The sequence below is a fragment of the Lagenorhynchus albirostris genome, chromosome 11, assembly GCF_949774975.1.
Source record: "Lagenorhynchus albirostris chromosome 11, mLagAlb1.1, whole genome shotgun sequence".
Classification (NCBI taxonomy): domain Eukaryota; kingdom Metazoa; phylum Chordata; class Mammalia; order Artiodactyla; family Delphinidae; genus Lagenorhynchus; species Lagenorhynchus albirostris.
In genome coordinates this window covers 18260943-18827984 of record NC_083105.1, presented here as the reverse complement: position 1 = coordinate 18827984, position 567042 = coordinate 18260943, and the positions used below count along the sequence as shown (strand labels likewise).

The 567042-nt window shown below is 43.3% G+C and overlaps 6 protein-coding genes across 8 annotated transcripts; 3 read left to right on the top strand and 3 right to left on the bottom strand.

Annotated features, from left to right (window-relative positions):
* The first annotated feature begins 159622 nt into the window (after positions 1 to 159622).
* LOC132529314 (voltage-dependent anion-selective channel protein 3-like) lies at positions 159623 to 223833 on the top strand. Its single transcript, XM_060165655.1, is given in 3 exon segments — positions 159623 to 159741; positions 222825 to 223124; positions 223165 to 223833. Coding segments are annotated over 3 exon segments (999 nt in total). The 3' UTR covers positions 223745 to 223833.
* Positions 223834 to 226908: 3075 nt separating this feature from the next.
* On the top strand, positions 226909 to 384563 carry STAB2 (stabilin 2). Its single transcript, XM_060166874.1, has 69 exons — positions 226909 to 226986; positions 230908 to 231041; positions 233525 to 233640; positions 249091 to 249176; positions 250032 to 250101; positions 256720 to 256815; positions 261847 to 261972; positions 263471 to 263667; positions 265439 to 265572; positions 276662 to 276795; positions 278672 to 278754; positions 280130 to 280279; positions 281538 to 281681; positions 282093 to 282149; positions 282299 to 282424; positions 286430 to 286483; positions 286768 to 286848; positions 289164 to 289316; positions 291343 to 291405; positions 294034 to 294120; positions 295203 to 295289; positions 296765 to 296876; positions 299344 to 299524; positions 301500 to 301593; positions 302809 to 302967; positions 307621 to 307716; positions 309379 to 309474; positions 311961 to 312008; positions 313500 to 313636; positions 314064 to 314178; positions 316974 to 317051; positions 319105 to 319203; positions 319291 to 319398; positions 323955 to 324086; positions 326801 to 326929; positions 328387 to 328443; positions 329475 to 329570; positions 331160 to 331355; positions 332855 to 332950; positions 336221 to 336266; positions 337525 to 337601; positions 340291 to 340416; positions 341221 to 341294; positions 341990 to 342061; positions 343502 to 343621; positions 344396 to 344443; positions 345283 to 345366; positions 346634 to 346780; positions 347619 to 347759; positions 348828 to 348887; positions 350218 to 350394; positions 351771 to 351860; positions 354260 to 354406; positions 355681 to 355737; positions 356869 to 356995; positions 358560 to 358709; positions 360476 to 360580; positions 361883 to 361990; positions 363842 to 364035; positions 365149 to 365290; positions 369283 to 369416; positions 370971 to 371136; positions 371282 to 371388; positions 373895 to 374014; positions 374801 to 374941; positions 377149 to 377256; positions 378188 to 378316; positions 379291 to 379407; positions 384161 to 384563. Exons 1-69 carry the CDS (start codon positions 226909 to 226911, stop codon positions 384209 to 384211), a joined length of 7650 nt encoding a protein of 2549 aa, XP_060022857.1. The 3' UTR covers positions 384212 to 384563.
* Positions 384564 to 386528: 1965 nt separating this feature from the next.
* Positions 386529 to 441708, bottom strand: NT5DC3 (5'-nucleotidase domain containing 3). Of its 2 annotated transcripts, XM_060166875.1 has the most exons (14): positions 441511 to 441708; positions 423360 to 423544; positions 417328 to 417402; positions 416820 to 416875; positions 411207 to 411297; positions 410123 to 410260; positions 408324 to 408384; positions 407800 to 407902; positions 407554 to 407655; positions 405198 to 405279; positions 403829 to 403915; positions 398854 to 398994; positions 393591 to 393655; positions 386529 to 390870 (listed from the first exon to the last, which is right to left on the bottom strand). In XM_060166875.1, exons 1-14 carry the CDS (start codon positions 441704 to 441706, stop codon positions 390618 to 390620), a joined length of 1635 nt encoding a protein of 544 aa, XP_060022858.1. In that variant the 5' UTR covers positions 441707 to 441708; the 3' UTR covers positions 386529 to 390617. The 2 variants fall into 2 exon arrangements, with proteins under 2 accessions (XP_060022858.1, XP_060022859.1); XM_060166876.1 differs by lacking the exon at positions 407554 to 407655.
* A 1324-nt stretch (positions 441709 to 443032) lies between these two features.
* On the bottom strand, positions 443033 to 525871 carry LOC132528669 (putative tetratricopeptide repeat protein 41). Its single transcript, XM_060164646.1, is given in 8 exon segments — positions 443033 to 443419; positions 444518 to 444665; positions 444757 to 444881; positions 468242 to 468390; positions 489313 to 489511; positions 506174 to 506351; positions 510320 to 512169; positions 525620 to 525871. Coding segments are annotated over 3 exon segments (1092 nt in total). The 5' UTR covers positions 511035 to 512169; positions 525620 to 525871; the 3' UTR covers positions 443033 to 443419; positions 444518 to 444665; positions 444757 to 444881; positions 468242 to 468390.
* A 668-nt stretch (positions 525872 to 526539) lies between these two features.
* HSP90B1 (heat shock protein 90 beta family member 1) lies at positions 526540 to 543769 on the top strand. The gene is made up of 18 exons (XM_060164586.1): positions 526540 to 526704; positions 527715 to 527817; positions 528519 to 528660; positions 529224 to 529340; positions 530694 to 531025; positions 534985 to 535096; positions 535323 to 535445; positions 536729 to 536845; positions 538553 to 538690; positions 538774 to 538851; positions 538986 to 539051; positions 539521 to 539790; positions 540064 to 540309; positions 540825 to 540961; positions 542269 to 542347; positions 542439 to 542594; positions 542857 to 542979; positions 543476 to 543769. Exons 1-18 carry the CDS (start codon positions 526656 to 526658, stop codon positions 543503 to 543505), a joined length of 2418 nt encoding a protein of 805 aa, XP_060020569.1. The 5' UTR covers positions 526540 to 526655; the 3' UTR covers positions 543506 to 543769.
* A 4494-nt stretch (positions 543770 to 548263) lies between these two features.
* On the bottom strand, positions 548264 to 553060 carry LOC132528638 (ubiquinol-cytochrome-c reductase complex assembly factor 6). 2 transcript variants are annotated; one of them, XM_060164588.1, is made up of 3 exons: positions 552937 to 553060; positions 552475 to 552592; positions 548264 to 548719 (listed from the first exon to the last, which is right to left on the bottom strand). In XM_060164588.1, exons 2-3 carry the CDS (start codon positions 552580 to 552582, stop codon positions 548612 to 548614), a joined length of 216 nt encoding a protein of 71 aa, XP_060020571.1. In that variant the 5' UTR covers positions 552583 to 552592; positions 552937 to 553060; the 3' UTR covers positions 548264 to 548611. The 2 variants fall into 2 exon arrangements, with proteins under 2 accessions (XP_060020571.1, XP_060020570.1); XM_060164587.1 differs by lacking the exon at positions 552937 to 553060 and having other exon boundaries at positions 552475 to 552909.
* Between the last annotated feature and the right edge of the window lie 13982 nt (positions 553061 to 567042).

Below are 567042 nucleotides of genomic sequence, written 5' to 3'. Positions count from 1 at the left end.
GGACACAGGAGTTGGTGTCTCACCAGGCACCAGAAGGTAACCCAAGTGCATTCAGATGCACTTCGCCCTCCTTCCATGACACCATCTCTTCCCCATGACACTATCCGCCTTACTCAGTTGCATTTGAATCACAGAAAGTCTCCAGCCCAGGGACATGGATGTGTATTGAAATGTTTTGTTTTTAAATTTCCTGACTAGACTGTGAATTGTTTTAAACAGGAGCTATAATTTGAGAGCCACTGTATTTGGTTTCTGGTGGATTCACTGAATGAGTGTCTGAAGGCCTTGATTTCTTCATCTATGGAAGAATTTAAATGATCTCTACAATATTCCCCAGCCCTAATAATCCTGTGAGTCTCTGAGGTTTTTTTTTTAATTGTGCAAAACATTTTTTATTTAATTACCTTATTTATTTTTGGAAGCATTATGTTACCATATGAAATTGCTGTTTTGTAGGACAAAAACTGTCAAATGTAGGCAATTTCACATGTTACAACTTAATATGATGCTTATAAGAGTATAGATGACATATACACATTGTTCAAAGGAAACAAATAGCCACTGACCAACCTAATTTCATTACATGAATATCTACAAATTATTCATCCATTCTCTTATTGATGGGAGTGTGCATGAAATCCATTTTCGTTTTGTTTTTTAATATTACAAACAAGGTGCTATGAACATTCTTGTACACATCCTCTGTTGCATGTACTCTACTTTCTCTAGGAGTGGCATAGCCAAGTCCTAGGGTACTCATGTCTTCAATATTATACAATATCCATTATTTTTCAGAGTGTTTTTACCAACTGACACTCCCACCAGCAGTGTATAAGGCTTCCTGTTATTCCACATCCTTGCCAACACTTACTATTACTTGACTGAGTTTTTCAATTTTTGCCATTCTGGTGGGTATAAAACAGTACTCCATTGTGGTTTTAATTTTTTCATTTTCCCAATAAATAATGAGCTTAACATCCCTCCTCGCACCACATCTTTAATCTGAATTGCTTACAAGCTATGTGATTATGGGTTGAGTTTCCACCCCTTTCCTTTCTTCTGCCCTTCATATTCTAACCAGCTGGTAAAAAATAGTGGCACAGCCCCGGATGACACAGTGGGGAACACTTAGATAATCCACAAAGTCCATAACCTGCCTCTAAATAAACAACCAGGAGTTGACCCTCGGGGATTGTACTCACGCAATTCAACTGCCACGACCCAGTGCAATATTTCATGTCTTGCTAAAACTCTGGCCAGGCACTGTTTTGCATGCAACCAAGTACTTGGACAAGTCTTTCCTCTGAATGATGAGCTTATTTCAACCACAGCTTGCTTGAGACACAAAGGGCTTCCACTACCTGCCTGTAGTATCACTCCAGATGGCCCCTTACTTAGCCTTCTTACACGAAATGGTTTTCAAGTTGCTCACCTTTCTGCCTTGAGGATGTGTGGTTTCTCAGTCACCCTTTTAACATGGGATCCTAAGACTGGAAAACATTTTAAATCGCATCATTCAAGTGCACATATTCAGGAAAGCAACACTTCATTATATTTATTCTATAAGAAAAAAATCAAAAGTGTTTTCCCCTCAAGCTAGAGAATGCGACAGGAATGATGATCTTAAATGATGCTGATGAATACAATTTAGGAGAAGGGTGGAAGAAAGAGTCACACACAGAATCGGAAACAACTGAGAAAGGAATCCAGGCTACCCCCAACCCCGGTCTTTGTTGAAGGGATCACCAGAGATCTGTGTAGATATTATTTCGAAATTTAGAGTTTCAACTTGTATGAACATGAATGCCCATGCTGAGTTTTTGCATGCCTCTGTGAAACAGCAAAAAGAACCCAACGGACCCTATTCTTGCCTTAAAGCAACACACTGTGGAAAGCCTGAAAATAAACCATCTATGCTTGATTAATTAGGTTTGTAAGTATTGTTTCAGAACCAAACAATATTTCTAAAGATTTCAATAGTTCAAAGATTGCCCTATGGCCGTCTGGCCAATACATCTTCTAACACATGCAGTTTACAAGCATTTTTCTTCCCAATATGTTGTCTTTGGTTGGTGCGACATTGTTTGAGTTCAGGGCTATTTGGGTCATAGTGGTTTTCTCCCCTGCACAGCAGTGGTGCTAAGCACAGCACTTCAACCATACATCTTCCATGTCATTTCCATCAAAGGCACATGATACTTCCTAGTGACCAATCAGGAGTGGTCCAGCATCCTAACAGAGGGCATATTGGCAAACCCAGCTTTCTTAATGACAGCCATTGTTTGAGGCCAACAAAAGGGAGGTACTGAATATTAACATGTGGCCTTGTGTAAAGGTCACCGGTATGGTACATCCATCATATTCCACAACCGAGAAAGGGAACTTTATAAGTTCTCTCAGAACCTACTGTTGTCCAAATAAATGTATTAGCCTGACAGCTGACACCAACGAGGCAATGATCTTGAGTGATGATCTCCTCGTTTAACAAACATCCTTTCACTTCTTTGAAGCAGAAGCAGACATTATGGCTAGAGATCATGTTTAAGGAATATACCTCGAGGCCACGGTAGGTGAAAATAACCAGGCAACCCAATTAAAATATTAATTTAATAACATGCAATCGTTAGACCAAATGGCATCTCCTTCTAATAGGCGTAACTTTCCACACTGAAAAGAGAAATCATATTTTAACAGCTCAGAGTCTTGAATGGTCTTCTTAATGGTAAAGACCAACAAGTTCATGACAATTCTATCAATAAGGTTTAATACAGCTGGTGTAAAAGAACTCAAAGGCCTGGGTCTGTAGACCATACTGCATCTTGGCTAAAGGGTACATAAAGTATGATGGCAGAATTGAATGCAGCTGGATGGTAGCGCATGCATTTAACACTAAACCTAAGAGCAGGCAGCAAGCTTTCTTACTTGACAGATCTTGATCAGAAGCAGTTCTATGGTCAGTATTAGAAATATGGGGTTCTTGTTATTAAACAGCATTTTAAAGTAAAAGTTGAAAATTATTTTTATTTAAGAGATCAGAAAGAATACAGTCAATGGAATGATTAGTGAATAAGCATGTATCTCAGCTCCCTCACTCTGACCTTACTGTTGTAGTCCTGGAGGGGGTTGGGGAGGGAATAAAAGAGGGAAAGAGAAAGAAGAGAGAGAACGCTGTTCAGTTCCTTGGATACCTCATACTCTCAAACTCTCTCTTGACGGTTAGACAGTTTCTTTCTATCTGGCATATTTCCCACAGCCCCGTTCCTCTGACCAATTTCTACTCCTTCCATTCTTTTTCCCAAACCCCTGAACTGCTTAGATCCTTCTGGTTTTTGGACTTGCTTTATCATGACACTCAACACTTGAAATTGCTTACTGAATCATCTTGTCTTCTAAATTACTCCAAACTCCATGAGGACAGAGACGGGATATGTCAGTTTCATCCTTGTAGGTGCTCATAAACCTTTGTACTTTAAATAGTAACTTTCAATAATAAAACTGGATCAAAACTTGACTTATAACAAGTTTCTGTTAAATAAAAGAAATTCTTGTGCGCATGAAGGAAGGATTCAGCACTGGAGCAATTTGCCTTTATCGTACTACAGAGAAGGTAGTAAGCCACTATAATGCAGCTTCACCAATTCATATTCTATTATTTCAGAGCAAGCCATAACCAGATAAGGGATAGGAGGGAGTCAGTTTTCAACCACCTGTGAAAAGGGTGCTTGCTAGGCAAAAAAACTGCATACGTAACATACCAGGGGCAACTCAGCCACTTGTCTTGGCATTGAGTCCTTCTGCCCCCTATGTACATTGACTCCACTTGGAACGTCCTCCGCTGGGAATGCTGTCCACTTGTCTACAGCGTAGTAGCCTTCAAGGCCCAGGGTAAGAGCCACTCCTTTTATGCAGCCTTCTCCTGCTGTTCATACTCACAACCCTCTCCCTGAATTCTGAATACCTCTAGTTCTTCCTGTATTCCCACTGGACACGAACCACACTGCAGCTGAAAGTCTTAGATGAGTGTGCATTTTTTAACAAAAAAATGTGTAAATTATTTGAGGGAAGAATCTGTATATTTGTACTTTTCTGAATCCAACCCAGTGCCTAGCACGTTGCACTCTGTGGGTGTTCAATGACTATTTTCGAAATAAATGCATTAACATATAAAAATAATCATTTAAGTATTTAAGCAAATTCCAAAAAGAAAAATCTCTGTTGGCAATGCTTTATTAAACATATATAATAATTGTGTTTTAGTCTGTCTGCTTAGACAACCACATGTCAATGATCCTATGACCCTAAGTGGTTTGAATGAGAGCCCCCTGATTATCAGAGTCTCCCTTCTTCAGCTACAATGGGAAAATCACTCAAGATGATCCCCTACTTCCTGTTCACAATTGATGGGTCCAGGTTCCTGCAACTGACCCAAGCTTGGACAATTAGACTCTTTCAATGGATTTTTGTCCTCAGGACCTAAGAAACGACATCTCAGTTCCTTTCCGGAGGGGATGCCGTGACATATGAACTGAAAGTTATTGGAGGCCATGTTTTTAGTTTTCATTGAAGAATCTGCTCTGAGAAAATAAAGGTGACGCTGCAGAGAGAAGGAGAGGCACAAGATGGAGGGTCCTAAGGATGCTCATATCCCCTGGTTCAGAACTGCCCTGAGGCCCGACTCACCGCAAATTCCATTTATTTCAGATATATAAGACGCCTCTCTTTCTGACCAATGTAATTCCGATTGATCTCCATGATGTCAAAACTAGTCACTACTATTGTATTATATTAACTGAAACTGCACTTCTTTACAAGTTTAAACTTGTCTCTCCACCACAAATGTCTAAATTCATAAGAATGCTATTAGGTTCATCTCACCACATCAATCCTGGATACTGTAGGGATTCCTGAAGCTGAATTCTACAACCTCCCTTTCTGACTTAGGGCAGCCCTTAAGCCTCTCTGCCTCTGTTTCCCATCAGAAAGAAAGACAGAAATAGTTATTATGTTCATCCAACAAAAAGGAAATTATTGGTTGATTAGATGCCTGTTCAACACACTGAGGATGAAAACCAGTCTTCATGGTGAATTATTGAATTAGGGGGCCAACTTACAGTGAGGCTGTGTCTACACAAAGCCAAACATCCAGTCAATTGAGCCAAAAAAAAAAAAAATACAGTTTAGCAACAGGAAAAATGAAATTAGTTGATGGGGACTGTGCAGACAAAATAAAATGAAGAAACGAAGGTCAATACAATAGCACGGTAAAAGTCCTGGTGGAGATTACGGACTTAAAAGGGAGAGTAAGTAAGGAGATTTTTGATGCTCACTGTCAGAAGTACAGAGGTGCTACTGAACATACTAAAACAGATTCATTAATTTTGTGTGGGGTTATATGTTTCTCTCTCTCTCTCTCCTCTTGATTCTATTTCATTTTCAGAATTCAAGTTTAAGATGTAAATCTAGAAAAAACAAAGCAGGTGTCCAAAGATCTGAGTTATACCCCGGCTCAGGATATGAAAAAGAAGCACTCTCCTTTGCTCAGTCTGGCATATGACAGATTTTGATGTGATCATTCAATGTGGCTTAGTTTCATATTTGATAAATCAAATATTATCTTCATTTTCTACAGGGCAAAAAGCATATTGAGATGCATACCATCTATGGAGAATTCTAAATAACAAAACTTCTTTGATGTTCACTGATTTCCCCAAGTCATTTATAACGCTATGGCAAAAATCTGAACATCCTCTGTAAGTTGTGTAACGTTTCTAGTTGACTCTTTAGATAGTAGTTGTTGGCTAGCATTAACGGTGTATGTCAACTGTGCTTTTAGGAGATGTCATTTTAACGTCCTGTATCATTTTTAGATTGATGTTTCAGTTACAAGCCCTGCAATATTACTATGCTGTAATATTTAGAGTCCGTAAGCTCTAAACAGGCTCTAAAACTGCATGAAGTTTTCATAACTATTGACTCATAACTATTTCATTAGCTATTGACTTTTAAGTAGGGAAGGAGGAGAAATGATGATGACTTATGAGTAATGTAACACTTCATTATGAGTGAAATACAATTAATTAAAATTGAAGATCTTAATTAATAACTTATTAATGTAACTCTCCCCCTAACCCTAAAAGAATTAGCCCCAGGAGCGAGACAAAGGAAGCCTTCTTCAAGACAAAGTGGAAAGTACAGTTTCGTGAACTGAGTCCTGAACCCCAGGAATGAACGTTTGCAGCTGCACCATGAACTGTTTTCTGTTACCTTAAATACCGCTGGGACATATGGAGCATTTCTGAGGACCTTCTATTTTAAAACGTTCTGTTCATATCTTATGCTTTTCCATATGTCTCATCCTTATTTCAGAGTTTCTATTCATTTCCATAAAAATAAGACCTTTGTTTTCCGAGAGTTCATTTTCCTCTCTCCCCTCATCTCTATTATGGTCACAAACCTCTACTCGGGTTATTGCAGCCACTCTAGGACCAGCCAATTGTGAAAAGATGAATAGAGAATTATCTGGAAGAAAAACAGCAACTGCAGATGATCCGTGGAGCTGCAGAGCTCCTGTTTCTTTGCTCCTTCCAACCGACCCAGCGTGGAGGAGGATAAACCTGACACTGGTGGTGAACTGCTTCAAAGGGAGAAAATGTTTACAGAAATGGTCGCTGAAACCCTGAAGGAGGTGCTGAAGGAAGATATAATTTGGTTAACGGAAAATTAACCAAAACGTGCTTTCTGCAAAAGAAAACTCCCTGTAGTTTGGGGTTGACTTGGAGCAATTATCCAAACAAAACAGTTGGCGCCTGTGTTGGCGACAAAACTGTGTTTGCATAAAGTAGAGGGAGATGACAAATATGCATGAAAATTAAATTTAGGCCTCTGGGACTCCCCTTTTGGGGCCATAGAAGAGCTGATTACATGTTCACAGCTGGAACTGGTGTTGGCAGGCAGGCCTTATTCATGGGCAGAGTGGGGAACTCCCTTTTTGAGCAACACTCTGTGGCAAAGCAAGAAGGGCGGCATTAAAAGCGTCTGATGTTTACAGACCTCAAGCCCCGTGGCCCCAAGCTTTGGCATCCAACTGCAGTTGTCTCCACTGAGAAATCACTAAGTGGCTCAAAGTGTGTGTTGGAGTACAGGTCCTCCCCCACATGCCTCATCACACTCTCAGCCGCCCAGACTGCTTTTTGCAACACTTTTCCTTTAGAAGGTAGCAAATACAGCCAAGAGAACAGCCAGCACTCTGGACGGCAGGGAAGCTGGTTCTTGTAATACCACCGGCGGAGATCACAACATGAGGTTGAAGCTGCCTTGGAACAGGGTCCTTGGGGTACTTAAATGACCCAAAGTGTGTGTTTTAGCAGCATGTGGCAATGGTTCTCTTGGCATCTGTGGTGGCAGCTTCCAAAAATGGCCCTAATTCTCCACTCTTCCTTTGCAATGCAACTTTGCCCCATCACAAGATAGAGTGTTTCCCTACATTAATCGGGGCTCGCCTTGTGACTTATTTTGTCCAACAAAGTGGGGCAGAGGTGATAGGGGAGGCTGTGACAATTTAAAGCAGAAAGGATGAGCAGAAATTAGCCTAATGAATAGGGGGAAATGGACAATATTGTCCTAAGGCAAGAAAGAGCATGCTATGCTGAATAATAATAGTATCTAACATTTATTGGGCACTCCTGATATGCCAGAAGCTGTTCAAAGCAGTTCCCTTGTATCTACTAATTTAATTTCCCTCAACAACCTGATGAAGTAGGTGTAATTATTACCCTCATTTTCTTCAAATTAAGAAAACAAGGCCCTGGGTAGTTAAGAATCTTGGCCAATATCCCACACATAGTAATTGGCAGAGTTGGCCAAGGCCATTAGGCTTCAGAGCTCATATCCTTCCACCATTATACTATGGGGCTCTTGAAAGGACTGGGAGAAAATCAGCAAGACAAGAACACATTGTGGAGCATTCTTTCATGTGTTTGTTGGCAGTCTGTATGTCTTCTTTGGAGAAATGTCTATTTAGGTCTTCCGCCCATTTTTGGATTGGAGAAATGCAAATCAAAACTACCATGAGATATCATCTCACACTAGTCAGAATGGCCATCATCAAAAAATCTAGAAACAATAAATGCTGGAGAGGCTGTGGAGAAAAGGGAACCCTCTCGCACTGCTGGTGGGAATGTGAATTGGTACAGCCACTGTGGAGAACAGTATGGAGGTTCCTTAAAAAACTACAAATAGAACTACCATATGACCCAGCAATCCCACTACTGGGCATATACCCTGAGAAAACCATAATTCAAAAAGAGTCATGTACCACAATGTTCGTGCAGCACTATTTACAATAGCCAGGACATGGAAGCAACCTAAGTGTCCATCATCGGATGAATGGATAAAGAAGATGTGGCACATATATACAATGGAATATTACTCAGCCATAAAAAGAAATGAAATTGAGATATTTGTAGTGAGGTGGATGGACCTAGAGTCTCTCATACAGAGTGAAGTAAGTCAGAAAGAGAAAGACAAATACCATATGCTAACACATATATATGGAATCTAAGAAAAAAAAAAGATGTCATGAAGAATCTAGGGGTAAGACAGGAATAAAGACACAGACCTACTAGAGAATGGACTTGAGGATATGGGGAGGGGGAAGGGTAAGCTGGGACAAAGTGAGAGAGTGGCATGGACATATATACACTACCAAACGTAAGGTAGATAGCTAGTGGGAAGCAGCCGCATAGCACAGGGAGATCAGCTCGGTGCTTTGTGACCACCTAGAGGGGTGGGATAGGGAGGGTGGGAATGAGGGAGACACAAGAGGGAAGAGATATGGGAACATATGTATATGTATAACTGATTCACTTTGTTATAAAGCAAAACTAACACACCATTGTAAAGCAATTATAATCCAATAAAGATGTAAAAAAAAAAAAAAAACACATTGTCAAAGGCAGGAACCAAGACTCTGCAACAGCCTCACCATCAGGGTCCAGTGTCTATCCCTGTGCTCTTCAGCCTACTTACTCTCCGTGGAGCCACCAGATGGATCCTTTTAAAGATTAAGTCAGATTCTGCGGCTTCCTCGTTCAAACTCTTCCAATGACTTCCCATTGTACTTACAGAAAAATTAAAACCTCTTATCACGGTCACAAGGCCTGACATGGTCTACCCGCTTCCTACCTCCATACCTACCTACCACCTTACTACACGCCATCTTTTTCACTCCATTCCAGCCTCTTGACCTCCCCAAGCTTGTTCCCACCCAGGTTCCATGCCTTTGCTCTTACCTCTGCTTAGAATGTTATTTCCCCTAGACGTTGGCATTGGCTCAACCTCTTGCCCCCTTCAGACTCTGCACATATCTCACCTCCTCAGAGAGGCCTTCCTTGATCACCTTATTTAAAATAGCACCTCTCCATCTCACTGCTCTTTCCCTACACTGACTTGAAGAAATGTGACATGAAAAAAACTTCACAGGACTTACACTACCTGAAATGAAATAATGACGTATCTGTTTGTTTACTTGTTTACTACCTGGCTCTCCCGCTGGAATGTACATCCCATAAGGCAGGGCCCTAGGTATTCTTGTTCACTGCCTAGACCAGTGTCTGGCATATAAAAAGCACTCGATACATTTCACAAAATATCCCAGAGCCTTGATGTTGCTTAAGATTGCTTTACTGTTGAACATCTCAAAACTGTCGAACATAATCCAAGAAGAGCAGGCCTGAAGTAGGACAAGCAGGAGTGTGAGAAATAGTTAAAGAAGTGGTTCTCAAGCTTCAGTGAACAAGTATACACCTTTTGTGTCAGGACCTCTGGGGTGGGGAGCTCCCAGGTGATTCTGATCCAGATGCTCTGTGGATAAGGTTGCCCCATTTAGCAAATAAAACTCTAGGATGTCTAGTTAAGCCTGAATTTCAGATAAACAACAAATATATTGCACGGGATGTGCTTATGCTACTAAAAACGATCTGAAGGATAAACTGAGGGTCCTATACTCCATCTGAAAACACTGCAGACCACACTTAGAGAAAAACCCTGTATTAAAGGGAGAGATGACATTTAGTCTGAAGAAAATAAGTTAGATTGAGAGAGGGACCTGATTCGCAGTGATATTCAAGTAGCCGAAGGGAAAGGACCTCTAGCCTCTGTTACTCTAGAGGACAGATGAAGACCAGATGTTGAAGTCACCTTTCCAATAAATACAGGTGGGCAATAGTGGAATGGCTTACCTCTCCCGGCACTGGTTTTCCACCCACAGGAGTATACAGGCCACATTGTTGAAAGAATTGAGAATGTTGAGAAAGGTGGTCTGTTCTGGGTGAGGGTAGATCAATTCCAAAGACTCTTCCAATGCTAGGACTTCAGTCCCACAGAAGGCATGAGAACAGACCTCTGTATTAGATGGGACTCCATTCGTTGCACATAACCAGAATCCAAATCAAATGGCCTTAAGCAAAAAAAAAAAAAATTTGAACTTATTACTTTGCACTGAAAGAAAATACCCAGGAGGACCCTGACTCAAGAATGACTGAATTCAGGTGTGTAGAAATGACGTTCTCAGGATTCAGATTCATCTCTTGCCAATACTTTTCCTGCATTGACTCCATTCTCCGCAGCCTCCTCTTTCAAGGTGATAAAGCCGTCACCTGTGCTCCAGGCCGATATCCTAATGGGTTAGCAATCTCATCAGGGGGCAAGCAGTCCTCTTTCTCAACAGTTTCAGCAAAATCACGAGGATACAACCTCATGGCCTCTCCTTGGGTCAGATGCCAATCCCCAAACCAGTATCACAGTGCCCAGGAGAATTAAATGTTCTGATGAGACTCATTTAGATCACGGACTCATTCATTCCTGGAAATTGGGAGTAGGGTCAGCCCCACCCAAGTTATAGGAACTGCAACTAGGGGAGGAGGGTGATGTTCCCAGAGAAAAAGGGATATCAGATGCTGAGCAGATAAAAATACCAGAGAGTGCTATATTCCAAATTCAATCTATGCCAGCTGTATAAATAGTATCATACACGCCAATGTGCTTTCATTAAAGTCATCTTCTTCTAACTATGCTTTCATTATTTCTTCAGCAATAGCAGGCTGCCTCTCTCCCTCTCCCCCAAACCCAATCCCTTCCCCACTATTCAGTTCCATTGAGTGAAAACATTTCTCGAGACGAAAATATTTCAATTCTTTAGAAAGACCAGCTCTTCAATAAATACAGACAGACCATGGTGGAACGGGTTCCCTTTGCAGCACTGGTTTCCCATCCCCGGAGTCCGCAAGCCATGGCGCCGACAGGACTGAGAGAACGTGGAGAGGCAGCCTGTCCTGGGTGAGGGGAGGTCAATGCCAAAGACTCTTCCAACACTAGGACTTCAGGACCTTGGAAGGAGGGGAGATGGGCCTCCTCAGTATTTCTTGACCATTTCTGAACTGAAAAGAGTTACTGAGCACTTAGTATGCTCTAGCTACCATGCCCCAAACTAGGAATACAAAGATAGCTAAAGCATGGTCCATGCCCTTCAGAATATCCTGACCTAGTGAGGAAGGAGAAAATATGCAGAGGAGACCATGAAATGATGGGATGAGTACAGTGAGGCAGAGAAGCATTCAGGGCTAAGGCAGCACAGGAGGTGGCACTTAACGCAGCGGGGACACGTGGAGGGCGCTTGTTACCACCCTTTCACAATACAGGGGCCATAGGTCTGTATGTAAGAATTTTTAACATCTTTCAGTTTGTCACCTTGCTTTCTCAGCAGTTACGAAGATAGTCCAAAAGAGACTAAACTAAATAATGCCACTGCCCTTTACAAAACACAAAGACTTTCAGTTTACTAATCATGAGAGCATACATATTCATTGTACAAAATCTGGCAAGACATAAAAAAGGAAAAAATATACAACCACTATTAGCATTTTCGTGCTATTTTTATTCTGGTCTTTCTCCTTTCTCTCTCTACAAATGGACAAATAGATAATTGTAATACACATGTAGTAACATATGTAAAATGTGTAATGTATATGTGTATCCATGGAGATTTATGTATATATATATATATAAAAAACACCTATGGCAATACAGATAATTTTATATTGTGTGTTGAACCTAACCCCCCACTGCTAGACATTTCCTGTGCCAATTAATATTCTTTGAAGACTTTTTTGTGACTCTATAATATTGCTGTATGAGAATATCCCTGTTCCTTTTGGACAGCCTTTTTGACAGAGGCAATAAAAAGAAACTGTCAAGTGAAATGACTCATTCTGGCAGGCAAAGATGTCAAACTTCAAAACAGACTGAGATTTACAACCCCAAAAGTTTAAGAAAATTCAAGTGCCAGAAACTTTAAGGGAGGTAAAATGTTGTTGTACTTCCTTTCGAATTCTGGAAGCAATTACGAAATATAACAAATAACTCTCATGTGATTTTATAATATCTTCCTTCGCGTTCAGACCAACATCAAAGCATCCTCTGCTTTATTTATAGTGTTGGGTTGGGATGAATATCAGTTACTTTTAACACTCCATTTAAAAGAATTTAACGAGTCAATCCTATTGCAGATGGAGCTATAGACAGAGGATGTGGCTCTTGACTTTACCGCCCTGCATCTGTGTTAAATGTCACCAATGATTTTCAGATTGTCTTATCTTATTCTGTAAATTCAAGGGTGAGGAGGTAGTTCCACTGGCGGTGAAGGAATTACTGCAAGGAACGCACAGGGAGTTCTAATAGGATTAGACCCATTAGTGTCAGTAAATCCCTTGGTGTCAAAGTCTGGATAACCTGTAACCATTAACTTTAACCTGAAGTGGTCGGCTGCTCAGGCCCACAGAATAGAGGCACAATATGGGTCTGAATTTATTTCAGATAGTTGGCCAGGACAAGCATGACTCGGTGGGGAAGGATGAAGGTCATTTGTCCACTATCACTACTGGTCCTAAATCCTCACCTTTTGTTTCCAATTGTATCCTTTTGCATCATTTTTTCTCTGTTCTACCCCCCCTTGGGCTTTATTTCTCACCACCTGTATCACCTTGAATTATAGTTACCTGTGTTCCTTACTGGACTCCTTTGTTTGCAAGGACTGCCTATGCATTCCTCATCTATTTGCTTCCATGTGTCTATATTTAAGTGTAGGAGGAACTCAATGTCCAGGTCTCATCAGTCCTTTCTCCCACCCCCAAGCTTACTCCTCTCCCCAGGATAGGACTGGCCAGGTTATCAGCTATAGGAATCACTGTTCCCCAAAGCAGGAAAGCAGAATGTATGCATTCTGTCACGCTCCTGTTTGCACACACGCCTGCTCTTGCGCAGGACGCACTCACCTAGTGCTTCCAATGCTCATTCCGTAAGCACACCAAGCAAAACTGCTACACCCTCCCATCAGCTTTACCATTAGTTGGTGAAATTGAGGTCTGATTCTATTCTGCCTTCTTGTGCCTACTCTCAGTTGGGTGGGGAAGGGTTAGCAGCTACCTCCCTCCAAACCTCCAGCACCCTCATTCCTATGGAGTGCACAAAGGCGGACATGGCTGGGTATGCTTCAGTGAAAGTGCAACGAGACACACCCACCACCTCCTGGAAAGGCCTTTCCTCCATGCATCATTCACTCTCAAACAGGACTTACAACTTCCACCAAACAACTCATCTGTTACCATCTACTCTGTGCAAGGCATCGTGCTAAACACTGGTCTTACAGCAATAAATAAATGAAGCCCAATCTCTACCTTCTAGAGGCTCCAGTCCAGAAGGAGCAAGATAAGCAAACAGACTGTCACCACACAGTGTAACAATAGCTGTCATGGAAGCCTGCACTGATGAGATAGGAGCATCTCACAGTAGCCCTGGGATGTAGAGTCAGCAGACACTAATGTTCCCATTTTACAGATGAGATACCTGGCTCAGAAACACCAGGTTACTGAAGGTTAAAATGGCACAAGATAGTTACAGCCAGAAAAGTCTCTGGTCCATTGCATTTCTGCTACCATGGCACCTCTGCAGAATCACAGAACCTCATTTATTCTAGAAGGGGAGGGAAGCTAAGATGATTAAAGAAGTCATCCATTATTGCCTTAGGATTACGACTGATTGCTCCAGCCCATATAGATATTATGATTATATGAACCACTCTTCTAGGCCATACTGCTGATGGGAGATCATCTAGCATCTGATTTCAAGCTATACTTATGAGTCAGTTTAAAACTAGCTTAGGGCTTCCCTGGGGGCGCAGTGGTTGAGAGTCCGCCTGCCGACGCGGGGGACGCGGGTTCGTGCCCCGGTCGGGGAGGATCCCACATGCCGTGGAGCGGCTGGTCCCGTGAGCCATGGCCGCTGGGCCTGCGCGTCCGGAGCCTGTGCTCCGCAACGGGAGAGGCCACAACAGAGAGAGGCCCGCGTACCGCAAAAAAAAAAAAAAACAACAACAAAAAACTAGCTTACACTGCAATAACAAACAACCCCCTAATCTTAGTGGTTAACAAAAACAAAGAATCATTCTCATTCTTAATTCCTGTTCATCTGCAAGTTGACATTAGCTCTGCTCCATGTCATCTTCATCCTGGACCTCGTGCAGAGGAGCAGTCTATATGTGGGACACTGCTTGCATCATAGCAGAAGAAAAGAGGACATGGCCCTCATAGCTTCTGCTTAGAAGTGACAAAATTCTGTTCATACCTTACTGGCCAAAACAAGTCACATGGCCAACCCTCATGTCAATGAGGCAGAGAAGTAAAATCCTCCCATAATCCAGAGCAGCAAATGTTTTGAACAATAACCCACTGTCTCTATCCATGACTACAGAGGTGCAACTGAATGTAGAGACAGAAGATTTGGGGATGAATACTAGCTCATTCACGACAGGTGAATGGAAATCAAATGCTTTGAACCTTAGTAATATCACCCATAAAACAAGGATAACTATTTCCCTCTATTTCAGGAACCTGACATGAGATTCAAGTACAATGTGTAAGAAAGTTCCTTATAAATCATGGAACACATTGCTCTTGCTCTCACATGTTGATTTATGTTCAAATACCATGTGCCTACCTGTAGACCAGGTGTTGCAAATTCAAATATCTACAGAGCCAAGTAGATAACACAAACATAAACACGTAAGTTTCTTGTTCTGAAAGCAAAAACAAAAAACCATAATACCCACCTACTTACATTTTTTTCTGGTGTTTTTTTTTTTGGGGGGGTGCTTATTTCTTTCTTTCTTTTTAATCTACTTTCCAGAGAAAACCATGCATACCTGAAGGCTAGATTTGGCCTGTAAAAACACTGACATAGACTGTGTCTTCCTTAGGAAAAGAGAATAAGCATATGTCCAACCCACAGTTTCAAATACAGTTCTAACCCTCAGCAAATCTGAGATGAGGTTAATAAAATTCAAGTCCATTATCAAATAAATATTGATCTTGGAAAAGAAGTATGAACAGCCAAACATAAAGAAACTAGAATGATATTTAAGGCTCACAACTGCTAACTGGTAGCTCTTTTTTAATAAGACAAGCAAATTCTCAACGTAAAAGATATAATACTTCATGTCCAACCCTGATAAAATCATCAGCTACCTTAACTGCAAGGAAACATTCAATCATTTCTTCATTCTCTCATCAAATGTTTGAGTGACTATTATGTGGCAGGAACTGTGCCAAGTCTCTGCTCTTGTTTACAGTATGGCGGAAAGACAGCCACTCTCATGGAAAGCGTGAGGATAAGATAAGTCCAGGGAGATAAAAGGGAACATAGGAGGAGCCAGTGGCTCAGTTCATGGGTGTAAGGAAGAGGAAACAGTCAAATTACAGAAGAAACTGCACTGTGAAAGACTGAAACAAGAGAAATGGTGTGGGATTGTGAGGGGAGCACAGCATGGGACTGAGACTTGGAAAACGAGGATGCTGGTGGAGGGGAGCAGGTTTAAATTATCCGGGGCTGTGGCGAATGTGTCAGCAGCTTCAACACATGGAATTAAATAAATGAGTTGGATGCAGAAATAGTCCTTGCCAACCAGGGGAGGCGGGTTAGGACATAGCATAGCAGTGTAGGCTTCAAGGGGTGAAGTCCTACAGAGAGTTTGAATGGGGATGGGTTCTAACCTTCCCACTCTATGCAGTGGGGAGATGCATAGTCTTTTAAATGGGCTCTGGAAGATGGTGAGGATTTCAATTAACAGAAATTGGGAGGGGGGAGATCTAGGAAATATATAGATGTAGAAATGAAGAGAATGATGATGAAAGCAATTTGTGCAAAAGAAGTATAAAGAAAGGAGGAGTAAAAGAAGAAAATGAAAAACCCCACACATTGGAGCAATGGCTTATCAAGGATCTGTGTGCTGGGCTCTGAGCTTAGTACCGTCCACAAAACTAGCTCAATTAACTCTCACAATAATCCCATTTCACTGATAACAACACTGAATTTTTCTTCTAAAGTGACTTTCATCGAGGTCGTAAAGTAAGCGGTGACCTCTGTGGCTCACCCACTATACCAATGTATTCCAGAGGCAGCACGTCAGAGTGGCGAAAACAGTGTTTGGAGCAAATTCCTTAGACAATGAAACGGAAGACTAAGAATAGCGCTGGGAGGTTGCTGACATAGCCATTTAAAAGTCCTTAACTATCAAAAATCTCCCAGTGAAGAAAAGCCCCAGACCAGATGGTGAATTCTACCAAACATTTAAAGAATTAATACCAATCCTCCTCAAACTCTTCCCAAAAATTGAGGAGGAGGAAACACTTCCAAACTCGTTTTTTGAAGCCAGCATTACTCTGTTACCAAAACCAGACAAGGATACTACAGGAAAAGAAAATCACAGGCCAAGATCCCTGATGAACACAGATGCAAAAATCCTCAAAAAATACTAGCAAACTGAATTCAACAGCACATTAAATGGATCATACACCATGATCAAATGTGATGTAGCCCTGGGATGCAAGGATAGTTCAACATGCACAAATCAGTAAATGTGATATTCCACGTTAACATAATGAGGGATAAAAATCATATGATCATCTCAGTAGATGCAGAAAAAAAGATCTGACAAACTTCAACATTCTATCATGATAAAATTTTTCAATAAATTAGCTATAGAAGGAATGTACCTCAACATAACAGGGGCCATATATGACAAACCCACAGCTAACATCATACACAATGGCTTTCAGCTTTTCCTCTAAGATCAGGAACAAGACAAGAGTACCTACTGGAAGTTTTAGCCACAACAATTAGGCAAGAAAAAGAAATAAAAGGAATCCAAATCAGAAAAGAAGTAAAATTGTCTCCATTTGCAGATTATATGATCTTATATAAACAATCCTAAAGGCTCCACCAAAAAACTGGTAGAACTAATAGATGAGTTCAGTAAAGTTATAGGATAGAAGATCAACATACAAAATTCCACTGTGTTCTTATTTACTAACAATGAACTATCCAAAAAAAAACTCAGAAAGCAATCCCATTTACAAAAGCATTTAAAAAATTAAATACTTATGAATAAATTTAACCAAGGAGGTTAAAGATCTGTACACTGAAAACTATAAAACACTGATGAAAGAAAATAAAGAGGACACAAATAAATGAAAAGATATATCCATGTTCATGGCTTAGAATTAATATTGTCAAAATGTCCTTATTACCCAAAGTGATCTTCAGATTCACTGTAATCCCTATCAAAAGTTCAATGGCATCTTTTACAGAAATAGAAAAAAAAATCCTAAAATTTGTATGGAACTACCAAAGACCCTGCATAGCTAAAGTGATCTTGAGCAAGAAGAACAGAGCTGGAGGCATCACGTTTCCTAATTTCAAATTATATTACAACGCTATAGTAATCAAAACAGTATGGTATTGGCATAAAACAGACATATAGGCCAATGAAACAGAATCGAGAGCACAGAAAGAGATAAAACCATGCACATCTAACCAATTTACCTTCAACAAAGGCACCAGGATACACAATGGAGATAGGAAAGTCTCTCCAACAAATAGTGTTGGGAAAACTGAATTCCCAAGTGCAAAAGAATGAAATTGAACCCATATTTTACACCATATACAAAAACCAACTCAACATTGATTAGACTTAAATGTTAAGACCTGAAGCAATAAAACTCCTAGAAAAAAACAGGAAAAGCTCCTTGACATTGGCCTTGGCAATTATTTTTTGGATATTACATGAGAAGCACAGGCAACAGAAGCAAAAATAAACAAGTTGGACTATGTCAAACAAAAAACCTCTGCATAGCAAAGGAAACAATCAACAAAATGAAAATGTAACCTACAGAATGATAAAATATATTTGCAAACCATATATCTGAAAAGTGGCTAATATCTAATATGTATAAGGAACTGATATGACTTAACAGCAAAAAAAAAAAAAAAAAAGTCTGATTAAAAACTGGGTAGAGGACCTGAATAGACACTTTTCTAAAGAAGACATATAAATGGCCAACAGGTATATGAAAAGGTGCTCAATATCACTGATCATCAGGAAAATGCAAATCAAAACCACAATGAGATATCACCCCACACCTGGTAGTATGGCTATTATCAAAAAGTCAAAAGATAACAAGTGTTGGCAAGGATGTAGAGAAAAGGGAACACTTAAACACTGTTGGTGGTAATGGAAATTGATATGGCTGTTATGGAAAACAATATGGACGATCCTCAAAAAAATTAAAAATAGAACTACCATGTGATCCAGCAATCCCACTTCTGGGTATATATCCAAAGATGATGAAATGACTATCTCAAAGAGATATCTGCACTTCCAGGTTTAGTGAAGCACTGTTCACAATAGCTAAAATATGGAAACAAGTGTTCATCAACAGATGAATGATATAAATACTATTCAGCTTAAAAAAGAAGGAAATCTGCCATTTGCAGCAACATAGATGAACCTGGAAGCCTGGAGAACATTATGCTGAGTGAAATAAGCCGGATACAGAAAGACAAGTACTGCGTGATCTCACTTACATGTGGAATCTAAAAAGTTGAACTCATAGAAACAGAGAGTAGAAAAGTGGTTTCAGGGGCTGCGGGGTGGGAGAAAAGGGGTGATGTTGGTCCAAGGGTACAAACTTTTAGTTATAAGATAAAAAAATTATGGAGACCTAATGGTGACTATAGTTAACAATATTGCATTGTATACTTGAAATTTGCTACAGGAGTAGGTCTTAAGTGCCCTCACTACAAAAAACTAAATAAATGTATGGTAACTATGTGATGTGATGAATATGTTAATTAGCGTGAATTTGGGAATCATTTCATAATGTGTACATGTATCAAAACATCATCTTGTACCTCATAAGTATATACAGTTTTTATTTATTAAATCATATCTCAACACAGGACTGTGTCTACCTGGTTATCACTGTCTCCTCAGCAATGTCCGTCCCACGCTAGGCACCTGTTGTAGGTTGAATTTTGTCCCCAGAAAAAGATATGTTAAAGTCCTAACTGCTGGTACCTGTAAACGTGACCTATTTGGAAGAGTCTTTAGGAATGTAATTTAGATGTAAGTTAAGATGAGGTCATATTGGAGTTGGTGGGCCCTTAATTTACTATGACCAACGTCCTTATAAGAAAGGGAGAAGAGACCCAGCAACACATAGTGAGGTCATTTGATGACAGAAGCAGAGATTAGGAAGAAAGACACAGATGCAAACTAAGAACACCAAGAATTGCTGACTAACACCAAAAACACCAGCAGGGGCAAGGGAGAACCCTCCCTTAGAGAATGTGGCCCTGCCGACAGGTTGATTTCAGACTTCTAGCTTCCAGAACTGTGAGAAAATAAATTTCTGTTGTTTAAGCCACCTGGTTTGTGGCATTTTTTTTATGGCAGCCCTAAGAAACAAATACAGTGCTCAACAAATATCTATTTACTTATTTATTTATTGAAATATAGTTGATTTAAAACGTGTTAGTTTCTGGTGTGCAGCGAAGTGATTCAGTTATACACATATATATTCCATGATGGTTTATTACAGGATATTGAATACAGTTCCCTGTGCTATTGAGTAGGACCTTGTTGTTTATCTATTTTATATATAGCAGTTTGTATCTGCTAATCACAAACTCCTAAGTTATTCCTCCCTCACTCCCTTTCCTCTTTGGTAACCATAAGTTTGTTTCCTATGTCTGTCAGTCTATTTCTGTTTCGTAAACATATTCACTTGTGTCATATTTTAGATTCCACATATAAGTGATATCATATGGTATTTTTTCTCTTTCTGACTTATTCTCTTAGTATGATAATCTCTACTTCCATCCATATTGCTGCAAATGGCACTATTTCATTCTTTTTTTATGGCTGAGTAGCATTCCTTGCATATGTGTACCACATCTTCTTTATCCATTCATCTGTGGATGGACATTTAGGTTGTTTCCATGTCTTGACTATCATGAATAGTGCTGCTATGAACATAGGGGTGCATGTATCTTTTTGAATTATAGTTTTGTCTGGATATATGCCCAAGAGTGGGATTGCTGGATCATATGACAACTCTATTTTTAGTTTTTTTAAGGACCCTCCATACTGTTTTCCATAGTGGCTGCACCAATGAATATCCTTTAAATGAATAAAGTGTGAGGTGATACAAGTTTAAATCAGTAAGAGTTGAAAGTAGAAATGCATAGAAAGAACAGGATTGTGGTTCATGGGGAAGCATCAATAGGACTCGATGTCAGGAATGACCCAGTTTGAGTTTCCATTTGGTCAGCTGAAAAGGTCATTCTTGGAAGAATTCACTCCGACTTGGTAACATCCTTGCTGCAGATTGTCAAGCTCTAGAGCTCTAGACGTATTGGCAGTATACCAGCATGGTTAAAGATGAGTTCAGCACTGAATGAGACAGACCTGGCGGAGGTGGGGGGGGTGGGGAATCTGGGCTTGGTATCTTACTGGCTGTGTGACCTTGGGTGGTTACTTGACATCTCTGAGCTCTGAGCAAGATCTGTAGTTTAGCCCAGTGTTTCCTCTTTAAAATGCAGATTCTGTTTTAGGAGGTCTGGGGTGGGGTCTGTGATTCTGCATTCCTAACAAGCTCCCGAGTGATACACAGGCTGCTGGTCCTCAGACCACACTCTGAGCAGCAAGGGGCAAGAGAACATTGGCTTTTCAGAGAAGCTGAAGAACAGATTCAACAGAACCAAAAGAGGCTAAGATGAAAAATGACCTGACTAGAAATATGTTAACATTTGTCTTGAGATAAATAGAACACTTGTTCAGCAACACTGCATAAGTCAGCAATCTACTGTCCCAGACATATCCGGCCCACCTATATCCTGCAAAACCTAAAGTATTTACTATCTTGACCTTTACAGAAAAAGTCCGCTGACTCTGGATTAACAGGTCTGCCTCTCTGTTTTGAGAATCAAACAAATATTTAGGAAGCCACTCCAAACTACCTAACACATAAGCCAAAGACTCAGTACACAAAGAGAGGAATTGCAGATGGGAAAGAATAAAAATATAAAATGTCGATCATGCTTGCCTCATAGGGAATAAAGGAAAACTACACAAATTTGAGAACAGAGTGATGGGCTTTTGCCTAATACCTTACCGAAAGTTAAAAATAAATTTCAGGAACAAAAAAGGAAACCTAAAGAAGAATTAAAACCATTTTTTCTTTTTCAGCACTAGCAGGTAAACTGTGGTCTGGCTCTAAAAAACTCAGAAAATCACATCTGAGATGAGATGAAAAACTCTCAGGGTCCTCTTTCAATAACGTCTTGGTGTACTAGGATCAAATTTTCAATGATTAAAATTTGAAAATATAGAAAGACAAGAAGAAAGGTCCTGTAATTCTTTTAATTTCAAATCACCAAGCGATTTTGCTTTCAAAAGATCCGAAATGTAAAGCACTGTACTTGTCATTCAGGATGTCTCTCTCTGTGAGGAGTCAGCTTTGGAAATCAGTCTCCAGAATTAAGACCAAGAACAATGCCCCATAGTTAGTACGAGTTCCAGGGCTATAACTGCAAAGCAAGAATGGCAGCTAAGTACCTTCCCAGGGCTGTAACTTGTAGGCCCTAACTGCAAGTGCTTCTTAATTAAAACTGAAGTTGCCAAGTGAACAATTTCAGCTTCATCTGTTTTTATGCATATTAATGCCCAGCTTATGTCTACTTGGTAACTTTTCCCTCCTTCTTCTATCTTGTTTCTTTTGGACAATGTAAGATCCAGAAGGCACCCAAGTTGTGCCTGTTCAACGTCCATCTTACTCTCAAGCATTGCTGCATCGGCTCTTCTGAGGGGGAAAAAAAATAACCCACACTAACTCGTTTCAGGAGGTTTGAGTATCCTGAATCTGAACCGGCTCTTATCTTAACCTGCTTATGTGAGATTTACAAATGGGACGAGAACAAATAAGGAGTAATTTAAATTTTAATTTAAAAAACCCTCTATTTTCTTATCCCTTATCAAACCGCCAGCATTTTTCCTGCTGACAACGAGCAAGTGCCATTGGCATAGGCCAGACCCTACCCACAACCAAGGAATCCCTTTCATCTAAAACCCTGATCCCTTTAATAAACAAAATACGAAAAGGCAGTCAAAATTACGCTGTGGCTTTATAAAAGAAGGCAGGGAAATCCTCTGAGTACAATCCCCTACTTGTTATTTTCGCATGCCATGTGACTCCAAGTCATTCTGAAGGATAAAGAGACAGGGGCTGCCACCAGATCCCAGCCACTATTTCTCCCCGGTTCCCAGCCCTGGCCCATCTGTTCTCCAGAGGCCACATGAATGGCATATGTCAAGAGAGTCAGAGCTGTGCAAACTGCCCAAAGAAATCGCTCAGCCAACCTCCCTTTGCTTCCACGACTTCAGCGATTGTTGCTGCGCTAACCACCATATGGTGAATAATTAGTTTTTCGACCCCACTCAAGAAAAATGTCCGCTTCATTGCCAAACGTTAGTAATATGTGTGTTAATGAACAGTGGGGGTTGAATGCCTATACATTAACAAAAGTTGAGTTGTGTTTTTTTTTTCTTTTCCAGCTTCAAGCTCTGTCCCTTTTGCTTTGCCTCCTTTCAAATAGGTGATGACTGGGAGTCCAGAGCATTTTAAAGAAAACTGTAAATTTTGTTTGTCTTTTTATGAAAGGCTGCAACCCAATGGGAGATGCCCAGTTTTCACAACCAAATGTCTTTCTTTTAATAAAATGGCTTTAATCTTCTTGTTCTCACAATGATGAATTTAGTCCATGTGAAGATGGTACGTCAAAGCCGAGTGCCAGGACGGCTCTTTGCCCTTGATGTGTAAGAGGTGAGCATAAATTTATAGTATCATTAGCGCTGTCTCAAGCACGATGCACTTTTTGGCCTCTTTAAATAAACACTGACCTCCTCATTCCAACAGAAAATACACTCGATGCTCTTAGCATGAAGATTTAAGAACCCAGTTGAGATTTCAAGTTCACTATCCCCAAAGTAGAAGCCTTAATCAGCAGATCATTTCTCTCAAAAGAGGGAAAGATCTTTGTGTAGTCAGAAAATAAACATTTATTCCACATATACAGCACAAGATAAAAATACCTAAGTTTGCATCCATTTTTGCATTTTCTAGGGTAAGGCAACACTGATGTGCTCCTGATAGGTTTTAAATCGAACTGCTTTCTGACCTTGGTCTCCATGTTCTTTGTGTACAAACATATGAACCCTGAGGAAAAGAGACGGGGAATTGAAATATTCTCTAATACACTTCTCAGAGCCTTTCTATATAGGTCAGTGGTTCCCAAATACCTTTAGTTTGCAGACCATCATATCATGGCAGAAGTCCCCCAAGATCCTCCCTCCTATTTATGGCTGAAAAAGAAATGCCCCGTCAGAATAAATCAGCAGAGCGGTGATAATTTAACGAGACAGTCAAGAGAAATCTCACAAGCAAAATGTGAATCAGGGCTTCCCTGGTGGCGCAGTGGTTGAGAGTCCGCCTGCCGATGAAGGGGACACGGGTTCGTGCTCCGGTCCGGGAAGATCCCACATGCCGCGGAGCGGCTGGGCCCGTGAGCCAGGGCCGCTGAGCCTGCGCGTCCGGAGCCTGTGCTCCGCAACGGGAGAGGCCGCAACAGTGAGAGGCCCGCGTACCGAAAAAAAAAAAAGTGAATCAGTGCCATAAAATGACAACTGTCATTTTCTTTTTATATTTGTAGTCAATTAGGATAATACCTATGTCACCCTCTAGGCTATAAACTCATTGAGGACGTTGACGGCTTCTATTTGCTCTTCACTATATCCTCAGTACCTAGAGCTCAGCACCAACCAGATGGTTCGAGCTACAGGGTATAAATTCTCCACATGCATTTGTTGAGTAAATACTTTAAATAATCTTGAATAGTACACAGAAGCAGTCTAGGAACCATGAGCATTTGGTAGATCATAGTTGGAGAATCCCTGCCAGCAGGCACTGGAGGTTGATATTGAACATAGCACCCAGGGGAATCTTCCATTTCATCTAATTAGCATTATCCCTCTGACTGCCACTGGCCTATAATTATAGTCTTTCGTCTTTCTACTCTAAAATTCCAATTGTAGGAAAAACATATTCCATTTTTGGTCAAAGAGCACCTGCTATGGTGTTTCCTGTGTACTTTTGGTCAGAAAATGCAGGGGCAACAGCATAGTTTGGGAGCCATCCATCTCGAGCTTCGCGCCAGCTTTCACCACGGACTAGTTCCCGCTTAGTTCCTTTAAGCCTCAGTTTCCTCATGTGTTTATAAATGGTGAAGAGAAAGGGAGAAGATAATACTTCCTCTGCATCATTTTGTGGATTAAAAAGTAAGTTGTGCAAACTGCCTAATATGGTGCTGAACGCATAGTGTATCATCTACGAAATGTGGTTATGCTTAGATACAATCAATGACTAAATCCTCAAAGTATCAAATCTGCTTAATCCTGGGGCTTCATATTTGAAGGAACCATTAATAAACACTAACCTGAACCATGAGGGGAGTTGATTATGGATCTACCTTCTTATTTTGAGTGAAATCTTTTTTTGCTCAAAATAAAGCACTAAAAATGCGTCACTGGGAAAAATAAACAGCTTGAAGTGACTCTCTTCTTGGCTTAAACTATGTATTATAAACAAGTTTCCTTTTGCTCCCTGTTCTGAGGGGGAAAAGGATTCTCAAGTCTCTGGCATCCTACCTTCATCTTGCTGGTGGGCATCAAAACTGATCCAAGGTGTAGCCCTTGAGGGAAGGATGGGGGTGCTTCACCAAGAAACTGTTCTTAAGGGAAGTACTTCTGCTGCATAACCAAAAATGACTTCCTACAAAGTTACAGTTAAATGAGCTGGAGACTTCAATATTAAAGCAGAGTTGTTGTTCTGATTGGTCTCTAGTCAAGACATATATTCAACGAGAGGCCAAAAGGGAAAAGTCAACTGTTGTAAATGAAGAGGTAACTGCCTACAGGAATGGTCTGTCCCAGTGCCATCGGCCCCTCTGTACACGTCTGAAAAGTTTGCTCCCACCCGGCAGCTTGTAAGTCCCAGCTGTAGGGCTGGGGACAAGGGTCTGAGACTGTGAGGGGGAGCCCACAGTAAACTAGGAGGGGCAGGGAGCTTGAATATAAGACATGGCGTATCACTCGGGACCATATCCCTCGTGCTGGGTAACCTCTCATACACCACACACACCCTGGCGCCCTGGTACCAAGCTAAGACAGTGCTCTCCTCCTCCTTTCCATATTCACCCTATCCAGCCTCCCTAATCAACGGTTAAGTGACTGCTTTGTTAAAATGATTCTCTAAATATCCCCCTGAAAAAAGCTGCCCTGCTTCAAATGAGCTGGTTGGGCAAACAGGAAGTGACAATCAGGGTTAAGTCTATGGAGGGCGGAGTAGACCCCTACCCATGGGAGGTGAGCTGAGGTGTGCTACACAGTCTCCCCTCCTTTCCCAACTTAGGACTTTACTAGGTTACCCTGAAATTCTTATCCTTTCTTGAAGTCATGGTTTGGGGTTAAGATGTTGTCTCCAGAAGTTCTCCATTTAAAATCCTACGTTGTATTTGGAAGGGGATACCACATTAATTCCCTAGCATTCACTTCTTCACCTCTGTGGACTTGCCATGGTAGACATATGAACCTTCTCCAATCTCCTCAAGCCCAGAACCCATTCCCAGCATGACCCTGACACCACTGAGAAGACAAAGCCATCCACCATCGTGTCCCTCTTCTGTCTGTCTCCACCCATCCAACCCTTTCCTGTCCTCTTTTCTTTGTTAAGTCTCAGTCAAGTCTCGACCTGGCCTCTTCATTTTGTCCCCTGCCACTTCTCCCTACGCCGTATGGTGTTAATTGTCCGTGTTTCTGTTGGGAATTTCTATCTCTTCTTCTATACCTGTAAATGACTCAGATCTTTTAGCTCTAATGTTGCTATCTTATCTTTCTCTTTCCCTTTACAGCCAGACTTTTGGAAAAACAGGGGATGGTTTACTCTGATTGCTTCCATTTTCTCACCCCAACTTACTCCTTAATCCTCCTATTCGAATTCTGCCTCCGTTACTGAAAATGCTCCCCAGACGGTCATCACCAAACCTTAAGCACCGAATCCAGTGACCGCCTCTGTGTCCTCTTCCACCTTGTCCACCAGGCAGCATTTCCCGATTTCGTATATTCCCTACTTCCGTAACTCTTCTTGTCTCTTTAGACGTTGCCCTCTCTGGCTCTCCATCCACATTTCTGATCTTCTTATTTTCTGCCTACTGGTTCTCCTTCCATCCCTAACCATACACCTCTCTAAAATGTAAGCATCCCCGTAAACAGCACTGGACAAAAGCTTTCAGCACAGATGGAAATGTCCTATATTTGTGTTATGGCCGTGGCCACCAGCCAGATGTAGCTAGTAAATATTTGAAATGCGGCTAGTGCAACTGAAGAACTAAATTTAATATTTTATTTTAATTAATTTACATTTGAGTTGCTGCATGGGACTGGTGCCTAGCATATTAAGCAGTGCAGCCATAAAGTTCTGTCTCTTCTTGTGTGCATCCTCTCTCAGGGAACTCACTCCCTCCCAGAGCTCTCCCTATCTTGTCTATGCAGAGAATAACCAAAGCTTTCGCACAGGGCAAAGAAACAGACCCATGTTTCCAGGTTCCTTTTGAAAATCGATACCAGTTCTTTCTCCAACACCTGGAACTCGACATTTTGGATTCTGCATTTTACTGCTGTACTGATGCACTGGAAACAGAAGTCATCCCGGGAAAGCTCAGAGCAGTATCTGGCTTCTAAAAGCTTTTCTAAGGAGGCCCAATGGAGTGTTTCCTGGTCACTTGCAATGGCTCTGTTGTATTCAATCTTTACAATCCTCTCCTCCCAGACTAGATTTCTCTGTAAAGCCCCTCCTCAAGGTACGAGCTTCCAAAAGTGTTTTTATTTTTCCCCCAACACTTTTATCCTTTTCAATTTTCAGACCACAGCTTCATCCTGTTGCCTATAGTTCCTGGATCCCCAACATTTGTCAAATAGGAGAGATGCTCTGTGGAGTCTCTAGCTGATTCTTGGTTCACAAATGCTGGCAATGCGTGCACTGGCAGAAAGGGGTACAAATGGGAAGCAGTGCAGCGGGAGGAGGGCAGCAGGCATTCTGACTGATTTCAGCACTTTTTCCAATGTATTAGCTAAATCCAAGTCTGTCCAGACAGCCACCTAGCCTCAAGGGATGAGCCTACCTCTCTTTTGTGGGAAAGATACATAGAAAAGCACAGTTTTATAAAAACAATCGGGATATTCATTCATATTCAACATAAACATGCCCATGTTTCATCATTTGACTGATTTTTAAACTACAAATAGATTAGATTTAGAAGACTTCTCTTTTCTTAACCTTCACGATAAAAACAATTCAAGACGTAAACATTACAGTTGACCCTTGAACAACACAGGTTTGGACTGCATGGGTCCGCTTACACACAGATATTTTTTCTACAGTAAATACTACAGTACTATGTGGTTCTTGGTTGGTTGAATCTGTGGATTAGGAACTGCGGATATGAAGGAACCACGGATACGGAGGGCTGACTATAAGTCGTTCGTGGATTTTAGACTGTGAGGAAGGGTTGGCACCCTTTACCCTGAATAGTTCAAGGGTCAGCTGTATTTGCATGTGGGGTCTCTAAGGCAGGATGACATATTAAGATACATATATTATTGGGTAAATTCAAATATTTGAATTCATATTTCATTTATGTGCCACTTGTACTCTAGTAAGGTCATGGTATTTCAGAACTTCTAGTGATATTCAGATCATCTGCACTCAAATAATTCACTCAGAATTTAAATAAAATAGACTATTATGAAATGCATTTAACAGTGTTTCTTGGAAAGAGGGGAAGACTTCTTAAAATTTGCTAGGAAAGAAGTAACATGGAAATGAAAAAGGACAGTCAACCTAAAGAGATGCGAGAACGAGGTGATCACTAAGATTGTCTAGCTTACCACCTTCCAAGAGCTTCCCGGCCATGGCACAGGGAAGTGGAACCCTGGCAAAAGATGCGAACAGACATTTCACCAAAGAAGATATGTCAACAGCAAACTGGAATGTAAAAAGATTCTCAACATTAGTCATTAACATGCAAATTAAAACCATTACACACCTATCAGAATGGCTAATTAAAACAACTGAGCTGTTGGTGAGATGGGGAGCAAATGGAACTCTCAGACACTGCTGATGGGAACTTAAACAGACCAACCACAGTGGAAACAATTTGGCAGGTTCTTAAAAAGTTAAAGTTGTTAAGAAGAAAGTTAAACTATGGGGTGATCTAACCATTTCCATCTTAGGTATTTATCCAAGAGAAATGAAAACATATGTCCATATGAAGCCTCGTACACAAATGTTTGTACCAACCTTATTTATAATATAATGAGGAAGCTTTGGGAGGTGATGGATATGTTCAATATCGTGAATGTGGTGAAGGTTTCATAGGTGTGTAAGTATATGTCAAAACTTATATTTGTGCCCTTAAATATGAGCGGTTTATTTTATGCCCATTATGCCTTGATTAAAGAGTTGCCTGGCTAAAGTCTATTTTACATTTTTAAATGAAAGGAAGATCCCTTGGACTAGGGGGAAAGTACTTTGATGTTATAGGCCCATCATCTCTCAGTTTTTTCCTGTTCTATAATATTCTCTACCTACAATGCATCCATTGGGTATGTTGTATAATCAATATTTCAAATAAATAAATAGGTGATGATGATGTTGATGAAGAAGGAGAAGATAGGGATAGATGGATGGATGGATGGAATATTTACACCAAGCTGATCACTTTGCAGGCATGTCTGCCTTTCTACAGATCTCCAAGGTAGAGGGGTACCAGGTAGGATACCTCTGGCCCATGATGAGCCTCAAAGACTCAGCAGATACTCAAACGACTTGATGGGCCTCCTCAACCTTTTCCTTTTAACAGAAGAGCCAACTTTCTAAGACCAAAAGTGTTGTAAAGATATCAACTGACAGTGACAGACTTTATCTCTCATCCCATTAAGTCTGGGACATGTTATTCTACTCTAATAGAGATCTAGGCAAGGAATGATCCCTTATTGGATCCCATTACAAAGTGTTCACATAAAGACAGGTGGCAGGGAAAAATGAATGTGCGTTGAGTTCCTACGGTGTGCCAGGCACTGTACTAGGTATTCTATAGACACAATCTCTAGTCCTCAAATCTGTCCGAGTGTAGTTTAATGACCTTATAATACAGATGCCTTAAGAATTTTAAGCAAAGTTAATCAGAGAGCTTGTAAATGAGAAAACATCCTACTCTTTTTAGGTAAAAAAAAAAAAATCCAAATTTAAAGATTACATACGCATTTTCCCCCTCTCTTTCTATGAAAACAAGTCTACCCTTAAACAAAACTCCTTGACAGGAGCTACAACACGCACAGACGACTGGACTGAATTAAATTAGAGAGATGACGTCGGTTTCTGAGGATCAGCATTGATAGGAAAACCTCATTGTCCTGTCACCAGGTCTCTGCTACCCTCCCAGATGTCAGAAAGAAAATAACCAGACAAGTGCAGGGGGCAAATTCAAGGGTACTGTTTAAGAACTCTTTGCCTGTTTACAACTTAACACTCTGCATCCAGGACACAGAAGGTTGTAAGGACCTGTCAGAGATGTTGTGACATTGAAAAAAAGAAAATGTGCACATGTTAGAGTTTTAGTACAAATCCAGATGGAATGATTCATTTTCAAAATATCAATGTTTGCTGCCAGTGTGATTTAACAAAATGCTTAAATTCTAATGTTCACAAATGAGCAAAACTCTTCTATACCCAAGCACACACAAAGTGATTCCCCTACATGTCTTCCCAAAAAAATTGAGATATTTAATATCTTCTTTTCATTTATTTCTACATAGGCATTTGAATCACAAAAATCAATTCAGTTTGACTTCTTTTTACCCTGAGAAAAACATAATTCAAGGCGGCGAAATTAAAGCATTGCTTTAAAAAGAGAAACATGCTGAAATCAAAGATTTTTTAAAAAATTAGACTGTGGACACAGTTCTCCATTTCCTAAAGAATATTTATAAAAGGAATTACGTAGTTGAATAACCTTAAAAGCAATAAAGTCAGCCGAGGGATACCTCCTGACATGCCTTTTACTGGCATTTCAAAAGCCAGAATTTTTAGTAATGCTTGAATTGAAACATGAGGAGAAAGTCCATTGTTTTTCTCCAGGGCTGCTAGTTTTAATGGTACAAATTTATTGAATCGGCACCATAATAAGCGCTACCAATTAGTGTATCCATGAGCCCTAAATGTATATATCCAGGAGGAAAGATTTTTATCTTTGTCATCTTTGAACCCAGACAAGAAGCAGTAGCCAAGCTCAGGCATGTTACCAGATGTCAGCTGATGTGATCAAAACAGGCAAAAGCCATGCATCTGAAAGCCTTGCTATATTTGTGTAAAATTAAGTTGTTTTCAGCCATTTTCATCTTTGTTATACAATGAAGTGGGAGGGCAGCTGGATCTTGGATCAAGATAAAGAAGTCTTCCTCACTCATCCACAAACATGAAAGTTAATCTAATTCAAACTTCTTGAAGCTGTGTTTTCATGGCACAAAGGGAGCAGCTGCTGAAATGGCCATGATGATGCCAGAAGGGTAGCCAGTAGACACTGAATCTCTCCGTGCAGAATTCTACTTGAGAATTCTGAAGAATTCTGTGCATGGGCTGATCATCCAAGGCTTTAGAAGGTGGCAAGGACCACACCGTTCCTTTCCTCTACTGGGAAAGCTCAGGTTTTTGCCTATCTCGTTCCAATCAATAGGAAATACGACAACCTCTGCATTACTGCCTATATCCCCTACTTAGAGAGAAAGGGGACCACCCACAGCCTGGTACCATGTCTCACACACACACACACACACACCCAACACAGGTGATTGGATAAACCCTGGGGCCAAACTGGACTAATCAGACACTCCATTCTCCGAAATCTGAAATCCGGACACAGGGAGTAGATCAAATGGCTGGAAAAGTCTGGTGGACCATCTGGGGAGGTCCATGATAGTCCAAGGGCAAATAGAGAGAGGAAGCTGGTTTACAGAAAAAGAAGAGCGAGGGAGATGCACATAGTAGAGTAAGAAGGGGACCAGGTACCCAGAGGGAGAGAGAAAGAGAAAGGTACAACAGCGCATTGGAAAGGGCACTGGGCTAGGAGAAAGGAAATGGATTCCAGTCTAGGACTGGCTACTGCTCTTGAGGTAGCTCTAGGTAAATCTTTAACTTCACTCAATTCTGGTTCCATGATTTCTGTATAGCTCATATGAAGACTTCAGCCGCTTTGGGGTCAGGCAGAGTTGGGGCTGAGTCTGTGCTCTGACCTTTGCAAGCCCTGTGAACTTAGGCACCTGCCTGAAGCCTCTTTGGCTGCAAATACATCACATGTAAAATCAGAGTAATAATTATACTCCCTCATAAGGATTTTGGGAGAATTAAATAAAGGATGCATGTAGAGCATAAGGCATCCAAGAAGTATCAGCTCCGAAATAATAAAGAATTATTAACCTTTCTAGGACTGTTTCCTCATCTATAAAATAGAGATAATAATAGTATCTTACTCATAGAGTTGCTGTGAGAATTAAATGAGTTAATATACATAAAGCATTTAGAAGAGTGCCTGGTACATAGTAAGGGCTCAGTAAACTTCGGTTGCTATTATTATCTCTATTATTACTGTTGATAGGATGATGATGTTATTACGATTATTATGATTATCATCCCAGTGCCTTGCAGGACCTGGCAGCACTTTTAACATCATCACCTTTGCAGATTAAGCTAGTTAATCAGAAAATTACGGAACTATGTTTGCCTCTGTGCACAACTTTGTAAATCTTGGATGCTTTACTAGGGCTATTTTTACTGGCACCACCCCTATTAAATATGCAGCAAGAGTGACGCTAGTTCGTTTTCATGTGATTCTTGTATTTTATCTAGGCAAGCATTTCAAAGTTATTTGTGAATGGGAAACAAAATAAGCAAAAGCAACCTAAATGTCTCACAAGGGGGAAATGACTAATTCGATCAAAGTAAGTCAGCTGGGTATAATACTGTTGAGCCTTGCTTAACTGAACCATGAAGCAATACAGAGAATGATGTAGTGGTAAGTTAAAGCAGATTATAAAATTGTACCTATTCCATGATTGAAACTCTGTGATAATACCTGTATACATGGGGAAAGTCTAGATAACTCTTTGAAGCAGTGGTAAGTTTTGTCAAGCTGTGAGGACCTGAGGACTCTCACTCCATTGGCCATACCTTCTGTAATGAATTTCTCATAATAACTGCATCATACCCTATTAATTACATTACTCCAATGTTAAGTGACAAGAAAAGTCACAGAAAACAGGTCCTGCTATTTTTAAACACAGAGGAAGCACATGACAATCCTCCAAAGTTTGACCGTGATCACCTTCCTTAATTACATGAGGGTTTGGTCAGCCCCTCCCAGAGATGACATCCAAGCATCACTGACAGTCTGCACCATGTTTTGTAATTACCACTTTTATGGATGCTGTGAACTACAAATAAAGTTACATGGCAGAAATTCCATAATCTCAATAATACCATGTGAAAATCCATTATTAAGAGAATAATGTGAATGTCAAAAATAAATTAAAAAAAAAAGAATAATGTGAATGTCTAGCCATCATTCCAGGTGTGACCTCTCCTCACTTTTTGTTAAACTCTAAGCCTGAGAGACACCCTAGGCTGGATTCTAAGAGGCATTTACATCCAGATCAGATGGAATGAGAACAGCCATCAGTGCCATACCAATCTATGGATAATTGACAAAGGAGTCCCAGCTGATCAGAAAATAGGAGGTAGACATTTTGCTCCACCCAATGGTCCATCTCCTGGCCCAGAGAACAAGGGTTTGTGGCCAAAAATAGAAACAGAAAATTTTAAAAAGCAGAGCCTCCTCTATGTATTGCACACACTGATTTTTGAGGCAAGGCATGTACTCCACTCCCTGTCCTAGATCCCTGCCTGGATGCACAGGGAGAGAGGAGGGTGGCAGTTGTACAGTCTATCCCAGAAGATACAGACCCTACATGTCAAGTGTCAGGTCAGAGAAAAGCTTCATGGTAACAATGCTTGATGGAGTTTTAACCCCTCTTGTGATCCATGAGTACCAGGTAGTCAGGCAGTGAGAGGGAGGGACCACCATATCTCGGGAGAGCAGCACCAAATGGAGGTGGGGTAGGGTTAGGGTTAGGGTTAGGGTTAGGGTTAGAGTTGGGATTAGGATGTAGGTTATTCCCTGGGAGCAGATCTGGCCCTGTACCCATCGACCTACTTTCCAGCATCAGTCCTGAAAAGGATCAAGTAGCTGCCAAGTAGATAATGAAGAGAGACAAATGACTGCTGTGTTTTCTAGAAAGCCCCAAGGAAAAGACACTACTACTGCTCACTCAAAGACGACAAATATGAACTTGTATAATGCTATGTATAAATGGATATGTAGTTACAGAGAGCAAAATGAGGAAGAGAGTGCCTCATCCTGAAAGCTCAGAAGAACCTCCTGCAAACAATTATTTTGGGACTTTTAGAAAACAGAGTTTGGCATCCTTAACGGGATATAAGACATAGCCTTACCGAAAAGGAACCTGCAAAAGAACAGGATAAGATGAAAGGACAAGAGCATTAGAGGACTGAAAAACACCAGGATGACCAGCAAAGACCAATAAGCAGAGACGAAACAGAGCAGGGTGAGATAAGGAACAATTCCACGGAAATTAAATGTCCGATAGCAATATCAAGATCTTCTTTGCATGAGTAAATAAAATAAGCAACACTGCAAGAAAATCAAATCAACAGTAAGGAAGATGCAGCAGACACTGTTGGTACAAATAGAAACTATATTTTCTGCAAACAGAAGCCACCATTTGTTCAAGCATCCACAGCTCAGAGAAGTAGCCCAATTCTCAGTTAAGGGGGAAATCCCTGTGAATGAGAACCGCATTCCTTTTACCACGACTGGTTTAGGGGAGGGCATGTGACTTAGGTAAACTCAATGAAACCTGAGGGGAAGTCTGCTGGGGACTTCTGCGAAGAGTCTGCTCGTGAAGGTGACAACACACAGATAGACTGCTCTTATGGAACGTGAGGCTACTTTGCTCACATGAAGGAAACTAACTTGCGGGTACGGTCCCCACACTGGGCATGGCTTCTCTTAGTCATATTTGAAAGAATCCTGATATGCCGGGCAAATGTGAGAAGTTCACCCATTCTCAAGAAAAGAAAAAAAAATGGACAAAGAAATGAAAACCAACAGAGAGTAGAAAATAGGGAGGATACGGACAAGTAAAAACAAATTAAACCTAAGAAATACAGGAGTGTCCAGATAAAAACAAAAAGAACAACTGAAATTCAAGCAATAGCAAAGATATAATTTAAGAAAAATGATAGGGGATGAAAATATCCTGATGATTCAAACCAAAGCATTCACTGTATTTTAAGTAAAATTAATCTGAAAGGGTGTTACATAGGTTTATAATAGCAAATTTTGGTTTTCCTTTCAAGGATAAAGAAAAATCATGCAAGTATTTAGGTAGAAAAAGAAAGGATGTCCACCTCTGTATATAAATAAAGTTGGCATCTGCTTCTTTTTATACAATTTTAAATACCAATGACAATGAGCCAATGTCTACAAACATCAAGTAATTTTACTTCTAGTTAAGTTTTCATTCACGTGGGAAGACAACAGAAAAATGCTGTCATAAGATATGCAAGGGATCAGAAAATATACCAAGGAAACGTGTTTCTTTAAAATTTTACTTTAAAATGTCCTTAATAAACTGAAAGATTAATCAGGATTAAAGGCTGGGGACTTCCCTGGTGGTGCAGTGGTTAAGAATCCACCTGCCAATGCAGGGGACACGGGTTCGATCTCTGGTCCAGGAAGATCCCACATGCCCTAGAGCAACTAAGCCCGTGAACCACAATTACTGAGCCCACGTGCCACAGCTACTGAAACCCGCCGCGCCTAGAGCCTGTGCTCCACAACAAGAGAAGCCACCCCAATGAGAAGCCCATGCACTGCAACGAAGAGTAGACCCCGCTCGCCGCAACTAGAGAAAGCCTGCGCGCAGCAACAAAGACCCAACGCAGCCAAAAAATAATTAATTAATTAATTTTAAAAAAACGATTAAAGGCTGGTGGTGAACACAGAAAAAATTTAAACATAGATTAGCCTGAAATGATTGTTGTAAATAATGTGATTCCAATACATGAAAGGAGCTAAATAATTAAGTCAATTGATTTATGATTAATTAAATTAAATATTTACTAAAAACAACATCCCAAATTCTAAATTACATAAACAAAGATTGGGAAGTTAAGGGCGCTGTGAGTAAGCATAGCTTGCTAAATTCCTTGTTTCTAAAGGAAGGAGTCAAAATACATTTTTTTCATAAATTTTCTGAACATACAAATACGGATCGAAGAATATTTTTGAAAATATTAAAGGTAGCCCTAAGATAATGACCCTATTATTATCCCCATGTTATGGTGGGAGGAAAAGTTACAAAGAGATTAGTACCTACCTTTAAAAGAAAAGATAAATAAATGCATCATTGATCTCAAGATGGGCAAGACTTGCCAGATGTGAAAACTGTGGATTTTAAATAAAGGCTTCTTGATCACATCCTTCTGAAAAGCTAAGTGTCTTTGGGGGCTGTACAGAATGGTCGAGTACATCATGTACCACATTTGCTGAAGGTAGCAGTATAGTGTTTGGTTGAGAGAAGGTTTTGAGATCAAACTCCAGTTTGAAAAGTTAGCTCTGCAGTTGTGTGTTGTGCGACTAGATGTGTGTTGTTTAAAGGAAATAACATATCAAAGCGCTGAGCAGAGTTAATGACACCATTAAATGTTTGATAAATGTTACCTATTAGTTCTTCTATCTAATCTTTCTAATACTGGAATAAATTGTCGCCCACCAGATGTAGCTTACAGCCCCTGCTCTTATGTGAAGAATTCTCCAATATGTAGGTTGGCCAAAAAATGTAATAACACTATTTTGCTATTAATACCTTGTAGAATAAGAAATTAATTTCTCCCTGAAAAGCATAATCTATGAAGCAGATGGATCGCGGTAAACATTTAAATATCACTTGAATTCTTCAAATAGGGCCTGTTGCAATGTGCGTTTCTGTAAAGCAAATTAGCTCATTTGTCATTGGTAAATAAGGGATGAGGTCAATATAATGCAGTCGTTTGAAACTCACATTTTTTCATACCTAATTTTCCCAGTGTGTTCATGTTTGAACCATCGCTAAGAGCAGCCGAATACAACTTCAGCTATGTTAGGATATAGCTGAACACAGCAAGTTACGGAGGATTCACCATCACACACTTCTTACTCAGTCTGACCAACAGCTCGGTCCTGCAAAGTTAGTTGTGCAAATCTCCCAAATCTTTATGCATTTGCCCTTGCCTAAAAAACTTAGCAGCCTCAACACTTCCTTATATTTCTCTACATTAAACTACCTTACGATTTTTTTAAAAGCTATATTTAGCAATAAAAAGGGTATGTACTGATGTGGAAAGATCTTCAAGACAGATTATTAACTGAAAAATGCAAGATGCAGACACTTTGTGCAATATACTCTCTTTTGCATTAGAAAAGGAGAGAAAAGATAAAAATTATGCTTGCTTTTCATAGAAAAAAACTGTAAAAATGACACAAAAAGCTGTTAAAAGGGACTACCTTGCTGGTGGGTCTGGAGACTTGTTTTTTTTTTTTTAATAAATGTTTTTTGTACTCTTTGGCCATTTAAGTCATTTGCTGTATTTTGGGAATACAATAAACAAAAGTTAAAAGGTTTTTAAAAAGTTGTATTTACTGCTCTAGTTCTTTATCAAGAATTCAACACATCCTTTTAACAGCATCACTATTTTTGTTAGGATTGTTATTATTTTTGTAACTTTTCAAAGTTGCATATGCTTTGAGTGATCAGACCAACATTATTTTTTCCATTTTGTACATGACTTTGCAGAACATGGGGTTTCTTAGAAAACCATAAATAGCAATAACTATAATTTCTGAACTACCCACAGCTCTTTCCTTCTCCCACATTCTCCCTCTCCCTTCCAGTCCCCTATCAAACCCAGTTTTACATCAATCGTCTCCAATTGTCTACATTGTGGAAAGACAGGTCTTAGAGATCTAACATCTATTAACTTCCAAGGGAGATAGCAGAGTGTATTTGACATCTGAAGTGACAAATGGCAGCATGACAAAGCAATGATGTCTCCAAATGAGCTACCAGGTATCAAACAAAGGACTTTAGTTCTCATACACACTGAAAATAAATTAAGGACTATTCCTCAAAAGAGTTCTTTTTAAAAGCACATGTCCGTCAAGGAAGCCAGAGAATTTCAACTCAGGTGATAACAACAGCAAGTCGTTCAATAGCAAATGTCATTCCATTTCGGAGAAGTTTTTGAGGAACAAGTAACTTGTACCTCGAGGCCACCCAGCATTTCTTGGATAAGCACAGATTCACAATCTTAAGATATAATGCATTAGTGCCAAAGAAAATGGTTTAGGTTTAATGTAACAAGATACTAGCTCAGACTCAGAAGTTATTAACTACCTAACAGGCTATGGAGTCTTAACGCACACGATGCTGTTTTTAGTGGGTTATGAAGCAAGCTTAGCAGCCGTTACTTCTTGTAGAAGAAAAACATGTGAAAGATCAAGAATAGTATAAGCCTTCTTACACGATTTGATTATGTCCAACAAATGGTCAGTTAATCAAAAAAAAGCAAGGAATCAAAATATTCTTCCTTTATCTTAAGTTATTTTTTTTTTAAATGTAAAACATACGTCTGCACATTTTTAACCAAACTTTTGATGTAGGGCCAAGGCCTTTTCTTTGAGCATGGGCCTAAGAGCTGACAGAGTGTCGACTTTTCTTTCTTTTTTTTTTTTTTGCGGTACGCGGGCCTCTCACTGTTGTGGCCTCTCCGGTTGCGGAGCACAGGCTCCGGACACGCAGGCTCAGCGGCCATGGCTCACAGGCCAAGCCGCTCTGCGGCATGTGGGATCTTCCCAGACCGGGGCACGAACCCGTGTCCCCTACATTGGCAGGCGGACTCTCAACCACTGTGCCACCAGGGAAGCCCGACTTTCCTTTCTTGCATACGTTGCATTCACAATACATGTCTGCAGTCACCTACCTGCAGTTTCTGGTTTCCAACTCCTGAAGTACAGTGGGATGTTTCCAAAATGATCTGAATTCAAATTCATTCTAGATTTAGTAATTTCCTCCTAAATTCTTACAACTATTAATAATTTTAAGCCTCACTTAAAACTACTGTATTTCTGAAGCACTTAGTTTTTAAAGAAACAACTCTTTGCCTTAATATAAGATTTAATTGTTATATAATCATAATACATGTACAACTGGCATCAACAGGGTAGAGAATAGACAACTTGGCAAACGGTACTCGATGGTGATAGGATTGGATGGGTAAAGTGAAGAGTAGCACGTGAGCAATACGCTGTGGGTGTCAGAATGTTCTACAAAGGAGACAGAGAACATTGGTGAACCTGGAGAAAGTAGAGGGTCAATTAATTTGGGGGTTGTAAGAGAATAGTTACTGTAGTCTGGGAGTATTTAAGCCTTAAATACTTCAGTTCTGGAATAACTGAAACCCAGATGGCATGTACCAGCAGCATCGACACAGAACTTCTACAGAGGACACTGCATAGAGTTGAAAGATAACATTCAAGGTTATCTAATTGCGTGCCTTTATGTAACAGAGAAGTACATTTTAGCCCAAAGGATACAGGTGACTTCCCCGAAGTCCCACAGCTGATTAACAGTGAAAACAGACTGCCTCACTCCTGAGTCAACACACAGGGTGCTGGTTATTCTCCGTTTGCCACTGTTCCTCCTACTCTCTTCTCTTCTCTGGCAACATCTGTGCCCAGAAGCCTTGTCTCCACTGAATGCGCTACCTGGTCCTCCTCTCCCTTTGGCTCCCAGATGGGTCTGGATCACGGGAGGCACTGAGAGACCAAAGCGCTGGAAGAGAGAAAGAGAAGGGAGTCTAATTCTCCCTCCTTGTCTCACCACTGTTCAAGCACGTTCTTCCGTGTTGTAAGTCCTGTCGGTAGACGGCTCCGACTTCCACCAGGAGCTGGTGACAACACCTAGGAATAGTCACGGGCTCCCATCATGCTTATCGCAAGTCCTGTGTGCCTCACCTCACAGAACCGAAACCCTGCCCATCTCTCTGTGTATTGTCCCTTTACTAGATTATTTTCTGTGAGATCCTTGTAAGTGTGCCAAATACTTCCTTCCGGATCCTACTAATGTAACCAGTTATCGCTATGTAATTCTCCAATCATATTTTTTCCCTGCCCTGGAAACACTAAATCTTCACTTTTTAAAATTTACACCAGCCACGTAAGGGTAACTAACAGAATATCTCGATTTTATCTTGAGTTTTCAGAAGTTTCATTTGCAAGTGTCTTAGCAAGTATCTACTTTTCTTCCCAGAGCTCTTTCGTATAACTAGGTCCTTCTTATGTTTCCGATCCTGATTTAACTGTCGCTTTTGCAGGGAGTTGCTCCATCTTTACCTCCTTTATAGTTCTTTTCACAATCTGTAATGATGTGGTTCTATGTTTAGTGGTTTCTTTTCTGCTTCCTCCCCTGGAAGCTTTAAAGGGCAGGGACCGTGTCTTGTTCACTACAGGTTTGCACAGAGTAGGCACTCTGCAAACATCGTTATGGACAAAAAGGGAATAAATAGATCCCATATATGTCCAAAGATAAACAACCGGCATGTCCCACGTATTTTAGTGACGGGGTTTAGATTCACACACACAACAAATTTCTTGGAAGCCTCTTTCTCCAACTCCCTTCCTCCTTTTCTCCCCCGCCCTCCCCCTTCTCCTTCTTCCTCTCCCCCTCCCACTCTCTCCTATATAACAGTAGTCCCCCATTTCTCCCCATGTACCGCCCCCCAACAAGCCCCCGAGAGCTCTCCTCCACCCCGGTTGGCACCACAGGCTCCCTCACCCTTTGCCCTTTGCCCCCATTGACATTATTATTTTTCTTCTACTCTCGCTCTGCATACTTTTTGGGTTCTTCATTTTTTTCTGGTTCTTCGCTCCCCTATTACCCTTCTCTGATATCAAGGCCAAGGAGCTCACTAGGGAGGGCAGAATCTTCCTTGCTGGTCAGTCTGAAGATGAGACCAAGCGGGCAGAGGCAAAAGAAAAGATGCTCACCCTGGAGGGAAGGTGAGGGAGAAGGATGGCGCGCAGAAGAGAGATGACGAAAGACAAAAATGAGTCCCTTCCCCCCATCACAGTGACACTCAGACAGATAAGGACAAGATGCCAAAGTGTCTGTACATGTTGGCGCATTTCACGACGTTGCTTTTTCTCCCCTTACTAGCCACTCCCTTGTCCTTCATGCATTTCTCCCTCTATGTTGTTTTGTCCTACAAGGTTTCAATCAGGGTTTTCCAACTTATGAATGATAAGAACTATGCACTGTGGGCTGAGAAAGGACACTGCCATTTTATTTCCTCACTTTGAAGAAGGCACAATTCATTAAGAAACTTAAAACACAGCCTAGAAGTATCTACCTCATCGCTGAAGGCATGGTTTAAATAGGTTAAGAAAACTGGGGCTTCCCTGGTGGCGCAGTGGTTGAGAGTCCGCCTGCTGATGCAGGGGACACGGGTTCGTGCCCCGGTCCGGGAGGATCCCACATGCCGCGGAGCGGCTGGGCCCGTGAGCCATGGCCGCTGAGTCTAAGAGTCCGGAGCCTGTGCTCCGCAACGGGAGAGGCCACAACAGTGAGAGGCCCGCGTACCGCAAAAAAAAAAAAAAAAAAGGTTAAGAGAACTTAAACAAACTGGCTTTAGGCCAGGAAGAAGAAACAGCAGCAAAGGTTAGGATCCCAGGCTCTGCAGAGTGCCAGGACTGAGCTGTTTCAGCACCTCCACTGAGCAGTGGCATTAGCCCTGGTCCAGATACTAAGCGTCCCTGATGCCAGCTCCTCTGTCAGAAAATGGAAATGATAACACCACTGCCCCCATAAGGGTCCTATGAGGATGAAATGAGTACTTCAGGTGAAGTGTTAAATCAATGTCAGGCAGATAAGTTCAATGAACCTCAGTTATTGTTATGGCTTTTGTTGAATCAGACACAGGCAGATTGATCTCATCCCAGAAAACAGGGACGTGAAGGTTTATGAAAGTTAAACAGGCCAAAAAGAGTTGAGACCAACATACGCGTATCTATCTAACCAAGGCCCTTATCTCATACCCCTCAACATGTACTAGTTGGCTTTCATTTAGTCTTTGCTGTGGTTTACATGTAAAGGACAGCAACGTGCTACTCTTCGCTCACAGCAAAGCACGCAGAATGTAGGGTCCAAAAGACACTGTGAGTTTTCCCCAAGGCACAGGGGTACAAACAAGAGCTTTGCACACTGAGAGATTCCGGGAGCCTACCTTCCAGAGGGGCTAGGCCAAGGGACCAATGGCCGTGGCACTCATAGAAAATGCTGGTCCTTTTGTTACCTCAGAGTTCCACAGACTTTAAAAGGGGGGGTCGGGAGGGTGGCAAGTACAAAGGCTAGGAGGCACACTGAGTGAAGACGACTGTGTCGTATTAATCCATTTGATTAATCCAGCACGCTAAGGAAGATTCTTTACAGAATCCAAACTTGCCTGGTTTCGATCCAGGGAGATTAGAAAACACTGTTGCTTTCGCTTGCCAGTGCCTCCTTGGCTTTGCGCTAGAGCTGTATTCTTCAGAGTCCAGTAGGAACAAAGGAGAAAGTTCATTTATGTGAGGACAGGGGAGCACAGGCACTTTGACAAACATCCTTCTTCCCCCGCCGCTTCTGGGAGACGCTTCCTGAATTTCCCAAGAACTAAACCCCGGGTTTGTGTTTGCATCATTTCCCTCCAAAAGCCAAACAACTGGAAATTGTCCCCCTGCCCCCCAGTGCAGATTTCTGTCAACCCATGAAAAGTGGTTTTCACCAAGGCCTGGGTGGATGGCAGATTCCACCCCAAGCTCTTTGCAAGACAGTAGCGAGAACAGCACAGAAGCATTTAAGGTTCCAGTGGGAACCACCATTCCTTCACGAGGGTAAGGAGCTTGCAAGACTCCTGCCAAAATCCAAGAGTTTTCTCACGAGTTCTAGTGTGAAAGGAATAAGAGTCTTTGGAAATGGCAAAGAAAAGAGCAAGAAAGCCTCAGGGAAATAGTAAGTCATCCAGGCAAGGTCCAATCAGGCTTCACCCGCCTTCAGCTGGCTGTAAGGTAACTGTGAAAACCGACATGAGGTATGTCTGAGCAAACTAAGACGTTTTGAAGCCATTTCATCTCTTCTAGCTGTACTTGGGAGGAGCAAAAGTGAGTCTTCTCCAGGAAGCCTCTGGGGTCTCTGCTACAGGGGCCTCCGACCTTGGTGAGACTTTTCCAGCCAGTAGGTTGTGCTGAGGCTGTGCCAGCGCCAGCAGGATGGCGGTGAGGGGCAGCAATCACGGAAACCTTCCCGGGGCACGTTTACGGACCGGGGAAGCAGGTGACTCCCAGTTCTAGAAGGAGAGAACTGTGGCTTGCAAGTGAAGTTGGGCGAGTGCAGGAGAACAAGATCCCAGCTCTCCCTCTCGCCTTCCAGGCCCATCTCATAGTTCTCCAGGCCATGATCCCTAACCCTACTGCAAAGACTGAGGTCAGCAGGGGGAGACCTCCCAAGGTGAATGCCAAGGTCACTGGGCCGCCTCGGTCCCTGCAGTTCATACAGAAGCTGAAAGTTTATGAGGTCTTCCTGTTGGAAATCATTTTACACTCCCCTGACTTCTCTTTTTCTTTTTTTTTTTTTTTTTTGCGGTACGCGGGCCTCTCACTGTTGTGGCCTCTCCCGTTGCGGAGCACAGGCTCCGGACGCGCAGGCTCGGCGGCCATGGCTCACGGGCCCGGCCGCTCCGCGGCATGTGGGATCTTCCCGGACCGGGGCACGAACCTGTGTCCCCTGCATCGGCAGGCAGACTCTCAACCACTGCGCCACCAGGGAAGCCCTCCCCGACTTTTCTTACTGCTGTCCCCAGTCCTCAGTGCAGTGCTTGGTGCAGAGTTGGCATTTAATAAGTATTTGTTGAACTGTGTCATAGAACTCATTACCAGCCAGCTACCTCGTCCTTTGATAAATTCCCAATCCCCCTATGAACTTAAAATATCTTTAAGGACAATCACATTGACAGATTTGTCTGTATGCCCCCCCAATACCTAGAAGAACACCCAGAACATGGTAGGTTTTTAGCAAGTGGTGGTTGAATCTGTGGTCTGTGGCACAATCTGCTTACGTGCAGTCTTGTCACAGGGGCCTCTGGACAGCATGACTCGTGTTTGCGTGTGTACGTGTGTGTGCACATGTACATACGCATTTTCTTGTCTGCATTTACGTCTGTACTGGTATATGTCTCTGGCTCTGAAAGGAGCAGCACCAAGGAAAATGAGAAGTGGGAGGCCATAAATTCTGGCTGGTCATCAACCCTCCTCTCTGAAAAAATTTAAAAAAAATCATTTCTATAACATTCTGCTGATTGACCCTCCAGGTTCTCATGGGTTGACTGAAAGATATTTAAAAATAGAGAATAGATCATCCAGTCTCCTCCTTCTCTTGCTTTATAGCTCAGGAGACTGATCCAGAGAGGTTAAGCAGCTTGTCTAAAGTCACACAGCGGATGATGGTGCCAGGGCCTCACATCCTCTTACCTCCTTGAGTCTCAGAAGCCTAGTTTGAGCTCTATGACTCTTGAAAAACTCCTTTTGCTAACGTTACCAAATCATCCTAGTTGTTAAATCAAATGAGCATTCTTGTTTCTCTTTCTTATTTTGTCTTTCTTTACTATTTTATGCCAACTGGACTCTCCCTCCTTTTAAAACCCATGACCTCCTTTGAATGTTGCTAACAGTAATGCTAATGGCTATTGGCCATTTGATGGGGGACAGGCACCACTCCAAGAACTTTATTTTGTGACACTTATTCCCCACAATGAACTCTAGGAGTTAGACATGTGATTGTCCCCATTTTAACTTAGGAAAACGAAGGAGAAGAGAGGATGCGTAGCTGGGCTGAGGTCACACCACTCGTCGATGGTTAGCTTGGAATTCAGACTCAAAAATCTGCCTGCAGACTGTGCACTTCTCACCACAGTTGTCAGCTCCTGCCTCTTTCTCCCCTTTCTAGCTCACGTGCCTTCTCAGTTTCCCTCCCTTTCATGCCCCTTTAATAGTATTCCTGGGACTTCCCTTATGGCGCAGTGGATAAGACTCCACGCTCCCAATGCAGGGGGGCCGGGTTCGATCCCTGGTCACTGAACTAGATCCCACATGCATGCCACCACTAAGAGTTCGCATGCCACAACTAAGGAGCCTGCAAGCTTCAACTAAGGAGCCCACCTGTCACAACTAAGACCTGGTGCAACTAAATAAATATTTTTTTTTTTTAAAAATCTATATATATATATACCCATTAAAAAAATAGTTTTCCTTTGAGTTCCAGTCTCAGCCCTTTCTTTTCCCCTCTCTTGATCATCTCATCCACTCCCAAGACTTCCTTACAACCCCCAAATGACTCCATAACCTTTTCCTCAAGCTCAAACCTCTATTCTAAAACCTCTATTCTAAGTCACAAACAAATCAAACCTCTATATACACACCCACTTCAATGTCTGTATCTGCTCAGGTCCATTGCACAGATGGTCTCCTTTGCTAACCTCTGCTCAGCTGATAAGAAATTTGGTTTAGCTTTATAATATTCCAGTTTCTCTTCTCCTCATGCCACTTGAGTTTGGTTTATTTAAAGCAAAAATAGCAAACGAATCCCTCCTTGTTAGTTTAACTAAAGGTATATTTGTTCCTTTTAACTGAAGGGTTAGGCATGTTGCAAGAGGAACATTCCACCTGTCTGCTGAAGGCAAGATCCCAGTTGCCCAGGAGGCCAGTCGAGACTCCAAAAACCCCTTCTTTGACCACTGCCATCATACTGGGCCTGGCATCTGACCGCATGATTACAGTCAGAAATGAAAAATCAAAGGCTGATGCTCCACTGATAATGGAGCAATATGGAGTCAATCATGACCAGAAACTCCAGCAAGTTTCTTTCTTTTGTGAATCAGCTTCAACCTCTTTCACTGGCCAGTTTGGCTAGGTGCTGTATTTATTCCATAATCCATTTGCAGATAAGATCAGGTGATCTTATCCATGGACTAAACTTAGACAGAAGTAAGTCTGAGATTGCTAACCACCCCTAAAATTTTGGGTCATGGATCAGTTAGCTTTTGCTGTATAATAAACAATTCCAAAACTTACCGGCTTGCAAAAACGTATATTATTTCCCATGGTTCTGTGGGTCACCTGGGCAATTCTTCTGGACTGAGCCAGCTCAGCTTGAGCTGGATACTTTAAGATGACCACACTCACATGTCTAACAACTGGCAGACTAGTTAGTCTAGAGGGGTCTCACTCACATGTCTGCTGTCAGCTGGCGTAACCTCCTCATGTTTCTCATCACCCAGTAGGATAGCCTGGGCTCATTCATAGCATGAAGAGTTTCCCGCAGTGAGAGAGGGCAAGCCCTATGCACGAGCACTTTTCCATTCTCTATTTACGTCATATTTTCTAATGTCCCACGTGGCCAAAACAAGTCATGTGGCCACACACAGATTCAAGGAGTGGAGAAATAAACTCTACTTCTTGATAGGAGGATTGAAAATACACATTTCAAAGGGGTTACCTCCAAAGATGCAATGAATTATTGTGGCCATTTTTGCAATGTTATGGTATTTTTCTCAGTCAAGACATAAGAATAGAAACTAGAAAGATCCTAGGGATGTGAGACTGTTAGACTTATTCAAGAAACAGTGGGTCAAGAGGCAGCATTTAGGAGAAGCCATTTCAAAGATGAGAGCAACTGGGCTAGCCTGACCAAGATGGCAATCTTTAAAAAGCTCCCAAGCTTTGTGACTGAGTCCATTGGGAAAATAGAGTCTTATTCTACTCTTGACTTTCCTCTCTAAAACTAGTCCTCTCTGAATAATTCCCCAACCCACTAAATGGCAGTATCATCATCCAGTTGGTTCAAGCCAAAAACCAAGAATCATCCTGGATTCCTATCTTTCCCTTATCCCCATACAATAACGATTAGCAAGGCATATTGGTTTTATCCATCTAAAGTTTAGTTCTAACTTCCACCCACTCATTTCCATCTTTACTGTCGTTACTATCAGCTGGTTCTTTTTCATCTTTCACTTGGACTTTTTCTGTAGTCTCTTAATTGGTCTCCCTGCTTCCTCACTTGTTCCCTCTATAATTAAGTATCCAAACGACAACATAGTGATCCTTCATAAAAGTAAATCAGAAGATGGTATAGCACCACCTAAAACCTCTGATGGCCTCCCACTGCATTTAAGATAAAATGCAGGGCTTCCCTGGTGGCGCAGTGGTTGGGGGCCCGCCTGCCGATTAAGGGGACGCGGGTTCGTGCCCCGGTCCGGGAAGATCCCATGTGCCGCGGAGCGGCTGGGCCCGTGAGCCATGCCCGCTGGGCCTGCGCGTCCGGAGCCTGTGCTCCGCAGCGGGAGAGGCCACAGCAGTGAGAGGCCCGCGTACCAAAAAAAAAAAAAAAGATAAAATGCAAAATCCTCTGTTGTGACCTCGAAGGCTCTCCATAATCTAGACCCTGCTTGCCTCTTAATCTCAATTCACACCACTCTCTTATTTATTAATGATATTCTGGCCACACTTGTCTACACATATAGATATATATATAGATATATACAAAGGCAACTTCCCCGACCTCCATATCAAATAACCTCCAACCCTCTGCCATCCCTGGATTACTCTCATTCATTAATCCATTATTTTTCTTATTTTTTAAATTTTTGCATATAAGCTTTTTTAGTGTCAGGTTTATTGAGGTATAATTTATACTGAATAAAATGCAAGCTTTTTAGTGTCCAGCTCTATGAGTTTTCTCAAACACATACAGATTTGTCACCACTATGACAATTGAGTATGTGACATTTTAGAAAAGGCAGAAGTTTAGAGGCATAAAACAAACAGTGATTGTCAGGGGTTGGGGTGGAGGGGCAGCTGACTGTGAAGGGGCACATGGCAATCCAGCCACATATTTTCTTCATAGGTTTTATTAAAATCCATAATAATCTGGTTTATTTATTTCTTAACTTATTAACTGTTGCCTTCCTCAAAAGGGACATCCCAAGAGAGCAGGAACCCTGTCTGTCTTGTTCACTTTTGTGTCTCTGGAGACTAGTACAGTGCCAGTCGCTAACTGGGTGCTCAGCCATCCTTTGTGGAATGACAGGACAGCGGCCCCCAACCTTTTTGGAACCGGGGACTGGTTTCGTGGAAGACAATTTTTCCACGGACTTCGGGGGGTGGCGGGGGGAGGGATGGTTCAGGCGGTAATGAGAGCGATGGGGAGAGACGCGAGGCGGCAGACTCACCTCCTGCTGTGTGGCCTGGTTCCTGACAGGCAGCGGACCGGTAGCAGTCAGCAGCCCCGGGGACCCCTGACTTACTGCACCCATTAATTCTCTTCAACTTGGCCCTCTCCCTCAGTCCTCCCCTGTAACTCATGACCACAACTCATGATGTTACCTCTTAAATATCTCTTTCCCCTGTCCTCTATCTTCTCTGCCATGTTTCTGCCCTTAATTGTTTTCTACTTCGATGTAATAGCCTCAGAAGTGGTTTCCCTATTAGCAGTCTTGCCCCCTCAGTCACTGTCTCTGACTGCTGCTAGGTACAAGTGAATTACATCACTCCATAAATAAATAAATAAATAGGCAACTGTTCCTGTTGCTTAGCAACCAAACCAAACTACCAAACTAGCTGGGCTCTTCTCCCAGTGTCTACCCCTAACCACCCCACTTCTTGCTACTGCCAGGGCTCCCTCCGTTCCTATCCAGACATGACTCCCAGAACCAAAATGCTGCTGCTGCTCTGTCCTACCTACAGAAAGTGAGCCCCTCATCTCTGGACAGCACGTCCGCGCCCCCTCAATCCCAGCATGCCTAAGGGCTTTGTGTTCCCAAATTTAAGATAAATATCCACATGACAAGGAATTTAGAGCTATCAGAGCAATCCACGTACTAATAAACCATGACACTCTTCAAAGTGAAACCCGCACTCCCACCTCTCAAGGTCCTGGTATACTGAACCTTGAAGTCATACATTTTTCAGATCCTGATAGTGGCAAATTATTTTCTCTGTTCCGCCATTGTATTTTGAAAAGAATTAAGAGGTTGGCATTTACTTTTATTGAATTACATCAGTTGACTGGAACTAAGCCTAAATTACTCTTTTCCTATTAAACTGACAAAAGTGGACTGGGTCAAAATTTTTAACAATTTTTAGTAGAAGCATTCAAAGCTCTAAACGTGAAATTCTACCTATGTCATTGATTCTTTTTGAGGAGTCACTAGTATCCATTAAAGGAAACTGGCTGGGACTTCCCTGGCGGTCCAGTGGTTAAGACTTCACCTTCCAAAGCAGGGGGTGAAGGTTCGATTCCTGGTGGGGGAGCTAGGAAGCCACATGCCTCGTGGCCAAAAAATGAAAACATAAAATTGGGGTCTTCCCTGGTAGTGCAATGGTTAAGAATCCGCCTGCCAATGCAGGGGACACGGGTTCGATCCCTGGTCCAGGAAGATCCCACATGCCGCAGAGCAACTAAGCCTGTGCGCCACCACTACTGAGTCTGTGCTCTAGGGCCCGCGAGCCACAACTACTGAAGCCCGCGTGCCTAGAGCCCGTGCTCCGCAACAAAAGAAGCCACAGCAGTGAGAAGCCCACGCACCGCAACGAAGAGTAGCCGCCACTCGCCGCAACTAGAGAAAGCCCGCGCGCAGCAATGAAGACCCAACGCAGACAAAAATAAATAAATAAAATAAATTAATTTAAAAAAGAACATAAAATGGAAGCAATATTGTAACAAATTCAATAAAGACTTTAAAAATGGTCCACATCAAAAAAAAAAGTTCTCATCACATGGAAAAGTTTTTTAAATAAATAAATAAAGGAAACTGGCTAAATAAATTAAGCTATATCCATAAAATATACTACTCTGAACTTGTAAGAAAAATGAATGAGGAAGCTCTCCATGTAATGCTATGGTCATGGCACTAAGTGAAGACAGCAAAGCGTGCAATGCTTCTGCTCACCTGCACGCTTATGTTCGTTCATATACACCCTTGGATTTGCTCAGAGAAAATGTGGAAGCATTCCCATGAAACCAGAAAAAGTGCTTTCCTGTGGGAAGAAGGGGAATGAGGCAGACTGGGGCAGAAGTGGGAACAAGACTTTCCACTGTTTACCTCTTTATATTTCAGGGTTTTGAATCAGGAGAATGTATTACCCCCTCTTCGTTTCTTAATTTTTGTAAAGAAAGGAGTTTGAGTGGGTACCACAATGTGGTTCTCAAAAAGCCGCATTAAAATGGCATTACCCCAGGGCTTTGAAACTATCATAAAACCAACATAAGCTTTCAATGGCTCTGATATCTACATATGTGACAAGCTTTATTAAAATACAAGTAAATAAATAAATACATTCTAAAATAATAAATCATCTAAACAGAAGCGTAGTGGTTATCTGCTTTACCAATTATCCTAAAAACTTTATTTTCTCTTAGGTAGAAAAGTAGACATTCATTTACCCTTTCAGGTCAGGGAAATTATCCGAGGTTGTCCTCATAATCTATGGTGCCAGCATTGTATAAAATATAACTATTGCTACCACACATCATTTTGGCTTGGCACAAATGACACTCTTTGCTTGCCCTATATCAACTTGTTTTGGGAATCCATCCCTCCTATCCTCCCCCACCACATACACACACACACACACACACACACACACACACACAGATATACACGTACACACACAGATACACACACACACACACAAACAAATATTCTGTGAAAGTTAAACGCAGCTGTCAGGGTTAAATGCAGGGGTTGACTGGTATGCTTTGTTCTCCCAGACATCCTGATTGTTTCAGGAATGAACATGAGACTCAGGTTTGGCCAGAGTAATAGGATAGGAGGTGGAGACTGTTACAAATGCAGAGCAAGAGAGGGTTTTGTTTAACTTGGGCGATTACAAGGTCTAAAAATCATAGAGCAGGGAATTCCCTGGCAGTCCAGTGGTTAGGACCCCGCACTTCCACTGCAGGGGGCCAGGGTTCAGGGGAACCAAGATCCCGCATGCCATGCAGCATGGCCAAAAATAAATAAATAAATAAAATTTTTTAAAAATCATACAGCTCCCGGGATCCATGATTGCTATCCATTCTGAGAATAAGCCCCAAATGAGAATTGTCAACATGGAGATAATATTAAGTCAACATGGATTAATATTCCATTGTATACAATATTCCATGTACTCAGCCATAAAAAGACCTTTTAAAAGGACATTTAAACTGTGTTTCAAAATAGCAACAAAAGAGAGAATCCACTGGTTTATGAAGTTGATAAATCAAAGGGGTGGACTGGCTCAAAGCATGGCTGGATTCAGGCTTCACCATTATTATGTTCTTTTTTTTTTTTTTTCTTGTCTTAAAAACAAAATTGAGTTATTTGTAGTGAGGTGGATGGACCTAGAGTCTGTCATACAGAGTGAAGTAAGTCAGAAAGAGAAAAACAAATACCGTACGCTAACACACATATATGGAATCTAAGAAGAAAAAAAAAGGTCATGAAGAACCTAGGGGTAAGACGGGAATAAAGACACAGACCTACTAGAGAAAGGACTTGAGGATATGGGGAGGGGGAAGGGTAAGCTGGGACAAAGTGAGAGAGCGGCATGGACATATATACACTACCAAACGTAAAATAGACAGCTAGTGGGAAGCAGCCGCATAGCACAGGGAGATCAGCTCGGTGCTTTGTGACCGCCTGGAGGGGTGGGATAGGGAGGGTGGGAGGGAGGGAGACGCAAGAGGGAAGAGATATGGGAACATATGTATATGTATAACTGATTCACTTTGTTATAAAGCAGAAACTAACACACCATTGTAAAGCAATTATACTCCAATAAAGATGTTAAAAAAAAAAGGTCTTTATGCTTTTACGCATACATACTCCAGAGTTTCTCTAGAAACTCTGATCTTTCTTGGGATTATTTCTTAATTTATATAATCCATGCTACCTGCCATTCTCACTTCCCTAAATGAGTGATATTTTAAAAGGGTTTTTTTGTTTGTTTGTTTCTTTATTCTTTAAATGAAATGATCCCGAAGACAACTGAATCGACATGTACATCATTCCCATATTTAAAGTGGCTAATTAACTTATCTGTTCAACAAATTTTTATTGAATTATACCACATGCCGGACATTCTTCTAGAAACTGGGGATACAACAGATGAAGTCTCTGTCCTAATGAAACTGACATTCTAGTAGCAGTGACAGAAAAATAAATAAACATATCTATAATATATGAGATGGTAATTTTTCTGTTGCTCAGTAGAAAAATAAGACAAGGTGATGGGAATGGGAAAATGTCGAGGATACTGTACTGATTTATATACAGAAGTAAGAGCTATCTCCTTGGACAGGGTGACACTGAAGCAAAGACTCTAAAGCAGAGCGGGTGTAGCCATGTGATTTCTGGGGCGAGGATCACCCCAAGCACAGCTAGTGTGTCAGAGGGTGGGACCCAGGGCATAGGGAAGGGGAGGGCATCAGAAGATTGGGGAAGGGGGGCTCTCAAGTTGGGCTTTGTCACTCTGAAATAACCAAACCCAAAATAAAGAGGAGAAAGAGATTAAAAGATACTGAAGAATTAATATGAAATAAGGTCATAAATAAAGACAGTCTGATCGATTTTATTTAAAAATAATTCATCAAACATGTAGTCAGTACCAACTGTCCATTAGTGTTCGTGTGTAACCCTGACTGCTGAGATATTATTGTTTAGACATTGGATATTATTGTATGTATAGCATTGTTTGGTGTGTATAGTATCACGTATTTAGGATGGTGTTCATCTGTTGGGTCTACAAGGGATCAAAGCACCCCTGCATGCAGGACAGGACCTTCCCTAAAGGGTAAGGTTTTCATCCTGTCATTCCCCACAGACGTATCATTCACCCAGCCCCACCTGTTCCTGAGGCTTAAGAGGACATGTATCTCCTAAAAGGCAGGAAGAGAGCTGGAGACTGAATGACCCAAACCCACTGCACCAGTGACACAGGTGGGAGATCAGCTGAGGAAGGATCAGAAACCTGTACTTTATCTTCTCTGCTGACAGCGCTTTCTTTCTTTCTATATTTGCTTCATCTAAAGAGACGTATTTTTGACAATCACCTTTGAAGAGCTCAGAGAAATGAAAACCCTGAGAGAAAGTAAAGTGAGGGGGAAACTCTGTGTACCCCTCCCTGGACAGACCTTGGAAGTAATGGTTCAGAGCAGGGGCTGCAGACTCGCGAAGGCCCATGTGGAAATCTAATCTCCACTCCTCTCTATGTGTAGGAGCTAAGGACAACCTACCCTCTCTCGTCCTCAGTTCCCACCTTTGCAAAATGGGGCTAATGCCACCTCACAACAACCAGTATCCCTGTTTTACTGATGGAAAATTAACTTACCAAGACTGTATAAGTAGTCATCGCTGAAGGCAGGTCTCAGGGCACTCCTTCCCTCCAAAGCCCACGTCCCTAACCCCACACCAGCAAACCAGATCCCGAAAGGTCACTCACTCTGGCCTCATCCCACACCCTTCGGCCCTAGATTCACTCAAGGCCGAATCCTGTCAACCCCACCCTCTGAAGGTCCTCCAGACCAGTTCCCTCCTCTAGAGTCCTTCTGCCTTAGCTTCTCCATCTGTCCCCTGCTGGAAGTTCACCTCCATGGAATTCTCTTTTCACATTCTCTTTATAAAACCTAACATAATAAATACGCTAGTCAACATGGCACTCACTTTCTTAATAGTGTTCAATGGCTTCCCATCGTTTAATCGATGATTCTCAAACTTTACTGTGCGTAAAAATCACCTGGACAACAGGTTAAAATGCAGATTTTGATTCAAAGAGCTGGAGGTGGGGTGGGCAAGGAATATGCATGATTAAGAAGCCTCACAGGGGCTTCCCTGGTGGCACAGTGGTTGGGAGTCCGCCTGCCGATGCAGGGGACACGGCTTCGTGCCCCGGTCCAGAAAGATCCCACATGCCGCGGAGCGGCCGGGCCCGTGAGCCGTGGCCGCTGAGCCTGTGCGTCTGGAGCCTGTGCTCCGCAAAGGGAGAGGCCACAACAGTGAGAGGCCCCCGTAAGGCAATAAAAAAAGAAGCCTCACAGGAGCTTGATATGCGTAATAAGTAGATTCTTGTTATACAAAGCAGGTCCATGGACCAGTATCATTAACATCACCTGAGGGCTTGTTAGATAAGGAGATTCTCTGGCCGGCCCTAGATAGACCTACTGAATCAGGATCTGGATTTTAACAAAATTCCCAGCGGATTTGTTTATACATTAAAGACACAGAACACACGTTGATCTAAAGAATAAAATACAAAATCTTTTCCATGATATAGGAGGCTGGTCATGACCCATCATCTATTCATCCTTTCCACCACCCCTGATATCACAGGGCTCTCTCTCTGATCTAAGTTTAACAAACTGGGGACACTGGGACACCCAAAATCTAAAGAGGCAACCCCCGCCTTCTCCATCTTGGTTGCCCCGGAGTCTAGCTCAGTTCCTACCACGTAAGACACATGTTGAGTCAAACTGAACTGGATCAATGTATCTTTTATAACACAGGTGTCTGAAATACAATATTACAGTCACATTGTATCTTTCATCCAGGTATGATCTAACTGGAATGAAAAAGAATGCACGGAGAAAAGGCTGGCAATGTCATAAGCCAGATGCATCTTACTCCTTCAAACACGGAACATGGCGTGATGGGGCAGGGAACCGGGGTAAGTAGTCCTGCCTGTGAAGTCCTGGCTGCTCTCAGTTGATTTACTGCCTGAAGTCAAACCCGTGCTCTATGTATTAAAGCACAATCCCCACCTTTTTTTTTTTGTTTAAGAAGAGCAAACTTTCACCACAAAGATACAAGAACAGTAAATATTGATCTTCTTGACGGATGGTGCACCTCATGCCACAGGCCACTCAAGCATCTGCTCGTTACCACCCAGCCCTCCCCTTTGTGGGGAAATAATGCCAAGTGGCCTCCTGTGCTAGCGACTGCAGATAGCAAATATTTAAAAGAAATAAATTTCTCTGAATGAAAGCACCTTTCTTTGTTCTCCAACCCCCTCTCCTCCCAAGTCATGTTGATTCTGGGGCTCTGCGTACTGCCAGCACCTGGACTTTCAATTGTTTGCTTGCCAAGATCACTGTGGTTTTCTTGCTTGGTTTTAGGAGCCATTATAAGTACAGTAGCCAATGAAGGTGTGTTTGCTTTCTCTCTTGGCAATTTGTAGGGGAAGCATCAGCTTTAGGGCACCTAGCAGCCACTGTTATTAGACGGCATGGGAAGAGGGGGACAGAAATTAGAACTCCAGTATCCAAGTACTTGTCTCCTAGGATGATGAGACATGGACCACCGCAGACCAAAAGGAAAGGTTTGGATTTCCTCAACAGCCTTAGTATTTGGCAGAAAGTTTTAAACTTGGTTTTGCTGAAATCCAGACCATTCTTTGACTGAGCATGAAGACGTGCAATCAGAAATAAGCATGGGGTTTCAGCAAGCAGAAATTTGAATTGCGGCTGAAGGTGGCCACTTAGAATATTACCCCAAGGGTCTCAACATAAATACTATTTCTTCGACATGAAGTATCACCCACCATTGGATGGAGCGGGATGACGCCCTGTGTGATCCGGATCACTGCTCTTAATCACTCCCCACTGAGCCACGTGTCAACACGGCATTAGAGTAAAATAAACGGCGGACGACGGGCTTCCCTGGTGGCGCTAGTGGTTGAGAGTCCGCCTGCCGATGGAGGGGACGCGGGTTCGCGCCCCGCTCCAGGAAGATCCCACGTGCCGCGGAGAGGCTGGGCCCGGGAGCCACGGCCGCTGAGCCTGCGCGTCCGGAGCCTGTGCTCCGCAACGGGAGAGGCCGCGGCGGTGTAGAGGCCCACGTACCGCAAAAAAATAAATAAATAAAATAAAATTTAAAAAATAAATAAACTGCGGATGGTAATTGTGATCTGGTCAGCGCTGATGACAAACTGGGTGTAGGGACAAATGGTCTGTGTAAAGCTTTAGCCCTTTCTCTTACTCGAAGCTGACTTCTCAAAGTGTTGCAGCCTCTATCACCACCACCGCTGGGGAGGGTATCTGCTACTTTTCCTTCCCTACATATCTCTATTCTACTTTCAAGAACAACTATTTGGGAATACACGTGACTCAAAATCCTGATCTATATGGTATGAGTGAGTGACTTCCCCAAACTGCAGGGATAAAGCAAATGTTCAGGTCTGACACGTCAGCACATTAACATTCTATTGGCTATAGGGATTGAAGTTCAGGACCAGTGGGATATAATGAGATTTCGCTGGGGCGTCCGGGATCAAGGTTTGACCGTGAGGGATTGCAGAGTCCGGGGCTGCCGCAGCCATTGTACGAACACAAGGCAAGCCCCTGCTGGCTCTGAATTATTTTTCTGGTGAGACAGCTTGAGTTGGGCGAGCTGTGCCACTGTGCCAGTTCTGCCTGGTTCCCAGAGAGCTGCCTTTGTGACATGAGGATTCAAATGCAGTCTGCGGTCATGGAACGGTTCATCTCACTTTGGGGAAAACTGATCAGTTCTGATAAGGATGGTACTGATGAGGATGATGCCCACTTTGCCTTCAGTTGGCACCATTTCCTAACCAGCTGAGCCAAAAACTCCTAGGTGATTTACTCGTTCTAAAAATGAAAGGTATGATACTTACTACACACCCTTACAACTAAAATAAAGAGGTATTCTGGTCTTCTCAACGTATGTAGTGAGACACAGAGTAAAGAGCTGAAACCAGCCCCCCTTTTTGAGCTGGGTTCGAATGATCTCCACGGCATTACAAGTGTTGTGAGTTACATGAGAATCATCAAGCCACCTTCGGTTTCTTGTAAAATCTCCACAAATTACAAGAAATGTCAGAGGGCACATGAAAATACCGCTGTACGAATTTGAACTTAATATGAAATTCAGATTTACACAGAACGGATTTGTATGACGAGTCAACTATTTTTAGGAACATTGTTCTATAAAAATCATCAACTCCGAATGTACTAAAATTTACACTGCGAAATAATTTATCATAAATGTATCCCAATATTTCAGCCTCCAAAAAATACTCAACAGTTTTAACAACAGTTGCGTCAGCAGACAGATTCTCCTGAAAATTAAACATCATCAAACATTATGTGCAATCTTGGCTATCCATTCATATTTAAGAGTAAGGCACTAAAAGGCTGACTGCAACCTCTGGACTCACTTGAAGTCTTGCTGACTACTGGGTTTCACTGTGGCGTATGGCAGTGAGCCTGCCCTTCTTCCCATGAGGGAATGTCAGAATGTGAGGGTTTTTCTCTGGTTTCTCCAGAGAAGACTCCTCCAGATACAAGCCTGGGAAATAGCTGCCTGTCTGATGGCACTCTGGCAACAGAACAGAAAAAAGGGGTGCTATCTAAAATTTCAAGAAACCCCTGTTTGGAGATCCCACTTCATCTTGGAGCCCAGTGTCCGCGGGTGGGAGTCTCTCTAACTTAAATTTACTGGAGAATGAATCCCTGTCCTGACTCTACAGGGTGAGCCAAGGAAGAATGAAGCCCTGTATCCAGACTGTCACCAGCCCCTTGTTTTAGCCCTGTGCCTGTTCCCTGCTTTAGAAGAGATGCGAAACCTTCGATTCCAGGTTTCTTGGGGGTAGAATGAACTGACTCGCTTCTCCTTGTAGGACCCTTGTGTAGACTTGCATTGGGAAATCACTCCTTCGGCGACCACTTTTTAACCAACTTTACAGCTTTCAAAAAATGGCTGAAATTGCTTGCTTGATATTGTCTCTTCTCTTTGCCTTTGTTTTTTATCCTTGTGGGGACTGCACTTGTTTTAAAGCAGTGCTCCCGATTGTTTTAAAAATCACGGGAGACAAAAAACATATAGCATTTGTAGGAAACACTGGAGTAAATGCATGAGGCTATTCAAGGCCAAGGGCGACTTATCTGACCTTTACCAGCTCTCCCAGCCCCCACACCACCACCAAGAGAATTAAATAGATTAATATCTCTGCTTACCTGCAGCCCAATTGCAGCATACCATTTGGGAGGCTCTGTTCTACTGTTAATTCTGAGAAGGGGTTGGAGGGAGGGAGAGGAGGTAAATGTGGTCAAGTCTACCATGTTTAACCAGCTACCCCTCACTGCTCACTCATCTGTATTGTCCAGGTTAGATGATTTTCCCCACCGTGGACATCCATCTCATGGTCCTGGAGTATCCATTCCGCTCTTCTAAATGGCATCTTCCTGAGGGTCTTACCAAGAGCACCATACACCCAAGGCAAATACCTCTCTCCATAATGAGTCACTTAAGTCACAGGAGCCTGAACCCCAGACACATTCAGCCTGGTCCCTGGTGACTTAAGAAAGAGGGGCATCTACCGCAGCCAATGAAACAGAACCTCTGTGAAGACAGAGGGAGTAATCTGAAAGAAGCTGACGTACGCTTTGGCGGGACAGTGTAACACAGTACTCAAGACAGTAATACCTGACTTGGAATCCTGCCTCCACGATTTACTGCGTCTGTGATCCTACGAAAATTATTCTGTGTCTCTAAGCTTCAATATCCTCATCTGGAAAACAGGATTTAAGAATAATTCCTGTTGCTATGAATGTTTAAGTGAGAAAGTGCCTAGCACAAAGGTGATGAGGGAATGGGTGCAGAAAATACTGGTGAAGGGTTAAAATGAAAAAGATAATATTCACAAAGAAAAAAAGATAGGGTCTTAGAAAAAAATGTTATACAGAGAATAAAAGGGATCAGGGCCACAGTTGACAAACACATAGATACTTAGGGCTCCGCCATCCACATAAAATCAGTAGAGAAAGATAGATAAGTAGATAGATAGACAGATATAGATTATATAATATGTAAAACAGGATATATGTATAAATACATATAAAATATATTAAAAACAGAATATATAAATATATACATTTGTCAATAGCATCTGAAGTCCTTATATGTGACAGGGGTTCTAGGAATTAGCTTGTTTCCAGGAGAGGAACAAAGTTACTTTCTCCACTTAGTTTATTAATTAGTCCTTCAAATGAGGTCAGGCATCCTCCTCTATTGTTAGCCCTCTTTTTACAAGACTATAAATAAAAATACAACCAATCTCCCATCTTATCATCTGCCTCACTCAGACACCAGCCCACACATTATTCTGTGTGGCAAGAAAACCCCAATGTGAATACTTAAGATTAATGCGTTGAGGGATGTACATGTGTGCAGAGCCCGACAATTACACACTTGTAACTATGTACCCCAGTGTGTCAAAGGAAAAAAAATTACAAAAGGGGAGAAAATAAATAAAAGATCAATGCCTTTTGACAGCTATGGGAACATATGTTATTAAACCTACAAACGCTGCTTCTCAAGAAAATATAAAGTTCCTTCCAGGTTCTCCTTAGTGGTGGAGTTTAGATGGTACTTGGACAAAGGAATCATAATTCAATTATCCAATGATTTATTACAAAACACTTTGCCCACACTGACTATTTTGATGTGTAAACATCAGAGTATTACATTCCCTCTATCCCACGCTTCGCATTTCAGATTTCATTAGCCAATAAAGCCAGGTTTATTTATAATAAAATTAAGCCCTTCAAACCACTGACCATGGAAACCAGATTTTGAAATAATTCAGATTTGTGTTTCTGTTCTTTCTAATTAAGGGTAATATCGGGAAGCACAGACAGTGGGTAGCATTGTTCGAGCACCATGGATTTAAGCAAGAAAATCTGATTATCGGCTCATGTCAGAAGCCAAGCGATACTGCAGCTTTGCATTCGGTTGGGTTTCTTCTTTGGCCAAAGATAATTACCGTTCGTGAGGCCTTACGTAAGTGTATCTAATATCTAAGGCCCTAAAATTTATGAATAGCAAAAGCACACAATAGGCAAAGAAGAATTACTGTATTTATTATCTCTATGGCTTGTTCCACCATGATAATTTCATCCTCTAGCAGTTGAACCTCTAAAATCAAAGTATAATTTCTTAAAGGACAAGAAGTTAAATATGCTGGCAAGGTTTTCTGCCCAATTTCCTCTGGTGAAAGTTGTTTCTACCAAATTAGACGTAGAAGAGCCAGAATTTTAATAGGAAATTTACCAAAGGGGATTCAGAGTTACCTACTGAGGTCGTTGAACAAACAGATGTTAAGCTTCTGCAGAGAGATTTCTGTTTCATAAAGTGTAATTTCTTAAACCTGTGCTGTTGATAATAAATGCAATGCTTCCTACCAAGCAACACCAAAAAATGTGAAAGTTGAAAAACACTTTTTGGCAAAGATGATGGTGTCAGAGTGACTATTGCTGTGATACAAGCAACCTGAGTTATGTATCATACAGAATAAATTCTGGGAACCCAGAGGCAAAAAAATTATTGGAACTAGGGATTAGAAGGTTGATAAAACCAGATCTAATTATGAGGATGAAAAAAAATCAAGTTGTAAAATTGCCAAAATAAGAATGCTGAGATCTTTCAAAATATAAAGAAGCAACTGCTTTTGGAAGAGACAGATAGCATGATTGTCCTTAACTGTAGGGTTTTTTTTTTTAGGAATAACTTTTATTATTTATCTACTACTCATTATATGCCAGCAGTAACTAACACTTTACTGAGTATCTACTACAGTGTTCTAAACAATTTAGATATATTTAACTCCTCAAATCTTCCTAGTAACCCTGTGAAATCATTACTTTATTCTCTTTATTTTACAGAGAAGGAAATTAGTCACAGACAGATTAAATAACTTGCTCAGCTGGCTCCCACTACTCTAAACTTTATATAAAACTTTCTGTTGTTGGGCTTCCCTGGTGGCGCAGTGGTTAAGAATCTGCCTGCTAACTCAGGGGACACGGGTTCAAGCCCTGGTCCGGGAAGATCCCACATGCCACGGAGCAACTAAGCCTGTGCGCCACAACTACTGAAGCCCGCGTGCCTACAGCCCATGCTCCACAACAAGAGAAGCCACTGCAATGAGAAGCCCGCACACCGCAACGAAGAGTAGCCCCAGCTCGCCACAACTAGAGAAAGCCCACGCGCAGCAACGAAGACCCAATGCAGCCAAAAATAAAACAAAACAAAATTTCTGTTGGTTTTATCCATCCTCATAATCAGATTTGGTTTTACCATATATCAAACTTCTAAACTCTAGTTCAAATAACTTTTCCGCTTCGGGTTCCCAGAATCTATTCTGTGTGATATACTCAGGCTGCTTGTTTTACAGCAATGCTCACTCTGACACCAGCCTGAAGGCAAAGGAAATGGCATATCAGGACCCATCAGAGTAGTTCCACTGCTGGCTCAGGCACCAATACCAGCTCTCCAACCTTGGGCAAATCACCCAACTCTGTGTTGAAAGGAAGTCAGATGGGACCAATGTTCCCTTCCTTGGCCATTTCCCATGGCCCTTGAGAAAGGATAGGGAGTCAACGAACTTTGAGAAGTGTGAAGGGCACACTGACAGGACAATGCCACTGGCAAAGGCTGGAAACAGAGGGTGAAAGGTCAAAAGCAAAGCTCTTAGAGTCTGAATCCAGCACATTCTCCTCACTCCCCCACTCTGCTCCTAAGTTCTTTCTTGCAAGTTAGGTTTATTTGAGGGAGGGGAAAGAAAGGGGAAAGGTGACAATGACAACAAGTACAACAATCATAAAGAGAAGTGCTCATTGGGATAAAGAAGCAGTACATGCAGTGGTTCACAGCACAGACCCTGGAGCCAGACTGCCCAAGCTGGATCCTGGGTCTATCACTTGCACTCCCTTTCTTTGCCTTGGTTTTCTCACCTGTAAAATGATACTAATAGTAGTTCCCATCTGATAGGGTATTTATGACAATTCAATGACAATATTCATAGAGAATTAAGAACAGCCAGGTGGAGAGTCACCACTATGTATCTATACACATTGGAGAGTTGTGAGTAGTAACATAACTAATTGTTCAGTGACAGGTACCATCAACTCATTGATTATTGTACCAGGAAGTTAAAAGATAGAATCATGGCTTTTCTTTGTTTCTACTTTTTATCCTGATGAAAAATTAATGATTTTTTCCATCTTGGCCAGAGAACTAGAACAGGAACTTGGGCTTCACAATTTATGTGGCTGATTTCATCTACTTCTGTTTTTACATTTTAGTAACAAAATGTTCTCTTGAGCACTGTAGAATCATCCTAGACTATTGAGACTTCGGGATTGCATGAGGACCGTTTATGGTGTTTATGGAGACGCTAAGGCAGAAGTAGCACAGGCAAAATAATCAAGTCGGTAGCAGGCACAAATCAGCAGGAAAAAAGGCACAGATGAGCAGTGGGTCTCCTGCCCCCAAATCCCTGGCCATAGCACCTCTGCCCTTCCTCTGACCCTAATGAGATATACTAAGGAAAAAGAACAAATATAGCAGAAGTGGACCTAAACCCCCATGGCCCTGAGATAGGTGTTTACACCAAATCACTGAATCCTCACTACAGTGCTATGAAATAAAGTGCACTGTGCCCATTTTACAGGTGCGGGAATCATGGCTGAGAGTAGGTGACTAAATTTGCCAAAGGTCAGTCAGCTATGAAGGAGTAGGGAGGAGGCACAGGGAGAAACCACCTACATGTGAAAAGGGAGCCCAGAGTTCAATGTTGCTGGTGGTTCAGCATTGCACATAATGGTTGAATAGCAAGTGGATGAGAAACCTTAACACTTTTTGTAGTGTTTTCCCATATTTTTAAGACTGAATATTGAGCAACTGAAGACCCAGATTAGATATTTTCTGCTAACAGAATGTCAACTTCAATTAATACAAAGTGACCTATCAACATTACCCTGATAATGATGCCAGACAAAGATACTACAAGATATTATGGACCAATATCACTAATAAATACTGATGCAAAAAGCCTCAAAAAATACTAGCAAACAGAATTCAACAGCACATTAAAAGGATTATGCAACACAACCAAGTGGGATTTATTCCTGCAATGAAAGGATGATTCAACATATGAAAATCAATGTAATACACCACATTAACAAAATAAAGAAAAAATTCACATGATCATCTCAGTTGATGAAGGAAAAGTATCTGACAAGATTCAATCAACTTTCATGATAAAAGACACTCAACAGACTAGAAATAGAAAGAAATTGTCTCAACAAAATAAAGGTCATATATGAAAACCACAGCTAACATTATACTCAAGGATGAAAGACTGGAAGCTTTTTCTCTAAGAGCAGGAACAAAACAAGGATGTATGCTCTCACCATATCCATTCAACAAAGTATTAAAAGTCCCAGCCTGAGCAATTTGGCAAGAAAAAGAAATAAAAGGCATCCAAATTGGAAAGGAAGAAGGAAAATTATCTCTGTCCTCAGATGACATTATCTTATGTGTACAAAACCCTAAAGATTCCACACACAAAAATCCTGTTAGAACCAATAAATGAACTCAGCAATGTTGCAGAATACAAAATTGACACACAAAAATCAATTCTATTTTTATATACTAACAACAATCTGAGAAGGATATTAAGAAAGCAATTCCATTTACAATAGCATCTAAAAGAATAAAAGTACTTGGGAATAAACCTAACCAAAGAGGTAAAAGACTTACACTGGAAACCACAAAACACTGCTGAAAGAAATTAAAGAAGACATAAATAAATGGAATGGCATCCCATGTTCATGGAATGGAAGACTTAATATTGTTAAGATGTTAATACTACCCAAAGTGATCTAAAGATTTAATATAATCCCAAATCAATATCCTAACGGCTTTTTTTGTTTCTTTGCAGAAATAGAAAAATCCATTCTAAAATTTGTATGGAGTCTCAAGGGACCTTGACTAGCCAAAATAACCTTGAAAAAAGAAAAATAAAGTTCAAAGTCTCAGACTTCGTGGTTTCAAGACATAGTACAAAGCTATAAATAATCGTAACAGTGTGTTACTGGCATAAGGACAGACATGTAGACCAGTGGAATAGAATACAGAGCCTAGAAATAAACTTTTACATATACAGTCAAATGATCTTCAACAAGGGTTCAGAGATCACTCAACAGGGAAAGGACGGTCTTTTCAAAAAATGGTGTTGGAAAACTGGATATTCACAAAAGAATGAAGAATGCAATAGAATGAAGTTGGATCCTTATCTTGTACCATAGACCAAAATTCACTTTAAATGAATTAAGGAACTAAATATATGACCCAAAACTATAAAACTTCTAGAAGAAAACAGAGAGGGAAAGCTTCATGACATCAGATTTGGCAATGATTTCTTGGATATGACATCAAAGCACAGGCAAAAATAGGCAAATAAGACTACATCAAACTTAAAACTTCTGTGCATCAAAGGAGATAATCAACAGAGTAAAAGGTAAACTACGGAATGGGAGAAAATATTTGCAAATCTTATATTTGGTAAGAGGTTAATATCCAGAATATATAAAGAACTCTTACAATTCAACAACAATAAAACATTTTTTTAATTGATCATGGGACTTAAATAGATAGTTCTCCAAAGATGATATACAAATGTCCAACAAGCATAGGAAAAGATGCTCAACATCATTAATGATTAGAGAAATGCAAATTGAAGCCACAATGAGATATCACATCATGCCCACTAGAATGGCTACAAATCAAAAAACCAGAAAATAACAAGTGCTGGTAAGGACGTGGAGACATTAGAACCCTATGAACTATTGGTGAGATTGCAAAATACAACTGCTATTAGTATGGAAGCTCCTCAAAAAATTAAAAATAGAACTACCATATGATCTAGCAATCCTACCACTGAATATAAATCCAAAAGAATTGAAATCAAGGTCTCAAAGAGATATTTGCACACCCATGTTCATAGTAGCACTACTCATAATAGCCAAGATGTGGGAGCAACCTGAATGTCCATCAACAAATGAATGGTTAAACAAAATGTGGTATATACATACAATGGAATATTATTCGGGCTTAAAAAAGAAGGCAATCCTGTCAAATGCTACAATGTGGATGAGCCCTGAAGACATGCTAAGTGAAATAAACCAGTCACTGAAAGACAAATACTGTATGATTCCACTTACAAGAGGTATATAAAATAGTCAAATTCATAGAAACAAAAAGTAGAATGGTGGTTACTAGGAACCAGGGAGAGGGGGAAATTGGGAGTCGTAGGTTAATGGGTACAGAGTTTCACTTTTGCAAGATGAGTAAGCCTGGAGATCTGGTACACAACAATGCAAATATAGGTAACACTACTGAACTGTATCACTCGAAGTGGTTAGGATGGTAAATTTTATGTTACATATTTTTACCACAATAAATTAAAAATAAATAAATAAAAGCTACTATGGGGCGGGGTGGGGGAGGGGAGGGGATTGAGCTGTCCAAAATGGATCCTGTGGCTATGCATGGGTGCATGGGATAGAAAAGTAGATGAGAGGGTGACTGACTCAATGATGGAAGAAGCAGAGGACCAAGATCAATGCCCAGGCTCGGCAGTCCCTTCAGGCTCCTGCTAGAGGCTTCACTGATGTACCAATAAGGAGGCACTGGTGCTTCAGGGCAAATTAACCTGTAGTTCTTATCTTTTATGTTTGCTTGGATTACTGTTTGATCGATTCCCCGTGCTTTAACCTTCCTCTTGCATTTTTCTTGTTTTTATCGTTTTGCTTTGAACTCTAGAAGATTTTCCACAACTTTTTCTTGCAATCTTCTATTAAATTATTTACTTTCAGCAGGCGTATATTTGATTCCACGAACTCTTTCTGTTTGCTGATTTTTCAAGGACACAGATGTTCTTATTTTATGGATTTTCTCAGAATTTTCCAGAGGACACTAATTAGATATCTTTTTAGAGTGAAATTTTCTTTCTGGTTTCTGAATTATGCCTGTTTCCTCTAATGCCAGTTTTTCTGTTGGATCCTCTTGGTCCCTTTGTGCAACTGGTTTTCCTTAAAATCTGGCAGTCCTTGATATGATGACTAAAAGTCCAGCAGATGGGTTTCCTCTCTCTTTGTGCAGATGTGATTTTCTTATTAGAAGTTTCAGGCTTCCCCTCAATAACCGTGAGCTTGGTACACATGGTCAAGACGTGTGAACTGACTGGCTTCTCTTTCAGTGTGGCTGGCTGGCTGGAGCTCTTCCAAATGTCAGGACGAGAGGGCTTTATTCTAAGACACCAATTCCCATACTAAGAGTCCCGGCCCTCCCCCTAGAAAACCTCACCTTCTTTCCAAAACCTACTCTCCAATTCTGTTTTGTCCTGAAGAGAAAACCCTGCCTGCAAATCACTCCTGGCTTCACATCATCCTCTGGGGTGGAACACCTCGCCTGACTGGAGAGTGTAGAGGGAAGAACTGAGCATCTTCGGCTCAACGAACTCTCCTCCTTTGTCTTTGGGGTCTACGGAAAGCAAGTGGCTCCCCTGTGCCTTTAGACATGAGGTTAGCTTATCAGGAAACATCTGCTGTCCCCCATCCCACAGGGGAATTCTGCCATTTGCAAGTGCTGTCACGGTGGCTCAGGCAAGCCGGTCATTCTGGAGGTCAGAAGAGAAAGCCCATTTTTGCCACACGCTTAAGTCATAGTCCTACCCGACCTGGTGCTTTGACCTCTTTCACCAAATATCCCTCTCTCTCTCAGTGGTTCAAAATTCATGCGAAGAAAAAAAAGACTGATATGTATTGATTCCTTAGACCCCCCCAACAGGAACATTTTTCTGGGTTTTGTTTGGTTTGGGATTTTTTGCTCATTTGTTTCATTTCACCTGGTTTTATTTTCATTTTTGTTTTCTGGTCTATTCAGCATCAAACCAATTCTTTGCTTTGTGGGGAGGAAATTCCCCATTTGGAGGCAGCACCCAGTAGAAATCGAAGGGGCAGACAGACCCCCCCCCCAATGTCTCCCCAACCCTTGGCATCAGGCAAATGCCTCTGTCTCTTAACCTATGGGGATACCTTAGTTGCTGTTTTCCAAACCCAGCTTGCTACACTCACTCAGATGCAGCTTGAAAAGGAAAGGCCCTCCCTGATACACTCCCTAGATTTATTGTGAAGAATTAAACCACGCAGTGACTTAACTCTGATCCGCCCTCTGGTCTGTGCACTGTTGCCTTTCTGAGGGGCTTAGTGCAATTATTTAAACTTGTCAGGCATTAGAAGCAGTTTTCTCCATAATCTTACATTTTTAAAGCCTTTTGAGGCAAGAAACATAACTGCTGTTTGGGACAGTTCTTCCACTTAAGAAAAATATCGCTATTCAATTGATGAGAAAGACAAACTGTATCACTAAAATATATCTATTTTTTTAAAAAACTATAAAAATAATAAATGCTCACTCTAAACATCTTAAAACAGTATAGAAGAGCATGCTGATTTCACCACTCTCAAGAGGCAAGTAACATTACAAAAATGTTCTGGGGTTGCTTCCAGAAAGTTGTGATGCATACACAGTGCCATGAGACACACACCCTTTTTTTTTTTTACACAAGTGAGATCACAATGCAACCCAGATAAAGCTGTCTCCTCACGGTCCACTTCAGCGTGGGCGCCACAAGAAAGCAAGCCCTACATCCAAAAACTGGTTGGAAAGCAAGTAAAATCTTTACATCAAAAAAAACAAACAAACAAATAGTGCCTTGCATGGCAAATGGCAACGTGTTCTGAAATTCCTCCTCACCTCTTCCCCCTTCTCCGCAAAGTCTCCCGAGTCACAGCACAGCACGGGAACCTCTCTCTCACTCTCTTTCTCTCTCCCCTTCTCCTTCTCACCCGCTTACTTCTCCTTATCAAAAAAAATCTCAAAACTCAATCCAAGCTAGGCCTAGTCTTTGTGCCCTTCTTCCTGCCCCTCCTGTATATTCTTTTATCCCTTAGTAGCTTCTGTTCATCCTAACATCACTCGTCTTCCTAGGATTCTTTCCATTCTTTTCTATACTCATTGCTGGTTTAGCCCAACGAAAGGTCAGATGTGACAGGCAGACCCAAGCAACAAATGAACTTTTCTCTTCCAAGGCCAGTGGACGGTCAAGATTATGCATACATACATGTACTTTGTCCTGGTCACGATATGACACTCACTGTCTTCAATTTGCTTCCTTTACTTGTAAATTCATCACGGGCATATCTGCTCATCAGTATATAGTATCCTGACTCATTCTTTTTAAAAGGACATAGGATTCTATAGTATTAAGAATGCATGTAACCAGTCCCTGCTGATAAATATATAGGTTGTTTCTGGCTTTTTGCTATCACAAGAATGCTGCAATGAATAAGCCATGTAAACGCATCTCTTTCACATGAGGAAGTGTGGATGTGCTCTTGACCACCATGGATTTGTGTCTCTCTGGCTTAGCTTTCTATCATATACAATAATAATGACAAATGCACATTTTTAAAATCTGAATGAATGAATGAAAGAAAAAGTTAGCAAGTAACTGAGAGTGTGATAATAAACCACAGTCAAGGCAAATGATGTAGTAGTTGGGCTCGTGTTACAGGATTTAACCTCTACTTAGCCACTCCTGAAATCAACTTCCCTCACGTGTAAAATGGGGAAATATTTCAAAAACCTGTTGAAGGATTAGACGAGATAGTATCGAAAAGGTGCCTAACCCAGGGAAAGTAAGCTATTATTGGACTAAAATCACACATGCATGTAAATCTTTTAAATGAGGGGAGTGTGGGTGCTGTGAACTTTTTGCAGACAGGGAAAGTCACCAGCAGTATTTGAGAGCCACAGTGCAGAAGAGGGTCTTCAACCCTGGAGGGTGTCTTCACAACTCCAGTATTTTGCATAGTATTCATAGCACCATTGTGGGCATCCTTATCTGCCTTGACCTTCCAATGACAATTAATTAATTAATTTTGCAAGTACATATTTTCTTATTCCTAAAAAACCCTACAATGACAGCTACGTAAGCCCTCTAAGCCTTAGAGACTTTATACCAAAAGGTACTTATTAAACAATTGCTTACACACTAGGTGAGATCCAAAGAAAGCCAGTGTGTTCCTGACCCTGGGATGTACCAAAAGGGGTAACTAAATATAGTAGAAAGATCTTTGGAAACACATAGCCCTGAGTTTAACGCCCAGCATTCATTCATTCATTCAACACAATTTAAGTGGTTTGAACGCCAAGCACTGTGTTAAACTGTGGGTGAATAAATCTCCCACTTTGTCACTTAAGAGATATTGAAACCTTATCAAATGATTTAGCTTCTCATTATCTAGGGTACAATGCCACCTTATAAGCTTTTCATAAAGGTAACAAATGTAAAGTGCACAGCAGTATTTAGTAAACGTTGTTTTCTTCCCACTTGTTCCTGACTAAGGGCTGAAGATTCACGACAAGCCACAAACATACTGACACACTCACAGAACGTTACGAAGAAAGCATCAACCCAAAGGAGAACAAAGAGCAGAACAGCTACATCAGAATCAAGTCAGGGAATTTCAGAGATCCTGGGGCCTAGAACAGGCACAGAACAGATACTCCAAAAGTGTCTATTGAGTGGATATATTAATCAAGAATTGAAATAATGAGAGTCCCACATTTGACCAGAGGCAACATAGCACACTGGGAGGAGTCCAGTCACAAAAAATGAGGAGACTCGGGTTCGAGTCTACAAATTCTGGTCCATCAGCCATGTTTTCTTGGGCAAATCATGATTTTCTCCAGCCTGAGTCTTCTCATCTGGGAAGCTAGAAGGTTGTGCTACATCCTTTCTAAGGTACCAATAATTCCAGGAAAAAATACTTGTTAAAGCTTCAGGTCACCACTTTGTAGTTTATTGGCCCAGTCTTGAACTGCATGCAGTTTCCTCCAGTCTTCCATCATCTTCCAGAGACGGTTTGAAAGGTCTAGTTACATGGACTTATCAATATAGCTCTGTTGTATTTTCTACTCGAAAGTATTATAACGTATAGACTAGCAAGTTAAGAAATACATATCACTGCCCCCCCAAAAATCCATTTTAAAATCTAAAGACTAAAAATTAACCAGTCACTTCATGTTTTTAGCAAACACACTTACCATTGTGTAGGGCTTCATTGTCCCCCCGGTGAATAGAAGCCTTTAAAAATGTATAAGCCTAGAACTGAATACCGTGTCAAATCTATTGGCACTGCATGTTTAAACACCTGCGTCTCATCATCAGCCCTTCATAATATTGTTAAACAATAATTATACTTATGATGAGTAATGAATCCAAATATATTCTTCCTTGAGATGTACTCGTTCTTGTGTTATAAGTAACCCATTAGTAGAATATGAAAGCTACTCAGGTAAAACTGGATTCGTAAATAAATCCACGTAATGCTCAATAAAGTTTTTAAGTGATTAAAATAAGCTGTAATGATGTCACCTTCTTTACTAGAGAATTATGGCCTTATTTTTCTGAGGATGATGGATTCATCATTTTTGTTTACCAGAGTTCTAAATTTCACTTGCCTAATCAGATTTAAACCCAAAAAAAAAAAGTTTTACTTTGAAAATTGACCAAGTTTAGCTTGATGTTTTTCATATCTGAAGTGAAAATGACAACTTGAGATAAATGCTAAGCTTGACTTTGTTTAAAACCAACAACATTTGCTGATGGATTTAGAGAGAACCTCAGAGGAAATAATTCACCTACTTCTGAAACCAGAAAGATGACAGCATGTCAGTCACTGTGATCAAAAAGGACCAGCCTCGTGAAAAAGAGAGATTCAAATATAAAGTGCATTTGTCAGAAGAAATGTTAGTAGAAGCTAATGGGGCTTCCCTGGTGGTGCAGTGGTTGAGAGTCCACCTGCCGATGCAGGGGACGCGGGTTCGTGCCCCGGTCCGGGAAGATCCCACATGCTGCAGAGCGGCTGGGCCCGTGAGCCATGGCCGCTGAGCCTGCGCGTCCGGAGCCCGTGCTCTGCAACGGGAGAGGCCACAGCAGTGAGAGGCCCGTGTACCGCCAAAAAAAAAAAAAAAAAAAAAAAAAGCTAACGTATGTAGCAGGCTTTCATGCATGTCAGGCACAGTGCTAGCATTTGACATTGAACTCACTTAATTCCCACAATAACCTTATGAGGTTGGTGCTATTATTTCCCCATCTTGCAGATGAGGAAGTTGAGGCATAGAAAGATGAGACGTATCTCCCAAAGTCACAGGCCAACAAAGCCAAGATTTGAACTCAGGATGTCTGCCCCCAGGGTGTGTCTGTATAATCACTGTCCTTAAGCGTTTATTCCGTTTGCCACCCACTCAAGCCACAGCCATCTGAAAGCAGGTACCAGGACCCTCAGCATCACATTTCTAAGTAACCTGGAATACAGTCAAGAATTTGGTGGTAATTCCAAACTCTTCTCTAGACCTGAAGTGATCTCTTGGAACTCCATCTTGTCCTGGGCCCAGGTTATCTCTGGCTTATTGACATGGACTCACCCATCCTTTCTCAATACTCTAAGCCCTGAAACTCATCTGATCAATGTCACATCCACCATAGAAAAGGAGTCTACTCAAACCCTGGCTAAGCGCTCAACGTCCCTGCCACGTACAACCTTCCTGAACTCGTCATGAATGTGAGCCTTTGATCCTTAGGCATAAAGTTTATCACAGAAGAGGGTTAGCATGATCCAAGATATAGCAACCACTCCTGCAGGTGGAGTTGCTTAAAAGACACAGAATAGGCTGCAGTCACACCCACTCTTTACAGCTGTTTTGGCTTCAGCTGTCATGAAGTGAACCACCTTTGAAGTGGGTTGAACATCCACACACATGCTGGAGTTTTGAGCGAGCCTCCAGGTGTTAGATCCGGAAGGGCGTCCCGAGAACCAGGCTGGGCTGCCCAGGTACCCCTCCTACCGAACCCTGATCTCCTGGGGGAAATCCTTACCTGCTAGCTCTTCTTTCACCTCCAAGAAGTCAGCTGGAATGGTCCTGGTAAACTTAAGTCACATCCAGCCACTCACAGCCCTCCAGTGGCTCCGCATCTCATTCAGAGTACCCTCTTCTCTTCTTAGAGAAGAGCTAACACCCATCCTTCTCAAATTCTTCCAAAACATTGCAGAGGCAGGAACGCTCCCAAACTCATTCTACGAGGCCACCATCACCCTGATACCAAAACCAGACAAAGATACTACAGAAAAAGAAAATTACAGACCAATATCACTCATGAATATAGATGTAAAATCCTCAACAGAATACTAGCAAACAGAATCCAACAATACATTAAAAGGATCATACACCATGATCAAGTGGGATTTATCCCAGGAATGCAAGGATTCTTCAATATACGCAAGTCAATCAATGTGATACATCATATTAACAAATTGAAGAAGAAAAACCATATGATCATCTCAATAGATGCAGAAAAAGCTTTTTACAAAATTCAACAGCCATTTATGATAAAAACTCTTCAGAAAGTGGGCATAGAGGGAAACTACCTCAACATAATAAAGGCCATATATGACAAACCGACAGCAATCATCATTCTCAATGGTGAGAAACTGAAAGCATTTCCTCTAAGATCAGGAACAAGACAAGGATGTCCACTCTCACCACTATTATTCAACATAGTTTTGGAAGTCCTAGCCATGGCAATCAGAGAAGAAAAAGAAGTAAAAGGAATACAAATTGGAAAAGAAGAAGTAAAACTGTCACTGTTTGCAGATGACATGATACTATACATAGAGAATCCTAAAAATGCCACCAGAAAACTACTAGAGCTAATCAATGAATTTGGCAAAGTTGCAGGATACAAAGTTAATGCACAGAAATCTCTTGCATTCCTATACAATAATGATGAAAAATTTGAAAGACAAATTAAGGAAACACTCCCATTTACCATTGTGACAAAAAGAATAAAATACCTAGGAATAAACCTACCTAAGGAGACAAAAGAGCTGTATGCAGAAAACTATAAGACACTGATGAAAGAAATTAAAGATGATACAAACAGATGGAGAGATATACCATGTTCTTGGACTGGAAGAATCAACATTCTGAAAATGACCATACTACCTAAAGCAATCTACAATTTCAATGCAATCCCTATCAAATTACCAATGGCATTTTTTACAGAACTAGAACAAAAAATCTTAAAATTTGTATGGAGACACAAAAGACCCCAAATAGCCAAAGCAGTCTTGAGGGGACAAAACAGAGATGGAGGAATCAGACTCCCTGACTTCAGACTATACTACAAAGCTACAGTATTCAAGACAATATGGTACTGGCAGAAAACCAGAAATACAAATCAATGGAACAGGATAGAAAGCTCAGAGATAAACCCATGCACCTATGGTCAATTAATCTATGACAAAGGAGGCAATGATATACAATGGAGAAAAGACAGTCTCTTCAATAAGTGGTGCTGGGAAAAATGGACAGCTACATGTAAAAGAATGAAATTAGAACACTTCCTAACATCACACACAAAAATAAACTCAAAATGGATTAGAGACCTAAATGTAAGACTGGACACTATAAAACTCTTAGAGGAAAACATAGGACGAACATTCTTTGACATAAATCACAGCAAGATCTTTTTTGATCCACCTCCTAGAGTAATGGAAATAAAAAAAATAAATGGGACCTAATGAAACTTAAAAGTTTTTGCACAGCAAAGGAAACTACAAACAAGATGAAAAGACAATCCTCTGAGAAAATATTTGCAAACGAATCAATGGACAAAGGATTAATTTCCAAAATATATAAACAGCTCGTGCAGCTCAATATTAAAAAAACAAATAACCCAGTGTAAAAATGGGTAGAAGACCTAAATAGACTTTTCTCCAAAGAAGACATACAGATGGCCAAGAAGCACATGAAAAGCTGCTCAACATCACTAATTATTAGAGAAATGCAAATCAAAACTACAATGAGGTATCACCTCACACCAGTTAGAATGGGCATCATCAGAAAATCTACAAACAACAAATGCTGGCGAGGGTGTAGAGAAAGGGGAACCTTCTTGCATTGTTGGTGGGCATGTAAATTGATACAGCCACTATGGAGAACAGTATGGAGGTTCCTTAAAAAACTAAAAATAGAATTACCATATGACTCAGCAATCCCACTATTGGGCATATACCCAGAGAAAACCATAATTCAAAAAGGCACATGCATCCCAATGTTCATTGCAGCACTATTTACAATAGCCAGGACATGGAAGCAACCTAAATGCCCATCGACAGACGAATGGATAAAGAAGATGTGGCACATATATACAATGGAACATTACTCAGCCATAAAAAGGAATGAAATTGGGCCATTTGTAGAGATGTGGATGGATCTAGAGATTGTCATACAGAGTGAAGTAAGTCAAAAAGTGAAAAACAAATATTGTATATTAACACATATATGTGGAACCTAGAAAAATGGTACAGATGAACTGGTTTGCAGGGCAGAAGTTGAGACACAGATGTAGATAACAAACGTATGGACACCAAGGGGGGAAAGTGGCGGCTGGCGGGGTGGTGTGATGAATTGGGAGATTGGGATTGACATGTATACACTAATATGTATAAAATGGATAATTAATAAAAGAAAAAAGAAATGAAATACACAGACCTTCCCTTGAGTACCCTCATCTTTCTACCCAATATTCATGTATTCATTCGACAAGCCATTCTATCAGTTTCTAACCTTGGGGCCACAGAAGAGGTTGACCTCAGGATAGGAAGGCACAGAGGCAGTTAGTTTGCTGAGGAATCCACTGTCCATGAAGGTATGAGGCCCAGAGAGGTCATGAGGCTCAGTCTAATCTTGGGCAGCACATGTGGACCTCAGCTGCACTCCCAGCTGCTCTGTTTTCACACCTTCTCACATCTCAGGTCTCTCTGGGGTCATACTGCTCCTTCTTGAAACACAGTTTTAGAAATTCCTTTCATCATGGTCTGTTGGTGCAATCTCTCAGTTTTCACTTAAAATATCTTTATTTCATCCCCGTCCTTGAAAGATCATTTTGCTAGTGACACAAGGCTAATTTACTCTCAGCACATTAAAGATGTTATTTCAATGTCTCTGGCCTCCAGCATTGCTGCTGGAAACTCCGCTGCCAGTCTGACTTTCATTCTTCTGTATGTCTTTTCTCTTCACTCTCTTACAATTGCATCCCCAGTATCTGGCACAAAATATTAATAGCTACCATTTACAGAGCACTTACTATGTTCCAGGGACAGTTCTATGTGCTTTACACCATTTCATCTTTATTTTTTATAATTTTAAATTATACAAAACAGGAAATTTTACTATTTTAAGCATCTTTGAGTATACAATTCAGTGTCATTAAGTACATTCACAATGTTGTGCAGTAATGATCACCACTAATCCCAGAAGTTTTTCATCATCTCAAACAGAAACTCTGTATCCATTAAGTGATAACTCCCCTTTAGCTCCTTGCCTCAGGTTCCCTGGCAACTTCTACTTTCTGTCTCTCTGAATTTGCCTTTTCTAGAGACCACATATAAATGGAATCATACACTATTTTTTACCTAGAATAATGTTTCCAAGGTCCATCCATGTTGTAGCAAATATCAAAACTTCATTCCTTCTTATAGCTGAATAATATTCTAGTGCATGGATATACCACATTATGATTATCCAGTCATGTATTAATGACACTGTGCTGTTTCTACACTTTGGCTGTTGTGAATAGTGCTGCTACGAATACTGGCATACTCATATCTGTTTGAGTCTCTGTTTTGAGTTCTTTGGGGCCCATATCCCACAGTGGCTACAACATTTTATACTCCCACTAGCAATGCACCAGGGTTCCAATTTCCCCACATCCTTGCCCACACTTGCTATTTTTTTTTTTTAATAATAGCCATCCTAATGAGTGTGAAGAAATATCTTATTGTGGTTTTAATTTGCATTTCCCTAGTGGCTAATGGTGTTGAACAACTTTCTATATGCTTATTGGCCATTTGTATGTATTCTTTGGAGAAATGTCCATTCAAGTCATTTGATCATTTTTTAATCCAATTATTTGTTTTTTTGTGTTGAGTTATAAGAGTACTTCCTATACTACTTCATATAACCAGCCGTAAAAAAGAATGAAATAATGCCATTAGCAGCAACATGAATGCAACTAGAGATTATCAAACTAAGTGAAGTTAGAAAGAGAAAGACAAATACCATGGTATCACTTACATGTGGAATCTAAAATATGACACAAATGAACCTATCTATGAAACAGAAACAGAATCACAGGAATAGAGAATAGACTGGTGATTGCCAAGGGGGGTTGGGTTGGGAAGGGATGGAGTGGGAGGATGGGGTTAGCAGATGTAAGCTATTATATGTAGAACGGATAAATAACAAGGTCCTACTGTATAGCACAGAGAACTATATTCAATATCCTATGATAAACCATAATGTAAAAGAATATTCAAAGAAGGATGTATATATATGTATGACTGAGTCACTTTGCTGTGCAGCAGAAATGAACACAACATTGTAAATCAACTATACTTCAATTAAAAAAAAGAGTTCTTCATATATTCTGGATAATTAACCTCTTATCAGATATGACTGGCAAATATGTTCTCCCATTCTGTGGGTTGTCTTTTCACTCTCTTGATAGTGTCCTCTGATGTACAAAAGTGTTTAATTTTGGTGAAGTCCAATTTATTCTCTTTTGCTGCCTGTGTTCTGGTGTCAAATTTAAGAAATCACTGCCAAATCTATGGCAATGGTTGAAGATTTTTCCATGTGAAGAATTTTCCCTATGTTTTCTGCTAAGACTTTTATAGTTTTAGCTCTTACATTTAGGTCTTTGATCCACTCTGAGTTAATTTTATATATTGTGTAAGGTCCAATTTCATTCTTTTGCATCTGAATATCCAGTTCTCTCAGCAAAATTTATTGAAAAGACTGTCCTTTCTCCATTGAATGATCTTAGCACCCTTGTCAAAATCAATTGACCATATGTGTGAGGGTTTATTTTGGGGCTTTCAGTTCTATTCCTCTGGTCTGTTTGTTAATCCTTATGACAGTACCACACTGTTTAAATTACTGTAGCTTTGTAGCAAGTTTTGACATCAGGAAGTGTGAGCCTTCCAAATTTGTACTTCTTTTCCAAGACTGTTTTGGCTATTTGGGGTCCCTTGACATTCCATATGAATTTAGGATGAATGTTTGTTGGGTTTTTTTTGGCCACGCCACATGGCCTGTGGGATCTTAGTTCCTTGACCAGAGATCAAACTTGGGCCCCTGAAGTGAAAGTGCTGGGTCCCAACTACTGGACTGCCAGGGAACTCCCAGGATGAATTTTTCTATTTTTAAAAAGTTGGGATTTTGATAGGGATTGCATTGAATTTGCAAGTCACTTTAGGTAGTAATATTATCTTACCAGTAATGCCAAGTCTTTCAATCTGTGAACACAAGATGTCTTTGCATTTATTTAGGTCATTAATTTCCTTCAGCATTGTTTAATAGTTTTCAACATACAAATCCTTCACTTCCTTGGTTAAATTCATTCATAAGTATTTTATTCTTTTTTTATGCTATTATAAATAGAATTATTTTCTTAATTTCCCTTCCAGAGTGTTCATTGCTAGTGTATAGAAATACAACTGAGTTTTGCATGTTGATTTTGTACCCTACAACTTTGCTGAATTTGTTTATTAGCACTAACTCGTTTAACCTTGATCTCAAATCTGTGGATACTGTCAATGCCCAGGCACTGGCATCCGCAGCCCGACTCCTGAACTAGTAACATGTGAGAAAAAGGCAGGAAGCGCTTTCTCTTTCTGCCAGTAGAACAAACTGCAAGTCCGAGTCCCTGGCACAGAAGTAGCAGCGGCATAAGCTCCAGCATCTCATTCTCAGTGGTGGAGGTGGAGGCAGGCGGTAGCAGGGATCAGATCAGTTCTGCAAGGTTCTCTGAGATACTGTTCTAAGAAGCCTACCTTTGGATCTGGTTCCCTAACACTCCCGATGATCCTGTGAACCACCCAATTTTAACCCCTTTACTGATCAATCAACCAGAGTCAGCTTCTGTTGTTTGCAAATAAGAATCCTACTGATATACTATCCACAGTGGCACATGCCCCCATTCTCTTATCCAACATTTTCTCTATAGTGTTTACCGCTTTCTGACCCATCTGTTCCTTAACTGGTTCTGACGCTGGAATGGAAACTCCATGAGGACAGAGTCTTTCATTTTGCTCACTAATTATGATTAAAACAATGCCTGCTGTGTATTTATTTCACTTAATACAATCTGTTGAATGAATGAAACATGTAACACTTGTTAACTCATTTAACCCTAACAACAACACAGGTCTGTTAAAAGCGAAAACCTGTGATGTTTATTCACAGCTCTATATGTGTGATTCCACTTCTGAAACATAACCCTTTCCAGCTCTGTGCTCTATGCTTCTAGGCAGAGCAACATGCTAGAGATCAGCAGGGTCCCCAGTGGGCCCTCCTCCAGGGACGCAGGTATGTGCTTGTTATCATTTCTGTAGGACCCTGATTTGCCAGCTATCGTCTGGGACAATTAATATTCGCTTTTCCAAAGTAAGTGGACATTCCTCTCTTTTTCTTTCAGACTTTCATATTGGATATTAGAAAAGCCAAACTTAAATGTCTGCAGAAACACTTAGTTGAATACAAAAGGTGTCCCCAGACCATGTCAGCCACAGCAGGATTAATCCACTTCTGAAATCATACAGGCAATAGAGAATGAGCTCTCTACCTGGCATGCTGAGATGAAGACACTCCATTTTCCAAATTACTCACTCATAAAAGGTCTGAAAATTCCCTCCTGTCCAAATCTAGCTCACTTACACCTGCTGAGAAAATGACGCTCTTTTCTAGAACACAAGTTTCAGGACCTGCCCTACATTTACCTACCTCTTACAGCCCTCAGCTCACCCAGCTGCCTCCAGTTCATTCTTTCAAATATCAGTTTTAACACTTGTGTGGAACGGATGCGTGCAAGGGTTACTGACCTGTTTATGACCAACTCCTGTATCTTTCTCCATGTGAAACCACCACAGCTTGTATACGAGCCTTGAATGGCACGTAACTTTAGAATATGTGTTTAATACACGATCGCTGATTTGACTGTGATCTGAAATGTGCAGCCAATTGAAAGCATACTTTCCAGAAAACAACGTATTTTTTTTCCACAAATACTAAGAAGTGTTTCCTAGCAATGCAACCTGGAAAGACTCTAGCAGAAAAGGAAAGCAAGCACTGGAGGTGTGGAGTGAGTACACAGCTCATTGTGAGGTCCAGATGAAAGCCCAGCAATGGAGGCTGACTCCAAATCGGGGCAGAGAAAATTCCATCTAGTGTGGGGCTGGGTGCAGGGAAACAAGGCTGGCGGGGGCAGTGGTACAGATGTGGGAGCTTCAGGAGCAAAGCAAGGTCATTCCGGGAACAACAGCTAAACACAGCAATAGGAAAGTGGGGTTAGAGGCTCACCTGGGTGTCCCCAGCACCTGCAGGGCACTCGGCTCATTCACTCATTTATTCAACAAATACTAAGCTGATATTCAACAGATAACAAGCGTCTACCATGCACCATGCATCCTGCCCGGAGCTGAGGATCTAACCAAAGTAAAACAGACAGCCTGGCCCCTATGCTTAGGGAGCTTACATTTAGCACACAGCAGTAACTGAATCAGTATTTGATGAATTAATCAACTGAGAAAATGGCTGAGTCAACACTTCTCTTTTTTCTAGTATGATATCTTCATGTGCCACACTACAAGGTAAAAAATGATGATCTCAAAGAAGCTGTCAAGAAGTTGGTCAAGATACTTGAAATTTAGTAAGAAGACTTCTAAAGACTTTATATATATGAAGCCTACATATATAAAGACTTTATATCCACTCTTATTAACAATAACCCTTGTGCATAATGTTTCTTGACATTATTTAAAGATAGTATGAAATCAACATGATTAGACATGAAAAAATAATGTTCACTTGTCTCATTTATTTTTAAATTTGATGGGATATGTATTTATAATATATTTATAATGTATAAATACATTAGAACATAGTTTGTAACACTAACAAATGGAGTAGTACATATACATAAATAAATGTAAGTAGATTGGAGATAGGCACTCAATCTTTTTTTCATTGCTAGGAGTTTGCAGTTAAAATTTGGACACCACTGTTTTAGATCCTTGAGCACAGACTAGCTGGTGAGTAACTCTAGATCGATTTACTTAGGAGAGCTCCAATCCTGCATGTCCCATCCAACCAGGTTTCTCTAGTTCTGAGGCAAGTGGGGCTGAGATCTGGAAGAAGGGAGGGAGCAAGGTGCATTCTAGGACCTTGCACTAGAATACTAGAACAGTAAGTGAAAAGGGGGCTTGGAGAACTGGACGAGAGACAGGCTGGAGAGAAAGGGATGAGTGATGAGGCCAAGAAGGTAGTGGGACCCTGATAGTGCAGGGTCTTAGAGCCATAATAAAGACTCTGGATTTTATTGGGAGTTAAATCAAAACACACTGTAGGTTTGTGAGCAGGAGAATGATATAATCTGTTCATATTTTTGGAAACATTACGAAGTCCTTCAATCCAGCTTTGACATGGAGTATATTTTTACCACCAACTGTCTGATTTGTCTGTCTCAAATGACTCTAAACTGGGAAAGGAAAGCAAAGGCATGTAGATTTATCTGACCTAAACAACAATATCTATCACATTAAACACATAATTATTTCTGTGACGTGATTTATCCATACATCAGGTTACTGAGATTTATCCTTGATGGTATGTGTAGCTTTAACTCATTCCTTTAAACTACTTGCAATTCCTTTAAACTACAATGGTATAATACTATACCATTATATAAATATGTCACAATGTATTTATCCATTCTCCTGTTAATGGTCAGGTATGTCTTTTCGGTTTGTCATTATCAAAAAATCAGTGGAACAAAAAACATTCTTTTATACGTATCCTGGAGTACACATAGTCTCTAAATTCACACCTGGTGGGAAATTGTTGGGACAAAGGTGTTTGCATTCTATAATTGTGTTAGATGGTGAAAATGCTCTCCAAAGTGATTCCACAGCAGTGTGTACAAGATTTCTCTGCACATTTGCCAACAGTTGTTATCGTAAGATTTTTTAAAGTTATGTCCACTGATGGATGTAAGTAAGCCTAAACATCAATTAGCACATTTATTAGATATTCAGCTTTGCTCTTTGTGAACTGTCAATTCCTACCCTTTGTTCCTCTTTCTACCACGTTACTTATCTTTTTCTTACCAACTGGTATGAATTCTCTGTAAATTCAAGATACCAACCCCTTGTTAATATTTACTTTACATATGTTTATTGTTAACTCGTCTTTTCACTTTTGTTATAAATCTCAGTCAACAAAATGTTCTAATTTTAATGTAGTAAAATTTATCAACATACTTTTAAAGTTTGTGATTTACATTCCTTGCTGAAGAAAACTTTCCTAGACATTTAATGTCACAAAAATATTTTTTATTCTTTTCTAAAAGTTATTCCTTTTACACGTAGGGCTTAAAATCACCCAAAATTTACTTTTCTGCATGCTATAAAGTAGGCATACATTTTCACCTTTTTTCCGTAGGCATTGCCAGTTGTTTCAGGCACCATTCATTAAAGAATTCTTCCTTTCCCCATCAGTATCTAATGTACCTTCTGTATACAACGAGACTTATATAAGATTTATATAAGAATTTATATAAGAACCGGTCAGAATGGCAATCATCAAAAAATCTACAAACAAAAAATGCTGGAGAGGGTGTGGAGAAAAGGGAACTCTCTTGCACTGTTGGTGGGAATGTAAATTGATACAGCCACTATGGAGAACAGTATGGAGGTTCCTTAATAAACTAAAAATAGAACTACCATACTACCCACCAATCCCACTACTGGGCATATACCCTGAGAAAACCATAATTCAAAAAGAGTCATGTACCACAATGTTCACTGCAGCTCTATTTACAACAGCCAGCACATGGAAGCAACCTAAGTGTCCATCAACAGATGAATGGATAAAGAAGATGTGGCACCTATATACAACAGAATGTTACTCAGCCATTAAAAAGAAACGAAATTGAGTTATTTGTAGTGAGGTGGATGGACCTAGAGTCTGTCATACAGAGTGAAGTAAGTCAGAAAGGGAAAAACAAATACCGTATGCTAACACAAATATATGGAATCTAAAAAAAAAAAAAAAAAGGTTCTGAAGAACCTAGGGGCAGGACAGGAATAAAGACACAGATGTAGAGGATGGATTTAAGGACACAGGGAGGGGGAAGGGTAAGCTGCAACAAAGTGAGAGAGCAGCATGGACATATACACACTACCAAATGTAAAACAGCTAGTGGGAAGCAGCCGCATAGCACAGGGAGATCAGCTCGGTGCTTTGTGACCACCTAGAGGGGTGGGATAGGGAGGGTGGGAAGGAGGGAGATGCAAGAGGGAGGGGACATGGGGATATAAGTATACGTATAGCTCATTCACTTTGTTATACAGCAGAAACTAACACAACAATGTAAAGCAATTATACTCCAATAAAAATGTTAAAAAAGAAGAATTTATGTAAGAATATATAAGAATTATATATTCTATTCTGCTCCGTTGGCCTAAACTTGAGCCAATAGCTCATTGTCTTATTATTATATCTTTATGAAGCTCTTGGTAGCTGATACTACAAGTTCCCATATTTTGTTCTTCATAACTCTTATTTACACTTAGTCCTTGATCTTCCAGACAACTTGTGGGATCTGCTCTTTAACTTCACCAAAAACACTGTGATTATCTCTCATTCCTTAGCATAGTGTCTCTTCCTTTATTCAGGTCCTCCTTTATGTCATTCAGTAACATTTTGTACTTTTCTCCATATGTGTTTTACAAATATTTTGTTAGATTTATTCCAAGCTGACTTTAGTTTTGGTTTTAATAATTCATGTTTTAATAATTTGGAGATAATCTGCAAGGCATATAATCAATATTGTCCTTTTTTTCCCAATTCTTGTAACTTTTTAAAATATATATTTCATTGCTTTGTCCCCCCAGGACATTGCTGAATAGACACAATTATAGCAGGCATTCTGGTTTCCCGTACTTTAATAGAAATGCATCCAAAGGCCTGCTATTAAGTCTGATTATTCTTCCTGTAGGCTTTTTATGGATTATTTTTCAGGTTAAGGAAGTTCCTTAATATTCCCAGTTTTCTAAATGTTCCTTTTTTCCCATAAATTCATGCTGAAGTGTCGTTGGGATGGCCATACGATTTTACTCCCTTAATCTGTTAATATATATTTCATGAATTGATTTTTTTGATGTTAAACTGTCTTTGCATCTCTAGAATAAACGCTACTTGGTTATGATTTATTTTATTGTCTACACTGCTGAATTTCAGTTTGCTCATAGTTAATTTAATATTTTTCATAAATGAGGTTGATCCATAGTCTGTCCCATTTTATTTTCAAAGCTTTACTAACTTCAAACAATGACTGAGGTGACGTTTCCTCTTTCTCTATATAAGGATTATCTGACATTTAGAGTTTTAATAAAGTTCAGTTACAGTACCCTCTGGGCATGCTTTCTTTGAGGGAATGAAAACTTCTGAATATTGATTTAACAGTGTTTTCAACTTGTTCACGTAAGTTATTTATAGCATTGATTCTTGATCTTCTCAGTCTCCAATGCATTTGTAGGTACATTTCCCTGTTCATTCATAAAAATGAAAATGAAAACTGTTTCTCCTTTTTTTCCCCTTTATCAGTCTTGCTAGGCTTGTCTATTTTATTCACTCCTTCCAATAACAAAGCTTTTAGCTTTGTTGATTTTCTCTAATTGTATTTTTGTTTTCTATTTTGGTGATTTCTTGTCCTACTTTAATTCCTTCTTTTCGCTTCCTTTGAATTTTTTTTTAATAATATGCCCTTAATTTGAATGCCTAGTTCTTTAATTTTCAACTTTTATTTTTCTCTAATATGAGATTTAGGCATAAATCCACCGCCAGGAACCACATTAAGTGCATCCCACATTTATTCTTATTATATCATTTAATTCTGAAAACTTTTTCCTTTTCATCATTATTTCTTCTTTGACCCATTAGTCATGTTGAAGCAATTTTTTGGCAGCCATACTTTGGGTAGTATTTTTACTATTGATTTCTGTGGCAGACATTGTTAGTCAACTATCCCAATATCCATTCTATTTTCATTCTTTGTAACAGAACCCTGAGTCTGAGGTCACAATGTGCTCAGTTAATGGACATTTCCCAGCCTCTCCTGCAGCTAGATCTGACCATGAGCCTAAGTTCTGATCAATGAGCTGTTAACTACTAAGCATATCACACTTAACGTTCTCTGAACACAACTACTGATGATCAGTCACTACCAAACATCTATTCCCAAAATCCCCACCACCTGCACCATCTTCCACCCCAGGTTTTTGGGCCAAAAACCCAAAGGTCCTTCTTGATTACACTTTTCTCCATACCCTACATCCAATCCATTACAGTGTCTTATCAGCTCCATTTCCAACTGCTATGAACCTAGTCCTAGCCACCATCTTCCCTTATTGGAATATTCTAATAACTTCCTCCTGGGACTCGAGGTCTCTTATTTCCCAAAAACTTCATCCTGCATAAGCAGCCAGTGAAACTCTTAAAGCGTAAATCAGATCGTTGCATCCCCTGCCATAAAATGAACTCTCATGTGGCTTCTGCCTTGCAATCCGAACAGAAGACAAACTCCTTTCACTGGCCACAAGTCATCACATGAGGCCCTGTATGACCTGGCCCCTGCTCACTGCTCCAACCGCTTCAAGCTCCACTGACATTCTGTCGGCTCTTAGACGTGCTAAGTGCAGCCCACCTCAGGATGCTCTTTCTGCTTGGAGCAGGGGCACTTCCTGCCAGCCAGGGTGCCTCCCCGGCCACCTCACATCACCCTCAACCTATTACCCCAATTTACCCACTTGACAGCACTGCAGTTTTCATTACCGGCAATTACTTTCTTTATTTTGCCCATTTACCATTATTTATGTTCCTCACTATATGATAGGCTCCTAGAAGGCAAAGATTTTTTTCTTTACGGTTGCTTTTAGAACAGCTCACTGACCACCACTGGTGTCAGCAAATACAATATACCATGTATAATATTGGAACACACACACCATATAGTTATTTGAGGTATTATATATGGTAGTATATTATATGTGATGTCTAACGTGTTATACAAAATACGTTCTATGTAATATACAATGTACCATGCATAATATACAATGTATAATATATACTATGTAATAAAGTATACAGTAGTCAATCTACTATAAACGATGACAACTAATAGGAAAGTCTTTTTTTTTTTGGCGGTACGGGGGCCTCTCACTGTTGTGGTCTCTCCCGTTGCGGAGCACAGGCTCTGGATGCACAGGCTCAGCGGCCATGGCTCACGGGCCCAGCCGCTCCGCGGCATGTGGGATCTTCCCGGACCGGGGCACGAACCCATGTCCCCTGCATCATCAGGCGGACTCTCAACCACTGCGCCACCAGGGAAGCCCCGGAAAGTCTTTTAAAGACATACATCTTAAAATTTTTTAGTCCCACTTCTATAATTCCTCCAAAGTCACACAAACACACAGAGAAAGAGAAAGAAAAGGAGCAGAAAGGGGGAAACAAGAAAAGGGAAGGGATAAAACAATTTGAAAGAGGATCCAGCTGATGCCAAGCCCCTGAGTTCACAGACGACTGTACTTGCTTCTCGGTCCACACCTTGAGGAAAGGAGTGGCAGGTGGTACCCAGGTGGCACCTGTCTGTGAGCCTGAGAGGCACTGTATGGCTGTGGCATAAGCTAATTAGCAACAGACGGTTCTCACTGTCACCTGCTTCACTCTTTGCCAAGTGAGTGGACCTGGGGTCCCCTCTCATGAAGCCTTGACCTCTCAGGGCCTGTGTATGAATGGTGGAGTGGTAGCAATAAGGGTACTTCACTGGAGTCCATTTTCTCCACAACAAAGTCCATGCTGGGACTCATGGAATCCGTTAATTGCGAGGATTCTTAAGAAATCAATTACTCCAAGCCCAAATGGAAAAATAACTAATGAAACAGCATCTTGTAGATGCCTTATTTAGCTATATTTCTGGGTTTTAGCACTACAGAAAACCAGGTCACATTTTTCAACCAGGTCATGTTTTGCATCTTCCCACAGTTGGCCTTTTTCTTTCATCTTAACGTGTGATTTTCTACATCTCTTGATTTCTACTCTTGAATTCTATTTCCAGTCACCATATGCTTCTTTTCAGCAAGCAGTAACTTGGAGCAATTTTGCCCACAAGTTTTGGAAAGTAGAGACTATGGAAGATAACACTAGAATCGCCCCCTCCCCATGGGCTTGGGACTTTCTGATTTCATCAGTGTCACTGAGCTCTCTGGTCCTCTCTAAAGGACATTGCCATTCTCTTCATGTAAATAGGAAGGAAATGAAGGCAATTAGAGCCCTTAGGATGTAAATTTCGGTGTTGGCCTGAAAGGTTCTTTTTTTCCCAATCCTGCTTTTGTAAACAAGCTCTGGTGGGACTAAACCTGGAAAGCTACCACAGCTCCATGACAACTGGACAGGCCAGCCATGGCGACCATCTTCATGTGCACATCACAGCCGTTTACAGACATGCATATGCACACTGCAGGATAAACATTCACTTCTGCTCTCCCCAAGAGCAGATCATTAGCAACCAGTGAGTACAAGGTGGGCTGGGGAAGAATTCTACTAACACGTCAGCCTTTTTCTTGATGAATTCAGTTGTTTCTTCTTATTGATTATGCTAAGATGAAATCATTGCCCTCTTTCCTGTATGCTGTACCACATATAAGCACTGTCTTTCTATACTTCCGCATCAGATTAGTGATACAGTTTTTTCTCAGTGTACATATCTGTGTGTAAAGGAGAAAGGGGTAGAATGATTCTCAAACAGGGATCCAAAGTTCTATGGGAAATGTCTTTTAGCATTCTCCTTATTTTGAAATCTAAAAAACAAATCTTTCACCAGTTATACATTTTTTAATGAAGGAACAAATCTTATGTATCAAGCAACTGAACCCCAAATGATGACACAATGGACACAGCCCTGCACAAGAGCACTCCACTTACTCACGTTTGCATGAGATATCCTTCTCTCCCACAGGGTTGCACTTCTCACAATGGAAATACAGCAGAAGGATTTCTGAAAGATTTGAAACAAGGCATTTAGAATCACTCCAATAATTCTCACAAAGATATATTTCCATTCCTGAGTTGATCTGGGGGCAGATCAGAAGCTATTCTTTTTTATGGAATATTACTCAGCCATGAAAAAGAATGAAATTCTGCCATCTGCAGCAATGTGGATATACCTAGAGAATATTATGCTTAGTGAAATAAGTCAGACAGAGAAAGACAAATACTATACATTACTTATATGTAGAATCTAAAAAATAATACAAATGAAAGTATATGTAAAACAGAAACAGACCCATAGATATAGAAAACTAGTGGTTACCGACCGAGAGAGGGATGGGAGAGGGGCAAATTAGGGGTATAGGATTAAGGGATACAAACTATTATGTATGAAATAGATAAGCAACAGGGATATAGCACAGGGAATTACAGCCATTATCTTGTAATAACTTTCAGTGGAGTATAATCTGTAAAGATATTGAATCCTTATGCGGTATACCTGAAATTAATAGTGTAAATCAATTATCTTCAATAAAACAAATTCAAACAATGGCTGTTCAGTCACTGAGTGCCTGATATTGTCCATTATGCTGTCCAGGGTTCTAGGGGAACAATGGTGAGGCCAGACAGATACAATTCCTACCATCAAGAGTCCAGAGGAAGACTTGGGTAGTAACTACAGAATTATACAAATAAATGTAAATTTTCAACTGTGACAAATGTTATGAATGAGAGAGATAAAGAATTTTAAGAACACTGTGATGTATTAGGATGAAATGGAATTAAACATTTACACCCTCTGCCATGTGACTTTGAAGTACCTCCCACCTGAGTAAAGGAAATATGCTTCCTTGTCCCACTGATGCTGAGCCAGTCCCCATGACTTGCTTTGGCCAATGACATGTTCACAAGCTTGACATGAACAGAGGTTTTAAATGTACACGCAGGGTTTGGCTTGGCCTCTTGCATTTCTGTTTTAGTAAGAAAAACAAACGAACAGAAAATATTGCTCCAGGCAGCTACTGGTGGAGACAGCTATAGGAGGAGACAAATGTAATAGATTCAAACCTAACCCACAGCCTCAAGCCAATCCCAGCTGAGGCCAGCAGAGCCTTAGCCAACTCACAGATCTGCAAACATGAATAAAAACTGGATGCCGCTGATGAAAAGCTACTGATTTTGGAATTGTTATGCAAAATTATCATAGTAGAAACCTGACTGAAACAAATATACAATAGATACAGTAGGTTCATTCAGGGAGGTCAGGAAAGGCACCCTTGAGGATATGACAATGGTAGTATTTACTTAAAATACTAAACCTTAAAAAGACCATATCAGGATTTATGTTCATATTTCTACTTTTTTTTTTTTTTTTTTTTGCGGTACGCAGGCCTCTCACCGTTGTGGCCTCTCCCGTTGCAGAGCACAGGCTCCAGACGCGCAGGCTCAGCGGCCACGGCTCATGGGCCAAGCTGCTCTGCGGCATGTGGGATCTTCCCGGAGCGGGGCACGAACCCGTGTCCCCTGCATCGGCAGGCGGACTCTCAACCACTGCGCCACCAGGGAAGCCCCATATTTCTACTTTTCAATTTGATGCTTTTTGTTTGTTTGGTTAGTCACAGTCCTCAAGGTCCTTGACTTTTTGTTGGTCAACATTTGCTAATACAGTGCCTCAGCCTTTTACTGGCCTAGATAGCCTGGTGTCAAGAAGGAGGGACCCCAAGAGAGCTATGACCAGGTCATAAGCATATATCTACATACTGAAGAAACCAATGGCGAGTCCACCACTTCCTCTCCTCAAGGTGATTAGAGTCCAAAGCAGGAGATAGTCAACAGAGAATCACACAAATAAAGGCAAATTTGCAATGATACTAAATGTTATAAAGGAGAGATACATGGGATCCAGGCATCTGGGGAGCCAAGGAGTGTGGATTACAGAGACTTGGACAGAACTGGAAGAAGAGACAATGGCATCTCTGAGATCCAAGTACCAAGACTGAAGGAATATGACAAGAGAAGTAGAAGGATGTTCCAGGTGGAAGAAGAAAGGTAAAATGACCGGAGGAAACCACTGGGGGGAGGGGCCTAAAAAGCTTTCATAGCACTGAAATTGAGCGGTACTGTAAACATACCACACTGGCAAGTACAGCTGCGCACATGTGAGCCACACTCGTCTGTCTTCCCGTGAGGTCAGGAAATGTGTCTTTTACACAATAAAGGAAGAATCTAATTTTACAAAGTAAAGGAAGAATCAGGGATTGGAGCTACCTGATCCCTGACATCAACTTTGTACCGGGGTACGAGGTAAGCCTCCAATCAGTGTGTTTAAAGAATACAGGTGGATTCTCCCATGATCCTAAGAGGAGTCACAGAGTGTAAGAACTGAAAAGGATCCTAAATCACTAACATTCTCACTGAATAGATGAGGAAAATGCTCAAGACCGCGCAAACATGCAGTGACAAGCCAGCGATCACATTTCACAGTCTGGACTCCCAGGTCCACTCCATAATCCTATATTCAGGTATGAGCCCACGTGGTCTTCCAAGTCCAACTCTCAGGTTTGATTGAGAAAGCAACCCCATGTCTTCAGGGAGGAAAAGGAATCTCATTCACAAAGCAAGAATCATCAGATGGAGAGTCAGGCCCAGTTCTGTCACATGCATCTCAGTCCTCCCCCATATTGCTTCACACATCTGCTTTTGTTCTGCGTAGGTAACCCTTGCCCAGGGTGGTCAGCAGCAAGCACTGAATGCTGTCCCAAACCACACTGCTCTGACATGTTTCTCAAATCAATGGAGATTTCTCAGCACCACTGCTCAGAGCTCTGCAGGTTGTAGATGCAACAACCGAGTGCTATCATTCACAGAGTGTACAATGCAAACAACGCCCCCCTGAGGTTGTTCAGTGCACCACCTGAACGTAGGTACACAGCAGTCCTGAGATTTCTGCTCTCCAAACAATAAGCCATCATGGTAGCCAACAGTCTGAGGAAATCTTGTGCATTCTGTTTCATTCTAATAGTAGACTCTTTCCAAAGGGTAAAGGCAGCTGCAAGAAGAAAGAAGAATCAGGGATGGGGTTATCTGATACCTTAGAAAAGCTCCATCTTGAACTTTTAAGCAAGCCTAGAATGCAGGTAGAATTTTTTGGTAAACAGAAAAGCTATTGTAATCAACAAGCAAAAAAAAAAAAAAAAAAAGGCTTGAAAGAATAAAGTAACTGGGATATTCATTGCCAGTCATTAACCTGATTTTCTAATGAATATGGCATTAGGCATTCATTAACAATCATTTGTGTTTATGTTGAAGAGTGGATGTATAATGAAGGTTGGTAAATGAAAGCAAAATTAAACCAGGGAATTTTGGACACTTATAAAGCAATTAACTTGTTTGGCAGTAATTACACATTGAAAGCTAAATCAAGTGCATTTAGAAAGCCACAAGAGTCGCCACATAAACCAGAGGTGCTTTGCTCTAAAATAATAGAAGAACCTCTCTTTCTTTCAAAATGAAAGAGAAAGGCAAAAGTATGGTGTAAATGATAAATAAGGCCCAGGTCTAATGAAAAGAAATACGGTTCCAGCCCATATGTTAGAGAAGAGGCAAGTTACTGAAAAAATAGGACAGCTTAGCTAATTAAAAAAAGAAAGAATGAAAAAAAAAACCCTTTTGTAACCACAATGGTGTGAAAACAGGTGGCCTGTGGCAGAGTTCAAGTTTTTGTTCTGTCTGTGCACGTGGGCATGCACACACATGCACAGGCACACAGACTCTACATTCTTGAACTACCTATTAGATGTGTGAAGCGTAAAAACCGAATCCTCAATCAGGTCCTTGGCCAGCCCCTGCATCTCAGTATGTAGTTACCAGGTCTCTGTCACTCGCAATTCTGTAACTTGAGTTTCCAAAACAGTGCTTGACTATAGCTTTTTTACTCGAGTTAGCACATGGCATGAAAGGTCAGCCATTAAATGCATTTAGGGGCTACTTTTAAAAAGGAGGAGAGAAGGGCGGTGGTAGGGAAAATAAAGGTGATCCCCAGGGAAAAACCATCCTGGAACTGGTTAGAGAGCAGAAAGGAGACACAAAATTCCATGTGGTCCCAGCATTCATAAACAGAAACTTTGCTCCAAAAATACATTCACAATTCAAAACAAGAGTTGCATATTTTCAGAATTTTCGATCCTACAATAGTCATACAAGAAATATTACAGAGGTGCTGGTTGGGTGTACTTATTTATTTTTTTGCTTTCCTCGGGTTGTAATAGGATGGTTGTACTAGCGTCTTCAGATGAACCCGAAGGTCTGAGCAGGGGACAAAGTTTTCCTTAACAGGGGTGCTGAGCATCCTCCTCAAAAAGAGCTGAAGGGCTTCCCTGGTGGCGCAGTGGTTAAGAGTCCACCTGCCAATGCAGCGGACACGGGTTCGTGCCCCGGTCCGGGAAGATCCCACATGCCGCGGAGCAGCTGGGCCCGTGAGCCATGGCCGCTGCGCCTGCGCATCCGGAGCCTGTGCTCCGCAACCGGAGAGGCCACAGCAGTGAGAGGCCCGCGTACCGCAAAAAAAAAAGCTGAAGATTCATGAGCCCTCCCCATCTGACAAATACTTTGCAAATAGGGGTTATGGGCGCTTGAGGGTTGGTAACCAAAAGAACGGTTCCCAGGGGGATCCTTAACGGGCAGATGGCTTTGTGGAAACATTTGCAAAGTGCTTGGGTATCCACTATGGTAAAAACAGATACTTGCTTTGCCTCCAGACTGGAACAGAAAACGGAAACCAGGAGACAGCTTCTGAAATCCTTACACAGGTCGTTTAACTGCTACCAAATTAAAAAAAAAAAAATGTGTTTGCCATGACGGGGTGTGTGCATTTCTTTCAAGACATGTGGCCTCGCTTTAAAAAGATAAACATTTTATTTCCAGGCAGAGGATCAAGACATTAAACTGAAAAACTCATTTCTCACTTGTTTACAACCATTTGAAACATTTAGACCATCTACCTAGTTCTAACCTAATATGGAGTGTTTCATTTGAGATTTTCTTGGTCAGAAAATTACTTCCTGATTTTGACCAAGACTTCATCAATATTTCATTCTCTTTGCAACAGTCCCAATACCATTTCCTAAGTCTTCATAAAGAAATATATCAGGAAATTCAGGGAATACACTATTCTTAAGGCACCTACTACTAATCCAGTGCTTCTTACATTTTATAGTGCATTCAAATCACCTAAGAAACTAGTTAAAATGCAGATCCTGATTCAGAAGGTCCATAGTGGGCCTGAGATTCTGCTTTTATATCAATATAACAAGCTCCCAGGCAACATTGATTTCCATACAGCAAGGTAGTTATGTACTGATCACTGTAGCAGGTAGCTGGTTTTAAAAGGTTGTAAGGTCAGGACTAGAGGTAACTGAAGCCTTGGAAATAGATCAGTTCCTCTCCAAGAAGAAACCTGGAAAGTGTGATGGACCAGAAATTAAGCACTAAAAGAATGAATACCCATTACAAATGAAAGCCACAAATTAAGTGGTTTAGTCACCACTCCTCCTTAATACACAGCTGCCATAGCTTTTTGGTCCACTTCTCCAGTTGTTGACTTCCAGACAATTCAGTTTACCAAATAATTATTGATATGCCATGCGCTATGTGAGGTACTGAGGATGTAAAAATAAATGAGTCATAATCTCCATGGTGCTCCCCCAACAGGGTACCACACAGCAGGATAAGAGCGATGATAAAAGGATGCACAGGGTACCGGGGGAGCTCCTGACCCAGAGCTAAAGAGAAGAATGTTTAAACAAGTTAAAAGTTATCAGGAAACACTTCTTGGAAGAGATGTCAGCTGAGCTGAATACTGAAGCAGGAGCAAAAAATTATCTACCTGAAGAAGAGGAAGTAAGAATGTCCTTAGCAGAGGATCAGCATGGAAAAATGTCTACACCAGGAGAGCATTCTGACCCCAAATAAAATAGCAAGTGTGTCCCTACAATAACTCCCTGAATATGAAACTGAGCAGAACCTTATGGGGCCCTCCTGGATACAAAAGCCTTTCTGTGTCCCCCCGTTTCTTGTCTGTAGGAAAAAGATTTCAGCTTCCTAGACCTTCCCTGAGTTCCAAAGGGCAGATTCAAAAAGTTACTAATTAGAGGAGTGAGGGAATGCATAAACAAAGAAAAGCCGTCAGGAAACAGTAGTGCAGCCGCGGGGCAGGGTCCTGGTTCCTCCTCAAGGGATTTACATAACAATCCGATACACATCTCTGAACCATCTACAGGAACTAAGGCCCCCACCCAGGTGGAGGATGGGAACTAACACGTGAAACTCAGACTGGGTGGAACCAGAAGGCTGAGGATTGAGATCCCTGGAACACCACCCTGTTACCTCCCCACCGAGCAATCAGAGGAAGGTCATATATCCTGCAGACCTCCCCACAGATTTTGCCCATAAAAACGTCCCTGAAAACCATCGGAGAGTTCAGGTCTTTTGAGCATGAGCTACCCCATTCTCCTTGCTTGGCCCTGCAATAAACCTTTCTCCGCTGCAAAATCTTGACCTTTGGGTTTGTTGGGCCTCACTGTGTGTCAGGCACACAAACTTGGGTTCGACAACAATTTCTCCACCAAAGGACTACAGAGAGGTGAGACTATTTTTATCTTGATTTTGTAGATGAGAAATCTGAAGCCCAGGGAATTTAGTGACAGCTCAAGGCAAAATCACTAAGGAAGCGGTGGAGCTGAGATTCCAACATGAACCTACCTAGTAGCCAAGCCTGTGTTAGTTCACTGTGTTCTGGGGTCTCTCGTATGAGTGTTTCAGTGGGACTGGGCTGTGGGGTATGAGGCAGCCAGTGATCTGGTGAGAGGTTGACATTACATTTTCCATAAGGATTCCAGCCTTGAATTTTCCTTCCCTCAATTAGCATTTTGCTCAACAAACAGAAAACATAATTCATCCCAATCGCATGGTAATTTAAGATTTTAACTGCCTTGGGCTGACACTGGTTGGTAAAGAACTGTGGACCCTTAAAAAAATGAATGATTTCCCTCCTGACCACATGCTTATTTATTATCTTTTAAAAGGTCTAGATTTTGAAGAATAAGATCAGGCAGCAAAGGCTGAGACTGGACCAAGGAAACTGTTGACAAAGCCACAGCTAGCCCTATGGAGCCTTCGGGCAAAGTACAAAACAAAACAAAACAAAACCGCCCCCCTCTGGACAGACACAGCCCCAAGACAGTACTTGGTTTCACCAGCAAATAGGCCTGAATTTCAGCCTCCACTTATCCCCTTGGCCTGGAGCCCTTGTGTCGGGTACACCCTTCTAGCCCTTATATGGTGGCCCTGATGTGGGCGCCTTCAGCTGGGATACACAGTATGTGGCCCAGGGCTGAACGTAAAAACTAGATTCCAGAAAGATAGTGAAGCAGACGCAAGAGCCATAAGTGCAGTACACACTACTCTTAGGAGTTTAACCGTGAATAGAAAACAAGAGATGAGACAGAAACCAGACGGGGTAACAGGGTCAAGTGTTGACTTTCCCCCCTAAATAATTAGAGAGACCTGGGAAAGCTTAGAAATAGAGGAAGGGGTGTGGAGGTGAGGAAGCAGGCTTAACACACAATAGTCAACTTTAAATTCAAAAGCATCAATTCCTTATTCTAATCCTCTCTTCAAGGAAAAAAAATCATCTCAGGATTAAAAGATTCTTTGAATGTAAGAAGATGTTAACCTAATTCCTTCTAAAATAAACACTAAGACTCAAACTTGAATAAAATAACCTATTCTTTCCATATGTCATAATTATAAAATTGATTCCTCCGTTTCTAATGGTTAGCTGCTGATTTCAAGAATAACAATGGGAAAATGGATTTCTAACCCACATATTTATGTAATTATTGATTTTTATTAAAGTATAACTTACAGACAAGCTTCTTATTCAACAATTAATATGCATAATAATAAACTGCTCACAACCAAAAATTGTGTATTCTTCATCAACACCTGTTGTAACAGTTTCCTAACATATAGCACTAAAAATTCATCTGCTTCCAGTTCTCTTCCTCTGGTGACCGGAGAATCCAGGAGATGGACAACTTATACATTGTGTGGCCAAATATTAGTAGCCTCATTATAAATCTATGATCATAATCTTTATTTGAGTACAAATAAATATAGTAGACTCTTAAAAATATTAGCCTTAACAATAACTATCAGGAATAAGAAAAGTTAGGGTTTTAGTTAGTCATATGTTTCATCTTTTATTGTGGGTACCATTTCAGAAGGCTCATTGAATTTTTAGGAACCTGCCAGTCTAGTCAAAAGAAATCACAAATCCTTAACTAACATATGCTAACTTTTCTTTAAGGAACAAAAGAAGCATCTTTGTTTGTTCCTCACCAGCAAACACCAAGCCATCTAAAAGGAGTCCTTTCAGTGGCAATGTTAGCAGGGAAATTCAATTGTATTTAATTAAGTTCTTCCCCCCAAAACTGCACACAGAAGCACCAAAGAGGTTATCAGAGGTCAGATGCCTGTCATGACTTTCTGACCCTCCCAAAATGCAAAATAAAAGATAGTGGTATCCCTGCTGGTAAGATGGCCTTCCACATTTGTGTCTCTCCCTTTCTGCTTTAATTTAATAGCAATCAGCACAATATGTCTGCTTTTTTCTGAACAATAGGACAGGCAGAAGTTAGATTTACAGCGCTGAAGGGGAAGGTAGGAGACAAGAGAGGCTTACTATGGCTTTTAAGGTTCAATAAGAACATCACTTTGATACCCATAAAAAAAAAAAGAAAACCTGAAAATCTACTTAACATGCATTGTTGTCAGAAGTGGACAGATGTGCACTGTTGAAATTTCGTATTGTAGAATTATCTTAAATTGTCAACTTTCTTATAGATCCTTTTTAAAAAGGATATTCAGATGAATAAGATTTCTTTCCTACCTAAAAAAAAAATAGACACGATATCTGGTTATGCATTTAGGAGTACCTTGACTTTGTAAAACATTAGGTATTTATGTAGTGATTCTTATTCTCCAAATTTCATAATTTCCACAAGTCTACTAATAACCTTATAATGAGCAAATGTACTGACATGGTCAGAAGCACTAAATGTGTTTTATGAAACCAGACAAAACTTAATTGACCGAAATGTCATTTAGGGTCTTGAATGTCTAATTACAAATGAGCCCCAGACATGGAACTTACTTCCTGAGACATGTGATGTTTAGGAAATTGCATTCTTGAGTGACATTGTAAGGAGAATCTCAGAATCAGGGGCCCAGAAGACATCTTAAAGACAATGTAATCCAACATCCCAGTTGATGTTTGCATGTCCTCATAACACCCTCACCCCACTGTCATACAGTCTGTAGTTGGATAATTCCATGAAAACTTCAAACTCACTGTTTCCTGCAGCCACCCGTTTCCAGGGAGACAACACTTTCATAAGCAAAAATCGAAAACCTAAACTAAAAGGAGCCTTAATTTTGAGGTCAAGAGCCCCAAATTTTAACCCTGGTTCTGAAACCAATTTAAGATCTTGAGTAACATTTAATCTCTCTGTGCTAGTGTAAAAAGGAAGGTAAAAATATTTGTGTGATCATCTTTGAGTCAAGATCTTTGTGTTCAAATTTGTGTGCTGTAAATTTTCTTCCTGTAGGGCTGTTAGGTCAGGACAGAGAACTGGCTTCAACTTGGACACCAACTCAGATCCATTGGTAGTGGCTACCTGGACGTGACATTAAGGAGGACGCTGAAACCTTCCAGGTTTCATGGGAAAGAGCACGTGTCTCAGGGTGGATGGGGAACATGTGTCCATACTGACCACCATTGCTCTGAGTAGTGCCTAGGACAGAGCTAGAAGAAGGACACTTGGGACGATAACTTTGTTCCAGCAAGAACAGCTGGGAGACTGGGGCAGGTGAGAACACAGGAGTTATTTCTGGAGTGATTCCAGTCTTGGGGATCAGAGAAACCTGACCTGTGTACTTTCAGATCAGCAAATCAGGTTAAAGGAGGAAGACTCTGTAAGTTTAGGTCCATTCACTCTCTTGAAAGTTAAGCAAGCACAAGGGTCAGGAGGAAGAAGCGTCAGCAGTTACTGAGCACATCACAACAGCTCTGGAGAGAGGTTGTATGGTCTCCATTCAGATTAGAAAACTGCCCGGAAGACTAAATGACAGTCCCAAGGACCTCAGCTACTAAACAAGGGGGACTTGAATTAAGATCTGTCCCCAGAATGCCTCCAAATATGGTCCAATAACTTTTACTATTCTTCTGATAGTAAAATAGTACTTTTTACTCCCTTCAGAACAGGAGTAAAGAAAAAAAGACTATGCTGCAGTGGTTTCCATCCTCTCCCATCCCTTCTAGCACCATGCACACCTGCAGATTCATTTGTCAGCTTTATCCATTGTATCAAGCTAACAGGCAACTATTTAATTTGCTCTATATATATCTAAAAAAACCCATTAATCTTTTATTGTCATAACACCATTCTAATAGCGTTATATATTTAACCCTATTAACCTTTCTTAATATGCAAAAGTTTTCAAAGAAGTAATGATCAAGGAGGACTTCCTGTCAATTTTATGATGCAAAACTATAACAACCTACACTTTCCAGAACTCTCTATTTCCATTGGATATGGTATCATTGGGTATTATAAAATATAATTATTATCCAAAAGTAAAACCACTGAAAGAAAATTTGTAACATGGACAATTAGAGAGAGAGAGAGAGAGAGAGACTTAAAACTGATTACTTGAATTTCACACCTCATTACCACTCTAAATATGTCATAAGGAGCCCAGTACTGTTTCCCTGGTAACGGGCTGAGTGACGGATGCAGTGATCACTGGCAACTAACTCCAGTGCTCTGAGTTTGTAGACGTAATTAAGTAGACTCCACATACACACAGGTGCCACATCTGGACTGGTTACCAAGGCAACACAACACCATCTGATACCCTGGCATTAAGCATATGTTCTGGAACTCATCCTGCTAACTAACATTTTCACCGGGTCCAAAGTTTTAACCGTTGAATCAGCACAAGTGAAATGTCAGATTTTGGAATCAAAATGAGAATACGTTGAACAGTGGGTCCTTTCTTACTGAACAGCCTTTCAAATAAACACTAAGATTATTATACCTCCGCTAAACAGCAATAACCAAACAGTATTATAATACAAACACGTTACGGTGTTCACTCCTTGAACGCTGGTCCACAAATCAGTTCATACAGCCTCTGCCACGTGATAAGCGTTTAGTGCATGTCGCTCTTTGCGCTTTCATTTTTCAGACGGCTGCTGAACACTCTGCAAAATATCACGACAGTCTGTGACTCAGGCTTTACAGTAACATATGCTTTCGGAGTTTCATTTGGTTTTGAACAGAATTCAATGTGCTGAAAATCAGACTGCAAGATATTCATAATGAGGGACAGAACACAATAGTCACCTTACATGAAGAGCAATTATTTAACATGAATTCACGGATTGCTGGATGGTGTTTTCTTGTGGAGACAGGCGCAGCTGCTACGCTGAGAAAGTGCCGAATTTTATGCATTTTTCCCTGTTTCCAAGAAGAGAAAACCCCTCTGCCTTCTTCTGCAAGTCTCTGCCTTCTGAGAGGGGTCCACATGATCTAGCAGTGATGACTGAGGCCCCTTTGCCTTTGTCTCAAAGTGTTTCTTAATGGCCTTTTTGCAACTGAGTGTGCGTGCACACATCTGGTGGGGTGTCATTTCGGTTGTTTGTCTTTATTATAATTAAAGTATATGTTATTCAACAGGGGTATGCACATTTATATAAAATAATACAGAAGTTGATATAGAAGAAAGGTAGAAAAAAAGAGTTTCGACTCCCGGAGCTTTTCAATTGATCTGAAGAGCTGAAGCCCTCAGAATCTGACAGCATCCTCTGAACCAAAAGGTTTACTGCATTATAGAAGACAGGGAGGTGTTGGTGGCATGCAGCAATGGGCCCAGCTAAACATACTGGGGAAACAGGCACATTTTCTCGGGAGGCTGGAAACCCAGGGGTAGCCAGAGAATATTTCTGCAATGAAGTTTTAGGTTGGTTGTTTGCTTTCTAACAAGGCTCTGCAGGAATGATAAATTGGTAGGGGAAAGACATTCTCTTGAAACTGAAGAAAGCATTACAGCAGCCCACTCCCAAAAAAGAAGGGCATGTATTCATATCTGTGCCCTGTTTACTACTGTATGCAGGCAGCTGAAACAGAGTTTGCCTCAGAGAGAGCAAAGATATTTTGGCCCTTAAGTAACAACTTTACAAACACTCTATCTACCCTGTAGAAAAGAATCTACTGTTCCCTACTTTGCATGATTCTGACTTTGTTTTCTTTGAAATTGGTGACCTTGAGAACTGAATTAGAATTCTTCACCTCTGTTTTAGCCTTCCATATCCCAAGCATTGGTTTCAAAGCAAGCTACATCACTAATGAGTCAAATATTTGTTTTCACAGTAGTTACACAAAAGATATCACAACCAGTATGTGTAGGACAAAGGGCTGGTTTCTAATGTTGATGTTATTTTACTAAGAGAAGGGGCCTCTCTTTCCCCCACTCTCAAGCTTGGACTTTGATAATTGTATCTTTCCCCTAAGCCTTCATATGTTACTACAACAAAAGCTACCTGAATGTTCCAGATCAAGAACAGCTCTTTTCAATGTACAAAACACCCTCCTGAACATTTAGGAGAAAGTCAACATTGAACATAAGCCAAAAAGAGTAAATTTGCTTCCTGTAGGCTCCTCTCTTGTATCCCTGAAATATGACCAGTACCTGAGTACTTATAATGGGAAAGTCCCCTAACTTAACTGTGGCACAGTCCATGTGCTGCAAGCGACCCAAATCAGAGTAAACCTAATTATCTTGAAGCACTAACCGGTCTCTCTGTCTCTTATCTCCCTCTTATCCCTCTCCTCCAATCCATCTCCCAAATTGACCTGGATTGATCTTCCTAAAGAATAGTTAACCTTCATGTTATTTTCCCTGCTCAGAAATCACCCAAGGTTCTCCACACTCCTTTGTTTGGTATTTAAGACCTTCTGCCCCTTTATCCAAACCGCCTTTCTAGCCACGGCCACCACTCGCCCCTGGACACACTCAGCTCCCCTTACACAAACCTCAGGGTCCCCACCGTGCTTCACACTCTCCCAGCTGCGTGGCAGCATCACACCCTGTCTTCCTCCTTGGTGCTCTCCTCTCCTTACCTGTATCTGGGTCTCAATTTTAATGCTCTAAGAGGGCATTAACATTGACGCACTTTGAGAAGAGAGACTGTCTTGCTTATTTTTGAATCTCCTCAGTAACTAAGAATGCCTTATCCTGGGTAAATGCTTACACAAGTTTTACTGGGTAGATAAATGGATGGATGCAGAAACAGGCGGGAGAAGAAACGGTTGGATTGATGGGTGGATGGGAAGATGAGGAATGAATACGTAAGTGGATAAATGGATGCATGATTCAACGGTTGGATGAACGAACTAATGGTGTATCTTATTACATGAGATTCAAGTAGAAAAACAGTAATAATACAGTCAGTTGACAGTAAAAAATTTCTGGAAAAGAACATCAATTGAACTCCGAATCTAGTCTAATCCAACTCTGTTCACAAAGCCATTTTTTAAAGATAACTTTGGGACTCTGCCCTACAGCCAAGAGCTCTTTAGAATAGCTGTTTATTTCTATAGCCATTATGGGAATTGTATTTAAATGAATCTCAACCCAGATCTATTTCTAAAGTACTACCTAATCAAATCCTCCTTTCACTGACTGGGAAAATATTTTGTTTTCTCAATACAATAATCTTCACCTCTGAAAAATTCAGGTTTCTGGATCCATCAACATCTAGACACAGGCCTCTGAGATATCAAAACAAGGACAGGAAAAGCCTGATACCAGCAGCCACGTGCTCCTCTTAGAAGTGTGCAGTCTTCATTTAAAGCCTACAGACTCTTATATAACACACAATGCTACCAAGATAACCTGACTTCCAACAAGCAGCAGATTGCAAGCAGCTACTTGGATACAGCAAGAAGGTCTGGCATAGACCAATGTATTTACTGCAGTAAAAACTAACAATCTGAAGCCCTCGGGACAATTGCTAAGCAGAGTGCACGAAAACGGTTTTTAAAATCTCACTGTTGTGGCCTCTCCCGCTGCGGAGCACAGGCTCCGGACGCGCAGACTCAGCGGCCATGGCTCACGGGCCCAGCCGCTCCGCGGCATGTGGGATCTTCCCGGACCGGGACACGAACCCGTGTCCCCTGCATCGGCAGGCGGACCCCCAACCACTGCGCCACCAGGGAAGCCCTAAAAGCTTATTTTTTATATGCAACAGTCCATTAAGTTTTCTGTTGTCTCTGTCACTGGGTGGGGAAGGGGGATTCTTTTTGGTAGCCATATTGCACAGCTTCCTTATATTGTCTCTACTGGTGACACAATTCTGGCGTTCTTTCCACATGTGCTTCTGGTTCTCTGAGCCCATCAGTGAAACAGAGAATTAAACGGGTGAGTCCCAAACAGCCACACTAGAGGAGGGCCGTCCAAGCCAGTCCTGGGATATCAAGAAAGAGCCATCCAAACTCGGCCCTGAATGGAGGACGGGCAGGAAGGCCGCACACACAACAGATAGAAAGATGACAGCACCTTCAGAGAACCAAGAGCAGTTCAGAGCGACGGCAACAGAGAGAAGAAAGGGGGTTTAGTGGCAGAGAAAAGCTGGAGAAGCTGGGTTTAGACGGCAAAGGACCTTGCACATCTGTAAAGGCGTTTGGAATTTATTCTAGAGGCAATGGAGGCGTTAGAATGTTTTAAGCCAAGGTGTGACTTTTTAAGCAAAGATACATTTTAGAAGGGTCACCTTGGTCCCAGGTTGGAGGTTGTGTGGGTTAAAATAGACCAGAGGCAGAGTGATGACAGGGGACCCCACCATCGAAGACTGTAGGATCCCAGGAGAGTCCGAATGGCCCCTGCCCAGAATCCTCCAGGCTGGACTCCCAGATTCTCCAGTTCTGCTTAGTATACACGCCAGCCAGTCCTTTGGGCCTGTTTATGGCCATTCGTTTAACTGAACTTGGCTTCTCCAGCTTGGCCTTTACATTTTCAGAGAACCTGAGCTGGGAATCAGCCTTTGGTACCTTCCGTTCCTGGACCCTTGGGAGACACCTTGCTGGGCTTCCTGGAACCCGAACCCACCATCTATTCCCTCCAGCGTGCCCTGCACAGAGGGTTCTCACCACAAAGCTGAACTTGTACACAGAGTTTTCTGCAACAAAAACTCCCATAATTATTATTAATTGTACAAAATTTTATATATATATATGCATATGTATATTTTATGTAATACTGCCTTTTTTAAATCCAAAGGAAATATTATATGTCACACACACACACATTTTGCAGGGTTGTTATCATCATAAACATAGAAGCAAAGGGGGGAAAAATCCACTGAGACTACTAAAAAATGAGAAAAAGAGAGAAGGGAGGAAGAGAATGTAGAAGGGAAATAAAGAGGCAATGAGAAGATTAAGACCAAATAAATGTAAACTCAAAACTACTTTAGAAAATAAAGTGTACTGATACCAACACAATCTATCGGACAGAAGTAGCAGAAAAACTAACTAACTAAAACTTGACGGAACTAATATTCCGGTACAGTAGCACTGTCTCAACACTGCTGCAAAACAACTGTTCCAATATATACCCCTGGCTCTAATTCCCTCTAGTAACCGACGGATGCAGGGCTGCCTGAAGTCTACACCAGTGTTTCTGCAAAAGGTACAAATTAATTGCTAAAACTGTCAGGGTAAGAGCCTTCCAGAGGAGTGACTAATCGCAAAGCCCTTCAGTCCCATTCTCTGGCCCTATACACCTGGTCCATTCGCCTTCCGAAAAAGAAAATAAGATGGTCAGAAATGATGCCATTTGTATCTGAAACATTCGTTGGAGCCAGAGGGAGAAATTTATGTATAATGAAGTACTGCCCTTGATTAGATTTGGTGTTGAATTATTAAATCATTTCTTAAATTAAAAAAGAAAGAAAGAGGTGTTGCTCTGAAGGGCAAGAATGGGATATGTGTGAGTGAAAGCTCTATTTTTGAACAATCCCTTGTCCTATTCAAATCTCTTTAAATTGACTGAAATGAATTTGAGGCCTGTAGAGGTCATGACTCAAAAAAGAAAAACCCAAAATTGATTTAAAGGGGCTAATCAAGGAGGAGATTTGCAGTACTTTCAAGAAACAACCTTCTGAAAATGGTAGAGAATTGGCCAACAATTCCACTTTACTGAGCCACATGTTAATATAACAGCCAATTATTGTTCAACAAAAGCCATATCCCAATTCATTCTTGTTCATAAGGTAACAACTCTGGTCTGTGAGTTGAGAAAATAAAATGATGGACTAGACACACGCCACAGAGGAAAAGTATGGGGCAGGATTTGGGGCTTTTTACTGGAGGCAGTACATTGCATTCGAGGTCCAGAGTCTCCCGCTGGGCTGTTATTTCTAAGGCTTTTGTGTGGAATTTTCCTTTTAAAATGATACCTCAATGCAAACGTCCACACTAGTGTAAGAAAGCACTTAGCACACGCCTAAGAAACCTGTAGAATGGTCATGGAAAGCACAGAAATTTTTTCAAGCAAAAATAAAGGGAATAAAATGGAATATTTTAGGCTGTGCTAGCAGGTGGGTATTTGGGGGTTATAAAACGGGCTCCAAAACAAGTAGGACTGTAACTGTAGCAAGAGAAAAGACACTTGTGTTCCAATAATCCTGACAAAACTAAATTGCAGACCAGGGAACATTTAAAAAAAAAAAATACCCTTCAAAAGAAAAATAAAACAATGCCCCAAAATAGGCCCTATTATGTGGGTCACTGCCTACTGTGTATTTCCCCTGTAGCATTTTATCATGGTTACTGTTGCCAGGGGACACTTGATGTTCTCATTATATACGTTTGTCTTTCACATCAGAGCCAGGCTTTTCCTTTGGATGCTCCCAGAACTGTAACAAAAATAAAAATAAGGAATGGACCCCATTATTACACAAATACCTACAGAGCAGAGGGAGTGACCCCCGTGGGTCACCGTGTTGTCCCTGGAAGCATTGATGCCCTTGCCCCGGGGGCCCCCAGCCTTTTGTTACAGGGTCAAAGCCAGGACCTCGGCTGAGTATCCTCTGTGAAGAATTAACAAGTGTGACAATTTGTGGGTCCTCCCCCCTCGGCCCCCAGTCCAGCCTGCCTGAACGCTGTAAATAGAGACATCTGGATAGAGCCCTTTCACTGCAGTAATTGAAAATGAACACGGATCAAGTTCTGGCCTGTTGTATTCATAAATCTTGAGGCTTAATTACATTAAAGGGAAATCTAGGGCCCAGCACTATGGAAACTGCAGATTCTATCAAGCGCTTGAATCATGAATCTTTAAGATAAGTGGGTTTTCTCTCCCCACCCCGCCCCCGACTCTTTAGTAGGGCTGAATGGGAAATTTCCAAATCAAACCCTCGAGTATTAATGCAGCAGGAAACTTCTGGGAAGATTTTGGGCTCCTCTATTTGTACATGTGCTTCCATTGCACACTCACTGGGTGACATGTGTGGCATTCCTCCCAGCAGATCACATCTTGAGGCTCACAATTAGGCACATTTCTACGAGTAGCGACGACGGGCTTGACAGATACTTAAACTGTGCTCTTCCTCCAAGTGGAGCAGAAAGAGTGTGCATCTGGTTAAACTTTAATGAGTTTCAAAAACAGAATTAAGGCAAATGAAAATTCCGAACGAAGTCAAAGCTCTCAGTATCCCTTCTAAAGATAACAAGTTGAAAATTATATTCCCGGGTAATCCTACAAAGTATACATATATATATTTATATATGTATATATGAAATTTTTAATTTTCTTCATATAAAAATCCACTCAACTTTGTTAACTGAAGATGGATTTAAAAGGAAGTGCAAGGCACTGCTCGTTTGTTCAGTTTATGTTTTTGTGATAATTTTATGTATCGTATGACATTTGGGCCACTTTGGCAAATGCATGAATGGAAAGCATTGGCACTTAACTTACTAGAAACACATCTATACCAATCCCCATGCAGAAGTGAAGCCCTCTGAGGTCAGGCCCCCTGTAAACATGGCCTTTTCCAGTTTCTCCCACACCATGGGCACAAAATATATATGGTGGGGATGAGCTTATAAATGAATCCACAAACCGGATCTGTTTCTCTGAGGTCAGCAGTAATAATGTAATCTGTTACTAAGCCCCCTGTGTCTTCATTCCTTTGTTGTAACTATCTAGCATCAAATAAGAAAGAACATTGAGTATAAGAACATGTGAAGGATGGTGAGGAGACTGGAATAGTAGTTATCATTTATCTAGAACCTGATCCTTCAGACAGTGTGCTGAGGTCTTTATGTACAGCCTCTCAAATGCTCACAACAAGCCATCAGGTCACATATCATTATTTCCATCTTCTAGCTTGGGAAACTGTGGCTCAGAGGAACTAGGAATCCAAGACCACGCAGTGAGGAGTGATGGAGTTAAAAATTAAACAAAGGCCATTTTGACCCTAGAGTCCATGCCATTTCCACCAAACTGCATTAATGTCTAACCTTTTATGGAGAGCTACCATTTATAAACCACTTTCCTCAATATCACAGGCGGCATAATACTGTGGTAAAACCATGAGCTGTGGGTTCAAATCCTGCATCCTACACTTAGTTGTTACAGCAGCCCAGACAAGGTGACCTCTCTTACCTCTCAAGTTCCTCTCCCTTAAAGGTGGCCACTGTCATGATAGTAGTAACAACAGCCAAAGTTGAGGGTCATTTTTAAGATAAAATAACACATATAAACTGTGTTGATCCACAGTAAGTGCTCAAGAAGCAACAGCTGTATTATTCTGTCTTTCACACAAGCTTTCAATGAATGTTTTCTATTATGACTTAACTTTCTAGAAACCTCTTACTAGAAACTAACTAGAACTATGTTGGGAATGTATGAAGTATAATAGAAGGTCCCTACTTCCTAAAGAAGCTTGCAGCTAGTGAGAGAGAAAATGCATTAAATACTCAGCCTTACATTATGTTATGGGCTGAACTGTGTCTCCCCAAATTCATATGTTGAACGAATTACCAGTATCTCAGAATGTGACTGTACCTGGTGATAATCCCTTTAAAGATATACTTAAGGTTAAATGAGGTCATATTGGTGGATCCTAATCCAATATTATTATTGTCCTCATAAGAACAGATTAGGGCTCCCCTGGTGGCGCAGTGGTTGGGAATCCACCTGTAAATGCAGGGGACACAGGTTCGAGCTCTGGTCCGGGAAGATCCCACATGCCACAGAGCAACTAAGCCCGTGTGCCACAACTACTGAGCCTGCACTCTAGAGCCCACGAGCCACAACTACTGAAGCCCACGCGCCTAGAGCCCACGCTCCGCAACAAGAGAAGCCACCGCAACGAGAAGCCTGTGCACCACAACGAAGAGTAGCCCCCGCTCGCCGCGACTAGCGAAAGCCTGCACGCAGCAACGAAGACCCAACGCAGCCAAAATAAATAAATAAAACAAATAAATTTTTTTAAAAAGAACAGATTAGGACGCAGATAGCTACAGAGGGAAGACCACGTAAGGACACGGCAAAAAGGTGCCCATTTGCAAGCCAAGAAGAGAGGTCTCAGGAAAAAAAAAAAAAAACCCTGCTGACATCTTGATTTTGTTATGGCAGCCCTAACAAATTAATACACTATATAACATAGATGAAAAGCAGTAATACAAGACCCAGTAATCCCAAGCCCAGAAGGACTCCCACAGAACTATGCACTTTATAATACCTCACACAATATGGGAATTATTTACTCATCTGCATTACTGGGTGTATAAGCTTCCTAACAGTAGGGTGCAGATACGTTTGCTGTTGTGTCTCCAACACCTAACACCATTCCTGGTACCCAATAGATATTCATTAAATAAGTAAAACCATGAGAAATGCTTATCCTTCCTTTCCTGTGGTCCAGGGTAACCAAATAGTTGATGTAAGAAAGTTCTTCTTTATATGAATATTATAGCTAATAAATGCACAAGAAATGATAAAATGAGGCGATTGCCATCTTGTTACACTTACAGCAAAAATGGATCTATGCTGATTGCTTCTATATCTAATACTAAAATGATTAAAAATGGATGTTGAAATTATTATTGAATGATTGATGGGGAATTTACAATGAAAGGATCATGTTGACCCCATCTGTGTTCACTGATGAATCTTAAGATATCTAAAAAGGGGGTGACTAGATAGTATGCCTCGTGATGTGATACAACAAGGAGGACATAGCACCATCTTTGAAGTATCTTCCCTAAAAATTTGTTCCAGTGTCTAACTGAACCTCTAGATCTAACTAGCTGTTTACAAAAATATAGGGGTTGGAAAAACAAGTTTAAAGGCACATCAATGAAGGATTCAGCAAAATCCAGGATGTGAGACACTTTCCGGAGAAATGACCTATTTTCTCTAACAAAACCGTGGCATGGGTTGGACGGAAGAGGAAAGGTAGAGTGTCACAAAATTAAAGTGAACATAAAAGATATAGCAACATATTCAGAGTGTGCAATTTGTTTGAATCTTGATTCAATCCTATCAAATGTAAAATGACATCTTTTGAGACAGTCTGGGAAAAAGAAATGTGGACTAACATTTCACTGTGTTGATGAATTATTATTAATTTTTGTTATGTATAATCATAGCATGGTCTATATGTACAAATGTAGAGAGATGTAAATTTAGGTATAGATATGGACATCCTTATCAATTAATGATGCACACTGAAGAATTTGTGGATGCAATAGCATGATGTTTGAGAATTTCCATAAGAGTTTTAAAACTAACTTGATTCTCAAATGCTCCACAAAAGAGGGTAGATTTAGTTGTTGTTGTTGTTGTTGTTGTTTAAGATGAAAACATTGAAAACACAATTTTCTTGGTTAAGAGGTTTGCCAAGGTTACTCAGTCAGGAAGTAGCAGGACCTGCTTCTTCCATGTCCTACTCTGGTGCACGTGGGTGTTTCGCTATAGACCCCTAACTACAAAATTAAGAATAAAGGCATAAATTTTAAATTAACATTTATTCTTATGCAATATCCCTGCTGGGTGTTTTATATGCATTATCTCATTGATATTCGCCACAAAACCATCAAACATGTGCTATTAGACACATCTTGCAGATGAACCAGAGCTCAAAGAGGTTATGTGATTTGCCCAGAGTGGCACAGGATTCCAACCCAGATCTGTCTGACTCCATATCAAAGGAAGAATTTGGCCAGAGGGTCTTTGGCCAGGGGGCCAAATCAGCATGGCAATCATCGCACACCGCAGCTTCCTTCTTGGTGAGTTGCAATGTATATTGGCTTAGCCAAAGTTCCCAAACTTTGAACATAGAACCTTTTTTAACTTTAAACATCTATTAACCTCACGTATTCCCACAGAGCACACCTTGAGGAATGCTTCATTGTTCCATGTTATCAATGGGTGAAATCTTACTATATTGCTATCATTTTTTAATTTGAGAATATGAATGCATACCATTACATGGGAAAGGAATAAATCCATTTCTTTAGCAAGAAAACAGTGGATGATAAGTGACCAGCATCATTTTTCATTGATAAGCAACTATCTTTACTCTGTCAAGAACAGTATTATTTCCTTCCAAGTATTTAGTCTCCTAAGTATTATACCTTCCAAAGAGCCCATGAGGTCTAGGATCCCTTCCCCAACCCAAGCTCATTGGAAAGTTTATCTCCTAGAATAGTGAAGAGAAAAGGGGGAGGAAATTTCCATTTTTCAAGATGTCCTCACATCTTGATGTCACTGCCACTACTAATACAAACTGAAGGCTTTGGGCTAAATTTTACAGAAATGAGTTAAATTTTTTTTCTTCAGATGTGAAGACTTTTAACTAAAACTTGATCATGAAAAGAAAAAGTGGGGCAACAATTTCAAACTGAGCTGCTTTAAGAAATGCTTTCCATGCATAACCAAAAACTTATCACCTCTTCCTGTTCCGCCCGTTTTCTTACATCTTGGGACTCAGACATCTATGTGGACCTGCCACCCAGGAGCAACAGCCTCTGAGGATGTGAGCGGCTTCATTTGGGCATGAATGAGTGAAGCTCATCACGGAAGAGTCTTCAGAAGGAATAGCAGTGGGCTGAGAGCTGGGTGCTATGTCAAGCAAACCCCATCTTCAGGGTGTACACAGCAGCATCCTTTTTCTTTCAGGTCTGGTACAATTTTTAGATGGGCAACTGTGAAACCAGGAAATGTCTTCTCTAAAGAAAACCAGAACCTTCTGTTGAGAAAGGGAGAAATGTCATCCCACGTCAAAGGAAATCCAATCATTAAAGACAAATTCTTCTCTCTTAAAAATCAAGAATCTGCTTCGTAACCGTTAGAACTTCCACTCAAATTTTCACATGCTCATTTTCCTCCATTTTTACAACTTTCCTCTAACCTCCATTCCATATTATAAAATCTGGTGTACATATTTTTCCCTAGATTTTTACAAGAAGATAATGCCACCCACCATCTGTAACAAATGTGCACACACACTGCCATTTCTTCACAAAAGCAAGGAGAGGTGCGACTGATGATCTCATACCTGCTTTTTGGGTCTCACAATCACAAGGAGTCGACAACTCTGTGAGCTATGACATTTGCAAGCACTGGGCAGCACAGACGGGCAAGTCAACAGATTGCTGGTTTGGGCACCCAAGACCTTTAGCAGACTGAAGACGAGGAGGCTCTCCCTGGAAAACCTTATCACTGACATTCCAATCCAGCAAATGGAACCCTAGACTGGTCCATTCTGGCTCCTTTCTGCTGAAATCTATCAGCCCTCCATTCCGTACCCACATTTCCTGGTGCAAACTTTTTTATTCCCATCCTGATATACACTGAATTTTCATTTTTTAACAAATCATCAAATCACAGGGCTTAGAACAATGTAGATCAGTTTCTTGAATAAACAAATAAACACCTTCTATGTGTCAGATACTGTCCTATATGCTTTCCAAGTGCGACAAATTATATTTTGAAAAGAGAAAGAAAAAAGAAATGAATTAAAGAATCATGGATATATTAAAGAGTAAAAAACAATTTTTCATATCATTCAAAATGGAAATTGCCTTGCAAGTTATATGTATGCTATTTCTCTCTATTTTTTATATTTATATAATTATATATTTAAATTATATATAACATAACTATTAGATACATTAATTATATTTTATATTTAATTTGGTATAATTTTATATTTTATTTTATATAATTGTAGGTAATGTTTAATTATATATTATAATTATATATTATAATTATCTATCTATATATAATTATCTCCTTCTCTCATATAATCATTCATTCAACAAATATATACTTAGCTCCTATTAGGTGTGTGTGTCGCCCTCGGTGCTAAGAACAGAGAAATAATCAGGGCAGCTGTTAAACCTGCCAGAAGGAGTTTACAGTCGAATGGAGAGAGCTGCCAGGTGAAGATGGGGAGGCTGTAAAAAGAAACTTAAGTTTTGAGTTTGTTTGCAGGCTAGAGAGGAGGTGCTGGCTAGCATCTTCTGTACTTTAGAATGAACTGACATCAAACAGCACAAAGTTCATTTTTCAAATACCTAAGCAGAGGATGTTAGTTATCACCGAGTATTTTTTTTTTTTTTGCGGTACGCGGGCCTCTCACCGCTGCGGCCTCTCCCGCCGCGGGGCACAGGCTCCGGACGCGCAGGCTCAGCGGCCACGGCTCACGGGCCCAGCCGCTCCGCGGCACGCGGGATCCTCCCGGACCGGGGCACGAACCCGCGTCCCCTGCATCGGCAGGCGGACTCTCAACCACTGCACCACCAGGGAAGCCCTATCACTGAATTTTTGTCAAGATAATTGTGTTGCTCACCTTGTTTCTATGACTAAATAGCAGGGGTCTAATTTATATAATAGAAAAAAAGAACAAAACCTGAAAGAGGAAACTGATACTTTACTGGACCCCCAACTCTGCTGGATGTTTCCGCATTCATACTCTTGGTCAACAGCCACGAACCTTAACCATCACTTCATAAGCCTCACATTTGCTCCACTCTGCAGATACGGGAAACCAACAAACTCTGGAGTTTAGGTATTTTTTCCAAAACAATCCTGCTGGTGGTGCAGAGTTGGGATTAAAACAGTAAGGACTGCAGTAAATGAAAGAGCACAGGCTCCGTTGAATCCTTAACCATGCCAGAAATCTGGATTTCTAAGTGAAATCTCCTGATTTTTTTTTAATTGGCAATAATTCAAAAACTTTCAAAACCCTATGCGGGTAAAACAAAACACACCTGTAATCAAATGCTGATGTCCATTTGAAACCTCTGCTCTGCAATGTTTTGCTCAGCTGAATTACCCAACTGAATTAGGGAGACAGGTACCATAAAGACTACTAAGGCAGCATAAGAAGTCATGTTGACTCCTAGAGGAAAACATAGGCAGAACACTCTTCGACATAAATTGTAGCAATATTTTTTTGGATCTGTCTCATAAAGCAAAGGAAATAAAAGTAAAAATAAACAAATGGAACCTAATTCAACTTAAAATTTTTTGCACAGCAAAGGAAACCATCAACAAAATAAAAAGAAAACCTACTGTATGGGAGAAAATATTTGCAAATGATATGACTGATAAGGGGTTAATATCCAAAATATATAAACAGTTCATACAACTCAACGTCAAAAAAAACAAACAACCCAATTAAAAAATGGGCAGAAGACTTTAACAGACATTTTTCCAAAGAGGATATGCCGATGGCCAACAGGCACATGAAAAGATGCTCAACATCGCTGATCATCAGGGAAATGCAAATCAAAAGCACAATGAGATATTACCACACACCGGTCAGAATGGCTATCAACAAAAAGAACACAAATACAATTGTTGGCAAGGATGTGGAGAAAAGGGAACCCTCATAAACTGTTGGTGGGAATGTAAATTGGTGCAACCACTGTGGAAAACAAAAAACTAAATAAAAAACTAAAAATAGAACTGCTGTATGATCCAGTAATTCCATTCCTGGGTATATAGCCAAAGAAAAAAACCCAAAAACACTAATTTGAAAAGATACATGTACCCCAATATTCATAGCAGCACTATTCACAATTGCAAAGACAAGGAAGCAACCTAAGTGTCCATCAACAGACGAATGGATAAAGAAGTTGTGGTATGTATGTATGTGTGTGTGTATGTGTGTGTATATATATATATATATATATACACATATACATACACACACACACACACACACATATACACACAATGGAATACTACTCAGCCATAAAAAAGAATGAAATAATGGCATTTGCAGCAACATGGATGGACCTGCAGTTTATCATACTAAGTAAACCAGACAGAGAAAGACAAATATCATATGACATCACTTATATGTGGTTTCTAAAAAAATGAACTTATTTACAAAACAGAAATACACTCACAGACATAGAAGGCAAACTTATAGTTACCAAAGGGGAAATGGGGTGGGGGAGGGGGGAGGGATAAATTAGGAGTTTGGGATGAACATATACACACTATTATATATAAAATCAATAACCAACAAGGTCCTACAAATTTAGCACTCAATATTTTGTAATAACCTATGAGGGAAAAGAATCTGAAAAAGAATATATATATATAAATATATATATGTATTATATATATGTGTGTGTGTGTGTGTGTGTGTGTGTGTATAACTGAATCACTGTACTGTACACCTCAAACAAAAAGAAATTTTTTTAAGACCTACCTTTCGTGCTCTCCTAGGTGTCTTTGGTTCTTTTCCTTCTCATCGGCACCACCCTGGTCTGCCCTTTCCTCTGCTCCTACCAACACTGAGAAGTTTCATCTCTCTCCCACTGGTCCCCTTAAGGTGTGAGATTCCTCTTCTACTTTCATTGATTTTCCTCTTAATAACAGACCCTGTTTTGTCCTCTTTTATCCTTTTCTCTCCTTAGAGAGAAGAAGAAGAAAGATGTGAACCTACACGTTAATTTTTATCCTGTCAAGCTCAGAATAAGTATCTATGAGTTAAACTGGAGACACTTAAAGCATCTGCTTGTACAATATTCCTTTTTACTTTATCCACGCTAACTTCACTTACTAAAAATCCAAGACCTACAGATTCTTCTTTGTCTACTTGATGTTGGTGTCAGTGATGTTTCTAGTACAGACCCCCTTTGAATATGAAGGCTTTTGACATTTATAGGACATTTGCTGGCAACAAAAGGGGTTTTTCAAACCTTGTCAAAGGTCAGTCAAAGACCTTTCATCCCTGCCTTAGTTCACTAATGTTTGGACTCAAAACTCCACAGTTTTAGAACTGTCATGTTCACTGGACCAGGAAAAGTAGACTTTTAACTCAATAACCACCATTCTTGTTATGCAAATAACAGAAACATAGCACACATGAGAAAAGAACAAAGAGCAAAACATAAAGTAAGCGTTTGGAAATTGAACATTAATATGTCCTCTGATGTCCGCTTGGGTACACGGTACTGCATGCATTTCCATAAAAATCAGTTCTTGCTTAAAGGTGGAGGTTTATCAGTAGACCTTTGAAATTTGGTTGTAGTCTCCCTCTTCAACCTGAACCCACCCGCATTCCTTCTTTTAGAAATTCCTCACAGATTCAAGGCTGTTTCTTATGTATTACTTTATCAAATAAATTAACAATCCAGGAAAATCCTTTATGCAGTCATTTGTTATTTATGTTTTCTTTAATTTCTAAAGTAATTAATCTGCTATGAAAAGTTCATCAGGATGATGAAAAGACTTCTCAGAGGAAGAGATTATCTGGTCCAAGTGCTGTCCTGAAAACGCGATTTCTAAGAAGCCTAAATAGTCCACACATAACACAGAGAGAAAGAACACCTGAGCCTGATGTTTCCTCTCCCTTTGGTGGTCTTTCCTCAGTTAACTTGGTCACCAATATGTACTGAAGGAACTACGATGCTCACAGAATTTCAACCTGGTGGCTTTAAGTCACTGGAAACTTTTATTTATTGATTGATATTTTCTACTTTGAACCTACTGCCTCTGATGAGAAGGGGATGATTCTGGGAGTTTGCAGTTCTAAATGAATTGTGTGGGTAAGACCAAATCTCTGGATCATTTTCCCTCCAAAAAAGTCACTTTTAATATAGTTAAGAAAAGAAGCCACTGGCAGGGGGCATCCTGTCTTTCTCTGAGGAAATTCACTTTTCTCTTTTCTGTGTTTGTGCCCTGGAAATGGTTAGTCTGCTCCTCCATCTGTGGTTTAAAGTGCAGAAAAGAGGAAGCTAACGGTACCATTGTACTTGTTTAGCAGGGGGGCTGTAAGCCTCATGCAGCTGACCGTCTCCCTGAAGGCAGTGAGAAAACAACAGTCATGGTGCCGAGGCTGCTCTCCCCGCTGAAGCTGTCGCTCCTTAACTACGTTCTTTTGTGTAATCGCTCCAGTTGTCACAGCAATGTCTTACTTCGGTGTCAGCCAGGTCAGCTGAATGGGGATCTACATGTGTCTGTTTTTAAAATATTTTTAGTTCCCATACTTACAAAACATCTAGTTAAGTTGCCTAAATAGCTTGGTCTTTCAGGCTTTTAAATCGGTTGCCATGGTAACAGATGTTCCAGACAGGGACCTACAATTTTATATTAAACTACGTTTTCCTCAACTTGCCACAAGATTCACATTAACATGCTCTGTCTTGGGGAGGGGCAGTGGTATGGGGTGGTAAATGTACGAATAAAATTCAATCTTTGTTCCCCCTTTGTAGTACATTTTTTTAAATAAAAACATATTGCACTCATAAATTTGGCTATCACACAATGCTATCTCATACCACTCTTGGTGTTTAACAAGACCTGAAAATATTGAAATAATAGTCATAGTAACTGAGAAGGAGAAAGAGAAAAAAAGCCTTAGGCTCCGTGGCCAGTTCTCCAACTACACTTCAGATAAAATTAAAACTCCACAACTCCATTGACTGGTCATCTTGAAACAAAGAACAAAAGCTTAATCGCATATCTAGACAGGGCAATTAAAGTCAAGACCACAGAAATCTAATTCTCCAAGCATATCCATGCATAATAACCACTTTGGGAAATGGGGTCCATACTGAAAAGCCTCTGTGTCTGCGTAGAATCCGTAGTTCTTAATTATGAGACATTTCACAAAAAGAAGACATGTGGGTGGAGATGACGAATCCAAGAAACCATGGAGGGAGCCTTTCCTTCTCCACAGACTCTGAAACTGGTAGATTTCTAGCATCAGCTTGTAAGAAAAAACCAGGCAGTACTTTTCCAAAAATTCCCTGCAAAAACACTCTCTGAAAAGGCATGCGGCCAAGTAGAAAGAATATGACGGGTTATGGAACAGAGAAGATCTGGGTTCAAATACCAGCTCTGCCTCTTTACCAGAACCTCACCCCACCTTTGGGATAAAAATATCTATTTGAAGTGGATTTGTACTTAACAATCTAATGAGATCCCATATGGAAAACATTCAGCCTAGCATTGTCTTAGTGAATCCTTTAGTTCATCCTTTCTTATTTTCCCATCTCCATCAGGAATCCCTGAGTTTAAAATCCCTGAGTTTAAATTATCTTTCTTAGTGGCTTTTGCAACTTGATTGTCTCATTTCTTGGGTGGGCCACAGGGGTCTCTGTAACCATACCTTACCCAGGATTCCATGTGCAGCTCAAGGGCAAAGCTCATGGTCTATAATGGAATCTCACCTAGTCAAGGAACTAAAGAGGTAATCACAGATCCCTTACATTTTAAGAGAATCAGTCTTTCCACTCCCAACAGAAAGATTAGAATGATTTCTGGATTAAGTTCAGATGCTCTGAGTAGGGAACACCACAACAGATGAAACATGTAAGAAATTTATCAAAGGAAATACCTGTGGAAAAAAGGGGGAGGGACGAGTCTGACCCTGAGGGAAGGTGAGAGGAAAGGCAGGAAGGAAGTTTGGGTGGAAGCTTCCTAGACTGCTATCCAATCAAGGAAAGTGCATCTAGAACTTCAGGGCGTCCTCAAGCCAAAGTCACCATTAGAGGAGTCTCTCGTCCCCCAGGATGGGCCTCGGTATCCCTGCCATGCTTGGGCTCATGACATGTCTGAGAGGGGAAATCTAACGGCTTCCACAGCTTCCTAATTAGGTTTCACATTTTCTCCAGCTGTAGACACAGCCTTAAATTAAAACCTGGATGTTTCAAAAAGGATCGCTTAGATATATAAAGCCAATCTCCCAATTAATAAGGTTTTTACATGAAGCAAGCTACGCACAGCAGAGCTGCTGATGACATTGTCTTTGTATTGCCTGGAGCACTTGTGACAACTAGAAGACATTCTTTCATAGCTGAGCCAACACCCACTATTGAGGTCCCTCACCCCCCTGCCCTTCTCCATATCTCTGCTGTAAGAAGCCTTCCTCCTCAGCTACCTTGAGAGCTCCCTATACCCTGAGCCTCCTCCCTGGCTGCCTTCCCCTCTTCCTGAAAAGTTTAGACCAGAGTGGCTTAACTCCAAGGACACAAGACACAAGGAGTATAAGTTAATACTTGCTGCTACGACAGATAAATTCCCTAAGCTCAGTGGTTTCACACAGTTGAAATATATTTTTTGTATATCCAACAGTCCATGCAGGTACGTGGCAGGCAGCCTTCAACACAATGAGTCAGGGACCTCTGCTTGGTCCACCCCCTAGGGATTGGGGATATTCTCTTCCAACCAGTGGACAGAAAATAATAGAATGTAGGAATCTCTGGGGGAGATTTTCATGGACAAAGCCCGGACGCAGAATTTATCACTTCCTTAAATATTTGTTGACAAGAAAAAATTCCATGGCCACATCCAACTGCAAGGGAGGCTGGGAATTGTGGTCCAGCTATAGCCTCCAGAGCAAGACTAACAAGATTTGGTTAGCATCTAGCCATCTCTGCTAAGAAAGGTCTAGAGCTGGGGCCTGAGAACTGACCCCTCAGCCAACTGAGTTACTATCTATCTGTGCAATGGGACCGTTTTGAAAGGTTTTGCTTTAAAAGGTTTCTGAGGTTCGTTTCAGAACCTAACCACAAGACCGTAAGCTGCTTGAGGGCTCAGCCTTGAACACTCAGTAAATGTTTTCAGGTGGAAAATTCCTATGAGAAGATGGATTTGGGGTCATAAACAACCTATCTGTAAACAGACTTCAATAAGAAAGTGTATCTGTAAATTAGGAGCTAAATGTATATGTGTCAGCATAAGTATCTATTAAATGGGAATGTGAATGTCAGGCACTTGGTTCCCATCCTCTAACAAGCATGAATTCTTATCATAAGATAAGTGGATCAGAGACACGTTAGGAAGTGACTATCCATGGTCATTTGGCGATTTTCTCATGCAACATACAAGCTGTTGAAAACACCATGACATTGATCTTCACCTCTGTGGTCTTTGTGACAGCAGATTAACTAAAAAATGCTGTCTTCCATTAAAATCCAATGAAGCAACTTGTTTTATGAGAATAAAATTTTTGGACCCCATTTATGGCATTATGGTGAAATTTTTTTTTTTTTTTTTTTTTTTGCGGTACGCGGGCCTCTACACTGCTGTGGCCTCTCCCGTTGCGGAGCACAGGCTCCGGACGCGCAGGCCCAGCGGCCATGGCTCAGGGGCCGAGCCGCTCCGCGGCATGTGGGATCCTCGCGGACCGGGGCACGAACCCGCGTCCCCTGCATCGGCAGGTGGACTCCCAACCACTGCGCCACCAGGGAAGCCCTATGGTGAAATTTTATTTTATATTCTTACACATATGAAAATATGCCATTTTGAACATATGTTTGGAGAGAAAGCAAAAGACCGCTGGCAATCTAGCCACTTAGCACAGACAACAAAGTATCTGTTTTTAAAGGTGCAGCAGAGCTTCCTTTTACTTTGAAGATGAAAAACAGCTCTTCCTAATCCCCTAACAACATAATCCTGCATTGCATTGTCCATTTTAGAGGACAGACAATATCGTGTGCTTACAAATTAAAGTCAGGAAATTTTAGGTCTGCTAAGAAGTTGAACAATACATTCCTGATTAGAGAAATATGCAAAGACTGCTTTTCAGATGCACTTTGCATTTACAAAATATTTCCGTAACACTTATAGACACATGGAATAAATGATATCATATTTGGCATGTCTGGATTTATTCTCATGAAATTGGATCAGTGATTATCAGAGTGTGGTAGAAAGAGCTCTGGTGTAGGAGTCCAGACACTTGAATTCATGACTCAGCTCTGCATTTACTAGCTGCGTAACTTTGAATAAGTCACCTAACTTCTCTGGGCTTTGGTTCTCTCCTTTGTAAAACTTATATTTTGGTTAAATGACTTCCCCTGCATCCATTATTCTATATATATGGTATCTTCAACCTTTCTGAGTCTCCACTTCCACATATAGAAAACTGTTTATAAAACTATATACCCTTTTTCCATCCTAGGGTTCTCTCAAGCACAAAAGAAAAAATATATGGAAAAGAGCTTTGGAAATTGCAAAGTGATAGGCAAATATAGGATGATTTAAAGAAAATAATCACATTCATAATGTCCAAATCTCTTGCATATTTATTTAGTCTGGACCCAGGGGTAGATACAGTGGAATTTAAGATTCAGCTATGCTGATCCATCTAAACATCATTTAGAAAATTGAGAGTTATTTCCATTTTTGACAAGCTGTGAAAGATAGCCTGAAGTCCAGACAAAGAAATCAAAGAGGAAATTTAAAAATACCTTAAGACAAATGAAAATGGAAACACCCTGATCCAAAATCTATGAGATGCAGCAAAAGCAGTTCTAAGAGGGAAATTTATAATGAAATAGGCCTACCTCAGGAAACAAGAAAAATATTAATTAAATAATCTAACCTTACACCTAAAGAAACTAGAAGAAGAAAAACAAAACCCAAAGTTAGTACAAGAAAGGAAATAATAAAGAGCAGAGCAGAAATTAATAAAATGGAGACTAAAAAAATATGAAAGATCAATGAAGCTAAAAGCTGATTCTTTGAAAAGACAAACAAAATTGACAAACCTCTAGCCAGACCTCATTAAGAAAAAAAGAGGGAGGGCCCAAATAAATAAAATCAGATGTGCAACAGGAGAAGTTACAACCTACACCACAGAAATACAAAGGATCCTAAAAGATTATTATAAGCAAGTATATGCCACAAATTGGACAATGCAGAAGAAAGGGATAAATTCCTAGAAATGTACAGTCTTCTAAGATTGAAACTGAAAATATGTAAAAACAAATACTCATAATGAAATTGAATAAGTAATCAAAAACTCCCAACAAACAAAAGTCCAGGACCAGAAGGCTTCACAAGTTAATTCTATCAAACATTTAAGGAAGAGTTAATACCTATCTTCTTGAATTATTCCAAAAACACTGAAGAGGAAGGAATACTTGAAAACTCATTCTATGAAGCCAGCATCACTCTGATTCCAAAACCAGACAATGACACCACAAAAAAGGAAAATCACAGGCCAATATCACTGATGAACATACACATAAAAATCCTCAACAAATTATTAACAAAGAAAATTCAACAATATATTAAAAGGATCATTTATCATGATCAAGAGGGATGTACCCCAGGGATGCAAGGATGGTTCAATGTCTGCAAATCAGTCAATGTGATACATCTCCTTAACAAAATGAAGAATAAAAGTCATATAATCATCTCAATAGATGCAGGAAACACTTTTGACAAAATTCAACGTCTATTTATGATAAAAATTCTCAACAAAGAGGGTATAGAAGGAACATACCTCAACATAATAAAGGCCATATATGACAAACCCACAGCCAGCATCATACTCCATGGTGAAAAGGTAAAAGCATTTCCTCTAAGATCAGAAACAAGACAAGGATGCCCACTCTCATCACTTTTACTCAACAAAGTATTGGAAGTCCTAGCCAGAGCAATCAGACAAGCAAAAGAATAAAAGGAACCCAAATCGGAAAGGAAGAAGTAAACTGTCACTGTTTGCAGATGACATGACACTATATACAGAAAACCCTAAAGACTCTACCAAAAAACTGTTAGAACTAGTAAATGAATTCAGTAAAGTTGCAGGATACAAAATTAATATACAGAAATCAGTTGCATTTCTATACACTAATAACAAACTATCAAAAAGAAAAATTAAGGAAATAATCCCATTTACAATTGCATCAAAAAGAATTAAATACCTAGGAACAAACCTAACCAAGGAGGTGAAAGACTTGTACTCTGAAAACTATAAGGTGTTGATGAAAGAAACAGAAGATGACACAAACAGGTGGAAAGATATACTGTGCTCATGAATTGGAAGACCTGACGTTGTTAAAATGGCCATACTACTCAAGTCAATCTACAGATTCAATACAATCCTTATCAAAATACCAATGGTATTTTTCACAGAACTAGAACAGAGAATCCTAAAGTTGGTAGTGAATCACAAAAGACCCCAAATATCCAAAATAATCTTAAGAAAAAAGAACAAACCTGGAGGTAACACACTCTCTGATTTCAAACTATACTACAAAGCTACAATAATCAAAAAAGTATGTTACCAGCACAAAAACAGACACATAGATCAATGGATTAGAATGGAGAGCCCAGAAAGAAACCCATGCTTATATGGTCAATTAAGTTACAACAATGGAGGCAAGAATATACAGTGGGGAAAAGACAGCCTTTTCAGTAAATGGTAGTGGGAAAACTGTAGAGCTACACGCAAAAAAAAAAAAAGAAAGAAAGAAAGAAACTGGACTACTGTCTCACACTGTACACAAAACAAACTCAAAATGGATTAAAGACTTAAATGGAAGACCTTTTTTATGATTTTTAAAATCATAAAACTTATAGAAGAAAACATAGGCAGTAGGCTCTTTGACATCAGCCTTAGCAATATATTTTTGGATCTGCCTCATTAGGCAAGGGAAACAAAAGCAGAAGTAAACAAATGGAACTACATCAAACTAAAAAACTTTTGCACAGTGAAGAAAGCTATCAACAAAACAAAAAGGCAGCCTATTGAATGACAGAAGATATTTGCAAGCAACATATCCTATAAAGGATTAATATCCATAGGGAGGGGGAAGGGTAAGCTGTGACAAAGTGAGAGAGTGGCATGGACATATATACACTACCAGATGTAAAATAGATAGCTAGTGGGAAACAGCCACATAGCACAGGGAGATCAGCTCCGTGCTTTGTGACCACCTAGATGGGTGGGATAGGGAGGGTGGGAGGGAGGGAGACGCAAGAGGGAAGAGATATGGGAACATATGTATATGTATAACTGATTCACTTTGTTATAAAGCAGAAACTAACACACCATTGTAAAGCAATTATACTCCAATAAAGATGTTAAAAATAAATAAATAAATAAAATAAAGATGCTATGATGGGGCTTCCCTGGTGGCACAGTGGTTGAGAGTCTGCCTGCCGATGCAGGGGACAGGGGTTCGTGCCCCGGTCCGGGAAGATCCCACATGCCGCGGAGCGGCTGGGCCCATGAGCCATGGCCGCTGGACCTGCGCATCTGGAGCATGTGCTCCGCAACAGGAGAGGCCACAACAGTGAAAGGCCCGTGTACCGCAAAAAAAAAAAAAAAAAAAAAAAAAAGATGCTATGATGATCCATGTACAAAAAATATATATATATTTCTCTGCATCATACTTTGAACAGCTGCATACTATTTCCTTGAATAAAGTATTTTACTTTAAAAAAAAGGATTAATATCCAAAATATACAAAGAACTCATATAACTCAATGTCAAAAAAACAAACAATCCGATTAAAAAATGGGTAGAGGACCTGACCAGATATTTTTCCAAAGAAGACATACAGATGGCCAACGGACACATGTAAAGGTGCTCAACATCACTAATCATCAGGGAGATGAAATCAAAACCACAGTGAGATATCATCTCACACCTGTCAGAATGGCTATAACAAATAACCAGTGCTTTTGAGGATGCAGAGAGAGGGGAACCCTCAATGTGCTGTTGGTGAGATTGTAAATGGGTGCAATCACTATGGAAAACAGTACGGAGTTTCCTCAAATAAATTAAAAATAGACCTACCATATAATCCAGCAATTCTACTTCTAGGTATTTACCTGAAGAAAATAAAAACACTAATTCAGAAAGATATATGTACCACAACGTTTATTGCATTATTTACAATAGTCAAGATATGGAAGCAGCCTAAGTGTCCATCGATAGATGAATGGATAAAGTTGATGCAATATATACAGGTACACACAATAGAATATTACTCAGTGATTAAAAAAAAATGCAATCTTGCCATTTGCCACATGAATGGACCTAGAGGGTATTATGCTAAGTGAAATATGTCAAAGAAAGATAAATACAGTATGGTCTCACTTATATGTGGAATCTAAAAAGTAAAACAAACAAACAAAACAAAACAAAATCAGACTCATAGATACAGAGAACAAATAGGTGGTTGCCAGACAGTAGATGGGTGGGGGAACGGGAAAAATGGGTAAAGGGAATTAAGAGGTACAAACTTCCAGCTAAAAAGGAAATATATGTCATGAGGAAGTATTATATAGCATAAGGAATATCATCAATAATATTATAACAACTTTGGATGGGGACATATGGTTACTAGAGTTACTGTGGTAATCATTTGTAATGTTTTTATATGTCAGATCACTATATAGTATACCTGAAACTAACATATTATTGTATGTCAATTATACTTCAATACAAACTAAACTAAGTTAAATTAACTTAATAAAATTCTAACTCGGGACTTCCCTGGCGGTCCATCGTTAAGCCTCCACGCTTCCAAAGCAGGGGGCACGGGTTCGATCCCTGGTAGGGGAACTAAGATCCTACATGTCACATGGCGCGGCCAAGAAAAAAAAAAATTCTAAGTCAGTCTCAAGGGGTAGAATATGTAGAAAAGCAAAAATTCTCAAAAATGCAAAATAAATCATATGATATTTCAAAATGTTATCATATGTGGTATATTGCATTAACGACCCCAGTTATTCATTCACCTGTCCCTAAATTCATTCACCTTTGCCATGTAATTTTGTAGCACTTCCCACTCTGAATCTGGGCTCAGCCATGGGATTTGCTTTAGCTAACGGGACGCTAGCAACTACAAACACAAGCACAGCCTTTAACGGGCTGCACTGTTGGACTTGCCCACCTTTGCCCTCTGTCGTTAATGTAAGGATATATTCAGGCTATCCTGCTGGAGGTCAAAAGCTACATGGGCCAGACCCAAGTCACCCTGTCTTCCCAGTCAAGGCCATTCTAGATCAGCCAACAGCCAACCCTCAGGCAAAATCAGCAGGGCTGCCTACCAGACTCACAGCTGACCACAGACATGTGAGGGAGCCACGCTGAGATCAGCCAGAACAAAACCACATCAGTTGAACCCCTCAAACCCCCAAGCAAAATAATTATTTACGATTGCCAATCATCTGTTATGTATTAGATAAAATGATATGAGGAAATATTTTCCCTTTAAATGTATATCACTGATGAGATCCTATATATTTACTAGAATATTATTTTTAAAATTTAGTAGAATTTATTATTTACTAAGATTATAAAATATGCACATATAAACCTACTCATTATGTACCATTGTATTCTACAACTTGGAATAGCCATCATTGTATTAATGGGGAGGGTGGGGGTGAACAGGGAGGTATTTACTCCCTGAAAGGGGATTTCTGCTAAATAATTGGATGGATATGAATTTCTGTGCACAGGAATATAATTAGAGGAGGGTACTAACCTCATCCCAAGTCAAGCAGCTGGGATCAACGTGGAGGATTTCTCCCTACCTCTCCAAAGACACTGGCTTGTCCTGGCTGAGAAGTAAATGTGCTCTGCCCTGCTTCCCTCAGAAGGAGTAACTGTGGGGTCCCCCATGATCAGGGAGCAAAGACTGGATTGAGAAAGCATCTTTCATCACAGCTGCTCTTTTCTGCAACTAAGGGACCATGAGCCTGCAGAGTTCCAATTGTAGGAGACCTACTGCATTTCCTTTGGGCCACTGCACCTCAATAAATGGCTTCTGTTTTAAGAGTCTAGATGTCAAAAGGGCTTAAACGCACCTGCTGTATTTGGGCAGGATTGGACAAAGATATTTTGATACTCTAAGCATTAACGAGATCGTGGTGCCCACTGCCATATGTGATTCAAAATAATATATGCTTTTTAATGACAGAAAATGTCTTGTATGCTGGGATCCAGCTATTCTGATTGTAAACTTCCTGACATAATACAAAAAGCCAAACTTCTCTCTATTTTAGTGGATTTTTGTTATTTTTGTTTATTTTTTATTTCGGGGAAACGGAGGAGATTGTTTTTCTGTCCACTTTGCTGGTTCCCAAATAACCCTCGTGTTAGGTAATCTATCTATAAGTAGATTAGGAAAAAAAAACAGGAAAACTAGATTTTTTTTTTTTTACCTGGGCCTCTCGGACTGCCCTAGCCAGGTGTATCCATTTTAAAATGGAAACAATCTATACCAACAGCCATCCTTAATTAATAAATACAAAATTAGTAAAGTTTCACACAATATGCCTTGGAAAAATAACTTATTTCTGAATGTGATTGCATTGTGAGAACAAAACTCTAATTAGTAATACAAGTTCAGCCTATAAATATTTATGTTGAATACTCTTATTATTTAATAAACTTGCTAACCACCCTTGTGATTTTATTTAGCCTGCTTTTAAATTTTAATTAGATGTAATGTTCAGACAAATATAAAATGCTAGCATTTAAAGAGGAGTCGATGGATAAAGTATAGCTTTCATCCTCATAAAGGGGGCCTGCCCTTATGCATCCCAAACTTAGCCTGTACGCAGTTTCTCAGGACTCTCTGGGTTAAGAAAGGTCCTTCTTATCCAAGGAACTGCAAACATAATGCATGTGATAGTCATATTCATAGTTTGGATATGTCATTTTATTAACCAGAAGCTTCAACTTCAAAATGCAAAGTGTATACAAATTGTAACCCACAGATAACTTCCTGGATCAGACTTTTAAAGGTAAAATCCCCATTGTTCCTAATTCAGACTCTTTTACTCTTGACTAAGAGGTAATCTCCTCAGAGGCAACGACTTTGGAATTCTCTCCCATTTCAAGTGCCCACAGAACTGCTACTGCCATTTACAAATTTGTACATAAGCCTGGATACAAAACAAACCCTATGGGAAAAAACAAGTCCAATGAATTCACTCGAAGTGCAAATGACCTCAAGATCCAGTCTTTCCTTTTCTGTGGAACTAATAAGTGAATCTTATGAGTCTGGACCAAAAAAAAAAGCGACTGAAGTGAGCCTCTGAGAGACATTTGTGCTGATGATGACAGCATTTTCATGGTAATTTGTCAATGTTCTTGCAAAGCAATGGTAATTTACTTCAGGAAAACCAGCTAATAGCCTTGTAGATTTGAGGCCTTCTTCCAGAAAGGCCACATGCACGCCATGTCTAGTGCCTGCAGGTCCCCATAGCCACGCAAAGATCCCCAGCTAAACTTTGCTCTGCCTGGACCCCTGGAACCTCCAGACCTGCTTTCCCCATGGTCACAATCTCAAAGTCAGTGCCCAGTATGGGAAGCCCAACTGGGGTGAGAGGGAGTAGGGATTTGAGGGAGGAACAGGGCACAAGGCACAGTATTAATGAACATCAGACTTTTGAGAGGTCTTAACGGGACCGCTTTCTTTCTGAGCAGAAACAAGATCAAAACAAACAAACAAAAAATGTGTAAAAAGACATCTATCAATACCATTCATTTCCTTTTCTGATTATAAAGAAAACACTCATTCATTACAGATTTGTGAAAAACAGGAAGATCCAAAAAGGGACAAAATCATCAGTAATTTTATCCAGATATCTTGATTCAGTTCCTTCCAGTTTTTCTCAATGCAGACTTTAATTACTCTACGCACATTTATCGTGTATGAACACTTTTTTTGAACATACAGTTCTTGTAGCCACATAGTATCACTGTCTCTATGCACCTGTAAATTACAGAATGCTCCTATTACTGGACAACATAGGTGGCTTCAATTACTGCATAACTAAACATAACATCATCATGACCATCCTTGTACAGAAATCTTGGTCTCACACTCTAATTATTTTCTTAAGAAAGATTCTCAGAAGGGATGAGTGGTATCAATGAATATGGACATTTCAACACACTTGATACATAAAATTGAGCCAGTGGTTAGGACTCCATGCTTTCACTGCCGAGGGCGCGGGTTCAATCCCCGGTCAGGGAACTAAGATTCCGCAAGCCTCGTGGCACGGCCAAAGATAAAATAAATAAATTTTTAAAAACTTTTTCTTAAAAATTGAGCCAAATTGCTTTCCAGAAAAGCTGCAGCAATTAGACACTATGTTCAAAAGCAAATAAGAGAGTCTCATATTAATGCACTTTCACCAACACTGAGTGCTAATCACAGATCAAAGTCATTTTTGTAGTTTATGTATAAAAAATACATTATGTAAGGCTTGGTCTGCTATAAAATTAACATATTTGGCCCATTTGGAAAACAACAGGAAACAGAGTAACCTCAAAGAGCACATGATATGCCGAAATTGAAGCGGTTTGCCCTGGGGTCACCTGACCTTTTAAAAATGAATTTGGGACTAAAAACCAAGATTTCTAATTCCCAACCTTGTTCCTAAGTAGTAGAGGTTGTCAGTAAAAATGAAAGCTATTTTAAAATGTGGAGAGAATGGAAAGATAGGAGAGACTTTTGACTGTTTTTTGGTAAATAAACTTTTTCCCCACTCATGTTTCATGTCTTTACAGAACTGCCCCAAGCTAGCACTCCTTCCACCCAGCAGTTCACCAATTATCACCTCCACCTCTCAAAGGGGGTCCTTTGGGAGGAGAGGAGTCACAAAATGCAAATACTATGTTTCAGAATTAACCAGAGCAGTGTCATTAGGAAGCTCAGTCTATCCTGAAGATCTCTCAAGTGACAATCTAAAATCAACTACAAATGGGTCCTCCCTACCTCTCTGTATACTCCCAAGTTGTCTGTGGCTCATTTATACTGAGAACATCAAAATGAAGGCCATCACTAAAGACTTTCCTTCACATCTCAAACCTCCCTTTAATTTTTGCATTCAAGTCTCTTCTCCATCGGACCCTACTGTGGCTTTAGAACACAGCCACAAATTCCTCCTGATGAAAGGAGGCATCTATGTCCCCTTCTCTTGAATCTGGATGGCTTGTAACTGCTTAGACCAACAGAGTACAGGAGAAGTGATGCTAGGCGACTCATGAGGCTTCGTGATAAAAGGCTACGCAGCTTCCTCCTGGTCTGCTGGGAACTCCTGTTCTTGGAGTCATCGTGTAAGGACCCGGGCTACACTGAGCCCACCATACAACGAGGAAGTCCACATCACATTGAGAGGACCGGGGAGACGCACCAGTGACAGTTCCAGATAAACTCGGCCTTCAAGTCAGCCCAGGCTCCGGACATGTGAGTGAGGAAACCCAGACCATTCCAGTCCCCAGCCATTCAAGTCAACCACACCCTTCATGATTTCCCACTAATGCCCCAGGCATCATGGCGCAGAAGCAAGCCATCCCCCACTGTGCTCTGGCTCAATTCCTGACTCACACAATGAACACAATAAAACGACTGCTCTTTTAGTCACTGTGTTCAGGGCATTTGTTATGCAGCAGCAAGTACTGGAATACCTCCCCTCGGGCCACACCCTCACACCCTGCCCCACTGCATTACTGCTATGGTCTAAGCATTTGTGTCCCACTCCCCCATCCCCAATTCACATGTTAAAATCCTAATGTCCACTATGATGGTTTTAGGAAGTGAGGCCTTTGGGATGATTAGGTCATGAGGGTGGAGCCTCATGAACAGCATTAACGCCCTTATAAAAGAGGCCCCAGAGAGGTCCCTTCCACCATGTGGGGACACAGGAAGAAGTCCGTAGTCTACAACCTGGAAGAGGGTCCTCACCAGAACCTGACCTACTGGCACCCTGATCTCGGACTTCCAGCCTCTAAAACTGTGAGGAGTAAATCTCTGCTGTTTATACGCCACCCAGACTGTGGTATTTTGTTTACAGCCTAAACGGACCAAGACAATTATTCTCCCTCTTTTCCTTTTCCTTCTATAGTCCATGAGCTACCAGGTCTCCTACCTTTCTTTCTGGCTGCTCCTAAATGCTACAGCCAGAATTTGAATCCAGGGTCATAGGACCTCAAACCCAGTTCTTAACCACTACAACAGTAGCTTTCAAGATTCTGGGCCACGTCCCATGGTAAGAAATGCATCTTACATCATGGCCGATGAACACCCACACACATGAACTAAAAGTGTCAGGAAACAATAAATACCTTACCAGGTACATAGCACATTGATCTTCTCTAATTTTTTTTTTTTTTTGGTCTAGTTCTCCTTTTTAAAATATAGTTAGTGTTCATCAAATTGTATAACTTGTTGCTAACTTATCATAACACAGAGGCTAAAAAATCACTGCATACCTTCTCCAACTTGACTTAAAATCTGGGAGATTACTCCAAGGCCCTTTTCTACTTTTAAACTAAAGATTACTCCCCAAAGAGCTAAAAACAAAAAGTTTTAATACAACCTTTTTTTTTAATTAGAAACAAACTTTAAAATTTCTATCAACATCTTCTCTTTTTAGTGTGAGACTGTTTAATAAAAAGCTGTATTTGATAAATTTAATGAACAAAACTGAAACCTCAATTACATACTAGATCTACTTGCTGGACGGGAACAGAAGATACAGGAAAGATATTCACCCCGAGCTTGCCTCTGCTCCAACCCCTTCCCAGGAGAGCTGATGGCCACAGCCCCTGCCAGACACCACAGTGCAGGACACCACTTGCCCCTCGTCACTCCAGCTGTTTGGACCATCAGCCACGTAGAGAATGGTGATGTGTCATGGAACGAGAAGAGGAGCTGGACCAATATCAGGAATGAGAGTGAGAATGATGGGGAAATAACCCAAAGAATCAGGAAAGTAGACACTGAAAGGTCATGAGGCAGCATTGGGCCTGAAGAGGCCATGGTGACCACGGACATACCACAGTGATGATGAAACCGGAGAGGGCACGTGAAGGGCAAGGAGGACGGAGTGCATGTGAAGAGAAGGGCAGAGAGGCCCTGTGCCCCTAGATGGTCAAAGAGAAGCTAGTCCCTCTCCTGGCGGTAGGTCCCACTGGCTTTCTGGTTCCACTCCAGTGGTGGGTACACTCCACATAAAGACACATCTTTCTTCCTGGAGATTTGAAAAGCTTTTACTTCTTTACAATCCTAAGTTTCTTAATTAAATGGACTCCCCATATATCCTCACAGCAAGAATCCGAGAGAAAGGCAGGGTGGGACAGCCAGAGAGTCACAGACAAGAGATAGGACTTCACAGAGGACTATTCCCATGCTTCTGCCTCCTGGAATATTAAAAATATTAATTATAATGCCTTTTATTTGAATAATACAGTACTTCATAGTACACACACAAAAGAATGATTACACACAATCATCTGTAAAGTGGGGATAATAATTGTACTTGTTTCATATTTTTGTTGTGGAGGGTAAATGAGTAAACACATGTAAACTGTTTAAACTACTAGATTCTCAGTAAATAGGACTTGATCCTATGACAATACTGTGACATGGGTGGGTATTACATTTGATAGGTGAAGACATGGGCACTCAGAGAAACCCCAGGCCATGCTAAAGGGTACAGAGCTAATACGTGGTAACAAAGGTCTTTGGGCTTTGTGACATCCATAAATATTCCATAGGTATTTATGGAGTCCAGGATCAGTGCCAGTTTCGCACCATACACAGTGAATGAGACAGATGCAATTCCTGTCTCCACAAAAATTACAGCAAAATATTCCTTCCCCAAGTCTTATCATATTTCTATAATATAGGCATCAACTAAAGACTTGTTCTTTTTTTTTCACACCCTACAAATAAGATTCAATTAAGCCCTAATAAAAAGCCACAAGACCAGAAAGGCACGTATCTTCTGCCGTCTTGAGAAATTAGAGTTGGTGGCTCCTCTGTGCCTGTCCACAGTCTCCCAGGGTCACCGCACTGTGGCACTGGGCACACTGGATTGTAATTCTTTGCATAATTTTCTGTCCCCATCCTTCAACCCAAGATTATCAGCTCCCTAAGGACAGGAACTATCCTCAGAGTAGCACAGAGTAGGTGCTAAATAAATATTGGTTGATTTTAGTTGAATAAAAGGGTTCTTCTCATATCAGTGCAGATACCTTGATTTTTCTTAATACTCCAGTTGGCCCTAGTTTTTAGAGTCACTGAGAAGCTTTTATTCCTTGGGTTTTCTAAAGTGTGTTTGTTTGTGGGCTTTCCCCCCCATGGTGGTTTTCAGTTTAAGAAGTGCATAAGGGGGCTTCCCTGGTGGCGCAGTGGCTGGGAGTCCGCCTGCCGATGCAGGGGACACGGGTTCGTGCCCCGGTCCGGGAAGATCCCACGTGCCGCGGAGCGGCTGGGCCCGTGAGCCATGGCCGCTGAGCCATGGCCGCTGAGCCTGCGCGTCTGGAGCCTGTGCTCCGCACCGGGAGAGGCCACAGCAGTGAGAGGCCCGCATACCGCAAAAAAAAAAAAAAAAAAAAAAAGAAGTGCATAAGGCTCAAGGAGACCAGGAACTAAAATGGCTTCCACCACAATCACCAATGACACTTCAACACCTTTCTTAATAATTTATGTATATATTTATTAATATAATATATTGTTATTTATTATATATATTATAGAGAGAGAGAAAAACAGAGAGAGATCAAGAAAGATCAGTGAAAAATTGGTGTAGAACCCTTTGAAGTCTTTTATTAGAAGTAAACCTTGTTCTAAAGAACTACAATAACTGCAAACGTAAAATCCACTGTGTTCAAAGAAATCTATCCACCAAAGACACAGTTCTCACTATGAAATAAAACCACCACTTTGAGTGGATTAAATCTTGCCCAAAGTGGGTTTTTCTTCATTATTAACATACTTCACTCCTATCAATTCAGAGTAGAACAATTTTGAGATCAAAATGGCTTTCCACCAAAGCCAGAGTTTACAAAGTCAACAGTTCTAAATGTTAATGGATTCAGCCCTCATGAACCGGGGGTATGGGAAGGTGGCTGGATCATTTTGAAACTTCATAAAAACTTCATAAACACCAAAGATTGGGAGTTAGCAGTGAAGAGATGAAGGTTTAGAGACACTCAAGATAAATTTTCCAGCGTTTCCAGAGTTAGGCTTCCCTCCTGGTTAACCTAAGTCAATGGAGTCTCTGGGGAATATAGTAAGTTTGAACTTTTGTGTGGCCTTTTTATTTGCATGTATGTGTTTTAGCAAGCACCCTGGAATGGCAGAGGCTTCCTCGTCCGTGGAACCATGTAGATTCAGAAAAAGCCATCTTCCATTGAGAAGACAATTGTTTTCTATAGAGACAAGAAACAAATGCCCGTGACCCAGGTCACCTCGTCCCAGCAGGCTTTTGCTGCGGCTTCCTCTGAGCAAACACAACAAAGTCCGGAGCAGTCAATCCTGCCGCCCCACACTGGGCCCCTGCAGTTGTGCTCTGCTATTTACCCTTCCTATTAATCTGTCAATGTTCTAGTCAAACATGCAAAACAATATGGTGGGTGCATAGTTTGATTGGCCATTGCTAAGTAACTTGGGCCAAAGATGAAGAAATGGAACTTCCAAACCACAAAATGTGAGGCCCAATCTGATTGTTAGAAAATGTTCAACAATACTGGCGCATGACGATTTTGCAGGGTGGCTGTGACTTAGCATCCCTCTCACCAGAAAAGAGTGGTCCCATTAGTGACATTCCGTTCTAGAATCTAAATTCAGCCCGTGTTGCTGTTCCTATCATTGTGGGATAGGACTGTCTGGGCATTTTGTAGAGGAAGGTGTTCCATGTAAGATGCCATCATCCTGTTAATGACGGGACTATTGGATTTGGTTTGGCACACAGCTAAGGCCCTGGCTAACAACTGAAACATTCTTTGAACTGAAAAATCATTGTTGTTGATTCAACACTCCCTGAATACTAAAACCTTATAGCTCCACAGTTCCAAAATGTAATTCAAATTATCAAATATTTTGAGCAAATTTAGCAGCTCATTTCCTCACTCCACTTTCCTCCTTTTCTGCTAGCCCAGAGTAAGCCTCGGAATCCTTCTCAACACAAAGCTCTAGGTAGCCATTTCTAATCCACTGGAATTAGCACAAAAGATGGAGCCTATTAGTCATTCCAGCCCTGGAGTATCAAGTAAACAAATTCATCAGAACATAAGATGAATAAATGATCAACAACTGTCTTTTAAGACATTCCCTGCTAGTAATACAAGGCATGCATTTCCCTGCTGTGTGTTTTCAGAAATCACACAGAATGGGAAGAATAGGTAGAGTTATTTATGAATCTGAGAGGCCAGGACACAATACAACAAAGTGTAAGAAAATATGGCTATTGAAGTCAGGCTGACTCAGGGCTCAAATTCCCCCTTTTATTATTTACTGGCTACCCAACCTCTGGCAAGTATAGACGTCTGCTCTATGTTTGCTCATTTGCCAAATGGAGGAAACAAGGCTGTATACTGTAGAAGTCAGGACTTTTCAACTCCTGTCCCTGATTCATTTTTTCCAACTATTTACTTCACAGACCATAGGCAGCTTTGGGTTCATATCCTTGTAGTTTTGGGTCCAAGAGGAAAAGGAGCCCTCTCTTCCCAGCTTGAGTTTAAAAATTGAGAAAAAAATTCTGATTGGCTTGACTGAGGTTATGACACTCACTGGACTCCCACTATGGGGACTCTGATTGGTCCAGACTGGGTCACATGCCCATGTACTGCCAAGGTCCTGTGCTCAGGCTATCCTCAGAACCAACTGGTCGGAGTGGTAGGAGCAGTTTCCCAAAAGAAGTCTTGAGTGGAGGGAATACTTTCCTGGGGTAGACAAAATAGTAAATGCATGCTCTAAAACCACATGGGGTGAAAAAAGTAAATAAAATAATACAGGTGAAGGGCTCAGTAACTGGCACATAGTAAGTATTCCATAGACGGTAGCAGAGGTGATGGTAATTATAATTATCAATCTCTAGTCTAGAAAGGTATAATCAATAGGAGGGGTATTCACAGAAGGATACTTAATGTTTCAAATTGAGTTCCTCACTTCCTGATGTCAGCTTTAAAGCCGGCTACTCAGATTATACACTCAAATAGCACCCTCAGTGAAATAACTAAGTGCAATGGTCATACTTTGCATACTTCAATTTAAATTCAGCTCATAATTCCACTTATAGAGATTTCACTTCAGTCCAGGCCCACTAAAGAAAAGGTTATGTTAAAGGATGCAATTAACAATTTGATTCACTTATGCATTTACTTGAGCTCCTACGTGCCAGGCACTGGGCTAGATGCTGGGTGACACAGGGGGAGCAAAAGTGACCAAGTCCCTGCCCTCAGGGGAGCCAGAGAGGAGTGAGAGGAGCTACGGGGGAAAATGAAGCACAATAAAATGTTAAAAAGCACAGAGTGGATTTTAGATAGAGGTGGGCCCTCTGAGGGGTGGCATCTGGACAGAGATATGAACAAAGTAAAGGAGCTACGAGAGTCCCTGGGAGGCAGCATTCCACATCGAGAGAATGGTGAGTACTGAGTCTGGAGTGGGGCAATGTGGTCAGAACAGGAGTGAGCAGGGTGACAGGGACAGGAAGTGATGGTAGACAGCCTGGCCACCCTCTAGGATGTCCGTGTCCTAATGCCTAGATATGTTACCTTACATGGCAAAAGGGACTTTGCAGATGTGATTAATTTAAGGACCTTGAGATGAGGGTATTAGCCTAGATTATCCAGGTGGGCCCAGGGCAATTCCAAGGGTCCTTAAAAGCTGAAGAGGGAGGGAGAAGAGGAGGTCAGAGGGATGCACTATGAAAAAGAGTCAACCTGGTATTGTTGGCTTTGAAGACAGAGTAGAGGTGACAGGAGCCATGGAATGTAGACAGCCTCCAGAAGCTGGAAAAGGTAAGGAAATAGAACCTCCCCTAAAGTCTCCGGAAAGGAATGTAACCTTGCCAACACCTTGATCTTCCAGTGAGACCCATGTCAGACTTACAACCTGCAGAACTGCAAAATAATAGATTCGTGTTGTTTTAAGCCGCTAAACGGATGGTAATTTGTTACAGCAGCAATGGAAAACTAATACAGTATCATCCTTCACCTTACCAGACGTGACGTGTCAGTGAAAAGTCTCTTTCAGTGAAAAGTCTCTTTCTGTCTTCTCTCGAAAGCCTTGACTTACGCAACTTCTCAGAAGTAACGCCAGTTGCTTTAAAGTGAGTACGTAAGCCTCACGCTAACAGTCTAGAGCCACCTTATAGATACACTAAAGAAAGAATGGCAACGGAAACAGCGGCTGTGTCTCCAGGTTTTCCTAGCAGAGATGTCATGTATCCCTAGGGTGGTAAAATTCTGTATGAAAGGATATAAAAATATGCTGTAATTTACAACGATGTGGATAAATATGGAAACTAAGGGGATGTTCCAAACTGTAAGACCAACAGCACTGAAACAAGAATCAAAATTATTGGCTGAGGGGCTTCCCTGGTGGCGCAGTGGTTGAGAGTCCGCCTGCCGATGCAGGGGACGCGGGTTCGTGCCCCGGTCCGGGAAGATCCCACATGCCGCGGAGCGGCTGGGCCCGTGAGCCATGGCCGCTGAGCCTGCGCATCCGGAGCCTGTTGCTCCGCAACGGGAGAGCCCACAACAGTGAGAGGCCCGTGTACCGCAAAAAAAAGAAAAAAAAAAAAATTATTGGCTGAAATGGAGCAAACCTACTGACCTAAAAAATATGTAAGAAGATGCATTATCTTTCATACACTACCTTCATGCTAATTTGAAAGAGTCTGATTTGTAGTCGGTGAAAATGCCTCTTCTCCCATTGCTCTATATTATATCTCTTTAGACATCCATTAGCTGAGTTCCTCTCCCAAAAACAGTGTGTGGAGAAAGAACAGGCTTACAATGATGCTACAATGAGGCAAAAAATGACATTTTTAAGATACAGAATCATCCTAACTATGAACATATTTCTTCCCAGGGACTGTCAATAAAATTTTATACTTTTCTACATAAAGTTCTTGACCATCTTTTGTAAGATGTAATCCTAGGTACTGTTGGGATTTTTTGTTTGGTTAGTTTTGGTTATTTTGCATTATAGATGGTATCCTTTATGGGATTTCCCCAGTGGTCCAGTAGTTAAGAATCCACCTTTCGATGCAAGGGACGTGGGTTTGACCCCGGTCGGGGAACGAAGATCTCACATGCTGTGGGGCAACTAAACCCGCACGTTCTAGAGCTCACGCGCCACAACTAGAGAGGCCGAGCGCCACAACTAAGACCCAAAGCAGCCAAATAAATAAATATTTTTAAAAAGATGGTATCCTTTAAATTACGTGTCTTTCTAATTACGTCCAGCGTATAAAAATGTGATTTAGTTTTATATATTGTTTTAAAACAGCAAGTTCGCTAAACTCTCATATTAATTCTGAAATATATGTCTATAGATTATTTGGGGGTTTGATGTGAACAACTGTTATCACCTGCTAATAGTGACAGCTTTGTTTCTTCCTTTCAATTTTTTTATTGTCTAATACTGCACTAGCTTACATCTCTAAAACAGTGTTGAACAGCGGGCATGGTGGTAGTGGGCGTCGTGTTTTACCCCCAAACAGATTTACTGTTGATATACTGAAGCAAATAAAGCTTGCTTGCACAGGCCCCTGTGAGTTCTAGAAATTATTAGGATTTGCACAGTAGAGAGGTAGAAGAGGGGAAGCCTAGTGAAATTCTAAGTAGAGAGGGGAAGCCTAGTGAAATTGGGAAGCACTTCCGATAAACTGCTTTAAAAGGTCTTAAAATGACAAAACTAAACACACTCTCACAATATGATCCAGCAACCATGCTCTTTAGTATTTACCCAAAGGACTTGAAAACTTACGTCCATACAGAAAACCCTGCATATGAATGGAATTGCCAAAACTTGGAAGCAAGCATCAAGTACAAAGTTTGCTGCCTATTTACTTCTATGTTCTTTGTAGATTGCTTTATGAAATTAAGCAAGTTCTCTTCCTTGTTTGCAAAGGTTTGGGGTTTTTGGTAAGGGGATGTTGGTTGTTTTTAATTAGGAAGAGATGGTGAATTCTATTGAATGTTTTCTCTGCATCTATTAATATGATCATATTTTTCCTTTTAATCTGTTAAAGTGCTGTTACATTAATCAAATTTCCAATATTAAACAAATCAAGCATTCACAGGATGAAAACAACTTGGTCATAATGTATTTTCTTTCTAGTATATTGCTGGATTTCATTTGTTGATATTTCATTTAGCTTTATTGCGTCAATGATCATGATTGAAATTGACCTTTTCTCCCTTATAATGTCCTTACCTTGCTTTGGTATCAAATTATGCAAGCTTCATAAAATGACTTGGAGAATATTCTCCTTCTCTAATTGCTGATAAAGTCTGTATAGGATGGAAATTACCTATACCTTAAATATCTAAATGACTGTATTGGTAAAACTATTTTATTCTGATGCTTTTTTTAGGGAAAAATTTTAACTACTGATTCAATTTATCTAATGGCTATAGGGCTACTTATGTTTTCTACTTCTTTTGAGTCGTTTTTTAAATTGTGTTTTTCTGGGAAATTATTCTTTGATTTTCCAGTTTTCCAAAATTGACATTAAAGTATAAACATTACCCACTTATGCTTTTAATCTATTCATTAAGAGTATATGTTGCTGTTTTAATTTTTAATGTTATTTATATTGCATTTCTCTCTTCTTTCTTGACAAATCTTACCAAAGGCTTGTCAATTTTATTAGTCTTTTCAAAGAACCAACTCTTACCTTTGTTAATCCTTTTTATATGTTTATTTTCTGACTTATTAGTTTTTATTCTGTGCTTTTTTAATTATTGTCTTTCTTATGCATTTTGGAAGCTTATCTGCTATTTTCAACTCATTGATATTTAGTTTTTTAAATATTTTACCCAGCATTTTTGATTTGTCAATTTAGAGAGTCATATTAGTCTGCAATTCCCTTAGAAATAGAAAACCCCCACTGTATTTTCTAACTTATGTTTATTGATATTTTTAAATTATTAAATGTACTTTGGTATCAATTAGTTTATTCAACATGATCATTTTTCCACTGATTTTTCTCAGATTTTATTGGTGAGCAATACATTATCTGTAATTAGTAATCTTTTTCTTCTTTTCAACTGGCTATCTTACTTACTACTGCTTCATGTCTTTTTTAATTTCCTAGAATTTTCAGAATAATCTAAAATAATAGTGACACTTAGGTATCCTTGTCTTACTTATAATTTAAAAGTCCTCCAGGATTTTTTCATTAAGTATGATAATGACTCCTACATTAAGATAGATTCTTTATATATTAAATTAGTATCTGCCTGTTCCTAATTTATAAAAAATTTTATAAAGAATAGTTGTATGTTATCAAAATGCCTAGTATTTAGTAACATTCGCCTATGATTTTTCTTGTTCAATCAACTATTGTGATATATTTGGTTCCTATAATTCCTAACATTAAAACAATCCTGAAATAATATCTACTGGGTACATAAAATATGAGATAATACATTGATATTATTTATATATTCATATAAAATAATATATTTTATGTACAGTGATGAATTTAATGTGTTCATGGGGATTTTAGGACATGGGCATCTATATTCACAAGTAAAAAATTTTATTGACTTATTTTTATTATACTAGTTTTGTCCAGTTTGGCTATCAAATGAATTAAGAAAATTTCACCAGTTTTTATGTCCTATAACAATTTCTATAATGTAGAACTTCTATTTCTTTAAAATATTGAAAGAACTCACTTGTAAAACTGTCTAGGCTCAGAGCCTTTTTTAGAGTTAATTATTTGAAAGAATTTTTCATCTTTGTCATGACTACTGCTCTAGTTAGGTCTTCCATCTCTCCTTGAGTTAATTTTAATTGTTTTTGCACATTAATATGATAATTTTATTGAGGATTTTAAATGTATCACCACAAAATTTTACATAGTGGTTCTTATATTTTAAATCTCTAAATTAAGGGAAAACTCTGGTTCACCCATTTTATTTCCTTGGAATTGTAGATATAGTAGTTTCTGTTCTACTCCTCAAGAGAAAATATAGAAACAAACAGTCCTCCCCTCAAGAGATAATCGGCGAGATTAGAAAAAGGCTTATATCTGCAGGGCTAAATTTACCAGGAGTTACACCATTTAAAAGGTAATAAGGAGGACTTCCCTGGTGGTCCAGTGGTAAAGAATCTGCCTTCCAAAGCAGGGGATGTAGGTTCAATCCCTGGTCAGGGAACTAAGATCCCACACGCCATGGGGCAACTAAGCTCACGTATCACAGCTCCTGAGCTCATGTGCCTCAACTACAGAGCCTGCATGCCACAAACTACAGAGCCCATGTGCTCTGGAACCTGCACACCACAACTACAGAGCCCACACACCCTGGAGTCTGCACACCACAACTAGAAAAGAGAAAATCCACATGCCACAACTATAGAGAAGCCTGCGCGCCTTAACAAAGAGACTGCGCACCACGATGAAAAATCCCTCATGCCTCAACGAAGATCCCGTGTGCTGCAACTAAGACACAACGCAGCCAAAAAATAAATAAAATAAAATAAAACGGTAATAAGGGTATATATCTCATTCTGTGTTTTTATCATGCTTCCTCTTCTGCCTTCCTGTGCCCAGACATAGCAGGTCTGGTTTCTACATGGCAAGCAGACCTCACAGACCTTGGCAATAGGCCTGCCAATCACTGTTTTATGTACTCAGCTTCTCCACTGTGACCTGTGAGTTATCCTCAGTCATTTCAGACTGGAGAGAGTGGGAAATCCATTCTGGCTTAAAACTCAAGCCTCAATCACCAATTCATCTTTATCAGGAGCCCCTTACTTGGAGAGTAATTTGGCCTATGTTAATACAGCTGATAAGTTGATGGAAAACAGGCCTTTATTCTATGAAGCAGAACTGAAGGGGGATGAAGGAATTACTGACTTCCCAAACATAACCCCTAACTTTTTAGACACACTTCTTGTCATTCGCAATTTTACGTGTTTGGGGTTTGCCTTTTTTCTTAAATCAACTTTCCAGCAATTTGCATGTCATTATTATTTCATAGTCTAAAATAAGAGACTCAGTCTGGGTCAAAAGTGACTGTAAAGACCTCAACGGCATGACTTTATACATCTTCATTCTAATGTCACTCTAGTCACATGGCACAGTTTCCTTACGTAAACTTGCTTCTCTTTGCCACCTTCTCTTCTCTCTAACAAGTAATTTCCTCCCCCTCAACTATATTTCCTTCCGCTTAAAGTCATCCATTTGATTATGATCTTTAATGATTCTTTCTCCAGCTCATGACTTTTCACATCCTCTGATGCTCAGTATTTCCAGTTAAGATTCAGGAGGTAGGGAAACTTCCTAGCCCAGCTCACGCCTTCATGTCAAGCCACATGACAGATCCTGAAGAGCACAGGGAATGACAGAGGGCCTAGCGCCTGTCAAGCGTCTGTCCATCTTGATTTGGCCTCCTCAATAATGGCTCAAAATCAATATAGAGAAGCAGAATTCTTGATTCACACCCTTTTTCGAGCCTGTCTCCCATCTTTGTTCTCTTCCACATCTCTATAACGTGACCACTGTCTCCAAGTTATTCAGCCCTATATCCTCTCCTTGGTTCCTCCCTTTCTCTCATCACCTCACTCATACAATCCCATGCATCAGGTCCCATCGTTCTTTCTCTAAAGTAGATCCCAAATTCATCCATTCTCTTCATTTTCATGAACATCACCTTAATCCAGACACCAGTATTTCTTATCTGGATTATTATAACAGCCTCCTAATGGGTCCCTAACCAGTCCCTACACTCCTGATTCTTTCCATCATTCTCGCCATACTCCACACAGTAATGACCTTGTTAAAATATAAATTCAATCAAATAGCTCCCTCAGTTAAAATCCTCCAGTAGCTCCCTACTTTTCTTAGAATAAAATAGTCTTTTCTCCTGTGCCTGACACAGCTTTCCATGATCTCATCCTGGCTAATCTCTCCACCTCATCTCACGTGTTCTCCCCCTACTTACAGTGTTCCAGCCACACCGCCTTCTTTCAGAGACCCAAGACCCTTAAAGCTGTTTTCTGCCTTAGGGCCTCTGCACACATCGCTCTGTTTGTTTGATCGTCCTTCTGCTCCTTCACTTGCTTTAGATATTTGATCTTCTCCAAGTGTCTTTACTTGGCCACCCTATCCAAAGGAAATTTCTCCCAACTTGTAATTCTTTATTTTATTGCCTTATGCTTTCACATTTTTGCCTGTCTCCCTAAATTATTGGGAAAGAAACTACAAAGAGCAGAGCAAAAGAAAATGCCAAAAAGAGAGGCAACAACAACAAAAACCTTCAAAAGATAAGAAAGATGGGGGAAAAAGCAAGAAACTGAAAGGAAATAAGCATAAAATTATTAACCTTCCTGGAGAAAAGAAGTTCATAAAATTTTTAAATAAATGCAAAGCTTATATGAACCACTAGTGAACATTCTAACCATTATTTTTCTAAGTCTTATGTACTGATTTCTAACTTTCCTGCCTTCAAGATTTATGTAAATCGATTTTCCTTGAATTCTGGTGATGACAATATTCTGTAGTTTGAGAACTTATCATAATGAAGGCTCAGAATGAGTTAGAAGCATTTGAAAACGTCATTATGAGCCACTAGAAGAGTCTAATGCTTCTTTTCTCATTGTAAGTCTGCATAGCAAGCATCCAAGACAAGTTTTAACATAAAACAACTCTTAGGGCCACGGGTACACGGGGCATCATTTCCCCACAATAGCCTGGCTCTCTCGCCTCCTTTTCTCTTCTGCAATGCCTCTTTGTAAATCACAGGTGTTTGTGGGCACAAAGCCCATCAGAAGGGAGTTGATTGTGAAGAGTTCTTTCTTTTCCACTTGTTCTAAACCTGTTCAGAGAGTGCTGCATGCCTTAGACCAAATCTCCATAAAAATCAAGAAACAAGAAGTTTTCTGTACTCCTGCCCAACAGTCACACTATGACATCGGTTCGACAGCTCTGTGACCCTGTATTGTCCCAACTTTATTCACTAGCCTCTTTTCTCTTTCTCCCTCCCTTCCTTTTTTTAAGCCTTCATTGGCATTTTTTTATCTACTGTAAAATGAAAAGGAGGAGGATGGTTTTTTGTTAGGTTTTTTTTAAGCGCCCTATGTTGCAGCTAGAAAAAGCTATCTGCAGTTACTGTAGTAATGGTTTCAAGAAACACCTGCAAATCAAAGAAAGACACCATAACAGTGTCTTCAGTTTTTTGTTTTTTTTCCTTCCCTCAGAGTTCCTTCTTGACCATTATAGAGTAGGTCGGGAATGAATTTATGTGACAGCTATGAAGTTAGTATTAAAATTGTGAATAGTGCCTAGCAGTTTTCATGCACTTACTATAAGATCGCCTCAATTTGCCACACAGCAGTGAAAAGGGTAAGGGGGGTGGGGGGGAAAGGGGGGTGTCCAATGAATGGGAGGAGGAAGGTCTGTGAATGGGAAGGTTTCCCTGGAGGGAGCAGCACGGGACTCACAGGAGAAATAGGATTTATTTTTGAGATTCCAGAAAGAAAGCCCAGGAGAAGCTGCCTAAAAGTCCTGAAGCATGAGGGTGAAGGATGTGAGATATACGATATGTCTGTACACATTTAGCAAGTGTCAAAGCCAACTCTAGAATCATGGACTGGGCGGGGGCGGGGAATGGGGGTGGAAACGGAGGTGCGATGGTAAATCCATTCCTCTGGTCTTCCAAGATTGAATATTAAATGCCAGCAGGGAGCAGATGCGGGTAGGGGCTACAGAATGGGGGTAAGGGGCACGGAAGCAGGGCGTTAAGCGTTTATCTCAATGGAAATGAACCACTCGAGGAGAATCAGAAGAGAGCTGGAGCGGGCTGGGCAGGGGAGACTGTCTCTTCTGGTGCGGGGATTTGAGGAGCGCCTTCAGAAAAATGAGGTGAGCCGGCCTGCAAAGAGCAAGGCGGGGCGTGCCCTCCGCAGCCCCCGGGGCCCCGCCCCCGCAGCACCCCCACCCCCGCATTAGCATGCGGGCCGCAGCGGGCCGGCCGGGCGGGGGAGGGCGGCAGTGGGATCGCCGCGCTGGGCTCATTGTGGGCCGCGCTCGCCTCCGCGGGGGACCATCTGCTCGCTGTCAATGCATCACCTGCTCGTCTGGGCCGTCGCCGGGGCAACGGGGGGCGGGGGATTAAGGAGCGTGTGCGTCTGGGTCCCGGCCGCGGCGGGGGCGAGGGCGGGGCGCTCCTCAGCCGCCCCAGCCCCGGGACAGGTCCGCCCCGCGGAGGGGCCAGGCGACCACCGTGGCGGGCGCCGCCGCCGCTCGCTGCTGCCCCTTGGGCTTGGCAAAGGCACCCGAGACACCTCTACTCGCGGAGGCGGCAGTCTCGAGGCGGAGCAGACAGCCGACGGCCCCGCCCTTCAAACTCACCGGGAGGGCTAAAACTGCGACCCTCGCGTCTACCTGGAGCTGCGTGGGCCAGGTCCCGGCGGTGCCGCCTGCTGCCTCATCCGGGGAGCTGGCCCGCTCAGCCGGTCCCTGGGGGCGCAGTGCAGCGCGGTTCTGAGCGTCCCGCAGTCGCTGAGCCACCGCAATGGGGTCAGCATCGCGGGTAGAACCTCCCGGCGCCAGACTGCCATCCAAGTCACAGATAACTTCCACACGTCTCCTCTGACATTCTCGTCGGCCGCCCGTCGCCAAGCCTGGGGAAGCCTTGGAAATCAGAATACGAGTGACACCTGCTCTTTAGATTTCTCTAAACGGGTTGATTTTCCACAGAGGGAGTAGTTCTGGAGATAAAACCCCCCAGAAATCCTGAAATCCCCCTTCCACCCACTCCTATTCCTGCACTCGACATAATTTTGAATACAGGAGAAGTGTAGTGAGTGATTTCAGCCAACAGCAGGGGGCAGAGCTAGGCTGCAGATGGGACCACGTCCACTCTGGGATTATATTGGATCCAAAGCCATGCTCTCTGGTTTAGAAACTTCCAGGAAAATCTATCCTCTGCCCTTGCCCATCTCCACCCCACCCCCCAACTGGTCAAGGACGCCAGCTGCACCAACATAAGTCAATCATGTCTGCCAGAGGATTCCATGCCCCTGAACTAAGAGAAGCTAACTCCCCGACATAAACTTAACATGGCCTACCCAGAACCAAGGAGCTCAGCTTTAATCACAACTCATATTTTTGTTTTCTTTATGGGCTGGCCAACTGCTTTTATTCCTTTGCAGAATAACAGAAGCTGCAGAAAGTAGAGATTCACTGAGTCCCAGGCCCGACACCCCTACCTCCTCCCCAAACCCACATCTAAAACACTTCCAGCCGGGTAAAATTCTAGCTTTTTTTCTAAAGCTTTCCGAGTCAAGAAAGCCCGAAATCTTTCGGGAATAGATCTCATTCCAGAAGCTGGCAACCCTTGAGGAACCAAGAGTCTTTGACTAACTTAGTAACTCAAACCCACTTCCTGCAGTTCTGCTCTCTGAAGGAAGAGAAATTGGCCTGTTTTAAAATGAACCCTTTGTGTTGAAGAAATTATTAAATTGTCTATTAACCTTCTCAAATTTTCTCCAGTCTTTACTATTTTTCTTTTCTTTAACAAAATCCGTATTTCAAGTTACACCAAATCAAGTTTGTGATATTGACCCTACATAACTTCAACTAAAATCTCATAATCATCAAATAAAATTTCTCCCATACTTTTATGATTTCTAGATATGAACACCATGAATTAGACTAATTTTGTGATTAAAATCAAAATTTTAAAATTTACTGTTACCATCATTTATTTGTTGTTCTTATCATTTAATGCAAGAGAAAAAAGTCAACCATAAAAATATACATGCACTTTGACATGAAAGGAAGGAAAAAAAAAAAACAAGTGTGTAATGTATAAACTTGCCCAAAAGATTAAAAAAAAATTTCACCCATCCAATACTGCTTTTAATTGTGCCTTTTAAGAATTAAAGGTGAGAGTTCTTAGAAGGCATGCTCTTTGATTCAAAAGGTACTTCCAGATAGACAGAATCATGGCATCATTCCCACTTTAAAAAGGATGAGTTTGAGTCTAACCATCCTATCTATAGAAAAGATAACTGAAACCAAAAGATAAGCAACTAGCCCAAGACTGTTATAGACAGTGGCTGGGGGTGCTCAGACCACCTTCAGCCCCACTAACCTCCCAGAGGAGCAGGCTTCCACACCAAGAACACCTCAAAATGCCCTTAATCCACTCTATTCCCACTGCTACAGCTGCTGGCCACACAGCAGAGATGAGAACTCTTCACCAGTTCAACAAATAATCATTGAACACCTGCCGTGTGTAAGGCAAACTAGACAGACACCACCCTCATGGTGCTCACTGTTCAGTAGGGGTAAATAGATTTTTTTTTTAACTTTTTATTCATTTACCCAACAAACATTTCTTGAGCACCTAATCAACTACTAGGATAGGGGAAAATACATCCACAAGTAAGATGTGGGTATCTGTCTCAAAAAGAGAAAAACACACACAAGAAAAACCAGAGCATAATGTAATTAATTAGAAGATAATATCAGTATGCCGAAGTATCATGAAAGTATAGAGGAGGCATCAGATGATTTTGTCTAGATACTGCCACAGAGATGTCATAAACTGGGCCATCAAGAATTAGTAGGCATTCCCAGCACCTAAAACAGGGCCTGGCACATAGCAGATGCTCGATAAATAGTCATTAAATGAATTATGTATTTTCCAAGTAAGGAAGAAATTCCAGGTGAAGAAGTTACAGTATGAGCAAAGGCTCCAAGCATATTGTTTAAGGAATGAATGAGCAATTCATTATGAGCAAAACAATACAAGGGAGGAGAAAGAGGATGATGGAATGCTGGTGTGGAGGCATGTGGAGAAGGGATGTGGGTACCGTGCCAGGAATCTGGACTTTGTCTTGGAGACCAATAGTTTTTCAAGAGCAGAACACTTTTTTTAAACAGAATCTTACAAGAAACTCAAATACAATAAAACTGATCAAAATACAGCTGCCCTAGTTGAAACAGGAATAGGATCTGACACCCTGCTCCCTGGCCACAACCTCACCCTTTAGGCACTGCTGGGGAACCCTTCTATTGCCCTGGAACACTTTAAAAAACAGTGCCATGGGGGCTTCCCTGGTGGCGCAGCGGTTGAGAGTCCGCCTGCCGATGCAGGGGACACGGGTTCGTGCCCCAGTCCGGGAAGATCCCACATGCCGTGGAGCGGCTGGGCCCGTGAGCCATGGCCACTGAGCCTGCACATCCGGAGCCTGTGCTCCACAACGGGAGAGGCCAGGGCAGTGAGAGGCCTGCGTACCGCAAAAAACAAACAAACAGTGCCATGGGCAACGGGCTATCACTGAACATCACTAAGCATAAGAGTGTGAGTTTGGATGGGAAGGAGTCTAGGAAAGCATTTAGGTTGCTATTGAAATTGTCCAAGCACAAAATAATGAGGACTTAGTAAAATGGATGATAAAGAGATTTTGAAGATGGAATCCTTAATATATATGGTCTTTCTGCTTCAGGGAAAATAATTTCACCTCTGGTACATTCTGAATTTGGATATTTTTAAATAGGAATATGTAATAAACTGTGCTGTGCATGATAACTGTTACTATGTCCAACACATTCCCACACTTGCAAAAGTTTTGAAAAAAATACAAATTCCTTTGCACTAGCTGCTTAAGATGTGGCCCATATGTCAGAATATAGATTTTTGGATCTTAAGATGAGTAAGTGGAAGATTTATAAATCTAACCAAAAGGAAGGCAGAGATGAGAGATATCTAATGCTCCTTTAACTTACTAATCAGGGGAACCAATTTTTGAGCAATGATCAAAGTTATGGTGTACGGTGACCCTTCCCTGCACCCGCTCAAATGTAAGCATTCAAGTGCTTTTCTTAAAAGTCACATGAAATTCATCACTGATCACTTACATTTAGCTATAATTGCCCATTAAAAGCCCCTCGTGGGTAGAAAACTTGTGATTTAAGGAATCCATGGCACTTCTGAACTGGGTAAAACAAAGATATATGCTCACGCAGGTGAGCTGAAGGAAGAGAGGCAGCAAAGGGGAGCTGGGAAGCCAAGGAAATTCACATGATGAAGATAGCTGGCATTTAGCCAGAAGTGAAAACTATAAATATTAATCAGATGAGAATCAGCGTCACTCTACTTCAAGAATGTTCTGTAATTAAAAGGGTGGGTATTGTGTTGTGCATGTTAGCACAATTGTCACCAATAATACTGGATGCCAGCAGCTCCTGAGTGCCGGAGAGAACACAGGTTCCTGAGGATGTCACCTAGCAGAAAGTTTACTACATAAACATCAGTCATTTGTGTCCAATCCAAATAACACTCTAAAATAAAGGGAGAAAAAAATACCTGGGTTTCAAAATTGTGTTTCTGTTTTTAAAAGAAAAGGCAAGGAAAGAAATATTTGTTGGATACCTATTATATGTCAGGCATTTTCTAGATGCTTTCCATATGTCGTGTCACTTAAACCTTACTTCAAGCTTGCAGAAAAAGTGTCATCGTGACCACATTTCAAAGATGCGGCAGTTCCTACGTTGGCTTGAACGTCCAGGGTGTAGCTGTTGGTGAGTGTGTCTGAAGTGGAGGAGAGAAGTGGTGTCCCTGACATTGGTGAAGTTACAAAATCATGAGATTAGGATGCTCGGTGGGCCATCCACATGAGCACTGAGTCTCCCAGGAAGCTGACGACTTGGAGTAGATGAGAAGGGTAGGAGGGAGGCACCAAAGCTCTCATTTGGGGACATCAGCAGTCACTCTACTCAGTGGTCAGGCAAAGGACGTGTGAGCAATATACCAAGTGTGTCAAAGGAGAGGGGGTTGTTAGAGATCTGAGGAGGAATGGTTGAAAGAGCCAATGGGGGACAAAATATGTTGTTCTCTTCTTCTGCGTCTGGTCAAAGATGAGCAAGGATGAAGAGCTTACGCTCTGGGGGGTACAAGGAAATCACCTCGTCAAAGGAAAACAAAGTTTTAGTTGGGTCAGAAGTGGAGGGACCTTTGAATGAAGAGGCGAGGAATGCAGAGGAATTCTGATGAGGTCACTCTCTTGTCTCTCCCTTGCCTACAGTTGAAATCCAAATCCTTAAAGGTAATCCCAGCCCTCAAGGATATGATCTTGTCTAGTGGTGCCCTGGTCAACGTTTAACAACCAGCTCTCAGGGAGGATAAAGCCCTGATTTGTAGCATTTGCCAATTTCCATGGTGTAAATACTCCTACTGTGACTGATTTCAAGCTTCCAATGTGACATTAGTGCGTGCAGATTTGGGAAAAGATGTGTACAATCTGCTTTTATGAGTCAGTGCAAGTTAGCTCAAACACACTACTGCCCTTGACTATATTTCATGTTTCCTGTCACTTCTTCCCACCGTGTATACTTGTTCAAAGATGGGGCTGCTAACTTGTGCAAACTCTACACTGCACAACTCTAGGAGTGCCACGTTCATCACAGTCCTCACTGTTATGTCTAAGTAATATGACAATTTCCCTTCAGATGGTGGGAAGTATAAAGAAGGATACCTTCCTTAATTTTCACAAAGGCATCATTTGGTTGTCGTGCTGCTCAAAGACGACATACCATGAGTCACAAGCCAAATCCAGTCCACAGACATGCTGGGTTTTAAAATGTTTGTTTTTTTAAACTACCTTGCTGACGTTTAAAAATAAGGAAACAATGGGCTTCCCTGGCGGCGCAGTGGTTGAGAGTCCGCCTGTTGATGCAGGGGACACGGGTTCATGCCCCGGTCCGGGAGGATCCCACGTGCCGCGGAGCGGCTGGGCCCGTGAGCCATGGCCGCTGAGCCTGCGCGTCCAGAGCCTGTGCTCCGCAACGGGAGAGGCCACAACAGTGAGAGGCCCGCGTACCGCAAAAATAAATAAATAAATAAAAATAAAAATAAGGAAACAAGAACTCAAATTTCTACGTTCTCTTGGAAAAATCAGAGCAGGCTGTATTATTAACACATGGAAAGTGCCGATGCCTACAACGAGGTCGTCATTCAAAAGATGTCAGTATTCTTCAGCCCACCCTGGCTGATACTTTATACTCACCATTTTTACCTCCATAATCCACGGAATCCACATCATCTGGACTCTATCTCCCCTGCAGCTCCTCTCTTACCGTCTCTCAGTTTCTAGAATAGTCTTTCCACCTCAGCACCTTGTACCTGCCATTCTTCCTGAAACACTCCTCTCTCCACCCCCTTCACCCGGCCAAGTCCTTCTCCTCCTTCCATTCCAACTTAGACATAATCTCCACCATCAGCTCTCACCAAGACTCCCTAATAGCCTCCAACCTGCTGGTACCCACGTCATGTGCCACAGAGCACTCGGAGTGACCTTTTTAAAATGTAAATCATAGCGCAGTGCAATTATAATGAAACACAAACTCCTTAAAATGACCTTTAAAGACCGAAGTGATTTGGACCCTCTCTCCATTTTTCAGTCCCACTGTGTCCCTTTCTCCTTCACAAACACACCATGCCTGTACTCTGGTTGCCCCTTCTGCCTGGAATTCTCTTTCCCAGGTCTTTATAGAGGCCACAGCTGCGTATCATTCAGGTCTCAGCGCGAATCACCTGCACGTGCTCAGAGAGGCTTCCCGGCCATCCACCTAGAATAGCAGCCCTCCCCGCTACCAGCCTCCCTGCAATGACTCTCTCTCTCACCCTTTGTTACGTATCTCAGATACAGCCCCACACCTCCAAATCGCAGTTCCTGCTGGTGGGCCTGTCAACCTGTGCTTCTTCTGAGCTACGCTTGATGAGTCTGACGTGTACCAACTTGGGACGCCCAGGCTATGGAACAATGGGTGAGAGAAAATAGTGGGCATGTTAAAGAATGCTGTGGTTCACTGTTAGTGATTTGTTCCTTCTGAGTTTTTGTAGTTCAGTATTGCAGTGATAGTATAATACCACATGCCCAGCATAATTTTATGACCATCAGTTCTCTGCCTGTTTATTAGTGATTTCTAAAGCCTCGATCATCAAAATTCCTCTAATCCCCATGAAGAACAGTTATGATCATACTAATGAAGGGATGGAATGAAGGATGGACACCTAGAGGGGAACTCGACAAACTAATAGGATGAAATAAACACAGACGTGTGTTAAAAAAAAAAAAAAAGCTGGAGAACCTGGGGGTGCTGAAGAATCACTGGCAAAGTATCTAATGTCATGAAGAATTGTAAGATTAAAATCTTACTTAATGGTTATGAAAATACAAAGACTAAAGGAAAAGAAATGGAAAATGCCCATATGATCAGCAAAGGTTAATAAATCGTGTGAGTGGAGGGACTGTTTTCCTGACAGGGTGAACATGAGAATCACAGAGAAATTATTTCCCAGCAGCTCTGTAAGCTATTGAGTTTGTCTTAGCAAAATTGAAGCCATTTGGGATGTCATTTCCATGGCATGCTTCCAAATTTAACACTTAAAGAGGAAAAAATATCCCAAGTCAAATTTGAAAGCCCACACCAATAAATGGAAATGCAATTCAATCAATATAAGACTGAAAGTATTGCAACTGTCCAGACCCCTGCTAAGAAGAAATACAACCCTTCTCTGAAACATTCCTCATCTCCCCATTTGATAGAATCTCTCCTAGGACCTTTCTCTTTTTTCCCTGGAAATTACAGTTTTATATCTATATATCTATATCTATATAGATATATATAGATATCTTCCCTTCTGCACTATAAGTTCCTTTAAGGCAACATAATACAGAAGGTCAATAAGCCTAAGCATTGGAGGCAGAGACACTTGATAGCAAGTCCTGGCTTGGCCACTTGCCAACTGCATGACCTTGTACAAATTATTTGACCTCTCTAAGTGTCAATTCCCCCATCTATAAAAAGGTTGTCATCATTTAAGAAATAATAATAACTAACTAAATAAATGCTTATGGGCCAGGTAAGTACTAAGTGTTCTAAACGTTTTACATGCAATATTTTAGTCAATCCTCACAAGAACCCTTTGAGGTAGCTACAGTATTTTCCCCATTTTATAGATGAGGCCAGCTGAGGCTTAAGGCTGTTACGTAACTTGCTCAAGGTCACACAGCCAACAGGTAATTAAGATGTCATTTAAATCCAGCCTATCTGATGCCAGAATGAGATAACTTGTAAAGCACAGCAGTTGTATGCCTAGGGTGACCTTTTCACACCGGGGTCTCCTCATGCCATCTGCGCCGTTTGGTACGTATTAACCTTAAACTACCTTATGCTTCAATCATGCAATGTTTGTTGCTGAAGAATCGGGGTGGGGGGTGGAAATATAAGAGTACGTCTGTAAAGTATCTCACTCCTTCTGAAGTTAATCACCCAACTACGAGGCTCAAGGAAGAACTATTTTGCTGAAACATTTCCAAATCTCCACTTTCAAAGGGAAAAAAAAAAAATCTCAGCCCCTGAGCCGAGACTGAACACCTCTAGATAGCCTTGAAAGTGCAATTTAAAAAACAACCGAAAAAGCGTCTTTGTATAAAATACAGATGGTACTGCCGAAGAAAAGAAAATGGTAAATCGAAGTTAATTTCCTAGCCTGAACCAACTTAGCATCACTTCTGAGCAGAGCAGGTACTGGATGTTATACATGGGGATACTGACCCGAATCAACTCACATTTTTATTCTGAATTCCTGTTTTGAGCAGTACAACCCAGCTAGCTTTCAGAGGTCACACCTATATATGGTATAAAATAAATCCTAACAGGGAGGCTTTCTCTTTTCTTCCCTAAACACATAATAACAATTTCCACATCCTGTTTCATCTTAGCCCTTTAGACTTCTGAACCCAGGGAGTCCTAACGTGGAGATATAATTTTCTTTAAATCCCCTTGAAGCAATCTTTTCATTTGTGATGAAATTACTGTATCACACTCCCACCCTGGGCTCCCTGGCTTTGTGCTGTAGGCTCAAGAGAAGCTGGGTCATAAGCGTTCGAGAACAGAAAACTTTGAAGCGAAATCAATAATCTTATATTTTGCCTCTTCTCTAATGGCTGCAATTTGGTTTTCAGCCCATCCTTAATCCCAGTTGCACTTCAGCACAATGCAGTTCTCTTCTGTATCCTGTCCATGCACATCAGGTCCAGCCCCCTCTTCTACCAAGAGACTACACGTCGTTGGGTGTTCCCAAGCTAGTAAGTGAAAGACATTACCCGACCACATTGGAGAGCTGTCAAGGTTCCCTTCCTTGAGGCCGGGGCACAGGATTTTCCATCCTAACTCTCGAGAGGCTCCCAGACGAAGCCCTAATTTTTAAAGCCCCCAGAGAAGAAATGGTGAGGAGGATAGAAATACCTTTGAGAAGAGAATTTCATTCACTTAGGATGCTGGCCTCATCATGACCTTCAGTTGGATCCCAGTGATGTTTAGAAAGTCTAAGAAGTAAAAGAGAACCAAAATAAATATTATATATTTTTAATATATGTTTAGTAGAATTATATTTTATATAATTTATAATTATATACATTTATATAAGTATATTATAAAATGTATGTAATAAAATTATATAATATGTGTGTGTATATAACGCATACGTGTATATACATTCATATATATATTAGATGTAACAAAGATTATCACTATAAAAACACCCTTTAGCCCTCACTTGGGGGTGTAAGGTATTCCAAGCTGGTTCATTCCATTGCTCAACTCTCCTTTTTCTTCTCTCTCCTGACTTTACTCTCACACTCTCTAGAGACATATATAAACACATTCACTTACTCAAAAGAGCCACTGACATGTTTCTGCATCGTCAAAAAGTACAACTAAAAGCAGGGCCAAACAGACATGTGTTCCATGGTCTCCAAGTTGGCCAATAATGTAACATCCTCGGTGAGGTCGGTAATGCTTTGACGCCTTTCCAATTGGTATTCCTTAAATTTTTACACATCTTTACATTACAGTAAGTCTTTAAACATATAAATATACTTTTTAAACTTTTGTTTAAAGGACTAGCTTCACTCATAGGAATTGGAAAGCTACGCTCTTGCCTCACCTGTGCTTTAATCCACTCTGCGAAACAGAAGCCCGGGAAGCACCCTGACCAGTCTCCTTAGAGAGTAGTTTGGGAAATGAGTGCTCAGATTCGAGCCTGCTCCTTGGGAGTCCTGGTCCCTTCCCAAGAGAATCGGCCATATTTTTATTCCTGTCACTATGGTTCTCTCCTGAGAAGTACTGGTATATTTTATTTTCTCCCTCTCATTACCTTTTCAGCGAGATTTTGCTTCCTTTCATGGAATTTATAGCCAACAGCCCCGGTGGCCTGCCCTCCAGTGAAACTTTGGGAACCTTTCAGGACAGTCGTCTAGACTGTGCAGCAGACACCTAAGACACCTATTGCTGTCTGCCCAGCATCCATTCCTGTTTCTTCAGGTAAGAGTCCTTTGGGGAAATGCTCACCCTCCACTCTCAGTTCATGTGTCCAATGGGGCATGTGTCCCAGAAATGGCACAGTAGCCGATTCAGAGAAGGACATGTGACCTCATCCAGGCCAAGGAGAGTCAGGATGCTTGCATGAACTCTCAGGAAGGGGGAACTCTTTCCATGGAGTTTGGTAAGCCAGCAGGAGAGAAACCTGTAGCTCCATTTGGCTGTTTGCTGCCATCATGTGAAAAGGAGAATGAAGCCACAGGGAGGGAGGACAGATCCAAGAAAGAGAAACATTCCTGAGGACACGAATTCATAACCAATCTAGCCACGCCTAAGGCCAGTTATGACCCTGAATATCAATTACATAAGCAAATACCTTCCCCTCTTTGCTTAAGCCCTTCTGGGTTAGGTCGTTTTTTTGTCCCTTGCAACTGAAAAAGTCCTGATTAATAAAAGCAGTTTCGCTATAGAAAATGGGTAGGAGGTAGCAGGGGGCAAGGACAGAGTCTGAGAGATGATGTCCCTCGGCAATTCCACTCAAGCTTTTTTCAGAAGCAGTTTTATATAAAAGCCCCCAAATCCAAGTAGTCTGTCGGAAGTCTACTATAGGCTCTAAAATGAAGAACTGAGGACCTCTGAAAACAATTCTCAATTATACCTGCAGAGAGAGAGTTCGAAACCATAGTGCATAGATAATTATCATTTTAGTCCCTCATAGTTCTAGACCAGTGGTTCTCAATCAGGGGACATCTGGCAGTATCTGGAGACCTTTGGGGTTGTCACGACTGGCAGCGGGCAAGGAAGGGAGAGAGCGCTCCTGGCGTCTTGTGGATAGAGGCCAGGGAGGGTGCTAAACAGCTACAACGCACAAGACAGGCCCTCCACAACAAAGAACTATCCAGCCCCAAAGAGCAATAGAGCCGAGGCTGAAAAACCCGAGTCTAGAGAATGCAAAGAGTCATTGTCCTTAGTTTTTGCATTAGTGACTCTTAAACTTGCGATAAATATGAAATCAGAGAAGCGCAAAATGAGTTTGATTATTTTCCTCCTTGGCTAACCATCTGAAAGGCAAAGACTACAGTTGCTGTTTTACATTTAAGACCACTTACTGGAAAAAAAAAATGAATAGTGGCCTATGTTCTCAAACACACCATTAGAGGGGAAAAAAAGTAACATAAGAATATTCCTAAGTTTGCGGTGGAAGAAAACTTAATTTTTTTTAATATGAAAATGTCATTCCAGGGAAACAAAAGTACCTGGCACAGATTTTGCTGTGGGGAGGAAAATGCCTTTGAAAACCCAACTAGTTGTATAATTAAGTGATAATGAATGCAGAGCTGTACTTTGTATTCCATTCCAGCACATTGGAGTTGAATCTGAGCTTGAAAAGCTAAATCCCTCAGTGTTCTGGCCCCTCATCAGTGAAGTGCAAATCAAGGCCTTTAACTGCTACAGAAGGGGTGGCTCCAAAAAAAAGTGTGAACTACAAATATGATGTTTTCCAACTGCCTGCTTTCTAATGATATGCTAACTGTGTGTAATAAAAAGAGATATTTCATTGGAACAAGAGAGCAAACCATCATATGTGATGTTTTATGTACAATGGAGCAATAATCTACTTAAAATAAAAGAAAGAAAGGCTCCTAATTTCCATTTTATATGGAGAATAGAAAGGCTTTCTGGATTTTTAACTCACTAATGATTTCACCTAGAGAAAGACTAAATAATAGTTTATGTTTGTGCTCTAGCTAACGTCACGTATCAGAAAGATGTGTGAGAGTACATATGCACGTTGGAATGAGTTTTTGCTTGGTTACAGAAATACTGGGTTGGCCGAAACGTTCGTTTGGGTTTTTTCCGTAAGACGGCTCTAGCAGCCCTTAGTTGTCTTTACCTTCATTTGAAACAAGTTTGTTAGCTTGTATGTGACAGCTGTCATATCAGCGTGCATTTAAAAAAAGACTTACCAAAATTGGTGAATTTTTGTGTAGCCATTTTAATACTGACGATGGAAGAAAAAAGCAACATTTCCAGCACATTATGTTTTATTATTTCAAGAAAGGTAAAAACACAACTGAAACCCAAAAAAGATTTGTGCAGTGTTTCGAGAAGGTGCTGTGACTGATCGAACGTGTCAGAAGTGGTTTGCGAAGTTTTGTGCTGGAGATTTCTCACTGGACGATGCTCCACGGTCCAGTAGACCAGCTGAAGTTGATAGCGATCAAATCAAGACATCAGTTGAGAACAATCAACATTGTGCCATGCAGGAGATAGCTGGCATACTCAAAATACCTGAATCAAGCACTGAAAATCATTTGCACCAGTTTGGTTATGTTCATCGCTTTGATGTTTGGGTTCCACATAAGTTAAGTGGAAAAAAACCTTCTTGACTGTATTTCCACATGCGATTCTCTACTTAAACGTAATGAAAACGTTCCATCTTTAAAACCAATTGTAATGGGCAATGAAAAGTGGATACTGTACAATAATGTGGAACAGAAGAGATCGTGGGGCAAGCTACATGAACCACCACCAACCACGCCAAAGCCCAGTCTTCATCCAAAGAAAGTGATGTTGTGTATATGGTGGGATTGGAAGGGAGTCCTCTATCATGAGCTCCTTCCTGAAAACCAAACGATTAATTCCAAAAAGTACCGCTCCCAGTTAGACCAACTGAAAGCAGCACTCGACGAAAGGTGTCCAGAATTAGTCAAGAGAAAATGCATAATCTTCCATCAGGATAACGCAAGACCGCCTGTTTCTTTGATGACGAGGCAAAAACTGTTACAGCTCTGCTGGGTAGTTCTGATTCATCTACTGTATTCACCAGACATTGCACCTTCAGATTTCCATTGATTTCAGTCTTTACAAAATTCTCTTAATGGAAAAAATTTCAATTTCCTGGAAGACTGTAAAAGGTACCTGGAACTGTTCTTTGCTCAAAAAGATAAAAAAGTTTTGGGAAGATGCAATTATGAAGTTGCCTGAAAAATGGCAGAAGGTAATGGAACAAAAGGACGAATACATTGTTCAATAAAGTTCTTGGTGAAAATGAAAAAGGTATCTTTTATTTTTACTTAAAAACCAAAGGAACTTTTTGGCCAACCCAATACAACATAGTACAGTTAATTAGTTAATCCTTGGAAACTTGTTTAAAGAAAAGTTGGAGAAACATTAACCTTAACAGAGGACCTGCAAACGTAAGGAATTCGTAACTTGATGGACTACTTAATATTTTCTCATCGTAATTAAAAGACATAGTATACTGACCTGAGGCTAAGCAATCATTCAAAGGAGCCACTATCATCTGATGTTTTTATCTTGAGGTTTAAAAACAAACAAGAATAAATTTGGAAGAGATGGAAATTTGTTTTTGTTTCTCTACAAATTGGTATTTTCTAAAAGAAGGACTAAAACAAAAATTCCACATACAAAGAATTTAGGAGGTAAGCCTGATGGGGAGCGAAACAGACAATCTAATACATGTTCAAGTTCAAGTAGCATTTCTATAAATAGGTAGAGTTAAACATTTGAAGAAAAACAGGGCTCTACAATAGAGGGGCGGTAAACAAATGACAGAAGCTGTGAGAAAATAATTATCCATTTAATACAACTGGTGTCTGCCAGCTTTGGTAGAGAGTACAGATTCTTGCCTAGCTTTGACCCAGGCACATGCCGTGGTGCAAGAGCCCTGGGAAAAGAACCAACCAGTCACAGATCTGCTAAGGGGACCACCAGGGAAGACCAGGACAGCAGTGAGACAAGGCTGTCCAGACCAGGCTGTCCAGTCATTCTATTCCCTGCACAGTGGTGACATGATAATGAAAGGAACAAGTTTGGGCAAACCAGTTTGGTAACACAGTAAGACAGCCCCAATATATATGTCCCTTCTGTAAATACACATCCATCCAAGTCTGTCTGCTTAAGAACTTTCTGGGTGAGGCAGGCAAGTAGCTGCTTCGTCTGGCTCTGGTCAAACCAGTATAATTAATTAATCATGGAGTTGCATATCTACATCGCCCTGCCTTTACTGCAAGCCGCCGCTCCTTCACCAAAAAAATTGTGGACTGGGAAGCTTGCAGTCTGCAGCAAGAGAGTTTCGTAGAAGTAGTCAAAGCCATAGTGCCGAGAGCAGGATGTGAAGGAAGTGGTTGGGATGCCTTTGCTGACGCCAGACATGAAATGGAGTCAGCCTGCTTGAAGTTCGAGAGTGGCCTGATCCACCTGATGGATGACCCACAAATTAAATAGACCATTTTAGGGGAGTGCTTAGAGTTAGATGAACTAAAACTTCTTTTCTGATATTTTCCGATTAGGAGATACCCACAAGACAGCCCAGTGTCAGAAGAGAGGCTGGTCTCTGGGAAATGTATTACTTGAGCTGTGCTTTGAATTATTAAATTTTTAATTCAAAAAATTGGGTATGGGGCTTCCCTGGTGGCGCAGTGGTTGAGAGTCCGCCTGCCAATGCAGGGGACGTGGGTTCGTGCCCCGGTCCGGGAAGATCCCACATGCCGCGGAGCGGCTGGGCCCATGAGCCATGGCCTCTGAGCCTGCGCATCCGGAGCCTGTGCTCCACAACGGGAGAGGCCACAACAGTGAAAGGCCCGCATACAGCAAAAAAAAAAAAAAATTGGGTATGTCTTTTCTCTCCAACTGGATCTCTGTTATCCCTAGCATTTAGCTTTTAAAGACAGCCTTTAGCAAGGCCCTGCTCAGAGGAAAGAACGAAGAGTCATAGAGGACATTTTTAAGATTTGAAAGAAAATTCATTGAAAATAATTTTAAATAGCTTCTTCTGAAAGAGGATGTAAAATAACGGTATGCTTGTGCATTATACCTCCATACTTTCTCCTTTTTTATCATCATAAATCAGAATATTAAAAAATTTTGAGCAATATTCAAAAGGCAATAGAAATACTTTAATGCCTTTGAAGGCCCAGCAGAAATTAAAACACTTCTGTCAGGGGCTTCCCTGGTGGCGCAGTGGTTGAGAGTCCGCCTGCCGATGCAGGGGACACGGGTTCGTGCCCCGGTCCGGGAAGATCCCACATGCCGCGGAGCGGCTGGGCTCATGAGCCATGGCCGCCGAGCCTGCGCGTCCGGAGCCTGTGCTCCGCAACGGGAGAGACCACAGCAGTGAGAGGCCCGCGTACCGCACAAAAAAAAACAAAAAAAAAACCCACTTTTGTCAGGATATAAGGATTAAAGAAATTGTGACTTTTGAGAAAGATGCACAGATGTTTCTTTGAACTCCAGGCCATAAACTGGTTCACAGGCTTGCTGCAGTCTGACGCTGTATCTGTCAGAGTTCCTAGTAACAAATAACAGAATCTACTTTGGCTGGTTTAAGCAGAGAAGGATTTATTAAAAGTTATGTGAAGTAGCTCATAGAATCTTTGAAAGGGACAAGAAGACCTGAAGCCATTTGACCAGGAATCCCAGCCATCCTATGGGATTCCCTAGAGAAACATCACTGCTAACTCTACTCAGCATCCTCTCTTGGGACCAAATACCAGAAGCTTCCACCGTTGCCCCAGATGAAGTGGACATCATTGCCCCACCACACCCAGAAAACTGACTCTCCCCCACGTGCGGCCATCTCCTCCCACTGCTGTCTTCTGAATCAAGTCTCTTAAGGGTGGACCCAACTGACAGAACCTGTCACACACAGGCATCCCAGGTGCAAGAGTCCAGGGACATGGACTGACAATAATGTGGAATAGAAGAGATCGTGGGGCAAGCTACACGAACCACCACCAACCACGCCAAAGCCCGGTCTTCATCCAAAGAAGGTGATGTTGTGTATATGGTGGGATTGGAAGGGAGTCCTCTATTAGGACCTCCTTCCGGAAAACCAAACGATTAATTCCAACAAGTACCGCTCCCAGTTAGACCAACCAAAAGCAGCACTCGACGAAAGGTGTCCAAAATTAGTCAAGAGAAAATGCATAATCTTCCATCAGGATAACGCAAGGTGAGAAGCTATCAGAATGTAGAGAGAATGTTCAAAGGTGGCGGGCAGCCACAAATGACTAAAGTCCAATATGAATCCCAATCTACCTCTTTCATCCACATTTCTTCTCCCCAAACCCTCCATTCTAGGCAGCCCGATCTCTTTATTATTCCCCATGCATCCTACTGCCCGGCCTTACAATATGAGGCTTATTTAAGTAGCTTACTCAAGATCACACAATGACTAAGAAGTAAAAACTCTGCATTTGAACCAAGTCTATTCTGACATCCTGGGTTTGCATCTCAGTCATGTGTTGAGAGTAAACTTAAAGTCTACCCTTCACGCTGTCCCCAAGCACCAAGTTCTCTATACTAGCTACTTAGTACCAGGTATGAAGCAGATAGTAATTTAATTCACTTCAACTGTTATGTTTTTAATGCTTGGAATGGAGTCTTAGATCAGCCACCTAGAAATTACGTAATGCTGGACAAATTACTTAACCCTCTGAGTCTGTTTCCTCATCCACAAAGTGAAATGATGAGTTTCTCACAGAGTTGATGTGATGACACTTTTTGGAAACAGGGCACAAGCTTGGACTGGAATAGACACACAATAAATATCAGGTCCACACATCAAGGAGACGAGAACAAGCCTTATGCTTACTGGAGTAAGCAGGTGCCTAGCTGTATGATTACCAAGGTCCCAGGAAGCCCTTCCAGCCCTCAACCAGTCCCCTTACACACACACACACACACACACACACACACACACACACACACACACAGCTCACTGATGACTGAAGTCAGGGAGATGCCGGGATCCAGCCATGAGAAATGAGGTTGACAAGATCATGGATTTGAATAACCCACTTTGAGACAGAAGTAAGGGTTATGAGGTCCCATTCTGAGAGCAGTGGTACAGGAAGAGGAGGGAAGAAGGTAAAGGATGCTGGACGGGCTAGTGGTGGCAGGAGATGGGCACCACAGAGGGCCGTCGAGAAGTGAAAAGGGATGTGGTGGCCACTGAAGTGGCCCAGACATCCCTCAAAGGGACAAACGACAAACTCTGCTTGACCAGTGTGAAGAGTGAGCGGTGAGTATAAATGACCCACAGGACCCAGGATAGGAATCACAGAAGACTGGAAAACCCTGATGGCCGACATGCCTATTTCACCTTACAAAGGGAACAAACCACCCACAACTCCTTGGCACAGGCAGTCCCAGGTAGGGGATGCGGGGAGCAGGAGAGATTTCACTCTATTTGGACCTCAGGGCAAAGGGTTGAGTCTATCATTCCTGGCCTATCAAAGACCCAATCTACGTGTACTCCCTGATCTCCTATGTATCACCTTACAATAAACAACCCTTCACAGGAACCCTCTATTTCTTATGACCAAAAGCAAAACAAACAACAAGAACACTAATTAAAATAGTGGCCTGAGCCAGGAACCCTTGAGAGAAAGAATGGCCATGTGAAGACTTCATGGCATGCCCAAAACACACATGCTCTGCCATCTCGCTCTGTCCTTGTGTGAATGCCCTTCCTCCCTGTCACCACCTAGCAGACTCCTACTCGTCCGTCAAGACCCAGCTTAATTATTTACTGCCTTCTGTGCAAAGCCTTCCTCCAGGACTACAGGAGGATTCAGTCATTCCCTTCCCAGCTGCAAGAGGTTTTCATGTTTCCATCCACTACAGTGTTTGCCTGTCTCCCCAACTAGGAAGTAAACTCTTCCTTTATTTTGTCATGTCATACTCCTCTGTGTACTATGGACTGTAGGCTATGACACGCACTGTGCTCCATTAACCCTTCTAGCTCCAGCAGCAAACGCAATACATGGTACAGAGATGATGCCCAACAGGAACTGATAGTGACCAGCCCTGATCTCAGCTCTACTTCCCCCTTTGTTGCGCTTGTTTTTCCCAAGAAGTCCTGGGCTGGGGGTCTGCTCACATGGAGGTCTCTATGGCTTCAGAAATCGTGATTCTCCTTGCTGCCTTGATCTGGCCTTGCGCTGAGAACATCAACGTCTACCAGTTTCTTTTAAGCTAATAAAGGTGTGTCTGCAGAATTCAAACCCCGTCCGGCCAGCGGCAAGAACTCTGTCTTCCTAAAGTGAAAGGTCGGGCACCTCTTGTGTCCCACCTCCCGTGTTCCTAGTTCACTTTTTGACCCAGCCCTTGCTGCGGCACCAACCGTGTCCAGGAATTATCTGGCAATCTCGTGTCTCATCCACACCCACATCTCTCACGTTTTCCATCACAGCCTCATCCAGCCATCTTGACACAGGTGCAAACCTAGGAGGAAAAGGGAATTAACACCCCATGGGACAACCCTGACCATCAGAAGACAGGAGCCAGTGAAAACAATGCCCCACCCTTTCATGTCTCAGTGGATTTTAAGGTGCCTTCCACACAGCTCTTAAAGGTCCCCAATGGGATTGCATTCCAGTTGCCCTCATCAGTAACCGGGTAACAATACACCCTCCAACTAGCTTTCCAATCTTCCCAATTTCCCTGTCTTACCCCCCGCCCCACAACATGCTCCTTGAAATTACTTCCCTAAATAAGCTACCTGCAAACGAGCCCTCATCTCAGGGCTCTGCTAAGATACGAGTTCACAATGGTTTGGATTGGAAAGTGCACGGGGAGTCAAACCGTCCACCGCAACAACTGCTCTCCTCGGCAGGTCAGCTTGGAAACAAGTCCCATTGTTATGAGGATTATGGAAGGAGCTGGTATCTAGCAGGCTCTCGTGGCTAAAAAGCCCACACCCCTCGCTCCCAGAGAGGAAAATAACCCCAACTTTGAAACATGTTAGTCTGAAGAACTATCTTTGTATAGCAAGGCCATCTCCCACATCTAACTTGGCTCAGTATCAATAGCTAAGATACATGAATCCTCTCTTCTAAAGATGGCCCCCCATCGTCCAGTCCTTTCAGATGGCGGCTCCCAGTCACCTGGAGGCTTGCAGGGCTTTTGCAAGGGCCCGTGATAACTTATATGAGCATTGTGCCTTGTCTTCAGAGAGAATACATGTCGCCTCATTTTCATCTGACCAACTATGTATGTAGATGTGCTGTGATTAATCAAATAGAAATTCATTCCAAAATGTTACTGTATTATTTTCTCCGTCAATAATACATATCCTAGCATGAGGGGTATCTGCAAATTACTTTAACATTATAATGGGATGCCCATATTCCAAAAGCTTGACAACTCCTGCTTTAAGTGATATTAATATAAAACAATAATTGCTTAATAATATCTTCTGTGCATTGAATGCCTACATATATTATCTTAAACCTCTCAACAACCCTGCAAGAGAGTATTATTAGTCTCGTTTTAGAGGTAAGAACACAGATTCAGAATGTGTAAGGGACTTGCCTAAGGCCACAGAGATAGTAAGTGATGAATGAAAGATCAAAAATCCAGGCTTCTGAAACCTTATTGTCATTATCACTCATTCATTCATCTACTCACTGAACAGGCATGTTTGGGGACGTGGCATGTGCTACAGACTTTGGGTAAACATAGTCCTTACCCAACCTCTGCTCCTCAAAAAATGTTCCCTCTGCCAATTTAATTCAATTATTCTGTCTTTCTACTCAGTTTAAGCAGGTTGAAAGGGTAACAGAACCTGACCTTCTCTTTTGGCTTATTTTCACAGCCCCCAAGACCTATTCTGCCTATCCTTTTTCAAGGATTTCTTGTTTTTTTATTATCTGTTTGTTCTCTGGCCTTTATCTCACCTACAAAGGAAGATGAAAGAGGAAGTAGGCCCAGTGATTTGAGTCTCTCCAGCCACCCCGACCCCTTCCTTTTGTCTGGGAGGAGAGCTTGGGTCTATAGAGAGGAATCAAAAAGTTGGCTACAACAGGGCCCTGTCACGCCCAGTCAGGCTTCCTCGAGGCACGCAGTGGGAGCAAGAGAGAAATGCATGGTCGCATTTCCCAAGTGTGCCCTTCTCGTTCCAAAACCAGGGAGACATGCTTCCCTGGCCCCCTCCCCCATGCCTGCTCCCCTATTCACACCAAGTGACAGCTAACCGTGGGCAAGTCCTCCCTTTAAAATGCTACCAGTGAACAAACCCAGCAAACCCAGGCACCATCAGCCTTGCCACTCACCAGAATGACCGTCAGCCCAGTGACACAGTAAGGCTGGACCGAATCGACTCTGATTCACTTGAACTGTACGATTCACTAAGTAAATTTATTTGTCACAATGGCTCTGGGCATTCCCTGACAGGGTGTCTCGTGATGAATGGCTGCTCGGGGGCAGAACGAACAGAAGTACTGTTCCCAGATCCATCAACAGATAGGACGTGGGTGAGCTAAGTGCCAAGAGAATCACAAGACATCTCCAGGAAATATTCTCGGGGACACCTTTGCTGTCTCAGTGGCAAGAGAAGCCCAGCATTACAGCACCTGAATCTGGTTTTGATCAGCGCTGCCTCCTCTCGAGTCCAAGAAAGGCTAAAGACAAAACACACCTGGCCCGGCTGCTAAGTTAACTACCGGCTCCATTAGATGGGGTTCTTGAGTCTTAAAGGAGCTGTGTGGCAAATGCTCTTTGCCTCAGCGATTCAGCTCTTCTGGGGATATATCTTAAGGCATGCAGACATTTCACTACAAAGCTGTTCATCGCAGTGTGACGATGATGGTGATGATGACGACAGCAGGTCAAGCTTGGCACTGGTCGATGCACTTCATGTCTATTAACTCAGTTTATCTTCATAACAACCCCATCACATAAATGCTGTTATTGTTACCACTTTACAAATGAGGAAACGGAAACATCAGTTAATAAATTTCTCACTATTACACAGCCAGTAAGAGGCAGAACTGGGCACGTGGCCCTGGCGGTCTGATTTCAGAGACTGCTCTCTTAACCAACTATGCTATTTGCAAGAAGCCAATCATCCTGGTGTGTTTCGTTTTTCAACTATGCAGAACTTTCCAATTTACACCTTTTAGTCCTCAAGAAAGAATAACAGAGAATCAGTAATGATATTCCTGTAACAGAATTACCAAGCTATCTTTGGGGAGAAATAATATAATCCTCAGGCAGAGTAAGACATAGTTTGCTTTTCTGAAGTATATTTAAGCTACTCTGGCTTCCTGGCTTGCAACAGCCTGCTGTATTCTCACATGGTGAAGGGAGAGGTCATCTCTGTCATGTCTCTTCTTCTAACGGCACTAATTCCAGTCTTAAGGGCTCCACCCTCATGACCTTATTACCTCCCAAAGGCCCCACCTCCAATTCCTATCACACAGAGGGTTAGGTCTTCAATTACATGAATGTTAGGGGGACACAACATTCAGTCCATAGCACCAAGACTCAGAGAAGTTAAGAAATGTGTTCAAAGTCACACAGCCAGTGAGTGGTAGAGCCAAAGTTCAAATGTTGTGCACCCAAAACTCAACATTCTTTCTACCATTTTATGTTTCTAAAGGACCACGAGAGTTTGTACCTAAAAAAAAGCACCAATGCAAACTAGCTTTAATATTTAATCCCATGGTCTTATGAAAACCAATAAACGCCTACCCTCCAAGTACCTGAGAGCTTCCATGAACGACATGACCTAAAAATGGAGATGATTCGCATCCCTTACCTATATTTCGTCTCAGACGATCCCAATAAAAAGTAGCTCAAGATCCCAACCTTTGCACCCAGTTACTTCACTCTTCTCTTTACCACTATTGATGGCCACAAATATTAAGTTTTAGTGAATCCTCTATGATTTCTTTTGATAAACAAGGATATAACTCTAAGGTGGATTTCCTCAGAATGCGATGCCTGTAATGCTAGATTTTGTTGATCTATTCATGGAAATGCTGTGATGGCTTTCTTGGTAAATGAACTATTTCAACCGTGCCTTAGCACACCCTCTGTTCTAAGGATATTCACTGCCAGGTAAACACCCCATTCTGAACGATACCACCACATAAACAAACTGCACTGAGCACAAAAGCCCACCGGTCTGGGCTGGCAGCAGGAGATAGCCAGGGATGCGGGGTTTGAGAATATGAGCTCTACAGGCTACTCTCTGGAGTGTACTGCAGGGTCCGAGTCCTGCTCTTCAGAAGCCTGGCAGCTGGAATAAATGCATTTCCACAGATTATTTCAACCTGCAATTTGCAGAAATCTGATTCCTTCTACAATGTTTGGCTATTTCAGTGGTGCGGCAGTACCAGCCCTCCACTTGAGCACCGAACTCCCAGCGCTTTTTAACTTCTGCTTCCCTCACCTCCCCCTGCCCTGAAAAGCTATTTCCCAAAATTTCCTTTACGGTCACCTTCTGTCCTCATTCTCCCTTGGATAGCATTACCCCTCTGACACTGTCAGAATTCTCCCCAGAGACCCAGGGAATGGGTCTTAGAAATGTACTTGTGCAATCCCCCCGTTTTAGTTTTGCTTCAGTCAATACGCTTGGGGCACAAGTTATTAAAAAGTGTATTACCGACTTGACCTTAGGCTTGGAAAGTACAAAGGAGGCTGCTCTTGACACAGCCAGTGGAGACGCTGAAAATAATCAAGCCCGGGATGGGAACGTTTCCATTTCATCCTTTTCAGAGCTTCCGAAGGTAAACCGTGCCAGGCAATCAGAATTACCAGGAAGTGTCTGCAGAATTGTCCTGGAGGCCCTTCTCTTCTGGAATCCAAACTGTCACCAGCACATGGAGCCGGCTGACGTATGAAGAGTGGGATGGGGGCCTCTGGTATTCTGCGAAGGCGGCGGCGCACGCTGGGGGCCCCCCGGGCGGGCGTGCTGGCGACTCTGGGCTCTGCCAGGCTTGCTCTCCCTGCAGCTTGCCCCTGCCTCCCAGCAGGAGCGACCCGGGCTTGGAAAAGGTTAACTAGCACAAACAGCCATCATTTGTGCCGAGTGGGAAAGCCCCATGTGTTGCCCCAGCTTCTCTTTATGCGGCGTGCGGGGTGGCTTTTCTCTGTCGTTCAGCCCGTTGGCACGAGGTAGGTGCCCAGCAGGCTTCTGCTTTAGGGACGGGAAGGGCCGGACTCCAGGCGAGTGTGCAGGAGGTAGAGAAAGGAAGCCATCCATCGGCAACCCTCCCGTTTCCAACCCGGGGGAGGTGAGGGGTGGAGGGGGTCGGCAGAGAAGTTGGGGTGGGTGTCGCAGCAGAATAGCTCTTCAGTGTGCGCTGAATAAAGGCGTTCACCTCGACCTAATCGGTTCAAATGCTCTGTTTTCAGACCCCATCTGCTTATCTCGAGCGAAGTTTGGGGAACAGCTCCGTCCTATTGTGAGCCCATCATTTTGCAAATCTATTCCCGTCAGAGCTCTCATTATAGCAGATGTCAGCGGAGGAATCCGAGCTGTCGGGGACCGCCAACCATGAAAAGGAGGGGCCCGGGGGCGGCGAGGCAAACAAAACAGCCGCCCCCAAAAACGTAAACAGGCCTGTGTGTCACAATATTTTCCCACATCGCCCGGCCATTCCAGGGGACTTATTTCCAAAAGAAAGGTTGGGGGGGCGGGGGGGGAATGACTGTAACAATACAGAGGCAGAAGCCGTCAAGTTCATTTCCTCCAAGTGGAAGGATTCGTAACCTCTTCCTAAAATCATCTTTCTCTGCAACAAAAGTTGATCATATGTTTATTCCCTATCAGAGACGTTCTTGCTAACATTAAAAATGGTGCACTAACTTTTAGTCTGGGCAGCAATCAATGTAAAGAAGTTGAATTCTTTTAGTTTCTTTTTTTTTTTTTTTAAATAAATCCTGCCTCCCCCTGGATTGTGATCAACACAAGACCTAACGTTTTGCACCTTGTAGAACGGAGAGCACAATTTCTTGCCAGCCCTGTCCTCTCGTCAGAACATTAGGATAACCCAGGAGGGCCATCTGTAGCAGCAGGACATGGTCAAGCGCTGCTTACTTTGGGAGTAGTTTGTCTAAACAGAGTTTCCCGTTGTCAAAGGAAAGCAGAGTAGGGTTTGGGAACCGGAAATATTGAAGGATCTGGATTTTGCCCCTGCTCATTTCAGAGGTTTGAGTGGCAAGTTCTTCTCACTATATTTTAGGTAAAAGAATATTAACCTGGGAACTATTAAAAATTAGCATGCATCAAAACATATTAATTCCTGGACCCTGAGAGGCTTCCCTGAACTCCCACCCAACATCAAAGCCCCCCAGTGATTTTGTTTGAAGACTAAAGCCCTCCCCATATGTGCAAACAGGAGCTTGAGTCAGTCACACCAGTTCTTTGTTGAAAAGAAGACAAATCCGTAAAAGTATGTGCTGGTTCTTTAAGTTTTATTTTACTCAAAACTTTTTAAAAAGCCGCATTAGGAGGAATTGTGGGATTAAAGTTTTGACATAACTTGGGTTGTGATGTTTGGTGGGCTTGTTTTTCTATTTTTAAGACCAAATGATTAGGCAGACTCCAGTGTTATGGCCCATCTGTGAAGTGTTACCCACACGTCCCATAAACACACCTATAAACAAGAATCCTTTACAATCATAGCCTGTTCTAGGTGTCACAGAAACTCACTTAACTGTCACGACAACACTCCAAGGAGGCCAGTGAAATGTTAGTACTCCTATATAGTTGAGGAAAAATGAGGCCCTGGAAGAGCTGTGGTTTAAACTTGTGTCTTTTTTTTTTTTTAACATCATTATTGGAGTATAATTGCTTTACAATGGTGTGTTAGTTTCTGCTTTATAACAAAGTGAATCAGTTATACATATACATATGTTCCCATATCTCTTCCCTCTTGTGTCTCCCTCCCTCCCACCCTCCCTATCCCACCCCTCTAGGTGGTCCCAAAGCACCGAGCTGATCTCCCTGTGCTATGTGTCTGCTTCCCACTAGCTAGCTATTTTACGTTTGGTAATGTATATATGTCCATGCCTCTCTCCCACTTTGTCACAGCTTACCCTTCCCCCTCCCCATATCCTCAAGTCCATTCTCTAGTAGGTCTGTGTCTTTATTCCCGTCTTGCCCCTAGGTTCTTCATGACCATTTTTTTTTTCCGATTCCATATATATGTGTTAGCATACGGTATTTGTTTTTCTCTTTCTGACTTACTTCACTCTGTATGACAGACTCTAGGTCCATCCACCTCACTACAAATAACTCAGTCTTGTTCCTTTTTATGGCTGAGTAACATTCCATTGTATATATGTGCCACATCTTCTTTATCCATTCATCTATTGATGGACACTTAGGTTGCTTCCATCTCCTGGCTATTGTAAACAGAGCTGCAATGAACATTGTGGTACATGACTCTTTTTGAATTATTAAACCTGTGTCTTTCCTCTACATCCTATGTATGAAAAGCCCCAGAAATTTTCACACCCATTTGCATCACGGAATACGAAACAGCCACAAAAAATTAAACAAACAGGTAAGAGGTGACTATTTATCAAGACAATAAAATGTTTACAGCACACAAAATGGAAAAAAGCCTGATACCAAAAGTATGTATAGTGCGATGCCAATTTGTTTTATAAATGGATTTATACCTAGGTTAGAAATATGTACCAAAATATTCACTGTGGTTGTCACTATGGTTAGAATTTTACTTTCTTTTCTATAGTTACTTTGAATTTAAAACATTTTATACCTTAAACTTGTAAAACAGTTATTTTGTCTATCGGGGGAAAAAGTATTTATTTGTTCTCAAGGAGAGCAAATTTGATAAGAAAGGAAAATAGCTCTATTTTATTTTGTTTAATTTTCCACGAACTCCAGAAATTTCTTGGCTTTCAGATCTACGACCTCCACAGCAAAATCAAACATTGTCATCTGCCATTTGACTGATATGCTTATTAAATTATCATTAGTACTTGTGACCTACTATGTGACCGAATGCAGGCAAATGAGGATGACCGCTGTGTCCCTGTCCCCGGGGTCTCCCGGCTTGCCAGCCTTCTCTTAACAACGGGGTGAGGCACAGGGAATTGTGTGTCTGCTGACAGGACTGGAACCAGTGCCAATCACACTAAAGCTCGGCCTTCAGTTCAGTCCTTAACAGGATGCGATTCCTTTCAGGCCGACTCTGCCAACAGAGTGAGCTCCTGAATATACCCCTGCTGCATTTCATAACACTAATGATATAAATGAATATTGAGCCTCGGATATTCACTTGGAGCAACAATGCCGGTTATGTCCTCTAACTCAGTAATCACTGCGCTTGTTAAATGCTATGGTGATTTGTCATGGCTAAAAACGGCAAATTCGTTTTGGGGAGCTTGAATTTTCTCAAATTGTCCCTTCAGATTTCCAGCCAGGAATTCACTCTGGCAGTATAAACTTTAGTATTTGTAAGAGCCCAGAAGATGGTTTGGCTCATCTGCTGTTCACTAGCTCAGTGATTTCAGCAGCTGCTGTCTTTATTATTGTTCTTTTCCACTGTGCTTTTTGGCCCTCATGGGTCTTAGTTGAGAAACATCCTCTCCCTGGTCCCTATTTTCTATGAAAAAGTCCCCTGGATGACCTCAGGGTCTAGGTAAATAGTAAAACTACGGTGCCAGGCATGTGTGGGGAACCAAAGCACATCCTGTACTCAGAATATTGATGTTTTTGAAGCTACTTTTTTGAAAACCACATTTTCTGAGATGTTTACAGCACACAGTTGAAGTGGAAATATGTGAAAGGGACAGTTTTTAGGGCCGAAAGGTTCAAAGGTCAGCAACTTGATCTTGTTCAAGTGCACAATACTTGTCAAGCTACAAATTTTCAAATCATAGGATCAGATACTGATTCACTGAAAACACATAGTATAGGCTGACATTCTACCACCCTCCTTCTCAATAAACGATAACCCTCCAACACTGGCATTTTATGGGCAGAGGGATGCTTTGTGTGGAGTCATGCCTAGGTCTGAACACCAGCCCAGCACTTGCTAATGGCGTTGTCATGGTGAGTCAATTTCTCTAAATCTCAGTTTCCTTGTCAGCTAAATAGGGCTAATATAATACCTACTTCATAGGGTTACTGTGCAAATTAAATGAAGTATGTTAAATGCTTAGCCCCACACCTAGTCCCATGCCTGGGCATATAGTGAGCACACAATAAATTCTTTACTTCAATCAACAAAATGTATTAAGGCCTTATTATCTCCAAAAATACCCTCGTAGAGTTTACATTCTGATGGATGTTAACAGTTTTATCAAAATTCTTTGAGGATTATTTAAAGATTCTTCTTGTACCAGAAATACCCACCAGTCCCCAGCCTAGAGATAGAGTTAGATTTCAAATAAATATCACAGTCATTATCCTGAGGTTCTGTACACCCAACTTACATGCTCTGGAAGAGGGGAAAGGAGAAGGAGGATATTGGGATACCTCATAATCACATCATCCTCCTATTCCTGCAATTACACACCCAAATACTTGCCCAAGCATGACCCAGAGGATCTATGACCCATTAGAACCCCAGCACTGCTTCCCAGATACTGCACTAGCCTTGGATAAGAAGAGCTAGATATGGAGCATCAATCCCAACCCTGTGTCACAAGTAGAACTGAGGGCATTCATTCATTCATTCATTCATTCCACAAACATTTACTTCACATTTACTATGCACTAGTCACTATCCCAGAGATAAAGCAATGGAAACAGATTGTACCCTGCCCTCAAGAAACTTACAGTACAGTTAGAGAATATGTCAAATGAACAATCAGTTAAAATAACCTGTAATAAGTGGTATGAGACAAATTCTCCGTGGGTCTCTCAAATTTCTGCATGCCTTGTGAGCAGAAACATTCACTGCCCTTTCGCTCAGACTATCTTTTCAAGAATGCTTGCAGAGCAAACAGCCTTGGGAGATAGAAAGAGTATTTCCCTCCAGAGAAAGGACAAGTTTTTTTACTGTCCAGTAAAATAAATATAAAGGCTCTCCCCGAATAAATTTTGGGCACGTTTACTTGCAACCCATTATAAAAGATTCAGCTTCTCTAAGTCCAGGGTTCTGCCCCTGTAATACAACGCCCTGCATGTGCAAGTGTCACCTGACCCTCATTACCTCACCCTGTAGAAACTGAACTCAGAGAACCAGTAAGTACAAGAAAATGACACTCTGTCAGCTGCTATTTCTGTGAGCGATAAGCCTTCCTTTGTCTTTGACCCAGGAGTCTGTGTCCTCTAGGAGACTGGGGCAGACTAACATTTTCGAGTGGTCTTCCCAGAAGCAGGGATTGAGAGGCCAAATCCTGAAGGCTGTGTAGAGGTCACTTATCAAAGGAGAAGGGAAGTTGCCTCAGATGGAAAGAACGGTGTGGATATTGTTTTCCTGAAAGCTCGAAATGGCTTTCCTGACCTTCACCCACCCCCACACCCTGTAATAAATCCCTCACTGCTTGAAATACCTAAAATGGTTTCTGTTTTCCTGGCCCAAAACTTACTGATACAAAGAGACTGGCGAAGCAAGAGAGGACAGGATCGTTTATGGAATGAAGCATGGAGGCAACGGAGATGGGGATGGGATTCAGAGTTTGAGTGAAGGAGGGGCCTTAAAGAGGTGCAGGAATCCTTCCTTAATTATCTCAGAAGAGAAAGAAACCAGGATGAGTATGAACAAATCCAGGGGAAAAGGAGGGCATGGTGTCCAAAAAGTCTTTTCTCTCTCAGAAACAATAATCATAATTGCTAACATTTACTGATCCCCTAATCCATGCCAAACAATGATTTAAGGACTTTAAATGTATTAGCTCATTTAATGTTCACCAAGATGTAATAAGTATAATGATTATACCTCCATATTACAAAGAAGGGAACTAAGATACAGAGAGATTGAGTGCAGAGCCAGAATTTTAACTTGGGCAATCCATCTCCAGATATACATATATAGATAGAAATAGAGATAGAGACAGAGATAGACATATACTCAGTAGCACAGAATTTGATTTAAATGATCCTCAGTTCTTGTTTATTTATTACTTTAATAAGGAAAAATCACCTATCTACCCACCATCCAATACATGAGCTAGAATACTAAGTTACATTTACTTATGTGCTTCTCCAGTTCTGTTCACAGACCTCTCCCCATTTGAAATGACTGTTATACTGGATCTTGTCTTCATCAAACCTTTACTTTTTAAATATAGTCTGAAGACATACATCTGGGAGACCTTGAAGATGGCAGAGGAGTAAGACATGGAGATCACCTTCCTTCCCACAAATACATCAGAAATACATTTACATGTGTAACAACTCCTGCAGAACACCTACTGAACGCTGGTAGAAGACCTCAGACCCCCCCAAAAGGCAAGAAACTGCCCACATACCTGGGTAGGGCAAAAGAAAAAAGAAAAAACAGAAACAAAGGAATAGGAATGGGACCTGCACCTCTGGGAGGGTGCTGTGAAGGAGGAAAAGTTTCCACACACTGGGAAGGCCCTTCACTGGTGGAGATGGGGGTGTCGGTGGGGGGGAAGCTTCAGAGCCACAGAGGAGAGCACAGCAACAGGGGTGCGGAGGGCAAAGCGGAGAGATTCCCGCATGGAGGATCGGTGCCAACCGGCACTCACCAGCCCGAGAGGCTTGTCTGCTCCCCCACCAGGACGGGCAGGGCCTGGGAGTTGAGGCTCGGGCTTCGGAGGTCAGATCCCAGGGAGAGGACTGGGGTTGGCTGCGTGAACACAGCCTGAAGGCGCTAGTGCGCCACGGCTAGCCGGGAGGGAGTCCGGGAAAAAGTCTGGAGCTGCCTAAGAGGCAAGAGACCATTGTTCTGGGGTGTGCAGGAGAGGGGATTCAGAGCACTGCCTAAACGAGCTCCAGAGATGGGCGCAAGCCGCGGCTATCAGCACAGACACCAGAGACGGGCATGAGATGCTAAGGCTGCTTCTGCGGCCACCAAGAAGCCTGTGTGCGAGCACAGGTCACTGCCAACACCTCCCCTCCCAGGAGCCTGTGCAGCCCGCCACTGCCAGGGTCCCGTGATCCAGGGACAACTTCCCCGGTAGAACACACGGCGCGCCTCAGGCTATTGCAACGTCACACCAGCCTCTGCCGCCGCAGACTCACCCCACATTCCACACCACTCCATCCCCCTGGCCTGAGTGATCCAGAGCCCCCTAATCAGCTGCTCCTTTAACCCCGTCCTGTCTGGGCGAAGAACAGACACCCTCAGGTGACCTACACACAGAGGCAGGGTCAATCCAAAGCTGAACCCCAGGAGCTGTGCGAACAAAGAAGAGAAAGGGGAATCTCTCCCAGCAGCCTCAGGAGCAGCTGATTAAATCTCCACAATCAACTTGATGTACCCTGCATCTGTGGAATACCTGAAGAGACAATGAATCATCCCAAAATTGAGGCAGTGGACTTTGGGAGCAAATGTAGACTTCGGGTTTGCTTTCTGCATCTAATTTGTTTCTGGTTTTATGTTTACCTTAGTTTAGTATTTAGAGTTTATTATCATTGATAGACTTGTTTATTTGTTGTGCTTTTTTTTAATATATAGATGTTTTTTCCTTTTTCTCTTTCTGTGAGTGTGTATGTATATGCTTCTTTGTGTGATTTTCTCTGTATAGCTTTACTTTTACCATTTGTCCTAGGGTTCTGTCTCTCTGGTTTTTTTTGGGGGGGTTGTTTGTTTGTTTGTTTTAGTATAGTTGTTAGTGCTTATTATCATTGGTGGATTTGTTTTTTGATTTCGTTCCTCTCTTCTTTCTTTCTCTCTTTTTTATGATTACTTTTTTATTTTTAAGAACTGTATTATATTTTATTTTTCCTCCCTTCCTTCATTACTTCCTTCCTTTCCCTCCCTTCCTTCCTTCCTTTCTTTCTTTCTTTCATTCTTCCGTTCTTTCATTCTTTATTTCTTTTTCTCCCTTTTCTTCTGAGCCAGGTGGCTGACAGGGCCTTGGTGCTCCGGCCAGGTGTCAGGCCTGTTCCTATGAGGTGGGAGAGCTGAGTTCAAGACATTTGTCCACCATAGACCTCCCAGCTCCATGTAATATCAAATGGTGAAAGCTCTCCCAGAGATTTCCATCTCAGTGCTAAGACCCAGCTCCACTCAATGACCAGCAAGCTACAGTGCTGGACACCCTATGCCAAACAACTAGCACGACAGGAACACAACCCCATCCATTAGCAGAGAGGCTGCCTAAAATCACAATAAGGTCACAAACACCCCAAAACACACCAACGGACGTGGTTCTGCCCACCAGAAAGACAAGATCCAGCCTCATCCACCAGAACATAGGCACTAGTACCCTCCACCAGGAAGCCTACACAACCCACTGAACCAACCTTAGCCAGTAGGGTCAGACACCAAAAACAACAGGAACAACAAACCTGCAGCCTGTGGAAAGGAGACCCCAAACACAGTAAGATAAGCAAAATGAGAAGACAGAAAAACACACAGCAGATGAAGGAGCAAGGTAAAAACTCAACAGACCAAACAAATGAAGAGGAAATAGGCAGTCTACCTGAAAGAGAATTGAGTAATGATAGTAAAGATGATCCAAAATCTAGGAAACAGAATGGAGAAAATACAAGAAACGTTTAACAAGGACCTAGAAGAACTAAAGAGCAAACAAACAATGATGACCAACACAATAAATGAAATTAAAAATTCTCTAGAAGGGATCAATAGCAGAATAACTGAGGCAGAAGAACAGATACGTAACCTGGAAGATAAAATAGTGGAAATAACTACCACAGAGCAGAATAAAGAAAAAAAAATGAAAAGAATTGAGGACAGTCTCAGAGATCTCTGGGACAACACTCAACGCACCAACATTCTAATAATAGGGGTCCCAGAAGAAGAAGAGAAAAAGAAAGGGACTGAGAAAATATGTGAAGAGATTACAGTTGAAAACTTCCTTAATATGGGAAAGGAAATAATCAAGTCCAGGAAGCGCAAAGAGTCCCATACAGGATAAATCCAAGGAGAAACACACCAAGACATATATTAATCAAACTATCAAAAATTAAATACAAAAAAAGTATTAAAAGCAGCAAGGGAAAAAAAAAAAAGTACAAGGGAATCCCCATAAGGTTAAAAGCTGATCTTTCAGCAGAAACTCTGCAAGCAAGTAGGGAGTGGCAGGACATATTTCAAGTGATGAAAGAGAAAAATCTACAACCAAGATTACTCTAACCAGCAAGGATCTCATTCAGATTTGACATAGAAATTAAAACCTTTACAGACAAGCAAAAGCTAAAAGAATCCAGCACCACCAAACCAGCTTTACAACAAATGCTAAAGGAACTTTTCTAGGCAGGAAACACAAGAGAAGGAAAAGACCTACAATAACAAACCCAAAACAATTAAGAAAATGCTAATAGGAACATACATATCGATAACTACCTTAAATATAAATGGATTGAATGCTCCAACCAAAAGACACAAACTGGCTGAATGGATACAAAAACAAGACCTATATGCTGTCTAAAAGAGACCCACTTTAGACCTAGGGACACATACAGACTGAAAGTGAGGGGATGGAAAAAGATATTCCATGCAAATGGAAATCAAAAGGAAGCTGGAGTAGTAATTCTCATATTAGACAAAATAGACTTTAAAATAAAAACTATTACAAGAAACAAAGAAGGACACTACATAATGATCAAGGGATCAATCCAAGAATAAGATATAACAATTGTAAATATTTATGCACCCAACATAGGAGCACCTCAATACATAAGGCAAATGCTAACAGCCATAAAAAGAGAAATCGACAGTAACACAATCATAGTAGGGGGCTTTAACACCCCACTTTCACCAATGGACAGATCACCCAAAATGAAAATAAAAAAGGAAACACAAGCTTTAAATGATACATTAAACAAGATGGACTTAATTGATATTTATAGGACATTCCATCCAAAAACAACAGAATACACTTTCTTCTCAAGTGCTCGTGGAACATTCTCCAGCATAGATCATATCGTGGGTCACAAATCAAGCCTTGGTAAATTTAAGAAAATTGAAATTGTATCAAGTATATTTTCTGACCACAATGCTATGAGACTAGATATCAATTACAGGGGAAAATATGTAAAAAACACAAACACATGGAGGCTAAACAATACACTACTAAATAACCAAGAGATCACTGAAGAAATCAAAGAGGAAATCAAAAAATACCTAGAAACAAAGGAAAATGAAAACATGATGACCCAAGACCTATGGGGTGCAGCAAAAGCAGTTCTAAGTGGGAAATTTATAGCAATACAATCCTACCTCAAGAAACAAGAAACATCTCAAATAAACAACCTAACCTTACACATAAAGCAATTAGAGAAAGAAGAACAAAAAAACCCTAAAGTTAGCAGAAGGAAAAAAATCATAAAGAACAGATCAGAAATAAATGAAAAAGAAATGAAGGAAATGATAGCAAACATCAATAAAACTAAAAGCTCATTCTTTGAGAAGATAAACAAAATTGACAAACCATTAGCCAGACTCCAGAAAAAAAGGGAGAAGACTCAAATCAACAGAATTAGAAATGAAAAAGGACAAGTAACAACTGACACTGCAGAAATACAAAGGACCATGAGAGATTACTACAAGCAACTCTATGCCAATAAAATGGACAATCTGGAAGAAATGGACAAATTCTTGGAAAGCATAACCTTCTGAGCCTGAACCAGGAAGAAATAGAAAATATAAACAAGCCAGTCACAAGCACTGACATTGACACTGTGATTAAAAATCTTCCAACAAACAAAAGCCCAGGACCAGATGGCTTCACAGCCGAATTCTATCAAACATTTAGAGAAGAGCTACAACCTACCCTTCTCAGACTCTTCCAAAATATAGCAGAGGAAGGAACACTCCCAAACTCATTCTACAAGGCCACCATCACCCTGATACCAAAATCAGACAAAGATGTCACAAAGACAGAAGACTACAGATCAATATCACTGATGAACATAGATGCAAAAATTCTCAACAAAATACTAGCAAACAGAATCCAACACATTAAAAGGATCATACACCATGATCAAGTGGGGTTTATCCCTGGAATGCAAGGATTCTTCAATATATGCAAATCAATCAATGTGATAAACCATATTAACATATTGAAGGAGAAAAACCATATGATCATCTCAATAGATGCAGAAAAAGCTTTCAAAAAAATTAAACATCCATTTATGATAAAAACCCTCCAAAATGTAGGCACAGGAGGAACTTGCCTCAACATAATAAAGGCCATATATGGAAACGCACAGGCAACATCATTCTGAATGGTGAAAAACTGAAACCATTTCCTCTAAGATCAGAAACAAGACAAGTTTGTCCACTCTCACCACTATTATTCAACATAGCTTTGGAAGTTTTAGCCACAGCAATCAGCGAAGGAAAAGAAATAAAAGAAATCCAAATCAGAAAAGAAGAAGTAAAGCTGTCACTGTTTGCAGATGACATGATACTATACATAGAGAATCCAAAAGATGCTACCACTAAACTACTAGAGCTAATCAATGAATTTGGGAAAGTAGCAGGATACAAAATTAATGCACAGAAATCTCTTGCATTCCTATACACTAATGATGAAAAATCTGAAAGAGAAATTAAGGAAACACTCCCATTTACCATTGCAGCAAAAAGAATAAAATACCTAGGAATAAACCTATCTAGGAGATGAAAGACCTATATGCAGGAAACTATAAGACTCTGATGAAAGAAATTAAAGATGATACAAACAGATGGAGAGATATACCATGTTCTTGGATTGGAAGAATCAACATTGTGAAAATGACTCTACTACCCAAAGCGATCTACAGATTCCATGCAATCCCTATCAAACTCCCAATGGCATTTTTCACAAAAATGGAACAAAAAATTGCACAATTTGTATGGAAACACAGAAGACCCCGAATAGCCAAAGCAATCTTGAGAAAGAAAACTGGAGCTGGTGAAATCAGGCTCCTGGACTTCAGACTATACTACAAAGCTACAGTGATCAAGAGAGTATCATACTGGCACAAAAACAGAAATACAGATCAATGGAACAGGATAGGAAGCCCAGAGATAAACCCACACACATATGGTCACCTTATTTTTGATAAAGGAGGCAATAATATACAATGGAGAAAAGACAGCCTCTTCAATAAGTGGTGCTGGGAAAACTGGACAGCTACATGTAAAAGAATGAAATTAGAACACTCTCTAACACCATACACAAAAATAATCTCAAAATGGATTAAAGACCTAAATGTAAGGCCAGACACTATAAAACTCTTTGAGGAAAACATAGGCAGAACACTCTATGACATAAATCACAGCAAGATCCTTCTTGATCCACCTCCTAGAGTAATGGAAATAAAAACAAAAATAAACAAATGGGACCTAATGTAACTTAAAAGCTTTTGCACAGCAAAGGAAACCATAAACAAGATGAAAAGACAACCCTCAGAATGGGAGAAAATATTTGCAAATGAAGCAACTGACAAAGGATTAATCTCCAAAATTTATAAGCAGCTCATGCAGCTCAGTATCAAAAAAACAAACAACCCAATCCAAAACTGGGCAGAAGACCTAAATAGACATTTCGCCAAAGAAGATATACAGATTGCCAACAAACACATGAAAGGATATTCAACATCACTAAGTATTAGAGAAATGCAAATCAAAACTACAATGAGGTATCACCTCACACCAGTCAGAATGGCCATCATCAAAAAATCTACAAACAATAAATGCTGGAGAAAGTGTGGAGAAAAGGGAACCCTCTTGCACTGTTGGTGGGAATGTGAACTGATACAGCCACTATGGAGAACAGTATGGAGGTTCCTTAAAAAACTAAAAATAGAGCTACCATATGACCCAACAATCCCACTACTGGGCATATACCCTGAGAAAACCATAATTCACTAAGAGTCATGGACCACAATATTCATTGCAGCTCTATTTACAACAGCCAGGACATGGATGCAACCTAAGTGTCCATCGACAGATGAATAGATAAAGAAGATGTGACACATATATACAATGGAGTATTACTCAGCCATAAAAAGAAACAAAATTGAGCTATTTGTAGTGAGGTGGATGGACCTAGAGACTGTCATACAGAGTGTAGTAAGTCAGAAAGAGAAAAACAAAAACAAATACCGTATGCTAACACATATATATGGAATCTAAAAAAAAAAAATGGTTCTGAAGAACCTAGGAGCAGTACAGGAATAAAGACACAGATGTAGAGAATGGACTTGAGGACACAGGTAAGCTGGGACGAAGTGAGAGAGTGGCATGGACATATATATACACTACCAAATGTAAAATAGATAGCCAGTGGGAAGCAGCCACATAGCACAGGGAGATCAGCTTGGTGCTTTGTGACCACCTAGAGGGGTGGGATAGGGAGGGTGGGAGGGAGATGCAAGAGGGAGGAGATATGGGGATATATGTATATGTATAGCTGATTCACTTTGTTATAAAGCAGAAACTAACACCATTGTTAGCAATTATACTCTAATAAAGATGTTAAAAAAAAAAGACATACCTGTGTATTCCTAAAAATTATGATTAATTTTTCTTAACTTTAATAAAAAGTTGACATGCTAAACAGAATCTGAAATGATTTTTCACTTTACATTTTATAGAACATGAGATCATATTTATTCTTTTCACTTTTCAGTTATTTTTTTAAATTTTATTTATTTATTTTGGCTGCGTTGGGTCTTCATTGCTGCGCACAGGCTTCCTCTCTAGCTGTCGTGAGCAGTGGCTGCTCTTCATTGTGGTGCATGGGCTTCTCATTGCAGTGCCTTCTCTTGTTATGGAGCACAGGCCCTAGGTGTGCGGGCTTCAGTAGTTGCAGCATGAGGGCTCAGTAGTTGTGGCGCATGGGCTTCGTTGCTCTGCGGCATGTGGGATCTTCCCGGACTAGGGCTCGAAGCCATGTCCCCTGCATTGGCAGGCAGATTCCTAACCACTGCGCCACCAGGGAAGTCTTCATATTATTATTGATAGTTTTGTCCACTTGATTTATCAATTACTGAGAAAAGTGTATTAAAATCTCTCTAGTATGCTGTTAGATTTGTCAGTTTTTCCTTGTAGTTAGTTTCGGTTTTATTCATTTTCTGTGTATGCTGCTAGGCAAATTATCTTTAGAATTTTTATATTCGTCTCAGAAATTGAACCTCTTCTCATTACATGGTAACTTTCATTATTTATCATGGTGTTCTTTGTCATAAAGTCTAAAGTTATTAACATTGCTACACCAGCTTTCTTATGACTAGCATTTGCCAGTTATATCATTTTCTATGCTTTTAATTTTTCTGTATCTAAGGTTTTATATTTCTCATTTTTTAAAGAGCATATGGCCTTATTTTCTTGAAACCTAGTCTGACAGTCTTTGTCTTTCAATTGGAATATTTACAATTTAATTTTTTGCAATGACAAGTACATTTGGTTTTACTTCTCCCAATTTATTTTGTACTTTCTACTTGTCTCATCTTTTGTGTTTAATTCTTTTTCTTTCTTACCTTCTTTTGGATTGATTTTTTATTTCCACTGCCTCTTCTGACGATTTAGAATTTATAATCGCTACTTCTATTGTTCTAGATTCCCATATAAATTACAGCATGTATATTTAAGTTATTAAAGTCTAAAATTAATTATACATTTATGTTCTTCCCATGAAATTCAAAGCCTTAAAACACTTTAATCCAATCAGTCACTTCCAATTTGCACACTATCCTTGTTCTGTGTATTTCATTCTCTTCGCTTATCACCATCAATGTTTTATACAATTGATCTTCGTTTTAGACTTATATTGGGTTGGCCAAAAGGTTTGTTTGCTTTTTCCATAAGATGGCTCTAGTAGCACTTAGTTTTTAACTTCATTTGAAACAATTTGTTAGATCGTATGTGACAGCTGACATATCAGCGTTCATTTAAAAAAAGACTTACCAAAATTGGTGAATTTTTGTGTAACCATTTTAATGTTGAAGACGGAAGTAAAAAAGCAATATTTTCGGTATATTATGCTTTATTATTTCAAGAAAGGTAAAAACAAAAACAAAACGTAAAAAAAGATTTGTGCAGTTTATGGAGAAGGTGCTGTGACTTATTGAACATGTCAAAAGTGGTTTCTGAAGTTTTATGCTGGAGATTTCTCACTGGACGATGCTCCACGGTCCAGTAGACCAGTTGAAGTTGATAGTGATCAAATTGAGACATTAATTAAGAACAATCAACGTTATACCACGTAGGAGCTAGCCAACATACTCAAAAATATCCAAATCAAGTGTTGAAAATAATTTGCACCAACTTGGTTATGTTCATCGCTTTGATGTTTGGGTTCCACATAAGTGGAAAAAAACCTTCTTGACTGTATTTCCACATGCAATTCTCTACTTAAGCATAATGAAAACATTTCGTTTCTAAAACAAATTGTGACGGGCGATGAAAAGTGGATATGTACAATAATGTGGAACAGAAGAGATCGTGGGGCAAGCTACATGAACCACCAACAACCACGCCAAAGCCCCGTCTTCATGCAAAGAAGGTGATGTTGTGTATAGGGTGGGATTGGAAGGGAGTCCTCGATCATGAGCTCCTTCCGGAAAACCAAACGATTAATTCCAACAAGTACCGCTCCCAGTTAGACCAACTGAAAGCAGCTCTCAATGAAAAGCGTCCAAAATTAGTCAACAGAAAACTCATAATCTTCCATCAGGATAACGCAAGACCGCCTGCTTCTTTGATGACTAGGCAAAAACTGTTACAGCTTGTCTGGGGAGTTCTGATTCATCCACTGTATTCACCAGACATTGCATCTTCAGATTTCCATTGATTTCAGTCTTTACAAAATTCTCTTAATGGAAAAATTCCAATTTCCTGGAAGACTGTAAAAGGCACCTGGAACTGTTCTTTGCTCAGAAAGATAACAAGTTTTGGGAAGATGGAATTATGAAGTTGCCTGAAAAACGGCAGAAGGTAGTGGAACAAAAGGGCAAATACATTATTCAATAAAGTTCTTGGTGAAAATGGAAAATGTGTCTTTTATTTTTACTTAAAAACCAAAGGCACTTTTTGGCCAACCCAAATACATAGATTTACAACTTTTTCACTAATCATTCCTTCTTGTATCTAAGAACCTTCCATCTGGAGATACCTTTACTATTCTTCAAGCACATCCTTTTAGAATTCTCTGTAGTAAGTGTCTGTTGGTATCAATCTTTCCCAGTTTCTATTCTTCTTGAAAATGTCTTTATTTCGCCTTGACTATTAGATATTTTGCTGGGTAATACTAGGTTGACAGTTATTTTCTCCGTACATTCACAAAATTCTACTTTTTTCTGGCTTTCATTGTTGCTGTTCAGAAATCAGTTCAATTCAATTGCCATTCTTTTGTAGATAGTCTAGTTTTCTCACAGATGATAGCTTTGAAGATACTATCTTTTTGGAGGGATTCTAAAGTTCGACTGTGAAGTTTCCAGGTGTGTATTTTTTATTATTTGTCCCAACTGGGATGGATTAGTTTCGTAAATATGAAGATTGATGCTTTTCGCTGGTTCTGAAAAATACTTAGCCATTATCTCTTCAAACATCCTCTCTCCTTCATATATCTCTTCTCTTTTTCTGAGACCCCGAATATTAGGCCGTCTCACTCTAGCCTTGTGTCTCCACTTTTAACTATTTTTCATCTCTTTGTTTCTTGGTGCTTGATGCTGGATACTTTCTTCAGATCTAGCTTTGAATTTATTAATCCTCTTTCTCACCATGTCTAATCTACTATTAAAATCCATCCATTGATTATCTTTCTTCCTAGTACCAAGTTTCAAGGCAGACCATTTTCCTTGCTGTTCCCTACTTGGGGGGCTGGCAGCTTTATTTTTAGTTTACCCTTGCATACTCAGCCTGTTTGGGCTTGTGGGTTTCCAGCTATATGTGGGATTTCCCTTATGCTTCCTACATTGCGTGGAATCTAGTTTTTTCTCCTTTCTCCCATCCATAAGAGGCCATTACAATCAAAATCCAGCTTCATTGGGGTTTCGTCAGATGTCCTCAGAATGGAAGTATCTTTAGTAGTCTGTTTACCTCTCTGGATTCATTGCTTCCTAACAGCTCATTAATGCATTTTAGGATTTTTAAAAATTTTATTCTGCATTTGAGGATTTCACTGGGAGGGTAAGTCAGAGTATCTTATCTATTATTCTTCCAGAAATAGAAAATTGGTTTGTTTTCGATTGGGAATAAGAACAGACACCAAATCTAGCACACATTCCAGGTTTTTTATGAGCAATTCAAACAGATGTTGGATATGTGTAATGTATGAAGAGCAAGTTGTAAATAAGCATGTATAGTATAACACAATTTTTGTAAAAATAAACATTAAAAAACCTTTAAACATATATTTGTTTACATATGTGTATGAGCATAGAGAAAGATGTAAAGAGCTACAAATAAACTGTTTTGATCACTTCAGAATGGCTAAGACAGGGTGTGAGACAATAAGGGCAAAATACTATAAAAAGAGGGAAAATATACAAGTTATTAAAACGTACATATTCTTTCAAATATGTAAAAGTTTAATAAGACTACAGACAAGGACTGAAAGGTAACATGGACAAATATCTCAATGGTTTAGGTGTTATCTTCCCCAATTATAAATGGGTTAACCAGATGACCTTGCACATATCCTTTGAATTGTCACTTAGGTAGTCCTGAATCACAGTGGAACCACAACAATCTCTTCTCTTTCCCAGATTCATTTCTGAATCACTTCCTCTGCCTTATCTATACTAACATTACAGACCATCCAGTGTACCCCACCTTGGCCTGCTTATGACCTCAGAATTATTTTGTCTGTTTACAATTTTTCCTTGATTCTTAAACCCAAAGCTCAATATTGATGAACTTCACTATGGTTCAAATTCTCCATGTGGATAGGGTGCCTCTATAAAAATAGGGACAACTAGTATTTCTTGAGCACTTACTATGTGTCAGGCACTAAATAGGTGCTTGTTCTGCATTATTTTATTTGTCTTTACAACAACCCTGTGAGGAGAGGTGCAAATGCTGAGAGAACGCATCCTAGGGAAATCTGATTAGTGATGGAGATCAGAAAGTCATCCTGAAGAAGGGATGATGAAGCCAAGTCCTGAAGAATGGGTAGGAGTTAAACTGGTGATTCAATCCAAGAAATTGAATCTAGGAAACTCAGTATATAATGACTCAATATTAACATTTTAATTGATTGGCAAAGGAAACTATATAGATTTTTTTAAGACCAAATTACAATTTTGCCCCTAAAGGGGAGCCAGTGTTCGACGTCCCAATGAGCTTGAGGCTTTGACCAAAGGGTCCTGTCACGGCTCTCTCTGGAAGGACCCAGGACACGTCTTCTCTAACGGAATGATAAGATCAATTCTATTTTTTAATTATCACTATTTTCCTTGTTGCTTTTAGGTTTTTTGTGACTTTGTTGTTTAGATGATGGGTTAAACAAAATAAACACGTAGGAGAAAGAGTACTGCCTGGGGATCTTAAGGGATATGAGAGAATAGGAGAAAGTAGAACCTGATGGTGATGTGGTACAAAATGTGAGGTGTTTGAAAGGCTGTCATTATAAGATAAATGATGAATGCTGAAGTTTGAAGCTACTACACTTAATAATTTATCATCTAGGTTTTCTGTGTTGTCCAATATGATGCTGCTAGCCACATCCAGCTATTTAAATTATTTAAGCTAAATAAAATGAAAGATTAAATTCCTCAGCCTCACTAGCCATATTTCAAGTGCTCAATAGATATTTGTGGCTAGCAGGTAATGCCCTGGAGAGCTCAGATATAGAACATTTCCACTGTTGTAGAAAGTTCTATTTGAACTGAGAACAATAGCTCAGAAGGGAACAGCCCTCTCTAGTGTCCTACTACACATTTACAAATACAATTTTCAGTGCAGCTTGTAATTGTCTAAAGTTTGATGTCTTACGTAGAAATTCTATCAACCTCAGTCAACATTTATTAACCACCTTCTAGATGCAAGCCATTGAACCAGCCACTTGAGGGGGGATTTAAAAAAAGAAAAAAAAATTAGACATGACCACTGCCTTTAAGAAGTTCATTACCTGGAAAGGAAGAAAGATATATTACCTGCTTCACAGGCTGGAAGAACTCAGGAAACTTTTCCGTAGGCACAATGTCTCCCAAGACTGAAACTGTCAAAGACACCACATTCCAAATACCCCAATTATAGTGTTCAAGTGAAGGTTTCTGCAACTTTGGGGACAATGGAATGAGATTTGCGCAGTGACAACAAAGGTCTTTAACAGAGAATCCAAGACCAGGATTCTTTCAAAGCTTTCTCCCTTGCCCATTTTGAAGGCAGAATTGAGCATGGCCACACAGCATCACGTGGCCCAATGTGGTTCGCTGTTGTCCTTTACTAAATTTTCACGTTCCTCCAAAGAGGGAATGTAAATCGGCTTGTCTTGGCCTATTTTCTCATTTGTAAAATGAGCAAGTTGGACTACAAGACAATTCACTGCTGCTGCAAAAAGATCCTGCTCAAATGATTTATATTAATTTTTATCTGAAAATACGAGAAAGTGGGTTTCACTTATCTGGATTGACACGAGGCCCTCACCTGGGGGCTGTGTCAGAGGGTCTGTGGTCACATAAGGTTTGTGAGGAATCCTGAGGGAAGAGCAAGAACTCCACAGCGTGGAGGCTCTGCAGCTCTTTGCCTTATGGCAACGCATTACAGTTGGGGACCCAGTTAGTAGATGTGTATGTTATATCAATTAGATAATCAGTTTTTCTAAGATGGACAAATGGTTTAAAAAATTCTGCCAAGGGCTTCCCTGGTGGCGCAGTGGTTGGGAGTCCGCCTGCCGATGCAGGGGACACGGGTTCGTGCCCTGGTCCGGGAAGATCCCACATGCCACGGAGCGGCTGGTCCCGTAAGCCATGGCCGCTGAGCCTGCGTGTCCGGAGCCTGTGCTCCTCAACGGGAGAGGCCACAACAGTGAGAGGCCCGCCTACCACAAAAAAAAAAAAGAAAAAAAGAACGAAAAAATTCTGCCAAAAAAAAATGTAGACTGAAGGTAACGCAAATAACGCACCTACAGGTTAAACCACATGAAATTGCCAATATTCGCTCAGTTTTTACATAAGAAAAATAGCAATTTAATATGGTTCAAACTAATGCTTGCAAACAACAAGGAAATGGCACTATTCCTGGTGCCAGCCAACCAGCCACATTATCAGGCAAAATAATGCCCACCCTAATGAGACTTTACAGAAAGCGAGTTCGAAGAAGGTGAAATTATCAAGATAATTAGAAATACGGACAATATACCCACTCACCTTAACTATGAACCTGCCTGTAAATATATACTCTGCCTTAAGATATTAGCTAACAACAGAATGAAGATACCAATGTGGCTTATTTGCTTCATCCTTACATCATTTTTAATTCTCTTTAGTGGTTTATTTTATAATGTACGTAATATGTTAGTATAACAGTGCTGATTGGACTGTACAATCAAAACCTGTGTGGATGACTTCTTGATCGCCAACCACAGGGCCTCCGCAGGAACTCTGATGGGGATGGTTTATGTTCTGCTGCCATCTCGTGGCGAGCAAATTGGGAACATGCTTTTGGGAACAGTAGGGAGGATTGGTTTGGACGAGTGAACTCCAAATTTCTGGGGATTCTAGAGCCCAAAGAATCTGAGTTATCAAGCGTGTCACTGCCACAACACCTGGAAAGTTTCACAACCCAAACCAGTCTCAGGTCAGTCTTATGACCTCAGCAGGTAATCTCACTTCTTTGGACCCCTCTTTCCTTACCTGTAAAATGTTGACAATTTTCTAACTCTAGATGAACTGCAAAAACACTTGCAGTTCTAAAATGGCTATGATATTAATCGTGTCATTTCTTATTTTACTAGTTTCCACACTCTTATTTACTTTCATTTCTTATTCCATAAAGAGCTCTAACATCTCAGAGTTAGCGCCCCTTTCTCTGTTTCTATCACATTGTGTAAACATCTGACTCCTACAGTGCTTACTAGGTTAGTGTTTTGGTTTTTGTTGTTGTTGGTTGAGTTTGGTTCAATTTTACTTCTTATTTTGATATAACTATGGATTCACAGGAAGAGGGGGGAAGTGTACAGGGAGATCCAGTGCATCCTTCTCAACCTCCATCAATGGTAACATCTTACACAACCATGGTACATGAGCAAAACCAGGAAACTGACTTTAGTGCAACCCCCAGAGTTTATTCAGATTTCACCAGTTTCATATGCACTTAACGTTTGTGTGTGTGTGCGCGTGTGTGTATAAGTTGTTCTTATGCAGTCTGTTATTTTAGATTCTCCGGCTCCTAGCATAGTGCCTGGCAGATAAATAACTTCCCTCAGATGTTGGTGAAGGGAGACAGAGGAAGAAAGGAAAGAAGGATGAGGGGAGGGAAGGGCAGAAGGGACTCCTGTTGATTAATAAAGTAAATCAAACAATCCACAAAGTAACAGCAATGCTTAAGTAATTTTTTCTGAGATAACATGGTAGATCAATGTTAAAACCCAGCTTTTCTAGAATTAGTCATTTTTTTTAAATATTACCCAACAGATTTTTATAATCCAATCTTCAAGACATCCATTCAAATTATAGACTCGGAGTTTTCGGAGGCCATTCCAGTGGCTGATGAGGCCCTAACGTGCATGTTTTCTTGTTCTTTTCTTTTTTTAACACCATTTCTAAACGTGCTGCTGAAGGCTTGTTTTACTGCAGATAGTGACTTTACTCTCTGAGCCTCAGTTTTTCCACCTGAAAAATGGCAAGTGTCCCTCTCAGAAATGATACTCTAGTGATTCTGTGGTTCCACAATATCAGACTTCCTTTTTAGAACTACTCTTTTTATTACAAATAAAAGATCAAATATGAATGTATTTGAATGTATAAATATTTGTAACAAAAATATAAAAAGCATTGAAAAAGTAAATTCAAATCACCTATAATCTCATACACTGATGATGCAGTATTAATATTTTTACAAGTTATCTGATTTCAGTCCTTTTTAAACCTGTTCATTTCACTTTATGTATGTGTGTGTGTGTGTGTCTATACACACATACAAATACCTATAGAAAAATAATATAATTGGGAATCAAACTGTACTTGAAGTTTTGGGGCTCTAAGACCCCCAGAAGTTCTGAGCTGTGTGTCTTTTTCTATTTAAGTTATCTCGAGGGTACTGCCTCAGATCATGAAAGTCTTCCAGTATTTGTAGGCTATTCCATAATTCGGACATATTGTTAATATATTTAATCATTTCCATATTGTCAGACATTTACTCTCCCCCGCTCTTTTTCCTACTATGAATAAACCTGATATGAACACGCTTATATGATCGCATAGTCAAAGCATATTTCTTTAAGACTCTTGATACAAGTCTATATTGATGAATAATATTCCAAAAAGGTAGTTACAGCTTACTTCTGCTAAGTGCAGATACATACTTTCATTACACCTTTGCCAAAATAATTATTATTTTTAAAATGTTGCCTAGGGCTTCCCTGGTGGCGCAGTGGTTGAGAGTCCACCTGCCGATGCAGGGGATACAGGTTCGTGCCCCGGTCCGGGAAGATCCCACATGCCGCGGAGCAGCTGGGCCCGTGAGCCATGGCCACTGAGCCTGCGTGTCCGGAGCCTGTGCTCCACAACAGGAGAGGCCACAATAGTGAGAGGCCCGCGTACCGCATTAAAAAAAAAAAAAAAAAAAGTTGCCTAAAATCTTATAGTTAGAAAATTATATCTCCTTGTTTTTATTTATATTTAAAAGCTAATAAAGCTGAACTTCTGTGTGCTTATCAAATAACATTATATTTATCAAACAGCATGGTGTTATATTTGCAAATTCTCTGTACTTTGCCCCTTATTTCCATTAGGGTGTTAGTGTTTTGTTAGTAATGTCGTATTAATTTATATATTATGGATTTGAAGCCTTGTCATATTTGTTGTTCAATTTTTGCCCCTAATATTTATGAAAACTATCTACAATTTTCTTAACATCTCTTTCACGTTCTTATTCTCAAAAATCCATTCGCTAGAATCACTTAAATATTTAGGTACTTTTTTCCTTTCACTTATGATTTCAGTTTTTATATTTAAATTTTAATACCTAAGAAGTCACTATCGTATGAGGTGAGCTACTGTAGCATCATTTTTTCCTGACTAGTTCTTCTTCTCAAGAATTTAGGAATCTACCTCTTGCTTGTTTCCGCCATATTTAGACTGGAACTAGGCCATTGGCTTTCCTGGGTCTCCAGCTTGCAGGTGGCAGATCGTGGGACTTCTCAGCCTCCACAACCGCATGAGCCAATCCCTCATGATCAATCTCTTCCTACACAGGTATGTAGATCCTCTTAGCTCTGTGTCTCTGGAGAACACCGACTAATACAGTAGAGGAGAAGGACAAATAAATAACTGGCATAGAGTGCGATCAGTGACACAGAAGAGCACCTGTTACAAGAGAAGGCTGAGAAGATGTCTCTACGGGGATCTAAAGAGATCTGGGAAGGTTTCACAGAAGACACAATGCTCGAGGTAGGAATACTGGGCCTTCAGTACAAATACCGGGACCACTCACACCCTCCAAAACGTTGCTGGTGAGCACCCGGTCTAATCCAGGGTTTCTCAACCTCAGCCCTATTGATACTGGGGACTGGATGATTCTCTGTGATAGTGCTGTCCTATGCATTCCAAGATGTTTAGCAGCGTCCCTGGCCTCCACCTACTAGATGCTAGGAGCACCTGCTCTCACACACAGCTGTGACCACCAAAAGTGTGGTGGTCACAGACATTGCCAGATGTCCCCAGGGGGCCACAAAGAACCCGGGTTGAGAACCACTGGTCTAATTCTGTCTCTTCTCTTTCTGAGAGCAAAAATGAAAGTCTGGATAATGTAAGAGAGCACAGGACTCTCAGGCTTCAGTTGGTTACCCATCCTCCCCAGAGACAGTGTAAATAGTCCTGCAGTCCTTAAAGAAAAAGCTTCTTTAGTCAACACAGCCTACAAGGAAGAATTGCATGAAGAGAAGGTTGTCCTATACTCCTTTTGAAAGATTCAGAGACTCTCATAATATCAGCTCCTTCACTGGCAGCACAGCATGAATAAAAAATGTTTATGCACAAAATGTATATATCCATAGAAGAAGCCCATTTTATCGAGTTATTTACAGCACCATGGTATTCTAGTACCACAAGTTCATTGGAAATTGTTTAGATCAGTGGTTCCTAAACTCTCGTGCTGCTTGGCAAATGTGCAGATTCCCAGGCCCCGCCCTACCCTCTTGCTCCCTGCAGTAAGGAGGAGAGCCTGGGAATCTGTTTTTGGTAAGTGCCCCAGATAGTTCTTCTGATCAGGGAAATTTAAACAACACTGTTCTAGGGCAGGCTTTCATTTCCCCAGAGGAGACGGCTGAGCACCAAGGAAGTGATTTTCCCAGGATCCCCCAAGTAGAAAGTGACAGATCCTGGACTCTGGCCCCAGAGCTCTTTCCCTTTCACCAACCTGAGGCCAGCAGGGTCAGTGAATCCCTCAGGAAGAAGGCATGGGAAGGGGCTCTCCCAGGTGGGGGGCAGGAGGGTTCAGAAGTGGGTTAAGCAAATCACATGATTTTATATAGGTCAGGGGTCGGCAAAGTTTCTCTGTAAAGGACCTGGGAGGAAAGTCTCGACTTTGCAAGCCCTGTGATCTGTCTTAAGTGGATGTGGGTCCGAAACAGTATAGACAATACCTAGACAAATGGGCATGTCTGGGTTCCAAAAAACTCCGTGTTTACAAAAAACAGGGTACCGTGGTTTTCTCACCCTTGATGTAAATGACATTTGGCAAAAGAAAAAAAAAATCAAAAGTAGCCTTGAAAGGGGTTGAGGGGGAACAACTGGTAAAGAAGGAGGGCTGAAGTCTGGTCAGTAGTCCAAGAACTGTAAATAAAAAGTTTATGCTACTCAGTAAAGTGTGTCTTAAATGACCTTCGACAGGATAAAAAGTCAGTAAGTAAGTAAACTAGATAAACTGCTGTCCTTGTTTGAGTTCTCCAGAAGGCAACCCTGAAGTCAGGAGTCAAGTAAAAATACTCTTAGGGAATTAGGGATGTGAGACAGAGAAGGGCAATCAGGTAATGCTAGATTCTTTTCAAGTTCACTACCACTGTGGGCTTAACCCTGTAGGGAAGCAAAAAAGTAGGAGTTTTATGGTGTTATGTCAAATATTTACGTCTTTAAGCCGTTTTGAGTTTATTTTTGTGTATGGTGTGAGGGAGTGTTCTAACTTCATTGATTTACATGCGGCTGTCCAACTTTCCCAACACCACTTGCTGAAGAGACTGTCCTTTCTCCATTGTACATTCTTGCCTCTTTTGTCGTAGATTAATTGACCCTATATTTGTGGGTTTATTTCTAGGCTCTCTATCCTGGTCCATTGATCTATGTGTCTGTCTTTGTGCCAGTACCATGCTGTTTTGATTATCATAACTTTGTAGTATAGTTTGAGATCAGGGAACTTGATAACTTCAGCTTTGATCTTTCTCAGGATTGTTTTGGCTATTTGAGGTCTTTTGTGATTCTCTACAAATTTTAGGATTATTTGTTCTAGTTCTATGAAAAATGTAATTGGTAGTGTGATAGGGCTTGCAATGAATCTGAAGATTGTATGGGTAGGATGAATATTTTAACAATATTAATTCTTCCAGTTCATGAGTATGATATATTCCATTTATTTGTGTCTTCTTCAATTTCTTTATCAGTGTCTTATAGTTTTCATTTTAACACCTCCTTTGTTAAATTTATTCCTAGGTATTTTATTCTTTTCAATTATAGGTGTATAAAAATGCAACCAATTTTTGCATATTAATTTTGTATCCTGCAACTTTACTGAAAATATCCCACTTAATTATAGCATATGATCCTTTTAATGTATTGTTGAATTTGGTTTGCTAGTATTTTCTTGGGGATTTTTGCATCTGTATTTATCAGTGATATTGGCCTATAATTTTCTTTTTTTCTTTTATCTTTGTCTGGTTTTGGTATCAGGGTGACACTGGCTTTGTAGGATGAGTTTGGAAGCATTCCTTCCTCTTTAATTTTTTGAATAATTTGAGAAGGATAAGTACTAACTCCTCTTTCAATGTTTGGTAGAATTCACCTGTGAAGCTGTCTGGTCCTGAACTTTTAGTTACTGGGAGTTTTGAATTACTGATTCAATTTCATTACTAGTAATCAATCTATTCAGATTTTCTATTCCCTCATGACTCAGACTTGGAAGATTGTATACTAGACATTTATCCATTTCTTCTAAGTTGTCCAACTTGGTATATAATTTTTCATAGTAGTCTCTAATGATCCTTTGTATTTCTGTGGTATGAGTTGTAACTTCTTTTTCATTTCTCATTTTATTTATTTGGGGCCTCTTTTTTCTTGATGAGTGTGGCTAAAGGTTTGTCAATTTTGTTTATCCTTTCAAAGAACCAGATTTTAGTTTCATTGATCTTTTCTATTGATTTTTTAATCTCCATTTATTTCCACTCTGATTTTTATTATTTCCTTCATTTTACTAACTTTGGGTTTTGATAGTTCTTCTTTTTCTAGTCCTTTTAGGTATAAAGCTAGATTGTTTGAGATTTTTCTTGTTTCTTGAGCTAGCCCTGTATCACTATAAAGATCCCTCTTAGAACTGTTTTTGCTGTGTCCCATAGATTTTGGAAAGCTGTGTTTCCATTTTTTTGTCTCAAGATATTTTCTTATTTCCTCTTTGATGTCTTCATTGACTGATTGATCGTTTAGTAGCATATTGTTCAGTGTCCACATGTTTGTGTTTTTTCCAGTTTTCTCCATGTAATTGATATCTAGTTTCATACCATTGTGTTGGAAAAGATGCTTGATATGATTTAAATCTTCTAAAATTTATTGATACTTGTTTTGTGGCCTAACATGTGATCTATACTGGAGACTGTTTATGTACATGTGAAAAGAATGTGTATGCTGCAGTTTTTGGATGGAACATTCTGTATATATCTATTTAGGCTATCTAGTCTAATGTGTCATTTAAGACCAATGTTTCCTTATTGATTTTCTGTCCAGATCTATTCATTGATGTAAGTCAGATATTAAAGTCCCCTATTATTGTTGTACTATTATCAATATCTCCCTAATGTCTATTAATACTTGCTTTATATATGTAGGTGCTCCTAAGTTGGGTGCATAAATACTTAGAAATGTTATATCCTCTTGTTGGATTGACTCCTTTACTATTACGTAATATTCTTCTTTGTCTTTTGTTACAGTCCTTGTTTTAAAGTCTATTTTATCTGATATAAGTATTGCTACCCCAGCTTTCTTTTTGTGTTCATTTGCTTGGAATATCTTTTTCCATTCCTTCACTTTGAGCTTGTCTGTGTCTTTAGATCTGAAGTGAGTCTCTTATAGGCAGCATATAGATAGGTCTTCTTTTTTTATCCATTCAGTCACCCTATGTCTTTTAATTGGAGAATTTAATCCACTTACAGTTAAAGTGAATATTAATAGGTATGTACATATAGCCATTTTGTTGACTATTTTCTGGTTGTTTTTGTAGTTCTTCTCTGTCCTTTTCTTCTCTTGTTCTCTTTCCTTGTGGTTTAGTGATTTTCGCCTTTAGTATTATGATTGGATTCCTTTCTCTTTATTTTTCATGTACTTATTATAGGTTTTTGGTTTGTATTTACCATGAGGTTCATATATAACAATCTATATATAAAGCAGTCTATTTTAAGTTGATAGTCTCTTAAGTTTGAGTACATTCTAAAAGCACTATATTTTCACTTCTCTCTTCCACATTTTTTAATGTCATATTTTACATCTTCTTATTTTGTGTATCCCTTAACTACTTATTGTAGTTATAGCTGATTTTACTACTTTTGTCTTCTAACCTTTTTACCAACTTTATAGTTGACCCACTGCCCTTATTATATATTTGCCTTTACCAGTAAGATTGTTTTCTTTCACACATTTTCCTATTTCTAGGTATGGCCTTTTCTTTTCTACTTAAAGAAGTCCCTTTAACATTTCTTTTAAGGTTGGTTTAGTAGTGATGAACTCTTTTAGTTTTCCTTGTCTTGGAAACTTTATCTCTCCTTCGATTCTGAATGATAAGCTTGCCAGATAGAGGATTGTTGGTTGTAAGGTATTTTTCCTTTCAGTATCTTAAATATATCCTGTCACTCCCTTTTGACCTAGAAAGTTTTTGCTGCAAAATCCACTGATAGTCTTATGAGGGTTCCCTTATACTTAACTAGTTTTTCCTCTTGCTTTTTAAATTCTCTCTTTATCTTTAACCTTCGACATTTTAATTATATGTGTCTCAGTATGGATCTCTTTGAGTTCACTTTGTTTGGGATTCTCTGTACTTCCTGGACCTGGATGTCTTCTTCCTTCCCCACATTAGGGAAGTTTTCAGCCATTATTTCTTCAAATAAGTTTTCTACCCCTTTCTTTCTTCTCCTTCTGGAACCCCTATAATATAAATGTTAGTATGTTTGATGTTATACCAGAAATCCCTTAAATTATCCCCATTTTTTTCAATTATTTTGTCTTTTGGCTATTCTCGTTGGGTGATTTCCATTACCCTGTCTTCTAGATCACTGATCCATTCTTCTATATTATCTAATCTGCTTTTGATTCCCTCTAGTGTATTTTGTTTATTTCTGTCGTATCCTTTAGCTCTGAATGGTTCTTTGTTATATTTTCTAACTCTTTGTTGAAGTTCTTCTCCTGGATTTAGTGAGCATCTTTATGACAATTACTTTGAATTATTCATCTGCTAGATTACTTATTTCCATATCAATGAAGCGTTTTACTGAGGTTATGTCTTGCTCTTCTGTTTGGCACATGTTTCTGTTTTCTTATTTTGCTTGGCTCTCTGTGTTTTTTTCTAAGTATTAGGCAGTCTTGAAGGAGTGGCCTTGTGTAGGTGAGGATCCTTCTCATTCAAGCCTGCCCTAGTTCTTGATTGTCTCTCAAACCTTTGTGGCTCTCTATACAACCTGATTTTTTTTTTGGCCATATCCCACGGCATGCAGAATCTCCCTGACCCAGGATGGAATCCGCGCCCCCTGCAGTGGAAGCACAGAGTCTTAACCACTGGATCACTAGGGAAGTCCCCAACCTGATTTATTCTTGATATGCCCCTGTCAAGGGTGTGCCAAGACCTGCCAGTGTTCCAAGGCAAAGACTCTCATTTAGCACCCAGTTTCAAGCTGATTGGAAGCCAGACCCTCAGGTAGCAGCTGTTAAAGTACACAGATATATACAGTCCTGTGGGGTCACAATTGTAATCTCTGCTGGCCTCTGGACCAGGAGATCTGGAGGTGTCCCCTGGATGACAGTTGCAAAAATCAAAGCTCCTGATGGTATAAGCTCCTTTCTGGGGACTCTCACTGAGTTGTAGCAAGGCTGAGGGGGTACACAATGATGGTGTTTCCCTGCTTACATTCCCTGGGAGTGCCTCCTTAGCCTCTAGGTGTGCGGAAAACATGAAGCCTGTCCCTCAGGGTGATGCTCCAGGCTAAGTAAACAGGCCTTTTTCATAAAAAGACTGGGATGTGTTCCAGTCTGCTGTCAGTGTGGTGCCCTGGGGGTGGTGACCTGCCAAGAACTGTATTCCTGATTATTACAGTCCTATGGAGCTCAGGAACATCAGCCTCCTTGACCACCAAGTGCAGACAGTCAAGGGGTGTCCCCTGTGTGGACTGCATGTAACTCAGCAACTGAAGAATGTAGGGGTTAGGACTTGCTCTCTTGCTTCAGAAAGGCATCAGGAAATGACTTGACTGCATGCACACACAGGTTTCAGCAATGCAGCAGGAGAGAGCCTTGTAGGTACAGGTATCAGTTTTAACTCCAGCCCCAGCCAGGGAGTGGGGAAGTGCTACAAGCAACAGGGCTTTTGGTTTTAGCAAGGCTGTGGGAATAATGCTGTGACTGCTCACCCATATCAGAGCTCTCCCACCTGTGCTAGCAATGTTAGGTGGGAAGCACAACAATGGTGTCCACCAGTGCTTACATCTCCAGGGACAATTTCTACCATCCCCTGCCCATCCAGCCAATGCTTTTAGCTTCGTAAATGACTCTCCTTCACATAGAGTCGCTGCACTTTTCAAACTGCTGCTGTTTTACTGGGTCTCAGGGTGAACGAAACCACAGGCAAGCCTTTTAAGAGGGCACTTCGGGATCTTTGGTTATCAGCTCCATTGGTTTTCTAAGCCAGACAGTTTGCAGGCTCATCTCTCTGGTGTATATTCCAGGGGACAGGGTGCCTGATGTGGGATGTCAGCCCCTCAGTCATGCAGGAGAAGCAGCCATCTGGTGAGATCCCTCCCTATGTGTGCCATCACACCAAGGTGAGGTTTTGGCAAGAGTGTTTCTCTGCCTCTCCTACCCCTCTCAATGTGGTCCTTTTTATCCACTGTTGTGGAGCAGGTGTTCAGCCAGTTCTCAGGTTCTTTTCAGAGGGAACTGATCCACACGTAGCTGTATATTTGTTGTGTCTGTCAGAAGAGGTAAGTTCAGACTCTTCCTATGCCACCATCTTGATTCGACTGCCCTCCCTCTGAGTTTTAGTCTCTATCTGCAAGTGGGGATATTTAAACTTTCCCTGATTGCTTATTGTCATGAACATTATAAGCAGTCAAAAATAATACCTATTATTACCATTTGGGTATTTCTGCCAAGCTATGAACATTTCAACACTGAAATCACTCAGCCTCACTCAACACTGAAATCACTCAGTATCACTCAACACTGAAATCACATGGACTAAAAGTCAGGGCTTAATCATAATGAATATCAGGGTAAGAACTCAGAAAACCATGTGTACTAGTCAGGGATCTCCAGAGAAACAGAACTAATTAGATAATAGAGAGATATACAGAAAGAGATTTATAGTGAGGTATTGGTTCACATGATGATAAAGGCTAAGAAGTCCCACAGTCTGTAAGTTGGAGTCCCAAGAAAGCTAGTGGTATAGTTCTAGCTCAAACCTGAAGGCCTAAGAACCAGGAGAGCTGACAGTGTGAGTCCCAGCCAGAGTTCAAAGGGCCCAAGAACAAGCACCACTGATGTCCAAGGGCAGGAGATGAATGTCCCAGCTCAAACAGAAAGCAAATTTGCCCTTCCTCCACCTTTTTGTTCTATTCAGGCCCTTAACACATTGGATGACGCCCAGCCACATTGGTGAGGGTGATCTTTACTCAGCCTATCAATTCAAATGCTAGTATCTTCCAGAAACATCCTCACAGAGATACCCAGAATTAATGTTTCATCAGCTATCTGGACATCCCTTAGCCCAGTCAAGTTGACACATAAAATTACCCATCACACCATCCTCCAAGAGGTTAGTGTTGAGTGTTACTTTATCAGAGCTTCTTCTGTTTGGAAAGCACCCACCTATATTTTAGAACAAGAGCTCTGAAGAAGAGCGAAGTAGCAGCAGCCTAATGGAACTCAGCTGGTTATGGAGAGGTCACGCGAACAAACCTTCAAAAACATACATTACCTACTTTTAGATGAGAACTTTTGGCCCACGTGAATATCAGAGCGTTTCAACTAACAAACCTCATAGGGTCTATAGTAGGTTATACGGCAAAAAGAAGCGTCCATGTCTTAACCCCCAGAACCTGTGAATGTGACTGTGTTTGGACAAAGAGTCTTGGCAGACATTAAAGGTCCCAAGATGAAATTATCCTTGATTATACAACAGATGGCCCCTCAATCCAATGCCAAGTGTTGTCCTAAGAGGCACACAGAGGGGAGACAGAGGGGTAAGAGGAGACAACCAGGTGAAGATGGGGCAGAGATTGGAGTCACGCAGCCCCAAGCAGGGGAATACCTGGAGGAAATAAGGCAGGACTCTCCCCTATAGCCTTCTTAGGGAATGTGGCCTCCAGAACTACAAGATGATAAATTTGTTGGTTTTACGCCACTCGGTGGTAATCTGTTATGACAGTCCTAGGAAACTAATATAGTATCTAAGAGCAAAAGAAACCACATTCAATTCCAAGAAACGATTTGAGCTCATCCAGAGCCATGTAAGGAAAACTATCAAATGACAGGAAGAAAGGTTGAGCACAGTAAAGAAGACAAAGTTTTGAAATCACAAAAAGTATGTCAAAAAATTTTAAACTCAAAACAATTAAGTTTTTTTAACTCAAAACAAAAATGAAGTGCCTGTGCTCGTACGTGCAATTCTCCAGTCCTTTGAAGGAAAGCCGTGGTACGTTCTGTTTACAGAGCGTTTCAGTAACTGCTGACGCTGTTTTCACTGTGTGGTAAAAGCTGTCCAGCCCTCACCATGAAGGCCTTATCGTTACAGTGCAATCTGGCCCAACTGCCAACATCTGCGCCTCTTTACCCGGGGTTTCCTCTGGCCACCAGAGCCTGCTCTGCCTGGGACACATGGCAAGGTGGAGAGCTGGGAAATATAAGGCCCCAGGAGTATCCGTCAAGCAGGGTTTAACTGGAGTTGAGATATACACTCCCCCATGCCCCAAATCTTGGCTGGGATTCTCTGACCACTGAGTCACCAGCAGGACTAAGCCCCAAATGCCTAGAGCACTGACCTGCTCCACGACGGTTGCTTCCCTTCCCATCTCCTCTCCCTACTCCCCTACCAATGTCTCCTGGGATCACCTCCCAAATAAACCACTTCCCCTTAAATCCTTGTCTGCTTCTTGGGGAGCCCAAACTAAGACAGATTGCAAAAGCACTGAGCTGGAAACAGTTCAGAACCAAAAAGCATAACATGAAGCCTTTGTCTTCTTTAAGAATTCATTTTGAACCACCTGCCGATTTCACGTTAACATTAGAAAAGGATCTAAATGTTAAACTGCCCTTGCTTGACATCCACATCTGCCACATTTATTCCAAGGAGATACACGCTGAGCTGCAGAACTCCTCTCTTTTTCTCAGCCTCAAACCCACCTTCCATCAAGAGGTGAGTTCTAAACCCAAAATATATCTCACATCAGTCCGCTACTCTCCTTTGCCACTGCCACTTCTCTGCCCTGATTCATCCCATCGCCACCTCCTGATAGATTGGCCATCCCCTGCTAGGCTGTCACAACAGCCTCCTGACTGGACCGTCCCCTCTTCCACTCTGGACTCTTGCAATCTACTCTCTGCAGAGCAGCTAAAGAAATCACCTAAAAACAGAAATCAGTTAGTGTCACTCCCTTCAGAAAAATCCTCAGCAGCTTCCCACTGCACACAGAATAAAATCCCAACTCCTCCTCTTGGCCTCCAAGATTTCCCCAGCTTCCATCTTAAGCCACTGTCCTCTCACAATGCTCCAGGAGCCTCAATTTCCTCGCAGTTCCTAGAATGGACCCAGCCTCTCCCAGCCTCCAGAACTCTGTGCTTGTCCTTCCCTCTTCCTCAGATACTCTGCCCAGACTCCGTATATAGAACTCCTCCATATCTTTCAGCTCTCCTTCTCTGAAGGTCTTCTCCAATGGCCTTCTCTAAAATCATCCATCCATGTACCCCACTATATCATCCTCTAGCATTTTACCTTGTTTACTTCCTTCACAGAACCAATAACAAGTGCTATTTGTTTCATTTCTTTGTTATTCATTCATTCAAAGAAATATACACTCAGCCCTTATTATGTGGCAGATCCGGTCCCCCTGCCAGGTGTGGGAGGTTTACAGTGATTAAAAAAACAGCCACAGCCCCACCATCACTGGGGAAAGAGTCTATTGAGAGAGATAGTTTTTTAAAAAATAATAACACATGCAATTTAAAAACTGGCAAAGTGAGAAGTGTTATGTACAGGGTACCATGAGACCTCAAACTAGAAAAATTTGGCCTAGTTAGGGAAAGCATCCCCAAGAAAATAAAAAATGATCTGAGGGTCTCTGCAGGAAAGGGTTAACTCAGCAGACCTGGGTTGTTCAAACCCTGCACATTCCCAAGAAAGGTTAGGATGGGCCCTGGAAGATGAGCTCTGAGCCCTTTGGAATGTTCTGCCTGTCAAGAGTGTTTCTGTATGCCTGAGGCCCTGGGCCACGTGGTACCAGTGTGATCAGCTAGTTTATGTTAACAGTATGATTATGGAGAATGCCGAGCTTTTGTTCTGGGAGGTTGGAGTCTGAGTAGCTGAGGTCGGTCACAAGGTACTGCCGGCTTACGTACAATCTTCAGTTAAAAACCCTGAACACCCACTTGGGCGAACTTCCCTGGCTGCCACCACTTTACTCGTGTTGTCATCATTGGTGGGAGGATGAAGGGGGTCTGTGCAACTCCACTGGGAGAGGACACCTGGAACCTTGCGCCCGGTTTCTCCTGGACTCTGTCCCATGAGCCTTTTCCATTTTCTGATTTTAATCTGTTTCTTTTCACTATAATAAGCCGTAACCATGAATACAATAGCTTTTCTGAGTCCTGTGAATTCTTCTAGCAAATCATCCAGCCTAAGGTTGGTCTTGAGGTCCGCAGACACAGGGCTAAAGAGAGCATTCAAGACAGAGGGGACAGCAGGCCCCAAAGCCCTGTGATAGCCCTGAGCACAACAATGTAAGAAGTCTGACCGATGCTAGTTAGGTGGGAGTGGAAAGGCAAGTAGGAATGTGATACAAGATCCCTGCATTCTCTCTTCACCACGAATGGCAGCCCCATAACGGTGGACACGGACCACGCTTGTTTCCCAAGGCATCCCTAGCACCTACCATGATGCCTGACACATCGTAGATGCTCAAAAAATATTTGTTAAATAAATGGATAACAAAGGAACAAATAAATAAATGAGTGAGTGAATGAATGAATGAATCTGGGCTTTATGTTACATCCTATAGCAAAGGTAATTATTTTTTAATTGAAATATAGCTGATTTACAATGTTGCGTTAGTTTCTCGTGTGCAAAGGTAATAATCATTGATAATTGTTACCCATAATCATTTCTCAATAACTCAAGCTTGCTCAGTCAGATGTAATTACTTGGATAATACAATTGCAGCAAGACAGTCAAAACACTAGAAAAAAAAACTTATCCTAAAATATTTCAAACTTCATCTGAAGTTTGCAGATGATTTCCTGAATGTGCTGCAGTAACACATGGAAAATGTAGAATTTACCTGCAGGATAGACTTTGAACTTGCACAGTAATAAAAGTTCCTTATAACTTCCCAACTTTTATAACTTTCCCCTGAGTTAAGTAGGGGAAAGTTAAATGGGGTCATTATTGTCCCCATTTTATAGACAAGAAACTACAAAATTACTGCTTTGTCCAAAGTCGCAAGCATATTAGCAGCAGAGCAAAGATTATACTTCTGGACTTCCAAATGTTCCTGGAACGGAGCTCATTACCTTCAGGGAAAAGCAGATTGGAGGAGAGGAAGGGAGATGCGGCCTTGGGTAAGGTGAGGCTCTGACGCTCACTAGCTGAGTGACATGGACACATCCAAAGAAAATTCCCGTTGAAGCCTGTGCATATAATTACTGGTGCAAGGATGCATACTTAGCTTTCATCAGATTCTCAGAGCGTTCGGTGACCCCGAAATGGTGAAGAACAGCCAGTATCTATTTGCGTGGTCAGTTACCAACAGGACAAGAAATGGCTGTGTTCAGGTTCTGGAGTGTGACTGGTTTGGAATCCAGTGCAGGTATTCCTAGTTCTTTCCTGAAGTCTGTGGCTCAGTTTTCTCATATATAAAATGGGGGTGAAAGAATACAGACCTCATGGAGTCACTGTGAGGACTAAACAAGATAATGCCTGTAAAGTGGACAATATACGGCGCGTCTCAATAAATGTCAGCCACTACCACTATTGCCCCAAGTCATCCAACATGGAAATCTGTGGGGTCCTTGTGGGTCATCCTCTCCCTCACCCACAGCGTTCAATCAACAACAACTATGACTGATTTTCAACCTGAAACTCCTCAATTCATTCACCTCGTTTTCACCCAAATTTCATTTCTCTAATCAAGGTCCTAGCCTGTCTTCCAGAAGACCTCCATGCTTTGCCACCCTTGAATCCTCCCTCCACTAGGGTGACCAGTAGGCACTAAAATCCTAACATGACTTAAGACTCTAAGACCTTGGCCTAAACAGGGCTCTTCACACCACGCTCCAAGGGGCCTCTTGAGTGGCTGTGGGGAGGTGAAGCCCCTGCCATTCTTACTTGAACCAAAGCAAGGCAGGCGTGTGGATTCTGTACACTGGGCTTCCTCCTCCCAGTGTGAAGACAGGGCTGCACTGCTTCAAACAAACAAAACAAACAATCAGACTAAAAAAAAAAAAAAAAAAAAACAGACAAGCAATCACACCCACCACTCTCTTTTGAAAAATGGCGTAAAAGGTCCTAAACACCATTGCAACATGGTCCCCGGCTGCATCTTTGCCCTTTTCTCTATTTCCACATCACTCCCCTCTGCCAATATCACTGATCTAGATGATCCAGGACAGCGCTTTTCAATTTTTCTGGTCTCAGGATCCCTTTACAGTTTTTTAAAGTATTGAGCCTCAGTATTGCTTTTTCTATTACTACTGAAACAAATTACCACAAACTCAGTGCCTTAAAAACAACCCAAATGTATTATGGTACAGTTCCGGCAGTCAGAAGTCCATAATGGGCCAGCGGGGCTGCATTCCTTCCAGAGGCTCTAAGGCAAGTAATTATGATCCGTTCTGATGCAGGGCATCCCTGAGTCAGGCTTTGCAAAAACACTTTCTTATACTAAAAACCCCATTCCCTGGAGCTAGAAGTACTTAATTTCAGTTTTCACCTTTGCCATTAATACCCAACTGCTGATGCCAGAGTACCTGTTCCAAGTAGGGCTGCTGTCTTTTCTCCCCTTTCTCCCTCTTACTGTCGGAGTCACCAAAACCGGACATCTCAGAACTGCCACTAACGTCATTTGGAATCTGGAAATGGCCCCCATTTGTCAAGCACTTCCTGTGTACCTGGCATTTGTTACCTCATCCTGTGCTTTCTCCCCTTCAGTCTTCTCCACAACGCCTTGCCAGAGGAATGGTCATTATCCTCGTTGGACCATGAAAGGGGACATTCAGAGAAGCCATGTGACTTCCCAGCTCACACGATGAGAACACAGCGTTCACTGATCTAGAGAACAGACACCGTCCCCCACCACACAGCTGACGGTCTCCGCCAGGGTGACAACCCCTCCACACGGGGCTCCAACACAACTGCGCTGTTTCAGACAGTTCTTGTCCAGGAAGATGAAGCTCCAAATAACTCTGTTCCGGGAACTTTCTGAAAATCCACGCATCCAAACTAGACTATTCAGCTAGCCCACATCGGGGTGAATGGGCCCTTTCTCAGAACTCTCAGCTGAGGTCATCAAACCGCTGCTTACTCTGCAAGGCTCACTTCCAAACCACACCTCACCACGCGCAGCAGTCCCCCACCACGGTACCTCAAAGTGTGTCCCCTCACTGTCAGGCCCCTGCTTTGAAAGACCCACATTAACCAGACCCCTAAAACACTATCGATTTCCTGCCTTTGAAACATCACTTCCCCTTCTGTGATGTTCCTAAGACTGGTAATGTAGTGGTCCCCCTACTGCAATAAGCAATGTGTTTGGACTTGCTTGATCAACAGGTTATTTTGACTGACAGTCAGAATGAGAGCCGACAGTCAGTCACTGGTTTCTCAAGTAGCTTGTGTGCATTCCCAATGTGTATCTACATTCTCTTCAGGTCCCTTGAGCAAGTAAACCTTCACAGGTACCTTGTCCAACAAAGCACTGAATCACCGATGGTACATCTATGGGAACCCTGCCTCATAGTCAACCTGGTTCTGCTCCAGCCTCCAGAGTATATATCCTAGACTTATCCCAGATATTCTCTGGTCCCCTTGTCAGTTTCCATTGTATGCTACAGCCAGTTAGAGTCTATCCAAGAAAAGATCTAGAATTGCCTTGAAGATCCCAGTTGCACTAAAAATACACCTGGCATTTAAGGGCTGGGACAGAAATGAAATTCCCCAGGTCCATATACCAGTAAGCTTTCACTGCATAACAAATAACCACAAAACCTCATTGTCATACAACAACAGGCATTTACTTTTCACACTTTTGAGCTCAGCTGAGGTTTGACCTGGGGGTTCTGCTATCTTAGCTCAGCTCAATCACATGTCTGAGAGTTGGCTGACTCTCAGCTGATCTAGACTGGCTTCGACTGAGGCTACTGGGGGTGACTCAGCTCGGCTCCTCTTGTCTCTCACCCTCCAGCAGGCTACCCCTGGCATGTTCTCATGGTGATGCCAGAGGATCAGGAGATCAAGTCCCGCTGCTCAAGGCAGTTACAGGCCTCTGCTTACGTCACATCTGCTAACATCCCACTGGCCAAAGCCTGAGCTCAGGTCAAGCAGCGAGGGTACTACAGAGTTCTATGGCAAAAGGCACAGATGTAAGGAGAGGCAAAGAGCAGGGGCCAGACGATGGCTTCTCCTCCAAACCTCTACCTCACAACACATGCTTCTGTACAGCTCCCCATGAAAAATAAGTTCGTCCCATGAGGTTCAATCCCTGGGTTTCGAGTTTATAAACAATTTGCTTATTAACAAATCAAGACAAGAAAGCAGACCCTCTTGCATTTTTCATGATTTCTTATTCCTATAAGATGTCATCCCTGTCAACCTCATCGTTTAACAGATAAAGGTACTGGGACCCAAACAGCTGAAAAGACCAATTGAAGTTTACATAGTTCTTTGGAACAGAACTGAGTCTAAAGTTCAGATTTTCTAAAACCTAGTCATTGTAGCTTCTACTATTTCTCCAATTACCTCTGCCATAGCATTTGCATTTGGGGCTGACATTGTAGCACTTTAAATTGAGTTGAGAGAGAAATCCTTCTCATCCCACATAAACACTAACTGTGTGCTCTACCAGAAAGAGGCAATGCATCCCCAAAGCAATTTGCTCCCATAGAGTACAGGGATCTCCTCCAAACATGCACATGACCTAGCGCAACCCTAACTTGCAAAATCCAGGAGAAGGTGAGCTCTCAAATGCACACTCAGCATCCAACTCAAATCTAGCCCACTTGGTTCAGCACGCTCCCCAGGGCATGCCTGTCCAGCTCCTGTTCAAATACAGCTTCGTTTTGCTGACAGCAATTGCGCCAGCTGAGCAACTCTTTTGAACCACACAACAAAAAGACACCCAAAGAGGCAGCTTTCAAGATCTAATCTATGGGTAAGACCACACCTCCCCAGGCAAGCGGGGTGGCTGTCAGCTGTCGACGCAGGGCCACGTTCCAGGGTGAAGCAGCCCAGAGCCTCTGCCCAGAGCCACCCCCTCGGCCTGATAAAGGCCTGGCTCCATCCCACAGGCAACATTCCTCCACAGAGCAGCTGCACTTAGGTTTTCATACATCCCACTGTCCTGTTGGTTTAATGAGGCCTCTTGGGCACTGTGTTTGTAAATGACAGTCATCGTAATGCCAAGGCCACAGAGACACAAACCATCTTGTGTGCCGTCATCTCAGAAGCTAGCACCATAAAAGGAAAATGTTTTTCACTTAAAAATAAAATACGATCGTAATAAAATCTACATGACTGTCTGGAATTTATTAATTTATTAATTCTCCTCTAGTCCGACAAGTCATTATAGCAAAGTGGTGAAAAGCATAAGCTTTGGAGACACAAACAAGTCCCACTCCACACTTGCTGAATGGCACAAGTTGTTAAACCACTTGGACCTCCAATTTCCTTGGCTAGGAATGGATATCAAAATTCCACCTTCCTCTAAGGGCTGCTGGGAGACTGAGCGAGGTCATGCGTGGACAACACTTAGCTTGACATCTGGTATTTTGTAAGATCTCAACAAATATCTATATAATTTAAATAAAATAAGTGTGTGTGTATATATATATTATATATGTAGTTTATCTTACCAAAATATATGTGATACTGGAAAATAGCCAAAATTAAGTGTGTGTGTGTGTGTGTGTGTGTGCATCACTATTAAATAAACCTCTTTACCAGGTCTTAATCCCTTCTCTACCAAATCAGAGAAAACGAGTTACCACTTGGAAAGTGATTACAGAATGATTACAGGCAATAATAAGTGCTACATAATTGTCAGCTATTAACTTTATTCTTTTTGATCACGTTGTTGTTATCATTATTGAAAAAGAAACAAACTCTAGAACCTCTGGAACTGGAATTTAGTTAACTTGACCAATTGATTAACTAATGGGCTTCTTTGCTCTCCAATTTTGGGAGAAAAAGGAAGGTGAAATCTTATAAGGGATGGAGATGAACTATGGTTAGAATTAGGTTAGCGTAGGGGTCAAAATAACTAGGACCACAAGGCAAATCTCGGCCACTGCCTACTTTGGTAAGTAAAGTTTTATTGAAATACAACCCCACCTGTTTACACATTGCCTATGGCTGCTTTTGCAGTACAATGGCAGAGGTGAGTAGTTGCAAAAGAGATCTTATGACCAACAAACCTAAAATATTTACTCTCTGGCCTTTTACAGAGAAAAATTTGCTGACTCCTGGGCTAGAAAGAAAGCAACGGGCCTAGAACAGCCTTTGGTACATAGTAGGTCATCAGTAAATATTTGTTGGAAAAAATGAATGAACTGAATAAATAAAAAGGCAGGAAGCAGCTGATTTACTGCTGGTCCTGACCTATCAAGGACTTCATGAAGTCACAACCACTTCCTACTGATGTGTCAGCTCTATTCTTGTCCCAGGGAATTGTTTGAGCCATTGTTGGGAATGAATAGGGCATAAATATCACCTGTAAATCAGACACAACAGTACTGGGTCCCTGCCAGTGGGTTCCAAGGGTCCCATCCTCTATTCAAGCAGAAGGAGAGAGGAAGCTGGGAATAGCGGAAAATACCCTGAACTTTACATTGAGATAATATAGGGAATAGAGAGAGGAAAGGGGGCAGACTCTAAAATGTGCATTTTGTCTCTAGTTGCAGCAAAGGAAAAGGATGTGGCCTATTCCGAATCCTGCAAAACTCTACAGAGAGCAATAAGTAAAGCAGACCTCCACATCAGAGAGATCAGTGAGCACAGGCATTCTGAAAACAAAAACAAGATAAAACCTTCAGTTTAGATTTGGCTAAGGCTTGGGTTGGACGAAATTATTTGGACAAAATTGTCTGCTAAAACTTGTATCAAAATCCCTAGCTGAGGGGCCTAATCAAACTTACAAGCTTTTGCACAGCAAAGGAAACTATAAACAAAACAGAAAGACAACCTACGGAATGGGAGAAAATATTTGCAAATGATGTGACTGACAAGGGCTTAATTTCCAAAATATACAAATAGCACATGCAATTCAACAAAAAAAACCCCCAAAAAACCCAATCGAAAAATGGGCAGAAGAACTAAATAGACATTTCTCCAGAGAAGACATACAGATGGCCAACAGGCACATGAAAAGATGCTCAATATCACTAATTATTAGAGAAATGCAAATCAAAACTACCATGAGGTACCACCTCACACTTGTCAGAACGGCCATCATTAAAAAGACTACAAATAACAAATGCTAGAGAGGATGTGGAGAAAAGGGAATCTCCTACATTGTTGGTGGGAAGGTAAGTTGGTGTAGCCACTATGGAAAACAGTATGGAGGTTCCTCAAAAAACTAAAAATAAAGCTGCCATATGACCCAGCAATCCCACTCCTGGGCATATATCCAGACAAAACTCTAATTCGAAAAGGTACCTGCACCCCTATGTTCATAGCAGCACTACTCATAATAGCCAAGACATGGAAAGAACCGAAATGTCCATCGACAGATGAATGGATAAGGAAGATGCGATACATACACACAATGGAATACTACTCAGCCATAAGAAAGGATGAAATAATGCCATTTGCAGCAACACGGATGGACCTAGAGATGATCATACTAAGTGAAGTAAGTCAGAAAGAGAAAGACAAATACCATAAGATACCACTTACACGTGGAATCTAAAATATGGCACAAATGAACCTACCTATGAAACAGAAACAGACTCACTAACATAGAGAACGGACTGGTGGTTGCCAAGGGGGACGGGGCTGGGGAAGGGATGGAGTGGGAATTTGGGGTTAGCAGATGCAAACTATTATATAGAGAATGGATAAACAACAAGGTCCTACTGTATAGCACAGGGAACTATACTCAATATCCTATGATAAACCATAATGGAAAAGAACATAAAAAAAGAATATATATACACAGATATCTGAATCACTTTGCTGTACAGCAGAAATTAACACATTGTAAATCAACTATATTTCAATTAAAAGTTTTTTAAAAATTCCTAGCTGAAATGTGAATGCCAGGTCTTCCCTCCTCGGAATAAGGGCTCTGTGCAGGCCCAGACTCATCTTTGATCTCTGTTTCCACCCACAGAGCTTAGCACATTGCCCTGTGCTAAGGGGCCTCACATACAGGGCCTGAGCAAGACCAGATGAAGAACTGAAGCAGGTCTCAAAGAAATTGTGAACCAGCTGTCCCAGAAGGCTACTGGATAATAAGATCGACACCTGAGGACATCCTTGGCAAAGAGATCTGGAGCTGGATTCCTGGATCCACAGTTTGCCCTGAGAATTTGGCCCAGTATCTCCCTCACCTCCTAGTACCAGCAACCTGAATTTCCTCCAAGAAACTATCCTTTCCCTATTCCCAGCCATGTGCTTTAGCTGATGACCCCTTTCCTAGTCCCAGGGATGGATCCTAATTGATTTACATGTATCACATCCCTCTAGCCATGTTGGCAAGCTATTTTATAAGAAAACCACTAAAATCTCCACATCTTCAGTATAATAGGGTTTACTCCTTGCTCACGTAACTGATGGGTGACTTTCCTCCATGCAGTGATTTAGGGACCCGGCTCTTTCTGTTTGGTTGATCTGCCCACCTTATACACATGGCTCCAAGGTCGCCCTGGGGGTCATCTCCATTCCAGTCATCCAGAAAGGAAAGAAAGTATCAGGATCATGTCACTTCTACCCATATTTATCAGCTAGAATTCTGTCACAGGGCCACATCGAACTACAAGGGAGGTTGGGAAATGCCGAGCTGTTTACACAGAAGAAAGAGATGCTTGATTTGGTAAACACTGAGTTGGTCTCTGCCACAGATGCATTTAACTTAATCAGAGCCAATGATGTGTGAAGATAGGTTTATGAGAATTCTGGAGAAAAGATATTCTCTTTTCCCATTGATTGGGTGGGAGTGGGGGGAGGGTGCCTGAAATCCTGGGACTATTAAGCAATCTGGGAATAGGGCTAGCCTGGAAAAGCAGAGCTGAGACAAGGATCGTAAGTCATCATTCGAATCCTGAATCTAGCGATGCCTGAGCCAAGCCTATCTCGGGAGTTTTCACTATTGAGAACCAATACATTCTTTTTTTTTTTAATTTTATATTGGAGCATAGTTGATTAACAATGTCGTGTTAGTTTCAGGTGTACAGCAAAGTGATTCAGTTATACATATACATGCAACTATTCTTTTCCTTTCTTTTCTTTTCTTTTCTTTTTTTTTAATTTTTGGCCACACCACGAGGCATGTGGGATCTTAGTTCCCTGACCAGGGATCAAACTCGTGCCCCCTGCATTGGAAGAGCAGGGTCTTAACCACTGGACTGCCAGGGAAGTCCCCATGCATCCGTTCTTTTTCAAATTCTTTTCCCATTTAGGTTATTACAGAATACTGAGCAGGGTTCCCTGTGCTATACAGTAGATATACATTCCTTTTTGGTTTAAGCCAGTTTGACTTGGGTTTTCTTTCACTGGCTACTAAAATTATCTAAGTTATACCATTACTGTTGGCTATCAAACTCCACCCTCCTCTCCTCTCAGTTCTATTGATGGCAAAGAGGCAGCAGAAAGAGGTTAAGAGTTCAGAATCTGTAGCTAAACTGCCTAGATTTGAACCCCAAGCTTGCCCTTGGGCACATGACATCTTTGTCCCTCAGTTTCCTCACTGATAAATGAGGAATAATAGTACCTGTGGCATAAGATTGTTGGAGATTCGTGAGATCACAGGTAAATGCTGAGAATAGAGCGTAACACTGAGTAAGCCTGTAGAAACACTTGTCATTATTCTGCAGTGCTGTGCCAGACCTCTGTTGCCCCCACTGACGACCCTTCCAAGACCCCATCACCTTTTCAGCTACTTGATGCTTCCCCAGTCTCTCCTCTCTTTCCCTCCACAGCCCTCTCTTCTCCACCCCTGCCTCTCCTACTATCTTAATGGGCATGGATTGTGGGGGGGAAATTCTTTTACTACCCGAAACAGATCCACGAGCTCACCCTGCATGAAATGGACTTTTGGGACCTTCCAGGTGTCATATACTAGCAACTAGTGATACCCACAAGCCAAAACTGTCCAAGACGCAAAACTGTATTTTCCATCTATTGGGACTGAAAATCCTCCCTTGGAAGGTGGCAGGAGGGGACCCAAGTACACAGTCCAAAATGCCACTGTCACTCTATTAAAATGTAAGGGACATAAACATAAGGAAGATAGGTATTTACAACATTAGCAAATGTTAATAATTGTTGGAACTGGTTTAAGGGTACGTGAGGGTTCATCATACTCTTTAATCTCATATGTCTGAAAATTTATATTTTATGATAAAATGTTTTAAAAAAAAAAGTAAGGGACATGAGGTGCTCCATGAACCAGAGGCAACTGTTTATTTTCTCAAATCACCTGTCAAGGCCCCATGAAACTTACTTGACATGAAATTTAGCATCTCTTTCTAGAAGATTCCTCCCCACCCCATCTCCCCATAATCCGCGAACCCCAAGGAACTGTACAGTCCAAAAGCGGGGCTCACGTGGCTCCCACGCCCAGGCTGGGAGAAAATTGGAGCCTCGGGACCTGTCATGGCCCCTTTTCGCCACACGGGGCCACTGTTAAAACCAGATGCTGTAGGTCCTCGCTGCCATAGCTTGCGAGGGTCCTGGTACCTGCGCAGGCTGTCCTGAACTGACTCCCCAAAGAAGTCCACCCTGATCCCCGTGCCAAACGCAGCAAGCGGGCCTGTGGCACTCCCAGGGCGACCACTTTTAGGGATCGGCTCTTTCAGTCCACATGCTGAGCCGCCTTCTAGAACATCAGCCAACCCCAGACTCCCAGAATCAGGATTCCTTCTAGCATCCTCCTCAAGGCTTCATTTTTTCAAATTGGTTGCATTACGCCTCCTTTCTGAGGAGACCATCCTCCATGGCTCTGAGGTGTCGTGCATTTGGAAGGGAAATTGCCCTCAGTGATTCCAAGCGGCACCTCTCTCTCGACAGAAAAGGGCACACGACACATTTAGAATCAGGCAGCCCATCATGCGACAGGACCCAGTCGGTCTCTTGCTTATTCCTCGTGTGCGGGAAGGGAAGCGAGAAGGAAAGGAGCTTGAGGTCTGTGCAGTTCACCTCTGCCTGCCACCCTGTCCAGGTTTTTGCGGGCTCTTACTTCAAGAGATTGCTTGCCCTGCGTCTGCTGATACAACTCCTTCCATTATTTTTATTAAATCTACAGGACACAGAAGAAAATATAAATTTTGTGTTTCTTTTTGCTAAAATCCCATTGACTGTCCTTTTTGGACTGTTTCGGATAGTCTGTGGACTATCAGGGGGTGGCTCATATGCCTTTAGAGCAGGACCACAAAGGACCACAAAACGAGCCATGACTAAAGGACATGAGATGTTTTTTTAACTTGTTTTTTACCTAATCTGCATCCCAAAGCATGCGGTAAGTGATTTTTTTCATTATAATTTTTTAATAACCTCAATGCATACAAAATTTAGGTAATCATTATACAAATATACACTGTATTATAACAAATGCTGGCAGCAGGTGTATTTTTTTAAGAATAGGATTAAAAAATCAGATCTTTGCTTTTTCAACTGCCTGAGGTTTCTTCTCCCTGTTTTTCCTTCTGCCCATTCTTCTCCTGCTGTCTTCCTCCCTCACTGTCTCCCACTTTTTACCCTCTTGAGGTTTCATTGTTTTGCTCCCTTGATTGTTGGCCATATCCAACTGCAATGTTTTAATCAATTATTTATTGAAGAAAATATAATATTCCTGTTCTTTAAGAAACAGCTTTAGTGAAACTTTTTTTTACATCAAAGACACAAGCATACACCGGATTATGAGAATGTAAGGGCTAAAATTATAAAAAGCTTCTAAAAATGTCATAGGGGAAAAGTTTCATGACATTGATTTGGCAATGATTTGTTGGACATGGCACAAAAGCAGAATCAACAAAAGAAAAAAAATAGACAAATTGGACTTCATCAAAACTAAAAGCGTGAAGTGAAAAGACAACCCATGGAATTGGGAGAAAATATTTATAAGTTATATACATGATAAGGGATTAATATCCAGAATATATAAAAAACTACAACTCAACAACAAACAACCTAATTTCAAAGTAAAGGACTCAAATAGACATTTCTCTAAAGAAGACACACAAATGTTCCATAAGCACATAAAGAGATGTTCAACTTCATGGATCTTTAAGGAAATGCAAATCAAAATCACAGTGAGATACCACTTCACATCCATAAGGATGTTTTCTAGGAAAAAATTTAAAATAACAAGTGTTGGCAAGGATACGGAGAAACTGAAACACTTGGTCACTCTTCCTGGTAATATAAAATGCTACTGGCGCTGTGGAAAACATATAGTAGCTCCTCGAAAAATTAAACAGAACTATCAGATGAGCCAGCTGCTGGAGGAGGTCACGGAGAGGACACTGACCACCGATTGACCCTGGCATCGGAAGCTCTTCACCCCTCCCCTGTCCTTGGAATGTGCATTCCGCTTGCCTTCCCTGAACTAGTAGCTGCCCCAAGGACACAGCCTTGAGATAGCAAGGGGTTGTCGAGACCATCTGGACAGTATAAGTGACTGAACCCTGTTAAAGCCTCTATATAAACTTTTATGATTCTGGCAGGCGGGCGCGGAGATCTGCTCATCTCGCAGCCCCCGTGACAAGCCTCGTAAGTAAGTCCCTTTTCTTGTTAAAACTGCACTTACCAATTTGGAACCATCTGTCTCTTTCTCGGGTCTCTCCTAGCCTTCAGTGCACAGGGGCCGGTTTCAGATTTTACCTGGGAAGCTCCCAAGTTTATGAACTGACACCGGCAACTCCACTCTCCGGAACGTGAGAGGATTTCAATCTAAAATGGACCCGGAGGACAGGAAATGGAGGCCCTCAGGCATGCGCCCTGGGAAGAATGAAACTTACCACCTGAGACTGACTTTCCATAAACCCCTGATTCACAGAAGACGGAGACTTATCTCCTGACCAATAAACGTCCGCCATGAATCTCTCCCCATCCTCAAGCCAGTGAACTCGCTGATTGGAGTCTGACTGGACTCCCGACTCTTTGCACTACTTGCCCGTAAATGTTGATGCAACCCACCCCAAACCCTCAGTGACTCACCTGTGGCTTATACGGCATGCGTTTCCCAAACTGCAATTCCTCTGCTATTCCTGAAAAAAACTCAATTTCTGCTCATTTGAGCTTGCCCCAGTTTACCTCTTTATTTGGGTTGAAAGGTCTAGACCCAAAAGAATTGAAAGCAGAGACTCAAACGGGTATTTGTACAACCATTTCCACAGTAGCATTATTCACAATAGCCCACAGGTGGAATCAACCCACCTGCCCATCAAAGGATGAATGGGTCAACAAAACGTGGATACGTATACAGTGCAATACTATTCAGCTTTAAAAAGGAAGGAAACTCTGACACACGATTCAATATGGATGAACCTTGAAGACATTCTGCTAAGTGAAATAAGCCAGACGCGAAAGGACAAATATCATGGTTCCACTTATATTCGGCACCTGGAATAGTAGTCAGATTCACAGGGACAGGTAGTAGAATGGTGGTTGCCAGGGGCTGAGGGGAGGCGGGAAATGGGGAGTTAGTAGTTAAAGGGTATGGAGTTTTGTTTTGGGATGATGAGAAAGTTCTGGAGATGAATAACGGTTATGTCTACACAACAGTAGGAACATACTTAACGCCACTGAACTGTACACTTAAGAATGGCTAACATGGTAAAGTACATGTTATGTATATTTACCACAATAAGAAAAAGAAAAGAAAATGAATTCCCTTTTAACTTATGTACCCTCGAATTGTATTTTTCTTAGGTCACTGGTCCTCAACTAGAGAGAGGCAGGCAAAAGAAAAACGAAAGAAGAAAAAATTTCTGGTGCAGATCTCCAGGAAGACTCAGAGAAGCTAGAATAATAAGTCAAAACCAGAAGGGACTCAAGTTTCGAGCTCTTGAGGAGCTCAAGAATCCTAACAGTTACATGGCTCGTCCAAGATTACACAGCTCATAAATGGGAGAGCTAACATTTAAACCCTGGAGAATGTATGACAGTTTGGTGATTTCCTCATCTTGGAGTAAGAAGTTGGGAAAGATCTATTTCAAATGGTTTTGGGGTCTTGTCTAAGAGTCTATGACAGCTCCACATCCCCCCCTATTCCCAACAAAGGTATTCACTCCAGCAAAGTGAAAAGGGGCAAGATGTCCTGGAGAACTGCACAGACCACCCCAGCCACTGAAGACTACACATCTCGAGGACCAACCCTAGGCTGGGGCTCCAGTGAGGAATGTGGGGGTGTGGGAACGTTAAAGTGAGAGACGGGCGGAGTTAGGGCATAAACCACTGGTTTATGGGTGTCACATTGTTACTTAGGACAATGTGGGGGGTGTGTGTGTGTGTGTGTGTATACTAGACTCTTTTCACAGAGCCTTTTTAAAACTTATCTCCCTTTCATCTGGAATACAAACACAAGGAATAGTTGGTTAACATTTGAAAGCTTCCATCAGAAGCCTAGAGGCCAGAAGTAACCACCAGTTCAGTATCTATGCATCACAGTAACACCAGGTAGTGAATTTAGTATGATACAGATAGGGATGGTTTTTCAATATTGAAATTAATCATGATCATCATCCCATTTTCCTTCCCTGCTGGAACATTCCCACGAGCATACAAAAATGCGGTTATTTCTCACATCTTCCAAAAATCTTTCCTTGACTCATTTCCACCCTCACCAGTTACTGCTTTATTCCTTTGCTCCCCATTTGCTGCAGAAGCCAATTTTTAAAAAATCCATTTGCTGCAGAACCCAATTTTAAAAAAATCCTATTTCTCTCCTCTCACTCTTTCTTAAACCTATTCCATCCAAGTCTTCTTCCCTACCTCTTCACTGAAATTCCTCTTGACAAGTTCACTCAAAGCCTCCATGTGGCTAAGTCCAGAGACAGCATCAGTCCTCTCCACCTCTCATCGTTATTGGACACAGGTGAGCACTCCCTCTTGCCTGACCCATTCTCTTGCACCTCTTCATATCAGTATCCCTGGAGCTGGGATCTACTCTCTACCTACTCCCACTCCTTTGGTGATGTACCCTGTCCCAAGGCCTTAAATAAAATTGACAGGGCTGGTGACTCTCAAATGTCTACATAACTCCAGACTCATTTCTTCAACTACTGCTTGGCATCTCCATTTGGGTATCTAACAGCCATCTCAAACGTATCATAAAACTGAATTCTTCAATATCCCCTACAAAATCCTGCTTTACTCACACTCTCCTATCCCAGTGGATAGCAACTTTATTCTTTGAATTACTCAGGCCAAAAGCATTGGAATCATCTTTGACTCCTCTCTTTCTTACTTGCCTCCCATGCAAACTATTGACAAATCTTCTTGGTCCTCCTTGTGAAATATATCAAGAGTCTGACCCCTTCTCCTCACCTCCATGCTCCTCCACGGTTCAAGCCACCATCATCTCTTGCTTGGTTTATTGCAATGCCTGTTGAGAAGCCTTCTCACTTGCTCCTCCAAGGTCCATTCTCAGTACAGTAGCTGGAATGATGGTTTCCTAACAGAAGCCAGATCATGTCTTTCCTCTACTCAGAACCCTCCAATATTTCCCAGAACCCTCACAGAGGCCCTCTACCTTCCACCTCCCACCACCATGTCCACCTAAGGGCCTTTGCTCCTGCTGTACCCCAACTGGAATATTTCTCTTGATTATTCACTCAGCAAATGCCCTCACCAACTTTCAGTTCTTTCTCACCTTTCACCTTTTCAGTGAGGATTACCCTGACTGCCCTACTCAATATGCCTTTTCTAGCTCTCCAAAAATTCTTTACCCAGCCCGGCTGTCTCTGCCTTAAAATTCTTGATAATTTTTTAGCAAAGGGCCCTGCATTTTCATTTTGCACTAGACCCTACAAGTTATGTAGCCGGCCTTCCTTAAAGATCTCTACTTGTCTCTGTCTTTTTGATTTGTAAAAGAAAGAAAACAATAGTACCCTTTCCATAGGAATTTTGAGAGGATTAGGTAATATATGTTAAGAACCAGGCATACTAATATATATAAATTCATTCAACAATAATTTACTATTTGTCTGCTGTGCATCAGCCACTGTTCTAGGAACTGGGGAAATGCCTAGAGAAAATGGCTTTCATGGAGCTTGTATTCCAGTGATGGAAAGAAAGCCAGTAACAAACAAGATACTGTCACATGGGGTAAGTACTACGCGGAGAACTAAAGTGGAGTGGTGTGATGCAGTGGCTAGATGACCACTCTTGCTTAGGTGATCAGGGGCAGCTTCTCTGTGAAGTGACATTTAAATGAGAACTGATGACAAGAAAAAGTCAACTGTGCAAAAATCAGAGGGAAGAGCATTCCAGGCAGAGGGAACAGCAGTTGAAAATGCTGAAGATGGGAACTAACTTGAGGTGTGGGGGACACAGAACAAAGGCAGGATGGGGGCAGCAGAGTGCATTAGAGAGGGCTTCAGGACAAGGCCAGAGAGAAGACCAGAGCCTAGATCAGGTAGGACCCAAAGCCACAGCGACCGGTTGCTGCTTGATTAAAAGTGTGATGGCAAGTCATTCAAGAGTTTTAAGCTGGGAACATTTGGTCTTACTTATATGTTTAAAAGGTAATTCTGACTGCTATTTGAAAAATGGATTGGGGGGACAAAGGTGGAAGGAGGGAGGTCAAGCAGAATGTTACAATGCTACTGTGATAATGTAAGTCAGAGATGATGGCAGCTTGAACCAGGGTGAGAGTGGTGGGGATGAAGAGAAGTGGTCAGATTCATGCTAGGATTCCAACCACTGAAGGTAGAATCAATAGGAATTGCTGGTACTCTTGGTGGAGAGGAAGAGAAACAAAAATAACTCGAGTAATTGGGAGGATAAATGTTCACTATGATCAAGTAAATATGAAAAATTATTATGTAAATATCAAATAAAAACAGCTACTAATAGTTGACTAGTAATGAATCCTAATTAAGAATTATGATGCTATCTTTTTTTTTAAGTCTTTATTGAATTTATTACAATATTGCTTCTGTTTTTTATGTTTTGGTTTTTTGGCCATGAGGCATGTGGGATCTTAGCTCCCCAACCGGGGATCGAACCCACACCCCCTGCATTGGAAGGCAGTCTTAACCACTGGACCACCAGGGAAGTCCCTAGGATGTTATCTTGAAATAACATCCTAATTAGAAAGGTGCCCTGAGGATGGTGAATGCCCAGTAAACATTAGTTGATGGAATGAATGAACTGGGGGGAGGGAGACTGCTGACAGGGAGGGAGAGGGGGGAGGCCGGAGAGAAACACTGCCTACTTCACAATTTTGCCTAAAGCAGGACCTGCTGACTGGTCTTGACAAAAAGGAAAAACAAAAATCACAAAAAAAAGGAAGTTTGCTGCGTGGAAAGATTTGCCCTAACAAAGGAAAAGGAAAGGGCCAAGGGGACAGGGAGACACGTGTTTGGACACATCCCCTGCCTGGGAAAGCTGACTCCTGCAAGGGCCAGGATCTGATGAGTGTGCAGGAAACCCTTTTGCCCTGTCAGTTCCTAGTAACAACCGGGCGCATTTATTTACTCTCTCAAAGCACGATGCAGAGGAACCAGGAGGGGTGTTCAGGGCCAGGTGAAGGCATGGACATTTATTTATCCATCTGTGCATTCAGCACTTTCCGTCGGTTGGGAAGCATAAAGGAGAAGCGATGCCATGACCCCAATGTACTGCTACCTGGAGACATAGCACTTCAACCCAAACCAATAGTCTCTTGAGCCCTGGTATCTTTTTTTTTTTTTTTTTTTTTTTTATTTAGGGCTGTGTTGGGTCTTCATTTCTGTGCGAGGGCTTTCTCTAGTCGTGGCAAGCGGGGTCCACTCTTCATCGCGGTGCGCGGGCCTCTCACTATCGTGGCCTCTCTTGTTGCAGAGCACAGGCTCCAGACGCACAGGCTCAGTAGTTGTGGCTCACGGGCCTAGTTGCTCCGTGGCATGTGGGATCTTCCCAGACCAGGGCTCGAACCCGTGTCCCCTGCATTGGCAGGCAGATTCTCAACCACTGCGCCACCAGGGAAGCCCAAGCCCTGGTATCTTATACATGCAATAATAACCTTCCTATAAATTCAGCCCCTGAGAAATGGCAGTGTACTAAGAGGATGCCTCTCCTTGAAGATTCAAAGTTTAAAGTATTTCCAAATCATGAACAGTGCTACACAGGTACATGTGGGGTGCACCATGTGAGGTTTAGTCCATTTTTGACTTAAAAGAGTGATATTTCGTATGGTTCGGCCTGATATTTACCTCTGCAGGCTGATGAAATAGTTCAGGCAAAACACCGCCATGACCATAAATCCTAGCTTAAGTATAGCCCCACTACACTCTCCTCAAAATCTTAGAATGTTGGTTTCCTTTGAGAAAGTCATTTTGAGGGATTTAAGCCAATTCAGATGACTTGGGGGAGAAAATAATTTACCTCTAGTCCTCTAGGATGCACGCAGATTTCAAGCCAACCACCAAAGGTGTTCAAGGCTTAACGAAATTTGGAGGGAGAGACATCTTAGGGTGAGAAACGTGAAAAGAAATGGTTTATAATATCCTTTAAATGTGGAGAAGCAGAGTGGATATCATGTCACTCAACCCCCTTATTTTATCATAGAGGTTGAAGGGCTTGCTTGAGGTCAGGGTCAGTGGTTTGGGGCCCAACTGGAGCCTGACCCTTGTATGTATTGAACCAACTCTCTTTTCTGAACCAATATTCATCACAGATGGAAAGAGTATGGGACTTGTGGATTAAAATCATTTCGTAAGAAATAGAAAAATATTTAACACAAGTTACAAGAATTTGATTTCCCAGGTATCGAAATAATAATCCAAAAGAAAAAGATGTGGAAAAAACTCACCAAGAAACAAGGACATTTTAGAATGAGTCATTTAGAGGAGATTGCTATGTCAGAGCTGAGTGGCATCAAGAACAGAAAGAACTGATCTTGGGCTCAGGGAATTTAAAGAAAAAAGAAGAGTATGTTTCAATAATATTTGGGGGGGGGGTGATGGTGGTATTTTACTTAAATTATCCAACCTGTTTATCTATATAGCTGAGAAATTTTCACTTCTGTGAGTAATTCTGTCAGTCATCTGTATTGAGCCCCTGCTGTATATCAAGCACTCTTCCAGATATTTGGGATCTATCAGTTAAGTAAACAGACAAAAATCCCTGCCCTAAATGAGCATGTGTTCTAATTAGGGAGAGAGGCAGCAAACAATAAATATAATAAACTTGTGGACTGTATGGTGACTTAGAAAGTGATACATGCCAGGGAGATAGAAAAAGATAAGGATAAGGGGCTTCCCTGGTGGCGCAGTGGTTGAGAGTCCGCCTGCCGATGCAGGGGACACGGGTTTGTGCCCCGGTCCGGGAAGATCCCACATGCGGCGGAGTGGCTGGGCCCGTGAGCCATGGCCGCTGAGCCTGCGCGTCCGGAGCCTGTGCTCCGCAACGGGAGAGGCCACAACAGTGAGAGGCCCGCGTACCGCAAAAAAAATTTAAAAAAAGAAAAAGATAAGGATAAGAAGAAGCAGGAGTAGCGGGGTGGGAGCTTTCAGTACAGTAGTCTGCATAGGTCTCATGGAGAGGGTGGATTTGAACAAAGGCTTGAAGGAAATGAAGGAGTTAATCAGGTGGCTCTTTAGGGGAAGATTTTTCCCGGACTAGACAAGTCATGAAGGGAGAGGCATGCGTGGCAGGTGTGTGCTCCACCACGTGCTCTGTAGAGCTGGTGTGGTAACTGGTCCTGGAGCATGGCTAAGTCCTTTTACATAGAATAGGAAGCCTCAATCCATCCAATTTGCCCATGTCATGCTATGCCATGGACAACAAGACCAGTAGATCACGGAATGGACCATCTGGAATCGGTGACACTTCAGTTCTGGCCCAAGTATGCCTGTAGTTGTATGAATCACAACCGTATGCCTTTATATTTGCTCTTCAGGACTTCTGGTGGCCATGACCTTGTCTCATGTGACAACAAGTAGACAGGACTAAATTCAGTTTAGCATTTTAATGACTGAATTAGATGAACCACAGATAATCCATTCATCAGCTTAGGCATCAGCTATCAGAATGGTGGTCTATCATAACAGGCAAAGCACACGATTAGAGTAAGATTACCGGGCATCTGTTACTAGCTCATGCTAACTTACTGACACTGAATAAATCACTCAATTCCTTTAGGCCTCCATTTTCATATCTACCAAATCAAGATATCACCTTTTACCCAGTCTATTTCCCAAGGTTGTAATAAAATTTAAGATAATATGTGCAAAAGTATGGTGGAAGTTATAATGCACGAGGCAATGTTACTTACCCACTTCTGTGTCCTCAGAGCCCAGTATAGTGTTTGGCATTCCATAAATGTCTGCTGAATGAATGAAAGAATGAGTGAAATTTACAGTGTGATGGCAACTAAAGAAAAAAAAATCATCCTACTAACACGACATATGTCTATACAATCAAAGGTATTAGGGAGTATTCAGGACAACTACCTATATAAATCAAGCCAAATAAAATATTACTTAGACTTTTACTTGAAGACTTTTTAAAGAGATTATTTCAAACCATGATATTAAACTACAGGCTACTCTCAGTTTAGCTTGTTAAGTCCTTTGATTCAGAAAAGTGGAAGCTATTCTTACCCAAAGCAGAGAAAGGAGAAGGGCAAAGAAAAAAAAAGAATTCAACATTGCTCAGCAGACGGGTACAAGAAACAGCTTTAAAAAAAAAAAAAAACAGAAGCATGTGGGTTTCTTTTTAGTAATTTCTATATCTGGAATATAAACAACTATCGAATTGTTTCAATGTTGACATAAGATATGAAGGAGAGAAGAAACTATATTGTGCTCTGGCCAAGATGTTTCAGGTGCCAAGAATTCTACCCAATTAGTACACAAAAAGAATATCGAGGAGAATCAACAGCAAGCTATTCCTATAATAAAACTGGATTCCACTGAAAATGCCTACTCAGCATAAAATCCACAAGCTAGGATAGAAAAATACATCTCTTCTCCTGGGAGACTACCTTTAATGCTACTTGAAATTATGAATTGAGATTCTGAAAGTCTGTTTTGTTAGTTCTGTTTGTTCCACCTTGGCCTGAATTTAAATTTTATCAAGGACCACATTTCCAGCTAGTTCTCTCTGATTTTGAAACCGTGGGTAATCATTAGTTAAATCCATTTCACCTGTTATCTGCCTTCACTAATCAAGGTCGTTTTAATTGTTGCTGCAAAATACTCACAAGTCCTCCAAGCTGCATGTAGCGTAAACGATAAGATGTTTGCCTCAGTCGTCTTCAGGAGCTTGAAGTCAGCTGCGTCTAGTTCGAGCTGAGCTGGTAAAGACCTGTTAAGACCACCGACTCTCCAACTGGGCATGCGCGAGTGTCCGCCCAGTGACCTTTCGAACTTGCGGAGGCCTGTAGCCTAGTTACACCTGCGCAGAATGTCAATTACCACCCCTTTTCCAATCAGTTTCCCCACGCTCCCCACGCCTCAGACAGTCCTGCTTCTTTGTTAGTTGTTCCGTAGATACCCCGGAGCCGCTTGCCTTCGCGGAGGTGGATTTGAAGTTTGTTCTCCAGTTTCTTCGTTTGGTTGCCTTGCGAGTAAGCCCTCTCTTCGCTGCAAACCTCAGCGTTAGCGTTTTTTGGCTTGCTGTGCAGCGAGCAAGACGAACCTGGTTCGGTAACGATTTCTCATGCTGAAAGTTTTCAGGGATGTAGTATTGTTTTCCCTTTTCTAAGTTTTTACTTCCCAAGGCACCATCTTCATTTGGAAAAATTCTACGAGTTCTTGGATTTGTTGAACCTACGTGAAGCAACTTTTTCAATTTTCTAGACAGCTGCTCAAGAGAGACCAACAGGTAGCTGCTGTTCCGAGCTCTCTTTCTTCCTTAGTCTAGCAAAAATTGCAGGGAGAATGAAAAATAAATCTTGACCAGAAAACTCACCTTAGATAACAATTTCTGGCCTTTTTTATTCCCCTGCAAAGCAAAAGATACAATTGATTCCCCAGTAAGCAGTTAGGTTTGTTCTACTTCAGAAGCATAAGCTTTGACCCGTTGGCCGTCTCACAAGGTCCAGAAATATCTTGTTCAAGATTCAAGATCCAAAGCAGTTCCTGGAGATGATGCTTCGGCATCAACCAGTGGCTTCACACTGCCTGGGTTCAAGTCCCCGCTCCACCACTTACTAGCCTTGTGACCTTGGACAAGTGAGTAAACCTCTGTCTGCCTCTGTCTCATACTGCAAAATGGGGATAGTATATGATACTATACCTCTGTCCTAGGCTTGAGGTGAAGATTGAGTTAAAAGTTTAGAATGTCTGGCATGTGTGAAAGGTATGTGTGTGTTTGTGATGGTGATGATGAGGACGCTAATGTTGGTGATGGCGAGGATGGTGGTTCTCCCTCCTTGGAATGATGGTCAGGGCACACGTGAAATGCTTTGTTAGTCCAAGTGACCAAGGACTAAAGTCTCGGTATCTGGCATGATGTAGAGAAAGGACCACTGACAACTCAGAATGCTATAGCCATAGGGGATGCACAACGGTATTACCCAGGAAGTGTCCCAGCCCCTCTTTTGCCTTTTCCAATATGGGAAAAGTCTCCACATTCCAATCAGGAAATTAATCCTCTCACCCTAGAGGAAACTCTCACCTCTCATGTTGTCACTGCTGAGGACAGATCGCGGGGGCAAAGGAGGTGAGTACTAGTCGAGGGGGACATAAGGAGGAAGCAATGAGAGAGCAGGAGGGCAGCCCTGGGCAGGAGAAAGCCATTTCCAGGTCTTAAGTGCAGCGTAATAGGGGATACTGGAGAGAACAAACTACCTGTGTAGTATTGTTGATTTAAAATTCTCGTCTGGCTTCAGCGGTGCCCTGGTGGAGCGGACGGGCCATCCCGTCAGAGATACGTGTAACACGCCGTCTTACTGTGACCTAGGAAAGTCTGCCGAGGATGTCTTCAGCAAAGGATATGGGTTTAGCATGGTCAAAATAGATCTATGTAGTGGAATGGAATTTTCTACTTCTGGTCATGCTTACACTGTTACAGGGAAAGCATTAGGCAACCTAGAAACCAAATACGAGATTTGTAACTATGGGCTGACCTTCACCCCAAAGTAGAACACAGACAGTACTTTTGGGACAGAAATCTCTTTGGAGAATAAATTGAAACTCAACTCAAGTTCATTCAACTCAAGGCATAAGTTCAACTCAAGGGTTGAAACTGACTCTCGATACCATATTTGTCCCGAACACAGGAAAGAAGAGTGGGAAATTGAAGGCCTCCTATAAACAGGATTGTCTCAGTCCTGGCAATAATGTTGATATAGATTTTTCTGGACAAACCATCTATGGCTGGGCTGTGTTGGCCTTTGAAGGTTGGCTTGCTGGCTATCAGATGAGTTTAGACACAGCCAAATCGAAACTGTCACAGAATAATTTCACCCTGGGTTACAGGGCCGCAGACTACCAGCTGCATACTCACATGAACGATGGCATTGAATTTGGAGGGTGGATATACCAGAAGGTGAACAAGAAGATTGAAACATCAATAAACCTCGCGTGGACGGCAGGCAGGAACAACACACGTTTCGGCATCGCTGCTAAGTACAAGCCGGATTGTAGAACTTCTCTATCTGCTAAAGTAAATAATGCCAGCCTGATTGGACTGGGTTGTACTCAGGCCCTTCAACCAGGAGTGAAACTGACCCTGTCAGCTCTCATCCATGGAAAGAACTTCAGTGCAGGAGGACACAAGGTCGGGCTGGGATTTGAACTAGAAGCTTAATGTGGTTTTGAATAAAGCATCAGCTTTGTCCCTGGAGGTGGAAAGAAATGAATCCACTATGTTTTGGCCTTAAAATGCTTCTGTGAAATTTCAAAAGTGTGAACTTTTTATTCTTCCAAAGAACTGTAATCCTCCCCACACTGAAGCCCAGATATCGAGTCCATCCTAAGGGAGGTACTTGAAGGCATGCCCGGAAGTTGTCATGTTCGTGCCACGTTTCAGTTCGGTCTCGCAGTGTTATTTTCAATGTGTTGCTCGGCGACGGTGTAGTGTCATGTTACAAAGGAGATGACCTGACCCTCCAGTTGTCCACACGTCCTGCACCACTTTTTCATGACCTTGTAATATATTGGTCTCTGTGCGATAGTGGAATCTTTGGTTTTGCATCAGAGTAAAATAAACCCAACACATTTGGAAAAAAAAAAAATCCTTGTCTGAAAACAACTTTGAATGGTTAAGAGACAAACTATAACAATCAGCAAAAAGGAATATGGACCACAGTAGAGAAAATGACATCCCACCCCGTGAGGGACACACAGATCAGCAGAACTGTGTCAACCCGGGACAGAGGAAATCCAGAACTACCTCACAGCTACACTGGGCTAAGGGTGTAGATTTGTGTAGCTGTTGTCTATGACATTAGCATATTCTAATAATAATATTAAGAATGGTTGAGCACCCACTATGTGCTAGGCACCATTTTAAGCACTTGTTCATTGCAGGGAGGCGGTGGTAGGGATTTGAAATAACTTGAAGAACCTCTGTTCATAGCAATCGAATGAGCCTCACAGAAATAAAACTATTCAATTCCTAAACAAATCCACGTATTTAGAAATGTTTCTAATGCAACTAGTAGATAAAGTCTATGAACAGGTCCTGAACTGCAGAATCCCCACGGCCCCTGGCAAGCAAACTTCTACATCCTCGTAATTTAAAAATGCAACATTCAACCTGCTAAAATCTAGGATAGTATTTCCCTAGGCAAGAGCAATAGAACATAGATCTGGAGGTGCTAAGGTTAGTTTGCAAAGAGAAAACATCTCTTGGTCTAAAAGTTCTGTAAAATACTGCCTTAAGCAAAGTTGAACTGTTTTTGTTTGGTTTTGTTACCTTATGTTTTACTGAGGGATGTCTCAGAACCTTTAATGAGCTAATCAGCATGGTCAATCCCTAAGAAAGGGACGGCAGAGGCAGGGTTTTCCAAATTATCTGATAGAATTCTTCCCCAGCACCCCCTGCAGCATCTTCCACAACTATTTAGGAAATGCAAGTATGGTTCATTCTCCCCCTTACAGGAATCTAACCCATTCCAAGACCCAGACACTTATCCATGTTCTTCAGAGAGAAAACAATCAGAAAAAAGCTTCCAATTTCTCTCCTTCACGTATTAGTTAAGGTAACACAGCTGCTATAACAGATTAACCTCAATCTCATTGACTTCACACAATAAAATGTTTTCCTTAAGCAGCAGTCATCCATGCAAGTGGAATCACCTAGGAAGCTTTGAAAACTACGATTTCTGTGCCCCACCCCCAGACGTACTGATCTGATCGTTCTGAAGTAGGGTAGACATTGGAAAAAAAAAAAAAATTAAGCTTCTCCAAAATTCTAAATGAGGTTGAAATCCACCGAACCAAGGGGTTGTAAGGACTTCCTCATCTGGCGTCTTCTCATTCAGACCTCTGGGTTAGCCTCTGAAGGGCTTATCTGTACCAGAATTTTCTTGGATTATTGATCAATATAATGTAATGTTATTTCAAAAATCCAGAGAGAAAGATTTTGCAGAGTAAGGATTATTTAACCGAAGCTAGTCTCTAACTGCCAGTCTCCCAATCGACTCAGTGTCATGAGATGTACCCTCATAAGCCTGTCTTGTTGATTAGCACAGACCTTATCCTTTGTGTTACTGGGCCTGACAGTTTTCTATCATGTCAATGAGACCGGAGCACCACCTGCTATTTACTCATTAGCTATTGTTTTAAGCAGTAGAGGGTAGTGGTTAACAGTACTGGATCTAGAGTCACCCAGTTTGAAAACTGGATCCTCACCTACGAGCTGTGTGACCTTGGAAAAGTTGTTGCCTAACCTCTCTGCCTCAGTTGCCACATCTATAAAATGGGGAGAACAATCCTATTTCACCAAGAATTATGAGGATTAAATAGGTTAATCCATGGAGAAGTCTAACATAGTGAGAAGCACATAGTAAGTTTTCAACAAATGTTGGCTATTGTTATTTTTCTTCCTTTCAAATGCAGGTCTCTGCTCTAAGCTGCTGGGGACGCAGAAGATGAAGGCTAGCCCCTCTCTGCAAGGAATTCACAACTGGGCACAGGAGACAGACATATAAACCAGAGAATTATGATGGATGTGACTGGGCTTTCGTAGAATGATGCGCAGAATGCTGGGAAGGTCTCCAAGATGATATTGGAGGAGCAGGACAGGAAGCCTTCTTGGAAGAGATGCCATTAGATCCGGGCCTCGAAGGGTAAGATGAGATCCGTAGACTCAGTTATTTGCTACTGAAGTGACCTGGAATAGGGGAGAGGATGGGTCAAAAACCCAACCAATGGCATCTGCAAAGAGACATTTCTTTGTGGTAGAGTTTGCCACCATCCTCGTCCAAGTCAAGGACCCGGCCTTCTGCAACATCCCCTCCATGCCTGGAACTGTGCCCATTTATGGGCATCCCTGCTTTAACTGCCTGATGGCAAGCTCAGACCTTTGCATTCAGGGGGAGAGGCCTGCAGTTTTCCGTGGTATGGCTGCGTGAATGTTGGCAGGGCCTGGGGCCAGAAGCAGGCAGGACCAGAGGCAGATGGGCAGGGCAGTAGGAGGCAGGAGCTTTTTCTTGGGAGTTTCATAAGGCACCCAAAATTCCGGACCATGTCTCTGCCTCAGCGCCTTGAGGATATCCTGTCATTGAGCCAGACGTGTATACAGTTGAGAGTGGCCAATTTCACCACGACCCCTAGATTGGCCATTTTTCCTGTCTAGAGGCAGTTCTCACAGATCATCTGTTTCAATCCAGGAAAAGGAGAGGAAGAGATTTAAAAGCAAACACTGAAATGAGAAAGAATTCACTGGGCGTTCATCAGACTAAGTTAATGTAGCTAAATAGTCCTGACAGGTGCCTGACGTGGAGAAGAAGCAAATATTTCCTCACCATGCTACAAATTTTAATACTTCTTTTTCTTGGATTGGCGGCACAAAATCTCTCTTCCCTGCCTGAGACTGCAGAGCAGGTAAGATGAAACTTGCGTTTTTTTTTAAATGTGTTTACGTTCACGATTGTGTACATAAACTTTTTTGCTTTCCTATGTTGTCCTAGGTAAATGGTACTATCTGGACTTCACAAAATAGAAAGCTTGTGGAGAATAGGATTCTAATGGGGATCTGTCCGAAGGGGTGCTAACCCAGTTCTATTCCTGCATTAAAATGCCATTGTTGGGATCTCTGATTTAAGTGCTAACATCCCTCTATCCATTGTGGATTTTGCTATCCTTTTTGTCGGTTTGCTTTAATGAATACCTCCCATTGCATCATTCTGAATGTAGAAAATAACAATGGCTGTAGAGAGCTGAGTAGAGAGGAGCTCTGGGGAATTCCAGGTTGGGTGATAACTGATTGAGAAACACAGTGTCACCAAGTGTGTCAGGAATCCATCCATCTACCTACCACGAGTTGAGCAGAAGTACCCAGGGCAGTCGAATGGCTAGTCCTCGTGAATGACACCAGCACTCCTGCCTGCCCAGCAGGCTCACGTGAGCTGTCATCCTATAGCAGGTTCAATACCAGTTCTGCAGCAAGTCCAGGCTAAAGGAGGGTATGTGAGGGACTCTCCTGGCAGTCCAGTGGTTAGGACTCCATGCTTCCACAGCAGGGGGCATGGGTTCAATCCCCGGGTGGGGAACTAAGATCCTGCATGCTGCGCAGACAAAACTAAAAATAAATAAAGCGGAGGTATGTGAGAGGCAATCTGAGTGATTTATTTAAAATGTATTTCACGAGATAGGATTTCTGCTCTATTAATAATAAAACATAACCATGATTCTGCATCTGTGCCAGGCAATTAGTTTTACATGTATATGTATACACTCTTCTTTCATATTCCTCTCCATTACGGTTTATCACAAGATACTGAGCATAGGTCTCTGTGCCATACAGTAGGACCTTGTGATTTATCCATTCTCTATAGAACGGTTTGCATCTGCCAACCCCAGGCTCCCAGTGCATCCCTCCCCCATCCCCCACCCCCTTGGCAACCACGATTCTGTTCCCTGTGTCTGTGAATCTGTTTTGTGCCAGACACATTTTTATCAACACCAGGTTTGCCCCAGTTGGCTGTACTCTGATAAGGTTTTTCACTGGAACATTGGAAGATGGCGTAAGGGTGAAGTGCTCCAGCTATGAGGTTAGATAGGGGCAAGTTTGAACTGGGGCTTTTCTTTGTTTAACAGCTATTTGAGGACCAGTCGCTGCTCCATGGCTTACTAGCTGTTGAACCCTGAGCGTGTTACTTGGTCCCTCTGAGCCTCAGTTTCTCCCCATCATTGCTCCACAGACAGCAGTCATTATCACCCACGTCACCACCATCATCATCATTGTGGAGGGCTTGCTTTAGGACAAAGTCAGGCCTTGACTGATTTTAAAGCTGAGTTTACTTTTCGGACGGGACTGTATGAGAGAGAGAATGAGCCTTTCCATTGGAAAAGGACAGTTTGAAGATCGAGGGGCTCCTTGAAGAGAGAGTATTCTGGCTTACTAAGAAAAGAGAAAGTACTGTCACCCCGTAAACTTGTCCAAATGGGAAACCCTAATGTAAAGAAAATCCTACTTAAAAGAAGTGTAGGTATGCCCTAACCATTCAAGGGAATCAATTCAAACAATATCTAAGAGTGGCTTTTATTATTTCACAAAGAACATTCTAGTGTTGTTTTGGTTCATAATGATCACCAAATGAAAGCTGCCAGTAAAAACAGATTTTGTTTTCTATACACCACTGTACAGTATGGGGAAGAGCAATGACTGATCAAGGAATCATAAGGCCACTAACTGACAGTGTGACCTTGGGCAAGTCACTGGACCTACCCCCACCTCAGTTTTCTCCCCACTAAAATGAGGAGGATGATACCTCCCCGACTTGTCTTTAGGGTGGTCAAGATCAAATAAGATGATGCCTTTGGAAGTGTGCATAACCATATATTGCCCTGTAAATGCAAGCTTTCTTCTTATGCAGCCTTCACGTATTTCAATGAACTTAGAAGTAGTTATTTTCCCACCACCCGTAACCTAATGCAGGGCCCAGCTGTGGGATGACAAAGAAATAGGAGAAGTGGTCCTCTCCAGCAAGGGGTTTTTAAGTGGAGAGAAAGACAACAGAATGTGCTCCACTGTCCAGCCATAGGGAGAAGTCGAGAAAAGGAAGAGAAATGAGTGTGGTTTTGTGGACGTGGTGTTACACAGGGTGTTGAGGTGTGGATAGCCAAGGGGAGGGGAAAGAACACTCCGATGAGGAGAGGCAACAAGCCAAACACAGGTAAGAACAGAAATGTCACAGGAACAAGCATTTATGGCCTATGATATTCTAGATACTGGACTAGGTGATTTGCGCGTGTTATATCACTCAGGTCTCAATAACCTGCAGGGTGGTTATTAATATCCCCCCTTTACAGATGATGGCAAAAAGTAAGGAATTCATTCAAGACTGTATGCTTAGCAACATACAAAAGTTGATTCTAAACTTAGGTCTTCAGAGCCTCAAGTTCAGTGTCTCTTCATCCTACAAAGCTGCTGCTGCTTAAGCTTAATGGGGAGATGAAGGAAACTTGAGAAAGAGGATTATATCCATGAAGGATCAGCAACAGGATGGCGCACAAGGGATCCTGAAGACGAGGCCAAAGTGCATCTGTGTCATTCATTTTAACAGTGAATTCTCTGCCACCTGATGTTGCCAAGTGATTATTTCTAGTGTGTCTGTGATTTCCCACAAGTCATTCATTCAAATGTCCATTGACAGATGAATGGACCAAGAAGATGTGGCACATATATACAATGGAATATTACTCAGCCCTAAAAAGAAACGAAACTGAGCTATTTGTAATGAGGTGGGTGGACCTAGAGTCTGTCATACAGGGTGAAGTAAGTAAGAAAGAGAAAAACAAATACGACATGCTAATGCATATATATGGAATCTAACAAAAAAAAGGCGCACTGATGAACCTAGCTGCAGGGCAGGAATTAAAGTTGTAGACATAGAGAATGGACTTGAGGACACGGGGTGGGAGGGGGAAACTGGGGCGAAGTGAGAGTAGCATCAACATATATACACTACCGAATGTAAAGTAGTTAGCTAGTGGGAAGCAGCCGCATAGCACAGGGAGATCAGCTCCGTGCTTTGTGATGACCTAGAGGGGTGGGATAGGGAGGGTGGGAGGGAGACGCAAGAGGGAGGGGATGTGGGGACATACGTATGCATATGGCTGACTCACTTTGTTGTACAACAGAAACTAACACAGTATTGTGAAGCAATTAACTCCAATAAAGATCTATTAAAAAAAGTCAAATATTTACTAAGCACTACTATGAGCTAGACACTGCTCTAGGTGCTTAAGGTACAGCAGAGAACAAGACAGGAAAAGATCTCTGCTCTTACGGAACCCACGTTCTAGCTGGATTATCATCAAAAGATTGCAAACATCTTTGGAGCAGGAACTGTATGCTTCACAGCATTTAGCACCCAAACTAGACTATTCCTATGGAATCAATGCTGAAAGAATATTCTTGAGACCTATTGATCTGTGATCAATTGATCTTGAACAACCTGCTTACAATTTCCCATTTGAAAAGTGTACCCTGCCGTATACTTCCGGTTTCGCATTTGGATATGTGTAAATAGTGACATTGCTCTACTTTGCTGGACTCCAGACTTGAGATCAGTTATGGCAAATGGGTGGTATAAGCAGCACCTTCCCTTGCCCACAGCCGTGGTAGACATTGCTTGTTGATTCCAACACTCCTTGCAGATAAGAGGGAAAGACCCACCAGTCATTACCAATCAACCTCATTGCCATCCCTGTCGTTTCATTTACATGAAGCTAATGGAGAAGATTGGCCAACCCAGGCTCTGCTAATGGGACTTGATTTTTTTTGTAATGTTTTCACAGGCAAAAAGATGTGATAAGAAGTCTCTCCTTACAATTAGGACTGAGTGCCGATCCTGCTCATTCAACTTTGGAATGAAATGCCCAGATGGTTACACCAAGATTACCAATGGCACCATAGGGATCCGAGATTGCAGGTACCATTATGAGAAAATATGCGTGCTGGAGTCTTGGAACTCAAAGGGTTGTGAATCCCAATTGAAACCTCCCAATTCAAAAACTACGAAGCGGGCTTCCCTGGGGGGGGCAGTGGTTGAGAGTCCGCCTGCCGATGTAGGGGTTACGGGTTCGTGCCGTGGTCCAGGAGGATCCCACATGCCGCTGAGCGGCTGGGCCCGTGAGCCATGGCCACTGAGCCTGCGCGTCCGGAGCCTGTGCTCCGCAACGGGAGAGGCCACAACAGTGAGAGGCCCGCGTACCGGAAAAAAAAAAAAAAAAAAAAACTACGAAGCATTTCCATGATTTTCTCTTACTCTAAGGTTACATTGAACCCAAACTTTAGTAACTTACAACTGTGACCTTGAGTCTAAAAAATATATTACAATTCATGTTTTCATACAAAATTGCACCAAAATATTCTGCCTTCATCTTGCCCTTCTTTATTTTGAAAATCTGGGGTTTGTTTCCTTTGGAAAAGGTTCTAGTCAGAACATGTTAAAAGCCTTGGGTCTGATAGTCATCTTACAAACTAGCTATGCACCCTGATACTAATTAGAACCCAAAGAAGGGAGACAAAGGAATTACAGCTTTCTTGCATTGTATGTGAGTGTAGCATTTTTGAAGCCCTCTTATGATTCAAAACTCTCATAATTCAAGGTTAATCCTTGCAAAGGATGACAAGCAGTTCTGCCCGCCAGCTCATGGATGCAGCCATGCAGCTCAAACGCAAACACAAATTTTAATTTACTCAGTCTACTAATTCAAAAATTAGACAGTACTCAATGAGTTTGTTTTTAATTCAGGGGTGAAGAATTAGAAGAATTTTGTATAAAATGAAACCATTAACACTGTTAGATCACACTGTTTTAAATTCACGTTTGCTTAATGCGACTGTACTATATCCCAAAACCCCAAGTCATCATTTTTAATAGAAGTTTCCCAACATTACCTGGCCTGGAATTAGCAAGCATATATAGCAGTTAACCACTTAGTTACCAAAGTGGGCATACATTCGTAACCAGATTCCCTGAGAAAGTACATCAGAAAGCTTTGGGGTTCAAGGTTAAAATTATATGGGGACTTTACTGAGAACTCTTTATACTGATTTTTTATTTTCATGGCCAAAGTGCGTATTTGGTTGTGTATCCCACCCCACCTTCCCCCCACTTCCCACACACACAGCAGATAAGATTATTGCATTCAGGCTGTCTGTTTTAGAATTGAGAACTTTGATCTGTCATTGAGCTATGCTGAAACAAACCCAAGACTGGTGTTTTTATATAAATTTTTTAAATTGTAGTTGAATTCCAATGTTGTGTTAGTTTCAGGTGTACAGCAAAGTGATTCAATTATAAATATACATATATATATTCTTTTTCATATTCTTTTCCCTTATAGTTTATTACAAGATACTGAATACAGTTCCCTGTGTTATACAGTAGGTCCTTATTATTTACCTATTTTATATATAGTAGTGTGTATCTGTTAATCCCAAACTCCTAATTTATCCTCCCCCCTCCCACTTTGCCCTTTGGTAACCATAAGTTTGTTTTCTATGCCAGGACTTGTTCTTGAGGGGACAGTTTGGTTCTCTTTTGGGCTCCCCCTGTCCCCTTCTTTGTGAAGAGATGTCCCTGCCAATATGCTCAACCTTTCAAAGAAATCATCAACTCTATCTCCAGCTCGACTGCCCATAAAGCCAGTAGCTCTTTGGTGAATCAGCTACATTCCAGGGACTGGTTTAGGAGCACAACCTTGAACTCACCATCACACTCTTCTTAACAGCCCAATAGTAAGAAATGATATTCATGGCTCTAGATACACTGAAGTCAAGTCCTAGAATAAGTCATCCATACAGAGATCCCTGTAAATAGACAAGCATTTAACCTCTGTAGACTAGCTATTCCAGAACTGTTCCTCAGCTGGTGGTACAAAAACGGTTCTAAGGAACTCACGATTATATCAAGAAAACCGTGGCAAATTTTGCTCACTACATTACAACACCTCTCACAGAAATTTTCTATCTATGGCATATGCAAAACATGTGCAAATCCTGAATGGTCAGTTTATTTTAAATCCCCAGGTACTGTGCATCACAAAACTCTTGATCTTTCCCTTCTTGCATTGGCTGCTAGGACACTCAGTGACAAGTCTGAAGCCCACCTCTAGTATGTGCCTAGAACCTAGCATCATTTCTTTCATCTACTAACCTCACTTCTAACATTTTAGATATCTCACCCTTACTTTCATCCTTCCCTGATTTTTTCACGTTTCTTACAATTAAAGATGAATCGTGATCATGCTTTATTTTACCTAGGAAGCAAAATGTGCTCAATCTACATATTTTAAAATACAGGCAAGTATAAAGGCCTACCTAAATAAAAATCTATGGAAATCTCGCTGCCCAGAGTTCACTGTGTTGCCCTAATTATGGGTTAATGTCCTCTCTTTACCCTCCAAGGTACACCTTTGAGGTCAGAACATACTCGCTGTCTCTCCCTGGATGCCGCCATATCTGTAGGAAGGACTATCTCCAGCCTCAGTGCTGTCCAGGCCACTGGGGCCCAGACTGCATGGGTAAGTGTCACAACACTTTCCTTTGATGGTATTTGGTTCTCAATGTCTCATTTTACAGAAAATCAAGAGGAAGGAAGCCTGATAAAAGAGAATGTTAGCATCTTTTTCTAGAAATTTCCATTTCCGTCTATATGTAGAAAATCTTTCTAGCCCTGTCAGCTTTTATATTGATATCTGCTTTCCTCCATTTAGAGATCTCTCCTTAAGACAATTCCTTTACAAGTCAGAAAAGGGGACAATTGAAAGGATATCCATTTCTATAAAAAAGATTATTGACCATAGAGAGGAAGTAAGACTGCTGGGCTATTATAACCTCAATACAATTTTCTTTAAGAAGATATTTGATTACAATACCTCAAAGACTGTAGTTATTGTTTAGCAACCAAGATAAGCATTAACTCTTCTAAAACTTTGTCTTAGGATGCAATATCAAACTCTGTAATGGTCAGGTTCCATTATAAGAAAAACCACTAACCAAACCTGAGTCAATGGTATAGTTAGACTCCTCTGGTCAAGCATAGCATCTGTCAGCTGAAATTGAACTTCTATCCTGATTAAAGATGTTAACACTCAAGTAGTGACTAAGTCCCTGATATGACATGCAAATTACGTGAGATCCCTTTTGGGGCAGGAGTGATAGTAAAAATCAGGCGTTTTAATCATGAATTTACCATTTGTTTTCCATCTTCTAAGATGTAATGAAAACATCTCCTTAAGGATCTAAATACTTAAAGGGAGAGATTACTTCTCTTTTGCTTTGTTTTTCTTGTTGAAATAACATAAGCAAATTGTACACAGCTTGTAAAGTTTAGAAAGGTTTAAAGAAAGAAAAAATAGTGACCTGTATTCTGCCGCACATAGAAAACTATAAGTAGTTTGGCTTATTTCCTTGGTGTTTTTCTTTTTCCATATGGCTTCTAAATAGTTGAGCCCACATTATATGCATAATGTTTCCTCCTATTTTCTTAACTAATGATTAAATGAATAATAGTATCCATTTACTCCATATTGCTGACATTAGGTAATAGAGAAGTAGTTGGCCTATATAATGATTTCATTCTTAAAGCTAAACTTTAAGTTAGACTTTTTTATCCCCATTTTTCCTATGAGGAATCTGATTTAAAGATGATCTCTGTCTCTTTCGGGCTGGTAAGTGAAGCAAGTTCAAGTTCAGGGCTTCCTGGCACCAAAGCCTGCTCTCTTTCTACTCTGTCCCACTGCCTGGAGCAGAACTTGTCTTAAAAAAAAAAAAAAGAGAGAGAGAGAGAGGTAGAGTCCCCAACGTGTTTCTAATTTCTCTTTTTTTCTGTGTTTTGTATTTTATTTTTTCCCATTTTTTACTTTTTTTATTATTTTTTATATAAATTTATTTATTTATTTATTATTTTTGGCTGTGTTGGGTCTTCGTTGCGGTGCACGGGCTTCTCGTTGCGGTGGCTTCTCTTGTTGCAGAACACATGCTCAAGAGTGCGTGGGCTTCAGTAGATGTGGCGCTTGGGCTCAGTAGTTGTGGCTCGTGGGCTCTAGAGCACAGGCTCCGTAGTTGTGGCACATGGGCTTAGTTGCTCCGCAGCATGTGGGATCTTCCCAGACCAGGGCTCAAACCTGTGTCCCCTGCACTGGCAGGCGGATTCTTAACTACTGCGCCACCCGGGAGGCCCCCCATTTTTTTAAATTGAGGTATAGCTGCTGTACAATATTATATGTTACAGGTATACAATATAGTGATTCACAATCTTTAAAGGTTACACTCCACTTAGAGTTATAAAATACTGGCTATGTTCCCTGTGTTGTACAATATATCATTGTAACTTATTTTATACCTAATAATTTGTACCTCTTAATCTGCTACCCCAGTATTGCCCCTCCCCCCTTTCTTTTCCCCCACTGGTAACCACTAGTTTATTCTCTATATCTGTGAGGTTGCTTATATTCACTAGTTTGTTGTATTTTTTAGACTCCACATATAAGTGATATCTTGCAGTATTTGTTTTTCTCTGTCTGACTTATTTTACTGAGCCTAATACCCTCCAAGTTCATCCATGTTGTTGCAAATGGCAAAATTTCATTCTTTTTTTATGGCTGAGTCATATTCCATTGTGTGTGTGTGTGTGTATATATATATATACACCACATCTTCTTTATGCAGTCATCTGTTGATGGATACTTAGATTGCTTTCATATCTTGGTAATTGTAAATAATGCTGCTATGAATATTGGGGTGCATGTCTTTTTCGAATTAGTGTTTTTGTTTTTCCCAGACATATACCCAGGAGTGGAGTTGCTGGATCATATGGTAGTTCTGTTTTTTTTTTTTTTTTTTGAGGAACCTCCATACAGTTTTCCACAGTGGCTACACAAATTTACATCCCCACCAACAGTGTATGAAGGTTTCCTTTCCACCACATCCTCGCCAACATTTGTTATCTGTGTTTTTTTGGTGATAGCCGTTCTGGCAGGTGTGAGGTGACATCTCATTGTGGTTTTGATTTGCATTTCCCTGATGATGAGCGATGTTGAGCATTGCAGTTTCTCTTTCGATTGGTAGGTCCCTTCAGCCTTCCCAGTCAATGTCTGGATTACGCTCCTTACCCTGGAAAGGTCAAGGTTTTGGGGTTTAGGATACCCTGGCCCTTCTGTGTTAACCACTCTGCTCTGTTTCACCCCAGCACATGGGCACTTCATGTTTCAAAGCATTTGTCACATCAGGATCAAGCGATTAACCCAGAGTTCACGAACTTTTTTAGCATCAGATAGGGTCATGGTCACATCCAGTTCATATAGTCATCAGAATAAAATTGAATTTTTTATTTGCTTTTCTCTTTCCAACCCATGGAAACTAATGTGATCTTAAGTTAATTAGACACACCGTAGACAAGAAAAGGCTTTGTCTAAGATGCAGTAATGAAAGTGAGCACATCCAGCGTAGTGAATGACAGAATGACTTGCTGCTTCTCCAAGTCTCCTGAGCTGTCAACTGCGGGTAAAAAGTCCTACTCTACAAAACTCTAGGAGGGATTTTAAAACCTCAATATAGAGGAAAGTACTTAGCGGAGTCTATAACATAAAGAAGGCACTCTGTAGACATTTTATGAATAAATGAATGAGCAAATCACAATCAAAACAGACCTCTGATCATGAAAGGCGAATAAAGTGACTCCCTTTCCCTGAGCCCTTCTTAAACAGTGGGTTACTCGAAAAAATAGGCGCGGCCAACAGGATTCAGGATCTTCAGTGGGTTTCATGCATCACTCTGGGCTATGCAAAAATTGTGCACTACTCATCCCTACAGTCAAAGGAGTCTGCAGGGTTCCTTGAATGTTCAGGTCTTTCCTTGCGATAGGTCTCGAGGCCAGAGAAGCAAAACGTGAAAACCAAGGCTGTCCTCTCATTGGGGCAAAAGGGCACTTCCCTTTATCTTCATCTCCCAAACATACTAAATGTCTCAAAAGACTTCCTTCCTTTGGCTCAGGAAAGACATCAATGCTGTACTCTGCCACGTATTTCACTTCTCCCACTCTGTGGTGATGACAAGTGAGATCTTGGCTATCGCTGTACATTTCTGCAAGGATAAGCCCATTTTGGAGCTGCTGACGTATGTTCATCTTTCTTTTTGAGGAAGCACAAGCTCTGGAATAGCCTTCTTTCCAAGTCAAGGGCAGAACCCACTTCCTTTCTGATGCACTGACAAAGACATTCACACTTAACACCTCTGGGTTACTTTTTTTTTTTTTTTCCGGTACGCGGGCCTCTCACTGTTGTGGCCTCTCCCGTTGCGGAGCACAGGCTCTGGACGCCCAGGCTCAGTGGCCATGGCTCACGGGCCCAGCCGCTCCACAGCATGTGGGATCTTCCCGGACCGGGGAATGAACCCGTGTCCCCTGCATCGGCAGGCGGACTCTCAACCACTGCGCCACCAGGGAAGCCCTGGGTTACTTTTTAAATTATTTTAATAGTACCTTATTCAAAACCAGAAAACTCGACAATCAATTCTGAAAACTTAGAAAACAAAGAGAAGCACAATGAAAAACATTACTTATCTTCTAAAATTAGGAATAAGGCATGAATTCTCACCTGAGGAAAAAATATGTCATCCTGATGTAAGGAAGGTGTTTCTACTCAGGTTTAACTTGCTTTTCCCTCATTAAAACTTCTACAGCTTTGTCAGATCTGCATATGGGAGTCTCATAGGTGTGTTATTAGCACAGAAACATATTTTTAACCTTGAAACTTAAATCACATTTGAACAACCAATATTCTGTTTCAGAGGAAACACTTTTTTAAAATTTGAACATCCCAGTTCTTTAGTATCCCATGGTGAACGGTAACAGATCTGTGCAAAAACTCAGAGTGATGGACAAAGAATGTGGGCAGAGGGTTACACAGAAACTTGATTGTGGCCAAAGCAGTCTGATTATTTCAGAGGAAAATGGTCTTGATGCTCTGTGAGGTCAGTGTCATCAAATTATGCACATTTATTTTTTTGCATCCTGTTATTTGCATTTCCAGACCTCTTTTTCTTTCCTCTTGTATGTTCCCTGCCGTTCACTGCCTGGGTTGCAGAAAATGGACTACGTGGATTTGAAACCAGTCTGTGAGGCATAAATAATGCTGAGTTCACGTGAGGAACCTATTTTCACAACAGTTTCCCAGGCAGACAGTTCCACCCAGAGCTATCAATGGAATATTTACCATTTTTAAAAACCAGGACATAGTCTCTGCCTAGCACTGTGCACCAGGCTTTGAAACAAAGGTGGTGACACTAGTAGCCACTTCTGGAGTTCCTGGGAGATAAAGTTACAGGGAGGTCCCTGGCCTCTTCCTGGCCAGGAAGTTCATTATCTGCCTTTAAAGGAACAGAACAGCTGATGATTTGCTGACAGCTTGTCAGGGGTAAGTCTCCTGCGTGAGCAAAGTCACGATGCAAGAGACCCCCAGAGTAGCAGTGACCAAAGGGAAATGTGATAATTATTGAAAACAGCCTTATCAGCCGCTTGAGCCCTCCACCAGGCCTTAGAAATGTGCCCTTAGAACAGATTCTGGAAGAGCTCTTTCAAGTGTGGTTGCTGAGAATGTCAGTTTTTAACCATCTTTTTTTGCCTGATGGGGACCTGAGGTGATAGAAAGTGATTTGAGAAGCAGGAAAGAAATGTACACTTCTACTTTAAACTTTTTATTTTAAACCCGAACAAGCTGTTTTCATGAATTGTTAAAGCATTCAGTTTAGGACAACACATGAAGGACTCTCTATACACTCACATTCCTGCTATCTTTTTTCCAAAGTTCCTTCCAGGCTTGGCCAACTCATAAAGGTCGAGCATTTCTTGAGCCCCTACTGCTTGCTGCACATAATCACCTATGTGACAAGCCCAGTCCGTAACCCCAAGGAGCTCACAGACTGATGAGGGAGAGGGACACAAAAGCAGATGAGGAGAAACAGTCACAGTTGAGAGTCCAGGTGAGGACTCTGGGACTTCGAGGGGGTTTGCAGCTCGCCCAACGAGAGCCAGCTAATAAGTGCAGAGCAGGGTAGGAAACAAGGGCCGTCTCACTGCAGAGCCCCAGCTCCAACCTGTCCCTGTCTCCTTACCCAAACACCTGGGTGTGTGGCCAAGTCAACTGCTGGGAAGGCAGCCCTCCCCACCATGAGCCTGCTCCTGGCAAACTTGCTTCCGTTAGCTGGGTGCCTGTCACTGCATGGAGTTGATTCCATGACACCCGAGTTCCCCCTAGTTCCAATCTAGCCCTGAGGGGCAGTGTGGTTTTACTGTAAGATTGTAGACCCTGAAGTCAGATTGCCCGGCTTCCACTCTCAGCTTTACCACATTCTCCTTCTGGGACCTTGCAAGTTACTTCCCCTCCCTGCCCAGTTGCCAGATTTAGCAAATAACAATGAAGGATACCCAGTTAAATCAATTGCAGATAAGCAACAAATATGCCTACAGTATTGGGGACATGCTTATTCTAAACATTTATTCATTGTTTATCTGCAATTGAAATTTCACTGGCATCCTATATTTTATCTGGTAAACCAATCTCTCAGTCCCGGTTTTCTCACGTGTCAAATGGAGATGGTGATGCTGATACGACTACCTCCAAAGGCGGTGCTGAGGATTGAGTGAACTCGTACATGTGAAGAACATAGGATGCGCCTGGCAGATGGTAGGCATTCAGAATATGCCACTTACCGTTTCTGTCTTTTGTGGTTCTCAGATCACTGGCTGGCCTCTTGACTTCAGGAGGTGTGTCTTGGATTGGTTTTTTATTCTAAGGTACTGATCTTATGTAGCCTGGCTTAGTGTTAAGGACTCAGAATCTTGAGTCAGGCCTGATCACAATGGTAGTTCCAACCGTCACCAACCCTGTGATCTTGGGAAAGTTCCTCTGCTCTCTGAGCCTCAGTTTCCTTATCTATAACCTGGGGAGGAGGACGGGAATGGTAGCTTCCCGTACGGTTGTTGTCAGAAGGAGACCGTGCATGCAAACTGCTTAGAAATAGTAAATGCTCAACAAATCCTCTCCGTCTATTATTGAGCTGATAACTATCTCCCTGCTCAGTTTGGTAAGGACATTTCTGTGCATCTCATTTTTTATGTAGCTTATGATCCCTTGGGTTTATTACTTTTCTTTGCACCATTGTCTGCCTTTCCGTGGACCCCGTGGGTCACCCTGATGCCTCAGGTCAAAGCAAAGGTCTACCCCTTCAGGAACGTGGGGACAGTAGGGGCTTAGTCCGCTAGAGCTGCTATAACAGAATACCATAACAACAGACATGTATTTCTCATAGTTCTGGGGACTGGGAAGTCCAAGGTCAAGGTGCCAGCAGGTCCAGTTCCTGTTGCGGGCCCTCCTCCTGGCTTGTCGACAGTTGCCTTCTCTCTATGTCCTCAAGTGGCAGAGAGAGAGCTCTGCTCCCTCTTTTTCTCATAAGAGCCCTAGTCCCATCACGGGGTCCCCACCCTCATGATCTCGTTTAAACCTAATGACGTCCCAAAGGCCTCACCTCCAAATGTCATCACACTGGACGTCAGGGCATTAGCATACGGATTTGGGGGGCATAGGTATTCAGTCCATAGCAGTAAGCATTCACTTTGCCCTTTAGCCTGCTGACTCACAAGCCACTGGCAGAGAGCCCTGGCCAGAACGAGGAACACGCTGCAGAGAAAGCCTCCCATCCCCTGCAGCATATGTGATGTTAAGGCTGAGGAAAGCCCCAGGAGACAGCAAATTCACAACCGGCAGACACCCAATGGGCCCTGAACGGAGCAGGCTGCTCATTTCAGAGAAGGAGGCATTGGGGCACCTCTTGAGAAATAAGCCCGAAGCCCAGAGGCTGCCCCATCAGCCCCTGCCTGCCCACAGCGAGAGGCAGGCAGGCCCCTTTCCGTCCCAGCTAAACCTTCACTTTCTTGTGAATAAACAGAGAAGACGTTGCCAGCTTTGAAGATGATTCTAGGCACTTAATGAATGTTGAATTCATTAATTAAACGAATGGCTTGTAAAACACTTAAGCCATTTAAAATAATTATATATATAAATGTATAATTTATATATAATTATATATAGTTATAATTATATAAAATAATTATCCATACAGAGAAGCACAATTACAAGCCTTTAAAGTCAGACAGGGCTGAATGGGAATCGTTATCTCTGAGCCCAATGGCCCTGTGTGACCTATCTATGCCGCAGTGTCCTCATACGTAAAATGGTGAAAATAACCACTTCACAGGGCGAAGATTAATAGTTCACAGTTGTGGAGATTAAATATACTGAGATAATAAGTGTAATGTTCTTGGCATTCCACCCAGGGTCTAGATTGCTAACAATAACAATAATAATAACAAACAAGGACAGGACAGAAAGGAAAAACAAGTCATACTGGTCTTTCTGAGACCAACATCTGGCCCAATGGTTTGCTAAATGGTTATTTGGACCTGAAGAAATACTTCCAGTACATTGATTTTCTTACAACCACACTAAAGTATTCAAATGAAAAGATTTAGAGATTGAAGGTAGGAAATTGTATAACTTACCACGTGTTTAAAACCAACCGTTTCTGATTCTAGTGTCCTAGTGTGTTTTCCTTTCCAGTGAGTATAATCTATGGAAATGGACACCCCTGAGGTCTACATAGAAGTAAAGTTTAATTATTTATAGGGACATTGACCACCTTTTCCAAATCTATCATTGAAGCACATAATCTGCTAATGGATTTTTTTCATTTATTCTTAAGTCATAATTTACATACAATGAAATTCACGCTTTTTGGTGGACAGTTATATGAGCTTTGACAACCCTAAACAGTTGTGTAACAAGCACCACAATTAAGATAGAGAACAGTTAGGTCATCCCCCAAAATTCCCTTTGTGGTCAAGTCCTCCCCCAACTCCCCACCCCTGGCAAATACTCATCTGTTTTCTGTGCCTATCATTATGCCTTTGTGTCCTGTAATCAGACTCCTACAGTACGGACCTTTGTGAATCTGGCTTCTCTCCCATAGCATAATGCATCTGAGATTCTCCATGTTGGTACATGTATCAGCAGATCATTCCTTTACAGTGTTTCATGGTCCACCATTATGTGGTTCTACCCAGTTTATCTGTTCACCAGCTGAAAGACATTTGGGTTTCCAATTTGGTGCAAGAGTAAAGCTGCTATGGACATTCATGTACAGGTTTTAATGTGAACATACGTTTTCATTTCACTTGAGTAAATACTTAGAAGTGAGAGTCTTGGATTGTATAGTGAATGTACTTTAACTTTATAAAACTGCCAAGATGTTTTCCAAAGTGTGTGCATCATTTTTTCATTCCTACCAACAACGTATGAAAGTTCCAGTTGTTCGGTATCCTTGGTAGTACTTGGTATAATCAGATTTATTTTTTAATTTCACCCATTCTGATAGGTGTATGGTAGCATTTTATGGCAGCTCATTTTAATTTGCATGGCTCATGTGCTTATTTGCTATTCATACATCATTCAGGTTGTTTTCTTACAACTGAGTTTTGAGAGTTCTTTAAGTATTTGAGATTCAAGTCCTTTATTTGATGTGTGATTTGTAAATATTTTCTCAAAGTCTGTGGCTTGTCTTTTCACTCTCTAAAGAGTGCCTTTTGAAGAGCAAAACATTCTTAATTTTAGTGAGGTCAAATATTTCCATTTTTCTTTTCTAGACGTTGCTTTTTGTATCACATCTAGAAATCTTTGCCTAATCTAATGTCACAAAGCCTTTCTTCTATATTTTCTTCTAGAAGCTTTACAGTTTTAGGCATTACGTTTAGGTCTACCATCTATTTTAAGTTAACTGTAATATGTGACTCGTGGTCTGAATCAAGGTTCATTTCTTTACATATAGATATCCAGTAATTCCAGCATCATTTCTTGAAAAAGCTATGCTCTCTCCATTGAATTGCCTTTGGACCATTGTAGACAATCAACTGACCATCAATGCGTGGGGTCTCTTTCTGGACTCTCTATTCTGTTCCATTGATCTATATGTCTATCCCTTCACCTTACCACACTGTCTTGATTACTATAGCTTTACAGTAAGTCTTGAAATTAAGTAGTATCAGTCTTCCAACCTGGTCATTTTCAAAATTATCTTGGTTACTCTAATTCTTTTACTTTTCCATATAAAGTTTAGCATCAGTTTATCAATTTCTACCCACAAAATTCTGCTAGGATTTTAACTGGAATTACAGTGAATCTATAGACCAGTTTAGGGACCACATAAAATATTGACTCTTTTCATCTATAACCACAGTATATCCCCATTCACTTAGGACTTCTTTTATTTTTTGTCAGTGTTTGCTAGATTTCAGCTTACAGGTTTTGCACAATTGTTGTAATATTCCCACCTAAGCTCTTCATGGCTTTGGTATTATGTTTAATTATATATTTTTATTCCAGTCACCAGCTAGCTGTTCCCTGTTAGTTTATAGAAATGTAATTGATTTTTGTATGCTGACCTTGTATCCTGAGAACTTATAAATTCATGTATTAGTTCTAATGAATTTTTGGAGATTCTTTTGAATTTTCTGTGTAGAAAATCATGTCTGAGAATCAAGACAGTTTTTATTTCTTCCTTTCCAATCTGTATCCATTTTGAGTCTTTTTTCTTACCTTTTTGCACCGACCATGATGTATTATCTGTTTTGTATATTGTTGGATTCAGTGGGCAAAATTTTGTTTTAGAATTTTTTGATTTTTAATTGTTGTTTTAGATTTTTAAAGAATTTTACATCTCTGCTTCTTAGGAATGTTGGTCTGTAGTTTTCTTCTCTTATAATGTATTTGTCAGGTTTTAGAATCAGAGTAAAAATGCTCTCCATATAGAAGGAGCTGGGAAGTGTTCTCTCTTCTTCAGTTTCCTAGTTTTTATATAATTGATATAATTTCTTCCTTAAGTGTGAGGTAGTATTCACCAGTGAAGCCATCTGGCATGAAGTTTTCTTTGTGGGGAGGATTTTAACTTCAAATTCAATTTCTTAAATAAATATAAGGATATTCAGATTATCAATTTTCTCTTGAATGATCTTTGGTAGTTTGGAACAATAAATTTATTCACCTCATCTACTTCATCAAGTTTATTGGCATAAAGTTGTTCGTAATATCCGCTTATTATCCTTTTCATGTCTCTAAGATTTGTAGTGATGTCCCCTCCCTCATTCCTGCTATCTCCTGATGAAAAATAATTTCTAAATGAAGGAATTAGACTGTAATCTTCCTGAAGTCACAGAGTATATCTTTTTGATCTCGTGTCCCCAGTGTTCATTGAAACCTAGAATGTAAGCTCCATGAGGGCAGGACGCTGGCCTTCCACCAGCTGCTCGGTGCTGCACTTTCCTCTGAAGTAAGTCTTGGTCCACTTGAGTGTCCAGGCACTCCGTCCTCAGTAAGCTCATTCACAGCAGAACCTTGCTGGAGCACCAAGGGCCCTGCCTGGTGCCCAGCCCAGGCAGCACACAACCATCCCCATGCAAAGGCAGGCCCATCAGCTCATCACCTCCCAGCAGCCTAAGCAGCACCTTCACAGCCTCCCTGTCGGGGACCATTCACATTAATTCCTACAGCATAGCCGGCAGTTCTCAAACAACGCTGTGCAGTAGAATTACTGTCAAGCCTGTTAAAATGCATATTCCTGGGTCTTACACCCAGAGATCCTCATTCAGTGGGTGTGAGGTGCCAGCCTTTGCATAAAGTGGCAACAGGTTATTATTGGCCAACAGGGCGAGTCTAGACTGAAATCCAGCCCATGCTTGGCTCACCAAGCCACGCACTCTGGTGTGGGCCTGGTCCACCCTCAGGTAGGGCCACGTCTTGATTTTAGTTTCATCTGCTTGCCAAGTCTAGTGTCTGTGGGAATATATCCACAAGGGCAGTTGGGGTAGGGAAGGCTTTTTCCAATTTGCACAAAGCCTCTCTACGCCCTGGTGTGTTAGCCTACATCCTCTCAAAGCACGTGCCGAGGTAGGGCTAGAGATGCGTGAGATTAATTAAAAGGAGTTCCTGCAAGGGAAGATGAGAAAGAAGCCAGGAGAAGTGGGGAGAGCCATCAGTCAAGGATGGAGTGCTAACCCTTGTAAGAGAGAGAACCAAGAAAGGCTGGATGGAAGAGTCTTAGACTACATGTAGTTCTAAGAAAACTTGGTAAAGCTGATGGGGAGTCCTCCATCAGCCACAGTCACTCAACAGAAGGGGTCCTCTGTCTTGTGAGAATGGGCCTGCCCTGGTATCCCTGCTGTGCTCAGTCACTGGCTGGAAGTGGAAAGTGTGGCTTCATGAAGAGCGTGGTGGGTTTCAGGGAAATTATGTCCTGAGAGGTGCACTTTCACAGCTACTGTTCCTGGAGAGAGGAGGGTCTTCGGAATCTGCCTTTGTAACCACTCCATCACAATCACACTTAGAGGAACACTTGCCTACATTTTTAAAAAGAAAGGATTGCTAACCATCCCCTAAGGAAAAAAGGAGGCCCAGACTTCCTGGATACAATGTCACAATCTTGGGGGCTGGGATGAGGGGAAACTCCCCAATTCCTCTGCAGTCAGCCTGTAGCCTAGAATCTAGTTATATCCACAGTGGATGACTCTGCCCCCATTTTCTGCTCTGTATGTGGTAACAAGGGATGAGCCGAGTAGAAGGGACACCCAGAGGATGGAAAAGTTGAATCTGCCTCAGAGACGGGGTCAGGGAGAACCACTTTGAGGGCGGACAGGCACAGGCAGAGTGTGGAGGGGAGGGCACTGGGGGGCAGCACATGGTGGTCTGCTTGGGCTGGACAGAAGGGAAGGGAGGGGAGCTGGCTCAAGGCCTGGAGGAGACTATTGGATGGAATGTTTTGGGGGGAGCCTGGGGTTCAGGCGTCATTGCCTACAAAAGTGAAAAGGCCTGGGAGAGCATTTCTGCAAGGTGGCACTGATGACTGCGTCTCGGGGTGGCGGAGGCCCTGTGCTCTTCTGAGCCAGCCCTGAAGGCAAGCTGGGGGTCATCCAGAGAGCACCTTGAACACCTAGCCCTAGGGAGAGGCACGGGGGTCAAGAGAGAGCAACAGTGGCAGAGCTGTCACCTCTATCCTGGCTCTGCCCAGAGCTGGGCCTGGTTCCCAAAGTACCATCTTACCCCAAGAAGCGTCCCATAGCACCAGGCAATGGGAGAAGAACTGTTTGATAGCCCATTGTCTATGGAAACCCTCTCTTAGCACCCCTTGCTCAGTATCATGAATTCAAGTGGTTCAGTTGGTTTTCAGATGAACTTCAAAGGTGGACCTGGCACCTGCTTGATTAGGCCCTCTTCATCCTCGCCTCCTGACGCCTTATTTTTTTTTTAAACATCTTTATTGAAGTATAATTGCTTTACAATGGTGTGTTAGTTTCTGCTTTATAACAAAGTGAATCAGTTATACATATACGTATGTCCCCATATCTCCTCCCTCTTGCGTCTCCCTCTCTCCCACCCTCCCTACTGATGCCTTTTTAAAGCTAAAGACCACACTCTTTAACCAGGCCCTTCCTTAGTGATCCAGCTGTTGCCCTCTGTTGAAACCAAATCTCAGGGACCCAGGCCATGCAGGATTAGTGGTTTGAGGTCAGTGTTGGTGCCCTCCAGTAGAGTGATCAGAGCTCTAGGTCTCTTCCCTGGACAACCTCTCTCCTGGTTTGTAAACCAGTACTTATCTGATTGTCTGTTAATCCTTGACTCTTTCCACACTGGACTGGCAGGACCGTGGAAACAGGGACCAGGTTTGTGTGCTCACCCTCTATACCCAGGACCTTCCATGGTCCTGATTCAAACAGGTGCCCAATCATTTTTTTCCTGAGTGTTGTTATCTGCTACAAGGCCAGGCTGAAAGAACAGAAACTGGAGAGGATGGAGAGTATCCACTCTAAGTACTAACTACCACCATTTCTTGGGCGCCTAATATTTCCAGTCCCTACCACAAACTGCCAGGAACATGCTTGAACCAAATCTCAGAGCCAGGCATCGACTTTCCCAAAGAGGTACAGCTAGCAAAGAGTTGTGCTGGGATTCAATCCCAGAACACTCGGATTGAAAAATCTGGGTTTTTTCCTGACAGCATTTCATCTTGTGTAGTCACTGCCCTATAGCTGGTGAGAACAGCCCAAACCAACGTACTCGCTTTCTAAGTGATTTATAAACGGGAGCTACACCTCAGCGTGCCTTCTCCTTCACTCACTTCATAACTGCGTCTGCATCTGTGCTGTGATTCTGGTCTGGAGCGGTGCTGGGTGAGGATGAACAGCGATGAACAATGTAGTCGACTCTGGAGTATCGACCAGGGTTGGAAGCCTGGCTCTGCCACCGTTGTGGAAAGAAGGACCACAGGCTCAAACTGTGTGATCTAGCCCTGTGGTTGACTCAGATTCTGCATGTCTCGGGAGATGTATGACAGTAAGTTCATGGCACAGGAGAGCTTTGGACAAAGGTCTTTGTCCGTGGTGGTAGAAGGGGAGGGAGGGCAGGAAGATTGGGTGCTTCTGGTAAGCGAGTCTCTCATCAAGCTTACCAGCTGGCTGACTTTGGCCGAGTCACTCTACTACTCTTTGCCTTAGTTGCCGCATCTAGAAAATGGGGCTAAAAATGGGACTTAACTTCAGGGTATTGCTTTGAACCCTTTATTATTATCTAGAAGTCCATATCATTAGCTACTTTTTGGAAAGCATTTGCCTTGCTAACTTTAATTTGGGATACCATTTGATCCTGCCTCGTTCACACAAACACAATTCATGAGCATTGCACCATTTCTGCTTGGTGTTTGCTAGTCCAGATCCCTCATTTTAACAATCAGAACTCAACCAAACCAGCATTAAACCCATGTCAACTCAGCACTCAAAGTGTAGAACAACAGCAAGTGTAGAAAGAAAAAAAAAAAAAACCTTTTGTTCATCCTCATCACAGCAGTACCTTAAACTTCTGTCTCTTACCATTACTTTAAATCTTGTATTTAATTTTGGACATTTACTATCTGACTTTCTAGCTAAATGTCCCTCCACCCCAATGTGTAATATAATGCCTGGCACATGGTAGGTATTCCCTGAATGTTTAGTGAATGACTGTGAAATCCTCTAATAAATGTCTATAAACACTCTGATTCAGGTCTAGCACAGCCCAAACGTGCAAACTGATGTTTTTTTGGAATTAGCTTCTGAGTAAGAACTAAATTCCTTTGCTTGCCACACAAAGTACTTCATTAATTGGCCCCAGCCAATCTGTTATTCCTCATCGACTACCATTTCCCCATACCCTCCCCTCAACTCCCAAGTTCCAAACCTGCCAAACTTTATATCATTCCCAGAACAGGTCATGCCCTTTTACAACTCTAAGACTTTGTACTTGCTGTTCCCTCTTCCTGAAATGCTCTTCTCTTTTAAGCATGGCCAACTCCTACTGAGCCTTCAAAACTCCAGCTTAAATGACTCCTCCTCAGGGATGTCTCCTTGACTCCCCAAGGCAGTATCAGTAGCTCCCTTCCCTGGGCTCCCTCAATACCCTGTCTAGCACACTGACTAATTGGCCTGGTTTTAGAGTCATACTAAGGGCTGAGCTAAATCCCTGGCTTTGCGACTTACAAAGTGTGAGACTTTGGGCGAGTTATGTGACCTCTCTGAACTTCAGTCTCCTCGTCTGCTAACTAGCACCAGTAGGAACCCCTGAGGGTTGTAAAGGGGATGATTTAATTAGATGATTGTAAAGTGTACAGCAAATGCTCAAGAAATGGTAGCCAATCTGATGCGTCCTAGTACAGCACCTGACTACGCTGTGATTCACTTGTCTCCCCTATGTAACCCTAGATGAAGCAGGCAAGGTCTTCAATTATTTCTTAGCCCTGGCAACTAGCACACTACCCGGCATGTAGTAGATGCTTGATGCGTCCTTGCACCATGCTTCTGTGCAGTCACAAACCAATGAATCTGCCCTTTGATCCCCCAGAGTGCCCGGGAGGAGCGAGGGCGCCCTGCAGTGGCCGGGGCAGTTGTGCTGACGGCATGGAAGGAAACGGAAGCTGCTCCTGCCAAGTGAGTTCAAAACCTTGTTCTTCTCCTCCCTGACTCTGCTTTCTCCTTACCTGTGGGGTCCCTCTGTAAACACACACTGGGTGGAGACGCTAAGAAGTAGCGATATTAGTTAAAAAAAAAAAAAAAAGACGCAGTGTGCAACAAAATGACATGTTAGAGGCTGGTGGACCTTTGAGTGTATCCATCTGTAAAATGAGTTTAAGCCTTAGGTGTATTCATCTGTAAAATGAGTCTAATAATAATACCTATGCGATTAGACTTGTTGAAAAAGTGAGATGAGATCATGTATATGAAGATACTTTGTGAAACCATGCAGGGCTACAGAAATTTGTCATTGTTACTGTTAAAAACCACCGTTACTAACAGACGAGTCTTCGGAGCTGTCCTCCGCACCCATGCTTGAGCACTGCACCTGCCAATTGAGGCATTTCTTTGCTGTCCCACGAAAGGGACTTTTGCAAGCTTCAAGCCTTAGACAATGGAAATACAAAGAAATCCTTCTGAAAAGGATTGAGCTCAAGTGTCTTCAGAAATGCAAAACTGAACGCGTTTTCATTTCCGCCTTGGGTGGAGTTATGGTTTAGCCGTCAGTACTTGTTCTCTGTATCTTTGGACTAACAAAACAGCTTTCTTCTGAAGAGCTCCAGACTCTTAGTAATAACTGATGCAGGGCTGGATGTACAAATTATAACACAAAAAGAGCAATGAAGAAAGAAGGAGTTTCAGGACAGGCACAGAGGGAAGATAACACTTGAGAAACAAACGCTGACCAGACAAGTCAGTGAGAAATCCAAGGGCTTTGTGGGCAGCGCAGATCGCTTGGGTCTAACATCCTCTCCCTGGGGTGTCCTGCAGGAAGGATTTGGCGGGACAGCCTGTGAAACCTGCACTGATGACAACGTATTTGGACCCAGCTGTTCAGCAAGTATGTCTCGCTTTTGTGTCATCGAATGCAATTGTGAAGGTTGAAAGTCAGACATGGCTTATACAGCTCAAGACCCCAGAAATAAAGTTCCCTGGGGGAAAAACACAGAACAGTTCTCTATAACCAAGTCTACACAGGCAAAACAGAGAGTTGACAAGAAATCTGATAAGGAGAGACAGTGTGTCTGTGGTTTTCAGTGCTTGCAGGCAGCTACTCACCAGGAATGCTTCCTGGCAAACTCTGGGGCATAGGTTCCCTCTCTGCAGGCTCCAGGATCCAACATCCACCAGTTCCTTGCCTGCCCAGCTTCTCCATGAGGTCTTTCCAGACCATGGTCTCAGCACTGACCTTCTCGTCAGGGGCCTCTATATCCCAGCACATCTAATCTGTCCTTCTTTGGGAAGTTCACAGATAAATACCTGAGGGTGATCAGAGGTGATCAAAATTGTCCCACTTTGCAGATTATGGCTTTGTTCCTGACATGGGTTTGTCCACTCTCTTATTTCTGGTTCTCCCCAGAAGTTGACCCAGAAGCATTCTGCAAGCATTCTAGTACAAGTCGCATATTTGAGAGGTGACCCAGGGAAACACTGAGAAAGTGACACAGAGGAAATAAAGGGTGTGTTGTCAAGACAGAGGCCAGTGTGGATGACCAGAGCTTAATCCCCTGGGGAACTCTGGAGTCCGTGTAGAACACTCACCTTGGGGTTACTTTACCTGAGGGGGGAGGGAGCCATGGTGTCGTAGGCAGAATGATGACCACTCCCCAGAATGTCCACATTCTAATCCCATGGACCTGGGAATATGTTGCCTTCCGTGGCAAGGGAGAATGAAGGTAGCAGATGGTATTATGGTTGCTAATCGTCTGACCTTACCATAAAGAGACTATCCTGGATCATCTGAGTGGACCCAGCGTAATGACAAAGGTCCTTAAATGTGGACGAGGAAGGCAGAGGCAGAAGATGCGGTGTCAGAGTGACGAGACGTGAGGAGAGCTCCACCAGCCCTTGCTGGCTTTGTAGGCGGAAGCGGCTCACGAGCCAGGCAATGTGGGCAGCCTCTAGAAGCTGGGAGAGGCAGGGAGAGGGATGCTCCTCTCAAGAAAGGAACACGACCACCAACACCTTGATTTTAGAGCAATTACTTTGGATTTCTGACCTCCGGAACTGTAAGACGATAGATGTGTGTTGTTTTAAGATGCTAGGTTTGTGGTAATTTGTAATAGCAGCAATAGGAAACTAATCCATGCGGTCGTTAGAGGGGAGTTGTTCATTCCCTGGCATTTCCAACCCCCAGTGGGCACCCAGGCAGAGCAGGCTTCCTAGGAAGTGTTCACAGGCTACTGGAAGGCAGCTGGATGCATGGGCTTGGTAAGGAAGGCCTAGAGAATGTGGGCGTAGTAGGGTCAGTGTCTGCCACATTCATAGTCTCCCAAAAAGGACAAGTCAAGTGGCCTTTGTCCAACACCACCTCAGTTTGGCTTTTATAGAAAAATCATATTTGGTAGACGCTGCATTGATTCAAATATTTTGGGCAAGAAAAATACACAGACATCCCAGCCCCCCTAAGTTAGCTCACTCTGTAATAAGTTTCATCTGCAATAGCAAAGACATGGGATCCTTGAAAGCAGGTGTTGTCATACCTCTTTATCTCCAGTACCTTCCACAGCGCTGCCTGCGTGGTAGACACACACTACACTCTTGGCTGGATGAATAAACAAATGAGTGAGTGAATGAATGATGTAACTTGCTCCAGCCCTCTTGTCCTGACCGAGAAACATGTTATTGGGAGGCGTCGTGTAGAGGTGATTAGAGCTCCAGCTTTGGACTCAGACTGGGTTTCAGCCCCAGGGCTGCTGTAAATTGTGGGAACCTTAAGTTTGCTAAGCATACTCTGTGCATCTTCATCTGTAAAAATAGAAATAATATCGCCTCCTTTAGAATTATTATGAGGAACTCATGAGATAATCACTGCACAACAAATGATAGCAATTATTATTATTAATACCTACTATTCCCTAGTGTCCCCCAATCTTAGTTTTTTCTTCATCCACCACTTTATAAAAGATTATTTCATAAGAGTGTTAGCAAAAGCAAATTTAAAACAGATGTTAGCATTCTGAGTGGGTTTTTTTAACATTACATTCTATTAAAGGACAGTAAACTATTAAGTATAATCAATCATTTATAAAGAACATGTCTTTCAAATTGACCCTTCCCTACCATAATAGAATTTAAATCACATATTTTAAATAAATATTGAAATAGGAAGAAAGACAGCAACCAACACTGCTTACTCACCAAGAAAGCCAAGTAATTGTTTATGGATGAAAATTTATAAAGAAGATGAGCTCATGTTGCCTCCAAGAAACTGGTGTTGGTTGCCAGTGAGCACAGATGTACATGGAGATTCCAAACATCTCTAAATTTAAAAATGGCTTCCCTTTCCACTTGTGTGTGCCATGGAGAAAGGGCAAGCGAAAGGGTTTGGAAACCCAAGTTTTTAAGTAAGAAAATTGGAAACCTAAACTGAGACTCGGGAGATAAGACTCCCACTTCTGGGTTCCAACAGAACTTTGTGAGATGATAAAATGTCCTGACCTACACTCTCCAACATGGTAGCCGCAAGGCACGTGTGGCCATTGAGTACCTGACATGTGGCTAGTGCAACTGAGGAACTGAAGGTTAAATTTTAGCCCGTGTTACTCAGTTTAAATTCAAATAGCCTCACGTGGCTAGTGGCTACCATATTGGATAGCGCAGCTCTAGAACATGATGGCTAAGAGAGCAGGCTTCAAGTCAGCCTGTCTGTGTTTGAAACTAAGCCCAGTTGCTGTGGGACCTGGGGCAAGCTATTTAACCTCTCTAAGCCCTCCTCATCTACAAAACAGGAATAATAATACCTGCCTCGTGGGATTGACTCGTAGAAAAGCTCCCAGCAGCAAGTCATAAGCGCTCACGAGAAGCAAGTATTAAGCGAGGACAAGAGCAATCCCACCGTCAGCTGAACATTCATTCACCTATGAACGAATGAATGATGGCTCAGCGATGGCTGGTCATTTCCCACTGGCAGGTTCCCATAGAGGAACCTGGAAACCTTTTCAGCCAGGCATCCACTGGGTGCCAGTGTTGTTTCACCCGTGAGGCAGTGGTCGTTGGCGGTGGCAATTCTGCCTGTAAGTAGGACAGCGCTATGAATTACAGTTTATTTTTAACACTGACTTTAACCTGCTGCCAGAGCGTTCTCCTACCTGACTCTCGATTTGCTTAGAGATGATTTCAGGCTGCATCAGCCAGGGGTGTTCATCTCAGCTGCCAAGGCCCTCGCCTGCTCAGTGCCTCACCCCAGCTGAGGGCAGAAGGCAAAGCCCACTTTCTCTGATATGACCCGAATCAATCCCACAATCGTGTCTTGTTAATAACAGTAGCTAGCATTTGCCGAGTGTCTGCCGGGCACCAGGCAGTGCACAAGGTTTGGCACGCAGGATCTCTTTGGAAAAACTCTGCAAGCTGGGTTCCTCATTTTATGGATGAAGAAGCAGAGAGGTTGCTCAAGGTCACGCACCTATTACAGGGACAGGGGCAGGGTTTGACCCCAAGTGTCTGACTCCAGAACCTGGGCACAAAACCACTGCACCATTCAGCCCTGGCAGGCACCCACCACGCATTAGACCCGTGACAGGTGATGGGCATCGAAAGAGGGGAGAGATTAGGTCCCCACTCCCAAGGAGCTGGAAATGTGGGAGACGCTTATGAGCCTGTGTGCACGGTACACATGGGATGCTATGGGAACATGAGAGAGGGCAGCTCAGTCTGCCAGGGGCACGGCACAGGGGCTCTGAGCTCTGTCCCTCTGACCCCAATGGCCCTGGCTTTGGCTACTTTAAAGTCATACACCCCAGGTTTCACATGTCTCTAGAGATTTGCTGAAGCAGGTTTAACAAATACCCAGGGCTCTTTAAATGACCTTTGGGAATCCCTCTGCCACTCACGTCTCCTTCCCAAGGACACTTTCTTGGCGGTGGCTGGCGGCCCTGCAGTGTGTGTCAGAGGCTCCCGAAAGCTACCCGTGCCAGGTCAGTTAATCCAGTACATGGGCTGTGCTGGAAGACAGGCCTTGGGGAGAGGCTCGTGCCTAGAAGGAAGGCTCAGTGACAAGGACAGCCCTTGTAGTTAGCATCTAAGTGGGGAGCAGGGGCTGAGTCACATTCGACTCCCCGCTTCCGCCTCCACAGCCTCTCCATGGGCTGCATGACAGCATTTAGGACGTGCAGAAGCGGTGTGTCTCTTAGAGTTCAGCTGCCCCACTATACTGTGAGCCGCTTGCATTTAGATATTGTGAGTTACTCTTATTTGTACACCCAGTGCCTAATCCAGTGCCCGCCCCTAGGTAGGAGCTGGGTAGATTTTTTTTTTTTTTTTTTTTTTTTTTTTTTTTTTTTTTTTTGGTGGTACCCGGCCTCTCACTGCTGTGGCCTCTCCCGTTGCGGAGCACAGGCTCCGGACGCACAGGCTCAGCGGCCATGGCTCACAGGCCCAGCCGCTCCATGGCATGTGGGATCTTCCCGGACCGGGGCACGAACCTGCGTCCCCTGCATCGGCAGGCGGACTCTCAACCACTGCGCCACCAGGGAAGCCCTGGGTAGATATTTTTTAACTGAATTAATTCGCGTCTTCTCTACTGAGCCCGTAGTACACCCCCTCCTCACCCCTATTATCTCCACGATGAATTTGACTTCCCTCTGAAACTCATCTGTTCCAAAAACTACAGCCATGGGTGGACATCAAAGTGCTCTGCTAACATAGAAACAACAGCAAATCAGTTTTTAAAGGGAGGATGACAATTGCAAATCCAGTTTAATTCTTCAGTAATTTGAATGAGCGCTGGAGCTAGTTGTCTCCCATTTTCCATATGTAGTACCTCACCAGATTGAGAGAGAAAAACGCAGCCCTGACAGCTGTCGGCTGGTCGCTGGCCTGCAATTTCATAGAATGTCACCATCAATGGCTCGCTCTATCTGTGCTGGAACAAGACGAAAACTAGGCCACTGCCTTATCCTGTCCGAATAGAGAAATAAACAGTGACAGTGGGCAACCCAATGGCCACCTCTCCCGGTTAACACGAGTGGCTACGGCTACTTCTGCATGACCCCTCGCCCCTGCTGCCGACTTTGACCACTGTTGTGTTCCTGGTGGTACTTGGCTGGCTGGCACGACAAAAGTAGTAGTTGCAGCAGGAGGTGACAGTGGATGAGGTACAAAGGAAGTGCTGCCCAGAGGAGCACAGACTCTGCTTTGGCACCTCTGAGACGGCACCACCGAGGAGAGGGGCTTTAGCTGGCCTAGAAGGATAAGCAGGATTTCAGCTGCACGCGGAAGGGAGCAGAGTGCGGGCCTCCACAGGGCGTGCTCTTTCCTAGACCAGCTCCCCCCATCTCTTCCTGGCCAGCCCCCATGGCTATTGACCTGTCACATCTTAGCATCTATCACACCTCATTATGATGGGCTGCTTTCTTCTGCCTTCAGACTGTGAGCTCTTTGGGGGCAGGGACTTTGGGTCATTAATCCCAAGCACAGCGCCCTGTAAGTAGTAGATGTTCAACATGTGTTTTGAAGGAAGATGAACTCTAGTGAGTCATCCCGTGCACTTCGATCCTAAGACGCATAAAATGAAGTGGCGAAAGATGAAAATGAAAATTTTTAAAGGTTGGAGTCAGCTTGGAGAGGGCCTTGTGTGCCAAACAGAGGAATTTAGATTTCATTTGGTTAGCAATTGGGAGTCACTGAGATATCTGGAGGAACGTCACCTTGATACCATTACTGATCAAATGAAATGGATAAAAGGGAGAGGTGAGAAATCGAATAATGAGTCCAGGTAAAGTGCTACTGCAATAGTCCAGGCAAAACAAGATAAGGACCTGAAGGAGGACAGTTCCCGTGGGGATGAAGGACAGGGGATTGAGGTGGGACATGTAACAACCTTAGAGTTCGAACCTTCAAGTTGCAAACTTTCAAAGATGTGAGCATGCATCTGGTGGCAGCAAGGAACCAGAACCTGTGCCATTAACGTCAGCCGTGAGTGGAATTGCAGCTCGCCCTCCGTCTCCTGTTGCTGGCGATCCTTCAGCCCTACCATCCCCCACCTCCTCCAGTCAGTCACTCTTCTCACCTGTTCACTCGATGCCAGCCCCTGTATGCCAGCTGTTGTACTGTACTACTGTACTTTTCAAGGTACTGTACTGTAAGATTAAAAACGTTTTCTTTATTTTTTGTGTTTGTTTTTATGTATTATTTGTGTGGAAATTATTATAACCTATTACAGTACAGTACTATATAGCTAGTTGTGTTAGTTAGGTACCTAGGCTAACTTTGTTGGACTTACAAGTTGGTCTTACGAACCCACTATCAGAATGAAACTTGTTCGTATGTGGGGACTTACTGTAAACTGAAGCTAAGAAAAAGCCAAGGTTCAAACTAGGGTCTCTAGGACTTCAAACCCATGGTTTTCCCCACTTCATCAAGCAGAATCTCAATAAACACTATCTGAAACAGTATACCTCCAGAATCTTTGGAGGAAGTGTACATCAGGTAACGAAAGATTCCCATTTTCTGTCTGCAGTGTGCAGCTGTGTGCATGGAGTATGCAACAGTGGAATACGTGGCGATGGGACCTGTGAGTGCTACTCTGGGTACACCGGCCCCAACTGTGACAAGCGTAAGTACTGCTAGTTCCCTTAATACCACACCAGATCAGATGGGCACAGACATATGCATTTCAGTTGTGCATGCGTGTACTGGGGCTCTACATGTGTGACGTGTCATCAAATGTTTTGCTGGAAGATAGGCAACAATTTTAAAAGAAAGGGGACAAAAGGAGAGGAAGGGAGAGAAGGGGAGGGGAGGGGAGGGGAAGGGAGGAGAGGGAAGAGATCGTATAGAATATTGGAAGTCATGGAAGACCTGGGAACAATGCAGTGACCTGGCTGTAGCTATGTTTTAGGAAGGCCAAGCTTGTGGCAGTGTGAGGGTAGACTGGAGAAGAAGACATTGGGGCCATTGCAACGAGTTAGGTACCTGAAAAGGGAGATAAGGCATGTTCTCCATTATAGCTCTCAAAGACAGAGCACATCAACAGGAAATGGAGGCTTACCAAGGCTAAATGATTCACCAAAGTTCACAGAATAGCAAATAAGTGAGCTGGGACTCAAGTCATTGAAATTCTCTATACGGTCGATCACACTGGGTTTAATCAAAAGATAGAGACCACAGGGTGATTGCAGCAAGGGAAGTTTAATATAAAGAATTAGTAAACTATGTTAGGAGAGTGGCTATAAAAATGCAAAATGAACTGTAGGGCTGATGGGGCATAACAAAGAAGGGCAAACTTGGAAGGGGACAGCCATCCCCAAGGCTTGGCTCAAATCTTGCTGGAGAAGGGGTGGTGGCAGCCCACTTAGTAGGGGAGAAGTTTGCTGGTTTGCCCAAGCCAGCATGGGAGTACAGTCACCCAAAAGGCAGGCAACAACCCTTCAGGGCACTGATGAGCCGAGGCTGGGGGACAAGTGGACAGAGGGAGTTGGGGCACCATGGGTGCTAATCCTGGAACCTTCAATGTCTGTGCGTGGGGTGGGCTGTGGGAAGGTAGCCACTGGGTCCAGGTCAGGGATGCAAGGTCACCAATGAACTGTGCACTCTGAGTGCACAGTTGGGACAGGGCATCCCTGGGTGTCCTCACACACCCACACCACCGGCAGGCTGTGCAGCAGCAGCAAACACAGCAGAAGCACAACACTGCACAGCAGAACCGGCCAGTGGAGCCCCTTCCTCCTGCAGTGGCCCTCCAGCGCCCTCTACTGGCCAAGATTAACATATCCCTGCAAAGGAGAAATGTTCAGAGTTCAACCCATTATCACAGAGCAGGTGGTGAAGGGTGAATTTGGAGCTTAGCCATTAGGAAATTGGACATGCTGCCTGCGACAATAGCTTCACTTAAGTTATCCTCTGGATTTTATTCTCCTGGTCTGTAAAATAAAGGGATTAGACAAGAATCAAATTCAGCAACTTCAAACTCGCTTTATTGAAAGTCGTTGAGAAGATATGAGCAGTGGTAGAAAGGAGGGTGAATAAAAGACAGCCTCTGCCTTCTTCCTGTGGAAGAGACAGACAGTCAAACAACCAATATGAATCAACGGCAGAATGAAACTCAGGTGGTTAGGGTGGACCCCTTCCATAGCCCTCAATCAGCCTCCTTCCCCAGCTACTCCTGTACTGCCCAGTGGACTCATGAGGAAAAAACACAAACAAACAAAAAACCCTTTTTAATAAGACCAGAGATCCAGCCTAATAGACAGCGTGAAAAGATTTGCTTCCAAATGACAAAATAATTCTGTTGAGTCAGAAGATAAATAGAGACTGGGACAAAAATATTTGCAATCCACGCAGCAGAAACGTTTTTATAATAGAAAGTCCATGAGCCCACCTTTAATATCGGCCAAGGAGCAGCTAATTCTCCGGAAGAAATGAAAACTGGCCAACAAACATAGAAGAGGTGCTTAACCCCACTAGGAGTCACAGAAATGCAAATTAAAACCATAATGAAGTAGTACTTTGGAGTTTGGGAGGTTTTGTTTTGGTTTGGTTCTGGTTTTTTGCCCACTGTGTTACACAGGTTGCAAAGCTAGGTAATATCTATCTGTGGGTGTGAGAAAAATTACGCTACTGTCAGTGGGGGTGTGAATTGCTACAATCTATGAGAGATATGTATCTATTAAATTTTAAAGGATGCTTACAGTTTGAGGCTACAGCCCCAATTCTAGGAATTTACCTAGAGGACTGGAGGGGTGGGTAGGTGAGAATATATGTACAGAGAAACTCATGATAGTATTGTTTTTAAGAACAAAGCAAGCTGGAAACAACTTGAACGTCCATGAGTAGGAAGTGGTTGAGTGAAGTGTGGTACATTCTATTCTAGTTAGAAGAATGCTGGCTGCTGAAAGAAATCAACACAAAAACCCAATGGCTTAACACTACGGTTCCATAACTGCACCAAGGCATCCCAAAGTACCCCGTCAAACTCACAGGGCTGCTATGGGATATTTTTAATTTCTGAGGGAAACGGTGATACATCTGTAGAATATCGTATGAAATGTTAACCTGAGTTAGTACACAATCTCAACATTAGGTAGCACTACATTTTGTCTGGTGGTGTCATTTCTTTACAAAGCTGCATTTCCAGTGGTCACTGTGGTAAAAAGTAAGTACCACGCAAAAATCGTTTTAACTGGAAGGAGGGTGGTAGTTTCCAATCTGATTCCAAGGCTGCAGAAGTTGTACCATCTCCAGCAAGCTCACGTGTCCCGTTAGGAAGTAAATGTGGTTGTTTAAGAATAAAATATTTAATCTTCCTATTAACCATATTACTTTGTCAGATGGCTACTACGTTATCATGACATAAATAGTCACTGAATTCTTTGGTTCTAACAACTTAGTAAATGAACCTGTAGATATTCCTTTTGTATTGGGGTCCCATGAAAAAAATACTGAAACACTAAGGGCACCGTGACCTGGGAATTTGGGCAACCTCTGGCCTAACACAACAGAGGTATATTTCTTACTAATGTAACAGTCCAATGTGGGTGTTCCTGGCCTCCACCAGCTCCCCACCACATGGTGTTTAGGGATCCAGAGCCTTCCATTGCATGCGTCTGCCATTCTGTAGCACCTCCGAGTGCTCTGCTTTGAGCCACGGAAGGAAGGAGAGAGTGTAGAGAAGCATCTGCTTATAAAGTTCAGAATAATACATAGAACTTCCAATATTCCGTCAACGTAGACTAGTCATATAACCCCACCTGGATGCAAAGAGGGGTGGAAAACGTGATCCCGAAAGGGCAGCCCCTTCTCAGCAACAATTCTACTTTATGGAAGAGGTGAGGGGATATCCTCTATGAAGTTTTGATTCAACTAGCCACTGCTGGAAGACAAACGCATACGTCACATTTGTGCACATCTTGAGAGCAGCACACTGACTGCCCTTTGTTCCAACATCTTTACAAGGATGTTTGTAGAGCGAACAGCCTTGGAAGATATAGGACCTCCCTCGGGAGCAAGTGCGGGCACGCTTACTGCCTGTGCCAGTTATCAGTGGATTGCCTCTCAGCTCCAAATTCACCCTTTTTGCCTGCTCTGTGAATATGGAGGTGGGCTTTGGAATAGCTCTCATTTGTCAGCCAGTAAGATGTGAAGCCTTACCAATAGAGGGTGCTAAAGGGACACCGAAGAAGCAAGAGTTTTCTCTTCTTGTGTCTGGGTTAGCTCACTCACCAGGCTCCTGAAGAACACGGCTCTGCTCCGCTGCTCAGCCCTGCACAGTTTCTCCAGCACTAGGTTCCGGCAAGGCTTAGCATCCTCCAGTATTTGACCACTGCATACATTGTCTAGTGCTTGGCTCGGGCGGCAGAGCATAGCCAGGAGCCCTAGACAGTGCAGGCTGGTGGCCCAGTTCAGGAGCTGTTCTGCACACCCTCGCCTCAGCCCCATGCACAGCAAGGGCCCCGCAGGACCAGCCATCCAGAGAGCTGACCACCCACCTCCATGCCACACAGCTGGCCCCTGAGACCACCCCGTCCCGGTCACGCACAGGAGTACACCGTGCTTCTGAGAAGGTGGGCTTCTCAGCTCCTGCTTCCAGTAGCATCCAGAGGCAAGCCGCTTTCCCAGGCTTGGCAGCTCCCTGTGGATGACCTTCCTTGGGGCCCCAGAGGGGTGGCCTCCAGCAAGTGTCACCAGCGGACACGTCAGCAACCTCTCTGCTGTAGAGTGACCAAGGCCATGTCCTTGCCGGTGACATCCGGGTCTCAGCTCTGGAAGGGGAGGACTTACCCTTATCTTAACCCGAGAGGAGTGGTTGCTCTTTATTTTTCTTCCATTCCTTTATGCTTCTGAACTCTTTTTGGCTGTCAGGAGCCAATTCCCTGTTATTCCACTCTGTTCATGAATCTTTACACTAAAATTTTCACTGTTCAAACAATTGCATGGTTTCTCTCTCTTGCCTGGGCCCTAAGTAATGCACTGCCTATTATTTAAAAACAAACTAAAAATCATTTCAGTTCCCTAAGCTCAGGGCTCCTCTTCCGTAATGAAATCCACTGCGTGTTCAGGTCTTGTATGGCCCTCTCTGCATTGCCCTGTGGGACCCGGGGCTTGGAAGAACTGGTCCAAAAATGCTGACATTCTGACTACTGCTCCTGATGTGAGTGATAAATGGTCCTTTAGCTCTGACCCTGGCATCTCATATCTTCTAGCAGCAACCATGGGACCGTGTCAGCCCAACTTTGCAAGTTGGCTAATTATGCCAGACTCTATAGTATTTAACAGCCATCTAAGCCCCGTCTATCTTATAGAATACTATGCAGTCATTAGAGATTAAGGTGCACCCTTACATACCTCCATAATATATTCTTAAATTAAAAATCAAGTTCCTAAATATTTTAACAGGATCCCATTTCATCTTTTGAAAATCTTACACACAAATGTATTATATTGGTTGTTAACGTTGGTTATTGTGGGAATGGGATGGGAGAATGAGAATAAGAAGACAGCTAATTTTTGCTTTACTCGTTCTGTACTTTTTGAATTTTTACAGTGAATCTGTGTCACTTTTGTAATAATAGGGAATATTGCATTTGTTGAGATTTTTTAGAACTGGTTGTTCTACTAAGGTCATTACCTCAACAATCTTCCTTTCCAGCCATCCCAGAATGTGCAGCCTTGCTCTGCCCAGAAAATTCCAGGTGCTCACCTTCCAGTGAAGATGAAACAAAACTAGAATGCAAATGCATCCCCAGTTACAAAGGCGATGGCAGACACTGTGAGCGTGAGTAGAACTTCGATCCTGCTGGTTTATCCATTGAGACGGTTAGATTCCTCAACAGAAAAAACCTCACAACCTTCTTAATATTCATGCAATGACCACTTCTGTTTCTCTCTGTGTAGTTGCATGACATATATTAAAAATTCTAAGCAAAATCTCATCATGTGGTAGCTCTTCAGTAAATGGCAAGTTCTCATGTTATCAAACAAAGCACATATATAGATTTTTACACTTTTTTAATTAATTTTTATTGGAATATAATTGATTTACAATGTTGTGTTAGTTTCTGCTGTACAGCGAAGTGAATCAGTTATACATATATCCACTCTTTCTTTTAGATTCTATACCCATATAGGTCATTATAGAGTATTGAATAGAATTCCCTGTGCTATACAATAGGTTCTTATTAGTTATCTCTTTTATTTATAGTAGTGTGTGTGTGTCAGTCCCAGCCTCCCAATTTATCCCTTCCCCCTCCACTTCCCCCCTAGTAACTGTACGTTTTTCTTCTTCTATATCACCTAAATCAATGTTAAGACAGAATGTAGTTTGTTTCTTACTTCCTTCTTCCTTCCTCCCTTCCTTTCTTTTTTTTTTTTAATAAAGTTATTTTATTTATTTTTGGCTGCATTGGGTCTTCACTGCTGTGCGCGGGCTTTTCTCTGGTTGTGGTGAGCAGGGGCTACTCTTCGTTGCAGTGCGTGGGCTTCTCATTGCTGTGGCTTCTCTTGTAGTGGAGCACGGGCTCTAGGTGTGCGGGCTTCAGTAGTTGTTGTACGTGGGCTCAGTAGTTGTGGCTCGTGGGCTCTAGAGGGCAGGCTCAGTGCACGGGCTTAGTTGCTCTGCGGCATGTGGGATCTTCCCGGACCAGGGATCGAACCCGTGTCCCCTGCCTTGGCAGGCGGATTCTTAACCACTGCGCCACCAGGGAAGTCCCCTTACTTCCTTTCATGCTGTTTCACTTCATGAGTGGTTGTGTGTTGGTTATGAACATGCTATTGGAGCCCGGCTGCCCAGGTATAAATCCCAGGTGTGCCTGTTACTAACAATATGACCTTGGACAAATGCTTTAACCCACCTGTGCCTGCATTTTCCTATCTATGAAATGGGGATAATAATAGTAACTACGCTAGACTGTTGTAAGGATTAACTGAATTCACGTATGGCAAATGCTTAGAAAAGGGCCTGGTACGTATTATAAATTCTATTAATATTAGTACTTTCTTTCATGCGATTTTATATTTAAATCCACACATAACATGGCATAATAATACATCATCACAGTACTTGTAATTATAATTTCTAATGGCCATATGTAAATCTTTTTGGTTAATGGGGGTGATCGGGAGGGTAAGATGAAATGTTTTTTACTCTCTCTCTTGAAACTGTTGAATTGCCTTTGCAGCTTGGATAAGCTGTGATTTGCAATCCCTTCACAGTTCAGTTTTCCTTCTCCTTCCCTGAGTGTGGTAACCACCTTATTTTGTCATTGCTTCTCCAGCCATCAACCCATGTTCACAAAACATCTGCCACCCTCACGCTCGGTGCACCTACCTAGGACCAAATCAGCACAGTTGCACGTGCCATGAGGGCTACCACGGGGACGGCCAGGTGTGCTTACCAGTGGACCCCTGCCAAGTTAACTTTGGAAACTGCCCTACAGAGTCCACGGTGTGCAGATATGATGGGCCCGGACAGGTGAGCTAATGATGTTGGAACTGATGAGAATAGAAGTAGGACCACCCGCTGAAGGTAAAACTGTGCCGTCTCAGTTCTCCCTTTCCATGCTCAGGTCGGGCTTCCTGTCCAGACAGACCTCCGTGTGCTTGGGGTCAACCTCAGGGAGCCATGATCTACCCTCTGAACTCGCCCTTTCCCAGCTCTCCAGTCAAAACTTCACTGTCTCCTCCATCCCAGTCCTGTTTGATGATTGACAACATCTATACACATAGCTCAAATTCTATTAACAAATTAACTGTTAATGAAGTCTTGGGAAAATATGTGATTGACTTTCCCCTGCATTCCTCCAGTCTCTCTAATGTCTTTTCAAAGTGAGAGGGGACTCTTAGGACCAAAAAACTCTGTCCCAAAGGGATGAATGCTGATAAAATGTCAGGCAGCAAAGACAGATTTGTAGGGAGGAATGAAGATACTCTGGAGTGAGACATATGTGATTCTCTAAATCACGTCATGACCTTGACAGGTAAAATTCAGCCTAGCCGGGAGACCTTTGCTCCAAAGTCCAGATCAAAGAGCCCTTTCCTCAATATCTCATTCACCCACCAAATATTTAGTGGGTGCCCACTGCAGCCACAGCTGCATGTCAAGTGTCCAGTGGAGGAAACCCATCCATACAAGAGACTACTGCTGCCTGGGTGAAAGGAAAGCCTTCAGTGTCTGACCAAACCCAGGCATGGTCCCCAGCAGAGAATCCACCCGATCTCATGTCCGAGAAAAAGAATACAACATATGACATTTCTGCTATCAATTTCTGAGGCTAGCTTGTAAGAAATTCAAAGGGCTAAATTCTCATCCTCTAAATGAGATCCCTTATGGGAAAAGTCATGTTACATCATGAACCAAAGCCCCAGGACCTTGGGAGTGAGATTAAAACATATACTTTGTCACTTTAAAAATGGGTCCCGGGGCTTCCCTGGTGGTGCAGTGGTTGGGAGTCTGCCTGCCGATGCAGGGGACGTGGGTTCGTGCCCCGGTCCGGGGGGATCCCGCATGCCGCGGAGCGGCTGGGCCCGTGGGCCATGGCCTCTGGGCCCGCGCTTCCGGAGCCTGTGCTCCGCAATTGGAGAGGCCGCGGCAGTGGGAGGCCCGTGTACCACATAAATAAATAAATAAAATTAAAAAAAAAAAAATGGGTCCCAAGGCATATTTTCAAGTCTTGGAAACCCTCCATCGTTCACACAGCAGCAGTGCCTTCATTATTCCAGAACAGGTTCCTCATCCTCGGCATGATTAGCGTTTTGGACCTGAGAATTCTTTGTTGTAGGAAGTATCCTGTGCATTGTATGATGTTTAAGAGCATCCCTGGCCTCTTGTGGCACTGTCCCCCAACCCTGTTGTCACAATCAAAAATGTCTACAAGCCCAGTGTCCCTTGGGTTGAGACTCCCGGTTGAAAACCACTATTCTAGAGAAATAATACCTCCCATCTGAGCCTCAGTCTCTACTCACCTAAATCTGAAAGCGGGAAGTACGGTGCCAGGGAGGCCCAGGGTTAGCAAACCAAAGAACTGAAAGTGTGAACTACAAGCAAGATGTATGAGTTTCCAAACAGATGAGATGTGAACATGATTTCCAATTCTGGATCTGCTGACAAATTTTAGTTTCAGCCCACACTTTAGACCTACCCCAAGTCAGTTTTTATGGCAGAATAAAGATAGGAATTTAAGAAGAATGTCAGCCTAAGTGACTAACGAGAACACTCTTTGCTCTTCTCTTCCTATCGACTGAAGGCTCACTGCGAGTGTGCGGAACACTACCGCAACTTTGTCCCTGGAGTGGGGTGCAGCGTGACCGACGTCTGTGAGTCTAAGAACCCCTGCCACAGGGATGCGAACTGCACCACCATCGCGCCAGGTCTCACCAAGTAAGGCTTTCCAGTTCCACCACCATCTTTCCAAGCAGTGAAGGTGGTGGCCAGTCAATGCGGAAACTTCTCGGGAGGTTAGGAAATGTGTCTTATTCAGCCTTGCACCACCCTCACATAGCACAATGCAAGGAGCACAGTAGGGACTCGATACATCTTTGTATAATCAGTGAATCATTCAGTAATGGCTTCCTTGATAATGACCGTGCCAACACCCTGAAATATTGACCTGGCCTGAAAACATGGTATGAAGTGATCAGAGCGTGGGAGAAAGAATCCACCGTCACTGGGAAAACAGATGTCTATTGTGATGACAGAGGTTTGACCTCTAATGTATATGCCTGTTTCCGCAATCTATGAAATATTGCTTGTTAGTGGTGCAAAACAATGGGAAAGTGAAAACTAGGGAAAGTGAATACACACGAGTGGTGTTTCCCAGATTCCAGGTTTCAAAAGAAGGGGTTTACTGTGAGTTAAAATATTTGTGTGAAAATTCCCAAGGCAGAGGCAGCTTGCCTATTGGGAAGATGCTGTTCAGAGTTTAAAGACCTGGGTTTGAGTCTCCACACTGGTATCTATCAGATTCGTGACCTTGGGAATGTGACAAGGTCTCTCTGGCCTCAGTTTCTCCATGTATAACATGAGCACAGTGGCGTCTACTTCATACTGTTGTTGTGAAGATTCATGAGAGAATGTTCTGGAAACTCCTCTCCAGCTGTGTTTTGGTTTTTATCAGTGGGTGAACCAAACCTGGAACCCTAGCCTTTTGACTCCCTGACGGAGGCTTGCATCTTGGTGCCACTTTCGGGTCTCATTGTCACCAGCATCAGCAAAGAACCTGTTCTGCTGTAGTGAGCTCAAAGCCACAGTAGACATGGAACAGTTTCTGTGCTTCCAGAGCCCACCTCTGTCATTCCTTTTATAGCTGGGTCTTGAATGTGTAGATTCGCCCAGATAGGTTTTATGATCACTATGTTCTCTCTGGGCAAATAAGTGTATCTGTATGCACTGTGGGTGGAGTGGAAAGAGCTTGAGTGTCGGAACCCCTGGATGCAAGCCCCAGCTCTGCTGCTTCCCTTACTCTGTGATTTCTATTTCCTCTGTCGTAAAAGGGGGACAGTTGTGCCTCCAACCAGGGCTGTGATGAAGATTAAATAAGGTTACATTCATCAGTCTCTGAGTGGAACCTGGCACACAGAAATCACTCCATACACACCCTGCACACGCAAACCCCTCCCAGACGTATGTACAGGCACGTACACACCTACACAGCTATGCATACAGGCACGTCCTCTCCTGAAACCCAGGTTCTGACACTGACAACCGAACCAGCCAGCTTGCACACTTGGTACCATCCTCTGAGAAAGCTTGAGTAGAACACTTTAAACACTTTCTTTTGTGTTTGAGAAGATAAAATCGAAAAATGAAACTGGAACATCAGAATAATAGAAGTTGCACTAAAACTTGTGCCTAGAATGTCAGTGGAACTAACCGTCGATTTAGGGGTCTGTGTGTCACTCACAAACCTCTCGACATCCGCCCCCCCTCCAAAACCTGACTGTCTTCAGCTGGGAAGAGACCTGTGTTAAGGCTGGCTGAGTGACACTGATAAAATATGGGGCTGCCAGTAATTTAGTTCACCCCGGAGAGGGATTTATCTTGTTTATGCCTCCTCAATGTGGCAATCAGTCTATGCAGAGTATTCAAAGTCATGCTGCATTAGTCAGAGAAGACCACCCAATAAAGAAGAATGAGTTCCAGTGTGGGCTCCCCCACTCACAACCGGGGTGAACTTGGACAAGTCACATAACTTTCTGGAACCACAGTTCCCTCCCCTGACAGGTGGAGCTATTTCCCTGGGCAGAGCTGACAAGTTAATGTGTATAAGCCTGCTTTAAACTCTGCACTCCACTTTCATCATTACTAAGAAGAACCATTACTTCCTGTCAGTTAAAATTGTGCCTTTCTATTTTTACGTGGCAGAGGTGGGAATTAAGGCATGACAGAAGAGAAAGGCATTCCTCTCTTATTTGAGTCTGCAAAGCCTGGACGTGACAGAGAAGGCATACCGGAAAATGGGGACATTAGTGACACTAATGACAGTGTTTATATGCGACGTGTGCAGGTTAGGATTCCTTAGTGTGAACCATCTTCCCAAGAATCCTGTCCGAAGCAATACGGTGCCTCGGCACCAGGCAGCAGGATCATGGGCTTTCCCAGACAGACCCAGCTTCAAACCCCAGCTCAGCCGCTTCCAGATGTGTTCCCAGCAGTGCGACCCTCAGACCTGGGCAACAGGGGCCCCTGCCCTGGGCACTGCATTTTAGAGGGCCCCATTCTGGCCCTCCACTGACTACACCGGGGCAAGGAATCTGAAGGACGAAGGGACCGTGATCTCCCAGAGCCGGAAGGCACATCAGAGACCCCACTCAAGTAACCAGGACCTCATTCTCTGCTCGAGGGCTCGAAACCAGCCTCCGGAACCTGCACGGGCTCTTCCTGGGACCACGCCCCCCAGGGGATGGCCGAAGATGGCTGTTTGCAGAGGGTGTGCGTGGGCCAGCTTTACCTCCACCACTGCCGTCAACGCACCCTTGGCTCTAGTGCCATTGAGCTGTTTATTGTTCTTCAAACATATTCCGCCAGCTTAGACCGTCCTTGCCTCCCCACCTCCTCTGAGTCAGACCAACACGCTGATCCTGCAGTGTCAACTTGAGTATCTTCACCTCTCTGATGCCTCCCCTGTCTTCCTGGTCCACTCAGGTGCCCCTCCCTCTGGGCTCCCAGAGAACCCTGGAATGCTTCTGTTATAATATTTATCACCGTAAACTTTGGGGGCACCTTATAATTTAACTAAATTTTATCCAACATTGAATATAAATAATTCCATCTCATAACATAAAATGCAGGTGGCTTGTGGGTGTTTTGAAAGCCTTGGGACAGCAGGTAAGAACTTTATACCTAGTAAAGAACCAATTTATAAAAGAGGTGATGCTATGAATGGGCCGTAGCCCAGCTGAGTCAGAAAATGGTCTCATAAAGTCTCAGACTTGTGGACCGAGATTTTAAATAAAAATTGAAAGAATATTTATGTCTCATACATTCCATTCAGCACAGAGACCATTAAAATATAATTCTCCTGCCATCCTTAGGAAAGACAAGTTAAGTGTCTTTAGACGAAATGGATCACTGGCCTCATAACAACTTAGGGAACTTTCAGAGAGAAATATAAAAAGTAACTTATAAAAGTTACTTGTCTTTCTATTGACTTCACATAGAACTTACATAACGTACAGCATGATTGGTTTTCATTTTTTCTTTTTTTTTTTTGCGGTACGCGGGCCTCTCACCATTGTGGCCTCTCCCGTTGCGGAGCACAGGCTCCGGACACACAGGTTCAGCGGCCATGGCTCACGGGCCCAGCCGCTCTGCGGCATGTGGTATCCTCCCGGACCGGGGCACGAACCTATGTCCCCTGCATCGGCAGGCGGACTCTCAACCACTGCGCCACCAGGGGAGCCCCCAGGATTGGTTTTCAATAGTGACTACTGTATCACTTCCAAGAGTTGCCAGTCTCCCTCTTTGTCACCTTACATTCCCCATCCTGAAGCTCAGTACTTACAGAGAAGGTTGATGTTTAAGTAGGAAACTGTCATTTGATTGTATTAAATAAGCTATTGTTTCATGGTTATATCTACCTTAGTGATTCTTCATAACAAGTTTTCTCAGCCTCGGCACTATTGACCTTTGGGGCCAGATAACTCTTTGTTGTAGGCACTGTCCTGTGCCTTGTAGCGTGTTGAGCCGCATCCGTCACCTCTATCCACTAGATGCCAGTAGCACCTTCACCCCCGTTGTGATGACCAAAAATGTCTCCAGACACTGCCAAATGTCCCCGGGGCGGGGCGGGGGGGAGCAAAATTGTCCCTGGTTAGAGCAACTGCTCTATAAAAGCCCCTAAGGCTCAATCAGTAAATGATCTCCCAGTCATTTGTCTGGCTGGGAATCACATATGCATCCTTTTAGAATTAGCTTAAAACTTACTTCCTCCTAGAACTTGTTCCATATTTCTCCAGGCAGAATTAGTCACTTCCTCCTCCATGCCCCACCGCATCCTATTCAGTCTATCACAGCGCTTCCTATGGAACTCGAGTCATCTGTTTATGGACTTGTCCTGCTGCATCCCAGCCCCGTCATTGTCATTATCGCCACCGTCTCCATCGCTCTCATCACCTGCCAAGTACTGAGCTTTTTCTATGTGTCCATCACGGTGCCAGCTCTTCTCATGCATTGTCTCTTCTATCTACAGCCCTAAAGGTGCTGGTAAACCCATGTCGTAGATGAGGAAACTGGGACTCAAAGATGTTAAGTAACCTCATCATGTTGCCATAAGTGATTTGTTTTCAGGTTCATCTCCAGCATGTGAGATGCTAGAAGAGCAAGGTATCTGTTGTTATCACCTTTATGGCTCTCTTGCCTAGCTCAGTTTATAGAATTAAGTAGGTACTTAGAAAATAATCAGTTCGGGCTTCCCTGGTGGCGCAGTGGTTAAGAATCCTCCTGCCAATACAGGAGACACAGGTTCGAGCCCTGGTCTGGGAAGAACACACATGCTATGGAGCAACTAAGCCCGTGTGCCACAACTACTGAAGCCCACGCATCTAGAGCCCATGCTGTGCAACAAGAGAAGCCACTGCAATGAGAAGCCCGCGCAGCACAACAGAGTAGCCCCCGCTTGCAGCAGCTAGAGTGAAAGCCTGCGTGCAGCAGTGAAGACCCAACGCAGCCATAGATAGATAGATAGATAGATAGATAGATAGATAGGTAGGTAGGTAGGTAGGTAGGTAGATAGAAAATCAGTTCAACAGTGAGGCACTGTCCCAGGTGCTGGAATACAAGGGAGAGCAATAAGGTGAGAGCAATAAGGTGGGATCCAGGCTCTAGGAGAGCATGCCAGCTGGCAGAGGCGAGAAACCCTGAAGAGGCCATTTTGGTAAGATGAGTTGTGGTGGGGGAGTGAGTAGGGAGGCCGGGTTGGGCTGCCTAGGTCACACCTGAGCTATGAGGAGTGGGTGAGAGCACTGCCGGCAGGACACACAGCCTGAGAAGGGTATAACAGTCTAGAAAAAAAAGCGATTTGGTGTTGCTGGCATTTGCATGACGGCAGGAAGGACACATAAACAAGATCCCCCCCACCCCACCCTTTGTAGCCTTGCATGCGTGCTAAGCGTTTACACTGCATCCTGTAGACAAAAGGAGTCCCTGAGAGTGTTAAGCACACAGATGCCAGATTTCCCTTTGGGACAGACCCCTCAGGGCTTGTGTGAAAGACTGATTTGACGAGAGGAAAACTAAGGGCAGAAAGACCACGTAGGGAGTCATTGCAGCGATCCAAGCAGGGGTGATAAGACTCAGAAATGTTTGTTCAGCAAACTTGTTGGAAATATATCTGTGTGCAGTGGTACCAATTTAGAAACACAAATGGATTAGCGAGTGTATAACTGTTCTTTGGAATCCTCTCCTAAGCATGAGCCACCTCTGTGGTATGCATGCCCACAGCATCCCTGCCTCTCTCCTCTCTGAAATGTTCTTCCCCTGTCTCCTGTTTGGTTCCTGACTTATCTCCAAGATTTTGGAGAATGTCACCGTCCTAAGCACCTTGCCAGTTTCAGCCAGCTGTCAGCCAGTCTTTGCCAGGTAGCAGTGGTTTGCTAGAGCCAGGGCTTATGGGTCACAAGAGCCAATGATTAAGTTTTCAGGAATGTGCCTGCTGGTTAGTGTCACAGTAGTTTGAGATTGGCCAAGGTGGGAGTGTGAACCATGGGAAATCGGCAGATGCTGCAAGGCAGGGCTGTTGTTCCCCCTGGAGAGCTGGATGTCTAACATCTAACAGCACACCACTGCTAGTGCCTTTTTTTTTTTTTTTTACAGCTTTATTGGAGTATAATTGCTTTACAATGATGTGTTAGTTTCTGCTTTATAACAAAGTGAATCAGTTATATATATACATATGTTCCCATATCTCTTCCCTCTTGCGTCTTCCTCCCTCCCACCCTCCCTATCCCACCCCTCTAGGTGGTCGCAAGGCACAGAGCTGATCTCCCTGTGCTATGCGGCTGCTTCCCACTAGCTATCTATTTTACGTTTGGTAGTGTATATATGTCCATGCCTCTCTCTCACTTTGTCCCAGCTTACCCTTCCCCCTCCCCATATCCTCAAGTCCATTCTCTAGTAGGTCTGTGTCTTTATTCCTGTCTTACCCCTAGGTTCTTCATGACATTTTTTTCCCTTAAATTCCATATATATATATTAGCATACGGTATTTGTCTTTCTCTTTCTGACTTACTTCACTCTGTATGACAGACTCTAGGTCCATCCACCTCATTACAAATAGCTCAATTTCGTCTCTTTTTATGGCTGAGTAATATTCCATTGTATATATGTGCCACATCTTCTTTATCCATTCATCCGATGATGGGCACTTAGGTTGTTTCCATCTCCGGGCTATTGTAAATAGAGCTGCAATGAACATTTTGGTACATGACTCTTTTTCAGTTATGGTTTTCTCAGAGTATATGCCCAGTAGTGGGATTGCTGTGTCATATGGTAGTTCTATTTGTAGTTTTTTAAGGAACCTCCATACTGTTCTCCATGGTGGCTGTACCAATTCACATTCCCACCAGCAGTGCAAGAGTGTTCCCTTTCTCCACACCCTCTCCAGCATTTATTGTTTCTAGATTTTTTGATGATGGCCATTCTGACTGGTGTGAGATGATAATCTCATTGTAGTTTTGATTTGCATTTCTCTAATGATTAATGATGTTGAGCATCCTTTCATGTGTTTGTTGGCAATCTGTATATCTTCTTTGGAGAAATGTCTGTTTAGGTCTTCTGCCCATTTTTGGTTGGGTTGTTTGTTTTTTTTGTTATTGAGCTGCATGAGCTGTTTGTATATTTTGGAGATTAATCAATCCTTTGTCAGTTGCTTCATTTGCAAATATTTTCTCCCATTCTGAGGGTTGTCTTTTGGTCTTGTTTATGGTTTCCTTTGCTGTGCAAAAGCTTTGAAGTTTCATTAAGTCCCATTTGTTTATTTTTGTTTTTATTTCTGTTTCTCTAGGAGGTGGGTCAAAAAGGATCTTGCTGTGATTTATGTCATAGAGTGTTCTGCCTATGTTTTCCTCTAAGAGTTTGATAGTTTCTGGCCTTACGTTTAGGTCTTTAATCCATTTTGAGCTTATTTTTGTGTATGGTGTTAGGGAGCGATCTAATCTCATACTTTTACATGTACCTGTCCAGTTTTCCCAGCACCACTTATTGAAGAGGCTGTCCTTTCTCTACTGTACATTCCTACCTCTTTTATCAAAGATAAGGTGACCATATGTGCATGGTTTTATCTCTGGGCTTTCTATCCTCTTCCATTGATCTATATTTCTGTTTTTGTGCCGGTACCTTACTGTCTTGATTACTGTAGCTTTGAAGTCAGGGAGCCTGATTCCTCCAGCTCCTTTTTTCGTTCTCAAGATTGCTTTGGCTATTCGGGGTCTTTTGTGTTTCCATACAATTTGTGAAATTTTTTGTTCTAGTCCTTTGAAAAATGCCAGTGGTGGTTTGATAGGGATTGCATTGAATCTGTAGATTGCTTTGGGTAGTAGAGTCATTTTCACAATGTTGATTCTTCCAATCCAAGAACATGGTATATCTCTCCATCTATTTGTATCATCTTTAATTTCTTTCATCAGTGTCTTATAATTTTCTGCATAGAGGTCTTTTGTCTCCTTAGGTAGGTTTATTCCTAGATATTTTATTCTTTTTGTTGCAATGGTAAATGGGAGTGTTTTCTTGATTTCACTTTCAGATTTTTCATCATTAGTGTATAGGAATGCCAGAGATTTCTGTGCATTAATTTTGTATCCTGCTACTTTACCAAATTCATTGTTTAGCTCTAGTAGTTTTCTGGTAGCATCTTTAGGATTCTCTATGTATAGTATCATGTCATCTGCAAACAGTGACAGCTTTACTTCTTCTTTTCTGATTTGGATTCCTTTTATTTCCTTTTCTTCTGTGAATAATAGTGGTGAGAGTGGGCAACCTTGTCTTGTTCCTGATCTTAGTGGAAATGGTTTCAGTTTTTCAGCATCGAGGACGATGTTGGCTGTGGGTTTGTCATATATGGCCTTTATTATGTTGAGGAAAGTTCCCTCTGTGCCTACTTCCTGGAGGGTTTTTATCATAAATGGGTGTTGAATTTTGTCGAAAGCTTCTCTGCATCTATTGAGATGACCATATGGTTTTTCTCCTTCAGTTTGTTAGTATAGTGTATCACATTGATTGATTTGCGTATATTGAAGAATCCTTGCATTCCTGGAATAAACCCCACTTGATCATGGTGTATGATCCTTTTAATGTGCTGTTGGATTCTGTTTGCTAGTATTTTGTTGAGGATTTTTGCATCTATGTTCATCAGTGATATTGGCCTGTAGTTTTCTTTCTTTGTGACATCTTTGTCTGATTTTGGTATCAGGGTGATGGTGGCCTCGTAGAATGAGTTTGGGAGTGTTCCTCCTTCTGCTATATTCTGGAAGAGTTTGAGAAGGATAGGTGTTAGCTCTTCTCTGAATGTTTGATAGAATTCGCCTGTGAAGCCATCTGGTCCTGGGCTTTTGTTTGTTGGAAGATTTTTAATCACAGTGTCAATGTCAGTGCTTGTGATTGGTCTGTTCATATTTTCTATTTCTTCCTGATTCAGTCTTGGCAGGTTGTGCTCTTCTAAGAATTTGTCCATTTCTTCTAGGTTGTCCATTTTATTGGCATAGAGTTGCTTGTAGTAATGTCTCATGATCTTTTGTATTTCTGCAGTGTCAGTTGTTACTGCTCCTTTTTCATTTCTAATTCTATTGATTTGAGTCCTCTCCCTTTTTTTCTTGACGAGTCTGGCTAATGGTTTATCAATTTTGTTTATCTTCTCAAAGAACCAGCTTTTAGTTTTACTGATGTTTGCTATCATTTCCTTCATTTCTTTTTCATTTATTTCTGATCTGATCTTTATGATTTCTTTCCTTCTGCTAACTGTGAGGTTTTTTGTTCTTCTTTCTCTAATTGCTTTAGGTGCAAGGTTAGGTTGTTTATTCGAGATGTTTCCTGTTTCTTAAGTAGGATTGTATTGCTATAAACTTCCCTCTTAGAAATGCTTTTGCTGCATCCCATAGGTTTTGGGTCATCGTGTCTCCATTGTTATTTGTTTCTAGGTATTTTTTGATTTCCTCTTTGATTTCTTCAGTGATCTCTTGGTTATTTAGTAGTGTATTGTTTAGCCTCCATGTGTTTGTGTTTTTTACAGATCTTTTCCTGTGATTGATATCTAGTTTCATAGCGTTGTGGTCAGAAAAGATACTTGATACAATTTCAGTTTTCTTAAATTTGTCAAGGCTTGATCTGTGACCCAAGATATGATCCATCCTGGAGAATGTTCCATGAGCACTTGAGAAGAAAGTGTATTCTGTTGTTTTTGGATGGAATGTCCTATAAATATCAATTAAGTCCATCTTGTTTAATGTATCATTTAAAGCTTGTGTTTCCTTATTTATTTTCATTTTGGATTATCTGTCCATTGGTGAAAGTGGGGTGTTAAAGTCCCCTACTATGAATGTGTTACTGTTAATTTCCCCTTTTATGGCTGTTAGTATTTCCCTTATGTATTGAGGTGCTCCTATGTTGGGTGCATAAATATTTACAATTGTTATATCTTCTTCTTGGATCAATCCCTTGATCATTAGGTAGTGTCCTTCTTTGTCTCTTGTTATAGTCTTTATTTTAAAGTCTATTTTGTCTGATATGAGAATTGCTACTCCAGCTTTTTTTGGTTTCCATTTGCATGGAATACCTTTTTCCATCCCCTCACTTTCAGTCTGTATGTGTCTCTAGGTCTGAAGTGGGTCTCTTGTAGACAGCATATATATGGGTCTTGTTTTTGTATCCATTCAGCCAGTCTGTGTCTTTGCTAGTGCCTTTTTAACTGCATCTTTAACTCCATTTCTCTTTGGTGAACCTAAACTATCATATACGATTCTGTGACTTCCATTGTTTACATATTTCTTTTAATTCAATTATTACTTATTTTACAACTATTAATTAAATACCTACTATGGCCCAAGCCCTGTACTAGTTCTTGGGGTTACGAGAGTGAATAATTACACACATAGCCCTTGTCCTTACTCTTTTCTCAAATTAGATGGGGAAGCAGATCTTAATCAAAAAACCACACAGGTTAGGTTGAAATTACAACTGGACTGGTGCTGCAGAAAAGAGCTACATGGCACACTAAGGGCGACACAGTGTACAAAGGGATGGGGAAGGGGATGGAAAATCAAGGAAGGTTTCCCTAGGAAGGCACAGTTGAGCAGAGACCTCAGGAAGGAAAGGGAGGGGAAGAGTCTTCCAAGCAGATCCACAGCTCTCACTCTTGAGGCTGGCTTCAGCAGCTTATTCTGATTTCATGGTTCTGCAGTGGGGACCTAGACTCTACATTTATAGTAAGTACTCCTAGTGCTTCTGATATACATGGGCTCTTGCTTATGCTTTGAAAAAATACTGAGGCAAAGAATATACAGAGGGCTTCCCTGGTGGCGCAGTGGTTGGGAGTCCGCCTGCCGATGCAGGGGACGTGAGTTCGTGCCCCAGTCCAGGAAGATCCCACGTGCCGCGGAGCAGCTGGGCCCGCGAGCCATGGCCGCTAAGCCTGCACGTCTGGAGCCTGTGCTCTGCAACGGGAGAGGCCACAACAGTGAGAGGCCCATGTACCGCAAAAAAAAAAAATATATATATATATATATACAGTTATCTAGTGTTTACATATCCACACATAATTTATTAAATATCCATTTCTTGTGGGGCTGCTCTATGTCAGCCAGTACACTAGGAATGCTCACTTGTATTTGTCCCACTCTTCTGGCCTTGTCTCTGTCCCACTCTGAGCATCCAGTCTGACTGTCCCAGTCTTCCCCATCTGCACAGTGAGGGGTTTGGACTGTATGACCTCAACATCCAATGGCTTTGAGACCCTGAATGTGTGTTTTCCCCCTCTCTGTAGATGCACTTGCCACAAAGGTTACGTTGGCGATGGCTCGACGTGTTATGGAAACATCATGGAGCGACTCAGAGAATTAAACACTGAACCCAGAGGAGAATGGCAAGGAAGGCTGACCTCTTTCATCTCACTCCTGGGTACACAGCCATGGGTGCACATTTCCACGAAAGCGCAGTCCTCTGATGGGCAAGGACATCTGCCAGACACACAATCACTCAGCAAGGGGTGTGCAGGATAGGCAAGTCTTGTCTATTGGGATCAGCCCTTTCTAGGAAGGGCAAGTGGGAGGAAAAGGACAAGCAGCTGTTCCAAGGAGATGAGAGTTAGTGCCAAGAGATCCAGCAATGCAGCAGCTAAGGACAAGGTCCTGGGGTCACCGTCGATTAACAGGTCTGCAACAACAGTGAGATAGGCAGCTACCGATGTGAGGATGGAAACCATCCTCTTTCCCTTGACCTTATGGGTCCTCCAGATGGGAAACAATGTTGGCAGGTAGTACTGGGAGGCACTATCCATGCTCCTCAGTGAAGGTGCCATTTGAATGTGGGGCAGAGTCTTGGCGGTGTGCGACCGACCATCTCACATATCGCTGGGTGTTTAGCATCCTTGGTCCCCCAACCACTAACAGTCTATAGTGACACATTCTCTGCCAGCCCCCAGGCAGGGTGACAGCCTAAAACACCCTCCTGCCTTTCCGAACACCCTCTAGAGGTCATGACCTCACACTCCCATAAGAATGAAATATAGCTGATCACAGCGTTAGACAAGATTTCCAATAAAACACAAATTTTGCCAGTCGACAGGAAATAAAACACAGACTTGAGCAATCAACAGAATCCTTAAAATATTATCATCTAGAACTGACCAGTCACCAAGCATGATTTCCCAGAAAGAGCACGGGCGGAGGAGGAAGTGTTCTGCACTGGTCAGTGCTGTGTTCTCAGCGCAAATAATGTGCCTCCTACACAAATGACCCGCTCTTTGCAGGACACCCCCCAGGGAGTCAGGCATTACTGGCAGACCTCAGGGCTCTCCTGCCTTCCTCTACACACTCTTAGAATATCAGTGAGAGCAGACAAGGGGGACAGTGTCCTTTAGACATTTCTCTGGACAAAGTCCAGTCACCCTGTCACCTGCCCGGTTTATGAGGTGTGGGGCACACTGCCTCCTGTGTGAGAGCACAGAGCCCATCCTGCTGTCCACGCGTCCCCAGGGGCATGGAACAGGACCAGCTATAAAATTTCTAGAGCCCAGTACAAAATGAAAAGACTAGGGCTTCTTTGTTCAAAAAGTATTGAGCATTTCACGACGGCAATGACAAAGCATTGAACCAAGAATGAGGTGCTTCTTTTTTTTTAAGTATTTATGTTTGGCTGCGTTGGGTCTTCGTTGCTGCGCACAGGCTTTCTCTAGTTGTGGCAAGCGGGCTTCTCATTGCAGTGACTTCTCTTGTTGAGGAGCGCGAGCTCTAGGCCCGCGGGCTTCAGTAGTTGTGGCACGCGGGCTCAGTAGTTGTGGCGCACAGGCTTAGTTGCTCCATGGCATGTGGATCCTCCCTGACCAGGGCTCGAACCTGTGTCCCCTGCATTGGCAGGCAGATTCTTAACCACTGAGCCACCAGGGAAGTCCCAAGAATGAGGCTCTTCTGAGCTGGCCGTGATGGAGCAAGGGCTGCATCTTCACTCACTGAGATGGCAACAGCTCAGAAAGTCAGGCACAGAGGCAGAGGTTGTCCAAGGATGTTGTCACATGACCCTCACGGACCCTCTCATCCCAGGGTATCTTTGAGTCAAGACTGTGGCTATAGGAAAAATCACACAGTTGTGAGGAACACTTGGGGGCCTCACATTCTTAGCTTCCCAGTTCACCTAGGGCCTGCATAATACCAATTAGAATGGAGAAGCTCAGGAGTCAGAGGGTCTAAGTGGACCACAAGGGCATTGCCTGATTTTACTCCTCATGAGCTACTGACGCATTTAGTGTTTTCTTTCTTTGTGTATTTCAACTCCTAAGACAAAGCCTATGCTTGGCCACTGAGTAACCTGGGACCATTTACCGTGCTGTTGCCGACAGACAAAGGATTAAAAGGATTCAATGTAAGTATTTTAAATAACCTTGTTTTATAAATAAGGACTAATGTTTAAAAAAAAAAAAACACCTTAGCAGACAGTACCCTCTTTATTTAAAGTGGGAAACCCCATTAAAATTAAACCTACTGATGATGAGATGCAAATTTTTTTATAAAATTCTTTGAGCAAAATAAAACGTCCTTACGGATAGTATACAAACAGTAAGTGCACAACTCAATGAACTGTCACAAAGTGCATGTCGATGTGTCTAGCAAGACTCCCCCAATGCCCCCTTCCAGTCATCACCCCTCAAGGGTAATCACTAAAGGTTCTTAACTGTAGGCACGTGATAAATAAGATTTGCATAATGCAAAACTGCTCACTTCCCACAGAAAGAATTAAATTAACATACCAGCTAGGTATTTGTTTCTTTAAAATCATCATAAGTGGTAACAGTGGTAGGGGAAACTAGAAGAGAATTGTAGTCTTCAGTGTGAGCAGCTGCCGTCTCAGATAATGTCAACCAGTGGGAATGAAACCCATAGTGCCCAGTGAAGGTTTCCCATGGTATCAGTGCCATAGTTAGATTTGGTTAAATGTAGGTAATGAACACACTGATTTGTGTGAAATTGGTTTATATTGGTTTATATACGATCACAAAAATATCCAAGGTATTTTGTGATCATAATTTGTGCTGCAGTCAGTTAACACCCAGCGAGTTTCAGACTCTCTCCTCCTAATATGCCACCACCATTCATCCGTCCAAGATGAATCTGTCATTAATCTTCAGAGATGCACTCACATGTCTCCTGTGGGGAAGGAGAACTAGTGAATATTGAAGGCATCTGGGCTAGACACTTTGCATGTGGTCTCTTGTTTAATACACAGATTGAATTTACACAGTTGAGAAAAGGTCTCTGAGTGATTGTTGACAATCTAATATTGACAAAACGTCAGTTTGATCCAAAGGATTTCGAAAATCTTAGTTTTGCTCTTCAGAAGCTCCATCGGTCCACCCTACTGGGTCTTTTCACACAATTTCACATTTCATTCCCAGCTGCTTCCTGGGCTCAAGATGACTGACCTCTCAGCACCTGCCAACCACGTTGGTCCTCCCGGCCCCAGCACTATGCTCTCCCCATGACGTCCGGTTCCCTCCCAGAGCACCCCCCATGGTTTGAGAGCAACCGTGCCTCACCTCTAGATTTCTGCTCCCTTTAAGGCCTGGCTTAGGGCAGCTTATCTCTGGGAAAGTCATCTGTATCTGAAAGAGCCCAAACTCAAGTCAGGGTGAACTAGCTTGGATGTTTTTGATGCTAAACAAGTCATAACCTGAATCACAAACCTCATTTTTCCCTTCAAACCACAGTAGAGACTGAAGGAATCGGCTTGCTTTTCTCAGGTAAAAGAGCTTTTGCTGAATAACGAAGCTGCTCAGTACTTTGTGAAACTCCACATAATCGCTGGACAGATGAGCACCGAGCAAATGAATAATACAGACACGTTCTATACTTTGACCGGAAAGTCAGGGGAAGTCTTCAGTGATGATAAGGTAGGTGAGGGTCTCTCTGATTTTCACTCCCAGAATGAAGCCGCTCACTGAGTCGATGGCCATAGCCAGCTCTCTCTTGGTGTCCGGGGGTCATGAAAGGTTCCAAAGAACGTCTTTCCTTGTTCTTTATTTGTCAGAGCACTTCCCTACACAGGAAAGAAATGGAGAACAGCGCTGGAAAGGGTCAGGTGGGAGAGGGGTGGGCTGTTACGGGAAGGGAATTGTAAAGTGATTTTGCTCTGGTCTGAATTAGTTTTCAAGGCAACCATCATTCAACTGCCAGCAGGAAGGAGAAATTTACAGTAAACCTTTTTCCTGGAAGCATCAGCAGATCAGCACTCCTCTTACGAAAGGAAATGGATTGTTTGTTTTAGATTGCCAGGGTTTATCCATTCTCCCCAACTCAACACTGCATCAATCAATGCCATCAGTTCCGTTTTGTTTTTAACATATCTTCCTCCTCTTTCACAAATAACTCCTTTTGTGATTTTACTGAGCTGAAGGGCACATGGTCAGTCAACAGAGAGAGTGTATGGGGGGAGGGGTTATGACCTATCCTGTTGCATTTCACCAAACATCAATAGTTGATAGATTAATGAGCACTTACTACGTGCAAGGTACTGGGGTAAATCTGGATTTGTGTTACATAAGGCTCACAACAGCCCTGTGAAGGCTTTTCCAATGGGATAACTGAGAGGTAGCACAGTAAGGGCCAGAGCCACGATTCAAAAGCAGGTCTGCCTGACCCCAAAGCCTGAATCCTTCACCAGTGGGTTGTACTGTGTGTGTGTGAGGATGGATGGATGGATGGATGGATGGACGGACAGACAGACAGAGGAAGATGTGGTTTCCTTTCTCACAAGGACATGCATTCATTCCTTTAGTCATTCAACAAATATGTTTTATTGTGTGCCTCTTCTGTCCAGGACACTAAAGTAGGTAATGAATTTGCGATAAATTGAATAGTTTGGGGTCTTTTTGTAGCTTGCCATCTATGGCGGGGAGACCATAATGCCTTATTCTCATTTAGCAATCACTGGTAGTCAGAAGTGATTTCATATGTTATTTCATTTGATCTTAATGAAAGACCTGTGAACTCAACTGAGCAGAAACCATCATTCCCATTTTGGGGATAAGTGACTCATCCAAGGTCACACAGCCAGTAAATGGCAGAACCCAAGGATTTAAGGCTTCTTCTAATCCAGTGCTCGATTTTTCAAGGGCACACATTAATTTTTATTTTTCCTTGGTGTTTTAGGACAGCCACCTGAAGCTTAAACTCTATGGAGGCAAAAAGAAGGTAAAAATTATACAAGGGAACATAATTGCTTCCAACGGGCTCCTGCACATCCTCGACAGAGCCATGGACAAGGTGGCGCCCACGTTTGAGAGCAATATTGAGGTGAGATATTTCAGGTAAAAGTGGCGTCACCTCAAATCCATCTCCCTTTGCTCCCTGGAGAGTCACTCCCAAAAAGAAAATGAATGCCAGCACTATGTGCTTGTACTAGGACCCCAACCATGGGGAAAATGGGATAATTTCTGTTTTTAGTAGAATTCTGGGCACCTCTGAGAGAGAGAGAAAGGCATATCGTAAGCGTAGGAAAGATGTTGATTTTGTGACCTTTTTCATAGTCACACCTGACAACTCAGACCAGCTGTCGTGAAATTTACCCCTTCCTTGTGCTTTATGGAGGAGATCCACAGTTACGTGTAAACTCTGTCATCAGTCTTTTCATGTTAGAGCATCTAAATATTTCCTAAACCACCTTATTTTTTTTCACTAAATTTTAAGCAAGATGTCTCTTTTTAGCAAACCATAATGACAATGCTACAACCAAGATACAGCAAGTTCAGATCTTTGTTAGAGGTATGTACTTTTCATGAATTTCTAGAAAGTGTTTTATGTCCAGTCCTTTGTAAAATTAGCAGGGGGTATCAATTATAAATACTTGCTGGGGAATTCAGATATTTATCTGAGATAGGTTGCAGATATACATTTTCATTTCTCAAATGCAGGAAACCAGTGTGGGACATGTCTTAGATGAGGATGGGATTGATGGACCATATACCGTTTTTGTTCCAAGTGATGAAGCATTGAATAGCATGAAGGACGGCACTCTCGATTATCTCCTTTCTTCAGAGGTATTGTATCCTGCTGACTCTAATGGTGTCATGTCAGGATCACTGCTTCAGTCTCTGTCCATACAGGCTTTTTCTAAATTAAGGATGACAAATAAGTAGCACATGTATCACCATCTACCCTTCTGCAAAACAAAGGCAGACATCATTAATCAATCACTGTACTCTGGAGCTAAGCCTAGATGTGGCTGCAGTCTCCTCAGTAGAGTTCCAAGTAGCTAAAAGACCAGTCGATCAGGCTGGGCACAGGAAATAGAATCTATATGCAACCCCAGCTCTGAATGGTTGGTTTGATTTGTCCTGGCTCTTCTAATATTTCTTAATAGCAAAATCATAATTTTAAGTTCCCTACAACTTTAAAATCATCTAGAAAATAAAGCCTAATGTAGGGCATTCTGGGCCAGGTCTAGGCTAAACTTAAAAGGAATAAATGTTATTTTTAGGGGCTCCCGACTCTCCTTTCTGTTGTTTTCAGTTCTCTCCACAATAACCCTCTCCTTATACACCATAAACCTTCAATTCTCTCACGTCCTCCTCAAGAAAGGAGATTTTTTACTCTTTCACTCTAGGGTATAAATGACTGATACCATTTAAAGTGTTTCCTCTTCCAGAAATATCAGCCTTAAACTGAAAAGAAGGTTAGCTAATTATGGATTTTTTTTTTTCATTAGAATGTCAAATAGTGGAATTACAGGAAGGACCACAGGCTTTCTTTCAGTACCCTGAGGCCCTGCTACCATCTTGGCAATGGGGCAAAACTACCTATGACCTCATATAGATCAGTGTTGACTATATAGAATGAGGGCGTCTGAATCTTTTAGAGTAGTGATCCCCAAACTTTAGTATGCTTAAGAATTACCCATGGAGCTTGTTAAATAAGCTGATTCCAGAAGCTCACCTCAAGCGTTCTGATATCATGGCAGTGGAATGAGGCCCAGAAATAGACATTTTGGTAAGCACCAACTTTCTAACTCAGGTATCCCAGGTCACACTGGTTTTTGTTTTGTTTTGTTTTTTCGGGTTCTTTTTGTTTTGGTTTTTTTTTGGCAGTACGCAGGCCTCTCACTGCCGTGGCCTCTCCCGTTGCGGAGCACAGGCTCCGGACGCGCAGGCCCAGCGGCCATGGCCCACGGGCCCAGCCGCTCCGTGGCACGTGGGATCCCCCCGGACCAGGGCACGAACCCGCGTCCCCTGCATCGGCAGGCGGACTCTCAACCACTGCGCCACCAGGGAAGCCCCACACTGTTTTTTGGCACTCAGAAACTTGTTGCCTGAATGATGTAGAGGCTCACATTCCCTTTCTGGGATACTTTCAGGTACCTACCTCCTATGGGAAGCTCCTTCTCTCTCCACCCATCTTAAGAGCATCCTTTAGCTTTATCTTCAGGGAGGAACCTTAGCTGGAGACAAGAAGATCCCCATTAGTTATGTGCCAATGAAATGGAAAAAAAAAATGATTTCCGTAGAAGAATACTTTCTGCTTCTCTCTGAAGCAAAATTTCAGTTCTGAACCATCCCATCCCTGCAGAGACCATGGCTATCAATCACAAGCCCCAGCTTATGGCTTCATCTAGACAGAAATAAGAGCAAAGGGAGCAAGAGACCAGCCCTTGCCAATTCACAAAACCTAGCAAGCTAAATGGGACAAAAAGAGGTGAATTTACAGAGTTCAAAGTCATAGTCACAGTTTGGTAGAAAAACTTTCCCTTTCTGTCTCTGGCACCAAAAGGCTTGGTTTTTGTTGTTGTTGTTGTTCGTTTGCATCTAAAACAGCAAGTAGGAAATGAATGTCCTCGTAAAGGAAAGAATGCACTGCTCCAAAAGGCTCTCCAGCGACAGCACCTGAAGGCACAGCCTGTCGCCCGGAGCCTCACTGGACTAAACTATCTGAACGATATGGCCCCCGGCCAGATAAGGTGGCAGGCACACACGGTGGCACAGTGATGCTGGTCAACTCCTTTGTCCCTTTCATTCTCCCGTTTCTTGTAAAAAGGATCCAACGCCAATTAATTCTTGAGGCTTTCGAAGTGGATTATCCAGTTTATCAGGTCTTTGTATAGAATTAGAGGGTGGAAGGGGTCCATACAAACCCTGTTGTTTTGCAGACTAGAGGTGCTGAGTGGCTTGCTCAAGGTCACACAGAAGCAGAACCACAAGTAAACTCAGGTTCTTGAGGTCCAGTTCAGTGCCCTTCTCAGGACTCTTCCCCTCCTCGTTTTTACTTATTGGCACAAATGTTTATGTAGGTCCTGTCGTGTGCCCTGTACTATGCTGGCCGGGGACACAGTTACAGACCCAGTCCCTGCCTTCTGGGAGTTTGCAGTCTACTTCTGTCTGATATTTTCCAGCGGTCCCTACTTTTTCCCACCCTTTCTGCCACTTAGCATCCAAACGTGTAGTGGGATTGCTTCTGCCTGCAAGTCCTCAGTTCTGGGTACCCTAAAGTAGCTGTAAGGGGAAGTTAAGACGCAGAGGCTAAGTGATTTGCTCAGAGTCTCACAGTAACAGAACCAGAGCTACAGAAGCCATCACTTCCAGGGCTGGCCAACTGGTGATCAACTTCAGCATTCTTATTGGTAACCCTGCCCTGCACATAATGCTAGTGATGTATAGGTATGGTGGCCTGACGAGTGTCCACACCAGGACACTTCTGAGAGTGGATGGGGCTGCCAGGATGACAGGTATAAAAGCCAGGGTTGTATTAGACAAACCAGGATGTGTGGTCGCTCTACTTACAGGTAATTCCCCTGGCATAGGGGCCAAGGGGGAATGCAGAGAGGGGTCTGAGTGAATGGAACTCAGGTTCGGCAGGGCTTTCTCTCCACCTGGGACCTCATGCTGTTGGAACATGTCCCTAGCATGGTCAGCCTCTTGGAGGTTATGGTGATCTTGATTTGTAATCCTTCACCTTTGCGAGATAGAGTAACCGTGGCAGTGCCACTGAAGTAGCAGAATTCAGCGCTTCGAAGCTTGTAACCCAGCTCTGATTCAGCTGGGAGATTACAGACATACCACAGCCGACCGCCACTGCTGCTGCCGTCTTCTACCAGAGAGAGAGGCCCTGTGTTCCTCAGTTCCATACACTGTCTCCAGGGCACCCGTACGGGGACTGTTCATCCTGCTTAGAGTCCCAAGACTCTCTTTTTTCCTCCACTGCTGCTTCTGTTTCCTGAAGCATAAGAAACCTTCGAAAGGGCCTCGATGGCGAGATGAACATGTACCATGAGAACACAGAAGGAGAAAGAGCCCTGGCCAGATATTCCTAACAAGGACTGTATGTTCCTAAATAACCAGTACATGGTCTAACAAGCACATGGTTATTTAGAGAGAGTGAAACACAATCATAAACTGAGGCTGTCTTAGAAAACCTGGAATGTAGCCTTAGACGTGGAGAGAGGTGATGGAGCAAGGTGACTGAGAGCTTGAGTGACTTCTTCGGCTTGTATCCTAAGTTAGCTTTGTGACCTTGGACATGGCTTTAAAACTCAGTGTTCTCACACATGTAATGAGTCAATAGTATCCCCACCTCACAGGGCTGTTGGGAGGCTTAAATGAGATGTGCATATAATGTTTTCAGAATAGCCCCTGCCATAAAGTAAAAATTTGAGGGCTTCCCTGATGGCGCAGCGGTTGAGAGTCCGCCTGCCGATGCAGGGGACACGGGTTCGTGCCCCGGTCCGGGAAGATCCCACATGCTGCGGAGCGGCTGCGCCCGTGAGCCATGGCCGCTGAGCCTGCGCGTCCGGAGCCTGTGCTCCGCAGCGGGAGAGTCCACAACGGTGAGAGGCCCGCGTATCGCAAAAAAAAAAAAAAAAAAAAAAAAAAAATTTGGTGAATGTTAGCTGTTTGGGGGATGGGGCTGTTCTCACCCTGGACTTCCCAGTAGAGAGATTATGGGTCATTTGTTTTTCTTGACCAAGTGTCCAAAGTCATTTGAGGAAGTTTGAACAAGAGAGGGAAATCTGTGTTTTCCTCAGTGACTAAAGAAGTATTTTGATTCCATTGCAGGGATCTCGGAAGCTTCTGGAACTCGTCAGATACCATGTTGTCCCTTTTACTCAGGTCAGCCCCACTTTTCTCTGGTATTTTTTCCTTGCTTTCAAGATATCTGACCTTAAATTCCAATATTTTAGTGCTAGAGAACGTGTGACAGTTGTTCTTTATCTGGTGCTCTGAGCACACGCTGAGCAGTGAATAATGAGCCTGTCATCAAAGAAATCTTCCAAGCCACCAAAACTCATGACCTCAAAGCTCCTGTCACTTATTTCATAAGCTTTCAAGCTATTTTTTCCAGCGAGGATTTGGGTGCCGCTCTCAGTGTCTCTATTGTTCTCTTGTTCTTGCAGCTAGAAGTGGCTGCCCTCATTTCGACCCCTCACGTTAGGAGCATGGCCAACCAGATCATACGGTTTAACACAACCAACAACGTAGGTGAAAACTCTACTGCTGACGTCATTGCTCAAACGCATTTTTCTCTGCTTATGGTTGTTCATTGGGTTATCCTACCTCGACACCAATTCACAGGCTTCGACTCTTTATGATTATTTCATTCATTTGTTATGTCTTTCAGCAAATACCTACTGAGCAACTCCATGTGTGAGTCTGAACTAGAAGCCAAGAATAAAGCAGTGAAAAAAACAGGCTTACATCCCAGCAAGGAAAACAACTTTAAGCAACTAATTAGTGACCAGTTAATTATTTAATTACAATTATAAACAGGGGCCCCAAGAGGAAGTTAAGAGGGCTGTGGGAGCTCACAGCAGAAGGAGACCAAGCAGATCTGGGAATCTAGAAGTCCTCAGTCAGGGGAGGATCCTTGGCCAAGCTTCAAAGGATGAGTAATGTGAACTTGGGCAGAGATGAGTAGAAGAGAGTTCCAGGCAGAAGGGAGAGCAGGTGCAAAGGCCCTGAGGTGGGAGGGAACATGATTTATATAAGAAACTCAAACTTTGAGTTTATGTAAGAAACTCAAAGTATTATTCTGCTAACTTCTCAGGGTTGTAATATCGCAGAAATATGGCAGCATAGAGATTATGTCTCCTGTTGATTCACTTTGGATTGTGATGATGATGCCCTGTCATCCTTTCAGCAAGTTCCTGTTTGTTTTGGTTTTATTTGTTTGTTTTGTTTTGTTTTTTTGGCCAAGCTGCACAGCTTGTGGGATCTTAGTTCCCCAACCAGGGATTGAACCCAGGCCCACGGCCATGAAAGCACTGAGTCCTAACCACTGGACTACCAGGGAATCCTCTCAGCAAGTTTCTGTTGAGTGCCTCAGATGTGTCAGACACCATTCTAGGCCCTCAAGGTTGGACCAGTAAGCAAACAGATAAAAGTCTCTGGTTGCGTGGAACTTTCGTTCTAGTACATAGGACAATAGATAATAAGTGAGTTAAATATATCATATATCAGAGAGTAGTATGTGCTGAGGCAAAAAACAGCAAAGCAAGGATGGGAACTAGAAAGTGGGAGTGGGGCTGATGTTTTAGATAAAGTGTCTAGGAAATCCTCATGGAGAAGAAAATATGTGAGCAAAGACCTGATGGAAATGAAGGAACAGGCAATGTGAATAGCTGGGGAAAGAGCATTCCAGAGACAGGAAAGAGAAAGTGAAAAAGTGCGAAGCAAGGCGCATGCAGATCGGGTTGGGGAACAGCAAGGTCCTTGGGGCCAGAACAGAGGGAGGAAAGGAGAGAGGTAGGAGGAGGACAAGGCGGTAGGAGGGAGGAGAGGTGGGGTCAGGTCACACATGGCCTAAGAACTTGGGGTCAAGATGTAGGTTCTTACTCTGAATGAGATAAAAAGCCATTAGAGAATTTTGAGCAGTGGCATGACATGATCAGACATACGTTTTGGGAGACTGGTTGGGAGGTGAACGTAATAACTCAGAGAAGAATGATGGTGACTAGTGGGGAGACAGGCCGAGGTGTGAGGAAGGCTCAAGGAACTATTGTACAACACGGGGCATAGAGCCAATATTTTCTAATAACTGTAAATAGAAAGTAACCTTTAGAAATGGTATAAAAAAATTTTTTTAACATATAAAATAAGAATGATGGTGACTCAGAGCAGGGTAGTAGCAGAGACATGGTAAGAAGTGGTTGAATTCTGAAGATATTTTGAAAGGCAGACCAACAGAAGGTGCTGATGGATTGGATGGGGGATGAGGAAGGAGGAAGCCAAAGATGACTCCTGAGCTTCTGATTGGAGCCACCGGAAGGATGGTGCTGCCGTTAATATTGCTGGGGGAGCAGATTTGGGAGGAAAGTAGAGATCAGAATTCTTTGCTGATTTGTTCATTTTCTGCTCCCTCGCCTACAGCATAAGCAGGAACTTGTCTGGGCTTGTTCCCTGATATCTCCCCAGACCCTAAAGCAGAGTCTAGTACAAGGCCACTAAATGTATCTGAATGAACGGATCCCCATTTCACCACAGGGCTATAACAGTTTGCCCAAGGTCTCCTAGCAAACATAGTGCAGAGCTGGAATAGTTATGCCTCTTCCCCAGTCCGGCACTGGCAAGGACCATATCCGCAAGGACATCCTTGCTTGGAGTCAGTCAAGAATTCATTCAACAGATTCATCTTTCCCTGTCAGCCAAGCCCTTCTAATCACAATCTTCCACTCAGTGGAAAGTTAAGTGAAGTTGAAGCCTCTTTCGAGAGGTCGCCGCCATTCAGCCCTGCCCAGGGACCTCTGGCGCTCCTCAGTACAGAAGGATGAAAGATGCCGTTGCTTCCTTCCAGGGACAGATTCTGGCAAATGATGTGGCAATGGAAGAAATGGAGGTCGTCGCCAAAAACGGCCGGATTTACACACTGACTGGAGTCCTCATTCCTCCCTCCATCGTCCCAATCCTGCCCCACCGATGTGATGAAACAAAGAGAGAGATGAAACTGGTAAGAAAACTAGGAAGCTCCACGAGGACCCTGAACAGCCCCACAGAGCAGACCGTTCTCTCCTCACAATTCTGAGGGAGCTGACGAGGATAGTTTCACACTTGAGCCTCGTTCGGGAGGCCTTTCCGTCTTTGTGAAGAGGCAGGAGGGTCGGAGGTCGTATCTCCTCAAACGTGAACCAAAGTTCCTGGGGGAGTTTCCAAACTGATAGTTGCTACCCTGGTATATTCGTTTTCTAGAGCTGCCATAACAAGTTACCGCAGACCAAGTGGCTTAAAGCAACAAAAATGTATTCTCTCGCAGTTCTGGAAGCTGGAAGTCCAAAATCAAGGTTTCCTGTTTCCATTGCAACTTTTTGGCTCAGCTGGTTTTAATCAGAGCAACTAAAACTCAACAAGATTTTGAACAACCAGGAACAGAGCAACCCTGCAACAAGGCAGGGAGTTAGGGCTGCCCTTGTCCTCCAGACTGCCTTCCCTGAGCTTGAACGGCAGCTGCTCAGGGAGGGGTGGGGCGGGGAGCTCTGAGCAAGTCTAATTATTGACTCCTAGTGAGTCTTTTCTGCAGGTCGTTCAAGAACTTGTTCTCCATCTCCCCAAAGAAAAGAATTAAGATGTGGGTTTGAGCCACAACCAAAAACATTTTGGTTAAATAAGAAGGGCTTCCCAATAGCTGCCTTAGACTGAGATCTTCTTTTACTGTTTTCTCTGGGTTTAAAGTCAAATGAGTCTGCTCTGTGTGGTTTAGGGTGGTTTCCATTAGGTCTATTAAAAGTACAAATGGGGCTTCCCTGGTGGCGCAGTGGTTGAGAGTCCGCCTGCCGATGCAGGGGACACGGGTTCGTGCCCTGGTCCGGGAAGATCCCACATGCCGCGGAGCGGCTGGGCCCGTGAGCCATGGCCGCTGAGCCTGCGCGTCCGGAGCCTGTGCTCCGCAACGGGAGAGGCCGCAGCAGTGAGAGGCCCGCGTACCGCAAAAAAAAAAAAAAAAAAAAAAAAAAAGGACAAATGTATTCTCTGGAAAGTACTGAGAACTAGTAAACAGTAGAAGCAGCCGGTCTCTTCTAGAAGTCTCAGTTTTCAGCAGACTGAACCCATAGCTGCCTCTGGGCATGTATGTTTGAATCTTAGAGGCTTCCTTAATAAGTCTCTGTACTAGTTAGGGTCCCTGAAGGAAGCAGAATTTATACCAAGGGTCCAAATTAAGAGACTTTAATGAAGAAGCTGCTACAGAGGGGTGGGCAGGGCTGAGGAAGCAAACACACGATGCCGGGGCATCCAAGGAGAAGCTCTGGCAGGAAACCATTACCACCAGAGAGTCAATGGTGGGGAGCGGGTGGAGTTACCTGAACCCAGTGAGAGTGGGGAGAATGGAAGAAGAGGTATCCATCAGCAGCTGTAGGAACGGTGCTCGAGCAGAGGGGGCAGGAGAGAAATACCTTCACCTCGTTCTCCCCCTACCCACCAATATAGTGCTGGCACCCCACCGAGGCCAGTTGGAAACTGGCAAGGGGCCCCAAGAGACCATCCTTCAAGGTTTACCTGCTGGAGCACAGAGCACAGTAGAGAAGGTCAGAGAATAGATCTGGAGAGATCTGGAGACATGCACCCCTTTTCTTCCTCCTGAATTCAGAACCAATGGAGGAAGAAGCCCAGGAGACTGAAAGGCAGAGAATCGATGTTCAGCCTCGTTACTGCTAAGCTAATTGGAGAACAGGGGCTTGAGTGTGTGGTCAATGCCAGTACTACATCCCTGGCACAGGTGGGCAACTGCAGTGCCCCCTCAGACCAGAAGCCTGAGGCCTGTCGGACCCTGAAAGAGGATGAGGAAGGGGCTGCTCTGAGCGGGCCCACTTCCTTCTCCCAGATTCCTTCTCTCTGGTGAGGAGGCAGTAGGGGCGGGGAGAGAGGCCAAGAGTGGTACACTAGTGGGACCCCTTCACAGGGAGGATGCATGAGGCCAGACACGTGGCCCGCCGCTCCTTCTTACAGACACACCTGTACTGACCTGCAGTCTTTCCTTCCAGGGCACTTGTGTGAGCTGTTCCCTGGTGTATTGGAGCAAATGCCCTGCCGACTCTGAGCCCACAGTGAGTGTGACAGCTTCAGGGAAGCACACGTCACCCAAGCAACCCCGCTGGTGTGGTTTCTCATCCTTTCCATCTTCCCCTCTTAAAAGATATTCGTTCCAACTGGGATAACGTAAGGTTAGCTCTTAGCCTACTCTATCTGGGGGGATGGTAGAAAGACAGCCCACAGATCTGTGTTTGAGTCCTTGCTCATTTATCCAAGGTAAGTTGCTTCACATATTTACTCTAATTTTCTTATCCACAAATGGTAATAATAATAATAACAACAACAACGGTAGCAGCAGCAGCAGCAGCACAGGTAAAACTCCAAGTGCAATGCCTGAATCAAATAGCCACTCAGTAAATGTTCCCTCTCTACTTGCCCTATGAAATAAAACCCAGTGTTTGCATAAGAGAGGCAAAGCTCTACCCTCACCCTCTTGCGGTCTCTGGCTGGGCCTGAGAATTAAGTTGACATAAGACAAATTAACAGGAGAAAAGCACAGGTTTTTACACATACATAAGGGCTTCCATAGGAGAATGAAGACCTGGAGAAACAGCAAAACCCAAGTGTTTATATAGTATGTTGAGCAAAGACAGGTAACTGTGGAAAAGTAACTAAAATGTGAAATAAATTTCACAACAGATACCTACATCAAATCATTATTACTGTGTTGTACATCTTGAACTTACACAAGTTTTTTGGTTTTTTGTATCTGCTATATTTCAAGTGCCTTTAGCACAAAATAATCCATATGCCAAAGTGGCCCATGTGGGTGTGGCATGTTCTGCTACCCTTCATTTGTATCTGCTCTTCCCAAGCATCATTCTGGAGAGAAATACAAGAAATATCAAGAAAAATGACACTAGGACCATCAAAACCTTGTCAAGCTTGATAGAATCTGCACACGTCTATTGAGGATTATAGATCTGGTTCAGGGAGCATAGAGATGAAGAAGATATTGCTTTGTTTTGTCTTGGTCTTGAGAAGCTCTAATCTAAAAAGGAAAACAGGTAATTTTTCTGGGCATAATTTATATGCCAAGTAAATACTCTACTGGTAGCAAAAGCAACGTGTTCTAAGGTAAGATTGGTGATAGAAATTCCTGCCTCTAACTTCATCCTAAGAAAGAACTTCCCAACCAGCCAGTTCATTCCACACTAGAATAGATTGCTATTATAAAGAAGGTGATGAGTTTTTTTTAACACCATCCTATTGTGGAGCATTTCATAAAGAAAAACATTAAAATTAAATAGGCACAGGTGTCAGATATTTATTTTGCTCAGTGAAGCCTTCACCCCTGAGTCCTGCAGGATGCTGTCGACCAGGGAATAGGGACAGGGAGAAGGGAAGAGGAAACTGGTGACTGGCATCCCAGGGAGTGCCGTGTGCCAGACATTGTTCTAAGTGCATCGCGCAGCAAACCTATGAGGGGGGCACGTTATAACCAGAGCGTAACCTGGGAACTAAGGCGAGGAAACATAAAAGCCCTCCACAAGGTCACACAGCTGGTACACGCACACCACGATCCTACATTGCCTCAGCCCAAAGAAGGAGGGAGAGAGGAAAGGAAAAAATGAGACACATGGGTCAGAGCCAACAGAACACCTAAGCTGCCCCTCCCATGCTCCCATGGTCTATACTTGGCCAATTTTCCTGACAGCCAACAAGGGGGTTGAAGAGTCCTTCCTCATCGACCTCAGAATTCCTTTGGACATTTAAGATTTTAGGATTTTACTGCCCATGGTTTTCGCTGCTCTCTTCTTAAGTAGGAGCCTGAGATGAAGGAGTACATCCATATCCATTTTTGTCTAACATAAAATTTGAGCCAAGGACTAAATGCTCAGCACAAACCTTGAGCTCAGCCTTTTTGTCCTATTTCACAGATGAGGCAGCTGAGGCTCACAAGACAGCATGACTTGCCTCTGAGATCCTAAAGTTAGGAGGTGGTAAGATCCATTCTCTCAACCTGCCACTTACTATCAGTGTTCTTAAGAAAAAGGGTTTAACCCGTCCGGGCCTCAGTTTCCTCATCTATAGAAAAGGGATGAGAAAGATCCACACGGAGTTGAAGATTGATGACTTCATACAGGCCATGTGTCTGACCCTAGTAGGTTCTCAATAAATGGTAGTTCTCCGTAATTCTGAGTGGGTATCAGAGGTTAGAGAATAGAAAGAAATCTGCCCCTATACCCCACAATTCCTAAGAGGAGAACTCAGACTCTCACTGTTTTTGTGGTGGAGCTTTGTACAAATTAGGAGGAAAATCTCTAATGGCTCCAAAATGTCTATATAGGAAGCGGTTAGGGATGGTTATTACTTGGAAGGGGAGGCTAAGCCACATCCTGGATGCACAGGAACATGTTCCCTGATTGATTAACAATGTCTTCCAGGGCATGAGAAGGGACGGAAGGGTACGTATGCCCTGCGTCGTGCAAACCCTGGCCTGTATTCTTCCAACAAGGAAACAGAGGCTTAACAGGGTGGCAGCTCTGCCTGGGCCCTGTGTGTGCTCTGTGCCCTGGCACTCTTCCCTAGCGCTGACAGTAAAACAGAAGTAGACTGTCTAGTGTCTGCAGAAGCCGAGTCATGCCCAGAGGACCTCAAAATGCAGACTGCGATGCTCTTCCTCGTTGGCTTTCTTCCAGACACTCTTCATACGCAAATGTGTCTACACTGGCCGAGGCAGGAGCCTGAAGAATGGCTGCGCCAGATACTGTAATGCCACCGTGAAGGTGAGGCTTGTGTGTGGCCGGGGCCCTTAGCCAGGCCACCAGGGCCTGCACAGAAGCCCACAGGGCTGGGCGGCTCTTGGGCCCCAGGGTCTGTGAGTCACAGGTTGCCCTTGGGTTGGCCCACAGGTTGACCATGTCTTCTTGCGAAGGAAGGGAAGGGCAGAGTCCCCACACAGCGGCCAGGTCACCCCCTCCCTGCATCCATTCATCCCATGATTCCTATCACTCTTTTTTTTTTTTTTTCTTTTTTTTTTTTGCGGTACGCGGGCCGCTCACTGTTGTGGCCTCTCCCGTTGCGGAGCACAGGCTCCGGACGCGCAGGCTCAGCGGCCATGGCTCACGGGCCCAGCCGCTCCACGGCATGTGGGATCTTCCCAGACCGGGGCACGAACCCGTGTCCCTTGCATCGGCAGGCGGACTCTCAACCACTGCGCCACCAGGGAAGCCCCCTATCACTCTTAATATGGAGCCCACGCCCTTGACACTACCCTGCACGGCCCACCCTCTGCAGTGTCCCTGGCCTGTCTCTCACCCTCATTTCTACCTCAGCGGGTGTGCCTTTGCCATTCCCTCCTGGAAGAATGTTCTTCCAGGTTTTCTTGGGGCTGACTGACCTCTCAAGTCTCCATCCGACCCTCATCTCCTCTGTCACCGCCCAGTCCACAGTGCCCCCGCCAATCTCCCCACACCTCTGCTCCCACCTGCCACCACTTGGTAACGGCACTTTGATTTCCCGGCATTTACTGCTATCTGAAATCCTCTTTTTTTTCTTTTTAAACGTATCGTCTCTTCCCTGACTAGATGGAACACAGGCTCCGTGAGCCCAAGCCTTTGTCTGTCTTGCTGTCACAGTACCAGAGCCGAGCCAGCAGCCCGGGGCGGCCCTCAGGAGATTGGTGGTTAACAGGTGGCTGAGCACAGGCCACGCCATCATCTGCAAGAGAAGAAGTCATGCTCCTAAGGGTGGGAGGGGGCTGACACTGCTTGAGATCGTAACGGAAATTAAAATGTATTGATATTTCCTTTGAGGAACTGGCACTCTGCCTGGGATTCCAAAAGGCAACACACATTTTGTTTCTCAGGTACCAAAGTGCTGCAACGGCTTCTACGGGCCCGACTGCAACCAGTGTCCAGGAGGCTTCTCGAATCCATGCTCCGGGAATGGGCAGGTGATAAAGACTGAGGCTTGCTTTTTCACAAATGCTGAGGTTGACCTGTGTTGAAAAGTAATTTTTAAAACCACTAAACCAAGAAATGGTACAATGCCGGTCACTGTTCCCAGGGAGTAAAAGAAACAGATCAGTTGCTGAAAGAAGAGAGGGTGTCTGCAGGAGAAGGAATTTTGCCTGGGGAAGTGGCAGGGGGCAGGGTGTCCAGTGATGTCGCTTCTGGTCTGCTTTCCTACTGCTGACGGCGTGACTTTGAGCAACTCAGCAAGGCTCTCTGGACCCCAGTTTCCCCGTGTGGGAGATAGCAGGATTGGCCTGCATTGATCGCCAAGTCTTTTTAGGGCCGAGATTTTACTATTCTTAAGGGAAAAAAAAAAAAAAAAAAAGCACTGCCCAGTGAATGCTTTCTTTAAGATTTTTTTTTTTTTTTGGCTGCCTCGGGTCTTAGGTGCGACACTCGGGATCTTCATTGCAGCGCATGGGCTTCTCTCTAGCTGTGGCGTGCAGGTTTTCTCTCTCTAGTTGTGGCACTCAGGCTCCCTGGCACGTGGGCTCTAGTTTGTGGCACGCAGGCTCTCTAGCTGAGGTGCGCGAGCTCAGTAGTTGTGGTGCGCAGGCTTAGTTGCCCCACCGCGTGTGGGATCTTAGTTCCTGGACCAGGGATCGAACCCATGTCCCCTGCATTGGAAGGCGGATTCTTTACCACTGGACCCCCAGGGAAGTCCTGAATGCTTTTTTTAGCCCATCTGCAAAACCTATGAAATGTAAAAGCCAAAACTGAACTCACCTAGCGTGGAGGCCAGGGCTAAACATACAAAGGTAATAGTAGCTGTGGTCCATATAGGGAAATTATGGATCTGCACATATAAGAAATCCACCTCGAAAACATGCCTCTTTCAAGGGGAAGGAAAAACTGCATGACCACCAAGTGGGGACGCCACACAGGCCAGGGGGATAGGGCGAAGCTGCTACAAATTAACTACTGTACCTGGGTGGTCCGGGACCCAAGCCCAATTCTGATACGTGTCAGTCAGTACAAATCTAACCTTGAAATAGTTGAGGAGATGAGGGGTAAAATGCTCACACTGAAGGGGAAGACACTGCCGTTTGGAGTCACATAGCTGAGCGTGTGAGCATCTGGAGAGAAAGGCCTGCCTTCATTCTGAAGGTCAGTGACTTATGGGGCTGCCCCTTAAGCATCGTTTAGAGGTTCCACTTCACCACTGTGATACCCTCCCCTCCCCGACCAAATGACTTCCTGTGAAGTTCTGAATCCTGGCTCGGGACACCCATATGTCACTGTCTTAGCTTCCTACCCGATATCCGCGACTCCACTTTCCACAGGGGGCCCCAAAGAGTCATTTCAAGCAGAATTGAATCTGAGTCAGAGAAGCAGGCCAGGAAAGGAAAGCATCTGGGACTCCTCGCCCGGGGCGTGTTGTCCTGACGGCCAGGGGCCCTGCCTTTGTTTGCAGTGCGCCGACGGCCTCGATGGCAATGGGACGTGCGTTTGCCAGGATGGCTTCCAGGGCTCCCAGTGTCAGTTCTGTTCGGACCCCAATAAATACGGACCTCGGTGTGACAAAAGTAAGTGTCGCTTCCTGAGCTGCCTTCTGCTCCTCACCCGGGGTCCCTGCAGCACTGCAGTGCAGTCCTGGTATCAGGTGCCCCTTGGCTCGGTTGATGCCCTTATCACAGGGTATTTCTTAAGCACTTGGGTCGCAAACAGTGCACATGCCAGGTTGCTGGGCCTCACTCACAGAGCTTTGAGATAGGAGGCCTGGGTGGTACCTGGGGATTTGCATCTCTGACAAGTTCCCTGAGATGTCAACACTGCTGGCCCAAGACCACACTTTGAAAACCAGTCTTTTAGGGTTTCCCCACATACCTGAAGTGATTGTGGGCTCCGTATCAGAAAACAGACTTCCCATCTTTCAAGCAGCCCTCTTCCACCAGCTCCTCCCTTTGCTAAATGTGCAAGCTTGGGTTAGTTACTACACCGCTCTAGGCCTCAATTTCCTCATCTATAAAATGGGGATAATAATAGTAACTACCTCGTAAGGTTAGTACAAGTTATAAATGGAAAGCACTTGCCTTAGAACAATGCCTAGTGCCTAGTATGCACTACCAATATTATTATCTGTTATTGTTATTATTATCTATTATTGTTGGTACTGTTACTGTTATGCTAAGTTCAGTGATATGAATGTCCAGAAGCTCACAGAACATGTAGGAAGTTCCACAACACTAGGCATTGGAAAAAAAATGCAGTTATATAATCTTAGAAAACACATTATGTTCTTAAAAATAACACCATGTGAATATTTAAGTACATAGATAGAAATATACATCTATCTATCTAAGCTAAGATTAGAACTTGATAGAAAAAAAAAAAATGAATAGATCAGAGCTTGCTGTGGAGTCAAACCAACCTGAAGTTCAGTCTTCACTCTGCAACTTACTGGCTCTACGACCTTGGAAGAAATCTCTCATGGAAGCTTAACTTCCCCATTTATAAAATGAAGACAGTATTGGTACCCACTTCATAGGTTGTTGATTAAGTTAGATCATAATTTAGGACTTTAGCCCAGAGCGTGCACCTAGCAAATAATCAATGAATGAAGCCATTCTTATTACTATCACTACTGACTCCACTCATCTGTTACAAAACACACCACCCCTCTCCTCTCTTACTTTGTCTGATCTTCACGGCTACCTCTCAAGAAGGACGGGACACCAGAGCCCAGCAGATTTGTGGCTGCTGGTCCTAGTCTGATGCTCTTTTTGCCAAATAAGGTTTCTGAGGGAAAAAAAATAGGGGTTTATTCCAAAGCCTGTTGACATAGGCATTTTTATGAGGCCAGTAGTCACGATGCCGAGGCTGGGGCAGCAGGGGTGGCTTCCCGCCCCAAAGCCTCTTGTCCAGGTCTGTTGCCGCCCACCGCCTCATGCAGGGGAGCTTCCCCTTCATTCTGGGGTCTTGTTCCTTGCTAACCAAGCCCTGACGTCCTTAAAAGTTTATGAAAAGTTTTCTTTGTTTTAAAACCAGCTGTGCTTTGCCAGCCCTCACTGTGTTTCTCTTTCCTGGACGCTGGCTCCAAGCCCCGACACAAATCCCTTTCCCGTCAGTCCCTTCTGGGGCAAAACCACGCATTCCTTCATTTCTGATCACATTTAAGCCCCCAAATCCTTGCCACCTGCCTTTGAGAGTCTCCAGAATGTTCTTTTCACTTCCACATGCAGAGGAGCCTGAGGCTGATGCGCTGGCTCACGTTGCAACTTTTAAATACCTGTAATCAAAAGCAGAGTTAGCAGCTAAAGTTTAAGATGATAACAGACAGTGGAAATGGCAGTCGATACACTAATCGCCTGGTTACTCATGGTCACTAACGGAAATGGAATTTGAAGGTCTGAGTTCAAGTCCCTGTTTGGGAACTTGCCAGCAAGTCAGGCAATTTGTTTTACCTCTCTGGGCCTCAGTTTCCTCATCTGGAAAATGGGGATGTAAAAGTATTGGTACCTATCTCCTGAGGCTGGTGACTGTGAATGAGAGGGTACAGGTTAAAGGCTGGCCCGATGCCTAGAACAAGGTCAGTGTGCAAATATTGGGCATGAGTTAGCATTGGTTTGCTGTGATGGAGGGTGGAGTGCAAATATATAAGCCACACATCAGAGGCTGAGCCGGCAGGAGAAATCACTTCCAGAATGTCTTCAGGAAAAGGCGAGAAATTTCCAGACTACACTCTCCTACCATGAAGTAGGTGAAAATGGAGCTCCTTGGCCTCTTTCACACCATCACACCCACCCTCCCCCTGCACCGCACACACAGACACGCAAAGCATCCCAAAGACCAAGCTCTCCTCACCGAGAGCTGCCCTGGTACACGAGAAAGACGCTGAGAAATAGCGTCCAGAGCCGTCCGCGTCTCAGCCCCGGGTTCTGCACCTACAGGAGTGAGTGGGGGGGGGGGGAGGGGGCCCTGTCCTCCATGACCCATGTGCCCATTGCTAAGCTTGTCCCCAAGCCCTGAATGGCCCTCTTCCTTCCCTTCCAGGGTGTCTGTGCAGTTTCGGAACGTGTGACAACAGAATTGACGGTGACGGCGCCTGTCTCCCCGGCACCTGCAGGGACGGCTCCGCCGGGAGATTCTGTCACAAGCAGACCTCAGCCTGTGGGCCCTACCTGCAGTTCTGTCACATCCATGCCACCTGCGAATACAGCAATGGGACAGCAAGGTAGGCCGGTCGGGGAGTGGGGATTGCCATCCTTAACGGCCCGTGGCCACTGTGTTACCTGTAGACACACCCAACCCATATCTAAACTCTTCATAAACTAAGCCCTGTTCTCTTCAGCTGCCAGTATGGCTTTTGTGGAGAAAACCTCAGACTGAGCTGGGTTCAAAGTTTGCAGCATTCCCTGCTTTGAAACTTACCAGCTGTGTGACCTTGGGCAGTTACTTAACCTGTCTGAGCCTCACTTTTGTCATCAGTACAATAAGGGTGATGTTGCCTACCTAGCAGGGCAGTTGTGGAGATTCGAAGAACTGAATGCCAAATCATCCAGCCCCAGGGTGTTCAGTCATGAAAACTGCAGTTATTACCATCACTCATGTGAAGGAAATGAAAATTTGCCCACCAACTTTCCAACCCTTTAAAAACGCCTTTACTTCCTAAGGTCATTAATAACTACTCCCCTGTTAAAGGCATCTTACAAGAAATTGGATCGTTGGTCACTGGATCACCATTTGTTTTCTTAATGCTATCTAACATATGAAGTGGGCATGGGGGGAACATGTCAGAGGAAATTTTCCTCTCTGGGAATATCTGGTTCAAAGGCAGTAACCATGCAAAAAATATCCTGGGAAATGCAGACAACATGTAGAATTCTTAGCCTTATTTTTGCAGCACTTTTCTTAATTTGTAATTACCTAATCATTTGCTTACCTGTTTGTGATCTGTCTCCCCCACCAGTCTGTAGGAAGCATGGGGCAGAGACCGACTTTGCTCTTCCATGGTGGTACAATAGAAATGCATCCTCCTAAGGAGCTCGTATATACATCAGTGCATAAGGCGAAAGTCACAAGTCACCAAAATTGCCCTTAAAACCTCTTACGGGAATTCCCTGGCAGTCCAGTGGCTAGGACTCGGCGCTCTCACTGCTGGGGCCTGGGTTCAATCCCTGGTCAGAAACTAAGATACTGCAAGCCGTGAGGCACGGCCAGAAAAAAATAAAAAGTAAATAAATAAACAATAAATAAATTTAAAAACCTCTAATCACCCACAGGGGATCATCAACATGGGTCTGTATTTACTATATAAACTTAGGTAAATCAATGTTGAAACAGATCAATCTATTTCTTCATTTGGGGACCACCTGAAGTATTGAGTTCTTCTAGGATTCTTGATGCATGAAAAATAATTTTATTTAGAGTTTTGTGAAGCACGTATGACTGAATCTGCAATAGTGACGTGGGCGTGTGATAGGCGTCCCAGCACCTATCCCAGGGCACTCAGTAAATACTGGTTGACCAAACAAACGAATGAATGAATGGTCCTATTTAATAGCTAAAGTTTCAAGGTGGAGCATTTTGAGAGGAGTGCCTGAGGGCGTGGTGGATCATGGAATCAGGCACCTGAGAATGTTGTGCTCTAAAAAAAAGAACATCTGAGAGATCAGAGAAGGGAGAGAGGGAAGGTCTCACCTGATTGTCATGTTCAAATCACTGAACTGTCACGCAGAAGAGAGCGTTGTTCTCTGCTGAACCAGAGGTAATGACTTGAGGTATAAAGAGACAGATTCCAGCCCCATAAGAACAGAAAAGCCGCCCAGTGTCGAGCCTGAGAAGGTGCAAGTGTGAGCAAGTGCCCTGCTGAACGCCCCATGTGCATTCACTCTATACCACAGCTTTATGAGGGAGATGTTAGACCCATTTTCCAGGTGAGGAAACAGTCTCCCAGAGGTTAAGGGACTCGCTCAAGGTCACATAACTGCTAAGAGGTGGGGCCTGGATACCCACCCAGGTGTATCTGACTGCAGACCCGGGAGTGCTGGTGGCCACCATGGTACATGGCTCCCCCGACAAGGGCAAAGTGTCAGGCCACCTGGCCGTGAACACGCTCACCCCTGGCTGGCTGGTCTTCTTGGGGAGCGGTGGGATAGTTGGTGCTTATATTTCTAGGGCTGACTTTGTGCGCTCACTCTTCTTTGCAGCTGTGTTTGCAAAGCAGGGTATGAAGGGGACGGAAGCCTCTGTTCAGAGATGGACCCTTGTTCGGGATTAACCCGAGGGGGCTGCAGCCGCAATGTGAGTGTTGGTCTTTATTTCCAAGCTGCCAGGTTTTTTAGGAAATCCTGAGGGAAGACCTTCCAAAAGGCAGTGTCATATGACTTCATTGCATGAGGCACATTTGCTTGAACCCTGCATTTTAAAGATGGTGCCAGGTACCTTCTGTGAGCCTCCACTTCCTAAGTCCACGTGTGCTGGGGGAGCCCCAGGTTCACATGTGCAGGGGTATTGGGCTTCTAAAAACACAACCAAAGGATCAGATACTGGAGATCATTAGTAATAAACTTCTGATTCAGACATTACAGCTTACAAGTGACTTTCATGTATGTGATCTCATGTGCTCTTCCCATCAACCCATTGAAGCAGATGTTGTTTATCCCCATTTTACTGATCAGGAAACTGAGGCTCAGAGACCTTAAGTGACTTGCCTTAAGTTCTGTTAGTGTCAGGGGTATAGCCCAAACTGACTGTTGCTTTCATTAATACCTTCTGAATATCACCACCACCACCCAGCCAAGGTCACCTTCATTCCCTACCCACAGTTTAATAACTGTTCTCCCTGATGCTCCTCTTGGCTATAGCCACAGCCAGAGTGGATCAGATCATGTTTCCCCCTTGCTGAAATCCCTTCGGGAACTTCCCCTGGCTCTGAGGATGAAATCAGATACAAACGCCTTGCCCAACCCTCCAGACTGGGCCTGGGCAAGCCCCACCCACTCAGCCTCATCTGGACAGCTTACCTTGCACCTCTCACTCTGTCCTTCAGCTTCCTGGTGTGGTCATCCTGAAAGGCCTGGAATTGGTACAGGTAGGAGCTTGGGCTAGAGCATCCTACAGACCTGGGTTCATGCCTCTTTACAGCTGTGTGACCTTGGGCAAGTCACTTACCTCCTCTGAGCCTCAGTTTCCTTATCTGTAAAATAGAGATAGTCACAGTACCTTCCTCAAGGTGATGGCTTACACCTACAAAACATTCAGAACAATCCCTGGCTCAATAAGTGGCAGTGACGTTAGTGACGGTGGCCATTAGCTGGCCAAGAACAAGCAAATTTGTTCTTTAAGTCATCTTATCTTTTCCATTGATCTTAATGCAAATGTGTGTTTTAATCATTTCCTTTGCACTCCATGTAAATATAAGCTTCTTCAGTGTACCTCTGGAAGTCCTTGCTTTGCACTTGGAATCTTGCAGCTGGACTGGAGTTTCAGAGGTTTTGCTGCTGCTTCCTCCTGTAGGCAGAATGCATCAGAACTGGCAGGGGAACCCACGTCTGCGTATGCCATCAGGGATGGACGGGGGACGGAAGGGATTGCTCAGAGGTCAACACCTGCCTGCTGCCCAGTGCTGGCAGCTGCCACCACAATGCAACCTGTTTGTACGTCGGCCCCGGGCAGGTAGGTGTGATGAGTGGAGAGCCAAGAGGAAGCAGGATTCCTGGAGTAGATTGTTTTTTCCCCTAGACACAGAAGTACTTTGGCTAGAATTTACTGCAGCTCTTTTATCATTTGTAGCAGTGGGAAAGGGTTAATTGTCGCAACAAACCTATGATGTAGGTACTATTTTTTTTCACCTTTTGACCCCATTTACCCTCACCACACCCCGCCCCACCCAGCCTCTGGCAACCACCAGTCTGTTCTCCATATCTGTGAGCTTGGTTTTGTTTTGTTTTGTTTTGTTTTGTTTTGTGTTAGATTCCACATATAAGTGAGATCAGATGGCATTGGTCTTTTTCTTACCTATTTCACTTAGCATAATGCCCTCAAAGTCCATCCATTATGTTGCAAATGGCAAGATTTCATTCTTTCTTTGGCCAAATAATATTCTAATGTATACGTAGGCCACATATTCTTTATCATTCATCTGTTGATGAGCAGTTTGGTTGCTTCCATGTCTTGACTATTGTAAATAATGCTGCAATGAACATGGGGTGCATATACCTTTTCGAGTTTTTTTTTTTTTTCAGGTAAATACCCAGAAGTGGAATTGCTAGAACATATGGTAGTTCTATTTTTAGTTTTTTGAAGAACCGCCATAACAGTTTTCCACAGTGGCTGCACCAATTTACATTCCCACCAACAGTGCACAAGGGTTCCTTTTCCTCCACTTCCTCTCCAACACTTTATTATTTCTTGTCTTTATCTCACTGTGGTTTTGATTTGCGTTCCTCTGATGATTAGTCATGTTGAGCAGCTTTTCAAGTACCTGTTGATTATCTGTATGTCTTCTTTGGAAAAATGTCCACTCAGATCTTCTGCCCATTTTTTTAATTGGATTGTTTGGTTTTTTGCTGTTGAGTTGTATGAGTTCTTTATATATTTTAGATATTAAGCTCTTATCAGATTATGACTTGTAAATATTTTCTCCCATTCCATAGGTTACCTTTTCATTTTGTTGATGGTCGCCTTTGCCATATAGAAGCTTTTTATTTTTTTTATTTTATTTTTTTTTTTGCGGTACGCGGGCCTCTCACTGTTGCAGCCTCTCCCATTGCGGAGCACAGGCTCCGGATGCGCAGGCTCAGCGGCCATGGCTCACGGGCCCAGCCGCTCCGCGGCATGTGGGATCTTCCCGGACCGGGGCACGAACCCACGTCCCCTGCATCGGCAGGCGGACTCTCAACCACTGCACCACCAGGGAAGCCCCCAGAAGCTTTTTAATTTGATGTAGTCCTACTTGCTTATTTTTGCTTTTGTTGCCACATAGGTACTATTATCATTCCATCTTATAAAAGAGGAAACTGAAGCACGGAGAGCTTAAATACTTTGCTCATATCACACAGAAACCAAATTACGGTGTGAGATTCACACCCAGACAGTCTGACTCCAGAATTGCCCTCTCGGTCACCACCCTTGACCACACTCTATTTCTCTATAACACTGTGTAATACTCAGCGGTGGGTCACTTTCACTTAACCTCATTTAAGGGAGACAGAGGCACAGAAAGCTACTTCTTAGGAGTTAATCAGCCCCAGGGGAGGTGATGACAACTGTCCTAGGATTGTAGCCATGAAAAAGTCCTAGTCATGAAAGAACTCACTGCATTCTTATGTCTTGCCAAGCAAGTACCAACAATTCAATTAGTTTTTGACTCACCTGAGTCGCCACGTCGCATTTGAGAGAGAAAAACAATTTCTTGGTATCAGTATCAGTTTGCTAAGGCTGCTGTAGCAAAGTATCACTAACTGGGTATCATAGAACAACAAAAATGTATGTCTCACGGGATTGGAGGCTAGAGGTCCAGGATCAAGGTATCAGCAGGTTTGGTTCCTTCTAAGAGCTATGATGACAGATCTGTTCCATGCCTCTCTCCCAGCTCTGGGTGGTTCGCTGACAGGCTTTGGTGTTCCTTGGCTTATACACACATCACCCTAATCTCTGCCTTCGTGTTCACGTGGCATTCTCCCACGTGCATGTCTATGTCCAAATCTCCCCTTTTTATAAGGACACCAGTCATATTAGACTAGGGACCCACTCTACTCCAGTATGACCTCATCTTAACTCATTACATATTAACAATCCTTTTTCCAAATAAGGTTACATTCTGAGGTACTGGGGGTCAGGACTTCAACATATGAGTGCGGGGGTGGGATTGGGGGAGCACAGTTCAACCCATAAGAGTAGCTATTCCCTTCTGCTCTATCATCCTTTCTGCAGACAAATTTGAAAAGCATTCTGATGGGGGAGATAGAGGAAGAGAAACGACTTTCTATAGTGTTACATAAGAAATAAAACAGGCCATATCTAGGATTGCCCTCAGTAGTGTTATTAGTTGGCTCGAAAGCTTGTAGATATATTCCAAATAGGCACAAATCCTAACTACCATGAATTTTTATTTTAAAAGACCATGTTTGGGTCAATATGTCAGGGCTGTGGGTGCAGGGACGTGCTACCCCAATACCAAGTACAGAAGATTAAACACTCTTGCTTACAAGGTCTTGCCCTCTCGTGTAAAGTTGTATACATGTGCATATATTTGTATATAAGATACCCAATTGGGCTTCCCTGGTGGCGCCGTGGTTGAGAGCCCGCCTGCCGATGCAGGGGACGCTGGTTCGTGCCCCGGTCCAGGAAGATCCCACATGCCATGGAGCGGCTGGGCCCGTGAGCCATGGCCGCTGAGCCTGCGCGTCCGGAGCCTGTGCTCCGTGACAGGAGAGGCCACAACAGTGAGAGGCCCGCGTACCGCAAAAAAAAAAAAATATATATATATATATATACCCAATTTACCTTATAAAGCATATATAGCAAATAATACTTATACCCTTAAAGATAAAAATTCATAAATAGGAGTTCTGTTCCTTTCTTCCCACAACTTAATGGGTTGTCTTGTGTCACCTCAATAACTCTTCACCAATCAAATGTTCCTACTTTCCCACCTCTGTTTATTTTTCTGACATGTACCCTCAGCTTTCATGGACTCCCCACTCCTCCCACCCTCTCCCAAGGTCCAGCCATGCCCCACTTCCCAGAAGAAACTTCCCAGCTCATCCTCCCTCCTCTGAAGAGCAGTGGTCCTCATCACAGAAGCATCTCGTGCCAGTTCATCCGTGAGACTTAGAGCATCTCTTGTTTTCCAGTTAAGATTGGACTATTCTTATTTACGTTATATGCTTTATCTTCTTCTCTTTAGTGAAAGCAGCTTTGAGGTTCATTGCTGGTTCCATAACCTGTGTTTGTTATCTGTTGAAGAGATTACTCCTGTTTAAATTATAGGGTTTTTTTAATTAATTAATTTATTTATTATTTATTTTTGGCTGCGTTGAGTCTTTGTTGCTGCTCGCGGGCTTTCTCTAGTTGCGGCGAGCGAGGGCTGCTCTTCATTGCGGTGCACGGGCTTCTCACTGTGGTGGCTTCTCTTGTTGTGGAGCACGGGCTCTAGGCGTGTGGGCTTCAGTAGTTGCAGGCTCAGTAGTTGTGGCTCGCGGGCTCTAGAGCACAGGCTCAATAGTTGTGGCGCATGGGCTTCGTTGCTCCACGGCATGTGGGATCTTCCCGGACCAGGGCTTAAACCCGAGTCCACTGCACTGGCAGGCAGATTCTTAACCACTGCGCCACCAGGGAAGCCCCCTAAATTATGTTTTAAATACAAGATAATGTTTAATAATGGAAGACATTTGGGAAAGTAAAAGAGTGGAGAAAAATGAAAACCATTCACAGCACTCCCACAATCACCATTTGTGTGCTGATGTATTTTTTCTTTCTGGTCTTCTTAATGCACAGGTTTTTATTTTTCTCTACCTTGTTGCGATCCACTGCGGTTTTGTTTGGTTCCTATTCTGTACTTAGCACAGACATTCCCCCATTTTATCATACAACCCACCACTATCATCATCATCGTCATCATCTTCGTCATCATCATCGTCATCGTCATCGTCATCATATTTAATAGCTGCATGATCAGGGCCATTGCTTCTGTGGTGTAGTTTGTGTACTACACAAAGTACCCAGCCTATGGGGCAAACAGGGGCTGAAACCCAGCCTGCACCCTGCTCACCAAGGTATGTACCCTGGTGTGGACCTAAAGCTTCCCAGATGGAGGGGGGACTTTTTTGTTGCATCATGACCCTGTCTACCTGCTGAGCCACTAGCCATGGGTTGTCCATGTAGAGATTTGCCTGCTCAGAGGCAATGCCTGTTCTAAATTACACAACGTGCCTTCCAGACTCACAGTGGCCGTGTGCATGGATCTCCACCAAGTGGTTGCTCCATGACTTGCTTCATCTTTCCCTCTTAGGTGGAGGGGCCAATTTTTCCAATGTGACGCTCTTTAGGATCTAAGTTCTCTCTGAGACAAATCTCCGTATGGCCCCTCTAGGGTAATGAATTCAAAACGCACCAAAGGACTGTCAGACTGGGAAATGTAATGTAGAACGTGGAGACCAATAGCTCCGGAAGCTGAAGTGTAATAAACGAAAGACATTAATGGTGTTCTCTAAAAGAGCCAAACAGCGATGGCTTCCATACTTCATTTTGTGGTACAGTGTGAGGGCAGGGCATGCAAGGCAGTTGTTTTCAATAATCCGTTTGACTTTGCTCTTGGAATTACAGAATGAGTGTGAGTGCAAGAAAGGATTTCGAGGCAACGGGATGGACTGTGAACCAGTAACGTCATGCTTGGAACAAACTGGGAAATGTCATCCACTGGTGAGTGACTTGATTTTTTTCATTAATCCTTAAAAGAATGACTTGAGAAAGAAAGAAGGTTGGGTTATTTTTTTATCTGGGCCCAGTAATGAACAAAATCTCTCTTACTCCCGAAGGGAGTCCCTGAGCAGAATGTGAGTAATTATTGCAACCTTCACTCCATTCTAAAGCTTGGAAGAACCAACATACGATTGCCAGATAAGATTCCTGGTTAAATCTGAACTTCTAGTAAATGACAAATAATCCTCCAGCACAAATATGACCCAAATGTTAGACGGGACAGATTTAAACAAAAAATTCTTCATAACTGAGCTAAAATTCGTACTTGGTGTTTTTATTTGCTACATCTTGGCAATTCTAAATCTCCAGGATAATTTAAAGGGTAACTAGACTCCCATTTTGCATGTCATGACAAAGTGTTACCCAAATTATTAGTGAAAATGCCCATTCAAGGGTAGGTTGAGCCTTGTGTCTAAATTATGGAAGAGCAGGCAGAGATGTTAGAGCTGGTCGTGTTCATGTTTTTAAAAGAACATCACTAAGCACCCAGCGTCAGAACCAATGAAGACGACACCTTAGCCACAGTGCTTTTGCTTGCAAGTAACGGAGTCCACGCAAATCCGCTTAAGCTAAAAAGGAATTTGTTGGACAGATGCCGCCAGGGTAGCTCCGTAGTCAGGCATTCCAAAACCTCCCAAGGGCTTAGCATCAACATCAAGGCAGCTTCTTCCCTCGGTCCTCTGAGACCATGCAATTTCTCGTTTTGCCACTCCCTGTGCCTTTACTTTCTCTTTGTCTTTGTCTCCCTCTCTCTCTCTCTCCCAACTTTAAGTGCAGTTCTGTGCATCTTGGGGTAGATGACTCCCTGTTCTTAGAGGAACGTCTAGCCCACTACCAGAGATGCCCACTAACTTAGCAGCCCTCTGTGTCCCCATTCTAACTCATAGGAGAAAGGATCTGGCCAGCCCAGCTGGGTCCAGGTGTCCACATATGAGGCACTCAGTGATGGCCAGGGAGTGGGGTGACATATCATGAACAGGACTGCCAGACCCACGCCTAGTAGTGTGGGCAGGTGGGTGATATTCAAAGACAAAAACAATGGGAGGAGATGCCTCTAACGTATCCGTTACCCAGGAATCATGAAAGCACTTCATAAAACTGAAGCAGCTCCAACACTCTTGCTTAATTTAAGCCCAACCAAGCCCTGACATTCGACACGTGAGAGGTTATTGGAACTTTCACTTCATTCCAAAGCGTGGAAGAACCAGCATAGGGTTGCCAGATAAAATGCAGGGCACCCAGTTGGAATTGAATTTCAGACACACAGTGAATTCTTTTCTGGCGCAAGCGTGCCCCCAAATACTATATGGGACATACTTATACAAAAACCTCTTGGTTTATCTGAAATTCACATTAACTGTGTGTCCTGATTTCTGCTTGCTAAATCTTGGCAGGGATGAAAAGAAAGAATCTAATCGTGATTCCGTAAGAAGTGCACCAAACCTGCAGAAAGGGCGGAGGGCCTGTGGGTTACTTCCACCATCTTTCAGCCCCGAATTTGCACTTCTCACTGTAGAAGGAGCCTGAGGATTCACAGGTGTACTTCATATCTAATGCTTTAGTTGGGAAAGCAAATCGTTTCTCTCATTTTCTTTGTATCAGGCAACCTGTCAGTTTACCTCTTCTGGTGTCTGGAGTTGTGTTTGCCAAGAGGGCTACGAAGGAGATGGCCTTCTCTGCTATGGAAACGCTGCAGTGGTAAGTCCTCTGAGATCAACTCCAGTACAGAATAATAAAGACAAAAGTCTTCAAATTTAAAAGAAAAAAAAAGCTCTCTTGGCTAGGATGGCTTTAAAGTGCTCTACCAATCATTTGCTCCAGATTTTATCTGAAGCAAACTGCTTCTCATAAATGGCATGTGTGCTCTGTGGGTCACAAATTTTCTACAAGTTGAAGGGAGGTAATTTTATTAGGCACCTTCTGTGTACCAAGCAGTCCTGCCTTCCCTTTCTTGTCATTCTGCCTCTTGCTAGTCCCAGACTTCCCAAATGAGCAAATAAGTGGTCCCTGCTGAGCTCTTGGGCACTCCTGTCCGGGCTGTGTGCCTCCTATAGGCACCCAGAGCACCTTGTGCTTACCCCTGTCTGGGGGGGGTGTGTGCATGTGTGCACACACACACGTGCACGCATGCACACGCACCTTCTGTGTACCAGGCATCTTACTAAATCCTTAACATGCTGCAGCACCCCCTTTAAACCACAGCCTCTGGGTTTATGCTATTATTATGCCCATTTCATAGATGAGGAAACTGAGAGCCTAAGCAAACTTGCCTAAGGTCGCTCAGCCGTCTCCGTGCAGAGCCCAAGCACTTAACCGTTAGTATGTTCTATCAGCGTAGGGCACATCCCACCTAATTGTCTGTCTCCCCACTGGACTGTCAACTCTTGAGGGCAGGTCTTTGTCCTTGTTTCCTACTTCACTCCTACTGTTCATAAAGATTTGTTGAAATGAGAAAGTAAATTGGTGAATTTTCTCATCACTCACTTTTTGTTTAACTCACTGGAGTTTGGTTCCTACCCCTCCTCTCAATGGAAACCACTGGCGTAACAGTGCCCAGGGCTGCACCTGCCCTAATGTGCTCCCTGGCAGCTGCAGCATCTGACCTTGGCCTCCCTGCCTATCAGGGTCCTTCCTGCTCTTTACTGAACCTGTTTCTCCTACTCATCCCATCAGGCCTGTCTCCTGACATTCAGACCGTGGAGCGTGGACCCAACATTTTCTCTGCACTGTCCATGGGCCACATTTCCTAAAACCTTAAAACCCTAACACCCTGCTTTCACAATGCCCCTCACCTCCCGCGGAAAACAAGATCAAGTCCAAATGCTCGGCCTGGTAACTCTGAGGACTTCACATGGACTCAACTCACTTCAACCAGCTTAGCTGAGCTGTTGCCTTCCCAGCTGTCACCTTCCTGGCTCCGTTCCCCGCCCCCATGGACCCAGCCTCAGGTCTTTCTGCCAGCAGTTCAGGTCCAGCTCATGCCCTCCTCTCCTTGAAGGGATTACCAGAGCATCTCAGCTCTTGTACTTATCTATTTACTAACTGATTTACTTTTCAACCGGTGTTTACTTATTCCGTAACCTCAACCACTTTCAAAAAGGAATTAAGACAGCTCTGAGAGTTTTGGTAAATTTGCACATAATAATTGTTGTTGCCACTTTCGTGGTGTTTAATAATTTTTAAAATGTTTTCACATACATTAATGCATGTAATGTTCATAATCCCAGGAGCAAGGCATCATCATTTTCATTTTTCAGGTGAGGCACTTGAGTTCTCAGAGAGGTTAAGTGACTTGCCCAAGATCCCACAGCTGGTAAATGGCAGACCCAGGAATTGAACCCAGACTTTTTAAACTCAAAGTCTAGAGCTTTCTTTAATCTATCACACCTTCAAACATCACTGATCTACCAGCCCTCTGTGTTATTTTTTCACACCCTAACATCCCCAAAACAACTGTAAGTTGCATAAGATCAGGGGCCATCTTTTCTCTTTCATATCTTATATCCTCCCTCACTCCAACCTGGTGCCAGTTGTGATGGTTCAGCATATATGTTCATTAACAAACCCCATGGCGGATAAGTTAAAAATAATAGTGGCTAAAACCTACTGACTGTGTCCTGCATGCCATCCTCTATTCTAAGCACTTTAGAAACGTTAACTCTTCCAGTTTCCACATCAACACTATCAGCTGGAGCTTTTATCATCCCTATTTTACAGCTGGGAACGTTGAAGCCCAGAGAGATGAAAGAACTTGCCTAAGGAGCTTGGAAATGGCCAAACCAGAAAGAAAACCCCAGTGGTTTGGCACTGTGTCCCAAGCCCCTGCTCAATGCTAGCTCTGAAAGGGGGCAGTGTACTGAGTTCTGTGGCCGTCCTGTAGGGCTGGGTGGCCGTGTTCTTACAACATAAATTCTGATTCAGACGAATCTGAGGTTGTTGTTTCATTTAACGTTTCTGGAATTACTCCTTTACCTCGAATACAGAAGATAATTCAAGCCATTAAACATGAAAGAAATGGATGGCTCTGGCAACATGGGGATTCATCCAGCCTGGGCATCGTTCATGTCGGCATCGACAAGGCTGGCAAGGACGATGCCCAGAGATGCCCTGGGATTATGCCTCTCATTGATCCTCCTCTGTGTTCTCTCTCCTCTCTCCTCCCTCTCTTGCACGAAATGAATAAGGAATTGTCCTTTCTCTCTGCCGCAGCTATATTTAACCAGTGGATAAATGTGAGTACCTTTGTTGGAATTAGGATTGGGAATATATAATAATTTTAGATATTTGGACTACATGTAACAGAAAACTGAAGATGCAGCTGGTGAGGGGGAGGGAGGGAAATTGTCTAGAACAGTGGTTCTCAGCTTTGATTGCACTTTAGAACCACGTGGAACAGATGATTTTCAATAGCCATGCCTAGGCTCCCACCCCCAGACTCTCTGATTTGATTGGGTAGAGGTTTGACCTGGGCATCAGTGTATTTTAACACTTTCCCAGGTGATTCTAACATGCAACCAGGGCCAAGAGCTTCTGGTCTAAGATAAGCTGGGGTGGTCGACTTTTCAACCAATCCAAATATATATGTATAACTTCATTCATCAAAAGAGGTATTTTTGAAAAGTCAGCATAATTCATCACGGTAATTCACCAAATTATATTTGGCATTTATAGTTGCAGTACTGTCTTATTTCATGTGTGTTTAGCCCTCAGCCCAACATGCCCAGAGGAGCTTTTCCCTCTCCTTTGGAAAGTTCTATAACAGAGAGTCTAAGCCCCACCATCCCCAGTTGTCTGAGTCTCTGTCATCTTTGCCTGAGTGGCCCAAGGTGGCAGGTTCAGCCAGCCATCGTGACAAGTGGTTTGTCCCTTTTAAGAAGACAGATGCCAAGATACGCAGTGTCTGGTCAGCAGCCACTCCAGGACGCCTTCCTGTTGCTTCCATGTGGGGTCCCTCTGACCCCCATCACATGGGACAGCAGGGACTGAGGGTCCTATAGCAGGTGCTCATTTTCATACAGACCCACCCCACACTCATAAGCTTGCCCTGTGGTGGGCTAGACCCACTCGTCCTAGCTCACAAGAGCACAGCTTCCCCAACTCCACTTTCTATGCTGTTATGACGGTAGCTTGGAATCAGCTATGATGGGAGAACTTACACCACAGAAATCAGCAAACACTGCGAAGCGGGGCTTTGGTTTGTTTGTTTTTCCTGGAGAGCCGGTTGTGAAACATAAGCCCACCACTGCTTCTACCCAGAAGTAGCTCTAGGTGAGTAGATAAAGTTTGATTTCAGGCCTCCAGTCTCTCTCTCTCATGCTGAAACTGTTCCTGTAATCTTGCCACCATCCTTATTCCAAAGGCATCCAAGGATTCTCAAGGTTCTCTGTACACACGTGTGCCCACACACGCATGACACGCTCAAGAGTGTTCTCTGCCTCTTCATTTAGACTAAAGGGTGAATGACTGATAATGACTCAAGTGTGACCTGATCAGGAAAATTTGCCTTTTGTCAAGGTTCACACGTTTAAATAAAAGGGATGAGTCTCAGAGGGAAGAGGAGGCGTCAGCCAGTAGGTGGGATCGATTTGGGAAAGGGGTCCCTAGGACCTTCCCAGTATCTCTGAAATTATATCACATGGGAAATTGTCATCTCTGCCAAGCATTAAGTCAGCATTTGTCCTCTGACATGAGTCAGGCCAGTTTCTTTTCCTTCTGCGATTCAGAATGCTTCCCTACAACCCATGCTGTCAGCCGCCTCAAACCTCACCATCCTCGTGCCTTCCCAACAAGCTATTGAGGACATGGACCAAGATGAGAAAGCCTTTTGGTTGACCAAGAGCAATATTCCCACCCTCATAAAGTAGGTATTATGTGTGTTTTATTCTTCATGGTATCTTACTGGCATCAGTGTGAATGAAGTTCAGTGAAGGGAGGCCACGTGGTCCTTCAGATCCATGCAACTGACCATGTCCCAGGACCCCCTCACCTCCTTACCCCAGGATGGAAGTCGTCAACATGACTGACAGCCAATTCTGTGCTAACTGCTCTATGTACAACCTAGTTAATCCTCCCAAGGACCCTGTGAAACAGACAGAATTAGTCCCATTTTATAGATGCGGAAACCGAGGCACAGGGTGGTTAATTAACTAACCCAGGTACCATGGCTGAAGTTGCAGGGGGAGATTTTGAACCCGGTAGTCTGGCTCCAGAACCTACTGTCTTAACTCCTCACAGTGCCACTGCCGCAAGCACTGCTACCTCGTTACAGCCCTTATGGACTGTTGTAGGTACCATACGCTGCTGGGCACGTACGGAGTGGCCGATCTGCAGGCCCTGCCACCTTCTGACATGCTGGCAACGTCTTTGCAGGGCAGCTTCCTCCACCTGGCGAAGGCGGATGGGGTAAGAGAGCGTCGTGTTGTGTCTGTTTAGTGGAAACTTGTGACCTACGTTCATAGTGTACTTTTAGTTTTTTTCTGTTAGGGAAATTTCCAAACGTGAGCAAAAGTAAATGGAGAATAAAACCTCCCTGTAGGTATCACCCAGCTTCAACACTTAGCAACCTGTATTCACACACACACACGCACGCACGCGCGCACACACACACACACACACACACACACACACTCTGTAGCAGGGATAGTATGAAATGAAGCTCTCTGCCCACTGGTTGGCCACAGGCTCTTCCTGACAGACAACAGACTGATCCGGAAAGGCAATCCTTTCATTTCTTCTGGGTGAAGGCCGCGCAGTTTCACAACTTTGATTTTTATGTGTGGTTAAGAGCTGGTTATTGGAAACCTACTAATTGAGTCATTTGAGATTACTACAATTTTGTATTAAGCTAGGGTCAGTCAACAGATATTTATTGGGACTCCTCTGGTGATCCAGTGGTAAAGAATCCGCCTTCCAATGCTGGGGATGTGGGTTCGATCCCTGGTTGGGGACCTAAGATCCCACATGCCGCGGGGCAACTAAGCCTGCACGCCATAACTAGAGAGCCCACGTGCCTCAAACTACAGGGCCCACAAGCTCTGGAACCCGCACTCCACAACTACAGAGCCCATACGCCCTAAAACCCAAGCACTGCAACTAGAGAGAGAAAACCTGCACACCACAGCTAGAGAAAAGCCCACGTGCCACAACGAAATATCTTGCATGCCTCAACGAAGACCCCGCGTGCCGCAACGAAGACCCGATGCAGCCAAAAAAATAAACAGATACTTATTGAACACCTCCTATGCTCCAGGAACTGATCTGAATGTTGGAGACAGGACAGTGCACAGGAGAGCAGAGCCCTGTAGAAGCTCACCTTCTGGCTTTTTCTATAGTGTTTCAAGGACTTGGATTCAGTTTTCTGTGCGGAAGTCTGGCTGCCCTGCTGAATGCGGCAGTGTTTTAAAGTTCTTTCTGTGAACTGAGCAAGATGAAAATAGAGACTCTACTGGGAAATGAGAACTGCCCCATCAATGGAGCATGGGCCAGGGTCAGAATATTCTAGAATTGCAGCTCTAAAGCATTTCTGCCTATCTACCCATCAGTGATGGCGCTGTGAAAAGGCTCTATGCCTAGTATTACCTAAATATATGTGCTTCCTCAGATCATTCCTTTTAGAAAGCAGAAAAGAGTTACATACGGTCCCATGGACTCTTTACATTTTATTACAATAATTCTAGAACGTTACATGCATATATCAGACAATGGGTGGTTTTCCATTGGTGTTTGAAATCACTGATGCTCTGAGCAAGCATTAGTTGAACACCCACCCTGGGAAGGTTCATCCCAGGTTCCGTAGATTCAGAGGTAAATCAATTAAGACCTGTGAGCTAGAGCAGCCAACCATCAAAGACACAGTTGTAATGGGTTCTTTCTTACGCCTGATATAAATGTCTCCCTGTAACCAGAAGAGATGTGCAAAGTAGCCAGGAATGTTTGTTTCAGGACCTCTGCTGATGTGCTCAGGGTGAGGCAAGTCCCCTCTGCACCCAGGGTTCCCAGGAGGAATTTCAGACAGAGGGCCGTGGTGGGAGAAGAGGAGAGGAAACCAGAGAGAGCGGAGCCCAGATGTGTCATGCTTGGTCGGTGGCTGCGTGAGCGGGCATTTGGGTTTACTTAGCTCCTTTCCCCGTGTAATTAATATTCTTGAAAAGTCAGTAACTATCTATTCGTTTGCTGGGCCTACTGTAACGAAGAAGCACAGACTGGGTGGCTTAAACAACAGAAATTTTTGTCTCAGAGTTCTGGAGGCTCGAAGTCCAAGGTCAAGGTGTGGGCAGGGTTGGTTCTCTCTGAGGACTGACGTCAGGCTCTCTCCTTGGCTCGTAGATGACCGTCTTCATGTTCACATGGTCTTCTCCCTACATAGCTGTCTGTGCCCAAATATCCTCTTCTTAGAAGGACACCGGTCATATTGGATTAGGGCCCACCCTAATGACCTCATTTTAACTTGATTACCTCTGTAAAGACCCTGTCTCCAAATAGGGCCACATTCTGAGACACTGGTGGTTAGCACTCCAGCCTACGAATTTTGGAGACGCAATTCAACCCACAACACTATCTGCAGTGTTTTTCCAACTGCAGGGTCACTTTAGTGAGCCTCAGCCAGCAATTTTTTTTTTTTTTTTGGCAGCATTGTTTCTTCTTTGCAGCGCACGGGCTTTCTCTAGTTGCAGCGAGTGGGGACTTCTCTTGTTGCGGAGTACAGGCTATAGGCGGCGCGAGCTTCAGTAGTTGGGGTGCATGGACTTCAGCAGTTGTGGCACGCAGGCTCAGTATTTGTGGCTCGCGGGCTCTAGAGCGCAGGCTCAGTAGTTGTGGCGCACCGGCTTAGTTGCTCTGTGGCATGTGGGATCTTCCCGGACCAGGGATTGAACCCGTGTCCCCTGCATTGGCAGGAGGGTTCTTAACCACTGTGCCACCAGGGAAGTCCCCAGCACTTTTTGAATGAAATAGAATGAAATAGAGTAGAATCGATGATCAGGTGCCTCCCACATAGTAGAGGAAAGTATTATTTCATTTCAATTGTGTGTGTGTGTGTGTGATGTCAAAAGGCTCACAGTTTAAAAATATTTCTGACTTTGTGTCATGGTGCAAAAGTGAGGAGGTCACTACTACTCAAAAAGTGGGAAACCCACAAATAATTCAATCCCTGGGTGTACTCTGTAGGGACTCACCTTCTCACTGTGGTGCGTTCACAGAATATCACAATCGAAGGAGCGAGCGTCATTGATGGTGACAACGCAGCCACAAACGGAGTGATACACATCATCAACAAGGTACCAAATCGCTTCCTCCCGCACGTGTGGAATCTCTTCTCCTTTTGTTATTTATCCTCCTGTGCAGGATCTTTTTTGGGAAAAAAATACTTAGCCTTAATATAAAAACAACCTGTATTGTGCTTCACTATTTTTATTTTAAAACCATTTCGAGGCTCTACTCATTCAGTAAGACTCAGTTACTATATACTCAGCCTATATCCTGCAGTGGGTCCCGTATAATGTGTGGCCACATATATCATATTTCTTAGTTATCAGAACATCTTACAAGGTACCGGGAACCTTAGTACTGGGAAGTCCATATGCCCAGATTGGATATAATCAAGAACTGGAGGAGACGCAACTGGCTATGTGTCACTGGTCCTCTCCCCTCTGCATTATTGTGCCCTGGAAAAAAAAATGGAAAAGGGTAGGAAGGGTATTGTAGAATTTTTATTTTCTTCTAAGATGCAATTCAACAGTATTCAAAGGTATGAAATAGAGAAAACAAAAGTTTAATGGGAAACGAGCTTTTAAACTATCCTATAATTTTCAGTTACTATATTAATATCTTCACTTAAAATTAAAGTTCGAATTTAGGGTATATTGGGAAATTTTGAAAAGCGGAAGATTAGAAAAGACAATTCACTAATTGCATTTTAACTAAAATTATTCTCACTTGGCACTTACATACTTTTCTATTTCAAGTTACAGAACACATTAACTGTTTCTGTTCAGAAAAGAGAGGCTTCTTATAAGACTTCTGAGTGCAACACTTTGCAAAGACCTTGCAATTCTCTTGTATTACCAAGAGGCATTAAAAAATACACCATATTTTGAGCAAGTGATAGGTCATTTGCAGGGAACTATACTGGGCTTATGGCTTCATTTATCAGAAAGCAGTATTACTAAGAGTATTTTTCTTCTCCAATACTGGCTTTTCAAAGTACTAAAAAAAAAATTTTTTTTAAGTGTAAAATTACCTCTTCTTCTCATTTACATTTTTGATTAACAAAACCTCATTAGTAAAATGGCATCTCAGCCCATGTCCTGCACTGAGCGTTATTATCACGGGGGCCAGGTCGAGTCCCACCTCCTCTGTGAAGCCATCCCTGATCCCTGCAGCCCATATCACCGAGGCTGACATAGTGTCAAGAGGGTAAGTTCTAGAATCATACAGCATCTCGTTCAGGCACTTAACTAACTGTGTAACCCTGGGCAAGTTACATAACCTTTCTGAGCCCCATTTTTCTTCCCTATGAGTATTAAACAACACCTCCTCTCTCACTGCTGCCTAGGGAGACCTCGATAAATGTCATTTTTATTCCCTTTTCCTTCCTCTGAAATCCCGTGGGATTTCTCAGTATAGAACTCATTTGGCATAACTGTGCCCCCTTGTTTTGATAGTTCTTTATGGAATAGGTCGTGAGCCCCCATATAATGGCGTGTCCCGGAGGGGCGGAGCTGCCTCTCTTCTCTGTCCCTCATCAGCATCACCACCCCACCTTGTGTGCAGTAATATTGGAATGATGGCCAGCCCTCTAGGTGCCAGGTGTCATGTATTGCATTATCTCATTTGATGTTTATAACAACCCTCAGAAAGTGTGTGCCGTTCTCCTCACTTCTCAAAGGAGGCCACTGAGGGTGCTCATGGCTGGGTAGCTGGATTGAGGAGGAAGTTTATGTGGACGCAGAGATCCATGGCTGTGCATCAACTGATTCAAGTTCACTGCTTAGCCTCTGGGCTGCAGTGGCTCATTAAGGAGCTCCTTTTCTACCTGTTCATTGGACGCTGTGGTCCCCTATGTTAGGGCCACCATGAACAGTTGTGCAGGTTGTTCCCTGCCTAGAGGTGCCTGGTCTGGTGGTGGAGTAGGGCTGAAATCCAACCCACTTCACTTCCCAAACTATGCACCCCTCTTTGGTCTTACAAACGATCAAAGGAAAAGGTACCTTGTTCTCTATTTGCAGAGGCTTCATGATCACATATTGTTATGTGACATGAACCTATGTACCGGAGAGCAGCAAGTCCTACCAAGGCAGGCTAACAGAATTTTGGGGCTTCCTTTCCCAGGTTCTGGTTCCCCAAAGAGGTCTAACTGGCTCCTTACCAAACCTACTCACCCGGCTGGACCAGATGCCTGACTATTCCATCTTCCGGGGCTACATCATTGCAAGTACCACGTCCTCTGCATGACCCTCTGCTCGGGTTACCTGGGAACAGAAGTCCCTCACGTGCTCCTGTCTCTTTCCATCACAGCAACATAATCTGGCAAGTTTGATCGAGGCTGCTGACACTTACACGGTGTTTGCTCCAAACAACGACGCCATTGAGAGTTACATCCGGGAGAAGAAGGTCACAACTCTGGTAGTATCAGCAATAATAACCTGGGAAATTATTTCCTGGAAATTCAAGCACTTAAAGTTTTTCAGTCCATCAACCATGTACCATTTCACTCTTTCATCAAAACTTCCTTGTCGATATCCAGATATTTAACGTAAACTTGAGCAGAGAGTCTCTCATACCCGAACCTCCCCCAAGCCAGAGCTACTCATATATTGAGTTCGTACCCCTGGAAGCACACACTCAGGCTCACATACACAAGGATGAAGGCATCCCAGGAACCTGGAAACATCTTCATGGCCACCCCTCCTCCCCTCCCTGGCTTCTCCCAGGTCCCATGCAGTGAGCTGTCAGCAGCTGGGACCTAGAGGGAGTGCACTGTCTCTGTCTTCCTCCTATTCTCCCCGTCTCTGTCTTCCCTGATTCCTAACATCTGGGGCTGAACAGTCAGAACTTGTCAAAAGACTTCGTGAAATAATAAAAAGCTCCAGTCCTGTCGCTCTCTGGCTCAAAACCCTTGGGTGGATCTCCATTTCCTGAATGACTAAGTCCAAGCTACCTCCCCAGGTTCTTAGGGTCTCCATAAACTGGCCATGATTACCTTCTATTCAGTGCTGGCGCCAGAATTTCCATGTAGAAGGATCCCAGGGGTGCCCTGCACCCAGCCCCAAGTTTAAAGCTGTAACTGCACAGCAAGCACGCTGTTTTCACTTCTCTCTTTATATAGGGTGACTGAGATGAGGATGCTAAGGAGATGGGGGCTGATACTTGAAGTCCTGCTAAGCCACCCTTGGGCCCACTGCTGTCTCCCATCCATTCTCTGCAGATACCATGTGGTCTAACCAGAGTGATGTCATACAGCCCCTAAAGAAAGCAAAGGCATGTTCAGTACCTTGCTCCTATCTACACAAACACACACACACACACACCCCCGCCCCCTCAGTCAGGAAGGCTGCCCTTCCTCCTTCGGTGCCTCCTGAAACCTCCCCACCCATTCTTTTTTTTTTTTTAACATCTTTGTTGGAGTATAATTGCTTTATGATAGTGTGTTAGTTTCTGCTTTATAACAAAGTGAATCAGCTATACATATACCCATTCTTCAAGTCCAGTCTCACCTCCTCAGACAAGCAGGCTCTGGCCCCTGAGCTGCAGAAAATCTCTCCTGCCTCTGAATTCAGACCATTAGTACGCCCTTCAGCACTTACACACCTGGTATAAGGAACTGTCTTTTCAGGCGGGTGTGTCTTAGCTCTCCAATTGGATGAAAGCTCTGTGAAGGGAGGAACCGTGTGTTAGGCTTTTGTAACTGCCGTGTTGAGCAAGCAGGACTCCTGGGATGGAAGTGGAAGTCCTCTTCACTGTGTCTCCTCACCCCCAGCCCTCCCCCAGCCCTTTGAACCTGTTCAGTGGGGAATATTCTTCCCCTGCTCTGGGATAAACCCTCAGGCAATCCCGCAGCCTTTTTTTTTTTTTTTAACATCTTTATTGGGATATAATTGCTTTACAATGGTGTGTTAGCTTCTGCCTTATAACAAAGTGAATCAGCTATACATAGACATATGTTCCCATATCTCTTCCCTCTTGTCTCCCTCCCTCCCACCCTCCCTATCCCACCCTTCCAGGTGGTCACAAAGCACCGAGCTGATCTCCCTGTGCTATGCGGCTGCTTCCCACTAGCTATCTACCTTACGTTTGGTAGTGTATGTATATGTCCATGCCACTCTTGTTTTGTCACAGCTCACCCTTCACCCTCCCCATATCCTCAAGTCCATTCTCTAGTAGGTCTGTGTCTTTATTCCTGTCTTACCCCTAGGTTCTTCATGACATTTTTTTTCTTAAATTCCATATATATGTGTTAGCATATGGTATTTGTCTTTCTCTTTCTGACTTATTTCACTCTGTATGACAGACTCTAGGTCTATCCACCTCGTTACAAATAGCTCAATTTCGTTTCTTTTTATGGCTGAGTAATATTCCATTTTATATATGTGCCACATCTTCTTTATCCATTCATCCGACGATGGGCACTTAGGTTGTTTCCATCTCCGGGCTATTGTAAATAGAGCTGCAGTGAACATTTTGGTACATGACTCTTTTTGAATTATGGTTTTCTCAGGGTATATGCCCAGTAGTGGGATTGCTGGGTCATATGGTAGTTCTATTTGTAGTTTTTTAAGGAACCTCCGTACTGTTCTCCATAGTGGCTGTACCAATTCACATTCCCACCAGCAGTGCAAGAGCGTTCCCTTTTCTCCACACCCTCTCCAGCATTTATTGTTTCTAGATTTCTTGATGATGGCCATTCTGACTGGTGTGAGATGATATCTCATTGTAGTTTTGATTTGCATTTCTCTAATGATTAATGATGTTGAGCATTCTTTCATGTGTTTGTTGGCAGTCTGTATATCTTCTTTGGAGAAATGTCTATTTAGGTCTTCTGCCCATTTTTGGATTGGGTTGTTTGTTTTTCTGTTATTGAGCTGCATGAGCTGCTTGTGAATTTTGGAAATTAATCCTTTGTCAGTTGCTTCATTTGCAAATATTTTCTCCCATTCTGAGGGTTGTCTTTTGGTCTTAGCCTTTCTGCTTCCCCAGAAAGTCCTATCATCACTGTAAGTCACAAACACAGTCTCAATTAAGTAAAAAAAAAAATCCAGCTCCTTGTAAAAATCAACATTTTGAATTGGATTTAGAATTAAATCTTCTTTCCTCACTGCTTCATGCTGGGCTTTGTCCAGAAAGGAAACTAGAGGAGGGGGTTTGGTCCTTGAATCAATCAAGGTCCCTCAGAGGGTGGCAGGAGGGATAGACTGGGAGTTTGGGATTGATATGTACACACTGCTATATTTAAAATAAAATGCCTTTCCATGAAAAAACATCAGTATGGAAAGGTAAAAATGATTGCTAAAAAAAAAAAAAATCAAGGTCCGTCAGGAGACGGAAACCATACCAGAGAGAATTCAATATTATGAATTGTTTATTGGGTATAAAATTAGATAAATATAATTGAAAGGTAAAAAATATAAAGGTATATAAAGGTATATAAATATATATAAGGTATATAAAGGTATATAAATAAAATATATAAAGGTATATAAATATAATTGAAAGGTAAAAAAGAGATAGCATAGAAGCATCTATAACCCCAAAGGCTGGGAGAACAGAGGAAAGAGGTCAGAACAACTAAAAGTCAGAAATCTGGAGGAGCCTGGAGGAGCTGTAACGCAGACCTCTGAGGCTTGAGGCTTGTGGCTCTGACATTGGAGGAGGGTCCCTGGGGTCCAAGACCCATGCGTCTCGGAGATGCCATTGCCCAGCTGGTGCTGGCATCTTGGGAGAAGGGGGACATGATAAGGCCAGTCTGGGAGTGACAGGCCTCTGCTGCTCGGATCCAGCTGCCGCTGGCAGGGCGATGAAGTGCAGCTGGGGTGATGCCCCCAGGACCAGGGAGCATGCAGGAAGAGGAGATCCCTCTAACAGGCCTCACGGTCTCCCTCGAGCACTTTCCACTGGTGGCGCCAAACAGGAGACCTGGCAGAGGAGAAGCGTGGGCTGTGGTCCCAGCTCCACCGCAGAAACAGTGTAGAGGGTGATTTGGAGCTGAGACAGTAATTCACCATCTCTCCTTCCCCATGTGACGCTTCTATTTCCTTTCCTGATCTTACTGAATTCAGCTTTGGTCTCACCGGGTTTGCAGTTAGGACCTGTTGATGGTCGGGAAGAGATGTTAAGAGGGTAGGAAGTTCTTATCTAACTGGTACCGTCTTGAGATGCCATTGCTCTCTCGCTCTCTGATGGGTTCTTTGGAGACCCCACCCATCCCTGGTGGTCTCTGACTGCAGTTCCCCCCACCTGTGTGCATGCGTCTCTTCCTGTAGCCACTTTTTTTCCCAGTGGACCCTCAGCGTCCAGAGGCCACCTCCAGCCTTTCCCTTGGGGAGGCCCGTCTGCCCTTCCAGAAAGCCATCTAGGATAGGACCTAAGGCACCAGCTCTCTCAGACACGGCCAACCCTCTGGTCCACAGGACACCTGTACTCTCTTGTCCCACGTCAGTGCTGGGAGTGCAGGCCTGTCTCCGTGCGGTGACAGCCTGCCCCCTCCGCTGGGGGTCAACCTGCCAACAGTCCCTGGCACAAGATTGCTCAGGCCTGAGTGACACCCCACAGGCTACCCTGTCTGCAGAGGACACAGATCAAGCCCTTTGAAATACCCCATTGAGCCTCCTCTCATGACCCCTGAGGTGAAAGGCAGGCTGGGGTGTGAGGACTCTCTTCACAGCTGTTCTCACCAAAGAAATCAACTTTAAAATCCCCCCCAACCTTTTCTGCCCTCACTCTGGGTTTTAGGGTCCCGTAGTGAGTTCCTGACCATCCTACATGGAAAGTCTGCAGGTTCCCCAAGGTGATCTGTCTCGGGTTTGGTATTTATTATCTACTGTGCCCTGATGCCTCGGGTGAAATTTCCAGTTCAACAAGCTATTGCTCTTAAACCCCACGGTGCCTGGACATCAGGGTCGCCCAGTAAGTGCCCGGGGACCGGCTGATTTGTGGGTTGACTTTCCCTTCTGTGTGTTGTCCAGGAGGAGGACGTACTCAAGTATCACGTGGTCTTGGAGGAGAAACTGCTGAAAAATGACTTGCACAACGGCATGCATCGGGAGACCATGCTGGGCTTCTCCTACCTCCTTGGCTTCTTCCTCCGCGATGACCAGGTGCGATCCTTTCCCTTAAAACCCACAGGCGGGTGTCCTAGCTCCACGTCCGTCATCACTTTTGCGTTGCATAATCTCCCCAGCACTTCCTAAGCCTTCTCTACAGAAGACGGTTGTCTGTGTTTCACCGTAAAGTAATGACTCAGCCAGACTGGGAAGCTCCCCTTCCCCTTCCCCGTCACCAAATCATCAGTGTGGCCTGGCTGACGATGGGATTGAATCCCAGCAGTCACAGGTGCCCTTCAGTTCTGATTCCTAACAAACAAACAGCCCCCCAAGCCACCTCCAAGAGGGAAGGGAACCCGGCAGCAAAACCTGACGCCCAGGAAGTGGCACTGGCCCCAGGGTATAAGGAGCCTCACGGACTCCAGCAGCTAAATGAATAAACATTATTATCATTGCTTGATCATACAGACTGCAGACCTCGGACCAACTGACCCCCATACCAGTATTCCAGTATTAATCTCACACAACCCCTAAGTACTTAAAGTGTTCAGAATTCGTAGAAAGAATTGAGACTAAATACATACTTTAAGTATTTCAATATAAAATTCTTTGTACCTACTTCAAACATCAATCAATCTGAAAATTCAACAAGAAATTCACTACATAACTCTAGTATACATTCTCATAAGAAAAATTAATAAAAACAAATGATTATTTAGGATAAACTAAGCACTATATTAAAGTAAAGAAAGTTTAATTGCAAATTTTTAAGCAATAATAATTGGTCCCTGTAAAAAAGTACAGTTTTGAAAATAATTTTCTCAGTGTTATCATCATTGAAGTACAAGTGAATTTTGTGTACAGTTTTTCTTTCAACATGCTTGGGTTAAAAAAACAAAGTCTTCATGGTTCTTCATTACTTAGGGAATAATCTAACTCCAAATATTTCCCTCTGACTCCTATAAATAATCTTACCTATTGTGCAATAATTTTGAGGAGATCCTTTCAAATACATTTTCTTTTTTTTGCATGTAAGGCAATTTTTGTCGGTAAAGACCTTACGTTTTTGTTTTTAATCTATGTCATCTTTTATTTCATCATGTAGAGCTGAATGTTCCAGTGCAGTTACTTGAATCAGTTTTGATTCTGTCAAATTATTTTTCATGTGTTTGGAAAGTCTTTGATCTAGAGCTTTTTTTTTTTTCCTTTCTCCAATAGAGGCTTTATCTTACAGTAAACAAATAGTTCGATCTTACAGTAGAGGCTTTGCATTTATTGATAACTCATTTACTCTCAGGACAAAGAAGATGTAGAAAAATGCTCTCTGAGTAAACTTGTGTTCAGATCAAAATTTTAATGCAACCCGTAATTCTTCGAATACATCTCACAATAAAAATGATTCAGACTTTTTTCTAATGCCAAATCAACAGTATTACAGCATCCAAAGTTCTGCCATTTTGATATTTTAAAATAGCTCAACGTCTTGGAATTCTACAAATTTGTTTTGCAATAACCGTTTGACGCCACAAGTAAGGCCCCCTGCTTCTTTTCCAAGTCTACACGGACCCTGGACCACTTCTGTGGACCTTAGCCGTGATTTGTCCCAACATCCAGTGGAAATTCACTTGACTCCAAGTAAATCATCAGGGACTTTAACAGTCAGTGGAAGTTCAAATTTAAACACTTAGTAGAGTCATTTTAATCGTGATGCAGTGGGGAGTTTGAGAGATGTTAATCATTTTTAAACCCTTATGAGATATGAAGTGGACATCTGTTTAGTACAATAAAGAATTCCCTCTTCTCCCAACCTCAGCCCTGCTACACACCCCCACACACACACACCACCCCCCAATTTTTCAAACAACCATTTGTTTTCAGTTATATTAGTTATATTAATGAATGAATGAATGGCTTTACTTATTTTGCTAAGCAGTCATTAAGGTATGCTCCCATTTAAAAAAATCGAAACAAAACAAGTTACAACTCAAAGTTGAATTTAATTTGGCAACATTTAGAAATTTCGTTCCCGTGTCTTGGGTGCTTAGGGACACACAAGGCAAAGACAATACAAACATACCATGAACTCCTAAGAAGCCCCAAGGGAAACGTGGTATGGTAATGCAGACCTCAGAGCAGTCTCCTCACACCGGGAAGTAATGCTATCTGGTGGAATACTTTTTACAAACTCTAAAACACTCAAATATGCTAGTTGTTTTTATTCTTATATAACAGCCACTTAGCCTTACTTAGGGGTGCTTGCAAATGAACCAGGAAGTAGAGATATGCTAAAAGGACACTGAGTTTCGTTCTCCATGTCTTGGCTTTGGAAGGCATCCACACCTCCTGGACCACCAATACCCAGCACAGCCAAGCACATCCATCGTCCATGGAGCCGATTTATCAGGGGCACTAACATAACGATCATGACTCAGAATTTTTAAACAATAAAAACCGATCATTTGAAGGGTGGAGAGAAACCTTAGAGATCATCTAGAACAACCTCTTCCTTTTACAAAAGGGGAAATTGAGATTCACAGAGGAAAAGCAACTAGCCCAAGGTCACACAGCTGGAAGGTGTCAGATGCACGACTGTCACCCAGACTCCCCTCTCCTAGGGCAGAGCTCTCTCCACTACACTGTGCTACCTGCCAGGTGACTTTTGGAATATCTCCTAGGCCGTTGTCATATTGATATCCTCCAATCCCCATCGTCCTTATTTCCCTTAAAATCACGGTAGTAAAAACTTACAGTTAACCCTCTGTTCACAGCTCTACGTAAATGAGGCTCCGATAAACTACACCAATGTAGCCACTGACAAGGGAGTGATCCATGGCTTGGGGAAAGTTCTGGAAATTCAGAAGAATAGATGTGATATTAATGACACTACTATCCTACGAGTAAGTTCTATCCGAGGCCAATGATGAGCTAAAGAGTGTTGGCTTATTTTTTATAATTTTGAGCATAGGACTCATCTATCAGAGTATCTCAATTCAGTTCAAAACACACTGCATGAGGGCTTCCCTGGTGGCGCAGTGGTTGAGAGTCCGCCTGCCGATGCAGGGGACACGGGTTCGTGCCCCGGTCCGGGAAGATCCCACATGCCGCGGAGCGGCTGGGCCCGTGAGCCATGGCCGCTGAGCCTGCGCGTCCGGAGCCTGTGCTCCGCGACGGGAGAGGCCACAGCAGTGAGAGGCCCGTGTACCGCAAAAAAACAAACAAACAACACTGCATGAACATCTCTAAATGCCAAGGAGCATACTTGGCTGTGGCTCCACAAAGATAAATAAGACATGACGCCTGCCCTCAGTGGGCTCACAGTCTAGCGCCTTGAAAGGCTGCCTGGAGGGTTATGTTGTGGAGGGAGGGGGCGTCTGGAGCCGCCAGCCTTCCTCAAAGGGAAAACGTGCCACACCCAGCACAGGCACGGGAGCGGGGGAGGCAGGGTCTGGTGCACGCATGACAGGTTTTGGCCAAGCCTGGTCTAGCAGCAGAGACAGTATGGAAATGGGTCATTTCAGTATAATATAGGATGCAGTAATGGAGACTTTTTAGTCCGTGAGATGGTGTAGGGTCTCTCAATAATAGTAATAACTGCTGAAATTTCCTGGGCACTTTTTATGTGCCAGGCACTGCTCTAAACATTCTACATGTATTAACTCAGGTAACCCTCACGACACCCTTCAACGCAGGTACTATTACTCCGCCCATTTTTCAGATGGGGAAAAATGAGCCCCAGAGAGGTTGAGTAACACCCGCAGGTTCACAGAGCTAGCAAGTGTCAGAGGAGGCGTTCAAATCCAGGCAGTCTGGCCCTAGAGCCAGAACTGGGAACGACCACACAATACCGTCCAGTAGGTGCCAAGTTAAGAACTAGTCACATTGGTCTCCTTCTGTTTTAGGAAGAGGCTGCACTTAAAAATGCCTGTCATTCTTAACTCGTGCTCTTTTATTTATGATAGTGAATATCGTCTCCACGCGGACCCCATGGCTGGGCGCTGGGCGTGATGCATCCTTTAGTCTCAGAATCCAGCCCAATTCACTGAGTAGTGGGTTTTCAATAAACGAGAGTTGTTGTTAAAGGAATTAGGATTTAAGTGAGTTAAGACCCCCCCACAGGTTACAAGATTATGAGCATCTGGAGTGTATAGTAGAGAAAGTGATGCTCCAGTGTCCACAACCCAAAGTAGTTGAAGTGTTTGTCTCAAAGGACATGAAAGAGGTTGACCAAACGAGCTTCTGGTTTTCAGTTTTATAGCCTAAAACCTCCAGCGCCATGTCTGGAAAATATCTGTAGCCTCATTTTGCACGAAATGTAATAACCATGAGATATTCACTTTGGTTGTGTTTTACTAAGGGAAAGTGTGGGAAGTGTCCCCAGCAGCCGATCTGCCCGTTTGGAACTAAACCACTAGTAAGTATTTTGTCTGCTTTGATAAAACTGTTTCTGGATCCCAGGGAGGTCCAAATTAGAAAATGGGTCTCAGGCACAACTCATGTCACTGCTTTCATTCCTTCACTTGATTTTAATTTAATCTTGCCTTCTTACCTTATATGCATCCTTCTAAAGTCTTAAATCCATTTTTTTTGGACCAAAGCAAAAATTTAATTAATACATAAATAGAAACAAGGGTTCATCTCAACCAACACCCACTGCAGGAAGGGATTTTTCACTTTCTACATCTTTCATATTCCAGTAGCTGGTTAAAGACAGGAGCAAGAAAGCTTATCAAAGGAGGCAAACTCCATATCCAACTCGGTATCCAACCTGGAGGAGTCCCACCTTCCCGATTCCCTTTACAGTTGAAGTTACAACTAACTTTCTCTAAGAAACACATGACAGACCTGCGGGGAGGTAGACATGTCTTTGAATTAACTACCCATCTGTATTTCTTATAGCTGTTTATTGCAAGAGCTAGCTCTGACGATGCTCCAACCATTACAAAGGATCAACTCTCATGTACCTTCCGTTGCATAATAGTAATTTATAGCTAACAATGCTGACTCTTCTCACTTGAGTTTGCATTTAATCTTGTATATTAGAAGTCTTTGTAAGCAGCCTTAATCTTGTCTCAGACCGAGGCAGAATATCAACCCATAAATAAACAGAAACCAAGCCCCATCTCAATGTGGAATGTTGGAAGGACGTTTTCATCTGCTTGACTCTGTGATTCTTCCTAACTTGAGCTGGTTCTAAAGAAAAGTTCTTTTTACATCGTACTACCGCAAGGGATAATTATCCGAATTTTGCCACCTGGTATTCTGGCAGCCAACATTGTGATTTTGCATTTTCTTTCTTATGAAACAGCTCCGAGAAGCCAGCCCCCTCCTTTTCCAGAACATTTCAGTTAGAGAGACAGCAATGTACCACCCACCTACTTGCTTTTAGAGATTGGAAAGCTTTGTTCTAACTGAAAAGCTGATATAATCATTATTATTTCATAGGGTGCAGAGACGAAGAGATGTCTCTATACCATTTATTTCATGGGCAAGCGATCCCTGTTCATTGGGTGCCAGCCAAAGTGTGTGAAAACTGCCATTGTGAGTATAATGATTTAATAAGCCTTCTAACTATTGCAGCAGCACTGAGAAATGTAATCATGTGTTATACTTTTCAAAGTGCCTCTCCATGTTTTTTTTTTTTTTTGGCCGCTCGTTGCTGCACACAGGGTTTCTCTAGTTACAGCGAGCGGGGGCTACTCTTCGTTGCAGCGTGCAGGTTCTCATTGCGGTGGCTTCTCCTGTTGCGGAGCACGGACTCTAGGCATGCGGGCTTCAGTAGTTGTGGCACACGGGCTCAGTAGTTGTGACACACGGGCTCAGTAGTTGTGACGCACGGGCTTAGTTGCTCCACGGCATGTGGGATCTTCCCGGACCAGGGATCAAACCTATGTCCCCTGCATTGGCAGGTGGATTCTTAACCACTGTGCCACCAGGGAAGTCCCCCTTTGCAGGTATTCTTTCTGCCACCTCCCCTTCCTCCTTATCGTCTTTACCACTGTCATTCAGAGTAGTAGCGGTAGCACTAAAATTCAGGACAGCCCTGCAAGTCAGCCCATTGGTGAAAGCTGCAATATTCTGTTGCATGATGAAGAAATAGAGGGGGGCTTCCCTGGTGGCGCAGTGGTTGAGAGTCCGCCTGCCGATGCAGGGGACGCGGGTTCGTGCCCCGGTCCGGGAAGATCCCACATGCCGCGGACAGGCTGGGCCCGTGAGCCATGGCCGCTGAGCATGCGTGTCCGGAGACTGTGCTCCGCGACGGGAGAGGCCACAACAGTGAGAGGCCCGCATACCGCAAAAAAAAAAAAAGAAGAAGAAATAGAGGGACTGAGAGGCTAAGAGGATCTCCCTGTTCTCACAACAGAGGAAACGCCCCGTGAGCGAAAGAGACAGGTAATGGGCAGCTCTCCAGGGAAAGAACAGATGCACCTGGTCATTTAGAAAGCAGGACCCCAGAGCTAGGCACCTCTGACCTGTAACGTTGGAATCTGCAGGAAAGTCTTTATAATGTCCTGTCCTGCTGCTTTCGCCGAAGACTAGACGCAGCCTCTGCCTATGCTGCAGAGGCAGCTGATTTGGCCCTTAAGTTGCGGAGCTTGCAGCTGCAGGAGATCTTGTGTTTCAATGCACTCAAGAATAAAGGCAGGCGCAAGCGAGCAGATATCCTGCAGGGCTTTCCTGAACTCAAAGAGAGTCATGCATAGAATGTCAAAGGTCTCACCCACCTCCCAACCTTCAGTACCAGGTGAAATAACACACAACGCAAAGGTGCCAGGTTTGGGGATGGCAAGGGCCCCTCTGGCATCACTTGCATTGTTTTTACTTTGTTCCTGCTGCCCCTCCTTCTTTCTCGCTTTTCTTCGTCCTCTCCCCCTGCTTGCCTTTTTCCTTCCCCTCCTTCCTGCCTCCTCGGCAGAAGCCTCCACGCTGCTCCTGGCATGCCTGGAAATTGCATAGCCTCACCTGGTTCTCGGGGGCTGCTCTCCCCATCCCTCCCAACCCCTCCATGAGGGGTCAAAGCTACGGACACACATCCAGTCCCACCTGCAGGATGTCCACACCATGGCTGGACAAAACCAAAGGATGGAAGTGTGGCCTTGCCCAAGCCCAGCCTGGTCCTTCTGTTTCAGACGAGAGAATGCTGTGCGGGCTACTTTGGTCCCCAGTGCCAGCCCTGCCCAGGAAAAGCCGAGAACGTCTGCTTTGGGAACGGGATCTGTTTGGACGGAGTCAACGGCACGGGCACGTGTGTGTGCGGAGAGGGCTTCAGCGGGACAGCCTGTGAGACCTGCATGGAGGGCAAGTACGGCATCCACTGCGACCAAGGTGCGCACCCTCCCTGACCCAGGCAGGCTGCCCGAAAGCAGCCGGAAATGCAGGAGAAAAGAGTGATTCGGCACGTGCTCCCTCACCAGCCTGTCGTGGTGGGGCGGGTGGGGGGGGGCAGACTGGAATCCCGCCCATTATCATGTGAATTACAAGAACTTGTGTGTTGTGTAATTTGCAATGGGCAGTGATTCCAAACATTTTCAGTTACTAACCTGGACTTATCTCAATGTAATCATGAGATAACCCTCCCCAATCTGCTCACTGACATTCTCCAACCCACCCACATTTCTGTATTTGCCTGCGTGTGCTGGTCCGCTGTGGGTACGCTCTGTTTTGGACATTGCTTGATCGTTTGAAAAGAAGATCTGTGCACATCATCTCATTTAACCCATACAGGAGCCATGTATAGTTGAGTATTCGTATCCCCGTTTTACAAATGAGGACTTAAGGCAAAGAGGTTGAATGACTTCCCCCAAGGTCACACCTGATGAGATTGGAATGCACACCCTGCTTCCCTCCAAAGCTTTGTTCTTGAATCACGTCCCTTACGTGAAGGTCACTCTATTGATTCATCCTCTGCCAGCCACATGCTTTACGTTGTCTTCACAAAATCATGATCTGTTTTAGCCGAGTCATCTGCATTCTCTCACCCTGACTTTCTCGTGCCCAGGGACACACACCTCTGAGCGGGCTGACGTGGAGAAGGGGTTTCCTAATCCATGATGGGAAAACGAAGCATTTTTTTCGACTTTGTATTAAAAACTACATATTTGACCTGGCTATCGCTGTTTTCTCAACAGCTAGTCCAAGCCAAACAAAATCAATATATAATTCAGTCATTATAATCGGACCGTATAATATATAATTGGCATTATAGTGCTGATTTTTTTCTGTGTTATATGGAAGAATTATCTGCTTGCATTTATGCAGGATTTCCTAACCTAGGATCCACAGATGACCCTCATGGGGTCCAGCACACCCCCAAGGCTGAATGCTTTTTCCTGAGGAAGGCATCCTTAACTTTCATCCAGTTCTCAAAGAGGTTCACAGTGTTGCTGCGTAACCAAGGAATCGGCATTTCTGTGTTGTCCAAGAAGGTGGTGGTGCACCGGCTTTATAGGAACCGAGTGGGCTTCTCTCTGAAGTCTACTCTCAGGGGACAAACATGGCTGCGTCCCAAATGGGTCCCGTATAACCACGATTCCTCAGATAACCTCAGCCAAAAACACTCTCACACTGCTTGGGTCACTGGCCCACAGTGCTACACGGTCCCCAGACGGTGGTCTTTGTTGAAGCATGACCTAATTCACCTGTTAGCTCCCTCCTATGCCCCCGCCCTTCCTGGGAATCCACCCCCCAAACCCATGAGCAACAACGATCATCTAGAACCAGACAGTAGAATTACGTGCACCGAAGCGAACCTTAGTATTAGATGTAAAGTGAATTGTTGAACACGGGTCAGAAGTCTAACAATGTGTGGGTGTTTTTCCACTTAGCGTGTACTTGTGTCCATGGGAGATGCAGTCAAGGACCCGCGGGTGACGGCTCCTGCGACTGCGATGTGGGCTGGCGAGGAGTGAGATGTGACGATGGTAAGAGCCAGCCTTTCGGTACTTATGATCTGTTCTTAGCCTCACTTCTCAGCAGCTACATGTTTTTCTCCTTCTAAAATAGAAATGGCATCTTTATTTCTTCCTTTGGCGATAAGGTAATTCCTGCTTGCAGCCAAAAAGATTGTAAAATAAAGAAAAGCATTAAAAAGAAAATAAAAATTACTCATATTCCCAAGACAGGGACAAAACAATCATTAGTGTTTTGTATTGGCCTTCCAGCCTTGTTCTAGGTATATACATGTGTGTATGGGACTGTACTCTTCACACAGTTTTGTAACCTACTCTTTCACTTCACAATATATATAATCAGTATCTTTTCATGTGAATAATTATAGGTAAATATCATTTTTCTTAATTTCTATACAATATCCCATTATCTGATTGTACCATGCCTCTTAAAATCAATTTTCTGCTATCATAAACAATGCTGCAGTGAGTATTTCATTCATATATATATATATATATATATATTCGTATATATATTCATATATATATTTGCATTTGTCTTATTAATTTATTTGGTTAAATTCCTTGAGATGGTGAGTTAGAAGTTGGCAGTTTGGGGGAAAGTTTTGCTGCTTACTGCCAAGTTGTCCTCCAGAGACTGTATCAATTTATTTTCCCCCGAGTAGGGTCTGAGCAGGCTCATTTTCCCCAGCCCCCCACGCTGCACTGATGACTCCTAATGTGCCCCCATGAGAGTGATGAGAGGGGAGAGAATTTCAGGCAGAAAGAAGCTCGTGGCCCAGCCCAAAGATGTGGGAAGGCTCTGCACATCTACGGGACCAAAGGACTGCAGAATGGGAGGGATGTATAGGCAACGAGGAAAGTGGGATGAGAACAGGCTAGAGGTGTAGGCAGGAGTCAGCTCGTGAAAGGCTAAGGACGGCGGACCTTCTGCCGAAGCCAACAGGAAGCCATTCAAGGGTTTTGAGCAGGGCGGCAATGTGATGAGATGTGCATTTTACAAAGATCACCCTGACACTGGGTTGGAGAGAATACTCCTGGAAGCAGGTATCAGAGAGTCCCCCTCACCTGGGGCAGGGGCTGGGGAGGAGTCACAGGTGCCTGCCAGCCCAATGAGGGCTCCAGGGATGTGGGGTTGTCAGAAGGAGTGTCTTTGCCCAAAGCTCCAGGTTATGTTAAAATCAAGAGAACTCAGATTTTGTTGAAAAGCTAAAGTCAGAAGTGTGAGTGGTCTCGAGCCAAAAAGACATCCTAGAGCAGACATCAAATACTGGTGTGTGAAGCCAGGGTTCAGAGGGCCTGGGAGAGGGAAGCAGGGAGCAACAGGGTCACATAAACAGGAAGACAGCCTGGGGGAATCCCTAGATCAAGACATAAGTGGCAACCAGGGTTAATCTGGGGGTTTACCCTTGACTGTCATTTACATGCTTATAGGAGCATGGTGTATGGGAGGACCAGCCACATATAAAGGGACAGGGAACAGTCTGGAGGCTGTGACAAGTTTTCAAGCCCGTCCCCCTGCTGCTCCTCTCACCAGCAGCCTTGTGATTCATCTCTTTGCCTCCTGTCCTATTTCCCTCCGTTCCATACTCCACATTGCTGCCAGACAGAACTTTCTAAAACATAGATATCTTAGTCTGTTCTGGCTACTGTAACAAAGCGTCGTAGATTGGGTGGCTGATAAACAGCAGAAAGTTATTTCTCATAGTTCTGGAGGCTAGAAGTTCAGGATCAAGGTGCCAGCATGGTTGGGTTCTAGTGATGGCCCTCTTCTGGGTTGCAGATGGCCGTCTTCTCATGTTATGGCAGAAGGGGCAAGGGAACTCTCCAGGGTCTCTTTTATAAGGGCACTAATTTCGTTTGTGAGGATTCCACCCTCATGACCTAATCACCTCTCTAAGGCCCGACCTCCAAGTACCAGCACGTTGCAGATTAGGTTTCAAAATATGGGTTGGGGAGTGGGGACATAAACATTTGGACTATAGCAGCACTGTTACCCACCCTCCCCAGTACCTGACAACCTGCTCTGATTCTCTATAGCCTCCAGTAGGAGAAACTTCGCTGCCTATAGGAGACACACCTTAGCAAGGTGTGGTACAGAGCTGTTCACCAATTGGCACTCACCCAGTTTTCCAGCCTGGTCTCCACTGCACACTCTGCTTAAGGGGCTTCAGTCTAGTAATGGAAATAAATGTTCAATCGTGTTCAGAAAATTGCGATATGAGAGTGCAGAGTAAAGCGCCTCTAGACCAGACTAGACTGTTCTTTGTTCGCATGCAAACTCCCCACTCCCAAGCCATGTCAGACATCATTCATCGATCATTGCACTCCTTCCTCTGAGGTCAGATAGGGGCACCACATCCTTTTCAAAAGAGCACACCATGTAGTCACTTCCAATTAACTGAAGTTGGCTCAAAGGTTTAGAGCAGGTATCAGAGAGGAGGACCTAAAAGGTGATTGGGATTTCAGAGATAGAGAATGGAGAGAAAGAGATTTTCAGGCTCAAGGAAAAGCACACATAAAGGCACAGAACTGCATTGCATCTACTCTAGCCCACTGGAGCCTGTAAATGTTCCCTCTGACACAAGACAGACCACTTTCGCAGCCAGGTCTCTGTTTCAGGACCTTCTATACAACCAGGCCAGGCCTAATGAGATTTCTTTCTCAAAAGCTCTTAGCCTGAGCAACCAACCCTGTGGGTCCTTTTTCTCGTCTCTAACAATTTCTTTCTGGATCTTCCCCTGCCAGGAAGTATCTGTTAGCTGGGCATCCAGGGTAAAAACATTACGCTGTTCCAGGAAATTTAGGAACTAATTTGGCAAATAGGTGGTGAGTACCTGCCGCATGCCAGGCTCTGCACTATTTCTGCACATGCAAAACAATAACAACAACAACTTCATCTTAATTAGAATTAGTATTTGCTTATTTATATCACTCTGTAACAAGATGATGAAAAATTAGAAAGAATAAGGAACATAGGAAGTATAAATAAAATAGAAAATTAAGCTCCGGGGAGGAATGTGCATCCTCACCACCTAGCATGGGGACCGGCACTCAGGAGACACTCCATTGGTGTAACTGACCTTCAGATTTGGCTCTGAGCTTCCTAGAAGCCAAGGTAAAAAAAGATTTACATGGTCACATAGTTTTACATAGTTCACGTGATGCATACCAGTTACTTGTGAGGAAGTAAATCTTTTCCTAGCATCAAGTACTAAAAGAAAGTTCTTGAGTGAGATTTAGTAAAGAAGGGCTGACACAGCATTTGGTTCTCTTTTTCAGAGATCACAAAAGATGAATGCAATGGGACCTGCCACACCAGTGCCAAGTACGTCCCCTTTAGCCTCCTTTGGAGGCGGTGCAAGGGTTTTTTTTGGTTTTTGTTTAAACATCTTTATTGGAGTATAATTGCTTTACAATGGTGTGTTAGTTTCTGCTGTATAACAAAGTGAATCAGCTATTTGCATACATATATCCCCATATCCCCTCCCTCTTACGTCTCCCTCCCACCCTCCCTATCCCACCCCTCTGGGTGGTCACAAAGCACGGAGCTGATCTCCCTGTGCCATGCGGCTGCTTCCCACTAGCTGTTTTACATTTGGTAGTGTATATATGTCCATGCCACTCTCTCACTTCGTCCCAGCTTACCCTTCCCCCTCCCCGTGTCCTCAAGTCCATTCTCTACGTCTGTGTCTTTATTCCTGTCCTGCCCCTAGGTTCATCAGAACAGTCAGAAAGAGAAAATGCAAGGGGTTTTTTTTCCTAGTAGCATGTGTCCACCCAGGCCCTATCTTTAGGGAAATAGTTTCCTGAGACCATTTCTGAGGATTTATGATTAATTTAAGTACGAAACTAAAAATGAGGCCACCATCAGCTTGCAGGTCCAGCTTTTTGAACATGCTGCCACCTGAGTTACCTGACATGCTGGCAGAGTGCCAGTTGTTACCCCCATTCAAGCCACAGGGACTCTTTCACAGAAGCAGAGGGAGGCCGGTGGGCCTCAATTTCATCAAACCTTACTTGCATTTCACAGCCAAGCCTTCCTTCTTTATAATGGAACTTTATACTCCTAACTCCCAGAGGGGTTTAATGGGTTAATTAATTAAGAGCCCAGTAGCTGGAGTTAGACCTGAGTTCAAATCAGCGTCTGTCATTTCCATTGACTGTGTGACCTTGAGTCACTTATTTAATGCCTCTAAGCCTTGGTTTTCTCATCTGTAAAACGGGAATAATGATAATACCTACCTCTTAGGGCTGTTGGATATTGTGTAGGTTACATAAAATAATGTGTGAAGCACAGCTCCCAGCACATAGGATGCTCTCTAAAGATGGGCAGCTACCCTCCTTATCCTTGGGCCAATGCCTACATGTACACACTCTGTAGTTTGCCTGATAACTGACTCCAGTTTTAGCTGCTTGTGGCAGGGCCATGCTAGGGATGGACTCTCCACCCAAGCCTTGGGCGGGGACCTCAGAGTGCCTCATGGGGGTAAGAGCTGGGATGCTAGGGATGAAGGGTATTGTGAGTCCCGTGGTGGGGTGCTGTGCGTTTTTCTACGAACACCACTTGCCTTTTCTTGTTGCAGCTGCCTTCTCAATCCGGATGTCACCGCCTCATGCAAATGTGCAGCAGGGTTCCAAGGGAACGGGACGGTCTGCACAGGCAAGTCAAGAAGGAATTTGCTGGGAGGAGAATAGCATGAGCTGTTGAGGGATCTGTGTTCCTGCAGACTAAATGGGCAGCTGCTGCCAACCATTGATGGTGAACTGGACGTAACAGGGCAGCTGATCGTGCCCGGGGAGCAGGACACCTGTTCACGGATAGGGCGTGTTGGTTTTGGAATGTGTGGGGCAACCGCCCCTGTTCTTTTCTCCCAGCCTTGGCCACAATTGGAATCATCTGGAGAGCTTTAGAAACCACTGATGTGGCTGACCTAGGATGTGGCCTGTGTGGGGGGACTCCGGAGTAGGGATAGAAAGAGGCTTGAGCCCTGGTTCTTCCCCCCAATCCCCACATGGCCTTGGGCGGGCCTCTAAACTACGCTGGGCCCCCTTAGCTCATTTGTAAAGTAAACGTAAAACTCTCTCCCCTCGCAGAGTAGTTTGGGGATGAAATGACCTCTCCACGTACAACAGAATGAGGCAGCTGTTAAAAACAGCCCCAGCGTTACACTCCCTGGGTTCGAATCTATGTTCTTATAGTTCGTGTCACCTTGGGCAAGTTGCTTGACTGCTCTTTGCATCATTTTGTCATCTGTAAGTTGTAGCTCATAAGAGAATCTCCCTCACTGGATTGTTGGATGATAACCTGAATTAAATAATACCTGTGAAGTGCTTAGAACATCCCTGGCACAGAGCACTCGATAAATGTGACCTAATACTCTCATGGTGCCCAACACATATTTGGTGCTAGAAAAATGGAAACACTTAGCACTGTGTCCAGGCGGGCTTCAGTGCAGATTGTGGTGGAGCTAGACAATGACCGCACCAATTTGTCCCCGATGTACCCTGCAGTAGGATGTGTACAGCACGCCAGTGAAAACAGCTGGAAAGGCAAATAACTGTAATGTTTCTCTTGCCCCCTGCTTTGGGGAAAAATAACAAAAGCAGAGGACACAATGTAACAACCAACATTTCTGTAACATTTTCATATACATTATCCAAACCTGTAAGTAAACCTATACAGGTGGATCCCAAAGTTCTTATTAATTGAGTGATTTGTCCAAAGTCACACGGTGAACGAAGGCCAAGCCAACACTCAAACACACATCTTGGGGTCTCCAAATGGATCTAGGTCTTTGATCCACTTTGCATTAATTTTTGTATATATTGTGAGGTCCAAATTCATTCTTTCCCATATGGATATCTAGTTGTCTCGGTAGCATTTGTTGAAAAAATTATTCTTTCCCCCATTGAAATAACATCTTGGCATCTTTGTGGAAAATCAATTGACCATAGATGTATGGGTTTATTTCTGGACTCTTAATTCAATTCCATATAGATCCTTATGCCAGTTCCACACTGTCTTTATCACTGAAGCTTTGTAGTAAATTTTGAAATTAGGGCGCGTGAGTCCTCCAACCTTGTCCTTCTTTTTCAAGATTGTTTTGACTATTCTGGGATCTTTGAATTTACAAATGAGTTTTAGGATAATCTTGTCAATTTACGCAAAGAAGTCGGCCAGGATTTTGACAGAGACTGCCTTGAATCTGTAGATCAGATTTGGGGAGTAGTGCCTTCTTAACAATATTAAGTCTTCCCATCAATGAACATGGAATGTCCTTCCATTATTTAGGTCATCTTTTATTTCTTTCAACAATGTTTGTAGTTTTCAGAGTGTTTTATAGTTTGTTAAATGGAGTCCACCTTTAATGCTATTGTAAGTAGAATTGTTTTCTTCATTTCATTTTCAGTTTGCTCATTGCTACTGTACAGAAATTCAATTGATTTTTTGCCTACTGTTCCTGTGTCCTACCCAGGACCATTTATTAGTTCTAATTGTTTTTAGTGGATTCCTCAGGATTTTCCATAGCAAGATCATGGCATCTGCAAATAGAAGTGGTTTTACTTCTTTTCCAATCCGGATGTCTCTTCTTTCTTTCTTGCCTAATTGCCCTGGCCAGAACCTTCAGTACAGTATTGAACAGAAGTGGCAAAAGCAGACCTTGTCTTACTCCTGATCATGGGAGAAAGCATTTGGTCTTTCATCATTAAGCATGATTTTAGTGGTGGGTTTTTCATCAATGAAAAAATGTCCTTTATCAGGTTAAGGAAGTTCCCTTCTATTCCTAGTCTGTTGAGTGTTTTTATCATTAATGGTATCGAATTTTGACAAATGTTTTTGCTCATTCTGAGATGATCATGTTTTTGTCTTTAATTCTACTGATGTGCTATATTACATTAATTGATTTGGGGATGTTAAACCATCTTGTATTCCTACATAAGTCCCACTTGGTTATGGTGTATAATCCTATTTACATATTGCTGAATTTGATTTGCAAGTATTTTCTTGAGGTTTTTGTATCTATATTCATAAAGGATATCAGTCTGTAGTTTTCTTTTCTAGTGATGGCTTTGTCTGGTTTTGGTATCAGTAATACTGGTCTCAGAATGAATTGAGAAGTCTTCCCTCCTCCTTCAGTTTTTAGAAGAGTATGTGAAAATTTGGCATTTATTAAACGTTTGGTAGAATTCACCAATGGCATCTGGTGCTTTGCATTCTTTTGAGCTATCCATATTTAATCCAGTGCCTACCGTTTTGGAGTATTTTCCGTTTCTCAATGATTCAAGTAAAAACGCATCGATTTCCCCCCTCCCCCCACCCTGCTCTGTGTCATCTTTCCCTTCTACAGCAATCAACGCCTGCGAGATCAGCAATGGGGGTTGTTCTGGCCGGGCTGTCTGTAAAAGAACCACCCCAGGAAGCCGGGCGTGTGTGTGCAAGGCAGGCTATACTGGCGATGGCATCGTGTGCATAGGTAGGTACCATCCCTCACCTGCGATTTCCAGCTGCCTTTAATTGTGACCACTCGGTCCAGGTGCTGTCTGATTGCTCCACCGTACATTGACTTGTTTCCCCTTTGTTGCTCATAAGCAATCGTCTAGGAAACGCTTAACACCAAGCACATACCCTGCTCCACACCAAAATGTCCTCCTACATTTAGCACCTACTGATGACTCTTCTCTGAACCAATTATACGGTGATGGTGACAAGTGGTATATGTTTTTTAAATTCCTACGTCTCTTCTTTCACAGCACGTTAAGTGGCACTCCGAAATTTTATTATTTTGAGTCCTTGGCTGCAAACACTCATATTCAGTCAATAGAGGGACAGAGTCAAGCCCGCAGACATGCCTGAGGAGCTGGTTTTGAGAAACCACAGCTGGTGCCCTCCCTGTTGGGTGACTTCTGCCCCAGTGTTGTCAGAAAACCGAATCACACCTTGACACTTGCTCCCCTCGGTCAGTTAGCCATCCTGGCTGGTACCTCAAGGCATTTTTTTACTTAAAAAATGAGGCTTGGGCTTCCCTGGTGGCGCAGTGGTTGAGAGTCCGCCTGCCGATGCAGGGGACACGGGTTCGTGCCCCGGTCCGGGAGGATCCCGCGTGCCGCGGAGCGGCTGGGCCCGTGAGCCATGGCCGCTGAGCCTGCGCGTCCGGAGCCTGTGCTCCGCAACGGGAGAGGCCACAACAGTGAGAGGCCCGCGTACTGCAAAAAAAAAAAAAAAAAAAAAAAAAACTGAGGCTTGACTCTCATGCCAGGTGTTGCTTTTTGTTTTAAAGAGATCAACCCGTGCTTGGAGAACCACGGTGGCTGTCACCAGCACGCAGAGTGCACACAAACAGGACCCAACCAGGTGAGCTGTGTCTCCGCGGGGGCCTACGTTTTCCTAGGAGCAAATTCCTGGGTAGTTAGACCCAGGCCTGAGGGACAGGGGCTGAGGACAGACCTCTAGGGAGCAGCAGCATGAAATAAATACATTAGAGGAGGTTCTGGAAGAATTCCCCGGGAGGCCATTCTTTGGGAAGCAGGAGAAAAGGGGAGAGGGGCAGGGGACAAAGGGTGCACAGGGAGAAGGGCCTTCCCTAGAGTGGGAGGAAGTGGCATTTGCAAACACCACATGGTTCCAGAAGCGCCTAGAAGGTCTCAGCAATGCTCTCCTTTCGTTCAGCTTTCTGATGCCCAGAATCTTACCATTTTTCTGTCCTGAGGCTCTGAAATGCATGTGCCACAGCAGAAGATCACGGTGTTAAGGCCTCTGTCAGCCACGTATTCCCCAACACTGTGCCCCTTGCGGCGCCTTCCGTGGGAGCAGGTTTGGGGACGTGGGGAAATGTGAGGGCTCCAGCACAAAGGAGGGGAGAGGTCGAGGGGTGAGAAGACTCAGGCGGGGAAGCTGGAGGCTCGGGGACCCAGGCTGTGCCTCCCTCAGTCCATGTCATGTTGTGAACGAGCAGGAAATTGCATACGTCAGAAACTGGATGATGCCCAGAGCTGACAGCCAGCAGAACCTCTCTGTGAAATGACCCATTTCCCCTTCCTCCTGGACAGGCCACCTGTAACTGTTTGTCAAAATACACTGGAGATGGGAAGGTCTGCACACTCATCAACGTCTGCTTAACCGTGAGTACGGCCCCCCCCACCGAGGTCTGGCCTGCGGTGCCCCCTTCTCCGCGTCTAGGGGCGGGGCATTGAGGTGGGCCCCGTCAGAGCTGCTTCTGGGCCATTTCTCCTTCGTGTCCCAGTTGCAGTGTTGGAGAAACTCCAGTCTCTGCCTCCATCTTCACGTGGCTTCCCCTCTGTGTCTGTGTCTCCTCTTCTAGTGAGGACGCTTGTGGTCTTAAGACCCCCTGGTTAATCTAGGACGATCTCATCTCGAGATCCTCCACTGCATCTGCAAAGACTCCTTTTCTAAACAAGGTCACATTCACAGATACCAGGGCTTAGGCTGTGGACATAGCTTTGCAGGGGGCCACGATTCAAGCCACCGCAGAGCAGGAAAAACAGAGGTCTCTGCCCCAGCTCGCAGAGTGAGCGCCCGGCACAGCCAGAACTTGAGCGCACGCCTGTCTGACTCAGAGGCCACACCCTTGACCACTTCTCGTGGCACGTGGTGCTTGTTCCTCCCGCGAGGCACTGATCCCCCGCGGGGCCCGGTTCATACACCTTCCTTCCTCGTTCATGTCACCGCCCACCTGAGAGCCTCCTGCTGTGGGCGTGAGTACAGCACAGACAGCCCGTAATTAAAGCCCTTCCTCTCCAGTCGAGGTCCCTACTGTCCCCCGTGCTGGCCTGTTTCATACTGACTGCCTTCCAGCTGATGACTTTTCCCTTTGCTATGATGGGTTAGAGTTCAGCCTAAAGCTGAGAAATATCCAACATGCTTGCTGCCTTTCTAGTTAACCCCCAGGTGCTGAGAAATTTCCCATTTGGCAGCTCTGGGCTGAGCTATTCAGGGCTGGAGATCTGCTGGGATGGGCTGCCATCTTGAGATATGGGCATACCTCAGAGATATTGCGGGTTCGGTTCCAGACCACCAAAATAAAATGAACGTCGCAATAAAGCAAGTCACAAAAATGTTTGGTTTCCCAATACATATAAAAGTTATATTTACACTATACTGAAGTCTATTAAGTGTGCAATAACATTATGTCTAAAAGACCAATGTATGTAAACCAACTATACTTCAGTTAAAAACAAAAGACATTAGGAGTTAAAATAAATAAATAAACAAGGTACATACCTTAATTTAAAAATATTTCATTGCTAAAACTTGCTAACCATCATCTGACATCGCCACAAACCTCCAATTTGTAAAAACCACATTATCTGCGAAGTGCAGTAACAGAAGGTGCGCCTGTGTAAGGCTGCAGGAGCGGGATGGCCCTTATAACTGTAGAGAGTTGGAAGGCAAGTTCAGGAAAAGGGCAAATAAGGCAAGCCAGTCAGTTACAGAGTGAGACAAAAAGTAAATTTCAATACAGAATCGCTGCGTGAACATTGGCAGAGCTGGCAAACTAACTGGTCTCATTCCTATCCCCCACTCCTTGGAAATTCTACCAGGAAAATGGCGGCTGTAGTGAATTTGCTCTCTGCAATCACACCGGAGAAGACGAAAGGACTTGTACCTGCAAACCTAACTACATTGGGGATGGGCTTACCTGCCGTGGCAACATCCATCAGGTAACACGAGGCATGTTTCCATAGAGTAAACTCCACCTGCCTCCCCGTGCCAAGAATCCAGGGAGCTAAGGAGGGTGCAAGGGTTTTGTTACCTATAAAACTATAAAATACAAAAGACTATTTTCATATAAATGGACAATGAAAAGAAATTGTATCTCGCAGTGGGAATTCAGTGATTCAGATCAACAGTTCTAGAGTCAGAAACACCTGGGTTTGAATTCAGCTCTGCCGGTCAGTAATGTGGCTTTGGGCAGATTATATCACCTCTTTGTGTATCCGTTTTCTAACGTGTAAAAGAAAATAACAATGGTGCCAGCCCCAGCAGGTTGTTATAACATTTCAATGAGATAATGTGTGTAGTGGGCACAGAGCACACAGTACCTCAAAGGCATCGCCGTGATGTGGATTGTTGTTGGAGCGTGTGTGTGAACGCCCTCGGGCGGAGAGGGTGAAGCCTTGGGATACTTGTAAAGTTCTACCTATTACAACGTGAACATCCTGTTATTTGGGTTAAAGAGGGACTAGAGCATTCTGGCTGATCAAATATTCTTGTTGATAAAGAAACTAAATCTGCCATAAACCTATAACTGAGTTTTTTAATATTGAACTTTTAAAAATGAGTCGTTCTGAACATCAACTGTGAGCCTATAGATGAGGCAGATTTCCAGTTGAAATGATGGTAGAGACTCTCAATCTTACAGAATTTGTCCTCCAATGACATTCTGGTATGTAATTCACAGATGTTAAGTGAACCTTCCTTGTCTTTGTTTCCAGGAGCTTCCCAAGAACCCCAAAACGTCCCAGTATTACTTCCAGTTGCTGGTAAGAATGTGTGTGTCTGTCTAACTGGAAGAGTTGGGTCTCAAGCCAGATATGGGATAAATCTGTAACCTCCGGAGTAGGTGAGACTAGAATAAATCCGGGAAACTGCATTTCTGGAATAGGCTCTGTGTTGGTCATTTGTGAACTTCTCAGGCCCCAGGTGGGCAGCATAAAAGAGTGGAATAAATGTTGCACTAGCCCACTGCACACGTGAGAATGTAGTTTATTAAAAAAACCTGCCATCATACCTGTGGAGACAAGAAGCATTACTGGGGCAATTGGCTAATTCTCCCGGTGAAAGTATTAAGTTAGATCTTTCTGCACCTCTTACATCAGAATACATTCCAGATATATTGAAGAATAAAGGATAAAAATCTAGAAGAATAAAATCATAAAACCTAGAAGAAAATATAAGTAACCGTAGGATCTTAGCATTGGCAAGAAGACAGTTAGAACAGTAAGTCATCTTATTGCTTATATTTGTATTGTTATCCCAAACAAAACATTTAGTATGTGGAAAAGACACTGGAAAAAATTATCTGGAAATAACAGAGATCCTTCTAGGTGGTGGGATTATGGGTAGTTATTTTCTTCTTTATACTGTATTTTCAAATCTTTAATACAGTCAGCATATGTTATTTTTATGCCCAGATAAAAATAAACATTATTTCAACATCTAAGAATCTGAATGACTCTGAATCTAAGACTAAATAAAACACCGGTCTCCCTATCCAGTTTTCTCTTCCCTCTGCCATCATGTACTCTCTGCTAGTTGTTTGAGCCCCTGCCTGTACTTATGTTAAGTACATGGCACGTGGCCCCCACCTTGCTTCCTACAGGAGCATTCTGTACGAGACCTGGTTGGTCCTGGCCCCTTCACTGTTCTAGCACCTTTATCTGCAGCCTTTGACGAGGAACCCCAGGTAAGCATGAAGCTAGAGACAGGTGAAAGAGGTTTGAGATTGGAACACAGTCTCTGGGCGTTACCCTGGAGACAACACTGAAGACATTTCTGGACAGTAGATCTAGGATCGGCTGGAGCTGACCAGTAATGGAAGGGGCTGCCTCTCAGTGTAGGGACCCCTCTCAGGGGAAGCATTCAAGTGGATTTGGGGTAAACACTGGCCAGAGACTTTCTAAAGGACATTCCTGAATAGGGTAGGAGGTTAGAGAAGACCAACAATTCTTAAATAATTCAAAGCTCCCAGCGACCACCCCCCCCCCTGAAAAAAAAAAGGAATGAAAAGAAATGCTATATTAATGGGATATAAATAGGTTCTTTTCTTGCAGGACTTATCAGAGCCTTTACTGTTTAACATTCACTTGGACTCTTCATGCTGGATTACCTATTAATATATAATAATGTAGCAAACATTTATTGATTGTGCCAGACACTGTTTCTAGTACCTGGCATAGATTAACTCATGAGTCTTCATGACAACACAGTAAGCTGCATGCTTTTATCATCCCCGTTTAACAGTTGAGGACATTGAGAGAAGTAACTTTCCCCAGGTCACACGACTAGCAAAATGTGGAGCAAGGACTCAGACATGCCTCTAGAACCTGCGTTCCCGCCCACACTGCTTCTGTATGCATATATTTTGGACACCAGTGAAGCAGGGACACAGAAATAGTTTTTGGAAAAAATTTGACATTTGATTTTTTTTAAGCACCAAAGAGTTATCATGAAACGTTGATAACCTCGTGGGCTTTATTATCACACTGACTTTATGGTTAATATTGTTTGTCGTTTGATTTACGAATGACGAAGCATGGTGGGCTTCTCCATACTAACGGTGTAAATCTGGCCCAGGCATCTCCGCAACAGGGAGCTGTACTACGTGGTATTACCCGGCATTTTTTCACAAGAGCGCTTGTTTTTCGAGTAGCGTCTCACGGGACTTGGGGTCCTTGGCACATGTGCTGTGAAATGCTGGACCAGAGGAACTCCAAGTTCCCTTTTACTCTGAGATTCTACAATGGAAGCAGGAAAGGAACTAGGGCTGCCTTCTCCCTCTTGCCTGAATAATCTCTACCGTAACCCTGACTACAAGCCAACCCCGACTGCCGACTTCCCGGGGTCTGGGTGGGGACAGAGGTATGGGGGAGAGTCTGGAGGAGAGGACAGCGAAAGGGAAAGTTGGAGCAGAAGGCTTCTGACTCTGGCTGGAACCCTCTGATCTACGGCAGATTAAGGACTGGGACAAACAGGGCCTGATGCCCCAGGTTCTTCGGTATCATGTGATCGCCTGCCACCAGCTGCTTCTGGAAAACCTGAAATTGACCCCCAACGCTACTTCCCTCCAAGGGGAGTCGATTGTCATCTCCGTCTCTCAGGTAAGAGAGGCCACCTCTGGAAGGTGCCCGTTTTCCTTGGGCCCTCTCTCTTTCCTCTTCCTTAGGGTAGTAAGAGGAACAATAACAATAACAACTAACGCATGTGGAGTGATTGCTATATGCCAGGTACTACCCTAAGTATCTTATGTGTACTAACTGATTTAATCCTCAAAATAATCCCATCATGTAGGGGATTTCCCATCATGAAAACACTACTATTTTCCCCAATTTACAAATTAGGAAACTGAGCTTAGAGAGGTTAAGCAACTTTTCCAAGGTCACACAGCAAGTAAATATTAGAGCTGGAATTGAAACTCAGAGGCAAGGCAGCCTCAGGTGGTCAAGAGATCTGCTTTTGGTAGCACTGGTCAGAAGCTGGAGAGGGATGAAAGCTTTTGTTCAAAGCATTTGACCCTGCTGATCCCTTCCCTCCCACAAAGAGAAAGGAATGGTGGCTGTGGAATCCATTACACAGGGAAAAAAGTGTGCAGTGGGGTCAGCAGGGGGGCTGGTGGTATAGAGAACACATGTGAAAGAGAAGCCAATTTTGATCTGCTTTTTATTTCATAGTTGAGAATCACAGTGAAGTGACTGTTTTGGTTATTTGCTATTAACTTCTCCAGGTGAAAATTACATTCTTGTCTCAGTTTTTTTTAATATAATCATAATAAAAAATGTGCTCAAGTAATTTGTATCTTCAGATTTTTCCCACGGCTCTACGTAAGTATTCACTTTCACGATGATGTAACATGTTCGTGAAACGTTTTGAAAAAAGTGATTTTGTGTCTGTTTCTCCTCGTGCTCATTTCCTTTTTTTTTCTTTTTTGATTGATTTCAGGACACAGTGTTGATAAATAATAAAGCTAAGATCATATCCAGTGATATCATCAGTACCAACGGAATCATCCACATCATAGACAAGTTGCTATCTCCCCAAAACTTGCTTGTCACCCCTAAAGATGCCTCTGGAAGGATTCTGGTGGGTGAACTCATTGTCAGGCTCTCAGCGTGGAATGACTCACAATACTCATCATTTATTACCTCAGTTCTGATTTTGAGGCATTGTTTCAAGACGTTTTAATTTCGCTGCTTCAATCTCAAGCTACTATTAAAAACCTCATAAATACCATTCTTAGTAAGAAGTAAATAGGCAAAAGGCTATTTTAAATAAGTGAATGGATTTTATAAGTTTTTCTTTAGTGTCCACAAGGGCAGGTGGTCTTGTGTAGATTTGGAAGATGGAGAAATTACATAGATGGTTGATGATGATGATGTGTGAGAGAGACAGATGACAGGTGATTGATAGATGATAGATAGATAGATAGGTGATAGGTAGGTAGATAGACAGACAGATACCACTAAAACTGAACCAGGAGTAAAATGTCTTCTCAATTGACAGAAAAGACAATTTCAACTTTTTTGTTATTTATTAGGATTGGGTTCTTCATTGCAGACAGCAGAACCCACTATATCTCACTTAAATAAAGAAGAGTTTCTAAAGATATTAAGTATATCACCAAATCTCTTAGAAAACCAAAGAGCCTAATTCAGATGCTACACAGCTGGGAACAAAGCAGCCCAGGGACACCTACAAAGGGAGGACACCTGACTTCACCGTAGGGCTGTCCTATACCCGCTACGCCCATGCCACCTGTCTCCAGCCTCATCACTAGGACATGAGAGTCCGGATACCAGATGCCTCCACCCTGTGCTCGTCAGAAGATCTGATATTCCTGCTAGCAGCCACCACCACCTCATGTTGTTTCTTTTCACCTCTAAGTCTTGCACAAGCACCTCCGCCTGGGGTATCCCATATCACATATGGGACTCTAGCTGCAAGGCAGTCTGGGAAAATGCAGTGTTTGGCCATCCAGCCTCTGTAAAGCAGGAAGGCATGGGTACAGTGGAGCTGGGGTGGGTGCTGACGAGCCAACCTACAGTACCTGCCACGCTATCTTCCCCTCGTTTTATTCAGTTGAGCTTTTGTTAAAGTGCTTTGTGAACTGTAGGCAGAAAAGTTTCATTCCCATTCTTATTGTCTTTGCAGCAAAATCTTACAACAGTGGCAATAAACCATGGCTACATCAAATTTAGCAACTTGATACAGGTAAAAACCTAGCAGGAAAGTTACCTCAGGGGATATAACCTACCTAAAGAGGTTTGGTGTTTGGAGGGTTTTTTGTTTGTTGTGTGGTTTTTGTCTGCGGCACTAGCCAGCTGTTGTGGGATCTTTGGGAAAGTCCTACTTTTCTGAAGAACAAAGTATTCTCTGCCACTCCATTCCCCAAATGTTGTAGGGTTTGTTCCCTGGCTGAGTTAGAAATTGAGGTATTTGAGGCTGGAGCAAGGGAAAGGAATTAGGATGTGCCCGTTCCTGAAATAGGTGCTTCACATCTGGAATTATCACCCCTGTTACCAAGATGGGGAAACTGAGACACAGAGATGGGAAGTCTGTGCTGATGAGACGGGCAGAAATTACATTTCAAACCACATTTTTCTGACTTCAGAGGTGACTTCCACGAATTGAGTAGAGAAACTTCTTGTTCAAAGATTTCGGAGGAGAATCAGGAAGGAGCAGGGTTCTCCAAGACCCCTCTCCGCCACCTAACCCCAGCAGTCCCAGGAGGGCTCTAAGAACCTTGGGGCTCCCACGGCGCAGTCAACAAACTTGGTGTAGACCAGTGATTTCCAAAATGGCCTGGGGCTCGGGTTCTCTGGGGAGCTTTTTAGAAATGGAGATTTGAAGGTGTTCTTAATGAGACGCTCCAGGGGTGTTACAGACCAGTATCTTTGCCCACCCACCCAGCCCCTAAACCTTATACTACCCCCCATACCTGGACATCAGGTCTGCTTGAACACAGGCTTTTATTGCAAGGTAGCAAGCTTCTCTGGGGCTCAAAGAAAGGGAATAATAAAGACTACTTCATAGTGTTGTTGGGAAAATTATAAGAAAACAAATGTATGCTGCACCCCTGCTAGAGAAGGTTCTCAAAATGATTCTTACCCATTCATCTGGCAAGTTCTTTTTTTGACTCTGTGTGATCTAGAAGTCTTCTAAATATACAGGAGTATCTCAATATTGCATAGGTTTCACGTTTTTTTAATGAAATATGAGAAAAGTGCCAAGTGGGTCTTCCAGAAATTAAAATATTTGGACGAGAGTAGTGGCAAAAAAAGAGAGAAGGAGAGATACTTGCTAAAGTGTTTCCCTATTAACAAAAGCCCAGAATTTGACTTTCTGTTTTACTTTCTAAGAAAATGAAGGTCAGGATGACTGGAGTCTGATGGGCCCCTAGTTTTAGGGACCAGCCAGAGTCCCCAGAAGCCCCAGGGCAGTCACGGAGGGGACCCCGGGCTGGCTGGCTCTGGTCCTCAAGGAGAGCCTGTGCCTCTTGGCTGGGCTCTGCTGCGCATGTGACCAGCTCCCTGCGTTTCAGGACTCGGGCTTGCTGAGTGTCATCACTGACCCTATCCACACCCCGGTCACTCTCTTCTGGCCCAGCGACCAAGCCCTCCAAGCCCTGCCCCCTGAACAACAGGACTTCCTGTTCAACCAAGACAACAAGGACAAGTTGAAGGAATATTTGAAGTTCCACGTGATCCGAGATTCCAAGGTATTTTGTTTTCACACAGACGGGAGTTGCAGGGGTGCCCCTGGGGTGATCAAATCCAGGAATTGTCCATGCATCTCCCGCCCCCCCCCCCATGGTACGAAGATGGCCTGAGCATCCCCTGCCCCACTGTGTCCTCCTCTGACTGCCTGTGGTGAATTGACCCCTGCAGTGTAGCACATCTCGTTCTGTTTCTCCCACTGGCCACTGTTTTTGTCCCAACTTTAACCAACACCCAAGAGCATCCCTCCCCTCTTGTACTGCAGACCAGCTTCCTCCCTGCCCTAGTTCACATGGCAAAGTGGCCGTTGACGACAGTCCCCAGGTTTCTCCCAGAATGACTCTATCTCTCCCAATTCCAGAGTTTCTAGGCAAAGGTCTGATTCATCCAGCTGTGGCCAGCTGTTGGCTCCTGAGCCGATCCTCTGTGATCAGGGAAGCAGGATCTTGTGGGAACATGGCAGCTCTTGCTAAAACCCTGTCTCTTTGGGTCCTCAGCCGGGACCCTGTTTCCCTCCAGGAATGAGACACCTAATCCAGGAAGGCCAAATGCCCTCCCTCTGGTGAATTCGTAGGACCTGTAGTGGTTTCCTAGGGCTGCCATAACCAATTACCACACACTGGGTGGCTTGAAACAACAGAAATGTATTCCCTCAGAGCTCTGGAGGCCAGAGGTCTGAAATCACGGTGTTGACAAGGCTGTTCCTGCTGAAAGCTCTGGGGGAGGGTCTGCTCCCTGCCTCTCTCTTAGCTTCTGGTGGTTGCCAGACATCCTTGGCAACGCTGCCTTGTAGTGCGTCCCTCCAGTCTCTGGCCCTGTTGCCACATGGCTCTCTATCTTCTCCCTGTGTGTTTCTGTGTCTTCACGTGGCACTCTCCTCTCTTCTTAAAAAGGCACCAGTCATATTGGATTAAGGGTCCACTCTACTCTGGTATGACCTCATCTCAACTAATTACATCTGCAATGATCTTATTTCCAAGCAAGGTCACATTTTGAGGTAATGGGGACCAAGACTTCAGTAAAACTTTTGAGGGGACACAATTTAACCCATCACAGCGCCCTATGCCATCTCCCTAACTCCGATCCTGCCACGGGCTTCATACACCAACGCAGCATCTTCCATGGACTCCCGAGCATAGATGGGGATGGAAGGCTGATTGAAACCAGCTGGAGGAGACTTTCCCCACAGAAAAAATGTCCAACTTCCTAGAGAGCCCACACTTATTCTTGCATTTGATTATATCTACTGTCATTTTAAAGCTGGAATTATTAGAACTCTTAGAAAAATTGTGTCTGAATTTGGTTTGTTGAGGAAGCTCCTTGGGGCCATTCTTCAGCCCAGATTTGGGGTGTTAATGTGGCATCATCACTCCTACAGGTTTTGGCAGTAGATCTCCCCAGGTCTGCTACCTGGAAGACCCTGCAAGGTTCCGAGCTGAGTGTGAAGTGCGGAGCTGGCAGTGACATCGTGAGTATCGTCACCCAGTGGAAGTTGGGAGTGCATTCTCCAGCCACTGCCCCTTCCAGGAGTTGTTCATTTTTTCCCACGTTGACAGCAAGCTCTTTTCTCTCACTGCCTTCAGGGCTATCTCCCCTGAGTAAGTGGATATGAAAAACCTGAAAAGTCCTGTCCAGCCCAAGCCCTCACCAGGTGTCAGGGAGCCTCCCTTGACACTTGCAGAGAGCAGCTTTTGGTTGATTTTTGGGGAAGATTTATTTTCCAGTGTGAGACGCTTCCCTGAAGCAAGAAAGTACACTGTCATTCCTTTTCCTTCCTTCCCAGCCCTACTGCAGCTTCCCCTCCAGCCCTCTCAGAGCATGTCAGAGCCAGCTCTGGGTTACATCTACCTAGATAGGCCAACAAAGAGAAAATTTGCAATTTTCACCTTCCTTGGCTAGCTCCTTAACAATATTACCTTCCTGTAATTCCATGTGATGAATGGGTCTGATGGGATAACAGTAGCTACATCCTCTATCTTTTATTTAATGGAAAATGGCAGTGGCTTAAATATGTAAGGGTTTCTCTCTCTTATAAAAAAAAAATCTGGAAGTAGCCAATCCAGAGCTAGTACGATAGCTCACTGGGGGAGCTCCTTCTGTCTTCCTGCTCTGCAGCACATGTTTCCAGCCTCACAGTCACCTCAAGGTCCAACATAACTGTTGGAGCTCCAGCCATCATGTCCACTTTCCAGGCAGTAGAAAGGAGAAAGGGCAAAAGGGATGCAGCTCCAAGCTGAGTTGATGACCTTCAAGGAGCCTTCTGAGAAGTCCCAGATAACATTCTGTTTACATCTTCTGACAAGCCAGAATCCCTTTGGTGATTGGATTGGAATTGCATTGAATTTGTTACCGAATGTGAAGAGTGTTAGCATCTTTACATCCCAACTTCTGGAAAGTTATCCTAATGTACGTACTCTCTTGAGATCAACTATACCGTCTCCATAGACCAAACTGGACATTTATCGAAGAAGAAGAAGACAAATGTTCACTGCTCATCCTGAGTGCTAATAGAACTTTCAGGCACTTTGTACTCAGAGTACTATTTTTTTTTATTTTTTATTTATTTAGTTTTTTGGCTGCATCGGGTCTTAGTTGCAGCACACGGGATCTTTCGTTGCGGCGTGCGGGCTCTTCGTTTTGGTACGCAGGCTTCTCTCTAGTTGTGGCGTGCGGGTTTTCTCTTCTCTAGTTGTGGTGTGTGGCTTCCAGAGCGCATGGGCTCTGTAGTTTGCAGCATGCAGGCTCTCTAGTTGAGGCGAGCGAGCTCAGTAGTTGTGGCACACGGGCTTAGTTGCTCCACGGCATGTGGCATTTTAGTTCCCTGACCAAGGATGGAATCCGCGTCCCCTGCATTGGAAGGCGGATTCTTTACCACTGGACCACCAGGGAAGTCCCCAGAGTACTATTTAGTTGGAACTTTATAACAACTCTATGCAATGGAATCATTAATCCTATTTACCTGGTAAAAACAATTAAACCTCAGGAAAGTTCAGGGACTTGTTCACACAGTGTATAAGTAGAAGTGGGGGGACTCAACTGCAGTTTTCCAGTGTCCTTTCCACTGAGTTACACAGTGTACATCCCATCAAACACTAGAGAGAGATTTATCTTTTTCTTTTCGTGGAACTTTCTAAAAGCATTTGCTTCCTGGGAGGGAAATATATCCATCAATTTACTAGCTGGGTGGACCTTAGGAAAGAAAGCCTGAGGACTGTTGCAAGCATTAAACAAAATCATGTATCTAGAGCACAGTTTAGACAATGCCTAGTATACGTGAAAAAGTTATCGTTGAAAGGGTAAAGCCCATCAGGGTGTATTTTGGAAAGGAAGTTGTACCGGCAGCTGTGCTAGGCGCTGGCACTAAATATGAAAACCGGGTAACTGCACGCGAGTGGCCATGTCGACCAGGTTTATCCTGGGCCACGGCCAGGCCATCCCTACCCCACCCTGCTACCCCCACTGCCAGCGTTTCTACTTTGGTAGAGGCAGTGTTGCCGAGTGGCCAGGGGTGTGGGCTGAGGCTGCCAGCCTGGGCGGGAACGCCTGCACCACCACTTACCGACTGCGTCACCTTCGTGAGTTATCTAACCACTCCCTGCCTCAGTTTCTTCATCCGTGAATGGGGATACCAGCAAGAGTAGCCACATCCTCGGGATGTTGTCAGGATTGAAAGAATTTGCACAGGTAAAGCACGAAGGACAGTACTCGGATGTAATACGTACTGCGTGTCTGAGATAAAGATGTTGGCCGTCGATACATATCAGTTCTTTGTGACTCTAGCAGGTGCTGGCCACATTCCATGGCCTGGGAGGAGGAGAAGTCTGAGGATTGTTGACTGTTCCTCTGCTCTCTCTCCCTCTGTCACAGGGCGAGCTCTTCCTGAACGGCCAAATGTGCAGAATTGTGCAGCGGGAGCTCTTATTTGACTTGGGCGTGGCCTACGGCATTGACTGTCTACTGATCGACCCCACCCTGGGGGGCCGCTGTGACACTTTTACCACGTTCGATGTCTCGGTCAGTCCTAAAAACAGTACTGTAGTAAGGGAACCTTGGGCCAAGGAACAGCCCTCATGGGTTGTGGGACCCTGCTGTGAAGCCACAGAGGGCTGGTCCCCAGTGAACACAGGACCCAAGGGATCAGAGCGCCACATGACAGTGCTCTTCAGATTAACGTCTACTTAGTCCCGTACAAGCCTTGCCTGTGCTCATTTATCCACCCACACACCCATCCATCCATCCCCCCGCCATTAAGGAAACAGTTGTTGGGAACCAACTGTGTGCCACTGTTCTACCAGTCATTTTCAAACCCGCCCACCCATTCAGTCATTCCCTTAACCATTCTACAAGCACTTTTTGAGCCTCTGCCAGAAAAAACCATGAGAAATGCCGTACTTGACAGGGTATGACTACAAAAGTGGCAGTTTCATGTGGTTCGATCTAATACATGCCACCATCCCTCCATTCATTTGCTCATTCATTAACACTGGCTGAACTTCCGTCCCGGGTCCTGCACTGTATGAGGCGTGTGTACATCTCACACACATTCATCCACCCAGTGCCATTTATTGACCTTTGAGCCTACTGTTTGGCTCAGTGCTCATCTTACCCCTCTCCAATAGTAGAAGGAGTTATCATCTGCTCTATTATGCAAACTTGTAAATTGAGTCTCAAAGAGGTGAAGTGACTCACATGGCAAAGTCTGTCACCAGTTGATTTCTGTACCGGGCAACTTGTAGGCATTCAATAAATATCCCAAATTACCAGGATAACAGTCAGCCGGAGTAGGAGATGAAAAACCAGTTGTTAATTTCTTCACTTTCAAAGTATATATGCAGACAGTTTTTTCAGTTAATCATTTTTCCTCACCTATCAATCCCCTGAAAATCAAATAGCAACAAGAATTATTATCCCTGTTTTATAGATCAGAAGACTAAGCATCAAAGAATGTGATTAGCTAAAACAATTGCAGCTGATTTATAATGGAACTGACACCTGCATCCACATTTCCCACTGCTGCTATACCGTGTGCCTGTGTGACCCCGCCCTGGTCCACCGCCATCTAACGGAATTTTTACCTCAAAGAACTAGACTAAGGAATTGAGGTCCACGACATACCTTCAGAATTCTCTATGGCAAAGTTACAGAGTGTTTGCTTTTATATTCTTGATCATAGCCAGAATCTTAAGATTAATTAAGTTCTTAGTCACATAATCAAGGCATTAACCTGGGGCATTCCTTGTGTTTCCCAATATTCTGGATTTTTAAGTGTTTCTTTTCTTGCGTACTAGGGGAACTGTGGGAGCTGTGTTCATACTCCCAGCTGCCCCAGGTGGACTAAACCAAAGGTAATTATGAACACAGTGATAACGTTTGGAGAGTGATAGGTTTGTTTCTCTATCAGACCCCAGTCTCCTGGTAGCTATGAGTGTGCATGCGTGTGCATCTGCAAGTGTGTTATAACTCTGTGTAATTACTTTATGTCTTTCTTTCAACAATCAGGCCAGTGGGATTAGAGATGAACATTCTTAGCCCAGGCAGCCTGTCAACCCACTATCCATCTTTTAAGAACTGTCTAGGAGCGTCATGGGATTACAGACCTAGAAGGGGTTGCAAAGATAATTATAATTATAAAAATAATAGTTGTATTTTGTTGGTTGCTATTCATGTCCCCGGCTCTGTGCTGGCCCCTTTATTTTGACATTATCCCTATTCCCCATTATAATACCTATAGAAAAATATATTACCTCCACTTACAACAGATGAGCCTCAGAGAGGATAAGCAATCAGCCCGAGGCCACACAGCTAGTAAGGAGCAAAGCTAGGATTAGAGCCCAGCATGCAATGTAAGAGTAATGGTTAAGCCAATGAAATTTGGGGTCCACAGTTATGGGGTCAAATTCTCGTGGGTAATCTTTGGCAAGTCATTTTATATGTTTTTGCCTCTGCAAAATGGAGCTAATAACAGTTCTGTGTGTGATTATTAGGAAAAGTAAGTTTTTAAATGGGGGTACAGAGCCTGGCACATAGCAAGTGCTCATTAAGTATTAGTTTTAGTACTTACTCCAAAGCCAAGCTCTTTCTACTCGACCAGTAACCCCTCTCACAGAAACACCCCTACAAAATGAACTGTAACCCCATACCCTCTCTACTGATGTTCCTGGGGCCAGGCCACAGACCCCTCTCCTGATAGAAAACCACCTCTTTCCCACTCCCTTCTCAGGCAACCACACCTTTTGCAAACAGCTCTAAGGGTTAAGATGGGGAGAAATCTTCTTTCTGTGGACTCCACCTCTGCCCCCTCCCCCATTCATTTGTCTCTCTACACCCCTAAGAAGAGAATTCCCTGTACAGGGCTCATGACCGTTGAGTCCCATTTTCTACTTGGGCAGTACCCAGGTTCCCCCACTGGGGGCGGACTAGAGCCCAAGAGCCCAAGGGGATGGAAGGTGGAGGGATGGTTCAATCTCTTCCTTTAGGGTGAGAAGCGGAAGTGTCTGTACGACTTGCCCTTCAGGAGGAACCTGGAAGGCTGCAAGCAGCAGTGCACCCTGGTGATACAGCTCCCCAAGTGCTGCAAGGGCTACTTCTGGCCAGACTGTCAAGGTAAGGGAGCCTCTTACTGCCTCGCAATTCTGAAATGATTATACAATCACTGTGGAGCATTTGAAAGTACTGTATGGGGGCCCGGGGGGGTGGGGCACGGGTAGCAGGGGAGTATATCACTCTTAATGATTCTGCTAAGAAAAGATCCAAAAGCAGTTATTCTGAAGAGCTGTGCAGCTTTCCTTCTCCTTTTTTTTTTCTCGTCATATTTGGTTTTTACAGAGTTGAGATTCTACTGTGCATAGATTGTAAATCGTGTCATGCTTTTCTGCTTGATGTTATAGCATAAGACATTTCCCATGGGGTTAGAAACACCATATTTCATTTCTGACACCAGTCTATGATACTGACAAGCATGCCAGTTTAAACGCGTCTAAAGACATCTACCTTGGCAGGTTGCTATACAACTGTGATATGAATGGGCCATTATTTCCTGAAATCTCCCGTTATGTGTAACATCGCCCTCCCTCCCTCATCTCACCCTTTCAGGAAAGGGCTCCTGAAACCCCTTTGTCTAGATACGACTTCTAGCCAATAACGCAGCAGCAAAAGCATAACAAATGCCATAGAACTTCCCATCCACCATGCATTGATTTAAGTGGGCACATGTATTGAGTGCTACTTCCCATATATGGGAACATCTGAACCCCACAGCAACCCCTAAGCAGTAGGTTCCATTGTCATCCCCATTTTACAGATGATGAAATCAGGCACAGATTGGATAAGAAGCACGTTTAAGGTCCCATAGTATGTCTCCAGAAGCCATGGTTTTAAGTACCATGCATACTCCATTCATCATGGTCCAGTTGAGAAAATTCTGGGCTGGGAGTCCACGCAATCACTCAGCCTCCACTCCACTGTCCATCACTAAAGCACAGACCATTGATAAAAGTCAGTGTCATCCCTTACATTTGTTCAGCGCTTTCTATTTTCAAATGCTCTTGGTTACAGTGTCTCATCTGATCCTTAGAGTGGGTACTCTGTCATCACCCTCCCCCTCCTCCTCTAGAGCTAAGAGAACCGAAGCTCAGAGCAAGTTCATTATTCAGCCCAGATCAACACAAATCCAGGTCTCCTGACCCCCAAATACAGCGCACAGTTCAGTATATTGCTCTGCCAGTCCTATTAGATAGATAGATAGATAGATAGATAGATTTTTTTTTTTTTTTTTTTTTTTTTTGCGGTACGTGGGCCTCTCACTGTTGTGGCCTCTCCCGTCGCGGAGCACAGGCTCCGGACGCGCAGGCTCAGCAGCCATGGCTCACGGGCCCAGCCGCTCCGCGGCATGTGGGATCTTCCCGGACCGCGGCACAAACCCGTGTCCCCTGCATCGGCAGGCAGACTCTCAACCACTGCGCTACCAGGGAAGCCCCCCTATCAGATATAGTTAAGCCATAGGCCAGTGGGTTGCTCTGAACATCCAGTGACACTATGTGGCTATGTCCCCGGGGCCACAGAGGACAGAACCCACAGCTGAGGACGGTTTAGCAGCATGTTCACAAAGGCGCTGAGCTGCTCTGGGTCTGGGGAGGCTGTTGAGTCACTGCTGTTTCATCTCTTCCAGCCTGCCCTGGAGGACCAGATACCCCATGTAACAACCGGGGTGTCTGCCTCGATCAGTACTCACCCGCGGGACAGTGTAAATGCAACACCGGCTTCAACGGGACAGCGTGTGAGCTGTGCTGGCCAGGGAGATTCGGGCCTGACTGTCAGCGTATGTGGCACCCACTCCCCTGAGCTCCTGCCTGTCGTTCGGCTCTGTGCTCCCTGCCCCAATGCACACCATCCACCTGAGCTGGAAGCATCCTTCTTCCTCTCTTTCCCGGCCACCCACCTCCCAGCTGCCTGCCCTCACATGCTTTTTTCCTCCTTGGATATATTCCCAGTTTCCATCCACTGAAAGAGCCTCCCCTCTAGAAGTGAAACTCACAACCCCTGCAGCCACCAAGGCAAGCTGTGGCCGACCAACACTCATTCAGTCATTCAACTATCACATATATGCTGAGTCCTTACTAATGTTGACAGCTAATGTGTGTGGAGCGCCTGCTATGTGCCAGGCAGGTATGTTGTACCATCTAATCCTCACAACAAGCCTCTGAGGTGGGTACTCTTTATCATCCCCACTTAGCAGATGAAGAAGCTGAGGCACAAAGAGGCTTAGTGACTTGATCAAAAGCCAGGAATGGTTCTAAGTTATAGAACTTAGCTTTCAAAATCCCAGCTTTCAAGGAGTGTACATTCAAAGGGAGGAAACAAAGATGACAGAAACAAAAATAGATAGAAAGGCATAAAGAAGATGAAGCAGATGAAGGGAATCGAGATAGAAAGGAGGCACTGGTCCAGAAGACATCTCATGAAATATTTGAGTAGAGACCTAACAGAGGTGAGGGGGCCAGGAGTGGGACTGTCAATAGCAGCTCTGTCCGGTCAAATTTCAGTGATGATGGAAATGCTCTGTGACTCCGCCACGAGGAATGGTAGCCGCTAGCCACAAGTGGATGTTGAGTACTCAAAACCTGTGACTAAGGAACTGAGTTTTGGTTTTTTTAATTAGTTTACATTTAGATAGCCACGTGTGATGAGCGGCTGCTCTGATGGACAGTGCAGGCTAGAGGAATGGCTTTCCTGGAAGAGAGACAAGCAAGTGCAAAGGCCCTGAGGCAGGCATGGGCTTGGCTTGCAAGGAACAGCAGAGCAGCCAAGGTGGCTGAGCAGGGTGGGCAAAGAAGAGGGAGAAAGGGAGAAGAAGGAATCTGAAGGTCGCCAGGGGCCAGATAACATAGGAGCTTCTTGCCCAGAGACAGGTCTTCAGCGTCTAATCTAAGTGTGATGGCGGCCAGTAAAGGATTGTGAATGGGGGGCGGGGGGGTTGTCCTGAGCAGATTGGAAAGGACCACCCCAGCTGCCCCGTGGAGAGTGCACCATGGGAGCGCACGAGCAGAAGCAGGGCCAGCTTTGGGGAGGCTAATGCCACGTTCTGGGTGAGAGCTGGTGATGCCGTGGGCTAGAGTGGTGCTGCTGGAGGTGGTAAGAAGCAGAAGGATTGGTATATTTCTTGAAGCTTTGACCATTCAGTCCCTTTCTCTGTTAGGAGGCCCAGATGATGTTCCCTCCCCCTACTGTTCAGTTACATACCCCATGATACCCTCTACTTCTGTGTTTACAACAATCGCTGTATTTATAATTACGTGTTCGATAACCAGGTACTGCTAGACTGTAAGCTCCCTGAGAACAGGGACCTTATGTCTTGGGTTTTCTGCTGTAACCTCATTGCCTGGGAGTGTCTGCCTCATGACAGCCCCTGAATTGGTTATTTTTTGAAAGTCTGAATGAATGATATAAATGAATGAGTGAGTGAACGTGGATAAACACGGTGCCTTCCAAACCAGCAGCACAGCCAGCATGTGGTCGGTGGGCTTGGTTGATTGGATTTCAATCCCTGATCTGTGCCGACTGATCACATTCCAACTCGCTCTACAGCCTGTGGCTGCTCGGACCATGGACAGTGCCACGACGGGATCACGGGCTCTGGGCAGTGCGTCTGTGAAACGGGGTGGACGGGCCGCTTCTGTGACACGCAGACAGGTCTGTCCTGGGGGCGGCCACCTGCCGGCAGCGCTGTGCTGCAGCGGACCCTGCCGGAGAGCGGCCGACTGAGGGTGGGGGTCTTAGCGACATCGGAAAGAAACAACAAAGCAGGGGTTCCCTTTTCCACGAGGAATAGATGACTTGGCTGTGTGGCCCCAGGGTCCAGAGATCTGGTGACGTGAAGGAAACTAGATGACACGATTTAACTCAAACCCACGAAACCAGCATGCAGTCCTGTCAATCATGGAAGGACCCACCTCAAGCAAAGTATACGGGATTGGGCAGGAAGGGTCCCTCGGGATCGTGGTCCAGGCCCAGATGTGTGCAGACACAGAGGTGAAGGGTTTCACAGAAAACGTGCTGTTCCCTGGAGTCCAGGATATGACCCCTGATTCAGCTGCGTATTAGACAAACGGCCGCAGCTAAGCCACCCTCTCCGAGGCTTGATGCGCTCGTCCGAAGAAAGAGAGCCTGTTGCACGGCTTTCGGGGGAGGATTGTTGTGAGGGTCGGGGTCATGGCTTCGGGGTGTCCGGTGCATGTGGGGCACTCAGAAACAGTAGCTTCCATTATCACCATCCGTCATTGTCATCCTTGTCATGACCTTGGTCCTCACTGAGCTGTCAGTTTTCTGAGGCCTCCCTTGAAGCCCAAGCCTCGTGTTCCGGTCAAAGGTTGAATTCTCCAATGTAAAGCACTGTCACTTCATCCTCCCTGGGGGCAGAAGGGCAAGACCAAGCTCTTCCTGTGGGCATCAGCAACCTGAAGCTCCAGCAGCCCAGCAGTCCCCTTAACTTCAGTTCTTCCCCGTCTTCTCTCCCCGGTCGTCCTCCCGTGGCTTCATGCTGCCTCCTGATACGGCAGCCCCTTCCAACCACCAAAGCCCCAGACTTCTCCCAGGCTCTGCAGCGCCCACAGAAGGCCTTGGAATTTCTCCTCCAATTTAACCATCTCCTCTGGAACCCCATGCCCTTAGGGCCAAAGAGCTAATCTGCTAAGTTCACCCTTGCTAGCGGACTTTGAGGTATAAAGTGTTCACTGGTTGCCCCTAACGGTAACATTTGCATTTTAATCTGGATAACATTTCAGAAGTAATGTCTTAATAATACAAAGGAGTGATTCAGGAATCTCAGAATCTCCAGGCTGGGAGGGACCTTAGCAAATCACCCCGTCCACCTGCCATAAGGGGCCACTTTTGAAACACAGTGGCAGGCCAGATGGGGTCTCAGGAAGATGCCTTAGGTGGGTCCCAGCCCTTCCCATCATGGTGCGGGATGAATGGTGACCTCTTTCTTTGCAGTTCTGCCCCTCGTGTGCATGCCTCCTTGTTCTGCTCATGCCACCTGTAAGGAGAACAACACGTGTGAGTGTAACCTGAATTATGAAGGGGACGGAATAACGTGTACAGGTAGGTCCCATCCGTGCATGGGTGGAATAGCAGCGAGGTGCTAGGAGCAGAGCGGCTCTTGGTCAGGGTGCCTGGGCTCCATCCCGGCCCTTCTGCTTCCTGCTCGGACTGCTTCGGCAATACCCACCCTCTCTGCGACTCAGTTTTCCCCGACGGGTTTGCTCATGCCTGACCTGCCCACTTCCCAGGTCATGACTTTGAAACTGCTTTGCCAACTGTGATGCACTTTGTTTTATGGTATTTTTGTGACTTTACAGATAATCCAGTCTTACTTCAAAAAATTCAGAAACTATACTACAGTATTTAAAAAACAACAGTGAAACCTACACATGCTCTCACCACTCGGTGAGAACCACTTTGAACACTGAAATGTCTCTGTCTCTAGTAGTTACAATATAGGTTCAGCCACACAGAGGCCCAAATGAACAGTGGCACAAACAAGGCAGATGTTTAAATATTTATTTTTATCTCTTATAGCAGTTTGCATGGAGGCATCCAGGGCTAACATAGGGTTTCACTCTGAAAGGTCATCTGGGGGCCCAGACTCCTTCTATCTTGTTGCTCTGCCATCGCTCACTTGCCTGGCCCAAGATGGTCACTACCAAAGCACATCCCAGGCAGCAGGATAGAGAGGGAGAGAGAGGAGGCAAACCTCCTCCCTTTAAGGACACACCTAGAAGAGGCTAAAATCCTGTCTGCTTCCACCCCATTGGCTGGAACCTCATCATCTGTCACACCTAGGACAGGGGAGCCTGGGAAATGTAGTCTTCAGTTGGACAACCATGAAGCCCAGTTGAAAATCTACTACTATAGAAAAAGAAGACAATAGCTACTGGGGGAAAGCTACTAGTCCTGGGCACGCATACTTTCTAACTGCTCTCATGAGTAGATATTCTTATAGAGATCTATACTTTCTTTACAGAACTGAGATCTCGCTATACCTGTTGTTCTGTGATCTGCTACGAGGCAGTCTAGAAGTAGCTCAGCAACAGCAGTGGCAGCAAAGACCCAGGTTCTGTCTTTCTGCTCTGCCAGCCTTAGGCCGAGGCCTTTTGTCCTCATGTTCATGCTCTCAGGGTCTCAGGTGGCTGCCACCACTCTAGCCAAAGAGTCAGACGAGAGAAATCAGAGCGCTTTCCAGCTACTCCTGAGGCTGGAGCTAATCTACTATTAGGTTGAAATTTGGGGGATGAAGAAAACAAAGGTTAAGGGGCACACAAAACAGTGGGGAAAGTGCGGGCTTTGGAGTCAAACCAACCTGGCTTTGAATCCCAGCCCCTCCACGTTGTAGCTGGTTTGCCTTTGTCAGGTCAGTTAAGCTCTGAGTTTCCATTTGTTAATCTGCAGAATGGGGGTAACAATGTCTATGTCCCAAGGTGCTCAGTAGTGCACTAACCCTACACACACACACACACACACACACACACACACACACACACACACACACACACACACACACACACACACACACACACACACACACACACACACACACACACACACACACACACACACACACACACACACACACACACACACACACACGACTATGTCCTAACACTAAAAACCCAAACTCATTAGAAAACTACTACCAAAGTAAAGTATGTGATTTAAAAAAAGAGCAGAGGTAGACAGATGTCACCAGGCCTGGTCTATGAGGGTGTTCGCCACAGGACACTAGTGTTGGCAAATGCAGCACAGAGGCCACCAGGCACAGGGAGAGAAGGCACCGCAATGTTGGGGCCCATCGTCTCGCCCAGCGCCCCTGGTCCTGGGGTGACCCACACCTCGATCTGAAGCCCGTGTTACACAGAGCGTGGTTCATTGAGCCCTTGTCCTCTGCTCTTGCAGTTGTGGATTTCTGCAAACAGAACAACGGGGGGTGTGCAAAGGTCGCCAAGTGCTCCCAGAAGGGCACGAAGGTCTCCTGCAGCTGTCAGAAGGGCTACCAGGGGGATGGCCACAGCTGCGTGGAGATAGACCCCTGTGCGGACGGCCTCAATGGCGGGTGTCACGAGCATGCCACGTGCCAGGTGACCGGCCCGGTGAGTCTCGTCTCCCCGGGGAAATTGGGGGTGGGGAGCCCTTGTGCCTCGCTCAGCCTTGCTTCTCCACTCGGGTTACCTTTGGCCTCTTCCTAAGCCTTCTTCCCACGTGAGTCTATTTCTTGTTAAGTCGGCGGGCTAAATACGAAGTGGTACCCTATGCAGAAAAAGGACCTTACTGGAAAAGCTGGTGAAGTCCACATAAAGTCTGTTGTTTAGTTAATCATAATACACCAACACTAGGTTTTTAGTTTTGACAATGAACTATGGTTTTGGAAGATGTTAACGTTAGGAGAAACTGAGTGGAGGATATAAGGAGACTCTCTCTCTGCAACTTCTCTCTAAATCTGAAATTATTCCAAATAAAAATGAATTAAAACCAAAAAAGTTGGTAAGAGATGGCAGGAAAAGTGCAGTTTGGGCACTCACTCAGGTCTTTCTAGAATGGAATCGTGCCCTGTTGCCCCATTTCTCTGGTGGGAAGGAAAGATGGTGGGAGGTGATGTCGATTATATTACAGTTATAAACATGAACTCGGAGTCAGGCAGCTTTTGAGTCTTTGTTCCTGGCCTGACACGCTGTGTGGTCTGGGGCTGGCTGCTTAACCTCTCTGAGCCTCAGTTTCCTCATTCACAAAGTGGGCCTCATAATACTGCGAACCTCACAGGATTGTTGTGGACGTTAAATGGGATCATTCATTGACTCAACAAACGGTCATCAGGCACCTACTTTGTGCTGTTGTAGCTGCCAAGGATGTAGCGATCAAAAGCTTATACACGAGTAGGGGGAGGGGGCATCTTCAGTACAGAAATGAGTGTACAAGATACCTTCAGAGAGGGCCAAGAGTCAGGAGGAACAAAAATCAGGCCAGTGTGATAAAAAGGGACTGGGAGTCAGGGAAGCGACATCTGAGCTGAGATGTAAAGGAGGACATTCCATCCTGAGCCTGTGCAAAAGCAAGACGGAGCAGTAACTCAGTCCCCACCGGACCGGACAGGCATGTTTCTTACCCTTCTGAGCACCTCCTGTGCTGGATGGTGGCCCGCGGAGCACATGGGGTTCTGGGGGCCCAGAGAGGGGCCTTTTTCATCTTCCCCACTCTTCCCCCCCTAGGGCAAGCACAAGTGTGAATGTAAACGTCATTACGTGGGAGACGGCCTGGACTGTGAACTGGAGCAGCTGCCCATCGACCGCTGCCTGCAGGACAATGGGCAGTGCCACGCCGACGCCGACTGTGCTGACCTCCACTTCCAAGGTCAGTGTGGCCCGAAGCACCTGGCCTCAGGCATGGGGAAGGGACCTCTGCAAGAGCAAAGGGTCAGGGACTTCCCTAGTGGTGCAGTGGTTGGGACTTCGCCTTCCAGTGCAGGCGGGCGGGTTCGATCCCTGGTAGGGGAGCTAGGATCCCACATGCCTCAAGGCCAAAAAACCAAAACATAAAGCAGAAGAAATGTTGTAACAAATCCAATAAAGACTTCAAAAGTGGTCCACATCAGGAAAAAAAATCTTAAAAAACAAACTGGGACCAAACAGCCCATGCATTGCCCAGGACCCAGTGGAGGCTGACATCAAGCACATCGAGGGTTCGGATTTCAACATACAAATTTGTGGGGGACACAGACATTCAGTCCCTATCACGCATCAAGTCCTAAGACACCTCAAGTCCATTTTGGGGATGAAATGGAGGAAATATAAGCAGGAGAAATACACAGGAGATACGACAAATATATGACACTGTCTCTTCTTGCAAGGAGATTCCCAATGGAGTTGAGGACATTTTTTTAATCAACAAGACCGGGGGAAGAAAGGTAATAAGACAGAAGATAGTGATTTATCTCATGCTGATGGTGCAACTGAAGGGAGAGAGCAAGCTGGTTAGAGAAAAATTGGAAGCAGGGACTCAGGCAGATATTTGTACACCCACGTTCACAGCAGCATTATTCACAACAGCCAAAGGGCAGAAACAACTGAAATGTTCAACCTATGGATGGATAGATAAAATGCAGTATACAGTGGGAAATTACTCACCCTGTAAAAGGAATGAAATTCTGTACATGCTACAGCGTCAATGAACCTTGAAAACATGCGCCATGAAATAAGCCAGACACAAAAGGACAAACATTGTACTCTTCCACAGATAGAAGGTACCTGTAATAGGCAAATTCAGAGAGACGGAAGGAAGGATAGAGGTTACTGAAGGGTGGGGAGGGGGGTCATTCTTTAATGGGTACAAAGTTTCTGTTCGGGATGATGGAAACATTCTAGAAATGGATAGTGGTCATGGTTGCTCATGTAAATGTACTTAATGCCACGGAATTGTACACTTAAAGTGGTCAAAAGGGCGAATTTTATGTTATGTGTATTTTACTGCAATAAAATTTTTTTAAAAAAGAATAGAGAAGGGAAGGATCTCTGGGTGAGATGAGAGAGGGAATCCCAGGGAGCTGAATAGAGGCCTGGGGCTACAGTAGACGTTTGAAAGATGCTGGAGTTGAGCTATGCACAGAAGAGCTGGCAAGACATTTCTGCTGGGAGGACTCATGGACAGCAGTTATCAGGGGTCAGCTGAGAAGGACGAGGCGATGGTGGGAGGGACAGCATAATATCAAGGCTATGACCCCAAGGTAACAGGGTCTCTGCTGGGAAGAGGAGTGAGATGAGGGAGAAAAGGGCACACCGTGGACATGGAGAGTGAAGAAAAGGAAAGGGTCGACCATAATGTAAGGTTTCCATCTCGAGAGACCAACCCAGTGGTGGTATTAAAGCAGTCTGGGAGTAGGGGGCCCAAGAATTTTGAAAGCTTTGCTGGGGACAGTCTATGTTCAAGGTGATGACGGATCTTCCAAGTTCTATTTCAAGGTGATGGTGGGACTTCAAAGCAGGGAGATTCTGTAGGTGGTTGTTATTTAGGATGGGGTCAAGAATGAGCAGTTGGGAGCAGGGATGTTGATTCATGAGTCATCTGCCAGGAGGAGTGTGGAGTCAAGAGGTGCTTGGCTTTTTTCTTTAGGGCGCGATTCATTCAGCCAGTCCTGCCTGTTCCCACAACTCACTGAATCTATTCAGTTCGTGGAACATCGCCCATCTTCTCCAGGGGGCTTTTCTCTTCTACTTTTTTATGAATACTGAGACAGTGATGGTAGTGATATGAAGTGACTGAGCGTCACACTGGACCCACCTTCTGTTGTGGCTGAGTGGTTACCCTTAAGAAGACGAGATGGCATTGGGATGCCTCAGCTGTCCCGGTGGGCGGGCTACGGAGGCATCCCACACTCAGGAGGAAGTGCCTACTCTCACACAGTTCCGAGGAGGGCAAACACACAGCCTCTGTGGCATCCAATTCGGCAATGTGTGCAGAGAGCCTCAAGACATTCAAGGGACACATCCTATTGAAATAATCTAAGAATTGAATAACGGGAAACATACCATCCCAGCATTACCTAACATCACAAAAAATTAGAAATAACAAATATCTAACAGTAAAGGATGATCAAATATACTGTTATATCCACTCAAGGGCACTATTAAGAATTGTGGGGACTTCCCTGATGGCGCAGTGGTTAAGAATCCGCCTGCCAGTGCAGGGGACACGGGTTCGAGCCCTGGTCCGGGAAGATCCCACATGCCGCGTAGCCACTAAGCCCATGTGCCCCAACTACTGAGCCTGTGCTCTAGAGCCCGCGAGCCACAACTACTGAGCCCGCGCACCACAACTACTGAAGCCCACACACCCTAGAGCCCACATGCTGCAACTACTGAGCCCATGTGCTGCAACTACTGAGCCCATGCACCACAACTACTGAGCCCATGTGTCACAACGACTGAAGCCCACACACCCTAGAGCCTGCACGCTGCAACTACTGAGCCCATGTGCTGCAACTACTGAGCCCACGTGCCACAACTACTGAGCCCATGTGTCACAACGACTGAAGCCCACGCACCCTAGAGCCCATGTGCCGCAACTACTGAGCCCACGTGCCACAACTACTGAGCCCACGTGCTGCAACTACTGAAGCCCGCATGCCTAGAGCCCGTGTTCCGCAACAAGGGAAGCCTGCGCACTGCAGCAAAGAGCAGACCCCGCTCGCTGCAACTAGAGAAAGCCTGTGCACAGCAACAAAGACCCAGCGCAGCCAAAAAATAATTAATTTTAAAAAAAGAATCGTGTTGACTTGAGAAGGAGACAAGGCTAAACACCTTTCCGTCCTTCCCCAAGCTGTTATTTTGGTAAGTGTTTATATTTCAGGTGTGGCTGACAAGATTATATGGCCTGTGGATGAATATACTATTGTCTGCAGTCAAAGAAGAAAATCTTGGGAATTCCCTGGTGGTCCAGTGGTTAGGACCCCACACTTCCACTGCAGGGGGCACAGGTTCGATCCCTGGTCAGGGAACTAAGATCCCGCAAGCCGGGCAGCCAAAAAAAAAGAAAGAAAGAAAGAAAAAAATCTTAAACTTCGCTCTTTTGGGGGTAGAAAGTACCCTTTTAGTGGCATTTGATAAAGAACTTGACAATATAAAAATTTGACTTGTTTCTTGAAGTCACATGCATTGGTCTCTGCATTAACTGGTTAAAAAAAGATACCAACTATTTAAAAAGGATTAAAATCTTCTAGTATCTTAGGGGGAAATGGCTAGAAAGCTTTTGTAAAGGCATGGTGGCAATCAGAAAACACATGGGGTCGTTGGCAGAAACTCATTTTAATGTATTTTTTTTTCATGGCTGTGAAGTTCACAAAAAGTGTTCAACTAAAAGTGTCAAGGGGAAATTATGTTGCCAGAGAAAATTTATAATATTGGGAAATAATCGTGATTTCGCGTTATAAGAAAGATTTCTAAAAGCTAAATATGCAGCATACTGCCACACTTGTGGTATATATGACATGTAAACGGACAGGGAAAAAGACTGGAAGGGTGAAATTACATCAAAATTAAAAGTTACAAAAATAAAAATTCTGTACGGAAGTACATCAGAATGTTAGCCATGGAGTAATGATTATTTCCAGAGAGCGGGACTGTAGGTGATTTTTGTTCATCTCTTTTCTTTTCCGTATGGCCCAGATTTCTACCAGACACGTGCTACTTTCATAGTTAGAAAAGAAATAAGTATTTTAAATGACATCTCAAAGGGGAGTGGCATCCCAAGAAACCCTGGGATACGGTCAGCCTTCCACTTTGAAAACCTCTGATGAAAGCACTGCCAGCCAGGGGGGCTGGCCTGGACGATTCCTCTCCTCCCCCTTCTAGATACCACCGCTGGAGTGTTCCATCTACGCTCCCCGCTGGGCCAGTACAAGCTGACCTTTGACAAAGCCAGAGAGGCCTGTACCAAGGAAGCTGCAACCATGGCAACCTACAACCAGCTCTCCTACGCCCAGAAGGTGGGGCCCAGTTGGCGGGCACTGTGCAGGCAGGGTCTTCAGGGGAGGAGATGCAGCTTCCTCTGGACACAGGGGAGACTCAGGCTGTTGCCTTCCTGGAGCGGGGAGTTCAGGGAGCTCCTGGAGCAATAACGATTCGTCATGTCCACCGGGAGTCTACCGTGTGTCAGGCACAGTGTGGGGTGCTTCCCTGACATTGCTGTCCATTCTTACAACATCCCTGGAGGCAGGTATTCCTATCTTTTTACAGAGAGGGCAACTGAGGCTCTGAAAGGTAATGTGCCCAATGTCACCCAGCCAAGAAGTGGCAGGTCCAGCATTCCATGTACCCCTGACTCCAAAAGTCTTCTCTCGATCATGACATTCAACCACCAAGGCAGAGGCACAGACTGGGAGTGTGTACCTCATAGATGGAAACCAGAAAGAGATCAGTTAACCACAAGCCTAGGGTCTCCCTGAACCCACAAAGCAGCTGAGTTTTCTGGAATAGCCGGGGCTCTCTTTGTCTGGAGGGGCTGTGAAGGGAGTACATGGGAAGTGCCCCAGCTCTCAGCCACAGGCAGGGAGGAAATGGAGCTCTGGTCAGGGCTACTCTCTTAGCCTCTAAAACCAGAAGCCAATTAGGAAAGGTCAGCGACTTTGAGTGACCTGCTAGTGACTGCTCACTGGGAGTAGAGGAGACCACTGTCCATCAGGATGATGTTACTGCCCTCCAACCTCCATCACTACCAGATCCTCAGACCTGACGTTTCTTTACCAAGGAGCAAAGCCTTTGATGCCAGGACCCAGCATCTTGGAGGGTCAGAATTTCTTGTTTCTCCTGCTTGCTGGTTGTATGGCCTTGATCAAGCCATTGAAACCTCTGTCCCACCGGGCATGTTTGTATGAGGACTAAAGGTAATATGGTACAGTGACTGGCACACAGTAGGAACTCAGTTTTTAAGATTAAGAGCTCTGGAGTAGACTGCATGGGTGTGAATCTCAGCTCCGCTACTCGCTGGCTGTATGACTTTGAGCAAGTTACCTAACCCTTTTTGCCTCTATTTTCTCAATTATATGATAGAGGTTTTTTTTAAGTTTCTATCTCAAAGGGTTGATATAAGTGTGAAAGGTGCTGACACATGAAAAGCCCTTGCAACAGAACCTGGCCCAGAATAAGCTCTCAATAAGTGTTACAGTGAATGGTGATGGTGAGGATGACGACTGATGATCGGTTACAGTTCTATCAACCCATAAGCAGAAGAATTTGCACCCAGGGAAAAAATGGCTGATTGCAAATCCTTTCTCGAGAGCAGAGGGAAGAAAAATGAGTGTGAAGGACCCGGGCACCTACAGGAAAGAGAAGGCACCACTTTCATCCATCCAATGGCTCAATCAACAAAAATTTAATGAACACCTACTATGTTCCAGGCACGGGGTACAATAGGCAAAATGAGCCATAATTCCAAACTCCATGGAGTTTTCAGTCTGATGGGGGAGTCAGACGTTACCCAAAGAACTCCACAACAAATATGAAATCACAGCTGACCCATGGCCACATCTGTGTCCCTACAGGCCAAGTACCACCTCTGCTCAGCAGGCTGGCTGGACAGTGGGCGAGTAGCCTACCCCACATCCTACTCCTCCCAGAACTGTGGCTCCGGTCTCATTGGGATAGTGGACTACGGAACAAGAAACAACAAGAGTGAAATGTGGGATGTCTTCTGCTACCGGATGAAAGGTAACGGCGCACACGCCCCTTTAGATTCCAGGCCATGCAGCTGCTGAGCAATCCTCAGCCTGGCCAGCCGACCTCCCAGGGTGAGCTGGGGCAGCCCAGGCCCCTGCCTCACTGGGGCGGGCCCCCATGTGCTCCTGCCTTCCAGATGTGAACTGCACCTGCAAGGCAGGCTACGTGGGAGATGGCTTCTCGTGCAGTGGAAATCTGTTGCAGGTCCTGATGTCCTTCCCCTCGCTCACAAACTTCCTGACGGTATGTATGTACCATGTCTGTTTGCTTTCGCCTCGGGGTGGAGGGGTCGCCTCAAAGCAGGTATTAGAGAGGTGAGTCCTTCAAAGAAGACAGAGGTTCACAGTCATAGTTAAGAGCATGGACACTGACACACAAAAAAAAAGGGACTTCCTGGCGGTCCAGTAGTTAAGACCCCACGCTTCCAGTGCAGGGGCCGCGGGTTCAATCCCTAGTCAGGGAACTAAGATCCCACATGACGTGTGGCGCAGCCAAAAAAAAAAAAAAAAGTCTCGAAAGGGCGTGGGCACTGAGCCTCACTGCCTGAGGCTGAAGCTTAGGTTTGCCACTTGGTGCAGCACCTTACATGAGTTACTTTCCCTTCTGAGCCTCAGTTTGCTCATCTGTAAAATGGAGATGATGATAGCACCAGTCTCATAGGGGCACTGTGATAAATAGATGACCTAATATTTGTAAAGCGCTTAGCCCTGTGGCCAGCAAATGCAAAATGCTATACTGGTACTGGCTGGTATTCTTATCTCTGTGTGCAACTACAGCAGCTTCAGAGTCGGCCCTGGAGGAGTAAGATGCTCTTTTATCTTTGTGGACAGGGTAGGGCACAGTTAGCTAAGTCTGCCTGGTGGTCACCCAGTGAGCCAGATTCTCAACACGGGGTCAGCTTGCATTTTGCACTTTTTTTTTTTTCTTTTCGGCTCCACCATGCGGCTTGCGGGATCTTACTTCCCCAACCAGGGATCGAACCCACACCCTCGGCAGTGAAAGCGCAGAGTCCTAACCACTGGACCGCCAGGGAATTCCTGCACTGCACTTAAAGTCACTTTAATATTCTACAAGGCACGTCCAATGAAGAGAAAGCCCCTGTTAGAGAAGGAATTGGTGTTGACTGATGAAAGAACTGAGCTAATAATTTTAATAACAATAGCTAAAATTTCTTACGCACTTCCTTTGCACGGGGCATTGTACTGAGCCCTTTCAGGGCCCTTTTCGCTTGGTTCATAGAACATAAGCTCCATAAGGGAAAGGATTTTCTCTGCCTTGTGGCTGGCATATAGTAGGTGCTCAATAAATACTTGCTAGAAGGAATAAATCCTTATGCAACCTTATGAAGTCACTTCTGCTGTTATTCCCATTTTGCAGATAAAGAAACTGAGGCTTAGCAAGGTCAAGGACATAGCCAAGGAGAGGGGACTGAGCATAAGTATAGGGCTTGTAGGAGCAGGGCAGAAGCTAAACCAAGGACCCCACAATGGCGAGCCTTTTTCCACAGACCAAAGGTATCCACCTAACTCGTCTAAAAATTCAGTGTTACCGTAAATACTCTAAAGGTAAACAGCCAAACCAATATTTGTGCTGCATGGGAGCTTGGCTTGTGACAGCATCTCAGAGAAAAGACGGTGTAGAACAAAACTCACTGGCTACGTGCCCTTCAGCAAATTATCTTCTCTGGGTGTCAGTGGTACTCTCTGCACAATGACAAAGCTGAACTGGGTAGTGTGACTTTTTAAAATCTGTTCAGTGAGTATTTATTGAGTACTTACAAAGTGCTTCAGATATATCAGTGAACAAAATAGACAAACAATAAACAGAATAAATAAATAGTATTGAAAGCTAGAAGATGATCTAGGCTATGGGGGGTGGGGTGGGGAGGGTAAGGGGAACCACAGGGTTCCCTTTTTTTTTTTTTTTTTTTTTTTTGCGTTACGCGGGCCTCTCACCACTGTGGCCTCTCCCGTTGCGGAGCACAGGCTCCGGACGCGCAGGCTCAGTGGCCATGGCTCACGGGCCTAGCCGCTCCGCGGCATGTGGGATCTTCCCGGACCGGGGCACGAACCCGTGTCCCCTGCATCGGCAGGCGGACTCTCAACCACTGCGCCACCAGGGAAGCCCAGGGTTCCCATTTTGCATAGAGTGATGAGGAAAGGCCTTAGTGAGAAGGTGACACGTGAGTAAAGTGTGAACAGAAGAGAGGAAGTTAACCGTGCAGATTTGGAGGAAGAATCTTCCAGGCAGAAGAAACAACCAGGCAAAGGATGAAAGGCAGGAGAGTGCTGGGCAAGCCTGAGGAACGTCAGGGAGGCCAGTGTGGCTGGAACAGAGTGAGCGAGAGGACAGCCGGGCACGGGGTCAGAGGAGCAACAGTCCAGATGGTTTGGGCCTCACGGGCCACGGTAAGGACTTTGGCTTTTCCTCTGGGAGAAGTGGGGGCCCTTGCAGGGTTTTGACAAAAGGAGACTCAAGATTTCACTTAACGTTTCAAAGACCACACGGGCTGTCGTGTTGAGAATGGCCTGTGATCTGGCTGTGACTTGGGACCAGAGGATTTATTGAGGAAAGGAAAAATCCTCCTGCAATCTTCTCAAGGGGCAGTCAGACAGAAGAGCGGACGAGTGGCAGCCTGAGTTGGGACGACCAGCAGGAATATTCCCAGAGGGGTGATGCTACCCTCTCCAGCCACCCCGGTCCCTGCACACCAGGCTGACCCGTCTGACCACCTCCTTCCTCTCCCCAGGAAGTGCTGGCCTATTCCAACAGCTCAGCCAGAGGCCGGGCGTTTCTGAAACACCTGACTGACCTGTCGATCCGAAGCACCCTCTTTGTGCCACAGAACAGCGGGCTGGGGGAAAATGAGGTGAGTTGGGTTCCTGATGTCTGTGCTTTAGGCTAGCGCTTCTAGACAGTATCAGTTGTCTATCACCACAATAGTGCAATGTTACAAACGATCCCAGAATGCAGTGGCTACACATGTATTTAGCTCCAACATCTGTAGATCGGCTGGCAGTTCTTCCGGGCTAGGCCAGGCGTGCTCGTGTGTCTAAGCCGGGCTGGCCGTCAGGTTACCTAGGCTGGCTTGTCTGGGGCTCTGCTCCGCAGGGCTCTCATCCTCCAGCAGGCTAGCCCGGGCTTGTGGTGAGAGCAAGCCCAGTCCTGCCAGTGCTTTCTAAGCCCCCGTCTGGTCACATTTGCTAATATGCCACTGGCCCAACAGGTCATGTGGCTGAGCCCAAAGTCAGAGTGGGAGGCCCTCAGATGATGTGGTTAAGGGCAAGGATACGGGGAGGGGTGAAGACCAGGGCCATGGGTGCAACTGATCTACTACATCAACCTTTTTCATGTCACGGCACAGAGAGGAACTGGCAGTGTTTATTCAGCCCACCCACGGGCTCTGACAGCCCAGACCCCACTGAGGGCTGAGAGAAGCAGTAGCTCTGCTCACTTGTTACCCACTCAAGACCCATTCCTCCCAGGGCACCACTGGGAAGCTCTGCTTTGTCCATAAAAATGACTTTCAAAGTGGAGGCAGAAAAACCAAGGCTTTGCGAAGTGATTTTTTTTCCCTGGGTCATCCTCGTCATTAAAAGGAGAAAATATTGCTTGGCCTTTAAAGACCGTTTTCGTGTCTCTTCTTTGCTCTCAGACTCTGTCTGGGCGGGACATCGAGCACCATCTCGCCAATGTCAGCATCTTTTTTTACAATGACCTTGTCAACGGTACCGTCCTGCACACTAGGCTGGGAAGCCAGCTGCTCATCACCTCCAGCCAGGACCAGCGCCAACTGGTATGAAAAGTCTTCTGGGCTTATAGGGGGAAGTGGGGATAATACATGCCAAGCTCCTAGCAGAGAGTAGGTGCTTAATAGATGGCAACTCTTATAATGTGAAAGTAAACTCCAAAGCTGCAGTTAGCGGTACTAGCTACACACCAGAACACACCACACTGACTGTCAGGCAGCCCCTACCCTTTGGGAAATAAGCCATTGGTGACCGCCAGCCCCAGAAGCTGGTGAACCAGCTTTAAATGAAACCATTTTAAAGCAGTCTGATTCTCTGCCCTTATTTCTGTCAGATTGCCAGCCTATCCTAGGTGTTAACATGTGAGCCTTCAAGTCAAATGACCCTCGTATGAAAACCAGTTCTGCCACTCACTAGCTCTAGGAACTTAGACAAGTTATCTCACTTCTAAGTGTCCCAATTTCCTCATCTGAAAAGCAGGGATGTTGGTGATGTGTTAATGATGTTGATGATGATGGTGGTGGTGGTGGTAACGGTGATGATGATTATGGTGGTGGTAATAGTGATATTTTGATAATGGTGGTGTTAATGATGTTGGTAATGATGATAATTATGATGGTAATAATAGTGACATTATTTTGATAATGGTGATGTTAATGATGGTGGTGTGTTGATGATGATGATGGTGGTGGTGGTGATGATTATTTTGATGATGATGATGGATAATGGTGGGGATGATAGTGGTGGTAGTGATATTAGAAGTAGTGATAGTGGTGGTGGTAATGTGACCATGACAACCATGATGTTCAAATCATAGGCTTTTTTAAAAATATATTTTTTAATCGAAGTATAGTTGATTTACAATGTTGTGTTAGTTTTAGGAGTACAGCAAAATGATTCAGTTATATATATATTCAATTATATATATATTTTTTCAGATTCTTTTCCCATATAGGTTATTACAAAATATTGACTATAGTTCCCTGTGCTATATAGTAGGTCCTTGTTAATTATCTATTTTATATATAGTAGAGTATATCTGTTAATCCTATACTCCTAATATATCCCTCCTCCCTACCTTTCCCCTGCGTTAACCATAAGTTTGTTTTTTGTCTGTGAGTCTGTTTCTGTTTTGTAAATAAATTCGTTTGTATCATTTTTTTAGATTCCACATATAAGTGATACATATGATAATATTTGTCTTTCTGCCTGACTTAGTGTGATAATCTCTAGGTCCATCCATGTTGCTGCAAATGGCATTATTTCATTTTCCTATGGCTGAGTAATATTCCATTGTATATATGTACCACATCTTCTTTGTCCATTCATCTGTCAATGGAAATTTAGGTTGCTTCCATGTCTTGGCTATTGTAAATAGTGCTGCTATGAACATTGGGGTGCGTGTATCTTTTCGAATTATGGTTTTCTCCAGATATACGCCCAGGAGTGGGATTGCTGGATACACCCTCTCCGGCATTTATTATTTGTAGACTTTCTGATGACGGCCATTCTGACTGGTGTGAGGCGAAACCTCATTGCAGTTTTGTCAAATCATAGGCTTTTATGGAGATTCAGTGATTCAAGTCTTTCGACGTGTGATAGTAGTGTCTGACATGTAGCAAGAGCTAAATGAATTACTTTTAATTTTTACCTAATTAATGATCTTTATTACCGACGATCAGTAGTTTAGACCAGTGCTTCTCAAACTTTACTATGCATTTTAATCACCTACAGGTTTGTGCAAATGCATGTTGTGATTCAGTGGGTGGGTTGTGAGGCCTCAGGTTCTGCACTTCTAAGCACTCTCAGGTGACTGTCCACGCCACAAGCCAGTGGAGCACACTTTGATTAGCAAGGAATCAGATCACTTAACATCCCTTTCTAACAGTGTGGTGTGATGTTCACAGCAGTGGATCTGGAATCCAGAGGCATGGGATTTGCCACCTACGACCTGGGTGATCTTGGACAGACCATTTTCCTTCTGAACTCTCATCTGTTAAACAAGTGGGCTGGACAGAATGACCTCCTGGGGTCTCTGCAGCTCTTAGATCAGCTTATTGGCACAAGAGCTACTAATGTGTTTTGGGCTGTCCAGAGGGTGAGCGCAAGTCCTATGCTACCTGTCAGTGAGGACTGGCCTGAAGCCCAGGCGCCACGACCTCAGGGAAATTTTGCTCCGTGAAAGGGCTGCCCACATGGGAAGTAAGAGTCAGGTGGTCAGAGATCTCCACCAGCCTCTTCTCATCTCCCCTAGGAGACCAGGTTCGTTGATGGAAGAGCCATTCTGCAGTGGGACATCTTTGCCTCCAATGGGATTATTCATGTCATTTCCAGGCCTTTAAAAGCACCTCCCATCCCAGCGGTGAGTATCCAGGGTTCCTGGTGAGGGGCCGGGGGAATCCCAATGTCCACTCCCCAAGAAGCAAACTACTCCCGGAAGCCCTGTCCACCCCTCCTCCGGATACTGGAGGCGCCTCCCCCATCCACGGCAGCTGGCCTCAGGGATGCCGGGCCCTGTCGCATCCCACCCCCACTCCAGTGCGTTAGCAACATAACACCTGTCACCATCAATATCTGTTGAATGAAAAGGGCAGGATGGGCCATGGAGACACCACCGGAAAGGGAGTGAAAATCCTGAGCATCTCCACTTCGTAACCGTGTGACCTTAGACAAGCCCCAGAACATCACTGAGCCCCATTTTTCTTATCTGCAAAATCGAGGTCGTAATGCCTTCCTCCCTGGGTTCTTGGGAGGGCGAGTTAATATAAAATAATGAAGACAGTCCCTGGCACATAGTACATGCTATATAAGAGTTGGTCGGCTGTGGTTGGTTGGTGGTGGTGATGTTAGTATTCTAACTTTGTTCTAAAAGTATGAGGGAGGGGCGAGCACAGCTGGCTGCTGGGAAGTTCCACAGCCTAGTGGTTAAGCACATAAGTTCCAAAGCCAGGCTCGCTTCCAAAGCCCACCTCTACCACTCACAGGCTGTGTGATATTGGGCAAGTGCTTACCCGCTCTGTGTCTCCATTCTCCCGTATGAAAGTGGAAACAATAAAAATTGTTCTTATCTCTTGTGTTATTATACATTTAAATGGATTATTTTGTGTAAGGGGGCTTAGAACAGACCCTGGAAATAGTAAGGGCTAGATACATGTTAACAATTTTATCATTATTTTTATCCCAACTGGTACCAAGATGCCTCAGGCCAGCCAGAATGGGGTAGGCTCCAGAAAGCACACCTCTTTGGGGAAGTCACAGTTTTGAGTAGCAACCGCTCCCCTTTCTGTGTTCAGACTTCAAGCCACGCTGGCTTGGGAACGGGGATGTTCTTTGCCATCATCCTGGTCATTGGAGCCATCGCTCTGGCTGCATATTCTTACTTTCGATTAAACCGGAGAACAATTGGCTTTCAGCATTTTGAGGTAAGACGGAGAAAAACGGGAACATGGGCACGGGGGTCCTCTCTGAAACCCAGCCCGGCTCTGGGCTGCTTCAGAGAGCTCACCGGCAGCTGGGCGCCTGGCACACACTCCCCGTCTCCTGGGTGGGGCCTCTGCCCCTAAGAGAGCAGCAGTGGGAGCTCCAAGGCCCTCTTCCTGGCCGAGACAGGACACGGAGGAGGGTGATGGGCTGCTCTTCGTGCCAGGGGTCTGGCTTGGAGGCAAATTCACCAGGGGCCCAGGAGGCCACTCACCTTGGAGGATTCACAAGACAGGCACCCACCGGGATTGATCTGAGCTTCGAGGCTGACTCTGAGGGTGGGGACAGGGTAGGGACCTACACAGCCAGAGGCCTCACGCCACAGCCAGGGAAACACATTGGCCCTCTTTGAACTGTTGAGCCCACATCCAGGTCAGCGGGTCTCGGCTGATGGTGGGGTGACCCTGGGGAGACACTGGGGGCCAGGGTTACCAGCAGCCCCCAAGCAGCAGGTCACTTCCTTCTGGCAGATAGCCTGTGTATTTATCAGCACCATATACATGATTTATAAAACATCACATCTAGCAAAAGTGCACGTGCTGTATGATTCCTTTTATGCTAAGTTCAAGGACAGGCAAAACCACTCCAGGTGACAGGAGTCAGAATAGCAGTTACCCTGGGTGGGACCGGATATTGGCAGGCGAGGGGCATGAGGGTACCTCCTGGGGGGGATGGAGATGCCCTATATGCTGACTTGGGTGGTGGTCATACCTGGGGGGACGTATTAAGAAGTCATTGAACTGAACATTTAAGATTGGTGCATGATATTATATGTAAGTCAGATCTCAATAAAAGGAAAAGCAAAAAGCTCCCGGAGGTGGGCGGGGGGTGGCTTGCTTTACCCCCCAGTTTTGATGAGACGCTCCTGCCTCGGGGACTTGGTGGTGCTCAGCCCTGTGCTTGTCTTTCCGAGCAGTCGGAAGAGGATATCGACGTGGCAGCTCTCGGCAAGCAGCAGCCCGAGAATATCTCGAACCCCACGTACGAGAACACAGCCTCAGCAACCCCAGAACCTTCCTACGACCCCTTCATGGTGAGTGTGTGTTTTTATCTAGGAGCAGGTTCAGCTGGGGTGCAGGGGAACGATGTCTTTCAGCACATCTCAGTGGAAAGCTCTGCACCAAGAAATCTCAACTACTAGAACGTGTCTCCCGGCAACAAGCCTACAATCGAGTGTTGTGAGCTGGGTGAAGCCGTGTAGTTGTGTAGCATTCTGAGCTCTCTTGGGTGGACGGCAGAGGCGTCCAACAGTTAGAGGCAGGGGAGAACTAGGGGTTGCCCAACCCCTACCTCGTGACCAGGTGAGAAGAAATCCTGGGCCAAATTCTGCCACAAACATTGACGAGGCAGCAGGCGCAAAGTTAAGACATAAACTGCTTCAACATTTACAATGTTGCCCTGGACCCTCTTGCCTGTTGTCAGAGCTGCGGCTTGCTTTAGGAGCTACGCTTCTTTGATAAGGGTCTTTTATATCTCGGGGAGCATATTCTGCTCTGGTCTTCCAGGAAAGGACCACTTGTTTCTAGAGTTAGTGATGCTTGAGCTTAGACGGAACCTCCACCGACGTTAACCCCATGGCAGGGCACCCCACTCACGCTGAATGTGGAAGATACCGCCCTGCCTGTAATTTATTACCGGGTCTGGACTGAGAAGCTAGGAGGGAGATAAGAGAAAATGTATGTTGGTCTCTGCCCCAGAGCTCATAAACCCTTGTAATTTCCTAAGTGATAAGAACACTAGGGGCATCTTCTGTTCTGATGAGGATCTTCTGGGTGGGCTCCTGGATGGGGGCTGGTCACCAGAAAGACAAGCCATGATTAGAAGGTTGGAATTCTCAGCCCCACCCTTCACCCTTAAAAGAGGAGAGAGGGGCTAGAAACAGAGCTAATAATCAATCATACCCATGTGAGGAAGCCTCCAAAAAATCCCTCTGTGTGTGTGTGTGTGTGTGTGTGTCTCTATTGTAGATTTTTGGTTTGTGGTTACCATGAGGTTTTGATATAGCAGTCTATATATAAACAAGATTGTTTTAAGTTGCTGGTCTTTTAATTTAAATGCATTTCCCGTATCCTGCATTTGCACTCTCCTCTCATAATTGCTGGTTTTGATAATCATATTTGTATGCAGATGATTTCCTACCTTTACTGTATGTTTGTTTGCCTTTACCAGTGAGCTTTTCCATTCATAATTTTCTTGTTTCTAGTTGTGGCCTTTTCTTTTCCATTTAGAGAAGTTCCTTTAGCATTTGTTGCAAAGCTGGTCTGGTGGTGCTGAATACTCTTAGCTTTTGCCTGTCTGTAAAGCTTTTGATTTCTCCATCGAATCTGAATGAGATCCTCGCTGGGTAGAGTAATCTTGGTTGTAGGTTCTTCCCTTTCAACCCTTTAAATATATCATGCCACTCCCTTCTGGCCTGAAGAGTTTCTGCTGAGAAATCAGCTGATAACCTTATGGGGATTCCCTTGTATGTTATTTGTTGCTTTTCCCTTGTTGCTTTTAATATGTTTTTCTTGGTCTTTAATTTTTGTCAATTGGATTACTATGTGTCTCGGCATGTTTCTCCTTGGGTTTATCCTGTATGGAACTCTCTGCACTTCCTGGACTTGGGTGACTGTTTCCTTTCCCATGTTAGGGAATTTTTCAGCTATTATCTCTTCCAATATTTTCTCAGATCCTTTCTCTCTCTCTTCTTCTGGGACCCCATAATGCAAATGTTGGTGCATTTAATGTTGTCCCAGAGGTCTCTTAGACTGTCCTCATTTCTTTTCATTTTTCTTTCTTTATTTTGTTCTGCAGCAGTGAATTCCACCATTCTGTCTTCCAGCCCACTTATCCATTCTTCTACCTCAGTTATTCTGCTATTGATTCCTCCTAGTGTATATTTCATTGCAGTTATTGTATTGTTCATCTCTGTTTGTTTGTTCTTTAGTTCTTCTAGGTCCTTCTTAAACATTTCTTGTATCTTCTCAATCTGTGCCTCCATTCTTTTTCTGAGGTCTTGGATCATCTTTACTATTATTATTCTGAATTCTTTTTCAGGTAGATTGCCTCTCTCCACTTCACTTAATTGTTCTTCTGGGGTTTTATCTTGTTCCTTCATCTGGGACATATTCCTCTGCTGTCTCATTTTGTCTTACTTTGCGTGATTGCTGTTTCCATTCCGCAGGCTGCAGGGTTGTAGTTCTTCTTGCTTCTGCTGTCTGCCCCCTGGTGGGCGAGGCTGTGCAGGCTTCCTGGTGGGAGGGACTGGTTCCTGCCTATTGGTGGGTGGAGCTGGGTCTTGTCCCACTGGTGGCCGCAGCCATGTCAGAGGGTGTGTTTATCACTCAGGAAGGCTTTAAGCAGGCTGTCTGCTGATGGGTGGGGCTGTATCCCCACCCTCTGGGTTGTTGGGCCAGAGGCGTCCCAGCACTGAGCTTACAGGCTGTTGGATGGCGTCACGTCTTGGTTGAGAAAATGGTGGCCTCCAAGAGGGCTCCCACCAATGAATACTCCCTAGAACTACCACCGCCGGTATCTTGTCCCCGCAGTGAGCCACAGCCGCCTCCCGCCTCCTCAGGAGACCCTCCAATACCAGAAGGTAGGTCTGGCCCAGGCTCCTATGAGGTCACGGCTTTTTCCCCTGGGTCCTGTGTGCACCCTCCAAGCGTGGAGTTGGTTTCCCCCAGTCCTGTGGAATTCCTGCGATCAAACCCTGCAGGGCTTCAAAGCCAGTTTCTCTGGGGGCTCCTCCTCCCATTGCCAGACCCCCAGGCTGGGGAGCCTGATGTGGGGCTCAGAACTTTCACTCCTATGAGAGAACCTCTGCTATATAATTATATTCCAGTTTGTGGTTCACCCACCCAGCAGGTATGGGATTTGATTTTATCGCAATTGTGCCCCTCCTACCGTCTCATTGTGGCTTCTTCTTTGTCTTTGGACGTAGGATACCTTTTTTGGTAGGTTCCAGTGTTTTTTTGTCAATGGTTGTTTAGCAGTTAGTTGCGATTTTGGTGTTTTCATAAGAAGAGGTGAGCTCTCATCCTTCTACTCCCATCTTCATCCATAAAGTCCCAATCGTAGGGGATTCAGAGAGCTTACACGGTGGTGAACACATCCACGTTGGGAGGGTGACGCACCCCGACTCCACGGGGCAGGAGCTGTATTGAATTTCTGTAAGTTGGCACTGAAACATTACAGTTCTTTATTGCACCATTGTAAGCGTGCAGAGTGCAACATTTGTTACTATTTTTCTGCAGTGAACCAAATGCAAATATCCCATGGTTCTTAGTGTCTGTGGTAGATTTAATATGTCTGCAATACTGAAAAATAACCAGATCATAAATCCTGTTTTTTCAATCAAACCCATGTAAAAGTTTCCAGTCCAAACTGCAAGGGCAAGTTCAGCTAAACTGCATCTACTAATAGTCTATTTCTGTAAGCCTTGTGATATTGAAATCAACCTCATTTTAAAAGTAAGGGGGAGAAATTACACATCCTGTTCAATGCTCTCCATGAGCCCTGTGCATGAAAGACTCGCCAGAGGCAGGTGAGAGAGTATCCCAGATACAGGGTTCAGCTCAACCCTTCTCATTCAACCAGGGGGCAAAAATGTTCCAGTTATGGGAATCCCAAGCTGAGGCTACCAGCCCCAAGTGTGCTTGATTCTCATGCCTTTTATACTGAGGGAGCGGGCATTGCCTATAGACTATCTGGCGTCAATCTAGACAGCATGAACATCCATGATGCGAATTAACAGAACTTCAGTGCTGATCAGAGCCAGACAGCAGACGGTTCAGAGTGGCTGCCTCTGGACTGTGGCTTCTGATTAGACCCTAGTTCAGGATGAATTTTCAACTGGAAAGTTTTCTTTGTAATCAGAGTAACAGCCGCCTTTTGTGGGGTGCTTTTTTAATCTTCCTTAAAGTAGTATCTAATTTAATCCTCACACCTCCCTGTCAGGTAAATATTACTAGGATTCTTTATAGCTGAGGAAACTACAGCACAGTTCAAATGATTTGTCCAGGGCCACACACCTTCAAACAGCAGAGACTGCACCCGGAACGGGGCCCTCACCTCCATGCCATGAGCCGTGGGACAGCAGTGTGAAGCCATGCTCGCTCCCAACACGTGTGTCCACGAGGCACTGAGGGAAGAATCATATTTTAGGCTGTAGGGGAGGAAGAAGTTTTCCTTGACCCTCCTAAGTTCCCTAGCTGGGCCTGAAAAGTAAACTGGTAAAGACAGACTCACAGGACAAAAGCATGTACATTTTTTTGAATGTTTACCTGTACGTGGGAGCCTTCAGGAGAAACCAAAGACCCAAAGGAGGGACCAGAAGAGGAAGCTTTTGTACCTTTTAGACAATAGATGATGTGTGAGGAATTGACAAGGGAAAGAGGTTTGGCGCTAGGAGTAGTGAATGGTGAAGTCACTAGGAAGATAAGGGTTAGTGAACAAGGTTTGTTTGTACAGATTTTAGTCCCCTGATTCCCCATCTGTGGTGGTGTCTTCTTTCCTCCTGGTACAGGGAGGGCATCTTTCACGTGGGAATTCTGTTACCTGTTTCAGGAAAGAAAGGCAAGGGAGTAGGGCAGGGGCGTCGGAGTGACCTTCCTGCTTCTGCCATTTTAAAAAAATTCCTTCAGTTTAAGACATTTAATGTGCCAAGGTGCTTTGTTTGGGGGTGGCGTGTCCCGAACCCCATCAAGGCCTCAGACCAGTAGCCATAAGAATGCTCGACCCGGAAGGACTCACAAACAGAAGGCCTGCACCCTCTGCGTGGCTCACAGACCTCTCATTTCCAGGACCCTGAAGACCAGCAGCTGGACAGCATTGACCCCCTGGGGGCACTGTGAGGGCCGGACCTGCCCCAGCCAGACATCACCTGCCGCCGCCTGGGCCCCTGGCGCCGCCTCAGAAAGGCCGTCAACTGTGAATCCTCAGCCCCAGTTGCCTGTGGGAAAAGTAAGGTCCTTTAACATTTCAGAGTATGAAACACTCAAGCCGTACCTCATCTCTTTGGTTGATCTGGGGGATTACTCTGTTTCTGTGGGTGAGGGACCATGTTAAATCCACCCACCAACCCACGGAGACTGCTCCCTCCCTGACTCTCTTCTGTCCTTCCCGTGTCCCTTTAGTGACCAACACTCTAGTGACCTTGTCTTATTTCCCTATTAGACTGTAAGCTCCCCAAGGCAGGGACCTCCCTATCCGTCTTTATATCTCAGCACCCAGCAGCGTCTGGCACGGGAAATGTGCTGACGTATTGGTTACAGAATAAAGTCAATGAAACAGATCCAGTGTTTTGGGAAACGACCGTTCGCCACAGGAGGGGTCAGACTTTGAAGGTAAAACCCACTTGCTGGGGCCTCTGAGGGCCTTTTCAATTGGCCACCATCTGCCTTAGGAACGCTTCTTTCTTAACTCTGTTTTGTTTGCTCGTGTGAAGACGACATGAGAACCACACTGAGATACCGCTTCACACCCACTAGCATGGCCATCCTCAAAACCACAGCCAATAACGAGTATTGGCAAGGATGTGGAGAAACTGGATCCCTCCTGATCTGCTGGTGGGAATGTAAAATGGGGCCCCCAGCTCCTCAGAAAGTTAAACACAGAACTACCGTGTGATCCAGAAACTCCACTCCTAGGTACAGACCCAAGAGAAATGAAAACATGTCCACACAACACATGACAGAGGCAGGTACACAGCAGCATTATTCATAACAGCCAAAGCGTGGCAACAACCCAAATGTCTACCAACTTATGAATGGATAACCAGTGTGTCTAGCCACACCATGAAATAGCATTTCACCCCAAAAGGGAACTAAGTACTGACACATGCAACACCACGGATGAACCTTGAAAACATGACGCTCAGTGAAAGAAACCAGACACAAAAGACCACATGCCGTATGATTCTATCTACATGGAAATGTCCAGAATCGGCAAATTCAGAGAGACAGAAAGAAAGGTGAGTTGAGTGGTTGCCAGCTAGGGACTGGGGTAACTGCTAAGAGGTACGGGGTTTCTTCTGGGGTTATGAAAACGTTCTGGAATTTTACACAAGTGATGTGTAGGCTCAGGCCAGTTCTGCACCGTGCAGGACTCTGCAAGGCAGGATGTCCACCACACCCTCCAAAGGCCCAAAGTGGCCTCGCCATCACTGTGACAACCGGGCACCCTCCAGCCCACCCACCACCCATTTCCAAGCTGTCCCTGGAGGTAGCACTGGCCATGCTCAGGAGCCAGTGCTGGGGATGGAGAAGCCCTGCTCTGGGCTGAGCAGACCTCAGACCCTCCTCTCCGTCGCCCTCGCAACCCAAACGACTTTGTTCCACACCATCAGGGTTTCTGCTGAGCCAAGTCCAAAGTCCAGAAGCCCCAGGGTCTCAGAAGCTTTCTCACAACGCTAGGAAAGGGACGAAGCCCCCGTGGCAGGCACAGGAACAACTCACCACCTCCTCTCGGACAACGTGCCGTGATGAGGGCAACGCCGGGTTTCCAGAAACTCGCTCTCCGAAGGAACGTGGGACCGAGTCGCTAGTGAGTCCACCAACTCCACCATCAGAGGGACAGAAAGGCACGTGATTAAGAGGAGAAACAGCAGGTATCCGTGGGAGGAGTGAATGAGATGAAGTTCCTGGCACAACGAGAGGTCAAGGACATTAAGTTGAAACACACACACAATTCAGGCTTTTTAGAAGGCTCTTCAAAATATAAATTTATCCAAAACCCAGCAGTGAACTGACTTCACAGCGTGCACTCCTAATTCAGTATTATGCAGTATTTTCTTCCCTTAAAAACATTGCTTCCAATTTCCAGCTTCCCTGGTAATTTGACTGCAGACAAACAGGTGGCTCACTGTCATCTCCTTGTTCTCAAGGAGGGAACAGTCTGTGAGAGACAGAAATTCCAGGTGGCTTACCTGCTGCCCACCTGAGGCCAAACGCATACCAATTTTCCTTCCGTGGCTTAATTACATGGTCCTCAAGCTCTGAAAACAAGCAAGTGTGCTTTGCTGGGGGTGGGAGAACAAGGGTGGTGAGAAATGAACCATAAATCTTTCACCCTTGCTCTCAGGGATACTCTTTCTGGGGTACATTAGAATGTCATACAGCTTTGCCACTGACTGAAGCACACAAAACAGATGACTTAGAATAAACTGGACAATACAATTCAAACTTTTATTTGGCAACAAGTTCAAAGTCATGTAACATAAAATCAACATTTAGAATAAATAGCAAATTCACATTCAGAATAAAGAGTAAGTCTATCTAATTTGCATTCATTGTGCCTGAACACGCTGTCATTCTACTAAAAACAGTTTCCTAAGTCAGAGTTCAAGCCTGCAGTATAGAAGAGTACAGAGCACTGCTGTGGGTTGGTTCCTTGGAGAGCAGACACTGAGATGGGGACTGTCCTTGGGATCAACACCCGGGAAGGGGAGAGGGGATGGGAAGGGAGCTGGGCTGCAGTGCAGACAGAGAGGCCTCAGCTGTGTGCCCTCCCAACAGCTCTGGAGCTGAAAGGCCTTCAGAGTTGCTCCAGGGAGGGAGCTTGACCACATCCTCATCCGAGGCAGGACTTTTCAGCAGGGGAAGCTCCCAAGGAGGACTGACAGCTGCAGACGGTAAGCCAGCAGCACACCCAGCAGCTGCGGGGATTAAGCCCTTCGGTCCTGAAGGTCTTCTGGGCACCCAAGCCCATCACACGCTACCAGCACAATCACAGATGAGGGCAATGAGAGGTATATTCAATGAATGCCGAGTCTGGCAGCTCAACTACACAACGACAATCGTGCCGTGTGCTGGAAACACAGTATTTTACCACTGGCCATAAAAGTAAATATGCCCAGAGAGTAGCTCGTAGGGGAACATGACGCACTTACCTACAGAACTTCTTTCTACTGGCTGCACCCAACTGTGGGCTGCTTCATCTGCGTGCTTTCAGCAAGGTCATCTCGCCATTGCCACCAACACGATCCATCAGAGCAGGGCTCGGCAGACCACGGCCCAAAGGCCAAATCCAGCCTGCAGCCTGTTTTCATAAGCCACGCTGTACTGGACCACAGGCAGGCCCAGTCCTAGAGAGGGGCCGCAGAAAATGGCCCGCAAAGCTGAAAGTATTTACTGCCTGGCCCTTTACAGGAAAAGTTTGCTGAACCTTGCATTAGGGAAACTTCACTTCCTTTCTTTTCTTCAATCCACTAGGGTATTAAAGGTTAGCTGAACTTGGAGCCAAGCTCCCATAGGCTAACGCAGAAAACTGGTACGAAAGGAAATCAATACTAAGAGGGCAGATCATGGGTTGGCTCCCTAGTAGTTGAAGAGAGCAATCAAGGAGCCCTGCCTCTGGCCAAATTTAGTCTGAGAGCACATTCGAGACAAGGGCCCCCAAGTGCGTGCAGCAGATGAACATTCGGCCAAGTGGAATCCAGTTCCAGTATTTAGCACACACTCTACCCCTTTAGAGGCCTTTGGGGACAAAAAGAGAGGGAAGGCTATTTAGGTCACCCAAAGCTAAATTAGCGAGGAAGAAAGATTACTTTTCATTTCTCCTTTGCACTAAGAGGACCAATGCCTTCAAAGCGACTAGGAACTTAGTCTGAGATATGCCTGAATCAGTAACATGTGGTTTATGCTGGATGGCATTAACGGAGCTGAAGAGAATTTTTAAAAGGGGGAAAAAAAAAAGAGGCCATGTTAGGAGGAAAGTGGGAGCTCTAAAACAAACTCCTAAAATATATTAAAAGCCAGGTTTCATCTATTAAAAACAACTCTGGAAAAACGAGTTGTGCAGGTTCCTTCCAGGGCAACCAGGTACATGAGCCTTGGGGGGCAAGGACTGCCCCTGGGCTGTGAATTTTTGCTCACATCATTCAGAGAAAATCAGTCTAACTGATGCTAAAAATGGAAAATATTTTTTTAATGTGCAAACTAATTTTATTGCGTTCACTTTCCAAACTGATGTTTTAAGTGGTAGAAAATAGACTCCCTTCCCTTGTACCCACATGCCTTCGTACGTGTGTGCACCAGAGGACAAACCGGGAAGAACAGAATGCAGTGCATCGTGCTGAAAACCAGCTGAGTCACAACAGTGACAAGTTAAGACTGAGCACAGACAAGAATGCCTCTGTCCTGGCCCCAGCGCGGGTTCACATCTGCCGGGCACATGCTCGGTTGGGCGCTGCACAGAGAGATCTCAATACCGCCACGTACCATGGCCCACAGACCGAAACCTTAATCGGTAATAAGTCGTAAAATTCATTATTCACACCCAGAAAATCTATTTCTTCCCCCCAGGCTTGGGTCACCTAACCTAGATGTACATGAAAGCAGGTTGTAAAAATAGTTGTACTTCATTCTTGAGTAAACAAGACACCCTATCACTGGCACCTAGGAGATAATACCTGATAAAAACTAAGAAAATGTTTTAAAATAATACCTACTTCCTCACTCAGCTTCTCCAAAGCAGAAACTAGCAGCCCAAAGCACCAGTGTATCCTCTGAGGACCCCAACACTGAACATTTCTGGGCACCACCTGCACCCCCGAAACGCCAGTCTTCCAATGCACTCGGATGCGTAAAACCCCTGAGCTCTAACAAACAGCAAAGGAAATGCCTCCTGCTGTCTGAAAAAGGAACGGACTGCTGTGTTTCAAATAAAATTTAGAAGGAAAAAGGGGGCTAATTGGGCCTACTGGGTCTAGAGAATCACCTTCACTATTTTAGTTAAATACAAGAAAATATCACAAGCACACTCCCATTATAACAAGCAGCATTACAATGCGTGCTATGGGACTCACCTAATTTCCACACTGCGGCAGGTATCCTGTGGAAGGCCAAGCGAGCATTTCATCAACAACTGACTCCGTACACGAATCCATTAAAAACGCTGAATACGCGAGCCCTCTCTCCACAAGCCCCCTTCCTCCTGTACCTGCATCCTTTAGGTTTAAGGATGCGTGTCCCTTGCCTTGTCCTCAGAAGGAAATGGGAACACTCAGCCAGCTAGGTCATTTCCAACTCTGTTTCTCTTAGCTTCAGTGTCCTTTATCCTCTCCCACCTTTAACACAGACACCTAAAGAAAACCACCCAAACTCCCCAAATAGACATACAAACATGGCAGGAAAGCAATCTAAGAGAAGGAGAAGGTGGAAGATGGCTAAGAGGAGAGGGCCACCTCCCTCCCCTCCTGCTAGATTCAAGCCCCTCTCCTCGGCTGACAAGTCAGGAGAGACAGGCATCTGCTCGTTTCCCTCCAACAAGGACGGTTTCTGGTAATACACATGTTAATAGGACTGCAACACAGCCAGCAGGGGTCACGGCGTGGCTCTTCATTACGAGGACTTTTTTTTGTTTCATTTTCTGTCCTCCAACGATCACATTCAAGCAATATACAGGTAGCAGTTGCAGCTAAAATAAATTCCTGGGAGACCCAACACAAATGCACTGGCATTTGTCTTCTGACCTGTTTATTTCTCACAGCCTCATTCTACAAAGTCTGTTCTGCTGGCTGGAAATTTAACCAGAAGCTCTTCTCTCTTTGCCCACCTCTTCTGGGGAAAAGAGTGAACCTGCCCATCACCTGGGGCACAATGGTCCTTCCCCAGCAGGACACGGATACTGAGGACAATCAAGGCCAAGGACTTGCCACTCCCCTTGTTCTTTCTCACGAAAGACTTCCAGAGAGGCTGAGTCTGCTTTCAAGTGAGGCACCAGAGTGCCAAAGCCCTAGTACCAGAAGGTATCTGGGAACCGGCTGCCGTCTGGGGACCATCTCTGCCGCTGACACAGTGGTATGCTACCGCAGCGCTCGCTCAAGCATCAGCTTTCTGTGAGAAGTTCACCGGTGCACACCACTGGTCCCCTGCACTGCCTGTGAATGTTCACTTTTTCCGTGCGTTTTGCATGGAAGAGTCAAGAAGAGTTTCAGAACGTCACCTGCTGGAATCCAGAGATGGTATCAAGAAGGCTCCCCGTCCCAGAAAATCTGACGCCGGTCGCGGTACCTTAGTAAACAAGAAGGGCGATCACAGGGTGTTGACAGGAAGCCAGCCGCTGTCCCCACATGTACAGGAAGGCAGTCCCCCTGGGCTGCGAGCTCCTATCTTCACGAGCTGGGGGGTATCCTCCGTAACGTACAAAATAGGTATCACAAGGCATGTCCGTAAGCACAGTCACGTCCATGCAAAGTCTGCCCGGTGCGGGGCCGCCGCCGGTCCTGGCTTTTCGCGCCCAGGGTGCCTGGGCCGCTGGCTACTTGGCCTGGGCCTCCTGCAGGAGCGGCGGCCTGGTGGCCGGGGACCTGTCAGACCAGGCAGGAAGCTCGTGCTGCAGCGGGGTTCTCCGGGGGTAGAACGTGTGGCTGACATCATAGCTCAGGAGGCAGCTCAGGGACGCCATGTAGATGTCGGCAAACCGCGACAGGCGCCGCAGGAAGTACGTGGGGTTCTGGTCTGTGCGGAACAAGCTTCCGAACTGGGTGTTGAAGGAACCTTTGGTCATTTCTCTGAAGAGGCAAGAGACAGTGATTCCCAAAAGGTCTGCTTTTAGCTACCGAAATCAAATAAAATCAAAACCACCGTTTCCCAAAGAACAGACACATGTATACGTATAACTGAATCACTCTGCTGTACACCTGAAACCAACACAACATTGTTAATCAACTCTACCCCAATGTAAAATAAAAAGTTTAAAATAAATAAATAAATAAGCTACAAGGATATACTGCACAGCACGGGAAATATAGCTAATATTTTATAATAACTATAAATGGAGTACAATCTATAAAAAATGTGAAACCCTATGTTGTATACCTGAAACTGATGTAATATTGTACATCAACCATACGTCAATAAAAAGATTTTTTTTTTTAAATCACTCTTTCACACGTACAGGACTCAAATTAGCCTAGAGCAGCTCCGATTTCTAATTGAGAAAACAGTCTGTCCATTCATCCATCAACTGGCTCTGATCACATTCTCCACTTAGGCCAGCCAGAGAGAACACCGCCGAAGGCTCCAGCGGCAACGCGTGCGCCTCTAAACCTGCACACCCCATTTCCCAAAGAAAAACAGAGGGTGCGGGAGCTGCTTCTGAAGGTCCACAGAGACGCACAATGTTCTCAGAGTCTCCAAACTTCCTTTGTCTACAGAATGGGACAAAGGCCCCCTTTTCATCAGGTTATATTGAGAACTAAGTGAGGAAAGAGAAATAAAAGCGTATCATAAACTCAAAAGTACTTTATGTCTGAGAGATTAAGGATTATTTTATAGTGATGTAAACACATCTCTACCATCCATTACAGAGCTTCAAGCACCTCCTCAAAGCCTGGATTACAGGCATCTTGCAAGACTGTTCACCCTACCCCGGGCTCTAAGCCCCTGCAGGTGTGCAGACACGTGTCTGTGTGTAAAACAACACCCCGTCACACATACACGGGATATGCACACCATCCAATCCAATGGCCAGGACCCCTACACACAGACTGCTCCAGCAAACTGGATCAATGCCATTTGACTGTTAAAGAATCAGTTATAAACACAGCAAAACCCATAATCCTTTACACAACTGTGTGATAAAAGCCACTAGTTGGTAGAGGCCTTCTTTCGTCATATGGTGACAGCAGATGCTACAACAATAAAAAGAAGAAAATTGGAAGACCTCAATTAGGTCTGCAGGTGGAGCAACATAAATGGTTTTCAAACGTTTACTGAAAAATCTCATTGAGATGTGAGGTTGTTAGAGATGCGAATTCAAAACAAAATCTGCCGGGTGAAACGATTCTTTAATTTGAGGTCCCTGGAGTGTAGGACTCAGGTCTGGCCTTCAGGGGCAAGGGGCCCAGAGTCAAATGACATTATATGCCCATCACCCTCTCACCCAACATTTTAGACCAATAATCACGTTGGAATAAGCCCCCAACAGCCAGCACGCTGAGAGGGAAGAGGAAGGATTCAATACAGCCGTGGCTTCTGCTGCCCAGAGGGATGGACTCTGCCCCTCTCCACGCACACCACAGCCCCCAGGCTGCCCACTGCTCAGAGGCCAGAAGCCAGGAAGTGAGCACTACTAACAAACCTTAGGGACAGCTGTGCCCGGGAGGGGGGTGTGGGGGGAACCACAAGAGCAGAAATGGTCACATCAACAGTGTTTACATGCACAGCATCCATCCTCTTCTACAGGAAAGCACAACTGTCCACAGGGTCTCTTAAGAATAATCGTTCCCTTAAAACCAACCTAAATGTCCATTGACAGATGAATGGATGAAGAAGATGTGGTACATATATACAGTGGAGTATTACTCAGCCATAAAAAAGAATGAAATAATGCCATCTGCGGCAACATGGATGCAACTAGAGATTATCATACTAAGTGAAGTAGGTCAGACAGAGAAAGACAAATATTATATGGCATCACTTATATGTGGAATCTAAAAAGATAATACAAATGAACTTATTTACAAAACAGAAACAGACTCACAGACAGAGAAAACAAGCGAAAAGGAGAGGGGAGGGGATAAATTAGGAGTGTGGGGTTAATGGATACACACTACTATATATAAAACATAAACAACAAGGATGGAGAGCACATGGAACTATATTCAGTATCTTGTAATAATCTATAATGGAAAAGAATCTGAAGCTGTACACCTGAAGCTAACACAATACTGTAAATCAACAAGTTTAATAAAAAAAAAAAATCAAGAATAACCGTTCCCTTAAGACACACACCCACCAAACTTTCTGACAGCAGATGGGTTTTCTTCACCGAGAGACATCATGATACTGAGTGACTGCACATTCCTAAAACAGCAGTGTTACAAACAAGCACCAGGGCTGTAGAAGCCCCAAGAATTAACTGTGGCTCGGTGGCTACTGTCCCACTAGCCACGCTGGGCCACCGGCATTGCCAACAACTGGACCAGTGGCTGCCCAAACGGGGAAGTTAAGTGGGCTGGAAGGAGGGATGGATGGGAGGAGGGATGGACAGACAACAAACTCGAGGGCAGGCAGCAGGTGTGAGGGAGCTCACTGCTGCCTCGAGGAAATGTCACTCATCACTAATGGCAGCTGGCTCGTTCTCGATGCTGGGGGGTCACAGTCACCCCTGGCAGCTGAGAAAGACTGTTTCGAAGCCCGCTTCAGGCAGGCCTTGCGCCAGGCATGTGGGCTGAGTGAGCGTGGCCAGGGTGGGGGATTTACTCTATTCAAAACAGGCCGCTCTTACCTCATCTCCTTCCTCTCCTTTTTCCACTCCTGCAAAACCAGCTGTGACTCCGCATCTCTGTGAACCTGCAGGACACAAGCCAATTATTGAGAAGGTTCTGGGTATGAATAAACCTATTAGGTCATGAGAATTTTCTAATGGGCAGCTCTTCTGGGAGGAATTTTATTCAGGTCTAAGAGACAGGCACCTGCAGGACATAATACATTTTCAGACTTCCCAGCTGCCATCTGCCCTTCTCCACCAAGTGCACGTGGCATATTATGATGCCATTAAGCAAGGCTCCCATTAAACTAGAGATATTAAAGTATTATTAAAGGCTTTGTATAAGCACAATGCATATGCATCCACATAAAATATACATGTATTATACGTGCGTGATGTATCCATTACACATGGATTATCCACTACACACATAAACATATACTTAATACAGGCTACCTAATACACATTTATATATATCATAAATATACGTATTATACACACACACACACAAACGGCAGTTAAGTGGAAATAGCAGGTGTAACAGTACATCCACAAGTTACAAGCATGTAAAAAACATGTGCATATATTTGGAAATTAACAGGGAAATTTTTCTTTAATCTGTGCAAGGGTAGTTGAATTATAATTGGCTTTAATCTTTTTCCTTAATATTATCTTTTAAAGTGTTTAAGTAAAAAAAAAATTGTTTTTATAAAAGGCAAGAAGGCAGAGCACCTCACCCAGACAGAGAAGCAGAGAATTTTCTGGGTGGGCTGAAATGCGAGCAAAAGGCAGAAAGAAAATGACAACCGTACACACCCTAGCACACGGATTCTCGCAAGTCTCTCTCCAAGGCTCCTGAGGCTGAACGGGAACTCTCGAGCGCAGCCAGAGGTACGCGGGACCACAGGGGCCAGATGGGGCTCCCTGGAGACCACGGTCACAGGGGCAGCCTCAGGACCCGGAGGAAAACACCGAACACGCTAACCATCTGCTTCTGACGTGGCAGCCAAGGCCCTTCTGTTTATCACATATGCCCGGGTCAACAGCTTGACTAAGTCACCTGCTACAGGCCTCTGCCACTCAGACAAAACCCTGAGCCTGTCATCTGGACTTCCGGCCCAGCACCGCTGCCTACACCAGCCGGAAGCAGCCACCACTGAATGACCACTGGCCGTGTGTGACTGGAGCACCGGAAGACTGGTCCAGCACATCTGGAGGTGTTGAGGTAGGTCCTCCGAGTGTGGTTTCAATCAGCGCTCACATTTTAGATCAACGAATTACTCACTATAGAACGCAGGCACTACAAAGCATGAGACTAGGTCAAAACTCTGTAGGGTGCCACAAGGAATTTATTTATATAGATAGATACACGCAGATATACACACATGCACACAGATATACACGCATACACGTACACACACGTGGCCATATACGTATTCAGCACCGACTGTGTGGCAAGCACGGTGCTATCTACTGAAGATGTAAGAGAGGAAAACTGGAGCCCTGGCGGGGGGTACACAGATCAGGACAAAACAATGCGACGGCACACAGGATGGGCTATCAGCCTGTGGGCGGGAACTTTCCCTCCCACCTCTGCCCATACGCCCTTCTTGGCCCACGAACGGCACTTGTGTCCAGTATGAAGGAGAAGCTTCTCCCGTGCTTGCAGGACGGGAGAATTCTCTGACTAGCGACCAGAAGAAGGATGACCAGAGTGAATCCACTTGCTCCCTCCTTTTGGAAACCAGCTGCCACAGGCCCTGTGAACGCTTCTCTCCACTCTCCCCTCAGGTGGGCGCCCCCGCAGACATGAAGAGTCTCCAAGTCCAAGGCACGTTCTCCAGCACAGCTTTTCCAGCATGGGGGGCAGCCAAGGATGGCAGATCATCTCCAGCGAAGCCCAAGGTTGCCAGAGGGACATGCTAAGGAGGAACGCCCCAGAGATCGGAGCCAGGAGCATGCCCAGAGGAGAGGGCATATGAGCTCCGGGGGTGTGCACCTGAACCCAGCCTCCCCTCGCACCCTCCCATCCAAGGCCTACCCGCACCCCCCTCCCACCTGCCCTTTCTCTAGCATTTATCATCTCTCCCACGTGATCCACCTCCTTGGATGGATCCATCAGCACTGGGTCCTTCCCATCAGCGCCTTCCCATCACGCCCAAGGCTCTCCCATTAAAAGAAAACAATTTCTCCTGAGCCACACCTTTCTCCAGCTCTGATCCCCCTACAAGGCCAAACTCTGTAAAACAGTAATCTCAGGTGTCTGAAATCTACTTGAAAAGACTTCAAAGACTGGGTATTCATTAGTTATAATTAACCCTTAAGGGATACCATGTACTCAAGGGTGGGTAGTTAGCACGGGAAAAGACTCAGCAGAAGCCCACACCAGAGTCTCATCCTACAGTCACCTCAGCCATCCTCAGCCTCACTCGTTAGTTAGCATACTCAGCCCTTCATGACTTCAATCTACAAAAATGTGCTGTACAGGCCGGCCCAGCCCTGTGAGAGCAGGACATCGCAGTCTAGCCAGCAGCCTGACAGCCTGTGCCAGGGGAGGCCAAGCCCAGCCCAGCACCCACTTTTCTATTGGCCTAATGAGCTTAAGAAAGGATTTTCCTCTTGAAACTGTTGGAAAAAAATCAAAAGAAAAATAATTTCATGATGCGTGAAAATGATATGAAATTCAAATTTCAGTGTCCACCAATACAGTTATAGGGATACAGCTACAACCGGTGGTTTACATACTGCCTAAGGCTGCTTTGGTGCTACAAGCACAGCTGAGTAGCTGCGACAGAGACCGTAGGACCCGCACAGCCTAACACGGTGACTAGCTGGCTCTTCGCAGAAGCCTGTCCACCCGGGGTTAATCGTGGCTCCGACGGGGTTACCTGGGAAGCCTCTACACTATACACCACACCATCCACCGGTACTACCGCCACGAGCCATACCACTGGAGAGTGCACTTCAAGGCTAGCGAACAAAAATTATTCTTCATAGCTACTTTTTTAAAACCAAAATTTCAACACCGGCATTGAATTCATCAGACTGGGCTCCAAACAACACGGCTGGCTTCAAAAAAAAAAAAAAAAAATCACAGCCAACCTCAGAGGACAAATTTCTCTCCTCAGAAAACAGTCCAGATAATATGCTATGTGCGTACCATCGGAAAAAGGGGAGCTACAGAAACATTTGACACGGGATCACTGGAATAATGTATCGTTTTCCAGGTGAGCACAGAGGCAGAGGAGAGAGTAGATAGGGAACAGGGAGAAGTGATGCTCATTTGGATACTGTTTTAATTATCAGCCACCCTCCTCTATGTCCTAGTGAATCCACCCTGACAGAAGTGTTCCAGACACCGAGGTGACACAGCACAGAGATGAGGGCTCCGGGGCCAGACAGCCCGGTCTAAGCCCAGCAAGTTAGTTTCTCCTCTCTGCCTCCGGTTCTTCATCTGTAAAGTGGGGGTGATGTCAGTGCCTGCTTCCAAGAGCTGTTGTTGAATGAAAGGCCCGTAAAGCCCTTGGCGTCTGGAGCATAGTAAGTCCTTGCTTCTGTATCGCTTGATTCCGCTGTCACTAACTTTGAGATTCTGGAAAAGTTACTTATCTCTCAGCCTGTTTCCTCACCTGTAAAATGGGGCGGCAGCATAAATGTCAATTCCCTTTTCTTCCTTCCCTAACCCCACGCCTTATACAATTAATTCTATAAATCACAGAAATCTTCCCAGCACTTCCTTTCTCTAAAACACACACTCCTTATTCATTAAACTTTTTATACAGGTCAGAGACAGGAAAACAAGAAATAAATTTGTCCTCAAAGCTAAAATGCAGCGACACCATCTACCTGCAGGCTGCATCTGTGTAGCTGACCAGCTACCTGCATCACAGAGAGACCGCACCTAAGGCAAGGGGTCTGGCTACACCCAAGAGCTCTAAACCGCACAGCAAAGAAGCACTTCAGTGCAGCACTTGAAAGCAGGGACTTGGGCACCACGCAGCCTAGGTTCAAGTTCTTGCTCTGTCATTTTATGACCTTTGACATATTACCCAACCTCTCAAACACTCAGTTTCCTTATTCTAAGGTGGAAAAGCATACACTGGACAGCTGGGATGAGTTATAAGTAATGTTACAGAGCAAGCATTCAGCACAATGCCCGGCATCTGAAGAGCAGCTATTATTACCGTATGACCTATGCGCAGACTTAAAGCTACGTTAACCCAGAACTGATGCCTTTTATTTTTGGACGGTCACCTCACAGACAAGCACAGGAAGGAAAACAGAACCGGTCCTCATGAGAGACGAGCCAAGGAGCAACGCAGCCAGAGCGCGCTGGAAGCGAGGCCTGGGCGACGTGTGAGGCCCCACGCCCTGCAAGGGTGCACCCTGGAGTGAGGACCTGCCACTCCCCGCAGCTCTGCCCGGGTCTGCTGCCAGCTGGGCCAGGCAAGGCGGCTCCCGGCTCATTACAAAGCAGGCCGGTAGGCCGTGGGCACCAGGCCATGGCCGGAGCCCGCAGCCAGGAGAGCAAGCATCCATGCCCCTTAACCTACAGGAGTCGGCACTCACTCACCCCGAGAAGCTGCGGGCCAGGCCAGCTGAACCAGGGGGGAAAGCAAGGTGCGTCGTGAGACTGGGGAGGGGTCGCAGCTGCAACACAGGGCAGCTTCCACGGGCCAGGAAATCACTGCTGAAACAACTTTCCTCACTAACTGCCCCAAACTGGCTATGTAACTTACAGAAAGAAAAACACACCACCGAACTCCAGTGAGCCAGCCAACTGTAGGTGTTATCTTCAAAATCAGAGGGAGGCTGCACACAGGGATCTCGACTCTTGCTTTGAGACTCTTCCCAGCAAGCCGTGGTGCCCAGCCTGAAGCGTTCATTCCATTTTACAGATGGGGAAATGGAGGCCCCGAACGGAGAAGTCCCACCTCAGGCTAAAGACAGAAGCAGGACTGGACCCAAACACTGGCAGAGGTTCCTGAATCCCACTGGTCTCCCAGTGGGGCTTTAGTGGGGAAGTAAGGACACCAGATTTCCCACACGGGCCCCACAAAACTTTTCTCCAAATGGCTTTGGGAGCCATCTTAAAAATTCTCTTTAGGGAAAATGGCAAGACTCTTTTAGGGGCAAAATCACCCCAGTGGTTATTCTGCAGGATAATTTATGCCTCATACTTCAGGACCACAATTCAATATAAAAATACCTGAAAATAACTTTGACCAGTGGACTAACCTCAGCCTTAAATAAAAAGTAGGAGAGAAAAAAAATCCCAAACCTGCATCTGCTCCAATAACCCAGTCAAGGTCTGTAGCCAGGTCATAGTTTGAATGTACTGCTCCGTGTTCATAATTCTGAGCTCAGATCGTAACTCTGGGATAATTGCACCCGTTCGCCAGCCATGCTTCAGGGTCAAGTCCTGAATGCAAAGATCACAAGAAGTCAACATTAATCTCAACAGAATTTAAACCATTTCATGACCTTTCCCCGACGCAACAGATATTCATTGAATTACGTTTTAATTTGGGAGAGCTTGCAGCTCTCCAGCAGCTTCCGGAACACAGTTCTGGCCAATGCAGCATGCCATGGACTTCTTTCTGCCTCACTGCCCTTGTCTGAGCTGTACTGAGAAAATCCCTCTGCTTTGCATTATTTCTAGGACCTCATACTTGAAGTCACTGTACCGCCAGGAGAAATCGTGTAATGTTAGTTATTAACCAAGCTAAATTCAATGAATTACACTTAATTAAAACAAATTTAGCCTCAGGCTTTGACCATTTCACCCCAAGAAAGTTTCTGTTCCGGAAATAATTGCGGCGAATCACAGACCCCACAGAAACACAGGATCTGGAATCATTAACCATGGTCTATAAAACCACATTTAGGTCAGGGGCAGAAAGAGGGTCAACTGAAATGCTACTGAAGGTCTTCGTTCAATTCATCCACAGACCACTGGGGAACACCCACCGCATGCCAAGCCTCCTGGGTTATGGGGAATCTCAGACTTGGAATGATCACACAATACCAACATATATGATCACGTTTTCATTCCAAATACTGTAATCCCATGATATGACATTAATAAGCCAGAATATCTAAGTTATGTCCTGGAAAATCTAAGATACACAATCACCATAATGCATGGCTGTTAATTTTCTCATTTGACAGTTACTAAATATTAGTTTGCCAGGCCCTGTTCTAGATACTGACAATAAAGTAATGAACAAAACTAACAATTCCCTGCTCTCATGGGAAATAGAGACAAAAAATAAGCAAGTAAATACACAGTGGCAGCTGGTGAGAAATACAATGGACAAAAATCAAGCAGAATAAGAGGGAAAAGGAGTTACCATTTTATATAGAGTGATTAGGAAGACAAGGCTAATACATCTGAAGGTAAGGAGAGTCAAAGTATGCAAATATGTGGGAGAAGAAAAATTCTGCCTGGAAAAAGAGCAAGTGCAAAGGCTCTGGGGCAGGAACAGGCTGGGAGGAAGGTGTGTTAAGAAACAGCAAGGCAGGTAGCTTAGAGCAGAGTAGGAGAGAGGGCAGAGGCAGGAGATGCCTTCATAGAGGGAGGCTGGGGAAGGAGAGATCAAGCAGGGCCTTGAGGGCAATTATAGGAAATCAGGCTTTTACTCTGAGGAAGAAAGAGGCGCTTTTAAGGAGAGAGCTTTTAAGGGTTTTAAGGAGAGAAGTGGTATGTGGCTTACTGTTTTGAAAATTCACTCTGCGATTCACCTAAAGCTAGAATCTCTGTTCTGTATTGTCCTAAGGATGCCTACCTTCTTCAATGGTTGAATTTCTTTAAACCTTTCAATAGTTCTCTTTCTCCTATAATATATGAGACACTACATACATCACATTCTTTTAAATATTCCCAGTGGTGACAAACTTTTGAAGGTGGATCTTATTTCTGAAAATAGGTTAAAAAATCATTTGGAACATTCCTAAGACTAAAGTACATGAAAATAAATTAATAATAATGAAACTAATTTTCTCCTATGCCTCAAATTGGCTCTCAAATATAATCCAAAAGGGGCATCTAAATGTATTTTGAAAAACGGCAGCAATATTAAAGGATCTACATTCTCAAGAGATTCCTTTGAAGGGTAATGTTCATTGCCCACATAACTTCTGACATGTTAATGAATTGGTCTGATCACGTTAAAACAGTGGTTTTCCAACTTTAGCATGAATCCAACTATATGTTGTCTACAAGACATTTATTTTTGATCTAAGGACACACATAGGTTGAAAGTGAAAAGATTAAAAAAGATATTCCAAGCAAATAGTAACCAAAAGGCAACAGGAGTGGCTATCCTCATATCAGGCAAAATAGACTTTAGATCAAAAACTGTTACAAGACACAAAGAATGACATTATGTCACGATAAAAGGGTCAATTCACCAAAAATATATAACAATTCTAAGCACATATCAACCAAACATCAGAGGTCCAAAATATATGAAGGAAACATTAACAGAACTGAAGGGAACAAAAGACAGCTTTACGATAATAGAAGGAAACTCAATAGCTCACTTTCTACAATGGATAAAATAAGCAGACAGAAGATCAAACAGGAAACAGAGGACCTGAACAACACTAGAGATCGATTAGACCTAACAGACAAATACAGAACACTCCACCCAACAAAAGCAGAATACACATTTTTCTCAAGTGTACATGGAGAATTCTCCAGGAGCAACTGTATTTTAGACCACAAAACAAGTCTTAATTAATTTTAAAAGACTGAAATCATACAAAGTATCTTTTCTGATCACTAGGAATGAAACCAGACATCAACAGCAAAAGGAAAAAGTGAAAAATTCCGAAATACGTGGAAATTAAACAACACACTCTTCAACAACCAATGGGTCAAAGAAGTCACAAGGGAAATTAGAAAACACCTTGAAACAAATTAAAATGCAAACACAACATACTCAAATTTATGGGATGCAACAAATGCAATACTAAAAAGGAAAATTAATAGCAATGCCATTTACATTAAAAAAAGATGTCAAAACAACTTAACTATATACCTTAAAGGAACTAGAAAAAGAACAAACTAAACTGAAAGCTAGCAGGACAAAGGAAATAATAAAGATGAGAGCAGAGATAAATAGAATAGAAAAACAACAGAGAAAAATCAACAAAACCAAGAATTGGTTCTTCAAAAAAAAAGCAAAAAAACCCAAAATTGCCAAACCTTTAATAAGATAAAAAGAGGACTCAAATTACTAAAATCAGAAATGTAAGTGGTGACATTAGCAGCAATTCTACGGGGGGCGGGGGAAGGACTATAAAAGAGTACTGTGAACTGAGTACTGTATGCCAACAACCTGGACAACCTAGATGAAACCGACAAACTCCTAGAAACACACAACCTACCAAGACTGAATTATGAAGAAACAGTAAATCTGAATAGACCTCTAACTAGGAAGGAGATTGAATCGAGAATCAAAAACCTTCCAACAGTGAAAAGCCCAGGACCAGATGGCTCCACTACCAAACATGTAAAGAAGAATTAACACCAATCCTTCTCAAACTCTTCCAGAAACTGAAGAAGAGGAAACACTGCCTAACTCATTCTATGGGCCAGCATTATCTTGATATCAAATTTGAGTGTGGGAAGCTGTGTAGAACACAGATGGCTGGGCCCCACCCCAAGAGTTTTTAACTCAGGAGGTCTGGGGTGAAGCTGAGAATCTGCAGTTCCAACAAGTTCCCAGGTGATGCCGATGTCATGGGGACCACATTTGACAAACTACTGCATTCCTGACAAACTACTTCTCATAGTGCTAAGGCCTGTCTGTGTGTGTGTCACCTCATGGGGCCATGTACCTACATGCCTCCGGGGTAGCACACAGTTAGTTATATCCTCAAGGCCCACAGGCCACACGGCAAGAGGTACATGCTGTGATGCCACGTCACCTGGCCGGACATTCTGGGAGTGCCAACATCCTGAAGGGAGCACTCTGTTTCTACTTTACTAAGCACTTTTGTATATATTAGCTTATCTCACTCTTCTTACAAATGAAGACATCCAGGCTTGAGGGATGTGCCCATGGTCACACAGCTAATAAAGAGCAGAGATGGGATGAAAACCTCAGTTTTCCAATTCTCCCACGATTCCTGCCACTAGACCTCAACCCACTGGACAGACATGATTATGCAGCACGTGTACTGGAGTCACCTGGGAAGGCTGTCACTACACACAGACACTGGAATCAACCCTCTACCTCCACCACCTCTAGAAAGTTTGACTCCATACACCTCAGTGGGGCTCAGGCACGTGTGCTCTGAAATGCTTTCCAGATGGTCCTACTGCTCAGCTATTAAAGGTCACCGTTTCGATGGTACAAGAGCGACACAGACGTGCACGCATGCGAGGCCAATCCAGTGTGGGCCAAAATACTCAGAAATATCAAAATACTCAGAAATATCAGAGGAGTCTGACAGCCGGCCATGACCTACTCTTGTTACCTCCTGGACCTCCTTCATTCAGACTTTGCAAAATGTGCGCCGTGCAACCTCGCCTGGAATCACTTAACAAACATAAATTCATTCCACGAGGAACCAAGTGTGGTAACAGATGTGATTCACTCAATCCTGCGCTAATTATACGTTAAATCATAATTCAAGTCCCGAGACACTCTAGTCATTCGAGGGGCATGAAGAGCCTCATTTTCACATAATAGCTATTTCCTGGAAACGCCAGTTTTGTACTCTTTCAAAATGACTGGCTGGCAAAAGAAACCCTGACTGGGCTTCCCTGGTGGCACAGTGGTTGAGTCTGCCTGCCGATGCAGGGGACACGGGTTCGTGCCCCAGTCCGGGAAGATCCCACATGCCGCGGAGCGGCTGGGCCCGTGAGCCCCCCCGCCAAAAAAAAGAAACCCTGACTGATGTTTATGAGATTTTATGAAGCATTTGTATGTTTCTGATGCTTAATAATAAAAGGGAAAGGAAAGAACACGGACATTTATTTCTTACCATTACCTAAATGGAAAGATGTTTTTCTGATAAACTGAGTAAATTGCTAATTTCTATCATTTTCCAAAAAAAATAATCTATTTCATGACTCTGATCCACCCTGTTGCATAAAATATGGGACTTTAAAATAAAAAGAAAATGTGGCCCACTCCTCACTTTTGTGAAAGTATGAAAATGGTCTTAAACAAAAGATAAATTCCTCAGTAAGTGGGCCTAACACTGTCCCCAACAAAGAAACAGGAAAAAAGGTTCCTCACCGCCAGGTCACTGTATATATGGTCACCAAAATACAACACTTTGGATCCCCTCCATCCAGTAAGCTTCAAAAACTCATATAAATTCCCCTGCAATAACAGAAAAATATAGGTGTTATATTGTATGACAAATAAGAGACCTGTATAACCCATGGCCCAATATACCTACTTTTGTTTTTTAATTTCTATTTATAGTATTTATTTATTTATTTATTTATTTATTTATTTTTTAGGCCGCGCCATGCGGCATGCAGGATCTTAGTTCCTCAACCAGGGATCAAACACGTGCCCTCAGCATTGGGAGCACGGCGTCTTAACCACTGGACTGCTAGGGAAAGTCCCGACATCTACCTTTTAAAACTTAAAAAAATGTTTTCGCTTTTACAATTTATTTTAAATATCAAAATATAAAGATAAAAAACATTTTTATGTGAAATCTATTAGACCTTTCTTCTAAGTCAAATGTACTTTTCAGAAGGGCTTCATACTAAATATCTTTGTAATGATCTTTTTTTTTCACGCTTAACGTTCTGTGACCATGTCAATAAATATTTGCCTGTCATGTAGTTTTAGCAGCTGAGACCTACCATGATTCGTTTTACCAATTATCTGAGGCTGGACATTTACCTTGTTATCTATTTTGTAAGTAACTTCATGATACTTTGCTTGTAGCAAAGCTTTAGCTACATCTTAATGATTTTCTTAGGCTCACTTCCTAGACTTGGAGGGCTGTTCAAAGCTGATCTTTCAGGCCTAAAAAATATACTTAGGGCCACATACAGCAGTTTGTTACATATCCAACAGGAATGTGTCAGTACTTTAAAAAAAAACAACCTGTATAGTACTGTACAGTACTGTTCTGTAATTTTATGTTATAAATATTACACACATATAAAAACGTTTAAAGATAAGATAAAAAAACCTAATTTCAGTAACACAAAACTGGACAGCAATTCAATCATTTACTCAAACACGAGAGCTTTATATGATACTGAAATACATCAAAACTGTACACAAAACACAGTTCATCAGGAAATAATTACCAATTTGGGTGCGATGTCATGTGATTAAACACTTACTAAAGAGAAATTTCCAAGGTTTACTACTGGCATCTTAAATTTCATATCCTATGGAAAAAATGCTTTAAAATTTTTTTTTCAAAAACTGTTCAATTCTGAGCTAATTTACACACAGCACATTGAAAATGTATGGACTTAAGATTAAATTCTGCCACTAAGTTATAAACAGTCCATTGAAGCAGAGCCCTTGGGACTGCGCCGGGCACAGGGCAAGCCTCAGCGAATGTCAGCTGTTATCATTATAACCGATCACAAAGCACAGCAACAAAAAGGACAGATGGGTCACGAGATACCTGTTTATAAATCTGGCCTTTCTGCAACTTGTAGATTTTATCCCAGAGTAAGACGCCTTTCTCATTCACCTTCCGGAAAGGTCTAACAACAGAAACAGGAAACATGATGGCGTGTGGTAGCAATGCAGGCTGTGTGCTATATGAGAAACTCCACGGTTAGCCCCTGAGAGCAGAAAGGAGCCAGCCGAAACCAAGACCCCACCATCACGCTCCCGGGCCTCGTGCAATACACCCCAAACTTCGGACACCGGTATCCAAAGGTTAGTGAGAGAAAAGAACTCCAGGGTCAAATATATTTGGAACACACTATCCACTATCCACTATCCCCGTTCCTCCTTAAAAGTTACCGATGGCTCTGAAAAGCCCTCCTATAAAGAAACTCTCTTTAGCCCAGATTTTCTAAACGTATTCAACCGTGTAGAAAACTTTTCACACACACAAAAAAAGCTTATAGAAATACTGCTTAGTATATTTATCCAGCTTTGTACTTGAAATGCAACCACTCTAGATACAATATACATCAGGGATCAGAGAACTGGGCATATTATTTTATGATGGAAAAATAGGAAAAAAAGAATAAAGGCCTCATTCCTCACCCTGGGGGTGCTAGTCTAAAAAACACAAGGTTTGTTTGTCCTTTTTCTTTTTTTTTTTAGGTAACACTTATTTGGATTGCTTTCCTGGTTATAAAAATACAAACTCACTGCAACAAAATCTGGAAAAATGCAGAAAAATACAATGAAGAAAAGGAAAATCATAATGCCAGTACCCAGGTAGAAACACACCATTTCAGTGGATATCTTTCAGTCTTTATGTATCTGTTATCTTTCTCTTTTTTATGAACATAAAATGAGCATCATTTGAGGATATTAATACGTATCTTTTTCTCTCCAAGGCTGTGAGCAATTTCCCATGTGATTATGTAACCTTCATACATCATTTTTTTCAGTTGTAAAACATGTTCACTGCCATTTAAAAAAAAAAAAACCTCATTTTTAATGGCTGCATAATATCCCCTCATATGGACGTTCCTTTAGGTTGTTTCTAACCTTCAACATTGTAAATAACATGGGGATGAACAGGGGTAGAGAATTCTTAATCCAGGCACCCAGAGTAAGGAAGAGCGCTGTGCTGGGAAAATCTAATCCAAGACAGGGTCCTGCCACTGAGTATAAACATGACAAAGGAGGGAGGTGAAAGGAGATATGGGGCCCTTCCCCTGACCACTCCACCCCGCTGGGATCTAATAAGAAAATGCAGGAGAGCGTTTTATCACTGACCAAACAGCAAGCCAGTGTTTACAGCTGTTTTGTTTTTTGGTTTTTGTTTTTGTTTTTGTTTTGTGCGGTAAGTGGGCCTCTCACTGGTGCGGCCTCTCCCGTTGCGGAGCACAGGCTCCGGACGCGCAGGCTCAGCGGCCATGGCTCACGGGCCCAGCCGCTTCACGGCATGTGGGATCTTCCCGGACCGGGGCATGAACCCGCGTCCCCTGCATCGGCAGGTGGACTCCCAACCACTGCGCCACCAGGGAAGCCCTACAGCTGTTTTTGATCACTACAGGGCACCGAATTATTATGCTTTAAATCACCTAGCAGAGAGGGAAAGGCTGCATGGTTACCCACTGCGGAACAGGGAAATGTGGGTAAAAGTGTTTCAAAAATAGATCACTGTTATACAAATACGAATTATTTTTATAATCCTAGTGCGGTTACTCTCAACACTACTGACATTTGTGGGGGATGACTCCTGGTGAACCGGTCTGCCCCGCACGTTAAATCACCTTTTAGGACCCCCGACCCTCTGTCACAAAACGCGAAGAGCACACCCCTGTCACCTTCACAACCCAAACTTTCCCATTCCTCTATTGCTCAAGGATACTGCGGCAGAAAGACTTTAAGTTTTGGTCTAGATTTACTCCACTTGATGCAAAACCTGTATTGCAGAGAAGTTCTGCAAAATCTAAGTGCAATTGTCAGTGAACCATTTAGAGCTCTATTTAAAGAGATACCCACCAGGTGGTTTGCTGTTGCTGTTTTGTTACGCTTCACAAGGCATCTGCATCGAGAGATCTAATTTACTAGGTGATGCTAAGTTTGGAATTTTCATTGTTGTCAATTGTTCTCTTAAAGCCTGACTCATGGGACTGAAGTAGCCCGAACAACCGTTTCAAGAGGTGTCAGCTGTCTGCTATGTACTCATCCCACCTTCCTTGCAATTACTTGCTAGAGGGTTAAAAATCAAAAGCTATGATGTTAGATGCTTGTGATTTTCCAACTGGATTTCACCAAGACACATTACGTAAGTATTCGCAGCAGCAAATGAATAAAATCTAGTCCCTAAAAAGACAGACACTTACCTCCGCTTATCATTAAAGAAGTTTGGCTTCTCCGCCTGAACAATGACCACATCAAACAGGTCCCTCCAGTCTTTTCCAACAATATACCTCATCCCTTTGTCCCTAGAACAATATTTCAGCCAGGTTAGTCTAACACTGCAGGGATTAACTATTCTTGCAACTTTTTCTTTCGAATTTCCAACTATCAAAATACATGGAATACAGGAAGTGAGCCAGAAACTAGCCAGGAATCACAGAAGAACTTACACAAAGCTACTGGGGCTATTGGTGATGAGAAACATCTTCTTGCCGTGATCAGCCAGTTTGGCCAACACTGCACGGGTCTGCTCAGGGTAGCAGATGTACTTTTCTAAAGAGCAAGAGAAAAATGCACACAGAGTTTCAGGGTGAAGTCAGTCAATCTGCAAGCACTTCCTAAATGGGGTCCAGCACTGTCTAGGGCACTTGAGGGGAGAAAAGCCTTCAGGAAGCTTGGTTCGAGGCAGTATATCGGTACCCGGTGCATCAGTAACCAACACCCTGCCTCTTCAGTCTAAGTGGAAAAACCTAAGTGGCTGCAGCTACCAGCTCCTCTCCTTTCCAGTCAGGATTATGTCAAGTTCTGAGACAAAGGGGAGGGAGACATCTAAGGCGCCAGGATGCAAGGTCCCTGCACTGCACTCAGAAGAGGTACTACAGCCCCTGCTCAGCACCTGGAGTGAGAGTAAAATACCTGCGTAATTACATAGCAAAGGGAAAGGCTGATCTTCACGATAACATCCAGTACATACCAATATCTGCTTCAATTGCTCTGTACATGATTCCTTTGGTGTGCACGTCCCGAATTGAATCCTGTCAAAAGATACGTTTTTAATCAGTCAGAGTATAACTGAGACAGTCTGAGTAAGAGGACAAGCGAAATGGCCTTCAGGATAATGTCTGTCTGCAGAAGCCTGGCAACCCAAGCACTAAATGAAATCTAAATTCTGGTCCATTTATCACAGGTGGCCCCTGGGAAGAAACTTAAGTTGCCATGGTGATAGCAGCAGTTTCCAGTGCAATTTTCAAAAAAGCCACTTGGAGGAGGTAATTTGTATGAACAATTCTGAATAAAGTCCCACAGGATAAACAGTCATTTATATGCAGTATCATGATCAAATAATTCCAGGTCATCTGAACAAAAGGGAATTATTGTTCATCTTTGCACCCTTCCCTGGACCCCAGCAGCAGGTTCTGTTGGGCAGAGAACAATGATAGGATCCTCCTCTCTTCAGTGCTACCAAAGAGGCAAGGAACTGTCAAGGATCTCGGAACTCGGGCAGAGATGTGGTCCAGCCGGCAGACGTGAGGAAAAGCCACTGGCAGGTGTCATGCCTGGCAGGTCTCAGAGCACAGCGCCGCTCTCAGGTAGCTCTAAGCAGGTCTACTACATAGATGGGCACTCCTGGAGGCACATGGAAACTTTCTGGAGTCTGTAGCAGGGGACTGGGCTGCAGAAAAACTGGGCCAAAAGCCTTAGAAAATTGGTAGGTGCTTATCGTCGGGAATGAGCACCTCTGGACTGTAAACTCAACTTCACTTATCTTCCACCACAGGCCTGTTTCAACTGCGCATCGGCAGAAGGCAGTGGTTAAGAGCAAGCCGGAGCCCAACCTCCTGGCCTGAAATGCAGGCTCTGCTACTTACTAGCTGGATGTCCTTGGGCAAGTTACTCAACCTCTCTGTGCCTCAATTTCTCTCTCTGTAAAAGGGAGGTGATAAGAGCTCAGCGCATTCTTCTGAGGATTTAATTAGTTAATATGCATAAAGCATTCAGAAAAATAGTGCCTGGAACACAGTAAACTCTACACGTGTGTTCACTATTAGTGGTAGTAATACTTCATAGTAAAAACTGAACTTTCTAGTAAACATCTTTCCTCATGAATGCTAAGGGTTACATAACTACCAGTGATTCTTAAAGATGAAGTATTTGTGTGAGCAAAACAGAGAACCAAAACTAAATATTTAAATTTAGTTCAAATAACACCAGACTGATATTGAGAAACTGTTCATTCATCCTATATCTTCTTAAAACCCATGATTCAGGGCAGTCAATACTTAAAATTAGTCATGAACACATGATTAAAAACACTGTAGTATGTACATATGGATCTTTTAAAAATACAGATATTTAAATAATAGATGCTTAGAAATATGTATTAAAAATATATATTAAATAAGCAATATATAAACATATTTTTATGTACTGAAAAAAGTTCAGACAGCTTAAAGAATATATCTATAGACACATGTGAATATGGATGTAAATTAAAATACATAAACACAAAGTCATGTAAATGATGTGTGTATGTACGCACATGGAAATCCAGATAGTAAGTACCCTCTTCTTTTAACAACCAATTTGACTCACTTCCAATTCTCCTAACATAACATCTTTCTTAGGATTTTTCAGGGTTAAACCACAAATAAAAGAGATCCCAAGCAAAGGATGATTTCAAAGACCCAGCCGACAAGGGAGGCCAGGGATTCTGTTACTTCTGCTGAGCAGCTAGAAGAGGTGCGGTGTCATGGCAACCCACGTCCACACCACCTTGACGTCTTTGTACAGGTGCACAGGCTCATAGTCAATGTTGTTCTTCAGAAAGTACTCGTTCACACAGGACAGCAGGGTCATCTCGGGCAGGGAGAAGATGTCCATGAACTGCTTCATGGTGTTTCCGTGGGAACTCTGCAGGCAGGGAGGAAGGCTTCAGCAAGGGAGCCAACACCACAGTAGACTTTACACTCACCCAGGGGCTTCTGGTCGTCAACATCTGGCTCCCTCCCCACAAGGAAAGGAAAATTCTAATAATGAAAAAGTAAAAACATTCACCTTGTTTCTTGTCATTCATGGCAGAGCCGACATCTCACTCTAAGTGTAAGTGGGATTTCCAAGGAAATGCCCTGATTTCCCCCCAAAAGTCTAACCACCCTTCCCTTTCCTCTCCTTTGGCTCCATCCATCTTAAAGCTCACACGCTTTCATCACACACAGAGGAAAGCCAGCAAATTGATTCTTACCCATGGAATGGCATAAAAAGCCACTAACTCTCCTAAATTTGAGCACCCACAGCCCACATGGGAGTTTGGAAAAGAGCCTTTCTCTGAACACCTGTGATTTATAAGACTAAGTTTACCAGCTGATTGGGCATCTTCACTGCATTTTGATCATGCAAATAAGAGCGCATCTAATAGTACAAGAAGCAGAAATTCGGAGAGCAAAGAGGACCACAAAAGTTAGAAAAGCAGAGGTTTCCCTTTGGCACAAAGTGACGTGCTGCCCTTAATCTCAGGGGAGGCAACAGCTGCTGTACAATAGCCCCCAGTGACTTAATCCAGAAAGTGGGGACACACACGAGGAGATAGTGGCAAGCGAGGGGGTACAAGGAAGGTATACAGAGCCTTCGCCAGGTAGGGGGGAAAGGGCTGAGAAAGGAGAAGCATGGAGGAACCCAGGAGAGACCCTAACATACCCATCTCTCTCAAATCGAGGGTCTCTCAAAACACAACCCCAAATGTCCTTGCTGATTCCCTATAAGCAGAGAGTCTAGTAGGTCAAGATCCTAAAGTTACCAGGCCATGTTTCGAAAAGGAAAAAGACAGGCTGCTTGAATTAAATAAATAATTTCTCGTTACCTTCCCATAAAAGTCGCTCATCTGTTCCAAAGGCACGTGGGAGCCCTCGTACATTTCAATGACTTCCTCGTCAGGGACCACGCTGAGGCCTCTGGGAAAATCACAGGCGGCAGTGATTTTGATCAGTGAAATAATGACTCCATTATTTGTTCTTAATTCTCTCGATGTTTTTGCATTCACAAAGTTACTGGAGAATAACTGGCTCAGTAAGCATACAGCACTCTCAATAATAAAAATACAGCCATGGTAAAACAGATGACTTTGTGGCATTAAGACTAGGGAGTTAACACAAAAGATTATGGAACCTGTGTTCAGAAAAAACTGTCACACATTTACACGCACATTTAACTGACTGTAACACAGGCAGTTGGCATCAGCTAGAGGGAGCAACAGTTTTCAGACCTCTGACAACTGCTGGCGTTTTTGAACTGGGATGCAAGACGCTGCTGTCAGAGGCAGGAGGTGCCACCGCTAGCTGCTGTAAATACCAGGCATGATGCTGCTACTGTTACTACTACCATTCTACTGGTAATGAGAGCAGGAAAAATAATAGCTAATACCACACGGCCCCTGCTGAAGGCCAGAAATGAATTCCACGTAGTCATTCACTTAATTCTCAGCAATCTTAGGAGGGAGGCACTATTATTCTTCCCATTTTCCAGCAGAAGCCACCAAGGCACAGAAAGGTCACAGACCTTGCCCAAGGTCACCAAAGTAGAAAGTGGTGGGTCAGGACTGGGTCCCAGGCTCTTCAACCACCACATCACACGGCTTCCCTCAACAAGGTACATGGCCTCCTAATGACCTGCTTTGGGGTGAGTTTTGGGTTTTTTTTTTTTAATGTTTTTAATACATTAGGGAGAGAGAGGCTGGTCTGTCCCCATCATCCTCCTGCCCTCTGATACTCTACCTTAAGAAGGTGAGCGCTGAGGCAGAAAAAGTCATACACCAGGCTCCAGTGACTATACGCCACGTCAGGATGCCTGACACCACCTCTGGGAGGAATGACCCCAAATGCTGCAACACACTGAAGGCCAGTTTCCCCATGTGTAAAAAGTCAAGGTAACGTCCCCCATCTGCCTGCTTCCAGGAGCTGCAACAGAATCTGTAAATGAATCCAACTCCTCCAAAGAGAGGGAAAAAAGGATTGTGGAGTCTGACTGGCCGGGATTCCACCCCTGTCTCTGGTGCCCATGCTGTGAGCAGGTGGTTTCACGTGGGATTTAATGGTCTCAGACTTCCTCCCCCGGAATAGCCCCTCTAGAGAACTGTGAAGGGAAATATCTGTCCCCACCCCCTGCTCTAGAGGAGAAGGCACCTGGGAAACAGACACCAATGGTGAGGAAACCACAGAGTGAATGATGGAAACACCGGTTACTAATACACACAGGTTGCTTATCACACTTGGCCGATATTAAACTACGTATAAAACATAATTTACATGTGACGTGTAACTTTAATGAAAATATCACTTCAGCCTCTTTCCTCCATTCTCTACCCTTATCTTAATTTTAAAAATAGCCAAGGGGATTCATTGATATTTTGCCTCTGATCTTGATTAACTTGAAACAACGACTGGCCTTTGAAAACAAAAGAGCACTGGACTTCCCTTTATCTTTGCTCCAGAAATCAGATAAGACACTGGGACTAAACCAGATCATTCTAGACAGTGACCTTGGAAGACAGCTCTGGCTACCGCAGTGGCAGTCAGCAGTGAACACCCCTAAGGCTCTGACACCTAGAAAGGGAATAGACAAAGTAAAGGGATTCTGCCGAGGGAGTTATTTTTCTGTCCCCACCCTAGGGGCTGCCTGGCCCTTCGGAAGCCACTGCCACCTCTAAGACACGTTCACGGGCCCGAGGCCACAAAAGCTGCATCTTTAAGGCCCAGGTAGCCAAATGCCAGCTCAAAACATGCAGACAGAGCAGCACACAGACCTGCCGCACGCGAATGCGGCCTAAACCAGCACTGAAATCAGAATAAAACTTTACGTGGCCCTGTGTGCGTCAGAGAGATAGAAAGGGTAGGAGCACAGACCTGAAAGAGCCTGCCCTGGGTTCAAATCCCAGCTCCCTCACCTGCTGGGGGGATGACCTAGAGCAGGAACAAGTAATTTAACCTCTTTGGGTGTCAGTGTCATTTTTTAAATGGGGGGCGGGGGCAATAGCAGTACCCACCTCCTGGTGGTACCTACTGAGAAGATTAAATGAGTTGCTATAAACAGAACGGCACCCGGTATATGGTAAGTACTCTCCAAGTTCTGCTGCTGTGACTACGATGGGACCAATCCTAGCTTTTCACAAGGTTCCCAGTTAAGATCTGAAAACATGGGTATGAAACAGGACTGCGGCGGGGAGCCAGCCCGCCCCTTGGCCCAGCGGTGCTCAGGCACGCAGCCCACACACAGTGACCCTGCGGGGATCAGAGAGGGACGAGGCTGAGACACAAGCATTCTTCCCCGCCATCTGCTCATTCGTTACCCCTTTGGAGGGGAGAGAGGCGACAAGTGACATTTCTGCCTGCCTAGGCTGTCCCAAGCATGCTCTAGTCCAAATGACCGGCCGCCCTGGAGGCGGGTGCTGGAATCATGCCCATTTTACAGAGGAGTAAACACCAAGGCTTTGAGCAGGTCGCACACACGTGAGCAGTGGGGCTGGGGTTCACACTCAGGAAGTGGGACTCCAGAGCCACACATGCACCCCTGCTGCTTTGGCTACCACACCCCCTCTCAGCCCCGAGGCCCCAGCGACCTTCCCAGGACCTCAACCTGAGCACCCCTTGCCCTTTAAACGTCTCAGCAGCTCCTCCAGCCTAGCCCTGTCCACACCCCTAAAACGATGGATGATTTATCCACAAAAGAAGGAACGAGATAATTAGGAGCCACAGGATGGGACGGACCACAGGAGAGGAAGACCCTGTCGGGCTGAGAGGGTGAGGAGAGGCCTCAACACCAGTCAGCCATGCAGAAGGACGGGTGAGATTTCAAGAAGCAGAGGAGAAGGAAAACCACATCCTGGGAGAACACCAGCCTGAACAGATGCTGAGCAGTGCGAAAGGAGAACTCGGAGGAAAGGAGTATTTGTGTTGTTGCACCTGCCCGGCATCCGCTCCCTGAGACTGGCTGAAACTGCTGGGAAGAGAAACGCCCCTTCTCCCCTTGACCTGGAGCTGGAAGCCTGGTACTGCCAGGGGTCACCACGCGGAGGGGCCTGCTGTGAGCTAAGCCGGAGAGAAGGAACGCCAAGAGACGGAAAGAGTACTGACAACAACTACCTGGCCCCCTGGAGCCAGCTACACCTGCAACAAGCTCTGTCCCTAGACTACACAACTAGTGAGCCCAAACTGGGGTTTTTTTAAAGCCAGTTTGAGTTGGGTCTCAGTCACCTGCAACCAAGAGTCTTAACCAATCCGGGAAGTAAAGGAGGTGTGTACGGCAGAAGAGGAAGCGAAGGGTTTTAGAGAAGGTTGATGGAAAATTTAAGAGCTCTGGGCTCTATCCTCAGACAGTGGGGAGCCATCCAGGATTTCAGAAGAGAGAGGGGTTGTTGAAGGCAATGCTTTAGGTAGATCAGTCTAGCAACTACGTCCAGGATGGACTGCGCTGCAAAACACCACAGAGCCCAGGAGAGATGGGCTAAGCGACTGAGTCCAGGAGCAGAGGGTAGAAACATAATTGGAGGGACAGGTTTGAAAGATCTGCCGGGGAATTCCAGTTAACCCTCACACATTCCGGAATGCCTGCTGTGCACAGGCCAAGAGCACAGACTCTGGAGCCAGACTGTCTGGGTCTGAATTCTACTTCTGTGTGGCCTTGGGCAAGTTACCTATTAACATCTCTGGGACCAATACTAGTACCTACCTTATAAGATTATTTGGAAGATCATATGAGTTAACTCAAAACCTTTATGGCAGTATCTGTCTCACTGCAAAACTCAATATTTGTTAGTTGCTATTTATTATTACTAATATTATTATTCTCGTCACCACCACCACCTCTTCTCCCTCTTGAAACACCATTAAAATGACAGCAAAAGGACAAACTGCTCAAAATCAAAGGAAATGAGTGCAAAGACATCAGCAGATAAGACATTTCAACATGGTTTTGGAAAACAAACAGTTGGTGAGAAGGAGGCACCTGACTGAGCAACATTGAGAACGGGGCCTGCATGGGGACACCAACGAGAGGAACTGATGAACGACCACAGATCCCCAGAATCAGCCGTATCCAGCGCCAAGAAGCTACTGGAGGATGTGCTCCAGCAAAATGAGGGAGTAAAGCCAGAAAGAGGAAGAGATGGAAACCAGGAAACAGGGAAAGTAGCAAATGGAAGTCCCAGAATGAACAGAGTAGATGAGAGCAGGAGGAGGTAGTCAAAAAGACAAGTAACTGAGACATTATGTAACACACTTGAATTGTGAGGAAATAAATAGATGCTGGATATCTGTGATGGAACATTAAGGAAAAAACTAGAGATACCTAACTAGAAAACTAAGCAAATAAAAAATGAGGTTATTATTAAACCTAAAAACCAAGCACTGTAAAAGAAAACGATCTCAGTGCACTACGTGGCTTAAGAATGAACAAGACCTACAGAGTCATAATGCAAACGGTGAAACAATCAGAGAGAGATCTCAACAGAGTTAGGAGGGTGAGGCTGGAGAAGGGGGTGCGTGCGCAGGAGAGCCAAACCCTCAGCCCTCACAGCAGGGACAATGTCCAGAATTACTAAATTAGGAAACAGAAGTGTAAGCACATTTAGAAACAGAAAGACAAATACCAAATATATACGTAAATACAAACCACACTCCTAAATCCCACCCACAAATTTAAGAATTAGAAAAGGCAAAACCCTTCATTTCAAAGTTACAAAGATGTCTCACTGAGCTCAGTACTTCTACTAATTCTATCAATAATAAACAGGAGGGCTTCCCTGGTGGCGCAGTGGTTGAGAGTCCGCCTGCCGATGCAGGGGACACGGGTTCGTGCCCCGGTTTGGGAAGATCCCGCATGCCGCGGAGCGGCTGGGCCCGTGAGCCATGGCCGCTGGGCCTGCGCGTCCGGAGCCTGTGCTCCGCAACGGGAGAGGCCACAACAGTGAGAGGCCCACGTACAATCAATCAATCAATCAATCAATCAATACAGGAGGAAAAGAGTCTTAATAACCAAACTACTCAATTACCATGGTGGGAACAACAACCTGCCCCCACCATCCCTCCCCATCCACACCTCCTCTGCAGGACCCTCACTCAGGTGGCCACCATCGCCTTTGGAGAGCCCGTCCTCCCCAGAGTCCTCCAAAGTGCTCCATAATGGCTGAGCACACGTCCATCATCACCTGGGTCACCGTGGACTGCACTCATTGGTCTACCTGTGTGGCTTCCAACCTACATACCGAGCTCCTTGAAGACATCCTCGCAAGCCAAACCATTAGCATCTAACATGGTAGTGGCCTGATCAATGTTCCTGAATGAGGGAGGGAGTGGGGGAATGAGTGAATGATTCCCAGATACACACACTGCAGCCCTCCCATCACTAAACACTCAGGGGGTCTTGAAACCCAAAGCCACATGGTTCCTTCGGGTACATTAAATTTACTTCCTCTCACTCTTACCTGTAGACAGTTCCCAGCTGTATGTAATGAAAAGCATCGATCTTCATCAAGACCGCCTTCAAAAACACAAGCACACACAGGTAAATGATGCAGAAGAATTTGCATATTTAATGAAAATGCCAGGTGTTATGACAAATCCTATCAACATCAAGTTGTCTTAAACAAAGAAGCATCCTGTATGTTTCTGAAAGCTTTGCTTGCCGAGTTCCTCATTAAGGAAACGGCCTGTCTGCAAAAAAAGATATGACAACCACCTTGTCCTCATTATGTTGAAAATGAATGACTATTGGAAATAAGCAAGTATCTCCCAGTGGCTAAATGCATTCATGCTCTTCCAATACAGTCTCTGGAAAAAGACTTCATCCAAAGATGTTTTGGATAATTTAGTTCTTCAGCCCCAAAGAACAAAATTTAAAATCAATTTACACGTTCAGCAAAGAAAAGCATCAAGAGTACATTTGACTCCCGAGCATGTGTAACTGTAAACAAGGATGAGAATTCAACCTACCCGCTGCACGTCATAATGCAGTCCACGGATTGCAAAGTTTGGGTCATATTCATACTTCCTGATTTCCACGGGATACTAAGAAGGAAGAAAGGAACCGGTTTTAGCTAGCAACGTACTAAGTTCAAGACAGCATCCACACGTGGCCCCTGTACGAAGGCTGAGACGGCTCGTGCACTTGGGTGGGAAGCTGGGGTCAGAAGGGACAGGCCACAGCTTGCCCTCTGCTTCCAGACCAAGCGCTGCCAGGCCACAGAGCACCCCTTCCGCCCTACTCCGTGTTTATCTGCCCACACACAGGAGAGGCCTCAGCCCCCCAGCTTCTTCAGCCCCCCGGCTTCTCTGGCCTTAACTCTCCCCTGTCCTCAGCTGCAGGGACCCCTCAGCCGTCGGTACAGCCTTCCTCCCACTCGGGTCAGAGACACCCTCTCTCAGCACCCGGCTCCCGGGTACAGCTCCAACTTTGGTTCAGAACACACGGCCTGGCTCCCCTGCTATTTCCTAATCATTAACCTGTCCCTCCTACTACACAAAAGTCCCAATCCCCTCCTTATCCACTGCACCCGGCATCCAAGTCCTTCCCTCTCTCCCGAGATCTCAGAATTGGAACACCAGTTACCTCGCTGGTAGCACCGACGTACCGAGCACACTGTCTGCTGCTCTGCACAGCTGGCCCCACCATGCCCATTTGACAGATGGGACCTCAGAGGCTCCGGATGAAACAACCTGGCCTGGGCCACACAGCACGGAGCGTGGTGAGGCGGGGGGTCAGGCTCTCCCCACTGCCCCTGCCCTCAGAGCGTGCACCTGCGGGCCAGAATATCGACTTCTGAGACTAGGGAGGCTGTGTCCCCAGGATCTCCCAATCACGATGTGAACTGCTTACGTAAAAAACCTACACGACTGTCAACGGGCACAGGAAACCCCTCTACATGGCTGCACAGCTACCTCCCAGTGCACGGCCAGGGTCACGCGTGTGCAAGAACATCTCCTGGAACCACCAGGCTGACCCTCATGCGGCAAGTTTCCCGGCCAAGCTGCACAAAGCGCTGAGTCAAATGTCACATTCGGGCTCATTTATCTAACACCTGCCACGTGTGCCAAGGAATCACTCAGTGCTATTTCCCTCCTGCGCAGAAGGGTATAGAAACAAAGTTCTCCGAAATCCACACGAAACATGAAGCCAAGGCAAAAGGACCTGCATCAGGCGACTCTACACCGAGCACTATACACTCTCACTTAACGGTGGAATCCAATGAACACGTCAAGTATTTACTGAGCGTGTACTTTGTGCCAGGGCCTAGAAGTGTGGCAGTGAACAAAACTGACACTGTCAGGATTTCCCTGGCGGACCAGTAGTTAAGACTCCACGTTTCCACTGCAGGGGGCCCGGGTTCGATCCCTGGTTGGGGAACTAAGATCCCGCATGCCACGGGGCGCAGCTGAAAAAAACAAAAAAACAACTGACACCGCCTCTGCCCCTATGAAGTTTCCATTCTGTGGTGGGCAGGTGAACCATAAACATACCAACACATGGTACAGTGCCTCAGAGTGATAAGTACTACAGAAAGAATGCAGTACAAGGGTTCAGAGATCTAGGAAAAAAAAAAAATGAGAAGCAAGGCTTCGGGTTGCCCGGAGTCAGGCAGGAGGTCCCACCAGAGGAACTGGCAGGTGCAAAGGCCCGAAGGTAGGAGCGTGTTTGGCGGTTCAAGGAGCAGCGAGGCAGCTGGAGCAGAGTGAGGGCAGGGGGGGAGGAGAGGAGGCTGGTGAGGAAGCCTGGAGCCCAGGAGCACTAGAGGTCTCTGCTGTCACTCCAAGTGTGATGGGAAGGCTCAAGGGGGCCTTGAGTCCAGGACCGAGATGACTAACATCTGAAGGTTCACTCTCGCTGCCGAATGGAGAACAGACTAAGGGGCAAGAACAGAAGCCAGGGGACCAGTCAGGGGGCTACCGCACCATCGGGTGGGAGGTGATGGCAGCTTGGACCAGGGTGCAGGCAGCGGGGGAGGGGAGAAGTGGATAGAGGCAGGCAGGACATATTCTGAAGGAGTGAAAAGAGAGCTCACGGCTGTAGAGACTGACTTCCTCCCAAACGGTACAGTATGCGAAGGGAGATAAGAGTAATTTTGTAATGGAGAGACCTGGTAAACAGTGCCTCAGCCGGATGGTCAGGCCAGCGTCGTCGGTGGTGAGTCACGTTGACAGGATGTGATGAGAATGGAACTCTACCTCCATGGTCTTCCTCCCCAAATCCACAAGCCCAGTCTAACCATGAGGAAACAGGGGACAACGCCCAAGAGAAGGGCATGCTAAAACGTACTGACCAGGACTCTTCACAACCATCAAAGTCATCGACGGGTCACCAAAAATAAGGAACTTGTAAGAAACTGTCAGAGCCAAGAGAAGCCTAAGGAGACGTGACACCTAAATGCAATGTGGTGTCCTGGATGGGATCCTGGACCAGGAAAAGGACATGAGGTAAAAACTAAGGAAACCTGAAGCAAGTGCAGACTTTCATCAATAACAATTCATTAATATCCGTTCCTCAGCTGTGATAAGTGCACCGAGGTAATGTAAAATGTTAACATTAGGGGAAACCAGTCACGGGGTGTACTCTCTGTATTACCTTTGCAACTTTTCTGTAATCCTAATGCTCTTCTAAAAGGAAAAGTTTATTATAAAAAAGAGACAGCATGTGCTGAGAGATCAGAGGTGGAGCAGAGGCGAACTGAGGAGTAGAGGCTGGCATTAGGCTTTGGATTTGAAAAACCGGGTGAACGTCGGTAACCATTAATAATCAGGAACACTGATGAGGTGCAAATCTGGGAGGTGAAATTAAGAACTCTTCTAACACTGTCTTTCTATCCCTTGGGGCAGACGTACCGAATGAAAATATAGATACAGTTATTACCCAATATTTATTTCAATTTTTGTAAAAACTTATTCTCGTGAAAACAAAAGAGAAAGGGTAATTACGAAAGGGATAGAACATTTACATTTGCTTTTGGGGAAGACGCTAAATTGCAAACTTACTGCTCTATTACTAGGCGTCTCGAAAGCAGATGTCTTTCATCTCCACAAGTACTTTTAGCCTTTGGCAGGAAAAAATGGCACCAAACTCAATGCTTCCAACAGCATCTTGGAAGAATTATTTTCCAATCCAAAACAAGAGAAAAACCTGCATTAGCATAACTGCCTCTATTAATATGCTTGATATAATTAGTGTTAGGACATAGTTCTTTTATCAAAGCAACAAACAGACATAATGGGAATGAAATATCTTAAATCTAGAAGCTTTTCTAATCATAATGATTGTACCTTTTTCCCATCTATTCCATCTCCCTTTTCTCTCCAAAGTTCATAAATTTTTAATCTTCATGAATATTTTATTTTCATATGAACAACAAACCCACAGGGTAAAAGAAAAGGTGTTATTAATCCCACAAAAGGCAACGTGAACAAACAAGAGAGCATCTCTGCCTTGGAAATACACAAATCTAAGTTCAAATTCTGGTTCTGACTCCAGTGGTCTTGTGGCCTTGAACTACTAGCTGAACTCCATAAGCCTCTGTAATACAGAGTGAATATCCATTTGCAGGGCTGTCACGCAGATCAGAAATAATAGTAGTAATAGCTAACCTGTACTGAGTGTATTCTATGTGCCAGGCATTTTACAGAAATTAACTCCTTTAATTATCACAATAACATGTGAGAAAAGTACTGTGCCCATTTCATAGAGGAGGAAACTGAGGCTCAGAGACATTAGGTCAGTTACTCGAGATCACCTAAGAAATAAGTGGTAAAAGCCAGGATTCAAACTCCAGCAGTCAGGCTCCACAACCCGTGTTTTCGGCACTAAGCAGACCACCAACAGTTGGTGTGTTAGTATAATGACCTTCGTTTTGTAAGTGGCATCAGTCACAGCAAACGTTGCAGATGACCTGGGATTAGAATGCCAGCACCAGTGCAAGAGCCCTTCCGCTCACTCTCCAATGGGGTGGTGGGGAGACGGGATAAGCCGACATACAGGAGGGCAAGAGCAGGACCACCTTGCCCTTATCCTGCTTCCATCCTCAAAGTGAAGGGAAAGGACCGTGGGTTAGACCAAAGAGAAGAGTCTCTTGAACAAATGGAGAAATGCAGCTGGATGGCAAGTGGCTAGATGGGTTTACATCTGATCAAGTGGCCATAACTAAAGAAAGCTCAGTGGCTGAAGGGAATGTTATTTTTGGCAAGTACCATTTCTGCATTTTGAATAAGGACAAATGAGTTCCTTATTAAATCCACTGATAACCAAAAGCTGAGGGGATCAGGAAATACACTGCACCAAACGGTGAGGATCCAAACAGCATTTATAAAGGTACGACACGCAGAACCAGGAAGGTGATGGGCTCCCTCTGCTCCACACTGGTCAGACCCCACCTGCAGTAACACCTTCAGTTCAGAGCCTCACGTTTGAGAGGGATAAACCAGAGCACACACAAAGGACGGTGACCAAGACGACGAAAAGATGAGAAAAGACACCAAATGAGAAAGGTTGGAAAAACTAAGAATGATCCAACAGGTAAAAGAAGTCTTAGAGGGCATAATGGTCCCTATTACACCCAGCCCATTACTCAAATAGTCAAGTATAAAGCATCAGTTTTCATGATTTAGGTTTCTAGGTTACTCACACCCCCAGCCCACCTCTGTGGGTAAACGCCTTCCAGATTCCACTGAAATATCACCTCCTTCGTTGTTTCCCCAATTCCCTCGGGCAGAGAAAGTCGTTCCAACCATCCTCTGCACACGCCTAGCTCTCTGTTCAGATGTCTGTAGGGCTCCACCAGGCAGAGGCTTCCTAATTTACCTGCCTACAGGATGGACTCCCCCACTAGACTGTTGGTTCTCCAAGGGCAGCACCTGTATCCTACTCACCTGCATCCTCCCTGCTTCTATGACAGAGCTTAGCACAGAAGAGGACTGAGTAAAGGGAGAATGAACGTGTGAAGGGATGAATGAAGAGGAGGGATCAGTGGTAAAAGCTGCATGAAGGCAGAACTGTTCAACCCACGGAAGAATCTCCCCAAATTCAGAACACCTGCACCCCAGGCACACTCCTCGGGATGCTGTCGGGGTTCTCAAAGGGGACTGGTCCAGACGACCTCTGAGGATGCTTCTCATCCTGGTTCCTGAAACATGGACTCAAACTAGACTAGAGAAAACCACGTTTGGTTTTGAGTGTTTTTCTTCCTTCCTTATTATAAGCTTTCAACAACACTACACATCAAAAGACAGTCAAATATTCTTTAAGAACGCGATTCCATTCAGTGATGAGAGGAAAACATTGCCCATGATTTCAAGAATTCCTTCCAACCAGAACTCAACAGTCTGCCACTGCATCAGGCTTTGGGAGAACCTATGTCACTGCTCTATGAGAAAGGAGAGGGCAAACGTCCGCGGCTGAATCTCCACTAATGAGTAACTTGGGACAGTCTCTTTGTCAGAGACATCTAAGGATTCTTTATTAAACAAACAACTATCTTCCAGGTACAGAGTTTCAGTTAGGCAAGATAAATGAGTTCTGGAGATCTATTATATAGCATAGTACCTATAGCTAACAATATTGTATACTCAAAATTTGCTAAGTGGGTAGATCTTATGTTAAGCGTTCTTACCACACACACACACACACACACACACACACAAATAACAATAATGATAATAAAGGGGGCAGGAGGAAACTTTGGGAGGCGATGGATAGTTTGTGACCTTGATGATGGTTTCACACACTTATCCTGAACCTCAGTGAGTTATACACATTAAATACATATAGCCTTTCACGTGTCAATCATACCTCAATACAGTGGTTTTTTAAAAAAACTATCTTCCAGATGGAGTCATTTGGAACGGAACCAAATCTACTCATTCATTCAGCAACAATTTACTAAGGGATGTCTATGGTGCCATGCACGAGGCCAGGTCAGCTCACTGCTAGTCTTCAAATGCCAAAGGGGAAGGGGAGGAGGTCTGTGATGTCCCCATGCTCTTACCCTGTGTTCGTTGATGAGAAGGTCCCGAGCGGCATTAAATATCAGTGTGTGGAGGTGCTTGGAATAAAACACCAAGGTGTAATCATAATCAAAGCCATAGATTTCAATGTCCGACAGGCTCATCTCATTGTTTGAGAAGATGGCATCTGGATTCAACAAGTTGCTCATAATTGAAGGAACCAATTCTAGAAGTAAAGGGAAAAAATACATTATACCCTATGATAAATAAAGGTTAGTATGATTTCGAAACAAAATGAGTAAATTAAAGTGCAAATGTGATTAGCCTTCCCTTGAAAACATTATGCTAAGTGAAAGAAGCCAGTCACAAAGGACCACATATTGTATGATTCAATTTATATGATATGTCTAGACTAGGCAAATCCACTGAGTCAGAAAGTATCAATAGACTGGTGGTTGCCTAGAACTGGCGGATGGGGAGAAAGGGAATGACTGCTAATGGGCATAGAATTTCTTTTGGGGGTGATGAAAATGTTCTAAAATTGATTGTGGTGATGCTGAACAGCTGTTTTGATTACACTAAAACCCACTGAATGGGAAACTTTAAGTGGGTGAATTGTATGGTATGTACATAACATCCTAATAAGACTGTTATAAAAAAAATATTTGCTTCGACATCACGAAAAGATTTGTTTTTGTTTCAAAAAGAATACATGCCAGTTAGAGATTTTAGAAGATAGAGAAACATGTAGATAATTAAATATCACCCACTGTAACATCACCCAGAAAAAAACTATTAACATTTCCTGTATTTGCCGCCCATATTGTTCTGTGTATGTAGTCTACATAGTTGACCTCACACGATATACACAGCTTTGTGCTCCACTCTAAATTTAATATCCTATCATATGTGTTCTATCATTACAGACTTTCTAAGAATATAAATTTAAATCATTATATAGGGCTTCCCTGGTGGCACCGTGGTTAAGAATCCACCTGCCAATGCAGGGGACGTGGGTTTGAGCCATGGTCCGGGAAGATCCCACATGCCGTGGAGCAACTGAGCCCGTGCGCCACAACTACCGAGCCTGCACTCTAGAGCCCGCAAGCCACAACTACTGAGCCCGCGTGCCTAGAGCCCGTGTTCCACAAGAGAAGCCACCGCAATGAGAAGCCCGCGCACCGCAACGAAGAGTAGCCCCCGCTCGCCGCAACTAGAGAAAGCCCATGCACAGCAACGAAGACCCGACGCCGCCAAAAATAAATAAATAAACTAATTTTTTTAAAAAACCCATTATACAAGATTCTGGTATATTGTGCCACATCAACCTTTTACTCTATGTTACACACTTAGGTATTTTTCCTGTTTAAAAAAAACAGCATTAAGTACCTTCAGATGTTCATCTTTGCCTTTCAGATGATTTCCTTCAGATGGTTTGTTAGAAATGTGATTATCCCCAGGATACCATCAGGGTCCCCTGGATCCTATGTTAGTTTTGAGCTTCTTTTTTGAGCAGTTCTGACTATTTGTGAGGATTGCTATTTTCATGATTTTTATTCTTTCTTGGAGGTTTTCCAAAAACTCATCCTACCTTACAACTTCCATGAGCCCACTGGATCCTCTTAAAAATCTAAGATGCAGTATGGGAGGTTAGTGACCTTAGTTTCCAACATCTTGAAACATTTTGCTATTTTATCATTGCAGGCATTATTTCATCATTATCTAGCAATTATTCTCACCTATGATTTTAAAAAAAGACTAAATAAAGAAAGCAGGGTATGACAGGAGATTGCCCAAGATGTTGCAATAGTGAAGCAAATCATCGCTACGTCATCCTTCAGCTTCCTCATTGCCCTGCCCGAACTATCACATCATTTTCAGGAAGGTATATCAAAGAAGTCTGAAGATACCATCTCTGCAGTCATTTTTTTAGCTTTCATGGAACACAGTTGAGAATTCATAATTTTCTATTTTCCAGCATAAAACTGACAGAAGAAGACATTTCACAATTATTAGGTGAGTCAGAAGATAAATGCAAAGGGACAGAAAGCAGCTCTCTAGAGTCAGGTAATGACAGAGATTGCACAATATATTTCTAAAGACAAAAAGGAAGTACAATATTCTCATCCAGTCATTTCACAGGTAGTCATTTAACACAAAGAATCTCATCGTGCAACATTTTGCAACAAGAACACAGACCGTCCCATTTTGCTAAGAGGATATGTAACAGCATTCTCTCACCTTTTATGATGTTTGTGCACCAAAATTTACCTGAAACAACTCATCAGTAAACAAATGCTGAAGGCAGGTGACTTCCTGGAGATATAGGTACAAAACCACCTGTAACGCACACACACGAAAAGTGAACTGTCCACATCTTACTACTAAAATTGAACTATCTGTACTTTACCACTCTTCACGTTACTAAGGGCCACCTCCTGGCTCTGTCGTAAGAGCTAATATTTATTAAGCACTTACCACGTACTATATGCTCAGAAGCGCTTTCTATCACCTCATTTAATCCTTACGACAACCTCATGAGGCAAAGGCTCTACTATCCCCACGTGATGTATGAGGACACTAGAAGCACACAGAAATTACATAATTTGCTGAAGGACACACAACCACTAAACAGCAGAACTGGGATCTGAACCTGGTAAGTCTGGCTTCAGAATCTGCGCTCTTAATGCTCTTCTCCAGGACTACGGAAATCAACAAGCATTTAAGAAGGGTGCACTTATTTTCGCAATACAATGGAGTCAATCCTTCCTCATTTCAATGCTTACCATAGAGTCTACAATGCGTCCTCCTTCCCTTCTGCTCACTTCTTTCTCACATTATCCACTTCTCAGGGGCCACCTGAAATACCCAAAAAGTACTACTTTCACAGGGTGACAACTCCAATCGGGGCACTGTGTCAGCCACAATGACGTATTCTGAGCCTTTCAGAAGGCTCCTTATAGCTGTGGGGCTTGGATCCCTTTGAGAACCTGACAGAAGCCATAGAATCCTCTCCCCACAGAAAAACACAAATAAAATTTTGTGGAAAACTTCAGGAAGGTTGACCCCTGAAGCCTATTCATGGTCACCAGGTAAGATGCCAAGTTTCTCTCCCACTGACAACCCAGATATGACCAAGTCTACTGAAAATCCAAATAGTCAAGATTCACCAACAATTCCATTTCTTCTTAGCTCCCTTTGTCAAAATCAATGAGATGGTAACCTTGGCCTTTTTTTTTTTTTTTTTTTTTTTTTTGCAACTAAGATCCATCTGAGGATAAGAAAGATAGTAACATTTCAAGAAACTTGAAGGCAGACAGTTCACAAGAACTAGTCCTCAGGAAGGGAGAAGCCAGTGGTCCTAAGCTCTTCAGCATCCAACACTGAAGACCATCTGGCCTTACATCATCAACGGGCCACCGCAGAGGATGTCATTTTCCGAATAGGACCACACGGCATTGTCTGTACGAAGTGAAGCGCGATCGCTTACAGAGGGACCAAAAGCTCTTCTTTCACAAATGACCTTTCCAAGGAAGCTCTCATGGCCTGTTGACCTTAGAAGTTTCTATTTAGAAAGGTGCTGACAGTGAAGTCTACGTCCCTTTCTGCTACCTGAGAAGAAGTTGTGAAGCCCTCAAGAAACACGACTGTGCTGGAACATGGTGCTGACAGTCAGCACATCTCCAGAAGCTGCCCAGGAGTGTACGCCCCACTGGAGGGAAAGCTCAAGGTGTATCAATCACGTGAACATCATCACCGGAAAGCTTGCATGTTTAATTTGTCATCACTCGAAATAAACACAAGGAACACCAGCAGCTTAAAAGGATCTCAACATCCTACGCAATCACTTCAAAAAAGTGCTAAGGATAAACGCGAGTCATTACAAGGCAAAAGGAAAGAACGCCAACCATTCAGGGAAATACGGTCTGTCTAAACTGAGGACTCCAAGTATAAACAGAAGGGCCCTTGACTAGTCAGTTATGTACTTCCCCAAAGCAGACACAAGAGTGGGTACAAATTTAGAGAGCGAATTCCTTTTGCTCCTAACGGATGATGACAGCAAGACTACACAACGAGGACAAAGACATGGAGAGACAGCTCTGCCGCTCTGCCCAAAGCTCCGACCAGAGCTGGGTTCCAAGGCGGCCACCCTGAGCTGGGAGGTGGGCGCCTTTCCTGGGATCAGGCGGCAGACTGGGCGCCCCCTGCACTCGCACCAGCTTCCGGTTACTCACCTGCTCATCCCACAGAGCACTAGGACACGCAGTGGACCCCTTACAGGAAACATCTGTAAGCTTCCTGGGGTTCTGTGCTTGCTTATTTTTATTGTGGTAAAATAGGCGTAACACAAAATTTACCATCTTAACCATTTTAAGTGTACGGTGCAGTGGTATTAAGGTGATTCACACTGCTGTGCGACCATCCCCGCCGTCCAGCTTCAGAACTCTTTCCATCCTGCGCAAGTGCAACTCCACACCCATTCCATTAAACACCAGCGCCCCATTCCTCCTCCCCCGGGCCCTGGCAACCACCCTTCTATGTTCCGTCTCTAGGAATGGGACTCCTCTAGGGACCTCACGTAAGGAGAATCACACAGTATTGTTCTTCTGTGAGTGGCTCATTTTGTTTAGCATAGCATCTTCAAGATTCATTCATGTTGGAGCACGTGTCAGAAGTTCACGCCTTCTAAAGGCTAAAGAATATTCCACTGCATGTATATCCACATTTTGTTTATCCATTCATCTGTGATGACACATGGACACTTGGGTTGCTCTCACCTGTTGGCTATTGTGAATAAAACTGCTATGCACGTGGATGGACAAATACCTCTTTGAGCCCCTGCTTTCACTTCTTCAGGGTATATACCCAGAAGTGGACTTGCTAGATCATATAGTAACCTGATTTTTAATTTTTTTTTTTTTTTTTTTTTTTTGCGGTACACAGGCCTCTCACTGTTGTGGCCTCTCCCGTTGCGGAGCACAGGCTCTGGACACGCAGGCTCAGCAGCCATGGCTCACGGGCCCAGCCGCTCCGCGGCACATGGGATCTTCCCGGACCGGGGCACGAACCCGTGTCCCCTGCAACGGCAGGCGGACTCTCAACCACTGCGCCACCAGGGAAGCCCCTGATTTTTAATGTTTTGAGGACCCACCATACTGTTTTCCATAGCCACTACACCATTTTCTGTTATGCTGGTTTTTCAGTGAGTTTGTTTTTGTTTTTGTAAGGTCACCACAGAAGAATTCCTTCCTTGCCTTAACTTTATCTTTACTTCTGAGTATGAATGAAATCAGAACTTAGGTATAGAAGTCAGACATTTTTCCACCTATTCAAGGAAAGATTTTTAAACCGTGTAAAGATTTGAGTTTGGGAAATACAATTTTTGATAAGTACTGTGTTCCCTGTAATGTTCAGAAATGCACAATGACTCTCCCTTAATAAAGGCCCCCAGACTAATGGAGCAGTGTGTGGGGACAGTGCCGAGTAGAAATCCATGGCCTGAGTCGTGTCAAGAAATACTCCTAATGACCTCAGAAAGGCAACATGACTGTCCCTCGGCCCTTGGGGACACCACACTGGGAAGCTCTAAAGGGATACATGCCCTACTCTCAGCACCGTCCCAGGAATAGGTCAGATAAAGTCAGGAGGAGAGGCATAAGGGATGAGTCAGACCAACTGAGGTCCTCGAGGGAGCCTGTGGTAGGCAGTGACTGTGGGCCCTGGGCGTGTGTGCTACCCAGTGTGGCTGGGCCACCTCGTGCTAACTCACATTCTCTCCTTCCAGGCACATGGGGAAGATTACAACCCCCCCCCTTCACCCCTAACCACCCCCAGTCCCACTCTGGCCAGCTCTGGCCAACAGATTGTGGGCAGAAGTGACACGAGTCACTTCCAGACCAGAGCACACTCCCTCCCCTGCTGTATCAATCATGGACACATGTGCTATGGAGACACCACAAGATGGAGAAGCCTGGAAGGCTAGGCCACCACATTGAGGGCAGCTGCCCTGGAGAAGTGCCTGAGGCCCCAGGAAACTGCAGGAGTGAGAAATAAACTGTGGTTATAGCTGCTAAGCCTAAACCGCTGAGATTTTTGGTGTCGCTTGTCACTGCAGCATAAGCTAGCCTAACCTGACTGACACATCTTCTGTTTCTCCAGTGTGCTCAACTGCTCTGGGAAACCGCCCCTCCCTAACATTCAGATTAACATTCAGGTCCTGGCGAGGTTCTGTTCCTGACTCTGGGAGGAGATCGTGTGACCCAAACCTGGCCAACGAGAACCCCTGAATTCCCTCACCAACACGATTCATCTGGGGCAGGTACCTCCAGCCAATTATCCTCATATGTCCCCTGTAGCCACAGAGAACCAATGAGGCCAATCAAGGAAATTTCTAGATTTATAAGGGAATTTCAAGGAAGAGACATTCGTATCTTCCAAACATGGACCTAAGAGGATATAAATCTGGAGATATGAAGGACCACCTCTAGCAACCTAAAAAAGAGGCCAGTGGGGAGGAGGGCAAGGTCAAGAGACGGAAAGAAGCCACCCAACGACATCAACTGAACTTGGATCAAGGCAAGCTTGAAGCTGGTACTACCTCTGGATTTTTCAACTGCACAAGCCCATAAAATATCTTTTCAATTTTTTGCTTAAATTAAATCAGTTTGACTCAGGCTTTTTTATTTTTATTGCTTGCAGCTGAAGGACTCCTAACTAAAAGTTCATTTCAAGGATACTCAGCCACTCAAAATTCTCACTGCCTACAAATTTCAACTTTTAACATGGCATCAAAGGCAGTCCCCACGCAGACTTCAGTCTGTCTTCCCAATCTTAAATCCTCCTTCATATGCCCTATTTTCAACAAGGTGGGCAATCTACTACTGTGTTCTCCAGAACATACTGTAATTGAATACTGATGAATAAAATTCACCTGGAATAGTCTATCTCTCTAACTAAATAAACACTGCTTAGCTATATGGAAAGGGTGTCAAGTAAGATGTTCCTTCACACTATGCTGCAAAACAAACACCATGTGAATCAAAGAGTTAAGTTTTATTTGTAAATATTAAAAAGGTGGGAAAATATAGACTACTATTTACTTCATCTCAGGATAGAACATAACTTTCCAAATGTAAAAGCAATAGAATAAATCAAAACAGAAAAATATCAACAGATTTACAATATAAAAATTTTAAACATCTGTGTATCAAAAAGTATCACAAATTTGGGGGGAAAGGGTTATATTAGACAAAATTAAAAGATAAACAGCAAAGACTAATATCCTTAATGTAAAAAAAGAAAAAGCCGGGGCTTCCCTGGTGGCGCAGTGGTTGAGAGTCTGCCTGCCGATGCGGGGGACACGGGTTTGTGCCCCGGTCCGGGAAGATCTCACATGCCACGGAGCAGCTGGGCCCGTGAGCCATGGCCGCTGAGCCTGCGTGTCCGGAGCCTGTGCTCCGCAACGGGAGGTGCCACAACAGTGAGAGGCCTGCGTACCGCAAAAAAAAAACAGAAAAAGCCATATAAACCCAATAAACAAAAAGATAAAGACTATATCTCACAAGAAAGGAAATTAAATGGCTAATAAACGTTCAACCATTCCAATTATTTTTTAAAAAATCAAACTAAAACAATTAGACAGGGACTTCCCTGGTTGCACAGTGGTTAAGAATCCACCTGCCAATGCAGGGGGAAATGGGTTCTATCCCTGCTCCGGGAAGATCCCACAAGCCATGGAGCAACTAAGCCCGTGCACCACAATTACTGAGCCTGTGCTTTAGAGCCCGCGAGCCACAACTACTGAGCCCGCGCGCCACAACTACTGCAGCCCGCACGCCTAGACCCCATGCTCCGCAACAAGAGAAGCCACCGCGATGAGAAGCCCATGCACCGCAACGAAGAGTAGCCCCCGCTCACCGCAACTAGAGAAAAGCCCGCGTGCAGCAACAAAGACCCAATGCAGCCAAAAGCAAATAAATAAATAAATTCATTTTTTAAAAAACAAGACAATTAGTTAAGAGTAGCTCTCTCTGAAAGGTGGGATTATCAATGGTTTTACTGTTTTTATTTCAGTTACACTTTTTTCTATTATAAGCTTGTGTCACTTGGCTAAGAAAAGTTAGACACCATTTTTCTCCAATGAGACTACAGTGGTGTCTTCGTTGCTGTTGTTGCTGTTATTTGTATGCGGTTTTCTTTGGGGGGGGTGGGGTTTCTACCCTTTTTGTTTTTAATGATAGAACATAGAGTGGGTGCTGGTGCTGGAAATGGGCAGCCTCACTCCTTGCTGTTTAATAAGAGTATAAACCAGTTCGAACTTTCCGGAAAGCAGGGTGGCAATAAGTACCAAGAGATGCAGATAAAGATTTATACCCAAAGATTTCACTGCAGTTATATTAAAAAGCAAAACCTGGGGGAAAACATGCTCCATGTGGAGGCCCAAACATACACATCTCAGATATCTGAACTCAGGAACCAAACATGTTAACAGGAAAATGTTCGAACAGAAAAGCTGAAATGCACTTGAAAATCCTTGAAGTTCAATTTTTTGGTAATGGAAAAGCCACAGTCTCAGAGACATTAAGATGTCATTTTTCTTTAATTAATTAGACTTTTTCTTTTTGGAATATGCCGTAGACATCAAGCTGTTCTCCTAGAAAAAGAATATAAAGATATGAAGCCCCTGAAGAAGAAAAGGAAGAAGAGAAAAATGGGAAAAAAAACTTTTTCCCAGAGAATTTTAGAGCTTCAAAAAACAGAAGAAAAGCCTCCTTTTTGCCCCGTTTACAGTCAGCCCTCCATATCCTTGGGTTCCACATTCACGAATTCAACCAACTGCAGAATGAAAACATCCCCCCCCAAATTTTTTTTCCAGAAAGTTCCAAAAAGTAAAACTTTCCCACATGCCAGCAACTATTTACACAGCCTTTACACTGTATTTACAACTATTCACACAGCATTTACATTTATTAAGTATTATAAGTAATCTAGAGATGATTTAATGTATATGGGAGGATATGCTTAGGTTCTAAGCAAATACTATGCCATTTTATATAAGGGACTTGAGCACCCGTGGATTTTGGTGTCCTCGGGGTCCTAGGAATGACTATACTACCACAAAGCCTTCTTTGAATCTTCCCAGGTCTCAATGGACCAACAAGTTATCCTAGTGGCTAATAATTATGTGCATCTGCAATGTGCCAGGCACCATATGAAGCAATGTGAATGGACCCCACTTAGCATGAGACACTAGTTATTATCCCCACTTTACAGGAGAAAAATGAAGATGAGACAAGGTTACCAGCTCAAGGTCACATTTCTTAGCTCGTGACATATTTCTACATTCCTACATCAACAAAAGTTAGAGCAGATTTCAAATATTTATTTTCCCTAATTTGATCAAATCTTAACTTCTGCTTATATTTCATAACACTCCTATATTTCATGAATATTAATATTCAAAATATTTTATGAATGAGTTCATATTTACTTAACACAGATTCAAATTCTCTTTTTAAAGGTCACATGTAGATTGAAAACAAGGTTCAAAATTTCTTTTAGAAGTATACATATAGGGGCTTCCCTGGTGGAGCAGTGGTTAAGAATCCACCTGCCAAGGCACGGGACATGGGTTAAAGCCCTGGTCCGGGAAGATCCCACATGCCACGGAGCAACAAAGCCCATGTGCCACAACTACTGAGCCTGCACTCTAGAGCCCGCGAGCCATAACTACTGAGCCCTGTGCCACAACTACTGAAGCCTGCATGCCTAGAGCCCGTGCTCTGCAACAAGAGAAGCCACCGCAATGAGAAGCCCACACACCTCAACAAAGAGTAGCCCTAGCTCGCTGCAACCAGAGACAGCCCATGCAGCAACGAAGACCCAACGCAGCCAAAAATAAATAAATAATTTTTTTAAAAAAAGTATACATATAGACTGAAAATACATGAAAAATAAAAGTGTAGGGACTCGTATCTAAGGTGAAGCAGTATTTACATCTCCCCGACTGTTTCCACAAGTGAACTCAAGATTCCACAGCCAAATTTTACACCCTTAAACTTCTCATCTATAACTGTCAATTAAAAAATAACAAGAAAAAGACAAACCCCACTATAGGCGATTTCTCTCTTAGCAAACTTCACCACGTTACAACTTCCTTCTGTGAAGTAACACTTGGGCAAAGGCCAGTCAGTTCTGCCACTGACAATTTCACATTCTCTGAAAAATGTGAATTTGTTTTGGCGCAACTGATATGTTAGGGAACAATCTGACCATAACACAAGTTTCATATGTATATTTAGACTGTTGTTTCGTGCCAACAAATGTTATTGGATATGAATATGTCCACGTAATACTCTTTCTGCTGATGATTAGTTACAGTCAGGGAAAGAAAACTGAGGAGCAAGTGTGACTTGGGATCAGACAATTCATAAGAGCATATTACTATCAGACCTTACAGATTTTAAGACAGCTCTTTTTATACAGATGGCCAATAGGCACACGAAAAGATGCTCAATGTCGCTAAGTATTAGAGAAATGCAAATCAAAATTACAATGAGGTACCACCTTACATCAGTCAGAATGGCCATCATCAAAAAGTCTACAAATAATAAATGCTGGAGAGGGTGTGGAGAAAAGGGAATCCTCTTGCACTGTTGGTGGGAATGTAAATTGGTGCAGCCACTATGCAGAACAGTACAGAGGTTCCTTAAAAAACTAAAAATAGAATTACCATATGACCCAGCAATCCCACTCTTAGGCATATATCAGGAGAAAACCATAATTCAAACAGATACATGCACCCCAATGTTCACTGCAGCACTATTTACAATAGCCAAGACATGAAAAAAACCTAAAGGTCCATCAAGAGATGAGTGATAAAGATGTGGTACATATATACAAGGAAATGCTACTCAGCCATAAAAAAGAAAGAAATAATGTCATCTGCAGCAACATGATGCAACTAGAGATGATCATACTAAGTGAAGTGAGTCAGACAAAGATAAATACCACTTATATGATATCACTTATATGAGGAATCTAAAAAACGACACAAATGAACTCATCTATGAAACAGAAACAGACTCACACACATAGAGAACAGACCTCTGGTTGCCAAAGAGGGAGAGAGGTGGGGGAGGGTTGGAGTGGGAGGCTGGGGTGAGCAGATGTAAGCAACTATACATAGAATGGATGAGCAACAAGGTCCTACTGTACAGCACAGGGAACCATATTCATTATCCTGTAATAAACCATGATGGAAAAGAATGTTGAAAAAAACAATGTGTGTGTGTGTATATATATAGAGAGAGAGATACGGATACATAGATAGATAATTGAATTGCTTTGCTGTACAGCAGAAATTAACATAACATTGTAAAACAACTATACTTCAATTAAAAAGAATTTTTTACTAAAATAAAAGCAACTATTTTTAGCCAGAAACTGTTTTCCCCAGTATCTCCAAAACCCGTTCAGTTGTTACCCACTTTTACTTCTGCAACAGCCCATGAAAGATGCCAAGATGAAACCAAGTATCTAAGGCATCCTATCCTTTTCTCCACGAAGGTGAACATCTACGGCGTTCCCTGCCCAGCACGCCCCAACCCTCAGATAAGCCATGACCCTTCCCCACCTCTGAACGCACACGTTCTGGGCTCTTCCAGGACACCGCCCCACCCCTCCAGCCACAGCTGTTCAGACTAGAACACCTGACTTGCACTGGGCCACTTCCAGGGTCCCACCTCAAGCCAGGATAAACCACAGTCCTTCCCTCATTTCTTTGTCTTTACTATATAGTTTTATTGAGGTACAAATGATACATAATAAATTGCACAGAGCATACAGGCTGATGAGGTTCGACATACATACACATCCACAAAGCCATCATCAAAATAAAGACAATAAGCGTACATCTAACATCTCCAAACATTTCCTCACACCTTTTTTGAATCCCACCTCTCCCTCAGTCCCTCGATCCCACCCATCCCCAGGCAACCGCTGTTCTTCTTTCAGTCAGATTCTTTTGCATTTTCTAGAACTTTATAAATGGGAATCATACAATGTGTAATATGTTTGTACATTGATTTTCCCACTTACTAAACCCTCAGGAATTTTTTCAATAAGCACCCACTATGTGCCAGACACTGTACAGAGGCTTGTACAGGGATTATTAAAAAATAATAATAATAAAGCAAAGGCAGGCAGTGGGGAAGACCAAGAAATAAGAGGAACTTAACACCAGGCTGGGCGGAAGTCATTCTACTGCGTTTATTCATCTCAAAAGAAGTTTTCATTTTTCCCAGACTTTAGATATTTTGCACCATCTCCAGAGAAAAGCAATCCGTGACAAATAGAATTAGTCATCCAAATAATTAATAATACACATGACATTTATACTACTCCCACTAAAAGTTAAACTTCTATCTTATTACTTTGTAATATCTGTCATTCTGACTGCTGCATAGAAATCCATCAGGCTTCCTAAAGTTCCAAACATAAAATTATATGCACCTGCACTTGAAATAAAATTATATACAGTAATGGTTTAATGACACCCTAATCTTAAGTCATTTTAATAAAAAACAAACAACTGTTCAAAAGAAAAGTACATTTGTTTCAAGGCAAAATCTTAGAAAATTTAGTCATATCAAAAGATCAAATACTAGGCAAAACTATCACAATTTTTCATCAAAGCATAGAGGAAATAGAGAAGAATAAACATCAGTGCCTTCCATATGCCATGCACTGCTTCCCTCCACTTTGAACCAGTAGAACCACATGTGGCCTCCTGTGGTCAGGACCAAGTACCAACAAGGGATATCAACAAACACGAGTGAATGTAAAAGCGAGCTTCCAAAAATAATGAAGTCAAAGGGGAGAGCTGGGATGACACACCGTCACCATCTTCTTGGAATTACCTACTCTGTGACTCAGGTCATCCAAAATAAAAACTGGCAGCCTTGTGATCACATGGCAAACTCAAGCAGATGCCAGGTGGCCACTAGCAAGGGCTATGGAAAAGGGATTCCTTCTCCAAGCAGAGGACTGGCCTCCATGACCTCTAGTGGCCCCTCTGGTTCTCCATTTTAGGAACTTCTCTCCTACGTGAAAATTATTATGTGGCATGTTTCTCCCTTAAGCCCTTTTGCTATTTTTTCCTATAGCCATGGATCATCAATATCACACACCTAAACAAAAGATTTCTAAAGAATGTGTCAGGCTACTGTTCTAAGATACACAGAAAGGTATAAATATAATACAAACAACACCCACAGCCCCACCATGCAGCTTAGGAACTAAACCCTCTAAGATGTCACCTGCATTCTCCTCCTGCAGAAGGGGTAACCACTACCCTGATTTGGGTGTATAACATTCTTCCTGCATTTCTTTAGACTTTGACCACATGCATGTGTATCCCTACAAGTGATCTACAGTATGTTTTGTGTTTTCAAATCTTTTATAATTAGTATATGTCTGCAACTTGCTTTTCTCCACTCAGTCTTGCTTTTGAGACTCATCCATGTTGATTGATATATAAGCACAGCTTAAGTTCAGGAGTCAACATACATCCTCTATGAAGGCCCAGTTAGTAAACACTGTGGGCTGTGCGAGCCATACAGTCTCTGTTGCACCTGCTCAACTCTGACATCATAGCAGAAAAAGAGCCAAAAAATATATATATGGAAACGAATGAGTGTGGCTGTGTTCCGATAAAACCTAACTAGAGGCTAGATTTGGTCCGTGGACTGTAATTTGCAACTCTTCCCATAGTAAACATTATTTCCTTTCAATGCCATTTCGGTACTTGTCTGATACTCATACTTGCTGGTTTTCTTTGGTTTGCATTTGCCCGAGACGCCTTCTCCCATTCTGTTAACTTCAACCTTTTCTACATCTTTGTTTTGGGGTGTATCTCTTTAAACAGCACCTAGCTAGACTGTGTTTCTTATATCTGATCTGACGATCTTTTAATCTGAGTTTATCATGATCACTGATATATTTGGAATTATTTCCACCATCATCCTTCATGATATTTCCTGCTTTTTCTCAGTTTCTTTTACCTCCTCTCCTGTTCTCTTTCGGACTGATTTCTATACTGTCAATGTATGTTTAGATTTACTCACAGGTCTACCAATTTCTTTGCTCTCCCTTTGGGGCTAGGTTGAAGGTCTATTCATCCAGGAAGAGTTTGCATTTGCTTCTATCAGGAATCCCTGGATGCTATCACCAGATACATAAATATTACATGAAATCTCAATTTTAAAAAAAAACAGGAACAAATTCCAAGTGAGGGACATTCTACGTAGTATGTGAGCAGTACACCTCAAAACTGTCAAGGTGGGCTTCCCTGGTGGTGCAGTGGTTGAGAATCTGCCTGCCAATGCAGGGGACATGGGTTTGGGCCCTGGTCCAGGAAGATCCCACATGCCGCAGAGCAACTAAGCCCGTGCACCACAACTACTGAGGCTGCGTTCTAGAGCCTTCGAGCCACAACTACTGAGCCTGCGTGCCACAACTACTGAAGCCCGAGCACCCAGAGGCTGTGCTCTGCAACGAGAAGCCACCACGATGAGAAGCCTGCGCAATGCAACGAAGAGTAGCCCCCGCTCGCCGCAACTATAGAAAGCCCACATGCAGCAACAAAGACCCAATGCAGCCAAAAATAAATAAATTTAAAAATTAAAAAAAGAATTGTTTTTAAAAAGGAAAAAACTGTCAAGGTCATGGTAAACAGGGAAACTCTAAGACACTGTCACAGCCAAGAGAAGCCCAAGGAGACATGATAACTAAATGCAGTGTGCTATTCTGGATGGGAACTTGGAGTAGAAAAGGACACTAGGTTAAACACTAAGGAATTCTGAATTAAATATGGACTTTGGTTAATACTGATACATACCAACAATGTATCAATATTGGTTAACTGGGACAAATGTACCTAAAGGGTTCAGCACCCAGTTCCAACGTGAGTGTTTTCCCCAGGCCACCAATGCTTCGACACAGCAGGGTGTCCTACAACACAACTCACTTCTGACACCTCCTGGGGAGAACATCAGATCCTACAGGCTACAGGCTCAGTCCCACAGGACTGCCCCCTGCCCAACTTCAGTTCCAAGTCCAGCTGGTCACCTGTGCCTCTGACAGACCCGCTACAGACTGGAGGTTCCACTGACCCCCCTCCACGGGGTCAATTAATTTACTAGAGTGGCTCACAGAACTCGGGGAAACATTTTACTTTCTAGATCACTGGTTTACTATAAAAGGATACAACTCAGGAAGAGCCAGATGGAAGAGATGCAGAGGGCACAGTACATGGACAGGGCAAGGAATTTCCATGCCCTCTCTGGGTGTACCACTCTCCCCAAATCAATCTCCACGTGTTCACCAACACAGAAGCCCTCAGAACCCCATCCTTCTGGGTTTGTATGGAGGCATTTACGGAATCTTCATTACACAGGGAAAGACTAAATCATTGGCCATCAGCAGTCGATTCAATCTCCAGCCCCTCTCCCCTCCCCGAGGGGTGCGGGTCAGAAGACACAAAGTGCCAACTCTCTCATCACAGGGCTGGTTCCCCGGCACCCAGGCCCCACCCTGTGGTTGCCCTGAGGTATTCCGAAAGTCACCTAATTAAAATAACAAAAGACACCTTTATCATCTCTGTACTGTACTCTGGAAATTCCAAGGGTTTTAGGAGCTCTCTGCAGTATTTCTGATTATAAATCTCAATATCACAGTCCCATAGTCATGAGAGAGGAAAAACTGCATATGGGGTTTAGAGAAACATGCAATTTTCCTGTAAATCTAAAACTGATCTAAAAAATACAGTTTATTTAAAAAAATTTTTTTTAATTTTGAAAAATAAACATAAAAAGAGGGTGGGAGAGAAAGGGTAAAACAAAGAGTAAAAATCATCTCTTTCCTGAGCAGGCTTCATTCTGGGAACCTCTTCAAAGAGAAGACACCTGAAGGGATTGTTTAGATTAAGGCAAGAGATCAAACACCAGAAAGCAATAATCAGGAAGGGAGAAAACAAAATTCTTTTGTCCTCTAGTAAGCCGAAAAAAACCTGTGTATTTTTTTTATGCGCATCAGTACTTCTGAGCCCTCACTCCTACGAACACAGTGTCAAGCATTTCCTGCATCCCCTGGGACCGTTATTTATCTTCCCCAAGCTGGACTGTCACTTATCTGTTTACCAGCCTCCCCATCCGTGCAACTCGGGCCCCTCTTGCTTGGCCCGGGCAGGCGCTCAGCCACTGTGGGCCCCTCCCTCTCACATGCGTCCATCTGTGAATCAACAGCTTTTAAGCCCACTGGTACGTGCTTAATAAATGCTTGGTGAATGAATGCAAGTTGGACATGTGTACAGACTTCAGCTAAAGGAGGGTAGGGGTGGTGCAGCCCCAGATAGGGTGAAGGAAAAAAGTCCCTGAGTTCTCAGGGGTGAAACAGGGACTACGTGGGCATGGGCTGGGGGCGTGGAGACAGGATGGGGCACCCCGGCATACTGATTCTCAGACCTGTAACACTTGAAAAGGCTCACATATTATTTAGTTCAGTGGCTTCACTCTACAGAAAGAAGACTAAAGAGATTAGGTGGCTTGCTCAGCACCACATGTGGCACTGCCCTGAGCTAAAGGAGACCTAGACCCTAGTGCTAACTCACCTCCACCGTGACTAAGCGTGTCTTTATTTAATAACCAGCCGCAATAGCTACTATCTCCTGAGCATCTGCTGGATGCTGAGCCCACACTAAAAATCCTCACTTTATCCCCACATTACAGTTGGAAAACTCAGGTCAGAGAAGAGTAACTTGCCACCAAAGTCACAGAGCTAACAAATCTCAAAATCTCCCTCAAGCTGTCCTTCTCCAAAATCCCCCTGGGATTATCCCACACCAAAGGCCAACTCTGGCCTGAAGCTGATCTTTATCACCCAACCCTTCAACTGTCTCCTTTGCCAGGCACTGTTCTAAACACCTTTCATGGATGGACTCGCTCATTCCTCGCCACAACCCTATGATGTTGGTATCACCAGCATCCATTCCCATTTTACAGATGAGTAAACTGGAGCTCTGTGAGTCTCACAACCTGCAGCAGCAAACCTTGTCTGTAAAATGTGATTCTACCAAATGTTCTCTCCACCAAATATTCTCTCCCTATCTCTCCACGCCACCTCTACCACCACCCCCAAAAAATATATCAGTATAAAAATTTCTATTCTAAATCTTCCCTGAAAAAAGCAGCACCAATGGACTATCACTGGCCCTTTACACCAGTTCCCAAACGGTCAGCTGCTACTACAAGGCAGTGCAGGAAACAGGACGATGGGTTAGGGGCTGAGACAGACCCGAGGTCAAAGTGTGACCTTGGCCAGGCTTCTTAAACTTGAGTCTGGCCTGTCTCATCTCTAAGATGGGCATGTGGCACTTCCTTCCTAGGTATGGGGAAGAATTCAGGGAGACAATTTATGTGTCTGACATTAGTATTTACTGGGTCCTCTTTGCGTCCCTCCCTGTTTCCCTAACCAACAATCAAACCAAGCTCATTTTATGTTCATCTGACCACTAAGTGGTCACTCCCTGGAATCACCTCCTCGCTGAGGTTAGTAGATAACTCAGAACACTCCCAACCGAACCCCTCCAATTTCAAGAGCAGCAAATCCTACCCCATCCCCTAAAACAAAGAAGGAAAATAAATCAGCCTCCGGACACTACCACCTGCCCAGCAGCGGAATCCACGGTAACCCGCCGCCTGCCGGACTCCGGCGGTTACTATTATTGTTGTTTATTAATAACAATACCGAACGATGCCTGGGGGTGACCGTCTCCCAAGTGATGTCCGTGGAACCCCCAGGAGAGCCCAAAGCGCTTCCGATGCAGATTTCTGGCTAAAAATCCCAGGAATTTATAAAACGGCTTTCCCGACAGGAGAAAGGCAAGAGTTGTAAAGTTTCTGGAGGCGCATTTTTCCGCGTTTCCCGGAAATCGCACTGCAGAGGCGATGTCGCCCGTGGTTGGGGACAACCGCGGGTCACGATGGAGGGGCTCTGGAGGTCAGCAGCGGACCCACGCGGGTCCGAGGGTGCCGGCTTCCCCGATGGCCATATGGGACGGGACCTGGCGCCCCAGCCCGGCGGGGAGGGGCCTCCCCACTTACTGAGGGTGCGAGAGGGCGCAGCCTCACTCACCTGCCGTGCTCCTCTTCCCCTCCCGGTAGCGCTCCCAAAGGTAGCGCTTCATGTCCGGGGCGGTCCCAGGTGCTGTGCATAAGGACCGTGCGGGGCCCGCGCGCGACCGCCCCCGAGCCGCAGTCCGGCAGCCTCTCCGCAGGGCCGCCACCGCCCTTGCACCAGCCCCACGAGCCGCCGCCGCCGCCGTAGCCATGCCTGCCGCCGCCCGCCGCGAAAGGCGCCTGCAGGTAGGTGCTCTGCCAGCGTTCTGCCCGCTCGGCGGGACGTCCCTACGTAGGAGCACGTGGGGGCGCGGCCCGCCCCCCTCCGGCCGCCTCGGGGGCGGGGCCTTGGCGGGGCGGGGTCCTGGCGGGGAGGGGCCTTGGTGGGGCGGGGCCTTGGAGGGGCGTGGCCTAGGCCGGGCCCGGTGTGGGCGGGGCAGCAAGGGCCTGGGCACCCCGGGCAGTCGCGGCCACGCGCGGAGCCTGCTACAGCCGCTTCTTGACCGTGTGGCGCGCCAAGGTGGCTGTGCGGTGGCGCGAACGCCCCGTCAGCAGAGGTCACATGGAATAGGATGACTCTGCTGGCCCTGGACCACGAGACTTGACCCTGGGGCCGCCCGCCGAGCTCCGCAGCACCTTCCTCCCGCCGTCTGTGACCGTCCCCCCACCCTGGCTGTACTGACATGGTGTTTGTGACTCCGGCTCCAGGAGGCGACCTCTCCGCATTAATGACCTCAGCAGTCTGCACCTCCCCTTGATCGCGGGGGCGGGTCTGGGACGTCCCCCAGCCCCTGGCTTGGATCCTTCCAGTCCCACGGATGAGCCAGCAGCTAGGACCAGGACCCACACGTGGTCTGATGTGCCTGAAGGGCACCCCGACTGCACAGCCTGGAAGGCCAGTGCCCCTCCCGAGATTTCTGCCTCGCGAGGGAGGCCCTCGGGACACCACTCCCCCTGCTCATGCCCAAGCTGACCAGCACGGTGCACCTGTCTTCTCTCAGACCTGCGAGGCTGCACCCGTTCTGAGCGTTGTGATTCCACCAAAGCCAAATAAACAGCAAACCCCACCACGCGACATTTCTGTGTGGACTAAGTCAGACTTGGCTCCTGCGGGAAAGTCTGATGCGGCCCACCCAGAACCCGTCTGGGAATCATTGGACTGCGAGAGCTTGCCGAGCTACCCCGTGGTTACGGTGGAGCAGGGCGCTGGTGGAGTGCAATGAATAACCCTCAAGGCTGGTTGTCTGCCTGGGAGACCACACTGCCATCTGTGAAATAGGTGGGGCACGATTTAAGACAAATAACCCAAAGCATTAGTGTATGCTTAAGTTGTGGGCTGGAGGGATCAGGAGATGTTTTCATGGAAAAAGGTGGGCTCTGGGTTAGACCATGACAGACAGTAACTACTATTTATTGAAGGCTTGCAATGTGCATTTTCTCATGCAGTCCTCTCAGTTATCCTAAAAAGTAAGCACCATAATTTCTCCCATTTTATAAGTGATGGAACTAAAGCTAAGAGAAGTGACATAGCATTCATATATATATATTTATTTATTTATTTATTTTATTATTTATTTTTGGCCGCATTGGGCCTTCGTTGCTGCGCGGGGGCTTTCTCTAGTTGCGGCGAGCAGCGGCTGCTCTTCGTTGTTTTGCGCAGGCTTCTTATTGCGGTGGCTTCTCTTGTTGCAGATCCCAGGCTCTAGGCGCGCAGGCTTCAGTAGTTGTGGCACGTGGGCTCAGTAGTTGTGGCTCACGGGTTTAGTTGCTCCACGTGAGATGTGGCATGTGGGATCTTCCCAGACCAGGGCTTAAACCCGTGTCCCCTGCATTGACAGGCAGATTCTTGACCACTGTGCCACCAGGGAAGCCCAACATAGCATTCTTAAAGTCACACAGCTGAGCCCATTCTTCCACTTGGATTCCTAAAGTAATAGGTAGGATTTAGTTGGGTGATAAGAAAGAAGCCAGTAAGTAATCCTCAACAGTTAATAGGTAATATGTTACAAATCACTGATAAAAGAGAGGCAATTACAATGTTTAAAACAGATATGGTATCAAATCCATGGACTCTAGTACTTTAAACTTACTTTATTGTTTTAGTACCACAGAAATATGAATCACTTAAAAATTGTTCTTTTTAGCTGTAATCTGTTAAAATATTTTAAGTGGCTAAAAAATAAATAAAATCCCAATAACCTTGATTATCACCTTGATTATTTTCTTGATTAGAAAATATCTCATCAAAGAGTTCTAAATAGGGCTTCCCTGGTGGCGCAGTGGTTGAGAGTCTGCCTGCCGATGCAAGGGACACGAGTTCGTGCCCCGGTCCGGGAAGATCCCACATGCCGCAGAGCGGCTGGGCCCGTGAGCCATGGCCGCTGGGCCTGCGCGTCCAGAGCCTGTGCTCCACAACGGGAGAGGCCACAGCAGTAAGAGGCCCGCGTACCGAAAAAAAAAAAAAGAGTTCTAAATAAAGACAAGTAGAAAAAAATTACTGACACAGAAGAGCCCGTGATAATTTTTATTCTTTATTAGTATCATTTGAGGACTTCATCAATTTTGTTTCAAACTGAGATCTTCTCTGCAAAAAACACTTCTGAGAAATTGAACTGTAATCTGGGCTGTGAAAAAGCCACTTCTCTGAGATGAGCTCAGATAAGGATTCCCAGGGATTATTTGTGCTAAGAGACCCTAGCAGGGGATGCTGGTAAACTGCGGTAATTTGGCGTTTTTCACTCTCGCTTTTAGCTGACAAAATCCTTTGCCGTGAAAGCTTTACTGCACCAACCATTTTACCCAAAGATGAAATCTTAGAGGAACAATCTTTCATGCCATATTGCAACATTACTTTGTGTCTTCAGTCATGTCTTTTCCTCAGCAGAAACGGAAATAATGGGTCTCAAGAACTTTTTCCCTTGTCCTGAAGCATATTTTGATTTATCTGAAATTGTATGAGGTACCAAGTCCAAGCTTTTAGCCCCCTGTAGCTTATCTGCCCTGGTGCACACTGCCGAGCTCACCGTGTCGGAACTCTGAGCGCTGTGATAGTTTAACTTAATCAAGTCCTCCCATAATGAGGCGCCATTCCTGGGACCCTCAGAATATTGTTGGCTCATGCCTTGAGGCCAACATCTCCTACCCCGGATCCACTCAGTGTCCCTCAGGAGGCTGCAAAGGATCAAAAGTTGTCAAGAGGGCATTTATAGAACATGAATAACCTGAAGCCTATTTCTTGTTGAGACATAGAATAGAAACTCACTGCAGGATCCCACTGATCGATGAATGAGAAGATCCCAGGTAGGTGGCCCTTAAATCAAGTGATCTGTACAAATAGCCCACAGCCTGCATCATGACTTGAAGAGTCACTTATCAATAATTGACCTGCTGGATATTTGAAAATAAGAATATTAGAATTTTTTAAAATGACTCCTGGCTTCACACATTTAAAAGAGAAGGATAAAAAAACATTTATAAAAGGTGGCATTGGAACATCACCTGTTGTAGTATTCCTGCCAAAAACAATTAACCTGAGTCTAATTATCAAAAAACAGATACAAACTGAAGGACATTGGGGCAGGGAGGGTAGGGTAGAAACTGACCTAGGCTCTTCAAAACTGTGTCATGAAAGGCAAAACAAGCCCTACTTAAATGTTCTAGACTAAAGGAGACGACCAAATGCAGTGGAAGATCCTCAACAGAATTCTGGATCAGAAAGTAAACAGCTATAAAGAACATTTACTGGGAGGGACACTTGGGAACATTTGCATATGGATTGTACCTTAGATAATACTTTTATGTAATGGTTAAATTTCCTGGGTTTGATCATTGTACTGTGGTTATGTAGGGGAATGTCCTGTTCTCAGCAGACACATGCTGAAGTATTTAGAGATAAAAGTGTCACATCTGCAACTAACTTTCAAATAGTCCAGAAAAAAATATATATATGTATGCATGTGTATGTGTGTGTATATGAAAGAAAACATAAGTATGACCAAAATGTTAACAGCTGGTGACTAAAGATAAAGGGTATATAGGTGTTCATTATACAGTGCTATGTGCCATTGTCAATAATTTAATGTAATTCTCTAAAATGTGTGAAAAGTAAAAAAAAAAAAAAAATTACAGTCAATTTGCAAGTGGCACTCATTTACTCATTTTACCCATTTACAAGACTGCTTTTTAAAAAAATATTTATTTATTTATTCATTCATTCTTCACTGCCACGTGCCGGATCTTTTAGTTGTGGGATCTTTTAGTTTCTGGACCTTTAGTTGCCGCATGCGGATCTAGTTCCCGGACCAGGGATCAAACCCGGGTCCCCTGCATTGGGAGCATGGAGTCTTAACCACTGGACCGCCAGGGAAGTCCGTACATGACTACTTTTAAGGGGCTAAATTTATACCATTGATTATAAACATAATGTAAGGCCAGTGCATGTAGGGCATCAATCTGGATACATGATAAGAGACTGCTGGGTATTTAAAGGTAAAAAACACTGGCAGATGACCCAGCCAGCATCCCTGTATTAATATTAATAATAATAAACACTGCAAATTAGCTGAGTACTATCTATCAGGCTTGTGTTATCCTGCAAGGTATCAACTATCATCACTTGTCTTTTATTTTTGTCATTTATTCTTTTTAATAGGATGCATATCCACATGATTCAAAAATGAAAATGTATAAAGGTATGAAGTAAAAACTGTCTCTCCCATCTTGGTCTTCATCTGTGCAGTCTTCTCCTAAAACGTGTATCCTTCCAGAGAATTTTTTGTGCACGTTCATTGACTTTTAAAGATGAGAAAACTGAAAGAGGACAAGTAAGTCACTCCAGTTTGTGGTAGAACGATCCTGGGTCAGCCTCATCCACAAGCCCATGCCCTTTACTGCTATGCTAGGCTGCCTCTTCACCCCGTACTGGATTGTCCTTCTGAGGATCCACGCTACAGCTTCTGTTTGCAGAGATGTTCTCTCTCGTAGCTCTGCTTCATGGGTCATAGCACAGATCTCACATTGCCCACAGCTCCTGCTGAAAATCTGAAGGGGAGTTCCAGCTGTTGGCTCCACTTAGCAATCAGGGGCTATTTTTCTTCTGTGTGAATTATTTTCATGACTCTCTATGAGGTTCTCAGTTGCCCCAACATAACTCAGCAGAAAGCACTTGTGAATTACCCAGCTCAGGATGACCACGTAGCATTGGCCTTAACAGGCCTTAAAAGGTAAAGTGGGGAAGAATAGAGTCAGAATGTCTCAGGTCTGGCTAGGCAGGAACTCATTCTCAGAGTTCCTCTGGATGCCAATAACCAGGCCCGCAGACTGTTCGTTCTGCCTGAAGGCCCTTTAAGAGGCTCTGACTTGCTGGGAGATTGAGACTGTCACCCAGACCAGCTGCTGATGCCCTTGACAGACACTATTTCATGCCTGTGCTCCCCACACTACCTCTTGGCCACACACCGTGGCACCCTCATGAGCCATCTGGACCTGTACTGATAGCTTTGACCTCAGCACTTTCTTGAACACAACCTATCTCTTTCTGGCAGCAAAAGCACAGTAGTTGCCAGGAAAGGACATTCTTAGCTCCGGCCAACCCCAGCCCACCCCATCTTCCCTCAGGGTCGGTACCAGCTGGACAGCACTACCCAGCCAGGTCAGTCCTTTCAACCCAGAGAAAAGGAAAGTCCAGGATGAGTTCATTTCCACAGGAAAGAGGTCACTGAACCTCCTTCCCACTTCAAATCTTCATTCTGGACGAGGAGGGAACTAATATTTAATTGCAGAGTCTGTTGGTTGTTTTGCATATAACATCTCATTAAATCTTCAGAATAACCCTAGAGGCAGAGATTATTATCCCCTTTTGGCTACCAAGAAACTTGAGACTCAGAGAGTTTATGTCCACAAGCCCAGAAAATAGCAGAACTGGGACTTAAACCCAGGTCCCTAGATCCAAGGACCATAAGTTCTAGAGGTGGGAAACGAGAACACTGTTCTCCCTCTCACGTTGGTTCCTTAGGAGATTTTTCTATAAAACCACAGCTAGACAGGAACCATCTGTTATCTTTTCCATTTTCTACATCTGGACAGCCACACCTACCCTATTTCCAAGGTACTGTGAATTGGGGATGAGAATGAGGGAAGGTCCCACTAACTAACTTCCTTGAAAAATGTGTTCCCAGATTTTAAATGGTAAGTTTTCCTAGTTTACCCCTTTTTTTCAGTGCTTAATATTAAAAAATAAAGTAGTATCTTTATTATTTCCTCTGGAAAAAGAAAGATATTTTATCCAAAGACAGTCCACTGCCCTTTTAAGTAATCTTCTAAAGTACAACTTTTTCTAATCTTTATTCTACTGAAATGTAAGCCTATTCCTCTTTCTTCGTATTATATTTGCTGTCAACTAACAGGCAGATTTTTACAATGCCAGTCCTGTGTTCATTTCCTCCCCAGGGCCCACAACTATAATTCAGGTTGTTGTCACCAGGTAACAAGGAAAATCGCAGGTGTTGGTGGAGAGCCTCAGGAAGTGTCCCTGAATGAGTCCAGACCCTGTGGATCCTGCCCAACAATGAGCTTCCCCACTGTGCTGGGAGTAAATGGGTAAAGAAGTGGAGACAATCACAGCCTATATTCTCCATCCAGAAGACAGGCTGCCAATGTGTAATGAGGAAGGAGGATTATGCAGGATTTAAAGGTCCTCTGTTGAAAGTTTCTTTTTCTTTGATAAATACGCCATGTCTAAAGTTTGTCAGAAGTCCTTCAGTTTGAGAAATTAAGCTTGTTTCCTCGTTCTTTCAATAAATGTGTGTCTATAAACAGACTGGGGAGGGAGAAAGTTGTCAATCATTGTCCCAAATAGAGTAAAAGGTTGCAGTGGGATGTCTCCATGCATCTTCAATTTCTGCCCTACAGAAAATAAAAGGTTATGGGGGGGTGGGGAATGGCTCTTTCCCTTCACCCTCTTCACTGAGACCATCGGCTAGTCTGCTCAGAGGGACCTGGCTGCAGATGACCTCTGTCATCGCCCCCAGTACTGCATGAGCTCACTCTACCAATTCAAGGGGCTGAGCCGTTGCAGACCCCACCTTTGGGTAGAGGGAACAGATTCATTGTTCTCTCTTACACAGGCTGTTGTCCCTACCATTCCACCAAAATTGATAGTTCCCTGTGACCGTTCTGTTGCTAAAAGCAATCGTCTGTTCTAGATCTGGTGGTCAGCTCTCAGCCCTCTCCATTTTTTTTTAAATCAATTTTTACTGGAGTGTAGTTGCTTTACAATGTTGTGTTAGCTTTTACTGCACAGCAAAATGAATCAGCCATACATATACATATATCCCCTCCCTTTGGGATTTCCCTCTCATTTAGGACACTACAGTGCATGAAGTAGAGCTCCTTGTGTTATACAGTATGTTCCCCTCAGTTGCCTAATTTATACCTAGTATCAATAGTGTATACGTGTCAATCCCAGTCTCCCATTTCCTCCCAACCCACCCCTTTCCCCCTTGGTATCCATACATTTGTTCTCTACACTTGCGTCTCTATTTCTGCTTTGCAAATAAGGTCATCTATACCATTTTTCTAGATTCCACACATATGCATTAATATACGATATTTGTTTTTCTCTTTCTGACTTACTTCACCCTGTATGACACTCTCTGGGTCCATCCACGTCTCTACAAATGACGCAGTTTCGTTCCTTTTCATGGCTGAGTAATAGTCCATTGTAAATATACCACATATTCTTTATTACTCCGTTGATGGACATTTAGGTTGCTTCCATGTCCTGGCTATTGTAAATAGTGCTGTTATGAACACTGAGGTGCATGTGTCTTTTTGAATTATGGTTTTCCCTGGGTATATGCCCAGTAGTGGGAATGCTGTGTCATATGGTAGTTCTATCTTTAATTTTTTTTTTTTTTTTTTTTTTTGTGGTACACGGGCCTCTCACTGTTGTGGCCTCTCCCATTGTGGAGCACAGGCTCCGGACGCGCAGGCTCAGCAGCCATGGCTCACGGGCCCAGCCGCTCCGCGGCATGTGGGATCTTCCCGGACCGGGGCACGAACCCGTGTCCCCTGCATCAGCAGGCGGACTCTCAACCACTGCGCCACCAGGGAAGCCCTATCTTTAATTTTTTAAGGAAACTCCATACTGTTTTCCATAGTGGCTGTATCAATTTACATCCCAGTGTTAAGAGGGTTCCCTTTTCTCCACACCATCTCCAGCATTTATCGTTTGTAGATTTTTTTTCTTTTTTTGGCTGTGTTGGGTCTTTGTTGCTGCGTGTGGGCTTTCTCTAGTTGCGGCGAGCGGGGGCTACTCTTTGTTGCGGTGCACGCGCTTCTTATGGTGATGGCTTCTCTTGTTGCGGAGCACGGGCTCTAGGTGCACGGGTTTCAGTAGTTGTGGCACACAGGCTCAGTAGTTGTGGCTCACAGGCTCTAGAGCGCAGGCTCAATAGTTGTGGCGCACGGGCTTTGGTGCTCCATGGCATGTGGCTTCCCAGACCAGGGCTCAAACCTGTGTCCCCTGCATTGGCAGGCGGATTCTTAACCACTGCACCACCAGGGAAGTCCCAAGATTTTTTGATGATGGCCATTCTGATCGTGTGAGGTGGCACCTCATTGTAGTTTTGATTTGCATTTCTCTAATAATTAGTGATGTTGAGCATCTTTTCATGTGTTTGTTGGCCATCTGTATGTCTTCTTTGGAGAAATGTCTATTTAGGTCTTCCGCCCATTTTTTGATTGGGTTGTTTGTTTTTTTGATATTGAGCTGCATAAGCTGCTTATATATTCTGGACATTAATCCTTTGTCAGTTGCTTCGTTTGCAAATATCTTCCTCCATTCTGAGGGTTGTCTTTTCATCTTATTTAAGGTTTCCTTTGCTGTGCAAAAGCTTTTAAGTTTAATTAGGCCCTATTTGTTTATTTTTGGTTTTATTTTCATTACTCTAGGATGTGGGTCAAAAAAGATCTTACTGCAATTTATATCAACGAGTGTTCTGCCTATGTTTTCCTCTAAGAGTTTTATAGTGTCTGGCCTTACATTTAGGTCTCTAATCCATTTTGAGTTTAATTTTGTGTATGGTGTTAGGGAGTTCTTTTACGTGTAGCTGTCCAGTTTTCCCAGCACCACTTACTGAAGAGGCTGTCTTTGCTCCATTGTATATTCTGGCCTCCTCTGTCATGGATGAGGTGACCATAGGTACATGGAGTTTATCCCTGGGCAGCCCTCTCCTTTCTTAGCTTCCATGATTTTACTGATGCTCTGCCTACTTCTAGAGCCATTCCTCATCTCTTGCTACAACTTTTTCCACTGCCCATCCCTTAAATACTGCACAGCATTCTCCCAAGTTCTATCTCCTGCCATCTTCTTGTCTTTTATTCTTCTTGGCTCTTTCAACTGTTCTACAGGGTTTGGCCACCATGTGTATACTAAGGACTCCCGAATGTTTTTCTCCAGCTCAGTCTTCTAGCTCCTAAGCGCTAGACTCATATATTCTTCTACCTACTGAACACCTCCACTCAGATAAGAGATTCAAATCAACAGGCCCCAAATTAGCTCATCATGGCTCCCATCCCACCTCTCAACCTTGTGCTTCCTGCCGACAGCTCCATCCACCCAGTTGCACCGGCAGTGGGTATAGCCATAAACTGGGGAATACCTCAGACTGTTCCCCTTCCCTCCCCTGCTACCCAATCACGCACTGCTGGATTTACTGACTAAATCGCAAATACACCACTTTCTCTCCATTTGTCTTGTCCTCTCTTAGGTAACACAGGAGAGTCTCCATTCTCCTCTCGACCAATTCCATCCTCTATTCAGCCACGAGAGTATTGGATCTAAAATGCAAATCTACGGACTTCCCTGGCGGTCCAGTGGTTAAGACTCTGTGCTTCCACTGCTGGGGGCGTGGGTTCGATCCCTGGTCAGGGAACTAAGATCCTACATGCCGCACAGCTTGGCCAAAAACAAAAAACAAAAAAAAAACATGCTAATCTACCACCCTTAGTGCTGGAAATTCTACAGCACCTCCTCTGATGAACCCTTTACCATGGCAGACAAGATCTGCCATGCCCTAAACCTTGCTGACTTCTCCAATATCACCTCCCAACCCTCCCATTCCAGAGGTTCACACCCCCCTGATTCACCTCCCTCGCCTTTGTTCATGCTATTGTTTCTTGCTTGAAATGCTCTTCCTCACCTTCTTTACCGGACAAACGCCTGTCAGGACTCAAGGCCAGGTCACTTTCTCTGGAAAGGCTTACTTGTTGCCTCTTTTATATGCCCCCCACACCTTCTACCAATGTCCGTCACCACGCATATCACATTGGATTTCAGTTCCCTTTTATGTGCGTATCATCCCAACAAGACCACGAACTCCTGGCGCCCACGAAGGGTAGAAAGAGCACAGGATTTAGGGTCAGAGGACTGGGTTCCAAGTCATAAGTCTACTACTTACTAACTGCAAAGTTCTGAAATGTCACTAGGTCTTTCTGAGCCTCAATGATTCTATTATCTAACTGATAGGATTCTCAGGTCACCTGTACTGGGCTAAGTCATATGACATATCTGCTATTTCCTCAGCTTTAAGATAGCTGAGTAATCTCTAGAGTCCCTTCCAGGTTTAAAAGTTTTCTAAGCTTATAAGGGATATTTGACATTTTCCTGCAACCAAGAGAATTTACAAATACATAACCTGTTAAAAATTATCCAACACACACAACAAGTAAAAAGTAAGCTCTGCTAACAGACATAAAATAGACTGCTGGATTAACCCTCTAATTATTAAATAGGGCCCTCTATTTCCTCTGCAAAACTTTCTACCTGATGCCCAGGGCACACTAAATGCCTGCAGCTAGCAGGTTCATCCCTCCTGTGCTGGCATACTTCTGCTCCTAACTAGCATTGGTTCTAGCATGACTAAGAGTCAACTGAATTTGTTAGTCTAATTTTGGTAATTGAATTTAGTATGGTACAAACTAGGAAGATATGAGGGTGAAATGAAAGAGTTGTTTTCTATGAAAAACAGGCTGAATGCTTTAAATTCTTTCAACTTGTGAGCGAACAAGAAAACCATAAAAGATTTAAGGCAGGAAAAGGTAGCAATCAAAAGTATCCTGCCCAAGATGACATGATACTATACATAGAGAATCCCAAAGATGCTACCAGAAAACTACTAGAGCTAAACAATGAATTTGGTAAAGTAGTAGGATACAAAATTAATGCACAGAAATTTCTGGCATTCCTATACACTAATGATGAAAAATCTGAAAATGAAATTAAGAAAACACTTCCATTGACCACTGCAACAAAAAGAATAAAATATCTAGGAATAAACCTACCTAAGGAGACAAAAGACCTGTATGCAGAAAATTATAAGACACTGATGAAAGAAATTAAAGATGATACAAATAGATGGAGAGATATACCATGTTCTTGGATTGGAAGAATCGACATTGTGAAAATAACTCTACTGCCCAAAGCAATCTACAGATTCAATGAAATCTCTATCAAACTACCACTGGCATTTTTTACAGAACTAGAACAAAAAATTTCACAATTTGTATGGAAACACAAAAGACCCCGATTAGCCAAAGCAATCTTGAGAACGAAAAGTGGAGCTGGAGGAATCAGGCTCCCTGACTTCAAACTATACTACAAAGCTACAGTAATCAAGACAGTATGGTACTGGCACAAAAACAGAAATATAGATCAATGGAAGAGGATAGAAAGGCCAGAGATGAACCCACGCACATATGGTCACCTTATCTTTGATAAAGGAGGCAAGAATATACAGTGGAGAAAAGACAGCCTCTTCAATAAGTGGTGCTGGGAAAACTGGACAGCTACATGTAAAAGAATGAGATTAGATCACTCCCTAACACCATACACAAAAATAAGCTCAAAATGGATTAAAGATCTAAATGTAAGGCCAGAAACTATCAAACTCTTAGAGGAAAACATAGGTAGAACATTCTATGACATAAATCACAGCAAGATCCTTTTTGACCCCCCTCCTAGAGAAACGGAAATAAAAACAAAACTAAACAAATGGGACCTAATGAAACTTCAAAGCTTTTGCACTGCAAAGAAAACCATAAACAAGAGCAAAAGACAACCCTCAGAATGGGAGAAAATATTTGCAAATGAAGTAACTGAAAAAAGATTAATCTCCAAAATTTACAAGCAGCTCATGCAGCTCAATAACAAAAAACAAACAACCCAATCCAAAAATGGGCAGAAGACCTAAACAGACATTTCTCCAAAGAAGATATACAGATTGCCAACAAACACATGAAAGAATGCTCAACATCATTAATCATTAGAGAAATGCAAATCAAAACTACAATGAGATATCATCTGACACCGGTCAGAATGGCCATCATCAAAAAATCTAGAAACAATAAATGCTGGAGAGGGTGTGGAGAAAAGGGAACACTCTTACACTGCTGGTGGGAATGTAAATTGATACAGCCACTATGGAAAACAGTATGGAGGTTCCTTAAAAAACTAAAAATAGAACTACCATATGACCCAGCAATCCCACTACTGGGCATATACCCTGAGAAAACCATAATTCAAAAAGAGTCATGTACCAAAATGTTCACTGTAGCTCTATTTATAATAGCCAGGAGATGGAAGCAACCTAAGTGTCCATCATCGGATGAATGGATAAAGAAGATGTGGCACATATATACAATGGAATATTACTCAGCCATAAAAAGAAAAGAAATTGAGTTATTTGTAGTGAGGTGGATGGACCTAGAGTCTGTCATACAGAGTGAAGTAAGTCAGAAAGAGAAAAACAAATACCATATGCTAACACATATATATGGAATCTAAGGGAAAAAAAAAAAAGGTCATGAAGAACTTAGGGGTAAGACAGGAATAAAGACATAGACCTACTAGAGAATGGACTTGAAGATATGGGGACGGGGAAGGGTAAGCTGTGACAAAGTGAGAGAGTAGCATGGACATATATACACTACCAAACGTAAAATAGATAGCTAGTGGGAAGCAGCTGTATAGCACAGGGAGATCAGCTCGGTGCTTTGTGACCACCTAGAGGGGTGGGATAGGGAGGGTGGGAGAAAGACGCAAGAGGGAGGGGATATGTATACATATAGCTGATTCACTTTGTTATACAGCAGAAACTAACACACCATTGTAAAGCAATTATACTCCAATAAAGATGTTAAAAAAAAAAAAAGTATCCTGTCCAGAAGCATCACAATTACCTAAGTTCTTACCTTACAGAAACCAAAACTAGAAATTGTGTGTGGTGCATTTTGAGAAAGGTGACATCCAATTCCAATCAGAGGACCCATTAAAAGCAAAGATCTTAACTCCAAGTTTTTAAGTTTAGGTAAAGAATTACATATACATGCTTAAGTTAAAATGAAAATGTGAGGTTTGTCCGTATCACTTAGCTGACTTTGTGGATTAAGGAACCCCCTGCTATAGAGAAGAGGACTCTGGCTGAGCCAAGCATTCTAAAACCAAATGAGGAAAAGAGGACTGACTCACCCCACTGAAGGTCACCTGTAGAGCCTTTGTTTAATTTCTTCCTTCTACATGTGACTGAAATGCTTGATATGTCTTCTATGAAAGAATCCCAGGGAGAGGGAAGTAAAATAATGTTCATCTACCATACTTCATCCAAAATAAACAATTCCGTATAGAACCCTCAGTTGATAGAATAGAATATGAAAAGCCACATTTCTGCCTTTTCCTCCCACTGTAATGATTTCCCAGTAGGCGGATCTAAGCATTTATCAGAGAAGGAGAAGAAAAAAAAAGATTGGTCTGTGTCAGAGGTAGTAGGGAATATACATCACAAAAACCCTCTTTTCATGTCAGGATTAGTACTAAAATCTCTAGAATTAGCAGTTTCATGAGGTTAAGATTTGTTCTTGAAACTGGACCAAAGAAGCTGAAAGGAGATGAGGAAATATTTCAAGGAAATATTGAACAGAAAGAGATTTCACTTTTGAATAAATGCCTCATGAAAATGTGATCAGAAGGAGAAACAAACTTTAGGATTATCACCCTCTCACAAATCCACCCTTTTCATATGTGCTTAGTATAATCTCATGCATTAAAATGTTGTGAGTATAATTAAAATCTGAATGATCATTGCTGGAAGCCCACTATTTTTATACCCCTTGGAAGATTATACTGTATTCTATACATTGATTAAATGTAATAATAAAAGACTAAGGAAGGTGCAGGTGCCAAAACTTTCAAGCTAGCAATTAATGTCATTAATCTGTAATCCAAACTGATATCTAAAAAGTCACCTAGGGACTTCCCTTGTGGCGCAGTGGTTAAGAATCCGCCTGCCAATGCAGGGGACATGGGTTCGATCCCTGGTCCGGGAAGATCCCACATGCCACGGAGCAACAAAGCCCGTGCGCCACAACTACTAAGCCCGTGCACCACAACTACTGAAGCCCCTGCACCCTAGGGCCCACGCGTCGCAACTACTGAAGCTTGTGCGGCCTAGAGCCCGTGCTTGGCAACAAGAGAAGCCACCGCAATGAGAAGCCTGCACACCAAAACGAAGAGTAGCCCCTGCTTGCCACAACCAGAGAAAGCCCATGCGCAGCAACGAAGACCCAATGCAGCCTAATAAATAAATAAATAAATAAATAAATAAATAAAGTGACCTAAAAATTCCTGTTCTCAATAGGCTAAAATACAATTTAGGTCACTTCTTTTAATGTTGTTAGCCTGGATCAGAGCCATCACTTCTGTTGGAAAGCCAGGCAAATTGTGTAACCCCCCAGAAAGAAACTGTTTATCCACTTTCCTCACCCTTCCTGCATTGACAGAGCACTTATGCACAGCTAGCACTCTTTGTGATGCTTTGAAGTTACAAAGAATAAATAAGTCCCCTGCCCCTGGGAGTTCACAGTCCGTTTGAGAGGTCAAAATACCGTAAAAAGAAATAGAAATGAAGTCAAAAAAGGGTTCTTTGAGGGCTTCCCTGGTGGCGCAGTGGTTGAGAGTTCGCCTGCCGGTGCAGGGGACATGGGTTCGTGCCCCGGTCCAGGAAGATTCTGCATGCCGCGGAGCAGCTGGGCCCATGAGCCATGGCCGCTGAGCCTGCGCGTCCGGAGCCTGTGCTCCACAACGAGAGAGGCCACAACAGTGAGAGGCCCGCGTACTGCAAAAAAAAAAAAAAAAAAAAAAAAAGGTTCTTTGAGCTCCTTCATGACTCTGGATATACAAGATGATTTTAGCATGCTGTGTGAGAAATCTCTTGTGATGATGATGCTAGAGGAATGAAGGACCCTATATTCCTAACACTCCCTCACTTTGCACTGGCTTCAATTGCTTTTTTTTTTTTTTAATTTTTATTGGGGTAGAATTGATTTACAATTTTGTGTTACTTTCAGGTGTACAGCAAAGTGAATCTGTCATACAAATACATTTATCCACTCTTTTTTAGATTCTTTTCCCATATAGGCCATTACATAGTATTGCGTAGAGTTCCCTGTAGGTCCTTAGTAGTTATCCATTTTATATATAGTAGTGTGTATGTGTCAGTTGCTCTTCAGGTAACATCCCAAATCCCTGAACAGGCCTCGGGGCCTGTGACACCTCTCTGACATCCTCCTCATGCACCCTCTCCCCCCCACATTGGTCTCTGCATACTAGCCCCACTGGCCCTTTTTGTTCCTTCCAGATTTGCAAATTCTGTCCTCACTGCCTAGATGACTCCTTTCCCTCCCCACCACTTTACTTAACAAGCAAATCCACCTTCACATTCAGTTGCAGCATCATTTCCTGAGAAGCACCCCCGACCCATCCCCCTCCATCTAACAGATCAAGGTCCCCTGTTAGCACTTGTATTTTGCCACGATAGCAATTTGCACAACTGTGGTGCAGCCACTGTGTGTTTAGTTGTCCAACCACAATCTCTATGGTGGCATTTTCCACAATTGCAGCTAAACAGTCTTGTATTTAGTTGTCTGACAGCTGTTGGTCTCAGTGTGAGCTCAGTGAAGGCAGTGTGGGTCTCTACCTGTCCTGCTCACTGCTATATCCCCAGGAGCCAAAACAGAGATTGTCACCTGGCAAAGATTCTCTCATTAACCAAACTCTACTCAGGCTGTCTGAACTCTTCTTCAGCTAGGCTTGACTTTTGGGTTTCTATGTTCATCTCTATGTAGTCCAGTTTTAACAAGAATCCTGCTGAGTTTAGCCATGCTCAATACCTGATTACCCTCGATATCTAGTCAAGTTTCTCATTCTCCACCATCCCCCAGGTGATGTGTGATCACCCTGGCCTGCCTTCAGCAAGAATCCTGCTAGGTTCGTTTAGCCAGAATTCCCCTTATCCTTGGTGTTGCCTCTTAGTAATTTTCTATCCACTGACCCCCACCCTACTCCTTGGCTACAAATTCCCACTTGCCCATGCCCATATTTGGAACTGAACCCAGTCCTGTACTAATGTCTCTTTCCTCCTATTGCAATAGTCTTGAATAAAATCTGTTTTTACTGCTTTAAGGTTCAGTAAATATTTGTTGAAAGAATTAATGAATGAATTATAATACACATAATTAACATTAAAATACCCTTAATAATAAATACTTGCTTTTCTAAAGTGGAAGGGTAAATCTGAATTAACAAAGTCATTTTCTCCATTATATGTTCATTCCCTTGGCAAATTTTTACTGAGAACCTACTATGTGCCAGCCACTGTTCCAGAAGCTGGGCATACAATGGTGGAAAGACAGATCAAGTTCCTTCTTTTTAGCAAGAAAGGCAGATTTTTTAAAAAACTAATAAGATCTAAATAGACATTTCTCCAAAGAAGACATACAGATGGCCAATAGGCACATGAAGAGATGTTCAACATCACTAAGTATTAGAGAAATGCAAAACTACAATGAGGTATCACCTCACACTGGTCAGAATGGCCAACATCCAAAAGTCTACAAATAATAAATGCTGGAGAGAGTGTAGAGAAAAAGGAACCCTCCTACATTGCTGGTGGGAATGTAAATTGGTGCAGCCACTATGGAGAACAGTATGGAGGTTCCTTAAAAAACTAAAAATAGACTTATCATATGATCTGGCAATCACACTCCTGGGCATATATCCTGAAAAGATGAAAACTCTAATTCAAAAAGATACATGCACCCCAATGTTCATAGCAGCACTATTTATAATAGCCAAGACATGGAAGCAACCTAAATGTCTGTCAGCAGATAAATGGATAAAGAAGATGTGGTACATGTATACAAAGGAATATTACTCAGCCATAAAAAAGAATGAAATAATGCCATTTGCAGCAACATGGATGAACCTAGAGATTATCATGCTAAGCGAAGCAAGTAGGACAGAGAAAGACAAACATCACATGATATCACTTATATGTGGAATCTACAAAAATAATACAAATGAACCTACTACAGAAACAGACTCACAGACATAGAAAACAAAGTTATGGTTACCAAAGGGGAAAGGTGAGGGAGGGCTAAATTAGGAGTTTGGGATACAAACTACTAATAAAATAAACAACAAGGACCTACTGTATAGCACAGGGAACTACATTCAATATCTTGTAATAAACCATAATGGAAAATTATACATATATATATTTATATAACTGAATCACTTTGCTGTATACCTGAAACATTGTAAATCAACTATACTCCCATTTTTTAAAATGGCAAAAAAGACTAATAAATAAATACATAATTTTAGGTAGTGTGCTATGTGCTATGAAGGAAAATAGAGCTGAGTGAAGAAGTAAGGAGGGAGGGCGTGCATTTACACAGGATGCACAGGGAATTCACTTCACTCTGAAATTGTAGGCAGGCTTCAGACAGCCTTGCTGAGTTCTCAATGATTCTAAAGAGTTTCCAAAACAGTCTCCTAAACAGAATAAGACCATGAAAGGGTAATTGGCTCCCAAGCCTTCTTCAGTCTTAAATCTCCACTTGCCCATAGACAGAACTGCCTTCAAATCAGTGCACTGCCTCGATTCTCCTACCACTGCCTGTTTTCTTACGTCTTCACCTCCCATCCCACCCTTTCTCATAGCCCCCCTGCCAGCTCCCAATTGGTCTTCTCCACGTCTTTGTTTATTCCTACCTTCCTACCTTCGTTCATGCACACCCCCTGCCTAGCAGTGCCTCGTCCTCGGCCAACTCACACCCTCCATCTCCCTTAAGCATTCCTCCCGAGAGGCTTTCCCTGGAAAACCTCCTGCTACTGATCACTGTCTCCCTTAAATGTAAACATGGAAGAGGAACTCTGCAGAGAACTTCAAGGAACCCTATATCCTTAGTTACAGATGGAGCGGAGAGATAGACCTGGGCCAGAGCACTTGTGACTTGGCAAAGGTCACATAACTGGCTATGGCCAGGCAAAAACTAAAACCCAGTTCAGCCTCCTCCAACCAGGCTGTGCTTTAAATCTTTCATGTGTTATATATTTTATAATAGGTTTGTTTTGCCTCCTAACAAAACAAGGATTTGCTTAAAGGGAGAAATTAACTTCATTTGTTTTTGGATCCCCCAGATACAAATCATAGGACGGTTCTTTGAGCACAGGGGACAGAGCTCCCATCTGTCCCATCCCATTTGTCTATTACCGCATCTAGAAAAGACCAAGACAAATTGTCATTTAGATTGAAATACAGGCCATACGGCATTCATAAAATTCACGTTGGAGGACCTAGGAGACCATTTCAAAGTAGTAAGCAGCCTCTGCAGAGCACCTGAGGAACTGCTCCCACGAGGAGAAAAACTCAGACAAAGGAAAGTTTCTTACAAGAGCCTCCAGTCCAGAGTCACAAAGGCAGATGCAAGCAATGACTTGTGATTGGGTGATTGGGCTGCCACTCACATGGGCAGCTTCAGGCTGAGTGCTGCGGGGGGCGGGGTAGGCTGCGCAGTAGGAGGCTTGTTTATCTTAACCGGGTGAATGAATCTCCCAAACCACTCCAGACCTACAAACTGGTTAGGTTAAGATAACACATCCTTATAATCCTGTCACGCGTTACAATGTATAAAGCACTAAATCCTCACTGAATAGGTACAGCGTAAGCGTCATACACCAGAGTTCTTTCCTTCCCTCAGTGCAAACATCCTTAGAGAGGATCGCTCTGATGACTAACGTTCGGCAACACTTTTACTACAGAGGCCCCAAAACTTCTTTAAAAATGACTAATGATGAGTCCCAGCTACATGTGGTTCTGGCTTCCTTCTTATTTTATGAGTTCCTCAGGCACGCTCCATGTAGATAAGACATTTTCCATTAAAGGTACATAGAGGGGATCACGATATGCCACCCCAAAGCAGGCCACACTGACATTAGAATTATTACGAGCCGAGGCATTTGATTCCTGAGAGCCCTTATGTGCCTAAAAGCAGAGCCTCCCAAAAGGACTCAAGTGTTGTAAGTCCCCTCCCGGGAGAGGGGGCAGGGGACAGGAAGCCAGCACCACACCCAGACAGGCACTGCCACAAACTACCACATCATCTATTCTCCTAAGGGCCTATTTATCCTTCCAAAGAGTCATTTGCTTTTCCATGAGGGCCTTTTCTCCCCCCTCCCTCTCCCCTGCTAAGTTAGTATACAGACCCCGAGTTCAAGCCACCCCTTGGAGTTGCTCATCCCTGAGTAGGTGTGTTAAGTGTGATGCACACGTTAGTAAACTTCTGTTTGATTTTTCTCTTGTTAAATCAATCTTTTTTCAGGCTAATTTTACAGGGCCCCAGCAGAAGAACCTAGGAGGGTAGAGGAAAAAAATGTTTTTTCTCCCCTACAGTTTTGGTGACAAAGGTGGGATTCTATCATCTAGTACTCCTTGCTTGGTCCAGAAGCTGATGTTAAGAGATCCTGGGCTTCTTAATAAAAGCCACAGGAGATAGAATTTCTTACCAAAGTCAGCCTCTCAAATTTCTGCCTGCAGGGTCAGGTGGAATGAGGGTGGTGAAAGTCTGCCTTTTCAATTTAATTTTCAGGCTCAGCCAGGGACCCTAAGAAGATGGAAGAAACGTTTTTCCGCCCCTACCTAGGAAAACTAAAAATATGTCAAAGAACAACTGATTCCGAGGTATCCATAAACTTAGTCTACCTTTCCCTCCCAAGGCTCTCATCCTCCTGTACTGAAGACACCCATCAGCTCTCACCACCAGGGACTGAAACAAAAGCACAAGAATTCTGCCCTGACAGCTGACTTAACCACGCACGATGTTCCTGTGAGCCTGGATCAGGCCTTATGTGAAATGAATCAACTTCAATCACCAGCAGGTGGGAAAAACTATAAAATAACGGCAAGAAAGTGCTCCTTACAGAAAAATACTTGATCGTAACCACGTTGAAAACTGACTGTAAAATGGAAACCTATCATAAAGAATTATTTAAGAAGTCACCAAAACACTGTGATTGCCAGAGACCCTCTTATCGGAAAGTAAATGAATATATTATACTTTCACCACAGACAAGCCACCAAAACTAGTAACAAAAAATTAGGCAAAGCAACCAGATCAGGTAAACTAGTCCCTTTCCCATAAATGTTCTCTAGATTTGCATCTGCGATTTCTGTTTATAAACAAAATCTTTACTCAGCCAGGACACGCTTACTGGAAAAAAAAAGTACACACACGCACACACACACGCACACACACACACACACACACACACACACACACACACACACACACATACTACTAAATCTGTAGAGTGAAAATAGAAAATATTCTTTCCCTGCAGATATCAAGTATCTTAAGCCTTTTGTGTCAGCAAATGACTAGGCTGAGAGCAATCCTGTTTTATCGTAATATGGATGACAAGCATACATGCTGGGGGAAGTGGTTGATTTGGGTCAGGGTTTCCTAGTCTTGGCGCTGTTGACATCTTGGGCTGGGTAATGCTTTATTGTCGGGGGCTGTCCTGGGCACTGTAAGGTGTTTAGCAGCCTCTCAGGCCTCCACCCACTAAATGTGCACCCCCCACCCCGAGCCAGGACAATCCAGTTTCTCCAGACTTTTTGTCCTGAGAGTCAAAATCAGCCCGGGGTTAAAAAACACCCTTTAAGGCTGAAGTAGATTGTGCCCTGTGGCAGTGAGATTTCAGGAGCCCTGACAGTGTTGCAAAATTTTTCTAGTTGTAGCATTTATAGAAACTGAGATTTCTAGTGTAGCCTACTTAAAGAAAGAAACAAAGCTGCCCAAGGGCCCAGAGGTCTCTGTTGGACCCTCATTGAACCCTCACTCTATTTGAACCCACTCACTGGAGGCACAAAAGTTGGGAAGTGCTGTCTGTGGGAATCACAGCCCTGACACCTACCGCACCCTCCAGCTGTGGCCTGTCCCCAGCCTCCTATCCAAACATTATTTGCAGCCTCCAATTCAACTCTCATTCTCCTCAGTTCCCAAGTCTGGCAGTGATGCTCCAGGCAAATGACAGAATTCATGTGTGGCAACTATTTGCAGAACAAGCTAATGGGCTACTGAGTCAAATAAGTACTGAGGCAGTAAAACGTGAGGTCCTGCTACCCTGGTCCCTGGCAATAGCAGAGCCTGGAAAGCAGGACCTTTCTCTCAGAGGCCCCTGAGTTCTTCAACAGTGACCCTGGAGGACCACCCCTAAAATGTCAGTAAATTCCTCCTAACCAGGGATGAAGAGACTCAACAGTCACTATAAACCACAGGTAATAATATCAACATTCTGGTGGAAGAAACTCAGAGACAGAATCAGAACTCCTCCCATGAAGGGAAACAGAACAGTATGACAGAAGCAACAGAGACCAAGAGGAGGCAAGAGACCCAACCCCAATCCTCCTGGTAAGATTTAAGGCCAAAATTTTTCATTTCAATTTTTTTAACTTTCGTTTTACGTTTTAAATGTTTATCTTTAATCAGAAAATCTCTGCACCAGATCTGAGGCACTGAGTCCCATGAGTAAAATCAAAAGTGGGCCCACCGTGTTATTTCTGGTCACATGTTACTTTAGCAACACAGGAATAAGTATGAAAAGGCTACTGCTATAGAAACTGCATCTTAAAACAGAACTGGAAGGAAGAAGGGAAACTACACTGACAGGAGAGGGGTGTGGTTCGGCATGGTGCTTTGCCTACAAAAGAATGAAAAATGGGATGGAAGGGACTTTTAAAAGATATCTTTCTGTTGTGGTACGAATGTTTATGTCCCCCTTAAAATTCTTATGTTGAAATCCCAACCCCTGAGATGATGGTGTTAGGAGGTGGGGCCTTTGAGAGGTGATAAGGCCATGAAGACAGAGCCCTTACGAATGGGATTAGTGCCCCGTATAAGAGAGACCCCAGAGAGCTCTCAGCCCCTTTCTTCCACTATGTGAGGACACGGTGAGAAAACAGTTGTCTTTGAACCAGGAGATGGGCCCTCACCAAATCTGCTGGCACCTTGATCTTGGACTTTCCAGGCTCCAGAACTGTGAGAGATAAAATTCTGTTGTTTAACCCACCCAGTGTACTTATAGCAACAGACTAAGACACTTACCTAATGAGGGAAGGCAAATAAGCCGCAAAAAAAAAAAAAGTTGAAAGTATGTGGAACAGGAGTTGCTCGCTTCAAAAATGAAGGCTTTTTTAAAAATAAGCAAAGTATGCAGGTGAGACGGAGGGAAAAGTCATCTGCTTCCAACAGAAATACATCAAAGCAATTACCTAATTTACACAGGGTATCACTCAGGCGAATGCTCAGCTGCTTCCTGACGAGTGAGGAGCTGGCCAGAGTGCCTGCATTTTCCTTTATTTTTATCACTGGTTTATAATATTCAATTGCTTGCTTCCTTTGAATCTAGAAACGAGAAATCTAATTAAGGCTTTGCATCCAAGAAGCATGGCATTCATCCATTTATCCAACAAACATTCACGGAATGCTGGCACTGGGGCTGCGGTTCAGAAATGAGGAAGACTAACCCTTGCCCTCTGAGAATTTCCCGGGGTAGGAGGAGAGACTGGAGGGTGAAACGGAGGACCAGCCACCTGTGAAGGACACTGAGTGCAAACCTAGGGGTTTGGGACTTTAATATTGAAGAGTTTTCATTAAGACAGTGATGTGATCCAACCTGCGTTTTAGAAAATTCACCTGGGTGCAAGTGCGGAGGATAAACTGAAGCAGGTGAGGCTATGGGAGGGGCGACCAGTTGGTCCAGAGGAAGAATGATAAGGGTCTGAGCTAATGCAGTGGCCACAGATGTGACCGAAGACCTGCTAAGTCCTGGCGTCACATGGAATGTGGTGGTCCTGGTGCTGGGAGCGCTGGCATCTGCACGTGCAGTAGGATGATGAGGTTAGGAGCTTGAGCTCTGAGGCCAAGCGTGCCTGGTAGTGACGCGGTGGTTAGGCACCACGGCTCTGCGATCAGACTCCCCTGGTGCTAATCCTGGCCTTACCATTTGAAAGCTAGTCAAGCATCCTAATCTCCTAATCTTCGGTTTTCTCGTGTTCAAGATGAGGATGACAGAGCTGTTGTGAGGATTAAATGAGAAAATGTATGGAGTGGGTTTAGCATGGTGACGGATAATAAATACCACGAAAATGTGTCATTAAAGATGGTGTCTGTACTGGGTGAGATGGGAGAAGATGCATTTTGTCAGGGAGAGGGGTGGATGTTTTCAGGCTTGAGAATGTTGACTCTGGGCTGCCCAAAGGCTTTGGATACCCAAACGGAGATGCCCAACAGGCAGATGGCTGCACACGTGTGCAGCTGATGATGGAGGTCTGAGAAGGAGATGGAGACGAGAAGCCATCGCCTTAGGGAATGCTGGCTGAAGCCCTGGGCACGGGCGAGGTCGCGGCACCGCGGCTGATACATGTAGAGTCCAAGAACTGAACCCAAGAGAGCACCACCATCTGGACGAGAGTCGGGAAGAGAAAGAGGAAACCCACGAAAGAAACCGAGAAGGCATCATCAGAGAAGATGGCCATGAGGGTGGGTAGCTCAGAAACCAGGAGAGCATATCTCAGGAGGGGAGCCATGGATGCTGTCAAAACCTCCAGCAGCAGACGACCAACAAGATCAAAGTGCAAAGAGACACAACGAGGATGTTCCTGATGATGTTCATGGCAGCAGGCGAAACGGAGTTGGGTGGAGGGAGAGGCGAGTAACGTCAGCGGCAAGTGAGGCAATGGAGACACTTGTCTGTGGAGGGGACACGGATGAAAGGACAGCTGCTGATGAATGGATACAAAGTGGAGAGAGAGAGCAATGACATTCACTGATTTCACTGAGAACATATCCCCGTTCCTCTTAAGCCAGTTTGCTCATTCTTCTCTGTCCTGGGGGAAGGGGGCGCCAGGGGGAGGGGGGAGTTGGGGGAGGGTTACTTTTAATTTTGTAATTTGACCTCATGAATCCATCCCTACCTATCCCCACTCTCCAAGGCCCCTTAGGATCCTCTGATCATTTCCCTAGTGCATGAGAGCTGTTTTGAGGGCCCCTGGCCACCAAGACAAAGGATCTCCACATGTTTGAGAGGTGAGTTGAGTGGCACAGCGAAAATCTCCCAGTCTTAACCAATGTGGAAGGTGCGGTCACCTAAGGACAACCTTCAGGAAGGATAAAGGCTTCTCGGTCATTTCGGAAGGCTGACGGTTGACAATGAGGTCTGGAAAGAAGACTGCCAAGTATGGTCAGCTCCTCTGACACAGAGGCCATGCACACTGAACGGCGGCAGTGTTAAGTGTCTGATGAGTCACACGCTGCCAGCCCTGGATTCATGGTGGGGCAGCCCAGGCCATAGAGATGACTCAGTCAGTAAGCTACGTGTTTAGATTTCCCTTTTATGAGGCAATGGTTCTACTGTCAAGCTTTTTGCTTCTCTAAAGAAGGTCCTGTTCTCTGCTCACAGTGCTGACCTTAAGAGGAACAAAAGTAGGCTTACGTAGTGTCAAGTGCCTCAAAAATTCCCTGCTGGGGAGCAAAAGAATAATACTAAGAACTCAATTTATCAATTCAGTGCGCCAGGCGTTCTTCCAAGCACTTTACATAGAAGATCTCTCAGTTCTCACCATCATCCTGCAAGGAAAACACTACCACCACTCTCGTTTTACCAATGAGGAAACAAATGAGACACCAACATGCTAAGTATGCGCCCAGGTTCTCACCGTTACCAAGCGGCAGAAACAAAATTTGAATCCAGGCAACAGGACCCCAGAGCCCAACATCTCAGCACTACTATAGAGCACTGGTAACTTTACCCTTAGAAACCCCTTTATTGGGGCTACTCTTTTCAAGGTAAATATTCTTCAAAAGGGTTAACACTGATCTACAGTTCTGCGTTAGAGATGAGTCACATCACATTTTCCTCGGGAGCAAAAGCCAGAAGAGAAGAGGTCACCTCCCTGGTGAGAGGAAAATTCTCTCAAGGATGGTGGAAAGGGAAAAGTGAAAGGCAGGACAGCCAACAGGGCGGGGAGAGGGAGGGGCTACAAAAACAAAACCTCACAACTTCACAATTTCACCTAGAGCGTCCCTGGCCCTTCAGCCAGCTGAACTGGCTGTGCAGGGGTGCAGGCTGGGCCAAAGGAAGGGGGTGGTGGACTCTCTGTGGACTCACAGAGAACTTTCTCTCATACCAACCTATCAAAGGAAGAAGTGGTCGAGCTTGGCAAATCCTAACACAGATTAGATCCGGACGGTAATACCTACAACCCCTCTTTTTTTTGTTTGTCTGTTTTTTGTGGGGGTTTTTTGCGGTACACGGGCCTCTCACTACTGTGGCCTCTCCCGTTGCGGAGCACAGGCTCCGGACGCGCAGGCTCAGTGGCCATGGCTCACGGGCCCAGCCGCTCTGCGGCATGTGGGATCTTCCCGGACCGGGTCACGAACCCGTGTCCCCTGCATCGGCAGGCGGACTCTCAACCACTGCGCCACCAGGGAAGCCCTACAACCCCTCTTTTAAACACAGACGCTGACAGTCTCTCCTGACCAAACTCTACTCAGGCTCCTCTGAGCAATTTTCAACTAGGCCCCAACCTTTGGACTTCGGTATTCTTCTCTGCATTGTCCAACCAGCGAGAATCCTCACCGGCACCATCCCCCAGGTGACGTCTGATCACCCTGGCCTGCCTTCAGCAAGAATCCTGTTATGTCTGTTTAGCCAGAATCCAGCCCCATCCGTACCCCCGACGTTTCCTCTTAGTAACTTTCCATCTACTGACCCCGCATACCCCGCTGCTTTTCCATGTATTTGGAGGTGAGTCCAATCTGTCTCCGCCGCTGCAGAACCCCTTTGCATGGAGAGCCGAGGAAAGCCCCACACGTGGCAAGAGAGTGACAGGTCTTCCCCGGCGAGGAGGGGTGGCAGGAAAGTGGGGTCTGAGGCACTGCAGGCTCTGGCCTAGGTCTTGCAGAAGACAGACCAGTGGGGTGTGGTACCGGAGACACAGTCCACAGAGGCCTGAAGTACAATGCATACATCTTCCTCACAGGGCCCGGGGTGATGCTGGGAGACATTCACGATGGCATTGTCCTCCTTTTTACTTTTCCTCCTGCGAAAACCTCTACACGGTTTGTGGGCTAGGAGCTCCTTTCAAATATATCATGGTCGGTGTCCTGACAAATAGATCAGGGCAGAACTCTCAGGCACAGTGAGTTTCTCTGCACAAGGCTGGAAGCGAAGAAGTGAGATGCCCCGATGAGTGACCCCTGACCTCCCTGTCACTAGTGGGGTTTTTTGGGGGGACTAGGGGTGGGGAAAGGAGACACACTACTTGAAACATTTCATAAAAACTTACCTTTCACTATGTCTCAGTGGGAAAAACAGTAAATCCGCTAAAAATTCCATAATTTCTCCAACTAGGAGGTTTTTCTCACCAAACTCCTCCTGATATTTAAGCCTTCTTGAAATTTCATCTTTGCAAGAGAAGCGTTTCCGGCAGCAGATCTGAAAATAAAATGCATGTGCGTAACTTACTGGGCACGATACATGTTGGCTACCTTCATTGTGCCACCAAAAATAATGCTCATAAACGTCCTTTATTCTATACAGGATGACACAGAACAGCAGAGCAGTTTATATTAGCAGAGACTTGAGACTTTCAAAGTGATCGATAAGATGTGTGTACATCTTTATAAGAAACTAGGGCTCTACGCTCAACCGCAGCACTATGGACATTTGGGGCCGGATGGTGTGTTGCGAAGGGTCCTGTATAATGTTTGCCATCTCCCCTGGCCTGTACCCACTAGGTGCCAATAACGACACCCGCAGTCGTGACAAGCTAACGCGTCTCCAGACATTGCCAAAGACCCCATAGGGCGCAATCCTGCCCCGGGTTGAGAACCACTTAATCAGAGGATGGAAACGTTACAATTCATCCTTTCTTAACCTAATCAGTTAGTTGGGAAATGGATTAGCGAGGGTGGGTTAAGTATATTAATCATAACCGTAACAGCTAGTACAGAAAATAAAACATTTTCAAGCAAAAACACAGGTTTCCATCAGAACACCTTCAGTGTATTTCATGGTTGCCTGGTCACAGGTGTTGTTGTCCAGTAAGCTGGACATTTCAGTAGCACATTGCAGAATATGATTTTCTTTTAAGTACTCCTTAGATGCTGACTTTGCCAGGTTGTTCAGCACTCTGCCTGCAGGGAATAAATTTTGGCAAAGAAGATGATGCTCAAGGCTTTTTTTCCACAGAAGAGTTAAGATGTCACTAGGCAGGTCATTTAATATCATTTCTTCCTCGCTGCCAACAGCTGGGTTTTTTCTTAATAAATCAATCACTGACCTACATTGCATGGAGTTGGTTTTTCTATAACGAATTTGTGTGTGTGCAGAAGTTATAGGGCTGAGGAGCTGAGGCAATAGACTGAAACCAAATCCAAGTCTGTTTTGCAAATGAACCGGTCAGAAACAGAGTGAGAATACGGATGTAGTGAAACCAGCCATCACCATGGTAGCCAAGTCCTAGAGAAGGCAAGCCGGTACAGCCTTGCAATAAGAAACAATAAACTGGTACAGCCTTACAACAAGAAACACGTGAATAAGCCCCATAAGCCTAATTAATAAGTAATGGGCTGTACCTAGATACATGCTGCCTTGGGAATGTACCCTTTGCAAAGGCCTAAAATTTGCTAGTTATTGAAAGTTAGATATTCTAACAATAATAGACTTCTAAAAAGTAGACAGTTTTATGGTTTTCTAAGCCATACTTTCTTACGGAAAGAGATAAAAACCATAATTATATTTCAAGAAGGTGTTACTAGAGCATTGCTAGCAGTAAACAAAGCAGATTTAACTCCCTGTGCCAAGGAATTTAGTATTAAATAAAGGATTACCATTAAATTATCAAAAAGCATCTTTCCCATCATCAATAGTACCCCATTCATTGCCCAGTGCCCACTCCAGGGCCTCAGGCCTTGCATCTGCACACCAGGGAGGGACAGCCATGTACCTGGTCTCCCTATGTCCATTCTCCATACAGCAGCAAACGTGACCTCAAAACAGAAATCAGGCGATGTCATCCCCAGCCTAACTCCTGCAAGGCTTTCCCTCGCACTGATAATAAAATCCAAATGTTTCCTGGGGCCCGAGGCCCTGAAGGATGTGAGCCCAGATGCCTCCTGTCCTTTGTTCACAAAGGCTTCTTTTTTTTTTTTAATTTTCTTATTTAAGTATAGCTGATTTACAATGTTGTGTTAGTTTCTGGTATACAGCAAAGTGATTCAATTATATATATATAGATATATATATAGATAGATATAGATATATAGATATATAAAAACACATGTGTGTACTTTTTCAGATTCCTTTCCATTATATGTTGTTACAAGACAGTGAATATGGTTCCTTGTGCCACACACACAGCAGGTCACAAAGGCCTCTTTTCATTGCTAGGACAAGCCGAGCCCTCTCCCACCTCAGGGCTCTGCACACGATGTTCCCTCTGCCACGAATGCCCCCATCCCCACCACGTGCGGCTCCTGCAGTCTGTCACGTCTCAGCTTCAACGTCCCCTCCTGGAGATGCCCCTTGACCACCCTTTCACAGGCGGTCCCTCCCCCTGCTTATGCTCTACCTCCATCTCGTTTGTGTCTCTCACTGCATTTAGTACAGCCTGTAATTACTGCATGTGTCCGCTCCCTTGTGTGTCATGTGTCACCTCTTTTCGGGGGCAGCATTGGTGACTCTGTCCTGTTCAAGCCGCTGGACTCAACACAGTGTCTGGTGCACGACAGGTGCTCAGTAAAGAGTTTTTGAATGTGTGAGCCCTGGTCAGGCTGGAATCCCCTCCCCTCCCCCTTTATCTGCTTGCCTAGACCCTGAATCCCCACCTGACCCTCATCAAGAGACCGGAAGTACAGTGCACTCCCATCAAAGCTGCTGCTAGGGCTTCCCTGGTGGCGCAGTGGTTGAGAGTCCGCCTGCCGATGCAGGGGACACGGGTTCGTGCCCCGGTCCGGGAAGATCCCACATGCCGCGGAGCGGCAGGGCCCGTGAGCCGTGGCCGCTGGGCCTGCGCGTCCAGAGCCTGTGCTCCGCAACGGGAGAGGCTACAGCAGCGAGAGGCCCGCGTACCGCAAAAAAAAAAAAAAAAAAAGCTGCTGCTAATGACACTGATCTACCTCTGAGCATCCCTGTTCACCAGGAGCCGGCCCCACCTGCTGTTTTCACCCCCTTGGAGAACCACACTTGTCTATACCAGGCCAAGGTCTGCCGAAATCCTCGGAACTCTGTGCTTTGGACAGCCCGGCTGGCTCTAGAAGGCCAGTCCCAGAACCCACAGAAGTGTCCCTGGTTCCCACACTGGTTTCCTCTGCTCACCAAGGTCCCAGCATGTCCATGACCAGCCCTGCCTACATTAGGATGACTTAGAAGCTAGCCTCTATGTATGGAGGATTAGAGCTTTATAAATGCCAGTGCTAGAAGAGATGCCACATAGCAAGGAGTAATGCGGTCAGGCTTTAGGGTCAGATAGGCCTAGCTTGGACCCCCAGCTCCAGAGGTGCTAGCTGCGGGAGCTGACATAGTTGATTTCACCTCTCTGACCTTCAGTTTCTTCATCTGTAAAGTGGGGTAACAAAACATACCACGTGAGGTATATTTGAAGGTAAAAGAGCTTGTGAGCATAACGTGCCTTGTACATTGTAAGCATGAAACGAATGATAACTGTTACTATACAAGTGGATTTACAGGTGAAATGCAGAGAGGGTAAGTAGCTTGCCCAAGGTGACCTTTGATCTTACAGTAGCCTGTAAAAACAGCTGTGATTCTCCATGCGAACCTGTACCCAACTCCCCTTTGCAATGCCACTCTGCACCAGAGTCTCTTTCTCTGCCATGGAATAAAGCCTGATGACTTGCTGTGACCAATCGAATGCAGCAGAGGGGGTGTCATGCCAGTTCTGAGCCTAGGCGTAAACCTGTGCTCTCCCTCTCGGAATTGTGCAACCACTGGGTGAGCAGGCCTGGGCTGTCTTCCCGAAGGATGAGGAACACGTGACCCGAACCCTGTCACCCAGCCAGACAACCACCGGACATCTGAGTGAAGTCCTCTGAGACCAGCCAGCCCCACTGGCCCTGCCAGCGGATCACAGATGTTTGCCTGAGCCCAGCCCAGATCTGCTGAGCCTACCCTGGACCAGGGGGATCCCCTTGGTGGCCCATAGACATGGGCAGTAATAGGTGGCTGTTGGTTTTATTTTATTTTATTTTTTATTTTTTTGCATGTGATTGAGTATTTATTCTAAACCAGGTATTCTACATCCATTTTTTTTTTTTGCTCCTTGCAACAATAATATGAGGTGAAAACCATTAGCATTTTAGAGTTAAGGAAACAAACCGAGGTACAGGGAGTGTTATTATGTTGCCATGGGTCATGACCATGCAACTAGTAAGTGGTAGAGACCCAGGTCTCTCTGTCCTAAAGACTGAGCTCTACACACCCATGTCATAGAAAAGTTCCTTCATATTCATATTCATCTGTATAGTGCAGCCTTTGGACTAGATGATCTTTTGCTTATAGTTCAAAAAGAGTAGGACTGTAGCTCAGAAAGAGTATGATTCTTTGTTGGCTGTTGGTTTTAATCTGTTGAGTTTTGGGAGTGCTTTCTTATACAACATAAGATAATTGACACAGCCACTTAAATATGACATAATTCTAGACATTATGTTTAGTCTGAGTGTAAATCAGTGAGTAAAAATGCTTAGTATCTGCATTCACCGAACGTTCTTTGTTCCATTAGTGGTGCCACGGCAGCGTCGGGCATCAAATACTGGAGAACAAAAGAACGAGCTACCATGAAGGAGTACTTAACTATGCGTCAGGCACCATCCTGTGTGCTTTACGGTCTCCCTTGAACGCTTTTAGTCTCACAACGACCATGCAACGCAGGTGCTGTTTTTATTCCTATATTTTTACAAATATGACAACTGTGACCCAGAAAGGCTAAGTCTTGTGTCTAAAAGCAAAGAGCCAAAAAAAAAAAAAATTAAATTAAAATAATTAATACCTAAGTAAATAAATTTTTTAAATAAATAAAAAGCAAAGAACCAGTAAGTGGAGAGGTGGGATTTGTACCCAGAAAGGCTGGCTTCACAGTCAAGCTCTGAGTGGCCCTCTAACTACTCAAAGCGTGTGAGGTACATCACAACAGCCTTCAACATTCTAAAAGGGTGGTCGGTCACAGGAGGAGCGCTCATGCTCAACCCTCACACGCCCAGCAGCCCAACAAAAAGTCAAGCGAGCAAAGCACACACACCCATTCCCCTTTCTTCACAGGTGGGAAGAGCCCAGGAGTCTGACTCTGAACCACAAGCGTTTATGCCCTCTGCACGTGCCCACCCTACCTTTTTGCTTCACTAAGTCCTGGTTGTCTTTTAAGTTGCTGGATGAAAATTCCATCAGGTTGGACCATGCTTCCTGGAAATACCAGAAGCCTTCCTTCCTGAGTCATCCCTATTTCCAGATAGAGTTCCCCGATAGCATTCTGTACTTTGGGAAGCATTCCTGTCATGGACCAACTCTACACAAAATGAAAGAGAACACACTCCTGAGGGGACACAGCGTTAGACTAGGCACAGCCGCCAGACACCCGCCCAAGAAAGGCTCATTTCATAATGAACTTGCAAAAGATCGCATGCTTTACAGCATTTCTTGGGGAATTCTAAATACTTATGAGAGTTATAGAGAAACATTTATGGGGAGACACTGCAAACCAAAAATAAATTTTGGAAAATGTTTTCACAGGTTGTTAGTTAATGGTAATGAAAATTTTTGAAGGTAAGAATAACATGATGATGTCTTGCAGCTGTTAAACCTCCCAGAGGAGGTATTATTTAAAATCCTAACGAACACCTAAAAACGCTGTCTATGTGGACCTTGAATTCAAGTGTGACCAGAGATCTGCTAACTTTACGTTCGATACACTTTTGCTTAGAATTTCAATTCCCTTTCCTGGTTTAGCATGTTTATTTCAGGGGTACTTAAACTTCATTACCTTAAATCACTCCTCTATCAAAACCTTATCAATGCATAAGAATACACTAGTCAGTTATAATCTTTTAAATGAGAGTTAGTTATTTAAATAATAATGAGTTATTAATATTTCAGAAAACTTAATATTAACAAGACTATATGTGAATATGTTTGGTAACTAATAAAGCCCTATTCAAATGGTCAGTATTACCACCATCACTGGTTATGGAATACTTTATGCTGTACTGAAATATTAGCCCGGGACAGGACTGACTGAGCCTGGCTCCCTGGCGGGAATTCTTTCTGCTCTCCTGCACCTACTGAAAGTGACAGTCTATGGCTTGACCCAGAGCTTTCCAATAAGTGTCTTGCAAACAGGTTACACCTACTCTGAGATACTGATCTCAGCCCTGGAGGCAGCTGGTTGCGGTGTGGAATCCCTGGACCCATAGTCTTTTACACTCCCTCACGGGTATCTTTCAAAGTGCCCCTTTCTCGGCAGCTATCCTAGGTCTCAGCCCTAGTGCTCACACTTCCCATCCTCTACTTCAAGATGGCCTGCATGCTGACTTCACTGAGGTCAAACCTACTCTGAAAGATTGCCCTCGGATATTGGTTAGGATCACGATTGGCTGCAATTAACAGAAAACCCAAACTAACAGTGGCTTGATTTCTCTCTCATGCAAAAGTCAGAAAGTGGATGACCCAGGGCTATAGACACACCACAATGTCAGAGACACGGTTCCTCTTATCTCACTGTTTGACCTTGCCTGACCTCCATTCCCAAGGACACCTCTTGGTCTAAAATGGCTGTTGCACCACCAGCCATCACAGCCACAATCCAAACAGCAGGAAGGAGGAAAGAGGAGAGGGAGGGCACACCCTTCACTTCATGGAAACTTCTCAGAAGTTATCCATAGCACCTCCATTTACATCCCATCAGCCAAAACTTAGGCATGTGCTCATATCTAGCCTCAAGGGAAGCTGGGAAATGTAGTCTTCTTTCCAAACAGTCCAGGGTGGGGTGGGGACATTACTTACTACAAAAGGGGGACTAGATATTGGGAAATTATAGTCTCTGGTATACCTCACTTACCCTTTTCTTTTAAATTTCAAATTAGCAGTGTTTTCACCTATTTTCTTCCCTCTTGCCTATGCCAGAGGAAGGGATGCCCAACCTCCTTACCAAGGACCTGCCTATTCCCAAGCTCTCGAAGTCCTGTGTTCCTCACAGAGTCCCCACCAGCATCTCCAATCCACCTCTCTCCCTGGCTCATTTCCTCCTCCACACAAACACATAAATCCTGGATGAAACCTAACTTGAATCTGGTACTATCTTGACTTTTCATCTTTCTCCTTTTACTGACACACTTCTCAAACAGGTATTAACACATGTGCTTCCCCATTTCATTATCACACACTCACCTCTTAAAGCCCTGCAGTTTGGCTCCTGCCACATATACCCGCTTCCATCTCATGGGTTACCACTGACCGTTGCTCACCAGACCTAGGGGCCTTCTTTCAGTCCTCATTTGTCCAGGCCTCTAAGGAGCAGTTGATGCTGTTAGCCACTCCCTCTTTGATTTGGGGAAACTAGGATATCCTTATTCTCTTCCAATCTCTTACTCCTGTACAGGTTTTTTCCCTTTCCTCCTTTTAAGGATAAGTAATTTTCCAATGACCGATTCCTACTGTCATTCAGAGATCTTTCCTCATGGTTTTAGCATTCACATGTATGTAGATGTCTCTCCAGTCTCTTTCCAGACTTCTAATCCTATGTTTCCCCAGCTGGCTGGATACTCCCCTTGGGTATTTTTCCTGAACTGCAAACTCAGCAGTTTAAATGTTAAAAATTCATCATCCTCTCTCCAAATCCAGGTTCCTCTTTGAATTTCCCCACGTCCATCATCAGACTCAAATCCTCAGGGTTTCCTTGATTTCTCCCCATGTCACGGCCACGTTTCCAATCAGTCTGAGTCAGGCAGAATCCCCTGTCACAGGGAGGATGACAGCTCCCAATCTACCACCAGCCCACAGTGGTCCTTTGACCCTTGAGTCTCACTGCCCACATTGCCAGGAATACTAATCGGCATGTCAAATGCAGCCATATAGTGTCAGTATCCTCTTTATGAAGACATGTCTTTTATTCCCCTCTTACTCCAGGCCATCTGCTTCTTGAGGGCAGAGACCCCACGATCCAAGAATTGAGTTCTGTGCTTCATGGCTCTTCAGTAAACATTGGTCGATATGCCCAGTGATTGTGAAGCATTCTTAGGTCATGGTCTGTACTGGCCACCACCTATGGAGCCCTGACCGAGCAAAGCTCTTAAACTGCATAACCTCAGTGGATATCTGCAGAAACCCTAGGAAATAGGGATTATTACTCCTCTGTTACAAGCAGGGAAACTGAGGCTCAGTGAGGTTAAATCAATCCCCCAAGCTCACGTGGCTAGCCAGTAGGAGAACAAGGGTGTCCAACCCAGACCGGCCTATCTCCAAAGCCCTGCTCTGCACATTTTCTTAACAAGTGAGCCTCTGACGCATAAACAGAGGCCCCTTCACAAAAGTATCCTTTGGTTGTCCTGCAGCCTGGTGCACCTACCATGAAATGCTAGGGGGAGAGTCATGAGACTTACTTTTTTAACAAGCATACTTGCTGCTATAAATCAGGGTTTCCCAGCCTCAGCACTATTGACTTCTATGCCATCTAATACTTTGACATGGGGGGCAGCAGGGCTGGCCTGTGTAGTGTAGGATGTTTAGAGCATCCCTGGCCTCTACCCACTAGATGCCGTTAGCAAGCTCCCCGCCAAGCTGTGACAACCAAAAGGTCTCCAACGTCGCCAGATTGTCCTTGACAAACAAAATTGCCTCCCAGTTGAAAACCTCTGCACCAAAACTTTAAAATAACCTAATCTGAAGAAATTACAAAAGTGGTTTGGCACGGAATGTATGTAGCATAAATAATAAGCTCTTTCCCCTCAAGAATGTTCAGTACATATTTCAAAGAAGTGGTTATTGCCCAAAATCGTTTTAGAATTCTCTTTGGGAAGGGCCCTCAGAGCCTAAAAAAATTATTCTGATAGTCTCCATGATGGCTAATCCCAAAGAACTGTTGCAAAAATATTTTGAGAATACAATCATAAGACTGATGCCTCTGGAAGGAGTGCTTTGAAGTGGGAAATCCTCTCTGAACGTCTCAGCTTTGTCATGCTTCCCGTGCAGCCACCTTCTCCCTTCACCCCACCTACTCCACAGGTTACGCTTCATCGCAGTTGGAGATGCTGGCAGTGACTGGGATCTCCATGAGGGCAGAAACTGTGCCCACCTTGCCTACTGCTATCATCCCAACTCCCAGCACAGAGCTCAGGCTGGGCAAAGCCCTCAGGGAATGTTAGCCGAGTGGAGGACTGAGTGAATGAATGAGTGAGTGACTCAGTGAGTGAACGAGTGAACGATTGAGTGAATGGCTGAGTGAACAGATGACCGAATGAGTGAGTTAATGAATGAATGAGTGAATGAGTCAGTGAATGAGTGAATGGATGAGGAAATGACTAAGTAAATGAGGGAATGGATGAATGAATGAATGGATGGATGAATGAACGAGTGGTCGACTGAGCGAATGGCTGAAATCAGGCATTCAGTGATGACCTAATAAAATAATTGGTGCTTTCCAGAAAGACACATGTCAGTGATGAAAATCTGGACCTCATGGGGAAAAAAGTATTTGGTGCAGGGGGAAATTCCATAATCAAAATAAGATATCAGAGAATCACTGGACTCTACTCTCTGAAAATGCAAGAGTGGTCAAAATAGCTTCAATCAAACTCTTATTATCTCTCACCTAGGCCTCAGTTACTTTTTAACCCACGGACGGTAATAACCAAACAGCTTAAGATCTCACCATGTGCCGCGCATTGTTTGAAGTGCTCTGTGCTACCGCTCACTTCACCCTGATAACAGCCCCATGAGGCAGACCTTAGAACCCTCAACAATGAGAACTCTGAGTCAGAGGTTCAAATTTTTGCCAAAGCCGCAAGCAGGAAATGCCAAAGCACTTTAAATCTGGGTCAGTCTGTAAATAGCCCAGGCTGATGTGCTACTCCACACTACCTTCTAAGGACACAAAGCACTGGCAAATTCAAATTGATTGATTCAGTTGTCACATTTACTAAGCACCCAGAGGTTGTAAGACACCATGGTACATACAAAAATTGGTAAACAAGCATGGCCTCTGCAATAAAGGGACTGCAGATCTTGAGTCTTATAAATCTCTTTAGATAGAATTCCTTCTAGAAAGATGTATGTTGATGGAGCAGAGACAGAGCTTTATGAACATGTGAAGGCCTTTGTTTTAAAACAAAAATAGCTTTGTCTTGGGTTACATTACCCGTGGCCCATAAAATACTACAATCGGTAAACATTTATAATTTTTTAAAGGACAGTTAAATGTCATCCTAAGAACAGTTACAGTTATATGTCATGAGTGAAAGTTTCATTGTATTCAACAAGCCCAAAAGTTTCTATTTCAGGAAAAGTAAATCAATAGAGGGACAGATAATCAATCAACCTTCCCCAACATCTTTATGAAAATTATAACCACCTAGAGGGGTGGGATAGGGAGGGTGGGAGGGAGGCTCAAGAGGGAGGGGATATGGGAATATATGTATGCATATAGTTGATTCACTTTGTTGTACAACAGAAACTAACACAGTATTGTGAAGCAATTATACTCTAATAAAGATGTAGAAAAAAAGAAAATTATAACCAACTCTTTAAACAGTATTTTATTAGTTTATTTCAACCCACTACTCTCATTCCCATCTTGTTTTAGGAACATTCCTTTTTTCCCTCCAAAATGACACCTGTTGGTTTCATTCATTCAATCGTGACTCCCTTCTATTTACTGGTTGTCGTCACTAATACACAGTTTAGGACACGGATTAAAATCAAAGCTTCCTCACTGATGAACATAAGTAATAATTATTTATTATTCATTATTCATTAGTTCCTCTATTTGTGGACTAAATTATAAACAAACAAAGGTAAATGATATCTGAAAATACCTAACACAAGTTGAATAACGTTTGAAGGATTTAAAAAACTATTTCCCAATTTACCTGCACTAACATGTTCTCAACACTCAAGAATAACTCTTCTGCTTCATTGGTCTTGCCCAGAAGCTTCAGAAATCTCACAATAAAGGACATTAATCGGCATCTGTCAGTGGCAGTAACCTCAAAAAGTCTGCGTTCCAGCACTAGAATGGAAAGAAAAGTAAATAATCCTAAAGCATATTTGGAAGGGAACACAGAGTGCTTACCACTTCATCTTGATGCACGTTAAATATTAAATACATTTTCTATATTTCACTGTTTCTCTCTTAAAGCATCAGCACTTTGCTTTTATTAAGGTTTACATATATTACCAAGTATCTTAAACTACCACGTGAAAAATAAGTCAAGGCCTTCAACTAATCCTCATATGTAAATTTGGAAAACCAGAGAGTCGAAAAAGAGTATTTCTCTAGCTCAATCCATATATTGTTGTCATTTGTATTTGGGAGTGATTTTCAGGCAAGAAATAAAAGGCGTTTAAATTTCTTATACAATTCTGCCCTCTGCTGCAACTGTCTTGAATTAGTAGCTTCAGCAGAAAGAACAAAATGTTAAAAGAACAAAATAGGGAGCATACCTGTGTGTGTGTGTGTGTGTGTGTGTGTGTGTGCGCACGGTTATACCTTATCATATACAAATGAAAATATACAGAAATTTTGAACTTGAAGACTCAATTAAATACATGGTACCACACAGTCATTATTTTCAGAATTTCTCTTTCCAAACATTCCAGTATCTAAACTTCTACATTTGTCCATTTGTTACATTTCAAACTGTTGTGCCTAATGTGTCTGACACAAGTATATTCTTATTCCTCATCTGTTCCTTTGGACAAACTGTAGGCAACCCAGACCTTGGCTACCCTCTTGCTTTCTTTCTGCCAACCTTTCTGTGGATCCCCATTCATGCACGGAATAAATATTCAGTGAACACCAATGTGTCAGGCAGCATTCCAGGCTCTGAACACCAAGCACAGCAGACGAGGGTGCAGCCCTCAGCATCAGGGAGGCTGCCAGGAGCCTCTGAACCATAGCTATGGTGCCTTGGGTTGGGGAGCAAAAACTAAACAGAGCCAGGGGAGAGAGAGCGCTGAGGGCCAGAGTCCAAGACATTTGTCTGCAGTGGCTGTCTGAGCAAAGGGGCCTGAGGTGGGTAAAAGAACTGAAGGGTGGAGCTAAGTGATGCGGGACCCTAAGAACCAGAAGTGGCTGCTCAGAACAGGCAGAAAAGGGCAGTGTGGACACAAAGCTAAGGGACAGGATCCTGTCTAGAAGTGGGACTTTCTCACATTCCAAGAGGGCTACTAAGTCCAGACTCCTGTCAAGAGCTCAGGTTGGGATGGATGGTGTTCATCACTAAGGGGCCATTCAGCACCCACACCATGCCTGGTGTTGCTCCAGGCACTGGGGGTACAGCAGTGAACACGAGAGGTAGAGCCCTGCTTTCAAGGAGCTTATACTCCAGCAGCTGGGAGGGTCAGAGGCAGGGGAGAGGGGAGCAGAGACAGACAATTTTAAAAGGAAACAAGACAAAGTCTGGTAGCAGTAAAAGCTATGCAAAGAATTAAAACATGTTAACATAACAGAGAATGACTAAGTACAACGTTAGATTGGGAGGTCACCCTGAGAGGGTGACACTGCAGCGAGATCTAAATAACCAGAAAGAACCAGTACTACAATGAGTGGGAAGAACATTCCTGGCAGAGGAAACAGCTGGTGCCAAGGCCCAAAGGCAGAATGTACTTGAAGGACAGAAAGAAAGCCAGGGTCTTACAAAATGATGCTACCCAGCCATGGAGGGGCCAGATTGTATAGGGCATTGTAGGCTAAACTGAGGAGTTTAGATCTTAGTATAAGTGCAACAGCAGACTAGTGGAGTTGTCTTAATCTGCGAAGTGACATGATCTGGTTTACATTCTTAAAAACTCATCTTGGCTACTATGTAGACAATGGACTTTGTAGGAACAAAAATGAAAGTAGGAAGACCAGTTCAGAGGCTGTTATAACAGGCCAAGGGAGAGCGGATGGTGGCTAGGGCTCACTAGAGGGATGCTAGTGAAAAGCTGAGGTTAGTATGACACCTCTAACCTCTCCTCTTCAACATCATCCTGGGAGTCCTAGCTAGTGCAGTAAGACAGGAAAAGGAAATAAAAGATATATATATATATGGAAGGAAGAAATAAAACAGTCTTTCTTCACAAATGACATGATAGTCTATGTAGAAAATCCAAAAAAATAAAATACCTCCTGGAAATAATAAGCATTTATAGCAAGGTTACAGGATACAAGATTAACATTCAAAGGCAATTGTGGGACTTCCCTGGTGGTCCAGTGGTAAAGAATCTGCCTTCCAATGCAGGGGACGTGGGTTCAATCCCTGGTCAGGGAAATAAGATCCCACATGCCATGGGGCAACTAAGCCTGTGCGCCACAACTACTGAGCCCACACGCCTCAACTAGAGAGCCCGTGTGCCACAGCTACAGATCCCACATGGTCTGGAGCCCGGGAGCCGCAACTAGAGAGAACACATGCACTGCAAGGAAAGATCCTACATGCTGCAACTAAGACCCAATGCAGCCAAAAGAAAAAAAAAGGCCAATTGCTCTCCTATGTACCAGCAATGAACAACTGGAATTAGAGATTTAAAACATATTACTATTTATAATAGAACACCAAAAATGAAGTACTTAGGTATAAATCTAACAAAATATGTATATGATCTATATGCATAACACTACCAAAGTCTGATGAAAGATATCAGAGAAGATCTAAATAAATAGACATACCATGTTGATGGATTGGAACACTCAGCACTGTTAAGATACTTGACCTATAGATTAAATGCAATCCCAATAAAAATCTTCTATAGATGTCCAACCAACCTTTGACAAAGCAGCAAAGACAATTCAATGGAGCTTGTCTAATTGACAAATGGTGCTGGAATAATTGGACATTCTTGTGTAAAAAAAATTAATCTAGACACAGACATTACACTTTCACCAAAAAATTACTCAAAATTGATAATAGACCTAAATATAAAATGAAATACTATAAAACTTTTAGAAGGAAATGCAGAAGAAAAGCTATGTGCCCTTGGATTTGGTGATGAGTTACAATACCAAAGGCACAATTCATGAAAAAATATTAAGTTAGACTTTATTAAAATTTAATACTTCTGCTCTGTGAAAGCCACTATTAAGAGAACGAAAAGACAAGCCACAGGGGCTTCCCTGGTGGCGCAGTGGTTGAGAGTCCGCCTGCCGATGCAGGGGACACGGGTTCGTGCCCCGGTCCAGGAAGATCCCACATGCCGCGGAGCGGCTGGGCCCGTGAGCCATGGCCACTGAGCCTGCGCATCCGGAGGCTGTGCTCCGCAACGGGAGAGGCCACAACAGTGAGAGGCCCGCGTACAGCTAAAAAAAAAAAAAAAAAAAAAAAGACAAGCCACAGATTGGGAGAAAATATTTGTAAAATATGTATCTGATAAAGGATTTCTATCCAAAATACATAAAGAACTCTTAAAACTCAACAATAAGATATGTAAAGATGCTCAACATTATTTGCCATTAGGGAATTGCAAATTAAAACAATAAGATATCACCACACACCTATTAGAATGGCTAAAATCAAAAAAGTTGACAATACCAAATGCCAGCAAGGATATAGAACAACAGAAACTCTCATCCACTGCTCATGGGAATGCAAAATGGTACAGTCCCTTCAGAAGACGATTTGGCAGTTTCTTATAAAGCTAAACATAGTCTTACCATACAGTCCAGCAATCATGTTCCTAGGTATTTACTCAACTGATTAATAAACTTTGCATGAAAATGTTTATAGCAAACGTTTGTCCCTCAATAGGTGAATAGGTAAACTGTGGTACATTCGTACCCTGGAATACTATTCAGCATTAAAAAGAAATGAGGGGCTTCCCTGGTGGCGCAGTGATTGAGAGTCCACCTGCCGATGCAGGGGACACAGGTTCATGCCCCGGACTGGGAAGATCCCACATGCCGCGGAGCAGCTGAGCCCGTGGGCCCGTGAGCCATGGCCGCTGAGCCTGCACGTCCAGAGCCTGTGCTCCGCAATGCAAGAGGCCACAACAGTGAGAGGCCCTCGTACCGCAAAAAAAAAAAAAAAAGAAATGAGGTGTTGGGATTTCCCTGGTGGCACAGTGGTTGAGAATCCGCCTGCCAATGCAGGGTACACAGGTTTGATCCCTGGTCCGGGAAGATCCCACATGCCGCAGAGCCACTAAGCCTGTGCTCCACAACTACTGAGCCTGAGCTCTACAGCCCGCAAGCCACAACTACTGAGCCCATGTGCCACAAATACTGAGTCCGTGGTCTAGAGCCCGTGAACCACAGCTACTGAGCCTGCGTCCCACAACTACTGAAGCCCGCATGCCTAGAGCCCGAGCTCCACAACAAGCGAAGCCACCGCAATGAGACGCCTGCGCACTGCAACAAAGAGTAGTCCCTGCTCGCCGCAACTAGAGAAAAAGCCCGCGCGCAGCAACAAAGACCCAACGCAGCCATAAGTAAGTAAGTAAATAAATAAATATATTTCTACTACTAAAAACAGAAAGAAAGAAAGAAATGAGGTGTCAAGCCATGAAAAGACATGGAGGAATCTTAAATGCATATTCTTTGCGGGCCTCTCACCGTTGTGGCCTCTCCCGCTGCCGAGCAGAGGCTCCGGACGCGCAGGCTCAGCGGCCAAGGCTCACGGGCCCAGCCGCTCTGCAGCATGTGGGATCCTCCTGGACCGGGGGCACGAACCCGTGTCCCCTGCATCGGCAGGTGACCTCTCAACCACTGCGCCACCAGGGAAGCCCTTAAATGCATATTCTAATCACAACTGTGTATAACATCCCTGACAGCTTAGAGAAGGGCAGTGATGGTGGAGGTGGACACGTTTGAGAAACATTTACGAAGTAAAAACTGCCAGGACTCAGTGATGAAACATATTTGGGGAGGGGATAAAGGAGAGAAAAGTGTCAAGGATTACTCCAAGGTGGTAAATTGAGAGACAGTCCCTGGAACAGACCCTGTTTTGGAGGGATGTTCATGAGTTCAGTTTTAGATGTGTTGGGTTTGAGGAGCTTTGAAGACATCACTCAAGTGGAAAGTAGGTCGTTGGGTATGTGAATCTGGGGCTCAGACGATAAGCATGGCTGAGGAAGTAAATGTGTGAGTCACATACACATGAACAATCACTGAAGCCATAGACACAGGTAATATTCTTACAATGGAATTAATGAATGAGAGAAGAGCCTTAAGGAATTCTAACACTTAGAAGCCAGGTAGAAGAGGAGGAACTAAAAAAGAGACAGAAAAGCTACAGCCAGAGAGATGGAAGATGAACCATGGGAGTATATACAGTAAAACAGAGACCAGAATGTTTAGAAGAGGAGGGCCAGGTCAAAAAATCCATTGACGGGGCTTCCCTGGTGGCGCAGTGGTTGAGAGTCCGCCTGCCGATGCAGGGGACACGGGTTCGTGCCCCAGTCCGGGAAGATCCCACATGCAGTGGAGCGGCTGGGCCCGTGAGCCGTGGCCGCTGAGCCTGCGCGTCCGGAGCCTGTGCTCCGCAACGGGAGAGGCCGCAACAGTGAGAGGTACCGCCAAAAAAAAAAAAAAAAAAATCCATTGACGCTAAGAAGTAAAGTCAGACAAGGACTGAAAATGTTCTTTGGATGACCTGTTCGTGATCTTGCCTATTTTTACTGAAGTGTTCATCATTTTCTTATTGATTTTAAGAGCATTTTTACATATTAGAAATATTGCTATTAATCCTTTGCCTGTTGTGTGTGTTACAAATATTTTTCCCAGTTATCACTTGCCTTGTAGTTGTGTTTCTGACTTTCTCAGAGTTGATTTGTGTTGTTTTGTTTTACATATGGGAACTTCATGTGTTTATTTAGACAGATTTATCAATTATCTTCTCTTTCATGATTTACTCTTTTGTTTTCTTGCTTAGACTCATCCATATTTTCTCATAGTTTTCTTTATATAGAATTTCACTTTCTTATATTTAACTCTAATCCTCCTGGAATTTATTTTGGTGCAATGTTTCAGGTAACTTAACTATATTTACCAAATAGTGTATCATTATCACAGCACTATTTATTCCATAATCCATCTAATTTGAAAAGCTTCTATCATTTACTAATTTCTTATATCTGCACCTGAGTCTGTCTGAGCATTCTATTTTGTTCAACTGAGCTATTTTTGCTGCCAGTAGCATTTTTTAAATTATTATTATTGCTTCATAATATGTTTAAATAACTTGAAATTCAAATTGCCCTCATTATTTTAAACTCTTACTCTCGTATATTTTTTCTCCAAGAATTTTGGAATCATTATGAAAATTTAGAAATGTTTTCATCCCATTGGGGTTTCAGTTAGAATTGTCTTACGTCTATAAACCAATTGGGGAAGAACTGACAGCTTTATAACATTGAGTTGCCCCATCCTAGAATATGGTATGTCTCCCTACATACTGAAATCTTATTTTCTGTAATTCTGAAGCTTTTTTATAAGAATAAAGATTGTGCACATTTCTTATTAAATTTATTCTTAGATATTTCATATTTTCTGTGGCCATAGCAAATTGTGCCTTTTATTCTTTTAGTTTTTCTGTAGAGCGATTTTGTCCCATTTACCCAAAATATTTAGAGATTCTGGAGGTAGCAAGGGCAAAGATTCATACATTAATCATGAAAAGCTGGTGTTTTCCCATGTACTACAATCTTCTGACAAGATTCTGGAATGTAATGCATTTATCCTTTGCCCTAATAGGAAAGCCTGCCGCTTAAAAACAAGATGATTCTCCTCACCCCACCCCATCCACCACCTGGAGGGCAGCCAGCCAGCCATCTGTCAAGACGGAGCCAGGCTGGGGCTCATCCTTCTGCCACATCTTCTTCTCACCTTTGACATTGTCCAAAAATGCAACTGCAGCCAGAAATGGGTTTTCTTCAGTTTGATGTGACCCAGGGCTCCAGCCAAAATCAAAAGTATCATGTTGAAGAGAACCTATAAAAACTGACCTGACCATTAAAGTTGTCTTCTTGACTCAAAGACCTCTCTACTGGCCTATCAATCAGAGGTGCAGCTTCCCCAGCCAGCGCTGCTGGGTAGGGTAGGGGTGGGTCAGGAAGCATCAAGGGAGAAGCGAGTCCCAAACTCAGAACTGCGCATCGTTCCATGAAGCCCAGAAATTAGGCTTCTTGTTCTTGCTGCAGCCACCAGAGGGAGCCAAACCACACAGTCGGGAGGGAGAACTGAGAAGAGGGCATACAGAGCAACAGCCTGGTGGACCAGGAGAGATGTCAGACTGTCTTCCACCCGCAGTCAAACTAATGCCACTGGGCACTCTTAGAAAACTCTCACTGTTAAAGGAACCTACCAGAAGCAGATAGGGGTCAAAAGTATAAGTAGCTTATTTACCTTTCAGAACAGAATGCAGATAAGGAAGAAGGAGCCTCAAAAAGAGAATTCTTAATCATCTCCCACATGGGGAGGGAGGCTAGGCACTGTGGTTGCAAGGATGCTCTGAGGTCCCCATGAATCGGAGCTTTCTTGCTACTTGGAAGTGTGCCTACCTGGAAAGCTCCTCTCCACCAGGCAGCAGGACCTGGCCCTTCCTTCCTCAGGTCACTTCTCCCCGCTGGTGGATTTGGGGAAAGGAATCTCTGTCCTGCATCCACTCCCCAGCTGGGCCAGTCCTGCCTCGCAGTCATGGCTGGCTCTACCTGTGCTCTTGGCCCTAAACCCCTGCTCCCATCAGGGCGCCTCGTCCCACCTGGGCCTGTGCTTCAGAAGGCAGTGGCTTTCCGAGGCTGCTTGCTGTCCCCTTTCTGACCGACACTGCCCTAAATGTGCAACACGATGGGTTCTCCCTCCTGCCCCCAAATAGTTTGTAACAGACTTGCTAAAAATGTAGGGGCATCAGAGGAGAGTTTCAACATGGCACAGAGAAGAAAATCATTTAAAATGGAATATTAGACACTCAATTGAATGCATTTAATTGATATCTATCCTCACTTTGGGAATTTCTAACTCCCTAGTCTCCTGGTTTTCCTCCTATCTCTGTAACCCCTCTTTCTCTTCTCCTCGCTGCGTCCTTCTCTGCTCACCCCTCGGAGTTTTGTCCTAGGCCCACCTCCCTTCTTCCTGTCCCTGGATGCCCTCATCCCCTCTCCTGGCTTCAAGGCCCACAGTATGCATGTATCCCTGGCCCGGCTGTCTTTACCTGAGCCCAGAGAATATCTCTTCCCAACATTCTACCATCACTCCAAACTCAGCACAGCTTCTGTCCCCTAAAGCTGCTCCTTTGGGAGTGTTTCCTGTTTCGGTTGATGGCCAGTCATTCAAGTCAGAACCATGGGAGGCACCTCTGACTCCTCCATCTCCTGTACCCACTTCATGATCAAGTCCCGTGGATTCTACCTCCCAACCTTCCCCTGCGTCCCCACTGCCTCCCCCTTGTCAGAGCCAACATCGCCTCTCACCTGGGTCATTACCCCTATCAGATGTCTGGCAAGCCAAGCTTGTCCATTTTTATTTCATTCTTCACACCGCACCCAGAGCGAACTTTCAAAACCAAACCTGGCACCATCTTGCTTAAACCCCCAGTGGCTTCCCACTGCTCTTCAGATCAGAGCCAGATCCTTAGCTTGACCCTCCATACTTGGGTGCCTGCCTGCCTCTGCAGCCCCGGGACTCCCTTCATGCCCACCTCTCACGTGCCCATACTGGACCTGTTCAGTCCTTCATGCTCACCACTCTTCCTCCCGACTCTGGGTGGCTGTTCCCTCTGCCTTTGTCCAACCAGCTCCCACTCATCCTCCAAGTCTCAGGTGAAATGTCACTGCTTCGGGGTGACGTCCACTGTCCCTGAGGCCAGGTCACACGTCCCCGCTCTAGGCCCTGTGCCATCACTGTGTAGCACTCCCCTCAGGCTGAATTGCTCCACAGTGACTATCTTTTGCACGCCAGCAAAAGCTCCATGAAGGCAGGACCCACGCCTATCGTGTCCATCGCTGTATCCCTGGCATCTAGCATCATGCCTGGCAGAACCTAGGCACTCAGCAAATACGGTTGAATTAAGTTGGAGGAGTGGCAGCACTTGCCCAGACCTTTCAATAAAGAGGGCAGCTCTCCTGAAATCGCAGACTATAACACAGGATTTCTCGAAAACCTCATTGGAAGAATATTCCAGCTGCACCCAGGAGGGCAGATTGACTCCAGGTCGTGTGCAGCTGCATAACCATGGCAGAAAAACAAATGTTTGAGGAGGCCCAGGCAGGCAACTCGACCTCCTATGGTTATTATATGGGATTCCTGCTATAATTAAACCTTGTTCTGATGAATCTAATGCATCTTCTATTGCATTCTAGGTGGTGATACTTGGCCTTGTGATTTGTACTTTTAGCAACCCCAAAAGGAAAAAAAGGAACCTACACAGTCCTGGAGGGACTTCAAGGATCCCCCGCACCCCCAAGCCCCGCACACACACGGCCATGGGCTGACTCTACCAACCCGGTGGGAGGTAAGACCCAAAGGTGGACACAACTACCACACACAGTGACGTAATGACAGCTTTGCTTCATGAAGATTGACCAGAGAGGGGAAATGAGGGCCAGGTAGAGATGACAGAATGGACATGAGAGGCTCTACGGAAGTAAAATCTAAGGACTTGGCCTTGGTTGAACATGAAGGGTGAGGAAGACGGAAGGTGTCAACGGCAGTGATGGAGGCCAGGACTCCCTGCTGAGCAGGCCCTGGGGGCCGGGGTAACACAAGAGACTAACCAGTGGCATCTTAGTTGATTGTACAGACAACAACATGCTTGCAGAATCACCAGAAGGGCCCTGTGGATGGCTCCAGCCTAGTCCAAAGGGACACATTCTGAACTAAGTCCATTTACGTCTTGAAAATCCTCACACATTGAAACGTTAGGCAATTCCCTCCCACTTTCAACCCAGCCCCTGGCCCCTTCCATCACCATGACACCCATGTGATGACAAGCTACTAATAGTATTATTGCTTGATCAACGTGTAGCATTATCAACTAGAAGCATCATCAGGAAGGACTTCTACCCCACCTTGGAGATCTGATCTTCACCGGATCTGAATGAACCGGTGTCGAATGAATATATGAATGGATGTGTCTTGCTCAAGGGAACCATGGAGACCTCAATGCAGCGCTTAGCAAAAGGAAAAGCGAAATCTGCCGAACACGATATAAAAACGAGACTTACCTAGGACTTAAGAGAAGGCTGCACAAATCCTCCCAGCAGCCGCTCATCTTCATGTGCCAAGGCAGCTCTTGATACACTCTCCAGAAAGCCGTTTGCCTTTGGAAGTATTTGACCAAGATTCGGTGGAGATGTGCTCTCTTGTGATTCGTTGGGTTCTGAAAGGCATATGGACCGCTCTCTCTGGCGGGAGTGATTACACCTATTTAAAAATCAGTTACAGTTACTTTGCTATAGAGCAGAAATTAACACAACATTGTAAATCAACTACACTCCAATAAAATACTTTTTAATTAAAAAAAATTTTTAATAAAATAAAAATCAGTTACAGTAGAACACATCTGACTTTTTAGCCTATGAAGACACTATAGCAAACAGATAACAGCTCAGTGGCCATAATTAGAGACAACAAAAGTCAAGATAGCTGGAAAAAACCCTGAAATATTAAAAATGTATCCTCTTAGAAGGCAGTCAGAATTCATCAAGAATTAGTTACAGCTATGATCACTGACCTAGACTCTGAGAAACTTTGTCAGCATGTTGACTTTTCATGTTGTCTGCCCCCTCCCCCAAGGAAACATTTGTAACCTACCTTTCAGTTTTAAATATACACCATGGTTACTGCTTAAGTAAGCACTTTGAAATATTTGAGGGCATGCATTTTGGAGAAGTTAATCTGCTGCCTGCATCTCATATACGGCAAGGGGTAGCCGAGCAAATTGAAAGCAAATTGGATTTTGGAGCCAAGATTACTGTACTGCGTTTCCAAAGAGAAATGGTTCCAGTAGATCATAATACCCAGAAACAACCTTCTCTAAAAAAAAAGGGTTTTGCTTAATTCAGTCTTGGTGACATATATTCTTGAAAACTGAAATAGAAGTATTTTTAATTTCCTGCTTGACACTTTTTCTTGCAAGACAAATGGGACGCACAGCTGGATGACACGCTAAGCCCAGCTCTTCAGAAGAAATATAACAAAAAGGGAGCCCATTGTTCAAATTACCATTCTGCATTTCCGCTGAAATGAATTTTAGGTCATCTACCCACTTGGAGAGGCGCCGTGCTAGCTGGTCTAAAATGTGCAGATCTGCCCAGATGGCATGTGTGGTGCTTAAAAGACAACTCCCCTCCCCCAATGGGTGGGGCAAAGGCATTTTGTGGGTAGTAAATTGGTAAAGTGGGTAGGGAAATGAGAGAAAAAGAGAACTGGGACAAATATTACCCTGACTCCAAGATTTGGAGTGTTAAACACAATGCTTAAAGTATACAAAAACATTTTCGTACCGAACACTGCATTTAATGTTATCTTTTTACAACATAACCTCTTGAGGAGGATATGGAAACCCCTGTGCTGGTTAATTTTACATGTTCACTGACTGGGCTAAGGGGGGCCCAGATAGCTGGCAAAACTTTACCTCTGGGCATGTCTGTGACGGTGTTTCTGGAAGAGATAAGCATTTAAATTGGTGGACTGAATAAAACAGATTGCCAGCCCTCACCAAAGCAAGCGGGATGAGGGCCTGAACAGAAAAAAAAAGCAGAGGACAGGCGAATTTGCTCTCTGCTTGAGCTGGAACATTTATCTTCTTCTGCATTCAGACGTCAGCACTCCTGGTTCTCGGACCTTCATGGACTGGGACTTAGACCACTGGCTCCCCTGGTTCTCAGGCCTTTGGACCTGGACTACAGCCGTATACACCGCGGGCTTTCCTGAGCCTCCAGCTTGCGGACAGCAGATCATAGGACTCCTCGGCCTCCATAACTGCATGAGCCAAACCCTCATAATAAACCTCTTTCTATAAATCTGTGTATCTGTATAGTGTCAACAACAAACTGGCACTTGCCATTAGCACTTGCCAGCTACCTCTACAAGGATCAAACCATGAGCCGCTGCAGCTGCTGACCATCAACACCCCTGAAAGGAGCTCAGGGTGGAGAGCAGAAATGAGGTCCTCTGTGCTCTCGGAAAAACTGGCAGAACAGGTCATCAGATGGTCAGATATTTTCAGAAGATTTTATGAGCCCAATTCTTGCATCTCCTCGTATCTAGAAAAGCACTAAAATCCTTCATGGTGACGTTGCGCCTCGTGACTAGCAGTAACCTTCACGAGAGTAGCAGAAACCTTCTGCGAAGAATGTGTGCTTGGTTGCATGTGCTCCCCCTGCACCAAAATCACATGTATAATGACCTGACCCCCACCTCTTCGGAGCAGTTTCTCAGAGCTATCTGAAATGCTGTCTCCTGGCCTATAGTCCTCGTTTTGCCCCAAATAAAACCTAACTTGCACCTCTCATGTTGTGCAGTTTTTTTAAGTCGACAGTTTTATGGCGACCATGAAAGGACCCAGAGTGGACTTCTCTCCTTTGCCTGAACTCTGCAAGGGACCACAGCCTTGGTACCAGCAGAGTCCCCTTGCACCCATCCGCCGCCTCGGAGAGTCCAGACAAATTTGGGTGAATCTCTCCTGGTTCTCGGATCTCCCATATTGGCTGATGATCCAGAGCTGTAGTTGGCGGTGTAGAGCAGGTACCTGCCTCTCCCAGTTGAAAGATACTGGCGGGGAGGGCAGGGGGCTAGTTGAAAGATTCCAGGCAATACCCACCCAGGTGAAAGATACTTGGGGGGGGGCACTGGTTGAACGATACCAGGGTTTGCCAGTTGTAGGAGACTGAGTGGTCTGTGCTGAGTGGTGGATCCACTGAGAGGCTGATCTGATGCTTTTCCTCAAATCAGCTGCCTTAATAGAATTTGTCAGGATAAAAGTGAAGATATTACATGAGAGCTTTGCTCTGAAGAAAAGGGACAAGTTTTCTCCTGGCCGGTTACTGCTTTCTCAGGCAACTGAGAAATTTACGGGAGTGATGGACGCAGAGTCCTCATACCGTGCAGTGGTCCCATAGGGAAGGCCACTCATTAATTAAAACACTTGCTCGTAGGGGGGCTGCAGGATAAGAATTAGCCATTCAGGCCATCATCAAAAAATCTACGAACGATAAATGCTGGAAAGGGTGCGGAGAAAAGGGAACCCTCTTGCACTGTTGGTGGGAATGTAAATTGATACAGCCACTATGGAGAACAGTATGGAGGTTCCTTAAAAAACTAAAAATAGAACTACCATATGACCCAGCAATCCCACTACTGGGCATGTACCCTGAGAAAACCATAATTCAAAAAGTGTCATGTACCACAAGGTTTACTGCAGCACTATTTACAATAGCCAGGACATGGAAGCAACCTAAGTGTCCATCGACACATGAATGGATGAAGAAGATGTGGCACATATATACAATGGAATATTACTCAGCCATAAAAAGAAACAAAATTGAGTTATTTGTAGTGAGGTGGATGGACCTAGAGTCTGTCATACAGAGTGAAGTAAGTCAGAAAGAGAAAAACAAATACCGTATGCTAACACACATATATGGAATCTAAGAAGAAGAAAAAAAAAGGTCATGAAGAACCTAGGGGCAAGACGGGAATAAAGACACAGACCTACTAGAGAAAGGACTTGAGGATATGGGGAGGGGGAAGGGTAAGCTGTGACAAAGTGAGAGAGTGGCATGGACATATATACACTACCAAACGTAAAACAGATAGCTAGTGGGAAGCAGCCGCATAGCACAGGGAGATCAGCTCGGTGCTTTGTGACCACCTAGAGGGGTGGGATAGGGAGGGTGGGAGGGAGGGAGACCCAAGAGGGAAGAGGTATGGGAACATATGTATAACTGAGTCACTTTGTTATAAAGTAGAAACTAACACACCATTGTAAAGCAATTATACTCCAATAAACATGTTTAAAAAATATATATATATATATGTGTGTGTGCTTGATCACATGTACTCCCCCTTCACCGAAATCACATATATACTGACCTTCCCCCCACCTCTTCAGAGCAGTTTCTCAGAGCTATCTGAAATGCTGTCTCCTGGGCTATAGTCCTCATTTTGCCCCAAATAAAACTTAACTCGCAACTCTCACATTGTGCAGTTTTTTTAAGTTGACAGTTATCACCTACATTGTCACAACTCCATCTGTGTCAGCTACGGTTACAAACTGGCAAGCCTGCCAGTTATGACACTTAGCATTTCTGCTGAGCAGTCTTTATTAAGATTTCCAACATCAGATTTGCACGTATGGGTGTGAGAGGGTTTTCTGTATGGTGGCTGTCCTGCCACACAGTCACACACACATGAGCCAGCCACTCATTACTCACCTGACTCTCAGATTTTTTCCACTGTAGCTGGATTTCCCACTGGATCAACCAACTCTAAAGAGATCCTTAAGACCACGGAGAGAAATGACAGCAAGGTCTACCATTCAGAATTGATTTCCTATGCTAGGATTGGGGAATGAGCCCCCAATACCTGCAATCTTTCAGCAGAGACAGCTGTTCAGACCCAACTGCACAAGCTTCCTGCGAGGTTTACCCCAGTTTAACCAAGCTCTTCCCGTACCTGTGGCTGAGCTCCCTGGGCCTGAGTGGGTGTCAGTGGGCAGCAATGGGAGGAAGAAAGTCACCTGGAAAAAGAGCAGTGCCTGGAGAGGAGGACCGGGCTTTCCTGCACAATCCTGGAGACGTGGGGATAGCCAAGGGCACAGCCGTGGGTGGCTCTACCTGAATGATTCTTCCCTGGGCACAGAGACCTTGTTTCCACCTCCTTGTAGGTGGGGGAGGGCACAGTAAACTTGAAGTTCACTTTCTTTGCAGAAATGCAAACTCTAGGGCAAAACAATGGGACAGGACGATATGCTGCAGCACCAAACCACGGGTCTTTCATTCCCAACATCTTCTGCTTCTCTCTCCGCAGCCCTGCCTCCCCATCACTGCTGCATTCTAATTCACTTAGAAGAAGGTTGTTACAGCAGAAATGAAGAGAGAAAAACTCAGGTTTCAAGAGACTTCTGAAGCTCATGGTAGAGCCAATGGCTCACGAGAACAAACTTGGGCTCTCGAAAGCCTGATAGTTGAATATCAAAAGACAGATTCCTGGCCAACTCCTGGAATAATTTTTTTTTTAACCACAAAAAATAGACTCAGACAATTACAGGAAGATCTAGATTATTTTCCCCACACATGAAGAAAAGAGATTTTGCTGAACTCAGAAAGGTGTTAAAAAAGAGACAGAGACAGAGACAGAGAGAGAGAGAGAGAGAGAGAGAAAGCAATCAAGTTGTATAAGTGGTTTCTGAGAAGGGGCCTGTGCCCTCCCCTGAACCCAAGGTAGCTTGCAGCAGGGAGAGACTGGCCTCTGGATGCTTCTGAGACCCGATAGTAGGGAGGACCTGAGCTCTGCTTCCCATCGGAAGCCTGGAAGGCAGCAGCTTTGCAGATTTCCCAATGCCACCAGGAAGAACCAGAGAGGAGAAATGGCTGTGGGGACAGTGGGGGAGACCTATAGGGCCTGGGCCTCCAAGTGGGGCAGTGAGAGGTGACATCCTCTGTTGGGAATGTTGAGTACCTACAAGACGGTAGGCTCAAGAAGAGTGCAGAAGGGAGCTGAGGGGTGCGTGTGAGGATGAGGGAACATGGCAGCAGATGGCAGCACAGATGGAACAACCCAAGAACAGACGCGACCACAGGAATCCCCGAGGATGCCAAAAATGGGGGCACGTCGGTGTCTGTGGACCATGTGGAGCCACGACCCCCTTGGTGGAAGATGGCAGGAACAGATGACAACCAAGGACACAGCACCAAGGCCCTCAGATCCAAGCACAACCCAACAGGGACACAGCAAGGTCACAAAGCCTCACTTGACTGAAAAAAATCCTGAATTGACTGAAAACAAACTAAACTGATGAGATTAACCTGAATTAACCTAGTTTCTGCCATCAGTGGGACTGTAGGCTCAAAAGAGAGATTAAATTGAAGTACAGAAATAATAAAGGCTCATTCCTTAGACCCCTGAGAAATGTGACTGAAATTTGTACTTAATGCATCTCTCCTTACAATCAATACACGCACCTCCCTAGATACGGCTGCCAGGTTTAGCAAATAAAAATATAGAGCCTCCAGCCAAATCCAAATTTCAGGTAAACAATAAATCCATTTTTGGCGTAAGTATATCCCACGGAATATTGGGCCATATACTTATACTCAAGATTATTTTCCTTATCTGTAATTCAAACAGTTTTTAGTATAAGTATTTCCCATGCAATATCTGGGATTCACTTATACTAAAAAGTTATTGGGGGCTTCCCTGGTGGCGCAGTGGTTGAGAGTCCGCCTGCCGATGCAGGGGACGTGGGTTCATGCCCCGGTCCGGGAAGATCCCACATGCCACGGAGCGGCTGGGCCCGTGAGCCATGGCCGCTGAGCCTGCGCATCCGGAGCCTGTGCTCCACAACGGGAGAGGCCACAACAGTGAGAGGCCCACGTACCGCAAAAAATAAAATAAAAGGTTATTCGTTGTCTGAAATTCAAATTTAACTGGGCATCCTGTACTTTCTCTGACAATCCTCTCCCTAGACCCTCCTCCCTGGGTGGGATCTTTCTACCTGTGGAATCGTACCAGATTGTTAATATTGGCTAACGCCTACCTTCTCCTGAAGCCACAGTGTCTGAATTTGCCTTTTTTTTGTTTCAAAGTCCAACTATAGTCTTCAGTCCAGCATTTCAGAATCAATTCCCAGAGCTCCTGAATGGGGACCACCCCCAAGTACTCCTTCAGACACTGAAACTCATTTCAGTAGATTCTGCATTCTTTCAGTTCATTTGCCAGGACTGTGAGTTTTAAAGGACTCAGGCTTGGTTTTTTCCTCAAGCTGTGTCTGTTCTGTCAGAAGGGGTCTTTGCTGGGAAGGGGGAGATACTGTCTAAAGATATGTAGTTTCGCTTCTTCATCTTCTGTGCTGATGAGCTCCACCGTCCTCACGTCTGGGGGGCACACACTGACTTGTAGGACAGGCTGGAGGAGACAGTGCTCATGATAAACTTGCAATGAGGAGACAGCAAGCCTGGCAGCCAGGAAAGGTCTTTTGCCTGACAGAAAGAGTCAAAGGCAGTTGAAAATGTCACGACTTTAAAACTACTTTGCTGATGGTTTTTAAACTTAAGAGTAGGTGGTGGAGAAAAAGGAACACTCCTACGCTGTTGGTGGGAATGTAAATTAGTGCAGCCACTATGGAAAACAGTATGGAGGCTCCTTTAAAAACTAAAAATAGGGCTTCCCTGGTGGCGCAGTGGTTGAGAGTCCGCCTGCCGATGCAGGGGACACGGGTTCATGCCCCGGTCCGGGAAGATCCCACATGCCGCGGAGCGCAGAGCAGCTGGGCCTGTGAGCCATGGCCGCTGGGCCTGAGCGTCTGGAGCCTGTGCTCCACAATGGGAGAGGCCACAACAATGAGAGGACCGCGTATGGCAAAAAAAAAAAAAAAAAAATAGATTACAACATAATAGGGTGTGTAATTTCATTTACATGAAGATATCCACAGGAAAAAGGCTTAACAGTGGTGAGGCTGTGAGTATATTTAATTTTCTATTTTCTTCTTCTTTATCATATTTCCTATGAGAAACATACATGCTTACATAATTCATAATTATGCATGTAGAAGTTTTAGAGAAAATGCTTCACAAAGTAATGACTGATACTAAGAAGCATTAGAGGTTCCATTGATCCAATATCACTTCAAACAGAAGAAAAACTAAAGATAGCAACCAATCAATGGGATTTGGTATGGGCAAAATCAGTATAGACAAGGCAGATCAAATATACAACCTAAAGACGATAGTAGGGGCCCAATAAATGTCTGATCAAAGTATAAAATAGAGGGGCAGAACCATGCAGGAGTAAAGGCCAGCTTCTAGAACAAGGCTGCCCACACCTGAATTCCAAGTCCACCATCATCTTAGGACCTTCAACAAGTCATCTAATATCTCCAAGTCCAGTCCCCTCTGTGCAAAAAGGGATGATGGTCACAATCTCTCTATCGCAGGGTTGTTGTGAGAATTAAATGTTAATATCTCTGAAGTTCCTAGAATGGTACCTGGCCCACTGTAAGTGTTATATAAGTATTTGTTCCATAAAATATTCAGCAGTCGCTAGCAGCAGTGCTGGCTATAACTACAGATAGGCAATGCAATGGAATGGTGCTATGTACATTCTAAATTAAGGGGTTTTCTTTTTATTAAATAGTAATAAAATAGGTATTATTTTAAAAAGAGATTACCTTCTCTCCTGAAATCCCATAAATGCCAACCAATTCTTTGATTCCATCTAGTACAAGTATACATGGCTTTACACTGACGGAAGCAATGCACAGTTCTACAAGAAGTGAGAAGACCAAGATATCTGCATCTTCATTGAGAATATCAGTCTCAAGCTGGGTACCTACAGCACAGAAATGTGCTCAAGTCAGCTGAAAATGTTTCCATCATTGCTAAAACATGTTAATGGGATGCAGAGGCAGAAGGGGTTGGGAACAATGAGTGCTGCTCACAGGTGTACAGCTGACACATATACTGACAGGTGTGATTAGCAGCCTCAAAATATTCAGCCCAAAACAGGTGATGATATTTACCACCGGATGTCTCCTATGTATTTTCAGGATTTTATATAAAAAGATATTCTGTATGATCCAAAGCACTACTATCACTTTCCAAAATGCAAGTGTTGATCATCACAAAGAGTTGGATGGGAAGAAGGAGAAGTCAGGCTCTGTGACCTGTGAAGCTTCAGGAGATCCTTAACATCACGTGCCTGCTTAGGGGGTCACGGCCACCACCCTGGGTGGTCCAGCAGTGCACACACACACACCTCCCACCCACACCTAGCCTCTTGGGTCCTGGCCCTTTTTTTTTTTTTTTTTTACTGGTCCATTTTTAAACCTAACACAACCAGTCCTAAATTTCTCAGCCCATAGTAATGGACTCCAGAGCTTGGATTCTGGAAATTCCCAGGGAGAATTAAGTTATGAAGCAGCAAAGAATAAAGGAAGTAATTTGAGAGGACCAACTTGCAGACTGTGATTAAGTGACATAGTAGCAGCAACCCCAAATTATAATCAACTACCTAATATTCTAAAAGTACTTTATTACATACAACTTCTGCCTTGCTGTTAATTTTCAAAAGCAATATTTTTCGAAGAAATTTAGGCATGTTAGGATCTAGAAAATCAAGTTATGCAAAGAAGCTGGAATGGATTAAATTTCTCAGATGTATGAAGATGCTGTTAGAGTCATTGAGAGTAATTAGGTTTAACAAATATTTATTGGTTGCCTATTATGTACAAGGATCTGTGCTAGACGCGTAGGAGATAGACGAGATAAAATGATCTATAATATAAAGTCAAAAGCTAAAGGAAGTGGAAATGGGGTCTGTAGACACAGTTTAAGGCAGAATATGAGTCTGAAGGCTACTGGAGTTTGATGCAGACCCATCACAATAAAGAAAATCTTCATGCAGAAGACATTGGGAATGAGCCTCAGAGAATACACAGGTAGAGTTGAGGGCAAGGGTATCTCAAGCAAGACAAGGCAGAGATGAAGACCTGGAGGTAGGAAATCCCATGAACATTCAGAAACCAGGAAGTCACTTAGAGCAGTGGTACTCACCAGCGGCGTTCAGGGATTCTAGACATCCCACAACACAGCCAGTCACACACAATGAAGCTCTGTCCCGGGGTCTGACTTTCAAACATTCTGTCAGTCACATGGTGTGTGTGTGGGGAGGGACTTTATATCACTAACCTAGAAACAGCTCTATTTTACACATAAATGCAAAGTGCTTTTCATATGGGTTTAAAACACGCTGAATTTTCTAAGAACGTAACTACCATGTGAGACTGATAGAAGCTTATATGTTGTTTTGTCTGAAATGATACCAACATTTGTTCACCATTTCAGAAAATCACACCCTGAGAGAATACTGCTCATGTTGTTTGTGCCTTGAATACAGCACACCCACGTCAGTCTAGACCATAGCCATTGCTTTCAGGGTCGTTTCCCACACAGAGGCAGGCACCAGCCTACTCCACTGTATCTTCTGTTGGAATCATGTCTGCGCGTTTACATGTTGAAATACATATTATTTTATAATAAATTACTTTCTCTGTCTTTGTCCATTGTATTACAGTAGAGAGTTGCACTGATACTTTTTTTTTTTTTTGCGGTACGCGGGCCTCTCACTGTTGTGGCCTCTCCCATTGCGGAGCACAGGCTCCAGACGCGCAGGCTCAGCGGTCATGGCTCACGGGCCCAGCCGCTTCGCGGCATGTGGGATCTTCCCGGACCGGGGCACGAACCCGTGTCCCCTGCATCGGCAGGCGGACTCTCAACCACTGCGCCACCAGGGAAGCCCTGCACTGATACCTTAATTGAGGTATCATTATGCACCTCATTATGCACAACATAATGATTCAATATTTGTATTCATTGGGAAAAGATCACCACAGTAAGTCTAGCTACCATCCGTCACCATACAGAGTTATAAACGTTTTTTCTGGTGATGAGAACTTTCGAGATTTACTCTTTAGCAACTTTCAAAAATGCAATACAGTATTGTTAACTAAACTATAGTCACCATGCTGTACATGACATCCCCATGACTTATTTTATAAGTGGATTATTGATTTTTAAAGATATTTTTATATCAGAAAATGACCACAAAATCAATGACTTGAAAGTCATATATGAATGTGAGATATAAAGGAGAAGGCATCAAAAAAGGCAGAGTTTCAGCTTGTGTCACACAATTAAAAATATTTTTCAAGAATGGGAAGAGAAAAACTAATCTTGATGCTTCATCCTTTGAGTTTAAAAACACATTTAAAATATGGGCAATGTTGAGATGTCAGGCCTTCGATGACAGAATTTTAGAACAAAAGGGGTTCTTGCAGATCCTCTAGTCTCATCTAAACCCCTCATGTCGCAGATGAGGACACCCTGGCCTAGAGGTGAAGGGACTTGGACACACAGATGATCAGGAGCCTTTAAAGCACTTATTCTTCTAATAGCTTTTCTCCAAACAACAAGGAATCATGTAAAGACGACTCCATCTGAGTCTGCAAGCTGTGTGGGTCAACAGTTCTCGCGCAATCACAGGTGGGAGGTGTGGACTGTCTGTCTCACAAAAACGGTGTAGAGGTTAAATAACAAAACGGAGGTGAACGAACCTGAAAAAACATACACAGCCTGACAATCATAAAATGTAATATCACTAATAATAATCAGCAAAAAAAAATTCTAAGAAAAAAGTATTCAAGGATGATTCTTGTTGATTTCTATCCCTGTATACGAAGGAAAACATATGTTCAGTGTTTTTAAAATCACATTTTGGGTGGTTAGAATGATTTCTCCTCAAACTGACGTTGAAGACAAAGTAAGTCAGCATCACTAGTATTGGAAAGTGATCCTCAACATTTCTCTTTATTCTGGCAGAACCAAACTCTCTCTACTAAATGACAACAGCCTGTTGCCTAATTTAAATGGTAACAGCTTAACTGTTTAAACACCCAGTTGGGATAGCTAAATTAATGGGGAAAGAAAAAAAGTTAATTGATGCAATTCCATGATACTTAGTAACAAAGTGGCTTAGTGATTGACTAACTTTTTCTCTTTTGGGCAGTGTTGTCCTACTGTCTCTCATTATTCAATATGGATTTATTGAGAACCTTCTATGCGTCAGGCTCTGTCTGTGCCAGGCACTGAGTATGACAATAGCCAATAAAATAGACATGGTTCCTGAACGCACAGGACTATAGAGGGAGACAATAAAACGTAGAATGACAGGACCAGGTGTGAGTCACCCGAGGGCCCAGAAAGGCAAGCTGACAGTATTTGCAGGGAGACATCCACGTAAACTAGAATACACTGGGACTGGGGCTATCCTTGCCACCTGATCAAAGTTAGGGGTGAGGGAGAGAGGCACCCATCAGCCCCCCTTCTAGAGAGGGTGACCTTTAAATAGGGCTGTAAGAGATGAGAAGGATTTCCCTGACCTGAGGAAAGGGGAGGGCATTCCAGGAGAAGGGAACTGAGTGGGCAGACTCAGAGGGATGGACATGACCGGCTGCTCCAAGGAAACCACCCCCTTGGAGCAAAAGGCTGGAGAAGTCAGCCGAGCCCAGGGCACAAGGGTCTGGCAAGGGCTGCCAAGGATTCCTGCTAGTATTTCCACCCATTCCACATCAATGACCTCTCTGCAGACTCTCCTGATAATCGATGCTGGCAGAGGACCCCGATGGAAATCATCCAAAAGAGAGAAATGTCCTTCTGTTGGCTCAAAGGGGCAAGACAGTGCAGTGATGAGGAGTCGGGGCTTTGAACACAACAAAGACCGGAGTTTGAACTCCCTGCTCTGCCCACGCGTAGCTGTGTGACCCAGCCATCCGTCCCATCTCTTTATCTGGGACGATAATGCTGTCAAGGGCTTACTGAGAGCATTAAATGAGATGTCAATATTTTATGGTATGTGACACTTAATCATACAGTAAAATTTACTGACCAGCATTTTTTCCTCTTAAAAATTAAGAACCTGGCTATAGACTATAACATGGTTTGAAATGCTATGTCTGCATGATAAGTTAAAATGGAAAATTTATAATTTGTGCTCCAAAAGCTTATTTAGAATTTTTCTTGCACTGTTTTGTATAATGCAGAATAATGATTTTATTTTTACAGGCTTGTAGATCCTAACATTTACATATCTTTATTTTCATATGTATAGTTATTTTACTTTAAATGACTAAATAAGCTATTTTATTTCAAACACAGTTGAGTTGGTTCTAATTATTGAACTGTCTATGCACTGTATGTAGCAAGCATTTTTAATTTATTGTGTACAAGTGGAGAGGGTAACTGTATTTCACAGAAGCGTAACTGTACTATTATATCAAGAAAGACCTCTTGGGGGCTTCCCTGGTGGCGCAGTGGTTAAGAATCTGCCTGCCAATGCAGGGGACATGGGTTCGAGCCCTGGTCCAGGAAGATCCTACATGCCGTGGAGTAGCTAAGCCCATGTGCCACAACTACTGAGCCTACGCTCTAGAGCCGGTGAGCCACAACTACTGAGCCCACGTGCTACAACTACTGAAGCCCACGCGCCTAGAGCCTGAGCTCCACAACAAGAGAAGCCACCACAACGAGAAGCCCGCACACCGCAACGAAGAGTAGTCCCCACTCAACACAACTAGAGAAAGCCCACGTGCAGCAACGAAGACCCAATGCAGCCAAAAATAAAAAAAAACGAGAGAGAGATGCTGATGAAGCCCTTAGCCACAGCACCTGGCACTTGAAAAGCCTTTAATAAATGGAACTCCGGTACTTCCCTGGTGGCGCAGTGGTTAAGAATCCGTCTCCTAATGCAGGGGACATGGGTTCAAGCCCTGGTCCGGGAGGATCTCACATGCCGCGGAGCAACTAAGTCCGTGTGCCACAGCTACTGAGCCCGCACTCTAGAGCCCACGTGCTGCAACTACTGAAGCCCACATGTCACAACTACTGAAGCCCACGTGCCTAGAGCCTGTGCTCCACAACGAGAGAAGCCACCGCAATGAGAAGCCTGTGCACCGCAACGAAGAGTAGCCCCCGCTCGATGCAACCAGAGGAAGCCCGTGCACAGCAACAAAGACCCAACACAGCCAAAGATAAATAAATAAATTTATTTAAATAAATAAATAAATAAATAAATAAATGGAACTCCTTGTTAGTCAGGGCTGCCACCAGGGTCCGGAGGAACAGGGCAAGGAAACTTGTAAGTAGGAAAAACGGTGGCTCTACTTTGACCTTCTGTGAAGCCTGTCACGGAGGGGATGTCAGCTGCAGGGCAGGCAAGGGCACTTGGGTTGGGAGAGCTGGATACGGGTGGGCGGGCAGTTCTCCTCTGCTAGATCCCTTTATCCTGGCCAGCAAGGGTGTGGGTGGGGAGCAGAAATGTCAGCTTCACCCAGAGGCATTTCAGCATCCCCACTAGGGAGGCGCCCAGGCTCACAGCCTACGCAGGAGCTGCAGCTGTGGACAGCTGAGGTGGGCACGGGAAAATGCTCTCTGCAAAGAAGCTGAATATGCTCGTGACCTCCCAGGCCCAGCTGTGCTCTCAGCAGCCGCTCCTACTCCCCTGCCCACGTCTACCTCCCCCGGGGAAAAGCCAGCTTCGTAGCCGAGGCAGTGATGCTAAATGATGCTGGAGCCAGCCGGCCCTGCTTGTCCTGTTGCTTAAATGTTTTCAGTGAAAAGCTTCTGGAAATGCAGAGGAGTCCCAGGTCCACGAGTATCACTGCATAGACTCCAGCCCTGTTCCTCACGTAATTTAATAAATATGTGTCTAGTGATTTGTCATTGATGTAAGTTCCACGTGGGCACTTACCAGGCTTACCTAACTCACTACTGGATAGTTAGTGACTGGCACGGTACCTGATCATAAATTGTTGACTGAGTGAATGAAATAAAATAAACAAACCTGACACTCAGGTTCAGCAAAGCAAGAGGATCAGTCTGAAAACCTATTGAAATAGAAAACCTATAGCAGGATCATTACATAGTAGTTACTCCATAAGAATTCCATCTCCATGACTATGAGTTAGGAATCAATGCCTTATTGCTTTAGTCATCTCACCATCAAACTTGAACGGCAGGATTGGATTGGATTTGATGCCCCACTTTCACCTTTGCCCGCTTTCAGTCTCTCGTCAGCCAAGCCACCAGAGTGAACTTATCAAATGTCACTGCCGTGCTCAAAAGAAGTAAAAGTCTAAGCCCTTACAATGATGCATGAGAACAGACAAGACCCTCCTCTCATCCCTTACATCTCCAACCTCACCCCATCACCCTCCCTACAGCTCTGACTTCCTTCCAGCTGTCTGGCCTCCCTGCCGTTCCTCCAGCCTCAGGACCTCTGTGTTTGCTGTTCCCTCTGTCTGGAATACTCTTCCAACTCATATTGGCAAAGCCTGTTCCCTCACCTGCTTCTAGCAGTTACCCAAATGCCACCTTCTCTCCTACCAGATGGCCTATTCCCTTTCAGGGTTTCATCTTGCTCCATAGCACTTACAGGCATCTAGCCTACTACATATTTTCCATATGTATCATGTCTGTTGCGTGTCTCCATTATACAAGCTCCATGGAGGCAAGGATGTTTGTCTTTTGTTCACCGCTGTATCCCCTGTGTCTAGAACATGTTTGGGCACTTAGCAGGTAAAAACCAATGAAGGAAAAATACAAATATAATATACCCCCATAAATAAGCTAGGGTCTTAATGATTTCTTCTCAAGAACAAATAGAAAATGAAAACATTGCAAAGCAAACTGTGGCTCCCTTCAAAAGAGAAAAAAAAGAGAACGCTATTGCTCTAGATGGTTGGTTATTAAGAAAATGCTTTGAAACTCCAAAAGAACACCCTTTCCTGTTAGCTGCACACACTATTCAGGAACTTACAATACAAAGTGTTGTTTCCAAATGGCAAAGCCCTGCTTCCACACAGCTAATCTCAAAGGACTTATTTAATTGCTGTGTTTTGATTGGGCACAACTGGAGTTGTGTAATTGCAATAAAATTTATTAAATGTCTCATCCACTCTGAAATACTTAAAATTATAACCTAAGTGAGATGTAATTCCTATATCTATAATTCATATATATATAATATATATAAAATATATATAATTCACATATATATTATATATAATATATTATATATTATATAATATATATTATATATATAATATTATATATTATATATATATAATTCATATATATAAAATCCACCATTTTAAAGTATACAGTCGGTTTTAGTATACTTAGTATATAGTAAATATCATCACTATCTAATTCCAGACCATTTTCAGGACCCCAGAAACTCCAGACCCATTAGGGGTCATGTCCCGGTTCCCCTCTACTCTCATCCCCTGACAGCCACTAACCTACTTTCTGTCTCTATGGACTTGCCTATTCAAACCTAAGATTTTTAACAGATGACATATATTTCATACTCTTATAGTTTCAAAAACCTTGACTGAGCGCCATGTTGTTTTAACCAATTAAATTGTCTTCCTCTTGCATGGGTTCCCAGAACCACAAGAATGTTCGTAGCTCTGCACATCATAGTGGGTGCTGAGACCGTGGCAGACATGGTGGAGCAAACCTTGAGCCACCCTAGCCACTGTGAGTTTATTTCAAATCCCCAAACTCTCACAGAATAAATGAGATCTGTAATAAGAACTGGAGGATGAGGATGGAAGAAAATAAAATGATCCCAAGAACCTCCCTATTTCTAGGGTTGAGACTGGAAAGGACACAACAGACAAACCCAATTCTTTCCTCACGCCCCAGTCTCTTCATGCCTGTGGGTGGTGAACAGAGCATGTCAGCACCCGGAGTGGGAAAAGATATGGGGGTTTTAATGCAGACGACACTGGATAAAACAGTGAAGGAGTGCACACTTTGGGTAAGGTAACTCGATTCTCACAAACGCAAATAATGCTATGGCCCATAGTCGGCAATTAACAAGTATTGGCTGAATATCTTAATGTAATTAATAATGAGCTGATGATGTATGTGGAAGCTCTTTGTAAATTATATAATACTGTACAGATGCATTATTCATATTTCCTAATCCAGCTTCTTCTCCTTAAAATCATTCCATCACTGACAGGAATGACTTAGACCAACTTTGATCTATGGGATTAAAAAAGAAGGCAAGCTCTCTGCCCTCCAGCATTTATAATCTTTTAAGGAAACTGAAGGGAAGTAACTTGGCAGTTGCAGAGTGATATCTGATAAGGAGATTCTAACCTGGGGGTGACTTTTAGGGAGCCTCTCTTGCAGGCAAGGATGGACATAGAAAGGGGGAAGTGAGGGAAGAAATTCCCAATTTGAGGGATCATATTCACTGAAGTCAGGCTGCTTTGCTTGGGATTTCTTGACATCTTACCTGAGAATAGATAGGCTGGGGCCTGCTGCGGCATTATTAAAATCAAATTCCACATCCTTTAAGGCAAATCTTTCCAAGATTTCAAAGGTTCTATTTGACTCCTTGGAAATAACAAACACTTCCTTGCACTTCTCAGTGAACTCTTCGTGATAGAAACGTTCAAAGTTGTGCTTGAAGTCTTTAGACACAAAAAGATACGTTTTAATACCTCAGATTTATAGATTTGCATTTTCCATTACCCATGGTTATTATGAATACCAAGGAAAGTATCTCCCCTTCTGTGTCTATACCACCTTCTTTCTATGTTAGCACCAAATTTCATAGCCCATTCTACATTCTAATGAAAGGAAGCTATAGGCAAGCAATTTAATCTTAATGCTATTTGTACATGAAATCCTATGTAGGATTCCAAGTTATTTCATGACCTCAGAATGACCAAGGCAAAAAAAAAAATTGGATTTGCTACATATATCATCTTGTATTTTTAGACTGTTAGCTAAATATGAAGTTACCTAATTCAATCTCGTGGCATATGTGTATGTTTCTATCCATGGCAATGGTTGGGGGAGTGGAGTGTATTTTTAAGATAAGATGCCCAATGACAACCATGGGTACAGCTGCAACTCTGCCACTGGGCAAGTCCCTTAAATTCCCAGGTAAAATAAGTGGCAGGGCCAGACAACTGGATCTCTGAGACTCCTTCTAGTTTCAAGGCACTGTGTTTCTAAACTCATTGCCTAATTAAAGTCAAGGTGTTCTGGACTGCCAAAATGTCCTCCTGTCTCTGGAGACACCTACATCTCCCAGAGTTTGGGTGGGTTTTTTTTTTTTTACATGCAGTGAGGCAGGAAAATGAACATCAGGTAGTTTAACCTGGTAAGGTCTCAAGCTATCTTATACCCCCATAGTTAACTGGGCTGCCTTGTGGCTCAGGTTAGGGCCAGAATAACCTAGAGGACCAACAGTTTGGCCAAGGTTAGCTTCAAATTTCAAGATCTTGGACAGAATTGGAAATGATCCCACAGTCTAATGGATCTCTTTAGCTCACCCTGAACCTCACCCACTAGTCTCAGGCATCTCCAAGGACCTCAGAGTGCTTCTGAAGGTCAAGGGTATGAACTGAGGGCTTCCCTGGTGGTGCAGTGGTTGAGAGTCCGCCTGCTGATGCAGGGGACACGGGTTCGTGCCCCGGTCCAGGAGGATCCTACATGCCGTGGAGCGACTGGGCCCGTGAGCCACGGCCGCTGAGCCTGCGCATCCAGAGCCTGTGCTCCGCAAGCTGTGAGATTCTGGAACTATCTGGGGGATTAAAGGGTATCGAAGATCCAAAAAGAAGTAATTTAGCCTTTTTTCTGAAGATATTTGGATTATTTGTAATAATCCATCCATTCTGTACCTTCTACTGCAGACATGTAGTCCATATATTACATATTCAAAACTAAAGTCTAAAGCAAGCTAATATTTCAATAATAACCAAAATCAAAGACTAAGCAGAATACTATGGAGAAGTAATCTGTCTCTAACCCAAATATACAGAAAGGCTTGATTCTTGAACATGTTAGTAAATATTAATGAATGCAGTTCAGATTGAGACTAGTCAAAGCATATCACTATTAACCATACTTCAGGCCTTAGCCAAATATATACTATATTCTTCCAGGACTCTTTTCTTTTTTTTTTTTTTTTTGCTGTATGCGGGCCTCTCACTGCCGTGGCCTCTCCCGCTGCGGAGCACAGGCTCCGGACGCGCAGGCTCAGCGGCCATGGCTCACGGGCCCAGCCGCTCTGTGGCACGTGGGATCCTCCCGGACCGGGTCACGAATCCGTGCCCCCCGCATCGGCAGGCGGACTCCCAACCACTGCGCCACCAGGGAAGCCCAGGACTCATTTTTTACGATTCATTCTCATTAGCCTAATATGTGTCAGGCACTGTTTTTAGGTATTTTACACACATTATTATACACATTACCTTGAGTTCAAGGTCGTTAATGCTAACTCAGTAAATAGAAGAAACCAAGGCTTACCAATATTACATCATTTTCTCAAAGTCACAGAACTAGGAACTAAAAAATCTTGGATCTGAGAGCATTTCTGTTGTTGGACACTCTAAAACTCCGAGCTCGTAGTAAATATTCAGGATATTTTGGGGCTGCCCAACTTCTATTCACCCTACCCTAATTCCAGTAACAGCCCCAGATTATCATTTGGGGTCCCACCTTGTCCCAACTCTCACTTCATGTTATTGTAGTGGGTCTGACTCCCTCCAGCTCCAGACGTGGCATATGACCCAAGTTTAGCCAATCAGAGCATCCCATTCTCTTGGCACCAGTGACTGAGTCAGATACAAACATATAGTCCAAGTCCGGCTAATCAGAGACAGAAAGACTTAATCCTAGGACTTTGAGCCATTCCTGCTGGACCTGAACCTGGAGCTGCTACAGCCACCTTCCCTCCATGATGGAGGCACCAAGGAGTTGAGGCAACATCAGGACAGCAGAGCCATGCAGAGAAATAGTGAGAAACCAGGGCCTGGTAACCTCATTTGAGCCAGTGGATGAAGCCTGAGCTGAACACAGACCCAATCCTGGGCTTTAAAGTTATATAAACTAAAATTCCCTGTCTGTTGGAGCCTGTCCGAGTCACTTTCAACCCAAAGAGTAACGATTGATACAATATTCTTTTCTAGGACTCCAAAATCATTTGGCTTGTAGGCAGAGTTTTGTTTGACCAGCACAGGTGGGATTTCGTGCCCCACCCCCAACAATGGACGTGAATGACTTTAGGTGGGTCAACGCCCTTCCATTCAGTTGACTACAGATCCATCTGCCCCCCTATCATATTAGAAGGCCTATGCCTGCCTGGTCCCTGAAAGCATTTGAGAATGCACCACCTGCATTTTGCACTCCCACATTAATTGGGCCCTTACAACAGTAACTCACCATCTTTTTTGGGTCATTAAACCTTTTGAGAATCTGATCAAAGACACAGGCCAACTTCCTACCGCCCAAAACACACATCTGCATATAAACATTCTCTTTTTCATATAAATTTAGGGCATCACAGATCCCTCCCAAAGTCTGTCTAGGTGAAGAATCTCTGCCCTGCTCTGATGTTGTTCCTCCCTTTTTAATCTGTACATGTCCATGACACAGTATTTTCAGAATAAATGTAACCATTTCATTCAGAGGCAACAGGATGCCAGGCAGTGCTTCTCAAACTTTAATGTGCCTGCAACTCACCTGGTCATCTTTATTAAAATGCAAATTCTAATTCAATAGACCCAGAATGCATTTCTAGGAAGTTCCTAGGTGATGCCGAGGCTACTGGTGCACGGATCACTTACTCTCTGAGCAGTAAGTGTGAAGGCAAACGAGCATGGATTTTGGAGTCAAAGGACTTGGGTTCAAATCCTAGAATGATCCCTCACTGGTGAAGTGACATGAGGTAAGTCACTTAACTGCTACACAGCAGCTTTCATTTGTTCATCTGTAAAACAGGAATTAGAGCACCTACCTTGCAGGGCTAAACCTTGAAGATTAAATGCGATAACGTGCAAAAAGCACATGACAATTAATAAAAGTTCTCTCCTCTTTAGATCAGGATTTCTCAACCTTGGCATTGTTGACATTTTGGGTTGGAAAATTCTTTATTATGAGGGGCAGTCCTGTGCACTGTAGGATGTTTAGCAGTGACCCTGACCTCCACCTGTTACATGCCAGTAGTACACCCCCAACTGTGACACCAAAAATGTGACACCAAAGATGTAGCCAAAAATCCCTTGGGGGCAAAATCAGCCCTGGTTGAGAACCTCTGCTCTATATCTACATGTTAACTGCCAGATATTTTAGGTCTTCTCTGAGCTCCTTGACTTCCTAAATTCTCTTCCATGACCCACTATTTGTTCTCAGTTTCAAAAATCTTCAAATGAAGAAATGCATGTTACAGGAATATGGTAATAACTTTAAATGCTCAAGGAATATTTTCAATCATTTAAAAATTCCTTTCACAAGGAAGACATACAAAACACATGGACCTATGACAACAGACTTAGCTATCTCCATATTTACTAGCCTATATTTTCCATGATTAAAGTGCTGGGTGAAGTTTCTCTATCACAACCAACCAGTCCTTGAGAACCAGGCTCACCCAACTCATGGAGATCTCTGTACAACCTGACAGGTAGTCCTTTGCTAACAATCTTGGCCTTAAGCTTTCCACCAATCTTTAATTTTTCCTCATTGTTGATCAGAAAACCTGCGGACACCATCTCCTCCTTTTCCTCGTCCATAGGCTTCAGCAGCATGGTTCCCGTCCTAAAGTAAAAATACTGAAATTGAGACTCATTCAGAAATGCTGCTTGGATGATCTCTAACTCAATCGGACTGCGGTTGGGATTCTCCAGGACCCAAGGATAACAGTTTTTTGCAGCAACATAGAGATTCTGTTCCATTATGGATAAACTTGACAAGTCAGTTGCCTTGGAGAACATGACAGGTGAGTAGTCAGGGAGAAAGTCCCCGTATGTCTGACCCAGCAAGCAGATAAAAAAGGGAAAGCAGCTGTTCACGCAGTCCAGACAGAGCTTCAGATGTTGCTAGTGGAGACAAAAATGTTGTCTAAATAGATTGAAGGGTTAGGGTGCCTGGGCCTTCAACGCTGACCACCTCAGGTCCACAGCTTTGAAACACGCACCCCGGGAATTGCAGAATTCGCTCAGCTGAGGGAAGATGGAGTTTGGCAAATAGTCTCTCTCTTCCTGAAAATCATCCAGAGTTGAGCAGATGTAAGGCTGAATGGGTTTCTGGGGCTTTAAAAGGAATTGGGCAGACCTGTCTACATTCTCATTTGCCTCCTGGCTCATTTCACTTTGCTCAGAGATGACATCACCCTTAAAACAAAACAATTTTCATCCTGGTGCAGCCACTGACCTCCACTGCTTCTATGACTTCCCCCTAATTATGTTCACGATAAACAGATTGAAATCTTTCCCCAAAATGCCTTCTTTCTTATAGATATTTGAAGGTGAGTGATGCCAACCAATGGACAGATCAGAGTTGAGACACAATCTAGTTTAAGTTAGGAGTGAAAAAGAAAAAAACACATTCTTTTTTAGGATTACAGGAAGTCCACGGCTCCTCTGTTTCCCCAAAGCTTTTGCTGAAGAGCTGAGAACCATGGGTGATGAGTGGGCACTGGTTACAAGGCTCTCCCTCTTTTCCTCAGCCCCCCATTCCACCTTCCCGGTGTTCCGTTGGCCACCTGCTCCTTCTGCCACCCTGTGAATTTGAAAACTACACAAGGGGACTTGCTAAGAGTGTGAAAAGGAAGGCAAATGCAGAAAAGGAGTCTAGTGTATCCAGCAACAGAATAAGCCAAGACCCATGACTGTGACCAGAAGCAAGAATGAAAATAGGTATGAAGTTGAGGTCAGGACAAGAGGAACAAATCAAAATGTAATAAGGGCCAAGACCAGTAATGTACCTGGCATCCGAGAGGCAAAGAAGTCTGGATCTAAGAATCTGATGGAGTTCTGTGATCATTTTTATCTTAAGTTGTGCAGGCTCATATGACACTCCATTCACCTACATGCACTGGGAATTCAATTCCACTAACCTAATGGAAAAACACATGCCCTCCAGCAATGATGTAGATATGCTTGCACATTGCTCAGAAACAAAATATTCAATGAAAACTACTTAGCTTTATGAGCTTTTTCTTTTCTTTTTTTTTTTTTCGGTACGCGGGCCTCTTACTGCTGTGGCCTCTCCCGTTGCGGAGCACAGGCTCCGGACGCGCAGGCCCAGCGGCCATGGCTCACGGGCCCAGCCGCTCCGCGGCATGTGGGATCTTCCCGGACCGGGGCATGAACCCGTGTTCCCTGCATCGGCAGGCGGACTCTCAACCACTGCCCCACCAGGGAAGCCCACGAGCTTTCTCTTGATGCAACTTATTTCCATACCAAATGTTGCTTTATTGGTTATGTTTGTTGCTTTCACCTACAGAGAAACATACCGTGTTATCACGTATAGGGCAATTTTCCAACAAGACCACCTGACAAGAATATAATAATACATTACCTTTTAAAAAAAGTGTTAACCCTTTTGCATTTGTCACAATAATCCTACGATAGATAATATTACCACCCTACCTTACTGATGAAGAAACAAAAGTTCAGACAGTATAAGCAATGTGTCTAAAGGTACCTGGCTAGTAAGTGAAGAGCTAGGATCTAAAAGCAGGTCAGCCTGACTCCAGGACACATACATTATACTGCCTCCATATAATAGAGATAAGACTCTAGGTCTTGAAGATACCACAAATCAATAGGTACGAAACACCTATGCAATAATGATACTGTAATAAATAGGTGACAATCTGAAAAAATTAATTTAATTTAATCTCAAACAAAATCTAAAAGATGACAGAATAGGCATCATGGACACTTTATTAATAGACTTTTCACCTGCCATGTAGGAGGCTAGAATTAGATTATCAGACCTTGAAAATATCCATGTTTTCCTATTCCCAAATGATCAGAGGTAGTAATTTCTATCTTGGTCTCTACCAGGCCCCCAACACCTAGTATAAGGACTGGCTCAGAGTAGGTGACAGGTAAATAATTGTTGAATGAAAGAATTTAATATGTTTTAAATGAAAAGAAAACATAATTAAATATTTATCAAACCTGGAAAGGACTTCCACAACTTATAAGCTGTAGAAGAAATCACAAAAGAATAGATAATAACTACATTTTAAAAATACTTAGGGAATTCCCTGGTGGCGCAGTGGTTAAGAATCCACCTGCCGGGGGGACCTTGAAGATGGCGGAAGAGTAAGACGCGGAGATCACCTTCCTCCCCACAGATACACCAGAAATACATCTACACGTGGAACAACTCCTACAGAACACCTACTGAACGCTGGCAGAAGACCTCAGACCTCCCAAAAGAGCCTGCCCAGGGGAGCTGCGGGCTCACGAAGGACCTGAGGACAGACCGGAGCCCACCTACGCCCTGAAGAAGAGCCTTCTCACCTGCCGTGAGAAAGAAAATACGTTTGCTATTGTAACCCATTGAGATTTCCAGACGACTAATTACGTAGCAAAAAACTGGCTAATACAGTTATACAAACTGATCTGATCATAGAAAACACCTGCTGGCATCTCTCAGCACTCTGTGTCCCTCCGAACCTGCTGCTCTGGGAAAGGTAGACTATTCTTGTAATCAGAATGTCTCGGAGCAAGAAATAAAGGGGCCATCTTAACATCAGACAACTGCCCTGCACCTACCCGAGGACCATAGAACGTCACTTCCCTCTTGGATCTCCCGTTAGCTCTGAGCATCCACGGTGGGCGGGGACACATGCTTAGGGCTCCGATCACACTCACCGTCCCCTCTGCCCTCCTCCTGGACTGCTGACCCCTGCAAGCCGTCAGCGGGGCCTCCCACCTCTGCCACCAGTGCTGGTGTCTCTGGGAGCCTGCGCCTCTGCTGAGGGCTGAGGTCTCTCCCTGCTCCAACAAGCAGTGACCCCAGAAGGCCCAGGAGGTGCTGGGCGGGTGGCCTGCTCTGGGGAGAATGCCCCATCTCTTCTCTCTGGATGTTACCTGGTCCCTGAGCCGCACTGCTCAGAAGCTGAGGCTCACACAACGTGTCATGAATACAGCCATGCTCTGGCCTTTACCTGTCTCCCCATGGAATTGGAGAACTGTCCCTGTGGCCAGAAAGAGAAAGAGCACGATGCAGGCAGCTGTTTCTCCCCTCCCCACCCCCACCAACCATCGCTTCCCTCTTTACCCACAGGCACCTGCCTCCAGAAATAAATTCTTCTCTTCTCCTTTAATCTAATGTATTTGAATAATGAAGAAAATATATTTATGGAAGGGATGATGCCTAAGTCTACCTGCCAGGAGAACATGGGCCCCAGTTCCGATTCATCCAAAGCATCTCTGCCCATTTAACAGATGAAGAAACTGAGGCCCAGGGAGGCAACACAAGTTGCCCAAGGTTGCACAGCTGCTAAGGGGTAACGATGGGGATAAGCCCACAGCCCTGTGCTTCCAAAGATCTTTTCCATGTAGAAGGTTCAGGGGGTGAGGTTGGGGGGTCAGAGGCGAATGAGTCAGGGGCGAGTGGAAAGTCCTTTGAACTCATGTTTATCTGTAAAATTCATGTGACTCCAGATAGATGTATTGATCTTGGTTTTAATAAAAAGTGTTTCATGTTTGCCCTGGAAAAAAAAAAAGAATCCACCTGCCAATGCAGGGGACACAGGTTGGATTCCTAGTCCGGGAAGATCCCACATGCCACTGAGCAACTAAGTCCATATGCCACAACTACTGAGCCCACACTCTAGAGCCTGTGAGCTGCAACTACTGAACCTGTGGGCTACAACTACTGAAGCCCGCATGCCTAGAGCCCGTGCTCAGCAACAAGAGAAGCCACCGCAATGAGAAGCCCTCACACCGCAATGGAGAGTGGCTCCCACTCACCACAACTAGAGAAAGCCCACGTGTGCAGCAACGAAGACCCAACACAGCCAAAAATAAATAAATAAATACATTCATTAAAATAAATAAATAAAAATACTTAAAGGCAAACAACAGACTTTAAAAATATTTGCCACAAATAAATTTATCTTTATTCTAAGAAAAATACTGATATCCTAGTTGACATATAAGCAAAAGATACAAACAGATAAAAAGAAAAATAATACAAGAATACATATAAAAGCATATTTAACCTTTCCAGAATTCAACGAAATTTAAAAGTAAGCAATGATACAGTTTTTTTTAAGTACACATAGTTATCTAAATATTGGTGAAATTTATACCTCACATATATCTATGGAATTGTAAACTGGTAATTCTGGAAAGCCATTAGAAGGTATATTTGGAAAGTAAATGGAAATATACTTCAAAATATATTAAAGTGTTTTTAATTTTTGACTCAATGATTCTACTTTCTGGGAATCACTCCAAGGAAATAATCAAAATAGTGAGAAACTATAGTCATTAGATGTTCATTGTTTATGATAGAAAAAATAGTAAAAGAAAGAAAGAAAACTAAATGGTCTCCACAAAGGACATAACTAAGAGGATAAAAGCATAACTAAGAGGATAAAAGTATAGCCACTGATGGCAAGTGGTACGTATATTAAAAAGACAGTTACAGACTTCTGCTTCCAGCCATGATAAAATAACAGGGACTAGACTTACCTATCCTCTTCAAAAAATTAGAAAACTGGACAAAATATATGAATTAGCTGTTTTCAGACATTATACATCAGGCAGTACGGAAGTGTGTGATCCCAGAGAGAAGTAAACTAGAAGAGCTATATTATTATCAGAAAAAGTAGACTTCAGAACAAGTGTTACTAGGAATAGAAAGTGACATTACATAATGATAAAGTAGTCAGTCTACCAAGAAGACATAATAATCCTAAGTGTGTAGGCACCTAACAACAGAGCTTCAAAATACACAAAGCAGGGACTTCCCTGGTGGCGCAGTGGTTAAGACTCCATGCTCCCAATGCAAGGGACCCAGGTTCGATCCCTGGTCAGGGAGCTAGATCCCACATGCATGCCGCAACTAAGTGTTCACATGACACAGATAAGAGGCTGCATGCCGCAACTAAAGAGCCACTGAGTTGCAACTAATGAACCCACGAGCTGCAACTAAGGAGCCCACCTGCTGTAACTAAGACCTGGTGCAACCAAATAAATAAATAGATATTTTTTTAAAAAAACTTAACAATCACTTATTTAAAAAAATACACAAAGCAAAAATGGTAAAATGAAAGGAGAAATAGATACACCCTTAATACAGTTAGAGATTTCAACACTCCTCTCAAGTAATCGGTAGTTTAAATAGACAGATATCAGCAAGGATATAGAAGATCTGAAAAACACTATCAGGCAACTTCATTTTTTTGAACATTCCACCCAACAACAGGAGAATACAGATTCTTCTCACATGCACATAGAACAAGCACCAAAATAGACCAGGTTCTAGGCCAAAGGTCAGCAAACTACAGCCAAAAGGCTAAGGCCCACCTGTTGCCTGTTTTTATAAAGCACATTTGATCAGAACACAGCCACTTCCATTTATATTAAGTATTTCATATTACAACAGCAGAGTTGAGTAGTTATGACAGAGGTCAAAGGGCCCACAAAAACTAAAATATTTTCTATCTGGCCCTTTAAACAATAAGTTTGCCAATCTGAATTCTAGGCCATAAACCAAAACTCAACACATCTGAAAGAACTGAAACTATATAAAATATATTCTCTAACCCCAATGGAATTAAATTTGAAACTGATAACAGAAAGATACCTGAAAAATTCACACAAATTTTGGAAATTATATATTATTTCTAAATAACTCATGGATTGAAGAGGAAGGCAAACAAAAATGGTGACAGAAAGCAGATCTTTAGTTGCCTTGCGGAGCATGGGGAGGAAATAACTGGGAAGGGTCACAAGGGAACTCTTTAGGGCAACAGGAATGTTTTCTATCATAATTATAATGGTAGTTAGATGTAGGCATTCATCAGAACTTACCAACTGATCACTTAAAATGGGTGCAATTTATTTTATATAAATTAGACCAAAATATAGTTGATTCTTTAAAAATCTGAGGACTATATAGCAAGAGAAAAAGGTTTATAAGTAAGGGTTAAGTGAAAAGGAGAAAAAATAAGTATAGGCCATAATAATAACAGTGCTAATAAAACACAGCTAAATATGGGAAACAGCACAGTGCAGAAGTCAAAGGTCCAAGTTCAGAAGACCAGTTCCCAGGATTCAAGTCCTTACAGTAAGTGTCGTAAATTCACCATGCTTCAGTTTCCTCATCTGCAGAACAGGGATTACAGAATCTATATCATAAAATGCTTAAAAAGATTAAACAAGTTATTGGATTGTGAAATGCTAACAACAGTGCCTATAACGAATAGTCAGTGAATGTTAAGTATCATTATTAGAGAAATGCACGTGAAGTAAAAACAGGAAAGAAAAATGATATAGTATAAATGATATATAGTAGTGTTAGAATGGTAAGATTAAGGCAAATCCATTTCTCTGATCATAACTATAGCTACATTACTTTATAATTAAAATGAAAAAACCATAATTCCACAACTTGCTCCACAACTGCTGATAAAGAACCCTCCCAGTTTTTGCAGAAATAGGGGATTAATGGTGGGGGGAGAGGGGAGAGGAACAGAGGAGACCTAAATAGAAGAAGGAGTTATTTTGGAGTAGAAAGAAGATAAAGAAAAGTAGGACATGACTCTTTATTTTTCTTTAAAACAATGTTAAGTCAAAAACTTTAACTAGAAACTTTTCGTTATTACTGTAAGTGCAAAACCCTTATCACATGTCACAAATAGTATCCATAAAAATAAATGCATTAAAAAGCAAAGTACTGAATAAATTCTATTTACATACACTTCTCTTTTTATGGAGAAAGTAGATTAACATGTACTTATTAGAGAGGCATTTAAGACAAACTTGGACCAAACTGACTTTCTCTTGGTATAATCAGAAACACCAAAAAAGAACTGAAAGGGTCCAGCATCTGTGCCAGAGAATCAAAGTTCCTCAGTATTTGTCCCTGGCCCACCTGATGGCAGCAAGTGTATCAAAGTGGCATCTCTCACATTGTCGGGGATACAGAGGTTGAGCATGGGCTTTGGAGTCATATAAAACCTGCCCCAAGATCTCACTCTGACACTAGTTCCTGCAGCTGTAAATCTGGAAACAATGACCACCCATTTGGCAGGATTAAATGATACTTTGCATAATAAGCACCTAATAAACATTTTTTAAAATAAAAATTTGTTTTCTTTTAACACTGCTAAGGCGGACACTTTAAGAAAGAACATTCCCTAGTAAGGGCTGAGGCATCCTGTTGCAGTGCCTTAAAGAGAGTGTCCATGCCACTTGGATGCCCATTGCTACCCTGGGTCCTGTCAGTCCTGAGGCCTGGTGTCTAGCTTTTCCTTCCATTCTGGGACCTGCTTCACTGTCTCTTCACTAAGTCTCCTGCTCTTGAAAGAGGAAGGAAGGAAGGAAGGAAGGAAGGAAGGGAGGGAGGGAGGAAGAGGGAGGGAGGGAGGGAGGGAGGAAGAGGGAGGGAGGGAGGAAGAGGGAGGGAGGGAGGAAGAGGGAGGGAGGGAGGGAGGAAGAGGGAGGGAGGGAGGGAGGGAGGAAGAGGGAGGGAGGGAGGAAGAGGGAGGGAGGGAGGGAGGAAGAGGGAGGGAGGGAGGGAGGGAGGGGAAAGAGATAGACTTCTCAACAGATTTCTTAAGCAAGTTATCACGGCTTAGTTTACAAGAATCTGCAAGGTACATACGAAGTCCTCAATGTTTGCTATTCCTACTGCTATTGTCAGTGTTAACATTACCTCTATTGCAAATGTTTGACTTCAAATTTTGCCATAAAGTAGCCTCAATCGTATCACTGCACTTTAGAACTAGAAGTTATAAGAATATCTACTAACTGGTCAAAAGTTCCTATGACTTTTTTTCAGAGATTTCTCTCAATATTTTAAGGCTTCGGGATTTCTATATTCAAATACCCCACCCCCAAGCCCGCCCCCAATGACCACAGCATCCAACTTTAGTAATTTTACTCTGACAACACCAGGCTGTACTTTTACTTTGCTTTTCCTCTCTTTTCTTTTTTTTTTTTGTAAAGCTTTTTATGCTTAAAATGTAAATCAGGGCTTCCCTAGTGGCGCAGTGGTTGAAAGTCTGCCTGCTGATGCAGGGGACACGGGTTCGTGCCCCGGTCCGGGAAGACCCCACATGCCGCGGAGCGGCTAGGCCCATGAGCCATGGCCGCTGAGCCTGTGCGTCCGGAGCCTGTGCTCTGCAATGGGAGAGGCCACAGCAGTGAGAGGCCCGTGTACCGCAAAAAAAAAAAAAAAAAAAAAAAAAAAATGTAAATCAGTGGGAATGTAAATTGGTACAACTCTCCTAGAGTGTAATTTGTCAGTACCACAACCCTTTGAAACACAAGTCACATACATTTACCAAGCACATCAATTTTAAGAATTTGTTCTATTTGTCTATAAGGATTTACATCTAAGAATTTTCAGTGCAGCAGTTTTTATAATGGTTTAAAGATTGGTAAACTAAAGGGCTAACAATAATAAATCGATAATTATGGCACAGTCATGACATGAAATAGTGTACACCCACTAAAAGATACCTTGTAAAAATATTTACATGGAAAAATGTTTACCATATATTGGCAAGCTAAAGACAGTTACAAAACTGTTACTGTGTGATTCCAATTTTAATTTAAAAATGTATATATTAAACATTAATGAAGACACCAAGATGCTAGTAGTGATGTATCTAGTTAAGGCATAAGGGTTATTTTAATTTTCTTCCTCAATCTTTTTTTAAAATTTTTTAATTTGCAAATTTTTTCATAATACACATAAAAAAATAAAATTTCTTTAAAAAGCCTTTCAAACTTTTTCAAGTAGCCAAGAGGTACGTAGTAGCTAGAGCAATGTAAGAAATTTTTTAAATATGAGTTCCACTTTGTTCTACCAATAGTTAACTCTGAGACCTCATTTCTTTTCTCTGGACCTCGAATTTCCTTAGCTTTTTTTAAAAAGAGAGGGAGGAGCCTTGAGATGGGAACATAAATTGGTACAGCTTTCTTCCACCCCCCAGAGGAACTGGTAAATATCCACAGAATTTGAAGGCACATACTCTTTGACCTGACTATTCCAAAACTAAAAGTGTATCCTCCAGATAAGCTTTCACAAATAAAAAACCTGTGCAGATTAAAGCATTCTCTGCAGTACTGGCTGTAATAGCAACAAACTGGAAACAAAACAAGTGCCTTGGGCTTCCCTGGTGCCGCAGTGGTTGAGAGTCCGCCTGCCGATGCAGGTGACATGGGTTCGTGCCCCGTTTCGGGAGGATCCCACATGCCGCGGAGCGGCTGGGCCTGCGCGTCCGGAGCCTGTGCTCCGCAACGGGAGAGGCCCGCGTACCAAAAAAAAAACAAAAAAAAACACAAGTGCCTATCAAATAGGAAAGTAGATTTGAAAAGATAAGACATCCAAGATCTATTAAATGGAAATAAGCTAATGTGTATTGTTCCATTTATCTTTTTTAAAATTAAGAATTTCATTTTTAATTTTATTACACACATATGTACATTCACAAACACACATGAGTGCACACATACACACCCACACACACACACACAATTTCTGGAAGGATGCATAAGGAACTTCTATCAGTAGTGACCTCTAGAGAATGGGAACAATGGGGTGGGGAGAACCTGGAACTTCTACCTTTGATCTTACACTTTTCTGTACCAATTGGAGTCTTTTTAAACCATGAAAATATCTTAGTTTTATAATTCAAAACCAAGAGGGTGAGCTGTGGAACTACATGATTTCTAAGACTTCTTCCAGCTCTGAAACTCCTATTAAGTCCCTAATGTAACATCATCAACATGGCTAATTAGATCATGTAAAATATCAAATTACCACAATTTAAAATTTAACAAATCTCTTATTTGAAATTCAATTCCTCTTGTGCTCTGCTGGTATCCAAAGTTGACAGAGGACAATTGGACACATACATATATATATATATTTTTTAATATTTATTTATTTGGTTGCACCAGCTCTTAGTTGCAGTAGGCGGGCTGCTTAGTCGTGGTTCATGGGCTCCTTAGTTGAGGCATTCGAACTCTTAGTTGTGGCATGCATGTGGGATCTAGTTCCCTGACCAGGGATCGAACCCAGGCCCCCTGCATTGGGAGCACAGAGTCTTCACCACTGCACCACCAGGGAAGTCCCGGACATATATTTTTTAATTGATCTGTTTTTCTAAGGCAGAGACTAGAGAGATGTTCATTTTTAGGTAATAGAAAATAAAATGTAAACTACAAGACCACAGATGAATTTAATTTAAACTCTCTGATTGCATGTTAAGAGTCACAGCACCCACAGATTTTATTAGCAAATGCAGGTAACCATTATATAAACCCACAGTCAATGCTCAGGCAGGGTAACGTGATGTGAGTTGGGGCAGGGCCTAGGGAGATCACAAATAATCCACATTTGTGGTTAAAACTAGTCAAAAAGAAGACATAATGTAAACTAATGTAAACTGTAGTTACAATTACATTAAATATTTAGAAACACATTTACTGTTCTCTAGTCAAAAACAATACAAGTTCCACATTTCGGAAACATTAAACACCATATTAATTACTTGATGAAAACTACCGAAAGGTTAACATGAGGAAATAATTATGGCTGTTTAATGTCTTAGCTGAAATACTGGGATTTTTTTTTTTGCGTACGCGGGCCTCTCACTGCTGTGGCCTCTCCCGTTGCGGAGCACAGGCTCCGGACGCGCAGGCTCAGCGGCCATGGTTCACGGGCCCAGCCACTCCACGGCATGTGGGATCTTCCCGGACCGGGGCACGAACCCGCGTCCCCTGCATCGGCAGGTGGACTCCCAGCCACTGCGCCACCAGGGAAGCCCGAAATATTGGGATTTTTGAAACACAATATTTGAACCCCAATATTAAAATAGGACCAAGAACATCTACATCTCCTACATCTACTTCCACATTCTACCATGAAGGACAATTCAAAGCAGAGCAACCTTCCTGCCAGAACAGAGAAGCTGGATAAGATACTTGAGGATTTATTTAAAGGCATCAGACAGCTACTCAGGCAACCAGGATTTCAGAAGACAAGATTCCAGAAAGGAAGGGTTAAGAAGTGATCCCTACATTCTCTGTTGCTTTTCCCCTTAAAATGCCTGCTGATTCTTACACCATGCAGAGCTAATATTCTTAGAAAGCAGCACAAGGCTGATGCGCTAGGCAACACTCAGCAGCCTCGTGGTGATAGTGCTAGTAGGACAGAAGTTGGAGTTCCGGGCCCACCAGAGAGGAGCCTGGTAAACACTGTAGGCTTTCTGCTGTATTTTCTGGATGCTCAATCTTGATTGAGTAGGTCTCCCCCATTCTTAGCGTGCACTCACAGGCTTTCTTATTTCCTCCTAAACTGGATTTCTTTTTTTATATGATGTAAGATAGGTGTCAACTTTATTTTTCTTTAGATGGATAACCAGTCAAGGCCAGCATCATTTGTGAAACAAACTATCCTTTCTCCTCTAAATTGAAATATCACTTTTATCATGTATTAAATTGAAACAATCTATGTCTGGATTCTCTCTTTTGCTGCACTGTTCTGTTTGTCTATTCAAACACGTAGTGAACATTTACCATTCTTTTTGACTGTGCAACATCTGAATCCCCTTCCTATTTTGGAGGAAATCCCCACTTCTGGTCCTTGTCCCCCATTTCATGAGCCCACTCCTCACAAATGAAGCTGAAGATGCCAGCTAGAATCTTGCTCAGCTTCCCTTGCAGCTACGGTATGGTAGCAGGCAGCTTCTAAGATGGTCCCAATGATCTCTGACTCCTGGTATTAACCTCCTTGTGTAATCCCCTCTTCTCACTGAGTAGGGTTACTGCAGAAATGATAGTATGTGATTTCCAACGTCGGTCATGAGTTCTTATGGCTCCTGCCTTGTTTTCTGACTTGGATCACTCACTCTGGGGAAAGCCAGCCACCATACTGTGAGCACACCCAAGTAGCCCAATGGAGAAGTCTGTGTGGTGAGGAACTGAGACCTCCTGCCATTACCTATGAGTGAGTCATCATAGGAGCAGATCCTCTAGACCCAGCCAAGCCGTAGATGACAGCAGCCCACGCTGACATCCTGACTACAGCTTCATGAGAGACCCTGAACCAGGACCACCCAGCTAAGTACTCCTAGATTCCCCACTACAGATACTTTGTGAGATAATACATGTTCATTGTTCTAAACTACACAGTTTTGGGGTAATTTGTTACATAGCAGTAAATAATACCCTATAGGGTATGGTACCAGACCCAACTTCTCCATTTGTTTTATATTCTTCAATAAGATTTTATGGTTTCCTTCATGTTGGAGCTATGTCTTTCTTGTCAAGTTTATTCCTAAGTATTTTATGGTTTGGGTCTCTAATATGAATGAAATTTTAAAAATTTCCATTTCTGTGTTTTTTACAAGATTACAGCAATTCTATTGATGTTTACATATTTCTTATAGTCAGTAATTTTTTCTCCTAGCTAGAGTCTCTTGAGTTTCTGGATAGGCAATCATTTCACCAGTGAGAAGGGATTTCAAAATAAAAAAACCTCAACTTTTTAAAATTAATTTCAGTTAATTTTCTTAGACCCTCCTAAACAGTGTGGGACAATACTGACAATAGTGGGCATCTCTGTCTGTTTCCTGCTTCCTACTGAAATGGTTTCAGTGTTTTGTTGTTTAAATCAATGGCTGCTATTAGGGTTTCTTGGATTGAGGTATAATTTACACGACAAAGTTCACTCTTTTCGAAGTATACAGTTTGATGAGTTTTAACCACCACCAAAATCAAGATCAAGAGCATTTCCATCACACCAAAAAGCTCCCTCACATTCTTTTGCAGTCATTCTTTTATATCTTTGCTTTGGTTTAAATAAGATACATGCACTTATGCTGCAACTCCACTGTTAATATTTGTTCAAACTCTGCACAGACACCATATCAATATTGCTCACCCCTCTATTGCCAGCACCTTGCATAATACCTGGCACATACCAGGTCCTCAACACTTGCTGAATTAATAAATGAAAGAATGAATGAACCAACTGACCAACCAAAAAATTGACCTTGGTGCTCAGCCTCATTCCTCAACGCTCTCCGATGCCAACTGCTTTCCTGCCTCGATCTCCCAGTCTGCATCCTCCCTGACTCCTCGCTGCTGGACTACACCTGTCTACCAGTTGAGCTATCCATTGCTCCTAACGGCACCCCTTTGCCTCTCTGGTGTTTTCTCCCAAGTTCAACTGCAAAGGAGGGTGCTGTCTAGTGGGGTTAGCTGTGCTCAAGAAAAAGCTTAACAACAACAACAATAACAAAAACAACAAAGGTAGCTATTCCCTATACTAGTCATGGACATATAATGTCAAAAGGAAAAAACTAAAATTAGGAAGCGAGGGAATCAGATCCACAGGTCAGCAGTTTAAAAACGATCTGGAGTGTAAGTTCTGGAGGAGCTAGCCAAGATGGGACATGAGGATCAATCACAGGTCAAAAGGCAGAAGAAGTGGAGACTACAGAGGAGAAACAGCAAGGCTGGGAAGAAACAGCAAGGCTGGGAATGGGGTAAGCTGCCCATTACCTTCACAGGGTGCATAGCCAGGGATCATGTCTTAAAGGGGCAGAGTTGAGCCTGACAACAACCAGCCACGTTCTTCTGCCAGTCTATTGTCTTGCGTTCTGCCTGCCTCATACATTCCCACTGTTATCTGCAGTAACATCTACCCACAAGCAATGCATCTATTCTGGAGGGCCTGCCTCATTCTCAGTTCCCTTCAGGTGCAGCACAAATTACCCACCACTGACCAGTTAAGATGGAATTTGCAGTTTCAGAACTGGTTGCTTACTTGTTCAGAGCTAGAGAAAAAGGGGAAGAAATGTTGTGAAATGCAGAATAGTGAAGGAACTCATCTTTTTCTAAAAAGAAAAAATAAACAGGAGTTAAAACACACAAAAATGCAATTATCTGAGATTTCTGAATGTAATTCACACCCTAGTAACTCTTTAAACAAAAAAAATAAGCACAGAGGCATAACAAAAGCTTTGTAAGCTACCCTTTTCTTACTAATAACAAATTCAGATAATTTGGTTAGACGTAAATAAGGCACCACCACAACGTGTAAGTGCTGACCACAGAATTAAGACTGGCGAACCTCAATAGGGGAAGTTATAAATATATACGATAGCCTGTCACTGAAAAGCTTGTCTTCAGGAATTCGGATGATTATCTGAAAACAAATTCGAAGTTCAATTAACCTGTAGGAAGCGGTAAGGAAGGCAGTGTTTTTGTGGAAACCGGGTGCGGGTCGGGCTGGGGGCTCTGTAAAGGCTAAAAAGCCATAGAAAATATTTCCAAAGGCCCAAGCTTTGGGTGAGGGACTTCCCTCACACGAAAGCCACCTGGTGTTTTATGTCTTTCTGTATTTCTATGAAGTTACAAAGCTGTACTCTCTCGCTCATTTGCAGTCCCACAGGTTTTGCTTTCAAAGATCTGCAGGTGTATCCTCCTGCACCCGTCAAACTGAGAGTGGTGTTTTTTTTTTTCTTTTTTCTGCTAGACTGGACTTCACCTGACTCACAGCAGGGACTCTGGGACCACCGGTTCACCGCCTTTGAACTCTCCTGAGGGAGTCAGGGCATCAAAGTTGCTCGCGATTTCCCGTAAGGGAAGGGAAAAAAAAAAAAAAGCCCCACTACCCTCTTCTGTAAACCGAAACAGAAGGCCTAGCATTCCGGCCGTGAAAGGTGCAGACGTACCAGAAGCTCCGGCTGCCCACGTGACGCACGAGAAGCCAGATTCGGAAAGGCGCGTCCATGAAACGGAGGCTGGGCCGGACTCAGGCCGACCCCCAGAACGCTGGGCGGCCTCGGCCAAGGCCTGGCGGCTTTCTAGGTTCTGAAGGCTGTGTACACTAGAGAGTCTGGAATACGCAGAAATTTCTACGGCACTGGGAACGAGATATAAATTCTAAAACACGCAGCGAAGAGTTCCCGCAAAGACACGCTGGGAAAAAGGCAGAAGAAAGGGCCAAACTACGCAGCTGATCAAAGACTACGATTCCCAGCATGCACTACAGTGTTTTCCCCCTAGTACGTTGCATGCCGGGAACTGTAGTTCCTCCCCAACCCCACCGAAAAGTGAGCCGGGGGATTTTCAACTTCTCACGTGTGTCTCGATTCCGAGAAGCACTGCCAGATAGAAAGCTGACTGCGAAAAGTCGCTCTGGAATCATTCCCAATGTGACCCCACGCATGGACAAGGGAAAGGTGAAGAACGCGTTGCCATGGCTACCGCTTCCCCTGGTCACGGAGTAAGCGCGCTCAGGATCCGGAAGTGGTTCCGCGTGACCCCTCCGCAAGGAGGATGTGTTCTGTGCTGACGTTCATTGGAGGGTTTCCCTTAGAGACCAGAGCAACACAGGCAAAGGGGCGGTCCCGCGTGAGAGGGGCCCGCGGAACCAGTTGATTGGAGAAAAGGAGCCAGGACTGACCAATCGGAAGGAGCCACGCTTCGTGCATTGGACACCGCACTTGGACAGCTCCGATTGGTGCACTAAGGTTCCCCCCCACGAGTCCCCATTGGGTACAGGTGGTGCGTGGTACGGCACGATTGGTGGATTCGTGTTTCCCGTCCCCCGCCCTCGAGAAGTGGGGGTGAAAAGCGGCCCGACCTGCTTGGGGGTAGTGGGCGGATCGCAAGGCTTGAGGTGTGAGGATCGAAGCCTGGCGTAGTAGGGGGGGCGGAGGCGGCTCCTGCGATCAAAGGGGACTTGAGACTCACCGGCCGTGCGCCATGAGGGCCCTGTGGGTGCTGGGCCTCTGCTGCGTCCTGCTGACCTTCGGTGAGTGATCCTGGAGGAGCGGGCCCCCCTGGACGCCCCCCCCTCCTCAAGCGCGGCCTCTTCTCGAAGGTTCTGGGGGCGTTGAGCCCGGGAGGGTGATTACAGGGCCTGTGCTTGGTCTGTGGGGTGTCCATTGCTTTTCCTCGAAAGAGGCTCAGGGGATTTCGTTTACTCTCTCCTTCCTCTGGAAAGATAAAAGGAGAACGGAGTCGTTTTAATCCCTTATACATCTCCTAGTATCCGCTCCTAGAGGGCTCAGCCTCCTCGCGGTGGGGCCTCCCTCGGGCTCGTGCCCCCCTCCCCGCCGTCCCCCGGGAGCATTGTGTGTGCCCTTTCCGGAGGACTTTTGTCAGATGCCGCAACCTTTGGCCATCAGAGTTTGAGGACCCCCCCGCCCCCAGGCTTCCACGCCTCGCCAACGCGAGTTTCCTTTCTTAGCCTTTGGGCTGTGGAGCGTGAGGCCCGCGGGCAGCGAACCGGCAGTGTCAGCGTGTTTGACTCACTTTTGCTCGAGCTCCTTAACATCTTAAAATCTCTAAACGTCTCTTCGCTTTCTCAGGCTCCTGAGCCCTTCAGTTCCCCTCGCTAGGGGTTGCACAAATCCTTTTCGTGTTCTGACTTGTGGTATTGAAGGCCTAAGTTTTGGCATGGTCAGTTTGGAGGCCTAGTCTCGGCCTGCGGGCAACACGTGTGAATGTAGAAGGGGCCTGGAATCGAATCTGCTAAACAGTATTTATAAAGGATCCCAGGGCCGCCCTTTAGAAGTGATGGCTGCCTCCGTATTTCAAAATCTCCTGGGAGACCTCAGTATCTGAACTTACATAAGAAATACGCTTACGTGGGTTTACACTGGATATTTAAACCAGTGGATCCATTCTTCCATCGCCCCCTCCCGTATTTGCCAAGTGAATTTTGCAGCCACTACACTGGCCCTGTTTGATCTTGTTTCTTCTGAGAAGTACATGAAGCAACGATGTTTAAGAGTTTTCTGGTGTTAAATCTGCCATCAGGGTCTGTCCAGGCTGACGATGAAGTGGATGTGGATGGGACAGTGGAAGAAGATCTGGGTAAAAGTAGAGAAGGCTCAAGGACAGATGATGAAGTAGTACAGAGGTTTGTGTTCTTCTGAAACTATACAGATAACCCGCTGGGAACTTGGAATACAATAGCTTTTTTGTGTCTCTTCTCAAAAGATCCAGATGAAGTTTAATACTCTGAATTTAAATAGAGAAAATGTTAGGGGTAGCAAGTGTGTGCACACATAGTAGTGTCTCCTAACTTTGCCACTAAGAATGACTGGTCAAAATGAGATGAATTCCCTTGAAAACTATTTTGATAACTCTGTTTCAGAATGCTAGCACTATAGCCTTCCTAAGACCTTAGAAAAGGCTTTTCCTTTGGTTTTATACCCGGTGTGTACACTTAGTAATTTTAAAAAGGAATTCTGTCAGTTGAGCAATGTTTTGATTCAGCTTCTTAGGACTTAAACTTTTGTAGACCCTTAGAAGCCAAAGTTTCCCAGGCAGAGGGTTCCCTGTGAGGGAACATAAATGTGTGACTTTGCTTTTTAGGAGAGGGAGGTTGGGTTTATTTTTCTGACAATGTTTAACACAGAGTATTTCCAACTTGCTGTTAAAGGTAATGTACTGTGATAAAATAATAATGAGATGGTAGACTAGTAATGTAAAGGTTTGCATTTTAGCTTTTTAACCATTAAGACAACCTTAAGAGATCACTCTGCTCTCATCACAGATCCTATATTTTTGGAGGGAATTAAGTAATGCAGTATTAGTTGATCAAATTTATTTCCTTAGAGAGGAAGAAGCTATTCAGTTGGATGGATTAAATGCATCCCAGATAAGAGAACTTAGAGAGAAATCAGAAAAGTTTGCCTTCCAAGCCGAAGTTAACAGAATGATGAAACTTATCATCAATTCATTGTATAAAAATAAAGAGGTAAGCAACATGTGGTTATGATAATGTTGTTTTGTTTCCGTATGGTAGCTAACTTGTTAACTTTCATAGTGAATGTGCTGACATAGCAATTCCAAGCAAGTAGTTGGCAAAGTTTAAAAACCCAGTATGTACAAGAATCACTACTAGATACCTATTTGTGTGTGTTTGGGGGGAGGGGGAGGGTTGCTAAACATTTTCCCTTTTTTTTTTCCCTTTCCCCTCCAACTGTTTTCGTGGCCTGCTAAATAGTTGTGAGTCTTACGTTCAGTCATAACAAACTAAGCCTCGAGTATTGCATACAGAAAGATCATTAGGAGGGAAAATAGAGTATCAGCTACGCTCAGCAGTTCAGGTGTTCCTTGTAGTAGCTACAGTCCTTTGTGTAGAGAGCTGTGCCTGCTTTTACCAGGAGAGTAACGCCACCTCTGTACCATAGAAGTCTAGTCCTTGAAGAGTGCTTTTTCAGAGTAAAGAGTAGAAATAAAATGAGTTTGCCATTAAATTTAATGTCTCGTGTATCTTGAGGCTAATCTAAGTGTGTATTAAATCTGGCTTCCATTTAGATTTTCCTGAGAGAACTGATTTCGAACGCCTCTGATGCTTTAGATAAGATAAGGCTAATATCATTGACTGATGAAAATGCTCTTGCTGGAAATGAGGAATTAACGGTTAAAATTAAGGTAAGCTTAGAACAATTTTCTTTTTAACTACAAAGAATTCTTAGAGATAGAGAATGCGTATCAGTCAAGATAGGCTAGGTTAGGAGCAATAACAATTCCCAAGTGTCGGGGACTTCAATCAGGGCTCAGCCAAATATGGCCTGTGGGTCAAATCTGACCTGCTGCCTGTTTTTATTTTTATATATATTTTTTAACATTATATTTTATTTTTTTCTTTGGCTGCGTTGGGTCTTTGTTGCTGCGTGAGGGCTTTCTCTAGTTGCAGTGAGCAGGGGGCTACTCTTCGTTGCGGTGCACAGGCTTCTCCTTGCAGTGGCTTCTCTTGTTGCGGAGCATGGGCTCTAGGTGTGTGGGCTTCAGTAGTTGTGGAGCGAGGGCTCAGTAGTTGTGGCGCACGGGCTTAGTTGCTCCGCGGCACGTGGGATCTTCCCGGACCAGGGCTCGAACCGGTGTCCCCTGCATTGACAGGTGGATTCTTAACCACTGCGCCACCAGGGAAGTCCTGCTTTTATAAATAATGTTTTTGGAACACAGCCATGCCCGTTGGTGTATTATCTGTGACTGCTTTTGACAGAGACCGTATGGTCCACAAAGCCTAAAATACTCTCTGGCCCTTTTCCAGAAAAAGTTTGCCAACCCCTGGCTTAAATCATCAGTCATGGCTGCCTGTGGCCTTTGCTTTGCATCATCTCTATGACACAGGCTGATTGAGCAGCCACCATCTGAAGTGTAGCTGGTTGCCACGGTGCAGAGAAAGCTTGGAGGGGCTCGCATCAATTAAAGGCTCCAGCCTGAAAGCCACACTCCTGACTCCCACTTGCAGCTCCTCGGCCAGAGCTAGTCACATGGCCTTATCCAACCATAAGTGGAGGAAGTATATTCCTACTGTATTTCTGGAAGGCAGAGCGCTGGGAATGTTTAGTGAAGAACATTGGTCACCACAGATTCCAAAGACAGAAGTCATTCAAGTTTTGAATCCTTTTAATTTCTATCAAAGAAATAGGTGAAACATAGAATTTTATTTTTCTTGAATTTTTTTTCATAAATAGCTTGCCTTATTTAGGTCTGTCTCTGCCCTTTGACATTTAGACCAGTCCTTGCCCTCTTTTTATGGATACTTTACCAAATACACTGAACTTAAAATTACTCTCTATAAAGATGCTTGTGCTTAAGATGTACGCTTTTTGAAAAGCCCATAAAATACTATATGGAGGAAAATATCTCAGTTTTGTTTTCTGTATTGAAATTGGTGTGGTCCAAAGCTGGTAGTTTCTCAATATATAGCTCAGTATTTCCTTTTTATATCGTGAGTATTGAGCAAGTATAACTGTTTTGTTCTTGTCTTGGTTTTAGTGTGACAAGGAGAAGAACCTGCTCCATGTCACAGATACTGGTGTAGGAATGACCCGGGAAGAGTTGGTTAAAAACCTTGGTACCATAGCCAAATCTGGGACGAGCGAGTTTTTAAACAAAATGACTGAGGCACAAGAAGATGGCCAGTCAACTTCAGAACTGATTGGCCAGTTTGGTGTCGGTTTCTATTCTGCCTTCCTTGTAGCAGATAAAGTTATTGTCACGTCGAAACACAACAACGACACCCAGCACATCTGGGAGTCCGACTCCAATGAATTTTCTGTAATTGCTGACCCCAGAGGAAACACTCTAGGACGGGGAACGACAATTACGTAAGTATTACTAATTCCTAATGAGAATTAATAGTCGTAACGAGGATGTTGATTCTCCGGTTCTGGCTCTGAGCAAACGGCTTATTCTGGGCCTTAATTTCTTTGCCTATAAAAATGAGCAACTTGAACAGTTTTCACCACTTGAAGTATTCTGAGGTCTTGCTAAGGGCCGGACCCAGAGTTATGGTGGCTGCTGTCTATGGAGGGCTTGAAGGAGGAAGGGTTAGCTCTTCAGGGAGAAGGCAGATCGGAGGCCTCAGAAACAAGTGGCTTGTCCAGGTTTTCCAGGTAAGCAGGACTTAGAAAAGTGGTGTCAGTCTGTGGAGCATCATGGATAACGGCAGTGGCACAGCGTGTTTACAAGATTCAAGGAATTCCTTTCAGGTAGTGGCAGTTACTGATGGAATTTCTGATGAACTTTGTTAAAGTTTTCTGAAGGTGGTGTGGAGGATGGCAGGACTGGATGAGACGAGACTCTTGGGGTAGCCTGGGTAACGGTTGAAAACATGCCAAGATAGTAGCCAGGGTTGGGGGCGGGTTGGAGAGCACAGGAACAGATAAAGGACTTGAAGAGAGTTAAGAAAGTTCTTTGGAAGAAAACGTCTCATTCGAGGATAGTTACTAGTTATTGAATTTGATATGGAATTCATTTTAAGCCAGTACCTATTGTTGGTGTCAACGAGACATATCTTATGCCCAGTGTCTCCTGGTGCTTGCAGCACTGTGAAGTGTGAGACAGACAGACAGACGACAGGGCAGCTTTCTGCATTTTGTTTTTTTCTCCATCTTAGAGATAAAGAAATTCCAATTTAGAGGTCAATTGACTTGCCCAGTTCTGCCAAGTGAAAATGTGCCCACAGTCTTGATTTTTTTTCTTAATTCAGTTTAAAATTTTCTCAACATTAAGGATTTTTAAATATTCAGGTAGGAAACAAGCATACATCTATGATTTCAACCAATTTTCTTCATCCCAGAAGACATTCCCTATTTTCATTGTCAGAGATTTTCCTTTCATGAAACTAGACAACTGCATTTTAGTATTTTTACTAATTTACTGTTCTAAATTTACCTTCTCCTGCCTTTCACATCTCCTGATCTCTTTAGGAGACATCCCTAATAGTTATACCCAGGGCCCTCTCTGTTAGGTGGTAGGAGAATACAGGTAAATCGCATCTTTTAACTAGAAAGAGAAAATGATGTCCCAAGAGGTGCTAATGTCTTAGGTTGCCAAGAGACAGGTGAGACATCTAGATGGACGCTCCATGTGAGCAAACATTTTGTTAATACTCCATTCCCAGAGCCTAACGCATGACTAGCAGGTATTGGTATGAATGAATAAGGGTCATCAGGATGGTTTCCTACGGTAGCATGGATGGTTGATCAGTAAATGAAATTTTACAACAGGTTCTCCTTTCCTTGGCAAAATTACCTTTTTTCTTTAAGCCCTCCTTCCCGACCATTCACTTAACAGATATCCATTTGAGTGCCTGTTACCTGCTAGGGTTTAGGGCTACAGTGGAGAATAAGACAGTTGCTGTCCCTACTTTCACATGGCTCATTCGACTAAGAAAGAAAAAACATGAGATAATTTCAGAGTAGCAAATGCCAGAAAGGAAGTTAAGGGATACCTCCCTTATCAGAAGGTCTTTCTGAAATGGTAATAAATTAGGTTCAGATATTCTAGGCAGCAAGCACAGCATGTTGGAAGTTCCAGAGGCAAGAGGCCCATTTGAGGAACTGAAAGTCTAGAATGGCCAAAGGGGAAAGGAGAGCAAAGGCAAGGAAGCGACAAGGTTAGGATCCTGCCCTGCATACATATGACTTTATCTTATATTTGACTAATAAAGTAGAAACCATCTGACAATTCAATTTCCTCCCTACTCCTGTCTGTGCCCCTAAATTAGCCACCACTGTACCCTTATGAGAGATTTAGTGAGGATTAAATGAGATCATGAAATTAGCATCCTGTAAATGCTGTAAAAATTGCCTCTGTCCCTCCTACTACCATGAGGGAGTATTCTACATTTCTCCCCAAAGCTAATCTCTGCTTCTCATCTGTTGTCTCTCACGCCACCTCCTCAGAGACTAAGCATAAATTGATGCCTGCCATGTCTTTTAAAGTCAGCCTTTCCTGAACACCTTCCTCTTTCCCATCAAAGTGTAAACGTATTGAAGTCTCTGGGAAAAGGAACAAAGGCAGGTGGTGCGATGCCCCATGCTGCTGTCAGACATGCACTCTCTTTTTCTCCCCCATCTACTGTTGAGCTTCTCAAAAAAGCATACTTGCCTTTGTTGCTACTTCACCTTCTGTTCACAGCTCAGCCCACTGTGTTTTGACTTTATCCACCATCTTTCCATTGAAATAAGTCACCAGTAATCCTTGTTGCTAAATCCAGTGGATTCAGGGTTATTTTAGTTGGTATGGCTCCCAGCAATGGGTTCTTTTTTTTTTTGTAGTTTTTCTCTTGTGTTTTCTACAGAATTTGCATTCTACTGCTCATACCTTAAAACAATCCATTCAGTACCTAGCTTCATCTTTTTAAACTTTCCGTTGCCTCAATGTTGATATTCTCTTTCTTCAAAAGTTCAGTTTCAGCCCTTTCCGTTATCCCGTGTCCCGCATGCAGTCTGAACCACTGTCTTGGATCCAGGTTCCAGCTCCTCCTCAGGGTTCTCTAATCTATATTCTTAGTCCAGATCAGGAGTCAGCAAACTTTTTCTTAAAGGATCAGCTAGTAAATATTTTAAGCTCGTGGACTATAGGATCTGTCACATGTCACAACTTTCCTATTCTAGTTTGAAAGCAGCCATAGACAATATAGGATGAGGTTGTATCCCAATAAAATTTCTTATGGGTGCCAGCCAGAGTTTGCCAACCCCTGGTCTAGATCTCTCTGCGGGGCCCTGGGCTCATATGTCTAATTGCCTCTTAAATACCTCTAACTAAGATGTCTAACCATCAGCTTCAATTTGCATCCAAAAGTGATGCAACTCTCCACTAACCCCGGATGACTAACATGTATGCTCCAAGACCAGAGATTTCGTCCCCTCACCAGGCTGTGTCATCATGTGCTGTCTACTTGTTGACAGGTGCTACTAAACTATAAGCTTTTTGAGGCAGGGAGAGAACCATGGATACAACATTGCCCATATTTATTGGGAGCACAAACATCACGACTACCTGCTGTGTTTGAGAGTACGTTGTGATTATTATTCTTGGTGGATGGAGGAGGTGTTTGCAGAAGGGGTAGTAAGGAAGAAGAGGAAGCAGTGCTACAATTTTTGATATTGTAATTATCTAAGCCAGTGCTATCCAGTAGAACTTTCTGTGGTAGAAATGTTCTATCACTGCTCTATCCAATATGGTAGCCACTAGCTACATGTGACTATTGGAATGTGGCAATATAACTAAAGAACTGATTTTAACTTTTATGTAAATAGTCACATGTGACAGGTGGTTACTGTTTTCTTGTCTAGTGCAAATGTAAACAATAGTTCAGATTAATTTTCTAGCTTTTTTTAAGGAACATGTTTTTGTTAGGGGTTAACTACAATAATCACTTGATTTCTAGAGTTGCTATCAGAGTGCATAAGATTCTACTTTTCTCCAGAATATTGCAGTGATTTCCCACCTTCAGCTAACTTAAGATTTCTGTTCTTCAAATGAAAACATCCAGCACATTGAGAAGGTTGAGAACATTTTCATTTTTTTACTTGGAACTAAGAATATTTTCCACCTGAGAGAGTGCAAGAAAGTTCTTCCTTTACCATACCCATATTAGGTATATTTAGCTCACAAACCTTTATCAGTGATGAGAGTTCTTAACATGGGTAACGGGGACATTGTTGGTTATACATAGAATTGCTGGCTATTATAGTCATATGAGTATTTAGACAAATTGATAGTCAGATCTTTTAAACCATCATGTCTTTCTCTAAACGTCTTACTTTCTTTGCAGCCTTGTTTTAAAAGAAGAAGCATCTGATTACCTTGAACTGGATACAATTAAAAGTCTCGTGAAAAAATATTCACAGTTCATAAACTTTCCTATTTATGTATGGAGCAGCAAGGTAAATCTGTAGGAATACAATTTATGTGTATTACCTTGGCACATATTCGAATATTTAACACTGAAAGAATGAACGTTAAATATGGTTCTTTCAATACAGGATACTCTCAGTGTTTTCTTACTGAAGATCGACTTTTTCAGCTGTAATTTTGTTTCATATCCTATAGATGAAATCAGAATTATTAAACAAATGAGTTCAACCGTAATTCTACTTTCTACTTCAACAGACTGAAACTGTTGAGGAACCCATGGAAGAAGAAGAAGCAGCAAAAGAAGAAAAAGAAGAATCTGATGATGAAGCTGCAGTAGAAGAAGAAGAAGAAGAAGAAAAGAAACCAAAAACTAAAAAAGTAAGTCTGGTTCATCTTCCTACTTAAAATATCGTTTAGGTTATAAAGTACCAAACCCATAGAAAAAGAGATCAGATTTGTTGTTGCCGGGGGTGGGGGGGTGTTGGAAGAAGGTACAAACTTCCAGTTATAAGGTAAATAAGTACTAGGGATGTCACATACAGCATGACAAGTAGAGCTAACGCTGCTCTGTGGTGTATAGGAACGGTAAGAGAGTAAATCCTGAGAGTTCTCATTATAAGGAGAAACTTTTCTTTCTTTGGTCCATTTTTTAAAATTGTTTATTCTTCTCATCTATATGAGATGATGGATGTTAACTTATTGTGGTGATCATTTCACAATATGTGTAATTCAACCTTTATGCTGTATGCCTAAAACTCATGCAGTGATGTGTATCAATTATATCTTGATAAAACCAGGGAGAGGGGAGAACTAAGGTAAAAAATATTGTTTAGCTTATGTTAGAAAAAACAGATGCAGAAAAAAAAAAACACAGAAACCCAAATATGCACAGACCGATTTGAGGGTAAGCTTCAGTTCTTAATGGTCTTCTTTTTTCAATGAGTGAGTCCCTAGGCCCAGCTTTTAAAACCAAACTCTGTGTGTGCGTGCGCGTGTGTGTGTGTGTGTGTGTGTGCGCACACACTCTAGACTCTCTCTCTCTCTCTCTCTCTCGAAAGTTTTAAGTAGCAAATGCAGATCATTTTTATGAAGAGTTCTCTGACTTCCATATATTGCCCAGGACTGATGGCTTATGATATGTTTTGAATTTTAAAAGCTTAAGAAGCTTTTTTGCATCTTCTTTTGTCATGTAGATATCAACTATAAAATTAGTTCTCTGGTCTTCTTAGGTAGTAGAGTAGGTAGAAGTAATGGTGGTGGATTTTGAGAAATATTTATTGTAAGATGTTGGATTTCTATAAGTCATGAAATAGAAATACGTAAGATGTATATCCTTCTAAACTCAAAACAGGTATTTTTACGAAATAACATTTTAGCTAGTTAAAAATAACTGAAAAAACCTTAATTGGATTGTTACCAATTATAATGAATAACCGTTTGTCTTTGTTGTATTAAATAACAGTCTTAAGTGTTGACAGAAGTACTTTTTAAAATTTTTTTTGATCCAGTTGGCAAGAACCATACTACAGTATAGGTACCCTTTGGTGCTTCCGTATATTAATACTTTTTTGAAATGTTCTAAAGCTGTGGTTACTATAGTATAACTATTGATACTACTGGTATATCTGCTAGGAGAGACTAATCAAATACTGTAACTTCAGGTTGAAAAAACTGTCTGGGATTGGGAACTTATGAATGATATCAAACCGATATGGCAGAGACCGTCGAAAGAAGTGGAGGAGGATGAATACAAAGCTTTCTACAAATCATTTTCAAAGGTAAATGTTATTTTAGAATAATGTGATAATGAAACATTACTAAATCAAAAATATGCTGAAAAATAGTTTTATTACTATTTGAACACAACTGGTTTCCTTTTTAATCCTGTGTATTTTATATTATGCATTAAAAAAATTTTACTCTGGGGCTTCCCTGGTGGCGCAGCGGTTGAGAGTCCGCCTGCCAATGCAGGGGACACGGGTTTGTGCCCCGGTCCGGGAAGATCCCACATGCCGCGGAGCGGCTGGGCCCGTGAGCCATGGCCGCTGAGCCTGAGTGTCCGGAGCCTGTGCTCCGCAATGGGAGAGGCCACAACAGTGAGAGGCCCGCGTACTGCCAAAAAAAAATAAAATAAAATAAAATTTTTACTCTGAGAAGGAATCTGTAGGCTTCACCAAATTGCCAAGTGGTCTGTGCTACAAAAAGATTTAGAACTGCCTACTAGATACATGCTTGATTTCTACTACAGAACCTGTAAGACCTAAAACCATGTTATTGAATGACTTTTAACATAATATTGAAGAGCTTGTTTACAACATCAAACATTTCTTTTGAGGTCATATGCCTAGGAATAATTACTAAATCTATTTCCTTGCCAATGTTTTGTTTTACTGATCATTTCTTGTAACTCTTAGAATCCAAAACTAGCATTGACTAAAATTGTTTCAAGTTAACGTTTCCTCAAACATCTTGCACAAAAGAGAACAGTTTAATGGACTTAGCACAGCTAGAGAAAACTTAATATTCTGTGATTGTATTTGTTCTTTGCTCTATTCCATCTGCTGATTCGTTACTTAACCTTTGTTTTCCTTACCTTAACATCCAACCATCCTTTCAGCTTTACTTCCAAAAACTTTCCCTCGGTTCTGCCTCTACTTTCATTCCTGTGAACTCGAAAGTCCTAGTGCATATGTAAAGGTACTTTCGTCTCAAGCAGCTATATTAGAAATATGTGAGCAGTGTGTGATTTTAAGTCTTTTAGAGGCTACATTTTTTTATAGTTGAAACAGGTGAAGTTAACTTTTAATAATATATTTTATTTAACCCAACATACCCAACAGTGTTATTTCACCAGGTGATCATTATAAAAAATTGAGTTGTTTCCTTTTTGGTTTTTTTGTTTGGTTGGTTATTTTGTGAGGTGTGTGTTTTACACTAACCAGCACATCTCAGTGTGAACTAGCTACATTTCAAGTGTCCAGTAGCCATATGTGGGTACGGTAATGTATAATGCAGGAAATTTCTGTCCTTACGCTTTATAGCTATTTACATACCTCTTTTTATCCACTGCTGTTCCAAATTTCATGGAAGAATCCTGTTTCTGAGTACTTTTTTTGGTTGAACAGTACACTCATGAAATGTTGTGTATTATTTTGACATTTAGGCAGGGCGGTGGTTTTCCTGTCCTGTTCTCTCACATGTGTGGAACCTAGACTCATCCATCCTTCCCCAGGTTTAGGCGATAGAGTAATATTATTGACAGTCATCATCAGAACAACCATGTACAGCCAGCTAGAAGTGCAATCTTAATTGTTTCTTCTTCCCTCCTTGCCCCCCACCTTCACTTTTTTGGTAAGGGTACTTTTTTGTTAGTTAAATGTTAAACTGAATGTGTACGACATAATAAATCGCTTTTCCCTGTGCCTTTTGAATCGCAAACCGCTTTTTCCTGTGCCTTTTGAATGACTAAGATACCAACTTTCTAGGAAAGCGATGACCCCATGGCATATATCCACTTTACTGCTGAAGGGGAAGTTACCTTCAAGTCAATTTTATTTGTACCCACATCTGCACCACGTGGTCTGTTTGATGAATATGGATCTAAGAAGAGCGATTACATTAAGGTGGGTTTTTAATGGTATAAACTGAGTTTAAAATTTCAAAGTATGATTTCCAGAAAGTCACCTTTTTTTTGGTTTCTGCTTAGCTGTATGTGCGCCGAGTATTCATCACAGACGACTTCCATGATATGATGCCCAAATACCTGAATTTTGTCAAGGGTGTTGTAAGTATCTGGAGATTAATGGGGGAAGAGGGGATTAGAGTGGGGGTCTGGAAGTGGCGTTTTCTTTGGGTTGGTTGGTTTTATTTTTTTCGAGTGTCTTTATTGCTAACTGGACTTTCTTTTGCCACCTGAAGGTGGACTCAGATGATCTCCCCTTGAATGTTTCCCGTGAGACTCTTCAGCAACATAAACTGCTTAAGGTGAGTGTCTCTGGGAAGAGACCGGCCGCCTTGCTCTTTGGTTGGGCCTCAGAGAACAAGACTCCATTAGTGGAGTTCCCAGGTTTTGAGACTAGTCCTTGGCTTTTCAGATAAAGAACTTAATTTTACTCTGGAATGATCAAATCCTGAGAATCTGATTGTTTTCCCCCCAACATTTTATAATAAAAAATTTTCAAACATACAGAAAAGTTGAAAGAGCAGTGAATACCCATATATGCCCACTACCTGGTCTTAAAGTTAGAATATAAACATTAAAACAATCTTGTGACTGTTTCCAGGGACAACTTAGTTTCTGCTCCATCTGACATAGGAGTACTCACCATTCCCTGCCCCTTGATAAATACCAGCATCTGTATCTTTCACCACTACTCCCCTGCTACCTTACGTATTGTATGTTCTCAAAAGTTTGCGATGAGCTTTTGTAAAGTTACTCTTTAATTTTGTTTAGGTGATTAGAAAGAAACTTGTCCGTAAAACCCTGGACATGATCAAGAAGATTGCTGATGAGAAATACAATGATACTTTTTGGAAAGAATTTGGTACCAACATCAAGCTTGGTGTGATAGAAGACCACTCAAATCGAACACGTCTTGCTAAACTGCTTAGATTCCAGTCTTCTTATCATCCAAGTGACATTACTAGTCTAGACCAGTATGTGGAAAGAATGAAGGAGAAGCAAGACAAAATCTACTTCATGGCTGGGTCCAGCAGAAAAGAGGTGAGGTGAACTTGAACTGGTCCTGGTATGTAGCTGGGCATTTATAGCCAACTCTTGAGGGAAAAAAAAAAGGAAAACTTACTTAAATTATAAACTGAAGTGGTTATGAGGCCTGTCAGTCACTGATAGGAAGAAAGTCATTTATATTCTCTGCACCTCTTAATTCTCCACCTGTAAAATGGGGTTGCTGGTATTACATAAATGTAGCTACTAGGATGAACAAATATACCAAGGCCAGACTTGGAAATTTTCGTTACTTTCTTAATTTTGTAGGCTGAATCTTCTCCATTTGTTGAGCGACTTCTGAAAAAGGGATACGAAGTGATTTATCTCACAGAACCTGTGGACGAATACTGCATTCAGGCTCTTCCTGAGTTCGATGGGAAGAGGTTCCAGAATGTTGCCAAGGAAGGAGTGAAGTTTGATGAAAGTGAGAAAAGTAAGGAGAGTCGTGAAGCAATTGAGAAAGAATTTGAGCCTCTGCTCAATTGGATGAAAGATAAAGCCCTCAAGGACAAGGTATTCTAGAAATTAGAAATTGTGAAAATTCTAGCATCTTCATTTTAAAAAATGTGTTGTGTCAGCAAATTAAACTTTGCAGCTGGTACTTTTGTAACCATTAAAAGTTGTACAGAACAACATTTAATATTGTAGTTAAGTTATTGGGAGGCTGAGCTTAAAATTTATGAACTACAAAGAATTGAAAGGGTAAGTGTTATCCTGTGGGTGGGTATATTTCTTCCCTTTGTAATTGAAAGTTTTCCATAATTTAATACTGTTTTTGTAATAGCTTAAATTTTTACCGATTAAACTTAAGTTTTAAATGTTTTTAAAAGTTGATGTTTAAGTATTTATGACTGAAAAATTCAGATTGTTAAATGAGTTTCCTAAAAATCTGAGTGAGAGGTACTTTTCTGATCTGCCTCCGTTTATGATCTTAAGCGGTGAGCCCTTAAGGAGTTGAAATGCAATTACTTCACGACCTTAACTGTTGATATTTATATATCTCTAACTTTTGGTTTCCTTATCCTAAGATTGAAAAGGCTGTGGTCTCTCAGCGCCTGACAGAGTCCCCATGTGCCCTTGTGGCCAGCCAGTACGGATGGTCTGGCAACATGGAGAGAATCATGAAAGCCCAAGCATACCAGACCGGCAAGGACATCTCTACAAAGTAAGCATCCTCAGGGAAGTCTTGTACAGCCGTCCTTTAGAAGATAATGGCAGCTTCTATACAAAGAACTGAGGTGTTTTAAGTGTCTGTTGTATATTAGATAAGTTTACAAAGGGATTAGATTGCTACATTAGATTGCTAAAGAAAAGGTCTTGAGGTTGTGATTTATTTTATAGTATTTTATCTACAGATGGAAATTTTCTTAATCTGTTACACATAATGTCTTTTGGCATTAGACTATATGCTTGGCCTGGTATCTGGACTTCTTTTACATTTTTAGATAATAGTTACAGATGAAGTTAATGACACTTATTTTTCTTAAAGGCGTTAAATCCTTTTAATCACCCCTTTCACCCCCAACAAGTATGCTCCACAAAATAAAGGGTAGAGGGTGCACAAGTTAACGAGTATTTGAACTCAAGGGCCAAGTACTGGAGGTACACTGGATCTTTGGTACCCTTTATTTTCAAGAAATATGTATTTCAAGTTTTTATTTTAATGTTACAACAATAGCTTTGAAAATGACTTCTTCCTTGTTTTTATTCTCTTCTACTTGGAATATCTTCTTATTAGCTACCTAATAATCATCATACATTTTTTCCCCAGGCCTACCTTAAGGATTCTTCTCCTAAGTGTAGTTTCCATTGTCACAATCCCCAAACTCCATTTAAAAATATATCTATAATTCGTAATTAGCGTGACTCACCAATGTGTAATATTTATAAAATAAATTGTGACATTCAGACTAGTCAGGATGACAAATCATAATCCTCTAAGACTTGCGTGTATGATAGGTTATACCAGGATGTAGGGAGAGGGGCTTCACCCTGTCCTCGGCATGCAGCTATAGGAGGGAGAACAGTCACAGGGGATGGTAGGATGCTAATGACGATGAAGGTATACTCAGAGGCATTGCAGCTGACTTCAGAGAAAAGAAGCAGTTTTTCTTAGAACCATATAGGTTGAGGCATCGTGGAGAAGGTGTTACTTGAGCAGCACCCAGAGGCTGTTCTGTTCCAGAACTCTGGGGAGACACAGATGCAATTAAGATAGTGAATACATTAAGAGGGGGTGAACAGGACATTAAATCAGTTCATCCACTCAACAAAGGCACTTGGGATTCATCAGTAAATAAGAGTTCATTATTGTACTCTTTCATCTAACCACACACATATAAAGCATGATGTAACAATATATAAGCATGTCGATTTTTCAAAAAGTTGTTCTCTGTAATTATGTGAGTTAGTAATAGAGTATGGGAAATGCATGGACCCTAAAATTCGATATGTTTGTTTACTTTGTAACAGTTATTATGCCAGCCAGAAGAAAACATTTGAAATTAACCCCAGACACCCACTGATCAGAGACATGCTTCGACGAGTTAAGGTGAGCAGTATCATAGCCATACTCCTTTGTCTCTTAATTTGACTACTTTGGACCCTTTAATATTAATCAGGTGTGACTTCTTCCATTTCAGGAGGATGAAGATGACAAAACAGTTTCAGATCTTGCTGTGGTTTTGTTTGAAACAGCAACACTGCGGTCAGGATATCTTTTACCAGACACTAAAGCATATGGAGATAGAATAGAAAGAATGCTTCGCCTCAGCTTAAACATTGACCCTGATGCAAAGGTTTGAAGTAATTTATTGAATGTTTGAATCCCCAGTGTCACGCACAATGCTAGAAATTAATGAGAAGCTCCCCGCCTTTTACATCCCTTTTTTGTCTGTCTCCCTTTGTTAGCGTGATTGTTAACTCTAATTAGAGGGTTGACTCTACAGTTCTGGATAAACTGGAGTGAGGTTAATTATGATCTTATACATTTAAATGAGCAAAGTGAAAATAGATCCAAGGTGTTCAATGCATTAATGGGCTCATAAATGTTCCCCTTAGGTGGAAGAAGAACCAGAAGAAGAACCTGAAGAAACAACAGAGGATACCGCAGAAGACACAGAGCAAGACGACGACGAAGAAATGGATGCAGGAGCGGATGAGGAGGAACAAGAAACAGCAAAGGTAGAACAAACCAAGAATGGGACTTGCATTTTCAGTTCTTGCAAAGTTAAGACTGTTACAGAAGTCAAGAAATAAATAGTCATCTAATTATCAAATTCAAAAGCTGGAGCAAATCCCTTTTTTCTTTATTTAAAGTGTGTACTTTGATCTTCCCACTTCCTTTATTCCCTTAGGTTAGCCATCCATTCTTGAGATGTTATTAAGCAGATTGTTCCTTAGCCCACGGTGCTTCTGTGTTCTTTGCCACTTGCTTCTGCCTTAACTCTAGCAACATTAGGCTATTTTAAATTTTTGACTGTTTGTGTTCAAGGACTGTTGATCTTGTTGTTGGGCTTTAAGTTATCTTGCAGATTAGCAAGGTGAGGTTCTAGCCTACAGCTCAAGTTAATGGATAGGCTGGGTCCATTTCAATTGTTTTTTCCATACATGAACCTTCTGTGAGCTAAGGTTTGTTGTGCTGGTTTTTAATGTCTTCTGATTTTTCTGTTTTTCACAGAAATCTACAGCTGAAAAAGATGAACTATAAATTACACTGTCGCCGTTTGGATCCCGTATGAAGAAGGAATGTGAAATTTCAGTCATTTCTTTTGGGAGAGACTTGTTGTGGATGCTCCCCCCAGCCCCCTTCTCCCCCGCACTGTCAAATGTTGGGATTTTGGGTCACAGGAAGAAGTGGGTTTTTTAGTTGAATTTTTTTTTAACATTCCTCATGAATGTAAATTTGTACTATTTAACTGACTATTGGTGTAAAATCTTGTCATGTGTATAAAAATAAAAAAGATCCCAAACATTCAGTGTCTTGCCTGCCTTTTCATAATTCGATTGTTTTTCCTTCCAGTTTTATTGTGATGTAATTGACATACAGCACTGTATGAGTTTAAGGTGTACAGCACAGTGACTTGCGTACATCAGGAAGCGATCACAATAAGTAGTGAACATCCATCGTCTCGTATAGATAGAAAATAAAGGAAAAATATTTTTTAGATCATGTGTCTTGGGTTTTCTTCCTTTCAAAAATAATTCATAGTTACTAAAGAAAAGTGGTTTTTTAAAATTATCTTTAAAAACCACCCATAGAAAGAAGACATACTCTTCCTTACAGAAGAATTCCAAATAATACATGTAGAAGCTCCCCTTTCTAGGAAGTGGAGCTTAATCCTTTTCTTTTTCAATGTGGGCTGGATTTAATGACTGTCTTCCAGAGTATGGAAAGGAGAAAACAGTAACTTTCTATAGAGAAACTTGGCAAGTGCTACCTTAATTAACCAAGTGATCAAGGTTCATATCACCAGGGATGTCATGTACCCGCTGATGTGATGAGGAAGGGTACCTCACCTCTGGTATTCTTTCCAAAACTTCCCAACCTTAACCTAACCTAGAATATGTGAACAGTACTCTTCAAAAATTTTTAAGGTCAAAACCAAAGAAAAGGAGGGTGGTGGGAGGGAGACACAAGAGGGAGGAGATATGGGGATATATGTATAGCAGATGCACTTTGTTATAAAGCAGAAACTAACACACCATTGTAAAGCGATTATACTCCAATAAAGATGTTAAAAAAAACCCAAAAAACAAATAGTCACAGACTGGAGGAAACTACATGGCAACTAAATGCAATGTAGTAACCTGGGTGAAAGCTGGTGAAATCCAGAGTCGGACATATTCATTTGTGCCTTAGCTCTGGCATGTGTGATGTCTAGCATGGTCATGTAAGATGAGGGCATTCATGGAAACAGGCAGTGGGATACAGGAACTGTGCTATCTTGGCAGTTTTCCTGTAAATCTAAATTTATTCCAAAATTAAAAGGCTGTCTTTTTAAAATCATCTATAGTCCTACCACAAGTATAACTACAGTGAAGATCCTCATCGATATGTTTAATTTGTTTTAAAATGTGTTACGGGAGAAATGATTTCTCTAAATATAGCCATCTGAAATAGTATTTTTTTTTAACTGGCTAGGGAGAGAAAATGTTACTCATTTGCATATTCAGAGATCATGGTGTGTGAGAAAATTCTGTGGAACCTAATTTTATGTACAATAAAGTTGTTGAACACTTCACAATTTTCCTGATAATCTAGGACACTCTCTAGGCTTCTCGTAATTCTAATCATTATATGCTTCCTACCCCTCCCCATCAAGCTCTTTTTTTAGTTTGCAATCATCACTTTGAAATTACGAGATACCCTACAATCATCTTTTTAAAAATCTGCCCTGCTTCTTTTCCCTTTTAAGAAAATGGGAACTCAGTCATAGAGAAACAGGCTATCAGTTAAGGTACAGCTTCCTTTCCTGATACAATGTTATATTAGCTATTAGTTGTATTTGTTTCCCATTTTTTGGCCACTATAAATGACTACTTTTAGTAGTAGGACATAAAAATTAAAGCCATCAGGTCACATTAAATTTGTGGCATCTGAAACTTCTCAGAATCTTCCAATTACAAATTCTAAATTTCCATTGTTTCCATCAGGAAGTGTAAAAAGCAGCATTCTCCCTGAGGTTTTGGTAGAAACAGGCAGCTATGCAGCTATGCCATATACACCTTGCACTACAGCTGTTTAACTGGTCTAAATTATCTGACGGGTTACAGCTGAGCTGTCGTGAACTGTTCCCTCACAGCTTTATTAAGAACTAATCTAGTTTTTTTTTTTTTTTGCGGTACGCGGGCCTCTCACTGCTGTGGCCTCTCCCGTTGCGGAGCACAGTCTCCGGACGCGCAGGCTCAGCGGCCATGGCTCACGGGCCCAGCCGCTCCGCGGCATGTGGGATCTTTCCGGACCGGGGCACGAACCCGTGTCCCCTGCATCGGCAGGCGGACTCAACCACTGCGCCACTAGGGAAGCCCTCTAGTTCTACTTTTAATACTTGGTTTTTGTCACAGGTTTGGTTCTCCAGGAAGCACTGAGATGGAGTTTAGTATGCAGAATATTTATGAAGGCATGCCCTTAGATGAGCACCTGTGGACGGAAAGCAAAGGAGACTGCGCAGAAGGAGAAGTCGAGCAGCAACGCAAGTCCAAAACCAGCCTCAGCCAACCGTGCGGGGAAGTGAGCTGAACCGGGGTCCCTCACAGCTGCCGGCCCCTCTGTGCTGTGCAGCTTTGAGCCAGGTGGTGCTGGCTGAGGCCGTCCCTGCAGGAGCTGGCAGCTGAAGGGAGCCCGCTGACAAGCATTCAGCGCTGGGGTGACAAGCCTTTTCCTGGGAATCCGGAGGCCACATTTCTACACCCACCATAATGTCCATTTTTCACAATGGGGTCAGCTTAAAAAAAGGAAAAAATATATATAATATATACCTTGGTTAAAGTTACTTGGAATCAGCACTTACTGAAATGATGGCATTTTTTGCTTTTGGTACATTTGAATTTTAATAGCTATAAAATTAATTTTTCACCTTCATGAAGCCATTGTCTTGTAGGAAATTTGGGTTCAAATCATGACTTTTTCTTGTTGATTTATACTAAATCAAGTATCCTTCCCTGAAGCCTTTGGGAATTCCAACTACTTGCGGAAGTTAGGCACCTTGACTAGAATTACCAAATTAATATTTAGGAAAACATTTTTAAATCCCTTTAACTAAAAAAAAATAGACTTCTTCCAGTTTGATATAAAGCCCTTGCCATGGCAGCTGTGGCAAGCTTCACCATTTGTAAAGTGTACCGTTTTTTTTTCAAGAAAAATGTATTCAGTTAACGATGCTATGAAATTTGATACAGAGAAGGGAAGACTCGTGCACAAGAGCACAGTAAATAATGTATCAGGAAACAGCAATCAGTCTCAACTAAAAAGTCCACCTTCTGGGGACTTCCCTGGTGGCACAGTGGTTGGGAGTCCACCTGCCAATGCAGGGGACATGGGTTCAATCCCTGGTACAGGAAGATCCCACATGCCGCGGAGCAACTAAGCCCGTGCACCACAACTACTGAGCCTGCACTCTGGAGCCCGTGAGCCACAACTACTGAAGCCTGCGTGCCTAGAGCCCGTGCTCTGCAACAAGAGAAGCCACTGCAATGAGAAGCCCGTGCACCGCAACAAAGAGTAGCCCCCGCTCGCCGCAACTAGAGAAAGCCCGCGCGCAGCAAAGAAGACCCAACGCAGCCATAAATGAATAGGTAAATGAATGAATAAATAAATAAATTTACATTTAAAAAAAAAAAGCCCATCTTCCACCTCAGAATCCCGGCCCTTGTTTTCCTAGGGTAGGGTACTGCTCATCTGTCACTGACAGAATTGAAGATTCTCTTTGTGCTGGGAACATATGATAAAGTACCAAATGACACAGAGTAGAAAAGAAAAATCTGGTATATGAGTCTGGAAACAAACCATTTCATTTAGTTGCTTTATACTGTTGAACTAAAAGGGCACTGACTATGGAGAGAAACAAAAGCATTTTGTTTGCACTTAGGAATTTAAGATTTCAACATTGACCCCAAAGATCTCTATCATGTAGCAATCTGGTAACTGGCTAAGAAGTAATAAGCTTAGACATTATCATTAGAAATTCAGAATTTTTAAAAACTTCTTTTGGAAAAACAGTCCTGAACACAGAGCTGACTGCTCTATAAATTACTTTCGACCTGCTTTCACAGAGTCAGAAAAGGGCTAACACGTTGGTATTAGTTTCCCAGGGCTGCCATAACAAAGAAACACTAAGTGGATGGCTTAAAACAACAGAAATTTATTCTCTCACAGTTCTAGGGGCCAAAAGTCCGAAATCCAGGTGTCAGCAGAGCCATGTTCACAGACTCTGGGTAGAATCCTGCCCTGTCTCTTCCTAGCTTCTGGTGGTGTCCCCTGGCTTGTGGCTGCATCACTCCAATCTTTGCTTCTGTTATCACCTGGCATTCTCCCTGTGTGTCTGTCTTTACATGGCGTTTTCCTCTTCTTATAAAAAGACACCATTCACATTGGATTAGGGCCCACCCCAATGACCTCATCTTTACTTCATTACAACTGCAAAGACCCTATTTCCAAATACACACTCACAGGTACTGGGAGTTAGGACTTCAACATCTTTTGGGGGGATACAATTCAACCCATAACAATACTCATTTATGTTTATCAGTTATTTTAGAATATAGTTTATAAGAGAAATTAAATGCCAAATGGTGTCTCAAATTTGGGGGTAGAGAACTTGTGACCGTCCAAGTCACAATTGTTTATAATTGTGTTATATATACAACTCTGAAAGAATTTCAAACTTTGAATATTTCAACTGAATTCAGTTTAGTACAAATAGTACTTTCCGATATTTAGAGAAATATTAACTTCTCACCCTAAGCATTCATGGTCAATGTCACTTTTATTATAGTTAATTTATAGTTCCCATTTGCCGTTATAGTCAAGCTTATTCAGAGAAATAAACCAGAATTATAAGGGTAGGAGACACTGCAACTGTGTTCTCTCACATGATATTTAAGACTAGGTATCTATCAAAACGCATTAGAGGAGCTGATGATATAAGTTTTGGCAGTTTTCAAGAAACATTAGTCAAACCATAACTAAATCTCAATGCATCGGTTAACATCTGCTGAGCACTTCCTCTTGCAGTTAGCATTGTATTAGTGCTTAAACACAAGTAGTTTGACTCAGTAAATTCTAAAACTACATATTTAATTCTCATAACATTATTCACAGAGTTCTTGGCAGAGACGAATTTTGAGGTTCATGTTGTCTCTCTTTCAGTCCCAAAAGCTCTGTTTTGAGTTCTCCAGGCTGTGGTGGAATTTCAGGTATTGTCTATAAAAAACAAAAATAAAAACAAACAAAATATATAGATACCAATGCTTTCTAAGACTGTAATTAAATGTAACCTGAAAAACCTCAAAGAAAGTAAAAAGTAAAAAAGAACAAAAAGCCTCCAGCTACTCAATGATAAATCTTTATTATGAGAACCTGCAGTCGATCTATGTCACTTTCTAGCCCTCTATTTACAGGACTCTATCATCTGGGCTACGTCTTAAGTCCTAAAGGACTCACAGAGGGAAAGTTTGCATCAGTTATCGATTGACAGATCACGAATTTGAACAAGGCTTTCCACACTGGGAAATTCATTCCTGCACTACTTACTGACCTCTCTACCATGTGCCTGGCACAGAAAACAGATATTAGGAATTAATTCATTTATTCAAAAACAGTAAGTGCCTATTATGCGCAAAGCATAAAGCAGTAGGCAAAAAAATACAAAACTGCCTTCAAGAAAGGTAATTTTGGGGACTTCCCTGCCGGTCCAGTGGTTAAGACTTCACGCTCCCAACGTAGGGGGCCCAGTTCGATCCCTGGTCAGGGAACTAGCTCCCGCATGCCGCAACTATGAGTTCACATGCCGCAACTGATCCCGCGTGCCACAACTAAGACCCAGCGCAGCCAAATAAATAAATAAATATATTTTTAAAAAAGGTGGTTTTGTTTTAACTTGTAACAGCTTTAGTGAGATATAATTCACACACCATACTATTCACCTATTTAAATAGTCAACGACTTTGGTATATTCACAAAGTTGCACATCCGTCACTATAATAAATTTTAGAACATTTTCATCACCCCAAAATGCAACCCAAACCCATTAGCAGTGGCTCCCATTTCCACACACCACCACCACCACCACCAGCAAGCCATCTACAGACTTGCCTCTTCTGGACATTTCATATAAATGGTATCAGACAACATGTGGTCTTTTGTGACTAGTTTCTTTCACTTAGCATGTTTCCAAGGTTCATCGGTGTTGTCACATATATCAATACTTCATGCCCTTTTAGGAGCAAATAATATTCCACTACAAGCATATACAGGGGAATTCCCTGGAGGTCCAGGAGTTAAGGCTCCACACTTCCACTGCAGGGGGCACAGGTTTGACCCCTGGTCAGGGAACTAAGATCCCGCATGCCACGTGGTACGGCCAAAAAATTTAAAAAAATAAAAATAAAAGGCTATAAATACCATCGATTTATCCACTCACCAGCTGATGGATATTTATTTGGATTGTTTCCACTTTTTGGCTAAAATGACAGTTCAACTTTGATTAAAAAAAATGTAGCACTTTTATTTATATACTAAATATATAACCAATTTTTAAGAGTAAAGTGATTTTGGCATCAAAAGTTAGCAATGTCAGCAGAGGTTCTAAATAGCAGTTGGTGTGCGTATGGGTGTGTCTGGACACAACCAAAAATGAATGCTGTAAAATGAGTCCAGAGACTGTGTCTTTTGACCTTCTAAGCCTCCAATAGTAAACAGATTATAAATTAAGAAAAACAGGACAAGTACAAGTAATGTAAGAGAAAAAGGAAATGCAAAAGGGAAGCTCGAGCAGAAAGCACTCTCTATTCCAGGACGGAGCATCTGCCCTGAGTCTTTGCCTCCTCTTCTGTTTTGATGAGCTGGGCTGGACGACGAGGAAAAGGTGCCCTTAAAGCTTCTCCCTTAAGACAGCACTGAGCACAAGCCCTAGGCAGCCCTTGCGGTCTCCTCTGCTCTAGAATCCACCCAGACCTCTAGCTGCAGAGACTGAAAGACTCCTGCAAAGGCTGGTGGTGGTTACAATAGTGACTATAATTGCTGGAACAATATCAACAGACATAGGTAAAGAACATAAATTCCTTAAATGTTAGTAAAGCCAACAGCCTCCTACACACAGCCAGCCCCGGCCTACAAGTCCCTACAGAGGTGCCCCACTGCCAATGTCACCACCCAATCAGGATGAGGTGGCCTGAGACACTTCAGTATGCCCCTTCTAGAGATTCTGGTTTCATGCTGCCACATCCCAAGATCCAGGTAGCTGCTGGTAACAACCCTTGCATGTTCTGGCTTATGAGATGGGTGAATGAAAGGGCAAATTTCCCAGGGTCAAATCACAGGCATCCCTCCCTTTGTAAAGCCTGTCTGATGTCTATTCCTGCACAAGCTAGAGACCAAACTGCATTTCTGTGTAAGGTTCTAACCCCTTTCTGTCCCCACTAAGTATCCTTGATGCCTCCGTAGAATTCAAAAGAAGCAGTCTAAAGTGGTAAGAAAGAGCTACTGCAGCATTGTTTGTACAAAAGCTAGATACCAGCTAAACGTCAATAGGGAATTGAGTAATTAATATACGGAATATCAATAGTATGAAATACTATTCAGTGGCCAGAAAGAAAAAAGGCTATAAGTAAATCTATTCATACAGACATTAACCAAAACAAGCAAGCCGCAGAGAAATGTGTATATGAATTTCTATTTACATGGGGAAAAACACCCCATAAACTCTATGTATGTGTGTGTGTATTCAACAACAGTAAAAAGTCTGGAAGGATATGCCAACCAACAATGGTAGTTACCTTGGAGAGCAGATTGGATAAAGGAGGTTATCAGCGGGGGGATTTTCACTTTTTACTCTACATGCTTGAATTCAACTGGAACACTCCAAGGGTGTTGTATTATTTCATTAACAGGTTCAAAAAAGAGAAACACTGAACAGAAAGCCTGGGCTTCAAATCGTCATTAAGCTATGCGACTTCGGGAAATCACCTTCACTCTGCTGAACCTGTTTCCTCTTCTGAAAAACAGAAAAAACACCTCCAAAACTGTAGTGCTAATTCACGGAAATTAGAAACCAACGAACGGTTGGTTCTCTTTGTTACCTGTCCAGAGTCCAGGCAGAAATGACTGCTCCCTGCGCTGTGCTCCACTCTATTCACGCCCACAGCATAACACGGAGCACACTCTTGGAATTATTTGCACTGTACTTCCTTGCCTCCACCTCCTCAAGACCATAACTCCTCAAAAGTACCTCTAATTCTCGGTTCTACTTCCGGGAATGCTTATTAAAATTAATTAAAATTCCTCCCTCCTTTGAATGCCTATATTCACTCCTTCCTTATTCAACAAATATTTATTAAGCATCTACTATCAATACATTCTACGGCCTTTTCTAGGTGACTGAGACACAAGAGCGAACCAGACAGGCACAGTCCCTTCCTGGAGATTACATTCTAGTGGAGGAAACAAAGAACAAGTAAAAAGACAAAGGAATAAAATAATTGCAAATCATGACAAGTGCTCTATCAAAAACGAAGGACTGAGACAACGGCAGAGGAGGAATCCTTTGGGGGCTGTACAAAGAACCCTCATTGCTAGAGGAGATATTTGAGCAGAGACTTGACGTTTTGAAGAAGTAAACCAAGCCAATATCTGGGAGAAAAGCATTCCAAGAAGAGAAACAGCATGACCTTGAGCTTGGGACAGGCTTGACGAGTTTGAGAAACAGCAAGGAAGTCGCTGTGGCTGCAAGAGAGGGAACAAAGAAGAAACACTAGAAGATAAGGCCAGTGGCAGACAGGTGCCAGACCGTGTAAAACTTCAAGACTGTAAGAGCAGGCCATGTATTGCTCTAACGGCAATGAGATGCCACCACAAGGTTTTAGGTCCCGGGTAGACGTGCTCCTAATTTCAAGATCACTTTTGCTGCTGTGAAAATGAAGTGGTCCAGGAGCGACGCGCGGGGACCCTCCTGCACTCACCAGGTCCGGCCGGTAGTACCGGTGCACCACCTCCGCGCCGGCGCACATGGCCAGGAGGCTGGCGGTGAACATTTTCAGGTAGGACGTCCAGGACACGCCCGCGGGCATGGTCGGCAGGCTTAAGGGGGAGGGAAAGCGTGCGATGTTAGAACGTTCCCAGGTCCCCACTAAGCTGTGGGGGTAAACGAGCCCCACTGCAGCGCAGGGGCGGAGTCAGAACACTTGGGTCCTCAACCATGAAACGAGGGCGCTGAGCGCATGAACGCCCCGTGGAGGCGGAAGACCAGAAGGCCGCGGGTTCTTAGTTGGGGGGGCCGGGATTTCTGAGTTCAAAGGCAGCTCTAGCAGAGCGAGCGGAAGGTCGCACCCGAAGATTTCCCGCGAGGCCCAGCAACCCCTGGGAGAAGAAGCACTACAGACCGCACTGCACAGCCTAGGGGTGCGCCCCGGGGGAGACTGTACCTCGAGCTGCACTGGCACTCGGAAGCGGGTCAGGGGACGGTTGAAGAGCGCTCCGGAAACGGAGCGGGCGGCCGCGGACCGGACCAAAAGTGCAGGGGATGAGGCCCGCGCCGGACCGGAAACCCGTTTCACTTCCGGCGTGGGCACGTGACCCGAACGGAAGTGGGATTTTCGGCCAGAGCAAGTGTCTTGTCTTTTTTTTCTTTTTAAACCGATACGCAGACCTTTCCCGGCCCCAGGCTCTCGGCGCCCTCATCATTCCCTCTATAGTTGAATTTTCCTGGCAGATGTCGAGTCTTGACCTCGGCTCTGGCTGGATTCTTGAATCATTTGTGCTTTCGCACCCACAAAGGAGGTTGCTCACGTTTACCACCTTTTAGGAGCGGGTGGAGATTCGCACACTGAGCCACGCGTGCTTAGGTGAGGTCACTCTGGAGTGAGTGAAGTTAAAAGCATTCTCTGTAGTTGTGCCCTGCACGTTCTTTGACACCTGAAAAAGAGCCACGCCCAGACAGCTATGACCTTGTGTTACGGTGCCACTGGAAAATGGAAGAATGAAATCGACATTATTTAATCCATGCGTTTTTAAGATTGTGCTTTGCAGACAAAGACAAATTTATGGTTACCAAAGGGGAAAGAGGCGGGAGGAGGGATAAATTGGGAGTTTGGGATTAAAAGATACACACTACTATATAAAAAATAAACAACAAGGACCTATTGTATAGCACAGGGAACTATATTCAATATCTTGTAATAACCTATAATGGAAAAAGATTCTAAAAATATATATTCTTATATATATTTATATGTATGTATATATCTGAATCACTTTGCTGTACACCTGAAACTAACACATTGTAAATCAACTGTACTTCAATTTAAAAAAAAGATTGTGCTTTGATTATGGATTACTTTTTGTTAAGCAAAAGGTCAATGCAAGACAATTCTGAAAAATCAATCTTTTGTAGATAACATGTATCATGATACATTCACATTTTTAAAACCACTTTATGGCAGTACGTTTGACGTTCAGTAAACTGCACGTATTTAAAGCATACAATTTGATGAGGTTTGACATATTTGTACACCTGTGAAACCATTACTACAATCAAGATTATGAAAACATCCACCACCTCTAAAAGTTTCTTTGCTCCTCTTTCTAATTTCTCCCACACAGCCTCATTTCCTAGGCAACCTGATCTTGTTTTCTGTCACTATAGGTTAGTTTGCATTTCCAGAATGTTAAAGAAATGAAATCCTACAGTATGTACTATTTTTGGTCTGGCTTATTTCATGCAGCACAATTATTCTGAGATTCATCCACATTGTTGCATGTATCAGTAGTTCGCTCCTTTCTATTGCTGAGTATAGTTATACCACAACTGCCTTATCCATTCGCCTTTGGTTGACATTTTGGTTGTTTCCAGTTTTGGGCTAATACGAATAAAACTGCTATGAACAGTGAAGAGTGCCAGAAAGACGCGTATACAGGTCTATGAATATATGCTTCCATTTCTATTGTGTACATTCCTAGGAGTAGAATGGCTGCAGTTATGGTAGGTATATATCTAACTTTTAAAGAAATTGCCAAACTGTTTTCCAAAGTACTTGTACAATTGTAGGTTCCCACCAACAGTATGTGGGAGTACTAGTTTCTCCACATCCTCTCCAACACTTTAATCAGTCTTTTTAATTTTAGCCATTCTAATAGGTGGGTAATGGTATCTCATGACTAATCATGTTGAGAATCATGTGTTTGTATTTTCTTTGAGGGAAGTATCAGTTCAAGCCCTCTGCACATTTTTTAATTGGGTTTTTTTATTATGAGTATTGAATCTTCTTTATATATTATGGATACAAGTCCATTATCAGATAGATTTGATCTACAAATATTTTCTCCCAGTCTATATCTTATCTTTTCGTTTTCTTAATCTTTTGAAGAGCAGAAGTTTTTAATTTTAATGAAGTCCCATTTTCATTTTTCTCTTTAATGGGTCATGCTTTGGTGTTATATCTAAGAAATCTAACCCAGGGTCACAGATTTTCTCTTGTATTTTCTCCCAGAAGTTTTAGAGATTTAGGTTTTACAGTTAAGTCTGTGGTCCCTTTTTTAAATTAATTTTTATTGTAGTATATTTGCTTTAAAATGTTTTAGTTTCTGGTGTACAGCAAAGTGAATCAACTATATGTATACATATATCCCCTCTTTTTTGGATTTCCTTCCCATTTAGGTCACCACAGAGCACTGAGTGAGTTCCCTGTGCTATACAGGAGGTTCTCATTAGTTATCTGTTTTATACATAGTAGTGTATATATGTCAATCCCAATCTCCCAATTCATCCCAGACCCTCTTCCTCCCCTGGTATCCACACGTCCATTCTCTACGTCTGTATTTCTATTTCTGCTTTGCAAATAAGTTCATCTGTATCATTTTCTAGATTCCACATATAAGTGATGTTATACAATATTTGTTTTTCTCTTGCTGACTTACTTCACTCTGTATGACAGTCTCTAGGTCCATCCATGTCTCTGCAAATTACACAGTTTCATTCCTTTTTATGGCTGAGTAATATTCCATTGTATATATGTACCACATTTCTTTATCCATTCTTTATCCATTTCTTTATCCATTTCTTTATCCATTTCTTTTGTTGATGGACATTTCTTCTGTTGATGAACATTTACGTTGCTTCCATGTCCTGGCTATTGTAAATAGTGCTGCAATGAACACTGGAGTGCACGTATATATTTTTTTTTGAATTTTTGAATTTTATTTTTTTATACAGCAGGTTCTTATTAGCCATCAATTTTATACACATCAGTGTATACATGTTAATCCCAACTGCCCAATTCATCGCACCACCACCCCCACCTCCCCACCACTTTCCCCCCGTGGTGTCCATACGTTAGTTCTCTACATCTGTGTCTCAATTTCTGCCCTGCAAACTAGTTCATCTGTACCATTTTTCTAGGTTCCACATATATGCATTAATATACGATACTTGTTTTTCCCTTTCTGACTTACTTCACTCTGTATGACAGTCTCTAGATCCATCCACGTCTCAACAAATGACCTAATTTTGTTCCTTTTTATGGCTAATATTCCATTGTATATATGTACCACATCTTCTTTATCCATTCTTCTCTTGATGGGCATGTAGGTTGCTTCCATGACCTGGCTATTTTAAATAGTGCTGCAATGAACATTGGGGTGCATGTGTCCTTTTGAATTATGGTTTTCTCTGGGTATATGCCCAGTAGTGGGATTGCTGGATCATATGGTAATTCTATTTTTAGTTTTTTAAGGAACCTCCATACTGTTCTCCATAGTGGCTGAATCAGGTTACATTCCCACCAACAGTGCAGGAGGGTTCCCTTTTCTCCACACCCTCTCCAGCATTTGTTGTTTCTAGATTTTCTGATGATGCCCATTCTTACTGGTGTGAGGTGATACCTCACTGTACTTCTGATTTGCATTTCTCTAATAATTAGTGACGTTGAGCAGCTTTTCACATCTTCTTGGCCATCTGTATGTCTTTTTTGGAGAAATGTCTATTTAGGTCTTCTGCCCATTTTTGGATTGGGTTGTTTGTTTTTTTAATATTGAGCTGTTTATATAGTTTGGAGATTAATCATTTATCCGTTGATTCATTTGCAAATATTTTTTCCCACTTTGAGGGTTGTCTTTTCGTCTTGTTTATAGTTTGCTTTGCTTTGCAAAAGCTTTTAAGTTTCATTAGGTCCCATTTCTTTATTTTTGTTTTTATTTCCATTACTCTAGGAGGTGGATCAAAAAAGATCTTGCTGTGATTTATGTCAGAGAGTGTTCTTCCTATGTTTTCCTCTAAGAGTTTTATAGTGTCCAGTCTTACATTTAGGTCTCTAATCCATTTTGAGTTTCTTTTTATGTATGGCGTTAAGGAGTGTTCTAATTTCATTCTTGTACATGTAGCTGTCCAGTTTTCCCAGCATCACTTATTGAATACACTGTCTTTTCTCCATTGTATATCCTTGACTCCTCTGCCATAGATTAGTTGACCATAGGTGCGTGGGTTTACCTCTGGGGTTTCCATTCTGTCCCATTGACCTATGTTTCTGTTTTTCTGCCAGTACCATATTTTCTTGACTACTGTAGTTTTATAGTATAGTCTGAAGTCAGGGAGTCTCATTCCTCCAGCTCCACTTTTTTCCCTCAAGACTGCTTTGGCTATTCGGGGTCTTTTTTGTGTCTCTATACAAATTTTGTGTCTCTATACAAATTTTAAGAATTTTTGTTCTAGTTCTGTAAAAAATGCTATTGGTAATTTGATAGGAATTTCATTGAATCTATAGATTGCTTTGGGTACTATAGTCATTTTCACAATATTGATTCTCCCAATCCAAGAACATGGATATCTCTCCATCTGTTGGTATCATCTTTAATTTCTTTCATCAGTGTCTTATAGTTTTCTACATACAGGTGTTTTGTCTCCCTCGGTAGGTTTATTCCTAGGTATTTTGTTCTTTTTGTTGCAGTGGTAAATGGGAGTGTTTCCTAAATTTCTCTTTCATATTTTTCATCATTACTCTATAGGAATGCAAGAGATTTTTGTGCATTAGTTTTGTATCCTGCAACTTTACCAAATTCATTGATTAGCTCTAGCATTTTTCTGGTGTCATCTTTAGGATTCTCTATGTATAGTATCATGTCATCTGCAAACAGTGACAGTTTTACTTCTTCTTTGCCAATTTGTATTCCTTTTATTTCTTCTTTTCTCTGATTGCCATGGCTAGGACTTCCAAAACTATGTTGAATAATAGTGGCGAGAGTGGACATCCTTGTCTTGTTCCTGATCTTAGAGGAAATGCTTTCAGTTTTTCACCATTGAGAATGATGTTCGCTGTGGGTTTGTGGTGTATGGCCTTTATTATATTGAGGTAGGTTCCCTCTATGCCCATTTTCTGGAGACTTTCTATCATAAATGGGTCTTGAATTTTGTCAAAAGCTTTTTCTGCATCTATTGAGATGATCAAATGGTTTTTATTCTTCAATTTGTTAATATGGTGTATCACATTGACTGATTTGCATATATTGAAGAATCCTTGTATCCCTGGGATAAATCCCACTTGATCATGGTGTATGATCCTTTTAATGTGTTGTTGGATTCTGTTTGCTAGTATTTTGTTAAGGATTTTTGCATCTATATTCATCAGTGATATTGTTCTGTAATTTTCTTTGTTTGTAGTATCTTTGTCTGGTTTTGGTATCAGGGTGATGGTGGCCTCATAGAACGAGTTTGGGAGTGTTCCTTCATCCGCAGTTTTTTGGAAGAGTTTCAGAAGGATGGGTATTAGCTCTTATCTAAATGTTTGATAGAATTCACCTGTGAAGCCATCTGGTCTGGGACTTTTGATTGTTGGGAGATTTTTAATCACAGTTTCAATTTCATTACTTGTGATTGGTCTGTTCATATTTTCTATTTCTTCCTGGTTCAGTCTTGGAAGGTTATACCTTTCTAGGAATTTGTCCATTTCTTCCAGGTTGTCCATTTTATTGGCATAGAGTTGCTTGTAATAGTCTCTTAGGATGCTTTGTATTTCTGTGGTGTCCGTTGTAACTTCTCCTTTTTCATTTCTAATTTTATTGATTTGAATCCTCTCCCTCTTTTTCTTGATGAGTCTGGCTAATGGTTTATCAATTTTGTTTTTCTTCTCAAAGAACCAGCTTTTGATTGTATTGATCTTTGCTATTGTTTTCTTTGTTTCTATTTCATTTATTTCTGCTGTGATCTTTATGATTTCCTTCCTTCTGCTAACTTTGGGTTTTGTTTGTTCTTCTTTCTCTAGTTCCTTTAGGTGTAAGGTTAGATTTATTTGAGATTTTTCTTCTTTCTTGAGGTAGGCTTGTATAGCTATAAACTTCCCTCTTAGAACTGCTTTTGCTGCATCCCATATGTTTTGGATCATTGTGTTTTCATTGTCATATGTCTCTAGGTATTTTTTGATTTCCTCTTTGATTTCTTCAGTGATCTCTTGGTTATTAGTAACGTATTGTTTAGCCTCCATGTGTTGTTTTTTTTTTAAAGTTTTTTTCCCTGCAATTCATTTCTAATCTCATAGCATTGTGGTCAGAAAAGATGCTTGATATGATTTCAATTTTCTTAAATTTACTGAGGCTTGATTTGTGACCCAAGATGTGATCTGTCCTGGAGAATGTTCCGTGGGCACTTGAGAAGAAAGTGTAATCTGCTGTTTTTGGATGGAATGTCTTATAAATATCAATTAAATCTATCTGGTGTGTTGTGTCACTTAAAGCCTCTGTTTCCTTATTTATTTTCATTTTGAATGACCTGTCCATTGGTGTAAGTGAGGTGTTAAAGTCCCCCACTATTACTGTGTTACTGTTGATTTCCTCTTTTGTAGCTCTTAGCAGTTGCCTTATGTATTGGGGTGCTCCTGTGTCGGGTGCATATATATTTATAATTGTTATATCTTCTTCTTGGATTGATCCCTTGATCATTATGCAGTGTCCTTCCTTGTCTCTTGTAACATTCTTTATTTTAAAGTCTATTTTATCTGATATGAGTATTGCTACTCCAGCTTTCTTTTGATTTCCATTTGCATGGAATATCTTTTTCCATCCCCTTACTGTCAGTCTGTATGTGTCCCCTAGGTCTGAAGTGGGTCTCTTGTAGACAGCATATATATGGGTCTTGGTTTTGTATCCATTCAGCAAGCCTGTGTCTTTTGGTTGGAGCATTTAATCCATTCACGTTTAAGGTAATTATCAATATGTATGTTCCTATGACCATTTTCTTAATTGTTTTGGGTTTGTTTTTGTAGGTCCTTTTCTTCTCTTGTGCTTCCCACTTAGAGAAGTTCCTTTAGCATTTGTTGTAGAGCTGGTTTGGTGGTGCTGAATTCTCTTAGCTTTTGCTTGTCTGTAAAGCTTTTGATTTCTCCATCCAATCTGAATGAGATACCTTGCCGGGTAGAGTAATATTGGTTGTAGGTTCTTCCCTTTCATCACTTTAAGTGTATCATGCCATTCCCTTCTGGCTTGTAGAGTTTCTGCTGAGAAATCAGCTGTTAACCTTCTGGGAGTTCCCTTGTATGTTATTTGTCATTTTTCCCTTATTGCTTTCAATAATTTTTCTTTGTCTTTATATTTTGCCAATTTGATTACTGTGTGTCTCGGCATGTTTCTCCTTGGGTTTATCCTGTATGGGACTCTCTGTGTTTCCTGGACTTGGGTGGCTATTTCCTTTCCCATGTTAGGGAAGTTTTCTACTATAATCTCTTCAGATATTTTCTTGGGTCCTTTCTCTCTCTCTTCTCCTTCTGGGACCCCTATAATGCGAATGTTGTTGTGTTTAATGTTGTCCCAGAGGTCTCTTAGGCTGTCTTCATTTCTTTTCATTCTTTTTTCTTTATTCTGTTCTGTGGCAGTGAATTCCACCATTTTGTCTTCCAGGTCACTTATCCGTTCTTCTGCCTCAGTTATTCTGCTATTGATTCCTTCTAGTGTAGTTTTCATTTCACTTATTGTATTGTTCATCTCTGTTTGTTTGTTCTTTCATTCTTCTAGGTCTTTGTTAAACATTTCTTGCATCTTCTTGATCTTTGCCTCCATTGTTTTTCCGAGGTCCTGGATCATCTTCACTATCATTATTCTGAATTCTTTCTCTGGAAGGTTGCCTATCTCCACTTCATTTAGTTATTTTTCTGTGGTTTTATCTTGTTCCTTCATCTGGTACATAGCCCTCTGCCTTTTCATCTTGTTTATCTTTCTGTGAATGTGGTTTTTGTTCCACAGGCTGCAGGATTGTAGTTCTTGCTTCTGCTGTCTGCCCTCTGGTGGATGAGGCTATATAAGAGGCTTATGCGAGTTTCCTGATGGTAGGGACTGGTGGTAGGTAGAGCTGGCTGTTGCTCTGGTGGGAGGAGCTCAGTAAAACTTTAATCCGCTAGACTGCTGATGGGTGGGGCTGGGTTCCCTCCCTTTTGGTTGTTTGGCCTGAGATGACCTAATACTGGAACCTACCTGGGCTCTTTGTTGGGGCTAATGGCAGACTCTGGGAGGGCTCACGCCAAGGAGTCCTTCCCAGAACTTCTGCTGCCAGTGTCCTTGTCCCCACGGTGAGCCAAAGCCAGCCCCTGCCTCTGCAGGAGACCCTCCAACAGCAGCAGGTAGGTCTGGTTCTGTCTCCCCTGGGGTCATTGCTCTTTGCCCTGGGTCCCAATGTGCACACTACTTTGTGTGTGCCCTCCAAGAGTGGAGTCTTTGTTTCCCCCAGTCCTGTCAAAGTCCTGCAATCGATTCCCACTAGGCTTCAAAGTCTGATTCTCTAGGAATTCCTCCTCCCATTGCTGGACCCCCAGGTTGGAAAGCCTGACGTGGGGCTCAGAACCTTCACTCCAGTGGGTGGACTTCTGTGGTATAAGTGTTCTCCAGTCTGTGAGTCACCCACCCAGCAGTTATGGGATTTGATTTTACTGTGATTGTGCCCCTCCTACCGTCTCATTGTGGCTTCTCCTTTGTCTTTGGATGTGGGGTATCATTTTGGTGAGTTCCAGTGTTTTCCTGTTGATGATTGTCCGGCAGCTAGTTGTGATTCTGGTGTTCTCACAAGAGGGAGTGAGAGCACGTCCTTCTACTCTGCCATCTTGGTTCCAATCTGGAATGCACGTTTATTTTTGAATTATGGTTTTCTCCAGGTAAGTCTGTGACCCATTTTGAGCTAAACGTTTTGTATGGTCTGAGGTGTGCACCCCAGTCTTGTTTTGTTTGCATATGCCTATCCAATTGTTCTAGCACCATTCGTTGAAAAGACTGTGCTTTCTCCACTGAAAGCATACCTTTCTGGAAAATCTGCTGACCAGTTGTCTATGTATGTATGTGTCTATTTCTGGACTCTATTATTTTCCTTTGATATATTGTTGTCTATCATGATACCACACTGTCTTGATTACTGTTGACTTATATTAAAAATCAGGTAGTGTTAGTCCTCCAATTTTGTTCTTTGTTCTTTCTTTCTCTTTTTTTGTTATATTCACTAGTTTATTTTTTTAGATTCCACATATAAGTGATATCATACTGTTCTTTCTTTTTAAAGAGTTGTTTTGGCTATTCTGGATCTTTGCCTTTCCATATGACTTTTAGAATCATCTTGTCAATTTCTACAAAAAAGCCTACTAGGATTTTGATTGCCATAATATTCAATCTGTGATCATCTTCACAATATTTAGTCTTCTGACCTATGAACACAATGTATCTCTCCACTTATTTAGGTCTTACTTAATTTCTCTCAGCAATATTTTTGTAATTTTCGGGAAACATCCTTTATCAGATTTATCCCTAAGTATTTCATATTTTTTGATGCTATTGTAAATGGTGTTTTTTCTGATGGCTTGTTGGTAATATATAGAATACAATTGATTGTCCTATATTCATCTTTTCTCCTGCAGCTTTGTTAAACTCACTTATTCTAGTACCTTTTTTGTAGGTTTCATAGGATTGTTTACATTAAACCATAAAATGAACTCTTAATAAATACAGTAAGTTTTTTATAGATGTCATTTATCAAGTTGAGGAAGTTCCCTTCTGTTCTAGATTGCTTAAAGGTTTTTTTTGTTTTTTTTTTTTAAAGAAGATGTTGGGCGTAGGAGTTTATTAATTAATTAATTTATTTTTGCTGTGTTGCATCTTCATTTCTGTGTGAGGGCTTTCTTTAGTTGTGGCAAGCGGGGGCCACTCTTCATCGCAGTGCGCAGGCCTCTCACTATGGCGGCCTCTCCCGTTGCGGAGCACAGGCTCCAGACGCGCAGGCTCAGTAGTTGTGGCTCACGGGCCTAGTTGCTCCACGGCATGGGGGATCCTCCCAGACCAGGGCTCAAACCCGTGTCCCCTGCATTAGCAGGCAGATTCTCAACCACTGCGCCACCAGGGAAGCCCTTTTTTTTTTTTTTTTTTAATCAGAAATGGATGTTGAATTTTGTCAAATCCTTATCTGTATCTATTAAGGTGGTCATAAGGGCTTTTGAAAAATTTGTTAATGTGATAAATCATATAGAATGATTTTTTTCAAACATTAAGTCAACCTTATATTAGAGTCGCTCCTCCATATCCGTGGGTTCCACAACCAGGAATTCAAGCAACCTCAGATTGAAAATATTAACAAAATCCGGAGAGTTCCAAAAAGCAAAACTTGAATTTGCTGCACTCTGGCAGCTATTTATATAGTATTTACATTGTATTTACAACTATTTACATAGCATTTACATTCTATTAAATAATTGTAAGTAATCTAGAGATGATTTAAAGTATACAGGAGAATGTAAATAGGTTATATGCAAATACTATGACATTTTATATAAGAGACTTGAGCACCCATGGATTTTTGGTATCCACAGGGGGGTCCTGAAACCAATTCTCCATGGATACCAAGGGATGACTGTACTTGGATAAATTCCACTTAGTTGTGATGTATTATCCTTGTTATATATTGTTGGGTTTGATTTGCTCAATTTTGTTCAGAACTTTTACATCTATGTTCATGATAGATACTGGTTTGCAGTCTCTTTTCCTGTAGCATCTTTGTCCGCTTTTGGTGACAGGGTAATGTTGGTCTCATGAAATAAGTTAGAAAATATTCCCTCCTTTTCAAATTCTGGAAGAGTCTGGCAGAACTGGTATTATTTCTTCCTTAAATGTCTGCTGGAATTCACCAGTAAAACGATTTGGGCCTGTAGTTTTCTTTGTGGGGAGGTTTTTAACTACAAATTCAATTTCTTTGATATGGGGCTGTTCAGGTTATCTATTTATCCTGACTGGTCTTCAGTAGTTTGTGTCTTTAAGGAATTTGTGCATTTCATCAAAGTTGCTGAATTTATAGAAATAGAGTTGTTCAACATAGTCCCTTATTATTTCTTCATACATGTAGAATGTATAGTTATGTCACTTATTTCATTATTACATTGTTAATTTGTGTCTTCTCTCCTTTTCTTTCCTGTTAAATCTGGTTAGCAGTTTATCAGTTTTATTGATCTTCTCAAAGTACAACTTTTGGTGTCATTGATTCTCTATTGTTTTTCTGTTCTCGATTTCACTGATTTTACACTCTGTATTTTCTTTCTTTTGTTACTTTTTTAAAAAGATTTATATATTATTTATTTTATTATTTATTTTTTTGGCTGCATCGGGTCTTAGTTGTGGCACGCAGGATCTGTGTTGAGGCATGAAGGACCTTTCATTGTGGCACGTGGGCTTCTCTCTAGTTGTGGCATGTGGGTTTTCTCTTCTCTAGTTGTGGCGCACAGGCTCCAGGGTGCGTGGGCTCTGTAGTTTGCGGCACGCAGGCTCTCTAGTTGAGGCATGCAAGCTCAGTAGTTGTGGCATGTGGGCCTAGTTGCCCCGTGGCATGTGGGATCCTAGTTCCCTGACCAGGGATCAAACCCACGTCCCCTGCATTGTAAGGCGGATTCTTTACCACTGGACCACCAGGGAAGTCCCTCTTTTGTTTACTTTGAGTTGAATTTGCTCTTCATTCTCTAGTTTCTTAAGATGGAAACTGAGGTCACTTTTTTAAATTAATTAATTATTTATTTTTGGCCATGTTGGGTCTTCGTTTTTGAGCGCAGGCTTTCTCTAGTTGCAGCGAGTAAGGGCTACTCTTCATTGCAGTGCATGGGCTTCTCATTGTGTTGGCTTCTCTTGTTGCGGAGCACGGGCTCTAGGCATGCAGGCTTCAGTAGTTGTGGCTTGCGGTCTCTAGAGTGCAGGCTCAGTAGTTGTGGCACACGGGCTTAGTTGCTCCACAGCATGTGGGATCTTCCCGGGCCAGGGCTCGAACCCATGTCCCCTGCATTAGCAGGCGGATTCTTAACCACTGAGCCACCAGGGAAGTCCAGAAGCTGAGGTTATTGATTTGAGACATTTCTTCTTTGCTAACACAGGCATTTAATGCTATAAACATATGATGACCAGCTCTTTGGGCTTTGAATAGCCTTCTGTCTGAAGCCCTCCTTCCTCCTCATGCTCTGCTAAGGCTCACATATAGCTCTGAGAGGGTGGACTCTGGAGCCAGGTTGCCCTGGCAATATTCTTGACTCTGCCACTTAGCAGTTGTGTGAACTTGCACAAGTTATTTAACCTCGCTGTCAGTTTCTTTGTCTGCAAAATATAGATAATAATAGTTACTACCTCTAATGGTTAATTTTATGTGGCAACTTAGGCATGTTGCCCAGATACATGGTCAAACATTATTCTGGATGTTGCTGTGAGGATGTTTTTGGATGAGATTAACATTTAAATCAGTGGACTTTGAGTAAAGCAGATTGCCCTCCATAATGTGGGTGGGCCTCATCCAATCAGTTGATGGCTTGAACAGAACAAAAGATCTCCCTGAATAAGAAGGAATTCTCAAGCAGATGGCCTTCTGATTTGAACTGGAGCATTGGCTTTTCCTGGTTCTCCAGCCTGATAGCCTTCAAACTTGAGCTGTGGCATCGGTTCATAGGGTTCTCCTGAGAATTAAAAGAATTAATATATGCAAAGCACTTACAACAGTGCATGGTACATAGTCAGTAAATGTAAGCTGCTGTATTACCATCATTATTATCACCATTGTTATTGTTATGAATGTAACTGTTGTCATCCATTCTCCTTGTTGCTATGAGCTGTTGGCCTCCAAGGCCCCCATATTCAACAGAGACACTGGCACATTATTTAATCTTCCTCTTTAACACCTGTCAACAGGACCAACTACATAATTTGCAGACCCCAGTTCAAAGTAAAAATGCAGACCCCTCGTTAAATAATTATTTAAGAATTTCAAGATGGCAGTAGCAGAGCATTAAATTAACTAACTATGGGGCCCTTATAAGAGTAGGGCCCTATTCGACTACACAGATCACACACCCATAAAGCTGGCCCTGCTTGCCAGCATCAGAAGCGATTTCCTACCCACGACTCTAGCTTCCTACTTCTTGAGCTTCCCACTAGTAACCTTCACTTCTACTTAATTTTCACAATATGCTCGCCTAATTCATGCATTTAAAAATACATACAGGACAGGGAATTCCCTGACTGTCCAGTGGTTAGGACCCCTGCACTTCCACTGCAAGGGGCACGGGTTCCATCTCTGGTTGGGAAACTAAGATCCTGCAAGCCTGACATGGCAAAAAAAAAAAAAAATACATACAGGAGTACCTCAAAGATGTTGCTTTAAAACTTTTCTGGATTGTGGTCCTGAGTGGTTAGCAAAACCAGAGAGAAAGAGAGGTTGGGCTGTTGTTAATTCATTCACTCAACAAATAATCACTGAATACCGACCATGAGTCAGGTTCTGAGTGACACCTACTTACTAGTAGGCAGAGTATTCGTAGACATTCTGAAAAGTTTAAAAATGATATAAGTTTCACTTAAGCAATTCATATAATACAAATCAATATTTCTGTATTTACTCATGAAAGCCCTTTCCTGGATCCTAGAATGAAGAAGACACAAGTGGCACAGAGCCTCAGCCATTTCCCAGCTTGTGTATTAATCAGTGAGAAATAAACCTTTGTTGCTGTAAACCACTGAGATTTTGGACTCACAGCATAAAATATGGAAAGCTAACTAATACAGCAGCCATGTGTCCCATCAGGCTAACGAAAGAAACAGAATAGCCTATTACCATTAAGAGTTATTTAATGAAGTCCTTGTACAAAAACCAGCGATTAACTTGAGAACTAAAGAAACAAAACCCAGCTTTAACAGCCAGCGAGAATAAAAGAGAGGTTAGTCCGGAAGGTTGTTACGAGGAGGTGATGCTTGAGTGCCGTCTACTCTCACAGAGTTTAAACTTTTATATTTTTACATATTAAAAGTAAAGCAGAGAACGGTTTACGTAAAGTTCCACATTTTACAAAGCTGTTTTACAATCACCCTCATTTTACAGATTAGGAAAGTGAGGCCCAATATGGTACAGCGGCCAGGACTCCCAGGTTTTCTGATACCAAAGTCTCTGCTTTCTCCTACATCACAGTATTACCTGGTAATTAATGCAAATCGCAGTTTTTAATCGGAATAAAATTATCCAGGTGGAAAGGCCTGGATAATTGTGATAAGCATAACCGCCCCAC

Excerpts from the sequence above, each read along its gene's own strand:
- STAB2 (XM_060166874.1), top strand. The coding sequence starts at position 226,909 with ATGCTACAAATTTTAATACTTCTTTTTCTTGGATTGGCGGCACAAAAT. Across the intron at positions 280,280-281,537 it reads AAGTCTTCAGTGATGATAAG|GACAGCCACCTGAAGCTTAA; the intron begins GTAGGTGAGGGT and ends TTGGTGTTTTAG. Across the intron at positions 344,444-345,282 it reads AGTATTACTTCCAGTTGCTG|GAGCATTCTGTACGAGACCT; the intron begins GTAAGAATGTGT and ends TGCTTCCTACAG.
- NT5DC3 (XM_060166875.1), bottom strand. The coding sequence starts at position 441,706 with ATGGCTACGGCGGCGGCGGCGGCTCGTGGGGCTGGTGCAAGGGCGGTG. Across the intron at positions 408,385-410,122 it reads ACCTGTACAAAGACGTCAAG|GATTCAATTCGGGACGTGCA; the intron begins GTGGTGTGGACG and ends ATCTTTTGACAG. Across the intron at positions 393,656-398,853 it reads GGTTATTGGAGCAGATGCAG|GTTCACAGAGATGCGGAGTC; the intron begins GTTTGGGATTTT and ends TGTGTCCTGCAG.
- HSP90B1 (XM_060164586.1), top strand. The coding sequence starts at position 526,656 with ATGAGGGCCCTGTGGGTGCTGGGCCTCTGCTGCGTCCTGCTGACCTTC. Across the intron at positions 528,661-529,223 it reads CATTGTATAAAAATAAAGAG|ATTTTCCTGAGAGAACTGAT; the intron begins GTAAGCAACATG and ends GCTTCCATTTAG. Across the intron at positions 542,348-542,438 it reads ACATGCTTCGACGAGTTAAG|GAGGATGAAGATGACAAAAC; the intron begins GTGAGCAGTATC and ends CTTCCATTTCAG.
- LOC132528638 (XM_060164588.1), bottom strand. The coding sequence starts at position 552,582 with ATGCCCGCGGGCGTGTCCTGGACGTCCTACCTGAAAATGTTCACCGCC. Across the intron at positions 548,720-552,474 it reads GGTACTACCGGCCGGACCTG|ACAATACCTGAAATTCCACC; the intron begins GTGAGTGCAGGA and ends TGTTTTTTATAG.